This window comes from Bos grunniens, chromosome 11 (genome assembly GCF_055505025.1).
Source record: "Bos grunniens cultivar Pamir isolate PY7600 chromosome 11, Bosgru_T2T1.0, whole genome shotgun sequence".
NCBI lineage: Eukaryota > Metazoa > Chordata > Mammalia > Artiodactyla > Bovidae > Bos > Bos grunniens.
In genome coordinates this window covers 47569631-48101649 of record NC_141175.1, presented here as the reverse complement: position 1 = coordinate 48101649, position 532019 = coordinate 47569631, and the positions used below count along the sequence as shown (strand labels likewise).

At 37.7% G+C, this 532019-nt stretch overlaps 4 protein-coding genes, 1 long non-coding RNA gene and 2 pseudogenes across 39 annotated transcripts; 3 read left to right on the top strand and 4 right to left on the bottom strand.

Moving 5' to 3' along the window:
- The first annotated feature begins 78883 nt into the window (after nucleotides 1–78883).
- Nucleotides 78884–80877, top strand: DEMA1 (DPM1 ER membrane anchor 1). The gene is made up of 4 exons (XM_086326478.1): nucleotides 78884–79019; nucleotides 79250–79360; nucleotides 79461–79665; nucleotides 80423–80877. The coding sequence occupies exons 1-4, from the start codon at nucleotides 78904–78906 to the stop codon at nucleotides 80594–80596; spliced, it is 606 nt and encodes a 201-aa protein (XP_086182604.1). The 5' UTR covers nucleotides 78884–78903; the 3' UTR covers nucleotides 80597–80877.
- Nucleotides 80878–96068: 15191 nt separating this feature from the next.
- LOC147363069 (activator of 90 kDa heat shock protein ATPase homolog 2) lies at nucleotides 96069–118947 on the top strand. Of its 6 annotated transcripts, none has more exons than XM_086326472.1 (9): nucleotides 96069–96238; nucleotides 97518–97708; nucleotides 112931–113016; nucleotides 114756–114870; nucleotides 115931–116019; nucleotides 116714–116824; nucleotides 117201–117302; nucleotides 117859–117910; nucleotides 118044–118947. In XM_086326472.1, exons 1-9 carry the CDS (start codon nucleotides 96159–96161, stop codon nucleotides 118214–118216), a joined length of 999 nt encoding a protein of 332 aa, XP_086182598.1. In that variant the 5' UTR covers nucleotides 96069–96158; the 3' UTR covers nucleotides 118217–118947. The 6 variants fall into 6 exon arrangements, with proteins under 6 accessions (XP_086182598.1, XP_086182597.1, XP_086182601.1 ...); XM_086326471.1 differs by having other exon boundaries at nucleotides 116708–116824; XM_086326475.1 differs by lacking the exon at nucleotides 97518–97708.
- USP34 (ubiquitin specific peptidase 34) lies at nucleotides 118344–360781 on the bottom strand. 22 transcript variants are annotated; one of them, XM_086326461.1, is made up of 82 exons: nucleotides 359590–359706; nucleotides 347450–347560; nucleotides 314803–314890; nucleotides 303863–304283; nucleotides 296955–297005; nucleotides 296649–296798; nucleotides 285222–285289; nucleotides 281505–281697; nucleotides 279959–280020; nucleotides 269532–269613; nucleotides 269355–269447; nucleotides 255938–256063; nucleotides 255620–255749; nucleotides 254933–254968; nucleotides 254446–254576; nucleotides 253565–254178; nucleotides 251024–251238; nucleotides 246768–246883; nucleotides 246550–246677; nucleotides 239125–239214; nucleotides 236807–236902; nucleotides 228197–228279; nucleotides 223855–224009; nucleotides 222346–222459; nucleotides 220543–220642; nucleotides 220250–220409; nucleotides 217315–217441; nucleotides 217071–217218; nucleotides 209989–210089; nucleotides 209570–209779; nucleotides 205405–205530; nucleotides 203838–203960; nucleotides 203634–203717; nucleotides 203042–203128; nucleotides 197550–197750; nucleotides 194348–194430; nucleotides 191549–191589; nucleotides 191243–191367; nucleotides 190097–190249; nucleotides 189055–189159; nucleotides 187175–187230; nucleotides 186963–187083; nucleotides 179208–179391; nucleotides 178530–178690; nucleotides 176319–176384; nucleotides 174191–174337; nucleotides 174037–174093; nucleotides 173864–173941; nucleotides 173350–173444; nucleotides 170613–170785; nucleotides 167870–168023; nucleotides 165698–165776; nucleotides 164464–164517; nucleotides 164260–164355; nucleotides 162067–162162; nucleotides 158052–158116; nucleotides 157881–157956; nucleotides 157742–157789; nucleotides 157586–157651; nucleotides 155772–155852; nucleotides 153794–153879; nucleotides 153253–153421; nucleotides 153079–153153; nucleotides 151520–151671; nucleotides 147898–147946; nucleotides 147708–147812; nucleotides 147574–147618; nucleotides 146747–146851; nucleotides 145149–145296; nucleotides 140328–140962; nucleotides 138450–138607; nucleotides 137102–137180; nucleotides 135454–135580; nucleotides 134653–134760; nucleotides 133511–133615; nucleotides 133271–133395; nucleotides 132133–132256; nucleotides 124150–124229; nucleotides 121596–121736; nucleotides 121346–121489; nucleotides 120279–120438; nucleotides 118942–120111 (listed from the first exon to the last, which is right to left on the bottom strand). In XM_086326461.1, exons 5-82 carry the CDS (start codon nucleotides 296958–296960, stop codon nucleotides 119504–119506), a joined length of 10143 nt encoding a protein of 3380 aa, XP_086182587.1. In that variant the 5' UTR covers nucleotides 296961–297005; nucleotides 303863–304283; nucleotides 314803–314890; nucleotides 347450–347560; nucleotides 359590–359706; the 3' UTR covers nucleotides 118942–119503. The 22 variants fall into 22 exon arrangements, 20 of the variants coding, with proteins under 20 accessions (XP_086182595.1, XP_086182596.1, XP_086182587.1 ...); XM_086326450.1 differs by lacking the exons at nucleotides 347450–347560; nucleotides 359590–359706 and adding an exon at nucleotides 360645–360781; XM_086326459.1 differs by lacking the exons at nucleotides 347450–347560; nucleotides 359590–359706 and adding an exon at nucleotides 360507–360709.
- Nucleotides 224884–225539, top strand: LOC147363068 (sentrin-specific protease 8-like; annotated as a pseudogene).
- A 36020-nt stretch (nucleotides 360782–396801) lies between the features above and the next one.
- XPO1 (exportin 1) lies at nucleotides 396802–439090 on the bottom strand. Of its 9 annotated transcripts, XM_086326445.1 has the most exons (28): nucleotides 438927–439090; nucleotides 438438–438563; nucleotides 437519–437618; nucleotides 435592–435723; nucleotides 430793–430894; nucleotides 429598–429661; nucleotides 427193–427265; nucleotides 411282–411343; nucleotides 411011–411055; nucleotides 410168–410349; nucleotides 408795–408843; nucleotides 408595–408714; nucleotides 407389–407517; nucleotides 406832–406990; nucleotides 405721–405918; nucleotides 405247–405385; nucleotides 404866–405047; nucleotides 404630–404786; nucleotides 404381–404544; nucleotides 403971–404105; nucleotides 403458–403641; nucleotides 402842–402948; nucleotides 400629–400823; nucleotides 399823–399991; nucleotides 399280–399414; nucleotides 399035–399194; nucleotides 398842–398938; nucleotides 396802–397871 (listed from the first exon to the last, which is right to left on the bottom strand). In XM_086326445.1, the coding sequence occupies exons 9-28, from the start codon at nucleotides 411023–411025 to the stop codon at nucleotides 397725–397727; spliced, it is 2823 nt and encodes a 940-aa protein (XP_086182571.1). In that variant the 5' UTR covers nucleotides 411026–411055; nucleotides 411282–411343; nucleotides 427193–427265; nucleotides 429598–429661; nucleotides 430793–430894; nucleotides 435592–435723; nucleotides 437519–437618; nucleotides 438438–438563; nucleotides 438927–439090; the 3' UTR covers nucleotides 396802–397724. The 9 variants fall into 9 exon arrangements, with proteins under 9 accessions (XP_086182571.1, XP_086182566.1, XP_086182573.1 ...); XM_086326440.1 differs by lacking the exon at nucleotides 429598–429661; XM_086326447.1 differs by lacking the exon at nucleotides 437519–437618.
- A 7355-nt stretch (nucleotides 439091–446445) lies between these two features.
- Nucleotides 446446–447455, bottom strand: LOC147363065 (histone-lysine N-methyltransferase SETMAR pseudogene; annotated as a pseudogene).
- A 61809-nt stretch (nucleotides 447456–509264) lies between these two features.
- LOC147363064 (uncharacterized) lies at nucleotides 509265–513688 on the bottom strand. Its single transcript, XR_015136756.1, has 2 exons — nucleotides 512936–513688; nucleotides 509265–510297 (listed from the first exon to the last, which is right to left on the bottom strand). It is a non-coding gene; the product is annotated as an uncharacterized LOC147363064 (long non-coding RNA).
- Nucleotides 513689–532019: the final 18331 nt, after the last annotated feature.

Genomic DNA, 532019 nt, shown 5'->3' with positions numbered 1-532019 from the left:
AAAATGAATTCACTAATCATGACAGGTTATGATTAGTCTGCAGCTAATGACTGGTCTGCAGCTCTAAGAAATGTTCGTCTGTTTGCTATATCTTTATGCCCATTTCACAGGTTTATATTTGATAAAGTCCCCCCAAAAAATGGCATAGAAAATGATTTTTATAATGATTGCTGAAGGAAATTCCTGGAGTTACATGGGTTATGCTTGTGCTCTGTACTTCAGTGATTAAATAAATTTATTTGCTCCTCAGTGGTGACTTGAATGTGCCTTAAATTTAAGTTAGATATTTCAGGATCTTGCTAGGCTAATGAATTTATCTAATTTTGAATATGTTTAAGAGCCAACATTAACTCTGTATTGAGTCAGCTTCTAGGACTTATCTAACAGTGAATAAGAAAAAAAATAAACAAAGCCAGCTTTCCTGGAATTGGGCAATGATGTAAAATCAGACATTAGAGCAAACAGCTAGAATATAAGAAATAGAGGCCAAAGTGTTTTATAGAGTACTGTGGAAACACAAGGTAAAGACAGTGAAATCCCATGAGTCAAACCAAGATTTTCTACCTTTCAGAGTAGTCTGCTGTGGGTTAAAAATGAAGCAAAATTAGAAGTGTTTGGATAAGTAAAACAAAATAAGGATAGCTATCATCAACATACTTTCTCAACATGAAAGCAGTTAAAGGGCATTCACCATAAAGTCCATGTTGATGGACAAAGATAAAATATTAGTTTATATTTGTTGCAAGTAATATCAAGATTGCCATGAGAAATATCAATAACCTCAGATATGCATATGACACCACCCTTATGGCAGAAAGTGAAGAGGAACTAAAAACCCTCTTGATGAAAGTGAAAGAGGAGAGTGACAAAGTTGGCTTAAAGCTCAACATTCAGAAAACTAAGATCATGGCATCTGGTCCCATCACTTCATGGCAAATAGATGGGGAAACAGTGGAAACAGTGTCAGACTCTATTTTTCTGGGCTCCAAAATCACTGCAGATGGTGATTGCAGCCATGAAATTAAGAGACGCTTACTCCTTGGAAAGAAAGTTATGACCAACCTAGATAGCATATTCAAAAGCAGAGACATTACTTTGTCAACAAAGGTCCGTCTAGTCAAGCCTATGGTTTTTCCAGTAGTCATGTATGGATGTGAGAGTTGGACTGTGAAGAAAGCTGAGTGCTGAAGAATTGATGGTTTTGAACTGTGGTGTTGGAGAAGACTCTTGAGAGTCCGATGGACTGCCAGGAGATCCAACCAGTCCATTCTAAAGGAGATCAGTCCTAGGTGTTCTTTGGAAGGAATGATATTAAAGCTGAAACTCCAGTACTTTGGCCAGCTCATATGAAGAGCTGACTCATTGGAAAAGACTCTGATGCTGGGAGGGATTGGGGGCAAGAGGAGAAGGGGACGACAGAGGATGAGATGGCTGGATGGCATCACCGACTTGATGGACGTGGGTTTGGGTGAACTCCAGGAGTTGGTGATGGACAGGGAGGCCTGGCGTGCTGCAGTTCATGGAGTCTCAAAGAGTCGGACACGACTGAGCGACTGAACTGAATTGAATTGAATATCAAACTGCTTGTAATTGTAATGTAGGCTAAATGTGGTTTTGTCACTTATAAATACACTGATAATTAAAAGTACATTTGGATTCTGAGAGTATTTGTATTTCACAGGAAAGACTGCTGCTCAGTCAAAATAATATGTTAGTTGCTCAGTTGTGTCCGACTCTGTGTGACCCCATGGATGGTAGCCCACCAGGCTCCTCTGTCCATGGAATTTTCCAGGCAAGAATACTGGAATGGGTTACCATTTCCTTCTCCAGGAGATCTTCCCAACCCAGGCATTGAACCTGGATCTCCTACATTGCAGGGAGATTCTTTACTGTCTGAGCCAAGACGCCCAAAATGATATATGTTGATATTTATGATTGATAAATTCTGAATGTGATTGAGAGAGTCATTTCCTAGGCAGGTTGATAAGGAGTCTAGGGGTCCCCAAGGAGAGAGGGGTCTGGAATTCTCAAGGAGGAAGAAAGGACAAACTTTTTTTCTTTCTCCACATTCCTTAGGATTATATAACAATAATGTATCCTGCCTAAGGACAGTCTTTGGATTAAACCTTCTGTTATCTTAAGATGTAAATTATGGGAGTAGACCTGGTCTTTACAAGGATGTATCCTGCCTGAGGACAGTGTTATCTTAAAATGTAAATTATGGGAGTAGGTCTGATGAGGTCTTTACAACCTCCAGACATTCTTTGGATTATATAACTTCATTGTTAACACTAGCAAGCGGGTACTCTTTCTGCCCCCTTCTGATGCCTATGTCAGAAGCTTTCTCTATCTCCTTTATACTTTAATAAAACTTTATTACACAAAAGCTCTGAGCGATCAAGCCTCGTCTCTGGCCCCAGATTGAATTCTTCTCCTCCGGGGGCCAAGAATCCCGATGTCTTCGTGTGATTCAACAACAACCTTTCATGATCCTAACTACAAAATGATTTTTAGGTAAGCTTAATTTATAAACACTCACCCTGTGGTTAAATCTAGTTCTGTTTTAATGCTAAACATTTTAAAAGAAATGTAAGGGGTAAATGAAATAATAGAAATGGCTCTAATTACTACTTCTGTAATGCCCACACAAAGTTGTACAGTCTCACAAACTGGATTTTTTTCCCAGTCACAGATAGTCAAGGTCCACTTCTATGTTTCTTGTCTATGTTGCACTTCCATTGTTTGTTACTTGGCACATTTCTATGGGGAAATGCCAGGGATTTCCTGGTAGCTGTTTAACCATCTTTGGCAGAAGGAGATGTGTTCTATAGCCTCACAAGCCCTTGATTGATAGTAGCTTCTCTCAGAAATCACAACTCTACTGTCCACAGTAGTACTGTCTCTCCATGTGGTTTTAATTCACAGCCATGACATTAAAAGTGGACTGTTTTTTTTTTAATAACTTACTTTGGCTGAGTCCCGTCCCTGTGCACCTGAAACTACCACAACACTGTTAATTGACTATATCTCAATACAAAATAAAAAGTTTTTAAAAATAAAAAAACATTTTCTTTTAATAACCAGTTGAAGCAGAGTTTTGGCTCATGGCTTAAATTTAGGGAGGAAAATTTTGGCCATACAAGAAATTCAGAGGTTTTAAATTTGAAGTTAACCTAACTAGCACAAAATTATCTTAGATATGAGTACAGTTTATAATAGTTTCACATTGGAACTATAAACATGTCATATTATTTTATTCTGTCAGAAAAGTCTTATCTGCTCAGAAAATATCCAGAACAGGCATTTTTAAATTTTTCAACACAAGGAATGGTAGAAAAAATCAGAATTTCATAGACTTTTCTGATATGGATTGATATTTTGTTGTAAATTATTTCTAAATGTTTATGCTTTTCTCATTTTATGGATTCTCAGTAAAAGCTAAGTATTTAATAAAACAAATGGTGACTACCATTATATGACTAAAGAAAATAGCATGGATTTGCACATAAGAAAGTTTCAGAAAAGGGCATTCATTGAACTAACAGCAAAAATTCAGATTCCAAAAATTTTGAAGACATTGAAAACACTAAAATTTTCTAATAGTGAGCAGTTAGCAAAATTTACAAAAGAGTACATGAATACTGTTAAGTATATTTGTATATCAAAGACTCTTTTGTAGTTTAAATATGTAAAATGTATTGTGATTTAGTTGATTTATTGCTGATGTTATCAATTTGGACATGTTTAATTAAGAGATATTACAAAAATACATAAGTGATATTTTTTGATTTTATTTGAAAACCTAAAAATATACTTGGAGGTGTGCACCTTATACATGTGGGGGGGGGGGGGGGTGTTTTATTTTCTCTTTTCTATAGATTTTGTTTCTAGTTCGCCCATTCCTTAGTCTTCTCTATCTTTAACTAGAAATAAAAGTCTTAGATTGTGTCATAAATTATTCTGGGACATCTTATTTGGCCTTTAAAATCATTTTAAAGCTGTGATCATTATGATTTTCCTACCACTTGCTTATTATAATTCTCTTACCATTTTTTTGTGTATACTGCAAAGATGAACATCACATTTGCTAAAATCACATTTATTGAAAATCTGTGTGCCTACAGAAGATAAAAACATTAGAAATGTATGTTATCAGTCTTTCTTATATTGATGCTACAAAACTTGAATTGAGGGGAGCAATAATTATCAAAAGATATGTCACTTCTGTGTGGGTGCAATTTTTCTTGCAAAAGTATTGCTCCAAAATAAAATTCTAAACTATGCAAAAATGTCATATAAAACCTCCTGTATTTCATATTTTATTCCTTTTATTCATTTCTAAAATGAAGATCAGCTATGTGTTTTATTTTTATGATGCTTCAGTTTATCAAGCATAATATAAATCCCAAATGTTTACTAGTCATATTAATATGGACTTTGCAAAGACAAAATATTTAGATGATATATTCCTACAAGGTCATCAGTCATTTTTATGCTACAGTGAAATAATCTTCCCGGTATGTTGCCTGGGAAGTGAACGTTCTTTTAAATCATCATAATTTAGATTTTCTCCTCCCTCCCTTTGGAATGCATTTTATGTGAGTAACAAAAAATAGTAATGATTTGCGTTTTTGTTGAGCACGCAAATCTTATATGTGACACAGGGAAAAAAGAATTCTAATGATTCATCATAATATATTCAGAGAGATATAAATGTCCACCTATTGACTCAGAGAAATCACTGCAAGAGTAAAGATTAGCTTAAAAAAGAAAAACCAGTAAAGAAATCTGATCTGTAATGGAACAAATCACTCAGTATTATCAGTGGGAAGGAAAGGGAAAAGAAGTATTTATTGAGCACTTGTGTGACAGATCCATGATTATCAAAATTATGAAGCCTGTTATGGAGGAAAGACATCCCTGGTGGCTCAGACGGTAAACCGTCTGCCTATAATGCAGGAGACCTGGGTTCGATCCCTGGGTCGGGAAGATCCTCTGGAGAAGGAACCACTCCAGTACTCTTGCCTGGAAAATCCCATGGACGGAGGAGCCTGGCAAGTTGCAGTCCATGGGATCGCAATGAGTCAGACACGACTGAGCGACTTCACTTTCACTTTTTAACTTTCATGGAGGAAAGAAGAAATAAAAATGAATCACTAAAATGACAAAAGTCCTGTAACTGTAGAAATTATACTTTAAGAACCTTACTAATGTTAAAAAATGATAAACACATAAGATCATAGGGTTGGAGAAAGGGAAGTAGAAGTATCAATACACTGATTTTCTGTTCTTTCATAGCAGAAAGTTAATACTGGAAATATTAAAAATGTTGGAATTATTAGACATTTGGGAAACATGGATGAAAGACAAGCTACAATAACTCCAGTTTTTGATGTGCTTCAAAACTCCTCTGCTGATAGAGATGCAGACATAGAGAAGAGACTTGTGGACACAGTGTGGGAAGGAGAGGGTGGAACAAATTGAGAGGGTAGTATTGAAATAATAACATTACCATGTGTAAAGCTGATAGCTAGTGGGAAGTTGCTGTACAACACAGAGAGCTCAAGCCAGTGCTCTGTGACAGGCTAGATGGGCGGGATGGGGTGGGGAGAGGAGGGGAGATTCAAGGCGTCTACTAAGTCTGATTCACATTGTTGTATGGCAGAAACCATCATAATTTCATAAAGTAAATACCTTTCAAATATAAAAGAAAAAACCCTCTGCCTCCATTAGCTTCAGAGGGATTATTTGTAAGGAATTATTAAATTAGAGGTACCAAGGGAATATTTCATGCAAAGATGGGCTCGATAAAGGACAGAAATGGTATGGACCTAACAGAAGCAGAAGATATTAAAAGAGGTGGCAAGAATACACAGAAGAACTGTACAAAAAAGAGCTTCATGACCCAGATAATCACAATGGTGTGATCACTCATCTAGAGCCAGACATCCTGGAATGTGAAGTCAAGGGGGCCCTAGGAAGCATCACTATGAACAAAGCTAGTGGAGGTGATGGAATTCCAGTTGAGCTATTTCAAATCCTGAAAGATGATGCTGTGAAAATGCTGCACTCAATATGCCAGCAGATTTGGAAAACTCAGCAGTGGCCACAGGACTGGAAAAGGTCGGTATGCATTCCAATCCCAAAGAAAGGCAAGGCCAAAGAATGGTCAAACTACCACACAATTGCACTCATCTCACATGCTAGTAAAGTAATGCTCAAAATTCTCCAAGCCAGGCTTTAGCAATACTTGAACCATGATCTTCCTGATGTTCAAGCTGGTTTTAGAAAAGGCAGAGGAACCAGAGATCAAATTGCCAACATCTGCTGGATCATCAAAAAAGCAAGAGAGTTCCAAAAAACATTTATTTCTGCTTTATTGACTATGCCAAAGCCTTTGACTGTGTGGATCACAATAAACTGGAAAATTCTAAAAGAGATGGGAATACCAGACCACCTGACCTGCCTCTTGAGAAACCTATATGCAGGTGAGGAAGCAACAGTTAGAACTGGACATGGAACAACCGACTGGTTCCAAATAGGAAAAGGAGTACATCAAAGCTGTATATTGTCATCCTGCTAATTTAATTTCTATGCAGAGTACATCATGAGAAACGCTGGACTGGAAAAAGCACAGGCTGGAATCAAGATTGCCAGGAGAAATATCAATAATCTCAGATATGCAGATGACACCGCCCTTATGGCAGAAAGTGAAGAGAAACTACAAAGCCTCTTAATGAAAGTGAAAGTGGAGAGTGAAAAAGTTGACTTAAAGCTCAACATTCAGAAAACGAAGATCATGGCATCTGGTCCCATCACTTCATGGCAAATAGATGGGGAAACAGTGGAAACAGTGTCAGACTTTATTTTTTGGGGCTCCAAAATCATGGCAGATGGTGACTGCAGCCATGAAATTAAAACACGCTTACTCCATGGAAGGAAAGTTATGACCAACCTAGATAGCATATTCAAAAGCAGACACATTACTTTGCCAACAAAGGTCCGTCTAGTCAAGGCTATGGTTTTTCCTGTGGTCATGTATGGATGTGAGAGTTGGATTGTGAAGAAAGCTGAGCGCCAAAGAATTGATGCTTTTGAACTGTGGTGTTGGAGAAGACTCTTGAGAGTCCCTTGGACTGCAAGGAGATCCAACCAGTCCATTCTGAAGGAGATCAGCCCTGGGATTTCTTTGGAGGGAATGATGATAAAGCTGAAACTCCAATACTTTGGCCACCTCTTGCAAAGAGTTGACTCATTAGAAAAGACTCTGATGCTTGGAGGGATTGGGAGCAGGAAGAGAAGGGGACAACAGAGGATGAAATGGCTGGATGGCATCACCAACTCAATGGACATGAGTCTGAGGGAACTCCAGGAGTTGGTGCTGGACAGGGAGGCCTGGCGTGCCGTGATTCATGGGGTCACAAAGAGTCGGACACGACTGAGTGACTGAACTGAACTGAACTGATTGCCTCATGAAAAAATTTTGACCTTAAGTTCTGCAATATCTTCCTTTTTTAATTCAGATTTATTTTATCTTTTTATAATCATGCAAAATTTACATATTAAAATATATTATTAATATATATCATTAAATACTGGCAAATATTTTATGACTACTATCTGTCCATTGATAGAAATATTTGGACTGATGTTGAACAATTGTTAATAGTTCCTGTTTATGACCCTTATTTTACCTTCTTCATGTTTTTGACTATCAATTGTATTATCATTATTATATTATCTTATTGATAATCTTATTGCATATCATACTGAAAAACAGTAAAAGGTTAGATAAGTTTTAATTAAATTTAAGTTAGCTCTTACTGGGCTCAAACTCCTAAAATTTCAAGCAAAATTCAATCTCTCATTTATCATAAAAGTATCTGCAGGTTGAGGGAGAAACAAAACAGTTTGCAATTGTAATCATTCTAATAAAGACAAAATACAAATTAATAAACCAGGGAAATTCCCAAATATACAGGAAACAACTTTAAATAACAAATATAATTGTAAGATCTAGAAAATTACTTTGATGCAAGTAATTTTCTCCTTTTTCTTCAAAAAGTGTATGTACCAGGAACATATTTTAATTCCATTTTTCTTCCTTTTTGTTTTTTTTTTTGGTATCAGAAAAAAAAATCTAATGTTTGCTAAAGTACTTTCATGCTTCATTGTGGCAATAAAAAGGTAATATTCAGGAAACATATATATATTTTTTTATTCTCACCTATTTAACCACAAGAATTTCATTGACCTCAGAGTTTGATATATGTTTTATTCCATGGTTACTATTGGGAGCAAAATATAACATGTAATATTAGAATGACATTTTTTGTATGTTTTCAATATGCCTAGCTAGATATAATGATGCAATCTCTGCAAATTCTTCAGAAGCTGCTTCCAATGCCTTAGTAGAAGAAAGGATTGCTATGAATAGTCAGCTGAATGTATAAAAGGACTTTGAACTTTGGGAGAGGAGTTTTTTGTTGAGCTCCTCTCTGCCGCTTCAACTTGATGTTATTCTGTGCATTTTTCAGACCATTAGAAATTTTCAGTATATTGTGCTGAAAGTAAATTTCAAAAGCCTCTAATGGAGATCACAGGAGACGATTCTTGGAAGTGTAGTCTAAGAATCATAAGAGTCTGGGAAAATCATTGAAAACTACTGATAGCTAGATGAGAAAACATTCCAGCCCCTACAACAGACTAAAGGGAAGTGTAGGAAGAAGTATAAAACTAAACAGACACTAAAGCTCTTTTTCCTAAAAACGTGAAAAAAAATTTTTTTAACTACATTAGGATATAATCAGAAAATCTAAGCAAAGAAAGAGAATTTTTAGAGCTATGGTAAGTTCAGTTCAGTTCAGTCACTCAGTCGTGACCAACTCTTTGCGACCCCATGAATCGCAGCACGCCAGGCCTCCCTATCCATCACCAACTCCCGGAGTTCACTCAGAATCACGTCCATCGAGTCAGTGATGCCATCCAGCCATCTCATCCTCTGTCATCGCCTTCTCCTCCTGCCCCCAATCCCTCCCAGCATCAGAGTCTTTTCCAATGAGTCAACTCTTCGCATGAGGTGGCCAAAGTACTGGAGTTTCAGCTTTAGCATCAATCCTTCCAAAGAACACCCAGGACTGATATCCTTCAGAATGGACTGGTTGGATCTCCTTGCAGTCCAAGGGACTCCCAAGAGTCTTCTCCAACACCACAGTTCAAAAGCATCAATTCTTTGGTGCTCAGCCTTCTTCACAATCCAACTCTCACATCCATACATGACCACAGGAAAAACCATAGCCTTGACTAATTGGACCTTTGTTGGCACAGTAATGTCTCTGCTTTTCAATATGCTATCTAGGTTGGTCATAACTTTCCTTCCAAAGAGTAAGCGTGTTTTAATTTCATGGCTGCAGTCACCATCTGCCATGATTTTGGAGCCCAAAAAAATAAAGTCTGACACTGTTTCCACTGTTTCCCCATCTATTTGCCATGAAGTGATGGGACCAGATGCCATGATCTTCGTTTTCTGAATGATGAGCTTTAAGACAACTTTTTCACTCTCCTCTTTCACCTTCATCAAGAGGCTTTTGAGTTCTTCTTCACTTTCTGCCATAAGGGTGGTGTCATCTGCATATCTGAGGTTATTGATATTTCTCCCGGCATAGTAAAGTGTACTATATTTATATTCAACAAATGTGTGAAACACTTTCTACCTACATTCCTTAATTTAATTTAATACATTTTTTTGTGCTGCCAAATTGGAAAAACTTCAACTGAAGAGTACTGACTGAAAGGATGACATCTTCAGAGTAGATTAACAAAGGATTATCCAGAGGCAACTTGGAAATTAGATTCTGGGTGCATATTTCTGCAAGGGAGCTAGAGGGACAGCAGAATATTTATGTACCTCTCTGTTCATCCTCATAACCATGTCCTCACACCCCTACTGTCTGCTCTTTCTGAGACATAATTGTTCTCCTCTCTTCTGCTTTCTGTTTTTAAGTATTTAATTAGAATATATTATTATCTTGTTTTTGTTTGTTTGTTTGTTTTTTGTCCCAATAGTGCTTGATCTTTAAACCTTTGGCATCCAGAAGGACTGGTTAAGAGACGTCTATAAGTGATACCCAGAAAGTTGTGGCATGGAAAAGATAGAGTGTATTGTTGAACAAGTGGCCAAAGATATGGTCAACTAGTGGACAATAGGACCAGAAAATGAATAGAAAGGTGATAAATATCTGTGCTCCACCCTAAGCCTCATGCTCTAGGTACATTTTTTGAATGAGTAAGATTTAAAATGATCACAAGAATTCAACACCTGTCTACCCCTCTGTATTCTACCCCTCTGTAGAATAGCGAGTATCCTTTTCCTAATTTGTAAAATGAGTGTAGGGCGTCAAAGGAACTAAGTTTTCTATCAAGGTTTTCAGCTCTATGCACTTTGATGACTGAATATTAACCTATCCTTGGTTTATTTTGACTAAAAACATTGTAAGCTCTTTGAAGATGAATATGATGTATTGTGCATTTTGTTTTCATCACAACGCTTTTAGTATAAGGAACAATGTGGTGGATTCTCAAAAATAATTCTGAAATGGTCATTTAGCTAAATTATCAAACTTGAAAGATCCACACATAGAAAGCAAAACTTTGAATGTTAATTTTGTGTTCAGTTTTATTTTAAAAATCCCTCTATAGTAATCTGAAAAAAAAACAAGGAAAAAAAAAAAAGCTGCACTTGATCAAAAATGGAAGGAAATCAATTTAAATTAGATTAAAAATAAGGACTGAATTTTATATGTGTTGGTAGTGACCAACAGCTTCTGATAATGAAAATATTAATTGAATCATATGTACATTTTACTATACACATTAAACTGAGAAAATCATCAAATTAAATTTTAAGAATTCTTAATAAAACTATCAGTACACTTAAATATACTTTTATACTTTCCCCAACTTAAAATAGGGATCACAAAGTAATGACATATTTTAACTAAATTCGAATGCAAAAAAAAGGGCAGGAAATAGAATTTATCATCAAAAATCAACTGGCAAGAGTTAAATGAACACCAGCAGCTATCTCATACTGGGGAGTAGTAAACAAGGCTGGATAAAGAATGAATCATGTCAGGTTAATCTAATTTCCTTATATCTCAAAATGACTTAGGAGATCAAGGAGGAGCGATAGATTAAATATATCCTGATGTTAACAAGGTTTTCAGTGCTGTTCCGTTTAACACCATCAATCATTACCAAACAAGGAAAAATGTGGCGGAGTCTCGCATTTATTAGGAGGGTTGGCAGAAATTTGGAAAATCTTTGACATAATGTCAATAACAAGGTTAGGAGATGTCTACCCTATTCTGCGGTTGTCTAACATGAAGCAGCTGTTACTTATATAAATCAGTTGTTTTCAATAGATCATATTTTTTAATATTGATAACAGACTCCAAGACATTTTTTTTTTTCAGTATAGGCTTACAAATATAAGAAAAATGGAGAATTTTGCTATAACTTCCTCAGCTATTAAAATAAAAATACTGATAGGGATTAGTCAAAGTGCTGCTGTAACAAATAAACCATGTAGAATGCTTATCACAGTGCTTGGCATATAACATTACTTCATTCAAAAATGGTTCCTTTGACAATTAATTTTATTTCCATGAGTGTATAATATGAAGATTTTGACATGTAATTTTGTTTCTAGATATAGCATAGCATGTGCAGACTAAGTCACACAATCATGTCCAATGATTTGCGACCCCATGGACTCTAGCCACCTGGCTCCTCTGTCCATGGAATTTTCCAAACAAGAATAATCCCTTCCCAAGCCAGGGATTGAACCCATGCCTCTTATGTCTCTTGCAGCATGGCATACTTATCACACATTATTCATTGACCATCTGATGTGAGATGGTTTGATTTTATATGGTCTGGCAAACTCAGAGAGTAGGAAAAACTCAGTACAAATACATTACAAATAAGAGCTCTGATTAAATGTATAAATTTACAATAAATTATTTTTGGCAACTCTTTCTGTGCCTGCCTGTTTGTCTATCCACATCTACTCTTTTTCCTGCTAATAAACATTTTTCTCATTTCACTACTTTCTGCCTCTATGTGGAAATGTATTTCTACAAAGCTGATGGACCAGGACCTTGTCACTGGCCACTGGTACCTGGTGGTCAAGTGGTTAGGATTCAGTGCTCTCACTGCCACAACCTGACTTAAATCACTAGCTGGGAACTGAAATCCTGCTTTCAGCCTCGGAGGCCACCCAAGATCAAATACAGTGCCAAAATGCATAAATTCAAGATTGGTTCAAGATGCAAGAGCAGAAGGACATGCACTCATCTCTTCTGACAGCACCAAAATCACAAGTAACTGCTGAACAACCACTGACAGGAAGACACTAGAACTACCTAAAAAGATACTCTGCATCCAAAAACAAAGAAGAAGCCACAATGAGATGGTAGAAGGGGTACAATAATGATAAAATTCAATCCCGTAACCACCAAGTGGGGAACATGAAAACTGGTGAACCACATAAGTTTTCCCACTAAAGTGAAAGTTCTTAGCCTCATATCAGGCTTCCCATCCTGAGGATATGAAAAGGGGAGTAAGAATCCCCAGAGAATCTGACTTCAAAAGCCAGCAGAATGTGATTATGGGACTTCCAGAAAATTGGTGAAAAGAGAGACTCCACACTTGGACACACAAAACGTCTGCGTGCACCAGGACCAAAGGGAAAAGAGCAGTGACCCCAAGGAAGACAGAGTCAAACATACTTCCTAGTATTGGAGGGTCTTCTACAGAAGAAAGGGGTGACTGTGGCTCATGCAGGGACAAGGGCACTGGTAGCAGCAGTTCTGGGTAGTACTCACTGGTATGAGCCCTCATGAAGCCGACCCTTATTCCCACCATAAGGCCTGTAGACTCCAGTGACAGGTCAGTTCAGTTCAGTCACTCAGGTGTGTCTGACACTTTTCGACCCCATGAATCACAGCAGGCCAGGCCTCCCTGTCTATCACCAACTACCGAACTTTACTCAAACTGATATCCATCAGGTCGGTGATGCCATCCAGCCATCTCATCCTCTGTCGTCCCCTTCTCCTCCTGCACCCAATCCCTCTGAGCATCAGGGTCTTTACCAATGAGTCAACTCTTCGCATAAGGTGGCCAAAGTATTGGAGTTTCAGCTTCAGCCTGAATCCTTCCAATGAACACCCAGGACTTTAGAAAGAATTGGTTGGATCTCTGTGCAGTCCAAGGGACTCTCAAGAGTCTTCTCCAACACCACAGTTCAAAACCATCAATTCTTCGGCACAAAGCTTTCTTCACAGGCCAACTCTCACATCCATACATGACCACTGGACAAGCCATAGCCTTGACTAGACGGACCTTTGTTGGCAAAGTAATGTCTCTGCTTTTGAATATGCTATCTAGGTTGGTCATAACTTTCCTTCCAAGGAGTAAGCGTCTTTTAACTTCATGGCTGCAGTCACCATCTACAGTGATTTTGGAGCCCAGAAAAATAAAGTCTGACACTTTCCACTGTTTCCCCATCTATTTCCCATGAAGTGGTGGGACTGGATGCCATGATCTTTGTTTTCTGAATGTTGAGCTTTAAGCCAAATTTTCACTCTCCACTTTCACTTTCATCAAGAGGCTTTTGAGTTCCTCTTCACTTTCTGCCATAAGGGTGGTGTCATCTGCATATCTGAGGTTATTGATATTTCTCCTGGCAATCTTGATTCCAGCTTGTGTTTCTTCCAGTCCAGCGTTTCTCATGATGTACTCTGCATAGAAGTTAAATAAACAGGGTGACAATATACAGCCTTGATGGACTCCTTTTCCTCTTTGGAACCAGTCTGTTGTTCCATGTCCAGTCCTAACTGTTGCTTCCTGACCTGCATATAGGTTTCTCAAGAGGCAGATCAGGTGGTCTGGTATTCCCATCTCTTGAAGAATTTTCCACAGTTTATTGTGATCCACACAGTCAAAGGCTTTGGCATAGTCATAAAGCAGAAATAGATCTTTTTCTGGAACTCTCTTGCTTTTTCTATGATCCAGCGGATGTTGGCAATTTGATCTCTGGTTCCTCTGCCTTTTCTAAAACCAGCTTGAACATCTGGAAGTTCACGATTCACGTATTGCTGAAGCCTGGCTTGGAGAATTTTGAGCATTACTTTACTAGAGTGTGAGATGAGTGCAGTTGTGCGGTAGTTTGAGCATTCTTTGGCATTGCCTTTCTTTGGGATTGAAATGAAAACTGACTTTTTCCAGTCCTGTGGCCACTGCTGAGTTTTCCAAATTTGCTGGCATATTGAGTGCAGCACTTTCACAGCATCATCTTTCAGGATTCGGAATAGTTCAACTGGAATTCCATCACCTCCACTAGCTTTGTTTGTAGTGATGCTTTCTAAGGCCCACTTAACTTCACATTCCGGGGTGTCTGGCTCTAGGTGAGTGATCACACCATCGTGATTATCTGGGTCATGAAGATCTTTTTTGTACAGTTCTTCTGTGTATTCGTTCCATCTCTTCTTAATATCTTCTGCTTCTGTTAAGTCCATACATCTCTGTCCTTTATCGAGCCCATCTTTGCATGAAATGTTCCCTTGGTATCTCTAATTTTCTTGAAGAGATCTCTAGTCTTTCCCATTCTGTTGTTTTCTTCTATTTGTTTGCATTCATCGCTGAGGAAGGCTTTTTTTATCTCTCCTTGCTATTCTTTGGATCTCTGCATTCCCATGCTTATATCTTTTCTTTTCTCAATTGCTTTTGGCTTCTCTTCTCTTCACAGCTATTTGTAAGGCCTCCCCAGACAGCCATTTTGCTTTTTTGCATTTCTTTTCTATGGGAATGGTCTTGATCCCTGTCTCCTGTACAATGTCACAAACCTCATTCCATAGTTCATCAGGCACTCTATCTATCAGATCTAGGCCCTTAAATCTGTTTCTCACTTCCACTGTATAATCATAAGGGATTTGATTTAGGTCATACCTGAATGGTCTAGTGGTTTTCCCCACTTTTTTCAATTTCAGTCTGAATTTCACAATAAGGAGTTCATGGTCTGAGCCACAGTCAGCTCCTGGTCTTGTTTTTGCTGACTGTATAGAGCTTCTCCATCTTTGGCTGCAAAGAATATAATCAATCTGATTTTGGTGTTGACCATCTGGTGATGTCCATGTGTAGAGTCTTCTCTTGTGTTGTTGGAAGAGGGTGTTTGTTATGACCAGTGCATTTTCTTGGCAAAACTCTATTAGTCTTTGCCCCGCTTCATTCTGTACTCCAAGGCCAAATTTGCCTGTTACTCCAGTTGTTTCTTAACTTCCTACTTTTGCATTCCAGTTCCCTATAATGAAAAGGACATCTCTTTTGGGTGTTAGTTCTAAAAGGTCTTGTAGGTCTTCATAGAACCGTTCAACTTCAGCTTCTTCAGCGTTACTGATTGGGGCATAGACTTGGATTACTGTGATATTGAATGGTTTGCCTTGGAAATGAACAGAGATCATTCTGTCATTTTTGAGATTGCATCCAAGTACTGCATTTCGGACTCTTTTGTTGACCATGATGGCTACTCCATTTCTTCTAAGGGATTCCTGCCCACAGTAGTACATATAATGGTCATCTGAGTTAAATTCACCCATTCCAGTCTATTTTAGTTTGGTGATTCCTAGAATGTTGATGTTCAGTCTTGCCATCTCCTGTTTGACCACTTCCAATTTGCCTTGATTCATGGACCTGATATTCCAGGTTCCTATGCAATATTGCTCTTTACAGCATCAGACCTTGCTTCTATCACCAGTCACATCCACAACTGGGTGTTGTTTTGCTTTGGCTCCATCCCTTCATTCTTTCTGGAGTTATTTATCCGCTGATCTCCAGTAGCATATTGGGCACTTCCATCCAAGGAGCAGCGGCTGCATGGGCACAGGAGGGCCAAGAGGAGCTACTCCACATTCAGGGTCAGGAGGGGTGACCTCATCCAAGGTAAGGAGCAGAGGCTGTGCTTTGCTGGAACAGCTGTGAAGAGATACCCGACATCCAAGGTAAGAGAAACCCAAGTAAGACAGTAGGTGTTGCAAGAGGGTATCAGAGGGCAGACACACTGAAACCATAATCACAGAAAACTAGCCAATGTAATCACATGGACCACAGCCTTGTCTAACTCAATGAAACTAAGCCATGCCATGCGGGGCCATTCAAGACGGACGGGTCATGGTGGAGAGGTCTGACAGAATGTGGTCCACTGGAGAAGGGAATGGCAAATCACTTCAGGATTCTTGCCTTGAGAACCCCATGAACAGTATGAAAAGTGACAGGTCACTTGGGGCTAAACAACTAACAGGGAGGGAACACAGACCTGTTAGTTGTTTAGCCTGAGGTGACCCATTAGCAGAAAAGTAGATTAAAGTTTTACTGAACATGCTTCTGCCCACCAGAGCAAGACTCAGCTCTGCTCACCAAAAATCCCTTTAGGAAGCTTGCACAATCCTCTTAGATAACCTCATCCACTAGAGGGCAGACAGTATAAACAAGAAGAATTGCAACCCTTGCAGCCTGAAGAATGAAAGTCACAATCACAGTGTGTTAGGTAAAATGAAAAGGCAGAGGATTATGTCTGAGATGAAAGAACAGCATAAAATCCCAGAAAAACAATTAAATGAAGTGGATATAGACAACCATCCAGAAAAACATTTGAGAGTAGTAACAGTGAAGATGATCCAGGATCTAAGAAAAAGAATGGAGGATAGGATCTAGAGAACATAAGAAATGTTTAATAAAGACCTAGAAGAACTAAAGAACAAACAAATAGAGATGAAAAACTCAAATGAAAATATACACTGAAAGAATTAATAGCAGAATAACTGAAGAAAAAGAACAAATAAATAGCCTAAGATGCAGAATGGTGGAAACACTACTAAGGAATAGAACAAAGAAAAATGAATGAAAAGTAATGAAGACAGAATAAGAGAACTCTGGGCAACATTGCATATACTGACATTTACAATTTAGGAATCCTGGAAGAGGAAGAGAGAGAGAAAGGACCCAAGGAAATACTTGCAGAGATAATAGCTAAAAATTTCCCTAACATGGTAAGGAAATATTCAACAGAAAGAGCAGAGGGTCCAAGGCAGAATAAACTGAACCATAAACAATCTAAGAAATGTAACAGTCCAACTGATGAAAATTAAAAAGAAAAGAAACTATATTAAAAGCAGCAAGTGAAACATGACAAATAGCATACTCCCATAAGGTTATCTGCTGATTTCTCAACAGAAACTCTGCACACACAAAGGGAATGGCATAATATATTTAAAGTGATGAAAAGGAGGTCCCTACATACAAAAATAGTCTACCAAGAAAGGCTGTCATTTAGATTTGATGGAGAAATAAAAAGCTTTGCATACAAACAAAAGCCAAGAGAACCCAGCAACATCAGGCCAGCTCTGTGACAAATCCTAAAGGAGGTCCTCCAGGGAGGAAAGAGAATAGCAACATAAAAATAAAACCTTATACATATATAGAATGCTATATCAAAACCACATTAGAACAGCAAATCCAAATACTACAGTAAATACACACACACAAAGAAAAGCAACCAAAACCCAAAACTAAAGATGATCATAAAAACACATGCAAAACCAATACAATATTGTAAAGTTAAAAAATAAAATAAAATATCAAAAAAATAAGAAACACAATAGAAGAGAACAAAAGAGAAAAAGAAGAAAAAAGACTTACAAAAACAAACCCAAAACAATTATGAAAACAGCAAATAGATCCCTTAAATATAAATAGATTAAATGCACTAACCAAAAGACATAGACTGCCTAAATGGTTACAAAAATAAGACCCATATATATTCTGTCTATAAGAGAGAGACCTCAGATCTAGGGAAACATACAAAATGAAAGTAAGGGGATGGAAGAAACTATTCCATGTAAATGGAAATCAGAAGAGCAGCAATATTACTGCTGGAACAGTAATGTTCATATCAGAAAAAAAAAAAAAAAGACTTTAAAGGCTATTGTAAGAGACAAAAAGGAAAATATGTAATGATCAAGAGATTAAGAAGAAAATATAACAATTATAAATAGATGTGCACTGAACATAGGAACACCTAAATACATAAAGAAAATGCTAGAGCCATACAAGGAAACATCAACAATAGCAATAAAATAATGGAGGTACTTTAATATCTCACTTTCATCAATAGATCATCAAGACAGAAAATCAACAAGAAAATTCAGGACTTAAATGCACACATTAGACCAGATGGATTTTATTGATATTTATAGAGCATTCCACCTAGAAGCAGCAGAATGCACATTCTTCTCAAGTGCATATGAAACATTATCCAGGATTGATCACATATTAGGCCACAAGGCAAGCCTTGGTAAATTTAGGGAAATGGAAATAATATCAAGCAACTTATCCAATCACACCACTATGAGCTTAGAAACAGATTACAAAACAACTATTCTAAACAACACAAATACATGGAGGCAGAGCCATATTCTACTAAACAACAAAAGGACCACTAAAGAAATCAAAGAGGGTATCAAAAACAACCTAGACACAAGGCAAATGAAAATACAAGGTTCAAAACCTATGGGATGCAGCAAAAGAAGTTCCTTGAAGAAAGTTTATAGCAATACAATATTACTTCAGGAAACAATAAAATCTCAAATAAACAAACTAACATGTATCTAAAGCAATTAGCAAAAGAATAACAAGAAAACCTAAAGTTGCCATAAGGAAAGAAAGCATGATATAAAAGCAGATATAAATGAAATACAGGAAAGAAAGCAATAGCAAAGATCAATAAATTAAAAACTAGTTCTTCAAAAGATTAAAAAATTGATAAATGTCAGACAGACTCATGAAGAAAAAAGAGAAATAACTCAAATCAATGCAGTCAAATTATAGGGGTCCCAAAAGAAAAAGAGAAAAAGAAAGGGTATGAAAAAAGGAAAGATATACCCATATGAATGCAGAGTTCCAAAGAATAACAAGGAGAGATAAGAAAGCCTTCCTAAGAGATCAATGCAAAGAAATAGAGGAAAACAATAGAATGGGAAAGACTAGAGATCTCTTCAAGAAAATTAGAGATACCGAGAGAACATTGCATGCAAAGATGGGTACAATGAAGGACAGAAACAGCATGGACCTAACAGAAGCAGAAGATATTAAGAAGAGGGGACAGGAATACACAGAACTACACAAAAAAGATATTAATGACTCAGATAACCAAGATGGTGTGATCACTCACCTAGAGCCAGACATCCTAGAGTGTGAAGTCAAGAGGGCCTTAGGAAGCATCACTACAAGCAAAGCTAGTGGAGGTGATGGAATTCCAGTTGAGCTATTTCAAATCCTAAAAGATGATGCTGTGAAAGTCCTGCACTCAATATGCCAGCAAATTTGGAATATTCAACAGTGGCCACAGGACAGGAAAAGGTGAATTTTCATTCCAATCCCAAGGAAAGGCAATGCCAAAGAATATTCAAACGACTGCACAATTGCATTCATTTCACATGCTAGCAAGTTCATGCTCAAAATCCTTCAAGCTAGGCTTCAACGGGATATAAACCAAGAACTTCCAGATGTTCAAGCTGGTTTTAGAAAAGGCAGAGGAACCAGAGATCAAATTGCCAACATCCTTTGGATCATAGAAAAAGCAAAAGAATTTCAGAAAAAAAAATCTACTTCTGCTTCATTGATTATGTTAAAGCCTTTGACTGTGTGGATCACAACAAACTGTGGAAAATTCTTCCAGAGATGTTACTACCAGACCACCTTACCTGTCTCCTGAGAAACCTGTATGCAGGACAAGAAGCAACAGTTAGCTGGTTCCAAGTTGGGAACAGAGTACTTCAAGGCTGTATATTGTCACCCTGTTTGTTTAACTTCTATGCAGAGTACATCATTTGAAATGCCAGACTGGATGAAGCACAAGCTGGAATCAAGATTGCAAGGAGAAATATCAATAACTTCAGATATGTAGACGGTACCACTATAATGGCAAGAAGCGAAAAGAAACTAAAGCTATTCTTGATAAGGGTGAAAGAGGAGAGTGAAAAAGCTGGCTTAAAACTCAACACTCAGAAAACAAAGATCATGGCATCCGGTTCCATTACTTCATGGCAAATAGATGGGGGAAAAAATGGAAGCTTTTTATTTTCTTTTCTTGGGCTCCAAACTCATGGCAGACAGTGACTGCAGCCATGAAATTAAAAGACACTGGTTCTTTGGAAGAAAAGATATGACAAACATAGACAGTATATTAAAAAACAGAGACATCACTTTGTCAACAAAGGTCCATCTAGTCAAAGCTATGGTTTTTCCAGTAGTTATATACAGATGTGAGAGTTGGACCATAAAGAAGGCTGAGTGCCTAAGAAAGCCGCAGCTTTCAAACTGTGTTGCTGGAGAAGATTCTTGAGAATCCCTTGGACAGCAAGGAGATCAAACCAGTCAATCCTAAGGGAAATCAGCCCTGAATACTCATTGTAAAGACTTATACCAAAGATGAAGCTCCAGTAATTTGGCCACCTGATGTGAAGACCCTATTCATTGGATAAGATCTTAATGCTGGGAAAGACTGAGGACAGGAGAAGAAGGAGGGCAACAGAGGATGAGGAGGTTGGATGGCATCACTGACTCAATAGACATGACTTTTAATAAACCCTGGAAGATGGTGAAAGACAAGGAAGCCTGACATGCTGCAGTCCCTGTGGGTGCAAAGAGTCAGACACAACTGAATGACAGACCACAAATGCATATATATGGAATCTAGTGACTAAAGCGATTTGGCACACAAGTATGCATTGAATCTAGAATGATGGTACTGGTGAGCCCATTTTCCTGGGCAGCAATGGAGATGCAAACCTAGAGAACAGACTTGTGGACATAGTTGGGAGAGAAAGGGTGGGGCAAACTAGGAGAGTAGCATTGGAACTTATGCTTTTCTGTATGTAAGATTGATGGCCAGTGGGTAGTTGCTGTATGAGGCAGGGTGCTCAAACTCGGTGCTCTGTAACAACCTAGCGCGATGGTATTGTGTAGGAAATGGGAGGGAGTTTCAAAGCGGGCAGGGGGTGACTGATTCATGTTGATGTATGGAAGAACACAACACAATATTGTAAAGCAATTATCCTCCAATTAAAAAATTAAATAATTCTACAAACAATAAATGCTGGAGAGGGTATGGAGAGAAGAGAACTTTCCTACAGCGTTGGTGGGAATGTAAATTGGTATAGCCACTATAGAGAACAATACAAAGGTTCCTTAAAAAATAAAAAGAGTTACCATATGACCCTGCAATCCCACTCCTGGGCATATGTCAGAGAAAATCTTAATTCAAAAGATACTCGCAGTCCAATTTTTATTGTAGTTCTATTTACAATAGCCAGGATACGGATACAAGCTAAATGTCCATCAATAGAAGAATAGACAAAGAAGATATGATACATATATACAATGGAATATTAACTGTAACAGAGAAAAAAATAATGCCATTTGCAGCAACATGGATGGACCTAGAGATTGTCATACTGAGTAAAATCAGACAGAGAAAGAGAAATATCATATGATATCCCCTATATGTGAAAACTATAAAGAAATGATACAATTCAACTTATTTATAAAACAGAAACAGAGTCATAGACTTAAAGAATGAAATTTTGGTTATGGTGGGAGGAGGTAGGGGAAAAGGGATAGTTAGGGAATCTGAGATCCATACATATACATTGCTGTATTTAAAATGGATAATCAAAAAAGACCTACTCTATACTTCAGGGAACTCTACTCAATGCTATGTGGCAGACTGGATGGGAGATTGCCACACGAGTGAATGAATGTTTATGTATGGCTGAGACTCTCTGCCATGCACCTGAAGCTATCACAACATGGTTAACTGACTCTGCTGCTGCTGCTAAATCACTTCAGTCGTATCCAACTCTGTGTGACCCCATAGACAGCAGCCCACCAGGCTCCCCCGTCCCTGGGATTCTCCAGGCAAGAACACTGGAGTGGGCTGCCATTTCCTTCTCCAATGCATGAAAGTGAAAAGTGAAAGTGAAGTCGCTATAGTGCAATACAAAATTAAATTGTTTAAAATTTTTTTTAAATTAAGGATATTTGGACCCCTGAGTAAAATTAAAATGGAGTAACAATCAATTAAAATTACAGTTTTAAATACAATTACTAAGAAAATTATGTATAACTATCGGATCTCATTTTTGAGAATGTGTAACAAATCTCTCAACTATCAGGAATTTTCCAGAAGTTTGTATTTTTAGATATACACAGACTCTGTCAAAATATCGTTTTAAAAATTTAAAGTAACCTGATTATTTACTTTCGTTAAAAATTCTGTAACAAAGTTTTTCTTATTACCTATTTTAAATTAGTTCACATGCAAGGAATTTTTATTTCTGCTTAAGACTAGCTTCAACTCTAATATCTCTTGTAGATCTATAATATAAATGCCATTATTCATGAAAGTAGGATTATTTAATACAGACTTCTTTTATAGACACAATGTTTATTTTATTTTCTTTTGATATGTATTCAAGTAAAAACAGCTATAAGCTTAGATATGTACATATATTTGGTAAAACAGAATATACAAAATTACTGTCTAAATTTTTTGCAATGATAAGTATAGTTTTGATATTCAAGAAAAAAGCAAGAGAAGACTTTTCTGAAACCATAAGAAGGCATCACTAAAGTATAATTTACTATGGTTGTTGAATATACTGTGAAACAAAGATCCCAAAACTCAGTGTTTACAATAGTAAGAATTTTTTACCCTGGGTTTGTAGGCCAACTGCATCCCTGCTGGTAACAACCTGTGTCCAGTGTGCAGCTTTATGGCCCTGCTTCATACTATGGGTTAGCTGAACTTAACTGAAAGCTGAGGCTACTGTCTATATGCCCCTCATTCTCCTTTGGTCAGTTCCTATCTGGTGTATATTTTCCTTATGGCAAATTATTGAGTAGAAAGTACAAATGAAAATGAGCAATCATAATTCAAGCCTCTGTTAACATCACATCCACTAATATTCCATTGCCCAAAGCAAATCACATAGCCAAGCCCAAAGTAAAAGTATGTGGAATTTCACCATGATGACATGGTAAGGATATGGATGCCCACTTTCAACAAGGAAAGTTGAAAATCAGTACCAATAATTTAATTTTCCATATAAGGTTTGATAAAGCCAAAATCAACCAGAGGCAAAAATGAAAAAGACACAAGGATGCCCCAAAATTGCTCTATCTTCCTATGCTCCTTTCTTCTTTTGGAATCAATCTGAGGACTCTGGAATCATTTCCTCAGCAGCAGTACCTATTCTTGGTTGTTTGTCCTCCTCCAGGAGATCCTGCCAACCCAGGGATCGAACCCAGGTCTCCTGCATTGCAGGCAGATTCTTTACCATCTGAGCCACCAGGGAAGCCCTTATCTATTCCTGCTGTCCTTAAATTAGGCTCCAGTTGTAAACATTGTACTGTATTGTCTACTACACTGCCACTTGTTTATGTCCCATTCCTTTACAGTCTGATTAGTAAAACATAGAAATTAATTCTCTCTCAAGTGTTAATGACCAATTAAAACTTCTAACACCTTGCTCAAAGATTTCGGCATTTTACCGCTGTAGCTTGAAAGCTTAGCAACAGCTCACACCATCAAATTAGTTTGAATTACGTCAGGATCATTAGACATCCAAGGAAAAGTGATGTTTTAGCATGACCACATTACAATTGTTTATCTTAAAGTGAGCTGAAAACAATTTTGGACTATTTACATATGGTTTTGGAATGTAATTAATGTAGGAGTATTTCTTCAGTTATCTTCCACTGAGGATAAATATGATAGGTTTTGTTAACATGCACAATGAGTCCTGCATTTAATTACAGTCCCTTGTCATCTACCTGTACCTCCAATTCATCTCTCTTGTTGATATGAATTTGTTACATTAACCCAGTGTCAGTTAAGATCAAGTACTTTGTCAGCTCACACATAATCATCTTCCAAAAAAGACAGTCACTGAAATACAGGTTAAAGTATTAGATAGTATCAGATTTTCTTCCAGAAGATAATCATGAAAAAAGAATGCAGTTATAGATTTCACCATTATATGAACATAAAGGATATAAAATGACTGACTTTTAATGCCAGAAAGGACCTTAGAAATCAGTTGTTCAAAATCTTTAATGTTTCAAGTGAACAAAAGGAAGTGAAGTTATTTGATGGAATGTAATTAACGGCAGAGCTAGGCTTTATTCTAAATACTCTTTTCTTTCCATTACACCAAGCATATTAGTCATGATCATTGTGGATAATCAATAAAAGGTAATCTAGTTATATATAATCAATATCTTTAAATTCTTATGATTCTTACAAAAAGAGAGTTACCTAAAATAGTCTTGGGAATTCAGTATTTTTAAAGAACAAAATGAACATGAAGCAATAACTGTTTTCTCAGATGAGGAGCTTGGACAATGATGTAACTGTGGATATAGTAACAGTATGGAGAGCAGCCTCTGGGACCCCCAGGAAGCAAATTAAAGCACATGTAACCCAAAGCAATGGCACCCCACTCCAGTACTCTTGCCTGGAAAATCCCATTGACGGAGGAGCCTGGTGGGCTGCAGTCCATGGGGTCGCGAAGAGTCAGACACGACTGAGCGACTTCACTTTCACTTTTCACTTTCACACATTGGAGAAGGAAATGGCAACCCACTCCAGTGTTCTTGCCTGGAGAATCCCAGGGATGGGGGAGCCTGGTGGGCTGCCATCTTTGGGGTCGCATAGAGTCAGACATGACTGAAGTGACTTAGCAGTAGATATAATGGTCTTCTGAATTAAATTCATCCATTCTGGTCCATTTTAGTTCACTGATTCCTAAAATGTCAATGTTCACTCTTGCCATCTCCTATTTGACCAGTTCCAATTTACCTTGATTCATGGATCTAACATTCCAGTTCCTATGCAATACTGTTCTTTAGAGAAATGGACATTACTTCCATCACCAGTCACATCCACAACTGGGTGTTGCTTTTGCTTCGGCTCAGCCTCTTCATTCTTTCTGGAGCTATTTCTCCAGGAGCATATTGGGCACCTACCAACCCAGGTAGTTCATCTTTCAGTGTCATATTTTTTGCCTTTTCATACCGTTCATGGGGTTCTGAAGGCAAGAATACTGAAGTGGTTTGCCATTCCCTTCTCCAGTGGATCACGTTTTGTCAGAACTCCCCAATTTTGTCAGAACTCTCCAGAAGAGTTTGTCAGAACTCTTCACTGATTTTATGAATCAGTGAACTAAAATGGACTGGAATTGGTGAATTTAATTCAGATGAACATTATGTCTACTAATGTGGAAAAGAATCTCTTAGAGAAATGGAGTAGCCCTCTTAGTCAAAAAAAGAGTCCAAAATGCAGTACTTGGGTGCAATCTCAAAAATGACAGAATGATCTCTGTTCATTTCCAAAGCAAACCATTCAATATCACAGCAATCCAAGTCTATGCCCCAGCCACTAATGCCAAAGAAGCTGAAGTTGAACAGTTCTGTGAAGACCTACAAGACTTTCTAGAACTAACACAAAAGAAAGATGTCCTTTTCATTATAGGGGACTGGAATGCAAAAGAAGGAAGTCAAGAGATACTTGGAGTAATGGGTAAGTTTGGCCTTGGAGTACACAATGAAGCAGGTCAAAGGCTTGCTTTTGAGTTTTACTAACAGAGTTTTGCCAAAAGAACACACTGCTCATAGCAAACACCCTCTTCCAACAACACAAGAGAAGACTCTACACATGGACATCACAAGATGGTCAATACTGAAAACAGATTGACTATATTCTTTGCAGCCAAAGATGGAGAAGCTCTATACAGTCAGCAAAAACAAGACTTGGAGCTGACAGTGCCTCAGGTAATGGACTCCTTATTGCCAAATTCAGACTTATATTGAAGTGGGGAAAACCACTGGACCATTCAGGTATTACCTAAATCATACCCCTTATGATTATACAGTGGAAGTGACAAATATATTCAAGGGATTAGATCTGATAGATGGAGTGCCTGAAGAAGTATGGATGGAGGTTCATAACATCGTATAGGAGGCAGTGATGAAAACCATCCCCAAGAAGACATGAAAAAGGCAAAATGGCTGTCTGAAGAGGCCATACTGGAAAAGATCAGTTTGCATTTCAATCCCAAAGAAAGGCATGCCAAAGAATATTCAAACTACCACACAATTGCTCAAAATTCTCCAAGTTAGGCTTCAATAATACATGACCCGAGAACTTCCAGATGTTCAAACTGGATTTAGAAAAGGCAGAGGAACCAGAGATCAAATTACCAGAATCTGTTGGATCATAGAAAAAGCAACAGAACTCCAGAAAAACATCTACTTCTGCTTCATTGACTACATTAAAGCCTTTGACTGTGTGGAAAACTCTTAAAGAAATGAGAATATCAGACTACCTTACCTGCCTCTTGAGAAATCTGTATGCAGGTCAAGAAGCAATAGTTAGAACCAGACATGGAACAACAAACTGGTTCCAAATTGGGAAAGGAGTACGTCAAGGCTATAAATTGTCACCCTGCTTATTTAACATATAAGCAGAGTACATTATGCAAAATGCCAGACTGGATGAAGTGCAAGCTGGAATCAAGATTGCAGGGAGAAATATCAATAGCCTCAGATATGCAGATGATACCACCCTTTTGGCAGTAAGCAAAGAGAAACTAAAGAGCCTCTTGATGAAAGTGAAAAAGGAGAGTGAAAAAGCCGGCTTAGAACTCAACATTCATAAAACGAAGATCATGGCATCCAGTCCCATTACTTCGTGGCAAATAGATGGCATCTACTTTATTATAAAGGTTGTTTATACAATCAGCAGGGTGTTGATTAACTGTCTGGACTTAGTATTTCTTTCTAAGTTGTTACAGAGACATAACAGTTTCTTCATATTAGTAATTTGGTGGTAGCTAGTTCCCTAAGGTTTTCCTGAAGAATATGGGAAGTGGGTCCCTGAGAGCAGCAGTCTGTTAGCATCAGACTCATACCTGCCTACCTTCTATAGCACAGTGTTGAGTGAAGTCATTGGGGGTGTTGGACAGCAGGTGTCCCCAAGTATTCACTGGCATAGAGTTATAACTGTATTTTTAAAGTCTTTAGAGCATATAGCATAGACGAATATTTTTATATACATTTGAAAATCTGTACCATTCTTCATTATTACTTAAGTTTCTCAAGGGCCAGTAGAGCAAAGACAAACCTCTAAACCATCTGGGGGACACAATTTTCCCAGGAAAAACTTAGTCTTCATTGTGTGTGTGTTCTCATTAAAAATATGTAAATTCCTCCACTTGGAAGAAGTAAAGAAGACTTTGTTAACAAAAAAAAAAATCCCAGAAATTTTCTATAAATACAAACATCTTATTGAAGTGAAGGTCTGTCAATAGTGACTCAACACTGATTTACTGAATGAGGACAAGCTTGAACTTAACCTTCACTTGTTGCTTTCCCATCTCAGAAACTTAGGACATTGATTAAGCCCCACTGGTGACTAACTTAGTGACTAAATAAAAGGAGTCCAGCAGGGGTTAGCGCATAAGGCTATGACATAAGCACTTGGCATCCTAAGGCCTTTAACTGGGCCAACGTTAAGTTATCTACTTACCTCTACAAACTCAACCCCACAGCCTAGATCTGGAAAAATCAGGTGGGGAGACAAAAAAAAAAAAAGTGAGATGAGCACCCATAACACACCTCATGCCACTCCTTCTGCAGCTATTCCTAGCCAGCATGTGGGAAAGACTTAATTTGTCAGCTTGTTTCACTTTTTCTTGATCGTCAGCTTTCTTAATGGCTGCTTGGATAGCCTCTTGGTCGCCCAGGAACTGGTGAGGCCCAACAGAATGCAGGTTCTCATCCAGTTCCAGGAGAATGGGGACCCCAGTAGGAAGAGTAACGTTGATAATTTCTTCATCCGAGATACCTTCCAGATATTTCAGGAGTGCCCAGCAGCTATTTCCATGAGCAGATATCAGAATGGCTTTACCATGCAATACTTCAGGAGCAACCCTCTCATTCCAATAGGGAAAGAGTCTCTCCAGAACATCCTTTAAGCTCTCAGATCGTGGCAGCTGATCCAAAGGCACATCACATACTTTATACCTCCAGTCGTTGTTTTTTGTTTTTTGTTTTGAAAAAAAGCATCATTTATTTCAAAGTACAACATAAAGTTGTATTTTTAAGAAATACACCTTCAATCTTGTATCTCAAGACTTGGCAATGTGCATTTCAGTTTATCTTGAAAATAAATTCAGGTATACAAATGTTACATACCTCAAGTACAAACAGTACAGAAAATGCATATGGTCTCAATTGAATGTTTTAACATTCATTCACTGTTCTTAAAGTTGACTTAACATTTCTGTAATCTGCTTTTAAACCGAGACAGCCTTATTTAAAAAAATACTCTGTATTTTTCAGCACAAAGTCCTCATACATTTTTAAAATTAGATCTTGGCATATAATATTGTAAAATTATTAAAAAACCAACTTTGGTAATTTAATAAAATTTATTAAAATAAAGGAATCAGTAAAAGACTTTATTTTTGTAGCTCCAAAATCACTGCAAATGATAACTGCAGCCATGAAATTAAAAGACACTTGCTCCTTGAAAGAAAAGCTGTGACCAACCTAGACAGCATATAAAAGGCAGGGACATTACCCACAAAAGTTCATCTAGTCAAAGCTATGGTTTTTCCAGTAGTCATGTATGGATGTGAGAGTTGGACTATAAAGAAAGCTGAGCGCCAAAGAATTGATGCTTTTGAACTGTGGTGTTGGAGAAGACTCTTGAGAGTCCCTTGGACAGCAAGGAGATCAAACCAGTCCATCCTAAAGGAAATTGGTCCTGAATATTCATTGGAAAGACTGATGCTAAAGCTGAAACTCCAATACTTTGGCCACCTGATGCGAAGAGCTGACTGATTGGAAAAGACCCTGATGCTGGGAAAGATTGAGGGCAGGAGGAGAAGGGGACGACAGAGGATGAGATGGTTGGATGGCATCACCAATTCGATGGACATGAGTCTGAGCAAGTTCCGGCAGATGATGATGAAGGGGTGTGCTGCAGTCCATGGGGTCGCAGAGTCAGACATGACTGAGTGACTGAACTGAACCGAAAGTAACAGTAAATCTTTATGTCAACCCAGTTCCTTCCATTATTGATTGCTCTGGGTAATTTTCAGAGATACTATCTATACCTTACTTCCCAAAGTGGTGCTGAGCAGATAGTACCTCACATAGAGCTGTTTCGACGGAACTGTTGTCAGAAATAGTCAATGATTGCAGAGCATTTTAGTAAACTATGCCATATAAATAAAACAAATATTGTATTCCCAGTGGATCTACAATGTTTAGACCTAAAAGGCCAATTCTTTAACCAGTTGTTCTATGGCTACAACATGAGGCATTTGTGCTAGGAAGCAGCACTTTTTCTAGTGTATAACCAAAATATTTACTACATACTATTATTTATTTGTTCCTTGTCAAAATTCAAGAGAAGTTGTTCTTTAGGTTGAATAGCTGCTATATGGTTTGTACAATGAAAACTCACTACTCAAAAATCAACAGAATACATATCCACAAACAAAACAAATATTTATTTGACTGTCCAGGGAGATATTCATAGTAATGGGACATATGAGGCTACCCTTGATGTTCTAGGTGTAATTCAGCCAGCAGCCTATTAAAATAAATGTTTTGTAAAAGTCAGATTTGGGTAGAAAAAATAAACTATACATGATTGGTGTCATCCTCAAACCACTATCCATACTGGCCCTGCTTTGTTATTTTATAAGGCCAAAAGAAGCAGTTTAGAATCATATATTTTTTTTTCTCCACTTTTGTCCTGTTTTAGTAGAAGCTGTGCTGTGTCTGCTGGTTGAAACATTAGACAAACGAACCCTGTGGCAGTTTGTCTATTGCTTCTCATTACACTAATATGGAAAATTAACTAGGAATCATGCTTTCTCTCTCGTTAGCCTGGTGGCACATTTATAAGGACACCATCAAGACTGTTCTTTTCATTCAGTCCTCAGATTGTCTCTGGGTAGTTGCTGCTTTCTACACATTTGTAATCGTTCTTCATTAAACTGAAATACAACACTACTGAGAGTCTTTTGTTACAAGTAGCCACGGACATGACTGTCATTTTGTTCATTATTAGGTCAGTGGTGTGAGTTTTGAGAACAAAGGCAATAGGAATAATAATAGTTGGTATTAGATATTAAAGTCACTAAGTTATCCTGAAGGATTCACAAAGAAAAGGGATCATTGCCCTTGTTTTCACAGATACATGAACAAATACTGAATTACTCTACAAGGTCAAGAAAACTCGTGATATATAGAGAGAAGATTAAAACAATTTAAGTCCTTATGGCAGCATATTTTTGGAGGATAACAGTTGCAATGCTTGTTCTTTTTCCTTTTTCCTCTACAAATCCCCTAGGTGGACTCTGCTCTGGTTTTTCTTGTCTTTTAATATCATACTACATTTTAAAATACTGGCTTTTTTTTGCTTCTTTCTTTGCAGATACATTACATTTTTAAAAGCCAGAAAACATGTTTTTCTTTGAGTAACCCTCCTTGAAAAGAGGGGGTTTTAAAGAAAGCTTCCCAATATTGTTTTAGAAATACACTAGAGAAAACATGATCCAGGTCTAAGCAACATTTCTTTTTCTGTTTCCTTTACTCTGGATTTAATGTATTCAACTTTTGGAAAGAAGTGGGTTTTATAAGTGTACCATGATAAGAAAGATGAGAAAGGCTTTAAATCTCTGTAAATCATCCTTTTGCTTAAGTGTTTCCTGATACTTCTGTGAGTTGAACCCATACTGTGGTCCCAATTTATTCTAATTTTAGGACCATAAATGACGGATATAAAATATTAAATTACAAATTAGATATTTAAAAGGGAAAATTTTGTTTCTATGCACATGAGTCGTGTCTAATAATCCATGCCAATATGAGAAACAGTAACATTAAATGTGTGAATCACAATAAACTGGAAAATTCTGAAAGAGATGGGAATACCAGACCACCTGACCTGCCTCTTGAGAAACCTATATGCAGGTCTGGAAGCAACAGTTAGGACTGGACATGGAACAACAGACTGGTTCCAAATAGGAAAAGGAGTCCGTCAAGGCTGTATATTGTCACCCTGCTTATTTAACTTCTATGCAGAGTACATCATGAGAAATGCTAGGCTGGAAGAAGCACAAGCTGGAATCAAGATTCCCAGGAGAAATATCAATAACCTCAGATATGCAGATGACACCACCCTTATGGTAGAAAGTGAAGAGGAACCAAAAAGCCTCTTGATGAAAGTGAAAGTGGAGAGTGAAAAAGATGGCTTAAAGCTCAACATTCAGAAAACGAAGATCATGACATCCGGTCCCACCACTTCATGGGAAATAGATGGGGAAACAGTGGAAACAGTGTCAGACTTTATTTTTTTGGGCTCCAAAATCACTGTAGATGGTGACTGCAGCCATGAAATGAAAAGACGCTTACTCCTTGGAAGGAAAGTTATGACCAACCTAGATAGCATATTCAAAAGCAGAGACATTACTTTGCCAACAAAGGTTCATCTAGTCAAGGCTATGATTTTTCCAGTGGTCATGTATGGATGTGAGAGTTGGACTGCAAAGAAAGCTGAGCGCTGAAGAATTGATGTTTTTGAACTGTGGTGTTGGAGAAGACTCTTGAGAGTCCCTTGGACTGCAAGGAGATCCAACCAGTCCATTCTAAAGGAGATCAGCCCTGGGATTTCTTTGGAAGGAATGATGCTAAAGCTGAAACTCCAATACTTTGGCCACCTCATGTGAAGAGTTGACTCATTGGAAAAGACTCTGATGCTGGGAGGGATTGGGGTCAGGAGGAGAAGGGGACAACAGAGGATGAGATGGCTGGATGGCGTCACTGACTCAATGGACGTGAGTCTGAGTGAACTCCGGGAGTTGGTGATGGACAGGGAGGCCTGGCGTGCTGCGATTCACGGGGTCGCAAAGAGTCGGACATGACTGAGCAACTGAACTGAACTGAACTGAACATTCAAAGTGATCAGTGGAGCATAATAATGACAATGATAAAACTTTTTAAATCAGCAGATTTGACTTTGTCAGCTTGGAAGCTGCACCTGCTCCTTAGGGCCTGCTTTAGATGCCTGGTATATTCTTTGTCTAGAAATATGCCTCGTTCCCCTACTCACTTCTTTCAAGGCTTTTCTCAATTCTCACCCTCTTGATGTGGCCTCTCCTGAATGCTCCATTTGACTCTGAAAGCTAATACTGCCCTCCCCTTCCTAGACCTCACTATGTCAAATGCTGTTCTACTCTGTCATTATATCCTTGGCCTTTATCATTTTCTAACAAATAACTGTGAAAAGAAGAGAAGCATAAAAAAAGGAGAAAAGGATAGATATACCCATTTGAATGCAGAATTCAAAAGAATGCAAGGAGAGCTAAGAAAACCTTCCTCAGTGATCAATGAAAAGAAATAAAAGAAAACAATAGAATGGAAAAGACTGGAGATCTCTTCAAGAAAATTAAAGATAACAAGGGAACATTTCATGCAAAGATGGGCTTGATAAAGGAGAGAAATGGTATGGACCTAACAGAAGCGGAAGATATTAAGAAGAGGTGTCAAGAATACACAGAAGAACTAAACAAAAAATATCAAAAAAACAACCCATATAATCATGATAGTATGATCACTCACCTAGAGCCAGACATCCTGGAATGTGAAGTCAAGTGGGCCTTAGGAAGCATCACTATGAACAAAACTAATGGAGGTAATGGAATTCCAGTTGAGCTATTTCAAAACCTAAAAGATGATGCTGTGAAAGTGCTGCACTCAATATGCCAGCTAATTTAGAAAAGTCAGCCTGGTGCTGGGAAAGATTGAAGGCAGGAGGAGAAGGGGACGACAGAGGATGAGATGGCATCACCGACTCAATGTACATGAGTTTGAGTAAACTGCGGGAGTTGGTGATGGACAAGGAAGTCTGGCATACTGCAGTCTATGGTGTTGCAAAGAGTCAGACACAGTCTGGAACACACAAAGAGATTCACGGAGTTGGATAGAGAAGAGAAGGGGGAGGGAGGAGACAGAGGCGACATGGTGGAGAAAAAGGAGAATCCAAAGGGGGAGAGAGCAGTCAAGCCAGTAATCTCGCTCCCAAGTAAAAATGGGTACTGAAGATTGGGTTTTTAAAGGTACAAAATTGATAACAAATACCAAAAAGCAAAGATTAAAAATCTAGAGTAGAGGTTGGATTCTCAAAAATACAATATTCAAGAAAAAAACAAAGTCACAAAAATTATAAAATATATATATATGAAGTTTGCTTTAAAAAATAGGATCTTTTTTTTGCAAAGTAATAGGTTATAAAAATGAAAATTAAAGGAGTAATAGAGGACTTAAAATAATTTTTTTTTTAATTTAAAGAATGATAATAGTAAAAATATATCTAGGACTTTCTCTGGTTTTCTTGTGGACAGTGTGGGCTCAGTTCATTTTCAGATAGTTCTTTGATCCAGCTTATACTTCTCAAGATCTATAGGCCCCTTCCTATGTAGTCGGTGCTAACTACAGGGTTTTAATCTATTGCACATGTCACTTCCAAGGCGGTTCCCTCTGTTTCAGCTTCTTCTGTTTGCTGGTCTCTTCAGTGTCTAATTTCTGCCCTGACACTAGGGGGCGGTGGTGGACACTTTTTTAGGCTCACTTGTTCAGATGGGATGGGGAGGGATGGCAAAACCAATATAATATTGTAAAGTAATTAGCCTCCAATTAAAATAAATAAATTTATATTTTAAAAAAAGAGTCAGACACAACTGAGTGACTGAACTGAATGAACTGATTGTATAATTTCCATGTATCCGTCTTTTTTTTACAGTGTCTTTTCCTATAATTGATCTAGGCTCACAAAACTGTGGTCTGAAAAGATAGTTGATATTATTTCAATTTTCTTATTTACTGAAGCTTGATTTGTGACCCAAGATGTGGTCTATCCTGGAGAATATTCCATGTGCACTGGAGAAGAAAGTATATTCTTCTGCATTTGGATGGAATGTCCTGAAGATATCAACTAGGTCCATCAGGTTTAAAGTTAATTTAAGGCTTGTGATTCCTTATCAATTTTCTGTTTTGATGATCTGTTCATTGGTGTAAGTGGGGTTTTTATGTCCCCTACTATTATTGTGTAACTGTCAATTTTCTTTTCTGTATCTCTTAGTGTTTGCTTATATATTGGGGTGCTCCTTTGTTGGGTGCATAAATGTTTTTAATTGTTATATGTTCTTCTTGGATTAATCCCTTTATCATTATGTATTGTCCTTCTTTATCACTTATAATATTCTTTTAAGGTCTATTTTGTCTGATATGAGAATTACCACTCCAGTTTTATTTGCTTTCTATTTGCATGCAGTATCTTTTTCCACCCTTTTACTTTCAGTCTGTATGTGTCTCTAGGTCTGATGTGGGTCTCTTGTAAACAGAGACAGCATATATATGGGTTTTGCTTGTCTGTCTGTGTCTTTTGTTGGAAGCATTTAGTCCATTTACCTTTAAAGTAATTATTGATATATGAAGCGACTTAGCAGCAGCAGCATGTTGCTATTGGCATTTTCTTAATTGTTTTGGGTTTGTTTTTGTATGTCTTTTCCTGTTCTTGTGCCTCCTGCCTATAGAAGTCCCTTTGCCATTTGTTGTAAAGCTGTTTTGGTGGTGCTAAATTTTTTTAACTTTTGTCTGTAAAACTTTTGATTTCTCATCAATTTTGAATGAGATCCTTGCCAGGTAGAGTAATCTTGGTTGTTGATTTTTTGTTTTCCTTTGTGTACTTTAAATATATCTGGTGATTCCCTTTTGACCTGTAGAGTTTCTGCTGAAAGATCAGCTGTTAATTGTATGGGGTTTCCCTTGTATGTTACTTGTTGCTTTTCCCTTGCTGCTTTAATAGTTTTTCTTTGCGTTTAATCTTCATTAGTTTGATTAGCATGTGTCTTGGCAAGTTTCTCCTTGCTGCTGCTGCTGCTGCTAAGTCACTTTAGTTGTGTCCGACTCTGTGCGACCCCATAGACGGCAGCCCACCAGGCTCCCCCATCCCTGGGATTCTCCAGGCAAGAACACTGGAGTGGGTTGCCATTTCCTTCTCCAATGCATGAAAGTGAAAAGTGAAAGTGAAGTCGCTCAGTCATGTCAAACACTTAGCGACCCCATGGACTGCAGCCTACCAAGCTCCTCCATCCATGGGATTTTCCAGGCAAGAGTACTGGAGTGGGGTGCCATTGCCTTCTCCGAGTTTCTCCTTGGGTTTATCCTATTGGGACACTCTGTGCTTCATGGACTTGATTGTTAATTTCCTTTCCCACGTTGGGGAAGCTTTTGATTATAATCTCTTCAAAACTCTTCTAAGACCTTTTATTTTTCCTCTTTTTCTTCTGAGACCCTTATAATTTGAATGTTGGTCAGTTTCATATTGTCCCAGAGGTCTCTGAGACTATCCTCAATTTTTTTCCTTTTCCCTTTATTCAGTTCTTCAATAGTTATTTCCACCATTCTGTCTTCCAGTTCACTTATCTCTTCTTCTACTTCAGTTATTCTGTTATTGATTCCTTCTAGAGTAGTTTTAATTACAGTAAATGTGTAATTCATCCCTGTCTTTTTATTCTTTATTTCTTCTAGTTTCTTGATGAATGTATTATTTGATTCTTGCATTTTATTCTTTATATTTTTGAGGTTTTGAATCGTCTTTTTTTGTATCTTTACTCTGAAATCTTTTTTTAGGAAGTTTGCCTATTTCCTCTTCATTTACTTGGTCTTGTGAATTCTTACCTTGTTCTTTCATTTGCATTATATTTCTCTGTCTTTTCATTTTTTTCTAACTTACTCTGTTTGAGGTCTCCTTTTCCTAGGTTTTAGGGTTGTATTCCTCTTCCTTCTTGTTTCTGCCCTTGGTAGATAAGGCTGGCCTGGTTGTTTGTGTAGGCTTCGTGTTGAGAGTGACTTGTGCCCATGTTCTGTGGGAGAAGTTGATTTTTTTGTATTGTATTTTTCTCTCTAATGGGCAAGGATATGTAAAGTAGTATGTTTTGGGGTGAATCGTGTATGCTAACAATTGGATTTGTATTTTTGCCTTGCTTGTTTTTGAGTGAAGAATCCTTCACTGGGTGCGGCAAGAAGTTGAGTGATGCTGGCTCTTTTGTGCAGGTAGAGGCCTTTGTGGGAGTTCTCACTAATTAATACTCCCTGAATTTAGGAGTTTTCTGACAGCCTAGAGTCCTGGACTCAGTGCTCCCACTCCAAAGACTCAGGCCCAATCTCTGGTCAGAGAGCCAAAATTCCATAAGTCATTTGTTATGGCATTAAAGGGGGAATAAAACAAACACACAAATAAACAAAATATAAAAAGAAACAAAAGATGATCCCACACAAATGGTCAAGACAAAATAAGACAAATAATAACAAAAACAATGAAACATACCCCCACACACACATACACACATACAAATGAAATCACAGCAGTCCAAAAAAAGAAAGTAAAAGAGAATGACCCAGCAAGCAAAGGAAACCAGAAATTATATCAACCAATTAAAAGAAAACTAACTAAATGCAAACTGGAAAATAAAACCAAAGCAGAATGTCAACTGGGGAATAAAGCAAAGGAAAAAAAAAAACAAACTAACAAACATATTGAAAAAAGAAAGAAAAAGAAGAAAAGAAAAAATCATAGAAAAACAAAGTTAAACAGAATTATATAAAACAGATTTATATATATTAAAATAACAGCAGGAAAAGAAAAATAAAAACAATAATAATTGAACAAAAACAAACAAACAAAAAAACCCACAGAACTACAAAGGGCCAAAATAGAGGTAGAAGTTTATAAAGGAAATAAAAAGTATGATTAAATAAATTCTCAAAATCTTAAATAGAGTTAATAGTAATAATAAAATCAACAACCTCAGCAACAGAGGGGAAAGAAAAGAAAAAAACTCCAGAACCAACTCCAGAACCAATCAAAATATAAGGATAATAATTCTTTTCTCAAATATCAGTTGTAAATATCCTTTCCTTCTCTGTGAGTCACAGTTCACTTCTGTCTCCCTAATGATGCCCTCCAATACTGGGCTTTTCTCTGGACCTGCTGTAGGCCTGTAGACCTGATGAGCTCAGAGTCTCATCTGGCCTTGCTCCTGTGTGTTCTTGCCTCTATGGTCCACAGCTGCCAGAATCAGTAAATTTTCCTTTGTGGGAGCTCTAATTGTCAATTTATATATTGCATAGACACAGTCTGCCTACTTGATCATGTGGATTTAATCTGCAGCTTGTACAGCTTGTAGGAAGGCTTTTGATCCTCTTCCTTAGCCACATTCCCCCTGGGATTCAACTGTGGTTTTTATCTCCACTCTCTATGTGGGTCATCCACAGGAGTTTGTTCCCAAGGCTGCCCTGGAGGATTTGGGTCTGTCACAGTGAGGGCTGGGTATGGAGGAGGTGCAGCTCCTTGAACCACAATGACCCTGGCAAAACCAGGTACACAGGGGATCCTGCAGCCAGGGGAGCAGGAGATATGATGCCATTAGGGATTTTCTAGCCTCTAACAGATCTGTTCCACTGGGGATCAAGCAAGCAGGTGGCACAGCTGCTTGAATCACAGAGAGCCTGGCAATGCCACATAGGCAGGGGAGCCAGCAGCCATTGGCCTAGGAGATATGGTGTTCAGTTCAGTTCAGTCACTCAGTCTTGTCCAACTCTTTGTGACTCCATGGACTGCAGCACATGCCAGGCCTCCCTGTCCATCACCAACTCCTGGAGTTTACTAACTCATGTCCACTGAGTCTGTGATGCCATTCAACCATCTCATCCTCTGTTGTCCCCTTCTTCTCCCACCTTCAATCTTTCCCAGCACCACGATCTTTTCAAATGAATCAGTTCTTCACATCGATGGCCAAAGTATTGGAGTTTCAGCTTCAACATCAGTTTTTCCAATGAATATTCAGGGCAGATTTTCTTTAGGATGAACTGGTTGGACCTCCTTGCAGTCCAAGGGACTCTCAAGAGTCTTCTCCAACACCACAGTTCAAAAGCATCAATTCTTCAGCGCTCAGTTTTCTAGTCCAAATCTCACATCCATAATGACTACTGGAAAAACCATAGCTTTGACTAGATGGACCTTTGTTGGCAAAGTAATGTCTCTGTTTTTTAATATGCTGTCAAGGTTGGTCATAACTATTCTTCCAAGGAGCAAGCATCTTTTAATTTCATGAATGCAGTCACCATCTTCAGTGATTTTGGAGCCCCCCAAAATTAAGTCTGTCACTGTTTCCACTGTTTCTCCATCTATTTCCCATGAGGTGATGGAACCAGATGTCATGGTCTTAGTTTTCTGAATTTTGAGCTTTAGCCAACTTTTTCACTCTCCTCTTTCACTTTCATCAAGAGGCTTTTTAGTTCTTCTTCACTTTGTGCCATAAGGGTGGTGTCATCTGCATATCTGAGGTTATTGATATTTCTCCCAGAAATCTTGATTCCAGCTTGTGCTCCATCCAGCCCAGCGTTTCTCATGATGTACTCTGCATAGAAGTTAAATAAGTATGGTGACAATATACAGCCTTGATGTACTCCATTCCCTATTGGGAACCAGAATGTTGTTCCACGTCCAGTTCTACTGTTGCTTCCTTATCTGCATATAGGTTTCTCAAGAGGCAGGTCAGGTGGTCTGGTAGTCCTATCTCTTTCAGAATTTTCCACAGTTTCTTGTGATCCACACAGTCAAAGGCTTTGGCATCGTCAATAAAGCAGAAATAGATGTTTTTCTGGAACTCTCTTGCTTTTTCCATGATCCCGCTGATGTTGGCAATTTGATCTCTGGTTCCTCTGCCTTTTCTAAAACCAGCTTGAATATCTGCAAGTTCACAGTTCATGTACTATTGAAGCCTGGCTTGGAGAATTTTGAACATTACTTTACTAGTGTGTGTGTAGGGGCGGCGGCCAAGAGGAGCTACCACACGCCTGAGATCAGGGGAGGCAGCCAGGAGGAGCAATGCCACATCCAAGGAGCAGCGGCTGCGCGGGTGCAGGAGGGCCAAGAGGAGCTACTCCACGTACAAGGTCAGGAAGGGTGGCCCTGAGGAGATACCCCTTGTCCAAGGTAAGGAGCAGCAGCTGTGCTTTGCTGGAGCAGCTGTGAAGAGATACCTCACCTCCAAGGTAAGAGAAACCCAAGTAAGATGATAGGTGTTGCGAGAGGGCATCAGAGGGTAGACACATTGAAACCATAATCACAGAAAACTAGCCAATCTGATCACACCAACCACAGCCTTGTCTAACTCAATGAAACTAAGCCATGCCATGTGGGGCCACTCAGACAGGAGGGTCATGGTGGAGAGGTCTGACAGAATGTGGTCCAGTGGAGAATGGAATGGCAAACCACTTCAGTATTCTTGCCTTGAGAACCCCATGAACAGTATGAAAAGGCAAAATGATAGGATACTGAAAGAGAAACTCCCTGAGTCGGTAGGTGTCCAATATGCTACTGGAGATTAGTGGAAAAATTACTCCAGAAAGAATGAAGGGATGGAGTCAAAGCAAAAACAACACCCAGTTGTGGATGTAACTGGTGATAGAAGCAAGGTCCAATGCTGTAAAGAGCAATATGCATAGGAACCTGGAATGTCAGGCCCATGAATCAAGGCAAATTGGAAGTGGTCAAACAGGAGATGGCAAGAGTGAATGTCGACATTCTAGAAATCAGCAAACTAAGATGGACTGGAATGGGTGAATTTAACTCAGATGACCATTATATCTACTACTGTGGGCAGGAATCCCTTAGAAGAAATGGAGTAGCCATCATGGTCAACAAAAGAGTCCGAAATGCAGTACTTGGATGCAATCTCAAAAACGACAGAATGATCTCTGTTCATTTCCAAGGCAAACCACTCAATATCACAGTAATCCAAGCCTGTGCCCCAACCAGTAACGCTGAAGAAGCTGAAGTTGAACAGTTCTATGAAGACCTACAAGACCTTTTAGAACTAATACCTAAAAAAGATGTCCTTTTCATTATAGGGGACTGGAATGCAAAAGTAGGAAGTCAAGAAACACCTGGAGTAACAGGCAAATTTGGCCTTGGAGTATGGAATGACGCAGGGCAAAGGCTAATAGAGTTTTGCCAAGAGGATGCACTGGTCATAGCAAAGACCCTCTTCCAACGACACAAAAGAAGACTCTACACATGGACATCACCAGATGGTCAACACCAAAATCAGATTGATTATGTTCTTTGCAGCCAAAGGTGGAGAAGCTCTATACAGTCAGCAAAAACAAGACCAGGAGCTGACTGTGGCTCAGATCATGAACTCCTTATTACCAAATTCAGACTTAAATTGAAGAAAGTGGGGAAAACCACTAGACCATTCAGGTATGACCTAAATCAAATCCCTTGTGATTATACAGTGGAAGTGAGAAATAGATTTAAGGGACAAGAGCTGATAGAGTGCCTGATGAACTATGGACAGAGGTTCGTGACATTGTACAGGAGACAGGGATCAAGACCATCCCTATGGAAAAGAAAAAAAAAAAAGCAAATTAGCTGTCTGAGGAGCCCTAACAAATAGCTGTGAAGAGAAGAGAAGCCAAAAGCAAAGGAGAAAAGGAAAGATATCCATTTGAATGGAGAGTTCCAAAGAATAGCAAGGAGAGATAAGAAAGCCTTCCTCAGCAGTCCATGCAAAGAAATAGAGGAAAACAATAGAATGGGAAAGACTAGAGGTCACTTCAAGAAAATTAGAGATACCAAAGGAACATTTCATGCAAAGATGGGCTCGATAAAGGACAGAAATGGTATGGACCTAACAGAAGCAGAAGATATTAAGAAGAGGTGGCAAGAATACACAGAAGAACTGTACAAAAAAGATCTTCATGACCCAGGTAATCACGATGGTGTGATCACTCACCTAGAGCCAGACATCCTGGGATGTGAAGTCAAGTAGGCCTTAGGAAGCATGAGTATGAACAAAGCTAGTGGAGGTGATGGGATTCCAATTGAGTTATTTCAAATCCTGAAAGATGATGCTGTGAAAGTACTGCACTCAATATGCCAGCATATTTGGAAAATTCAGCAGTGGCCACAGAATTGGAAAAGGTTAGTTTTCATTCCAATCCCAAAGAAAGGCAATGCCAAAGAATTTTCAAACCACCGCACAATTGCACTCATCTCACACGCTAGTAAAGTAATGCTCAAAATTCTCCAAGCCAGGCTTCAGTAATACATGAACCATGAACTTCCAGATGTTCAAGCTGGTTTTAGAAAAGGCAGAGGAACCAGAGATCAAATTGCCAACATCTGCTGGATCATCGAAAAAGCAAGAGAGTTCCAGAAAAGCATCTATTTCTGCTTTATTGACTATGCCAAAGCTTTTGACTGTGTGGATCACAAGAAACTGTGGAAAATTCTGAAAAAGATAGGACTGCCAGACCACCTGACCTGCCTCTTGAGAAACCTATATGCAGGTCTGGAAGCAACAGTTAGAACTGGACATGGAACAACAGACTGGTTCCAAATAGGAAAAGGAGTATGTCAAGGCTGTATATTGTCACTCTGCTTATTTAACTTCTATGCAGAGTACATCATGAGAAATGCTGGGCTGGAAGAAGCACAAGCTGGAATCAAGATTGCCGGGAGAAATATCAATAACCTCAGATATGCAGATGACACCACCCTTATGGCAGAAAGTGAAGAGGAACTAAAAAGCCTCTTGAAGAAAGTGAAAGAGGATAATGAAAAAGTTGGCTTAAAGCTCAATGTTCAGAAAATGAAGATCATGGCATCTGGTCCCATCACTTCATGGGAAATAGATGGGGAAACCGGAAACAGTGTCAGACTTTATTTTGGGGGGCTCCCAAATCACTGCAGATGATGACTGCAGCCATGAAATTAAACAATGCTTACTCCTTGGAAGGAAAGTTATGACCAACCTAGATAGTATATTGAAAAGCAGAGATATTACTTTGCCAACAAAGGTCTGTCTAGTCAAGGTTATGGTTTTTCCAGTGGTCATGTATGGATGTGAGAATTGGACTGTGAAGAAAGCTGAGCACCGAAGAATTGATGCTTTTGAAGTGTGGTGTTGGAGAAGACTCTTGAGAGTCCCTTGTACTGCAAGGAGTACCAACCAGTCCATCTTAAAGGAGATCAGTCCTGGGTGTTCATTGGAAGGACTGATGCTGTGGCTAAAACTCCAATACTTTGGCCACCTCATGTGAAGAGTTGATTCACTGGAAAAGACTCTGATGCTGGGAGGGATTGGGGGCAGGAGGAGAAGGGGACGACAGAGGATGAGATGGCTGGATGGCATCACCGACTTGATGGACATGAGTTTGAGTGAACTCCGGGAGTTCGTGATAGACAGGGAGGCCTGGCATGCTGTCATTCATGAGGTCGCAAAGAGTCGGACACGAATGAGTGACTGAACTGAACTGAACTGAATTTACTAGTGTGTGAGATGAGTGCAATTGTGTGGTCGTTTGAGAATTCTTTGGCATTGCCTTTCTTTGGGATTGGAATGCAAACTGCCCTTTTCCAGTCCCGTGGCCACGTCTGAGTTTTCTAAATTTGCTGGCATATTGAGTGCAGCAGTTTCACAGCATCATCTTTCAGGATTTGAAATAGCTCAACTGGAATTCCATCACCTCCACTAGCTTTGTTCATACTCATGCTTCCTAAGGCCCACCTGACTACACATTCCAGGATATCTGGCTCTAGGTGAGTGATCACACCATGGTGATTATCTGGGTCGTGACGATATTTTTTGTACAGTTCTGTGTATTCTTGCCACCTCTTCTTAATATCTTCTGCTTCTGTCAGGTTCATACCATTTCTGTCCTTTATTAAGCCCATCTTTGCATGATATGTTCCCTTGGTATGTCTAATCTTCTTGAAGTGATCTCTAGTCTTTCCTATTCTATTGTTTCCCTCTATTTCTTTGCACTGATCACTGAGAAAGGCTTTCTTATCTCTCTTTGCTATTCTTTGGAACTCTGCATTCAAATGGGTATGTCTTTCCTTTTCTCCTTTGCTTTTTGGTTCCCTTATTTTCACAGCTATTTGTAAGGCCTCCTCAGACAGCCATTTTGCTTCTTTGCATTTCTTTTTCTTGGGGATGGTCTTGATCCCTGTCTCCTGTACAATGTCACGAACCTCCATCCATAGTTCATCAGGCACTCTATCAGATCTAGTCCCTTAAATCTATTTCTCACTTCTCCTGTATAATCATAAAGGATTTGATTTAGGTCATACCTGAATAGTCTAGTGGTTTTCCCCACTTTCTTCAATTTCAGTCTGAATTTGGCAATAAGGAGTTCATGATCTGAGCCACAGTCAGCTTCCACTCTTGTTTTTGCTGACTGTATAGAGCTTCTCCATCTTTGGCTGCAAAAAAGGTATTCTGATTTCATTATTGACCATCTGGTGATGTCCATGTGTAGATATGGTGTTACTAGTGTTGTTTTCCAGCCTCTGGTCACTCTGTCCCAAAGAGGACTGGGTGTGGAGGTAGCACAGCTGCTTGGTACCCAGGCAGTGCCAAGTGTGTGGGGATGCTGGCCATCTCAGCCACAGGAGCTATGGCACTATTAGTCCCTTTCTAGACTCTGAAGCTGGCATTCAAAGGACCTCTTTTGATTGCTCCTTATCTGCTCCCTGGTGCATCAGGCACTTAAAGTGCACTGTGGCTGGAGTCATTCTCTGTTTCTTAGTGCTTCAGGCACTTGAAGGGCCGCTCACTATGAGTCCTTCTCTACTGTTCAACTTCCCAATCTGGTGTGTAGGGAGAGAGGCTACGGTGATGGCTTCATCATGCGCACATGACTCAGCATTATTGCCTTGTCTCTATGGCCACTCTGCTTTCCTGCAAAGGCATTTCCTACCATGATCTCCTCCCGCATGTCCCCTCATACTGTCTCCCCACAGTCAACAGCAGACCTTGCCTTGGGATTGTTCTCCAATCTCTATGATCCAGCTCCCAGCCACCAAGCATGCCAGAGAACTTGTGTCCCTGTCCAGGGTATGTAGGGCTACAGCAAGGATCGTCTGTGTGGTTCTTATTCCATTCAGCCTGTCACAGGTCAGCTTCTGCACTCTCCAACAGCTTCAAATGCTCCTCCACTGTCCCAACAATTTCCCTGATGTGGGGGTTGACCCCTGCCTCAGATCTCTCACCCCTTGGGTGGAGGTCCGTTTGTTCACTCTCCTCTTTTCCCCTCCTTCCTTCATCCTACTGAGTTTTGTGTGGATCTATGCATCCCTTTCAAAATTATAATTTTGAATTTTACATTTAAATCCATAATCCAGTTAGAATTATTTTTTATGTAAGTTTTGAGACTTAGGTTGGGGTTCTTTCTTTTCTTCTTTATTTTTTTGCATATGATTCTTTAATTATTCCAGCATGATTTTTTGAAAAGACTATTATTTTTCCTTTGAATTTCTTTTGTACTTTCATCAAAAAGTTACTTACATCTGTTATACTAGCTTCTCTATTTTATTTCACTGATGTGTCTATCTCTTTACCTATTTTATACAGTCTTGATTACACTAGCTATATAATGTTCATTCTTCCTACTTTATTCTCCTTTTTCAAGATTGTTAGCTATTATAGTTGTTTTGCCTTTCATATAAATTTTTAGAATAATATAATCTATATCTGCAAAATGTTTTTGCTTGGCAGGTTATTTGTTGTTGTTCAGTCATTCGGTTGTGTCCAACTCTTTGCGACCCCATGGACTGCAGCACGCCTGGCTTCCCTGTCCTTTACCATCTCCCAGAGATGTGTAAGCTCAAGTTCATTGAGTCGGTGATGCCATATAAACATCTCATCCTCTGTCGTCCCCTTCTCCTCCTGCCTTCAATCTTTCGCAGCAGCAGGGTCATGGATGGCATGACCTCCAGCAAGGACATGGATGTCAGTTCTATGAGTGCAAGGCACTGGATTCCACCAACCAAAGTGAGCAAGGGAACAGATTCTCCACTAGAGTCTTCAAAAAGGAATACAACCTGCTAACACCTTGATTTTAACCCAGTGAGAACTGTATTGGAGACTTGAGACCTACAGAGATATAATCTAGTTATGTTGTTTTAAGCTCCTAAAGTTGGGGAATCTGTTATAGTAGCTGTAGAAATCTAATACGGACCTCCAAATACAACTGTTTTTCTAAAGCAAATAAAATGAGATGAATTTATCTTTCTTTATGCAACAAGATAATGATAGTGATGCATCAGTTCAGTTCAGTCACTCAGTCATGACCCATGGATTGCAGCACGCCAGGCTTCCCTGTCCATCACCAACTCCCAGAGCTTGCTCAAACTCATGTCCATCAAGTCGGTGATGCCATCCAACCATCTCATCCTCTGTTGTCCTCTTCTCCTCCTGCCTTCAACCTTTCCCAGCATCAGAGTCTTTTCTAATGAGTCAGCTCTATGCATCAGGTAGCCAAAGTATTGGAGTTTTAGCTTCAGCATCAATCTTTACAATGAATATTGATTTCCTTCAGGATTGACTAGTTTGATCTCCTTGCAGTCCAAGGGTTATAAGAATTGCATTAAACATGCAATTGGCAGGTTATAAGAATTGCATTAAACATGGATATTAATCTTGAGTGAATTGATATCTTTAATAGGTTAGATCTTTTAATCCATGAAGAAAGTATGTCTCTCCACTTATATAGAGCTTTAAATTCATTCAATATTTTGTAGTTTTCAGAATGCAAACCTAAAATGTTTAGATAGACTAACATTAAACATTTTTTTAAATGATTGCATTTTTCCCTTTTTTTCATTTTTATTGAAATATAATGGACATACAGCACTTACAAGTTTAAGGTGTACAACTTAATGACTGATATACATATGGCAGTGTGAAATTATTAATATAAATTTAGTTAACATCCATCACCTCATACATTCACAAAAAAATGTTTTTCCCCCTTTGTGTAACTAGTTTTAGGCCTTATCTATTAGCAACTTTTAAAAACACCATGCTGCTGCTGCTACTGCTAAGTCACTTCAGTCGTGCCCGACTCTGTGTGACCCCATAGACGGCAGCCAACCAGGCTCCCCTGTCCCTGGGATTCTCCAGGCAAGAACACTGGAATGGGTTGCCATTTCCTTCTCCAATGCATGCAAATGAAAAGTGAAAGGGAAGTCGCTCAGTCGTGTCCGACTCTTCGTGACCCAATGGACTCCAGCCTACCCAGCTCTTCCGTCCATGGGATTTTCCAGGCAAGAGTACTGGAGTGGGGTGCCATTGCCTTATTATCCATTATATCCCAGTCCTTGTTCATCTTATTTTAACCATATTTATTCAATTCCTCCATCCCTGACCTATCATCTCTTTAAACCACAAATCTCTTCTCCTTTTTCTACAAGATTTTTTGGTTTTGTTTTCACTTTTTGATTTATTTATAAGTGAGATCATGCATTTGTCTTTCTTTATGTGATTGAACCTGGGTCTCCCTCATTGCAGGCAGACGCTTTACCGTCTGAGCCACCAGGGAAGCCCTTGACTTAGTTCACTTAGCATAATACCTTCAAGGTTCATCCATGTTACCACAAATGATGGGATATCACTCATTTTTTAATGGATATTCCATATGCATATGGAAATATACATGTATATATATTATGTTATATATATAATATACATTTAATACATATACAATATGTCCCTGCCTCCATCTTATCCATTCATCTGTCAGTGAACCTGTAAGTTATTTCTGTGCCATGGCTATTGAAAATAACACTATAATGAGCATAGGGGTGCAGATACCTCTTTGACATAGTGATTTTGTTTCCTTTGTATATATTCCTAGAAATGGAATTGGTGGAGCACATTGTAGAAGTTCATGCACAACAAAAGTAATGATCAATGAAGTTTAAAACCAAACTATAGGATGGAAGAAAATATTTGCAAATTATGCATCTGATATGGAGTTAATATCCAAAATATATAAGAAACTCATAAAACTCAATAGCAGAAAAATAAACAATTCAATTTAAAATTTTTTCAAAGGACCTGGAAAAGACATTTTTCCAAAAATGACCTTTAAATTCCCAATAGGTACATGAAAAGATGTTCAACATCACTAAGCATCAAAGAAATACAGATTGAAGCCACATAGGGTATCATTTCACACCCGTTAGGATGTATATTATCAAAAAGATAAGAAGTTAAAACTGTTGGTAATGATGTGGAGAAAAGGGAACACTGTTGGTGGGAAACACCAATTGGTACACCCACTATGGAAAACATTAAGGAGTTTTCTCAAAAAATGAAAAACAAAACTATCATATGACCTAAAATTCTGCTTCTGGTTATTCAGTTCAGTTTGGTTGCTCAGTTTTGTCCAACTCTTTGTGACGCCATGGACTGCAGCACGGCAGGTCTCCCTATCCTTCACCAACTCCCAGAGTTTACTCAAACTCATGTCTGGTTATTAGACATATATAATGGAATAGGACACTATTCAGTAAAAATGGAATACAGTTAAGCCATAAGAAGAAAAAAATCTTGTCATTTGTGACAATACAGGTGGACCTTAAGGGCATTATGCTAAATGAAAAAAGCTAGAGAGAAAAATAAATCCATTGGGATCTCACTTATATCTGGAATTCAAAACAAATGAACAAACATGTTCATAGAAAAAGAGAACATAGAAAAACAGTGAGAGATCACTTACTCAAAGCGTTAACTGCAGGGTATAAGAATTAAATGAAGATAGTCAAAAAGGGAATGATTCTCCTTTTAAGTTCACTGAGTACATGCTAACTACTAGTATGTAGAAATATAATTTATTTTTGCATTTTTATATTAGCGATATTTCTGAGTTCTGTAGTAAAGGGAGGCTCTTTTGTTAGTTTTTTGTTTGGTTGGTTTTTGGGTTTTTTTGTAGATCTCTTGTTATTTTCTGTGTAGACAGTCATGTCATCTGCCATGGGGAAAGTTTTATCCCTTCCTTTACAATTTGTATGCCTGTATATATACAATCTATTCATTTTTATTGTATTGCATTGGTAGAAATTCCAGCATTATGTTGAATAGGAGTGGTGAAAGTGAACATCTTTTTCTTGCTCCTAGTCTTAGAGAGAATGCATTGTCTCACTTAGATGACACCACCCTTATGGCAGAAAGTGAAGAGGAACTAAAAAGCCTCTTGATGAAAGTGAAAGTAGAGAGTGAAAAAGTTGGCTTAAAGCTCAACATTCAGAAGACTAAGATCATGGCATCTGGTCCCATCACTTCATGGGAAATAGATAGGGAAACAGTGGAAATACTGTCAGACTTTATTTTGGGGGGCTCCAAAATCACTACAGATGGTGACTGAAGCCATGAAATTAAAAGACACTTACTCCTTGGAAGAAAAGTTATGACCAACCTGGATAGCATATTCAAAAGCAGAGACATTACTTTGCCGATAAAGATCTGTCTAGTCAAGGCTATGGTTTTTCCAGTGGCCATGTATGGATGTGAGAGTTGGACTGTGAAGAAAGCTGAGCACCGAAAAATTGATGCTTTTAAACTGTGGTGTTGGAGAAGACTCTTGAGAGTCCCTTGGACTGCAAGGAGATCCAACCAGTCCGTTCTGAAGATCAGCCCTGGGTGTTATTTGGAAGGAATGATGCTAAAGCTGAAACTCCAGTACTTTGGCCACCTCATGCGAAGAGTTGACTCATTGGAAAAGACCCTGATGATGGGAGGGATTGGGGGCAGGAGGAGACGGGGACGACAGAGGATGAGATGGCTGGATGGCATCACTGACTCGATGGACGTGAGTCTGAGTGAACTCCGGGCATTGATGGACAGGGAAGCCTGGCATGCTGCGATTCATGGGGTCGCAAAGAGTCGGACACGACTGAGCAATTGAACTGAACTGAACTGAAGAGGTTGTAGTGTTTTACACTGTCTTTGCAAAAGTCTTTGTATATCGTCTTATACAAATTGAGGTCCTCTTCTATTCCTAATTTTCTGAGAGTTTTTATCATGAATGGGTGTTGAATTTTCTTAAATGCTTTTTCTGCACTGATAAGATCGTGCTATTTTTCTTCTAGAGCTTTTCAATATGATTTGATTGTATTACCTTTCAAATATTAAAGTGACCATGCATCCCTGCTATAAATCCCATTTGGTCACAGGGTATGTACATTGCATAATTCTGCTTACTCATATTTTGTTAAGGATTTTTGCATCTATATTTATGAAAGATGTAGCTAATTGATTTTCTTGTTTTATGTTTTGGAGTCAAGGGAATAGGATCTTCATAAAATGAATTCAGTTTTTAGGAGGAGATTGTGGTGAATTGGTGTTTTGTTTGTTTATGTTTGGTAAAATTGTTCATTGAAACAAAGCTGGGTCTAGGAATTTCTTTCATGGGAATTTTTATATTACAAATTTAATTTCTTTAATAGGGTTACTCAATTTACTTCATAATGAATGAGTTGTTTATGGTTTTAAAGAAATGGTTCATTTCATCTTAGTTGTCAAATATATGCATACAGAGTTGTTTATACTATTTCCGTATCTTTTTTATGCCATCAAGCTTTGTAGTGATAGCCTTTATTTCATTCCTGATATTAAATATCTGTATTTTCCTTTTTTTCTTGTCAGTCTTACTAGATACTTATATGTTTCATTCAAATTTCCAAAGAACAAGCTCTCACTTTTCTTTCACAGTTTCAATCGTTTATGACCTTTATTTCCTTCCTTCTCTTTGCTTTGGATTTCTTTTTCTATATTCTTGATGTAGAACTTAGATTATTGTTGTCAGGCTTTTCTTTTTTGTATCATTTGTAACTTAGTGCTATAAATTTCCCTTTTATCAAACCAGTCAATCCTAAAGGAAATTAACCCTGAATACTCATTGGAAGGACTGACGCTGAAGCTGAAGCTCCAATACTTTGACCACCTGATGCAAACAGGCAACTTGTTGTAAAAGACTCTGATGCTGGGAAGGACTGAAGGCAGAAGGAGAAGAGAGTAACAGAGGGTGAAATGGTAGGATGGCATCACCAATTCACTGGACATGAACTTGGGCAAACTCCTAGAGATAGCGAGGTACAGGGAGGCCTGGTGTGCTACAGTCCATGGGATCGCAAAGAGTCAGACATGTCTTAGCAACTGGACAAAAATAAACATTACTCTAGCTGTATCTCACAATTTTTTATGTTGTATTTTCATATATATATACACATACAAAACTTTTAAATTTAAATTTATAAATATATTTACCATGACATTTCATCCTTGACCTAGGAATTATTTAGAAATGTTGCTTGGTTCACAAGTGTTGGATGATTTTCCTTTTATGTTTATTATTAAATCAAATTCTTTTAAATTTGATGATGTCTATTCTTAAGCACCAGTTATAATCCTGGGACTATATATGTTATTATATGGTCTATTGACACTTGGAAAAGAATGTATACTCTCTTGTTGTTAGGGTGTTCCAAAATATCGATCAGATTCTGTTGGTTAAATGTATTGATATTATTGAGTTCTGTATTCTTGCTGATTTTCTATTTCTTCTATCAATTATTAAGAGAGGGATGTTGCAGTCTCCAACTTTAGTTGTGGGTTTGTTTGCTTCTTTTAATTCAGTTAGTTTTTTCTTCACGTATTCTCTAGCTTCATTGTTTGGTGCATGCACATTTAGGGTAACTATGTCTTCTTACGGAGAAGGCAATGTCATTCCCAACTCCAGTACTCTTGCCTGGTAAATCCCATGGACGGAGGAGCCTGGTAGGCTGCAGTCCATGGGGTCGCAAAGAGTCAGACACAACTGAGCAACTTGACTTCCACTTTTCACTTTCATGCATTGGAGAAGGAAATGGCAACCCACTCCAGTGCTCTTGCCTGGAGAATCCCAGGGATGTGGGAGCCTGGTGGGCTGCCGTCTATGGGGTCGCACGGAGTCGGACATGACTGAAGTGACTTAGTAGTAGCAGCAGCAGCATGTCTTCTTAACTGACTGACCATTTTATCAATACATAATGCTCATTTCTGTCTCTCATAATTTTATTTTGCTTCAAACTTATTTTATTATTATTATAGCCACTCCTGTTTTCTTAGATTATTTATTGTTGATTATTGATTACTATTGATACATTTTGTTTCATCTTTCTTACTTTCAATCTACCTGTATAATTATACTTGAAATAAATTTCTTGTGGATATAGTTAGGCCATGTTTAATTCTCTCCACCAGTATTTTTATTTAATTGGTATATTTAGAACATTTGCATTGTGTTGTTATATCTTTGTTAAGGGCTTAAGCCAGTCATTTCATTTTTGTTTTCTGTTATCTCTATCTTTTATTTCTATTTTTCATATGTAACTTTCTGTGAATCACTAGAACATTTTTAAAAATTCTATTTTGGTTTATCTATGAGTCTATCTATTTGAATATATTTTATATTGGTTTCTATAGTTAATATATATGATAACTTATATTAGTCTACTTGTGCTATTTACTAGTTTTCCTTTCTTTACATCTTTTTATGCTCTATAGAAGGCAATATAATTGCCTTAAATATTTTCTCTGATTTAGAATCACATCAGAGTTCATTTTTTTGTTCAATCACCAAACAGGAAAATTAAAGAAGAAAAAAAAGTCAATTGTAGTCATCCATATTTTTGCTTACTATATTTTTTCTTTCTTCTTTACATTCTAAGATTCCTTCTTTTATCATTTCCCTTTGTTTAAAGAACTTCCTTTTAGACTGTGTGTGTGTAAGTGTACTGCTACTGATAACATATTTTCTTAAGTTTCCTTCATTTGAGAATGCTTTATTTCTCCTTAATTCTTAAAGAATACTTTTTGCTATGTATGTAATTCTGGGTTAGCAATTATTTTCTTTCATCACTTAATATATATTGTGTTATTTCCTCCTGGCTTCTGTGGTTTCTAATGAGAAATTCATTATAATTTGAACTTTTCACCATATAGGTAAAATGTCCTGTTTTTCTGAATGTGTTAGAGTTTTGTGTGTGTGTCTTTAGCTTTTAGAAGTTTAATTATGTATATTGACACGGATTTCTTCAGCTTGATCCTGTTTAAAGTTAATTCGGTTTCCTGAATTCGTATATTTGGATCTCAAACTACCCCAAGAGATGCAATTTGTTGTAGAGCTGGATGAAATAGTCTCATCTGTGTAGTTGATTCCACTCATGTGATAAACCAGTAGATGCAGAGATAAACAGATTAGCTCAAGTTCTCAGTAATTTGGTACCAGGTTTGTGTTAAGGGAGCCATGATGGCGATTTCTTCGGGATTAGGAATGACAGATTTTTTTTTAATCCCGTGTCTCTCACTGACTTAAAAAAAAGTATTTGTTGGAAAATCACTTAGCATTTTGAATTGTGTAGTGGAAGCAGACTTTTCACACCAATGTACCTGAATTAAATCATTCTTGAATTATACAAGTTTCTGAGATTTAGTGTTTAACTCTTTGATTTTTGTTTTACTTAGCTATATATGGGGATAAGTAAACTATCATTTCTTATCCCTTTTCCAGAGTGTTTCAAAGTCAGATCCTATAATGCATATAGAATTGTTTTGGAATCTGCATGGAAATGATGAAGTTGAGGGGCATTTTGTCCTTTATCTCATGTATTGTCATGGGTTGCAATTCATATTTGTCAAGTATAAGTTTTAGGTACATATTGCATGCCTGTGCCTCAATTTAAATAGTATTTAATAGTATTTATTATTCAATATTTAATAAAATATTTATTTAATTTTTAGAGATTTAATAAAGTATTTAATTAATTTATATTTACTTAATAAATAAAATATATAAATTAGTAATTATTTAACATTTAATAAAACATAAGATATAATTTAAGTACTAGAGCATAATGAAAGGAATAGTCAGAAAGACAGTTGCCCAGGCAGCCTTTCTATAAGATATATTGAAATGTATCCAAAGAAACAAACTATGAGTGGAAATGTGACTGGAAAGAAAAACAAAATCTTAAGCAGGAAACTTTGCAATTGAACACTGTACATATTTGGAAAGAATATGGAGAGTCTAAGTGGAGAATGCCCCAGTGATATAAATAACCATTTTGTATACTTCATTTAAAATCTTATTGCGAGAATCATCAGGGCCTTTCAGAGATTTAAATTGCTCATATTTTCAATAATCATATGTTGCTAAAATGGTCAAAACATGTCTTTAAGCCTGCCCACAAGCTGGTCCTATACATTTCAACATTGCTTGCTGTAATCCTATAATTATACTTGCTTCTGGCATCATGAGGATAGTCTCAAGTCCACTGTGTTATTCTCCTGCAGAAGGACATAGAGTCAGCTACTCTCTATGGAAAGAAGTATGTCAGAGACCACTTGCCAGGGCCTGGAGAAATCACCAGACTTCCTGGTAAGCAAATGGCATTGTTGCTACTGCTACTGCTATTGGGCTGCTTTGGTGACAGGTCTGGAAAAGGTATTTCTTTTTAGGAGTATAATTTTACTTTCTATATTCTATAATTTTTACATTTCAAACATAAATAAGTTATTGTAGCCTCTTTTCTTATAATAAATAAAGTTACTGTAGCCTCTTTCTTATAACCTCTTATTAGCTAACCATTAAGATGTTCTACTACTCTGACAAATAAGATCATAAGAAAATATCAATTTCTACTGATAGAATACATAAATCAGTCTTTGGCAATAGTTTATTCAGCAAACTTCACAATTAAACTTTGAGTTCTCCTTCTGTGGCAGGATTAAAATTTCTTTTCAATTATAATGAAAATTATTCCACTATACTAACATAATTATGTGAGATGATATTATAAGGGAATAGGAAACAATGCACTTTTTTTACTTAGAAAGGATATTAATTTGAAGACACACAGAACTTAAACCCAGTGAAGGTAAGAAATGAGATATAAATTAGTAAACTAATTGCCAATATACTAATTAAAAATCAACATTTTTTGCAATTTTAATAGTCTTTCTTTGTGTCAAGAGCCAAAAAGAGAGAGTAACTGAAAGAGCAATCACACATATTTCAGAAAATTGAAGATCAACTGTAAAAGATTTCAGAGTTGAAGAGAATTATTTCATATCAATTCAGTTCAGTTCAGTTGCTCAGTTGTGTCTGACTGTTTGCAACCGCATGGACTGCTGCACACCAGGCTTCCCTGTCCATCACCAACTCCCAGAGTTTACTCAAACTCATGTCCATTGACTCGATGATGGTATCCAAATATCTCATCGTCTGTCATCCGCTTTTCCTCCTGACTTCAATCTTTTCCATCATCAGAGTCTTTTCAAATGAGACAGCTCTTCGCATCAGGTGGCCAGAGTATTGGAGTTACAGCTTCAGCATCAGTTCTTCCAATGAATATTCAGGACTGATTTCCTTTGGATGGACTGGTTGGGTCTCCTTGCAGTCCAAGGGACTCTCAAGAGTCTTCTCCAACACCACACTTCAAGCATCAATTCTTCAGTGCTCAGCTTACTTTATAGTCCAAATCTCACATCCATACGTGACTACTGGAAAAACCATAGCTTTGACTAGATGGACCTTTGTTGGCAAAGTAACATCTCTGCTTTTTAATATGCTGTCTAGGTTGGTCATAACTTTTCTTCCAAGGAGCAAGCGTCTTTTAATTTCATGGTTGCAATCACAATCGGCAGTGACCTTGGAGCCCCCAAAAATTAAGTCTGTCACTGTTTCAACTGTTTCCTCATCTATTTGCCATGAAGTGATGGGACCAGATGCCATGATCTTAGTTTTCTGAATGTTGAGTTTTAAGCCAATGTTTTCACTCTTCTCTTTCACTTTCATCAAGAGGCTCTTTAGTTCTTCTTTGCTTTCTGCCATAAGGGTGGTGTCATCTGCATATCTGAGATTACTGATATTTCCCCCAGCAATCTTGATTCCAGCTTGTGTTTCATCCAGCGTTTCTTATGATGTACTCTGCATATAAGTTAAATAAGCAGGCTGACATTATACAGCCTTGAAGTATTCCTTTCCCAATTTGGAACCAGTCTGTTGTTCCACGTGCAGTTCTAACTGTGCTTCCTGACCTGCATACAGGTTTCTCAAGAGGCAGATCAGGTGGTCTGGTAGTCCCATCTCTTTTAAATTTTCCACAGTTTGTTGTGATCCACACAGTCAAAGGCTTTGGCACAGTCAATAAAGCAGAAGTAGATGTTTTTCTAGAACTCTCTTGCTATTTTGATCCAACAGATGTTGGCAATTTGATCTCTGGTTCCTCTGCCTTTTCTAAAACCAGCTTGAACACCTGGAAGTTCATGGTTCATGTGTTGTTGAAGCTTGGCTAGGAGAATTTTGAGCATTACTTTACTTGCATCTGAGATGAGTGCAATTGTGTAGTAGTATGAGCATTCTTTGACACTGCCTTTCTTTGGGATTGGAATGCAAACTGACCTTTTCCAGTCCTGTGGCCACTGCTGGGTTTTCTAAATTTGCTGACATATCAAGTGCACCACTTCCACAGCATCATCTTTCAGCATTTGAAATAGTTCAACTGGAATTCCATCACCTCCACTAGCATGTTTTTAGTGACACTTCCTAAGGCCCACTTGACTTTGCATTCCAGGATGTCTGGCTTTAGATTGGTGATCACACCATCGTGATTATCTGGGTCATGAAGATCTTTTTTTTTTTTTTGGTATAGTTCTTTTGTGTATACTTGCCACCTCTTCTTGGTATTTTCTGCTTCTGTTAGGTTCATACCATTTCTGTCTTTTATTGTGCCCATCTTTGCATGAAATGTTCCCTTGGTATCTCTAATTTTCTTGAAAAGATCTCTAGACTTTCCCATTCTGTTGCTTTCCTCTATTTCTTTGCATTGATCACTAAGGAAGGCTTTCTTTTCTCTCCTTCCTATTCTTTACAACTCTGCATTCAAATGTGTATACCTTTCCTTTTCTCCTTTGCCTTTAGCTTCTCTTTTATTTACAGCTATTTGTAAGGCCTCCTCAGACAACCATTTTGCCTTTTTGTATTTCTTTTCCTTGGGGATGGTCTTGATCCCTGCCTCCTGTACAATGTCACGAACCTCCATCCATACTTCTTCAGGCACTCTGTTCATCAGATCTAATCCCTTGAATCTATTTGTCACTTCCACTGTATAATCATAAGGGATTTGATTTAGGTCATACCTGAATGGTCTAGTGGTTTTCCCCATTTTCTTCAATTTAAGTCTGAATTTGGCAATAAAGACTTCATGGTCTGTGCCACAGTCAGCCCCCGGTCTTGTTTTTGCTGACTATATAGAGCTTCTCTATCTTTGGCTGCAAAGAATATAATCAATGTGATTTCAGTATTGACCATCTGGTGATGCCATGTGTAGAGTCGTCTCTTGTGTTGTTGGAAGAGGGTGTTTGCTATGACCAGGGTGTTCTCTTGGCACAACTCTGTTAGCCTTTGACCTGCTTCATTGTGTACTCCAAGGCCAAATTTGCCTGTTACTCCAGGTGTTTCTTGACTTCCTACTTTTGCATTCCAGTCCCCTATGATGAAAAAGAGATCTTTTGAGTGTTAGTTCTAAAAGGTCTTGTAGGTCTTCATAGAACCGTTCAACTTCAGCTTCCACAGCGTTAATGGTTGGGGCATAGACTTGGATTACTGTGATATTGAATGGTTTGCCTTGGAAAATAACAGAGATCATTCTGTCATTTTTGAGATATCACCCAAGTACTGCATTTCAGACTCTTTTGTTAACCATGATGAGAATTGTTTAAATGGTATTAAATTTGGAGGTGACTCCTTACAGTTATTTTCTTTAGTTTCTTCTTGCTCACCTTTTATTAGAAGAAAATTTGCATGAAAATAGAATCTTTGCTGCTTGAGGCTTTGTTTTACCTAATGACCTGATAAAAATAAAAGTTTTAATAGGTACAACATTCTCTGACTCACCACATAAAACAAGACTTTTAAAAGTAAGACACAAGGAGACAAAATCATCTTTTTTACTTGAAGCAAAGCACCTTATTTTACCTCACCTGGATATAGGCCTTTCAAACAATCGCAGTGAATTCTTTCCTGCATAGGAACTGAAGGCCCCACAGTTTAACATACGTTGACACTTGAACAACATTGGATTAGACTGTGTAGGTTCACATATATGTGGATTTTTTTCAATAACTACATTGCAAAAAATGTTTGGAGATATATGACAGTTTGAAAAACTTGCAGATAAACTCTGTAGACTAGAAACATAAAAAAATTAATAAAAAGGGAAGCTAGGGATGCATAAAATTTATAAGGATACTATGCCTATCCTTAGATAGGCATAAAGTGAGCTATATTTAATATAAAATGAATAATGTGTTAGTTTTCTGTTTTACAACTTTGATTTCAAAGAATTCAGTTCAGTTCAGTTCAGTCGCTCAGTTATGTCCGACTCTTCGCAACCCTGTGAATCGCAGCACACCAGGCCTCCCTGTCCATCACCAACTCCCAGAGTTCACCCAGAGTCACGTCCATCGAGTCAGTGATGCCATCCAGCCATCTCATCCTCTGTCGTCCCCTTCTCCTCCTGCCCCCAATCCTTCCCAGCATCAGAGTCTTTTCCAATGAGTCAACTCTTCGAATGAGGTGGCCAAATTACTGGAGTTTCAGCTTCAGCATCATTCCCTCCAAAGAAATCCCAGGGCTGATCTCCTTCAGAATGGACTGGTTGGATCTCCTTACAGTCCAAGGGACTCTCAAGAGTCTTCTCCAACACCACAGTTCAAAAGCATCAATTCTTCAGTGCTCAGCCTTCTTCACAGTACAACTCTCACATCCATACATGACCATAGCCTTGACTAGACGGACCTTTGTTAGCAAAGTAATGTCTCTGCTTTTGAATATGCCATCTAGATTGGTCATAACTTTCCTTCCAAGGAGTAAGCGTCTTTTAATTTCATGGCTGCATTACCCATTACTGTATAGTATGTCTTTCTTCCTCTCATCTAATTGAAGGCAAAGGAAAAAAGGAACAATATACACATCTGAATGCAAAGTTCCCGAGAATACCAAGGAGAGATAAGAAAACCTTCCTAAGTGAACAATGCAAACAAATAGAGGAAAACAATGGAATGGGAAAGACTAGAGCTCTCTTCAAGAAAATTAGAAGGAAACCAGAAGAGAAAGAGACACGTGTACCCCAATGTTCATTGCAGCACTCTTTATAATAGCCAGGACATGGAAGCAACCTAGATGTCCATCAACAGATGAATGGATAAGAAAGCAGTGGTACATATACACAATGGAGTATTACTCAGCCATTAAAAAGAATACATTTGAATCAGTTCTAATGAGGTGGATGAAACTGGAGCCTATTATACAGAGTGAAGTAAGCCAGAAAGAAAAACACCAATACAGTATACTAACACATATATATGGAATTTAGAAAGATGGTAACAATAACCCTGTATATGAGACAGCAAAAGAGACACTGATGTATAGAACAGTCTTTTGGACTCTGTGGGAGAGGGAGAGGGAGAGGGTGGGATGATTTGGGAGAATGGAATTGAAACATGTATAATATCAAAAATGAAATGAGTCACCAGTCCAGGTTCGATGCACGATACTGGATGCTTGGGGCTGGTGCACTGGGACGACCCAGAGGGATGGTACCGGGAGGGAGGAGGGAGGAGGGTTCAGGATGGGGAACACGTGTATACCTGTGGCAAATTCATGTTAATATATGGCAAAACCAATACAATATTGTAAAGTTAAAAAATAAAATTAAAAAAATTTAAAAAAAAGAAAATTAGAGATACCAAGGGAACATTTCATGCAAAGATGGACAGAGTAAAGGACAGAAATGGTATGGACCTAAGAGAAGCAGAAGATATTAAGAAGAGGTGGCAGGAATAAACAGAAAAACTACACAAAAGAGATCTTAATGACCCAGATAACTACGATGGTGTGATGATTCACCTAGAGACAGACATCTTGAAGTGCGAAGTAAAGTGGGCCTTAGGAGGCATCACTATGAACAAAGCTAGTGGAGGTGATAGAATCCCAGCTGAATTATTTCAAATCCTAAAAGATGATGCTGTTAAAGTGCTGCATTCCAAAGCAAATTTGGAAAACTCAGTAGTGGCCGCAGGACTGGAAAAGGTCAGTTTTCATTCCAATCACGAAGAAGAGCCATGCTGAAGAATGTTCAAACTACCGCAGTATTACACTCATTTCACATGCTAGCAAGGTCCTACTCAAAATCTTTCAAGCTAGGCTTCAACAGTATGTGACCAAGAACTTCCAGATATTCAAGTAGGATTTTAAAAAAGCAGAGGGGGGAGGAGCCAAGATGGCGGAGAAGTAGGACGGGGAGAACACTTTCTCCCCCACAAATTCATCAAAAGAGCATTTAAACGTTGAGTAAATTCCACAAAACAACTTCTGAATGCTGGTAGAGGACATCAGGCACCCAGAAAAGCAACCCAACTCTTCGAAAGGAGGTAGGAAAAAATATAAAAGACAAAAAAAGAGACAAAAGAGGGAGGGACGGAGTTCCGTCCCAGGAAGGGAGTCTTAAAAAGAGAGAAGTTTCCAAACACCAGGAAACCTTCTCACTGCCGAATCTGTGCCGAGCTTTGGAAGCACAGAGGGCAACTTAACAGGGAGGAAAAATAAATAAACAATTAAAACTCGCAGATTGCGAGCCCTACAGTAACTCCCCCAGCAGAGAAGCAGCGCAGACGCCTGCATACGCCATTGGCAAGCGGGGGCTGGGCAGGGAGGTGCGGCGCGGGCTGCATCGCTTAAAGTAAGAATCTGGCCTGAATACCCTGAGCGCTATCTGAGCGAAATAATTTGGGCTAGCAAACCAGACTGTGGGATATCTACCACACGAAAAGCCATCCCCAACCTAAGACACCGCCAGGCCCGCGCACGGAACAAAGGACTGAACAGAGATAGCCGGCTGCAGACCATCCCCCTCCGGTGACAAGCAGCCAGAGCCGGAAGGGGGCGATCACAGCCCCAGAGAGACATTATCTATAAAACTGTAAGCAGGCTTCTTTGCTAACTAAAACTTCTTAGGGGTCTGGACGGTCAACATCTGCCTAAGAAGGTGCGCCGGTTTTACACCCAGATAACCGAGTGGTGGGGAGGTGATAAGTCGCAGCATTGGCGCTCGCCAAACACCTCATCACCTGAGCTGCTCGGACCTGGGAAGAGCACAGAATGCATGCCCAACTGAGTCTGCGCCTCTGAGGACTACCCGAGTGCCTGAACCTGAGCGGCTTGGACCTGGGAAGTACAGGCAGCCCAGGGCCGGCCACGGATGGTTCCTGGTGGAGCAACCTAGAGCCTGAGCAGCGTGGGCAGAGAGGCTACACGCGCCGTGAGCGGGGGCAGACCCAGTGTGGCTGAGGCACTGCGAGCACACGCCAGTGTTACTTGTTTGCAGCATCCCTCCCTCCCTCCCCTCAGCGCAACTGAACAAGCAAGCCTAAAAAAAAAAAAAAAAAAGTGTCCTCCACCGTCCCCTTTGTGTCAGGGCGGAAACCAGACACTGAAGAGACCAGCAAACAGAAGAAGCTATAACAGAGGGAAACGCCTCGGAGATTAAAACCCTGTGGTTACTACGGACTACATAGGAAGGGGCCTATAGATCTTGAGAAATATAAGTCGGACCAAGGAGCTAGTCAAAAATGAACTGAACCCACAATACTCACAACAAAACCAGAGAAAGTCCTAGATATATTTTTACTATTTTTATGATCATTCTTTCTTTCTTTTTTTTTTAATTTAAAAAAAAATTTTAAGTCCTCTATTGTTCCTTTAATTTTCACTTTTATAACCTATTACTTTGCAAAAAAAAAAAAAAGACCCTATTTTTTTCTTCTTCAGCGAACTTCATATATATATATTTTATAATTTTTTGACCTTTTTTTTTTTTCTCTCTTCTTTTCTTTAACATTGTATTTTTGAAATTCCAAACTCTACTCTAGATTTTTAATTTTAGCTTTTTGGTATATGTTATCAATTTTGTACCTATAGTTTTTTTTATAATTTCTGTGACTTTTTTTTTTCTTTCTCTGTTTCTTTCTCTTCTTCTTTTATATAACATTGTATATCTGAAATTCCAAACTCTACTCTAGATTTTTAATTTATGCTTTTTGGTATTTGATATCAACTTTGTACCTGTATTTTCTTTATAATTTTTGCGACATTGTTTTTGTTTGTTTGTTTTCTCTCTTTATTTTTCTTCTTCCTTTTTTTTTAACATTGTATTTTTGAAATTCCAAACTCTACTCTAGATTTTTAATTTTTGCTTTTTGGTATTAGTTATCAATTTTGTACCTGTAATTTCTTTATAATTTTCACGACCTTGTTTGTTTTTCTTTGTTCATTTTTTCTCTCTTTCTTTTCCTTCTTCTTTTCTTTAACATCGTAGTTTTGAAATTCCAAACTCTACTCTAGATTTTTAATTTTTGCTTTTATGTATTTGTTACCAATTTTGTACCTTTAAGAACCCAATCTTCAGGACCCATTTTTCACTAGGGACTGAGATTACTGGCTTGACTGCTCTCTCTCCCTTTGGACTCTCCTTTTTCTCCACCAGGTCGCCTGTGTCTCCTCCCTAACCCCTCTCTACTCTACCCAACTCTGTGAATTTCTGTGTGTTCCAGACAGTGGAGAACACTTAGGGAACTGATTACTGGCTGGATCTGTCTCCCTCCTTTTCATTCCCCCCTTTTATCCTTCTGGCCACCTCTGTCTCCTTCCTCCTTCTTCTCTTCTCTGTATAACTCCGTGAACATCTCTGAGTGGTCCAGTTGTGGAGTGCACATAAGGAAGTGACTACTGGCTAGCCCACTCTCTCCACTATTGATTCCACCTCATCTAATTTGGGTCACTTCTAACTCCCTCCTCCCTCTTCTCTTCTCCATGTAACACTGTGAACCTCTCTGAGTGACCCTCACAGTAGAGAAACTTTTTGTCTTTAACGTAGATGTTTTATCAGTGGTGCTGTATAGAAGGAGAAGTTTTGAAACTACTGTGAAAATAAGACTGATAACTGGAAGCAGGAGGCTTAAGTCCAAACCCTGACTCCAGGGAACTCCTGACTCCAAGGAACATTAATTGACAGGAGCTCATCAAACGCCTCCATACCGACACTGAAACCAAGCACCACACAAGGGCCAACAAGTTCCAGGGCAAGACATACCAAGCAAATTCTCCAGCAACAAAGGAACACAGCCCTGAGCTTCAAGATACAGGCTGCCCAAAATCACCCCAAACCCATAGACATCTCATAACTCATTACTGGACATTTCATTGCACTCCAGAGAGAAGAAATACAGCTCCACCCACCAGAACACCGACACAAGCTTCCCTAACCAGGAAACCTTGACAAGCCACCTGTACAAACCCACACACAGCGAGGAAACGCCACAATAAAGAGAACTCCACAAACTGCCAGGATACAGAAAGGACACCCCAAACTCAGCAATTTAAACAAGATGAAGAGACAGAGGAATACCCAGCAGATAAAGGAACAGGATAAATGCCCACCAAACCAAACAAAAGAGGAAGAGATAGGGAATCTACCTGATAAAGAATTCCGAATAATGATAGTGAAATTGATCCAAAATCTTGAAATTAAAATGGAATCACAGATAAATAGTCTGGAGACAAGTACTGAGAAGACGCAAGAAAGGTTTAACAAGGACCTAGAAGAAATAAAAAAGAGTCAATATATAATGAATAATGCAATAAATGAAATTAAAAACACTCTGGAGGCAACAAATAGTAGAATAACAGAGGCAGAAGATAGGATTAGTGAATTAGAAGATAGAATGGTAGAAATAAATGAATCAGAGAGGATAAAAGAAAAACGAATTAAAAGAAATGAGGACAATCTCAGACCTCCAGGACAATATTAAACACTACAACATTCGAATCATAGGGGTTCCAGAAGAAGGAGACAAAAAGAAAGACCATGAGAAAATACTTGAGGAGATAATAGTTGAAAACTTCCCTAAAATGGGGAAGGAAATAATCACCCAAGTCCAAGAAACCCAGAGAGTCCCAAACAGGATAAACCCAAGGCGAAATACCCCAAAACACATATTAATCAAATTAACAAAGATCAAACACAAAGAACAAATATTAAAAGCAGCAAGGGAAAAACAACAAATAACACACAAGGGAATTCCCATAAGGATAACAGCTGATCTTTCAATAGAAACTCTTCAAGCCAGGAGGGAATGGCAAGACATACTTAAAATGATGAAAGAAAATAACCTACAGCCCAGATTATTGTACCCAGCAAGGATCTCATTCAAGTATGAAGGAGAAATCAAAAGCTTTTCAGACAAGCAAAAGCTGAGAGAATTCAGCACCACCAAACCAGCTCTCCAACAAATACTAAAGGATATTCTCTAGACAGGAAACACAAAAACGGTGTATAAATTTGAACCCAAAACAATAAAGTAAATGGCAACGGGATCATACTTATCAGTAATTACCTTAAACGTAAATGAGTTGAATGCCCCAACCAAAAGACAAAGACTGGCTGAATGGATACAAAAACAAGACCCTTACATATGTTGTCTACAAGAGACCCACCTCAAAACAGGGGACACATACAGACTGAAAGTGAAGGGCTGGAAAAAGATTTTCCATGCAAATAAGGACCAAAAGAAAGCAGGAGTAGCAATACTCATATCAGATAAAATAGACTTTAAAACAAAGGCTGTGAAAAGAGACAAAGATAGTCACTACATAATGATCAAAGGATCAATCCAAGAAGAAGATATAACAATTATAAATATATATGCACCCAACACGGGAGCACCGCAGTATGTAAGACAAATGCTAACAAGTATGAAAGGAGAAATTAACAACAACACAATAATAGTGGGAGACTTTAATACCCCACTCATACCTATGGATAGATCAACTAAACAGAAAATTAACAAGGAAACACAAACTTTAAATGATACAATAGACCAGTTAGACCTAATTGATATCTATAGGACATTTCATCCCAAAACAATGAATTTCACCTTTTTCTGAAGCACACATGGAACCTTCTCCAGGATAGATCACATCCTGGGCCATAAAGCTAGCCTTGGTAAATTCAAAAAAATAGAAATCATTCCAAGCATCTTTTCTGACCACAATGCAGTAAGACTAGATCTCAATTACAGGAGAAAAACTATTAAAAATTCCAACATATGGAGGCTGAACAACACGCTGCTGAATAACCAACAAATCACAGAATAAATCAAGAAAGAAATCAAAATTTGCATAGAAACGAATGAAAATGAAAACACAACCCAAAACCTGTGGGACACGGTAAAAGCAGTCCTAAGTGGAAAGTTCATAGCAATACAGGCACACCTCAAGAAACAAGAAAAAAGTCAAATAAATAACCTAACTCTACACCTAAAGCAACTAGAAAAGGAAGAAATGAAGAACCCCAGGGTTAGTAGAAGGAAAGAAATCTTAAAAATTAGAGCAGAAATAAATGCAAAAGAAACAAAAGAGACCATAGCAAAAATCAACAAAATCAAAAGCTGGTTCTTTGAAAGGATAAATAAAATTGACAAACCATTAGCCAGACTCATCAAGAAACAAAGGGAGAAAAATCAAATCAATAAAATTAGAAACAAAAATGGAGAGATCACAACAGACAACACAGAAATACAAAGGATCATAAGAGACTACTATCAACAATTATATGCCAATAAAATGGACAACGTGGAAGAAATGGACAAATCTTAGAAAAGTACAACTTTCCAAAACTCGACCAGGAAGAAATAGAAAATCTTAACAGACCCATCACAAGCAAGGAAATTGAAACTATAATCAAAAATCTTCCAGCAAACAAAAGCCCCGGTCCAGACGGCTTCACAGCTGAATTCTACCAAAAATTTAGAGAAGAGCTAACACCTATCCTGCTCAAACTCTTCCAGAAAATTGCAGAGGAAGGTAAACTTCCAAATTCATTCTATGAGGCCACCATCACCCTAATACCAAAACCTAACAAAGATCCCACAAAAAAAGAAAATTACAGGCCAATATCACTGATGAACATAGATGCAAAAATCCTTAACAAAATTCTAGCAATCAGAATCCAACAACACATTAAAAAGATCATACACCATGACCAAGTGGGCTTTATCCCAGGGATGCAAGGATTCTTCAATATCCACAAATCAATCAATGTAATACACCACATTAACAAATTGAAAAATAAAAACCATATGATTATCTCAATAGATGCAGAGAAAGCCTTTGACAAAATTCAACACCCATTTATGATAAAAACTCTCCAGAAAGCAGGAATAGAAGGAACATACCTCAACATAATAAAAGCTATATATGACAAACCCACAGCAAACATTATCCTCAATGGTGAAAAATTGAAAGCATTTCCTCTAAAGTCAGGAACAAGACAAGGGTGCCTACTTTCACCATTACTATTCAACATAGTTTTGGAAGTTTTGGCCACAGCAATCAGAGCAGAAAAAGAAATAAAAGGAATCCAAATTGGAAAAGAAGAAGTAAAACTCTCACTGTTTGCAGATAACATGATCCTCTACATAGAAAACCCTAAAGACTCCACTAGAAAATTACTAGAACTAATCAATGATTATAGTAAAGTTGCAGGATATAAAATCAACACACAGAAATCCCTTGCATTCCTATACACTAATAATGAGAAAACAGAAAGAGAAATTAAGGAAACAATTCCATTCACCATTGCAACAGAAAGAATAAAATACTTAGGGATATATCTACCTAAAGAAACTAAAGACCTATATATAGAAAACTATAAAACACTTTTGAAAGAAATCAAAGAGGACACTAATAGATGGAGAAATATACCATGTTCATGGATTGGAAGAATCAATATAGTGAAATGAGTATACTACCCAAAGCAATTTATAGATTCAATGCAATCCCTATCAAGCTACCAACAGTATTCTTCACAGAGCTAGAACAAATAATCTCACAATTTGTATGGAAATACAAAAAACCTCGAATAGCCAAAGCGATCTTGAGAAAGAAGAATGGAACTGGAGGAATCAACCTGCCTGACTTCAGGCTCTACTACAAAGCCACAGTTATCAAGACAGTATGGTACTGGCACAAAGACAGAAATATAGATCAATGGAACAAAATAGAAAGCCCAGAGATAAATCCATGCACATATGGACACCTTATCTTTGACAAAGGAGGCAAGAATATACAATGGATTAAAGACAATCTCTTTAACAAGTGGTGCTGGGAAATCTGGTCAACCACTTGTAAAAGAATGAAACTAGAACACTTTCTAACACCATACACAAAAATAAACTCAAAATGGATTAAAGATCTAAATGTAAGACCAGAAACTATAAAACTCCTAGAGGAGAACATAGGCAAAACACTCTCTGACATACATCACAGCAGGATCCTCTATGACCCACCTCCCAGAATATTGGAAATAAAAGCAAAAATAAACAAATGGGACCTAATTAACCTTAAAAGCTTCTGCACATCAAAGGAAACTATTAGCAAGGTGAAAAGACAGCCTTCAGAATGGGAGAAAATAATAGCAAATGAAGCAACTGACAAACAACTAATCTCAAAAATATACAAGCAACTCCTACAGCTCAACTCCAGAAAAATAAATGACCCAATCAAAAAATGGGCCAAAGAACTAAATAGACATTTCTCCAAAGAAGACATACAGATGGCTAACAAACACATGAAAAGATGCTCAACATCACTCATTATCAAAGAAATGCAGATCAAAACCACTATGAGGTACCATTTCACACCAGTCAGAATGGCTGCGATCCAAAAGTCTACAAATAATAAATGCTGGAGAGGGTGTGGAGTAAAGGGAACCCTCTTACACTGTTGGTGGGAATGCAAACTAGTACAGCCACTATGGATAACAGTGTGGAGATTCCTTAAAAAACTGGAAATAGAACTGCCTTATGATCCAGCAATCCCACTGCTGGGCATACACACTGAGGAAACCAGAAGGGAAAGAGACACGTGTACCCCAATGTTCATCGCAGCACTGTTTATAATAGCTAGGACATGGAAGCAACCTAGATGTCCATCAGCAGATGAATGGATAAGAAAGCGGTGGTACATATACACAATGGAGTATTACTCAGCCATTAAAAAGAAAACATTTGAATCAGTTCTAATGAGGTGGATGAAACTGGAGCCTATTATACAGAGTGAAGTAAGCCAGAAGGAAAAACACCAATACAGTATAATAACGCATATATATGGAATTTAGAAAGATGGTAACAATAACCCTGTGTACGAGACAGCAAAAGAGACACTGATGTATAGAACAGTCTTATGGACTCTATGGGAGAGGGAGAGGGTGGGAAGATTTGGGAGAATGGCATTGAAACATGTAAAATATCATGTATGAAATGAGATGCCAATCCAGGCTTGATGCACGATACTGGATGCTTGGGGCTAGTGCACTGGGATGACCCAGAGGGACGGTATGGGGAGGGAGGAGGGAGGAGGGTTCAGGATGGGGAACACATGTATACCTGTGGCGGATTCATTTTGATATTTTGCAAAACTAAAACAATTATGTACAGTTTAAAAATAAAATAAAATTTAAAAAAAAAGAAAAGAAAAGAACATGAGCAAAATAAATAAATAAATAAAAATAAAATAAAAAAGCAGAGGAAACAGATATCAAATTGCCAACATCCACTGGATCATAGAAAAAGCAAGAGAATTCCAGAAAAAAAAATCTACTTCTGCTTCATTGAATACACTAAAGCCTTTGTGCAGATCACAACAAACTGCAGAAAATCTTCAAGAGATGGTAATACCAGACCACCTTACCTACCTCCTGAGAAATATGTATGCTGGTCAAGAAGCAACAGTTAGAACTGGACATGGAACAATGGACTGGTTCATAGTTAGGGAAAGAGTACATCAAGGCTGTATATTGTCACCCTGCTTATTTAACTTATATGCAGAGTACATTATATGAAATGCTGGGCTGGATGAAGCACAAGCTGGAATCAAGATTGCCAGGAGAAATTTCAATAATAGCTAATATCAATAAAGATATGCAGATGACACCACCCTTATAGCAGAAAGTGAAGAGGAACTAAAGATCCTCTTAATGAAGGTGAAAGAGGCAAGTGAAAAGCTGGCTTAAAACTCAACTATCAAAAAAAAAAAAGATCATGGCATCCAGTCCCATCATTTCATATGAATAATGGGGAAACAATGGAAATAGTCACAGACTTTATTTTCTTGGGCTTCAAAATCACTGCAGATGGTGACAGCAGCCATGATATTCAAAGACACTTGCCCCTTGGAAGAAAAGCTATGAAAAGCCAAATAGCGTATCGTAAAGCCAACAAAGTCTGTACAGTCAAAGCTATAGTTTCTCCAGTAGTCCTGTATGGATGTGAGAGTTGGACCATAATGAAAGCCGAGCACTGAAGAATTGGTGCTTTTTAACTGTGGTGTTGGAGAAGACTCTTCAGAATCCCCTGGACTGCAAGGAGATCAAACCAGTCAATACTAAAATAAGTCAGTCGTGAATTTCATTGGAAGGACTTATGCTGAAGCTGAAGCTCCCATACTTTGGCCACCTGATGGGAAGAGCTGACTCATAAGAAAAGACCCTGACACTGGGGAAGATTGAAGTCAGGAGGAGAAGGTGATGACAGAGGACAAAATGGTTGGATGGCATCACTGCCTCGATGGACATGAGTCTGAGCAAGCTCTGGGAGATGGTGAAGGACAAGGAAGCCTGGTGTGCTACAGTCCATGGGGTCACAAAGAGTCAGACATGACCTAGCGATTAAACAACAACAAATGGAGGACTAATCTGGTGTGCTTGGTATTATTTTTTGTTTTATTTGCTATTTTGGAAAATTATAGGTTGAATTAATTATAAACACATAGGAACCAAGACACTATTTCTTAAATTAAAGGTCCAGGATTTTTAGCTCCAAGTTGCAGAAAAAGAACTGTACAAGAAAGGCAACATCCTCTAGTACATTTTAAAGCTTATATAATCATAATAATATTAAATATCATATAATGATTTAACAAAATTGTGTTGTAAATATACTGTGGTAATTGGAAAAAAAATTTTTGGTGGTGAGTATGGAAGGAGATACACATATACATGTATACATATTTACTTATAATATTAAATATTATATACAAGCCTATAATATTTATATAATATACTTTCTATATAAATATATGTAATTTTTTTTTTTTTAGGAAAAAACCTATTTAAATCACAGCATGGAGGGAGTTCAATATCTTCACCCTAATACTACTGACTTTAATCTGCTGCATAGGAGTGAACTGTCCAATGTCAACAGATCCATAGAAGTATTCAGATAAGCAGAAAAAAAAGCTTCCTGAAGTATTTCATTCTTACCCCGGGTGCAGCAATAGCTTAACAATCTGCAGAGTAAGTTAGCCTCAAGAAAAGAAAGGGATACTGGTTATAGTTAAAGGGATATATTACATAAAGTGAAAGGAGTATATATGGGCTTACAACATATGCAATATATGCAGTGTGTCATATATAATCTAAAACATTGAAAATAAACAAATAGGTTAAAAGTATCAGATAGATGAAATTTGTACAAAAATATGGAAGAATATAATAGAAAGAGCACTTTACAATTATTAAAGGAGATTGCCTCTAGTATGAAGAATTTGTGGTGGTGATTCAGGTAGCTTTTTTCCTTATGTGATAGCATTATTTGGCTTTTTATACTACATGCTTTTATAATTTTAATAAAACTCATAAAATAAAAAAGAAAACATAGGGGACAAAATATAAGTAAAGGCAAATTAAAAGCATATACAGTGTTTATTGCTGCTGTTGTTCAGCCACTCAGTTGTCTCTGAGTCTTTGTGAACCCGTGAACTGCAGCACGCCAAGCTTCCCTGTCCTTCATTATCTCCCTGAGTTTGCTCAAACCCATGTCCATTGAGTCAGTGTTGCCTCAACTTGGTTTATATACACTCCACTGTTCATTTCAACACTTTTTCACAATACCCAAGACATGGAAGCAGCCTAAATATCCATGAGCAGATGAATGGATGAAGAAGGTATCACATACATATGTGTGTGTATATATATATAATGGAATATTAATCATCTATTAAAAAGAATGAAATAATGCCATTTGCAAATTTCTTTTTTAATTATAAAAAGAAAATAATTGTAGCCACCTTAAAAAAAGAATGTACAACGTTTACCCTTGGAAACCTAAGAATTAAAAGAACTATTCTTCAATCTCTAAGAGATATCATAGAACATGAATTCTTATTACAAACAAAAATTTTTTAAAAAGAGTACAAGTCAAAGCAAAGGATTTCTTTAAATAGAAAAAAAAAGAAACCAAATTGACAAAGTTAAAGAATTGAAAGAAAAATCAACACTACAGAGAATGCCACTTTAAAAGTAATACTAACAACAAAATAAAATTAATGCAACAGGAAATATCTTGGACACAATGGCAAGATTGAATAAATAATATTTAAAAAGGAAAACTGCAAAGAGTGAATATAATGTGTTACAATTCACGACAAATATATATCAGTTATAAAATATATATTTGCAAACAAACCTAACATATACATACATTTTAAAATAACACAATAATGTAGAAACTTAGCAGACAGTTCATATAGGTGTCATAACAAGTAATATCAAGTTCCACAGATGCTGGCGGCAATGTCTCCACTTTCATACAAGTAGCCACACGCCCTAAGTATGTCACTGAGATGGTTACATAAGAGGTTTCTAACTTTCTCGCCTTTGACTGTGTGGATCACAATAAACTGTGGAAAATTCTGAAAGAGATGGGAATACCAGACCATCTGATCTGCCTCTTGAGAAATTTGTATGCAGGTTAGGAAGCAACAGTTAGAACTGGACATGGAACAACAGACTGGTTCCAAACAGGAAAAGGAGTACGTCAAGGCTGTATATTGTCACCCTGCTTATTTAACTTATATGCAGAGTACATCATGAGAAACGCTGGACTGGAAGAAACACAAGCTGGAATCAGGATTGCCGGGAGAAATATCAATAACCTGAGATATGCAGATGACACCATCCTTTTGGCAGAAAGTGAAGAGTAACTAAAAACCCTCTTAATGAAAGTGAAAGAGGAGAGTGAAAAAGTTGGCTTAAAGCTCAACATTCAGAAAACGAAGATCATGGCATCTGGTGCCGTCACTTCATGGGAAATAGATGGGGAAACAGTGGAAACAGTGTCAGACTTTATTTTTTTGGGCTCCAAAATCACTGCAGATGGTGATTGCAGCCATGAAATTAAAAGATGCTTACTCCTTGGAAGGAAAGTTATGACCAACCTAGATAGCATATTCAAAAGCAGAGACATTACTTTGCCAACAAGGGTCCGTCTATTCAAGGTTGTGGTTTTTCCAGTGGTCATGTACGGATGTGAGAGTTGGACTGTGAAGAAAGCTGAGCGCTGAAGAATTGATGTTTTTGAACTGTGGTGTTGGAGAAGACTCTTGAGAGTCCCTTGGACTGCAAGGAGATCCAACCAGTCCATTCTGAAGGAGATCAGCCCTGGGATTTCTTTGGAAAGAATGATGCTAAAGCTGAAACTCCAGTACTTTGGCCACCTCATGCGAAGAGTTGACTCATTGGAAAAGACTCTGATGCTGGGAGGGATTGGGGGCAGGAGGAGAAGGGGACGACAGAGGATGAGATGGCTGGATGGCGTCACTGACTTGATGGACGTGAGTGTGAGTGAACTCCGGGAGTTGGTGATGGACAGGGAGGCCTGGCGTGCTGCGATTCATGGGGTCGCAAAGAGTCAGACACGACTGAGCGACTGAACTGAACTGAACTGAACTTTCCCACAGATATACATTAACATACAGATCAATTCCCTCGGAGAGAAATCCAAAAAGTAGTTGAGTGATTCCTCCATATTTGGGTGACTGAGAAAATATCCACATCAAATATCCACATACCAGCCTGTGCCTAGGTATGGACTAGAATCCTCAACAGACCCTGAAAGGATCAGTGGGTACTTCCCCAGCCTTCTCTCTCCAGCTCACTCCAACAATAAAGGCAAGTCAGCAGCATCTCCCTGGAAGGAGCTTATTCATACATCTAGCACACCAACTTTTGTGGTTGCTACACAAGGGACATTCCCTGAATCATCTTGTTCTGATAGTTAACAGGGTTTGCATTCATTAGTCTCACAGTAGTATAGCAAACAAACTCTGTTTTAAAACTGGTACTTGAGCACTCCCTATGGTTCTATGTTAGGCTCAGTGCAGAGGGAACAGGAAAAATAAACACTCATTTCCCAGTTTCTCCCTGGAAGGAGTTGACTAAATACATTCCCAGCTTCTGCCCCAGGGTGTAGTTTCTAATAAGCCTGCATCTAGGTGCTGACTGGGATCCTCCTGGAAGACCCAAAGAGCCAGCGGGCATTACCCTCAAATTTTCCCTCTGCGTGGCTTCAACAATAAAACCAAGTCTCCAGCTTCTCCTTGAAAGGAGCTTGTCTGCACTTTTAGCACTTCAAGGTCCACACAACTGATGGACCTTCAAATCACCTAGATCTGTTAACAAAGTCTATAGGTTTAGAATTCACAAGTCCATGTGAAAGTCACTCAGTATGTGTGACTCTTTGCCATCCCATGGACTACACAGCCCATGGAATTCTCCAGGCCAGAATACTGGAGTGGGTAGCCTTTCCCTTCTCCAGGTGATCTTCCCAACCCAGAGATAGAACCCAGGACTCCCACATTGCAGGAAGATTATTTACCAGCTGAGCCACAAGGGAAGCCCCCACAAATCCATAGAGCCATATTACATAACAAGTAGTTTTGAAACAGGCACACAGCATTTTCTGCAGCTATGACCTCTGGGTTCAGTTCAGAGGGAATGGACAAAAATGCCCATCTTCTGATTTCTCTCTGGAAAGAAATGCTTCCAAACTCATTTCATGAGACCAGTGTTACCTTGATACCAAAGACAGACAAGAACACAACAAAAGAAAAGTACAGGCCAATACCCCTAGTGAACATCAGTTCAGTTCAGTTCAGTTGCTCAGTCGTGTCTGACTCTTTGCGACCCCATGAATCACAGCACGCCAGGCCTCCCTGTCCATCACCAACTCCCGGAGTTCACTCACACTCACGTCCATCAAGTCAGTGACGCCATCCAGCCATCTCATCCTCTGTCGTCCCCTTCTCCTCCTGCCCCCAATCCCTCCCAGCATCAGAGTCTTTTCCAATGAGTCAACTCTTCGCATGAGGTGGCCAAAGTACTGGAGTTTCAGCTTTAGCATCATTCCTTCCAAAGAAATCCCAGGGCTGATCTCCTTCAGAATGGACTGGTTGGATCTCCTTGCAGTCCAAGGGACTCTCAAGAGTCTTCTCCAACACCACAGTTCAAAAGCATCAATTCTTCCACGCTCAGTCTTCTCCACAGTCCAACTCTCACATCCATACATGACCACAGGGAAAACCATAGCCTTGACTAGACGGACCTTAGTTGGCAAAGTAATGTCTCTGCTTTTGAATATGCTATCTAGGTTGGTCATAACTTTCCTTCCAAGGAGTAAGCATCTTTTAACATAGATATACAAAAAATCTTCAAAAATATTTGCGAACTGAATTCAACAGTAGAGTAAGAGGATTGTACATCATGATAAAGTGAGATATATTCTTTGGATGCAAGAATGGGGTCGACATATGCAAATGAGTCAATGAGATATATCACATTAAAAAATTGAAGATAAAAATCATATGACCATCCCAATAAACACAGAAAAAGTACTTGATAAAATTCAACATCCTGTCATGAAAAAGACTCTCAATGATTTAAGCATAAAGGGAATATACCTCAACATAATAAAAGTCATATAGGACAAGCCCACATTTAATGTCCCCAACAGTGAAATTCTGAAAGATTTTCCTTTAAGATCAAGAACAAGACAAGTGTGCCCGCTTTATCACTTTTATTAAACACAGTTCTGAAAGTCCTAGCTAGAACAATTAGAAAAGAAAACAAAGCAAAAGGCATCCAAATTGGAAAGGAAGAAGTGAAATTATCTCTATTTACAGATGACATGATCTTATAAATAAAATCCTAAAGACTCCACCAAAAATTTATTAGAATAAAGAAATTTAGTAAAATTGCAAGACAAAAAATCAATAGGCAAAAATTATATACATTTCTCTGCATTAATAATGAACTATGAGAAAAAGGAAATATAAAAAATCATTTACACGTGTATAACCAAAGAGAACTATGGTGTTGGAGAAGACTCTTGAGAGTCCCTTGGACAGCATGATCAAACCAGTCAATCCTAAAAGAAATCAGCCTTGAATATTCATTGGAAGAACTGATGCTGAAGCTGAAGCTCCAATACTTTGGCCACCTGATGTGAAGAATTGATTCATTGTTATTGGAAAAGACACTGATGCTGGGAAAGATTGAAGTCAGGAGGAGACGGGGATAACAGAGGATGAACTGGTTGGATGGCATCACTGCCTCGGTGGACATGAATTTGAGCAAGCTCCAGGAGTTGGTGATGGACAGGGATGCCTGGCATGCTGTAGTCCACGGACACACAAAGAGTTGGATGACTGAGTGACTAAACTGAACTGAAACATAAACTTAATTTTAAAACATCAAGATGGTAGTGTCAGCAACAGTATGTTAGATTCTTAGAAAATTAAATTATTTTCCCAAAGAGTCCTTTTTCGAAACTCTAGCTAATTTTTCTCTTCCTTCCCATGTTTGCTGCTCTCTATCTGAGTGAAAGTGAAGTCACTCAATCGTGTCCAACTCTTTGCGACCCCATGAACTGCAGCCCACCAGGCTCCTCCATCCATGGAATTTTCCAGGCAAGAATACTGGAGTGGGTTGCCATTTCCTTCTCCAGGAGATCTTCTCGACCCAGGGATTGAACCCAGGTCTCCTGCATTGTAGGCAGATGCTTTACCATCTGAGCCACCAGGGAAGTCTCTAAGTAACCTTATTTGATTCCCTTAAGCATTTACGACTAAATTAAATTATTTATTTACATTTTCCTTCACTAGAATGTAATACTCCTGAAGACAGAATCTTTATAACACCGTTTCTAGATGCTAAGCATTTATTGACTGTGTAACCATAAAAGATGAGATAATTGGGCCCTTATGCTTCCTTCTACCTCCCCTCTGCCAGATATTATTTTTTTTATTACTCTTTTATTTATATTATTTATTTTTATCTTTATTACCCTCAAGGTATATTACAACTATGTTTTGTTGTATTTTCAGTTCCAACAAGTCCTTAGCCTTAATTTTATATGAAAATTAATTAAATGCTCATCATCATGTGGTAAAGGGTGTGCTCATCATCATGTGGTAAAGGGTTACCACAGTTTACTCTTTTCAAGTTTCTGCATTCTGATTCCATACTCAATTAGCTGCATTTGACCACTGGGAAAATTTTCCAAGAAGAGTCACTAAATGTTATTTCCTTGTGTCTTCTGATGTTTGAGGATGTCTGTTAATTGCCTTCATAATTGAAACTCATATCAGCTGGATAATTTATAATTGAGTCACATTTATTTTTCATTTAATTTTATAAACATAATTTCTTTGTCTTCTGGCCCATATGTTACAGTGGAAAAGGCTGAAGTCAGCCAGAGCTTTTCACCCTTGCAGATAATTTGTCATTTTCCCTGAATATGTATGCATTTCTCTCTTTTCCTAGAACTTAAATGTCAGTTTTCTGGACTGATTTTTTTTTTTAATAGCATAGTTCTCTTTTCATATTGAGAATAATTTCCCTCTATTTCAGAAGAACGTTTCTTCATGACCACTTTTAATTCATTATTTTCTTTCCCATTGATTGACTTCTTGACTTCATCAAAGCAAATTACACTTGTCTGTTCAACTTTTTCTCTCCCTACATTAAACTTTCTTCATATTATTCTTTCTTCCATCTATATTATCTATTATTTCTCATTGCATATATTATTTCCCATATATTAAGGGAGATTGTCATTAAACAACATATGGAAAAACATTATAAAATTACAAATCTTGAGAAATGGTGCAAGGAAAAAAAAAACTTTAATAGTGATATAGAAAATGAAAGTTGCTCAGTCGTGTCCAACTCTTTGGAGCCCCATGGACTGTATAGTCCCTGGAATTCTCCAGGCCAGAATACTGGAATGGGTAGCTTTTCCCTTCTCCAGGGGATCTTCCCAACCCAGGAATTGAACCAGGGTCTCCTGCATTGCAGGTGGATTCTTTACCAAATGAGCTTAGTGATATAGGGGGTCCTAATTTATACTAGGTAATGTATACTAGGTCCCCCATAGTGATATAGGGGGTCCTAATTTATACTAGATAATCAGGACAGAGTTCTCAGTAGAAGCGATATTTAAGCTGTGAAGTAAATGTTGAGTTAATCAGGTGAAGAGTTAGTGGGAAATCATTGGGACAAATTGCATATAGAGGAAATAGCTTGTCTCTCTCTGCACCAGGAAAATAATTGGTGTTTGAAGAACCAAAAGACAGTCTGTATAGCTGAAGTACAATGAATGCCAGAAAAAAATAAAATGATTTGGAATGGTTTTTGAAAGGAAAGGAAAATCATATAGAGCAACAGTAGATAAAAGAGTCATTGTTTAGTTGCTAAGTCTTGTTCAACTCTTTCACAACCCCATCAACGATAGCCTGCCAGGCTCCTCTGTCCATGGGGTTCTCCAGGCAAGAATACTGGAGTCAGTTGCCCTTTCCTTCCCCAGGAGGTCTTTCCCACCCAAGGATTGAACCCACATCTTCTGCTTGGTAGGCAGATTCTTTACCACCTGGGAATCCCAAAAGGATTCTATTTTATTCTAAATTAGATTATAATTCAATCAAGTTATTTTTAAAGGAGAGATACGAGGTATTTGTAGTAATAAATAAAATATCACCTCATTAGCAGTATGAAATTTAAGGGGTAGAACAAATGTGTGATGAATAGAGTAACAAGTAGATATAGTGTGAAGAAGTATTGGTAATGGTTTGTATAATGGTGATAGCAGTGGACTTGAAAAGAGATGCATAAATTTAAGATATTTGGGGGAAGTAGAACTGACAGAATTTTGCAATGTGTTGAGGGTTGCATATGTGAATACAAAAGAATGTCAAGGAAACCTTCATATTTCTGAAATATACAAGGAGAGGTATAGACACTATTTACCAAATCAGAAAAATTAGAAAGGAGAGTCACGTTGCCTTGGTTGTGAGAGGTTGAAACATAAGGATCACTCTGTATATATATTAAATTTGTGATGCCCATTAAATAGCAATGTGAGATGTGGAGGAGGCAGCTGTAATATGAATTTGATACTTAGAGTTCTTAATAACTGTTAGACAAAAGAGTCTAGGCATCATAATCAGTGGTTGCAGCACACAAGCTCAGCAGTTGCGGCTCACGGGCTCTAGAGCGCAGGCTCAGTGGCTGTGGCGCATGCGCTTAGTTGCTCAGAAGTGTGTGGAATCTTCCCAGACCAGAGATCAAACCCACGTCCCCTGCACTGGCAAGCAGATTCTTACCCACTGTGCCACCAGGGAAGTACCTGAATGTAATACTTAATTACGTAACGCTAACATAGCGTTCAGAGACTATTCATAGAAAATTTTAAATATAGTGAAATACTTATAGAATACTTAGAAGTTACCATTTAAAGCTTTACTCAGATTAACTCACTAAATCCATATAATAAAGCCAGTAAGTAACTAGTAAGTTACTCTTATTCTAGTTTTAACAATGAGCATTCTGAGGCAAAGAGAGGTACATGCTCTAGGACACACAGCTAATTAATTACATGTCTAGAATAAAGAAAATTAAAGGAAAGAGTAGAGGAAAAAAGAAGTAAGGATGATTCTAAAAGACCCATGTACCCCAATGTTGATAGAAGCACTGTTTACAATAGCCAAACATGGAAGCAACCTAGATGTCCATTGACAGATGAATGGATAAAGAAGCTGTGGTACATATATACAATGGAATATTAGCCATAAAAAGGAATGAATTTGAATCCATTCTAGTGAAGTAGATGAAACTAGAGCCTGTTATACAGAATGAAGTAAGTCAAAAAGAGAAAAACAAATATCATATATTAATGCAAATACATGAAATCTAGAAAAATGTTACTGGTGAACCTATTTGCAGGGCAGCAATAGAGACACAGAGAACAGGCTGTGGACACAGCGGGGGAAGCAGAAAGTGGGATGAATCCAGAGAGTAGCATTGAAACATCTACATTACCTATGTAAAATAGATAGCCAGAGAGGACAGACAGACTGCAGCCCAGGGGAGAGTTTTTGTGGTTCTTCTGATTTCAGGTGATGGGCAGGGTTGGGCTGGTGCTATGATCTCTCTAACTCAATAGTTCCATGATTCTATGATGTCACTGAAGAGAGAAGAATTGGGAGCTGGGCTCGGCTCCAGCTACGCCAATTCCTCCGTCCTCTGGATTCTGATAGTTTTTGGGATGAGGGGAGATGAGCTGAGTTCCAGCTCAGTCTCCCCTCTAGCCACCTCAGCCCCCACCACATTTATGGAGAGAAATTAACCAGGGTGAGTCCACACCACCAGAACAAGCCGAGCATCTTTTATGAAGCTGATCAAAAGAACAACAATAAAAAGATCCTTTTATTCTTCTGTTTCTAGAAAACTTAAAGAACAAGAGAACTACATTCACACTGAGCTGGAAAACATATTTGGACAATCTGTGATTGTGAGAGTAGATGAGTCGTCTAGTTAACCATATGAACTTTGAAACCACAGCATTCACTTTCTTCATCATCCTTCTAATTTGCCTCAGTTGCATCTTCCTTTTATTGGTGGTTTTTTTATATAAATGGTATAAATCCATGCTGATAAATTGGGATCAGACTTTAAGTCAGTAGCAAATGTATCTAGTAATAATATAAAGCAATTTAAAATAGAGCAAATAATAATGCTGTAGGTATCTGTTTTTTCTATTTCAGGGTTTTAGAAATGCTAATTTCCTGCTTAAAAGTGAAGTTCCTTTCCAAGTCTTAACATCAAGACCTTTCTTTCTTTTCCACACTTTCTCCTTTATGATTATAGTTCCCAAAGCAGGACAGATGAAGAGACAGAAAAAGGTCCTTGTACAGAAAATGAAGGTGAAGATTGTCCAGCTGCTAATACAGAGATGAACAATTTAGACAACCAAGAAAAGTAAGTCTGCACCTTAGGATGTGGTGGAACACCATTTTTGTGTGTGACCATGAGGGCTAAGATGCATGAATTTTAAAAACCTTGCTGATTGATTTTCTAGGACTCTTGCACCTGCAAGGCATGGCATTCTTGTCCAGAGACGGAGTAAAGATGCGATGACCACACCCTTAGGAAATAGAGAGGATGTAGAGGGTGAAGAAGAGAACAAAATAAAAGAGAAGCAAAAGCCTGAGAATGCTAGAGAAAATGGTCAAGAGGTGATATGCTTTTCTACTCTTAAGAGGCATTTAGTATTTAAAGAAGAGGTAAATTCCTTGGCTAGGTATATTGAAGGATGGTCTTGTTTGTAACTTAGGTTTGTATCTGGAAGGAGTGCAGTGTTGATAATCATTTAAACCACCCTTCTTAGCTTATTGGTTCATTTTGTTAAACCAATTACACATGCCATGCCTGGACACTTGCTCCATCTTCATCCTTACATTTGTGGTTTTCTTAATAATTCCCTTTCATTTTGCTTTATTCAGAATCCTAAGGTGTTAGAGCTGGAGGAGATCATTTAGGGAGCCAACCCTCTTATGTTACGAATGAGAAAATAAGATGAATTGTTGAGGTCACTCCTCCTCCCTAGCCAGGCTCAGGACCAGATGCCAAAGACCTGCTCTACTTCTGGGTTCCTTCTACAACAGCTTGTAAACATTGTCGGGGTCTTCTTGAACTCCGTGTTTGAGGCTGCCTAATAACAACAGCTCACATGTCCTCCTAACATGAGACCCATGACCACTTGGAGACAGAATGGTGATCCAGGTGGCTCTTGGGTTTGCCTCCTTTGTAGAGAAAATAACACATGTTGCCAGATGCTATTTGAATATAGCAGTGTGTGCTTTTATAACCATAGAAATATGAAAATTATGTCTTTATGGATTATTACTGCTTTTCTGTATCATTTAGAAATCCTTTTTCTGTTTCTTACTAACAATGTACATATAACCCATATTTTTTAAAAGCAGGGCTTGTTGTATTCATAAATTTATCATTGATATTATTTGTTATATTCTCTTACAGGATGACTATTTGCAAAAATCACTCATACCTCTCACTGGAAGTTCTTCAGTTGTTGATAACCATAAAAGACCCTTAAAAGGAGTAACATTTTCTAGGGAGGTAATCGTTGTGGACCTTGGAAAGGACAATCCTATGGCTCGAAGCTATACTCGATTACATAAAGAGAGAAAGTGAAGCTCAAAAAAGGCTGAGAGCAAAAGAAATGTAACCTTAGACTAACAAGGAAATGACTGGGGGTGCAAAATCATGTTGAAACAGCAAAATAATGGGGAATTACACAAATATGGATAATATTTTATCTTTGTGCAGAAAAGGTGGACTATGTACAAAATTCTATAAGTAAAATACCCAGGGCAACTCAAATGTGAGTTCAAGAAATTGATTGTATTAAGTGTCCTTAAAACTCTGTCTACTCAAATACTGTTGTACCATGTGAATAAAGTTATTTGTGTTTGTGCAGATGTCTTTTAGGTCATATTCAAGGGGGATTTTGGAAACAGCCCAGGTTCTTGGTGCTTTGATCATAGGCATTTAGAATCAAATAACATTACTGCTAACATCATGGAAACTTTCAGTAAGTAGGACTTGGGTCTCCTCGACATAGTTCCCTTTGAATTCAGTCCTGAAATCTTTCTTGTCCTGACAACTGCTTTTTTTTTCTAATTTAAATATATATATATATATATATATTTATATATATAATATAATAATATATAATAAAAAGGCAGAGAGGTGAAAATGTGTGTTGAGCCTGATAGCTGGAGGCGTGTTGAGAGTTAAGAGTGAAGTGTGGTGAGGGGTCCGAGTACGGTAACTCTGAGGATTCCAGGCTAGAGAGAGGTACTGGGTAGAGAATGCAGTAAAGTAGTGTGTGCTGGGGGTGGGGGTCTACAGTAATATCCATCCAGAGCCCTAGAGTCCAGGAACTGTCTACAAGCACTGAAAAATATTGGTCTTTCACCTGATGGTAACATTAATTTTTTTTTGCCTGCATCCCACAGCATGTGGGATCCAACTTACCCTGTCAGGGATGGAGCCTGTGCCCCCTGCAGTGGAAGCACAGTCTTAAGCACTGGACTGCCAAGGAAGTCCCAACATTAAAAATTTTTTAATTTAATTATTGTAAAATACACATAAAATCTACCACCTTAATGATCTTAAGTGCACAGTTAAGTAATACTAAGTACACTCACATTGTACAGACATCACTTACATCCACAGTACTCCTCATTTTGCTGAACTCTAAGTCTACCCATTAAACACTAACTCCTCATTTCCTACCACCCCAGCCCCTGGTAACTACCAACCTACTTTCTATCTCTATGAATTTGACTACTCTAAGTACCTCATACAAGTGGAATTGCAGTCTTTGTCCTTCTGTGACCAACTTCTTTCACCCAGCATAATGTCCTCAAGGTTTATCCATGTGTCAGAATTTCCTTTCTTTTAAAGCCTGAATAATATTCCATTTTTTTTGCATATTCCAAATGTTTATACATTTATCCATTAATGAATACTTTGGGTTGCTTCACTTTTTGTCTACTAAAAATAATGCTGCTCTGAATGTTTCAAATTCTAATATGAAATTTCAGACCTAGATGACCATTTATTTCCATATGAGTATTTCCATATGAGGGCTTCCCTGGTGGCTCAGATGGTAAAGAATATGTCTGTGGTGCTGGAGATCCCAGGTTCAACACCTGGGTTGGGAAGATACCTTGGAGAAGGAAATGGCAACCCACTCCAATATTCTTGCCTGGAGAACTCCAAGGACAGAGGAGCCTGGTGGGCTACAGTCCATGGGGTCGCACATGGGGTTGCAAAGAGTCAGACACTATTGCATAACTACTAACACTTTCACTCTCTTTTTGTTTCCATATGATGTCATGATTTCATTGCCTATATCTGTGTCTGAATTTATAAAACCAAGTTACTTTTTCACAAACTGACAAGAGTATTGAAGAATGAATCCATAAATGGTGCATCTATGTCAAAGTAAAGGCCAGTTTCCTGGTGAGTGGACTGTACTAGCTGAAGTTTTGTAAAACTTTCAGTAGAAGAAAATGGTAGGAAAATGGGCCATCAGTGCCTACGATAGTACAGACACCCGAAATTCCAAAAAGACCAATCAATGTGCCACCACTATGGGGTGAGTCAAATTCAATGTTAACTTGAATTTTATTAGTTTTTATGCTTCTGTTTGTATTTTGTTTGTAAATTTGTTTTGATTTGATTTTTTTAAAGATACCTGGCTAAAAATGTTCAAGACAGCTCTGATTTTTCTGAAAAATGTTAATTAGTTTGGCTGCGCCGGGTCTTAGCTGGGGGACTCGGGACCTTTGATCTTTGTATTGGCACACAGGGGTCATTTATCGCGGCATATGGGATCCAGTTCTCTGACTAGGGGCACAATGCTCCCCTTGCATTGGGAGCACGCAGTCCTAGCCACTGGGCCACCAGGGAAGTCCCTGTTTTGATTTTAGAATTGAATGAGAGCACTAAAGATATTCAGTTTTATGTTTCAACACAGTTTAAAAGTTACCCTATATATACTGAACAATTCAAGGTCATTGTGTGTGTGTTGCGGGGTAAGTCCCTGAGAATTCTACTACAGGATTAGGTTATTGATTACCTGGGAGATAAATGGAGATGACTGTAGTGACAATTCAGGGTTTAAGGATGAGGGTCTGGAACAGAGAGGTGGCAGAACACAAAGTAAAGAACATCAGTTTCTGGTTAGATGTGGGAAAATGAGAGGACTCGACAGTGACTCCTGAGTTTGGAAACCTGATGGTCAGAAAGAGGCAAGTCCAAAGAAGTGACTGGTGGGAAGGAAATGATTAGCTAGATTTTAGCTCTGCTGAACTTGAGATGTTTGCCTGCGGGGCAGGAATAGAGATGCAGATATAGAGAATGAACCTTTGGAACAGTGAAGGAAGAAGGTGGGACGAATTGAGAAAGTAGGATTGACATATATACACGTGTTTGTAAAACAGATAGCTAGTGACAAGCTGCTGTAGAGCACAGGGAGCTCGACTGGTGCTCTGTGAGGACCTGGAGGGGTGGGATGGGGTGGTGGGAGGCTCAACAGGGAGGAGATATTTGTATACTTGAGTGGATTCACATTGTTGTACAGCAGAAACTAACACAACATTGTAAACCAATTATCCTTCAATTAAAAAAAAATTACAGAAAAAGTTGTACAAGTAGTACAGAGAACTATATATGCTTTCACTCAGATTCCCCAATTAACTGTTTGCCATATTTGTATTACCATCCTCTCTCTCCATAAAATTCATATGTTTTAAGCAGTTGAGAGTCAGATGCAAACATACTGTATCACTGAAGCCTTAGCACTTCAGCACAAATTTCCAACAAACTGGGACATCTTCCCACGTAATCAACCATCAATTAACATTGATACACTTGCTGACTAATCCACAGGCCTCACTCAACATTTGCTGGTTGTCCCAGTTATATTCTTTGTAGGTCCAGGATCCAGTTCAGGATAACACTTTCTGTTTAGCCATCATTCTTTGGTCTCTTCAATTTGGACAGGTTCCTCAGACTTTCTTTGACTTTTTTGACCTTGACACGTTTGAAGATTGCAGATCAATTACTTTGTAGCATGTCCCTCACTGTTGGACTTGGCTGATGTAACTTCATGATTAGGTTCAGGTCATGTACCTTTAGCAAGAATATTCAAGAGGTGATCCTGTGATCTCAGTGCATTGTATCAGGAGGCATGTGCTGTCATATGTATTGATGTAATTTAATTTTTACCACTTGGTTTTGTCAGATTTCTCCCCTGTAAATTAATAAGTGGTTTTTACTTATTAATAAACAATATTAGTTGACAGCCTACAGAAAGGAAAGCCTTCTCTTCCCTCCTACTCAATCACTTATTCAATATATCAGTATGAACTTTTAGATCCTGTTTTGTTCAGTGGGTTATAGTCCTTTACGATCATTATTTATTTGGATATTCACATGTTCCCAGATAGGGCCAAGGGAGCCCCTTCCAAATGGCTCTTGGATCTTTAGACATATTTGAGCACTCTGTTGTATAAGATGTTCCAAGCTCATCTTATACTTTCTCTGCCCCAGCCCTGGAATCAGCTATTTCTTTAGGGGAGAATGCTATTCCAAAAATAAGATCTGCATGCTAGGCATGCTCATAGCTCCTGGGTTATCATTGCTTCTAGAATTTTTCAGTGGACAGAGGTAGGAAATGTATGTATGCACAAACACATAATATACACATATGCAGACATATAATACATATTAATTATCTACAAATGATCCTCAAACTTAGTGGCTTAAATAATAATTCTGTATTATCTCTCATGGTTTATGAGGGCCAGGAATTCAAAGTGCATACAATGGGGAATGACTTGTTTCTGTGCCATGATGTTTGGGTCTTTGGGGCTGAAATCATCCAAAGGTTGTTCATTCACATGTGTGGCACTTGCTGCTGGCTGTCAGGGTCAGGAGCTATCCCTGGAACACCTACATATGGCCTGCCATGGGACCCTGGCTTACTCACAAGTTGGTGACTGGATTCCAAAATCAAGTAATGAGAGAGAGAAAGAAGGTGAATTTTTATATCCTTTTTATAACCTAGCATTGGAGGTCATCTAAACATTAAGTTCTAGACTAGAAATCTTTTCAAGAAAGTTAGAGATACCAAGGAAACATTTCATGCAAAGATGGACACAATAAAGGACAGAAATGGTATGGACCTAACAGAAGCAGAAGATATTAAGAAGAGATGGCAAGAATACCAAAAAACTACACAAAAAAGATCTTCATGACCCAAATAAACATGATCGTGTGATCACTCAACCTAGACCCAGACATCCTGGAATGCAAAGTCAAGTGGGCCTTAGGAAGCATCACTATTAACAAAGCTAGTGGAGGTTATGGAATTCCACTTGAGCTATTTCAAATCCTAAAAGATAATGCTGCTAAAGTGCTGCACTCAATATACCAGCAAATTTGGAAAACTCAGCAGTGGCCACAGGACTGGAAAAGGTCAGTTTTCATTCCAATCCCAAAGAAGGGCAATGCCAAAGAATGTTCAAACTATTGCACAATTATCTCACACACTAGCAAAGTAATGCTCAAAATTCTCCAAACCAGGCTTCAACAGTATGTGAATCAAACTTCCAGATGTTCAAGCTGGATTTAGAAAAGGCAGAGGAATCAGAGATCAACTTGTCAACATCTATTGGCTCATAGAAAAAGCAAGAGAATTCCAAAAAAACATCTACTTCTGCTTTACTGATTACGTAAAGCCTTTGACTGTGTAGATCACAAAAACTATGGAAAATTCTTCAAGACATGAGAATACCATACCACCTTACCAGCCTCATGAGAAATCTGTATGCAGGTCAAGAGGCAACAGTTAGAACCAGACATGGAACAATAGGCTGGTTCCAAATTGGGGAAGGAGTTTGTCAAGGCTGTATATTGTCACCCTGCTTATTTAACTTATATGCAGAGTACATTATGTGAAATGCCAGGCTGGATGAAGCACAAGCTGGAATCAAGATTGCCAGGAGAAATATCAATAACCTCATCTATATAGATGATACTACCCTTGTGGCAGAAAGTGAAGAGGAACTAAAAAGCTTCCTGATGAAAGTGAAAGAGAAGAATGAAAAAGCTGGCTTAGAACTCAACTTTCAAAAAACTAAGATCATGGCATCTGGTCCCATCACTTCAGGGCAAATAGATGGGGAAACAATGGAAACAGTGACAGACTTTATTTTCTTGGGCTCCAAAATCACTGCAGATGGTGACAGCAGCCATGAAATTAAAAAACGCTTACTCCTTGGAAGAAAAGCTATGACCAACCTAGACCGCATATTAAAAAGCAGACACGTTACTTTGCTGACAAAGGTCTGACTAGTCAAAACTAGTGTTTTTCCAGTAATCATGTATGGACACGAGAGTTGGACTATAAAAAAGCTAAGCACTGAAGAATTGATGACTTTGAACTGCGGTGTTGGAGAAGACTCTTGAGAGTCCCTTGGATTGCAAGGACATCCAACCAGTCCATCCTAAAGGAAATCAGTCCTGAGTATTCATTGAAAGGACTGATGCTAAAGCTGAAACTCCAATACTTTGGCCACCTGATGGAAGAACTCACTCACTGGAAAAGACCCTGATGTTGGGAAAGATTGAAGGCAGGAGGAGAAGGGGACAACAGAAGATAAGATGGTTGGACGCCATCACCGACTCGATGGACATGAGTTTGAGCAAGCTCCGGGAGTTGGTGAAGGGCAGAGAAGCCTGGCATGCTGCAGTCCATGGGATCTCAAAGAGTCAGACTGACAGACTGGACTGAGTGAGACATTAAGTTCAGCCCACATTCAAGGGCAAGGAGATTATACTCTACCTTTTGAAGGAAAAGAATTTTTTAGAAACCCACCAAAATGTGGATCTACTTTAAAACCACCACAGTATCAATATCTATAGCTATCCTTATGAAAGATCATGAGCTCATACCATACTTTCAATTCCAATCCAGCAAGGTCTAGTCTAGCTTCCCCTGCTCCATAATTTCCTTCCCTGATAGTGAGAAACCTGGTTCCCATTACACTCAATTTATTTCTGTATTTTCTCAATCCCACTGTATGTCACTATGCAGCAAACACAGGGCCATATATCCCTGGCTCCACTGATTTGGTTATTATTATACTGGAAAAGTTTATTTTTTTGAAAGTCTATTTTTTAAATAAATTTTTAAATTTAATATTTATTTTATATTGGCGATACAGCTGATTTACAATGTTAGTTTCAGGTACCAAGCAAACCGATTCAGTTATATATATATCCATTCTTTTACATATTCTTTTCCTATACAGGTTATTATACAATGAGTCGAGTACCCTGTGTTATACAGTAGGTCCTTATTAATTATCTGTTTTATATATATTAGTGTGTATATGTTTAAAAATGGTAAAAATTAATTTCTCAGTCATGTCTGACTCTTTGCAACCCCATGGACTGTAGCTTGCCAGGCTCCCTGTCCGTGGAATTCTCCAGGCAAGGATACTGGAGTGGGTAGCTGTATGTTATCCCCAAACTAATTTATCCCTCCCCTCCACCTTTTCCCTTTGGTAACCATAGATTCAGTTTTGGAGTCTACGGATCTGTTTCTATTTTGTAAATAAGTCCATTTGTATCATCTTTATAGAATCCACATATGAGTGATTTCATGATATTTATCTGTCTGACTTACTTCACTTAATATGATAATCTCTAGATCCATCCATGTTGCTGCAAATGGCATTATTTTATTTTTTATAGCTAAGCAGCTATTCCACTGTGTATATATACCACATCTTCTTTCTCCATTCATCTGCTGATGGACATTTAGGCTGCTTCCATATCTTGGCTATTGTAAAAAGTGCAATAATGAACATTGGGTTCGTGTATTTTTTGAATTATGTTCTTTGTGAGATAAATGCTCAGGAGTGGGATTGCTGGATCACATGGTAGTTCTGCTTTGATTAGTTTAGGAAACCCCCATATAGTTCTCCATAGTGGTGGTACCAATTTACATCCCCACCAATGGCGTTAGAGGATTCCCTTTTCTGCACAACCTCTCCAGCATTTATTGTTTGTAGACTTTTTGATGATGGCTGTTCTGACTGATGTAAGATGGTATCTCATTGTAGCTTTTTAAAATTATTGTATTTACTTATTTTTGATGTGGACCATTTTTAAACCTTGTTTTTGTCTGTGCTGGGTCTTTGTTTGTCCAGACTTTTCTCTAGTTGTGGCAAATGGGGGTTCCTCTCTAGTTGCAGTGCACTGGCTTCCCATTGCAGTGGTTTCTCTTGTTGCAGAATAAGGGCTCGAAGGCACACGGGCTGCAGTAGTTGTGGCTCCCAGGCTCTAGAGAACGGGCTCAATAGTTGTGGCTCACAGGCTTAGTTGCTCCACAGCATGTAGGATCTTCCCAGATTCGGGATCAAACGTGTGTCTCCTGCATTAGCAGGAAGATTCTCTACCACTGAACTACCAGGGGGGGCCCTCTCATTATAGTTTGGATTTGTATTTCTCTAATAATTAGTGATTTAGCATCTTTTCTTGGGCTTTTTGATATGTCTTCTCAGGAGAAATGTCTATTTAGATCTTCTGCCCAGTTTTTGATTGGGCTGTTGGTTTTTGTTTTGTTTTGTTTTGTCTTGTTTTTATATTGAGCTGCATGAGATGCTTGTATGGTTGCTTAATTTGCTAATATTTTTTTCCTTTCTGTGGGTTGTCCTTGTTTTGCTTATGGTTTCCTTTACTGTACAAGAGCTTTTAAGTTTAATTAGGTCCCATTTGTCTATTTCTGTTTTTATTTTCATTACTCCAGCAGATGAATGAAAAAAGATGTTGCTTATGTTTTCCTCTAAGAGTTTTATAATAACTGGTCTCACATATAGGTCTTTAACTCATTTAGAGCTTATTTTTGTGTATGGCGTTAAAGAATGTTCTAGTTTCTTTTTTTAACATGAAGCTGTCCAGTTTTCCCAACACCACTTATTGAAGAGCCTGACTTTTCTCCATTATATAGTTTTGCCCCCTTTGCCATAGATTAATTGATCATAGGTCCATGGGTTTATTTCTGGGTTTTCTATCCTGTTGCATTGATCTATATTTTTGTTTTTGTGACAGAGTCATACTGTTTTGTTTACTGTAGCTTTGCAGTATAGTCTGAAGCCAGGGAACCTGGTTCCTCGAGCTCTGTTTTTCTTTCTCAGAATTGCTTTGGCTCAGTTCAGTTCAGTTCAGTCACTCAGTCGTGTCCGACTCTTTGCGACCACATGAATCACAGCACACCAGGCCTCCCTGTCCATCACCAACTCCCGGAGTTCACTCAAACTCATGTCCATCGAGTTGGTGATGCCACCCAGCCATTTCATCCTCTGTCGTCCCCTTCTCCTCCTGCCCCCAATCCCTCCCAGCATCAGGGTCTTTTCCAATGAGTCAACACTTCGCATGAGGTGGTCCAAGTACTAGAGTTTCACCTTTAGTGTCATTCCCTTCAATGAACACCCAGGACTGATCTCCTTCAGAATGGACTGGTTGGATCTCCTTGCAGTCCAAGGGACTCTCAAGAGTCTTCTCCAACACCACTTTGGCTATTTGCAGTGAAAATTAGCATTTCCATGCAAATTTAAAATTTTTTCTTCTAGTTCTGTGGAAAAGCCTATTTTTAAGAACATTTGTGACAAAAGGATGATTTCCATATTTATAAAAAAAAACTGTTAAGAGCACTCAGAATCATAAGAATTATTTCACCCATAGAAATAAGAAAAATGTAAATAACTTAAAATGGTAATTTTTGTAAAAGTATGAAGTCATGATGAGCATTTAAAAATTTGGCCATTAACTTTTATGTCTACACATATTATCTTTGCCTATTTTAATTAATTTATTTTTGGCCACACCATGAGGCTTGCAAGATTTAGTTCCCTGACCAGGGATTGAACCCAGGCCCTGGCAGTGAAAGCACTGACTATTAAGCACTGGACCACGAGGGAATTTCCCTCTTTGCCCTTTTTATGCATTTGTGCCAAGGCCACCCCTCGGGGTGCTCCTAACCAATATCTGAACTGGCAAGGGTTACTGGCAAGATTCAGGACTCCTTCAATATGAACACTGGCCCTAGGTGTTGCCAGTGGGTTGTCTGGGAAATCTAGACTGGTGGTGGCTTAGCAGCTAAGTCGTCTCCGACTCTTGTGACCCCATGAACTGTAATAGAAGTGTCAATTTAGGATTGTTTGGAGTTTGGTGGTGTACAGGTGTTATGCAGAGGGGAGGGTGAGGATAAGACAACAAAAACATTTTTAAGTGATTCGTTCATGCTTGGAATTGTTCTAAGAACTTCAGTTGTATTCATTTCCTTTAACTTCACATTGCCTATGAGGTTGGGGGCAGATACTGCTAGTTATCCCCCAATATCTATTCTTTCTTGGGAGCAGGACTCCCAGGTGTCGGCCAGCCAGGCCATGTAGCTGACTAGAATAAAGACGGCACTTCCCAGCTTTCCTTGCTGGCTGTTGCCATATGAACTGTTCTGACCAATAGGATCAAAGCAGAAGTGCTGGGCTGTGTCTTACAGGTTGAGGATGTGCTAGTGCTCTTTCTTCTTCCTTCTGGTTGTATTGATTGGAGTCGGACCCTGATATGGAAGCCATATTTTGGGGATTGGTGATGTAAACTCGGGGCCCTGATGATTGTGTATCTTTCATACTCGCCATGGACTGCCTATTTTTATGTGAAAGGAAAGGGCTATCTTGTTTAGTATTATTTTGTTATTGCTACTTTGCTACTAGCAGTTGAATCTAATAATAATACAGACAGGTGGTGATACTATCCCCATGTTACAAAGTACAAAGAGGTGATGAAGTACAGGGAGGTTAGGGAAATTGCCTAAGGTCACCCAACTGCTAAATGAGATCTGAGACTTGCATCCAAGCACTGAGCTGCAGCAGAGCCTGCCAGCATGGTCTAATTCTGCTATGGCAGATACAGCTCAGTACAGTTTTTCACGTTAGTATAGAGACTCTTCACACTGGCTTTCACACTCTCCTCCAAATGTCTTCATTGAAGTCTTTGTGCCCATTCTGCATGCATCCAGCCTACTTACCCCCGGTTACTTTCCCATCTTTGCTAATGCTTTTTCTCTTGGTCTGGACCGACCTCTCCCATTTCCAACTTCAAGGTGCTTTCATATTTCTTCATTCCCATCTTCTTTTACTCCTATGAAATGATTCATTCAACCAATATTTTCCCCCTATGTATTAAGAATGACACTACTTATATATCATCCCGGGAAGAATCAAGAAAATAGTCACTGAAATTATTTTCTGTGTTCTGTAGTTCATATGAGGAGCTCCAGTTAAGAAAGGCTAATAATAGACATGCAAACTGAAGTCAGTAAAAATGACTTGCTCAATCTACAGCATATGGAAAAGCTAAAGACAGGAAATTCCTGTGCTAAACAGCCTCTCATGTTATTATATAAACTAATCTATGGGAACCATGTTAACATAAATCCCCTTAACTTCTTCTGTTACCTTTGCCCCACTCAGTCAACCAAAATTTATTGAGATCTGCCGTGTACAAAGCACTGGGGATTATACTATGTGCAAAACAGATCAAGTTAGTTATAAGCTAGTGTACTTATCTTTGTTTGCCACAGCAGTGGCTTTCAAACATAAAATAAAAACAAGAACAATCTCACTTAATGTAACCATAGCATACTTCATATATGGGATGATTTAAGAAGCAATGTTTCTTCTTAAACATATCAGGCCTTCCCTGATAGCTCAGTTGGTAAAGAATCCACTTGCAATGCAGGAGACCCCAGTTCGATTCCTGGATTGGGGAGATCCGCTGGAGAGGAGATAGGCTATCCACTCCAGTATCCTGAGCTGGAGAATTCCACGGTCTGTATAGTTCATGGGGTCACAAAGAGTCGGACACAACTGAGTGACTTTCACTTAAGAAGCAATGTTTACCTTTACCACAGGTAATCACTCTGATACTTAAACTGTATTCTATTTCATTAAGGTAAAAATGATGATGAATGCCTGTTAAATTGATTTTACAGCCTACTCACAGGTTGGAAATACAGGTTTGAGAACTGTTCATTCCCTTTTCCATTCAGTTATCCAAACAAACATTTACTGGTGCCTACTGTGTGCTGGGCACAGCTCAGAGAGCAGTTGCTGAGCCCCACCTGCCTTTGTGCTCATCTCCTTCCATTGTTTCTGGGACTCTCTGCTCCACAACCTGACCCTCTTTTCACAAGCTAATCCCCATCAACACGTGAAAACATTTAAATGGAAAAGGCAAAATCTCCCTTCTCCACGTATCTCTACACAGCTACTGCCCACTAGTCTTAGCCATCCTGTCAAACATTTTAAAAGCATGGTCTCAACATTCTCACCTCCCATTCATTCTTCTATACACTGTGACTTGACTTCTGCCGTCATTCACCAAAACTGCTTCCTGGAAAGAGCCCAATGGCCGTCCTATCAAATCCAAAGAAGAATTTGTCTATTATCCTACTTGCCATCTTCCATAGCTAACACTGTGACTACTCCCTCCATCTCAGCCCTTGGCTTCCATGATCAAATATCTTCTCTGTTTTCTTCCTGCTTCTTTTGGTTTCCCTTTTCAGCTCCATCTTCTCTGCCAATCCCCTGCAGGCTGGTCTCCAGAGGTAATCACCTAAGTCCTCCTCCAGGCTCTTTTCATTCTAGCCTCTCAGAAAGGTGGTGACTAACCAAGCTGAAAGTCCCAGTCTCTTAAAAACACTTCCTCAAATACACCCAATATCTGATACACTCCTAGTTTCCATTTCCAAATGCTTCTCATATCTCGTCTCCTCTCTACTTGGACAAGTATTCCCCGCTTCCAGTTTTTACCCACTCCTGTCAAATTGTCATGATTCTAAAACACAAGTCTGACCTCGTGACATTTCTCCATTTATATCACCTCGGTGGTCTCTTGCTGCCTACAAAGTCTGTGATCCTCAGCAGAGCAAATGGGGCTCGTTATGAGGTGGCAAGTTTGCCCCACTGCAGACTCATCTCCTGCAGCCCCTACTCCATGTCTCGGTTAGAGCCCCCTTGTGCAGTGTGCTTCTCCAGGCTTCTGTGCCTGGGTGGACACTTGCTGCCCTTCATGCCTAGTGTCCCCTTTCCTCTATTGAGCACAAAGCCCTCACATGGACTCCACTGGTGGACCAACGGTTAAGAATCTGCCTTGCAAAATACAAAGAAAACAAAAACAAACAAATGAAAAGAATCTTCCTTGCAATGCAGGGAACGAGGGTTCAATCTGTGGTTGAGGAACTAAAATCCCACCTGCTTTGGAGCAACTAAGTCTGTGCACCACAACTAGGGAGTCCCTGCGGCACAGTAAAAGTCCTGATGCAGCGAAGATCCCGAGTCCTGCAATTAAGACCTGAGGCAGCTAAAAAAAAAAAGAGTCCTAACTTTCAGACCTCCTCTGAGAAAAGAACTATGTGAGCACCACACTCCCTGAGGGAGAGGCACTTTCTTTTCTGTGCTCCCAAGGCACCCTGGGTTACCCTGAAGGTGAATTCACAATGGTCTCTTCACTAGTGACTGAGCCCCCATGTCTTACTCATTTTTCTGATGACATGAGCATACAGCAGAACTGGACACACAGTAGATGCTCGATAAATGTAGCATAATGTTTAGCCACCTAGCACTATATGGTTACAAAAGGCTAGAACCCACGCACTGACCCGAAAGATGCCTTGCCTCATTCCTGCCAAAATTTTTTTTTAATAATCTCTAACTTACAGAATCATTGCAAAAATAGTTTAAGGAATCTCAGATACGCTTCACCTGAATTCACCAGGTGTCACCCTTTTGCCCCCACACTTGCTTCATTTGTCTTCTTTTCTCTCTGCACTGAGTTAATTGCAGACATCGTGACAATTTACCCGCAAATATTTCAGCATGTCTCCCAAGGTCGAGAATGCTCTTCTCTAATAAATAAAGAATGCTCTTCTTTGTAACCAAAGATTAACACTCAGAAAATTTAACCGTTGACACAAGGTTACCCAGTATGTAGTCTGAAATGAAATTTAAATTTCCCCAATTATGTAATTTTAAATTGTTTGGACCCAGAAGCTCTGTTAGGTGATTGTTTCCTCATGATCAGATTCAGAATAAGCATTTTTGGCAGGAATAGTAGGTAGGTGACGGTGTGCACCAGTTATGTCTTTGCTCCATTATTGGTGATGCTGAGTTTGATCATTTGGTTAAGATGAGTTACAGATTTCTCTCCTGTAAAGTTTACTTTTCCCTTTTGAATGTAGTAAGCTAAGTGTGGGTGTATATATCTTCATGTTGCATGATTATCTTCTTCCCCAACAACTTTTTACTCATCAATTTAGGTGCTTTTTATCCAAAATTTTTTCATTGTGGTAAAACACACATAAAAGTTAACACTGTAACCATTATGTTTACAGTTCAGTGTTGTTAAGTATATTCATAATGTGCTACCATTACCACCGTCCATCTTCAGAATTCATTTCATCTTGTAAAATGGAAATCCTATACCCACTAAGTAATAATGCCCCACCCTCCCTTCAACTCCTGGCAACCACTGTTCTTTCTGTCCCTATAATTTTTGCTCTCAATACTTCATATAAGTCTAATCATGCAGTATTTGTCTTTTTGTTACTGGCCTAATTCACTTAATATAATATTAAGATGCTAAGTTCACACTAAGAGCATAATATGAATCTCAAGTTTCACCCATGTTGTGGTTTATGTAAGAATTTCCTCCCTTTTTAAGGATGGAATAGTATTTCATTGTATTGCTAATCCAATTCTTTTCTACTTGATACCTTGTGTTCGCTCTCCATGCTTTTGACAAAGTGTAAAAGGTGAAATCAAAATGCCATTTCGTTTGGGGGGGTCAAAACACTCTGAAGCAGTCTGTTTACAAAATTGTGATAGGTTTTGGAAAATGAGGTTGGAATGTAGTATCTCCAGTAAGCAAATGGAGAAAAATACCCTCCCCCAGTTCTGAGAAGACTAGATCACAGGGAGAGGACAGGTCATCACAGTGGAGCAGAACGGAGAAGTAACCTGCAGACTTCCAAAGTTCATACGTGTTCTGCCTTCTAACTAAACATCCTCAGACCTGTGGGCAACATTTTCCAAACAGTTGACGCAAAGTTTTTGCTGGAAGGTGGAAATTCGTTACAGGAATCATTAATTTCTGTACAATTGCATCAAGCTGCAATAATACACTCTTGCAATCTCCTTCTTTTGTCATCTCCAAAGGATCATCACATGAATAAAATGTAAACATTCCCGAAGTAACTAAGACCTTGGTGGCCCGTGCTACTTGGACAGGTGTTGGAAAGGCGTGAGAGGTGGCGTCCAGGGGAGAGTCAGAGGGCACCAACTCCTGAGAACTTTCCACAAAACAGAGTTGTGCTGTAAAGTGGGCGCGCTCCGACCTCGGCAAGCCGGTCGCACAGCAAACCAAGTGTTCGGGCAGTGACCCCGGGAGGACCGAAGGCCGTCAGCGCGGGCGTTTCCCGCCTGCACCGGGGTGCTGCTCTCAGGCGCCCCTTACTCAGCGCCCCCCTCTGCCAACACTGGAGGCAATCGCCGCGGTAATAATAATGAGTCGTGGAGAGGCGTCCGGCCTTCCGGAGGCGGCGGACGTTCCCCCTTCCCGGCCACTGCACTTGCAAGTCCCGTGGCAGGGCCCAGAGCCTCCGCAGACCCCACCCGGCCTCCAGGGCCGAGCCCCGGCCTCTAGGGTCGCCTCTCCGCAGCGCCGCGGCTCGGACCTCTCTCCCAACCGCAGCCGCCGCCGCCCCCCACCCGGGTCTCCCAGGCCGTGACCTCTCCCCTCCCCGGCCGCATCCATCTCCGGCCCGGCGCCCTCCCGCGCGCCGACCTCCAGGGCCCAGACGCCGGCCTCCCGCCGCCCCTCGGGCCTCTCCCCGCGCCCCCGCCCCTCGGCTCGGGCCCGGTCGCTCTCCCCGGGCGCTCCGCAGCGGGGCGGGCGGGGCAGGCTGGCGCAGGGGCGGGGATTTCTGGCACTTTCTGGGCTCCGCGAACGCTCTGCTCCTGGGTTCGCCGGCCGGAAACGTCGGCGACGGAGCCGCACCGCCGCCGCGGCCGTTCCTTGTTCTCCGCCGAGGCCGCGCCGCCACGCTGACATGGCCAAGTGGGGACAGGGGGACCCGCGCTGGATCGTGGAGGAGCGGGAGGACGGGACCAACGTGAACAACTGGCACTGGTGCGGTCGGGCGGGGGCCGGGGCCGCGGCTTCCGGGCGGGCCTCCTCGCTCGCAAGCCGCCGGGAGGGACGGGAGGGACCCTCAGCGAGCGCCCGGTTCCCGGGTGGAGGGCGGCCGCGGGTCTCGGGGCGCTCCCCTGGCCGCGGCGAGCCCCGGGCGGGAGGAGCGGGGAGGGTTGTGAGGCTGCACAGGTGCAGATGCTTGTCTTTAGCGTCGGGGCTTGGGGAGCCCTTGGAGCCTGGAGACCTGGGGTCTTACCCTCACTGGCTCTGGGACTTGACTTTGCTGTTTGAAAGTTGGGTTGGGCCCCAGGAGAAGCAGTCATTCCTGACTTATCTCTTCAGCTTTGGCAGTCTGTGTGACCTCAGGAGCTACCCTCCCGTGGCCCTCCGCCCCAGCCCCTTGAAGTCTTGGGGGGAATTAAAATGAAGCTGGAAAGTTTGTGTGTGTGTGTGTGTTTTACGTCTATAGTGGAAAGAACAGGAAAACAGAAATTTGGATCGGAACTCCACATCTAACTTGATGGGTCTCTAGTGAGCCTGCTTTCTAGAAGTTGGAACTAGTTACTCATCCTTTTTCAATCTTATCTAGAGTATGGGCCAATTTCTGCCTCCCTCCTCCTTCCGCCTGAGCTTTCAGGAAGTGATGTTCTATGCTCCTTTCCTCTGAAGGCTAGGGCTATGCTACCTCGGGTCCATGAAGGTGATGCTGAGGCAGGTCCAGGGCAGAGCAAGGCTTTGGCCTGTGAGGGCAGCCTTTCCTGGGGATGTGGGGGGGTGTAGGGGGGAGGGGACGTCCTGGCCTGGGGGTGGGACGGGCTGACCTCTTCTTTCCCAGCCTTGCCACCATGAACACTTAATAGACTTCTCTCAGCTTATTTTCACTCCCCTAAATTGGAAACATTATTTGGGAAGATTGTGTGAGATAATATACTTGTGAAAACACTTAATAATTTGTCTTATTATGATAAAAATTATCTCAGTTATAACTACTTTTTCATGTGGCCCAGGCTTTGCCCCTCCATTTCCAACAGGTGAAATTTCTAGACCTCCTTTCTCCCAAATAAGCCATGCCTCCCAGCATATCTTAAATCACTGATGAGAATTAGAAGATGTTTGGTAGAAAACTGGTCTGAGAAGTGTGCTTGTAAGTTTGTGGGTGGCAGGTCTTTCACATGGTTGAGAGGAATTGGGCAGATCTGGACTGGGCCAGGGATGGGCGTGTGGATATCAGCAAGAGGGTCCATTCATGGCTCTGCTCTTCTTCTGGTCCTGGCAGGACAGAGCGGGATGCCACCAGCTGGTCCAAGGGGAGGCTTCGGGAACTCCTGGTGGGTATCACCGTGGAGAATGAGGCTGGCCGCTGCGAGATCAGTGAGCTGAAGCAGGTGGAAGGCGAGGCTTCCTGCAGCAGCCGCAAAGGAAAGCTGATTTTCTTCTATGAGTGGAACATCAAGCTGGGCTGGAAAGGTAACAGGGGCTCCAGGTACTGGCAGGGTAGAGTGCAGTGTTGGTGGAGCAGAGTTGGTTGACTCATTACTCATTCATTCAGCAGATACAGTTGATTCATTAGTCATTCATTCAACAGATCTTTTTATTTTTGGTTGCACTGAGTCTTTGTTCCTGTGCGTGGGCTTTTTCTGGTTGCTGCGAGCCAGGGCTACTCTTCGTTGTGTTGCACGGGCTTCTCATTACGATGGCTTCTCTTTTTGCCTAGCACAGGCCTTAGGCACATGGGCTGAGTAGTCGTGGTTCACAGGCTTAGTGGTGCAGCTGGCATGTGGACTCTTACTGTACCAGGGGTTGAACCTGTGTCCCCTTCATTGGCAGGAGGATTCTTATCCTCTGGACCACCAGAGAAGTCCAACAGATAGTTTTAGAACTCCTGCTTGGGCCCCTAAATTGGTGTTTGTGGTTGCAGACACCCTTACTACATGTGGAGTTCTTGCCCCGCGTGCCATGGGCTTCCCTCTCTCCCAGCATTCGGAGCTGCTTTTTGTTCAGTCACTCAGTCATGTCCAACTCTTTGCGACCCCATGAACTGCAGCAAGCCAGGCTTCCCTGTCCTTCACCATCTCATTTGCTCAAACTCATGTCCATTGAATTGGTTGGTTGGTTCTCAGCAGGACTCAGTCGGCCAGGCACTTGTGAGCATTATTATTTCCTGGAGCTGCTGCCTGGACCACTCTTCCCCTGGATTGTTGCATGCTGGCTCCTTTGGCTCCTTCAGGTTTGCATCCTGAGTACATTCTATAAAAATGTCACCTGTCTCCATTCTATAAAAAAATACCAGATCTTTTCTTGTACTGTTTCCCTTCTCTGCTTAGTTTCTCCTGAAAGCACTTATACTTGGCACACTACATGCAGTTATATTATTATTGTTCTGGATCCCCCTTTTCTCCCCATTCATTGGGGCAGAGATTTTTAAAAATACCATCTTTATTGAGATATAATCACATACCACACAATTCACCTGTTTATTGTGTACGATTCCCTGGTTTTCAGTATATTCACAGAATATGCAGCCATTACTACAGTCAGTTATAGAACATTTTCATCTCTCCCACAAAAATATTTACCTGTCACTCGCCCAGTCCTTGGCAACCACTGATCTATGTTCTGTCTCCACAGATTTGCCTATTCTGGACTTTTCTTATGAATGTTACCACAGTTTTTGGTCTTTTGTGACATGTTTCTTTTATTTGGCATAATCTTTTCAAGGTTCATCTGTCTTATAGCACATTTCATTCTTTTTCATGGTTGATTGATGTTCTGTTGTATAGATGTAGCACATTTTGGTTATATATTCATCAGTTGATAGACATTTTGGTTGTTTTCGCTCTTTGGGTCTTTAGGTCAGGGATTGATTAGTTTTGTTTACAGATTACTGCCTGAAAGATTGTGTATTTGTTGAATGAATGCATTTCTCCCATGGTGCCCAGCTCCTTGCTGGGTAGACAGCCTATATTCAGTAAATCCTTGTTGAAAAAACGAGGAGCAAGGGTAAGATTTGGTTCTGGAGGATTGTGCTGTGTTAAAGTTTGGGCCTCAGCTCGAGTCATCTCCATTCTTGAGAGCTGCCCAGTTAGTGGCCTTGGGCCTCTGACCTAGTGACTGTCTTGCTGACTTAAGCCATGCCAGAGCCCAGGGAGGTGTTGAGTGAGCATCAAAAACAGCCCCACTCCTGCCTTGGAATATTCTGGCTGGAGGTTGCCTATCAGTTGCTCCCTCAGTGGCTCCTGCTGGCTGGATCATAGCAGGGTCTGGTTCCTTATACATTCCAGCTCCCCAAGACAGGGCTCTGAGAGCCCCAAGGAAGCTTTTGATCTTGTATCTCTTCCATCTCCCTTAGCTCAAAGCAGCAACCAGCTCCTTTGCAGGGTAAGTCCCGGGCAGGAGCCAGAGGGCAGGCACACCAGTGCTTCCCTGACGCCATGTGCTTTCTTTTCTAGTAGTGACTCCTAGAGGTGGCTAGTGGGACCTGCTGGGGAGGAGGCAGTACTCTGGTCTTGCTTTTTTTTTTTTTTAATTAAATTTTAGTTACATTAAATTTAGCTTTTTTCAGCTTTATTGAGATATAGTTGATTTATAACATTGTATGAGTCAAAAGTGTACAGTGTGATGATTTACTATATGCATATATTACAAAAGTCACTTCAGTCGTGTCCAACTCTGTGCAACCCCATAGACGGCAGCCCACCAGGCTCCCCCGTCCCTGGGATTCTCCAGGCAAGAACACTGGTGTGGGTGGCCATTGCCTTCTCCAGATTCTACAGTAAGGTTAGTTAAAACATCCGTCACCTCATAGAGCTGTAGTTTTCTTTGTGCGTTTGTTGAGAACCTTTAAGATCTGCTCTCTTAGCAGTTTTCAACTGCACTGCTCACCATGCTGTACATTAGGGTCCTCAGAACTTACTCATCAAATGAGCTGAAGTTTGTACACTTTGTACCTTTCGACCACCTTCACCGCCCTTCCCTCCCCCACCTTGCAAACACCAGTCTACTCTGTTTCTGTGAGTTTGGTTTGTCTGGATTACAAATATAAATGAGATCATACAGTATTTGGTTTTCTCTGACTTATTTCACTTAGCATAATGCCCTCAGGGTCCATCCATGTTGTCACAAATGGCAAGATTTCCCTTCATCTTTGTGGCTGAGTAATATTCCATTATGTAAATATGTCATGTTCTCTTTATTCATTCATCCATGGATGGACACTTAGGTTTCCACGTTTTGACTACCATAAATAATGCCGTTTTGTACATTGGGGTGAAGATACCTCTTTGAGATAGTGATTCCATTTTCTTTGGCTATATATCCAGAAGTGGAATTGCTACATCATATGGTAATTCTATTTTTAATCTTTTGAGGACCCTCTACTGTTTCCCATAGTTGGCTGCACCAGTTGACTTTCCCACCAGTAGTGCATGAGGGGTCTCTCTTCTCCACATTCTCATCAGCACTTGTCGCTTTTTGATAGTAGCCATTCTAACAGGGGTGCAGCAGTATCTCTTTGTGATTTGGATTTAAATTTCCCTGTTGATTAGCAATATTGAACACCTTTTCATATACCGATTGGGCATTGGAATATTTTATTTGTATAGATATTCAGGTCTTTTGCCCATCTTAATGTTTTTTGTTTTTGTTTTTTTTTTTTACTATTGAGTTGTATGAGTTCCTTAGATATTAACTTCTTATCAGATACAGTTTACAAGTATTTTCTCCCATTCTGTTGGCTGTCTTTTAATTTTGTTGTTTGTTTTGCCATGCAGAAGCTTTTTAGCCTGACTGGTCCCACTTGTTTGTTTTTGCTTTTGTTATTTGTGCTTTTGGTATCATATCCAAAAATCATTGCAAGACTGACATCAAGGAGCTTTTTCCCTGTTTTTCCCTAGGAGTTTTATGGATTCAGGTCTTTCATTTAAGTTTTTAATCCATTTCAAGTTAATTTTTATGTATGGTGTAAGATAGGGATCCATTTTCATCCTTTTCATCCTTTTCATGTGAATATTCAGTTTTCCCAGCACCATTTACTGACGATAGTAGCTTATAGCCATGGAGTAGTTTTGTGGCCCATGTCATGTACTAGTTGACCATGTATGCAAAGGTTTATTTCTGGCCACTTGATTCTTTTCCACTGATATGTGTCTTTTTTTATGCCAGTACCGTAATTTACCACTATTGCTTTGTAGTAAACTTTGAAATCAGGAATTGTGATGTCTCCAGCTTTGTTCTTTCTCAGGATTGCTTTGACTATCAGGAGTATTTTGTGATTCTGTGTGAATTTTAGGATTTTTTTTCTAGTTCTGTAAATGCCACTGGAATCTTGATAGAAGTTGCATTGAATGTACAGATGCCTTTGTGTAGTAGGAACATTTTAATAGTATTCTTTCAAGACACGAACGTGGGTTATCTTTTTTTTTTTAAGAGTTTTAAAATTCTTTACTAGTAAACACAAGAAACTTTTAAAATTACTAAACTGTTTGATAAAAATCCAGGTCCTCACCACCTGCCCAATGCATTAATCAATGCACAGAATATTATCTAAATGTTTGTTTAGCTTAAAGACTAAACATATATATAAGCATACACTTCAGCCCAACAGGAAAATTATCCATTCATATGTATATAGTTCCAGCTAGATGGTACCTTTGTGCAACAAAACTGCATTCCTGAGGAGCCACTTGGGGTTTCTTTTTAAGGTGTGGGACTAAAAGAAACAAATACAATTCTGTTAGGAAACTGAAGTTGTCATTTTAATTCTGCTCAACTCAGACAAGACCCAAGTCTTTATAATGAGTCTGAAAACCTAATTAAACATCCACTCCTAGGTAAATTTTGTCTCCAGACTGTAATTACTGATTATACACTTACTTTAACTTGTAAATAGATGTTTCATCAAGCAGGGAAGGAAGAGGTGTATATTACTGAGGGAGAATAGCAAGTAAAAATATTTAAGACCTATAAGAGTTCTAAACTGTTTCCTTATACAAGTGAATTAAAATTCAACACCATAAATCTTACCCTTTTGTAAAAACCAACACGCAATTTTTACCAAATATAACCACGTACAATAAGCAGTTTCAGTTGAATCTATCAAAAGGGAAGTTTCTTCAGTTCATTCCAACAAGTATCTTCTGGCTGAACTCAAGTTGGAGGAAGGAATATAAACAAAGCTTTACATGCTAATCACCAGTGGCAGGTACCTGTATTTAAAATCGACAATTCTGGTTTTCTTACACACATCCCCACCCTCCCCAGCCCAGCAACCCCAGGTGCTACAGTTCCATGGCTTGCCAGTTAGGAGTAGTGTCTGTGTTGTCAAGCTCTCTTTGTTCCAGTAGCTCTGCTTCTATTGCACTTTTCTGACATGCATTCCAGGGATTAATCCCATTTGATCATAATATATGATCCTTTTAGTGTGCTGTTGAATTCAATTTGCCAGTATTTTGTTGAGAATTTTTGCATCTCTACTTATGAGGGATATTTGTCTGTAATTTTTTCCTGTAGCATCCTTAACTGGCTTTGTTATCCTGATAATACCAGCCTCTTAAAATGAGTCTGAGAATGTTTCCACTCTTCAGTTTTTGGGAAGAGTTTGAAAAGGATTGATGTTAGCTGTTTAAGAATTCTCCATTGAAATTATCTGGTTCTGGACTTTTCTTCATTGAAAGTTTTTTTTGATTACTGATTTAGTTTTCTTAATTGTAATTGGTCTGTTCAGACTTTCTAGTCCTGAATGGTTCAGGCTTGGTAGGAAATATATTTCTAGGAATTTATCCATTTCTTTTAGATTGTCCAGTTTTACAGCATTTAATTGTTAACAATGGTCTCTTATTATCCTTTGTATTTGTGTGGTATTAGTTGTAATGTCTCATCTTTCATTTTTAATTTTATTTGAGTCCTCTTTTTCTCCCCTTGGTTAGTGTAGCTAAAGTTTTGTCAATATTTTTGTCTTTTCAAAGAACCAGCTCTTTATTAATCTCTTCCATTGTTTTCTTATTCTGTTTCATTTATTTTTGTTCTAATCTTTATTCCTTTTTATTGAGATATAATTGATAAGTAATATTATATTCACTTGGGGTTATAATGAATATATATGTGTGTGTTTATATTTGTACACATCAAGAAATGGTGACCACAAGAAGTCTAGTTAATATTTATCACCATACAGTTCCAAGTTTCTCTTTTTCCTTATGAGAATTTTTAGGATTTGCCTTTCAAATATGTAAAGTAGTCTTCTTATAGCTCCCATACTGTGTACTCCATCTCTGTGACTTACTTTCTGTAACTGGGAATTTGTACTTTTGACCACGTTCACCCATTTTACCCATTCCACCACTCCCTGTTTCTTGCAATCACTGATCTGTTCTCGGTATCTACGACTTTTTTGTTTTCTTTTAATTCCACATATAAGTGAGATCAAATGGTATTTATTTTTCTTTCGCTTATTTACTTAATGCCTTCAAGTTCCATCCAGACTGCTGCAAATAGCAACATTTTTTCTTTTTTATAGCTAAATAATATTCCGTTGTGTGTATACTACATTTTCTTTATCCACGCATCTGTTGGCGGACAGCTTGCTTCCATGTCTTTGCTGTTGTAAATAATACTACAGTGAACACTGGGATGCAGGAATCTTTTTGGATTAGTGTTTTTGTTTCCTTTGGGTATATACCAGGAAGTCAAATTGCTAGATCATATGGAAGTTCTATTTTTAATTTTTGGAGGAACCTTCATTCTGTTTTCCATAGCAGTTGCACCAGTTTACATTTCTACCAACAGTGCACAAGGCTTCCTTTTTCTCCACATCCTTGCCAACACTTTTTGTTTCTCCCCTTTTTAATAACAGACAGTATAACGGGTTTGAAGTCATAATTCCCTGATGATCATTGTTGAGCACAATTTCATATACCTGTTGGCCATTTGTACCTCCTTTTTTTCTTAATATGTGTATTTTGTTGATGTATAGTTGACTTACAGTGTTTCAGATGCATAGCAAGGTGATTCACTTATACATAAATACACATACATTATTTTTGAAATTATTTTCCATTATAGGTTATTATATGTTACTGACTATAGTTCCATGTGCTATACAGTAAACCTTCATTGCTTGTTGCATAGCTATTATTAATTAGAAATCTAGCATTCTATTCCTACTAAGTCAAACAAGTGGAATCAAAGTGTCATAAATTTTTTAGTTAGGCAAAAATTCTTAAAAGTTTTCTACAATATATACATATTGTGATCCCGTGGACTGTAGCCTACCAGGCTTCTCTGTTCATGGGATTTTCCAGGTAAGAGTACTGGAGTGGATTGCCATTTCCTCCTCCAGGGGATCTTCCTGACCCAGGGATCGAACCCAGGTCTCCCACATTGTAGGCAGACGCTTTACCCTCTGAGCCACCAGGGAAGCCCCATATATAGGTATACAAAAGTTTTTTTACTGTGCTTGATAAAGGCTTGATCAAGATAGAAAAAGAGATGGAGAAATTGGAAAACAAACTGAATGGAATGGGAACACTGAATATGAAATAGAAAAACTGAAAATAAATAAATCACAGTAGTAAAAGTGTTTATCAGTTTTCACAATCAATGGCCAAAATCAGACAAAATATAAAAGATTGTTATAATTGCAAGCCATAATGGGAACATGATTAACCTAACAGTATAAAATAATTACATAGTCAAGCAGGATGATGTGTCAAAGCAAGCGAGATGCATGCACATGTTTTCATCCACCCAGACAGTCTGCGTCTTTAGGTTGGTGCATTTAATTTATTTATATTTAAGGTAATTATAGATATGTATGATCCTGTTACCATTTTCTTAATTGGTTTGGGTTGGGGCTTGCTTGGTGACTCAGATGGTAAAGTGTCTGCGTGCAGTTCGAGAGACCCGGGTTTGATCCCTGGGTCGGAAAGCTCCCCTGGAGAAGGCAATGGCAACCCACTCTAGTACTCTTGCCTGGAAAATTCCATGGATGGAGGAGCCTGGTAGGCTGTACTCCATGGGGTTGCAAAGAGTCGTACACGACTGAGAGACTTCACTTTCTTTCTTTCACTTTCTCTTTTCTGTAGGTCTTTTCCTTTCTTGGGTTTCCTGCATAGAGAAGTTCCTTTAACATTTGTTGTAAAACTGGTTTGGTAATGCAGAATTCTCTCAACTTTTACTTGTCTATAAAGCTTTTGATTTCTCCATCAAAGTGGAATGAGAGTCTTGCTGGGTAGAGTATTTTTGGTTGTAAGTTCTTCCCTTTTATCAATTTAAATATGCTGTTCCCTTCTGGCTTGCAGAGTTTCTGTTGAGAAATCAGGAGTTCCCTTGTATATTATTTGTCATTTTTCCCTTGTTGCTTTTAATATTTTATCTTTGTCTTTAATTTTTGTCAGTTTGATTATTATGTGTCTCAGTGTCTTCCTCAGGTTCTTTCCTGCCTGGGACTCTCTGTGCTTCCTGGACTTGGCTGACTGTTTCCTTTCCCATGTCTGGGAAGTTTTCAGCTATTACCTCTTCAAATATTTTCTCAGGTCCTTTCTCTCTCTCTTCTCCTTCTGGGACCCCAGCATAATGTGAGTATTGGTGCATTTAATGTTGTCCCAGAGGAATTTGTGTGTATGTCTTCTTCTTTGGAAAAACATCTCTTCAGATTTTCTAACGAGATTGTTTCTTGTTATTGAGTCTTACAAGTTCTTTGGATATTAATCCCTTATCAGTTACACCATTTGCAAATATTTTCTCCCATTCAGTCAGATTCAGATTCAGATCAGTCGCTCAGTCGTGTCCGACTCTTTGCGACCCCATGAATCACAACACCCCAGGCCTCCCTGTCCATCACCAACTCCCGGAGTTCACCCAGACTCACGTCCATCGAGTCAGTGATGCCATTCAGCCATCTCATCCTCTGTCGTCCCCTTCTCCTCTTGCCCCCAATCCTTTCCAGCATCAGAGTCTTTTCCAATGAGTCAATTCTTCGCATGAGGTGGCCAAAGTACTGGAGTTTCAGCTTCAGCATCATTCCTTCCAAAGAAATCCCAGGGCTGATCTCCTTCAGAATGGACTGGTTGGATCTCCTTGCAGTCCAAGGGACTCTCAAGAGTCTTCTCCAACACCACAGTTCAAAAGCATCAGTTCTTCAGTGCTTAGCCTTCTTCACAGTCCAACTCTCACATCCATACATGGCCACTGGAAAAACCATAGCCTTGACTAGACGAACCTTTGTTGGCAAAGTAATGTCTCTGCTTTTGAATATGCTGTCTAGGTTGGTCATAACTTTCCTTCCAAGGAGTAAGTGTCTTTTAATTTCATGGTTGCAGTCACCATCTATAGTGATTTTGGAGCCCAGAAAAATAAACTCTGACACTGTTTCCACTGTTTCCCCATCTATTTCCCATGAAGTGGTGGGACCGGATGCCATGATCTTTGTTTTCTGAATGTTGAGCTTTAAGCCAACTTTTTCACTCTCCACTTTCACTTTCATCAAGAGGCTTTTGAGTTCCTCTTCACTTTCTGCCATAAGGGTGGTGTCATCTGCATATCTGAGGTTATTGGTATTTCTCCCGGCAATCTTGATTCCAGCTTGTGTTTCTTCCAGTTCAGCATTTCTCATGATGTACTCTGCATAGAAGTTAAATAAACAGGGTGACAATATACAGCCTTGACGAATTCCTTTTCCTATTTGGAACCAGTCTGTTGTTCCATGTCCAGTTCTAACTGTTGCTTCCTGAACTGCATACAGGTTTCTCAAGAGGCAGATCAGGTGGTCTGGTATTCCCATCTCTTTCGGAACTTTCCACAGTTTATTGTGATCCACACAGTCAAAGGCTTTGGCATAGTCAATAAAGCAGAAATAGATGCTTTTCTGGAACTCTCTTGCTTTTTCGATGATCCAGCGGATGTTGGCAATTTGATCTCTGGTTCCTCTGCCTTTTCTAAAACCAGCTTGAACATCAGGAAGTTCATGGTTCACATATTGCTGAAGCCTGGCTTGGAGAATTTTGAGCATTACTTACTAGCTTGTGAGATGAGTGCAATTGTGTGGTAGTTTGAGCATTCTTTGGCATTGCCTTTCTTTGGGATTGGAATGCAAACTGACCTTTTCCAGTCCTGTGGCCACTGCTGAGTTTTCCAAATTTGCTGGCATATTGAGTGCAGCACTTTCACAGCATCATCTTTCAGGATTTGGAATAGTTCAACTGGAATTCCATCACCTCCACTAGCTTTGTTCATAGTGATGCTTTCTAAGGCCCACTTGGCTTCACATTGCAGGATGTCTGGCCCTAGGTCAGTGATCACACCATCGTGATTATCTGGGTCATGAGATCTTTTTTGTACAGTTCTTCTGTGTATTCTTGCCACCTCTTCTTAATGTCTTCTGCTTCTGTTAGGTCCATACCATTTCTGTCCTTTATCGAGCCCATCTTTGCATGAAATGTGCCTTTGGTATCTCTGATTCCCATTCAGTGGGTTTATTTTATTTACTTTGCTGTGCAGAAGCTTTTTAGTTTGACTCATCCTCCTTGTTTATTTTTGCTTTTGGTGTTAAGTCTAAAAATCATCACCAAGACCAGTGTCCAGGAGCTTATCATCTGTGTTTCTTCTAGGACTTGTTTTTGGTTTCAGGTCTTCGGTTCAAGTCTAGTTCACTTTGATTAATGTGTGTGTGGTGTAAGATAGTGGTCCAGTATCATTGTTTTGCTTATGGATGCCGCTTTTCTCAACATTTGTTGAGCAGACAGTCCTTTCCTTACTGTATTTTCTTGATTCCTTTGTCTTAGCTTAATTGACCACATAAGCATGGACTTATTTTGGGCTCTTTTTTCTGTCTATTCTCTGTTATAGTTCTGCTGATCTGTGTGCCTGTTTTTATGATAGTACTAAACTGTTTTGATTACTATATCTTTATAATACAGTTTGAAATCAAGAAGTGTGATGCCATTAGCTTTGTTGTTTCTCAAGATTGCTTAGGCTATTTGGGCTCTTTGTAGTTCCATACAAATTTTAGGATTTTTTGTTCTATTTCTGTGAAAAATGTAGTTGGAATTTTACCAGGCATTGCATTGAATCTGTAGATGGCTTGTTACTTATTTTCTTCTGCTGACTTTGAGCTTACTTTTTTCTTTTTCTAGTTCCTTGATGTGTAAAGTTAGGCTCTTTATATGAGATTATTTCTTGTATGAGTTTACAGTACCAGCTTCCCTCTTAGGACTGCTTTTGCTGCATCTCATAAGTGTTTGTGTTGCCATTTTTATTTGCACCAAGATATATTAAAATTTTGCCTTTGATTTCTTTAAGCCATTAGTTGTTCAGGAGTATTTTAATTTGCATGTACTTGTGAATTTTCTAGTTTCATACCATTTTGACTGGCAATGATATTTGTTATAATTTATCTTTAAAAAAATTGTTCAGACTGGTTTTGAGGCCTAACCTATGATTTATTGTAGAAAATGTTCTGTGAGTGCTTGAGAAAAATGCATATCCTATTGCTGTTCAATGGACTGTTCAGTATACATTTGTTAGGTGTATTTGGTCTGTGGTGTTCAGATCGGGTATTTCCTTACTGGTTTTCTGCTTGGATGATATATATCCGTGGTTGAGAGTAGGGTATTAATGTCCCCAACTATTATTGTATTGCTGTTTATTTCTCCTTATAAGTTGTTAGTAATTGCTTTATTTAGGTACTATTAGATGCTTAAATGGAGAAGGTGATGGCACCCCACTCCAGTACTCTTGCCTGGAAAATCCCATGGACGGAGGAGCCTGGTAGGCTGCAGTCCATGGGGTCGCTAGGAGTCAGACATGACTGAGCGACTTCACTTTCCCTTTTCACTTTCATGCATTGGAGAAAGAAATGGCAACCCACTCCAGTGTTCTTGCCTGGAGAATCCCAGGGGCAGGGGAGCCTGGTGGGCTGCCGTCTATGGGGTTGCACAGAGTCGGACACGACTGAAGCAACTTAGCAGTAGCAGCAGCAGCAAATGCTTAAATATAATTGTTATATCGTTGATAAATTGACACCTTTAGCTTTATATGATGACCTTCTTTCTTTTGATCATTTTAGCTGAAAGTCTATTTGTCTAATGTAAGTATAGCTATTCCTACTTTCTTTGGTTAACATTTGCTTGACATTTCTTTTTCCATCCCTCTGCTCCTGGTTTTCGTGTATCCTTAAAGGTAAAGCGAGTCTTGTAGAGACTGTCTGTTATGGAGACACTGTCATGTTGTTGGACCTTGGTTTTTTAATCCATTCAGGCATTCTGTGCCTTTTGATTGAGGAATTTAATCTGTTTATGTTTAAAGTAACTATTGATAGGCAAGGACTTACACCTCTCTTGTCAGCTCCATAGTCCTTTGATACTTTTTTGAGGTGATATGCTTTGAGTCTTACTGTAATCTTTTGTGGTTTTTCCTTTGCGGTTAACCTGAGGTGTATATATTTAAACTGATAACAACTTAATTTTGATAGCATATAGAAATTTATACTTCTTCACCTCTCACATTTTAGGTTGTTGATGTTACAGTTGACATATTTTTACATTGTAGAAATTTTCATAGGTATAGTTACTTTAAATTGTCATAGTTATGGTTATTTAAGTACATTTGTTTTTTAACTTTTAATGCAGACTTGTTACCATTGCAATTTTAGATAATCTGATTTTGACTGTATATTTACCATTACCAGTGAGCTTTACACATTCATATGTTTTTATCATGCTAACTAACATCCTTTTATTTCAGCCTGATGAATGTTCTTTAGCATCTCTTGTAAGGCAGGTTTAATGACATTGAATCCCCATCAGCTTTTATTTGTTTGGGGATGTCTTTGTCTCTCTTTTACTTCTGAAAGGCAGCTTTTCTGGGTGTAGTATTCTTGGTTGACATACTGTTTCTTTCAGTATTTTGAGTACATCATCCCACTGCTGGCCTGTCAAGTTCCTGCTGTGAAATCCACCTGTAGCCTTATGGAAGCTCCCTTGTTTGTGAAGAGTCACTTTTCTCCTGCTTTCAAAATTTTTTGTTTTTGACTTCTGACAGTTCAGCTCTTGTGTGTCTTGATGTAGCCTTTTTCTTTTTTTAAGTTCAGCCTACTTGGGGGACCGTTGGGCATTGTGCATTGTGCATTTCTCTTCCCAGGTTTGGGAAGTTTTCAACCATTATTATTTTAAATAGATTTTCTGGCCCTTTCTTTCTCTCCTCCTTCTGGAACTTCCATAATGAACATATTGTTTCATTTGATGGTATCACATGAGTCTCCTGTTCTTTCTTCACTCTTTTTCTTTCTGTTTCCTTGACTGGACAGTTTTGAATAACCCATCTTCTAGTGTACACATTGTTTTCTTCTACTAGGTCAAGTTAGCTGTGGAAGCTCTCTGTTGAATTCTTCAGTAAAGTCATTGTATTCTTTTGCTCCAACAGTTTGTGGGCTTTGTTTAACACTTTGTTTCTTTTTGGAACTTGTTTTGTTCATGCACTGTTTTCCTAATTTCGTTTAGTTGTCTGTGTGTTCTTATAGTTGGCTGAATAAGAGATTTATTCTGAATTCCAGATTATATAGTTCATGCATCTCCATTTATTTAGGGTCAGCTATGGAGCGTTATTAGGTTCTTTTGGTCTCATGTTTGCCTGATTTTTTTCTTGAACCTTGTTTCCTTGCATTAATAGCTGCATGTGTAAGTAATTGGTCTCTTCCATGTTTTACAGGTTTGCTTTGGCAGGGAAAATCCATCACCTTTGAGCTTGGGTTATGGGATGTGTCAGCTCATAATGTCTGTGGGTGGGCAAGACTTGCTGCCAGGGTCTCCAGCTGAGTGTGCTCTGAGGTCGGGATGGGGGGTTACCAATGGCTGGCCTTTATGGTTGGGTGAGTCAACTGACTCCATCTTCAGGCAGGGCTGCTCAGTGGGCTCCTTGACCAGGCAGGGTTGCTGGCTGTGCTCCATGGTTACATGGGGCATTAGCTGTGCTCTGCAGTTACCTGTGGTCAGGCAGAGTCACTGGCTGTGTTCCTTGGCAGGGTGGTGCCCTGGTTGGATTCCATGATTGGGCAGGGTTCTGAGCTGGGCTCTGCCATCACTCCTAGTTGAGTGAGGGGTCTCAGGCTCTGCTCTCCGACAGGTATTGCTCCTGGTTGGACTCTGTTCAGACAGAACTGCAGGCAGAGTTCTTGGGTAGGACCTTAACCTCCATTGTGTTCTGTGATCAGATGGAGACACAGATTGTGCCTTGAAGTTGGGCAGGGCTGCAGGGTTGGTTTCACCATCCATAGGCTGCTGGGTATGCTCCGCTGTCGAACAAAGTTGCTGGCTGGGCTCTCTGGTCAAGAGAGGCTTCCACCTGTTTCCTGCAGTTGAGGGGCTGTTCTCTGTGGGGTAGGGTCGCTGCTGAGCTTCTTGTCTGAACAAGGCCCCAAGCTATGTTAAGCAATTTGGCAGGGCTGTAGGCTCCACTCCGAGGCCACTTGGGGTCACTGTTCAGGATCCCTGGCTACACAGGGCTGGAGGCTATTCTCTGTAGCCGGACAAGACTGCTGGAGTGGCTCCCTGCCCAAGGGAGCTGTGTGGATGGGCTCCAGGGCTGCCCAGGTTCTCTGGTCCAGCTTCCTGGATGATCAGGCTGGGAAGCCACACACAGCAGTTGAGTGGAGCTGTGAATTTGCTTCGCCTGTTGCTTGGGGACCCACATCAAGCAGAATTGCCAGCTGAGCTCTGCTCGTGTACTGCCTCAAGCAGGAACACGGTCCATCCAGGTTTGAGCATTGGTGGCTGAAAGCCCGAGTCCCCGTGGCTTCCACATGTTGAGACCCTGTTGGCCTCCGAGGAAGCATCCACCAGTGCCAGGGAGTCTGCCCTCTGCTGCGGGAAAACTGCAGTGGGGCCCCCGCCGTGGGGCTCTGTGCTGGCCTCGGGGTTTGGTCAGAGTGTCACCACTCCTCATACCCTCTACTGCAGTCCTCTTCTGTCTCTGGTCCAGAAGCGTGCATCAGCCTCACCTCTGGGTTTGGGATTTTCAGTGGTGTCCTGTCTCTGCGTAGTTGCTAGTTGCTCTTCTTGTGAGGGGTGCTGAAGTTGGGAATGACCTGTGTCACCATCTAGATGTCACTGAAGTCCACACCCGGTGTTGAAAGACATTAGCTGCATGGGGGGATCCACACAGACGTCCCCACCTCTCTGCCTTTCCCTCTGTGATCAGAACTCAGTGTCCCTTTTTGCCTTCCTGTGCCTTTTCTTCAGGATAGTCCTTTATCACGCTTTGACTTGTTAAATATTGGGGGATGAAAAAAGAAACCCTGGTTAACAGACCTGCTTACTTCACTCTCATGCTTCATGTGGACCCTGATTTCATGTGCAGTTAAAAAAAAAAGTCTAATAATAGCACTGTTCTTCTTTATTTTCTGGCCCTGCCATGCAGCCCATGGGATCTTAGTTCCCTGACCAGGGATCAAACCCTTGCCCCTGCAGTGGAAGCACCAGGAAATTCCCTTGTCCGCACTTTAATTGCCCCCCACCCCACCCCCCACCTGAACCTCCGACGTGGGCCAGGAGAGCAGAGTTGGTTTGGACATGCATGTGATGGGCGTTTGTGGGGGAAGGTTGCGCTCTGTGAGGAGGGTGGGCTGTTCAGTGAGGCAGGGCAGTTTTACATAAACTAGTTGTTACTTTGTAATTGAAGAAGACATTTTGCTCATTTCAGGTATCATTAGAGAATCTGGTGCGAAGCACAAGGGGTTGATTGAAATACCCAGCCTGTCTGAAGAGAATGAAGTAGATGACACTGAGGTGAGGTATCTGATGGAATTTCTTTCTTTTCTTTGTTTTTAAATCAAGTTTCTGCTATACATATTGGACAGTTGAAAACCTGTGCCCGTGCGGTAGTTTTGGTGAGTGGTGAAGGGCTCGTTTGCTGAGAAAGAAGCTGCGCTATGGAGAGGTAGGGTGGGGTGTGGGCAGAGTGATGTGGGAAGGGCATGCCTGGGAAGCCGCGGACTGCACCCTCCACGGCCTCATCACCTTTCAAAGGTGTCATCAGATGTGTGCAACTGTATGTATACTGGGAAGTGCTCAGGTATTGTGCACAGCTTGGTGAATGGGATTTTGTATCTCCTCTGCATCTTTACTCTTTCCCTTTAATAGTGAAAATTCTTGGCTTTTCGCCATGATCTCCCTTGGTTTTATCACATTTGTTTGGACATAAGTTAGTATGTGTGTTGGTTTTGACTGGCTCTTCTCATCGTTGGGGGAGAGCAAGCCTGTGTAACTCCCATGCTTGGTTTGCAGTCAGTGTCCACTTGTAAGCTAAAAGCTTGGTTGTGGGGCGAAACCTTTTGTATGATAGCTATATTTCCAGATGACAGTCTGACAGGGTCTTTTTTGATTTGTGAACACATTTAGTGTGAAGGCCTTCAGGAGAGCAGGTTACACCAAACTACCAGGAGTTGCCTTTCTTAAAGGCTATGAACTACCCTAAAAGTGGTAGCTTCAAATGTGGTCAGTGCACTCAGGGCCTGTGACTTCACTTTGCTCTGTCCACATCCACCATCTCAGAAGTATTTTAGCAGGATATTAAATTGGTCTTTTTGATTCAGTCCTTGGTAGTACTGCAGAACAAACTCTCTAATGTAGAACTGGGCCCTGGGAGCAGGCCCACCTCAACTGAATCACAGGGACATGAAGGGAGTTTCAAACCAATACCTCTTCTTTCTGAGAATACCAGAGGCACCCCCAGAGCAGCATTTTGACATTTCCCTCTCTCCTCCTGTCCTGGCCTTCCTTCCTTCCTTTCCTCCCCCTCTTCCTCTCTTTCCCAACTCTCCTCCTTGCCAAAAAAAGAAAAAAGAAAAAAAAGGTGTAGCCCAAGACCAGGTTATGTGGGAACCTGATTTTCCTAATTAACTGAATTTGGGACTCTAGACAAGCACTGTTCAACAGATACATAATGCAGGCCACATAAATAACTTAACATTTTCTAGCAGCAGTTTTAGAAATATTTAAAAGAAACAAAATTAAGTTTTAATACTTTTTATTTTACCCAAAATATAAAAATATCATTTTAACATGTAATTAGTATCAGGGTTATTCATGAGATTATTTTGTATTCCTTTGGTGCTAAGTCGTTAAAGTCTGGTGTTATGTGTGTGATTTTGCACTTTGAACCCATCTCAGTGGGTGCTCAGTAGCCACATGTGACCAAGCAGCTGCCGTATTGAACAGCACGTTTCTAGACTCTTAACACCATGGACTACATTATCAGTATGATACATATACACATAAAATATATGCAGATTAGGGGTTCACATTCTAAGAAGTCCCTTCAAGTTTTGGCCACCAGTTTCAGTAGACACTTGATTAAAAAACTCTTACATCTTCTCAAACTATATGAAAAAGCCTGTCACGTCTCTCTCTCTTACATCACTTCTTTCCCTTCCCTTGCCATCACAGTTCCCTCATCCATTTGTCCCAGTATTGTAAGAATACGTCAAACCAGATTTTTCTTCGGTTTGTATTTTTCTGATTTGTAGGTGAACGTGAGTAAAAAGAAAGGAGATGGGGATATTCTGAAGGATCTTATGAAAACTGCAGGCACCGCCAAGGTCAGGGAAGCCCTTGGAGATTACCTGAAGGCACTTAAGACGGGTAAAGAAGGCATCCTTGTGAACTAGAGGGTCCCTTTCCCATTTACCCAAATAATGCTCTGCACTGTAGTCTGGATTCCCCGGTCAGGCCAACGTCCCAGGTTCCAGAGATGAGCTCTTTATGCTGCACGATAAATTGTAGTCTGGAGGTTGAGATCTAGTCATGAATTAGACCATTAGTACTTATCAGTATTTTATACAGCATGAACCATTTTGCCTACAGAATTGTTGTTAGTTTCTGGAATGATAATTATTTAATCAGTTTTTATAATTATCTGTCTAATGTCTGTCTTCCTTGCTAGACTATAAGCTTCATGAGGGCATGGAAGGACTCTGTCCTGTTTACTACTGTTGTATCTCAGTGTAGCACAGTGCCTGATGTATACAGTAGATGCTTAATCAATCTTTGTTGAGTGAATGAAAGTGACTATAGATATTACAGGTGTAGCTGGAAACTTACTCAGATAATCCCTGCACTGAGTGGAACTGAGGTTATTGTCTTCTTTGCTAAATTAGAGAAGCTCCCTGCCAGGTAAAACAGCCAGCAGGGCTCGTACGTCCGCACCTCATCCTTGGACTCTGCCGAGTATCTCAGTGTTGGCATAGATGGGTTTGGGGTTTACTTTTCTCACGAGATCACACATGCTGCTGCCACAGGCTTGAATGGAGACCAGGCTTTGTGAGGTGGTGGTGATGAAGCTGTGAGCCAAGTGTCTGGTTTTGACAGTAAGTGACAGTCATAAAGCTATTAGTTAAGTGTATAAAATGGAGCTTTTTGGAAAACAGCATTTGAAAATGCTATTTTTTGTCAAGAACTAGATAAAAGTGAGGCATTCAGTAAAAAGAAAAGGATCAAAGGCATTTGTTGCTGTGGAACTCATGTTAATGATTAGCTTTATATGTAAAGATACAGAATGGTCTTGAAATTCTCAAAATGCTATAGGAATTCTTTCTATAAATGTGTTTCTCTATATTCTTATATATTTTCAGTTTTCTGCCTATTTGTGCTGGAAGGGGAAAGGTGCTTTATTAAAGTCATTTCTCTTATGTTTCCTTTATAGAATTTACAATGGGAATGATTTTACCAACCAAAGCTATGGCAGCCCAGGAATTGACGGTTGAAAGGAAACTGAGTGAGAATACCTTGCAGGTGTGGCCTCTGGCGGACGATACGCAGGGAGGGGGAGAACGAAGTGCCTAGTGTGTGCATGCTGTGCGTGCGTGCAAGCTCAGTCACGACCTGCTCTGTGCAACCCCATGGGCTGTAGCCCACCAGGCTCGAAGGCTTCAAAGCTTCAAGAGCCTGTGATGATGGAGGACTATACAAAATACGGAGGACCAGTTAATCCACCCTGGCATCTTCTGCCATTTTGGGGAGAAATGATGAGACTTTCATCCTTGATGGAAGGGATTGTATAACTAGCCTTTTTGTTAAATATTGAATTTAGTTCAGGACAGTGCTGTTTTGTAGTCATTACACTAGAGAGTCACAAAAGGTGACTTTGAAGTTCACATACACAATGGAAGGAGCATCTCTCCACTTTCGGAGGATTGGGAGGTTTTAGATCTTGTTCTTGGACTGTAGTGATGGGGAGTTTGACACCTTTTGGCCTTAAGTGCTGTGTCTTTCACCTGTTTATCTTTATGCCCCCTGGGCCATAGTTACATATCTAAGTAGGATTTGGGCTGTGAAGTTCTAGTCTGGGCTCTGTTTCCAAAATAAAGACTAGAGTGGAAGGATATTGTTTGGGACATTGTGATATTTTACTGAGACTGTAAAACTGAATTTCTAAAATCTCTTGTCATGCTAATTATGCTTTGGAACCTTTTCTTTTGAGATTCAGGCCTCCTCTCGGGTGGCACTGGGTGTGAGGATTCCCACTGTGGCTCTGCACATGACAGAACTCTTTGACACAGCTATTGAGCAGCTGTACAGAATCTTCACTGTGAAAGATGTAAGTAACATCTCAGTATCTGGAATCAGAAATGCTGACATTGGGAGAGAATATGCCACTAAGAACTGAAGCTGGTTTTTGGTTTCCTACATGCCTTATGTTTTTCTGATTGAAGGGATCTAGTAACCTTTAGGATAGCTCAAGGAGGGGTAAGCTATCCTAAGGATTTGAGGGCAGAAAAGATGGGTGTTTGGGAGCTGGGGTGGGGGAGTTTATCAGCATTGAGATTTGGAACAATCTATTGAGGCTGTATAATTAAAAGCTATGTATTCACAATTAAAAACAACCACAGGAACTGTTATGTTATACATTTAGGTTGAAAACATGATAAGCACATGCCAGAATAACATGTCTCTTGTATGTTTCGCTTTGTTAGTTGGTGCAAAAATTTTCTAAATCTCCTGCTGTATTAGAAGCTGAAAAGGGAGGGAAATTCCAAATGTTTGATGGAAACATCACCGGTGAATATACAGAACTGGTAGGTAACCTAACGTTAAAGGAAAGTAAGCTAGACCCTTCAGTTAAAATGTTTTATTCATGCTGTTTTTAAAAGTGCTTCGGTTTTTATCTGAGCTCACAGAAACTTGAGTGCTTTATAAAGTTATATGGCAAATAAAAAATTGATATTTACTAAGTAGTAATAAAGATGAAGCCTTAGTTTCACAGCAGTTGTGCCACTGTTGATGACTTTTAGAAGACGCAAGTACAGTTCCTCCCAACTCTTGGGTCTAGAGTTTCTGGCCTCTGCCACTAGTGTGTGTGCTGCCGCACGTCAGCCGCCTTCCTGCTCACCGCAGCTCTGCGCCGGCTACCGCACTTCCGTCTGGTGTTCCTGCTGTTACATTCTGGCACGAGGGACAGTCAGTCAGTCCTCAGTGGTGCTGGCATACAAACCAAGTATGAGTGTGTGTTCATTGACTAGTTCTCGTATTTCTCCCATAGGGGCTCATGAAAGGATTTGGTGTTTTTCTTTATTGTAGTGTTGTACAAAGTTTTAAAAGATGTTTTCAGTGGAATTTCCCCTTTGTTTTCAGTTAACAAACAAAAAGATCGTCATGAAATGGAGATGTAGGAACTGGCCAGAAGGTATGTTATTAGCACCTTTTAAGTCAAAAAACACTTCAAGTATTCTACCCCCTAATATGAAAAGCAAATAGTGATACTGTATGGATAAATTCTTTTCATAATACAGTAATAAACTTTCCTTCTTTTCTTCCAGAACACTATGCAATAGTTGCACTGAATTTTGTGCCTACGCTACAGCAAACGGAATTACAATTGGACTGTAAAGGAGTTCCTGTCTGTGAAGAAGAGAACATGAAATTTTGTTGGCAGAAGCAGCATTTTGAAGAAATAAAAGGTTTACTGCAGCTGACCACCCTAAATGGTTGAGTTAGTTTGAAGATTTTATAAGGGCATTACTTTTTGTAAGCAGAAAGTATCATGTTTACCTCCTCTTCTAGTGTTCCTTTAAAAAAAAATAATTTATACTAGATGAAATCCACAAACTAATACAGAATTGAAAGCACTGTTGAACCTTTATTTACTATGACTAGACTCTGCACTGAGCTAAAAGCAAGCAATGTGAAATCAGACTGTTAACGTTACCGTCCATAGATGCTCCTCCGGGAACACATTGCGTCTCCGAGTATGGATAGTTGAAGTGTCCCAAGCTAAAGCTTGTCTTTGCGAGCCTACTTTTAGCTGTAAATTTTTAATTCAGGAAGAGACAAATGGCATGTTGGTACTTCCTTTATTTTACTTCAGGGTTTTTAAGGTGTGTAGCTCTAGGTCGTGAAACAGTGGCATGTTGCATTCAGAAGCATGTTGATGTGAGGGCGAGCGGGCTGCATTGTTATGCTTCTCCCTGCAGCAGTTATGCACTCTGGAGTGGCGAGGACTGAAAAGTCTATGGAAAAAGGTACTTTCTGGCCTGCCACTGTACTTCTCATGAAGTAGCAACAGTGGACAAGTACATCTCCCGGTTCACAGTTTTCTCATTACTTTCATCTGAGAAGACTGAAGCAAGGTATGTAAACAATTAAAAAGTCATCACAATCAGTTTAATTAAGTGCATAGAATAGCAATCAGTCATGTCAATAAAAATAAAACAATTATTTTTACATCAAGTGTGCTTTATTTCCTCCACAGGTATTCTGTTAAATAAAGCACCATTTATATACTGCCAGGCCACAGCTAAAGAGGATTCTTTACAGAATCAAATTTCTTGTGGTTGTTCCGTATACAAGTAAACTTAATTTTGATAATAAGAACCACAGCGATCGGAGGCAATCTGCCTCTATTATAAGGTACAAAACTGGCACAGAGGACACCATATTATACACAGTAAAAATGCTGTAAGTTTAAATTACATTGTACAGGGCCAGAGAACCCTGTGCCTCCCAGACAGCCATATTAAATGAAAGCCACTACAGTGAACTCTTAATTACGTAAAACATATTCATTATCTGATTGCCCTTTAGAAAGTATACTGAAGATGCAAATTTTTTCATCTGAAGTTTCTGCCTGGCCAAGAATTAAGCCTATAAATCTATCTTGCCATTCAAGCAGAGAGCACTGGACGAACTGAAGCACGAAAACAGAAATAGGCGAAACTTATACAAACAGCATCGGGTGGGGGCAGGGGTGACCTTAAAAGTAGACATGCTACATCTAATGTCAAGAAGCAGCTTGGTTTCCTTTGCCAGATATCCTCATGACCACATGGATTGTAGATTCAATGGTCCTACACAGGGTATCTAGAATGTCGTGCTGCTGCATGTGACTAAAGAGTCCTCTGGAATGGCCACAGCTGAGTGATAAAGCCACCTCAGGGTCCTGGGAGGACAAAGCTTGACCGTCACAGCTTCTCAAGTCAGCTAAGTCAGACAGAACTGCAGAGAGAGAAGTAGAAGGGAACTCGGATTCCTCCTCAGCAAGGTTAGAATCCTTGGAACAGTGGAGGTCTTTCAATTCCTTACAGTCTTCAAACCTACCATTGTCGGACTGTTCTTCTGCATGCTGTGACCTGATATTTGATGTGTCTTCTGAAAACGAAGATGGAACTTCCATTCGGTATTCTTTAACAGAACTATTTTCAGGGGAAGGAAGATCTTGCTCGGTGCCTGGGTCGATAATTGAGGAGTCTCTCGTCTCATTGTCTGAAGTGCTAGTTGGGGTCAGGACCTCCCTGGTTTCTGTCTTCATGTCACTGATGCAGCTGTCGACGGTGTGCTCCTCATCGCTGCTAACGCGCCGCCTTTTAACAGGAGTTGCCCCTTCATCATCTGTGAAAACGAACATGAAAATTTCTCTGAAGAGTCATTAAGATCATATTGGGGGTGTTTGCATTTTTTAGCATTTATATTCAGGAGGCTCACACAACTACTGTAAAATCAGCAGTGGAAAGTGTACTTGTCCTAAACTCAATATTTTATTAGTCTGCAAAGCTAACCTTTAGTTTTTCTTTCTTTGGCTTCTTGCTCTTGGAGTGAGTTTCTCTGCTGCAGACAAGTCCTGCATTTGCTTAAAAGCTCTTGCAGAGTTGGAATTAGAGCCGGGTTTAATTGTTTGGGAGTATGTACCGACAGGAGCAAAGCAAGTGCCCGTAAGTCCTACAAAAATCCAAACAAACATTTTACATTCCAAAGCCAACATTTTGACACAGTTAGTAGTTTAAATGCACATGTTTATTACTCTTCCAGGAATCCATCCTGGTTCCTCTGGTACTTTTAGAAGGATGCTAAAACTAGAAAGCCAGTGTTATGATACTACTGTCTTTGTATTTCATTGGTTCCAAGTCACTAATACCATTGTTCTTTGCACCACACCACTTGACTGAAGACCTAAACAGTATTTTCTGAAAATGGAAAAAAAAAAAATCAGTAATAAAATTTATACAGGAATTTTAAAAGCAAACCCTGAATGATCCATGAACAATTTAGGCCTCATTAATCTAGGACTCAGTTTTCAGAGATACTTGATTTCTGGTAGGTACCACAGGTCGTCTTCATGTAGCGCTATAATCCACCCTGGCCTCTAAGCATTTTGTTACTTAGGAGGCAGGCAGCTGCTGGACGTGTGCCTCACATGCTGGCGGGTGTTTCATTTTTCTGCAACACGGCTTTCATGGAAGTCTATACAAGCAACCAATTCCCCAGCTTTAACTGGCTTTATAGGCAGACTATTAACTTGATTTTCAGTTCCTTATGAGTCACAGGCACTAATAGAAACATCACAAGTAACAGTTGAAAAAATTTGAGCAAGTAAAGGCAATGTCTCCTCTTAGTGGGTTTATTGCCCTTAGCATTTTATGACATTGGCTCATGTTTTAAGGTGACAGAAAGTATGCTACATACATAAAAGGCAGAGGGAACACATTTTCATTTGGTTAGTTTTTCATCATATGTGACTTCTAGAGTTTGAGTAAGTTAAAATTATGTGTATACTAAGGCCAGATTTAGAATTGATGTAATAAGGAGAGTTTGAAAGTACATGACTACTGCTTTGTATAGTTCTTACCCCATTTAAAGCAGCACTTGCTTTGGAAATTTCAACTCTGTTGGTGAAATCAGACTGCAGGTTCTGATATTGATTTATCAAGTTTGTAATAAGGGTGCTGATCAAATTGGCACAGTTAGCTTCAGAAAACACTTGACCTTGAACCTGAAAAAGATGATTGTAAAAAAAATTCTCCAAAAAACCAACATAATGAAAACACAGCCATTAACTAACTGGAAGTAACAAGTTGAGTTTCCAACTTGTGACATACCTTTAGAAGAAAATGTGTCATGAATGTGTAGACAATGTTGTTGTTTAGAAAAGTTCTTTCATCCATTAAGATGCATTTTATATATTCTGCAAAAACAGGATCTTCACACAAAAGCTTGATGCAGTTTTTTGACATAGCAGACTAAAGTGGGGGGAAAAAAGCACTGATTGGTTGAGCACTGAAATAAGTGCAAGTCTTAAATACACTGCTTATGATAGATATACATCCAAAGTCACTTAACATCTTATTGGAAAAACCACTTCCCTTTGGCCATGCCATGCGGCTTGTGGAATCCTAGTTCTCAAATCAGGGATTGAAGCTGGGCCCTCAGCAGTGAAAGCACAGTGTCCTAACCACTAGGCCACCAGGGGAATTCCCAGAAAAGCCACTTTTACTGGGTTGGTCGAAGCGTTCATTCAGGTTTTCGTGTAAGATGTTATAGAAAAACCTGAACAAAATTTTTGGCCAGCCCAATACTTTAATCTACTCAACTCTTGGTTACAATTATACTCCCAATAACTTAAATGAGTAAGTGTTAAGAAGAGACTTGTAAAAAGTCTGAAAGGCGAAACTGAACAAATACATTTTAAAAGAAATGCAGCCTTATTATCTACCATTGAGTTAATAAGGACTGGAAAAATAAGACAAATGGGATGATGTTTTCAGGGGAAAAGAGATAACCAAACCACCCACAGAGAAAAGATTTTAAGAAATTTTATTCCCTAAAATGAGTTAAAACTTGCACTATATAATGTCATAACAATAGTAATTTGTTTGGTAAATCCCTTTCCCCTACACCTTCATAAATATTGCAATGATAAACAGCAAACCTCTTTTCCTAATTGTCTCACATAGAAATCAGTGGGTCCCAAATATAGAAATTGTACTAAAATTTGGTTTTCCTGTTTTCAAATGGTCATGGCTCTTAAACACAAGTAGTATGTCTTTAAGTATATTCCCTAGATTATTTATACATGTTTTAATAATAACATCATTTACGTGGAAGAAAAAATGGATTATTTTTTTAAAATAGGACAAAGTTTAGATAATACTGTACATGCATATACTTGTTGTAAGTAAACTGTTTAAGGTCAACCCAAGAAATTAGGAGTCAAGTACAACTGGCACCCAGGTTTTCAGATCCTTGGTGTCAGGAAAATCTGTCTTACTCTACCAGTAGTAACAGTCTCTGCCTATGATTCCTGCACAGTACAGATGGCTTTTTCTATAGGGCTGCTAGGGGCTTTGGAAGCTTGAGGTGGTCTGACTTTGTTTTAAGGGAAGTTGGGGGCGGGGGGGCATGCTGATGAATTTTGTGGGAAAAAAGCCAAGAGAGTAGTGCAGTGCAGCAGCAGATAAAGCAACAGAGAAGCGACAGGCAGTGGCAGAACACAGAAACCAAAGAAAGCAACCACCGAAATAAAGAAGAATGAAAACAGCAGCAGCAAGTGGCAGAGTTGGCGGGGGGAGGCTAGATATCTGTTCCAATTTACTGAATCAACCACTCAGCTCAGAAGTCAACCAGCAAGTTGTTTTCTGTGTGTTTACTATGTAATACTATGCCATATGACTAGCCTATCAAAGATTCCTAGTATAGAAAACAAAATGACATTTCTTTAGGAATACAGATGACTCAGGTAGTCTTTAGACTTGTGAAATTCACAGTTTGGGACAGGGAGGCAGAGAATCAACTATTACAGTACCATGTGACATGTATCCATTAGGAGAGCACACAGCATGCAACAGCCTGGACAAGAGGCTGGACCAGACTCAAAGTATTCTGGGTGCTAAATGTGGGTAAAAGTCCATGCCAAAGGAATCAATCAACTCACATCATCTTCTGGAAATAGGCAACACACTCAGGCAAGAAACTGGAAGTTTTTTTCAGAGTCTAAAGAGTAGGGTCCTTTATGCCTGATCCAAGGATGAGCCAACCCTTAGAATCAATCTGATTTCCTCCTCTTTCCCCACCATTCTTCCTCCACAATTTAACAAGCATTGTTTCGGTGCCTACATTAAGGGGTTGGCTCTTAGACTTAAGATAGGAAGGGTACAGTGTTTGCTGTTCTCAATGAGACTGCTAATAAGAAAACAAGTGCACCAGACTCCAAAAACTGCTCTGAGGTCATAGGTAAGCGAGAGGTAGTGAACAGTCTGCTGAAATGTTTTCTGTTAGAGGTTTTGAAATGGTGGCAAGGAGAAGAAACAGGAGAGGTGAGGAAGACCAAGAAGTGGCACATGGCTTCTTATCCTAATAGCTCCCTGTCTCAGACTTTCACAACTATTTATACTGACCTTTAAATGAGGAATTCAACTAAAAACAGCTTGTGTGAAATATCCTTTGTGATAACAAATGTATGGAAAAAGAAAATTTCACAGGGCGACTAGATGTCCATTGCTTAATAGTTATTTTTTCTATTAACAGTGTCTTACCTACCAAGATTTGAAAACATCCCCAATTTCTAGCCAATTTTCAACCCAGTGTTCCTAAAATTACTGACCACCTGTTTGGATAAGATGAAACACCAAGTCATCTAAAACTCATTTTCTTTACCTGAGTCTGGCATAGCTCAGTCCAAAGTTTGGGGAACAGTGCAAGATGAAGTGGCAAACCTTCATAGGCAACTAGGACACCTAGTATTTGAAAAGAAACCAGAATAGGTTATAATTATAAATTACACTACTGAGATATTAAACTCTGCAGGTACAATAAATAGTATGGCTATTTCTAGTCATAACTGCATATTTTCTATGTTTTAGAAATACGTAAAGTATTTAAAGGGGAAGAATTCATTCCAATGTTTTAACCAGTGAAATAATTTTTAGAGTTCAGTATACTTTGACTTCATTTATCTCCCATACCTCATTCCTAGAAGGACCTTCGACAACTTAAACCAATTCAGGTTTTTGAGAATCAGAATTTTATCTGGGACAATAAAATTTACTGCAAGTGGTTCCAAAGCTTTCTTGGGTTAAGTTACCACTCCGCATATTAGATCATATTACATGGAATTGCTAGAGTGCAGTGGGGACAAGGGGTACAAGTTCAAACAGGATGTGAAGAAGTAGGAAACACATCATTCTCTCCTCTCTTATCTTGTTTCTCCAAGGATAAGATGAATGCCTTTGTAGTAGATTTAGGTAAATTCTGCTCTAACAGCCCCTAGCCTCGTCCCCAGGACCCTTCGGGTGGATCCCACTTAGCTGCTGTATGTCAGCATCTTACTTGAAACGTCCAAGGTTTTAACTTTTCTTTCTCTTGACTATTCCAGATATCAAATGTTTCATTAAGAAATTAGTTCACCTAGCCCCTGCTATCCTCTCTCTCTCTCAAAACACTGAAGTTGTAATGCCACAGTCAGTCATAAGTAAATTTTCCATCCTCCAACACTCCCATCCCCCAAGGAAATCATGGAGGAGAAATATAATACAAGTTATCTTCCTACAGTTAAAAAAATTATGAGAAACAGCTCAAGTTGGCAAACATTTTCAGTACAGGGCCAAATAGTAATTACAGGTTCCCCCAATTATGAAACTTTTCATAAGCTGAAACATCAAGTGAAAAAGCAATTTACCTTTTTCCATAAAAGCAAAAATCCCCTTTGCATTTCTTTCAGTTAGCAACAAGAGGTACTAAAGGTATTTCATAAAAGTGAAGTGACATAAAGCAAACTTTCAAAAATTTGGGAATACCAGTATTTTAGTCTTTGTAGGCTATTTAACTGTTGCAACTGCTCCACTGACAGCACTAAATGAATGGGTGTGGCTGGTCTTTCAATAAAATGTTATTTAAGACATTGAAATTTGAGTATTGTGTAATTTTCATGTATATCACAACATACTCAAAATCTCAGAAAAAAATTAAAAATTGTAAAAACTCTTCTTAGCTTGCAGGCAGCTCACTGGTTGTTCAAAACAGGCAGCACACAGGTTACTGTTTGCCAACCTCTGTATTAGACTACGGGTCTGAGAAAACCTCAGAGAAACCAGATCAGTCATTCAGTTTAATCGTCGAAGGATGCCTAGACTCCCTTTTGTGGGAAAGCCTACCTTTTATTTTCCTGTCAAGATTAATTCCATTTTAAAGAACCAAAGAAACTCTCACCTTTCTCCATTATCCTAACCTAATCTGGCTGGGATTGGAGGCATTTGCCAATCACAACATCACAATACACAGAAGCAAACAAAGGCATGTCATCAACACTGATGGCTACAGAGAATAAAATTCCTATGTTCCCATGTTTCAGCATTATAATTATTCATAAAAGTACAGCAGGGATTGGCAATAGGCCCATGGCCCATTTTTTCTGGCCCCTTCACAGAGTCTGCCAACCCCTGAACTAGAGGTTGCCCTGACATAAACCCTCTGTGAAAGCAGGCTTTAACTACAATTTAAGATCCTCTAGACTTTATTCCTATTTTCCACAACTACTAAAAAGCTAGCACTACCACAAAAACAACAGCAAAAAAACAGAGGCCTTCTATGATGTAAGATTGTTTTCAAATAATATTGATTCAAATATGTTTATTTTACAAGTGCAGAATGGAATAAACATACTAACATCTATTGTGCTAGGTAAGTCAGACAATCATATTTAATTTTCTCATCAACTTTGGGAGGTGTTATGTTACCCTCATGTTCCCCACTGTTTTGAATGAGGAAATGAGGCTCAGAGAAATCACTAATCTGCTCAATTTCATCCCCAAAGCCAGTGAGTGATACAGCTGTATCTATCCCAGACTTAGATATCTGAGTCTAAAGCCCACCATCTTTTCAATAATCAGTTTCCCAAGCTTTAGCCATCCATGTATAATTTTCATCACTGTTTTCATATCTGTCCATCTTCTCTGTTTACTTGATAACTGTGCTTTAGATTCATTCAGAGAAGCTAATCCTATGTTGTCCTTGTCCTAGGCAATATAACATCCAGGACAATCATGCATTTGGTATGAATTATTTACTTTTGTAATACAGTAAGATCTATTTCTTAACATGAAAATTATTTTCTCTGGGCCATCTTGTACATTACATTCTGGAAAACACTGCCACCCACAGTGAGCTAAAGACACCTCTTTCACATCCTAATTCCCTACTGAGCTTGCACCTTTGGAAGGAAGGCCATCCCTTCAAAGCAGGAGCTCAGTTTCTTTCTAGCATTTTCACAAAGCACCAAGGATAAGGTGTATCTAGGCTCTACTAATTTAAGGTAGAGGCCAATGCCATCCTAGTCCACACACTCCTCCTCCAATAGGGGTATCTCACTTACTGGGTGCAAAGCACAGGGAGATGCAATCACCAGCATTCATAGGCACGTTTCCAAGCCTTACCTCAGCAAACAGGATGGGCAGGCCTAAAACATACTGGTTCCGGTATTATCACTCATCTTTCTCAATCCTGTGACTTTGGGCATCCTTAACAAGGGTCCTTACTCCACCCCGTTCCCACCCACGAAGGAACCATGTTCAACAATGAAGAGCTATTCCAAATATATTTTTTCCTCAATAGTGGCACCTTATACTGTAGAAGCTGTTGGGTGTGTTATGTAAAAGAAAAATCTTTTAAAGACAGCTTTTGTAGGTAAAATGGTAATACATATGGTTGCTGTGAGGATGAAATATTTTATATGTATATTTACTAGTTAGGGTCTCTATCCAGCTTTCTATAGGAGTATTTATCCCATTCAAGCATTACTCATGGGAAGTGGGAGCTCTGGCCAATGGATGGAAGCCCACAGCTAATGCTCCACTGCAAGACTGAATCAAGACATCTTAGCCTGAGAATATCACATTTAATTCTTCTAATTCCCCTATTTCTGACTTCATATCCACTAAGCAAACTATTGTTTACTCGGCTTCCCATGCAGGTTACAGGGGAAAATCTGCTAGCCCTACCATGTAACTTTCAGATTGCTATGCTCATTCTTCTTTGTAAATTAACAGACTGGTAACCAAACCCTAAATTATACATATGTCTATTAAACATAATGATTCTATATGACCTCATATAGGTGGATGTGCCCTTGGATGGATAAAAGCTGGCTTCATTCATCCTAAGAAGCCTTTGGGGAAACAGCTAAATGAGCTGTTTCTCCAATAAGTATCACCTTGATATCAAAAAAGCTGAAAGATGATCAACAGTTGTGCTTTCATATTGAATTTTAATCTGTTTACTTACATACTTACATCAACTATATTAATTTAATTCTAGAAACTTTGAAGATTATGGATGTTCTAGGTATATCATGTTACTTGCAAAAAATATTTTAAACCACCTTTCACTTATTAAAGTATTAAGAAAGCTTTCAAAAACTAATGTCAAGGTGATTTTTGCTTTGTGTCTAAAAATGAAAATTATGAAATCTAGGGATTTGTTTGGAGAAGGCAATAGCACCCCACTCCAGTACTCTTGCCTGGAAAATCCCATGGACGGAGGACCCTGGAAGGCTGCAGTCCATGAGGTCGCTAAGAGTCAGACGACTGAGCGAATTCACTTTGACTTTTCACTTTCATGCATTGGAGAAGGCAATTGCAACTCACTCCAGTATTCTTGCCTGGAGAATCCCAGAGACGGGGGAACCTGGTGGGCTGCTGTTTATGGGGTCACACAGAGTCGGACACGACTGAAGCGACTTAGCAGCAGCAGGGATTTGTTAGTTTAATTTTACTTGAATATCTTATTAATCTGCATGTGCACTACTAAGGTACCTAAAAAACTCAGTATGATTAGGGTTTGCATTACCAATTTTCTGTTTTGGAAAAAACTTTCCTCAAATGTAAGATCAATGCATGATCATTACAAATAAGTTGTATTTAACCTAGAAAATAAAAGCATCCCATAATTTTATCCTTAGTTAAGAATATAATCCTCTTTTTTAACATGTACTGATCTTCCCCCTTGTTCATAAGAATGTGGTCATATTCTGTATTTTCCAATTTGCTTTTTCATGTGATCCAAAGTTATTTCCTATCATTTTATTTTAAAGACTATATTATACAAATGAACTTAACTAAGCTGCTATTGACAGACATTTGGGTTTTTCCCAGTTTTACCCAATACAAACCAAGTTAAAATAAACATCCTATGTATGTTACTATATATTTAATGAGTAGATTTAGGGTGGATCCCCAGATCTGGTATTGCTTGGGCAAAGGGCATGAACAATCTAAACTTCCTCTCCAAACCAACCCCATTAATAGACCTCCTCTTTGCCAAACTGTAGTATCATCCAAACTTTACCTCATAGTTGGGAGGGTGGGAGTAGAAATAACTGTTTACTTTAATGTTCTTTACCATCTTACTGAATCCTAAAAACTCTTTGTATACTGGTATTCCTAGCCATTTATCTGATAAGAAGGCAAATATTTCACTCATTAGCTGTATGTATTTTAATTCAATTCATGGCATTTTCAACATGTAGTATTTTCAATTTTCATGTAATAAAAAATTTCAATTTCTTATTTATTGTTTCTGGGTTTTGTGTCCTGCTTACATGGTCCTTCAAATCTCAAGACAGTATTCATATGATCCTATGTTTTTTATTTAATATTTCTAGGATTTTATTTTTCACAATTAAATAATCCTCCTAGGATGTATTTTGGTCTAAGGAGCAAAGATGGTATTAAAATCTTGCCTCTCCTCTCCCAGAAAGCTACCCAATATCTCAATACTACCCATTTTCGACTAATCTGGTGTGTCATCTTTATTATCTACCAAATCCTTGTGTATCCTTATGTTTGTTTTGGGGCTGTTTTTCTGCTGTTCCATCCATGTGTTTCCATAGCTGCAATGTATGGTTTTAATCATTAGTTTTAGTCATTCCTTGGGTATTAATGGGGTACTGGTTCCAGGAGCCCCCAATGCTTAAGACCCTTATATAAAATGGTAATACAATGATTACAGTGGAAATTTCAATCCACAGTTGGCCTTCTGAGGATACGGAGGATATTTACATAGGTGCTGCTGTGCTTCATGGCTCAGTTGTGTCTGACCCTTTGCGACCCCACAGACTGTAGCCTGCCAGGCTCCTCTGTCCATGGGGATTCTCCAGGCAAGAATACTGGAGGGGGTTGCCATGCCCTTCTCCAGAGGATCTTCCCGACTCAGGGATAGAACCCAGGTCTCCCACATTGCAGGCATATTCTTTACCCTCCCTCTGAGCCACCAGGGAAGCCTATTTACATGAGAAAGAGGAGAAAATAAACCCATACTTGCTGTTTTTATGTTAAAAAAAAAAAAAAGAATAAAATTTTTACATATCAAAATACTGCAGTTTCAGACACACTAGTATTATTTCACTTGGCAATTGGCAGCTTTGTTCATATTCCCTGGATTCTCTCCCAACTTTGTCCTTTGTCTCTTCTATCCCCATGCCTGACTGTCCTCACTTCAACAGCACTTCAACCCTCCCCTCTTGTTGCCAAATATAGTTTCTTGAAGAGACTATACAATTAAAACTCCTTATCAACTCTCTGCTTCCCATCCCAGTTGTTAATGTGGGCTTTGCTTTCTCAAGCTCTCTCATTGCCTCTACCCTGGAAATAGTTATTTCAGCTAGAAGACTGGGACATAATCTCTCCATTTTTAAGAAGCATAAGGAAAGCAATGCTTTTAGTTCTTTGTTTTACTTCATATCCAAAATAATGTCCAATTTTCTTCATTAAGATATAACCATGAAAAATTTCTTTTCCTGCTCAATTTGTTAAAGGTTTCGGTTTATATATATGTAGAGCTGTCCTATGCAATACAGTAGCCACAAGTCACATCTGCTATTTAAAATTCATTTGGTTAAAATAAAAAATTCAGTTCCTTAATTACATTTCAAGTTCTGAACACACACATGGTCAGTGGCTATCATACTGTGGATGGTGATGCAGTTGGAGAATATTTCCATCCTGCTAGAAAATTCTAAAGAACAGTCCTATGTAGGGAACTAAACACCATGAGCCAGCATAAATGTGCTTCCTGAGTGTTAAGTGATGAGGAGCATAAAGTAAGATGAAAGTTGAGTCAGCTAATGGGATGGCCAGGTATGTGTCCTTTCTTTCCCTCCCTCTCCTATGTTTCCCAGAACTGTCTATTTGTGTTAGTGAAGAAGACAGTCTCACAGGGTGAAACATTCATTATTTCAAGTAGATAAGACAGCTCCTCACTTAACTTTTGGTATAAATCACATGGACACAATTACTAAGAACTTTTCTTGAGGTTAACATCTTTCTAAGTCTTCCTCCTTATCTGGGAGCAAGACTGTCTTATTAGAACTCCTGGGTATTTCCCTACACTTGATCGTTGTCACTGCTAGATTTCAGCTTTTTATAGCCAAGTGCCACAACTCAATTATATAATCATGAAATGGCCGATATGAACATATCCTCATCTGCCCACTCCCCGATCTTCAGCCACATATATAAAAAACTAGCTAATGGTAGCAGGTGGAAGGAACACCCTTTCAAATCTGAAGACATTCTAATCACTTACCAATAAGCTGGTTTTTCTGAAGAGAAATTATCCCTGACAGTTGTTACCACTTCCTTCTTGGATAACAAAATCTAATGTATGTTCACATCTTTGGCCCTATCTATAATGGATCAAAACCTTTGCCAAAGGAAGGAGGGGGTTGTGACTGAGAAGGAGCACAATACATAACTTTCAAGGTGTTATATTACTTCCAGGAAGTAATATTCTACTTCTTGACCTGGATGGTGGTTCCATGAGAATTTCACCTCCCATGCTCTTGACACAAAAACTATGGTACAATGGAGAGGATCCTGGGCCATCCCTAAAGGTAATAGACTCATACGACACACAGAGCCTGAGAACTCTGGAGATCTTAAGACACGGGACATGTGGAGGGCTACATTTCTTCTAAAGACTTATCAGCTAGAAAAAGTCACCCAAAGGGAGCAGTCTTCTAAGAGCTCTCAGCTGCATCCGCAGAGAGACAATATTACATAAAAATAATTCAAGGTTTTCCCCTTTTATAATTCACTGATTTTTTTTTTTTCTATTTCTCATATCTTCCTTTTCAAATTCCCCTTCTCACTCATCCCTCTATTTTATGAGACTTACCTCCTAATTTACTCATATATGCACCTCTGCTTCACCCTGGCAAGTCCACTTAGCTTGCTCTTGGTGTTTCCAGCTCCAAAGCACAGCTGGCACTATTGATCTTATCTTATCCTCTAGATCAGGGCTGGGGAAGTCCATCTCTCTAAGTCTGCCTCCCTAAACAGAGCAGTTTTTGGTTTTTAAATTCTGCTGGGCAGATGGAGGAGGACTTGGGCTTCTATGTACAAAAGTGATGAGCCTATTCCACACTCCTTTATAAGCCAGCTGAAACTCTGGGCAGAACTATTCAATGGAAACCAGTAAGTTGGTGTTTTCTTAAAAAAATAAAAATGTTCCCAAGAATAATTAATATTTTTCAACATTCACTTTAAAAAAGAAAAAAAGGATTGGCTCATTTTTTTCCTCCCCTTCCTAAATGGCTAGGGGCTTAAAATAATTCAGTGGAATTTACTGCTCATCTTTTATACTTACTCAGCTTAACTAATGTTTCAGTAAATTTTTCACAGTTGATTGCAACTCGGCATAATAGATGGATGAATTGATGATAAGAAAAGAAGTAGTCTAGCAGCATACGATCATAAACGTCATCTTTGCCCTGAAGGTTAAAGATGATAAAATGGTTGCACTTAAATTGTATAATAAATTAAAGAGCATATTTTGTGCAAATGTAATAAATTTAACTAAAAAGCTGATTAAATATTTAAATTCTATAAGAACCTAGTTTTAAATTCCAAGTTTCTATTAATGTTATTAAGATCTTAATTGTCACAAGTTTATTTTCAGTGTGCAAATGTTATCAATTAAAATTACCCCTTATTTCTATATACTTTAATAAAGTAAAACTACTGTAGGATTTTAAAATGTGACACTTGAGTTCTACAGACATATCATCAAGAAGAGTGAATTAAATTTGATTTTTGAAATAAATTTCAGATTATTTCTGAAATGGTTTCTACTGTATTAACTATTTTAAATATTTTATTTAATACAAACTTCTTAAATGCATTTAAGATCCAAAGATAGTGGGCAAGAGAGAATGTGAATAAAGTGGGTGAGGAAAGATAAATTAGTGAAAAAATTGTTTATAAAGTCTTAGAACTAAGATAAATTATCCTGTGTCGATGTTCCCTCTCTCTATAATTTAGAATTAGCTCTATTTTAGAATAAGTATTAGAGAACCAGAATCAGGCTACAAACGATGATAAATTCATCAATCAGTGATAATTAGGCTTAGGTCAAAGAATTATAATTAAAGGGCAGTAAAAGGAGTCATTGATTATATGGTGAAATATAAACAGTAGTCAGTACCTAACTTGACCTTTCAGATTTAGATACATGACCCATTTACAATTTAGCCTAGTGACAAATACTAATGAGACTTTCTGTTAGGATATTTTTTGAAGGGCAAAAAAAACTTACTACTTGTGCTTATTATTGATTTTGCAAATATTCAACCAACATTTCAGAGCAGGAAAAAGTCCAAATGAGTCTAATCTCCTTAGGATCCAGAAAATGATCATTTAAATCTAATATATTCATAATGGCCAGAGGGGAAGTTCTAAATTACTGTGTACTAGAGAAACATGGTTTTCCTGGCATCCCAACATACCTTACTGGTTTCCACCATTGTGGGCAAGAGGCACATATTGAGTTCAGGGCGCGGAGGCCGAATATTGCTTTTCCCTCCTATTAGCTTGATATTTTCTCGACAAGGGAAATAAGGTCCAAGAGACACTAAGACATTAAAAGTGTACAATAAGAATAAATGGAAAAAATAAATCTCCATGTTTCAGTGTGCAGAAAGATTAAATGCCAACCATGTCAAGCACTGTGCTAGATGAATACATACTTGGTATATTACTGTGATGATAAGTACAATGGTTGTGCTGTAGAAATGGAACCAGAGTATGAAGAAAGTCATGGGGACTCAAAAGCACAAGTTCCTTGAGGACATCTGAAAATAAAAACACAATGTTGGCATTAAAAACTGGAGTGTGGACCTGCTATCTTCAAATTCACCAGTCCTACTGGAGTAATTGATGGTAGTGTGGCAGCTAACAAGTTTTAATGAGTCTCACACTGTCTGAGCTCTCAGCCCCAGGACAAACTGTCTGATGCTTAACCAAAAATGGATCCACAGAGTTATTAACCACAACAGGGCATCATTAAGAAACCGAAGTTTAAAACTTAAAAGAAGCATCAGGGACAAGTACAATGGAGGAAATATTTAATGCACACTGATTATGTTTCTTCATAAAATCAACCAAAGCAAGGTTTGAAATTCTTTGGATCTGCGAATCCTTCATCAACTTTGAAGTAACCCTCTCTTCTTGATGGAGCAGTACAGGCCAATAACTCTACAGAACATCAGGCGACCTGCCAAGATTAACTGCTCATATATATCTACCATTTTGAGAAACTATAAACAAATAGCTACAGTCTCTAAAGATGACTTAAATGGCCTATGACATAAAAAAAAAGAAATGCAGTATGAATTTAAACCAAGGGTTTCCTTTAATAGATATAAATTATCATTTCATTATAAATATGCAATTAATAAAAAGCTAAAATACTCAGGAGTCCAAGAACAGCTACTAGGAAGTATCTCTAGACAAAAAGACTCACTGAAATAATCACCCCAACTCTTTACAACGTCAGTTCTAATCTGTAAACATCTGCATGATTCTACACTGTTTATATAGATTGGAAGATTTCAGAGCTGGAAGAGATCTAACCTTAGGTCAGCATGCCCAGATATATGAAGTGACCTGGCGTATGATGACATAGTTAATTACTGATATGTTAAGAAACAGAATTCTATTTTCTTAAGAGTCTGCTGGCCAGTGTAAGTCACTCGTAGAAAGTACAAATGTCTTCCAAACTCTACAGAACTAACATTACATCTTATATACACACACACACACACACAGGATCCCATAAAAATGTTCTTCCATTAGGCTCTTACACAGGTTTATTTTCCAGGTAACTTACCTATACAGGCATTTCTAAGTTCTGGAGGGCTATAGGAATTAAGAAGAGTTAACAGTTTATGGGCAAATTCAATTCGCTCCTGCCACTGGATTAACGCTTGCTTCACGTCTGGAAACACAAAAGCATACGTAAATATGCCATCTGAAGTCAAACTTCTTCACAATTATTTTCTGTTGTAAACTACAGAATGCTAAGACTAAAACATTCAAATTTATTACATAAACATCTTTAGTGAAAGCTAAGTGATTATTTTTATAAGATAGCTACTATTGTTAAACTTGCTAGATTTCTTAAAACACATATTTTAGTGATTGTATGTCCCATTTTCTAGAAATTCACCTACATTTCAAAGTTTATATGATTTTTACAGGGACACAAGAGGTAACTGTTTTATAGTTATTTCTCTTGAAAATAAATGATCTAATCTAAGCCATGGAAGTTTCCAGCTGGAGAACCTTCACAAATACTCATGTTGTTACTGTGCTTGGAAATATTTTCCAGTCTCCTAAATCTTTTTTTTTTTTTAATATTTTATTGGAGGATAATTGCTTTACAATATTGGGCTGGTTCCTGCCATACATCAACATGAATCAGCCACTAGCATGCTTGCCTATTTTTAAGGCACGAATAAAGAAAATAAACAAGAACATTCCAGCTTTACATCAGGAGGTCACAAACATTTTCCTAATGGTTAGCTAACATCAGCCTTGTAAAGACAAATTCTCTGAAGCATGTGGTTTAAAAAGTCTTATTTCACTCTTTAATTGTTAAACTAATAAAAATAAGTAGGATTAAGCAAACCTTTTCTCTGAAGATATGGGCGTGTAGACTTCAAAACTGAAAGGAATATTGACAGAAGTTCTACTAAGTCTCCAGTCACATGGCAAGCTGTGGCTTCATGATACATCATGTGCAGTGTGTTGAAAGACTACAAGTGATTAAAAAAAATAAAAACTTCATTCCACTTTTACTTTATGGAGCCACAAAATTATACCACTCATCCTCTATGACATGTTTTCAGACTCAGACTATGAGTGTGCCTATGTGCACAAAGCAAATGTATCTGCTTTCTACCTACAAGTCAAAGACCCCCATTCAGCTCTTTTAAAGCACAGAACAGACCTCACTCTCAGAGTCTGATATTTTGTGTTTACATTTTACTTTGAACAAATAATTTATTTAATTAGACTTTTACGGGGGAGGGGGTGGTGGTTTACTGTTTGCTCTAAGTACACATTTCTAAGACTGCAAGTTTCAAAGATTACAAAGCAGCAGTAACAACAGGAAGACTGGGGAGAACAGGCTACTGTTTTAACTAACTTTCCAGAGTTTCTATCAAAGACAAAGGTGAAACTGCTGTCAGTCATAGTAGGTCTAAAATAGTAGCAGTAAAATGGTAGGTCTAAAAGAGGTAAAAGAACTCCAAAGGTAAAATTCCTTTAATCATATTGGCTTGTTAAATCTTTTGATTCCTTTAACTGTACTAGCTAATGAAACCCTTGGTTTCTATTTCATTGTACACCAATGCATCATCTTCCTAATCTTGTCAAATCAGTTCACCATGGCCTATAAACTACTCACAATTCACAGGTGAAAATTCATAACCTAGAATCTGTGACAGTACATAATCTGAACAATGTACTCATGTGACATTTAATGTGTTAATTGTGAGGACAGAAATCATGACTATCTTGTTCACTGCTATATCCCCCGTGCCTAGCACAATGCCTGACAGAGTAGACGTTCAAACAGCTGTTGAAGAATTAAGTTCTCATTACTCTTCTTCACAAACTTTTGTTTTAGCCAGACAGACTTTGCTTTTGTTGAATACAACCAATACTTTCTTACCTTTGTGTTGATTAAATCATTTACGTTAATCCTTTTCTATTTTGTCTCTGCAGGTTCACATTCTTCAAAGCAGAGTTTCATATACTGTATCCTTATTCTATAATACCATCAACTGAAAAAACTATCCTACCTTTTAATTTTCATAGTGCCCTTGGTATGTACTCTTTAACCTTATCTCCATTATTAGACTAAAGGGTACGATGCACCTCCGTAGACTTAAAATCATCGTAAGAGTTGTGGATGTTCAGTAATTATGGGAAGAATGAACAGTTGATTTTTAACCACCTATAGCAGCCTCACTAGGTTCCTCTAATGAGGAACGCACATAAGCGCACTCTTGAGAAACTGTGTCAATTAAATCCTACAAATTTCATTCATTTCTAGTCCTACAAATGAAATGAATGTATGTAATTGTTATGGAAAAAGAAAACAGCATGCTTAGTACCATGATGTAGTTATTCTTAGAATATAAAGTAGCATTTACTGATTTGCATATTTAAAATCCAGACACCTATAATAAACTCTAAATATACACAAAAAAAGTTTTGGTGAGAACATTAAATTGGAATAAATCTATAGTAAAACACAATAAAGCATTTACCTCAGTCATCAGGATTAACCCTCGATTAAATACAACAAGAAGTCTGTCTTCATCAGATTCTAATAGTATTCTGAAGGCACTAGAAAAATACATAAAGTCCAGTTTGAGAACTCTGAATCAGAACAGAACACTTACGTGGTTGGCGGGTGGGGTGGGGGGTGGGGGGTCGGAGAATAAGTAAACTGTCATTTTGGTTCTCTACTTTCTTACCTAGAAAAAAGACAGCTACATCTAGGTCTTAGTAATTTAATAAAAAGATAATATTTAAAAAGAAATCTTCAATGCAACCTGGGCGGGGGACCCCAAAACTTCTGTTGGCGCTGAAAATAATCTACATAATAATCATCCATAAGTAGGTTCATTACTCTTATTAACAGACTTTCACTATTAGTACTGGAAACTGCTATTATACAGTACAGTCGGAAATTCTATTTTAGTGAGATGTTTTTCTTTCCTTTTTAAAAACAGTTATCAGGAAAACTCCAAATTTTCTTTTGAAAATAAGCTTTTAAGTAGCAAATCTTGGGAAAACAATGTTTCCAAATTAATGCTAAAATTTTGAAAGTTTCTTCAAAGAGTCTTGGCAAGTGCAGTTAATTTGATCTTACGTACTAACAAAGATTCAAATTTTAAGGTTTTCTGAAGAAGATAACCTTATCTATTGTGGGTTGATTACCTTAAGATTCCACAGTGTTCAAAAGAGTACTGCCAAAAAAATGTGTGTCTAATAAAAGACATCAGTCCCAAGTCTCAGATGCAATACACAGAAAAGAAGTTAATCTAGACTTTATTTCTACAGTTAAAGGGAATTAAGTGTAATTTGTAGCAGTTCCTTTATAGCTATTCAGTAATTTCTGAGCTCTGAACAATTAACTGTAAAGATGATATTTTGTTATTTTGGCTAATTCCTATAGTTGAAAAAGATAGATCTGGGCTAAATAAAAGGAAAGTATCTTAACAGTGAAACTTATTCAGAGATGGAGTAAGCTATCTAGAGGCCTCTAGAATTGAACTGTCCAAGCGTAAGTTAGGATGAACTGCCAAGAGAGAAGGATTCAAGCTTTAGGTGGAAGATCATACATTAAGGTTCCTTCCAACCCTAATGATTCTGATAAAACACACAGAGACAATCCAAATCAAAATAAAAACTATTCAAAAGCAGCTAGCTAGCTCTCAAAATACAAAGTCTGCCTAAGTGTCAAAAGGTTTAAATGCTTTCCCAATAACCTTAAAGAACTGGTAAACTTTCTCTTATATAAACAATTTAAATTATTCCTCTTTAAGTGTCAAAATGATGTTCCCTTACTTGGAAAAACAAAACAAAAACATCAAAAAAAATTTTTTTTACCTTATTAAAGTAGTCCAGCAGGACCGGCCATCTAAGCAACGTAAGTAACAACTTATGGTTGTTTTCTTAAACTGTTTAATATCTTCTAATTCTTCTTCTCTCATATCTGGCCTCTGAGCTATGAACAGTTGCATCAGGTTAAATAGTTCTTCTACTGCCTGAAAAGGGTAAAAAGCATAGTGATGACCTTTTAGCCCTATACCATTTTATAGTATCTGTTTCTCATTTGTAAGTGTTGTGCTCATTTAGCTAGCTCTTAAAATTATACAAATTAACTTAAATTGCAGTGGCATTCATAAACAATTAAAAAATCAGCAATGGATTCTATTTTAAAATTTTAATATATTACTTACTAGAAGAAAATTACCTTAAAATAGAATTTCAAGATTAAAACCTATAAGTAAATACAGTTCAACTATAGTCCTATTTAAATTACTAGTTTTGTAATGTCAAATATATGTTCCAGAGACGCAATGCCAATCTTTTGTCTCTTTTAAATGAGAAATTATTACTTTGTCACAAAGATTTCACACACCTCAATTACACCTGAATACCGTTTTTTAGAAACTCTTTGTGGCAATATTTAGAGTGATCTTTCCAGACTGACAGATGATCCAGTTCAAGCCACCTGATGATGAACCACTTTTGGTACTTATTATACTCACTTTCTTTATTATAGGCATTCTAACTTTCTTGACAAAAAATTAGATTATTCTTTCTGGGTAAGAAAAACAATTCACTATATTATGTCTAAAGGACAGTTAAGTTCCTTTATTCCTTCAACAGGAAAAAAGTACAGCACCCAATTCAAGGATACTAATATTTAAAATACCATTTACTACAGTCATGTGATTGAGCTTTTAAGTAAATCTTGAATGTCTTGAAAAAGTTCCTTCCTTCTACACTCCCATCACCTCCCATTTAGCAAAGTATTTCTCCTATTAGCAGTTTATGGTCTTTGGGTTGACAACCGCTTGAAAAAGGGTTCTGCACTCTGCTTCCAACCTCCTTCCCAGATTTATACCCTCTTGGTGTAAATTTGAGTTTACAACAAAGAGTAAGAAGCAATGATGGAAAGAAATATCCAAGAATGACAGCCTAACATGAAGAGAGGAAACTTTAATATAAAACCTATAGTCTGCAAAGAAAAACGAATCAGACTTAGATGGTATATATTTGTATTCTGACAGGCCCACCTCTTAACCATTTCATTCACTTGAATGTAGTGTGAACAAGTGAAAAGGATTCCCTGGTGGCTCAGATGATAACGAATCTGCCTGCAATGCAGGAGACCTGGGTTTGATCCCTGGATCGGGAAGATCCCCTGGAGAAGGGAATGGCAATCCACTCTAGTATTCTTGCCTGGACAATTATCCATGAGGTTGCAAAGAGCCAGACACAACTGAGCAACCCAGCAAGCAAACATGAACAAAGAAACCAAAAAAACAAAAAACCCTAGGGAACATTCTCAGCTAAGAAAATATTGTCTAGCTCACAGTTTAGCAAAGCATGTACATCTTGATAATAAATATCTAAATAGTGAATACTCACTTCCTTAAAACTATACCACAAAGCTGAATTTTCTGATTAGGTATATATGAAAAACTCATTAACAAAACCACAAATTAACATAGATAAGTTCCATTAGAGATAAAATTTCAATAATCAAACTAAAAAAATTATCTACACACTTATCAGTTTTTCCCCCACTTATCAATTTTATAACATTTTACAAATATAGTCAAGAAAACAAATACACCTATAAGAACAGTTAATTAGACTATACTCCCATATTTTGTCACTACACCCCACAAGGGGAAAAACAGGCATTTCCAATTAATTTGAGAATACAGATACAAGAGTTATCATTTTACTCACTCCAGGGTATTGGCTGGCATGTGGTGTAAGATTCTTAAAGGCCCACTGAATGTTCTGGTGAGAAGCCAGTTGTCGTGTAAATGCAGGAGACTGCTCACAGCAGAGCCTCAGAATGCCATAGTAGGCAGGCAGCATCCCACGGTTAAAAAGCACCACATCCTGATCATCATGGTCAGCAAGGATGTAATTGAAGGCAATGTTCTTGGTTACCACTGGGTTCTGAACAATAAGGCGGATATTCTCTGGACAGTCAGCACACACATTGTACCAAAACGAAAGCAAAGCCTGTTTATTGTGATTTGTAGCTATTGCTGGCTCAGAAAGTTTAGGCTGGAAAAGGTTCCACAAATCCATGAAATATGTGGAAAACATCAGCTTCTCAGTTTTGGAAATTAAACAGTAAGTCATAAAGCTAAAATAGGGCACTAGCTTTGTAGTGCCATGAACAGCAGCATCAACATAAAGTTTGGCTCTTGAGAGCAAACCAAGGAGCACGTTGTAGACCTGATGTAGGACTACTGTTGTGTCTGGACTGAGTGGAAGGTCACGGGTTGGGATGTGCAAAGACCTTGTTGACCGGAACATCTGGCGGAATGAATTGCTTGGTATAAGGGACACCAGAAGATAAGCTGCAGCTATAAAATGTAAAACAAAACTGTCAGATGTTTATAAGATATGAAATAGACTGAAGAGCAGTCATTAAACACAAAGCCACTCTTCCCTGTAAAAATCAAAATGAATAAAAATTAAAGAGACATGAACATCTCTTTTAATATCTTTCTGCTCTACCACTCGTACCAGAGAAAGATCCCAAGGAATGACAAAAACAGACGCCTTCCATTCTGTCACTATTATTTTTAAGTGGTGACAACAATTGCAGTAACTACTAGAAAGTTTTAAACCTCTTCTGTTCAGCTTTCCCAAGATACAGAATTTTCCCATTTGTTTTTATCATTTTATTTCTTCTCAGGGAGTAACATGGTTTAACAGGAAGAACACAGCATTTGGGGCCAGAAGACCTACGCTGTCTGACAGGGTCAAATATTTAATTTAAGGCCTTAGTTTTCTTCCTCCTTATCAATTATTACAAAATAATATTATTTTGTAGATAATGGTAAACTTACATTATAAAAATAGAATGAGATTTATCTAAAAGAATTTTGTAGTATAAATTATATATACATATGCCAATTAGAGAACACCAACTTTGGAAAATCTTTAGAAGTCTTCTAGGCTAACCCTGCGTGCAAAGAAAGAATCCCTACCTTCAACATATATCTGAAAAATGTTGTTAAGCCTATGGTATAATTCTGAGAGGATGACTCATTAGTTGAGTCCATCTGTAAAAGGAGTTAGTATGAGCTAGGTACTTTACAAATATTATCTCATTTAATCTGCACAATCATTCTCGACGTAAGTGATGATACATTGGAAAATTTGAATCTTGGAGAAGCAAAGATCAAGATCACACAGATAAAAAGAGGGGGACCCAGATTTTGACCTTGAGAAACGATGATGATGATGACAATGATAATGGTAACAAAAACAAGAACTGCTAAAATTTATCAAATTCTTAAATTTAACAACACAGCTTTATGTACTTGGTATTACTTTTATTATCTCCACTTTTACTCAGACTTAAAATATTAAGACAACCCCATTTTACACAGTTATGGCAGAAATGGAATTCAAACACTGATTGTCAGACTCATGAGTTAATCTTGTTACCAATATTCAATACAGAGCCTTCTCAAGGCATCTAATGGCTTAGCACAGCCCTTTGCAATACACCTACTAATTCTGTCTCCCACTATTCTACCTATAATTTGATAACTTCATTTGTACTGCCAAAGCAAATGATGTTAGGGTTTCTAAATTAACTGTAAACTCTTTTACAGATTTACTTCAAATTAGACTTTACTTTTGCGCAACACTCCATTTTCTATATATTTATCAACTAACTATACACTGCTCTGGTTAGTCTGTTTCAGTTAGGCTCAATTTGGTATGTGTTTCAAATATAAAAACTTGGCATGTAGGTGTCATCTTGAATAATTTTGTATAAAACTGCAATTGAGAAAAAAATTTTTGATTAAAGGAATTATTCAGTTTAAGTTAAATACTTTTAACCCAATATTTTATTATGAAAAAAATCCCAAATACCCTGAAAGGTTGAAAACACTCTACCAAATAATGGCCCATGGACCCACCACATAAAGTCTATAATTAACATTTTGTTTTGCTTTATCAGATACTTAACCATCTACTTAGTTCTATAAAAGTTCCGTGCTTTTAAATAAAAAGGTAAGTTCTGCTAGGGAGAAGAACACAACTTTTAAATTATATCTATCTTTGAGAACAAACATGAAGGTCAATGTGAAAGAAAAGACCATCTTTCTAAAAACTGCCTTGCTAGAATATAATTTAAGAATTCCCAGTTCTAGAGAACTTAGAATAAAACTTCCATTTCTACAAGGTAACTCAACTATTCTAGGCCATCTATCATGTCACCATTTTTCTTTTCTCTAAACATTTTAAACAGTTATTCTTTACAATTTTGTAGGATTTAAAAGTATTTCTCTGTAGCTTTTCTTCTACACGTTACCCTAATTCTTACTGAGTTATATTACTCTATTTAAATATTTGGCTCCTATGTTCAAACATTCAAAAGCATGCTTTCATATTTCTACAGTCTTCATTATTTTAATTTTTAAATGATGCATAACTATTTCCTATCTAAACATCTAGTTTTAATTTTTCACAATTATAACTAATGCTATTGGACATTCATATATTGGATGACTTACTTATACTAGAATCCCTGAAATGGTATTACGGAGTTGAAAAAGGGAAAAAAAAAAAAATTTAAGGATCTTGGTACATACTGCTAAACTGCATTTTATAAGGATAATATTAACTTACAAAGTCACTGCAATGTATGAGATGCTTTCTTCAGCACCATTATGTATGTTAGGTGTACCAGCTAGCTAAAAAGCTTTCCTTCCCTTTTTTTTGGGGGGGCGGGGGGCGGAAGGAGGAAAGGTGGTTCAACATAGGTTTTTAACTGTCTTATGGTCCGGAGTCAGGACATAAATACCAACCAGCATATGTGTCCGCTCTTACAAATATCCCATTACTGTGGTGTTGCCTAAACTGATAAGAAGAAAAGCCTACGAGCAGAGCACCACTGCCAATCCATGTGTACCCATGACTGACACATGTTCTCCCACTTCTACTGTGACATTATTACTACAGTACACTTGTAGTGTACCAACACTGACACATTACTTTTAACTCAGTTCCACACTTTAGATTTTAATAGTTTTGTCGTAATGTTCTTCTGCTTCCAGGATCTCATTTAGGATACACCAGATTCAGATGTCATGTCTCTTTAACCTCCTCTTGACTGTGACACTTTGTCGGACTTTCTTTTGAAGACCATAGTAGTTTTGAGTAGTGGTCCAGTATTTTTGTAGAATGTCCCTCAAATGAGTTTATGTGATGTAGAGTAGACTAAGGTTATAGGATTTGGGGAGGAAGACCACATAATGAAGTGCCCCTTGTATCACATTATACCAAGGGCACATGCTATCAGTATGACTTATTAGTGACACTTTTAACATTAATTACCTGCCAGAGTTAATGTTTGTCAAGTTTTTTGACTTTAAAAGTTATTTTCTCTATCTGTAATACTCTGTTCTTTGAAAGCAAGACACTAAAGCTGATACTCAAAGGGTATGAAATTACACTCCACCTTTGGAGGGGAAAGATATACAAAAATGATTTGGAATTCTTGTGTATGGGGGATGCGCCTCCTCATTTATTTGTTTATTCAATCATTCATTTGTATTAGCATGGACTCATGGACATTTATACTTTGGATTATGATTCAGTGCTATGTTAACTGTTTTTCGACCCAATGTGTTCCAGGTTTGGAGACTGGGAGATCATCAGGTTGATTCTATGTCCCTTCAACATATCCTTATCATTGTTTCTGGAGCATTTCATTACTTTCTGGTTCTACAAGATGCTCCAGGCTCATCTTGTTTATTCCCTGCCCCAGTCCTATAATCAGCCATTTCTCCCAGGAACTGTGATTCATTTTACTAGAAATGTTATTCAAAAACATGGATCTGGGTATTCGATGTGCTTGCTGCTTTCAGAGTGTCACTCATTGTTTGCGCTCTCAATAGAAAACTAGGAAATACAATTTTAATGACTAAATTGAATGATTAAAGAATTTTTAAGAATGAACCACTTTGATTTTTATTTAATACTATCAAAAGAAAACACTGTGTGTATTTATGAGCAGTTTCCTATTCTGTGAAATATCTATTTTTGCTATTTGTCCATCTGTCTTCCAAGATCTTTGCTTATTCCCTTCTGGCCTGGATACAATAAAGATAGTCATCATTTAACTCCCATAACTTTAGAGAATATTTTCTCTCAGCCTGTACTGTTTTTATTGCTACTTTTACCCTTAGCCTTCTCAAGTTATTTTTAAGACAAGATCTCTTCACTAATGCTGATCATGCTTTTGTGACTCTACCAAAAAAGGAAACAAAAATGATGGTGGTGGTGATGTCACCCAAGAAAGAGTTTCCTATACTTAAAAAAAAAAAAAATTACAGATATTTGTAAAATACTGTCATAGGTTTTCAAATACTAATAAAACTTTGGCCTTTAAAACAGTATTTCAAAAATAAACAAGAGTATCTCTAAGAGTCTTTTTGCATTATATACAATGAGCATACTATAATCACCTTAAAAACAAAACTTGGAACAACAAACGGTTTGTTAAATTCTGAATATTTGACTTACAAGTCCTGACTCTAGGATAATTGTGAGCCAAAAGAAACCGCTCAACCCAGTTTTCCATATTCTGTAGAACCCAGCTGTGCGCCAGTTTGTTTCGGGGTGTCTGCACTGCCAACCAATCCAGACACTGAGAAGGATTGTATTCAATCACCTACAAGTAAAATGACAAGAACAGAATGTAAGTCTAAGTGCGTGAGCAGTTACTCTTTCAAACTGACTTTTGGTATATACATTAGACACTTGAAAGCTAAAACAGTTTCCTGAAAACTAGAACCTGAAAGAAGTTTCACACCCATGTTTTTTTCTCCCATTTTTAAAGCAATTTATTTTTATTAACAGGAATATGTTCAAAAAGTTTTTCTCAATAGTTTACAAAATCAAATTATATTAACCAAGGATTCTAGCAAAGGACCAATAAGAGAAACCCAATGACTTTTAGGTCTTAAGTTTACAAACTTATTTAAAACTGTTTTCAGGGCTTTCTTGGTGGTACAGTGGACGGGAATCCGCCTGATAGTGCAGATGACACAGGTTCAATCCCTGGTCCAGGAAGATCACACATGCCACAGAGCAATTAAGCCTTTGCAGCACAACTACTGACACTTTGTGCTCTAGAGCCTGGGAGCTGCAACTGCTGAGCTCACATGCTGCAACTACCGAAGTCCAGATGTTCTAGAGTCTATGCTCAGCAACAAGAGAAGCCACCGCAGTGAGAAGCCCTCACATCACAACTAGAGAGTAGCCCCTGCTTGCCACAACTAGAGAAAAGCCTGTGCAGCAACAAGAACCCAGCATAGATAAAAACAAATGAACAAAATTAAAATTTTTTAAAGTATACATTAAAGTGCTTTAATTCCTTGAAGTTTCCATCTTTACTTTTCTTATTGTTTGACCAATCTGCTACTATAATTGAGAATGAAAACTAGCTCAGTATACTGCTGGAAAGATTTTCTTCATGGAAATCTAGAGGTTGGAAAATTAGGGATTGCAGGACAAATTCTGTGGTTTGCTTGTTTTTGAGTTTGTATTGGAACATAGCCATGCCCACTCATTTATATTTTGTCTATGGCTGATTTTATGGTAAAACAGCAGTTGAGTGGTTGACAGAGACCATATGGCCCACAAAACCTAAAATATTTACTATCTGGCCTATCAAGAGAAAAAGTCCACCAAGCCCCTAGACCAGCGAGAGGGCATTTCCAACACTCAGTAAGAAATTCTGTAACCTCAGCAGTAATTCTAGAAGAAAGGTAGTGTTTGGTGCTTTCTCTGTATTTTCTATCAACTACTGAAAGCAGCTAGTTTTTATTTCTAGGGCTTCTACCACTTCATGGAATCTTTGAGAGCAGGGGAATGGGAATGAGAACCTCATATGGACTAAAGGTTGTTTATGATTCTACAAGAAAGTCTTTAAACATCTGAGACACTAACTAGCCAGAAACTCTTCTTCCTTTAGATCTTCTGACTAAAAGCCATCTTTTCTTCTCTTGACCTGTGACTTACTAAAACCATTTTGAGTTACCCAAGCAAGAAGAAACTAGTACTTAAAATGGCAGCGATTGTATTAGAAAAATAAATACTAGAACATCTACAAGACTTACCTCCCATATCCTCTGCAGAATGTAAGATGCAAAGGGAGGCATTCCTGGAGGTCCACCGGCAAACTCCATTAGCATAGTCAACAATTTAAAGAAAGGATTGGCTGCCTATAAGACACATACATGACTGCGTATTTAGATCTGGTGAATCACTTACTTTTGCTAGAAAACAAATATAACTCTTCTACAGATCACATTTAAATCTGCTGTATTAGGTTAGAGAGATTAGTACTCATACATATGAACCTGAACTATCATAAATCAGCAGGATGAGCTCAGGATACAGTGTCAATTGTGCAGCAGCCACATGTAACAGAAAATATAGTTTTCTGGATGTCAATTTAGGGGGAAAAAAAACTCTAGTTAATGAGACAGCCATGTTTATAGAAAAGTTTAGATTAAAAGTTTCCTGTAGCAACTTTTGCTTGCTGAGGTAGAATTCATATTAATATTTGAAATGTATTCTCAAAATAGCTATAACATTTTCATTTTTAAAAAGATACATATTTATCCACCTAAGCAGAATTTTAGTTAGTTCACTTTCTTCCAAGGTACAATATGACATATGCTTCAAACCAAACAACTTTAAAGCTTAGTACCTAGGTGACACACTGATATGTTCAAATTATATGTTAATTTAACTGGGAAAATGACATTTGTGATAAGACATGAAGAGGTAATTCAATTTATTCAAGTTTTAAAATAGGTTACTATATAATGGGGGAAGCCTTGACAAACTTTTCCTCAAGAACAGTTAGAAAGGTTCATCTGAAAGCATGGTCAGTGCTCACAGTAATTTGAAAAACATGAATTAACAAATGTCTACATACCTCAGGAGTCAATTTTGCTATTGATGTGAAAAGCATAGATACAATCTAAAACAAAAAAAAAGTGGGGGGAGGAGAATTTCAGAATATTCTTCCAAAAATTACCAAAAAACTTTTGACTGTTTCTCAGTACTTACATGTTCTGCAAGTCGATTATTGTATCGACAAAGGCTGAAAATCAGATTACAAGTTTGTCTTATATTGATGCCATCACGAATATGTTGAAACAAGAAGGGAAATCCCTGTCAAAAGCAAAAGTTGTTCATTTAAGAATTGTTTTGTTATTTTTGGGATTATCAAGTGGTCTAAATATTAAGAAGGTATTACCTTTCCTCCTGTTAATGCCGCCATGTCAGTCTGTGACAGTGTCAAATGCCTGAAAGAAAACATTAGTGGAAATAAGTTTTTCTTTCCTCTATACTAATTTAGAGCCATTTGAGTCATGATACATAACAACATTGTTGATTCAGTTACAAGTATACCAAGACACCATCATAAAATGATTTTTGAACTTTCTGTTAGACTTGTTCATTAGACACCTTTTGGACAATTTTTTAAAATTCCAAGATTTATATATAGAAGTCCAAAGCTACTTTATTTCCGTTTAATTAACTCAATATGTTCATGCACTAAGATGGATTTAATTTAGAGAGCTTTTCTGACACGAGGACCTTTAAAACAAAGCAAACTTTGAAGAAATAAAGAATTTCACTTTCAAGTTTAAAATTACTGCATATTTCTTCAACTTAGTAAATAAAATTTCAAACACATGCAAAAATAGTGTAAGCATCCCAACAGTCAAATTACCAACTCATGGTCAGTGTTGTTTCATTTGTACCTAGTACTTAATCAATTTGAACTATTCTGAAACAACTCAGATATTGTATCACTGAGCCCATAAATCAATATATATCTCAAACATAAACTTCAGAAATGTAACACTACCATTATTCACACCTAAATTAAAATTCCTTATTATCATACAAGATCCAGTCAATGTACAATTTCCTCAAGTTTCTTAAAAAAAAAAAAAGTTATAATCTGTTTGAATCAGGATCCAAATAAAGTCCTCTGTTGCCATTGGTTGAAATGTCTTTTAAATCTCTTTTAGACAACTGGTTTCCCCTCCGATTTTGTTTTTATCTTGCAATTTAATCTGCTGAAGAGTAGGTGGTTTGTCGTGTAGAATTTCCCACATTTCCATCTTGCTGATTATATCCTCACTGTGTTGTTTTAACATATTCCTCTGTCCCCATATTTCCTGTAAACTGGTAGTTAAACCCAGAAACTTGATCAGATCTAGTTTTGACTTTTTAATTAAGAATACCTTGTAAGCGGTGGTATGAACTTTCATCACAAGGCACAATGAAAAGTTGTCCCTCTTTTTCTAATGTTTTCAGCCCACAATGATCAATTTCTAGATCCATTATTTCATTTGGGATACAAAATACTAGTATCCCAATTCCAGCACTACTTGCTCATTTATTAGCTCAAATACCTCTATGACGACGAGCGTGTCTCATTTACAATCTGGTTGCCATGAAGTATAATTCTTGCAGGTAAGATAAACACTTGATACTGTTCCTTTATTAATATGCTTTCAAAATTATCATTTGGTTTCTTAATATACTCCGAAGGTTGCCAATGATTTTTAAAATTTTGTTTTTAGGTATCATTATGAACTCATGGATGTAAACATCCATGACATGTTTTAGTCCACTTGCAGTTACTTCTTGTTATTATTGATGTTCAAGTTGTCCAGTCTGTGACCAAAGATACCTCAAGTTGACTCTTGAGACGTTTTAACATGACCCCAGCAGTCTTTGATAGCCTCCCTGCTTTTCAAAATGACAAAATGTTCAAGGCTTCCCATTCATTTCTTGCCCAAAACCTGGAACTGGCCATTTTCCTAAGGGACCTTCATTTTTTTCAGTGGTAAATAATATCTAGATGCCAGTGGCACTCATTGATTTTGGGTTGGACAGAGTTTCTAGACATTTTCAGAAAATGGGAGATACATAATACATTTTTTGTTTGCTTAAGACAAAATATACCATGAACTTTACTGATACTGCCAAATTCAAATTTAGTGTTGAAGAAGTCAAATAAACATTCTACAATTTTATATTGATATTTCTCCTCTTTTCTTTTTCTGAAAATCTTGGTTTCTAATGATGTTAACAATTATCTATTTACTTTATTCGATAACATAGTTTCAGAACAATAATTCTAGTTATATTAATACTAACAATATAATTAGCAAAACACTTTTAAGATAATTTTACAATTTTTCTTTGTCTTTCAGGTACATACCACTAAAAATTACAGTTAAATCAATGTGTTCTAAAGTCACTTTAATTAATTCTTCTCCAGTGTTTATGTCACCAACTCAATATACAGTTAGTTTCATTTATTTCAGTCTGCTTTTGATTTTTAGGGACTGCATTTTATTAAGTTTGTAATCATATAAAACATTCACATGATTCCAAAAATAAATCTAAAAAACAAAACAATGTACTACATTCAAAGAAGTCAAACTTCCATTCCTGTCCCCTCCAGTCTGTTTTCTCCTCCCCACAACCACTGGAAACTTGTTTTTAAAGTGTATTTTTAAAAACTTAGTCTTCAATTAAAAAAAAAAAAAAAAAACCCTCAATTCTTGTCATTTGCAGTACTTATGTTCTATACGGAGATGCAAACACTGAATTAGTGAACACCAAATCACTGCTTATAGGGAAAACACACAGTTTGTTCCTGTGAACATCAGGGTCATAACATTTTCATTGATAAATCAATATGTTACCTTGTGTCATATGTGTGCTTCTGTTTCAAGACACCTGATTTAATGTTGACCATTAGCACATTCTTGAACTTTGGAACAAACTAGATAGCACTTGGCACTATGTTTGGGACCATTTTTAAACAGCCAAATGACCAAATAAAGAGCATAAATGTGAAAAATGTGGCACATACTGCAAAAAAGTTTGTTTACAATATGAGAACTGAAACAAGAAGGCATAGTGTCACGACATCTGACCTCAGCTGGGGAAGTGTGTTGTCACATCAACTCCAAATTTTTGGTACATTCTGTAATCCACAAATGAATATAAAAGCTTCACAAGTATTGATTTGAGGATTACAAATAAATTTTAGTTAAGTAGGCAAATTTGCAAATTGGAGATCCATGTATAATGAGGCTTGGTTGTGCATGCACACACGCACAAACAAATGCACACGCGCACACAGAAACGAACGTGCACGCACGCGCGTGCGCACGCACACACACACACTTTCACTCATTTTGTCTCTCTCAGCCTCCCCTGTCTTAAAAAGTATCATACTGTAGGGGATTTTTTGGCAGTCCAATGGTTAGGACTCGGGGATCCTGCAAGCCAAACCATGCGGCCCCCAAAAAAAAAAAAAAGAAAATAGTATTCTATAGATACTTTTGTCCACCTTCATTTTTTTCACCTTAGTAATATCTATCCTGAAGATCTCTTCATGGTAATATACAGATTCCATATTCTTCTTTTTTCTGCAATGGAGTACTCTTATAGAGGGAATGCTGTTTCTTCAACTAGTCCCATCTTTGTGGACATTTTCAGTCTTTTGCTGTTTATAAACATTGCTTCAATAAATATACATCTTTCTGTATTTTGGGAACAGAATCCCAGAAGTGGGGTTGCTAGGTTAAAAGATGAATGCACATATAATTTTGCTAGATATTTTACTGTATATTTCTTCAATGTATATTTCTAACATGACTCAGAGGCAAAGTAAAAGTTTGGTACAAAGGACTGAAATACTTATGCTACAAGAGTTGATGAATCATGTTATTATTTAAAAAGAATTAAGTAACAAAGCCACTGAATTAAGAATGATAAAACAATTATGTAAAAAGAATAAAACCAAACATGCTTTAAGCATTTTGAATGTTGAAACATTTCACCTTTCTGAGCGAGACTGTTCAACCAAAAGAGCAACTAAAGCTATCATTTTTTCAAGGGCAGCTGGCCTGTATTTCTCTTCTGCCAGAGAGAGTATATCTTCCTCCTCCTCCTCCTCTTCTCCTTCTTCCTCTGACAACACTTCAACTTGAGGCTAGAACATAAACACAATTCATTTTTAATATATTCATTTTTTAACATTAGGTTGACAGCAAATAGCTTGATTATTTTATACAACAATGCAGGGTAGACAGTGGCAGGAACATGCATCATGAAAAATAACATTCAAAGGCCTAACTCTAACTTTAAAAATCTAAATGACACTCAGGACAATTTTAGATTTAACAGGCAGAGCTGTAAAGAACAATAATTCCCAATACTGTGAGTATTTACCTTACCTAAAGAGATAAATTCTTTAATAATAACTTTTTCTTATAGGTAAGTTCTTTGAAAGATAAATCAGGATCAAAGTTCATATGAATTGGAAAAAAAAAGTATTTAATAAAAACGTCAGTCACACAAATAAAGGAATCTATATTTGCAATTTTCAGAAAATCCAAACAGTAGGTATGTCAAAGAGATATTCATCAGAAGTTTGAAATGCAATACTGAACAAGTAACCACCTAGGCTGGAATTAGATAATAACAGTATATATCTGGAGAACCATGACCGCATAGTGGCTAATAGTTTTGTTCAAGAGTCTAATCAAGGATCAAATGCTAACTCACTGTTATCTAAAATAAGTTAACTTCTTTATGCCTCAAGTTGCCCATCTATAAAATGGAGATAACAATAGTACTTACCTCTTAGGGTTGCAACAAGAATTTAATAAGATAGAACATACAGAGCATTCAGTCCAATATGGTCATTACAAACAATATACAATTGATAAAATACTTTCAATATTATAAACAGACTAGCTACCTGAATTTTTGGAAGACATACAAATTTAATACAGCAAAGGGCTTTAAAAATACGGTCAGAAAAAACGTTCACCAAAACACAATATGCTGACGGGAAACTAAAGCAGGTGGTGGTCATTTTGCTACATTTATTGGTTTTGATCCTGGGCCATACCAGTGAAATGTATTACTTGATTGTTTCTTCTCTCACTAGATCCATTAAAAATATCAACCAAACAGACTCCTAAAATCATTTAATATCAGGGCTGCTGCTGCTGCTCCTGCTAAGTCGCTTCAGTCGTGTCCGACTCTGTGTGACCCCATAAATGGCAGCCCACTAGGCTCCTCTCTCCCAGGGATTTTCCAGGCAAGAATGAATACTGGAGTGGGTTGCCATTTCCTTCTCCAATGCATGAAAGTGAAAAGTGAAAGTGAAGTCGCTCAGTCGTGTCCGACTCTTAGTGACCCCACAGACTGCAGCCTACCAGGCTTCTCCATCCATGGGATTTTCCAGGCAAGAATACTGGAGTGGGCTGCCATTGCCTTCTCCTAATATCAGGGCTAGACAGGACTTAAAAGGAAATCTATTATCTTTCCATGGTGCAACTTGAAACCATGGCCTCTAAATATCCCTGATATGAGGCAGAACTGTACTTACATTTTCAGGCCCTTTGGTTCCCATGTAAAAATGTACCATTGTAGATATGGCTTGCAATGAAAGCAAAAACTGGCTCTAAAAACAAAAATATTGATTTAAAAATATAAACACAATTATGTTTTAAATACCAAAAATAAGTATATAATACCAAAAATAAACAAGATACAGTCTCACCTCTTCTTCACCCATTTTGGCAAATTCATAAAGGAAAGCAAAATATTCTGTAAGATGTTTACTGTGAGGCTTTACACCGTGTTCCATAATTAATAACAGAGTTCTCACAAATCGAGTGACACACGAACGACCACCTATATCTTCTACTGAAGCATCCATATCATCAGACCTGAAAACATAATTTTATGTATCTTAGAGAAACTATGAAGTCTGGGGATAGATATTCTGGGAGGAGAAATATTAAAATCTGAATTTATCATCTTTATAATTATGAATACCACCAATGATAGCAATACAAACAGTTGGATTCTAGTTCTCTCTCACTGAAATCAAAACAAAAAGACAAGTCAAAGTTCCTTGTAGAGGATTTCGAAAATGCAATTAAACAAAAATAAAACAAAAATTTTCCTCCTTGATTTATATTATTATAGACTTTTTAAAACAGGAGAACCTAAATATTTCAGTGTGGATATTTAAAAATACTTTGTAAGCAGGTAATCAAAAAACTTAAAATGTTCAGTTCAAAAGGTATACTTCTTACCCATCTTCCATCCCTGGTTGTAGATAGAGATGAGCGTGCACAGGTCTAAGTCTCTGAATTACATGGATACACAAACGCTGAAACATCTAAAAGTGAAAAGATATGACAACGTAAGAGACAAGTCATGTCAGGTAACAAAGATACTGAAAAATGAACATGATCAAAAATTCTGTTGCTCATTTATATTTTTCTCACAGATTATCTTTTGACATTCTAAAGCTTTCCTGGAGTCTCCACTACAGACTGAGGACAAAAGGTAGAGTTAGCTTGAAAAGCAATATTCAGTTTTATAATGGAAAAAGCAACAATAAACTATAGGTATTGGTAGTAGAGATTGCTAACTACAAAGTTTCATGAAACCTTCTTCACTAGTGGAGATACAGAAGAAACCTGGCATCCATTTCTTTCATAAAAGTGGAATGGGGAAGGGTATCTGCTTATCAGAAACTCAATGACCAAGAGAAAACAATTTAAGTTTATCAAAAAAAATATGAATTACAAATGTCTGAGGTGAGACTTCCTTGGTGGTCCAGTAGTAAGAATAAACCTTCCAATGCAGGGGACACAGGTTCGATCCCTTGTTGGGGAACTAAGACTCCATATGCTGCCGGGATACTGAGCCGGCACGCCACAACTAGAGAAGCCCTGTGTGCTGCAACAAACAGCCAGTGCAGCTAAAAAAAAGTCTAAGAATTCGCTAAATAAGATATACAAATAGCCAATAAGCATATGAAAAGATGTTCAATATCATTATTTCCAAAGGAAATACAAACCAAACCATGATATACTACTTCACACCCATTAGGATGGCTAAAATCAAGATGATAACAAATGCTGAAGAAGATGTAGCAAAACTGGAACCTTCATAGATTGCTGCTGGGAATGTAAACAGGTGCAGACATCATGATAAAAAATCTGACAATTTCTAAAAATGTCAAATATAGTGACCATACAACCCAGCAATTCACTTCTATGTATATATCCAAAAAAACTGAAAACATATGTCCACACAAATATCTATACACGAATGTTCACAGCAGTGTTATTCAAACTAGCAAAGAAGTGGAAACATCACAAATGTTCATCAACTGCTGAACAGAGAAACAAAATCTCATATATGGAATATTATTATGCAGTAAGAAGAAATAAATTACGGATATAAGCCACAACACGCCAGTCACAAAAAAACACATACTGTGTGATTTTCTTCAAGTGAAATGGTGAAAATAGGCAAATCCATAGAGATAGAAAGTAGATGAATGGTGGCCAGGGGCTGAAGAGAAGGAACAGGATAAAATGGAAGTGACTGCTCATATGTATGGGATTTCTTTTCAGGGTATTATAAAATTACAGACAGATAATAGTTGCATGTTTGGGAACAGGACTAAAAACCACTAAATTTTACACATCAAAAAGTTTTATAAGAATTATATATCAAGAATAACTTAAAGTAGCATCTTTCAGATTAAATTTTTGGTTTTGTATCGTAAGTGGATATATGTGTTTTTTCTTTCTTGTTAATTTTTCCATTGGTTTAAGAAAAATAAATTGATTCATGTGATAGTTCAGAATCTGTCACAGAAATAAGTTATATACTATTCATTTAACTTCAAGGCTATTACCGTACCCTACCATGGTTAGAGCATCTAAGGAACTGAAAAAGTATCAATACAATTCACATATCACACATCGATCCTGTGATCTCCAGAGTACAATACGCATAACTGAGAAAACAGGCAGTTATAGCTATCTTCCCATAACCAGGAAATGTGAATTATTTTAATCACTTAAATGGAATGATAGCTGATTTGCCAAGAGGCTGGTGAAAATAAAAGCAAAGTGACTTTTGTGGTAAGAGGTCAATCTTTTCAATGCTTTCATTGAATTAAATGAATTAAATGGGTTAAAGTATATTCATGGGCAAATTCAGAGTAATCAACTTGAAAACTACTACTTTTTCAAAGAAAATTTTTCTTACCTGTCTCACAATTTGATTAGGGCACTTAATTAGTATCTGCATTGGCCACCAATCATCATCAGCCATGCGGTCCAAAAACCACTGTAAGAAAATCATGTGATTTTTAATATTTAACCAATAATTGGGGATAAACATTACACAAGGATTTTAATTTTAACTGAAATTTGAATTATTTTAAGTTCTCACCAAAACAGATTCTTCGATAGAAAGTCTAAAATCTAAAATGCCTAAAGTCATAATCAAAGTCTTCTCAATACAGAATTCCATGGATGCCATTTATATTAGTGTACAACCCACATGATAACAACTGGCAGTGCTTAACAAAGTGGAATGTTATTTTTCTCTTAGACTTCTTAAATGTCACACTGTAGAATCTTTTGCTCCTATTAAATAAGATAGGATCTGAGTATGATTCACTTTTCCTGTTTAAAACCAATTTATGTCTCTTGATAACAAAAAACATTTTACACTTACTTAGCTTAGACAATTTCCCATTAATTTCAAGATATCTCTTAATCACATATTTAACTCCTTTACTGAACTGTACTGCTCATTAATGCATACATATAATTGCTGACAACTGTAGAGAATTTTAACTCCTTGAGTTCCAGAAGAAAATCCTTAGTGAAAAAACTAAAGTGACAACTTTATTTAAAAACAACAAAAACAAAACAAATTTATGACCTAATATAGCTTCTCCATCTACCAGTTTCTTAAAAATCATGAAGAAGAAGGGGAATAGAGGAGTATGTCAAAGAACACACAAAAGATGCTGTCGGTCAAAACCAGCATGTGGAAAATCCTGCAGAACAAATGACAAAGTGGTACGGAGGGGGGAAAAAAGGTAACTACAGCTGCTCTTTGGTATGGAGTCCCAGCATATACAAAAATCTGCAAATACTCAAGTCCCATAGCTGACCCTCTGTATCTGAGATTCCTCTGCATTCTCAGACTTAACCAACCACAGATTGTACAGTACTGTACATATCTACTGAAAAAAATCTACGTATGAGAGGACAAACAGTTCAAACCCCTGTTGTCCACAGGTCAACTATATTAATAGGTGAAAAAAGATTTATAAGACAAAAGCAAAATGTGGAAAGGATCTTGTTTGAATCCTAAGTCAAACAAACCAACTGAAAAAAACTCAAACTCTCTCTAAAAACCTATATGAAAAAAATCTTCAACTAATCTCATTGTACACTATGCTGCTGTCTCCCATTTCTGGACATTTATAAGACTTGCATTCCTAGTAAGATACATACCACTTTGCAAGACCATAAAAATGATAAACAATAGTAAGATGACAATATGGCTAAGTGATTATTACCAGTGTGCATATTATCCTAAGGGATATGTTACTCTTATAAGGCAATTCTGGAAAAGATAAAATAGGACATAAATTGATCTACTGGGATAGATTTTCCTATTTTCCTCAGGGGGTAAGGGATCTACTATTTTCCTCAGGGGGTAAGGGAGATATGTATTTTTTAGTATTTTCTAGTAACATGCAAAAGTAGTTAAGAAATATCTGGTACAGTCTTAAATCTTCTATACTTTTTCCTTCTGATACATGACAGGGAGAACACAAGAACTTTTAAATAACTTAAAAATCAATTATTTATTCAGTGTAATGAAGCTGATACACAATTATAAATTTCTCTTGGCTATCAAGTAATTTTAGAAATAACTGACACTGGGCTCTCTATGATTTATAATAGATAAAATAATTTTGCTGTAGCATCTTAAGAATAAAAGAAAACAAGAAACTGAATCTTAAGCTATGCATTGTTTTGTTGAATTATTCACCTCACCTCACAAGCTGCTTGACTATTATTAAATTGCTTGGTCAACAGTTCAATCCACTGAAGCATTGTGGGCTAAAAAAGAAAAAGAAGTCACTGGAGGTTTTAAGAGCTATCTGATAAATGACATAAATAGCACAAAAGTTTAAAAAATAAAATATGCACCTTTTCTTTTGAATGAATAAAGGTCTCTAGGACAAACGAAGTGCTTAACTGCAAGAAAAGACAAAGTTAAGCAAAAAAGATTTAATTATTTTAAAGTCATCAATTTTGAAGAAATTTTCTAAGGTTATACATATATTACCTTTGCTGTCATTAAAGACACAGCTTTAGGATCTGGTAATGTACTGGGAATACAACTACACAACTGCCACATAAACCTAGAATTTGAAAATAATAGGTTAAAATTCTCACGAAGTAAGATTTTTTAAAAATGTGTAACAAAAGATCTCTTATTAAAATCTACCAAACTTACCCAAAATATGTATGTTCAAAAATGTTTTTGTCTTGAAGAAACTGCATGTTATCATGCCAAATCCACTGAAGAAAAAAATGTTAACATGAGGTATCAGAAAGCATGTTTCATGACACTTTACCAATATTTTTATTAGACAGACTAAGACTTGCTCTAGAACCAAAACAAAACAAATACATGCATTTAAAATTTATGTTGACTTTTTCTAGGTAAATGGAATATGGAAGTAGTCACTAAACCTGATCCAATTTTTCATTACTTATCTGGCTAACTCAAGCCCCACACTGTTTTTATTCTAAATTTATGAAAAATTTTAAAGTATGAACTCTGAAATTCCACCTGTCTGAAGAGAAAACATATAATAAACAAAACACAGGAAAATGATGGTAGGCTGGTATTTTTATAAAGGTTTATGTTTAAAAATTGGAAAACAGTTATTCAGGTTCACCAATCTAATGAGAGGTAATTTCTTTGTTTATAATAATCATGAAAAATTATTTCTGACATCTGTCCTATAGAATTGCTTTGCTGACTTTATTTTTTGTGTCCTTTCCCTCTCTGAATACCCTAAATATGTTCTAAGTCATTGACAGTTGGTTCCATAAAATTATTTTTATCTGGAATAAATTTATGTTTTGATTATTATTAAGTTTTACTTATTTTTGGCTGTGCTGGGGTCTTCATTGCTGCATATGGGCTTTCTCTAATTGCAGACAGTGGGACTATTCTTCCTTGGGATACACAGGCTTCTCATTGTGGTAGATTCTCTTGTTGTAGAGCACAGGCTCTAGGGCAAGGGCTCAGTAGTTATGGTGCCCGATTTAACTGCTCTGTGGCATGTGGGATCTTCCTGGACCAGATCAAATCCGTGTCCCTTGCACTGGCAGGCGGGTTCTTAACCACTCTACCACCACAGGGAGGTCCCCTATGTTCTGATTATAGGTATTACTCTCTTCATCCCTCTGAAGATTTGAAACCACCTCTACCTGCCTTCCCTATCCATGACTCTAGTCCAGAATCAGGTCTTAAAATCACTAATTAGGGCTCCTGCTCCATATTATCAATATTTGGAAAAAATCACAGACCTGATTTGGCCTGCTTCAGAGTTCTTGTTCCTCTAGGATTTCCAACCACAGCAGCTTTCTTATAGCCCCGGGGAGAGACTGAAAGCATTTACCTATCCCAATTCAGTGCCTTTTCACAGCAATAGAGCCCCATTCCAAGCTTCCTGCTTTTAGCCACAAGCTCAGCTCCTGTGTCATAATTTTTGTCACCCTTTACTCCACCAGAACTTAACTCTCAACCACTACTGCTTTGGTCTTAGAGCCTGGTAGACCCTGGAGAAGGCAATGGCACCCCACTCCAGTACTCTTGCCTGGAAAATCCCATGGATGGAGGAGCCTAGTAGGCTGCAGTCCGTGGGGTCACTAAGAGTTGGACACGACTGAGCGACTTCACTTTCACTTTTCACTTTCATGTATCGGAGAAGGAAATGGCAACCCACTCCAGTGTTCTTGCCTGGAGAATCCCAGGGATGGGGGAGCCTGGTGGGCTGCCGTCTATGGGGTTGCATAGAGTCGGACACGACTGAAGTGACTTAGCAGCAGCAGACCCTGGTTTCTACCAGGCTCAATGTTTTTCATTCTATTCCATTTTTGCCTGGAAAATTCCATGGCCAGAGGAGCCTGGCAGGCTATAGTCCATTGCGTCGCAGAGTCGGACACAACTGAGCAACTGGGCACAATAATTTCTGTCCTACAGAAATATTCATTTTGTTTTCTGATGGCCCTTTTTACATCGTATCCATACAATATACGTGGAGCCAACTGAGTATGTCTAAGAATTAGATTACTGCACTACACTGATGAAAACATTCCTAGGTATTTTATATGTATCTGTCCAACTTCACCTTGGGCCACTCCTTCACCACAGCCACAGCCACAAAGATTATCATTCAGCTTCTAAAACATGCCAATAGGCTCTATCCTTCTTCAAGAGATTTATACATAATGTTCTGTTTGCCTGGAGAACTTACCACATGATTAATTTCTTACTGACTTTCAAGTCTCAGTTTCAGGTTAACTTAAAACATATCCAGATTACCTGCCCCCTCCAGCAATCCTGATCAACTCCCTACCATTTCTGAGTACTCTGCTTGTTCTATCCATAACAGTCACTACAATTTATCATGTTTGTTTACTTAATATATTTTATGGTTTTAAAATTTTCTATTTTCCCTTTGAGAAAGTCTGCTCCCATCTATATTTCAACTGAAGAAATCTAAAGGACCAGATTCTAGTTTATGTCTAAAATCTATGTTTATGTTAAATAATACAATAAAAATATATTTTATTTAATTTTTAGTAAAATATATATGCAGCCAAACATTTTAAATTAATAAGCTACAACAATGATAGGAGAAAATGTTTGGTTTAGGTCTGCAATCAGAAATAACGCTGAGGCATCCCTGGTGGTTCAGTGGTAAAGAATTCACCTGCCAATGCAGGAGACAGGGGTTCAATCCTGGATGTAGGAAGATCCAACATGTTGCAGAGCAACTAAGCTCATATGCCACAACCACTGAGCCTGTGCTCTAGACCCTGGGAGCCACAATTACTGAGCCCATATGCCACAACTACTGAAAGCCTGACTGCCCTAGAGCCTGTGCTCCAAAACAGAAGCCATCACAATGAGAAGCCTAGAGAGTAGCCTCCACTCTCTGAAACTAGAGAAAAGCCCATGTAGCAACAAACACCAAACACAGCTGAAAATATATAAATAAATTATTTTTTTTTTAAGAGTAATGTGGTTCAGCTTGTTTTTATATTATAGTAAAAGTCTGGGATTCTCTTTTGTCACAATGTAGATCAGTGGTCCTCAAAGAATGGTTTAGGGAGGGGAGAAGTAGGGGTGGGGGTGGCACGTAGGTACAGTGACCTTCATTGGGTGTCTGTAAAATTCAAACATTTTATACAAGCAGCTCATGCAGCTCAATACCAGAAAAATAAACGACCCAATCAAAAAATGAGCCAAAGAACTAAACAGACATTTCTCCAAAGAAGACATACAGATGGCTAACAAACACATGAAAAGATGCTCAACATCACTCATTATCAGAGAAATGCAAATCAAAACCACAATGAGGTACCATCTCATGCAGGTCAGAATGGCTGCTATCCAAAAGTCTACAAACAATAAGTGCTGGAGAGTGTGTGGAGAAAAGGGAACTCTCTTACACTGTAGGTGGGAATGCAAACTAATATAGCCACTATGGAGAGCAGTGTGGAGATTCCTTAAAAAATTGGAAATAGAACCACCATACAACCCAGCAATCCTACTGCTGGGCATACACACTGAGGAAACCAGAATTGAAAGAGACACGTGTACCCCAATATTCACTGCAGCACTGTTTACAATAGCCAGGACATGGAAGAACCTACATGTCCACTGCCAGATGAATGGATATTACTCAGCTATAAAAAAGAACGCATTTGAATCAGTTCTAAAGAGGTGGATGAAACTGGAGCCTATTATACACAGTGAAGTCAGAAAGAGAAACACCAATACAGTATGTTAACGCATATAAATGGAATTTAGAAAGACGGTACGATGACACTATATGCAAGACAGCAAAAGGGACACAGATGTAAAGAACAGACTTTTGGACTCTGGGAGAAGGCAGGGTGGGATGATTTGAGAGAATACCACTGAAACATGTATATTACCATATGTGAAACATATGATCAGTCCAAGTTTGATGCATGAAACAGGGCACTCAAAGCCAGTGCACTGGGACAACCCAGAGGGATGGGGAGGAAGCAGGGAGGGGGTTCAGGACAGGGGGACACATGTACAACCATGGCTGATTCATATCAACGTATGGCAAAAACCACCACCACAATATTGTAAAGTAATTAGCCTCCAATTAAAATAAATTTTTAAAAAAGGGATTCAAACAATTTTATTAGTAACACTAAAATGTTATCAGTCTTTAAAAAAAAAAAAAAAAAACCACCTCATTCTCTTCTGAGTGTACAATGAAGTTTTCCAGAGGCTCAATGATGAATGAAATCACAAGAGACCAAGTGCAGAAGCTGTTATGAGACTCCAGCTGTCTTCCATTAAATCAGGTATTAAGAGAGATTTGTAAAAAAAAAAAGAAGTAAAACAGGGCCACTTTCCTCACTGAACTGTTCTGTTCTGAAGAACATTTTTTTTTTATTTGTATCAGAATGTCATGGGTTATTTTTTAAAATAAATTTTTAAAATTTGCTTTAATTTTAATATGGTAAATATTGATACATATAACCACATAAAAATGAATAGTTAAAACTCTAAGGTTCTCAATATTAAGAATATAAAGAAGTCCGGAGACCAGGAAGTTTGAGATGTACATGAGCAATATACAGTTAACCACTGTCGTGCTGTGTGGCATGCGAGACCTTGGTTCCTGGACCACAGATCAAATTCCCTGCAGTGGAAGGGCAGGGTCTTAACCTCTAGACCACCAGGGAAGTCCCTACAGCTGACCCAAACCTTGAACAATGAGGGAGTTAGGATTGCCAAAGTCCTGCAGTAAAGATCTGTATATAACTTTTCTCTCCAAAATTTAATTACTGATAGCCTACTTGTGTTGACTGGAAGCCGTTGAACTGATAGCATCAACAGTTGATTAATACATATTTTGTATGTGTTATATACTTTATTCTTACAACAAAATAAGCTAGAGAAAATATATTTACAGTACTGTATTGTATTCATCTATACTGGTGTGTTTATGTTGTCTGTTTACAAGATGAACTTCAATACCTGCATCAATAGCTTTGGGTTTTTTTTTAATATTTATCTATTTGACTGCACTTGGTCTCAGCTGTGGCAGGCAAGGTCTCTGATCTCGGCTGCAGCATGTGGGATGTTTAGTTCTGGCATGCAGGATCTTTTTTAGCTGCAGCATGCAAGATCCAGGTTCCTGATCAAGGATCGAATTTGGCCCTCTACATTGGGAGCTTGGAGTCTTAATCACTGAACCATCAAGGAAGTCCCTCAATAGTCCTATACAGAACACTGTAGATGTTATATGTATTATGAAAACTACACATCAAACATGAAAAGATAACATGAAAAAGAAATTCATATTTACTTATACATCCTGCATTTACTGGGAAAAAAAAAAACACATATAAGTAGAACCTTGCAGTTCAAGCCTATGCTGTTCATATGTCAACTGTAAATCAGTAAGATTTTATTTACAATTTTATTTTACTTCAATAAGTGGGTTGACTATCATAAAATATTGTTAGGGCCTCATCTAGAACACAGTCTACATTTATCTGAATACCTTGGGAACACGAAGTCTTGCACATAATGATGATACTCTATAATAATTTTGCTATTATGACAGAATTTGAAATAAATTTTTGTATAAACAGGTGAGTTTCATAGTTTGACTTCTCATTCTGATGGTAAACCCAATTAAGGAGTTTGGGAGAAGGTAATATACTTGGCACTGCATCAGAAAATTATAGGTAGGCAAGATACCATTAAGAGTAGGGAACAAAGTCTCCTCAGCTTTAAGACTTGACCAAAACAGTGCAAATGCCAGTCAATCAATGAAAGTTTAATTGTCTTGTAGGAAGATTACATGTTTACCAGGTAAACCTTCCTGCAGATTTACTTTCTGTACTTTTGGCTGAGTCAGTTTATAACACTGATATAACACACTCAGCATGAATATCTTTTATAAATCCCTAACAATATCACTTAATATATTATTAAATGAAGAGAGCTTCATTACTACAAATGAGACACATTTTAAAATATATATACATACATTTTAAATGCATTTAAAATACACTTCTGTATAATATGAAGCATAAGAAAAGGAATACTCTCAGTCCTATCACCCAATCCATATATATCACTGATCATACAAGTTATTTGTGAGCTTGCACTAATTCCACAAACCTTTTACCTCTCTTATTTTTCTTCAGTGTTACTAATAATTGTTTCCACTCCCTTTAATCTCATTCACTTTATGTTCACCTGTCATATGTCGGCATTACCAAGACTATTTGTAAAATAAATAGTGTTAAGGTCTACTTTGGATTACAGATACTAATGATGTTTGAGCCTGCTTTTATACTATAGAATACTTGCATAAATACTTAACATGCTTTTAAATTGTTGCTAAACTTAAATTAACTCATACCTCTAGCAATTCGGATGAAACATCAAATTTGTACTCTTTGCCACTTTCTTCCTCTGGTTCCATGCGTTTGTAAAACAGCATATATGCACTGTGGGTCTTCAAGAGGGAAAAAATAGTATATTTTCATTTTGACATAGTTTAACTATACAAGTAGATAATATGGAAGTCAGAAAACAATGTAAAATATATGAAGGAAATGGCTACCTTTTCAAAGGAGAAATCCATAAACTTATCTGTAACAGAATCATAGGTCTTGGTCTGTATAAAAAAATGAAAGTTTTCCTTAAGAAACAGGTACACTCAGCTGTATTTATATACAAAATATTTTACTAACAGATATTTAAAACTTTACAGTAATTTTGTAAACAGTTCTCAAATAGCATTATCACATAAAAATCTTTGACAGAAATTTTTGGCAAAGAAAATATCAAAATATTTTTAAGGTACTTTACCACCAATATATAAAGTTTAATAAAAAGGACTGCAATCTGAAAAACTACTTTTAAAAGAAGAGTTTTGCAAAGTTTGTTTTCTTTTTAATCTTTTTTTAAGGAACTATTCTAGGAATAACACCTAGAGATGCAATAGGTTTAGCTATGCCTTCAATGGTAACACATTATTTACTTCCTTCTTCTACTCATTTTCAAAGTGTTAAAAATTTTTCTACTTCTCCTTTTCGATTCAGAATAGTACCTAAGAGCATCAAAGAGCAATAAGAAAGCCTCTTCATTAAAATCCAGAACGGCAACCAGTTATTCACAATAAACACAGTTACTAAAGAAAAATATAACTTTATCTGGGCTTATCTGTGAAATATAAAATACTTTTTAATACCTGATTTAGATAATCAACAGGGAAAATTTAAAGTTTTCAGAAAATTGCTACCAGGGTAAAATGCATATGAAGAAGTGAAATTATTTTAAGACTACTCCAATCTGTCTTTTTTACATCTTAACTGCTAATTACATAAGAGATAACCCTTTTCTATCCTGTCACCAGTAATAATTAGTAATAACAGCTGCTATTGTTACACAAAGTACCAAGGAATGATCTTTAAAGTTCAGCTTAAGCCAACTTCCTGGTCAAAGATTTCTCACAGTAAGTCAATAAAGAGCAATTTCTTCCTGTTCTAACCCCAAAGTATTTAAGTAAACAACTTATTCAATAATGTCTTGTATCAGTGTAATTTAACTCTTATACTTTTATTTTTCAATTGTAAGTCAACCTTCTTAATCAGTTGAAGAAATCATTTAAAAAATATTTTTAAAAAAATTGCCATGTCTGGTATCTGCTCCAAACTTAGTAACTATACTAAACAAATAACAAATCTTACATATAATTAGGAGCTAAAGGAAAGTTAAATGACTGTTTTGGGGTTTTATGATACTGTAAAGCACTTGGAAATTCACAAACCACTTAATTTTTGAATAAAACTTACCGTCATCTCTCCACCAAAACATTCAGAGGCAAGTTGAGCAGAATCAAAAGGTTTTACCTCAGCATCATTAAAAAGATACCTAAAGCAGAGCATATATGTATTGATCAAGTATATATGTACTATATATAAATATATGTATATATGACTGGTTCAAAATTGGGAAAGGAGTATGACAAGGCTGTATACTGTCAACCTGTTTATTTAACTTATAAGCATAGTACATCATGTAAAATGTTGGGCTGGATGAATCACAAGCTGGAATCAAGATTGCTGGAAGAAATATCAACAACCTCAGATATGCTGATGACACCACACTTATGGCAGAAAGTGAAGAGGAACTAAAGAACCTCTTGATGACAGTAGAAGAGGAGAGTGAAAAGGCTGGCTTAAAATTCAACATTCAAAAACCTAAGATTATGGCATCTGGTCCCATCATTTCATGGCAAACAGAAGGGTAAAAAGTGGAAAAAGACAGATTTTATTTTCTTAGGCTCCAAAATCACTGCAGATGGTGGCTGCAGCCATGAACTTAGAAGACATCTGCTTCTTAGCAGGAAAGCTATGACAAACCTAGACAGTGTATTAAAAAGAAAAGACATCACTTTGTCAACAAAGGTTCATATAGTCAAAGCTATGGTTTTTCCAGTAGTCTCCAGATGTGACAGCTGGACCATAAAGAAGGCTGAGCACCAAAGAATTCATGCTTTCTAATTGTAGTGTTAGAGAAGACTCTGTGAGTCCCTTGGACTGCAAAGAGATAAAACCAGTCAATTCTGAAGGAAATCAACCCTGAATATTCATTGGAAGGACTGACGGTGAAGCATCAATACTTCCCTCACCTAATGATAAGAGTCGACTCATTGGAAAAGACCCTGATGCTTGGAAAAATTGAAGGCAAAAGGAGAAGAGGGCAGCAGAGAATGAGATGGTTAGATAGCATCACCAACTCAAAGGACATGCATGAATTTGAGCAAACTCTGGAAGCAGTGATGGACAGGGAAGCCTGGCATGCTACAGTTCATGGGACATGACTTAGCGACTAAACAACAATATGTACTTTACCTGTGTTGTGCCTATTTTTAAAATATTTAGATTACATTCTAATATATTACAAATATTGATCAAACATTAATGTGCAATCAATTCTAACTAAGCTCTTGTTTTGACAATTTTAATCCACTAGAAATTGGGAATATAGTTTCACAACATAGTTATAACCACCTTAAAATGTGACAGATCTATTTATAATCTAGGAGTAACAAAAGAGTTCATATAAGCGAGGAATAAAAAGTTTGCATAAATATAACATGTAAAGCTATTGGACAGAAAATATTAAGAGCCTGGAAAACTTACAAAGATAAAGGTACCATTTCAAAATTTATTTTCAAATGGACCAGAAAAAGTAAAAGATACCATAGACATGATGGCTTAAAGAGAAATAATTGAACAAAAGTATTCTGCAAAAAAAGTGAAGCTGCTCAGTCGTCTGCAACTGTTTGCAATCCCATGGACTGTAGCTTACCAGGCTCCTCCATCCATGCAATTTTCCAGGCACGAGTTCTGCTAAGCACAAACCAATTTACCAATGTACACTTTGTTCAAAGCAATATCCCCAACACTTAGAACAATGCCCAGGACAGCAATAGTCTCTACATATAAGAATTTAACCAACAACATTCGAAGGCCAAAAACCAGCTATTAAAGACTGATCGAATGACTTCCAGCCATTAACTTGATAAAAGATGATAAAAAAGAATGTGTGTTAGAGGGGAAAAGTAAAGTGAAGAAAATGGAGTATGCAGGTAATTTCTAAGTGGAATATATAAGGACTTTGTGGCCATCCACAGGTAAGATTCAGAAGGTGCAATATTGTCTATGAATCTTAAGCTGTGTGCAAAACTCTTGAGGGTCTTCATTTTTCTTGGGTAAGCATTTATCAAGTTCTCAAAAAAGTGCAGAAATCTATAAAGCTTAAGAACAATGGATTCATATTATCTTTTGAAAGCCTCTTTCATTTAAACATTTTATGTGCCCCCTTTCCAGACATAGGTACAGTTTAGAAAACAAAAATCTGAAAACATATCTCAGGAAAAAAACTATTATAAGCTTATACTTTAAAAATTGAAACAGATTTTCATTTTAAATCCCAAGGAAAAAGTATTTAAAACTCACCATTTATTGTTTTTATAAGCATGTGGGTTGACTATATCTCTAATGAAGCTGTAATAGTGTCCACCATCTGCGGTTCCTGTATGAACAGTCACTCCTATCAAGTCATACTCATAGCTCTCCGTGTCTTTTGAATGATCACTGACTTCCTTAAAACCTGAAATGATTTACATGAAGTGGCAGTGATTGTGAAAACAGCACACAATGACATCTTAGAATCACTTGATAGAGTATACTTCATGCACAGAAATAGGCACAGATACTTCATATATTCAAACAGGCACAAAACAACTCTATTTGCTGTCACTCACTATTTATAGCCTACAATTTTAAGGAACTTTTATACACATTACTGGAAAAACAACTACCTTGTTAGTGCATAACCAGGGACAATCTCAACATAACAAGTAAATGTAAATTTTTGTTTGTTTAATCTGGCTATTCCTTTTGAAATAGATAAACTTGAATGAAACAGTGTATATTATCTTTATTAGGAATAAGCAAACACAAGACCTGAAAGGTATTAACATATTTATGCCTGCTGGTCTATGTTAAGGAAAATGAAGCACTGTACTGGTAGCATGGTTCCAACTGTTTTATCAATTAATAAAAAACACTATGTATTAGAAGCTTTATGTACAAAGAAACAAAATAAAACATACTTCCAACCATAGAGATTCAATCTGAAAGGTTATTATAATAGATACTAAGGAAAAAAACTCCAGAAGATGTATGATTTACAATCTATATTTCCACCATCACACAAAAAGAAAAGGTGTAATTAAAAGCATGTATGAAACAGCAGACTTGGTTCACCTGAGTGCACAGTGTAACATGAAAAGTGAAGCAACAATTAGCTGAAGAGGAGGAAATGGCTGACAGTGGCAGAGCAGTGGCTGAGGAGTTTGGGTATACTAGGATCTGATTCTGTGGCCTAATAAACTCCTTTATCTTGGCATTCTTGTTATTTTCACGCATGGTGGCATCATGGAAAATACAGTGAAGCACAGTTACTATGTAGTCTTGCTATAATTTTACAAACGGTTTGAAAGCATTCTGAAAAGTAGGACATATATATACAATGTCAACTTCTTAAATCTGTCTATATTTTCAAACTTACCTCTTTTTGGTCACTTCCTGAAATTCCTAAACATACTCAACTTTACTATAAAGTTCCCTCCCTTAACCCTGTATCCCTTCATAGTTATAATCACCATCCTCTCTTTTCAAAGAAAGATTATGTTATTCTCTTGAAAGAGTAGCGCTCACTCATTGCTTGTATCTCTCATTTCCCATTTAGTGAAGAGTAAAACACTCACTGGATGCTCATTTAAGTACCCGGCAATACAGTATAAAGAATAAAATATGGTTCTTTTTACTAAATCTTATAATATGGTGGCTCTTCAAATTTCAAAAATTTCAATCTGCATAACTTTCTATATAAACAAAACACCACCAGGCCTCTTATGTAAAATAGAACTTCTCTCTGCCAAAGAAGAATGGAAAAGGTAAGGGCTAAACCAGTTCTGCTTTCTTCTCTCCTCTCATCTATTCCCATTCCTCACCATGGTTCTTAGGGCATGTACACAGATGTTTGAAAATCACTGGTCTTATGAAAAGAACAGCAATTTGTAGGTAACTCAAGTGCCATTTTAAATTCACTGCAAACTGCCTTCCTACCACAATACCCATATTAAATTGCTGTGATAACCAAAGATCTTCAACATGTTAGATAATTTTCCCTTGTGGTCTTACTAGAACCGTTGCTTTTCTTTAGCATTCAATACTTCTGACCACATTCCCTCGTTCTTGAGCTCTTGAAGTACTGATCCCACTAGTCACCTAACTGATCAAACAGAAACCTTTCTTGACTTTTCCTTCCTCTAGGAGTAGACTGACTAAACTATAAGCTTCAGAGGGGTAGACACCTTCTTCTTCTTATCATTATATTCTCATTATTATGATAGCAAGTTAAATAGTGGACAGATGTTCAGGAACTTTGTTGATTTCACTGTTTCACTCAGTCATTGAGTTTTATTAACTCCACTGCCATACACTTCTCTCTAACCCTACTAGTATGCTTCCATTCCTGTGGTTTGCCTTAATAGCCTCCCCACACTCCTTTTATTCAGCCTCTAATCCATTTCTATTACTATAGTTAGAATAACTTTCTCCAGATCTCACCTGGTTATCTTGGTTTCCTGCTTAAAATTTTTCAATAGCTTCACATTGAAATAAAGATCAAAATTATTAACTTGGCCTACAAAAGACTAATCTGGCTGCCACTCTTTTGCCTGTTTTACCAACCCCCTAACCCCCCACCCTCCAACAAGACTATTTGCTCCTCTCAATCTAGCTCTTGATACTCAGGTTCTGCTTAAATGTCACCTTCTCTTGAAAGCAACCCTGTGATTCCCCTCAACCAATCTGACAACACTTTATGTTAATAATCCCGTTTAAAATATGCCATGCCCAATAGACTTAAGTTCTTCAAGACCAGGAACCATGTTTATCTCATTCACTATTGTGTCCCCGATGCCTAGAACGGTGCCTGCAACACAGTCCTAGTAGATACAGAACGTTTATAGGCCAACTGTCTGAATATACCATATTGTCTTTAGAAACATTTTTCTAAGATTTAATTTAATTTTCTTAAATGTATATTTAATTACAATGTTGTAATTAGGACTATCTTGTCATGGCGACCTACAGTAAACACAGGCAAGAGAAAGAAATTTTGCATTACCTTCTTTCCTGTCACTCTTTCCCATAAGGAAATCTTCTGTATAGGGTGTCATATCCAAACGTAATGGGAAGGAAAAGTGTGTATTCACTTTTTCTTTCATCATTGTGACCATATTAAATGTATACCTCATAGTATTGAAACTCAGAATCTGAGGCAATTTCTTAAAACATGCTCTGAAAGACAAAAACAAAAGTTGTTAAAAATTATCTTTCAAAAGTATTCTAGCTATTATCAATTACATTTATACTACACTTATTTCCATATTCAATTCAGAGTAATAATAAACAGTACTCTGAATCATGCTCTTATTAAATCTATCAATCTATCTCCTTACATGACTTTCTATTCTGAAAGAACTTCCCCACGTTTAGATGGGAAAAACAAATGAAAAACTACAGTAGACTGTAGAATATGCCATGGTGAGGATGGGAGAGCAAAACACAGTTTTCTGAATTAGGTAAGATTATTTGGGAACCATTAGCATATCAGTCCGGAGAAGGCAATGGCACCCCACTCCAGTACTCTTGCCTGGAAAATCCCATGGATGGAGGAGTCTGGTGGGCTGCAGTCCATGGGGTCGCTAAGGGTAGGCCACGACTAAGCGACTTCCCTTTCACTTTTCACTTTCATGCATTGGAGAAGGAAATGGCAACCCACTCCAGTGTTCTTGCCTGGAGAATCCCAGGGACCGGGGAGCCTGATGGGCTGCCGTCTATGGGGTCGCACAGAGTCGGACACGACTGAAGCGACTTAGCAGCAGCAGCAGCATATCAGTCGGAGAAGGCGATGGCACCCCACTCCAGTACTCTTGCCTGGAAAATCCCATGGACAGAGGAGCCTGGTAGGCTGCAGTCCATGGGATCGCTAGGAGTCGAACATGAATGAGTGATTTCACTTTCACTTTCATGCATTGGAGAAGGAAATGGCAACCCACTCCAGTGTTCTTGCCTGGAGAATCCCAGGGACGGGGGAGCCTGGTGGGCTGCCGTCTATGGGGTCGCACAGAGTCGGACACGACTGAAGCCACTTAGCAGCAGCAGTATATCAGTAGAGAGTGGTATTATGGTAGTAGATAAAATTTTTTAGCAAAGAATGAGTAACTGAGAAAACCAGAGCTTGAAGACAGAACTGAGTATGATCGGTTGAACACTTACTATGTTATTAGAGACATCTAGAAGTATGATAAGAGTACAAGAGGACTGAATAATACTTTTCTTGGAAGATATTTGACAATATTAAAAAAACAAAACAAAACAGTAGAATCATATTAGCCAAATTAAAGGAATGCTTCAATAAAGAAATAGTTATCAAGAACAACAGATTTATTCAATAAGCTTATTCCAAATTTATTGAATAAATAAGAGATTCTATAAGAATGGAGCCTCTCAATTATCTTTCACTAACTTCTAATTATATTACTCCACAGTAATAAACTTTTGCCTGAGTCCAGTCTGTTTTAACTCCTTAACTTCTGACCTAACCTCTCGTCAGATGAGTTTGTCTTTTACATGTAACTGCCTGCACAGTTATGCTTTGAGTGTATTCATTATAACTTTTCTCTTTTGCAACCAACTTGACTTCTGGAGACTGAGAAGAAGAATACCATTCTTTTCAAGGGCATATTTATCTGGGAAAATCTTCTCTTAAGCAATTTGAAAAGAAAGCTTTTCATTCACTGTCTTCAAACATGCTCAGATCTACTTCATGTAGAAAACTCCTCCTCTGCTTGATTTCAAAGTTCTTTCTAAAAAAGTCCATCTTTCTTTCTGTTTCTTACTGCCAAACTTCTAAAATGAATGATCTATACTTTGTGTCATGTTCTCTGATGACTCTGCTTCTACTGCTACAACCTGACAGAAACATCATTGAACTATCTTTTTGAAAAATTCGATGATTTTATTTGGCTATTATTTTTTCCCTCATCTCTGCATACTATGTCAATTGAATGAATACCTTCTTGAAATTCTCTTCCCCAGATTCTGGGTTACCACAATATCCTGATTCTTTTCCCTTCCTGACTTTCATTCTGTCACTTTTTCCTCTGTAGTTTTAGGTTGGCAAAGGTCTGAGTTCTTTGCAACAGTTATGTTCTTTCTCAGGCAAATGTTCTGATGGCTTCAATCAACTATGCAGATAATCCTCAAATCCAGGTGTTAATCATTTGGTGTCACTGTATATTAACAATCTTATTTTCTATTACCATGAATGTAAATCCTCTGCTTGAGGCAAGGTGGTCAAATCCCAAACTTTCTAGTACTTATAAGGTCATTACCATTTCTCTGCCTTTGTTTCCAGTAATGAACAACATAATCTTTCAATCTAATTTCTATTCAGTGTTCAAGAGTAGGATTGAAACATCTTTACCGAACTACTCTCTGTCCTAAACCAGCCATCTCGTGGCTGGCTCTAAAGAAAAAAATCTCACTTTAGAAGTTCAGAGGAAGTCTTCAGCTCATGAGTTGATTCTTTATCATGTTCCACTGAGTGCATGGGAAAGGACTAAGCAATCATACACACCTTGTTAAATACTTGATTAAAAAAAAAAAATTAAGAGTGCTTGAATGTTTACTTGAATAACTGAATGAAAATTTGCTGTGTAAGAATCAGCTTCAAGCAGCTGATTGTATCATGTAATCATGTAATTTTCATAAGCGTAACATTAATTTATCCTGTTTGTATTTTACTTCTATTTGATGATTTATCAAAATGACAAAAATTAGGTTTCAAAAAAGCATACCTTTTTTCAGCTCGTACTTTCTTCCCACAATGAGAACAAGTATACATGTTGTCACCTTCTAAAGTATCTTTAATGGTAACTTCATCAAGAGATTCCTGTTTACACATTTAAGAGTTTCATATTATTATTTGCAACACGCAAAAAACACAAAAAGCATTCATTACAATTTGAACAGAATGCAGAGAGGAAATCAAAGTTTTTATTTTAAAAAATGAACTCTTAAATTTAGTAAAAAAAAAAAAAAAAAATGGACAAGGTGCTCTGAATCTTACTAAATATTTCTAAAACTCAACTATTTAAATTCTGATTAGGAAAAATCAGTTCTGTGGTCTACCTTTAATTCTTATTTGAGTAACATCGCAAGAAGAAAACAGATGAAAACATGAAAATTTTCTCTCAAAGTAACAAACAGAAGCCTGCTGTCTCTCTCTCTATATATAAATATGTGTGTGTGTGTATACACACAAACAGTTGAAAAACAGGAAAAAAATTTAAAAATATATACATTACTCACATAAATATTCTTCATATCAGCCACCTGGCACCTCACAGTATAAAACTCTTCAGCAGTCTGACTAACATGTTCACAATCCTAGTCAATCAATAGTCAAAAATTGGTAAATTCTCATAATAAGCTAAAACATACATAAAAATTTTCAAAAAGCAAAAATCAGGAAGAATACTTACCAAGGACACAACATTGTTTGTAATTACACCTCCAAACAAACTTTTGACAGTATTTTTCTTAAAAAAAAAACAAACAAAAACACAAAAGTCAGTAATTTAGAACCGTGCAAAATCTCTAAAAATTTCAAAGGAACTTGAACATTACAGTACTAACCAGTTCTGGAGACATTTCTTCAATTTTAGTAATCAGATCAGTAAAAAACTCTGTCATATCTTTCTGCTCCCCAGTGTTCAAAGGCTGCTTATCCATCGTGTATGTTTTACAGAAAGGTCTAGGATTATATGCCTTGCATTCACTCTCCTGTGAAAGAAAAGGGTGTAAGGAGGAGGATTATCAAACAATCAAATAAATGTACCTCTCAAATAACAATAAAAAAAGTATCACAAGGTTCTTGAATAAACAATAAAATAGGTAAATAAAATCTTTGTAAATCTACTAAGAAAGAACTAAAATACTCTATTTCATTTTTGTTTGATTCTCACTTTAGTATTCACGGACTTCCCTGATGACTCAGTGGTAAAGAATCCACCTGCAAAGCAGGAGACCTGGGTTGGGAAGATCCCCTGCAGGAGGGCATGGCAACCCACTCCAGTATTCTTGCCTGGGAAATCCCATGGACAGAGGAGCCTGGCAGGCTACTGTCCAAGGGGTCGTGAAGAGTCAGACACAACTGAGTGACTAAGCACAGCACATGGCATTTTGAGTTAAATAGTTCTGGTGCCAGAAGATGCTTAAAGTACCATAAGCTAAGAAATTTTCATTTTTTTTAAGTCTAGGAATTTCTAGGAAGGAATGTGGGATGCAGACTTGTATTATAAAGCATAAAATCAAAGCCTTTACAGGGTGAATAAACTTTCCTATCAACTGAACTTTGGTTTAGTAGTGGTTTAAAACAGCAGTAATACTCAAAGCCTGCATCTGTGACTCTTTGTAATTCAATAGAATTCTCCCACAGCAGAATAGAAATCAATAAACGTGACTTTAGCAAGCCTATCAACAATTGATGTTTGTCAAGAGAAAAAAAAAAAAAAAAGGAAGTATTTTCCTCTTGTACATCCCTATCACAGCACATATATCTTTGACCAAAAAGATAATGAATCAACAGAAGTTATCTTTTATTGTCTTATTTTCCTACAGCCCCCAAATTTGCTACCTAAAAGCTGTTTCTGATTTTTCAAGTTTCCACATCAATAATACAGCTCACTAATATTCAAAGAAATCAATTATGTAACTAATATCTGATGATTATTACTGTGTTACAAAGAATCAACCAGATGTCATGTGGCAGCTTTTTACCCCAGGTAATAAATTGTGAAATAATGATTTAAAAAAAAACAATAAAAAGCAGTAAAACTGCTTTGTCAGTTCAAATAGCATGTTCCAACTATCTTAAAAGATTGTAAGTGGAATCAAGGGATAACTAACAAATCTTTTAATTTTGTTTCAAAAATCTCATTTACTGAATTTTCATTAAATCTCAGAAGATGAAATACACAGGTATAAATAAAATAAGATCTTTCCTCAAAATTCTACTAAGTTAGACAAGTAACTTTCAATACAAGTACTTGTGTAACAAAATTATGGTGATAAGGAATACTCTGGAATTTGGTCACTCAGGGGACACTTTCTCAAGAAAACCAAGTTGATTCCTGAAAGATGAGAAAGGGAAGAAAATGGAGAAGAGTGTTAGTGGAGGAGGGCTATAGGCAGGAGGAGCAGGATAAATAACTGCACAAGCGAGGAAGCAAAAGGTGATGCACTTCTCTGGCTTGCAGTTACTACAGGGTGAGGCTGGATGTGGGCAGTGGTTGGGGGGATATAAAAAAGGAAGTTGAAGGGAAGGGGATACATGCCATCCTGGCTGGACCTGAACACCAAAACTAGTTTCATAATAAAGAACCACTGAGGAATTTTAACTAGGGGAGTAGTATTTTAAGATTTGCTATTTTTTAACGATTAATTTTATAGTTTTCTGGGTGGAAACTAAGAAAGACAAAGAAAAATCAGTCAGAAAATCCTAAGACTAAAGGGTGGGGGTGACCTTGCGATGAAAAATGGACTGGATATAAGAAATTCTTCAAAGGATAAATTAACAAAATACAGATGACTGAAATATGAAAGTTAAAATTCACTATGATAAAGAACATCAGCAACTGACAAAGTCAATTTGAAAAATCAGAGTATATAGTCAGGATAGGCCAATACACTCAAACTCCAATTAAAGTTTTTTTTGGTCAAAGGGTATATCTAACTAGTTTCCATATCTGATTCTCAAACATACCATTAAATAGGTAAACATTTTTTGAAGCTCCAGAAGAGTGGTCTTATGCTTCATATCTTCGGAATACTGTAAATTAAGAAAAAACCTTCCATTACAACATACTGGCGTTGATGGTAAATTAGATATTTTAGAAAAGAAAGCATTAAAATGTGCTCAACACTGTTTTCATTCTTTTAGGAAAAACACACAGTCTGTTTTCTTAACAATTTTAGCATTTTAAAAATTGAAGTATTTTGTTAATTATACAAACACAGCCATCATTATTATGTAAGGAAACTAAATAAAGAAATCTTAAAACTACTTTATTTATCAGTACTTATTTGGTTCAATGTTGATTTACAAGTTGGCAGTTTCGCAAGAACAGAAAACATCTTCTCCAGAAACAAATTCACACATTAAAAAATATACTCATCTAGTCATACCTTCATTTTTTTCTAGAACAGTAGATCCTTAACACTGCAGGGCAATTCTGGCCAATTTCTTTGAAAATCCTCTAAATATTCAAGTACATTAACTGAGATTTAGGATTCTGGCTATACTAATTTACTGGAGACTTGGTTCAGAACATCAGCCTTATAGGAGAGTCCCACATTCATCCCAGGCACTTGTTAGATATACTCTTATCTCATTAAAATTTTAAAATAACCAATAAAGTAGTTAATATTCTCTTTACAAATTATTACCTGTCATAATTTTGAAGAAGCAGATGAATCTTGAAGACATTATGCTAAGTGAAATAAGTCAGTCACATGCTAATATTGCATGATTCCACTTATGAGGTACTGAGAGTAGTCAAATTCATAGAGACAGAAGTAGAACAGTGGTTGCAAGGGATATGGGTGAAAAAAGAATGGGGAGCAAAGTATTTAATGGGTATTGAGTTTCACTTGGGATAGGTGAAAAAATTCTGGAGATTGATGTGTTAATGATTACAGTGTGAATATACCTAATACCACACAACTGTACACTTATAAATGGTTAATAGGATAAACTTTATACTGTGTATATTCAGCCACAATTAAAATACATGCAGTTTTCTTTAATCTTTCCGTGAAAATCTGAAAAGGAAATAAAAATGACATTTTCATGTAAATAATCAAGTGCTCATTTGACGAGAGCACGTTCCAAAATCATGTCAAATTTCTATTCTGTAAGAATTCCTTATGTAGAGACAAGTCTAAATTTAGTTTTTATCCAAAATTACCATTTCTGACATTCATTCAGTTAACACATGTGATTGTTCTTTCTGTTTCTACATACTAATTCCTGACAGTGCTAATGGCTAAAAGGTGATCGTTAATATGAAGAAGATAGACTATAAAGTGTCGTTAAGTCATCTCCTAAAAAGAAAATCACTGAAAACACGCTTCTTTAATAAGTGGTTCTATAAAGTTATACAAATGGGGACAACATAATTTAGTCACAAAACTTTACACATGCCTAATAAAATCAACTTCTAATTATAATCAGTTAGATGATAAAGACATCAATTTAACTAAAGCCAAAAAAAAAAAAGAAACCCATTTGAGTATATTGTAAATTTGGAGATTCTAAAGCACACCTTAAACATAGTAAGGATTCACTAAAGATATACAAAGAATTTCAATACTTTGTGGTGGGGGGTGGGGGTGGGAAAGCAAGGACATCAAGATGACATGTGGAAGAAAACAAAATATTCAAGTATATACAAAGTCTGCCAAAAACTTATAAAAGCAGTCCAGAAGGCAAACTAAAAAACAGCCCATGGCAAACAAAGAATGAAAACTACAAAGAACAAATTAACAAAAATAACATAAAGTAGAGCTTACTTAAATAAACTAGGCCACAATCAAATTTACCCTAAAATATTAAAAAATAACAAGTTCAGTGATTCTAATAATAATTTCCTACTTTGTTTTAGGCTTTATTATCTATGTAATTAAAATTTATATTTATTTTTACAGAAAATACCGTGTTCATTCAATACACTGAGTGTGTATATTCCACAACTGTATTTTCCTTTGCTAAACAAATTATACTGTGGTGTTTAGAATAATCAATTAAAATGTTAAAATAATTCAAATATATATGTTAGCTAGTAATATCCAATTTTGTCAATTTTATTTAAAATTATTTTCTCAAACAATATTTACTAAACTGAATCAGGATCTATCAACAAAGTTTTAAAATTCTGTTTTAAAGTTTTAACTTTCAAAGTACAGAAAACTGTACCTTAGCAGTGAAAACAGCCTGTCTTGCCTCAGGTATCATATAAAGTTGCTGAATAGTAGAAGCCAAGTAACAAGTAGCTCCGAGGTTAGTCAGGCCAACAAATCTACACTCAGCACGGACATCTTCATGAGGCCAGTAGTCCCATTTATAAGGTGCGTGAGCTGCTGAAAAAAGGAGGGAGAAAAAGACACCCCCCAAACAAACTATTAAACATAATGTATTCTGCTTTCACTATCAGCCACTATACCTGTTACTTATTTAATTCATATATATATTGCTTAGGTTTATATTACTCATTTAGTTCATATACATATTTACTTCACATACATAAAATATTTGGTACATTTTAAACACACAGTAAAATTAACTCATTCCTAAATATTCAAGACTATCAGAACTTGACTTTATTTGGCACTAAATTATTTAACCCAAAAATGCCAAAGTATTTCACATATCTCTGAAAAAGTTTATCACAACTGTTGCTTTAAATTCAAAAACCAATATTCCCTTTTTAACTTCATACATCCTAGCATCAATAGTTTACAATGTTAAAACGTATGAATGGTGAATTCTGTCTTTATTGTATGAATGGCAAATTCTGTCTTTAAATCATGCCCTCCAAAATCTTATTTCCATGAACAAAATTGACAAAGATTAAAGGAAAAGAAGAATGCTTACACTGCATGTGTTGTGCCATGACCCAGTTATGTATTAATCTGTAGTTTTCAACAGATCCCTTTACCATCTCCACTAACAAGTCATAAGCAGCAGCTCTTGAAGAATGTGATTTGCACTTTGGCTGTTGTCTATCTTTTAGACTAGGCAACAAAAACAGGAGATTGAAGATATCTCTTAAAAATTCCTGGGGGGGGGGGGGAGGAAAAGAAAGACCAAGTATATTATCCAAACTTGGAAATTAATGATATCCCAAATATAGTAAGTTCTATAGAGTAAACTGGACTATATGACAATCAAAAGTTTACGAAGACTGTTTTAAAACTTAAAAACATCACATACCATCATCTAAAAGTATTCCCAAACATCATTTCTCTTAGAGAAAAGTAAAATGGGAGAAGGCGCTCAACTTTACTTTTCTCTCCTTCCTAATATCTGATCGTTTAGAGTTCCAACGACAGTATATTGTATTCGACACCATTCAGTGATCAAACATTTTAACCTAGGACTCACTACTTTCTATCTTGACTTTCTCTGTATTTACTTAAGTTTCTCCTTATTTCACTCTAATAATTATAGTAGTAGTAGCAACAGCAGCAACTCACTTATAATGTGCACTTACAAGTGCCAGATACTATTCACAGGCCTCAAAACAAACAAAACACAAAAAAGGTTAACAATCTTGCCCAGCATCAGACCTAGAAGGTGCTGCAGTCAGGAACTACAACATCAGGCTCTTAACTTCAGTAACAGTGAAGTTCAAACTGAGGTGCAAGGCTTAACCATGTAAAATACACCCTATAGGTGTTTTTCCCTAATCTGCCTGAGAAAGGGTCACTTTTCCCCACCAGTTCTTTAATTGGTCCTTTCCTACTATTACAAAGAAAGTCATCTCCCTCACCCATCTTAAGTAGTACAATGGTATACTGTTCTGGGGTATAAAACCTCCTGGAGTACTGTGTAGAAAAGAGGTAATATTGTTAAGACTGAGACTGCTATCCTTAGAAAAGGCTGCATTTTAAGTTTGGCTCTTGGTTGTTGTCTGAACACTTGAACGCTCAACAGTTCCCTCCTCTGTTATAAAACTTTGCTGAAGTGATATAAGTGGCCCACTATGGCTATCTGTATTTGGTTTGTGAAGAATACTTGCTTTTCATCTGAATTTCAGTAACTGCGGTCCGTTATACAGGTATTATGTGCCTACATGACCCAACCCCGGATAAAACCCCTGAACTGCTTGGCTAAAGAGAGCATCCCAGGCAGACAGCACCTCAATGTCACAATCATTGCTGGGGGAATTAAGCACATTCCCATGCAACTCCTCTGGGAGGTGACTCTTGGAAGGGCATACCTGGTTTCCACCACATCTGGCCCCAGACTTTTTCTTGGCTGAATAAAAGTTTTTGTCATGAATACAATTACATGATGAGTCCTTTGAGTCCTTCTAGTGAATCACCAAATCTGGGAGTGGTCTTGGGACCCTCTGATACAGGTACCAAATGAAGGACAATTTAGAATATTTTCCCATTAATGATCTCACCTCCTCCATCTCACTGCTGTCAAACAGAATACAGTGCATAGTTCCTGACTTGGCAAAGAAAAGTAAGTTTGGCTAAGAAATATGGAAGGTGAACAGAGGCTTATTTTATATAGCTGATAAACTGACAGTAAGGTTATGTCTCATCTATTCTATAATTGAAAAGGAGAAGACCATCTTGGAGACACAGAGCAGCATGTTCACATGAACTGGAAAATATACGTCATTCACTCAAACAGAAATAGAATTGGCTAGTAACTAGTTTAACAATGAACTATCTTTGATAGTTTAAATATAGAAACTAAAAAAAATAAATATTCATAGCTTCAAAGTTTTGACAAAATATACTTAAGGCCTCTGATAAAAGTATTTTAATTAAAATATTAGGTTTGGTAAAACCATGCTGAAATGAACAATACTTTTATTTTCCTCACTCTGAGTTTGCCAGGAAAGCAGGTGACCTTAAGTTAAAGAGTAACATATATATTAACATGTGTTAGTAGCTCAGTCATGTCTGACTCTTTGTGACTCCATGGACTGTAGCCCATCAGGCTTCTCAGTCCATGGAATACTCCAGGCAAGAATACTGGAGTAGGTTGTCATTCCCTTCTCCAGTGATCTTCCCAACCCAGGTATCATACCTGCATCTCCTGCATTGCAAGCACAATCTTTACCATCTAAAGCCAAGAAGGAAGCCCATATTAACAGTAGGAATGGAAGGAGTTTTAACAATGCTTTTGAATTCTTTGAATTTCTTCTGAATTATGTGTCAAAGATTATACTCCTTTTGACCTATTTAGATCAAAAATTATAATGTACCATTATAACAGTACACCCATACCAGTATACTTCACAGAAAGAAGAATCTCAAAAATTATAATATACCATTGTAACGGTACAGCGATTTTGGTATACTTCACAGAAAGAAGAATCTCAAACAGATACCTGAGAGAACAGGTCTGAGTGTGATGTTTGACATGTAATTTAGAAGAAATTCAAAGAATTAAATAACATTGTTAAAACTCCTTCCATTCCTACTGTAAACAATATGTAAACAAGGTTTCTTACAATTTATATCTCTAGAAAAATAAAGTAGGAAGAGAAAATTTGCAAACAATAAATTAACTTAGGTGGCCTGCAACAAATTCATATACACAAATCCTTCCTCTTCATAAACAGCTAATTAGAAAACAAAATTGAACAAAGAGTCCATTGCCCAAGGTAAGAGAAACCCAAGAAAGACGGTAGGTGTTGCAAGAGGGCATCAAGGGCAGACACACTGAAACCATACTCACAGAAAACTAGTCAATCTAATCACACTAGGGCCATAGTCTTGTCTAACTCAATGAAACTAAGCCATTCCCGTGGCGCAACCCAAGATGGGCGGGTCATGGTGGAGAGATCTGACAGAATGTGGTCCACTGGAGAAGGGAATGGCAAACCACTTCAGTATTCTTGCCTTGAGAACCCCATGAACAGTATGTTCATGGGACAAAATGATAGGATACTGAAAGAGGAACTCCCCAGGTCAGTAGGGGCCCAATATGCTACTGGAGATCAGTGGAGAAATAACTCCAGAAAGAATGAAGGGATGGAGCCAAAGCAAAAACAATATCCAGCTGTGGATGTGACTGGTGATAGAAGCAAGGTCCGATGCTGTAAAGAGCACTATTGCATAGGAACCTGGAATGTTAGGTCCATGAATCAAGGCAAATTGGAAGTGGTCAAACAAGAGATGGCAAGAGTAAATGTCGACAGTCTAGGGATCAGCGACCTCAAATGGACTGGAATGGGTGAATTTAACTCAGATGACCATTATATCTACTACTGCGGGCAGGAATCCCTTAGAAGAAATGGAGTAGCCATCATGGTCAACAAAAGAGTCCAAAATGCAGTACTTGCATGCAATCTCAAAAACAACAGAATGATCTCTGTTCGTTTCCAAGGCAAACCACTCCATATCACGGTAATCCAAGTCTATGCCCCAACCAGTAACGCTGAAGAAGCTGAAGTTCAATGGTTCTATGAAGACCTACAAGACCTTTTAGAACTAACACCCAAAAAAGATATCCTTTTCATTGTAGGGGACTGAAATGCGAAAGTAGGAAGTCAAGAAACACCTGGAGTAAAGGGAAATTGGCCTTGGAATACGGAATGAAGCAGGGCAAAGACTAATAAGAGTTTTGCCAAGAGAATGCACTGGTCATAGCAAACACCCTCTTCCAACAACACAACAGAAGACTCTACACATGGACATCACCAGATGGTCAACACCGAAATCAGACTGATTATGTTCTTTGCAGCCAAAGATGGAGAAGCTCTATACACTCAGCAAAAACAAGACCAGGAGCTGACTGTGGCTCAGATCATGAACTCCTTATTACCAGATTCAGACTTAAATTGAGGGGAAAACCACTAGACCATTCAGGTATGACCTAAATCAAATCCCTTATGATTATACAGTGGAAGTGAGAAATAGATTTAAGGGCCTAGACTTGATTGATAGAGTGCCTGATGAATTATGGAATGAGGTTCATGACACTGTACAGGAGACAGGGATCAAGACCATCCCCATGGAAAAGAAATGCAAAAAAGCAAAATGGCTGTCTGAGGAGGCCTTCCAAATAGCTGTGAAAAGAAGAGAAGCGAAAAGCAAAGGAGAAAAGGAAAGATATAAGCATCTGAATGCAGAGTTCCAAAGAATAGCAAGAAGAGATAAGAAAGCCTTCCTCAGCGATCAGTGCAAAGCTATAGAGGAAAACAAGAGAATGGGAAAGACTAGAGATCTCTTCAAGAAAATTAGAGATACCAAGGGAACATTTCATGCAAAGATGGGCTCAATAAAGGACAGAAATGGTATGGACCTAACAGAAGCAGAAGATATTAAGAAGAGGTGGCAAGAATACACAGAGAACTATACAAAAAAGATCTTCACGACCCAGATAATCACGATGATGTGATCACTGACCTACAGCCAAACATCCTGGAATGTGAAGTCAAGTGGGCCTTAGAAAGCATCACTAGGAACAAAGCTAGTGGAGGTGATGGAATTCCAGTTGAGCTATTTCAAATCCTGAAAGATGATGCTGTGAAAGTGCTGCACTCAACACGCCAGCAAATTTGGAAAACTCAGCAGTGGCCACAGGATTGGAAAAGGTCAGTTTGCATTCCAATCCCAAAGAAAGGCAATGCCAAAGAATGCTCAAACGACCGCACAATTGCACTCATCTCACACGCTAGTAAAGTAATGCTCAAAATTCTCCAAGCCAGGTTTCAGCAATATGTGAACCATGAACTTCCTGATGTTCAAGCTGGTTTTAGAAAAGGCAGAGGAACCAGAGATCAAATTGCCAACATCCGCTGGATCATGGAAAAAGCAAGAGAGTTCCAGAAAAACATCTATTTCTGCTTTACTGACAATGCCAAAGCCTTTGACTGTGTGGGATCACAGTAAACTGTGGAAAATTCTTCAAGAGATGGGAATACCAGACCACCTGACCTGCCTCTTGAGAAATCTGTATGCAGGTCAGGAGCAACAGAACTGGACATGGAACAACAGACTGGTTCCAACTGGAAAAGGAGTACGTCAAGGCTATATATTGTCACCCTGCTTATTTAACTTCTATGCAGAGTACATCATGAGAAACGCTGGACTGAAAGAAGCACAAGCTGGAATCAAGATGCCGGGAGAAATACCAATAACCTCAGATAGGCAGATGACACCACCCTTATGGCAGAAAGTGAAGAGGAACTAAAAAGCCTCTTGATGAAAGTGAAAGTGGAGAGTGACAAAGTTGGCTTAAAGCTCAACATTCAGAAAACGAAGATCATGGCATCCGGTCCCATCACTTCATGGGAAATGGATGGGAAAACAGTGGAAGCAGTGTCAGACTTTATTTTGGGGGGCTCCAAAATCATTGCAGATTATGACTGCAGCCATGAAATTAAAAGACGCTTACTCCGTGGAAGGAAAGTTATGACCAACCTAGATAGCATATTCAAAAGCAGAGACATTACTTTGCCAACAAAGGTCCGTCTAGTCAAGGCTATGGTTTTTCCTGTGGTCATGTATGGATGTGAGAGTTGGACTGTGAAGAAGGCTGAACACTGAAGAATTGATGCTTTTGAACTGTGGTGTTGGAGAAGACTCTTGAGAGTCCCTTGGACTGCAAGGAGATCTAACCAGTCCATTCTGAAGGAGATCAGCCCGGGGATTTCTTTGGAAGGAATGATGCTAAAGCTGAAACTCCAGTACTTTGGCCACCTCATGCAAAGAGCTGACTCACTGGCAAAGACTCTGATGCTGGGAGGGATTGGGGACAGGAGGAGAAGGGGACAACAAAGGATGAGGTGACTGGATGGCATCACTGACTCGATGGACGTGAGTCTGAGTGAACTCCGGGAGTTGGTGATGGACAGGGAGGCCTGGCGTGCTGCGATTCATGGGGTCACAAAGAGTCGGACACGACTCAGCAACTGAACTGAACTGAAGAAAGAAAACTCCTAAGAAGAATCTTAATTAAAAATTCCTGAAATTCAAATTCTAAATGACATTAACTTGGGTAACACAAGAAGACTGGTCTTCATAAATAAGAAGACAAATATTGCTCTTGTACAGGCAATTTAATATAATTTTAATATTTTTCTATATCAAGCCATAAATTTAACACAACCCCAATTTGAAAAGTATCAGTATTTTAATTTTTGAAAGAATGAGACACACTGATTCTAAAGTTCGTTGTGGAAAAATAAACAACCAAGACAATTCTGAAAAGGACTAATAATGAAGATGGACAATCTCCAGAAGACATTTAACTGAAAAGTGTAACTCTGCTTAATTAGAATACAATACTGGAGAATGAACAGATCCATAGATCGAAACAGAAAGACCAGAAACATCCCCAAATATACAGGGCACCTTCCTACATACAAAAATTCTACAAATTATCAAGAAATGGACCACATACATACATACATAAAAGGAAAATGAGGATAGGATTTGAGCAACTCGGAGAAAAAATAATACAAGTAAATGGCTTTAAAACACATGAAAACAAGTATGAATATACAATGGAACAAATATACAAAGATGTTCACTGCAGTTGTTTTTTTTTTTTAAACAAATATAGACAACATCAATGTCAATAAAAATTAAAGAATTTCTCTTTTGATGTATTCAAGTTTTTAATGTATTTTCTCCCTCTTTTTGGATTCATTTTAAATGATGAACACAAATCACAGAACCGTATTTACATAATATATACCTTTGTGTTTAATACAGCCACAGAAAGTCCTGGAAGGCCATTACCAAAACATCACTTGAAATTAAAATATATAAGAATCTTACCTTTATCAGCACTACCTAAAAATTCCTTTTTCTTTAAAATGATGTTTTGCTTTATAATGATACATTATCAGATCAATTAATATATTTACACTTTGGAATAAAAACTACATATTGCTTTAAATATAACATAAGACTTCCACCAAGCAAGACTATAAATAAGTCAAGTTATTCCCAGTGAGACTAACAGAAAAATTTTAAAAGATCCAGGAGAAAACCCACAAAACAGGGCTTTGTGCAATAGGGGTAACAGCACAGATTTAAGTCAAGTCAGACTATCACTTTAAGTTTATCTTAAGAATCCCTTAGCCCATGTTCATGGCGGACAATCTTCCATTCTGTTGGTTATTCCTGTTTCCTAAGATGATCAGTAACCTCAGGAAAGCAATACTCCAAACCATAACTTAATTTCCTTAATGAAACATGGACAAAGTGCCAGTGACAGTAAATAACACAATCTAAAGAGAAATTAGACATTTGTTGGTATAGAGCTATTAGGTGTTATCAAACAGTCAATTATAGAATTTGTGTCAAATGGGCCTTTAAGGTGTGAATCAATAAGTACTCCACAATGACTACATTAATTCCATGTGCTATTAATTCAAAATATTCAATTCTATAAAAATCTATTAAGTATAGATGGCCTCTTTATATTCAGTCACAGTAATTAAAACTTGTTCTGCATTCTAAAAACAAGGCTAAGATTTATATTTCTAGGATTCATCTTATTCAAAGTTCACTGTTCCTACCAGTAATAAAGTTCTGATAAACTTTATATTTGTATGTTTAAGGAGATTTAACATATCCACATATAAGGAAACAATATTAAAAAGCTTAGTTTTATTTCATATAAATACTTGGATGTGTTATTACCAACCTGTCCTTCCCTTGAAAATTTAAAGGGTGGTTTGTGTTTAATAACACTTGTTGCAAGCCTTAGGAGTCCTGTAAGCCCATCATCTTCTATATTACCATCTTGATGATCGAGGATCTCCCTGCTACAAAAACCACAAGCAAAACAAGATAGGTCATGCAGTTACTTCCTTTATCTTTATGCAACAAAACTGTCAATTTCACATCAAGTTTTACCTTCGAATACAGTCAGCCAAATGCCGTGCCAAAGCATCCAGGTCGAGCAGTGTTGTCTTAATACAAAAAGAAAATACAAAATTCAAATACAGATTTTTACATTTAGTATTTCAGTATTTACTAAAACAAAACAAAAAAATCCTTACTTTTAAGTAACAAGAATTCTTCATTAACATGCCAATTAAATTATAAATATTTAACTACTCTTTACTTATACATAATATCAATAAAATTATAGTTGTAAACACACCATTAATAGTCCTTCAAAAAAAAAATCAATGAATTGTTGGCAATAAATTATGACAGCCATAGCAATTTATTAATGAGAAAACACTAGGTCTGATTTATTTTTTAACAATTTTACTGAGATATAATTCACATACTATACAATTCACCAAGGTTTGCTTCTAATAGCACCTTTTGAAATAAACTTAAATGGACAGTTCACTTCAGAAATCTTTATTCTCATTATAACCGAGCAACAAAATTAAAACAGATTTCATAAAACAGAATCTAATTTAAGAGGATTCACAGTACAGTGGTTAGGACTCCACGCTTTCAGTGCAGAGGGTGTGGGTTCAGTCCCTGACTGGGGCCATAAAATCTTGAAAGCCATGTGGCACGGCTATAAACAAAAAAGAAGATTCTCAAAGAAACTTAGATAACCAAGAAGGAAAATTACTTTTGACTACCAAGCAAGAAATAACAGATTCCTACTTTAAATAGGCGACCATAGGTTTTAAAAAAAAATTCTATGTCTATCTGGCGTTAGTATTTTATGGACAATGTCAAATACATTAAAATATGCTCTAGGGGGAGGAAGACCTGGAAGCGGTCATCAAAAGCAGTAAGATAAGTAAATACTAGTAATATACAACATGATAAATATCATTAACATTGCTATATGTTATATAAAGTTGTTGAAAGAGTAAAGTGCTCATTACAAGGAAATAAAATCTCTTTCCATTTCTTTAATTTTATATCAGTATGAGATGATAATCTTCAACTATGCTTATTGTGGTAATCATTTCATGATGTATATAAGTCATTATGCTGTATACTTTAAACTTACACAGTGCTGTATGCCAATTATAACTCAGTAAAACTGAAAGAAAAAATTAAAACAGGTTCAATATTGATTTTTAAATTTCTCAAATGTAAAATAGAATAAGAATTCAGATGTAAACTGTTCCTTAAAAGTAGAAAGCTCAAACGTTAAAGGACTTTTAAAATACATAGTGTATATATTGGACTTTGATTGAAATACATGAAAAAAATTGACAGAAAAGGTTTCCTAAATATTTAAATTTAAATTTTTCAAGTGTTTCTCACTTTTCTGTGAGATCAAGTAGATTTATTTTAGCTTACTAAATTTATAAAAAGGAAAAAAAAAGTTTTTATGTGGCCAAGCTTTTCTTCGAAATGGACTTGTTTTAAATGACTTTGTTAGACAGGAGTATCATTGTAGTCTCATATAACAAAATTAAAAGATCAGAAAACTGACAGTACTCTTTAGCTTAAAAGTGATTTCTATTAACTTCAACTTTACTTTATATACTCAAAATCTACTTACTATTACAGAAATCTGTATATTTAAGGTCTAAATTTCACACTCCAAATAAGATTTTATACCCACAGATCTTACTCCGAAGACACAGGAAACTAAGTACCAAGTAAAGACATTTCAACTAAGGTCAAAATAAAAGGAAGGAATGAGAGCAAAACACAAAGGTACAAATGAAGTAGAAAAACTATGACATTTTCAACTCATTACAGACTGATAAAAATGCCCTTAAGGATAAGGACTTACAAAATTCACAAAGATACATGTACATAATTCATCTCTATTAACAAGTTAATGTAAAATTTTCTGAACATACCTGACTAGCATCCTTTATATGTATGTTGTCAACTAATTTGCACAACAACCAAAAATATTCTTTACATCCAGGTTTTAACATTGGTTCTTCTTCATAATCATCTATCTATCAAAAAAAATTTAAACTTTGTAAAAATAGTTTAAAAGGGGAAAATGAACTTAAAATTATATTTTAAAATCTTTTAGGGTTTATTAAAAAAATTAAATCCTTACAAACTAAACAGTATTCAAAATTTAACCAAAAAATTCTGAAGAAGACACTCCTGGTTTCTTTAAAATTAAAACTACTATGTACATAAGTGAATGATGAGAAGTTTGAGGAAAACATTACTCTCAAATTACTTATAAACTACTTGGAAAAGATATGAATAATGTATAATACTAAATAGTGTAGTGTCAACTAAAAATTCAATGACAATGTGAAAACACAAGAAACCTACAGAAAATGAGTATATATAAATCTACCCACATGTAATGGTCTATTATAGTTTTCAAATCTGAAAAATAAAGAACATTACATTTCTTACACAGTCAATGACAGTAAATATGGAGAAGAAAAATCCTACAATGCATCATATTTCTAGAGATTAGTACAATTTACTTATTAATGGGCCCTGAATTTATTATGTGGGAGAAGGGGTTTACAAGGCTAGCAATGAATAAAGTTGAAAATTCTAAGTATCACAAAGATAAAACAACTGTGATTGAGTAAGGAGAGAGCTACATTTATGATGTTTCTATCATTCAACTTATCAACACAAGGCTCAAAACTTATAAAGACAAATGTTATTTCCAAAACAGAATACCCATGAGATCCCACAGAGCTGAAACCAAAGCACATAGAATCTATCCTTAAAGTGTAACATGGACACAATACGTCACAATGCTATTACTTTAAGAACTATATAACTATCATCCTCCTGGTGAAAACTATAAATAGTAAACAGGTATTCAAAATGACTTGCAAGAATAATATAATGATAAACGTGGGGCAAATGAAAATGCAGAAATAGAAACTGCTGTTGAACACAGTAAAATCTTACTCTGATAGGTTTGAGTGCTTGAGCATCTGGAAGGAACTTCAACAATGTTGAGGCAGCCAGTAGCAGAAAAGAGCGATTGATTGAGTCTCCTCCATCCAGCCCTGATAGAGATAACTTATAAAGACCATTGCAAGACTCATGACGGACTGCAGTCTAAATGAAAAAGCAAGTTCCAAAGATAATCTGAGTCAGTGATAAGAAATTAATCTTAACGTTGCTAGAAATAATATGTTAGATGGCTTCTTTAATAACATATTTTAAAACACAATGTCCTGATCACATACTCAGGCATGTAAATAATACATGATCAAATGAAGTACCCCAAAGTATATACAGCAATATGTAAAAACATTTTGGAAATTCCCAAATACGGCCATAAAAAAAAAAACTAAATAAATACAAGAACAGACAAATACAAAAAGGATTGAGAAGAGATTATTCATAATAATTTACATGATTAAGTAACAAGAAAAATATTTTCAGAACTAGAAGCAACTTAGGAAGTATTTAAACCAAAATATATTACAGATTTTAGAATCTTGTTCAAATGTTAGAATAGTTACCTGGGACAGAGCCAGAACAAGAACACATATGCATTCAATACAAAGCTAATAATTCTAGAAAATGTTCTCTAAAAAAGATGTGAATATCGTGGCTAAGTGTACTAATAAGTGTTTCTACTACTTCATTTAGGATATGGTGTGAGTAACATCAAGATATGATTGGTGAAAATTATACTGACTTCAGTGTCAACAATGAAACAAAAGGAGTATATATAACTTATTGTCGGTCTCTCTTGCATCTAAGGATACTCTCAACTAGATAAAGCAAAATAAATTTCTCTAAAATATAAATTACAATAATAAAGGCTCAAATCTTTCTAAACCCTCAGAAAACAAAAAACCCCAAAGAAACCACTCTGTAAACAAATACTACAAAAAGAAGAAAAACATGAATGCTACACAGTAACATTCACGCTGAAGTGTACATAGTTCAAAATACTCTAGATCTTAAAGGATTAGTAAGTACTTTCCAGGATATATTTATGGAATCACATTCATTTGTTTCCATTAGCTCTTTTTATTATCAGTGCTAATAATATGAAAAAATATGAAGAGTACTGCTAATCTTCAAACTTTAGCTTACCTCAGGAATAAGGAGAGTCAATTTCTTTAGCCAATCTTGTAAATGATCACTATCAGCAAGGCTAGATTTCACTAAAGAACAGCAATGAGCCCAACTCACCAAGAGCCACATAGAATAATGTGAAACTAAAGAAAAATTGGAAAAAAGTTACTATAAAAATTATTATAAGGGCTTGTACTATAAAGAAAACAAAATGTTCATTATTAAAGAAAGGTATTATACGTAAATGTTTCCAGCCATCCAAATCTTTAGTTTCCAGCCATCCAAATCTTTATCTATTAAAAATCAACTTTGTGGAACCCTTACCTTCATGTCTAGACCTGTGATCAGATTGAGCTTTCAAAACTCTGTAAAGTAAAAACATACCACCAGGAATAGTTAAATTCAGCAATGAATTAAAAAATAACTCTATTTCTTACTATATTTATCATTTAACTTTCCCAAAAGATAATAGGTTTTTATGAAAGATACTAATTTATTTTTCCATGGTCTTCATTTTTTGTTTAAAGAATCACTGGCAAAATCTTACTATAACAAACACTAAATGACTTCATATTTAATAAATAAAATCTGAGTGAATCCCATATTGACTTAAGTGCACTCTCACAGTGCCTAAAAATTTGGTTACTGAAGTGACATGCATTACAAACAGAAAGGTTATAATGGTTTAGAATCTAAATATAAGACTTCTAAAAGGAAAAAAATCATACACTGGCATAAAATGACCTTTTTTTTTGTATGGGTAAGTTCAATTTTCACTGGGAATAGTTAAAAGTAAATTACTGAAAAGTAGAGAAAAATAACTAATTTAATTCTATATTGCTTCAGTTCTATTTTTTCCCCATGATACTTTTAGTAACTTCAGTGGAAAATGTATTACACCTCAATCTAAAGAAAACTAAACAGTAAAAATTTTCAGTTTAATAACACCATTACACAGGAATTTAGGTTCACCTTACAAATAAATTGCTGTTTTTTTTTTCTTAAGAAAAGCACAGATCTCTAGATACCTACTTTGTTATAATTAAATTTTTATAATTAAAAAACACCTTTGAAAATTTCAAAATCTATATAACTGATTTAAGTAAAAGGTACTGAAAAGTTAAAACTTGTAAGTCAAGATCTGGTCATATTTCATGTTTAACTTTTATCATATTGGCTTAATATATTTAACTTTACCAAGAGCAACCTACTCATGCACCTTTTAAATCTGCGGCATTTGAAGATTTTTGGTAACAGACAGTAAGTTTTTTCTAACTACCTTAATTGATATAAACCTCCCAGCACCATATAAACTGAAGGTGGGAAGTATATAGAATGTATGTTAGAGGACAGGGAGAAAAAGTTAATAATTATTTATCTGGAGGAGAGTAACTGGTAGTTGGTACAGAAAATCTATTTTCCTCATACAAACCAAGGTCAAGTTACTGCACTTTCTTTGTTTCCCCACATTATCCATTCCTAAGTTTTATAACTAATAGGTGAAGTGCCTGACACTAATAATGGTGAGCAAAATCAGATAAAGTACATACAAAACTATACTGTCAGTGAGGTAAAGCAAGTATTAATCAAGTAATACAAATTCAATAGAGACAAACACTAAAGAAAGACAAACTAAAAAAGAAATAATCTTAAAATAATCATGCTACTTATATTCAACCACTGCTTATGAAGGTGACTTTTAAAAGCATCTAAAAAGAAACAACTAGCTATTAGCCATAAATAAGCACTTTGAAACATGTTTACATGAACTCTGTAAATCATCTGAGTAACAACGGCAAGCTTAAGCCCAACATAATACCTAGAGAAAACAGTACTTGAAAATATTTCTACATACTTTAATGTATCATTTAAGGTATTTAAGGTATTATTTAAGGTTATTTAAGGTTATTTATTTAAGGTATACAGAGTCAGGTCTTTATGTATTAGCAAATATCATTTATACACTATTAAAATTTTGTACATTATTTTTTAAAAATCGCCAATGTAGCCCAAATAAATTGGATCATATGACAGGTTTAAACTATATTCTTAAATAAATATTTCCAGCTTTATCTACTGAGAGCCCAGAAGAAAGTTAACATTAGGAGCCATGAGTATCCATATTTCACTGGTTCCACGCCAACAACTAGGGCTTCCTAAACACTGATTCCAGAACTAAGGCATATAAGCAAAGTGAACAGTAATAGTAATGAATTATCTTGCATTAAAAAATCCAACTTGATACTAAATAAAAGGAAGAGAAAGCTCTTCCTCACAATAAAATGTCAACTAATAAACATAAAATGAATGGCTGAGTTAGAAAATCACTAGTTTGCAAACACTGTACTGATACTTAATTCAGGCAAGATTCATCATCACTGTAATCCATAGGGTAGTTTTAATTAGAAAAATCAGAAACTTCACTGTAGAGAAATCTGGATGAAACCAGACTGACTGATCAAAATCACTAATAATAAGACAAACTGCTATCACTGGGATGTATTGGGAAAGATATGCTACTTAAGGAGTATTCCTGCTAAAAGGTATAGTCTGAATTTAATTGTAAGGAACAATCAGGAAAACCTAAACCAAAAGGTGTTATAAAAGAACTGTCCTGGGATGCTCAAAAATGTCTGTTCCATGAAAGAAAGGATAAGAAATATCCCCTATTACAGGAAATGGAAGAAATATGACTATTAAACATAGTATGTTATCCTGGATGAGGAAAAAATTGCTATAAAGAATATTAATGGGGAAATTTGAATATGGATAAGATGTTAGATAATATTATATCAATGTTGAATTGTATTTCACTATAGTGGTCAGGAAACTGTCCTGGGTCTTAGGAAACACATCAAACTATTTATGGGTAAGTGACCATATGTCTAAACTCTTACAGAATTTAGGATAACCTGTAAATAAACGTGTGCACAGGGACACCCACAGAAAATGCTATAAAAACTTGCAAAACGTTGGTAACAATATGCAAGTCTTAATGAATGATATGAAAGTGCACTAAAATACCCTAACCATTTATCTATTAGATTTCAAGTTTTTCCAGATTAAAATTTTTAAACACTGTATTCTTACTATACATACATACATAATATAAAAACATCATACCTAGGAGCCAGATTATCATATGTATAAGCAACAGACATAAGTCGCTGAATCAAACTGGTTCCTTGGACAAGAACAAGAAATACCTTTAAAATAAAAACATTTTAAAAAAAATCTGTAAGTACACTAAAGCACAAAACTGCATTTTAAACAGACTCCATATTACTTTGATTTTTATTTATAAAAATATAAGGAATACTCTAAAAATGGTTATTGGAAAATACTACAAAAGTATTAAATACTAGAAAAACAGATTTTCATAAACAAACCTAAGAATAACAACTTTAAAAAGAAAATAATAAAAATTTAGAAAATACACAGGCAAATCCTCTCTATTTGGTCCACAGATTATCTATTTGGCCCACAAATTATCTGCATGTCACCCAACAGTGCAAGAAAAATTATACATTATACATGCCAGTGATTTTGGGGGGCAGTAGATGAAGTAACATTTTTCACTTGAAATAAAACTATAGTTAACCAAGCTTGGAATCCAGATTTAAAATCCTGAGGTTCAACATTAGTTGACTTATTTTCAAGCTGTATGACTCTAATACTAAATTTCTCAGTTCTTAATCTATATAATAGAAAAAATATTTGCTAACTTAATAAAGAATTATTAAATTCCTTCTGCAGGCCCAAACTCATTCTGGCCACTAAACTCTAAAAAGCACTGTTCCTATCCTGGGGAAGTTAGTCCATGTAGCAGATAACATACAAAGCATTGCAGGAGCTTCCCTGGTGGCTCAGTGGAGAAGAGTTTGACCACCAATACAGGAGACACAGGCTTGATCCCTGATCTGGGAGGGTCCCACATGCCATGGAACTAAGCCCATAAGCCACAACTATTGAGCCCACATTCTAGAGCCTAGGAGCTGCAACTACTGAGCCCATATGCCACAACTACTGAAGCCTGCGTGCCCTACAGCCTGTGCTGCACAACAAGGGAGGCATCGGCAATGACAAGCCTGCACACTGCAACTAAAGAGTAGCTCCTGCTTGCTACAGCTAGAGAAAAGCCCTTGCAGCAACAAAGACACAGAGCAGACAAAAATACAGTACTTAAAAAAAAAAAAAAAAAAAAGGCACTGCAACACAAGTATATGCAATGTGCCAAATGATCAACAGAAGAGAGCAGCAACTAAAGCTGTCCCGGACAAAATAAGGAGAGCTTTAAGAAAAACTATATTTAAGTTTGGAGGCTAATGGATACATGTATATGTATCGCTGAGTCCCTTTCCGGTTTCCCTGACTCATCACAATATTGTTGATTGGCTTTATCCCAGTACAAAATAAAAAGTTTAAAAAAAAAAAGACAAGCTATACTTAGGCTGGAATTTGAAAGTTAAATTTGGAATCTGAAACTTCCAAAAGGCTACTGAAGGATAATAAATGAAATATTGCATGACAATAAATTAGTAAAGGAATTAGTGTTTCTTTCTATTAGATGACTTTGTCTCGAGAAAAAGAGTAACAAAAATTTCCCCTCAAATAGCTTAGATTTACATACTATGCTCTAATTATTAATGATAAACAAAGGAAAAAATATATCATATGCTCTTTTTCTAAACTAGAACTATAATATTGGCATATGCATAGAAAAAAATATGCACATAAAAAGAGAATCCATGGTAATGACCTGTGACTCTGGGGAAGGTTCATTTGTATATTCTTTTTTGCCACATCACAGTTTGCAGGATCTTAGCTCCCTGACCAGGGACGGAACCTGAGTCCTCAGCAGTGAAAGTGCAGAGTCCTAACCACTGAGCAGTTAGGGAATTTCCTCAATTGTACATTCTAAGTATTTTTAGTAATTATGTACTTAAACAAATTTTTTTTAGCCAATTATTTAAAAATCCCATATATGAGTATATGTATTTTATTTTTCTATCAGTAACAACTCATTGCTCTGAAGTTTCTTGAACAGGTATGAGGTAAGCTGCTGTCCTCAAATGATTACAATTTAAGGAACAGACCGAGTAAAAACTTATCTTCAACCTTCCCCGGTTCAGTTCACTGACAGAAACAGTGGAAGGGCAAATATTTGATTGTATGAACAACAGAATCCACAGTCAGAAAGATTTAATTTTATTGCTGGATGTGCTGGTTATCGTGCCACTTTTGTTCAGCTCCAAACCCACCATACTGTGAACTTGCTCTGCCATTATAATGGCTGGTAAATTTCTCCTCAGCCAGCTGGCTTTCTTTTAAGTTTGTCAACCTGGGATACTTGAGAGATACCTTACGTGCTTTTTCTTGTTTGTTTTGTATTGGGGTTTTTTTCTTGGTTGTGCCATGCAGCTTGTGGGATCTTAGTTCCTGACCAAGGATCAAACCTGGGCCCCTGGGTGGTAAAAGCATGAAGCTCTAACCACTGAACCACCAGGGAATTCTTGTTTTTTTTGTTAACACTGTTCCAAAAGTATTTTAACCAGATGAGGAAACTGATTTCAGAATCAGTAACAGAATGACTTCCTCAGAGGCCTAAACTCCAGTTCAGCAAGATCCCATCTATAGGCTTCTCACTTCTGGTAGTTATAATCTTTTACATATATTCCTCAAAAATATGTGAAATTGCCTGCATTACCTTAACATTCCCTTTTTAAATTATAGCCCTTCAAAACATGGGATTCTCTGATGGCTCAATGAAAAAGAATCCACCCGCCAATGCAGAAGTCACGGGTTCAATTCCTATGTCGCGAAGATCCCCTGGAGAGGGAAATGGAACCCACTCTAGTATTCTTGTCTGGGAAAAATCCCAGATGGGGGCTACAGTCCAGGGAGTCACAAAAGAATCGGACACAACTTAGTAACTAAACAACTCTGAAATATACGAATAAAATTAGTTCTCAATTTTAAATCTACTCTGTTGGAATACCTAGTGTAGTTTGTTTTTCTGAATGGATCCTCCATTCAGCATAAAAATTATTGAGACCAACTAATCAACTCAACTCTACAGTTAGATAACATATAGAATGGCATAAAATTCAATCTGCAATTTGGATGATGAACTGAAAAGTTTTACTCCTTCATAATTGCTACTGCTTTAAAATAAATGAAGGCATAACTTCTGCTGTGAGGTCATACTGTGGTGATTTAGGATAGCATTTCATAGATATCAGTGTTGTTCATTTTGTAAAATCAAACAAATTCTCTTAAAAGACAAGTGTTTTACTACAGTTTAATGGTAACGTTTCTACTTTACCTCTGTTAATCTTGGTATATGAAGACCCTTAGCATGATCACCAGCAGCCTTTCTTGATTTGCCAGGCCATGTTCTTTTCCTATGGCTTTCTGCTATACCAGACCAGGCAAAGACATCATGATAAGCTAAATCCAAATCAGATGGATCTACTGCAAACTGGCATATTAACTTCAGCAAGCAAGCAAGACAGTCTAGCTGCCACTGTGGATAAGAAGAAAATGTTATTTACCTAATTTCCATTAATTTCACATGGCCACCATAAAAACTGAAATTAAAGACTAGAAAATGAAAATAATTATAGCTAGTACTTAATCCATGAGGTAATGAAATTTTTCCTGTTCATGTATTACGGTTAATAACAACCCAATCTTACAAAAATAGACACTAGATAACTAAAATGTGTATTCGATGAAATGAAAACGATACTTGTATTTCTATCATGAAATAATCATACAAATGCATATAATAACAAGATATAAAAAATACTGCTTGGAATGAACTGAAATAATAAAACTATTAAAATACTTTACCTACAAAATTAGCATTAAGGGCAAAAATATTAGAAGCTGCCTCTCCACATTAAGTGGCATATACTCTAATATTTGGGAGTGAAAACTATTCTCAATAATTTGATAACTTTTCAATTGAAAATTTGTACTTTACAAATGTACATGTAAAATAAAATAAGTATCTCATCAATAAGATACTGCTTAGTATGGAAAGTAAAATTTCTAACTGATTTAAAGCTCTACATTAAAATTTTTTTAATAAAACAATTCCTTCAAATAAATAAGAACATCATCTATGTATGAGAGCTTTCTCTTCAATGGTCCTTGTTCTCTTCTTTTCCTAATACTTCTACTAAATGTTACAACTATACCAATATACCAGGAAACACAGCAATACTATGTAACTGATTTTTCAAGAAAAGTATCACAAAATTTCAGGGAGAAAAAAATTTCTTCACACAAACAGTGCTAGAAAAATTGGATAGCCATATGGAAAAATAAAACCTCACCCTCATTCTACATATTCAAAAGTTAACTCAAAATATATCACAGATCTAAATGTAAAAGGTCACTATAAAATTTACACAACACATAGAATATCTTTGTGACCTCAGAAAAAAGGTTTCTTAGCTAGGATTAAAACTGAAAACTTCTCTGCTTAAAAGACACTGTAAATATAAAGAAAAGACAAACCACAGATTGAATGCAAATATTCTTAATACATATACTTGACCAAAAAAACTTGTCCAAATTCATTAAGGAAAAAAGTCTTACAGCTCTTTACTAAGAGAAAAAAACAAAACAAAAATCCCTAAGATATTTACAGACACTTTACAAAAGAAGATAAAAAAAACATGGTCCAAATGAAATGTTAATGGGGAAATTTATAACTATGTTTACATTAAAAAACAAGAAGGTTCTCATTAATCTAACTTTAGAGGTTAACAAACTAGAAAAAGAAGAACAAACTACACCCAAGGCTAGTAGTTGCAAAAAGGAGATAATAAAAATCAAAACAGAGATAAATAAAATAGGGAATAGAAAAACCTAAAGAAAAAAAATCACTGAAAATCAAAGCTGGTTCTTAAAAAAGAACAAAATTGACAAACCTTTAGCTAGGAGGACTAAGAAACAAGAAGAACCAAATTACTGAAATCAGAAATAGAAGTGGGACCATTTCAACTAATTTTACAGAAATAAAAAAGATTTTAAGAGAGTACTACAAACAACTGTTACGTCCCCAAACTCAATACACTATACAAAATTAACAAATTTCTAGAAACACAAAACTTATAAAAATTCAATAAAAAAGAAACAGAAAATCTGAACAGACTTATAACTAGTGAGGAGATTGATTCCATTATCAAAAATCTCCCAAAAAAGAAAAGTCCTGGACCTGACAGCTTCACTAATAAATTCTAACAAACATAAAGAAGAACTAATGCCAATAATCCTCAAACTTTCCCAAAAACTGAAGAGGGAACTCTGTAACTCATTTGATGAAGCAAGCATTAACTCTGATACCAAAGCCAGACAAAAGACACTACAAGAAAATTACAGGCTAATATTCTTTATGAATATTCATGTAAAAGTCCTCAACAAAATATTAGTAAACAGAATTCAGCAATATAGTAAAAGGATGACCAAGTGGGATTTACTCTTAGAATGCAAGGATAGTTTGACATATGAGCACTGATCAATGTAAATACTCCATATTAACAAAATGAAGGAAAAGACTACATTATCTTGATTACTGATGAAAAAAGCATTTGACAAAATTCAACACCCTTTTATGATAAAAAATACTCAATGAAATAGGAACAGAAGGAAACTAGTGCAACATAATAAACAAAAGTCATATTGAAAAACTCAGTGAAAATCATACTCAATGGTGAAAGACTGAAAGCTTTTCTTCTAAGATCAGGAGCAATGCAAGGACAATTGCTTTCATCACTTCTATTCAATACCATAGAGTTAAGTTTCGGCCTGAGCAATACACACAAAAAATAAAAGGCATCAAAATTAGAAAGGAAGAAGTAAATTTATCTGTTTGTTACTGATGCAGAAAACCCTAAAGACTCCATGTAAAACCTGTTAAAACTAATAAATGATCTCAGCAAAGTAGAAGGATACAAAGTCAACACACAGAATTCAGTTGTACACGAACAACGAACAATATGAAAAGGCAATGACAGAAACAATTTCATTTAAAATAGCATCCAAAAGAATAAAATACCTAGGAAGGAACTTAACCAAGGAGCTGAAAGACTTCTACAATGAAAGCTAAAAAAGTTGCTCAAAGAAATTAAAGACAAATAAATGGAAACATATCCTGCATTTATGGACTGGAAGACTTATTATTAAAATATCAATACCATCCAAAATCACTGCAGATGGTGACTGCAGCCATGAAATTAAAAGACGCTTACTCCTTGGAAGGAAAGTTATGACTAACCTAGATAGCATATTCAAAAGCAGAGACATTACTTTGCCAACAAAGGTCCATCTAGTCAAGGCTATGGTTACTCCAGTGGTCATGTATGGATGTGAGAGTTGGACTGTGAAGAAAGCTGAGTGCTGAAGAATTGATGCTTTTGAACTGTGGTGTTGGAGAAGACTCTTGAGAGTCCCTTGGACTGCAAGGAGATCCTACCAGTCCATTCTAAAGGAGATCAGTCCCGGGTGTTCTTTGGAAGGACTGATGCTAAAGCTGAAACTCCAATACTTTGGCCAACTCATGCGAAGAGTTGACTCATTGGAAAAGACTCTGATGCTGGGAGGGTTTGGGGGCAGGAGGAGAAGGGGATGACAGAGGATGAGATGGCTGGATGGCATCACCCATTCCATGGACATGGGTTTGGGTGAACTCTGGGAGTTGGTGATGGACAGGGAAGCCTGGCGTGCTGCAATTCATGGGGTCACAAAGAGTCGGATATGACCGAGCGACTGAACTGAACTGAACCACCCAAAGTGACCTACAGATTCAGTGCAATCCCTAACAAAATCCTAATGATGATTTTTGAAGAAACAGAAAAATTCATTCTAAAATTCACAAGGAATCTCAAGGAACTCCAAACAGACAATCTTGAAAGAAAAGGACAAACCTGGAGGACACACACTTTCTCATTTAAAAACTTACTACAAAGTTACAGTAACTGATACCAGTGAAGTACTGGCATAAAGATAGCTTTAAAAAAAGAATGGAACTGAGAGCCCCAAAACAAACCCTCATCTATATGGTTAAATGATTTTTGATAAGGATGCCATGAACATTCACTGTGGCAAAAGGAGTCTTTTCACAGAAAGATGGTGGAAACCTGCATCTCCACATGCAAAAGAATGAAGTTGAACCTTTACCTAACAACAATTAACTCAAAGTGAATCAAGGATCCAAATATAAGACCTAAAAAACAATAAAAATCTTGAAAGAAAACACAGAACCAAAGGGTCATGACACTGTATTTAGCAATGATGTCTTGGAGAGTATACCAAAAACTCAAGTAACAAAAGGAAAAACAGAAAAATTGGACTTCATGAAAATTTAGTTTGTGAATCGTAAGACTATTCACAGTGTTCTTTAATATATTGAGAGATACATTATGAATAGTGGATCTCAGTCAATCTGAAAGCAATTTATGTCTCAGGCAAACTAGCCATCTCAAGCGTTGCGAAGCTACAATGTGTGCCATATGGTAGTAAATTTTTCTTAATACTTCATAAAAGTATCCATAATTTTAAAGCAAAACAGAGAAAATCTTTAGCACATGATTACCTGTAAACTTTATTCAAAGAAAACACATAAGTTTTTAAGCAAAAGTCCTATGAACTACATATAACTATTCTAAAATTTTTAAATTCTCTCACTTTGTCTGAGAACTAAAAGGCACCTTATAATTCTGAAAGAGTAGTGAGAAAACTAAAACACAACAATAAAACACAACAAAAGACATCCGAGTTTTAAAAGTCAAAAAACAACAATTACTATTGCAGAGGTATTTATTCTAAGAAGGAAAATATCTGTAGCAAAATATGTAAAATAAAAATGGCAAAGAAGTATTGAAACCAATGGTAAGATTAACAAAATCTTAACAGATAGCAATACCTGTCTTAAAAAGTATATATTTTTTAATATACTGGATGCAGCAGCACTCAATAATAAATCAAGAACATCTGACTCCTGGACTCTAAAGTAATTCTAAAAAACAAGTACTAAGAAATTAATTTTTGAATGCAATGTTTTATAATGCTATTCTGCTTTGCTGGAGGTCAGGAAACGAGCATACCTTCCATTTCAGACAAAACTAGATTACAGAATTTGGTCCATAATTATGAATTTTAAAATATTCCACAAGTAAGCAATTTTATTTTCCTAATATTATAGGACAGTGCTTCTTCAAGTTAACAGAAGTACTATTTCCTAAAACTTCCATTTTGTTAAAGATCAATAATTTTGTAAAATACTATTAAAAAATACTGTATCAATGTCCAATTGCTATAAAAATTTCTAAAGGCTTACTCTCAAATTCTGTACCTATTTCATTGCAGACCAGTCACAAATGGTCTGGAAATATATTTTTGAGTAGTGCTGCTTAAAGGAAAAAATGGTCAAAACAAAACAAAGAATATTTTCAAAAAACTAAAGACATAAACCAAGTTTTTCTTAAAAACCATCCCAAATTTTAAGACTATATAAACATTAATATATAACTTACCAAGCTAAAGAAAAAATGTTCATGAATTATAGTTCAGCACCATTAATATTAGCACTTAAAATTTGTACAGAGTTGACACTGAGAACTCTTACTGAATAATTAGCTCACCAGATTCCTTATTTTTCCTTAAATTTATTTCTACTGTACTCCACCCTCCTTTACTACAATAAAGTTTGCAGGAAAAGTTACACTTGCAAGTGGTTCATGGATTTGGCTTATAGAAGTGGCAATCAGCTACTGTAACTGGTTGAAAGGGTGAATTTTCACTTACCACAGTCCAGGATTCCTGCTCTTTTGGCTCTAGAATTCCAGAATTAAAAATTTCTAACAACTGTTGAAGTCCTCCAGCAGCAACAAACTGTAAGCAATTGCAAGAGTATGGTAAGAGGAAAGCAGCTACATAATGCAGTAAAATCTGCTTTTTAATTCAGTGACTGGATGTGTGTTTATGTCTGTGTGTGTAAGTAAAATACTATATATCTTTCATTTAGGAAATTATTCTTTGGCTTAAATAACCAATATAACTTGTATACAATAAAGTAACAACAGCTAATTTTCAACAATTTTTTGAAAAGATTCTTACAAAAATCTATATACATACTTTGTATTCCATTAACCATTTAATTTCAGGCACTGGGATGTCCTAACACAGTACTCTAATGAAGGAAAAAAAAGTGCTAAAAACAGAAGCACCAAGGCCTTAAATAATCTCAGTTTATTAATGTGATTAAAGTAATATATAATTTAAAAATCATGCTTTATTTAAATGATACGTTACTTTAAAACAATAATTATGGTACCTACTTTTGGTACACGAGATCAATTATTTTTACCAAGACACTGTAAAACATGTATAATCAAACCTTGCAACTCCAGGAATTTTTACTGTTTTCCACTTGATCCTCACTTGAATCATCTGAATCTGGATAGAGATCACTATAACTTCCCTGTGGGAATGGCAAAAATAAATAAGGAAGGGTGGCAGGAGGATTAAAAGATAATGTACTCTGGAATTTTGCTCCAGAGAGAAAACAAGCATTTGATGATAATAATGGAAATGCAGTCACCGTTGACTCTCTCCTTATTCTTCTGTTAGGTTTTCCCAGTGCTTCAATAATTTCCAGGGCATATAACAGCTTGTGAGCACTTTTAATTTTGAGCAGTTCTTTCCAATTAAGTCCATCATTGCTCTTAAATTAAAAAAAGAAAAAAGGTTTCTCAAACCAACTTACTAAGAGAACCACACCTCCTCCCCAAACCCAGGGGCGGGGCGGGATGGTGAAGACTAAAGAAACTGACACTATATATAAAAACTCAAATATTACATATACGAAGGGCAATATATAATTGGAACTAACCATATGCTTAAAATACCAATTATTCCTTAAATTTTGCTAAAATTAATATATAATAGCAGCATAGGAAAAAAATATATCTGTTATCCTCCAAAACAGTTGAGGTAATTTACCATCTTCTGAATAAAAAACACACAGCCTAACTGAATGTGTCAACTTTTAAGGATACAGTAGTACAGTGTGTATATAATATTTATGTGACACCTACCCATTTAAAAAGTCATATACAAACACACAAACTTTAAAATATTATTCTACTCTCAATTTATAAGTGCTATTCACACTTAGTGTGCACGCTGGACAATGTTATTTACAGAGCTACAATGAGTCAACTCCCATTTTCTAGGCCCAATTTCTTCAAAGTGAATGCCTTAAAATCACGTAAAGAATCACCTAAAGTGAAGTTGCTCAGTCGTGTCCGACTCTTTGCAACCCCATGGACTGTAGCCCATCAGGCTCCTCAGTCCATGAAATTTTCCAGGCAAGAGTACTGGAGTGGGTTGCCATTTCCTTCTCCAGGGGATCTTCCCAACCAGGGGATCAAACCCGGGTCTCCCGCATTGCACGCAGACGCTTTACCGTCTGAGCCACCAGGGAAGCCCTGAAAAATTTAACATGTATTAATATTTCCAGAGGCATGACCTCACATGTATTAATATATCTTTGTAAAGATGTCTGTTAAAATTAAAGATTATTTTTAAAAGTTACATAATAAGGGGTTACTTAGTGCAAGTACCAACAGAACACCTATTGAACTAATTCAGAACTAATTCAATAGGTGTTCTGTTCTGAATTAGACATCTTTACAAAGATACATTAATACTTAATACATGTGAGGTCATGCCTCTGGAAATATTAATATAAATTTCTTTGCCTCCCTTTTTCTCTATTTCTACCAGTTGTCATGTATAAGCAGCCAAAATAAGCACTGATGCAAATATCATTAAACCTTGGTGTATTTTCTCTAAACGTTACTTTTTGTTGTCAAAAACAAAGCAATATTCAGAACATACAGTAATATGAAAAAACACTAATATAAAGGCAAATTTACTGTTTACAGAGATAACTTTAGAGACCATTCTTGCCTTATATATAGCCCATATTACGCAAGCTCACTAGTAATTAAATATATGAACTTTAAAATGAAGTGGCACTTTTTAACCTATTAAATGGGCAAAATTTTACTGAGGTTACAGGTTAACAACCAATCTCATATACTACCAGTAGAAATGTAAACTGTATCATCCTCCAGGGAAGTAAAAATATTTTGTGAACTTACCTGTTCATCTGAGATATTCTGGAATGCCATCAACATGTTAGGACATGTAGGAAGAAGCATCAGTAGCTCCCATACACGCCTGGAAAGGTTTTCTGCGTGAAGATGAAGTTCTTCACATCTTAAGCTCTACAAAAATAAGAATAACTGCTTATCAAAACAGATCAGTTTTTTAATTAATCTAAACAATTTCAATCTGCATCAAATCACTCTCAAGTTTGATAATATATTAAAATCTTACTTTAAAGTGAGAATAAACCATTTTTTACACAGTAAAGTTAGTTATGTCAAAGCAGTGGTTTTTCAACTTGTTACTGAACGCTTTTCTAGGAAAAAGTGACCTGCAACTCTGGCCACTTTCCTCAGAAAAACTTTTCAAACAGAAGTGAAAATATTTTATGAAATCATCCAAATAAATTTCAATCAGACTATCACCTATCTCCTCTTTGCAGACCACTATTCCAAGAATGACAAAAAGCTGGTTAATTAAATCCCTGACCTTCTATTTGGGGAAAGAGTACACCTATTTCTCTTATGTTCCTAATTCATATCTTATATTTCAAGCAGAGATAAAAGAAAAGCAAACACTTTTAAAGAACCTACTTTTTTCCATTATCACTTGTTAAATTTGAATTATCTAAGGTACGAGATAACAGTACGCTAAACAATATTGCAAAAAGTATTAAAAAAAGAGTCGGACACGACTTAGTAACTGAACAAAAACCACAATGTAAGAAATAGGCAAGTTTTGGGGTTTTTGTGTTTTGGTTTTGTTTCTTAATTAAAGAACAACCCTAAGAGGTAAACAAGCAATGAAAGCTAAAATATACGGTTTTGGAATTTTCCAGAGTATGAGTTTGTACTCATTATTCTACTACTAGCTGCTGTCACATAATGATTTTGAGGTATTCACCAAGCCTAAGAGATGCCAAAGGAATATCCTTACACATCTACAAAAAATAAAAATCCAGTTCTTTCTGTATAATGGCATAAAGCTAATGTACTTTGAAGGTAAGAGAATTTTAGAGATGAAATTTCAAGATAAACTTTGCTTTACACAGACCTAATGAAAAAAGAGAAGCAACCCACGTTAATACTGTTAGTTTAGTTGAAGACAAGGCACTGACAGGTCTTCGGTAAAATAGAATTCATTCCTTTGTAAATACCCAGTTTGAAAAAGAGAAGGAAGGGGAGAGGGAGGGAAACGAGGAAGGGACTGAACTCTGCAGCAGATGATCTAGAGAGGAAAATAAAAATCTTCCAAGTGTACATGACTATGATCTACATTGTGACTAGAAGGCCACACAATGTCATACATAGTCAAGATCCATTATGTTTTTGGTAATCGTCTTCAAGACTGAACCAGTCTAGTACAACAAAGAAACTCCACACCATCAACTGCATACTGGTCATGATGTTCAATAATTTATCTGTCCAAAACGAATGTTTTCTCTCTGGTTTAGGCCTCACATGGTGAATTACAATGGGCTACTAACTGGTATGCCGACCTCTGGTCTGTTTTCTCTTAACATAATCCTCCAAACTAACATCTGAACTGTGACTTTTTGTTGCTTTAAAATCTTCCATGATAATAACAATCCATTTTAATACAAATAAAACCTCTTAAGGTCTTTTGTAGTATGGGTTACAATCTGTCTTTCTGTCCTTATATTTGAATTACATCATAATCACACTCCCAGTTTTTCAAATTTTTGTTTCCTCCTTTATGCTCCCATAACACACTTCATAGATTACTAGCACCCTCCTCAAAAAATCAGGAAGTTCTTATACTTATCTTTTACTCTTAAACTAGCCATACAACACTGACATGAAGTAAAAGGTTATTAAGTATGGCATAAAATTTAAAGGTGAGGAAATGGAGGTTTAAGACATCTATTATTATCAAGATTATTCTGGTTGAATAAAAAGGGGATTTCTTGGGAATTTAAGAGTGTGCCACCACAAAAGAAACCAGGTTATGGGGAACAGATGACTCAATTTGCTAATTCATGAGCAAATACATTGTGGAAATGTAGAAAGAAGCCACTTAACATTCTTAGCGAAGAACTCTGTTAGCCTAACATAGAAAAGTCATAAAGGCACCAGTCTGCCAATCTCAAAATGATGATTCTTCCAAGAAAGATGGTCCCCTGAAATAGAATGGTGGCAGTGAAAATAAATTAAGAGGACAACAGGTCAAAACATCAGGTGTGGCAGACGGGATCAGGAGGAGGGACAGACTCGGCTTCAGGAAGAAGATAAGAAGAGATGGAGTCCAGGTTTCTGACTTGAGGAACTGGGTAGATTCCATTTCAATGAAGGAGAATGGATGCCTGCGGGACATCAAGTGCAAGTGTTAAGTAAGCAACTGAATGTTTAAGTTTGGAACTCAAGAGGTTTGGTCCGGAGAAGTGAGTTTGAGAGTTAGCACTAAAAAGATGGTATTCAAAGTCAACTTTTTTTAATTATTTATTTTTTATTGAAGGATAATTGCTTTACAGTATTGTGTTGGTTTCTAACCAAATAAAGTCAATTCTTCCTCCGTGTACTACTTCCATGCTAGTACATGAGGTTCCTTATTGTTTTTTCTATCCCTGTCAAACAAACCTATTACCTTTAAAAGGAAAATTAAGATATATGTCTCTCCCTCTGATTAAAATACTTCAGTGGTAGACTTCCCTGGTAGGCCAGTGATTAACAATCCTCCTGCCAATGCAAGGGATATGGGTTCCATCCCTGGTCCGGGAAGATTCCACATGCCTCAGGGCGAATAAGCTTGTGTATCAAAACTACTGAAGCCCAAGGCCCTAAGAGCCCAAGCTGCACAAAAAAAGAAGTCACTGAAATGAGAAGCCCATGCGCTATAACAAGGGATCAGCCCAGTTGCTTGCTGCAACTAGAGAAAGCCCATGCTCACCAACAAAGACTCTAAATAAATAAATATAGATAAATAAATTAATAAAATTTGAAAACAAAACATCATTCCAATGCTTCCATTTTGAGTGAACTGGAAACAGCTTGCAAAGGCCAGCTTAGCTGTTTACCTTTTCATTTCATTTCCCTCATTTCACTCTCCCACTACCCTCCTCACTCTACTTACTGGCTCCCAAACAATTCCCAGACCTGCCTAACTCCTTATTATCAAGGGCTTCAGGAATCAGTCTACTCTATATCCAAATTATTCTTCATTCTCTTTATTTAGTAGCCTCCTTTTCATCTTGAAAGCTGAAGTTTATATGGTCTCCCTCAGAGAAACCTTCCTTGACCAAACATTAATAATATATAAATGTTGTTGTTCAGTTGCTCAGTCGTGTCAGACTTTTGTGACCCCCATGGGATGCAACACACCAGGCTTCCCCATCCTCCACAATCTTCCAGAGTCTGCCAAAACTCATGTCCACTAGACAGTGATGTCAATCAACCACCTCATCCTCGGCTGCCCACTTCTCCTCCTGCCCTCAATCTTTCCCAACATCAGGGTCTTTTCCAATCAGTTGGCTCTTCACATCAGGTGGCCAAAGTACCAGAGCTTCAATATCAGTCCTTCCAATGAATATCCAGGGTTCATTTCCTTTAGGATTGACTCCTTGACTTTAGGTTTGATCTCCTTGCTGTCCGAGAGACTCTCAAGACTCTTCTCCAGTGCCACAGTTCCAAAGCATCAAGTCTTCAGTGCTCAGCCTTCTTTATGGTCCAACTCTCACACCCACACATGACTACTGGAAAAACCGTACTTTGACTATATGGACATTTGTTGGCAAAGTGATGCCTCTGCTTTTTAATGTGCTAACTAGGTTTGTCATAGCTCTTCTTCCAAGGAGCAAACATCTTTTAATTTCATGGGTTTTGTCTATCACCAGTCTCTAATGTCAAGTCATGACAACTATGTCTACCTAAAACTGTTTATCTGTTAGTTTACTTGAAACTGTTAGGCATGGCAATTATCCATCTTCCCCACTGGACTCAATGAAGGCTGAAACTGTGTCTGTTTTAATCCTTGTATAATAGTACTTAAAACAACATGCCTGGGATATTAGGCACTTAAATACTTAATGAATTAATAAATGGATTCTTTGGTTTTATTGACATTTAAGAGATTACTGAGAGCATTGTTTTCCACTCAACAAAGACAAAACAAGATTTTGTGAAAATAAAATGATATAGTCACCTCACTATCTTCGACTGCCATTTTTCCTGAGGGTGGTTTAAATGATGCGAGCATCTCTAATAAATCAAAAAGAGTAGTTAAATGAGGTTCTTGTAAGAGCAAAAGCATTGGAATGTTGTCCTTTTGAGGGGGTGGTAGGCAAGATGCTGGCAGCTGAACACCTTCCCCTTTCCGTTCTCTCCTTGGTGCACCCAGAGATACGAATACCATCTATAAAAACAGGAGCAACAGGGGAGGAAAAAAAAATCAACATATAGTCAGACATATTAAGTTTTTGGTTTAATAAATCTGTGATGTAGAAAATAACTTCCCTTACAATTTTAACAAAAGTTAAGACTGATTTTGAACTATACCTCAACTAAACAACTACTGACTGTAAGTCAAAAGATAATTAAAACTCAAACCACATTTATGTTTACCTGCATATCCTTAAAACCAAGCTCATGAAGTGCTTTTTCATCATAATCTGTTGTTAATTCATGTCCAGAAGAAATCATCCTGACAGGTCCCATAAGGCCTCCTTAAAAAACAGCAGAAAATGAAAGTCAACTTTTTGTAAAAGTTAATTTATCTGCCAACATGAATACATGGTTATAGCAATTAATTCCACTGAACATTAAGCTTAAATATAATTCTTGAGCAAAGTGGAAATGGTGCTAAGCATGCTTCCTGCATAATTTGCTATTGTCCGAGGTTAGCCTTAGGCAGTTAGAAATTCTAAGAAAGTCCTCCTTTAGCACCAGTCTAATTAGATCAATTTCTGCTTGCTTAATAATATGAAAAATTTACAATTAAAAAAACACTACAGAGCTTTCTGAGAACCTACAGCATTTCCCCTCAGTAATATGTGAGACCCAGATTCATTAATGCTTTAGTTCACAAGTAATCAGCATGTATTTAAAATGATCCAGTTCTCTCTTCCCAATTATTACCCAACAAAACAAAATAAAATAGAATATAGGACACACATAAAGTTCTGGCATGAAATGAAAAAAGATGAGCTACAACATTCTACATTACAGTAAATTCAATGACCTCAATAGACTGAGACAATTCATTTCTAGAATGCATAAGTCCTCTTTGCTGCCTACATCTCCATTTCCCACCATCATCCATACCAAAATATGCTTTAGTTGCCCAAGCATGTTTTTTCTTTAAAGCACCAGTATGTTCCCATCTCAAGGTCTGCTCCACCCCAGAAATTCATACGGATCATTTCCACAATTCAAGTTTTTCACAAAATGTGAGCTCTAAAAGGCCTTCATCCTAAATCTAAAGAGCTGCATCTCACTCTTAACCCCTTACTTTGCTTTATCATTTTTTATAGCACTTATTAGTATCTGATATTTGTCTCTCATTAAAAAAAAATAATAATAAGTTCCACAAAGCATGTATGTATTCCCAACATTAGAACAGCAGGTATTCAAATTACTGTTTAATCCATGAAAAAAATTTTAAAGAAAATGCTTGATAGAGGAAGAAAATTAAGTAAAATGATGAAACAGCTGATGAATAAACTTAAGTATTATTAAATTTTATTAACTTAATGTAGGAAAAGTCCACTGGATAGGCATAAAAACAACTACTTTCAGTAATGAATGAAGCAGGACTACTGCTTTCCATAATGACATACAACATTTTAAAAATACATTTTCCTTCCACTCCAGAAAATTCTATCAGAAAATATTTCTGGTAAGGAAAGTGGGTTCCTCTAGTAAGATTCATTTCAATTATTTTCCTTAAGTATAACTGCTGTGCAGCACAATTGCTAATTGTTGTGTAGCTAAATCTAAGATTCTTAGCCTTCTTGCCATTTCTTAACCTAGAAACCCTGGTCCTCCCAGTGGTTTGATGAATATTCAATCCTGTATCTTCTGAATATTCCTATAGTGTATTGGGTGTGTGCACACACATGTGTGTGTAAAAAAAGACTTTAAATTCATCCTGATTATTAGAAAGAAACAGAGTTTTTCTTTCTGCCCAAAGAATATTTCTTTGTTACCTATTGTGATTTATTTCACAACTCTTCAAGAGATCATAATGTTGTAGTTTTTAAATGTATATTAGCTAATATTAAAATTCATCTATTATCCTTTTAACCTCTCAGAACTTATAATACTGTTTTGTTTCTTCACACAGTTTATTATTCAGAGTAGTTTCATCCAATTTAAAGTAAAACTTCATTCAGATTTAAGTAAAATATATTAGGAAAGAAATTAACTTAGCATCTCTACAATATTTTATACATAGAAATGCTAGGTATAATCACTTATTCAGGTGTTCATTCACATATCTCAGAAAGTTTTATTCTCATATATTACACAAACACAGTAATGAAGAGTACCCTAACTAAGGACTTTCCTAGCAGTCTAGTGGCTAGGATCCAGTGTTTTCACTGCTGTGGCCCTGGGTTCAATTCCTGTTTGGGGAGATTCCACAAGCCACATGACAAAAAAAAAAAAAAAGTACCCTAAATAATGTTTAAAAAATTGTTTCAAAGTACTTGATATCTTTAGCTTCCTATTTATCATCATATGACTTGCAAATCATCACTGAGTTCCTTCTTCTGATACTGTTTTATCTAAATCAGTTATTTAGCAGAAAGTAAATGCTTAAGAAAAACATGAGCTACTACATGGAACAGAAATTCTATACTAAACCTTTAATACTTTGGTAGATTTTTATTAAATTTCTCTGTTATTGTGATAATCTAATACAATCCATAACTTGATCTTTTTACAACAGTTGATAAAATATCCTTGGTTGTGTTGGATTGCTAAGATAATATGGAGTTGATTTGCTTCCTCTTTCCTTCTAAATACCCTAAGCATGCATGACTTCATTCCAAAATACAACTAAGATGGCTAGTACTTTACTTAGGATTCAGGTTTCTATTTGATATGTGAGTTAGGCTTATACATTGTGTACACCCTTTAATTATAATTGATAAATTGGTTTTTAGAGTTAACTGAGCAGCTTTCTATCTTCCACTACTTTTAAGAGGATTTTTAACCTAAGAACTGCTTATTCCTTAACAGTTCTGAAAAAATTTGCTATCTTTTAAAAATTCAGTATCTTAATGCAACAAATTGGAAACAACAAACAAGGAAGGAACAAGAAAAGGAAACAAGAAATCTTAAAAATTCTTAGGTTATGATGCTATGTTAAACAACATTCATCTAATTTTAAGCCTCTGGAACTGCAATGAAGTAAATTTTTATAATTCTACAACTATCTGACAGAGAAAAAAGGGAATAGATAATACAGGTTTGCAAGCTGGCAATCAAATGAACTTACAGTAACCATCAAGACCTGAAAAAGATAAATCCTAAAGCAGACACAAAATTATAATCTATAATCTTATTTACACTGATTTGGCAGAGGAACAAGATCAACACCTGACAAAGAAGGAAAAGAGAAGAGTGAAGTAAGGGGTAGAAAGAGAACAAAAAGAAAGAGAAAAGGGAAAGGAAAAACAGCGCCTCAGTGATCTATGAGGCACTAACACTGCTAAACTTCATCAGAGGTCCAGAAATTATGGTGAGACTAAGGGGGTAAATTTTTCTTAAAAACATATAACGGCTAATCTTTTTCAAATTTGATAAATATTACAAATACACAGGCCTAAGAAGCTGAACTAAATCCAAACTGCATGAACGTAACAAGGCACATTAATAATCTCACTGCTGAAAATCAACATTAAAGAAACATATTTAAAACCAAGCACAGTTAGAAAGACATACTGTATATAAGATAAGAAAAATGACAGACTTTTAGTCAGAAATTCTGCAAGCCAAATGATAACTGGCAATCTTTTACAAAGTTCTGAAAAGAATTTCTTTACCTAGAAATCTATATCCAGTGAAAATTTCTTTCAAAAATGAAGGCAAAACAAACTTTTTATTCAAACAATAAAAGCTTGAGAAAATTACTAGATCTGCAATATAAACATTTTTAAGCGAAATTTATTATAAAGAAGAAGAAAGATAAGTGGAAATTTCTCAATCTACACAAAAGGAATGAAGAATGCCAGAGGTGTGTGTGTGTGTGTATAAGGTAAAAGATGAGATAAAGTTAACAGAAAATAATTGGTAATTAGCTAAGCATTCTAATTAAAATGCACACACCGTCACTCTGGATTTTTAAAGATCCAATGATTAAGGGAAAACACATCAATATTCTCAAAAAAATACGTTAAGATATCAGGAGTATGCTGAGGACAAAAAAAAAAAGAGAGAGAGATGTCAGATATTAAAAGCACCACTGCAAAAATGAAAAACTCAAAAAAACTTCAAAATAAAGTTGAAAACATATCTAAGAAAGCTAAGACTCAAAGAAATGAAACATAGGGAAGAAAAGATAAATAAATTAGAAATAGTCCAAGAAATGAAACATGTAAAGAATTTCTAGAAAGAAATGATAAAATAGGACACAGAAAGTAACTCAAGAAAATTTCCCCAAACTAAAAGATACAAGTTGCCAAACTAAAAGGGACCTCTGAATATAAAGTACCCATTACAGTTGCTGAAAATAGATCCATACTCAGGCATAGTATTGTAAAACAGGCACAAGAAGGTTCAATAAGCTCTGGAAAAGGGGAAAAAATATTAACAGGATGTATAAAAACTACCAGAAATCAATATGGCTTCAAAATTTGAAACAGCAACAGAACCATGAAGTGCATTAATATCTCTAAAATTCTGAAACAAAATTATTTCTGACCTAGAATTCTATACTTAGCCAAATTACCATTTAAAGTATCAGAAATATATTTTCGATCAGTCAAAGAATCTCTCAAGAAGTTACTGGATAATTTGCACTATATTCCAGTCAAATAAAAAAAAGTGAACCAATAAGGAAGGTATGGGATATTGAAAACAGAATAGTCAACACATGAGAAAGACAAAAATTACAAGGAGGATGATAACGGAGAGCCAACTACTGTAAGTCAGATGTGGAAAACAATCAATAGGATCAGTGTCACTAGAAAAACGTATTCCTGAGGGCCAAAAGACCAAATCTCTGCTACTTTCACAATACTTTCTCTATCTAAGGAAGGAATGCAAAAGTGAACTGGGCCCAGAATCTTTATCTCTACTCGGACTGTCAAGTCTCTACTCTAACCTTCAAGTCCTATCATCAAAGAGAAGAAATTTCATTTTGAATAAAAAGATCAGAAAAAGAAAAGACTATTCTGTTGAGTATTTCAGCATCTTCTCAACATCATAGCACTAAGATATGTCTTCACTGTGCCAAGACCTAAACTTGAGAACTTTCCCACTGATAACCTTCGATGAGGCTTTATAATACATCTTTTCGGATTCCCTGGTCGCTCCAGACAGTAAAGAATCTGCCTGTAATGCAAGAGATCTGGATTCAATTCCTGGGTTGGAAAGCTCCCCTAGAGAAGGGAATGGCTACCCACTCCAGTATTCTTGCCTGGAGAATTCCATGGACAGAGGAGCCTGGCAGGCTACAGTCCATGGGGTTGCAAAGAGTTAGACAGGACTGAGCGACTAACACTTTCACTTCTTACTAAAGAGATGAAAGTATACCTTCTTTAGCTTGCATTTTCTGTGACCCTTTGCCTAACAAGAACATACTCCCTTTTCCTTAATCCATCAAGTTTCTCTGTGCTTATGTTTCACAGAACTAAATACATCCTTTAGGAAAAGATACACTGGAGGTAAAGCTATAAAGAATATTAAAAAAAAAATCAAGATAGTGTTAAGGGGAAGAGGAAATGATGATATCAGGGAGGGACACACAACTAGCTTCTAATAATGTTCTAGCCCTTATTCTTGGTGGTAGGTGCACTGGTGGTTCATTTTATTATTACTCATTTCATACTCTCTTTATATACATTGCAATGTAACAAAAATATACTTTTTGATCTGAAAATTCCATAACTAGATATTTAGCCAACTCCTGTGAGATAATGTATGTATTAAGAATACTCTGTATAACACTATAAAATCAAAAGAAAAGAAACTACTTAAATATCCCTTAATAGAGAATAGGTAAAATAAATCATGGTACCACCATACTACAGACAATATAGATCTTGAAAAGAATGAGGTAACTTTCTATATTTAACTATATGGAATGTTCTCTAAGATAATAAGCACAATGAACAAGGGATAGAAGAGTATAAACTGAATGCTACTATACTTGTGTTTTAAGTACACAGCTGACACCTGAACAACAAAGGTTTGAACTGTGCAGATCCATTTATATGCAGGCTTTTTTCAACAGTAAATTCTAGAGTACTACCTGATTCTCAGCTGATGGAATCCACAGATGCAGAACTATGGATATGAAAGAACAGTGGGTATGAAGAGCCAATCATAAGTTATACATGGATTTTTGATTGTGCAGAGGGTTGGTGTCCCTAACCCCCATATAACTCAAGGGTCAATAAATATCTTGTTATCTCTTGAAAAATATCTAAGAAAATCTGCCTCAGGAGAAGGGAAATGGGGAGATTCAGAGATAGGATTAGAAGGGAGATTTTCAACATCTACTCCTCTATCAAGAATACTCACTAATTATTTAAAAACAGTTTAAGATTTCTAATATATTTAAAATGTACATATGATTTCATCTTAAGCACAGTGTAGTAAAACTGTTGGCTCCTTACTAAAAGAGACAAAAGAATTATCTGCTCACAGGCAGGTTATAAGTCTTAAAAAGCAGCTTTTAAAACTTCAAGATTTTCTTCCACTAATGTTATCAATCAAAGTGACATTACCAGGTAGGCATTTTAAAATATGTATTTAGCCTATTATCATTCAGACCTTTAACCTGTAAGTAAAACGTAACAGCTTTTCTGGTTGCTCCTCTGAATAGCCCCTATTTTATGTGCTATGTAAAGACACTAAAAGGGAGTAATCAAATACGCCTTTCAGGCTCACATGAAAATTTCTTAATATGATACTTTTTTTGAGGAAAGGAGAGATGCATAGGTGGGAACTCAATGATGTATTGTTTTCATACGCTTCAAAAAATATATCAAAATAGCAAAAAAAAAAAAAAAACCAAAAAACTACTGAGTAAAACTGGGTACTTAGAGAAGCAACCCACTCCAGTATTCTTGCCTGGAAAATCCCAAGGACAGAGGAGCCTGGCAGGCTACAGTCCATGGAGTTGCAAAGAGTCAGACACTACTTAAAGTGACTAACACTTTCACTTTTAAAGTTGGATTCTAGGTGGTGTATGGACACAAACTTATTAATTCCCACGCTGCTTATCAAATAACCTACAAAAGCAGATTTTTTTTTTTTTTTGAGAATAATGAGTACAAGTGTTTGCAAATAACATCTTTTAAAAAAAATGAAAAAGATAACTATTAACTCTTGCCTAAGAATTGATGGCACCATACCTAGGGTGGGAGGGGAGGAGTCATGAACACGGCTCATAGTCTTTACTTAAAGAAGTAAAGGTTTGAAGTCAATATATGATAGAACCTAGAAAATAGAAAAATTTGAACTGATGGACTTACCAGGAAACTCTCCTTTTCGGCTGCTTTGACCAAACTCCTGAAGCTGAGCTTGTTGATTTATTTGTTCTTTCTGTAAATTTTCATACCAATGAGTTACTTCAGCCCTAAGATCTGCTACCTGGTCACTAGGATACATTTCAATAGTCATCTGAAACATGAGATGCAACCAATTTAAAAATACAAAAAGAACATATATTTGAACTGGGAAATGTTATTAATTTGGAAACTAAAACTATGTAACTACCTTATCAGGAAGTCCAGCTGGCTGGCAAACAACCCTTAGCGGCAGGGACTGTTTGTCACTCAGTGCTTTCAAATGACTACTAATGCCCGTGCCTTCAATTTGCCACTGTCTGAGATGATATGCAAACCTAGAACACAAAAACCACATCGAGGAAGGGTATCATTTTAAACTATTTTAATGTTACAGAAGTTTTCGCTATTTTACAAAATGAAAGAGCCCACAAAAGGGTCCAAAACACTACAGTTTATTCTACAACATTAAATTTAAGTTTGGATTCATGATAATGAATCAAACTCAAATGTGTAAATATAGTTGAGTGCCTTAAAAATTAGTTTCCAAGAAAAATTACCAAAAAAAAAAAAAAGGCCCATTAAGAATATTATAGGGTTTTTTTTTTGTTTTTTGTTTTTTTTTTAACAAGAGGGAGGGAGGACTGGGGAGTAGCAGACAGGAGGAATTTAAAGAAACAAATTAATCCGGTAAGTGAAACAGCAAGCTGTCAATCCTATTTTCAAAGGAAGACAAAAGGTATTAGGAAAGATTTTTCAAAGAGAGAACTGTATTGCAGTAAATATATGTTAACCAGCCTAACAACTTTGAGAGCGGATTCCATGACTGCTAAAAACATAAAATGAATAATAAAGATTAATATATCAAAGGAGACAGGCAATTAAGCATGACACTAAATATTAATTTTCTAACTGATTTTCAGTTGAACACAGGATCCAGGGTACCTCAATGTATTTAAGGAAAAAAAAAAAATCAATGTCTAAACTAATCAGCAATTCTGGAATAAAAGGGCAAGTAAGCAAATAAATGTACTTGATTTCCAAGATGTGATCCAATGTTCACCTTCTATGAGCAAAAGAGTAATCAATCTTTTGGAGCCTGATAATTCTTAAGTAATGAGGGGGTTATCTGGTGTACTAGCAATGTCTGGCAATCTTCTACCTACTATATGCCAATAACATTGCCTTCTCCCTTAAGCTGTGATAATCAAAAATGTCTCCAGGAATTACCTAATGTTCCCAGAGAAACAAAATCATTTCTGGTTGAGAACCACTGTTAAGATTATAACCTTATCTCTTTTTAAAAAGAAAATCCTTTGAAAAAGACATTTTTATTTACTCTTTTAATTATAAGGAATATATAAGTGCAATAATTACTTTATATTTTCATTTTATAAATGTTTAGGCAATTTTAAATTAGAAACAGCAATCTTTTAAAACAACATTTTTAATTATTCTTTTAATATAAAGAATAAACATAATAATTACTTTATGTTTTCATTTTATAAATGTTAGGCAATTTTTAATTAGGAGTAGCACTAAGCACATTAAGCACCTGAAACTGTATGATACTATACAAGGATTTGCTTGAAAATTCCTATATAATTTTTTAAAACCAGCTCTCAGTTTTTGAATGTTCAATTGTTTCCTAGATTCTTTACTTGCCACCCAAAAAGTATATTATTTAGCACCAACATTAACTTTTAGAGGAAAACATAAACAAATACAAAGGTTTCTATTAAGGATATTATAATAATCAATTTTCTTCAGTTTGAAAAAGTTTGTACACCTGAGAAGGAACTTTTGAACTAAAATTCATTAAACTGATAAAATGCACCACTGGAATCCTAGGAAAAATTTGTTTTAAAAGACTTTTAAATAAGCACCTATTTTAAAAACATGGGTTAACGCTATATGAGGACTGAGGGCTTGAACCAACAGGACTGTTTTGGTTTGCTGTTTGTAGACCCTGCAGCACAGAGAAAATTTTAGAAGACCATGTACTGTTATCATTAACAATAAATATCTGATAGGAAAGGGTAGATTATACAGACTCTGATTTTCTTTAGTATTATCTTAGTGTAATATCTGAATTTTATAATGAGTATGTATTAATTTTTTATTAATTTGAATAAGACATACCACATTTGCTTTTTTATTGTTAGCTTTTAAAGTGATAAAAATTATGAGGCAGTGTGAAGTTTCTGTTGAAAAAGACTCAAGACTTCCCTTACACATTCTTTAAAAACACAAGGAATTATTTAAGTAGAATTTCTACAATTTACAATCGTAATCAAAATAAGGAATTTTGCAAAGCCTAAATGTTTTAAATCACAGAGCCATGTTATTTATAAGGAATGTGTAGAAAATCTTTATTCAGTATCTTCTGACATTTTAAACAAAGGTCAATATATATAAATGGTATAGGTTTCATTATCAAACTGAGCTTGGAAGTTGAAATAAGTTTTAACAATTTTGTTCAACAGTTCTTTGTACTTTTACATTTACTCATGATTTTTAACAAACAATTTCTTAATTAAAACTATCTACTCACCTTTTAATTCAGTCGATATATTCATAAATGTTAATTTGCTTTATTTCTGTATTACACAGGGTATGTCTAAATTAATTATATAGATATTCATTAACACAGAATTTTTTGATCATGTTTCCATGGTAAATGGAAATTCAAAATTAAAATACTGTCTCCTAGTCCAGGAAGAAAAAAAAACAGCAAATGAAACAAATGACTCAACTTGATTCAACTATGAGAGATTATCTGATGTTCTTGGTGAGAGTTTTAGTGAAAACTTTTTTGGTAGTGGTGTTCTGCCGTTTCAATCATAGTAATACTTTCTTAGAGATGGAATTCTGTCTAGAGATTTTTATTCATGCACGTCTTCTCAGAGTCTTATGATATTTAAAGCTCTGCAGTATTTACCAGGAACCTATATTGCTGATTCCACGATGAAATGGTACATATCATGAATAAAAATTACTTCCATTATTAACTCTTCACTTTTGGTAAGTTATGTTTTCTAGCTGCCCCCAAGAAAACCTTTAGTTTTAAGAATACTTTAGGACATATCAGCTATTTTTTTAAAAAGCCTAAAATTCATTCTAATAATGTGGTTTTAAAAAATTACCTTCTCCTAAATGCTTCCAGATGTGTCTTCAGCATAAGAAGTCCTCTTTCTATAACAGTGAGACTTGAGTGTGATTCCTGTTCAAGACTGCTAGAAGCTATCATAAGACTCTCCATACACTTACTAATAAATTCTTGCTCCTTCTCCAAACCCGTTTTACCTAAAAAGTCAGATGTTTAGATATGTATTATCAACCTTATATTCTTATTTAGCTGTATTAAAGAAAATGAATTATAGATAAGAAAAATACTTACATAAAAATTACCTACCAGACAGTAATTCAAATCACTCACCATTAATATAATAGGAGTTAATATACTGGATAGCTGCTCGACTGACATCACCAGATTGTGCTCTTAAAGCAATGCCCCAAAATTGGTCCATACCACAAAGCTAAGAAGCAAAAATATGCCATCTATAAATGTTAATTGTAAAACAATGTTTAATTAAAGACCAAAGTTACAAATTTAAAAGGCATTCAATTATCAGAGCTTTAATATTTTATAAAGTATTTAAAAGGCAATTCCTAATGATAAAAACCTTGAAAATTTCTTCACTTTCTGAAATATACCTGTACTAGTTATAAAAATACCTACTTACGAATCATCTATGTATGTGTACAACATTTAACTCATAAGTTATGACTACACAGTGAGAAAAAGTCCTCAAAACATGCTACAAAGGAATAATAACTGACATAATTATTAGCGTAACATGTTAACGTAACATGCTTTCATCCAACTTATTCTGAAAGTCACTGATTTCAGGCATTCACAGAAAATTAAAAAGATTCACTAACTGAAACTGATAATTAAACTTATGACTTAAACTCTGAGATGAAAAAAAAATGTTTTCACTGAAAATTATAGAAAAAGTGAACAGTGGAAGTTCTCAAAAACTGTAACTAGGGTGAAGAAAAGATAACCTTCTGATAAGTGACAGAATAGCTTTAGTGTTCATGGCATCTACTTAAAAAGCAGTATTATCTCAAAATTAGAGTGTGACCTTTTAGGTAAATCAGATCTGTCCAACTGTATGAAATCACCAAATTGAAACTTATCATAGTGCTATCAAAGTAAGAGCTTGAACCAAAACATTAAAAATAAAAATAAGTAAACCAACACTATTCAAACAAGGAAAGAAGGTAGGAAGATACTATGAAAGCAATATACAACTGCTTGCTCTAAATACAATTACAGTTATCTTTACCACATAGATTTTACAACAGTTTATTTTTCTCTCTATAACACAACTCAATCTCTAAAGAAAATTAATGAAAAATATAAGTGGAGTGCAGATGGCATGAATCAGAGCTATCATTAATAAACTGAAATGTCCAATAAGCAAGACTTTCAAACAACAGTCTATGTTAGGTGAGCCTAGGAATATATAATGCATTCAACAAAAACTCGCAGTCATCCAACCTAGCCAAATAAAAGCCAGAAATAAGACTAGCAATCTGTGACAGTCTTCAGCTAATGAACTGATCATGCCTCATGGTCACTAATGATTTAGGTATATTCCATTCCAGAAGCGAAGTTATTGATAGAACTCTGAAGTTGCCCAAGAGCAACTGAAAGTTTGGCCACAAAAATGGCCTGAAAAACAGATTTTAGATTAATCAAACTTCTACTCAGCAAAATCCTTTATTAACCAAGGAACATACAGTAAATTATATTACTTCAGTTATACTAACATACAATATTCTATTAGTTTCAGGTATACAGAACAGTGATGCAATATTTTTATACATTATGAAAAGATTACTGTAAATAAAATCAATTACCATCAGCACCATATGAAGTTGTTACAATATTATTGATTATATTCCCTATGTGGACATTACATCTTTGTGACTTGTTTCACAGCTTGAAGTGTGTATCACAAGTTTCCATTATTCACAACAAAGATTATTTTCAGTAATAAAAATTACCATGTTTGCTTTATAGAACTTTTAAAACCCAGAAGATAAAGCTTAAGACTTCAAAATAAAAGTCTGCAGAGTCAGTAAATTCAATGCTTGGTAGTAATCTAATTTGATGAACAAAAGAAATTCCACAAGCTGACCCAATAAAAGGACAAATCTCAATTCATACCTCAGAGTTTGAACCACCATCATAGGCACTGGTAGCCAGTCGAGCCAAGTTACAGAGATGCTGAAACAGGTTTAAGCCAGTCATGCTAATTGTTTCAGGTTTTAGCTGGGGCATCTTAAAAAAAAAAAAAAAAAAGCTGTCAAGGTAGTTTAGGTGTGATAATTAATTTAGCAGATTTCATTTTATTAGATTTAAAGTAACACATTTAAGTTAACAAACCTAGTTTTACTGAAAACACTGAAGAGGAAAATGTAGTATCTGAGATTTTTAGTGATAACAAAATAATTTCATAAAAAATTTTAATCATGATGTAACTGAAACCTGCTGATACGTGCTTCCATTTTTGAGATGTATTATAGACCCAAACCAGAGGAAATTTATAAATTTTATTAGTTATTATATAGTTACACCAGACACATTTACAACATACAGATACACAGTTTTTGTATAAGTCAGAGCTTGAAATTAAGATAACTGAAGACCTGTTTGTAGCTTTGTCTTGAATCTATTAAGTGATTTAAGTGATTTAGTTTCTATTACCAAAACTCATTCATATGAACTCAAGTCTACCACAGACTTTCTAGAGCCTTTATAATCTCAAAAATCAGCATATAACAAATAAAGTGTATTGCTTTATTATCAAAGTTTTAAAATCTAAATGGAAAATTATCTACTGAACCAAATGCAGCATCTTATAAATAAAAATAAAAATTGGATAATGTGTATCTTTAATATCATAACAGCCCTTCCTACAATGCCCTCCCCCCAAGAAACCAACAAATCTGAACATTAGTTTATATCTGCCAGAAGACTAGCTAAAAACCATACCATTTAATTAAAAATTGCAGAATAGGGCTCCCACACTAGTAGGTGTGGCACCACCCCTCAAAAATTGAAACATGTTACTAATGATTTTAAAAAATATATAACAAAACCCCACACACATCTCTTATTACTGTTCACCAAGAGTTACACTTACTGTTAGTTTAAGTACTTTAGCTAAGGAACATAACATTTTTGTAAATCAAAACTAAGTATTCATTTAGATATACAAACACTGTAGAGCACAAAACTAAAGCAACATCTAAGTGGCAAATATTATACAAGGACTGCAGATAAGCAGTATATTTATCTTTTTTAAAAAGAATTCCAGGGCTTCTTTGGTGGTCCAGGGGTTAAGAATCTGCCTTGCAATGCAACAGATTCGATTCCTGACTTAGGAAGATTCCACATGCCAGGAGGCAACTGAGCCCACATGGCTACACATGCTTTGCAACAAAAGAAACCCCTGCAATGAGAAGCCCTGGCACTGGACCTGGAGAGTAAGCCCCGCTCATCATGAGAGAAAGCCCCAGGCAGCAATGAAGACCCAACCAAAATAAATATTAAAAAACTTTTTTTTTAAATTAAAATATTTCAAGAGGAAAAAATGAACATTTACAGTTTACATTTCAAGAGCGAAAAAGGAAATACAGAAAAACAATACAAATAGTCAAGAAATAAAATTACCTTCTCCAGGAAAAGATGTTTGTAGGTTTCCATTCCCATAGCATGTTGATCTTTACTTCGAACTTGATTTAAAAACCAATGGAGTGCATCATCGTAACACTCAGAATCTTCTACTAAACAATGCCATAAAATATCAACTTGCTCCAAACTTAACCCTAGATAAAATTACAAATTTTAAATCCTGGTACATGCAACATTTTCATCCTAATTAAATATACCAGAAGCACCAATACATACAGAAAAACAAAGGAGATATTTCATAGCAATTTATAAAAATTGTTTCGTAGGAGACTTCATATAATTTATGCTTTCAAATGTAGTTAAATATACTCCAAAGATAAATCATCTTAAAAAACAAGACTTATATGGGATAGTATCCTAGAAGAGACATTTGTTCTGGAAACTCATTTTCTTTAAGACATGAACAATCATTGTATTATAGCAAACATGATTAAAAGAAAGTAATCCCCAAAAAGCTAAGTCAGTTCTAAGGTTTAAGGGTAAAGAATACAGTGGATACCATATTCACAGCTAATTCTATGCACATAGGAGATAAACAATAAATGCCAATAAGCATCATGTTTGTAAACTATGAAAAAAGGGATCCTTACAATTAATAAAACAAAAAGGAACTTACTACCTAAAACAGAACAGCAACACATCACAGGTAACAATTAGCTAAGAAGCCACTGAAATCAGACAGAATCTGTATGGTATTAAAACTTCGACCCAAGTATTAGATAATTCTAAAGTGTGTCAGAAGGAATCAGAACTATTCAGAATCAAAGAAAAGGCATTAGGGCAATCACAAGTCTGATAAGTGAGACAATACAAAAGGGTAGAATAAAATTATCACAGGGATTTCTAAAGTATACCATAAGAGATTCAAGAGCATGGGCTTATTCCCCAGAATCAGAAGGCACTGAGAAGATGACAGAATCTTAAGTAACCACCACCCCCATCCTTTTTCCGGCCAGTATGGAGCTGCTTGGAGGCTGGTTGGGGTGGTGAGGTCCAAAGCAGCTTCTGGAATTTCTGAGCAGCCCTGGTCGGTACAAGATGGACCCAGTCGTCTTGAGTTACATGGACAGTCTACTGTGGCAGTAATTTGTCTCATACTGGATCCTCCAAGTTGGCTCAACGTTCATATGTTTGCCTTTGAGTACTTTGCCAATAGTCAGTTTCATGACTGCTCTGACCGTGTCTTCTTCACTAGCCCTGAAGTCACTCAGTTTATCAAGTACGCTGGCAACCCAGCAGAGATCACCATGTTGCCTGAACCCTTGGACCTCTCCAATAAAGAGTTATTATTTTTAGCCATCAATGATAATTCCAACCACACAGCTAGGGGAATCCATTGGAGCCTGTTGGTTTATCTCTAAGATAAAAATGGCTTTTTTCATTATGATTCTTATGGTAGTAGCAATTAATTCCACCCAAAGCAGGCAACAAAGAAATTAGAGGCTCTCTCAGGCAGAAAAGGAAACAAACTAGCCTCTGTGGAAGAGAAAGCGCTCAACAAAACAGCTATAACTTGGGATATACATGATATGTAACACTGAGGCCTGTGTCAGAACTACTTTAGACGACAGCCAGAATCACTATTGCAGCTACTCACTCTTACATACATCATAAAGAATAGAGAAAAATGGAAGGATCTCATTGCCAGACCTGCCAAAATTTAGCTGTTGAAATATAGTTGACTTTTGAAGTCTCCTCTTTCTGCCTGTCCCCATGTATTGGATGGCTGTAGTCTCAGTGTCTGAGGGAAGATGCCTGGGAGAGGAAATCTTCGGATGCTTGCTTTCTCCTGAGAGAATGTTATCCTCTGCATTCTCCTAATGGGAAGTTTTGCTTTAACCCTAACTTTAGAGCAATATATGTTCTGTGAAAATGTCTTCAAAATATGCACCAAAACCTTAAAACCAATCTTAACCAATCATAACACTTATTAATTCCCTTTTGGTCTCCCTTATCCACACTGGTTTATTCCAAAGAAAAAAGACTGATTGTAAAACAAATTAAGAATATGTGAAATCTAGAAGCAAGAAGAAAATCATAGAAGAACCAAAAACTTATTGCACAGTCCACATATTCCAAAAGATCAACTGGCTACAAGCAGATCAAGTCACAACTAAATGTAAGATCAAATATTATCAGTTACTCAGTTCTATGATACCTCTTCCATTCAACAAGCAAAGGCTTTCCCTGCTACAAGCTCTGCCAATACTTGATATTATCAAGATGGTGTTAGCCTATAGTCGCCCACTGATTCCTAGAACACTTTGAGAGGGAATAGTAAATAATGTTGTTAAAATAAATGTGGTATACCTCTTGTTTTGTATCTGAAACTTACTAAAAGTTGGTTTGAGATATAAAGGAAAAAAGTGACCTTTCTCAACTCTTTCACTTAATTCAAAATGCAGATAATGAAATTTTTGAAATGTGGAACCAAGAATAAAAAGAAGTATTATTCCTTCCAAAAAAAAAAAAAAAAGAAACCACTCGCAACCCTCCCCCTACTCCAAAAAGTAGATGAGATCCAAAACCACATGAGAAAATATTTACCTAGTAGCAGTATCAGTCTAAGAGATTGAGGCGAAAAATGTATACAAATGTATCCAATCAGTTTCTCATAGAAATAGTTAATGTATGTCTTATTCATTCTAAGAATCTGTGCCCAAGAGCCAACATAAAAACACTAGGAACAACATTTAGTGTATAACTTAAATACAGTAAGTAGTTAAGAAGAGATAAATGAAGATAGGTAAGAATCTTTTTTAAAACTGTAACTTTCGAGTAACTATATTATACTTCAAAGAAACTGTAACAGTTAGAGAAGTACAATTATGATGTGGGATAAGTTCAAACATGATTCTAAATGTGCAGTAGCTATTGAAAGCCCACACAAAAAGAACATATTCTATGTTTAATGGAAAAGGAGCAGCAAAATAAATAACTCGTTATTCAAATACTGAAAAAAATGATTAACTTTTTCCAATGAAAATCTATATTCAACAAACAGGAAACAATGGTCATGTGAAATTATTTATACTGAAAATATTTGTTTGCGTTTGATTTCTCCATGTATAAAGATTTTTAAATATTTTATATTATTTCTTGTATATCCTGAATGATAATGGGTGTAATAAATGACCTACTAACATGAAACAGGGGTTTCCTATCAAAAACAGGTGCCTTCATTTTGTAATCTACTGGTAACATAATGTTTGTGGCATTCGTTACAAACACCTTGACTTAAAAGAAATTACAGACTCAAACAGTAAAATAAACACATGGCATACCTCAAGCACAGATATGGACTTAAGAGTCATGAAGACATCTCTCAAGCTAGCAACATACTCACCCAGCAGTTTGACATTAACCATAGCTAAAAAAAAAGAATGTCCTTCTAATAAATGAGGTTGTTGACACAGACATACAGAAAACAAGGCATGTGGAGCGTGAAAGAAAATAAGTCAGTCTAGCAAGAGGAGAAGGCAATGGCACCCCAATCCAGTACTCTTGCCTGGAAAATCCCATGGATGGAGGAGCCTGGTAGGCTGTAGTCCATGGGGTCGCAAAGAGTCAGACACGACTGAGCGACTTCACTTTCAGTTTTCATTTTCATGCATTGGAGAAGGAAATGGCAACCCACTCCAGTGTTCTTGCCTGGAGAATCCCAGGGACAGCGGAGCCTGGTGGGCTGTCGTCTATGGGGTCGCACAGAGTCGGACACGACTGAAGCAACACAGCAGCAGCAGCAGCAAGAGGAAAGGTGCTCTGGCTGAAAGAAATCAACCTTCCTCCCTTCTTGAGAGGATATCTTGCATGTGGATTTAGAAATGGTCCACACTCTTAATATACCAGACCAATTTCTCTGTTTTTTAAGATTAATTATTAATGAAATTGAGTTTGAGATTCATCTAAATTAAATGTGTCTCCAAATTTCTGTCACCTATGAAGTCAACAAATATGGGATAAGATTAGCCCTGATATAATATACAGACAGTGGCTGTTTCCAACTGGAGTGAAAGGAATATTCTATTAACCAAAGGTTAAAAAAAAGAAAACTACAGTCACTCTAACATGATATGTTCACCTATGCCAAATATTTTGTTCATGCAATGAGTCATTCATTCATTAAGAAACCGACACATTCAGAGATTGAAACAAGAACATGTCAGGGACAAGCTGCTATTGCCATACACAGATAGGACGTTTAGTACTGAGAATAATTTGATCACCACAGAAATCTAAAGGCATGAGTACATTTAATTGGACTCTTTCAAGAATCAATGAAGATCTAAAAACTTATTAAAATGTTGATTAAAAAACTTACTGAAATGATCAGGTGATCCCAGAGTGGAAAAGACACAAGTTAAGAACTGAAGTCGCACCTGAACTTCGGCACTATGGCTGTACCTGCAGTTAAAAAACCGTTAAAATAATTAGCTGAGAGACCTTATATCTTAATTATTTTTAAAGATCTAATGGTCCTAATCTTAAATTGTACCAAATAAATAAAATTCCATTTAAGAACTCAATTATTAAATATTTCAAATTATATCTTTAGCTACACACACAAAAAATGGCCAAAGCCAAATGTTACAGGAAAGAATTATTTAATATTATAAAACTCTACAAATTATTAGAACACAAACTTTCAAATTAGATAAGTAGGTAAGAACAACAGTAGAAGAAATGTTAAAGTTATGCAGTATGTACATTAATTTTAATATTTAATACATTTCCATCTAGAAAGTCCATGTTTCACTGTCACTCCAGGGATAATACTATATTCCTTAAACAAGAAATGTTAATGATATATCATTTCCATAAATACAATTCATGAAGAAAACAAAATAAGCATTTATTTTGATAATAAATTATAAATAAATAAAATTGTATCATTTTATTTTGATACAAAATAAGCATTTCTGAATGTTATTTCAAATCTAAGTAACTGTAATTCATATGTACAAAATTCAATGTATAATGTAAAAATTGCTTTGAAAGCTTGTTAAGTAGGTAATTTCACATGGTTCTCTGGGAATCTGTCAGCATTTGCAAAGGAAAGCATTTGAAGAATCAAGTGTTGGTCTGTGGTACAGGAAAGGTAGGAGATGGGTCTGAAGAGGGAAGCAGGGGCCAAACTGCTGTGAGCCTGAATGTCAGAAGAGTTTGATACTGTTATGGACAGATAAGAAAGTCACTTATCTGGTGAAGGATGCTGGCAAAAGAAAAGGGGTAGTGATCAGATTTGCATTTTAGGATTCCTGTAGCAGCTCTGTACACTGCACACTGAACTGTGACTGTGATATCACAACATTCTAGTTCCCACAAGCACCTGAATCAACGAGACTGAATCAATGAAGAGTTTTTATGTTACAACTCAAAAGGCTGGCTGGGGATGAATTGCCCAAATTACCATGCCAACAAAAGAGAGCAGCCACTCTGAACTATGATCTATATCCCAGTTTGCAGATAGAGTCTCTTAATTCAATTTCTAAATATCCGTAAGCAGGTGCAAAATTCTAAAAGCTTCCTAAAGTTAGCTGGTTTCAAAAATTACACTAGATTTGCTACTGAAGTTTAAAGTTAAGCTTTCCTACAGATTGAGTTTGCTTGATATATCTTAATTTTTCTTTACTGTCTCATATTAACACTGGCAAAGTAAAGATAATATTTGCTTCATTATTGTTGCAGTGTCCTTTCTGAAGTTCAAAGTACTTGTGTCAAGCTGGCTGGGAATTGGGGGTGTGGTGGGGTGGAATACCGTAAGCAACTCACAGACTAGAACACTATTCAGATTAAATTCAAGACCTTCTCTTAACAGTTTTCATCCTTTTACCAATAGGGCAGATTTTGTAGCAGAGACTTTGGAGTATAAGTTCAAATACGAGTTCTATCATACATCAGTTCTGCGATTTTAAGTAAATTACTACACTTATCTGAGCCTGAGGATGGGGAATAAAAGAGGAATAATGCCTTGTCCTTTACAAAGTGCCTTTACTTTCTGAATACTTCCTTCCCTGAGAGTAAAGGGACCTATAACCTTAGAAGGTAGGGACAAGTCCCTTTGTCCTTCTTTCTTCCACTTTCACCGTAGTGCCACTGGCTCCACATTTCAAAGGACTCTTGCCTGCTCTGTTAGAATCCCACTGGCTGATGAAATCACCAGCCAGGAAATTTCCTGGGATGCAAACCAAAAGTGTTATCAATACTGATAAACTCTCCTGGGCTTGTCCATGGCTCCCAATATTACAGAAAATACAGGACAAAAACAGTCTCACCACAGGCATAAAACTCTAGTGAAAAACTGCCACCTTAAAAAAATTAATCTCTTTATAGCCTAAATGTTGGCACAGGGTTTTCTCTAGAGGCAACTGTATTCAAGGAATATATACTATGTCCATTTATTAAATGAAATGTTATCTTTAATGCAACAAGAATCTTTTTGTCCTATGTAAAAATCTTAGAACTTGCCTACTATAATCTCCACTGAACAAATGGAAAGTAATGTGCCACAAACTTATGAAACCAGTATGCTTTATCAAAGAGCAACAAACGTACAACTCAGTTTTCACCCTGAAGAAACAAGCGGATTACGCCAAATTAGTCCAGACAGCTCTCTCTTCTAAGATTTTATTCTCTTAAAATGTCAGGTAACAAAGCAGACTAGAGGACTGGAAGGATACTCTGGCATACCCTAGGAAAGTGTAAAACTTATACTCATCTCCAAACAGTACCACATAAGCAATGCTTCTTTAAAAAACAAAAAACAAAAAATACAGGCATCAATGCTATGAGGCTCTACTTCTGGCTCCACTAACAAAGTAAGCAACTTCACTGTTGCCAATGCTGTCAATAACCAAGTGTCAGACATGTGTTCATTTTCTGGCACTTAATGTTGGACTTTTTCTTTCTGAGTATGATTCATCTGAGTCTGCGATGCCCCTCTGTTAAGTTCGTGTCCCTGCTCTTCAAGCCCACAGGCTTTGTTTCCAATGGGAGCTCTCTTGCAATTTAAATGTTTCTTTGTTGACAGGTTAATTTGAATTCTGCCTTCTAAAAATGCTGGTCAGTGTGGTTTTACTCCTGCTCCTTGTTGATTTTAAGGCTACTATAGAAAATGTATGGAGATACAGATTCAGAAGGCAATAATCTTTACCTCTGCTTCAAGAAGAAAAAATGAAAGAGGACAGACTATGAAGAATACTTAGAATTTTTAAAGGATTTAAAGAGAATGCACCTTTACAGAGGTAAGTTTGTAAGCCAAGTTACAGAAAAGAATAAATTTAAGGAAATATCTCAGAAATAATTTAACAAGCATAAAGAACAATTTCTAAAAGAAAAAAAATCATTGAACAACAAAACAAGAAAGGTTAGTTGAGTTTAGATTTTAGAGGGCCCAAATACTAGACAGAATAAACTACAATTTATTTTTTATTCAGCGAAGAGTCTAAATGAGGGTAGGAGTCAAGTTTCTTGCCTGTTATATACCATAGTTTATTTTAGTGACATAACTACAATTTATAGATGACCTACTATGTGCCAGAAACAGCTTACTAATTTATTTATTCTTAAAAAAAAAAACTCATACACTAAATAATTAGAAATTAGAGCATTAAGTAACTGAAATAAGGTCAAACAATAGATTCATAACCTAAACCCAGATCTGTGTGATTCTCGGGCCCATGTGCTTTCTAAAAGTATCATTAATGCCTTCTGCAATTCATAAGCATGAGTAATTAACAATTATGGGGGAGGCTGAGGGAAGAAAATTGATCCAAAGGTTGGTTAAAGAACTGGAACAGTGTTTGTGGGCATGTCCACTTGTGAACCGCAGAGTCTTAATCACTGAACTGCCAGGAAAGTTCCTGTTCTAACTTTTAAAATGACGGTTCCTACTTCAAATTAGTTGTTGTGTACCTTGAAATTAATACTTAAAACGTATCCAGCACATAGCAACTATCAATGAATACTGGCTATTTTTATCACCACCACCACCATTATTCATGATTCGAAATACACATATACAAAAAGGGCCCCAAGTTTTAGATGACCTGGAGGATGGCAGTACACTGAAAAGCAAAGTAAATTTTGGAGAAATAACTGATGGGGGGTGGTAGGAGGAAGAAGGTGGACATGATTTCATTTTTGGAGGTGAACAAGCATGCCTTAAAAACCCATAGCTTTTCTGAAAACTGCTACTATCTGATCCGTTATCTACATGAAACTTTTCTATGAAGATGTTTTCTCAATAAATACTGTGTATATTTTTCTTATTTACGGACATGGTGGTTTCCATAACAGTTTCCACTGACTCACAAGTAGAAGCTTTCTGAATTCTACATGATTTCATCTATGCAGGAATCTCCCTTTATAAGAAACTTTAAACACAGCTATACAACTAATCAACTTCTACTAATACTTACACAAAGGCACTTCAATATATCCAGACAATATTTTTAATTATAAAATATTAACCATCTGTACCATAACAATTTCCATTTTCACGTAATAAATACTAGTATATAACTATAATAATGAAGGAAAATGGTTTAAATTAATTCTATGATAAAACATTTTTTCAGAAGTCAACATTTATATTATTAAATATTAAATATTATTCAGTTCAGTTCACTCAGTCGTGTCCGACTCTTTGCAACCCCATGAATCGCAACACACCAGGCCTCCACATTGATCACCAACTCCTGGAGTTTACTCACACTCATTTCCATTGAGTCAGTGATGCCAATCAACCATCTCATCCTCTATCATCCCCTTCTCCTCCTACCTTCAATATTTCCCAGCATCAGGGTCTTTTCCACTGAGTCAGTTCTTTGCATCAGGTGGCCAAAGTATTGGAGTTTCACCTTCAGAATCAGTCCTTCCAATGAACATTCAGGACTGATTTCCTTTAGGATGGACTGATTGGATCTCCTTGCAGTCCAAGGGTCCCTCAAGAGTCTTCTCCAACACCACAGTTCAAAAACATCAGTTCTTTGGGGCTCAGCTGTCCCTGTAGTCCAACTCTCACATCCATAAATGACTACTGGAAAAACCATATCTTTGACTAGACGAACCTTTGTTGGCAAAGTAACGTCTCTGCTTTTTAATATGATCCCTAGGTTAGCCATGACTTTTCTTCCAAGGAGGTAAGCGTCTTTTAATTTCATGGCTGCAGTCACCATCTGCAGTGATTTTGGATCCCAAGAAAATAAAGTCTGCCACTGTTTCCCCATCTATTTGCCATGAAGTGATGGGACCAAATGTCATGATCTTAGTTTTCTCAATGTTAAGCTTTAAGCCAACTTTTTCACACTCTTCTTTCGTTTCATCAAGAGGTTCTTTAGTTCTTCATTTTCTGCCATAAGGGTGCTATCATCTGAGGATCTGAGGTTATTGATATTTCTCCCAGCAATCTTGATTTCAGCCTGTGCTTCCCTCTAGCCCAGTGTTTCTCATGATGTACTCTGCATATAATTTAGTTAAATAAGCAAGGTGACAATATACAGCCTTGACGTACTCCTTTCCTGATTTGGAATCAGTCCATTGTTCCATATCCAGTTCTAACTGTTGCTTCTTGACCTGCATACAGATTTCTCAAGAGGCAGGTCAGGTGGTCTGGTATTCCCATCTCTTTAAGAATTTTCCAGGGTTTGTTATGATCCACAAGGTCAAAGGCTTTGGTATATTCAATAAAACAGAAATAAATGTTTTTCTGGAACTCTCTTGCCAATGGATGTTGGCAATTTGATCTCTGGTTACTCTGCCTTTTCTAAATACAGCTTGAACATCTGGAAATTCACAATTCACATATTGTTGAAGCATGGCTTGGAGAATTTTGAGCATTACTTTGCTAGCGTGTGAGATGAGTGCAATTGTACGGTAGTTTGAGCATTCTTTGGCACTGCCTTTCTCTGGGATTGGAATGAAAACTGACCTCTTCCTGTCCTGTGGTCATGGTTGTGTTTTCCAAATTTGCTGGCATACTAAGTGCAACACTTTCACAGCATCATCTTTTAGGATTTGAAATAGCTCAACTGGAATTCCATCACCTCCACTAGCTTTGTTCATAGTGATGCTTCCTATGGCCCACTTCACTTTGCATTCCATGATGTTGGCTCTAGGTCAGTGATTATACCATCATAATTATCTGGGTCATGAATCTTTTCTGTGTAGTTCTTCTGTGTATTCTTGCCACCTCTTCTTAGTATCTTCTGGTTCCGTTAGGGCCATATCATTTCTGTCCTTTATTGAGCCCATCCTTGCATGAAACGTTCCCTTAGTATCTCTAATTTTCTTGAAGAGATGTCTAGTCTTTCCCATTCTATTGTTTGCCTCTATTTCTTTGCCCTGATCACTGAGGAAGGCTTTCTTATCACTCCTTGCTAGTCTTTGGAACTCTGCATTCAAATGGGTGCAGAGTGCATTCAAAAGGATGCATTCAATTCAAGTATCTTTCCTTTTGGCTTCTCTTCTTTTCACAGCTATTTGTAAGGCCTCCTCAGATAGCCATTTTGCTTTTTTTGCATTTCTTTTTCTTGGGGGTGGTCTTGATCACTGCCTCCTGTACAGTGTCACGAATTCCGTCCAAATACAGTCCAAAGGCACTGTATCAGATCTAAGCCCTTGAATCTATTTTTCACTTCCACTGTATAATCTTATGGGATTGATTCAGTCATATCTGAATGGTCTAGTGGTTTTCCCTACTTTCTTCAAATTCAGTCTGAATTTGACAATAAAGAGTTCATGACCTGAGCCACAGTCAGCTCCTGGTCTTGTTTTTGCTAACTGTATAGAGCTTCTCCATCTTTGGCTGCAAAGAATATAATCAGTCTGATCTCAGTACTGACCATCTGGTGATGTCTATGTGTAGAGTCTTCTCTTGTGTTGTTGGAAGAGGGTGTCTGCTATGACAAGTGCGTTGTCTTGGCAAAACTCTGTTAGCCTTTGCCCTGCTTCATTCTGTACTCCAAGGCCAAATATGCCTGTTACTCCAGGTATTTCTTGACTTCCTACTTTTGCATTCCAGTCCCCTATAATGAAAAGGACATCTTTTGGGGGTGTTAGTTCTAGAAGGTCTTATACGTCTTCGTAGAACCATTCAACTTCAGCTTCTTCAGCATTAGTGGTTGGAGCATAGACTTGGATTACCATGATATTGAGTGGTTTGCCTTGGAAATGAACAGAGATCATTCTGTCATTTTTGAGATTGCATCCAAGTACTGCATTTCAGACTTTTTTGTTGACTATGATGGCTACTCCATTTCTTCTAAGGGATTCTTATACACAATAGTAGATATAATGGTCATCAGAGTTAAAGTCATCCATTCCAGTCCATTTTAGTTCACTGAGTCCTAAAATGTCAATGTTCACTCTTGCCATCTCCTATTTGACCACTTCCAATTTGCCTTGATTCATGGACTTAATATTCCAGGTTCCTATGCAATATTGCTCTTTACAAAATCAGACTTTGCTTCTATCACCAGTCACATGCACAACTGGATTATTTAAAATAATATTAAATCATATTATATTTACAATGCCCTAATACGCCAAAGCCTTTGACTGTGTGGATCACAATAAACTGAGGAAAATTCTGAAAGAGATGGGAATACCAGACCACCTGACATGCCTCTGGAGAAATCTGTATGCAGGTCAGGAAGCAACAGTTAGAACTGGACATGGAACAACAGACTGGTTCCAAATAGGAAAAGGAGTACGTCAAGGCTGTGTATTGTCACCCTACTTATTTAACTTCTATGTAGAGTACATCATGAGAAACGCTGGGCTGGAAGAAGCACAAGCTGGAATCAAGATTGCCAGGAGAAATATCAATAACCTCAGATATGCAGATGACAACACCCTTATGGCAGAAAGTGAAGAGGAACTAAAAAGCCTCTTGATGAAGGTGAAAGAGCAGAGTAAAAAAGTTGGCTTAAAACTCAACATTCAGAAAACGAAGATCATGGCATCTGGTCCCATCACTTTATGGGAAATAGATGGGGAAACAGTGGAAACAGTGTCAGACTTTATTTTTTTGGATTCAAAAATCACTGCAGATGGTGATTGCAGCCATGAAATTAAAAGACGCTTACTCCTGTGAAGAAAAGTTATGACCAACCTAGATAGCATATTCAAAAGTAGAGACATTACTTTGCCAACAAAGGTCCGTCTAGTCAAGGCTATGGTTTTTCCAGTGGTCATGTATGGATGTGAGAGTTCGACTGTGAAGCAACCTGAGCGCTGAAGAATTGATGCTTTTGAAGTGTGGTGTTGGAGAAGACTCTTGAGAGTCCCTTGAATTGCAAGGAGATCCAACCAGTCCATTCTGAAAGAGATCAGCCTGGGATTTCTTTGGAAGGAATGATGCTAAAGCTGAAACTCCAGTACTTTGGCCACCTCATGCAAAGAGTTGACTCATTGGAAAAGACTCTGATGCTGGGAGGGATTGGGGGCAGGAGAAGAAGGGGACGACAGAGGATGAGATGGCTGGATGGCATCACTGACTCGATGGACGTGAGTCTGAGTGAACTCCGGGAGTTGGTGATGGGCAGGGAGGCCTGGCGTGCTGCAATTCATGGGGTCGCAAAGAGTCGGACACGACTGAGCGACTGAACTGAACTGAATACAAAACTGGTGACTTCTGAAAAAAGTATTTACTTTTGATTCCTAAAAACACTGCCTTATGAAAAGAATCTATAGTGAAGGTAATCAACTCCTAAAGTTATATAGTTTGTATTTCCCTAAGGTTAAGCATTATTAAAATAACCTTACAAAAGTCATATTAAAAAAGAAACTTCCTCTTATAATTTTATAACTATTTTTCATTATATTTATTATACAAAAAAAAAGGAATGGAAAACTGAAAAATTATCTTATCTTTCAAAGCAAAGACAATCAACACTACACATACCTTACCTAGTTAAAGTATACTTACAATGCATGCTTTTGTCTGCCTTCTCTTACAGCTTGAATATAGTATACCAAATTATCAAAGAAAAGCTTCATCATGTTCAGTTCTTTTTCTGCCCACCTGAACCAATTAAAAGAGAAAATAATTTCAGAGGCACAGGGTGAGATAAATCTATTCTAGAACAGAGAAAACCACTATAGTGCACCTTAATTTTTATGAAGTTATAGTATGATTGTGTTTAAATCTCAAAATATTCAATCTCTGTGTAGGGAATAAAATGTCTGGTCAAATGCTAAATAAATGACTAACATGAGTTAATGTTTTAAAAAAAACAGCACAATACAGTCCATGCCAGCCTGTCAATTTGCTGGTTACCTGAAGATTTACGAAGATGATCAGAGATAATTTCCAATTTTAAAATATGGACCCTAAGAGTTCAAGAGAAAATACATATCAAATCAAACGTTGAGTGCTACTGCATATAACAGACTCACACCAAGTGCAAGTTTTTGCTATTATTGATGCCAATTAACTGCAGGAGCTCAGAGTTCTTTTAAGTGATCCACCTAGTAAGATAAAGGACACCAGTCTCACATGAGAATTAACAGAGCTTATTTATGTTTAAATAAGAAACAAGCTAGGGGTTTCATAGGTGGCTCAGTGGTTAAAAATCCACCAGTCAATGCAGAAGACACAGGATACTCTGGTTCAATCCCTGGGTTGGGAAGATCCCCTGGAGGAGGAATTAATTGGTGACTGAGCACACAGTACACAAAAAACAAGCTAAAAGGGTTTCAACTCAATACACTTGATAAATAAGTAAGTATGTTAGTCACTCAGCTGTGTCCAACTCTTTGCAACCCCATGAACTATAGCCCACTAGGCTCCTTTGTCCATGGAATTCTCCAGGCAAGAATACTGGAGTGGGTTGCCATTCCCTTCTCCAGGGGATCTTCCCAACCCAGGCAATTCTTTACCATCTGAGCTACCAGGAAGCCCCAATATACTTGATAAGTAACTGAATATTCAGAGCTTCCCACTTCCATTAGAATGTTAGCCTCTGTAACTCCTTAATATAAACCTCCTCAAATGACTGCAATACCAACTTGCCCAGGTGAGCTACAACTGAATCACTTTAATGCTTTTGAATTTTGTAATTTGGCCATTTAAAAACTAAGAGAAGAGTAAATGAAATAAAACTCATGCTACTCTTGTACTTAAAGGATGCTAAATGCTTTCCCCTACTCCTCTGTCCAAAGACCCTCCTTGCAGTCACAAATAGAACTGTCACTAGGATCACACCGTAAAAATCAAAGAAAGAGCTTTTTTAATATGCTTTTTAAAAAACAGTAATAGAGGTTCAGGTTAAACCAATCCCCTATTAAAAGAAAAATAAACAGTAAGGGCTGTAACTCAGAAGAGCTAACTTCATCTTATTTGTGTGTGTATTAGTTACTCACTTGTGTCCAACTCTTTGTGACCCCACAGACCATAGCCCGCCAGGTTTCTCTGTCCATGGAATTCTCCAGACAAGAATACTGGAGTGGATTGCCATTCCCTTCTCCAGAGGAGCTTCCCATCTTTAGATGTCTACAAATTTTTTAAATCATACTCATTTTGAAAGAAAGTATTCTTACCAACTAATCTTAGTTTTGAGAAGGAATTATATAAAATTCCATCCTACGTGATTTCATAAATAAATCCTTCAACAGGTCTAATTTTTCCTAAATTTTAAGTTTCTGAAATCTCTCCAAAAAGGCTATTTTGAATAAAGCAAGTTACACATTCTCAGAGGTTAATGAAATACTCATGATAGTGAACTTTCACCAGAATTTTCTCAAATATTAGATCAATATCACATCAACAGCACACTATCGTTGAAAGAATTCTTTAACATTAATCATAAGTTCTCTATGTATGTAAAAGAGTAACACAGTGGTTTCAAAATTATTCCTAACATGATGCAATGCCTACAACCAATTTCAATCATGGATAAAAATTAAAAGCATCCTAAAATGTTCAACATGTGGATCCTCTTCAGGAGTCTTTTGCCATGATCAAACACACTAAAAAATCTTTACCTGAAAATTAAAGCATTAATTGCTACACTATTTTTCTCAAGCTACAATGAATACAAAGGTCAGATTTCCTACTGGCAGGGGTATATATAATCTCCATGGTGCTAAGTGGCAGAAACAGCACCTCAGAAATCTAAGAAAACATTTGAATTACGCAAAATTCATATTTTCCTTGTACAAATTAGCAGCTGATAAGTTACTCAAAAACTGAGAATTATGATTGGAAAAAGTCTTGAAAATGAATACTTTCTTTTATTTACTTACATTGTAATCCAATGTGTATCATAACTGCTCCCAAACTGCTGAAAGGTACCAAAGAGTTTTGGAAGAAGACGAAGTGAAATTACTACTGATCTGAAATAACAAAAACAGATATTTATAGAAAAAAATAATTTTAACTACTATCAGTAATTCTAGCTCTTAACAGAAATTCAGTTATTTAAAATCAAACACAAAAAGAATTAATGAATTTTACAGATGCTTCTATGCAAACATTAGAGTTTTTTCTCTAAAGTATCAGCTTATTATCCACTGTGGCAAGAAATCTAAGTTTTAAAAAATTCAATCCAAAACTTTTAAAGTAAAATATACTATATAAATATCTGAGTATAAAAGAAAAGTGAAGCGCTTTTAAATATAAAAATTTTTAATGGAAGTTTTCTTTTAACAGTCATAGGTGTTTCTCAGGATTTAATCAAGGAAAACAAGCAGCAGCAGGTTGAGTCAATTATCTAGAGCAGGGCTTCTCAAAGTTTAGTCTTAAAGTGCCAACTCTGATCCAGTAGGTCTGGGGTAGGTTCAGGATTGCATTTCTAATAAGCTCACAAGTGATACTCAAACTGCTGGTTTGTGGACCACAAACAATAAATATAGAGAACACTTTTCAAACTACATAAATTATCACTTTCCCCCTATCTCTCACTTAATATAAACTGTATCTAAACTGACAATCACTGCATTATGAGCAATGTTAATAACAGAAGCACACCATAAACCTCAAGAAGCCTTGAGGTTTGGCTCCTTAAGGAGCCAAAAGGCAACATGAAATCACTCAAAGACCTCAAGAAGATCTGAGTATGTCTATCTTCTGGAAGAAAAGGGGGACAGGGAACACACTGATATACAAATCCCAGAATTCCTAGTAGGCAAGAAGGCTGCTTCCATGAGCCCTGAAAGAAGCACAACAAACTCTAATATTTTATTTTTAAGCTTAGGAGCAGTATTGCTTCATGAAAGAATTATTTTTTTTTTAATTTGGCACCCTACTAACAAATATGGAGTACAAGTAAGTCCTCAAAAATGCCTACTCTTTTCGAGAGGAGTACCAGGAATATTAGTATACAAGGCTACACTTCTGAATAGGAGGAAAATCATGGCAAACGCCAAGCAGGAGAAACTGCAAAATTTCATCTTTCTAAATAAAATCCAAAGTACTTAAATTTGATTACAAAGCCATATGTGATCTGTCCCCATTTCTTCTATCAGTGTAACCTCTTTTCCTTCCCATCCTCCTTGAGCTATTCCATCAGCACACACAAGCACATTCCTGCTTCAGGGGCTTTGCTATTGCCTATGCTTGGAATGCTCTTTACCTAAATATCTACTTGAAGGACTCCTTCCCCCACTGTATTAAGGTTCCCTCAATATCAACAGAAACAATGACCCTGACAACTCAATAATTAAATAACACCTTCCCACTGCTCCACGAACCTCTTTATTGACTCCTTTACAATTTTTATTCATCATCATCACCTAATGAATATTCCTTTATTTAATGCTACCACTAGAATATGCTCTATGTGAGCAGACTGTCTTATTCATTAAAAATTCCCGCATATGTGCGTGCTGAGTATATATTTCCTCAAGCAACAAACAACAAACCAGCAAAGAACTTAAAAGCAAGATTTTCAAGTAAGGAAGAAGAACAACAATGTACAATGTTATATTACAGTTCTGAAGTACAAAGAAGAAAATATTACCAGAAGACAGCATGCTAAGAGAACGTCAGAAGATCAAAACGACATTAGTATGTAAGAATATACAGTGGACTTCCCCAGTGGTCCAATAGTTAAGACTGGGCTTCCACTGCAGGGACACAGATTCAATCTCTGGATGGAGAAGGTCCCCATGTCTCAAGGTATGGCCAATAATAATAAGCATACAGTGAAGAAATAAAGACAGTAAATGCCTGGTATCTAGTAAGTGCAAAGTAAAGATTCTTTAAATATTTAAAAACACTTAAACGTTTAGTATATTTTTAAATATTAAAATTTTTAATATTCTTCAGCAAGTTGCACAGTAGTGGTGCTTAGGAAGATAGACCATAGAGGATCAGGAGAAATCAGTTTCAATTTTAGATTACTTATCTAAAATCTTCTGTCACAATTTCAGAAACATTAGAAGAGTTTTTCCCAAAAATTAAGACATAGAAAACTAGAATGTATACATATACATTATTTGACTTTATAAGCACAAAATCAGTAAGATAACACAATGAAAAAAGGACACAGGAAAATTTCACCTAAAATCACAGAAGCAAATTCCAAAATTATTTGCCTAGTGTAATTTCAAATTTTAAAATATACAGACAGACAGACTAGATATACCATAGCTCATTAAAGCAAGTCTTATACTGTGCAACAGTTGTATATTTTCTGAAAATCTTATTTCCTCTTTTGCATTCAATGCTGTTAAGAGTCTAAATTGTTTAAATTTACTTTCCAAGTTTTCTACAATGAACATGATTTCATTTTATAAAACGTAGAAGCAAGCACATGATGCTTGACATTAGAGAACAGGATGCCAGGCTCTGAGTGGGTAACAGTGGAACATAATTAACTTACTTGGTGATAACAATAATTTATATTTCAATGTTAATGGAAACTTCGCAAGAACAGATGTATCAACTTGTTCCAATTAAAATCATATCATGCTGTACAGCAGAAACTACACAACACTGTGCATCAACCACACTCCAATAAAACTTTTCTAAATTTTTTAAAAATGTTATAGCATTTCTCCTGGAAGAACTATGTTACCTTATCAACTTTTTTGCCCAAATAGTTTTCATTGCTGATATGCTTACAAAAAACAGAAATTATATTCATACTTATATTTCACAAACTCTTCCAAGAGTGAAAATTTTAAATATGAAAACATACAACCCTGGGCAACAACAGATTTAAGATAAAAAGGAACAACAGTCCTGAATAACAAGATACAGTTAGCTCTCCATAGCCACAGGTTCCTTATCTGGGGATACAGAGAGCTGACTGTCCTACACTACTGTCTATGAAGGACCTGAGCCCTTGTAGATTTGGGTATCTGCAGAGGAATCCAGGAACCAGTGCCCCACAGATACCCAGGGACTATTGCGCTAAGTTTAGAATCAGGAAAAATGCTATCATCTTAAAACTGCTCTGGTTTTTTGCTTAATTCCAAGTTTTTGTTGTAACCAGAAGCTTATTACTAAACAACAGTGTGGTATGACTCTAAGAATTACCCACGCTTAGGAGAATGAACCGGAGAAGACAATGGCACCCCATTCCAGTACTCTTGCCCGCAGTCCATGGGGTCGCGAAGAGTCGGACACAACTAAGCAACTTCACTTTCACTTTTCACTTTCCTGCATTGGAGAAGGAAATGGCAACCCACTCCAGTGTTCTTGCCTGGACAATCCCAGGGACGGCGGAGCCTGGTGGGCTGCCATTTATGGGGTCGCACAGTCGGACACAACTGAAGCGACTTAGCAGTAGCAGGAGAATGAACACATTTGCTGGTGGGCTTCACAATTAAAAAAGTCACATTTGGATGGTTTCCCTAGACTCCATATTTGAAGAAGACTGGTGTGTTCTACAAAATGCTATTCAGTCATTCTGAATTATAGTATATACCAACAGTTGACATGAAATGCTATTATGTAATACTGTCTTTACAGAGAGGAAACAAAACCAAAAAAAAGTACATAGTACCATCCATTTCTTAATTATATGAACCTCTAAACAAATCCCTAATATGTATAAGAATTTTCACTTATGTATTCTAAGGCAAAAAATTTCACACATGGATTAAACTACCTAGTACAAAATAGGAAAAAAAAAAAAAAAAGCACAAAATGGACAGGTTCCCAGAGTCTCAAATCAATTCTTGCTAAGTAGCACAGATTCTGATTCTGTGCTAGGTAGCACAGAATGTGAACACCTGTCTTCTAATACACATAAAACATCAAAGGGGCTGATTACAACTCAACCCTTACTTCCACCCTACTCACTGGACAGCAGTCTTATCTCACTGACCCAAAGTAACAAATTCTAAGCTGGAAAGTCATGGACTTTTCATTGTGGGAGTTACTGTCCACCTCATGCTCTCATTTTATGACAACATTCTGCAAACCAGTCTACTCTGTGTTTCTGTGTATAACTTTAAACTTCCTGCGCCACGGAAATGTCATTATACAGCTCATAAAACAACCTGCCTAAGACTAAAAGTGCATATGTCACATGCTGCACGTTTTAAAGCGTTTATGGTGGGTTCCATATAAATGGCAGAATTATGGACAATTTATGGAAGACTTTTTCTTTTTCAGATCTCTAAGCCCCCTTAGAAGTAATAAGGAAAAACTGCTGTTCAAAAGAAAGCTAAGTTCATTCTGTAAAATAAACTGTAATATGATCATAGAAAAGCAAAAAAAAAAAAAAAAAATTGCTGAAAGGTCTATAAACCACAGCAAGTGAGGAACTAGAAAGAAAATCAAAATGAGCACAAAGAAAATTTTTAAAAAATAAAACCTCTGTAAAGTATGTAAAAAATTGACATTATCAAGAAGTAGACATCTGTGGGGATTTGGGGGTAACATGTCAGAAAATCGTGTATGAGTAGGTTGCCGTGGTCCATCTGTTTCAACATAAGGAAGAGCTTTCCTATTAACACCCTTTCTCAACACTCCTTTCCTACAGAGATGACAAACACAGGGGGCTAGGCTTGGAGAAAGTATTCTTGTGTTTAGGACTTCTTAGACTCTGATGTCACTACTGACATTTCACACAATTCTCCTTTGTGAAACGCTGTCCTCTGTATTGAAGGATGTTTAGTAGTACCCCTGGCTCAAAGTAACATCTCCAATTCAACTCATCAATGTATCAACCAAAGATATCTCCAAGTATTGATACTGCCAAGGAAGAATCACTCCAGTTAAAAACCACTGATTCATCAGGAAACTGAAACTAATAATGGTTTTCTAAAAAGATGTTCAAAACTAATTTTTAATTTGCATAACTTTAGTAAGTTCAGTTGGTGTACACTGAATATGTTGTATATATCCAGGCTAAAAAATGCTACTATGCTCTAAGCATTGGTATATATGATACATTAATACTAAGACTAGAATAATAAATACAACAACCCTCTAAGGAGTAAATTCTGAGGGCAAATTTAACATCAATATAATAGTTATATTTACTATATTTTCCATACACCATTAAGTAACTATAACTGGGGTATAGGATTGCCTCCAACAAATGAAAATGCATATCTTTTCAAGTTATTTGGGACTGAACAAATTAAAGCTTACTAAAAATTCAAGTTGGAAATTTTCCATACAGTTTTATACAGTTTTCCTACTGTCTCTGTTAAGATACCCTTGGAGAAATAAGTGCTCATTATGGAAAAACTGGAAAATAGAAAAGCATAAAGAAGAAAAAAAAATAACTGAATCCTCCTAGAAGTAACTACTCTACAGCCTCACATATTGCTTATTATCTTATTAAAAACAAATGGGCCTATGAGTATATGCCCATATTAATATACAACTTTTGAAAATGTATGACTCAAAGGCTACATAATATTTCCTCTTTCACATAGCTTTTTATATTTAAGTGTAACATTCATGTAAAAACATGTATAAAATTAAGTGACAATTCAAAATGAGGAGGTGAACATACGTATGTAATATGTACCCACATTAAGAAAGAAATCCTCACCAGCATCCCAGAAGACTTGGGAAGAGCCCCCTTTCTAGTCACTGACAACCCAAGAGTAACCATTATCCCAACTATTAAATAGGTTTCTTGTTTTTAAACTCTACATAACGAGAGTAATAGAAATAAGCCTTTTTATTACGGCTTCTTTCACTCAACATTATGATTGTGAGATTCAACCACACTATTCCTTGCAGTTGTAGTTCTTTCATTGCTACTGTTATAAACATTTTATTTAACAAACAGTCCACAATTTAATTTTTCCTTCTTATTCTGTTTTTGGCATGTGGACAGCAGTACAAAGAACAGTTATTTTGAATAATGTTTTTATGAACATCCTTGAATATGTCTTTTGGTGACCATCTGGATGTATTATTGTAAGCCACATACTTTGCAGTGGAACTGCTGGGCCATACAATATGCAGATGCACATATGGGGAATAAAAATTGATACAACTTAAAAAAATGTTCAGTAGCTTCAGGAAGACTATTAAAAGACAATTAACATTTTAAAATTAACTTCTGTAATACGTATATAAATTATGAAATATCATCCAGCCATTAAAAGCGTTCCTTTTAAATACATGTTGAATGAGGCAACTGATCCACTGCTGCTGCTGCTGCTGCTAAGCCGTTTCAGTCGTGTCCGACTCTGTGCGACCCCGTGGACTGCAGCCTACCAGGCTTCTCCGTCCATGGGATTCTCCAGGCAACAGTACTGGAGTGGGGTGCCATTTCCTTCTCCAATGCATGAAAGTGGAAAGTCAAAGTGAAGTCTCTCAGTCATCTCCGACTCTTCGCGACCCCATGGACTGCAGCCTACCAGGCTCCTCCATCCATGGGATTTTCCAGGCAACAGTACTGGAGTGGGATGCCATTGCCTTCTCCAACTGATCCACTAACAGGGACCTATTAGTAGTTTCTTACACCTGCATGAATAAGCAATTTTTCTACTGTGATTGTTCAAATTATAGACCTTTAAAGACCAAAAGTAGAAAATAAAATATTGAACATATTTTTTCTAATTCAATTAGGTCAAAAAATATTTTTTTACATAGTTAAATATTCAATAAAATTAGACATTTATATTGAGCCTGAGCGGAGGTAAAATGAAAATGTTAATATGTTCAATTAATAACTGAATTCACTATGAAAGAGAATGAAACAATATTACCAAAGCAGTATAAGACAAGGGAAACTGGAAACTGTATCAATAAGCAGAACTGAAAATCAAGAAATTTGTAATAATTTGAGCCCCAATAAAAAGTATACATATATACAGCAGAAGTCAAACCAGATAAAAAATACTAATCTAATTCTCTATGCACTACAGAAGTCAAAAAATCCACTCAGAAGGAAGAAAAATGCCATTATCAAAATGTATGTATTTCAGCTTAGTTGTTTACTTATCATATTTAGCTTCCTTTATATATAATAGCACAAGAATATTTAACTTCAATCTGAAAATAATCACCATCATTCCCAGAATCAAGGAGACAGTATTATTATTCCCTTATTTCTGTTAGAGGGGATCTAATCAAGAGTGCCAAAAAGTGTTGAAATAACCAAGACCAAGTGATAACATATGAACACTGTGGGGGGAAAGAGTTTAATACAAAAACCACGATTACTTAAAAAAAAATTTTTAAGGCTAATAATGGTATATTAATTATGAATATGATTACCATGTAAAAAACTGTCAATTCCTATTTACCTGTTGTTTCCTAAATTTTCGAGGCAACCTTCGATGAATCTCATTCGAATCTGTCTATCTGTAAACCAACATACTAAGGAACAGAGAAGTTTCTCTGCTTCATTTATTAATCCTTCAGAAAGATTAACCTACAAAAAGAATGTACATACATTAAGTTACTAACACTGATTGCATTCTGCTGTAATTTTGTAGTCTTTTGGCTTTATTAAATAACTTACTGCATCATCATCCTGGACTATATCCCACAACAAAGTGTTTCCTTTCTTGCAAACGTTATCCAAATTAATGTCTGTCACAGCATTACTGCTGAATTGATGTTTATGAACTGCAGGTCCTGAGGGGCAAAACATACCACACTATAGAGGAATGCAGCTGACTGAAATTGTAAAGTGAATTACAGCATTCATAAAAATAACAAATTCAAAGTGAAGTATAATGATAAATCTTTTATTACATCACAAGACAAAAACAAGATTATTACAATAGTTGCTTTATAAGTGAGAGAATAGTATTGTTTAGTTTGATACTACTAAAGTGAAGAGTTTTCATAATCTCTTCACTATTTCATAGCCTCTGCTCTATTAAGTATTATTATTTAATGTTTTCCTCATGTCAAAAGAACTGTATACAAATACCTGAAACCCAAATTAAACATAAAAATTACTGTTGATGGCTCAGATGGTAAAGAGTCTGCCTGCAATACAGGAGAGGGTTTGATCCCTAGGTCAGAAAGATCCCCTGGAGAAGGGTATGGCTACCCATACCATACCATAGGCTGACTGGCTATAGTCCACAGGTTGCAGAGTTAGACACGACTAAGCAACTAACACTAACTGAATTAACTATATAGCCATGGGACATAACTCTGTTAAGTGTCTTATATCTAAACACTGTTTTGAATTGAGAAAGTGAAAGTGAAAGTGAAGTCGCACAGTCATGTCCAACTCTTTGCGACCCCATGGACTGCAGCATACCCGGTTCCTCCGTCCATGGGATTTTCCAGGAAGAATACTGAGGTGGGCTGCCATTTCTTTCTCCAATAGATCTTCCAACCCAGGTATTGAACCTGGCTCTTCCGCATTGTAGGCAGACAATTTATTCAAAACATTCAATTAAATTCAAAAATTCTAGTAAATAATTCTCCCTAGCTCTGTTATATTAAGCAGAATTGCTTCTTTTTTAGCAGCTTTACATGAAATTTTCCTCTTAAACTGTACACGTACATTGATTTCATAAAATGAGAATTATGCAACCACCACTAGAATAGGGTTTTAGAACACTTTTACCACCTTAAAACATTCCCTCATACCTAATTAATTATATTTAATCCCTGAGCCCATTCCCAAGCCCTAGTCTATTTTTCTACTCCCACAAATTAGCATTTTCTAGAAATTTCATATAAGTGAAATTATACAATATGCATGTACAGTCTTATGTCTGACTTTGCTCACTTAGCAGAATGTTTTTAGAGGTTTGTCCACGTTGAAGTACCTATCAGTAGTGTGGTCTTTTTAATTACAGAACAATAGTCCATCATATGAAAATATTATTTTGTTTATATATCTACCAATTAATGAAAATTTGAAGTTTCCAATTTTTGTCTAATATGAACAGTGCTACCATAACACTGATGCAACCGGTCTTTGTACAGACGAAGCCCCAGTACTTTGGCCACCTCATGCGAAGAGTTGACTCATTGGAAAAGACTCTGATGCTGGGAGGGATTGGGGGGCAGGAGGAGAAGGGGACGACAGAGGATGAGATGGCTGGATGGCATCACTGACTCGATGGACGTGAGTCTGGGTGAACTCCGGGAGTTGGTGATGGACAGGGAGGCCTGGCGTGCTGCGATTCATGGGGTCACAAAGAGTTGGACACGACTGAGCGACTGAACTGAACTGATGCTTTTTTTCTTTTGGGTAAATATTTAGAATTGTGGGATCATAAGGTAAACACACAAATACGTGAACGTTCAAAATTTGAAGAAACTGTCAAATTGTTTTCCAAAGCAGTTGTAGCACCAGTTACTGTTCCTCCAAATTCTCCCCAATACATAGCTATGGTCCTTCTTTTTAATTTTAGCCATTCTCATAGGTATGCAGTAGGATCTGTTTTTTATTTGAATTTCTCTAATGACTAATGATGCTAAGCATCTTTTCATGTGCTTATTAAGCTATTTGTGTACCTACTATGGTGAAATAAATCAACTCCCAATTTTTAATTAGGTTGTCTTACTACTGAGTTGTAAGGTAAAAGTTCTTATATGGTCTGGATACAAGCCATAGATACATGATTTGCAAGTATTCTCCCAGTCTGCAGTTTGACTTTTTAAGTTTGGGTTGTTTTTTTTTTTGGTTTGTCTGTTCTGGTATCTGCTTTTTAAAATTAATTTTATTAAAATACAATGTAAATATAAAATCAGATACAGAACACTTCTATCTCCCCCAAAAGTTCTCTTCTGTCCCTTTACAATCAGTCCCCACCACCAACCACTGAGTAGACATCAACCACCGCAAATCACTTTAAGAAATTTTAGAAGTGCATATAAATAATATATAGTATGTACTCTTCTGTCTAGCTTTATTCACTTAGAATGTTTTTTACATTCATCTATGGTGTTGAATGTATCAGTAGCTGTTTCCTTTTTGTTCCACTGTGTGAATATACGACAATTTGTTTATCTACCAGTTAATTCCAGTTGAGGTTCATAAATGAACCAGTTAACATTCATGTACAACTCTTTTTGTGGACATGTTTTCATTTATCTTGGGTAAAATATGTAGAATAGGAATTCCAGCGTCACATGGTAAGTACAAATTTAGCTTTGTAAGAAACTGATAAAACAGTACTCTAAACTGGCTGTACTATTTTATGCTCCTTGACAGCATTGTATGAGACTGTAGTTGCTCTCCATCTTTAGCGTCATTTGATAGCATTAAGTCCTTAATTTTTTACCCATCCCAAGTGAATAGAAGTATCTCACTGTGGTTTTAATTTGCATTTCCCAGATGACTATCGATATTGAGTATCTTTTCATGTATTTACTGACCATTTCTATATCTTCATTTATGTATTAACAAAATTAACTACTCACATCTTTCACCCATTTTTAAATTGTTTGTCTTTCTGTGTTGGAATAATTCTTTATAATAGAAGAAGAATGGCAAAAAATTTAATAAATATGGTATCTAATTCAATTGAGCTCAATCTTAACCCATTCATTTCTCAACAACCACAATAACAAAACAACAAAAATGTCAGAACAGGGAATTCCCTAGCTGTCCAGTGGTTAGGACTCTGTACTCTCACTGCTGAGAGCCCAGGTTTGGTCCCTGGATGGGTAACGGAGATCCTGCAGGCTATGAGGCATGCCTCCACATCCCCTATCCTCCAAAATCCTGAAGTAACCTTATCTAGATCCTATGCTAGTAACATCTGAAATCAGAAGTTGTTTCCAAGATTCACAAATTGCATCTCTAAGTCTAATCACAGCAGTAACAGCATATACCTAATCTATCAGGTTGTACTTAATCATTTATTGGCATCCCAAAACCTATTTCCTAGGCTAGCAAATGGTGGTGGTGTGTAACCAAGCAAGAGGTTGAATACTGACCTTGACATTGCCAATTCTATAACTGTTTTCCCTCCTAACTTCTCCCTTTCTTCCTTCACTTTCTTCTATTCTTAAACATCCTCTAATCTCCATTCATTCAAGTTTGGTCGTGTCCTATCACTTTTTTTAAGATTAATTTTAAAGTGATTAGAACATCATTTTTTGAACATTTTTATCACCCCAGACGAAAGAAACACCTTACCCTTTATCAGTCACCCCTCCTCTTGTTTCCCCCAATTACCCCTAGCCACAGGGAACCACTATCCATATATCTTAGTTATTTGATATAAATGGAACCATACAATATGAAATTCTGTGTAATCACCTACTTTTAAGTCTTAAGCTTCCAGAATATAAAATCTAATATAGCCATAGTGAAAGTGAAGTTGCTCAGTCATGTCCGACTCTTTGCGACCCCATGGACTGTATCCTACCAGGTTCCTCTATCCATGGGCTTTTCCAGGCAAGAATACTGGAGTGGATTGCTATTTCCTTCTCCAGGAGATATTCCCGACCCAGGGACTGAACCCGGGTCTCCTGCATTATAGGCACACAGTTTTACCATCTGAGCCACCAGGGAAGCTCAATATAGCCATACATTTTCTCAAATACAAAGCTATAATTTTGCATATTATTTTTTAATTTCCTTTCCTTATTAAATATCTCTTGGTGGAACTCTAGCCTTCATATTCATGATGGACCATTCATAATAATTTCATTTCTTTGTTAAAAAAAACTGTAATATGAAAGTTATTTGGTAAAAACAATGAAGTATAAAAACATTAACTGTTGATCTCTTTTAACAATATGTTACATTCATTTTAAATAAAGGAATACATTTTACTTAATACAGAACCTTACCTTGACTAAGATGTTCATGGTAAATAGATGCTAAATTGGGAAGATGTTGTTGGAGATGAGATGTTAGCTCTGCATGTGAATTAATCTGAACTAGCTCCTCTTCACACCCAGATTCTTCACCATCAAAATCAGCCATATTTTTTTCTGATTTTGCACTGACCTGGGAGCTACTACAACTGACATCATCTGCACTGAGCATATCATCAACCATATGACTGTAACACAGAGAAGAGCAGCACAAAGTTAGCAATTACAATTCAAACACACATTGTGATTCACAAAAAATCTCTCTCAAAACATCTGGCACAAGTTACAACATACTCAAGAATGAAGCTACATTTTGTTTGTTAACACTATGGGATACTGACAAGCCTTACAAAATATAAAAGCCCACAAGTCAGCACTATGTATTAACTTTACATTATATCCACATATATGGTCGATCAACACTTCACTAAAACAACTTCAAAGGGAATAATTTTAGAGAAAAATCAGTAAAACTTACTGTTAGAATTATTTTATAAACTCAGATCTTAAAGTGAAACCTCAAATTTTATTTTGTTCAGCCACTGCAGAATCAAATGACTACCAGGAAAAAAAAATTTCAATTTAAAGATGCAATCCAGATTTGGTTGGTATTAACTGGGGGACTTTCACAAGTGGTTACCATACACAGAGAATATGGAAATGAGTAACATAAAAAATTAAATCATTAGGTCTTTTCAGGTGAGGGTTGGTGTGAACACTAAAAGAAATTTATAAAGTGCCAAACTGAATATGCTGCTACCCACATTGGTTTTATGAACTAACTGCTTTGTCTTCAGTATGTCCTGGGAAGAATTATGAACGTGCATTTCTGTAATGTCAGACCATAACCAGTGGTTTTCAATCAGAAGGCCAAGGGGGCATCCAGGAAATGTCTAGAAACAATTTCTGGTAATTACAATATAGGAGATACCTCTAGTATACAGGGACACAGGCTAAGGATGCTGCTAAACATCCATGCTACAATGCACAGGACAGCATTCACACTGCCGTAAATCCAAAACACAGAACTACGTGGCCCAAACCATCAACCCTGTCAAGACTAAGAAACGTTATCAGGGCTCCCCTGGTGGCTAAGTGGTAAGGATCTACCTACCCATGCAGGGGACATGGGTTCAATCTCTGCTTCAGGAAGATCCCACATTCCATGGAGCAACTAAACCCATGTACCACAACAATTGAGCCTGTGCTCCAGGCCAGGAGCTGCAACTCCTGAGCCCACATGCCACAACTACTGAAGCCAGCAGGCCCTAGAGCCTGTCCTCCACAATACAGAGAAACCACTGCAATGAGAAGCCTGCACACCACAACTAAGCCTCACTTCTCCCCATTAGGGTTAGGGAGAAAGTCTGCATAAATATATAAATAAAATAAAAAACAAACATTACCATATACTCATATGGAATAAAGATAAGAACCAAAAAGCAAAGGAAATAAAGTAGGAACATGTATGGATATGTAATTCTCCCAAACAACCATCTTAAATTCTGAAAGGCCTGGCAAACAGTCAGGTCTAAGAAAAAGTCTGATCAAGCACTCATCCCTATTTCATCATTAACTCAAATATTACTACTTATAATGACAATAATAACAAATAGTAGCTAATATTTATTAAGCTCTGATTATGTGCCAATCATATCAGCCCATGAAATGCTCACAATAAAGCCCAAGAGATAGGTATTATTGTTTCTATTGTATACACAAGAAAATGATGTTGAAAGAACAATTGAGTACTCTGCCTAATACTGTAACACTACTGACAGAATCACTATTAAACACAATGGGTGTATTTCACAGATGATCAAAAAGCTTTATGCTGAGGCTTTAACTTTACTGATATCCTAAAAATGGAATGTGCATAAAATTCCCCTTTCCATGATCAATTTTAATGGAAGTATCCCACAAGCAATTTTCTATCTACTTTTAGGCAAGTTTAACAAGGAGTTGAAGATCTAAATCTGTACTTCCTATACAACAGTCACTAGCCATCTGTGGCCCTTGCACATGGAAAAAGTGGCTGGTCTCAACAGAATATGTGAGCAGTAGTAAATATGCACAGATTATTGAAAATTTAGCATTACAAAAAAAGAATGTTAATAATTTTACACTGATGACGTGGATATTACTGCTTTAAATAAAATTTATAATTAAAAATCAATCTTCTCTGTTTTATCTTGCTTTTTTATATGTGCCCATTAGAAAGTTAAAAATTGGGACTTTCCTGGCAGTCCAGTGGTTAAGACTCCATGCTTCCACCACAGGGGATCGCAGGTCCGATCCCTGATTGGGAAACTAAGATCCCTCAAGCTGCACAATGCAGCCATAAATCAATAAGGAAAGAAAATTAAAAATTACATATCTGAAACATGCATTTGTAGCTTACATTATATTCCTATTGGACAACACGGATCTAGAATTTATCACAACTGAATAAATGGAGGCTACAATTAACTCCCTGAAGAAAACGTAAGCTGTTTTATTTTTAGGTAGACTTACCCATCATGGTGGTGGTGGTGGTGGTGGTGGTGGTGGTGGTGATGCTGTGGACCTATAAACTGCCGACAATTAAATAATTCATTCCCAATAGCCTCCCCAAGAAAGTCCCCAGTGCGTGTAATACAAGATTCCTGAGATGCTTGTGCTATATGAGCAGCATTCATTTCCCCCGAAATATCATGTTCTGGGTCTTCAGAGTGTGAACAGGCATCTAGCATTCGTATTCTATTATCTACCGATGGCATTGACTCAGTATTAAAAACCAGGTCCTTTCCTGTTCCATTGTTTGTCCCACTTCTTTCTGATGGGCCTTGGGAATCCCCTAAGCAAATGCCTGCTTGACTTTCTAACTTCCTGTTCCGAAGATCCGTACCACAACTGCTTTTAGGAGGATTATGACCATGATCATCATCTTCATCTTCTTCTTTCAGGGCTTCAATATCTGCAATGTCTTCTGACTGTAACTCACTGCCAGGGCTCCCTGCTGACTGGCTTGCATGGCTAGAATTCACCTCATTGCTAGATCCATCACTATGTCCACTGCTGCTACCAGGACCACTACTTCCATCTTCACCACTGTTGGCAGTTTCATCAGAACTTCCCTGCATGGATTCCTACATTTAGAAATGAAGACTTAAATAAATATTTAACCCAGTAAGAAATGACATTAACACACTATACTTTCTAAAAAGACTGCCACATATTTCCTTGAACAATATAAAATGGAATTAAAAACTCAAAGAGAAGTAAAGAATTTAAATGATACTAACAAGATAGGAGAGGTCTTAACAGGGCTCAAGTTTATATTCCCAGTTCAAAGGATAAACATGGCACAAACCCAAATAACTCTTTAAAGGGGGAGGAAAAAAGGGTTTTCATACCTCTGTATCTGAAAGTCGCTGTTGCACATGTTTGGTTCTATTAATAAGTTGCTCATCCATTTCAATGTCACTGCCTCCACTTTGATGGGTATCACTGTTATCACTGCTTTGAGGACTGGCTGCAGGTGACCCTATATTAAAATGATGGGGTTTTTTTTTTTACTCTTACTTGTATTAATATGGATCTATCAGAATGTCATAATCCTTTGATTCTCTGACATACCAAAGCTTCATGCCAAGTAGCCAAAAATATAATCTGGAAATATGTTAACACTTGCCAATTACTTCTAAAGAGAATATACATGATTTCAATTAGAAGTCAAGACACTAATGATTTAAACAAAAAGGGTAAGACTGATAACTAGTAAGGATTTACATCTCCTGCACAAAATGAACTGATACACACATATAAAATCAATTAACTCTAGATGATCATCAAAATAAAACTATAAGTCATCTTGCCATACATTTCTAAGACTCAACTTACAAGGTGATGGTGCAGCTCTTCTGAGCTCTTCTTCCTCTGAAGGAAAAGGAAAAACAGGACGGAGATACTCTAAGTGACTGAATTTCTTTGGGACATGTATCAGTTGTTCTTATTACATAAACAACAAGATATAGGTAGGGAAACCTGTAATAATGTAAGACCCCACCACTTGCCACAGTAGCTGTGGGAGCCTGCATAGAAAAGCCTAAGGAAAGAGTAGTATATGATGTCAGGAGACCAAAAAGAGGGGTAATGTTGGTAAAGTTTTAGAAAACCCTAGAAAGCTATACGTGTAAAAGCACACACAAAACACCTAAAATGACAGAAAAGTGTGAAGTAGAAAACATGAAAAGATAAATGTATCATTATGTTCTATTCTCAAAACTATATCTAAAACAAAACATGTTGACTGTTTTCTAACTTAAATTTCTAGAGATTTTATGAAACTTTTTTTTTTAAGGGAAAAATATCAATGAAACAAGATCCAATAACTACTTAAACTTCATTGCCATTACTTGAACAGTATACCAAAAGCATGAGCTCACTCCAATTTATTAACCTTTTCACAACACCAACAGCTCTCATTTCAAAATTGAGATTAAACTTAAACTAATTTGCAGAAACTACTTCACATCTGAGTTAAAAACTAGGGACAACTCACTTCAAATTACATAATACTTTACGAACCTTTCTTATTTCCAATGGGAAGATTAGTGTTTAATAAAGATGCAAAAGAACTCTGTTTAGATAGCTGGGCCTTAGCTGCTAGCGCATTATTCCATAGTGCTTTGATTAACATCGATGCCAAGTACAATGTCTAAAAAAAAAAAAAAGGAGAAGTTGAAATTAGAGGTTTTAGGAAATATTGTAACAAATTTAATACGCTTTTGCTTAAATGAAATACCAACAGTAATAAACTACAAGTTAAATCATGTGAATAACAAATAAATTTTCACTTAAAAAACTTAACAAAAAAAAAATTTCATTATGTTTTGAATCAATTACCTGTTCAGTATGAACACTTGGCTCAAGAGCCGAAACCAGATTAAGAAGATGTCTAAGTGGTACTGGATCCAAATTCTTGATGAGTGAAGGAAATAAGTCATGTATGTATCGACTACAGTGTTTCAACTAGAAAATAAAAGTAGTGACAATAGTCAAATATAATTATACTGCATAAATAAATAAGCTGATAGCAAAAAAGTTATGTAAGTTTAAAAGTGAAGAAAGTGGCTGGTATGCTAATATGTTCAATACTAGCAAAGTATTAATTAACAAATTAACAAATATAAGTTACAGTACATAAAACTGTGAAAATAAAATTACACTTTACCACAACTTCACCTTATCCAAGAAATCACAAGCACAACTTTTTAACCTCAAGAGGGAAGCCCACAATAAGTGATTTGTAAGTTCCAAGTATAAAAAGAATTCCAATTTAGGAATGTATCACTAATATACAAACAAACAGCAAATTAAAATGCAGGAAATAAAAAACAAAATAAATTACAATTAGGAGAGAAAACCAAATAAATATTATTTTTTAAGTGTACAGTGGGCCCTTGAACAACACAGGTTTGAACTGTGTGGTTATACAAGGTTGGTTTGTTCCCCACTAATAATGATATGTTCCACAGATACAGAACTGTGGATACTGTGGAAGGTTGACTGTAAAATTATACATGGACTTTTGACTGTGCAGAGGGCTGACACCTCTAATCCCCATGATGATCAAAGATCAACTGGATTATATTTCTTATATTAAGTGGTTATAAAGTATTTATATAACATGTTCATTTTTAAAACAGAGTCAAAACAGAAGCCCCTTTACAATCAAAGACTACATAATATAAACTAGGAAAGTCTACTTTGTTACACTAAACAGAATTAGGTAAATATGAGGGAAAATATAATTTTCAAAAAGATATGACTACTAAATATTACAATGTCAGTAAAACAAGCATGTTTTATAGCTACAAGGCTGTTAACTGCTAAATCAAGATATGCAACAAATATGACTAGGCCAGAAATACTCAATTTCAGGACTCCAAAAGTAAAACATATTCTATTATCTTCAATACATTAAAAATTTATTAGAAAATATAGATCCTTCTATTCTAAACACTGACTTTCATATTTTTTCAGGTGTAAATCATGTACCTTTTCTATACTGCATCATCTTATCAGGGTAAATATACACAACCTAATGTTTGAAACAGAGGTAAAATAAAATAACACTGGAAAAATTCCTCTATGGTGAGGTAACTTTTAATAAACTACTCTATTTACTTCAATCTACTATTTGATTCAACAGTGTTTACTTACACAATTGCTATACTTTAAGACCAAAACATCATTAGATTTTGAGAAGTGAATCATCAGTTATAAGTCTGCCCATTTTACAGATTTTACCTAAGAATATTAGTTTTAATATATTAACATTCTAATTAAGACTGTACTAACAGTTTATACTTGCTTTATGTCAACAAGTAGCTGTTAGATTTATACCATTCCTAATTAAAATGTGATTTAAAACATTCTATGCAATAAACATGATTTGTGACAACTTAAATGATTAATAAAATGGGATTTTCATAATAAATATAATTTTGATTATTTTTAAATAATAAAGACCCTTAAAAGATAATTACATAATCCTGTAGCGGAGGCAAAAGACACATAAGGCTCTTTACAAGATACACATTATGAAAACACATCCAAAAAGTGAGGAGAAAATTTTAAGATTGACAGCTTTAGTTACTGGTAAAAACAGCAGTGTGGAGTTGGTTCACAGACTCTTCACTAGTTATTGAAAAGAAAAGAGAGGAAAAGATGTCAGGGAAGATGGTAGGGCAGAAAGTGCCAGGAATCCATCTCCGTACCTAAAAAGCAACCGTACTACAGAAACTGTATGAGGTAACAATTCCGAAACTCTAGAGTTGCCAATCTGAACTCTTACGTTCCCAAAGGAAAACTTGGCTGGTAAACTGTTATTAATGCTGGCCATTTTCAGCCTTCAGAGTGATAGAAGCTACCCATTTCCCAGTCCTTGACGCTACGCCAAGAAGCTGTGGGGACAGCAATGTGACGCTGGTACAGTTTGTTGGAGCCATGGGTGGGCAATAATGATCTTGTGCTCCAAATAATAAACTTCTGTGTTCTGAACTTGGATCACTACATCGGATGGCTTGAGGTGTAGGCAGGCAGGTTAACTGCCACTGTTTCAACCCAAATAAGGTGAAGTGTCTACTGGAAGAATTAAAGAAGTCACACCAGGATGTTTTTTTTTTTCTTTTTGATGCTCAACAAAGAATGAATGTATAGAAAAATTTAGAAAGATACTACACATTGTAAGGGAAAGACACAGGCTCAGGAAAAAACATGAAAAGTCCATAAAGTTTCACATTAGATTGATCTTTAGCCCAAAAACAATCAGAAAAGAACAAACTCTGAAAAAGGAAGAGAATCTTTTTTCCAATTTACCATATTGTAGACTTCACACTGTTTACAACCAAAAAAAAAAAGAAAACCAACACAAAATATAAAAAGAAACAGGAAAAGATGGCACATTCAAATAAATAAATCAACACAAAAGTACCATCATTCATAGAATGCAAACCCAAAGAAATTACTAGACAAAAGATCTTGAAACATCTTAATGTTAAAAGAGTTAAAGGAAAAGGGTGAAGACAGGAAAATATTGCCTGAACAAAATGAGAATATCATTAAAGACATAAATCATAAAAAGGAGCCAAAAGAGAAATGCTAAAAAGTAAAGTAATGGAAATAAAAAATATACTACAGAACCTCAAAAGAAGATCTGACAAGCAGAACAATAAACAAACTTGAAAATAGGACAACTGAAATTACTGAGTCTAAGGAATAGAAAGAAAAAGAATGAAGAAGATTGAACAGAGTCTAAGGGTCCTGTGGAACACCATCCAATCTACCAATATAATCGTTGTAGAAATCTCACAGAAAAAAAAAAAAAGTACACAATGTATATTTAAGACTAATAGCAAAAAGCTCCTCAACTTGAGGAAAGACACAAGTTCACAAATTCAAAATTTCAAACAAATTCCTAATAAGAGCTGAGTTACCCCAAGACATATTATAATCAAACTGCTAAAAGCCAAAGACAATAGAATAATCATGAAAGCAAGAAAAGGAAATGCTGACATTCCACTGCACAGAAGGAAATTTATTAAATGTAAACTTTAAAAGATGAAACGAGTTGCCAGTCCAGGTTCAATGCACAATACTGGATGCTTGGGGCTGGTGCACTGGGACCACCCAGAGGGATGGTACAGGGAGGGAGGAGGGAGGAGGGTTCAGGATGGGGAACAAGTGTATACCTGTAGCGGATTCATGTTGATATATGGCAAAACCAATACAATATTGTAAAGTTAAAAAATTAAAAAAAAAAAGATCTCCTTATCAACAACCTAACTTTACCACTTAGAAACTAGAAAAATAATGAACTAAACCCAAAACTAAAAGAAGGAAAATAACAAAGGTGAGGACACAGATAATAAAATACAGATTAGGAAAACAATTTTTAAAAATTAATAAAACCAGAACTTCCCTGTGGTCCAGTGGTTAAGAATCTGTCTTCCAATGCAGGGGACACAGGTTCAATCCCTGGTCAGGGAACTAGATCCTGCAGGCTCACGTGCAGCCAAACAAATAATTTTTTTTTTTAATTAACAAAACCAAGAGCTAGTTCTTCTAAACAAGTAATAAGCTTTTTGCTAAACTAAAAATAATTTTTAAAAATAGAAAGAGGAGAAATGTAAATAGCTAAAATCAGAATGTGGTATATTGCTACCAAACTTGAAGGTTAAAAAAAATTTTTTTAAGAAAATACCATGGACACTGTATGCCAAAAATTGCTTACAAGTTACCTCAACTGACTCAAGAAGAAATGAAAAATGTCTCTTTAACAACAGAATGAGTCAGTAATCAATCTCCCAAAGTACAGTTTAAAATACATGGTTTAACTTGAATTCTACCAAACATTTAAAGAAAAATTATCACCAATCCTTCTCAAACCCTTCCCCCAAACTGAAGACAATCAACTTCTTTACTCATTCTATGAGACTAGCACTAACCCAATACCAAAACTTTCCTAAGAACAGAAAGTAACAGAGCAGTATCTCTTTTAATGATACAAAAAGTCCTTCACAAAATACCAGCAAGTCAAATACAACCTCATAGTAAAAAAATTTTTACCAGGACCAAATGAGATTTACTTCAGGAATACAAGAATAGCTCAAAAAGAAAATTAATTACTGTAATACAACGTATTAACAGAAAGAAGGAAAAAAGCCATACAATCTCAACTGACACAGAAAAAGCATCTGACAAAAATCCAACACCCTCTCAAGACAAAAACTCTCAGCACTTTTAAGAAGCTGCTGCTAAGTCACTTCAGTCGTGTCCGACTCTGTGCAACCCCATATACGGCAGCCCACCAGGCTCCCCCGTCCCTGGGATTCTCCAGGCAAGAACACTGGAGTGGGCTGCCATTGCCTTCTCCCACATTTAAGAAGAAAAACTCCTGAACATGATAAAGGTGATTTATAAATCCCACAACTAACATCACAGCCAGTACCCAACGACTGAAAAAAATTTCCCTTAGGATCAGGAACAAGACAGTGATGCTCACATTCACCATAGCCACTCAATGGTACATAGAAATTCTAGCCACAGATATCAGACCACAAAAATAAATAAATCAATTAAAAAATGAAAATACATTGGAAATGTATTTTGGAAAGGACTTGTAAAACTATTCATAATGACATGATTTTATAGAGAGAGAAAGCAAGTAGCACTAAAAGCAGATTCACAAAATCACACACTACAATGTACTGAGTATAAGCTCAACAAGCAGAATTCAGCTATTTCTATGTAACAGTAATCTATTTTACATATGCAAACTGTGGAAAATTTCTTAAAGAGATGGAATACCAGACCACCTGACCTGCCTCTTGAGAAATCTGTATGCAGGTCAGGAAGCAACAGTTAGAACTGGACATGGAACAACAGACTGGTTCCAAACAGGAAAAGGAGTACATCAAGGCTGTATATTGTCACCCTGCCTATTTAACTTATATGCAGAGTACATCATGAGAAACGCTGAGCTTGAGGAAGCACAAGCTGGAATCAAATTGCCGGAAGAAATATCAATAACCTCAGATATGCAGATGACACCACCCTTATGGCACAAAGTGAAGAAGAACTAAAAAGCCTCTTGATGAACATGAAAGAGGAGAGTGAAAAAGTTGGCTTAAAGCTCAACATTCAGAAAACGAAGATCATGGCATCTGGTCCCACCACTTCATGGTAAACAGATAGGGAAGCAATGGAAACCATGACAAGATTTTATTTTCTTGGGCTCCAAAATCACTGAAGATGTTGACTGCAGCCATGACATTAAAAGACGCTTACTCCTTGGAAGAAAAGTTATGACCAACCTAGACAGCATATTAAAAAGCAGAGACATTAGTTTGCCAACAAAGGTCTGTCTAGTCTTTTCTAGACTTTTTCCAGTAGTCATGTATGGATGGAAGAGTTGGACCATTAAGAAAGCTGAGCCCCGAAGAATTGATATTTTTGAACTGTGGTGTTGGAGAAGACTCTTGAGAGTCCCTTGGACTGCAAGGACATCCAACCAACCCATCCTAAAGGAAATCAGTTCTGAATATTCCTTGGAAGGACTATTGCTGAAGCTGAAACTCCAATACTTTGGCCACCTGAAGCAAAGAACTGACTCATTTGAAAAGACCCTGATGCTGGGAAAGATTGAAGGCGGAAGGAGAAGGGGACAACAAAGGATGAGATGATTGGATGGCATCACCGATTCGATGGACATGAGTTTAAGTAAACTCTGGGAGTTTGTGATGGACAAGGAGGCCTGGGAGCTACAGTCCATGGGGTCGCAAAGAGTCGGACACAACTGAGTGACTGAACTGAACTGAAGTGATAACATGATGAACCCTAAAAAGCTGTATTTAGTAAAATAAGCCACCACAGACAAATACTGTATGATTCTACCAAAATGAGGTACCTAGAATAGTCAAATTCATAAAGATATAATGTAGAAGAAAAGAAATCAAAAGTTCCCTGAGAGATGGGAAGAAGGAACTGAGAGTTATTGTTTAGTATGTACAGAGTCTTCATTGGATGTGATGTCAAAGTTTTGTATACAGGTAGCTGCTGCTGCTAAGTCACTTCAGTCGTGTCTGACTCTGTGTGACCCCACAGACGGCAGCCCACCAGGCTCCCCCGTCCCTGGGATTCTCCAGGCAAGAACACTGGAGTGGGTTGCCATTTCCTTCTCCAATGCATGAAAGTGAAAAGGGAAAGTGAAGTCGCTCAGTCGTGTCCGACTCTAGCGACCCCATGGACTGCAGCCTACCAGACTCCTCCATCCATGGGATTTTCTAGGCAAAAGTACTGGAGTGGGGTGCCACTGCCTTCTCCATGTATACAGGTTAAGTGATGGTTAAAAAACATTTTGAGTGTATTCAATGCCACTGAATCATACATTTACAAATGGCTAAAGTGGTAAATTAATGGTTTGTTATGCTGAACATATTTGTACCACAATAAAAAAAAGTTTAAATAAAATACTGTTGAAGGCCATCAACCAAAAATTCAAAACAAGTTAAAAAGGGGGAAAAAAAAAAAAAAAACCCTCTGGGACTTCCCTGATGGTCCAGTGGCTAAAACTTTGCACTCCCAATGCAGGGATCCCAGGTTCGATCCCTGGTCAGGGAACTAGATCCCACATGCCACAACTAAGAGTTTGCATGCTGTAACTAAAAAAGATCCCACATACTGCAGCAAGATCAAAATGCCTCAACTAAGACACAGTGCAGTCAAATGAATAAAAAAATTTTGAAAAAAAAAAAAAGAAAAACCCTCATGGGGTTAATGAACACCTACAAAACAACATGAGAGAAATTCTGCCAACAAAGAATGATGGGATATATAGTAGATACTCTTTTCTGTTTAATATTAAAAATAAAAGTTGTTCAGAAAACAAAGGACTACTCTTCAAATATACTACACTGTTCTTACTGAAAGCTAGAGTGGCTCTTTATATGATATTCGATCAAATGCTTCAAGTACAGAGATCAGACATCTCAAATATGTGGAAACCGAGAATAAAATACCCACAATTTTCTCTTCAGAGATGTTAGAGAAAATAATCGAGAGGACATTACTGCCAGTTGACTTTTGAGCTGAAACTGAGCAAAGAGAGGTACCTCACTTCCTCCCTTGTCACTTCCTCCCCTGTCATTGGAATATACACTCTGCCTGCCTGCCACTCCTTAAGTAGGAACTACTCCAAGGTTATAGTAATTGTGTCTAAACCCAGTTAAGGCCTCACTTACAACTTCTAAGATTTGGCACGTGAGTGCCGAGATCTACTCATCTTGCAGCCACTGAAGACAAGCCTCTTAAACTTCCCTTGCTTTTAAACCTGCCACCTACCAATCTAGAGTGATCTCTGCCTCTTTCATTCTCCCAGACCACTGTGTATAAAGGCCAGTTTATAAACCAACAAAGTAAAATAAAAGTCTACTCTGTGAAAGCCACAAAAATAAGCACAAATTAACTCGAATAAAGAAAAAGAAACAAGAAAAACAGGAATAAGGAAAAAGGATTTGTGGTAAATCATATACCTACATACAAAATTAATACTAAATAACTGTGGAAATTATGGTTCACTTAAAAGTTGCATAACTTGATAAAATATAAATAACATAATAAAAACTGCAAAGTGGAAAATGAGAAGAGAAAAATGATGAGAATTTCCTCATCTTCCATAAAGGAAACTCATTCATTACTGTATTTTAGAATGAAAAGAAACAAACCCACAAAGAAATGAGAACCAGAAACAGATAAAACGGGCTTCCCTGATAGCTCAGTGGTAAAGAATCTGCCTGCCAATGCAAGAGATGAGGGTTCGATCCCTGGGTTGAGAAGATCCGCTGGAGAAGGAAATGGCAACCTGCTCTAGTATTCTTGTCTGTGAAATCTCATGGACAGAGGAGCCTGGTGGGCCACAGTCCATAGGTTTGCAAAGAGTCAGACAAAACTGAGTTGCTGAGCACGAGAATCAAGGGAGAGAGAAAGCTATAGCTCAGAAAATTTGCGAGTGAGCTGCAGAGGAGATAGGTCTATCTCTGCAGTGTAACTGGAAAAATCTGAGTTATTTGAGTACCAGATTTGATAGACAGCAGGAATGAAACAAGGACATTAAATCCTGTTTTCCCATTTCCAGAAGTCTATTTAAGAGCTCTAATGGAAAAATATTTCACAACACCTGAAAGTACTAAGATCTCTTACCAGTCGTCTACCTTAAATATGAACAACACAGGAAATACCCAACAACATAAAAAAAGAATATAGTATAGACAAGAGGTTTGAATATATAGTACAAGAAGGAATCACTATTCATATAAACAGCTCCTAAAATAGGCATAAATGAACAGAATTCAAATCATAAGATGTAACACAATGACAGATACTGCAATGGCCAGATTATAACTGAAGTACAATCATAACTTCACATGCTAACAGTATGCAGAGTCTCAAAAAGCAGCAGTTTAAATGTACATACAAATATACAAGCAGAAGCTAATCAGTGTTTCTAAAATTAGTCATCATATATTCCCTTTGAGAATCAGATGAGAAGTATGAACTATTGCCCTTCAAAATGTACATAATGCACACTGAATCAGATGATATTTAAATTCTAAGACCTAAGTAATTTTACTTCTGTCACTGAGACAGGAAAATCCCCAAAAAGCTTTTAGCTGTATTTTAAGACAAAATTATTATCTAAGTTACATAAATCTATATATCAGTTCAGTCGCTCAGTCGTGTCCGACTCTTTGCGACCCCATGAATTGCAGCACGCCAGGCCTCCCTGCCCATCACCAACTCCCGGAGTTCACCCAAACTCATGTCCATCGAGTCGGGGATGCCATCCAGCCATCTAATCCTCTGTCGTCTCCTTTTCCTCCTGCCCCCAATCCCTCCCAGCATCAGAGTCTTTTCCAATGAGTCAACTCTTTGAATGAGGTGGCCAAAGTACTGGAGTTTCAGCTTCAGCATCATTCCTTCCAAAGAACACCCAGGACTCATCTCCTTTAGAATGGACTGGTTGGATCTCCTTGCAGTCCAAGGGACTCTCAAGAGTCTTCTCCAACACCACAATTCAAAAGCATCAATTCTTCGGCACTCAGCTTTCTTCACAGTCCAACTCTCACATCCATACATGACCACTGGAAAAACCATAGCCTTGACTAGATGGACCTTTGTTGGCAAAATAATGTCTCTGCTTTTCAATATGCTATCTAGGTTGGTCTTAACTTGTCTTCCAAGGAGTAAGCGTCTTTTAATTTCATGGCTATATGTAATCTATATATAAATCTATATATATTCTTTAAATATGGAAAGCATTTAATGATAAATTCCAATACAGTAAAAAAGATTCTGAAGTTTACCTTTTTATGTCCTATGACTAAAAGATTTTATATGAAAGGGTATGAAGAGAGATGTAAAGAGGTAACTCAAATCAGAATAGTAAGTCATTTTAAATGGTACAGAAAGTCACTTAAATGTCAAAATCTTTACTGTAACTTTATGTACAACTTTTTATATTTAATGAAAAATTAGTAAACACATGTAAAACTTTTCAAGTTTACATAAACGTGGGCAAAATCTCCCACCTACCTCAGGCCACTTCCCCAAAAGCAAACCTATTAAAATTTCTTGTGTGTTTTTCTAAAATTGTTCCAGACACTCACAAGTACAAAGAGTACATATACATGTATGTACATTCTCTTTTTACCACTGTTTTAATACACAGTGGGAGAATACACTGGGTACTTACTGTTTCTCTTAATAAAAAATCTACTACCGTTATTATTTAATAAAAACATATCTTGGAGGTTGTTACACATGAACAAAATATATCAGGTTCAGTCCTTCTCATGGCCACCGAACATTCTACTAGACGGTTTTCCCAAAACTCATTTAGTCCCACGTGACAGACATTCAGGGTCTAGTAGCATAGTGAGTGGTATATCAAACATTTTCATGTACATGTATTTAGAAGACAAATAACTAGAAAGAGAACTGCAATGTTGTTCTCCTAAAGTTACACCATACTCTGGTTAACAGAGTGTATTGTCAAACATAATGAGAATTACCTAATACGTGAAAACGATATAATGTTAGCTGAACTTACATTTAATTATAATCAAAGATAAGCATTTTTCAAATATTTATAAACCACTTTACACATTTTTTTCAATTTCCCTATGTCACCCTTATCTCTTTTCTGCTTGGATTCCAATAGAAGAGTTTTGATACAAACAATGAAAAAAATAGCAGTCAATCCAATTGTTACAGGGTGAAGTGTGTGTATGTATGCATACCAACTGTGCAAAGTGATTTCAAAAACTTACTCCAGAGGGAAGGAAAAAAGACCCAGGCAAGACCCTATGAAACCAACCAACCAACCCTAGACAACCTGTAACCTGATGTCTGTTATAGTTGGTACTCAAAATGTAAAAATTCCTGATAATTTGAAGTCTGTAGTACAGTCAAAAGTTAAACAGTAACAAATCACAGGAATACGCAAATAAAATAATCTTTCAAATATATTTATTTCATCTCATTAAACTATCCTTTATAAATATTTTAAGTTATTTCAGACTATATTACAGATTATGCCAGAATTTTTTAATAATTTCCTTTTTGGTGAATTCAAATTTTTGCCAGGATAAAATGCTAGATAAAATTAATACATAGTATCAATTTAAATGTGATGAATTTCAGTTTCAATAAACAATGCTTCATTACTCCTAGTTACTTATTCTATATTACTTAATATATCATTGTTCTCAATTTTGTCTTGCTATGAATAAAAATTAAAAATCAAAAATTTGAAAAAGTGTAAGTATATTAAAAGTTTATGTATATATGTTGTGATCATTAAGAATATGGATGAAACAAAAATATAATGGATGAAAGCAAGTATAAGGGGAGAAATGGCTATTTTAATAGCAATAATATATAAAATTAAAACCCTTAAGAATGAGCTTAACATATGATAAAATCTATATGCAAGTAACTCTGAAATGCTGAAAGATACAAAATAAAACAAATGGCATATCACAACTTGGATAAGAAGATAGCACTTTTCAAAATAATTATAACAATGAAAATAATATTTTTAAAGGTAAGTCAATGCTAAAACTCACATGGAAAAATAAATGAGACACAGATTCTTTAAAATATATATCAAGGATCAGCTTTGCCAGATATTAAGAAATGTTACACAGACACAAGGTGAAAAAAGAAAAGATATGAGTATAAAAGCAGGGACTAACAAATGTTTTCTCAATGCACCAGACAGTAAATATTTTAGGATTACAGGTGATACATTCTCTGTAACAGATATTGTATTCTGCCACTGCAGTGTGGAAGCAGCCACAGACAATATGAAAATGAACAGGCAAAGCTATGGGGCAAACAAACTACAAAATCCAGTGTCCAGCCCACAGGCTATAACTTTACCAATCCCTGGAATACAGATCATGACTATATACACAAAAAGGTCAGTCTACAAAGTTCAGAAATTGGCCCAGTCAAGATAAAACTAGTGTCTGAAATCAGTGAAGAGAATTACTAAACAAATGGAATGGGGACAACACAACCAAAAATTGGGAGGGGAAATACTGCGTATGTATATGATAAATTCCTATTGGATCGAAGATTAAAAAACAAAATTGAAACAAAATGTACAGAAAGGAACTAAAGGTGAATTCTGTTATAATCTTGAAATGCATTTCAAACCATAACACAAAAGCCACAGGCCATTAAGAACTTAAACCACAAGTCTGAAACCACGTACTTGAAACTCAACTGCAAAAACCACCTGAATTAAGCAAGGAGACATCAAAGCAGAATGTAGTCATAACTCCTAACAGAAAAAAAGTCCAATTTCACTGATATATAAAGATCTCCTACAAAAAAAAAGTAAAGCAATTGATAAATGGCAAAGAATATAAACATTCCCGGAAACAAAAAGGGTTCTTAAACACAAGATTTCCAACCTGATTCACATTAAAGAAATCCAAATTTAAAACATCAATGATAACACTTTTCACTCACTAGTTTAGCAAATAAAAAGGAGTTTAATACAACTAATTGAAGAGGATAAGGATAAGGACTTCCTTTCACTTAAAGGTGAAAAGATAAGGAATGATGCTGAAGTTGAAGCGCCAGTACTTGGACCACTTGTCGTGAAGAGCCAACTCACTGGAAAAAACGTTGATGCTGCGAAAGATTGAAGACAAAAGGAGAAATGGGTGGCAGAGGATGAGATGATTAGATAGCATCACCAACTCAATGGACATGCATGTATTTGAGCAAACTCTGGGAGACAGAGGAGAGGGAAGTCTGGCATGCCTCAGTCCATGGGATTGCAGAGAGTCAGACATGACTTACCAACTAAACAACGGCGAGCGGTCAAAGTGGCACTATCACACCATGAGCTACCATAAGTAAACCACACATAAACTTTAATGTAACAATTCTACCTACAAGTAGGAATTTATCCTACATAATGGTTTTGCACTTGGATGAAATGACTGTAAATAGGTTACCTGTTGTGGCACTGTTTGTAATGGAAAAGAATAGAAAAAGACAGTGCCTATGAACAAGAATTGGTTAAATAAACTACGGTACATGCATATAATAAAACACTATCTAGTCCTTAAAAAATTAAGTGCTTTATGTTACTTATATGGAATAATAATCTCCAGGACAAAATGTTAAGTGAAAAAAAACCAAGTCCATTTAGTATGATACATCTGTGGAAAAGAAAAGTGGAAAGAAAAATGTTTACTGTTTACAATTAGAAATTTATACAGAAAATGTATGATGTACCTGAGAGATAAGGAACTGCATGCATGAGAGACTGGTAGAAAGGGGAAAATGTATAGCATATCTTTTTTGAAAAGATATCAATTTTTTGAAATTTAAACCATATGGAAATGAGCCTATTCAAAAATTAAATTTAAAAAGAAGATAGTATAATAGAAAAAAAAACATTACAATGTTCAGGACAGAAGCACTGATTGTATAAATGATAATAATAGGAAAATGTCTCTTAATAAACCAAGAACCTCTAACTGACTAGCTCTCACTTCCTTTAATTATACCACTTGTACAGTAAGACAAGACATGGATTCACAGATTTGGTCCCCAATTTTTCCCATGTCTTGGTTTCTTTAGCTACAAAATGGTAACAGAATTCACCTTATCAGGGAGTGAGCACTTAGAACATATAATAAGGAAGTATTTAATAAATGTAAGCTGTTGATATTACCTGTGCAGCAGCCCAAATGCAGTCAATATGCTGAGTACTCAATCGCCCTTCAGCTGCCAAAAAATTCAAAATCACTTGGCATTGTTTGATAATCTGGGAAAGAAAACCTTATTATAGTTAATTTTTAAAAACTTTCTCTCTTAATAGAGCAGATAAGTCATATAAAAGTCCACAAACCTCAATATGTAAATTTGGTCCAAATATATGCTCTACCACATTGTTGCTTATAAGCCAGTCTGCAAGTTCTTTTGCAATGGACCTAAAGTCAAATAAAAAAAAAAGTTTATACATTTCAAAAACTATTAGTATCATTCTGTCCCATGTCTAAAAGCAGACTCAGGTGAAAACCCAAAACTGCTCACATACAAATTATAAGTGTTAGTGTGTTAGTCGCTCAGTCGTGCCCAACTCTGCGACCCCATGGACTGCAGCCCACCAGGCTCCTGTGTCCAGAAGATTTTCCAGGCAAGGATACTGGAGTATAAAGAAGTGACTATATACAATTAACTGTTAATAATACTACAAAGAGTAACTGAAACCGAAATCAAGAAATGACATTACTACCTAAATTTATGAACAAACAAAAAAATTCTGAAAAGTCAGGCTAACTAATACCAGGTGCATAGGGGAGAATACCAGGTACATAGGGGAGAATACCAAGGGTAACACCCAGAAAGCGATGCATTTTCTGACTCAAAGATCATGCCTTCCCATTATTTCCACAGTAGACACTGAAGCATTCAAGGAAGGTTTTCCCGTAGGTCTGCTATGGCTGGGCTTCCCTGGTGGCTCAGTGATAAAGAATCCGCCTGCCAATGCAGGAGATGCTGATTTAATCCCCGGGTTGGGAAGATTTCCCTGGAGATGGAAATGGCAATCCACTCCATTATTCATGCCTGGGAAATCCCATGAACAGAGAAGCCTTGTGGGCTATACAGTCCACAGAGTCACAAAAAGTCAGACACTGAGTGATCAAGCACGAGCCACTATGAGTAGATATCATAAAAGTAGGTTACCAAAGTGTGGGGGGCGGGAAAGAAAACTCTCCAAGCCAAACGGTAACTCCCCTGCCTGATACTCAAAAAGGTTCTGCTAAAGAGTCGGGTATCAACTGACTGTTCAGAACACTTGGCTACATTTATCATGAACAATTCACCCTTCATTTCAAAATGTGAACTTTTTATTCCTAAACAGTTTTAGATTTTCCTTCATTTTTGGAAAAGAGCTAACAACTTTCTTTTAGAGTAATAAACCACTGGCACAGAAATTAAACTATTAGGTAGCTGGCCAAGTTCCTCTATCCATGGAATTCTCCAGGCAAGAATATTGGAGTGGGTAGCCACTTCTTCTCCAGGGGATCTCCTCAACCCAGGGATCGAACCCGGGTCTCCTGCATTGTAGGCAGATTCTTTACTGACTGAGCCACAAGGGAAGCCCAACAATACACAGTGTCAGTTTATCAGTTAATTTGTCTTTTATAGCTTTAAGATACGTGTGAAACATAATAAACTGAACATATTTAAAGTATATAGTTCAGTGAACTCAAGCTTACATATACATCTATGAATTCATCAGCACTGTCAAGACTACAAACACATCAACCCAAAAAGTTTCTTTATGCCACTTTATCTTTTCTCAGCTCTCACCCCCACTGCCCAGACAATCAGTGATCTGCTTTGTTATTAGTTTTCATTTTCCAGAATTTCATGTAAAAAGATACAGCATGTGGTTTTTTTATAATTTAGATTTTTTTTTCACTCAGCATAATCCATTTTCCTTCATTGTCATTAACCCATTGGTTTCTTTCAAGTTTGGGCAATTATGATTAAAGCTGCTGTAAGCACCCATGTGCAAGTTTTTGTGTGGATATAAGTTTTCAAATTCTTTGGGTAAATGCCAGGGAACAAGACTGCTGGATCATAAGGTTATGCTGAGTTTTGTAAGAAACCATGAAACTGTCTTCCAAAGTAGCACCAGTGATGAACAAGTGTTTCTACTGCTTTACTCTTTGTCAGTATCTGGTGTTACCAGTGCTGTGCATTTTGACTGTTCCAATAGGTGTGTAGTAGAATTTCATCGTTGTTTTGATTTGCATTTCCCTGATGTATGCATGTGTTCATGTGCTATCCGTATATCTGCCTTGGTGTAGCTGTCTGCTAAAGTCAGCGTATTTTCAATCTGATTTTCTTTCTGTTCATTTTCTTACTGTTAAATATTTAAGAGTTCTTTGTATATTCTGGATAACAATTCTTTATCAAATGTCTTCTGCAAATGTTTTCCCCTGTCTATGGCTTGTCTTCTCATTCTCTTGACACTGTCTTTCCCAGAGCAGAAGTTTTTTGAAGAAGTCCAGCTTATCAATTCATGGATCATGGTATGGTATTCAAAAGGTCACCACCATAGCCTAGGTCATTCAGGTTTTTTCCTATATTCTTTTAGGAGTTTTCTAGTTTTGCATCCTATGTTCAGGCATGTGATTCATTTTGAATTAACTTTTGTAAAGAGTGTGAGATCTACATCTAGATTTTTTTTTCCACTTGGTTGTCCAATTGTTTCAATACTTGTTTGTTGGAATACAAATACAATATTTGTTGGAAATTCTATCTCTGCTACATTGTACTGTCTTGGCACCTTTGTCAAATATCAGCTGACTGTATTTATATGGGCCTATTTCTGAGCACCGTATTCTGTTCCACTGATCTCTCTGTTCTATCACCAAAACTGCACTGTCTTGATCACTGTAAATTTAGAGTAACTGTTGAAGGTGGGTAATGTCAGTCCTCCAACCTTCCAATACACTGAAGAGCAGTGGTGAGAAGGGATACCCTTTCTTTGTTTCTGATCTTAGTGGAAAAACTTTGACCTTCACATCATTAAGTATGGTGTTAGCAGTAGGAGGTTTTGCAGATGGCCTTTATCAGGTTGATTTAGTTCCCTTCTGTGCCTAATTTACTGAGAGTTTTTACCATGAATGGTAAAGTCTGACTTTGTCAAATTTTGACTTTACATTAATTGACTTTGAAATGCTGTACCAGCCTTGAATACCTGAGATAAATCTCACTTGGTTGTGATGTATCATTCTTTTTATACCTTGTTGGATTCAATTTGCTAATATTTTCTAAGGGTTTTCATATGTTTGTTCATGAGAAATACTGGTCTGTAGTTTTCTTTTCTTGTAATGTCTTTGTCTGGTTTTGCTATTAGGGTAATGCTGGCCTCAATGAGTAAGGAAGGCTTCCTTCTGCTATTTTCTGAAAGAAACTGTAGAGAACTGGTATAATTTCTTCCTTAAATATTTGGTTAAATTTACTAGTGAACCCAACTGGGCCTGGTACTTGTTTTGGAAAGTTATTAATTGTTGATTCACTTTAATTGATCCAAGCCCTTTCAAATTAATTCTTTTAAAAATTTTTAAATGGTTACCACAGAAGAACACCTAATGAAAAAAGTAGTGTTACATATACTGTGGGTAAAAGAAAATAGGTTTCAAAACAGGATGTGTAGTGCAAAGATTCCAAGTTTTTTCAGCAACATAAATTATACACAGAAAAACCGGGAAGAAATTAAAATTCCTTTTCTTGTTTATCCACAAAAGAATTATTTTTAATTTTAAAATTATTATAAATATTTTTTAAAAGAAGCTATGAATTAGACATATGGCCTCAAAGGATCAAACATGAAAATAAAACTACTAGTGGTATATTTTACCTACTTCTGAGTAGGCTGACAGAAGCTATGATCCACAAATGAACTCCATAGAAAAAGACAATTTAACAACTAAAAATAATTCTTTCAGTTCCTTGAAAAACATTCAGAGTAAGTGTAAAATTGGACAACATTATCAATAACAACCATTCAGGACCCTGGAAACATACACACAACTGGGACTCCCATAAGGACTAAGGGGAGCAAGCAGAAAGAAAATTTGAAGAAATTATGGTCAAACATCCGAAATTTGAAGAAAAATGTTCATCTACACATTCAAGAACCATAATAAACTCCAACTAAGATAAACACAAGGATATTAACGCCCAGAGAAACCACAATCAAATTCTTAAAAGCCAACGACCAACAGAAAAATCTTAAAAACAGCAAAAAAAAATAAATAAATAAACATGTACAGAAGAACTACAATAAGATTAACAGCAGACTTTTTATCAGAAAATAGAGCTATACTGAAGCAATGTTCCTATATTTTATTAGAATTGTTATTAATCTGAAGTAGACAGTAATAAAGATGCATATTGTAACCCATAAAGCAACCACTAATTTTTAAAGTATAAAAAAATAGAATTAAAATGGTATACAGTTGGTTCTCTGTATCCATGGATTCTGCATCCATATATGCAAACAAAAAAGGATCAAAAATATTTCTTAAAAAAATTCCCAGAAGTTCCAAAAGGCAAAAGTTGAATTTGCCACATGCTGACAACTATTTACATAACACTTAAATTTTGGTATCCTCAGGTGGTCTAGAACCAATTCCCAACACATACCAAGAGACAACTATACTACTATATACACTGCAAAATAAGGCAGTAAAGGAGAAACAGAAAAAAAATTTTAATTAAGACATAAAAAAACCAAAAGCAAAATGGCAGGCATAACTCCAACTATACAGTGACTGAATTAAATAATACAATCATAAGGGAGTACTGTGTAAGAGTAGATTTTTTTTCCCAATCCAACCAAATGCTGTCATCAAGAGATGTATGTTAGATCCAAAAATACAAACAGGTTGAAAGTAAGAGGAAGGAAAAAGAGTTAACATAATAAAGTTACACTGACTATACTAACATCAAATGAAATGAACTAAGCCAAATATTGTTTTAAAGAGACGAAGACGGACATTTTAGGATGATGAAAGGATGAAATTATCAACATAACATAGTAACTATAAACAGAGTGTACCCAACAAAATGTCCTAAAGTACATGCAGCCAAAACCAACAAAAATTGAGAGAGAAAAAGAAATACAGCCAATTCTCATCACCCCTGGTAGTTGTATCATACAATGTCACTGCACTGAGTTAGCTAATACTGAACCCCTGAATATTTTTCTTAGATTACTATTACCCACCGCTTTAATGAATAAAAGGAACATGTTATTAGCATCAAGTGCTTCCTAGAGTGGGTTCTCTTTAAAAGAATGACTCAGTGCAATAATATGACTCATTGGTTAGACTGACTGAAAGAAGACACAGACTTTGATTAAATGCAAATCTCACATAGTAACATTAAGTACACAATTTGGTCTACAATTCATTTGCAGAACTTCTTCAAAGAAATATTGTTTCACAAAACGAATATTTGTTTTGAAGTTTCCACTTCAGTCAGAACAATGCAAAGGAGACTTTTCCCTTTATGTAAAACTGTCATCATAAAAAGTTCATCAACACCCTTCCCCTTCCCCATTCCCTCTGGAAAAAGAGACATGGCTCTCATTTAAGTGTTACCATGTTGTTTTCTTCGATACTCTTTTTCTAAACACTTTTTATAATTGAGGTACAACGGACAAACAACATGATTAGTCCCAAATGCACAACATGATGATTCAACATTTGTATATATAGCTAAATGACTGTGTAAGTATATACCTAAATTATAGTAAGTCTAGTTAACATCCACTATGATGGTGTTACAAAATTTTTTTTTCATTTGTGATGAGGACTTTTAAGATCTACTCTAACAATTTTCAAATATGCAATACAATATTATTAACTATAGCCACCATGCTATACATTACCACTCCTACAACTTACTTATTTTGTAACTAGACATTTGTATCTTTTGACCTCCCTCACCTCTTCTGCCCTCCTCTGACCTCCACACCTCTGACAACTACCAATATATTCTATCTTTGAGCTTAGGGTTTTTAGTTTTTCAAGTCTGTATATAAATGAGACCATATGATATCTTTCTGACTTATTTCACTTAGTATAACGCCCTCAAGGTCCATCCATGTTACCATAAATGGCAAAATTTCATTCTTTTTATGGGTGAATAGTATTCCATTGTATATTCTATTTCACCATAGAACTGAAAGAACAAATAAATACAGTCAATTCTCATTTTTTACTCATGGCAACTGAATCCTATAAAATCTCTGCACTGAATAAACTCATATTGAATTCTTGAATATCAAATTTAAAAAAAAAAGAACTTCTTTTCAGATTCTATTTTCGTGTTACAAAAGAGAAAATGAGCATCAGAAGTGTTCAGTGACATGGCTCAGTTCAGTTCAGCTGCTCAGTCACGTCCGACTCTTTGCGCCCCCATGGACTGCAGCACACCAGGCCTCCCTGTCCATCACCAATTCCCGGAGTTTACTTAAACTCATGTCCATCGAATCAGTGATGCCATCCAATCATCTCATCCTCTGTCGTCCCCTTCTCCTCCTGACTTCAATCTTTCCCAGCATCAGGGTCTTTTCCAATGAGTCAGTTCTTTGCATCAGGTGGCCAAAGTATTGGAGTTTCAGTATCAGTCCTTCCAATGAATATTCAGGACTGATTTCCTTTAGGATGGACTGGTTGGATCTCCTTGCACTCCACGGGACTCTCAAGAGTCTTCTCCAACACCACAGTTCAAAAGCATCAATTCTTCAGTGCTCGGCTTTCTTTATAGTCCAACTCCCACATCCACACATGACTACTGCCCCAATATCAAGTACTAGACGTGAGACTCATATCCCTCCAACTGGCCCAGAGTCACAGCTTCTTGCACTATACTGCACGGCCTCCTACCACTTCCATCCCCTGGTCCTTTCTAAACCAGTGCTAAAACAAGAAAACAGAGCATCACTTTATATGACTTCAGCTGGGAATGTGCACGTTGGGAGACTTTCTTATTGCTCTGTGCATTTCAGCAAGACTATGAAGAACCAAAAGTATTGATTTGGGGGTTACAAATAAACTGTAGCACACAGGCAAATTAATAAAAACAGAATCCACAAAATGAGGATAAACTGAAGTCAGAGACTTCAATCCCCTACTTTTAATAACAGATTGGAACAAGTAGATAAAAAAATCAACAAGGATACTGAAGACAAACATTACGAGTTCACTAGACCTAAGAGACACCTAAGGACTTCCCTGGTGGCTCAGAGGTTAAAACATGTGCCTGCAATGCGGGAGACCTGGGTTCGATCCCTGGGTCGGGAAGATCCCCTGGAGAAGGAAATGGCGACCCACTCCAGTATTCTTGCCTGGAGAATCCCATGGACGGAAGAGCCTGGTGGGCTACAGTCCATGGGGTTGCAAAGAGTCGGACACGACTGAGCGACTTCACTTTGACTTTCAAGAGACACCTATAGAACACTCCATACAACAGCTGAATAAATTCTTCTTAAGCACACATTAACATTCTGTGGTACAGATTATATGTTAATCTGTAAAACAAGACAAATAACCCAACTAAAAACTAGGCCAAAAAGTGAACAAACAATTCACCAAAGAAGAAACAGAATGGCAAATAACCATATAAAAAGATGCTCAGCATTACTGGTAATTAGGCAAATACAAATAAAAGTCATAATGAAATGACACTAACACCCACTATAATGGCTATAATCAAAAATACAGGTAAAAACAAGTGTTGATACGATTGGGGAAAACTGAAACCTTCATATATTACTAGTGGAAATATAATACAGGAATGCTGGAAAACATTTTGACAGTTTCTTTAAAAGTTAAACATAAAATGACCTTACAAACCAGCTGATCATACCTATGTATCTACCAAGAGAAATGAAAACATATGTCCAAAAAGACTTATACACAAATATTTAAAGTAGCATTATTCATACTAATCAGAAAGTAGAAACAATCAAAATATCCATCAATTTGGTAAAAGAATAAACAAAATGTAATAAAGCTATATAATGTAACACTATTCACCAATAAAAAGGAATGAAGTACTAATTCATACCACAACATGAATGAGCCGCAAAATAAACAGTGTAAGTGAAAGGTGGCAATTGAAAACAAACACTATCATATGATTCCATTTATAGCAAACCCCCAAAATGGGCAAATCTACAGACAAAGATTATTAATGGGGATGGGGATAAGAATGGGGATTGACCCACTGCTGGGCATACACACCAAGGAAACCAGAATTGAAAGAGACACGGGTACCCCAATGTTCATCGTAGCACTGTTTACAACAGACAGAACATGGAAGCAACCTAGATGTCCATCCACAGATGAATGGATAAGAAAGCTGTGGTGCATATACACAATGGAATATTATTCAGCCATTAAAAAGAATACATGTGAATCGCTTCTAATGAGGTGGATCAAACTGGAGCCTATTAAACAGAGTGAAGTCAGAAAGAAAAACACCAATACAGTGTATTAACGCACATATATGGAATTCAGAAAGATGGTAACGATCACCCTACATGAGAGATAGCAAAAGAGACACAGATGTAACGAAGAGTCTTTGGGACTCTATGGGAGAAGGCAAGGGTGGGATGATTTGAGAGAATAGCATTGAAACATGTATATTATCATATGTGAAACAGATTGCCAGCCCAGGTTTGATGCATGAGACAGGGTGCTCAGGGCTGGTGCATTGGGATGACCCTGAGGGATGGGATGGGGAGGGAGGTGGGAGGGGGGTTCAGGATGGGGAACACATGTACACCCATGGCTGATTCATGTCAATGTATTGCAAAACCCACTACAATATTATAAAGTAATTAGCCTCCAATTAAAATAAAAAATTAATTTTAAAAAACAAACAACAACAAAAAAAGAATGGGTATTGATGTAATTCCCTGGCAGTCCAGTGGCTAAGGCTCTGAGCTTCCACTGCAGGGGGCATAGGTGCAATCCCTGGCCAGGGAACTAAGATCCCACATGCCATGGTACAGGAGGGGTGGGGGGGATACAACTGACTACAAATGGGCAAAAGGGATCCTTCTGAAGTAATATAAATGTTCTACAACTGGACTGTGATGAAAGTTGTACAACTCTGTAAATTTACTAGAATTCATTATAAAAACAGGTGAGTTTTATGATATGTGCATTATCTATACCTTAATAAAACTGCTTAAAAAGACAGACACAAGTCACAGGCTCCAACAATGAATTTGCTCCAATCTTTCCACACTGTACAAACTCTTCTCTTTCCAACTTAAAATATCTCTACTAACTATTCCTCAAAACTTTTAATCCCCTCCCTCTTAAGCATGTCTTTAGTATGTATAAACTTCACACATTTTTTAAATGGAATTCCTTCTTACTCTCTATCCACAGGAACATAAAAACCTAGCCTGTACATGTAGGGTTACTACACTGGTGAGTTCAAGACTTTTAATTTCTGTCTTTTTGCAGGGATGGGGAGTGATTACTTCATTGGCAATTTTAAAATTCTCTTAAAGGCAGTCTGAAGGGGTGCAAGGGGATGCACTCAGGTGTCAAAAAGGGAAATACAGACATGTAGTTTAATATACATTGGATATAATCTACTTACTATCTTGACTGTGTGAAACAGTACTCCTAGTATGAACCAGAATTTATAAAGCTACTACCCATTCTGGGCCACACATTTTAAGGGGACTTAAACTGACTAAGAATGTTGCCAAAAGTGAATGACCCGCCTGGCCATATAGCTAATAACCATAATATGTGAGAAAAACAAAGTACAGGCATAGTCTCTGGTTTCCAAACTCATGAAGGGATGGGTTCAATGGAAATTAGCTCCACAGAGCAGAACTAACATCAATGCATAAAAGTTATAGTAAACCAAAAATATGACTCATTCATATCATTACTAATTTTCTAACACCTTAAAACTGTGTAACTCTGAGGAATTCTCTGGCGATCCAGTGGTTAGGATTCCACACTTTCACAACCAAGAGTGTGGGTCTGATCCCTAGTCAGTGGCTCAGAAGTAAAGAATCTGCCTGCCAAGCAGGAGACTTCAATCCCTAGGTTCTGGAGAATCCACTAGAGAAGGAAATGGCAACCCACTCCAGTATTCTTGCCTGGGAAATGCCATGAACAGAGGAGTACGGTGGGCTACAGTCCATGGGGTCACAAAAGAGTCCAACACAACTGAGCCACTAAACAACCACAGGGAACTAAGACTCGGCAAGCCGTGCAATGACACAGCAAAAATAAAACTAACGAACTCTGTTACAGCAGAAAATATTACTACCCAACTGAGATTTTAAAAAATGATTTCTATACTGGATGGACAACTAAATAGAATATTAGAAAAATAAGCATTTCTAAGTACTTTAAAAAGCTGTAGGTTATAAAAACTACTTTTTCATATGTGAGCATCATGAACTTGGTTTTTCCAAAAAAAAAAAAAAGTTAAATGAGAGCTTTTCCTGCATCAAGTGCGGTTTCCGAAAACTATCAGTACCATATTCTTTACTATTAAGTTCTCCTGTATAGTCTCTCTTTGTATTTTGTGAAAAATAACACTGTATGTTTTAAGTGTTGCAATATATTCCTCTGAAAGCTTATTAAAGGCTATACCACAAGGCAAAATATTTCCAGTGAACACTTCAAATCAAATAGTCACAGTTATATTTATCATATAAATAGCTACACACTGATATAGTGTACTTATGCATAAATTACTTACGTTTCTGTGTCTGATACCAATGATTCATTATTGCACACATCATTGAAGGTGTGAAGCTGATTCTATACAGAAAAGAAACATATTTTTCCAAAATTATTCTTGCATGTTAGCAACTGGCAAGAAACATAGTTTGACGTATTTGATATGCAGATCAGAAAGCAATAATCAGATCAAAATTATAAAATATAAGATCATCAGATATATACTTCCCAATTAGCCTATTTCATTTATCATTTTTAAACATGAATTCATTCCACAAGCAATACTTGGGCTTTATTTCACTGAGAATGTTAGAAAAAAGCTGAATAAGGGGGAAAAAATCACAAAAATTTAATGCAAAGCAGCAAGTAATGTGTCATTGCGTGCATGCCAAGTCACTTCAGTAGTGTCAGATTCTTTGCCACCCCATGGATTGTAGCCTGCCAGGCTCCTCTGCCATGGGGATTCTCCAGGCAAGAATACTGGAGTGGATTGCCACGCCCTCCTCTAGGGGATCTTCCCAACCCAGGCACCAAACCCGTTTCTTATGTCTCCTGCATTGGCAGACAGGTTCTTTACCACTAGCGCCACCTGGGAAGCCCAATGAAATTCGAGAAAGGCTTCCTAGACCTATACTTTTAAGATTTGATTTGGGAAACTGCCATTGTTTTCTACATTTACAGTCTAATACATGGGTAAAATCTAGCCACTTCAGAATAACTATACTATAAAAATAGGTAGTAAATATAAAGGAGTAAATCTAATACAGACCTTTGTAAACCAGAGTAAGCATATCCATTCTGAAAAATGCAGCTAACTACTTAGCTCTAAGCAAACTGTCATGCAAGAAGACAGATTCAAGAACACCAGATTCTTGCCACCCGCCCCTCTCAGAGAGGCTAATAATATGTATTTCTCACCATTTAAAACAGTATTTGCTACTGTGCAAACCAAAAGTTTCTGTTAGTCAAATCTTGCCTATGGCCCAATAATCTGTGGCTTCTACCCGAAATGAATTAGTTACTTATAATCTTCTATTCTTTTTCTCCCTGAAAACATTGCTTTCTAAATGTAAAAAAACTGAACAGCTAGGACTTCCCTGGTAGTCCAGTGGCTAAGACTCCACGCTCCAAATGCAGGGGGCCTGGGTTCAATTCCTGGTCAGGGAACTAGATCTCACATGCTGCAACTAAGATCTGGCACAATGAAATAAATAATAATAAATTTTTTTTTTAAAAAAGAAGGGGGAAAATTTACCCCAAAAATTATTTAAAAAAAAATATATATATATATATAAAAAACAAGTGAAGGAGTTGGACCTGAAAATCAAAAAGACCTAAGGTATAAATCCTTCTAAGTCCCTGCCTCTTCACATTTAAAATAGGAGGAAAGAGAACACATAAGAAATGATTTGTAAGGACCACAAAAAATAATGCACTTAAAGTCCTTAGCACAATGGTGCTCCATTGTGCTCCATAGATGGCTCCATAAGCAGTAGGTATTATGATGATGATAATGATAGCCTGAGAAGGCAAACAAAAAATTACCAAAAATAAAAATAGCTTACAGTTATCTGACTTAGTCCAGCCAACCTCATAGTCAAAGTAGGTGACATAAAGTACTTAAATGCAAGATCTAGGCTTTCTTTATCAAAGCACAACGTCGTGTCCAATGGTTCTTTCACTGTGCTCCACATTAAGTCAGCCATGTTGCGAGCCGCACTCTGCCTTAACTCCTGATCAGAGAGCTTGCATAAATACCTGAAATGATTCAGAAATACAACATACACGAAAACTTGCAAGCTATTTCTTAATCCAACTTAAAAATTCAATAATATTCCTTTGCTCCCTAACTTTGAAATGTTTGGTACAGTAGAACCTGACATCCTGGGATTAATATCCCCAATTTAAACTATTTCTAAGTGATACTTCAAGCATTGTGACCTGTGGCAACGTGTCCTTTGCTGAGAGTTCAACATGAATCAGAAACTGCAAAGTCCAACACAACATAGAAGGTGGGTAGAGGGAGGGAGGGAGGGAGGGAGGGAGGGAGGGAGGAACTACACAGAGACAAGTGGTTTAACATCAGATTCCGCACCTCCAGTAAAGCTTTCTATTCTCTAATACCTGTCATGTATACAGCTCTTGCTTTTAATAAGTTTCACTTAACTTCATACAAACAACATATCTACTTCCTGACACAGCCAAAATCTTTCAAAATGTGTACATTTTAAACAGCACTATTTGGATTTCAAAAATCACAATCCACTGGTTTTCCTCTCAGGCCCTACCTATATTATTTGGTTGGTTCCTCCTCCTCTACCCAACCTTTCAACATTACTGCTCCTCAGGGCTCATAATGGATTGCAAAAAGACTCCATATCCTTCCCATCACTTCATACAGCAGTCTTTGCAATGTGACTTCGCCACTCTTCCTATCAAAAGTGTCATTTCTCTACTTCCTTGCACCTGAACTTTGCCATGAAAGTTCCTTTGGCCAATGGCACAAAGAAATGTGACACAGCAGAAGCTTAAAAGCATTTGGGCTTGCTCTCTATTGCTGGGAACTCTTCAACTACCAAGAAAATGGACTCAGGAAAGCCTACTGGATGAAAGACACATAGCTAATGCCCCAAATAACATCCAGCCAACTGCCAAAATATATATGAGCACCTGTCTCCACCTGAGACCAATCCACCTGCCAACCACAAGACAAATGAATGAAGTTATCTATCCTAGAGCATCCAGGTCCAGCCAAGTCAACACAGATCGGAAGAGCTAACCAACCGGAGACCTGTGAGAAATGATAAATGGCTGTTATTTTAAGCTACTAGTGCTGGGTGTTTTCTTACACAGCAAAAGCTACGTGATGCAGGCCTGCATCCTAGCTTCACTTGTATTCTCTTTCTATGTTCTCTCCCTAGATGAGTTCATTTATTTACTCCAGAAGATTCTAAGAGTGATTCTTTATGCTGACAACTTCTAAATTAATGCTGTTGTTCTAAATTACATGCTTTTACTCCCAATTTCCTACTGTCACTTAAATGTCCCAAAGGCATGTAAAAATGAAGTCTTTAAACTCTCCCAGTCTTTCCCATCTCAGTTAATGATACCAACTGCAAACAGAGGAATCAAGGAGAAGAGGGTTAAGTGTCATCCACTACGCTATCCCTTTTCTTAAACTCCACAATCACCAATCTTGTTGCTTTCATTCTCAACTATATCCAATGAATCTGCAAAACATAACAATAACCTTGTACAAGTTTATTGCTTATCAACAATCCTTGAACAAGTATCCCTAACTTCTTTCCAGGACTACTGCATTAACTTTTCAGTTGGTCTCCCAGCTTCTCCTTCAACCCTCCTATAATTTATGAGGCAACTTCCAAGCTACTGAAAGGCCAACCTGATCTTTTAAAAACCACTATGAGGGCTTCCCTGGTGATCCAGTGGTTAAGAATTCATCTGCCAATGCAGTGGACACACTTTCAATCCCTGGTCCAGGACGATCCCATGCTGCAGTGTGCGTGGGCACACTGAGTCCCGTGTGCCACAACTATTGAAGCCTGTGCACCTGGAACCTGTGCTCTGCAACAAGAGAAGCCCCTACCCTCCACAACTGGACACAGCCCATGGGCTTGAAGCAGTGAAGACCCAGCAAAGCCACAAACAAAATAACCAAATCTTTTTAGAAAATTAAGCTATTAAAAAAAAAAAAAAAACCATCAGGATTCATCTACTTAAAACCCTTCAACAGACCCCACGGCTAAAAGTAAATTCAAATTCCTTGCAACAGCCTGAAGGTCCTAAATAATTTTATCAATCATATCATAATTGAACTTCCCTGTGCATTATTCTCTGCCAATCTACTTCTAGTTTTTTAATGTCATATTCTTTCCAACTTCAAAGCCTATGCCTTTATGTTCCTTCTACCTGAAATATGTCCTTCTAATTAATATCTGATGAGCAGATTCATGTTCTTCAGATGCCACCTTTCTGAAAGGCCTCATATTCTCTATCACCTTATATCTTTACTTGCACAGGATTCAGCATTATCTGATTCTTTTCCTGATACTTTCTCCAATAACTTAGACAGTAACTGGAAAATAGTAGGCACTAAAATTTTTGCAAATGCAAGAATAAGAAAAATTATAAAGAACTCTTAAATATTATCAAGTAACACAATCTAAGAACACCAAAAGCTTACATCCTACATTTAAACAATACAATTCTTTCTCTATCTTCATCATAGGTTTCATTCATAGGTTGGGACTTACAAAACACAAGTATCACTTGCTCCTCAATGAGACCTTCTCCATACCCACAGTTACTAATTGTGACCTACCCTCTAGAACTCTCAATCCACCCTTGTCATTATTTTTCTCTGTAGTACTCATGAATTTCTTTTTTATGTTTTAATTATTTATTTCAATTGGAGGCTAATTATAATATTGTAGTGGTTTTTGCCATACATTGCCATTACATCAGCCATGGGTGTACACATGTTCCCCATCTTGAACCCACCCACCCTCAACTCCCTCCCCATCCCATCCCTCAGGGTCATCCCAGTGCACCAGCCCTGAGCACCCTGTCTCATGCATCGAACCTGGGCTGGAGATCTATTTCACATATGATAATATACATGTGTCAATGCTATTCTCTCAAATCATCCCACCCTCGCCTTCTCCCACGGGTCCAAAAGTCTGTTCTTTACATCTGTGTTTCTTTTGCTGTCTCGCATATAGGTCATCGTTACCATCTTTCTAAATTCCATATATATGCGTTAATATACTGTATTGGTGTTTTTCTTTCTGACTTACATCACTCTGTATAATAGGCTCCAGTTTCATCCACCTCATTAGAACTGATTCAAATGCATTCTTTTTAATAGCTGGTACTCATGATTTTCTAAGGACTCTATTATTTTTTATTGTGTACACAGATTACACAAAAGGAGGTAACTTTTCTTCTCTGCTATATTCCCTATGCCTATAAAACTTAGTATATATTTGCTTACTGAATAAATATAGCTGAATATCGTGCAACCACTGTTAATCTCTCATTCTTTATACTCAAGGAAAAAAAATTCCAACATGAATTGCTTAAAAGTAAACATTAAATATAAAAATACATGTTCATTAGAAACTATAAATTGTCAAATTAAAATTTTCTCTGGGGAATGTGAATGCAAAGGGCTTTCAAACAATATAATTCTGTACTATTATATGAACAGTTTTAAACACTACTATATTGACAACAAGGGGAGAAAAGTTTTATAAACTTACCTGATAACGTATGTCCTAAAAGGAATAATGTGCTGCATGACAGCAGGGATATGCAGCCATATTCTAATCTATAAAGAAACATAAAAGCAATATTAATGTATAATGAATATGAAATACATGTCTTTAAGAACAAAAACATTTAGTATTTTGCTACATCTAAAACATAAATATTTTGTAAAGGATAAACTAAGAAATATTACTGAACACATACAAGTAGTTTAACCTATACATTTTTAATACATATACCTAAAATCAACCTAAAGAATTACTATCAGCATCTTGATAAAAAGGGAGAACCATCAATCCAAGAGTATCTTACTACCTGCTATTCTATACCTCTTTGCATGGTAGCAACCCAAATACAATAGAACTATATAATTTTTTCATAAATCATCTTAGTTTTTTAAACTATATATTTATTTATTTATTAGGCTATGTTGGGTCTTAGTTATGGCACTCCAGCTTCGCTCTAGTTGTGGCACACAGGCTCAGTGGTTGTAGTATGCGGATGAGTTTCCCCATGGCATGTGGCATCTTAGTTCCTCAACCAGGGATCGAACCCATGTCTCCTGTGTTGACAGATGGATTATTAACCACTGAGCCACCTGGAAAGCCCTATATGTCAATTACACCTTAATTTTTTTAAAAAAATGACAAGGAGGTAGAACTTGTTTTACTGCATAACAAGACTTCTTAAAAAGCAGCAGAAATTAGATAGGATGAAAAATAGCACAAGACTAATCAAATAGACAAATGGAACATACTATAAATCTGAGACTATGCCCAAGAAGACACATAAAGATACTTGATTTATGACAAAAATGAGTCTGCAAAACAAAGAGGAAAGAACTGTCTTTGCTACAAATAGTGATAGGACCAGGAGTTGGCTATATGAAAAAGAAAATGAATCCTAATCCCTCACATACACCACACACGGTCAGTTACCACGGAATTACAGGTCAAAATAACAAAGTAATATAACAAAACTTGAAGAAAATGGAAAAATATCTTCATAACCTGAGAATAAGATTTTTTTAACCATTAATGAAAATATTAACCATAAGGAAAAAATTTCTTATAAATTATACACCATTAAGATTTAAAGCAATCCTTAATGAAAATGCAAATTACAATGAGCTGTCATCTCACATAATTCAGAATGGCCATCATCAAAAAGATTACAGATAACAAATGCTGGAGAGGGTAGAAAGAAAAGGGAACCTTCCTGCAGCATAGGTGGCAACGTAAATTGGTGAAGCCACAATGAAAAAGTCCAGAGATTCTGATAAAAACTAAAAATAGAGTTACCACATGATCCAACAATCCCACTTCTAGGCATATATTCTAAAAAGAAAGGGAAAAAAAAACTCTAATTCAAAAAGATACATCCATCCCCAATGTCCACAGAACACTATTCACAATAGTGAAGACACAGAAGTAATCTAAATGTCCACCAACAGATGAACGAATAAACAAAATGGGGTATACATATCTGTTCCTGCTGTTCAGTTGCTAAGTACAACTCTTTGTGACCTCATGAACTGCAGCACGCCAGGCTCCCCTATCCTCCACTATCTCCCAGTTTGCTCAAATTCATGTCCACTGAGTTGATGAGGCTATCTAACCATCTCATCCTTTGCCATGCCCTTCTCATTTTGCCTTAAATCTGTCAGGGACTTTTCCAATGAGTTGGCTCTTTGCATCAGGTGGCCAAAGTACTGGAGCTTCAGCTTCAGCATCAGTCCTTCCAATGAAAATTCAGAGTTGATCTCCTTTAGGATTGACTGGTTTGATCTCCTTGCTGTCCAAGGTCTTCTCCATCACCACAATTTGAAAGCATCAATTCTTCAGCGCTCAGCCTTCTTTCCTGTCCAACTGTCACACCTGGAGACTACTGGAAAAACCGTATCTTTGACTATGCAAACCTTTGTCGGCAAAGTGATATATGTGCTCTTTAATACACTCTCTCTGTTTGTCATAGCTTTCCTTCCAAGGAGCAAGCATCTTTCAATTTCATGGGACTAGTCACCAGCCAGTGATTCTGGAGCCCAAGAAGATAAAATTGGTTTCCACTTCCACTTTTTCCCCTTCAATTTGCCATGAAGTGAAGGGACCAGGTACCATGATCTTAGATTTTTTACAATCAAATTTCAAGCTAACTTTTTCATTCTTCTCTTGCACCTTCATCAAGAGGCTCTTCAGTTACTCTTCACTTTCTGACATTAGAATGATATCTGCATATTGAGATTGTTGATATTTCTCCTGGCAATGTTGATTTGAGCTTGTCATTCATCCAGCCCAGCATTTTGCATAATGTACTCTGCACAGAAATTAAATGAGCACAGTGACAATATACAGCCTTTTCATATTCCTTTCCCAATTCTGAACCAGTCCTTTGTTCCATGTCTGGTTCTGTTGCTTCTTGACCCTCATACAGGTTTCTCAGGAGACAGGTAATGTGGTCTGTTATTCCCATCTCTAAGACTTTTCCACGGTTTGTTGTGATCCACAAGTCAAAGGCTTTAGCGTAATCAATGAAGCAAAAGTAGGTATTTTTCTGGAATTCTTAATCACAGCACTTTAACAGAATCATTTAGGATTTGAAACAGCTCAGCTGGAATCTATCACCCCCACTAACTTTGTTCATAGTAATGCTTCCTCAGGCCCACTTGATTTCACTCTCCAGGATGTCTGGCTCTAAGTGAGTGGCCAAACCATGTTCATTATCAGGTGATTAAGACTTCTTGCATAGTTCTGTGTATTCTTCCCTCCTCTTCTTTATCTCTTCTGCTTCTGATAGATCTTTACCATTTCTGTCCTTTATCAGGCCCATCCTTGCATGAAATGTACCCCTGGTATCTCCAATTTTCTTGAAGTGATCTCTAGTTTTTCCCATCTAAATTGTTTTCCTCTCTTTCCCTGCATTGTTCACTTAAGAAGGCCTTCTCATCTCTTCTTGCCATTCTCTGGAACCCTGCATTCAGTTGGGTGTATCTTTCCCTTTCTCCCTTGCTTTTGGCTTCTCTTTCCTAAGCTATTTGTAAACCCTCCTCAAAAAGACAAACAGCCTTCCTGCATTTCTTTTTCTTTGGGATGGTTTTGGTTGCTGCCTGCTGTACAATGTGACAAATCTCCGTCCATAGTTCTTCAGGCACTATATCACATCTACTCCCTTGAATCTATTTGTCACTTCAACTGTATAATCATAAAGAATTTGATTTAGGTCATACCTCAACAATCTAGGGATTTCCCCTACTCTCTTCAATTTAAGCCTGAATTTTATAAGGAATCCATGATCTGAGCCACAGTCAGCTCCAGGTCTTGTGTTTGCTGACTGTACTGAGCTTCTCTACCTTTGGCTGCAAATAACACAGTCAATCTAATTTTAGTACTGACCATCTGGTGATGTCCACGTGTAGAGTCTGAAGAGACTGTTGGAAGAGTTGTTGGAAAAGGGTTTTTGCTATGACCAGCATGTTCTCTTGACAAAAACTCAGCCTCTGCCCTGTTCATTTTGTATTCCAAGGCCAAACTTGCCTGTTAAACTCCTGACTTTCTACTTCTAATCCTACTTCCTAATCCCTATGATAAAAAGGACACCTTTTTTTGGTGTGTGTACCAAAAGGTCTTGTAGGTCTTCACAGAACCAGTCAACTTCAATTTCTTCAGCATCAGTAGCTGTGGCACAGACTTGGATTCCTGTGATGTTGAATGGTTTGCCTTTGAAACAAATTGAGACCATTTTGTCATTTTTGAGACTGCAACCAAGCACTGCATTTTGGACTCTTATTGACTATGAGGGTTATTCGATTTCTTTCAATAGATTCTTACCTATAGCAGTAGATATAATGGTCATTTGAATAAATTTGACCATTCCCATCCATTTCAGTTCACTAATTCCTAAGACGTCAATGTTCGATCTTGCCAATTCCTCCTTGACCACATCCAGTTTACCTTAATTCATGGACTTAAAATTCCAGGTTCCTAAGCAATACACTTCTTTATGGCATCAGACTTTACTTTTACCACCAGCTGTATCCACAACTGAGCATCATTTCTGCTTTGACCTAACCCCTTCATTCCTTCTGAGCTCTTAGTTAATTGTCCTTCGCTCTTCCCCAGGAGCATACTGGACATTCTAACCTAGGGGGCCCAGCTTCCGGTGTCATATCTTTTTGCCTCTTCATACTGTTCATGAGGTTCTCCAGGCAAGAATACTGGAGTGGATTCCCATTTCCTCCTCCAATGGACCACATTTTCTTGGAACTCTTCACTATGATCCGTCCATCTTGGGTAGCCCTACACAGTGTGGCTCATAACTTCATTGATTTACACAAGCCCCTTTGCCACAGACTATAATCCATTAACTGGGGGGTGTGTGTGTGTGTGTGTGTGTGTGTGTGTGTGTGTGTGTGTGTGTGTGTGTGTGTGTGTGTGTGTGTGTGTGTGTGTGTGTGAGTGAGTGATAGAATATTACTAAACCATTAAAAAAAAACAACTTGCAATTTGCAGCAACATGGGAATGGACCCAGACATTATCATACATAGTGAAGAAAGTCAGGCAGAGAAAGACAAATTCTATATGATATCACTCATACACGGAATCCAAAAAAATAATATAAATCAACTTCTGTACAAAACAGAACACCTATGGTTACCAAAGGGAAAGGTGAGAGGGAGGGATAAATTGGGAGTATGAGATTAACATCTGCTTCAGCTTCATTGACTACATGAAAGCCTCTGACTATGTGGATCACAACAAACTGTGGAAAGTTCTTTAAGAGACAGGAATATCAGACAACATTATCTGTTTCCTAAGAAATCTGTATGTGGGTCAAGAAGCAATAGACTCTTACATGGAACAAATGACTGGTTGAAAGTTAAGGAGTACAGAAAGGCTATATATTGTCTATTTATGCAACTTCTATGCAGAATACATCATGCAAAATGCCGGACTGGATGAATCACAAGCTGGAATCAAGATTGCCAGAAGAAGTACCAACATCCTCAGATATGCAGATGATACCACCCTAATGGCAGACTGTGAGGAGGAACTAAAGAGCCGCTTGATCAAGGTGAGAGAGGAGACTGAAAAAGCTGGCTTAAAACTCAACATTTAAAAAAACTAAGATCATGGCATCTGGTCCCATCACTAAATGCAAATAAAAAGGGAAACTGAAACCAATGACAGACTTATTTTGGGGGGCTCCAAATCACTGCAGACTATGACTGCAGCCATGAAATTAAAAGATGCTTCCTCCTTGGAAGGAAAGCTATCACAAACCTAGACAGTGTATTACAAAGCAAAGATATCACTTTGCTGACAAAAGTTTGCATAGTCAAAGCTATGGTTTTTCCAGCAGTCATGTACAGATGTGAGAGCTGGACCATAAGAAAGTCTGAGCACCAAAGAATGGACGTGAATTTGAGCAAACTCTGGGACACAGTGAAGGACAGGGAAGGCTGGTGTGCTGCTGTCCATGGGGTCACAAAGAGTCAGACACAACTGAACAACTGAACTACAATAATGAGATTAATAAATACATACCACACCTTAGATATAAATAAGGGCTTACAAACAATAAGGGCTTCCCTGGTGGCTCAGTGGTAAAGAATGTGCCTGCCAATGCAGAAGACATGGGTTAGATCTCTGGTCTAGGAAGATCCCACATGCTGGAGAGCAACTAAGCAAGCCCTTGTGTCACAACTACTGAGCCCATGTTCCACTGCAGCCCACTCACCCTAGAGTCTGTGTATCAGAACAAGAGAACACATCACAGTGAGAAGCCAGCCCCAACTCACTGCAACTGCAGAAAGCTGCATGCAACAATGAAGACCCAGCACAGCCAAAAATATCAATAAACAAAAATTTTAAAAAACAAACAACAAGGATTTACTGTATAGTACATGGGACTATGTTCGGGATCTTGTACTAACCTATAGTGAAAATGAAGCTGTATACCCAAAACTAACATAATATTGTAAATCAACTATTTGTTGTTTTAGTTGCTAAGCTGTATCTGACTCTTTGCGACCCCGTGGACTGTAGCCCCCCAGGCTCCTGTCCGTGGGATTTTTCAGGCAAGAATACGGGAATGGAATGGCGGGTTGCCATTTCCTTCTCTGGGAGGTCTTCTCAGCCTAGGGATCAAATCCACTACTACTACTACGTCTCCTGCATTACAGATGAACTCTTTACCACTGAGCCAGTTATATTAAAAATAATCATCTTTAAAAGATACAAGAGAATGGAAAGCAAAACCAGAGTTGAAGAAGGTATTAGTAATCCATGGATGTCAGGCAAAAGACTTGTATAAAAAACATATAAGGAATCTCCATATATCAGTAAGGAAAGGGCAAACAATTTGATTTTTTTAATGAATTTAATAAACCTGAACTGACACTTCTCAAAAAATATTCAAATGGCTAATAGCCCATGAAATTGTGTTCAATTTCTTTAGTCATTTAAAAATACAAAAGGAGACCATAATGAGATACCACTACTCATCCATCAGGAGTAAGAACACTTGATGTTTGCTTGGATACGGAGCAATGGGAAACCTCATTCCTGGTAGGAGTATAAACTAATACAATTACTTACGGAAACCTTAACATTAATGTTTAAGAGTGATTTTATGCATAACTTGTCATCAACAAATTCTACTACTAGATATATATCAAAATAAAACACATGCACATATGCACCAAAAGACATGTAAGAGGTTGCTGACACCACATAACTCTTAATAATCTAAATATTCAACACCAGTAAAACAGACCAATGGAAGTGTATTTTAAAGGAGTATTATACAACAATGAAATTGAGCTACTTCAGCTACACGCAATCTCAATTTTAAATTAAACTAGCCATACATGCTATAGTCCATGGGGTCACTAAGAGTCAGACACAACTGAACGACTTCACTTTCACTTTTCACTTTCATGGAGAAGGAAATGGCAACCCACTCCAGTCTGGGTTCTTGCCTGGAGAATCCCAGGGACGGAGGAGCCTGGCGGGCTGCTGTCCATGGGGTCGCACAGAGTCAGACACGACTGAAGTGACTTAGCAGCAGCAGCAGCAATACATGAAAGATGCATTATGTGTAATTTCACATACATGGTTCGGTTCAGTTCAGCCACTCAGTTACGTCCAACTCTTTGTGACCCCATGGACTGCAGCACGTCAGGCTTCCCTGTCCATCACCGACTCCCAGAGCTTGATCAAAGTCATGTCCATCGAGTTGGTGATGCCATCCAATCATCTCATCCTCTGCCTACAATTTTTCCCAGCACCAGGGTCATTTCAAATGAGTCAGTTCTTCATATCAGCTGGCCAAAGTATTGGAGTTTCAGCTTCAGCATCGGTCCTTCCAATGAATATTCAGTACTGATTTCCTTTAGGATTGACTGGTCTGATTTCCTTGCAGTCCAAGAGACACTCAAGAGTCTTCTCCAACACCACAGTTCAAAAGCATCAATTCTTTGGCGCTCAGCTTTTTTTATAGTCCAACTCTCTCATCCATACATAAAGTGAAGTGCAGTGAAAGTCCCTCAGTCATGTCCAACTCTTTGCAACCCCACAGACAATAAAGTCCATGGAATTCTCCAGGCCAGAATCCTGGAGTGAGTAGCCTTTCCCTTCTCCAGGGGATCATCCCAACCCAGGGATCGAACCCAGGGATCGAACCCAGCTCTCCCGCATTGCAGGAGAATTCTTTACCAGCTGAGCCACAAGGGAAGCCCTTCCATGACTACAAGTCATCCATACATGACTCCTGGAAAAACCAAAGCCTTGACTAGTCGAACTTTTGTCAGCAAAGTAATGTCTCTGCTTTTTAATATGCTATCTAGGTTGGTCATAGCTTTTCTTCCAAGAAGCAAGCAGCTTTTAATTTTATGGCTGCAGTCACCATCTGCAGTGATTTTGGAGCCCAAAAATATAAAGTCTGTCACTGTTTCCATTATTTCCCCATCTATTTGCCATGAAGTGATAGGACCAGATACCATGATCTTAGTTTTTTGAGTGCTGAGTTTTAAGTCAACTTTTTCACTCTCCTCTTTCACTTTCCTCAACAGGCTCTTTAGTTCTTCTTCACTTTCTGCCATAAGGGTGGTGTCATCTGTGTCTCTGAGGTTACTGGTATTTCTCCCGGCAATCATGGTTAACCATACATGGTTAACAAGGGACAAAACTAAATTATAGTATTTCAGGCTATAAGCTTAAGTAATAAAACAATAAAGAAAAGCAAGAAATAAAAATATGAATTGTATTTACCTTTAAGGGCAAAGAGATGGGAAAGTGACTTAGAGGAATCATAAAGGAGGCTTCTGGGGAGTTAACTGTTTTGTCTCTTGGCATAGTAGTGGTTAGAAGGGTAGTGATTAGAAGGGGTATTCACTTTGATAAATCATAAACCTTATTCTGTGCACTCTTCTGTTTGAATGTGTATTTCAAATTTTTTTAAAAGGTTAACACATTCAATTATATACAAGATACATTAGAGATGGTGAAAATGAAAATAGGTACAGTGATACCTTTTATTTGCGGATAAAGACCTCAATGAATAAAAGTGTAAATAAAAATAACAAGGGAAAATGTCAACACTGGAAAGAAATTTTTAACAGAAAGAGCTACCATTTGTTGATCCCTTAATATTCTCATTCTGATAGATGGAAAAAGTGAAGTTTATAATGTAATCAAAATTAGATAAAAAGTGGGCTTCCCTTGTGGCTCCGTGGTAAAGAATCTGCCTGCCAATGCATGAGACACAGGTTCGATCCTGGGTGCAGGAAAATCCCACATGCTGTGGAGCAACTGAGCCTGTGTGCCAAGAGAAACCACTGCAATGAGAAGCATGGGAACTGCAACTAAAGAGTAGCGTCCACTCGCCACATCTAAAGAAATGCTAAAGAAAAGCTACAAAGACGCAACACAGCCAAAAAAATAAAAAGTAAATAAAATTTTAAAATAAATAAAAAGTATTAAATAATATTAAGCAAACAATACCAAAAAGATAGTACAACAGAACTACAATTCAAGCCCAGAATTATTCCTCTGTAAAATCTACATTCTTTATACTATTATAATGGAAAACAATATAAAAATCAAATTCCATACACTATTAATCATATAATATAGGTGGTTCTTCTTTCCTTACTGTTAGTGCAGCCAAAAATAAATAAATAAATGAGACTTAAAGAAACCACCAGGATTTATAATTTACAATGCTCCACTAATGGAAAACTACTCTGCTCTAAGTCAATTTGTATGTGACAAGAAAATTCTGAAATTTAAAGGCCTAAAAAGGGATGTCTATTTCAAGTGCTTAAACAGATCACTAAGTGCTTTCATTAAACTTCAGAGTGGTCAAAACCCCAAGAAAGGTCAGAAATCATGCTAAAACTCATACTACTTTAAATGTCCAAACTCTGAAAAAAATTAACTACAGGGTCTGCAGAAAACATAATTACCAAAAACCCCCGGCAATTTAAGCTCCTAATTGCACCAAAGTATTAACTGTATTTAGAAAAACAGAATGAAAAGGGCAAAATCAAAAAATATTTTTTTATGACGAACGGTGCCAAATGATAGTTATCCATTCAAGTTATAAAATATTTGGTTGGAAAGTACATTATGTTATACTCTCAGGAAAAAAACACATCAATTTAGTATCCAAATAATTACATTATTAATTAAAACAGTATGACTAATTTTAACTTTGGTTTATTGGTCTCAGTTGAGCTACAAAATAACGTTATGCAAACTGACAACAGTCCACAGTTAGCAGTCACAAAAAGGCTGGGAACAGAAAACTGAAACTGAATTCAAACTTTTTCTCTAGTAAAGGACTCCTTTTCAAGAGAGAGTAATAAATTAGTCTTTAATGAGGCTTTCATAATAGACTTTAACCAAGCATTAGTAAAATTAATTCAAGAAATAAATTTAATTCAGGTAATATTCCTAAGGAAAACTGTTGATAAATTATTTTGTGAATTTTCGATTTCAAACTCAATCAAATACTTTGTCTAAATTTATTACAGCTTAAAATTAAAATGTCAACACAGGATTCACTCAAAATTTTATTTTTTCCTTTTTCTACCAAAGGAAACCAAAATGAATAGAACTTCCTTTCAAACAAAGTCAATCAGATTAACAGAATTAAGTGTTAATAACAGCTACAATAAATAACAGCTATCGGTAACGAAGTATTTACTATTTATCAAGTACTATTAATAAGAATTTAAAATCTATCTTAAAACCTCATCACCATCTTTAAAGGCAGATCACCATACTTATCATTCCCATTCTACAAATTAAAAAATTGAAGCTCAGATTCAGAATTCAAACACAATTGTTAATCCAAATGCCAACTATGAATTCAAAGTGTATATTCCTAACCTACAAAAGCTACATTGCCGTTACAGGTAGTATTTTCAACCTATCCAAGGAACCAGGGAATTTGGGGGCTAAAAATGGTTCAAATATGGAAATGGAGGTATTCAAAACACTTTAGAAAGGCAGTGTCCTTTCCAGTGTATTTCTACACTGGAAACAATGAGACAAAGTTATTTTGTTGGGTCTTTTTTACCCCTTGTATTTTTATTTTACATACACACTTGAAATATTTCACAGTAGTTATTATTTACGGTGAGTCAGTTAACACAAGAATTCTGGCTTTGGCAAAGTTAGATTTAAGTTTTCCTGTACGATTTTTTAAAATGATGACCAAAATAAAAGGTTATTTCAGGTTAAATTTTAATATAGAGACAATAAGAAATATTTCTGTGTTTCGGCACATACTGTGTTTCACATAACTGACATTAACATACAAAAGAATTATCTTCTTTACAAAGGCAAAAAGAAATGTTAGCTTTTTACCTGTAATACAGAGGGAAGTCAGACACACTATAATAAAGCCCTGGGCTAGGCTAACCATTATTTAAGAAACCAAAAACCCTAAGAAGTCAAAAATTTGCCAGTACAAAATTCCAGACAAGGAAAGCTAAAAATCAGCATAAGACTGTGTAAAGCAATCCATCTTACGTTTCAAATAAAAGAGGTAGATAAATTTACATTTTTTACTTAAATTCATTAATTTTTTCTTGCGATGCCACACAGCTTGTGAGATCTTACTTCTTTGACCAGGAATTGAACCCAGGCCACGCAGTGAAAGCACTGACTCATAACCATTGATACAAATTTTAATTTTACTTTAGTGAAGACTGAAAAAAAAAAAAGACTTCTATACTCAACTTTTTCAAAGTATAATCCAGAAAAAAAAAAGACTATTGAACATAACAAATCTTCATAACCTTTTTCTGGACATATAAATGCATGTTATTAATGTAAGTCTTTATTCCCAAGATTAAAGTCAATAATCAATAATCAATTAAAATAATCAATAATCAATTTCAAACAATACTTACATTAGACACAACTGTAATAAATGCATGTGCTATCAGAAATGGTAAAGTTTCAGGAGTTCCATATTCAAAGCAGTCCTTCATAAGAGAAAGGCCATTTTTCCCACAAAACAAACATACATAACGAAGCAAATGCAATGGTACTTCTACATCCTGAAGAAAAAAAGAAAATTATTTTAAAACTTATCTGAGGTAATTTTCATTTTATTACCAGTACTGGAAAGATACTGGTCAGACATAAACTCAGACTGTATGAACAAAATAATAAAATTTCCATAACTCTAAAAATGAAAAAAGATAAGCACTTACATTCATATCACAGAATGCCCCTAAAATGTTGCTTTCTTGGGTTGATATATCCTGATTAAGAAGAAGAAAAAAAAAAGGTAAATGCAATTGCATCACACTATCACATAACCATCTTTTAAAACCACAATTTTTTAAAGACCGATTTTACAAAACCTCATATTTTACAACTATTACTCTTCATGAACAGTAGTATTCCAACTGAAGTTAATATGATTCAATTCTAAAGTATATTTTAACTCTTCTCTGAAGAAATAGAACTAAGATGGAATGGAATGGGTGAATTTAACTCAGATGACCATTATATCTACTACCATGGGCAAGAATCTGTTAGAAGAAATGGAGTAGCCACCATGGTCAACAAAAGAGTCCGAAATGCAGTATTTGGAACAATCTCAAAAATGACAGAATTATCTCTGTTCATTTCCAAGGCAAACCATTCAACATCACAGTAATCCAAGTCTATGCCCCAACCAGTAATGCTGAAGAAGATGAACAGTTCTATGAGGACCTACAAGACGATTTAGAACTAACACCCAAAAAACATGTCCTTTTCATTATAGGGGACTGGTATACAAAAGCAGGAAGTCAAGAAACACCAGGAGTAATAGGCAAATCTGGCCTTGGGAGTACAGAATGAAGCAGGGCAAAGGCTAACAGAGTTTTGCCAACAGAACGCACTTGTCATAGCAAACACCCTTTGGCACTGTTTCCACTGTTTTCCCATCTATTTCCCATGAAATGATGGGACCGGATGCCATGATCTTCGTTTTCTGAATGTTGAGCTTTAAGCCAACTTTTTCACTCTCCACTTTCACTTTCATCAAGAGGCTTTTGAGTTCCTCTTCACTTTCTGCCATAAGGGTGTTGTCACCTGCATATCTGAGGTTATTGATATTTCTCCCAGCAATCCTGATTTCAGCTTGTGCTTCTTCCAGTCCAGCGTTTCTCATGATGTACTCTGCATAGAAGTTAAATAAGGAGGGTAACAATATACAGCCTTGACTTACTCCTTTTCCTATTTGGAACCAGTCTGTTGTTCCATGTCCAGTTCTCACTGTTGCTTCCTGACCTGCATATAGATTTCTCAAAAGGCAGATCAAGTGGTCTGGTATAATGTTACCCTGCTTATCTAACTTATATGCACAGTACATCATGAAAAACACTGGGTTGGAAGAAGCACAAGCTGGAATCAAGATGCCGGGAGAAATATCAATAACCTCAGATATGCAGGTGACACCACCCTTAAGGCAGAAAGTGAAGAGGAACTAAAAAGCCTCTTGATGAAAGCGGAGAGTGAAAAAGTTGGCTTAAAGCTCAACATTCAGAAAATGAAGATCATGGCATCTGGTCCCATGATTTCCTGGGAAATAGATGGGGAAACAGTGGAAACAGTGTCAGACTTTATTTTTGGGGGCTCCAAAATCACTTCAGATGGTGACTGCAGCCATGAAATTAAAAGACGCTTACTCCTTGGAAGGAAAGTTATGACAAACCTAGATAGCATATTCAAAAGCAGAGACATTACTTTGCCAACAAAGGTCCGTCTAGTCAAGGCTATGGTTTTTCCTGTGGTCATGTATGGATGTGAGAGTTGGACTGTGAAGAAGGCTGAGTGCTGAAGAATTGATGCTTTTGATCTGTGGTGTTGGAGAAGACTCTTGAGAGTCCCTTGGACTGCAAGGAGATCCAACCAGTCCATTCTGAAGGAGATCAGCCCTGGGATTTCTTTGGAGGGAATGATGCTGAAGCTCAGTCTCCAGTACTTTGGCCACCTCAGGCGAAGAGCTGACTCACTGGAAAAGACTCTGATGCTGGGAGGGATTGGGGGCAGGAGGAGAAGGGGACAAAAGAGGATGAGATGGCTGGATGGCATCACTGACTCGATCGACGTGAGTCTGAGTGAACTCCGGGAGTTGGTGATGGACAGGGAGGCCTGGCGTGCTGCGATTCATGGGATCGCAGAGAGTCGGACACGACTGAGCGACTGAAGTGAACTGAACCAAATGATTCTTACCATCTTTCGATTATCAATGTAAAGCATTAAAAACACGACTCATGTCGTGTTCTTAAGACTACATTTTGGAGTTTTGCATGAACTGATCCCCTTTTTGTTGACCAAGGTGACATTTTTTAGAATGATTAATAAACATCTGATATCATATAGGAGATTTATTAAAAGGTTTCTTTATGGGAAGATAACAATAATTAAGAATACTAGAAGACAAAGCACAATCTGATTTGAAGTAGTTTTATGGAAAATTCTAATAGGGAAAATACCCACCTCCTGGACTATATTTTTAAATAGTCTCAATTCACTGTTGCAAACATTTTCAGTAAAGAACAATTTTTTTCCAGATGAAGAAAGACGTTTAGAGAAGTCAGTATGGAGGTTATAGAAAAATAAGCTGGAAAAAACAGCCTTTAAAAAAAAAAAAGGCATGTGGTAGATCCGTTAATGCCCACAAATCTACCTATTCGTGGATGTATAGAAAAACATAATGTACTTTAAAGTTAAAAATGAAACTTTACCTCTCCTCCCAACCACATATAGAATCTACATCACACCCCTTTGATCTCAGCTGTCCTTGTGAACTGTTTCTACAAACAGAATATGGCAAAGTTGATACTGTGTGATTTCCAAGATTGGACTTTTATTATAAGACTTTTACCCTTATCCAAGGTAAGGAGCAGCGGCTACGCTTTGCTGAAGCAGCCGTGAAGAGATACCCCACGTCCAAGGTAAGAGAAACCCAAGTAAGACGGTAGGTGTTGCAAGAGGGCATCAGAGGGCAGACACATTGAAACCATACTCACAGAAAACTAGTCAATCTGATCACACGGACCACAGCCTTGTCTAACTCAATGAAACTAAGCCATGCCGTGTGGGGCCACCCAAGACAGGAGGGTCACGGTGGAAAGGTCTGAAAGAATGTGGTCCACTGGAGAAGGGAATAGCAAACCACTTCAGTATTCTTGCCTTGAAAACCCCATGAACAGTAATGAAAAGGCAAAATGATAGGATACTGAAAGAGAAACTCCCCAGGTCGGTAAGTGCCCAATATGCTACTGGAGATCAGTAGAGAAATAACTCCAGAAAGAATGAAGGGATAGAGCCAAAGCAAAAAGAATACCCAGTTGTGGATGTGACTGGTGGTACAAGCAAGGTTCGATGTTGTAAAGAGCAATATTGCATAGGAAGTTGGAATGTCAGGTCCATGAATCAAGACAAATTGGAAGTGGTCAAACAGGAGATGGCAAGAGTGAACGTCGACATTCCAGGAATCAGCGAACTAAAACGGACTGGAATGGGTGAATTTAACTCAAAAGACCATTATATCTACTACTGCGGACAGGAATCCCTCAGAAGAAATGGAGTAGCCATCATGGTCAACAAAAGAGTCCAAAATGCAGTACTTTGATGCAATCTCAAAAACGACAGAATGATCTCTGTTCGTTTCCAAGGCAAACCACTCAGTATCACTGTAATCCAAGTTTATACCCCAACCAGTAATGCTGAAGAAGCTGAAGTTGAACGGTTCTATGAAGACCTACAAGACCTTTTAGAACTAACACCCAAAAAAGATGTCCTTTTCATTCTAGGGGACTGGAATGCAAAAGTAGGAAGTCAAGAAAACACCTGGAGTAACAGGCAAATTTGGCCTTGCAATACGGAATGAAGCAGGGCAAAGACTAATAGAGTTTTGCCAAGAAAATGCACTGGTCATAGCAAACACCCTCTTCCAACAACACAACAGAAGACTCTACACATGGATATCACCAGATGGTCAACACCGAAATCAGATTGATTATATTCTTTACAGCCAAAGATGGAGAAGCCCTATACAGTCAGTAAAAACAACACCAGGAGCTGACTGTGGCTCAGATCATGAACTTCTTATTGCCAAATTCAGACTGAAATTAAAGAAGTAGGGAAAACCACAAGACCATTCAGGTATGACGTAAATCAAATCCCTTATGATTATACACTGAAGTGAGAAATAGATTTAAGGGACTAGATCTGATAGACAGAGTACCCGATGAACTATGGACGGAGGTTCGTGACATTGTACAGGAGACAGGGATCAAGACCATCCCCATGGAAAAGAAATGCAAAAAAGCAAAATGGCTGTCTGATGAGGTCTTACAAATAGCTGTGAAAAGAAGAGAAGCAAAAAACAAACAGGAAAAGGAAAGATATAAGCATCTGAATGCAGAGTTCCAAAGAATAGCAAGGAGAGGTAAGAAAGCCTTCCTCAGTGATCAATGCAAACAAATAGAGGAAAACAACAGAATGGGAAAGACTAGAGATCTCTTCAAGAAACTTAGAGATACCAAGGGAACATTTCATGCAAAGATGGGCTCAATAAAGGACAGAAATGGTATGGACCTAACAGAAGCAGAAGATATTAAGAAGAGGTGGCAAGAATACACAGAAGAACTGTACAAAAAAGAGCTTCACAACCCAGATAATCATGATGGTGTGATCACTCACCTAGAGCCAGACTTCATGGAATGTGAAGTCAAGCGGGCCTTACTTAGAAAGCATCACTATGAACAAAGCTAGTGGAGGTGATGGAATTCCAGTTGAGCTATTTCAAATCCTGAAAGATGATGCTGTGAAAGTGCTGCACTCAATATGCCAGCAAATTTGGAAAACTCAGCAGTAGCCCCAGGACTGGAAAAGGTCAGTTTTCATTCCAATCCCAAAGAAAGGCAATGCCAAAGAATGCTCAAACTACCACACAATGCACTCATCTCACACGCTAGTAAAGAAATGCTCAAAATTCTCCAAGCCAGGCTTCAGCAATACGTGAACTGTGAATTTCACCTTCAGAGGAACCAGAGATCAAACTGCCAACATCGACTGGATCATCGAAAAAGCAAGAGAGTTCCAGAAAAACATCTATTTCTGCTTTATTGACTATGCCAAAGTGTGGATGATACTAAACTGTGGAAAATTCTAAAAGAGACTGGAATACCAGACCACCTGACCTGCCTCCTGAGAAACCTATATGCATGTCATGAAGCAACAGTTAGAACTGGACATGGAACAAGACTGGTTCCAAATAGGAAAAGGAGTCCGTCAAGGCTGTATATTGTCACCCTACTTATTTAACTTCTATGTAGAGTACATCATGAGAAACGCTGGGCTGGAAGAAACACAAGCTGGAATCAAGATTGCCAGAAGAAATATCAATAACCTTAGATATGCAGATGATACCACCCATATGGCAGAAAGTGAAGAGGAACTGAAAAGCCTCTTGATGAAAGTGAAAGAGGACAGTGAAAAAGCTGGCTTAAAGCTCAACATTCAGAAAACTAAAATCATGGCATCTGGTCCTATCACTTCATGGCAAATAGATGCAGAAACAGTGGAAACAGTGTAGACTTTATTTTTTGGGAATCCAAATCACTGCAGATGGTGACTGCAGCCATAAAATTAAAAGACATTTACTCCTTGGAAGGAAAGTTATGACCAACCTAGATAGCATATTCAAAAGCAGACACATTACTTTGCCAACAAAGGTCCGTCTAGTCAAGGCTATGGTGTTTCCTGTGGTCATGTATGGATGTGAGAGTTGGACTGTGAAGAAAGCTGAGTGCCGAAGAATTGATGCTTTTGAACTGTGGTGTTGGAGAAGACTCTTGAGAGTCCCTTGGACTGCAAGGAGATCCAACCAGTCCATTCTGAAGGAGATCAGCCCTGGGATTTCTTTGGAAGGACTGATGCTAAAGCTGAAACTCCAGTACTTTGGCCTCCTCATGCAAAGAGTTGACTCGGCCACCTCATGCAAAGAGCTGACTCACTGGAAGAGACCCTGATGCTGGGAGGGATTGGGGGCAGGAGAAGAAGAGGATGACAGAGGATGAGATGGCTGGATGGCATCACCGACTCGATGGACATGAGTTTGAGTGAACTCCGGGAGTTCATGATGGACAGGGAGGCCTGGTGTGCTGTGATTATGGGGTCGCAAAGAGTTGGACACGACTGCGACTGAATTGAACTGACAGCTTCCACTTTTGCCTTCCTGGATCAATGCTAAGACTGTCGTGTAAGGAAGTCAGGCTACCCTAATAAAGAATGAGAGGTCATGCATAGAAAAATCCAAGGAGCCCTCAGGAGCAGCCAGCACGATCAGACATGTGAATGAGACGATCTTGGGACTCTCAAACCCATTCAACTCCCAAAATAAAGGCAACTGCGTTAAGTGAGGCCATACAAAAACCAACAAAGGAAATAACCAGGCTAGCCATGGAATCATGAGAAATAATCACTATTGTTTTAAGCCATTATTATAATACATTATCACATAACTGTTTCAATTCTTACTATATGGAGAAATAAATGCCATTATCTAAATAAACCTAAGACGGAAAGGCTTGTATAAATATCACTAGTGGAGGAGGGAAGAAGGGAGGGAGGCAGAGAAAAAAAATCACTAGTGGAATAAGTAAAGCATCTTGAATACAAAAGAAAATACTATTATTTAAAACTAGTAATTACAGATAATTTGTTAAGCATTTTTTCTTTATAAAAGGAATTCCAAATTCTGTTAACCTACATTTCTAAGAATAAAATTCCATGTCCTTTTTCCTCAATTACTAGTTTTTGAAAGTCACAGTAAGTAGAGCATAGATATACATTAGCAAAATATCTATCACTGATAGTTTACTTTTTATGAGTTCAATTTATAAATCTTTCCTTATTAGAATTACACTGAGCAAATGTTCAACACAAGTCGCTACAGAAATGCTCTTAAGAAATCCAAAATAATTTTTATAACGATAGTGATTTTTATAATTTTCCATCAATAATGACTATCTTCATATTTATTCGTAAGTGAGAAATTACCAACATAACCATGACTTGGTATTACTTAAAATTCACAATACCTATTTTTACATACCTCTATAGTAGGATGAGTATTATGCTTGTAAGCAGTATATAAGGGAAACTGAATCTGAAAAATTTTTGCCACACACAGTAAGAGTTTTTCCTTCTCATCTGTACTCCACAAACTAAAAGGATCAGAGTTCTTTGAAGATTCTTCCTCAGTCAGATTACAAATTCTTGTAGAGTTTGATTTTTTTTCTATTGATTTTTGTCTTTCTGTACTTCCTTCATTACATTCTCTTTCTATATTCTGTGGTTCTTCCGCTTGATTACTCTCATCTTGCCATGTGGAATCTATGTTGATAGTAGTACAATGTTTACAAAGCTGATCTCGGAGCACTTGAACTTGGGCAATCACTAAGTTAATAAGTGCACACACTACTTGGTTAAAAATCTCCAAATGCTTATACTCTTTGAAGCAGCACAGACATTGCCTACAAGAGAAAAAAAAAATTTAATTAATAAATGCTTCCTAAAGAGGCAACAATTATATCCTTCTAAAAAACAGTATTACAAAAGTAAATACTAAAATATTATTTTCAAGTAATTATTTCCTCCCTTCTGATAGAGTAGCACTATAGAAACTTTAAAAGATAGCATCACACCAAAAACTGATACTGGTAAAAAGTCACTAGATTAGATTGACAGCTATCATCTTCAGTTTTATATTTTATCTATCCCTCTAGACTTCCCTTCCGTTGTAGCTCAGTTGGTAAGAATCTGCCTGCAGTGCAGGAGACGCGGGTTCATTCCCTGAGTTGGGAAGATCCCCTGGAGAAGGAAATGACAACCCATTCCAGTATCCTTGCCTGGAAAATCTCATGGACAGAGGAGCCAGGTGGGCTGCAGTCCATGGGGCTGCAAAGAGTTGGGCACGACTGAGCGACTAACACTTACCCTCCAGACAAAGAACTACTTAAGAACAAGAATTACGGCTGTATCTTTGCTTCTCTAAGTACTAAGTACTCAATGCATGTTTAATAAGTTATTAGGAAACTGACTATAATAAAATACCTTGTTAGTAAACTTGACTCATTATCTTACATAAGGGATTTTGCTGTCAACTAATAAAAAAGTTTACATTTTGGGGGGGCAGAAGGGATAAATGTATATGTATGGCTGAATCCCTCTGGTGTTCACCTGCAACTATCACAACACTGTTTGTTAATCAGCGATACCCCAACAAAAGCTTCTTTTTTTAAGTTACATTTAAAAATAATTTGCAGCGGACTACACTGGTAGTACGGTAGTTAAGAATCTGCCTTCCAAAGGGAGGATGCAGGTTCAATCCCTGGTGGGGGAACTAAGATCCCACATGCCACAAGAAGCCCCTGCACCACAATGAAGACACAGCACAGCCAAAAAAAACTTCTAAATAAAAATAAAAAAATAATTTTCTTGGGATTTTCCTGGCAGTCCAATGGTTAAGACTCTGTGCTCCCACTCTGGTCAGGGAATGAAGATTCCACATGCCAGCTGTGCAGTGGCCAAAAATAATAATTTACCTGAAGGCTATTTAGAAGGACGTTCCTACCCTATCTGGCAGATCAAAAGTGTTTAGGAATAACACTTACACACACACTTACTTCAGTTCCAGTAAAAAACAAGAATAAAAATAATAAGAGTCTAATTATTACACATAATTATAGTTCTCTTAGACATGTTCAGTTAGAACAGTGCCTAGCATTTTACAGATAATCAAAGGGGTCTGGTGAGTCAATAAGTAAATGATACACAAGTACCACATTATAATGTATACAAAGACAAATGACAGTTAAGCGACTATCACAATTTGCATCTATTTATCAAAACAAATCAAAACTCTTACTGTACCAAAAAGATCACCAACTTCCTGTATGGCCATATAAGAATAATTTCTTTTTCTCTAGATGTGGAAGATCTGAAGTATGGCCACAATTCTTTAACACTCTTCCCTTTAAAAAGGGAAGCCCAATTTTCCTCCTCTTGAATGTGGACCAGACTTAATGACCAATGAACGGAATGTGGCAGAAATGACAATGTGTGACATCTAAGACTAGGTCATAAAAGACCTTGCTTCTGCCTTGCTCTTTTGGATCACTCACTCTGAAGGAAACCAGCTAACATGTAAGACACTCAAGGAGGCCAAAGCAAGGTCCACATGAGAAAAAACTAGCCTTCCACTAACCACCCATTTGCCAACCATGAAAGGGAGTCAACTTGGAAATAGATCCTCCGGTCTCATGTAAGGTCATGACTACAACCGGAACCAACCAACTAAACCACTTCCAAACTCCTATTCATACAGTAATTGATGATAAATGTTTATAATTGAGATAATAAATGTATCAGGATAAGAAATGCTTGTGTGTTTTTTTTTCAATTATTTATTTGGATGTGCCAGGACTATCCCATGGACGGAGGAGCCTGGTAGGTTGCAGTCCATGGGGTCTCGAGGAGTCGGACACGACTGAGTGACTTCACTTTCACTTTTCACTTTCATGCATTGGAGAAGGAAATGGCAACCCACTCCAGTGTTCTTGCCTGGAGAATCCCAGGGACGGGGGAGCCTGGTGGACTGCCGTCTCTGGGCTCACACAGAGTCGGACACGACTGAAGCGACATAGCAGCAGTGCCAGGACTTAGTTGCAGCATGGGGGATGTAGTTCCATGATCAGGGATCAAACCCAGGCCCCTGCATTGGGAGCAAAAGTCTTAGCCACTGGACCACCAGAGAATTTCCTATTGTTGTTTTTAAAACACTAATTTAGGAGTACTTTGTTACACAGAAATACACAAATGATATACCAGGACTATTTTCTAGATGGCAAAATGAAAGGAATTTTATCTCTAAGGCCTCCTCCAGCTTTAAGTTCTATAATATTACAATATCTACAAGAAGAAAAACACATTAATCAACATTTTTCTGATGAACAGCTTCTTTCTTTAGGTTTAGGAAAGACCAAGGTCAAAGGGAAGAATCATACATTTGACTATCTTTAGTGAAAATGGCATCTTGAGTTTCTCCTCAAAAAAACAAACTTAAGGTCAGAGTTCAGATCAGTAAAGCCAAAGAGTTAGTCAAATTTACTTTAAAAATTCACTGTCAGGGATGGACCTAGAGATTATCATACTAAGTGAAGTAAATCTGACAGAGAAAGACAAATATCATATGATAATCTCCTATATGTGAAACCTAAAAAAAAAAAAAAAGATACAAATGAACTTATTTACAAAACAAACTCAGACTTCAAAAACGAATTTATGGTTGCCAAAGAGGAAAGGTAGGGGGGAGGGATAATTTAGGAACTTGGTATTAACATATATATACTACTATATATAAAATAGATAACCAACAAAGACCTACTATTCAGCACAGCGAACTCTATTCAATATTCTGTAATAACCTATGTAAGAAAAGAATCTGAAAAAGAATAGATACATGTGTAACTGAGTCACTTTGCTATACACCTAAAACTAATACAATATTGTAGATCAACTATACTCTAGTATAAAATAAAATTAAGAAATAATAAAATTAAAACACACTATCATGATACGAGCATTAAATTGTTTGATAACTGACTAGGAAACTAATCTTAAAATACTAAATTGATATATGAACAAAGTAACAAACTGGATCTAGGTCCTTACAGATGTAAAATATACACATTCAAGGAGAGTTGAGGATTTAAGATAATACACACACACAAACACATATCTTTAAAATAATTATATACTATATAAATTATACATTGTACTGCCTCCTCAATTTTGAGAAGTCTAGGTATCTGAATTCTCAATTCCGCATGTCTCTCTGTATCCACACCCACAACACAAGGAGGGAAAAAATTTTAGTTTTTTAAAACAAAAACATCACCTTTTCAGTTAAGCCCAATCTGATTTTACAAATAAACTTATTTCTTCTATGTTGTAAATCACACTACAAATATACATAAGGAAAAAAATCATTAAAGAGATAATGGAAGAAAAGATGACAGCAAGAAATTCTGGATGTTAGAAAAGGGAGGAAAAACAAGTGTGTTCCAAATAAACAAACTTAGAAGGGGCCACAGGAGAAAACTATCAGCAAAAAGATTCACCCCACAGAACACTGGAAAAGCTCAGGACTGAAGAGGTTCAGACACCTCAGAAGGTAGAAATAAAGGAAATAGGACTAAATGAAAGGTACTGTTAAAACCTGCAGGCTCCCATTCCAGACAGCAAGAATACTACCCCTACCTGACCCAGGAAAAGAAGAAATTCTTACTGTACATAAAATGAACAAGATAAACTCAGGAACATAAGATACTGAAGAAGGCAAAGATAAGAAAATGAAAGTGAGAATTATGTAAAATTATGACTGAATGGTGAACCTCACTCAAGTATCCTTCTCTGCCCAACCATCAGATTAATGTATCTCCAAGGGGAAAGATTCTATTTCTATTCTAACAGAAATGTTCACATTTCTATTAGAAAATGTGAACAACCAAGAGAGAACGCCTATAATAAAGTCTGCTCAACATTTTACCACATCATACAGTACATGCCAAAATCTGAGATGCCCCATTCACACAGAACTTGCAATCTATTTTTCAGTGGCCCTCTCTTAACCATGAAAAGATAGCCAAGGATACTAAGACTTTCCAGGAAAAACTGTGTCACTAAAAACAGATGAAAGCAAACAAAAGAAGTTTAGAGGCAGTAGATAAAACACAGCAAGAAAAAAGGTTTTAATTTATATCCTCAGAGAAATGAAAGATACTCGATTACCGAAACAACAGAATACTGTTAAAAAACGCATTCCAGTTACAAAACAGAGCCATTTAATGTGTACAGATGTGCATTATATAGCTTTTGCTTATATATCATTCACAATTTAAAAAAAAAATTAAAATTACATCAATTTGTAAAATTCAATAGTAGATCCAGAGGTAAAACTGAAGAAATCTCCCAGAAAGTAGACTAGGCAAAGAAAAATAATGGGGAGAAAAAGAAAACTATCAATCAAGGAGGTATAATTTCTGACTGATATTTGCAAGAAGACAGCAAAAAATACAGAGCTAAGGAAACTATGAAATAAAAATAAAATTCAGAACTGAAAACCCACGAGAACACGTATCATCATGAAATTTCTGAAGCCAAGGAGGGATAAAGATCCTAAAAGCTTGCAGGAAGAGTCAAAAGAGTGACATGGAAAAGCTCAGGAATAAAAACAGTGCATACTTCCTCAAAGTAATACTAGGAGATAAAATACAATGGAATAACACTTTCAATATTCTGAGAGATAATAATTTTCTATCTAGTATTCTGTATCCAACAAAAGTTATCAATAAACGTAAGGGCAGAAGAGACATTTCTTTTTTAGGCCACAAAGGTCTAAAAACCATTTATCTCCCTGGTAATTTTTCTCAGAAAACTCATCATCCAAACAAAATAAAGAAGTAAACTAATAAAGATGGCATGCAATCCATGAAACTAGAGATCCAAGACAACAGAAAAGCAAAAGAAATTTCAAGGATGATCTAAAGAGAAGATAGCTGTTTCAGTAACCCTAATGAGAAATCAATACAGACTGGAGTAGGAAGATGAAGTCCAAAGGAGATGGAGGGAAGGAAAGAAATAACAGATCACTTAATGATGTATAAAATGTAAAAACTAATACTAAGAAAGGCTGTAGATTTGGGGGAAGAATAAGCAATTCCCACCCAGAAAATTAATCAAATGAAAAACAAGCCACTAAACTCTATGAAACAAAGAATAACAAAAGGAAAACAACAATTGATATATTTTAAGGCATAAAGTGAATCACAGAATCTTTTTTGGCAATCACTGAGCAATTATTTTCATTTTTAGAACTACCTCAAGAACTGACATAACTATATTGAGAGGATGGGGAAGGTTAAGTGGGTGAAACCATTATGCATCAGAAAAGGAAGTTCACAAATTATATCCAAAATTAATAAAGCAATAGAAATATGATTTTTGATATAGCTGAAATATAATTACTATTTCAGAAAATAAGTTAATGTCAAAACCAACATTTTAAAGAATTTAAAACAGAAATGGGTCTGAGAAGACAGGAGACAATGGACTTTTTTACAGGCCTTTTCTTCCCATTTATTTTTTAAACTCTACACATACTGCTTTGTATTTGTACACCAAAATCATATATTACCTTTGACTACCTGAGCTTATCCTATTTTATTCTCTGTCTTACCCCTATTACTACCAGCCTGATAAGACTTTTATTACTTAAGTAGAGTTTTGTGCTGCCTATGTGAGTGGAGTACGCTTACACTTAAGAACACACAATGATAAAAATTTCTAAATGATAATATAAAATGCATGTGTGCTCAGTCACTTCAATCATATCTGACTCTTTGCGACCCTACGGGCTGTAGCCCACCAGGCTTCCTCTGTACATGGGATTCTCCAGGCAAGAATCCTGGAGTGGGTTGCCATTTCTTACTCCAGGGAATCTTCCCAACCCAGGGATCGAACCCATGTCTCCTGCATTACAGGTGGATTCTTTATCCATTGAGCCACTTGGGAAGCCCCCAATATAAAATATGTAGCATTAATTAATATAATAAAAATACTAACTACACATTCATGAGGAAGCTATATGTCAAAATTAAATTATTTCAACCTGGATTCCATAATTTGATCTAGCAAATATTCCAACAGATCTAACATTTTCCTGGCCTAGTACTGCTAAACATGAGAAAAAACTATTCATCTACAGCATCCAACCTTAGCAAAAGCTTATTTATGAGCTAATTTCTGAAAAGCACTACTTTGAATAGTGGTCAATATCAATATCCCACTAGCCACAATCTTAATGCCAAAATAAAGACTAAACTCTTAAACAGTGGAGAATATACATTAACCTATTCAAAAGCAGTAGTATCTAAAACCATTCTAAAACAGTTTTAAAATAAAGTTGATTAAAACAATGAAAATAAGCAATAGCCTCAAATATTTATTAAGTAACAAATGACAAATAAGAAAGGTACAATTTTTAGCCTGAAAATACAAAGAATCACCCCCTACCTAGCACTCAGAATTCTTTCAGGGGAGAAATAAGATTAGAAAGTAGACAAGCAGGAGACAATGAGGAAACCTGAATGGCTACTAAAGGCATCTTCAAGATATAAACATAATAAGCCTATTTTATAATAGGCTTTAAACAAGTCAAAAAAAAAAAAAATCTGGCAGCAATTCCAACAAGAAGGATTTTGCCTTGTAGGATCAATGCCTTCATCATTAATGACATTTCCTTTCATATCCATATATGCTCTTTTCCAAATTTATATTCTTAAATTTATTCTAATATTCTCTCCCCATTCTCTGAGAATTCATTTTATTTCCCATTTCATTCCAATTTCCCATTCCAATAGTGATAAAATAATGATAATCTGTTAAAGTAACATACATAACTACTTAAATCTTACAAAGAAGTGACAGCTATATTACTGAGATGAAGCAATTAAAAATGATGACGAAATAAGGATGACACAGTCATTCTGTTATGCACCTAAAACTACCACAACATTGTTAACTGATTATATTCCAGTATAGAACAGTTTAAAAAAATATTTGATGATATAGAGACTGATCACAGTTCACATAAAAAAAATCAGATTATAAAAGATATAGTTTTATAATCACATTTTTGTAAAACTTTAAACTTTACTGTTTCCAACCTTACACCAAGGTTATGCCAAAAAAATTTACCAGTTGTCAATCTGGGTGATGGCATATTTTCCTTTTAAACTTTTATCTTCTGTATTTTCTAAAAAGATTTTCACAGTAAGTATATCCTTTAAACAGGAGGAAAATTATAAAATATTAAAGCCTTCGAACTTTCTATAAATATTAAACTTTTAACATACTGCATTTTCAAGTGAACATTCTCTTTCACCTATATCCTGGCCAATCAATATATCAGAAAAGTGATTCATCACTCATAATCTTATGGAAGTTAACACTTTTCTCCCAGAAAACCTATAAAGAACATTTTGTATGAGATGTCACGGGTCCATTTGTGCATAAAGGTACACTGATGGATTTTCCATGGTCATGAGCCACCAAGTTAAGACTTTCTTTTGTAAATTAACTTTGTCTTGCTGCTGCTGCTGCTGCTAAGTCACCTCAGTCGTGTCTGACTCTGTGTGACCCCATAGATGGCAGCCCACCAGGCTCCCCCATCCCTGGGATTCTCTAGGCAAGAATACTAGAGTGGGTTGCCATTTCCTTCTCCAATGCATGAAAGTGAAAAGTGAAAGTGAAGTCACTCAGTCGTGTCCGACTCTTAGCGACCGCATGGAGTCCAGCCTACGAGGCTCCTCCGTCCATGGGATTTTCCAGGCAAGAGTACGGGCTGGAGTGGGGTGCCATTACCTTCTCCAACTTTGTCTTATTAGTAGCCAATTACCCCCTACAAGAACCACAATCTTAACCTAAGCAACAATATTTTTTGATACCCTAGAGAGAAACAGGAGCAGGGAGAGCAGAGCAGGCGAACAGGCAACAACTTTTACTATACAGCACTGCGATCCAACTGGATATTTTACGGTCACTTCTCTCTTCTATCAGTATGAATGATTACAAGTGTAATATTCTACTTTTTGGTATTTTTTACTATCAGCTAAATAACTATCGCTACTTATCAACATGTGAACAGCATTATAAATATGACAAACTGTTTTCCAATTTGACATTTCATTCTTTGGCTTATGTACCCCTTCAACATAGATTTCATTTTCTAAAATAAGTTTTAACAATTTTAATTAAAATAAGTGTTTAATTAAGTTATTTTGTTTAGATACTGTACTAAGTATCTTGTTTCTTCAACTTCATGAAGACAGTAGTAGCTTTATTATTACTCATTTCACAAGTAAGGAAGTAAGAGTTTACAGAAGTTAGCTAATTTGTCATAATCACCTAGTATACAGGTGATGGAGGACTGGAAGCCACATCTACTGGGCTCCAAGGCCACAGTCTAAAGCACTATATTCCGGAACAGCATCAGATAAAAGGCAGAGTCTCTACAGTGAGAGCTACAAATTACTGCCTGCTGCTGCTACTGCTAAGTCACTTCAGTCGTATCCGACTCTATGTGACCCCATAGACGGCAGCCCACCAGGCTCTCCTGTCCCTGGGATTCTCCAGGCAAGAACACTGGAGTGGGTTGCCATTTCCTTCTCCAATGCATGAAAGTGAAAAGTGAAAGTGAAGTCGCTCAGTCGTGTCCGACTCTTAGGGACCCCATGGACTGCAGCCTACCAGGCTCCTCCATCCATGGGATTTTCCAGGCAAGAGTACTGGAGTGGGGTGCCATTGCCTTCTCCGAAATTACTGCCTAAAACTGTACATATCAAAATTTCATTTACATTTTCATTCCCAGTCCACAAACTCCAAGTTAAAGTTTCCTGATACAAGGACTGAGTATACATCTAGGATAAATGTGAACTAGAAAAGGACCCATTCAGCTCCACTGATAACTAATGGTGAGATGCCAGGAAAATGATAATTCTCTGAATTTCATTTTATTTAGTGGCACACTTATAAATCCTGAAATCAGGAATAAGATTTTATCCCAGTAAATAACATGTTGCTACCGAGCTGTAGCTGCAATAAATTCAAAATTATGACTCAAATGTATCATTTCTCAGCAAATACTTTAGATTTTTAATGTTAATTTTAAATCATTAGTATAACGAAATATCCAATCATCTATCCTACCCATAATGAAAGGGACAAACAGCAAGCACAGATAAACTTAAGTCAAAAGAAACTCAGGTCAATGGGACTCAGCAAAGAGATGCCCAATAATAATGGCACTTATGTTTTAAAATCTATAATCTTTTTGGAACAAATACAAGCACCGCTTTATTGACAAGAGAGAAAGAGAAAACACAGGATAAAGGGATGTTACTGTAAAGCAAATGCTATTTGAAATTAAACTATTCTGATAAACTCCATGATCAGTCTGTCACCTCACAACATTCACCTCTGTTATTACTGTATTTAATGTGTTCATTAATCACTGCACACAATGCTTCAAACATTTTTTTTTCCCAGAAAATTTCAGAAGAGCTAAGAATCTTTAAACAAATAGATACCTACGTAAAAGAATTTTTTAGCCATGACCAGCTAAACTCATGTCGAGGAACAGTAATTTGCAAATCCCTGCTATACACTGTGGTTATAGTAATGACTGTTCTGTACAATTTTATTCTATATATTTGTATGAAATTTAAAAATCAACCTAATATACATAATTATTATGGAAGGAACAAATAGAAAGTAGCTCCCAGAATGGTCAAAGTGTCCTCTACTATAATACTGTTTTAAAAGTTTAAGTTTGTTATAGATCTCTAGCTATGACATAATGATTGTTCAATCTCTCAAAATAATTATTTTTTACCATTTCAGTCATTTCCATGTTTCTAAGTAATGACAGAATCCTTCCCATATTTCTAAACAATTCATGTTTTAAAAGCAAAACATGAATGATCCCAAGAATAACCGGAGAAGATTTAATATTGATAAACTGTGATTTAATGACAAAAGGTATATAAACCAAAACCCTAAAGAAAAAATTTGATGACAGTGTAAATTTAAAATACAACAAGGGGGAATTCCCTGGTGGTCTAGTACTTGAGCTTCCACTGCAGGGGTACAGGTTCAATCCCTGGTCAGGGAACTAAGATTCCATAAGCCCTGCAGCATGGCCTAAATGAATTAATGAAGCTTTTCAAAAAAAAAAAGAATATAACTAAAAATTCCCTGGCGATCCAGTGGTTAGAACTCCATGCTTTCACTGCCAAGAGTTAAAGTCAATCCCTGGTTGGGGAACTAAGATAATATAAGTCACGTGGGTGTGACCAAAAAAAACAAAAAATTAAAATATAAAATAAAATACAACTAACAAAGTTAGTCTTCAAAGTACTTAAAGACGCATACCTCTGTGTCCAGGAATTGATATAAGCAAATATTTTGAGAGTATGTTCCTTTCTGAGCTGCAGTCCATCACCACCTTCTATATCAGATACTGAAAGAAAGTAGAAAAAGTAACTTTTAAATTATGAATAAACAATGCTAAACCAGTATTAAAGTCAACAGGGACTTCCCTGGCAGTCCAATGGCTCAGACTCCATGCTCCCACTGTAGGGTACGCAAGTTCGATCCCTGGTCGGGGAACTAAGATCCTGCATGCTACACACAGTGGCAAAAAAAAAAAAAATAAAAAGCCAATACTTAAAAAAAAAAAAAAAATAGATTTACAAATATTTCACATAATTTGTTTTTGCTTTCACTAAAGAAAATAAATCTGTTTAATTAATGACTAATATGATGCTTTGTCCCACAAAGTCTCAGAAAAACTCAGAAATTAGAAACATTGAGTACTTCTAAAAGGAGGAATATAAGTGAGGTTAAAAAATAGTAGAGCCTTATTAAGAAGCAGTTAGACAAACCCCCATACCCTTTACTGCCCTCCCACCCCACCCACCCACTTTGTGTGTGTGCACAGGGGCGCGCACGCGCGCACACACACACACACACACACACACACACAAGACCTCCAAAAGTTTCTCTGGAGGTGCTGAACCAGAGCGAGCTGTGTTTAGAACACTTAGATAGCTGAAAGCGAAGAGTATCATACTGAAAACATTTAATTTCTCTGTACAAGCATTCCCTGCTCTGTAACGTAAACATTGCTATGAATCCTTATATAATATAAAATCTTACAATAAAGAAAATGAGACTAACAATAAAATGTTACAAGCAGACTATTCAAAACCTATGAAACTATAACCAGAGCACTGATAAAACCAGTAACTAGTCTGATTTAAGCTTTTTTAAAAAATACAAGCACAGTTAAATCCATTGGCATTTGTGCTAACTATTGTCAGTCAACATTCTTCAGCTTTAAACCATGAGGTTCATGCTTCATCTTTTGATACGAAGGTGCTTGAGGGCATTCAATTCTAACAAAGATCATTTCCAAAAATTAAAGATTGAATATAATCATTCTCATGAATCTATCCTTTTTTTATGACTTTGCATCTCCACATAGCTCTACAAAGTAGAAAATACAGGGGTTCTTGAAGGCAATAAAGCAATCACATGCACAAGAAGGCATTTTTGAGGAATGTCAGCTTTGTTATTCTTTTTTCATATACTACTAGAGTCTTGTCTTTAATCACAAGAAACCTTTCATGAATTACTATAAAACAATGTGATGGCGGAAAATCTCATATGAACTAGTAAGATGTTCCATTACACTAATATCTTTCCACTATTTACCAACTGTGTATGGCTTAACTTTCATTTGTAAAAATAAAAACCTCTCCCTGTTCTAGATCAGACTATATACCTTTGACAGTGTGGATCACAATAAACTGTGGAAAATTCTGAAACAGATGGGAATATCAGACCACTTGACCTGCCTCATGAGAAATCTGTATGCAGGCCAAGAAGCAACAGTTAGAAATGGACATGGAACAGACTGGTTCCAAATCAGGAAAGGAGTGCATCAAGGCTGTATATTGTCACCCTGCTTATTTAACTTCTATGCAGAGTACATCATGAGAAACGCTGGGCTGGATGAAGCACAAGCTGGAATCAAGACTGCCGGGTGAAATATCAATAATCTCAGATATGCAGATGACACCACCATTATGGCAGAAAGTGAAGAACTAAAGAACCTCTTGATGAAAGTGAAAAGAGGAGAGTAAAAAAGTTGGCTTAAAGCTCAATATTCAGAAAACTAAGATCATGGCATCCGGTCCCATTACTTCAAAGCAAATAGATGGGAAAACAATGGAAACAGTGGCTGACTTTATTTTGGGGGGCTCCAAAATCACTGCAGATGGTGATCGCACCCATGAAATTAAGACGCCTGCTCCTTGGAAGAAAAGTTATGACCAACCTAGGCAGCATATTAAAAAGCAGAGACGTTACTTTGCCAACAAAGGTCCATCTAGTCAAAGCTATGGTTTTTCCAGTAGTCACGTAAGGATCTGAGAGTTGGACTATAAAGAAAGCTGAGTGCAGGGGAATTGATGCTTTTGAACTGTGGTGTTGGAGAAGACTCTTGAGAGTCCCCTGGACAGCAAGGAGATCCAACAAGTCCATCCCAAAGGAAATCAGTCTTGAATACTCATTGGAAGGACTGATGTTGAACCTGAAACTCCAATACTTTGGCCACCTGATGCAAAGAACGGACTCATTTGAAAACACTGTGATGCTGGGAAAGACTGAAGGCAGGAGAACAGGACAACAGAGGATGATCAAATGGTTGGATGGCATCACCGATCGATGGACAAGAGTTTGAGTAAACTTTGGGACTTGGTAATGGACAGGGAAGCTTGGCATGCTGCAGTCCATCATGTTCCAAAAATTAGATAGAAATAAATAGAAGTCTCATATCCATGGAACTTTTAACATCATTAAGTGTCAATACTGCCCAAAGTGATCTATACAGTCAATACAATCCCAACCAAAATCCCAACAATGTTTTTGCAGAAATAGAAAACTCTACCCTTAAATTTATAGAGAATTTCAAAGGATCCCAAATAACCAAAACAATTTTGTAAAACAAGAACAAAGATGGAAGCTCAAATCTCATGATTTCAAAACAAAGTACACAAGTGAAAAACCACAATGAGCTATCCCTTCACACCCATTAAGATGGCTACTACTGGGCTTCCCTGGTGCTGCTGCTGCTAAGTCACTTCAGTCATGTCCGACTCTGTGCATAGATGGCAGCCCACCAGGCTCCTCCATCCATGGGATCTTCCAGACAAGAGTACTGGAGTGGGTTGCCATTGCCTTCCCCACTTCCCTGGTGGCTTAGTGGTAAAGAACTGCCTGACAATGCAGGAGACACAGGTTCAATCCCTGGTCCAGGAAGATCCCATATGCCACACAGCAACTAAGCCCGTGCACCACAACTACTGAGCCTGTGCTCTAGAGCCTGGGAGCCACAACTACTGAGCCCAAGTGCCGCAACTACTGAAGCCCACGCACCCTAGAGTTCATGCTCTTCAACAAGAGAAGCCACTGCAATGAGAAGCCCATGCACGGCCACTAGAGAGTAGCCTCTGCTCACCACTAGAGAAAAGCCAAGAGCAACAAAGACCCAGCACAACCATTATTTTTTTTTAAAGATAGCTACTATTAAAATATCATAAAATAACAGATATAGATGAGGATGTGGAGAAACTGAAACCCTTGAGCAATGCTGGTGGGAATACTAAATGGTGCAACCACTATGGAAAAGAATACAGTACTTCCTCAAAAGATTTCAAAAAGAATTACCATGTGATTCAGCAATTCCACTTCTGGGTATATATATGAAAAAGAATTGAAAACTGAACCTCAAAGAGATATTTGTACACCTATGTTCATAGCAGCATTATTCACAATAGGCAAGAGATAGAAGTAACCCAAATATATACAAACAGATGAATAAGCAAAAAGTGCTGCATACATACAGAGGAATGCTATTTAGCCTTAAAAAGGATGAAAATCCCATCACATGCTACAACATGAATGAGCCTTGAAGACATCATGCTAAGTAAATAAGCCAGGCACAGAAAGACAAAATACTGTATGATTACACTTATAAAAGATCTTGAGTAAACAAATCCACCAAAAACAAAGTAGAATGGTGGTTGTCAGTGGGAGATGGAAGTAAGGAATTGTTTAATGGGTACAGAGTTTCAGTTTTCAAGATGAAAGAGTTCTGAAGATCTGTTGCATAACAATGTGAATATTCTTAACACTAAATCATACACTTAGAAATGGTTAAGATGAAATAAACAAGTTCCTCTGTACAGCACAGGGAACTGTATTCAATATCTTGGAATAACCTATCATGAAAATATATATATATAAAAACAAGTCACTCTGCTGTACACCAGGAACTAACACATTATAAATGAAATACACTCCAATAATTTTTTTAAAAAAATAGCTAAGATGAGAAAATTTATGTTATGTGTTTTCTACAATTAAAAAAAAAATCAATAAAAAAAGAAAACAGAGAAGCCCAAACTTCAGTTTAAAAGAAGCCACTGATCTTTACAGATCAAAGATCCATTAAAGTCCACAATATAATAAATAAAGGAAAGAAAAAGGGAAACTTTAAGAAATCCTTCCACCATTTCCTATAGAAGAAACTGTATTTCAACTCTAAAGGGCCAACCACCCAGACAGATAAGAGAGAATGGTGGACTGTCACAGAGATCTAAAGAACACCAAAAATAATAGCCCAAGAGAAAAGATCAAAGTGGAATTGGAAACATTAAGGCTGGGTAATCAGATATCCCTCAAAAGGAGGAAAGTTCAGTAACTGATAGAAATGTACCCAACTGACATAATGCGTGAGGTAGCAGGATGGAAATAAGGTGAGGGGTTCTCATTACTTAAAATTTAAAAAGAAAATACTCATGAAAACTTCAAAGACCACAAATGGACATTATGATAACATGATGGCAAGCAGAATCCCAAAAGGAAACATGAGGATCAGATCACATCAGATCAGTTGCTCAGTCGTGTCCGACTCTTTGCGACCCCATGAATCGCAGCATGCCAGGCCTCCCTGTCCATCACCAACTCCCGGAGTTCACTCAGACTCACGTCCATCGAGTCAGTGATGCCATCCAGCCATCCCATCCTCTGTCATCCCCTTCTCCTCTTGCCCCCAATCCCTCCCAGCATCAGAGTCTTTTCCAATGAGTCAACTCTTCGCATGAGGTGGCCAAAGTACTGGAGTTTCAGCTTTAGCATCAGTCCTTCCAAAGAAATCCCAGGGCTGATCTCCTTCAGAATGGACTGGTTGGATCTCCTTGCAGTCCAAGGGACTCTCAAGAGTCTTCTCCAACACCACAGTTCAAAAGCATCAATTCTTCGGCGCTCAGCCTTCTTCACGGTCCAACTCTCACATCCATACATGACCACAGGAAAAACCAAAGCCTTGACTAGACGAACCTTTGTTGGCAAAGTAATGTCTCTGCTTTTGAATATGCTATCTAGGTTGGTCATAACTTTCCTTCCAAGGAGTAAGCGTCTTTTAATTTCATGGCTGCAGTCACCATCTGCAGTGATTTTGGAGCCCAGATAAATAAAGTCCGACACTGTTTCCACTGTTTCCCCATCTATTTCCCATGAAGTGATGGAACCGGATGCCATGATCTTCGTTTTCTGAATGCTGAGCTTTAAGCCAACTTTTTCACTCTCCACTTTCACTTTCATCATGAGGCTTTTTAGTTATGAGGATAGGCGGCATAAACCCACACATCTAGTAAGAAACCATTAGTAGATATGACCAAGATCCTACCCCAAGCAAAGGGTAAGTATTGCCATACACAATCTCACAATTATCATATGAAAAACTTCATGACCACTACCAGGCCAAAAGTGCTGAACACAACCTCATATACTTCTTACAAGCCAGTAAGAAGGGTACAAAAGTCCCCTACATATGAACCTTGAAGTTGCGAACATTCAAAGATGTGAACATGTGTTTGCATGCCCAATCACTTAAGTTAATTCACGTGCCTCACATATAATGACATGCAAGCATCCTCTACAAGTAGTTGTGCTTGTGTACTTTACTGTACACACAGTACTGTACAGAATACAGTAGGACTCTACCATCTCTCATCTCCTCTCCCTCCTACAGTCAGTAACTCTTTCTATTCACTCGATGCCAGCCCCTGTATACCAGCTGTTGTACTATACTACTGTACTCTTCAAGGTATTGTACTTGAAATTAAAATTTAAAAGATTAAAAATGTTTTAGTTTTTGTCTTGTATGTATTATTTCTGTGAAAAGTGTCAAATCTATTATAGTACAGTACTACATAGGTGTTGGAGAAGACTCTTGAGAGTCCCATGGACTGCAAGGAGATCCAACCAGTCCATTCTAAAGGAGATCAGTCCTGGGTGTTCTTTGGAAGGAACAAAGCTAAAGCTGAAACTCCAGTACTTTAGCCACCTCATGCGAAGAGTTGACTCATTGGAAAAGACTGTGATGCTGGGAGGGGTTGGGGGCAGGAAGAGAAGGGGACGACAGAGGATGAGATGGCTGGATGGCATCACTGACTCGATGGACATGAGTTTGAGTGAACTCCAGGAGTTGGTGATGGACAGGGAGGCCTGGCGTGCTGCAATTCATGGGGTCGCAAAGAGTCGGACACAACTGAGCAACTGAACTGATATAGCTGACTGTATTAGTTGGGTACTTAGGCTAACTTCATTGGACTTAAAAACACACTCTTGGAATGAAACTCATTTGTATGTAGGAGACAGCATACTGTCCGCAAAGTCCCAAAAGAATGGTACATGCAAGAAGCTGGGCCCTATCCAGAACCCTAGCCAGCACCAAGGTTAGCCACAGAGACCTACGCAGGTGGGTAAAATGGTTAAAATAAGTATAAACAACCCAGAAGACCAGAACCAGCTAGCACACCTAGCCTGAGTTGTTCCCTGGGTATACAGAAATTACAACTAATGCATCATTTTAAAACTGGAATAATACATATTCACCGATCTTTAGACATAGGACCTTTTCTTAGGATTTTGGTTCACTGACTGGAGTTCTGCATCTTTTATTTCAAAAGAATAAAAGCAGTACACTGGCTGTCATTTCCATTTCAGCTATTACAGTAGTTTAAACACTCAATTTGCAAAGCAATCTAAATATAGAATACTTTCTACACTTTTAAAACATTTACCAACCTATTTGAACAATACCTAGTTCAAGAGAACTTTTTAGTACAACTCATCATCATTAACTCTTTCCAACTTTTTTTTCTTAACCTAACAAGCAGGAAATGGAAACAAAGTCTTGGAAAGGATTAAGGAAAGTTCCCTAAAAGAAATAACTGAAAGATAGGAATTAGTAAAAAGGGAAGCAAGAAGGACAGTAGAAAAGATTAAGAAGGAGTGATGACAAAAAAGCTCACAGGGGATGGAATCCTAGTCAGAAGGATCATCATGTGCAAAGGAAGAGACAATTAAGAGAAACATTATGTACTAGATAACAGTTCAATAAAGGAATATGAAGATAAAGCTGTTGAGGCAGCTAATACATTATCTAAGGCTTGATTCAGTAAATAATGTAACAAGATGCTATTAGAAAATTCTATCAACAATCATAAGTCTTAAATTCTTTAAAACCGGTTGCCTGGAAGGTAAAGTGTTAACTATTTGACATAGAGTTACAAACACATTTAAAAGACCATTCAAGGGGCCAATTAAGGGAATACAAGCCAATTAAAGAAAGGTACTACATAGTTATGAACTTGAATGAACTACTGACAAAATTTACCTTTTAATACCATAAGTGTATTACTCTTTTGCACATATTATAAATTTTCCAAAGAAAATTTTAGCAAAATCTTCAGAGAAAAAGACTACATAGAGTAACACGACCAAAGACTGAGAGGCAGACTTCTGACCAAAAGAAAAAGCTGTTCTTTAAAACATTAAAACAATGTTAAAATAATGGTTAATCTACAATTTTACACCCAAGTAAGCCTCAATCTAGAATTTGATACCAAGGGTAGACCTCAAGAAGAAGGGTGAAACAAAACCTGGACAAATGTATTATATGTTTAACATTGACAGATCATGAATAGAAAATCAAATTTTAAAAAAGATTAAGAGGTACTTTCAAAGGGGGGTGGGGGGCGGGGAGGGGAAAAAGGAAAAGAATCTAAGAGCAAAAAGCAAAAAAAAAAAAAAAAAAAATCCCAAAGAAGGAAATAAGCACATGGGTAAACCTAAATGAGCAAACTCATGAAAAATTAACAAATACTTATTACAGACTTTTCTCTATTTACTATGTGATTATATAACTATAAACCCATTGTAAGTTGAAAATACCATAAATTGTGAAAATTAACTCATTACATCTAATCTACCAAGCATCATAGCTTAGCCTCACCTACCTTAAATATGCTCAGAACACTTACATTAGCCTACAGCTGGGCAAAATCATCTAACACAAAGCCTGTTTTACAGTAAACTGCTGAACTTCTCATGCAATTTATTTAATAATGTATTTAAAGGTAAAATCAGAGTGGCTCTATGGGTAAAGAATGGTAAGTATATCAGCGTTTACCCTCAAGACTGCAAAGTTGACTGGGAGCAAGGCTGACTGCAAGCTATGGGGCTTACTGTTGCTGTCCATCCTCATACAAGAGTATCATACCCATATTGCTAGCCCAGGAAAAGACCAAAATTCAAAGTACAGTTTCCACTGAATGTATATCACTTTCTCACCATCACAAAGTTGCAAGTCAGGTACTATCTGTAGTTTGGGAGTCTTTAAAGTCAACTGAAATACTAGATAACATAGAAGATGGCAGTGGCATTTTTAAACTGTTCTGAATTGATACATCTGAGCACATGAAAAGTTTAATTATAGATAAAAACAACACAGAGCAAAATCTCAAAGGAACCACAAACCAGGAAAAGTCTTTACAAAACAGTAACCTCTCTGAGCTCAAATAAACATTAAGAAATATTAGAAAAACTGAGTAAATAGGATTAAAAAAGAAAAAATGATACATATCAGATTCAAACATACCACTGAAGTACGATGTTTTCCTACAAATAGATTGCAAAAAGTTTAAATAACACTTAGTATTGATAAACTCAAAAGAAAACATTTGTTGTTCAGTTGCTCAGTCATGTCCAACTCTTTGCGACCCCACAGGCTGCAGCATGCCAAGCTTCCCTGTCCTTCACCATCTCCCTGAGCTTACTCAAACTCATGTTCACTGAGCTGGTGATGCCATCCCACCATTTCATCCCCTGTCATCCCCTTCTCCTCCTACATATGTACTTATGCTTTCATACATCAGTAAAAATTAGACAGTATTTATCAAAATGAAAAATACACTGATCCCCTGAGTACTATTTTAATCCTCTTTTTCTAACACACTTTTTCTCATCTAAAATAGTACCCAATGATACTCAACACTGTTCTGAACACTAAAAGACTGGAAATAACCTAAAAGTCTACCAACACAAGTTAAATTCATCCTGACCGTGGAAAACTATCCATCAGGAAAAAAGAGGGTTCTCTTTATAAACTGATATAAAATAATACCCCAAAAGTTAGGTGAATAAAAGTAAAAACATTACTTTTAATGACATAATTTTATAATAATCCTGAAAAAAAAAAAGGACCAATTTCAATCAGATGTTAAACATTTTACAGAATTCACTGTTTGAAACTGGTAAATAAAAGGAGAAAACTGAGAAATGTATCCTCCTTCCTGTACAAATAGTAATTCAAAGTAATAGGTACTAAAAGAAAGTTTCTCCTTATACAGATAGATCAGCTAATTAGAAGAAAAAAAAAGACAGGATTAGAATATCACTATTTGGGGGCTTCCCTAGTGGCTCAGTAGTAAAGAATCCACCTGCCACTGCAGGGGACACAGGTTTGATCCCTGATCCTGGAAGATCCCACATGTGTGGAGCAATTGAGCCTATAGCCACAACTATTGAGCCTGTGCACCCCAACCATGGAGCCTGTACTCAGGAGCTACAACTCCCGAGTGCACATGCCACAACCACTGAAGCCCCTGCACTCGAGACCCTGCGCTCCTCAAGAGAAACCACTGCAACGAGAAGCCCACACACCACAACTAGAGAGTAGCCCCCACTCTCTGCAACTAGAGAAAAACCTATGCAGCAAGAAAGACTCAGCACAGCCAAAAATAATAAATACAATTATTTTTAAAAAAGAATATCACTATTTCGCAACTACTAATGAAGTAAAAGATCTAGGGGATGGCTGCTGGCATTACAAAAAAAAGCAACATGACATTATCTGCCTTCTGATAAAATACAACACATTCTATAAAGTCTTGCCAAGAAATCTAATCTAAATCTGATCCAGCCTCTAAATCCAATAATCAAATTATAAAAATAGAGGAACATGAAAAATGTTCAATAATTCCATAAGGATACAATAGCAAGATCCAAAATGAAAAACCTTTATGGGTGGAATGATCCATGTCATCAGTAGTTTCTTCAACAGATAAATAACAAGAACAAACAAACCAAAAAAAGGTTAACAAGGGTACCAGGAAACTAAAATAGTTTCAAGAAACAAATAAGCAAAACCACTAAGCTATCCTGAGTGAGGAAGGACTCACAGAAAGCTGACTTGGTCTGTCTGTATGTACACACACAACACACACATCAGTGACTACAAACCACAGGGCAACCAGAATCTACAGAATGAGTCCAGGCAGGTAGCCAATGAAGCAGCAACAACAACAAAAACACAAAGAAGCAAAATAAATAAAAACTATGTCCCATCACTTCATGGCAGATAGATGGGGAAACAGTGGCTGACTTTATTTTTGGGCTCCGAAATCACTGCAGATGGTGACTGCAGCCATGAAATTAAAAGATGCTTACTCCTTGGAAGGAAAGTTATGACCAACCTAGACAGCATATTCAAAAGCAGAGACATTACTTTGCCAACAAAGGTCCATCTCGTCAAGGCTATGGTTTTTCCAGTGATCATGTATGGATGTGAGAGTTGGACTATAAACAAAGCTGAGCGCAGGGGAATTGATGCTTTTGAACTGTGGTGTTGGAGAAGACTCCTGAGAGTCCCTTGGACTGCAAGGAGATCCAACCAGTCCATCCTAAAGGAGATCAGTCCTGAGTGTTCTTTGGAAGGACTGATGCTGAAGCTGAAACTCCAATACTTTGGCCACCTGATGCAAAGAGCTGACTCATTGGAAAAGACCCTGATGCTGGGAAAGACTGAGGGCAGGAGAAGAAGGGGATGACAGGATGAGATGGTTGGATGGCATCACCGACTCAATGGACATGGGTTTGGGTGGACTCCGGGAGTTGGTGATGGACAGGGAGGCCTGGTGTGCTGCAGTTCATGGGGTCACAAAGAGTCGGACACGACTGAGCGACTGAACAGAACTGAACTGAAGCAGTCTCAAACTAGAAACAAACCACCCGTCCAAAGCAGAAAAAAATTATAGTTTTCTATTCAACAATGAAAAGAAACAGACTACCAATACACTAATAAGCAACATGGGTAACTTACAATGATATACTAAATGAAAAATGTCAGATACATAGAAAACTTAGTTTATTTCCATTTTAATTAGTTATATTAATATTATACAAAAGACAAATCTAAGCCTGGGTTGTATAAGTACATCAGTAGACAGTGACGTCATCAAAATAGCAAAATGGGAACTTTCTACCATCTTCCAAAGAACATTGATTTCAACAATCACCACAGACAACAGTGCCTCTGTGGATGTCTAGGAGTACAGCAAAGAAGTTCTGACACACACACAAAAAAAATCCAAGACTGGGACACACTTAAGAGATTAAGAGGAACAATTTCACTTTACCTGTGAAACCCTTCCCCCAAGGTAGCACAGCACAGTGCCAAGAGAGATATTGTCTGAAAATGCCCCAACCCCACATAAGCACCCAGGATTCTCCATGTACCTCACTCACACACTCTCACCCTGTGGCTGGTCCCTTGACTGTACCCCTAAGGGCAGCAAAAGCAAGCCTTCACAGACAATTAGTGAGCATGAGCAAAAAGCTGTCCAGACTCTGCAGAACTGGGAGGAAGTACTCAAACTTGAGAATTCAGCATAGCTGCAGGAAAAGCAAATGAGAAGCTATCAGCACTCAGCCTGGATTTGCATGATCAGGAGAGGATATACAATCTTAGAATTATGCTCCAAAAGAGAGTAAGAAATCAGGAGCAGACACATCCACTTTAAAAGGTCTGAAAAAGCTTCACAATTCTTAACAGGGCTGACAAAAGACATGCTCTCCAAAAGCCTGTCAGTAAAAAACTGAAGAATACTGCTTCCCTACAGGCAAAAACAGCAACTCAAGGCACCACAGAACATGAAAAATCAACATTAAACCACCAAGGGAACACAATAATTTTCCAGTAACCAACTCTAAGGAAATGAGATCTGAAATTTTGTCAAATAAATAATTTAAAGAAGTTGTTTTAAGGAAGGTCGGTGAGCTACAAGAAAACACAGAAAGACAATTTCAATGAAATCAGAAAATAATGCAAATAAGAAGTTAAAAGAAATTATAATACAACAGAAACAAGCAAAAACTCCAGGACTAAAAAATACAATGAATGAAATAAAAATGTGACCAGCATCAATGGCAGACTTGATTAAGAAGAAATTATGAAGTGGAAGACAGTTCAATTGAAATTATCCAATCAGAGGAGAACAAAGAAAGAAGAGAGAGTAAAGGAAGCCCACAGAAACTGGGATACAAATGAGAGAAACAATCTATGCATTACTGAAGTCCGAGAAGGAAAAAAGAGGGTAAAGGAGCAGTAGTTTACAAAGAAATAATGGCTGACAACTGTCCAAATCTATAAACATATTTGGACCTCCATGGTTCATGAAGCTCATAGTTCCCCAAAACTTTCAAGTCAAAAAGATCTTTTCCCATACATATTATAATGAAATTATCTGAAAGAGAAAAAAAGAGTTTCCTCACAAAGGAACCCCCATAAGGCTATCGGTGGCTTTCTCAGAAGAAACCTTACAAGTCCAGTAAGAATGGGATGATATATTCAAAGTGCTGAAAGAAAAAAACTGCCAACCAAGAAACCCAGAATAGCTGTCCTTCAGAAATGAAGGCTTTTACTATAATATGGTGGTGTATCAGTCAGTTAACTCTTAGCATAAAGGTTAAATGGCAAAACTGCTAAAAATAAATATAGCTAAGATAATGTTAATGGACACCCGATATAAAAAAGATGTAAACCTGATGTTTTCCTGAGTTTAAGCAAGCTCCAGGGGATGAGAGATAGGGAAGCCTGGTGTGCTAGAGAACACAGGGTCACAAAGGGTCGGACACACTAAGTGACTGAACAACAAGAATATAAACAATATAAGCCAACAAATTAGACAACCTACAAAAATGGACAAATATCTTAAAACATACAACAAAGATTGAATCATAAAGAAACAGAAAATCTGAAGAGATCAATAATTAGCAGGGGAATGGAATTAGCAATCAAAACCTCCCAACAATGAAAAGCCAAAGACCAGATAGTTTCACTGGCAAAGTCTACCAAATATTTAAACAATAAGCAACACCAATCCTTTTCAAATCCTTCAAAAACTGAAAATAAAGGAACATTCCCAAACTCATTTTACAGTAAGGTCAGCATTACCCTGATACCAAAGCCCAATAAGGATACAAGAAAACTACAGGTCAATACTCCTGATGAGCACACATGCAAAAATTCTTCAACAAAATACTAGCAAACCAAATTCAACAGCACATTAAAAGGATTATACACAATTATCATCAATTCAATGGACAAGAACTTGGGCAAACTCCAGGAGATGGTGAGGGACAGGGAAGCCTGGAATGCTGCAGTCAATGGGGTCAAGAAAAGTTGGACACAACTTGGTGGCTGAACAACAACACATCATCATCAAGTGGGATTCATCCCTGGTATGAGTATCATGTTTGCAGATAATGATCACATCTCACATATAAAAAAATCCTAGAACTTTCCTGGTGGTCCACTGGTTAAGAATTTGCCTTCCAATGCAGTGGACACGGGTTTGATCCCCAGCCAGAGAATTAAGAGCCCCCATTCCCTGGGGGAAACTAAGCCCATACACTGCAACAAGAGAAGCCCCCACACCACAATGAGAAACCACATGACACAATGAAGATTCAGAGTCAAAATAAAAAACAGTAAAATAATTCTAGAGACTTCACCAAAAACAAACAAAAAACTTTTAAGAGTGAACAAATCCAGTAAAGTAGCAGGATACAACATCAACATAGAGAAATGTTATTTTCCAATATACTAACAATGAATTATCTGAAAAAGAAAACAATCTCATTTACAGTAGCATTATATAAAATATTCAGAAGTAAAAATATTCATATTTTAAAAAAAGGTGGAAAATCTGAAAACTGTAAGACAAGGAGGAAGGAAACTAAAGAAGACACAAATAAATGGAAAGATGTCTTGTGTTCAAAGACTAGAAGAATTAACATTGTTAAAAAGTCCACAATACCTAAAACCATTTAAAAATTCAATGTAATCCCTCAAACTTTCAAAAGCATTTTCAAAAAAGTAGAAAAAACATTCCTAAAATTCACATGAAACCACAGAAATCTCCAAATAGCCAGAGCAATTCTGAGAAAGAACAAAGCTAGAGGTATCACCACTCCTTGTTTCAAATTATATTACAAAATTATGATAATCAAAACAGTACATCACTGGCATAAAAACAGACACAGAGATGAATGGAACAGAATGAAGAGGCCAGAAATAAACCTATGCATAAATGGTTAACTAATACTTGGCAAGGAAGCCAAGAATATTCAATGGGGAAAGAACAGTCTCTTCAATACAGGGTGCTGGGAAAACTGAATAGCTACATGTAACAGAATGAAACTGGACCCTTATCTTGCATCATACACAAAAATTAACTCAAAATGGATTAAAGACTCAAGCATCAGATCTGAAACCAAAATCATAAAGGAAAAGTTATTTGACAGTGGTCTTGGCAACAATTTTTTTGGCTATCACAACCAAAAGCATAAGCAGCGACAACAAAATAAACAACTAGGACTAAATCAAACTAAGAAGCTTCTGTACAGCAAAAGAAACTATCAGCCTACAAACCATTATTTTATAAACGGTTAATATCTAAAATATACAAGAAATTCATAAGCAAAAAAATCAAATAAACAATTAAAAATGACAAATTAACTAAACAGACATTCTTCCAAAGACAACATATTAATACAAATAGCTAACGGGTACTTAAAAGATGTTCAGCATTACTAATCATCAGGGGAATGCAAATGAACTACAATGAGCTATTACCTCACATCTGTTAGAATGACCATTATAAAAAAAGACAAACGGTAACAAGTATTTGTGATGATTTGGAGAAAGGGGAACCTTGGCGCACTGTAGTGAGAATGTAAATTGGTAGAGCCACAGTGTAGAACAGTATGGTGGTTTTTCAAAAAACACAAAAATAGAACATAATCTAGTAATCCCACTTATGGGTACATATCATAATGAAATGGATTACTACCTCAACAGGACATCTATACTATACTCCCATGTTCAATGCAGCATTTTTCACACAACCTACCTCAACCTCATTTTTTCACAACAACCTCAAAGCAACCTACATGATCAATGATAGATGAATGGGTAAGAAAGATGTGGTTCATACATATAATGGAATACATTCAGCCATTTGTGATAATATGGATGGACTTTGAGGACATTATGCTAAAGTGAAATAGGTCAGAGAAAGACAACACTACTTGGTCTCGCTTATGCATAAAATCTTAAAAAGCTCAACTCAAGAGAAAAAGATAGCAGAATGGTGGTTGCCAGCAGAGGTGGGATAAATGAGATGATGTCAGTCAAAGAGTACAAACATCTAGTTATAAAATGAATAAATTCAGGAACTCCCTGGCAGTCCAGTGGTTAGGACTCCACAATTTCACTGTCAAGGGCATGCGTTCAAACCCTGGTCAGGGAACTAAGACTCTGAAGCCATGCAGCACAGCCACACACACACACAAATATTAGCAACTACAATAGACTTCAACTGAATCTAGATTCAAAATGAAGGAAAAATTAAATAAAACTTTAAAAACTTTAGACTATGAGAGAAATTTGCTCACTAGATACTCTGTATTGTATTATTAACTTTTTAACTGTACCAATGATACTATGAATACATATCTTTTTAAGTATTTGTCTTTTAGAGAGCTACACTGAAATGTACAAAGGTAACAAAAACAAATTGCCTATGAGTTAATAATTACTGATTGGGTGAGAGATTCATAAACATCATTACTATGAGTCTTCCTACTTCTACACATGACTGTTTAACTCTTTCTATAACAAAGTTTAAAAAAAAAACACTAAAGTAACCCCAAAAAAAGACCATAAACCACATAATCAAAAAAAGAGGGGAAAAAAAAAAACAGTAAGACAAAAAATGAGATAGATTTATCAGACCTGAATTTTATAATACCAGCATATTCAAAATATCAAGATACAGAATTACAACAAAGTTCTAAAATCTATTAAGAATCAAAAGCTTTAGAATTAAATATACAGTAACTGGACAACGAAGGTTCATCTTGTCAAGGCTATGGTTTTTCCAGTGGTCATGTACGGATGTGAGAGTTGGACTGTGAAGAAAGCTAAGTGCCGAAGAACTGATGCTTTTGAACTGTGGTGTTGGAGAAGACTCTTGAGAGTCCCATGGACTGCAAGGAGATCCAACCAGTCCATCCTAAAGGAGATCAGTCCTGGGTGTTTATCGGAAGGACTGATGCTAAAGCTGAAACTCCAATACTTTGGCCACCTCATGTGAAGAGTTGACTCATTGGAAAAGACTCTGGTGCTGGGAGGGATTGGGGGCAGGAGGAGAAGGGGACAAAAGAGGATGAGATGGCTGGATGGCATCACGGATTCAACGGACATGAGTTTGAGTGAACTCCAGGAGTTGGTGATGGACAGGGAGGCCTGGCGTGCTGCAGTTCATGGGGTCGCAAAGAGTCGGACACAACTGAGCGACTGAACTGAACTAAACTGGAATTAAGCTCTCAATAGAAGGCTCTAATACTAGATTACATACAATTTAAGGAGGGATTAGGAAAAGTAAAATAGGTCAAATATAAATAAGTATCTAGGGACTTCCTTGGTGGCACAGTGGTTAAGAATTCACCTTCCAATGCCTGGAACGCAGATTTGATCCTTGGTTGGGGAATTCAGGCCCACATGCCAGAGGGCAACTAAGCCCAAGCACAACTAGAGAAGTCTGCAAACTGCAGCGAAGATGCCACCTGCCACAACTACGACCCAATGCAGTCAAAAATAAAATCAAGTAAATAAATATTTTTTAAATAAAATATCTAGACTGAAGTACACACACAAAAAACAAATGGATGCAAAATACAGAACAGAGCAAAAGAGACAAGGAAGATGATTGAAAAGCATAGAGTTTATAAGACAAGCTCCAAAAGGCCAAAATCATGTGGCAGGACATATACCTCAAGAAATAATGGCTACAAAACTAATTTTTTAAAACTCAAACCGGATTCAAGAATGAATCCCAAGCAAATAAATACAAAAAGAGATACAGACAAGCCACAAAAAAAAAAATTCTTAATAGAATGACTTACTGAAAGAAGCAATAGCATTCACAAATCTGTAATTCAATACTCCATTTCAGTGTTTGCTTGTTTGAAAATATATATTGCTTTCATTTTAAAATATATATTGTTTTCATTTTCATTTCCCTGGTGGCTCAATGGTTAAAAAAAAAAAAAAAAAAAGTTCTGTCAATGCAAGAGACAAGGGTTTAATCCCAAATCTGGGAGGATCCCACGGGCATCTGACCAGTTAAGCCTGTGCACCACAACTATTGAGTCTGTGCTCTAAAGCCTGGGAGCTGCAACTTCTGAACCCATGCTCCAAAACAAAAGAAGCCACCACAATGGGAAGTTTGAGCACCACAACTAGAGTAGCAGTCCCTACTCTGCAGCTGGAGAAAAGCCTGCACAGCAACGAAGACCCAGCTCAGTGAAAAACAATAAACTTTTTCAAATTTAAGAAAAAAGACAAGCAAATACAGGAAAGATCCACAGCAGAACTACATTAAAGAAAATGCTGCAAGAAAAATGACCCCAGATCAAAGCCCAGAGATGCAAAAAAGAATGAAGAGCAACAAAAAGAATAAATGAGGGTAAACCTAATTGAATACTGACTTGATTAATGTCTTATGGAACTTTAAAAATACATGTAATCAAAATACAACAGCATAAAAAAACAAGAGCAGAATAATGACACTAATGTACTCTAAGGCTTTTCTGCTCAATGAATGTTCTAAGGACCAACGAGATCAGCATCATCTGGAAACTTTGTTAGAATGAAGAATCTCAGGCAAAGTTCCAGACTGCTTGAGTTAATTTGTCTTTTAAAAAAAATCTCCAGGTCATTCATATGTACATTAAAGTTCCAGAAGCACTATTCTGAAGTCTGAAAGGAAGGACAGGTACTAAAATAAACTCCGGCGTGAGAAATTCATAGTTAAGCAAGAAAAGCATAGTTAAGCAAGTGGAGAAGGCAATGGCACCCCAATCCAGTACTCTTGCCTGGAAAATCCCATGGACGGAGGAGCCTGGTAGGCCGCAGTTCATGGGGTCCATACGAGTCGGACACGACTGAGCGACTTTACTTTCACTTTTCACTTTCATGCATTGGAGAAGGAAGTGGCAACCCACTCAGTGTTCTTGCCTGGAGAATCCGAGGGACAGAGGAGCCTAGTAGGCTGCCCTCTATGGGGTCGCACAGAGTCGGACACAACTGAAGCGACTTAGCAGCAGCAGCAGCAAGATACAGGTAAAGCAGCAAGCAAGAAAATGAATATGAGTACAACATGAAGTACTCAATTTCACTTTTGCTGAATTTGAAGACAAAGTGAAAGTCGCTCAGTAGTGTCCGACTCTTTGTGACCCCATAGACGATACAGTTTCTCCAGGCCAGAATACTGGAGTGGGTAGCCTTTCCCTTCTCCAGAGGATGGAACCCAGGTCTCCCACATTGCAGGCAGATTCTTTACCAGCTGAGCCACAAGGGAGTTGGTGGTGGACAGGGAAGCCTAGCATGCTGCAGTCCATGGGGTCACAAAGAGTCGGACACGACTGAGCAACTGAACTGAACTGAAAATCAGTTGACCTATCTTGGTCTCTAAATAGATCTTTCATCCATAAATGACTATATAACATCATACACTGGAGATATGCAAAATATCAGTTCACTAAGTTATGCCAATCTTTCCAATGTTCACATATTTCATTATACAATATAAAAAAATCACATCATTAACAATTCCATCAATCTCACAATAAATCTAAGTTTTGGGCAGCTGTCAAACTCAGTGACAGGTACAAGTTCTCCAAGTTTTTTTTTCTTGAAAGCTTAATTTTATCACTGACAGCTAATACTTTCAGCCTTCTCTGAAGTGACATGCTTGCTTCATTCATTCCAGAAAATGCACACCATACTGTTGCTGTTCAGTCCTCTGACTCTGCGACCCCATAGACTGTAGCCTGCCAGGTTTCTCTGTCCATGGGATTTTCCAGGCAAGAATACTGAAGTGGGCTCCCACTAGCCTCTCCAGGAATCTTCCCAACCCAGGGATCAAACCCGCGTCTCCTGCTTGGTAGGTAAATTCTTTACCTCTGAACCACCCAGGGAACTACACACACACACACACACACACACACACACACATATCTGGATAACCTGAGTTAATCATTCTTTCAAACAAATATGGTATTTCATGAAAAAGCAACTAGTTCAGCTTACAACCCAATCACATGAGTGCACTTCCCTACAACAACCAACTGTATATTGCAGTACACGTAAGAAATGCTTTATATGCATTTCTCATTTCATCACAGCATATTAAAGACATGCACACAAGCTGTTGAGATTTAACGGTATTAATTTCCATTGCTTCAAAGGCATCAAGTGAATTTTTTTTTTAACAGCAAGTGCTTGGCAGCAAAGATTACATTAACTATTTAACACCACTGTATTTCTTGCAACGTAACCAGGAGTTTTACCCATCATGCCTTTGCACTACCAGTGAAAACATCAACCAAAAAACAAGTATGTCTTGCCTCTCAGACCCCCTGAAAGGCTCTCTGGGACCCCCAGGGTCCACATATCAAATTTTGAGAACCACTGATGGAGCCAGCCAAAGATATAAGATTTAATAATAAAGGGTTATATTATGAAACAAAAGACATCCCAATTTAAAAGAAGGAAGTAAAACTGTTTCTAATCATGGACAACATGATCTTATGTAAATCCTAAGAAAGTCCTAAAGAATCACTGAAAAGAATAAACAAATTTAACAAGATTGCAAGTAACAAGATTGATATACAAATATCAACTGTATTTCTATATGCTAGCAACAAGCAACGAAAAGATGAAACTTAGCAATTCCATTCACAATAGCATAAAAAAAATTCTTGGGAATATATTTAATAAAAATGGGTGCAAAATTTATACTCCGAAAGTTGAAAAAAGTTTTTTAAAAATTTAATACAAAGATATCCCATGATACATAAGTTCATGTATCAAGACTTACTGTTGTTAAAATAGTAATACTCTTCAGCTTTATCTACAAATTCATCACACTCTATCAGAATCCCAGCTGGCTTCTTTGTAGAAACTGAGAAACTAATTGTAAAATTCATATGGAAACTCAACAGACCCAGAAGAGCCAAAAGTAATTTTGAAAAAGAAGATCCACACTTTCCCATTTCAAATACTACTAAAAAACTACAGTAATCAAGACATACAAATCAACAAGACAGAAATGAGAATACAAAGACAAACCCATGCATCCATGGTCAACAGGTTTCCAACAAAGCTGCCAAAACCACTCAAAGCAAAATGCCGCCTTCCACAAATGGTGCTGAAAGAACTGGACAAGCTCAGGCAAACAGATGAAGTTGGACCCTTATCCCAAACCATGCACAAAACCTGACTCAAAATGGATAAAAGATCTAAATATAGGAGCCAAAACTATAAAACTCAGAAGAAAACATAGGGGTAAATCTTCATGCCTTTGGACCTGGCAATAGATGAGATACCAAAAGCATAAGCAACAAAATAAATAAATTAAACTTCAACATTAGAACCTTTTGTGCTTCCAACAACAGTACTGATAAAGTGAAACAACTACCTACAGCATGGGGGTGGGGAACTGCAAACTCTTACAACCCAATAATAAAAATATAAATAACCCAATTAAAAAGTGAGCAAAGGATCTCAAAGGACACTTCTCCAAAAAAAATACGCAAGCAACAAATAAGCATATGAAAAGATATTCATCATTATTCATCAGAAAAATCCAAATCAAAACCACAGTGAGATACCACTGTAAGATCACTAGGATGGCTACAACAGTCAAAATAACAAGTACTGGTTGAGGATGTTGAGACACTGGAATCCTCATACACTGCAAAAGGGAATATAAAATGTTGCACCATTTTGGAATATAGTTTGGCAGTTTTTGGTGGGTTTTTTTTTTTTTTTTTTTGCAAATACTGTGCTAACATAAACCCACTTATTTAAATTTATTTAATTGGAGGATAATTGCTTTACATTATTGTGCTGGTTTCTGCCATACATCAGCATGAATCATCCATAGATTAGACATGTCCCCTCCCTCTCGAACCTCCATCTCAGTGTGGCAGTTTTTGAAAAAGTAAAACTGAGTTACCACTTAACCAAATAATTCCACTCCCAGGTATAACCTGTGGGAAATAAAAACTAAGTCCATGGAAAACTTTTTACACACGTGTTCACAGAAGCATTATTCATAAAAGCCAAAAGGTAGAAACAACTCAAATGTCTATCAACTGATGAATGAATTATTAATAACAAAATGTGGTATGTTCATACAATGGCATAATACTCAGTCACAGAAAGGAATGAAGATCTGATACATTCTCCAATATGGATGAATCTTGAAAATGCTAAGTAAAAGCAGTCAGTCACAAGATATACTGCAATTCCATTTGTATGAAAGATTCAAAATAGGCAAATACATAGAGGAAGTAGACTGTTGCTTAGGGCCAGGAGAACAGGGGATTTATAGTGATAGTTAAAAGGTGTGGGGTTTCTTTCTGAGGTGATGAAAGTGCTCTAAAATTGTGGCAAAGATTGCACAATTCTGTGAATACACTGAAAGCCATCAAGTTGTACAGTTTTAATGAGTAACTTGTATGTATCTCAAAACTGCTACCAAAAATAAAGTAAAATAATGATAAAAGTGTGTAAAAATTCCATTAATAATAAGAAACAAAAATACCTAGGAATAACTATAAAGGAAATGCACAGAATCTACATAAAGGGAAAACCCCACAATGTTTCACAAAGAAACAGAGAAGAATATATAAATGGGAAAGCACATTATGCTTCCAGAAGTGGCAGAATCAATACTGTAAGATGTCAATTCCTGCTATTTATAAACATTATGCAATTTCAATAAAACTTCCAAGAGAAAAAATTTTTTAAGTATCAACAGAATGTGGGTGGAGGAGGGTAACACAACAACAAAAGAATTCTGAAGTTTTATCTCAGGAATAAATAACTTTTCACCAGTAATGTGGTTTAATATTGTCAGGTGCCACACTATATCATGAAGTGACTAAAGTAAAACCAAACAAACAATAAAAAGCTTAAAATGAGACCTCCAGGAATACACTCAAAAATTCTGTATAAGACAGAGATGGCATATCAACACAGTGAAAAAAACAGATGGATGCTAGAATCAATGAATAGTAGTTTGAAAGAACTAATAATAGATCTACTTTATAATACACCAAAATAAATTCCAGATGGATTAAAAACTAAAAAATTCATAAAAACTGGAAAAGATAGAAAAGAATATGTGATCTCAGAATGGGAAAAGTCTTTCTAAATAATAGACTACTCGCTATTAAAACTTAAAAACCAAATACATCAATACAAACAATACAATAACACCTTAATATCTGAACTGTTGCAGGAATCAAGTAGTTTAGGATAGTAACTATATCTGTTTTCCCCCTACTACATGAAATGTTTAAAATATCTAATGCAAACAAACAGGCACTCTCAAACACTGCTGTTGGGGTGTAAACTAGAACCCTTCTAGAAGGCAATTTAGAAATAAAAGTCTTAGAAATTTCTACCTATTGACCCTGGACATGACCTAGGTTTCTATGCTCAAGGATATTTTAATGTTTTTTTTTTCTTCACAGGAAAAACACTAGTTAAATATGTGTTACATTCAAAAGACTAAAGTAGGATGGCATTAAATTCTGTTCTCAAATAAGCATAAGGATACGAGAAAATGTTCATAAGAAAGAGAAGCGTACAAATGAACTCAATATTTTATAAGTATTCACAGAAAATTAGCTGGAGTAATATATACCAAAATTACTCCCTTCACTGCACTTCAGCTATACATACTTCAATGGAGCAGCCGTGAAGAGATACCCCATGCCTAAGGTAACAGAAACCCAAGTAAGATGGTAGGTGTTGCAAGACGGCATCAGAGGGCGGACACACTGAAACCATACTCACAGAAAACTAGTCAATCTAATCACACTAGGACCACAGCCTTGTCTAACTCAATGAAACTAAGCCATGCCCATGGGGCAACCCAAGACGGGCAGGTCATGGTGGAGAGATCTGACAGAATGTGGTCCACTGGAGAAGGGAATGGCAAACCACTTCAGTATCCTTGCCTTCAGAATCCCATGAACAGTACGAAAAAGCAAAATGATAGGATACTGAAAGAGGAACTCCCCAGGTCAGTAGGCGCCCAATATGCTACTGGAGATCAGTGGAGAAATAACTCCAGAAAGAATGAAGGGATGGAGCCAAAGCATAAACAATACCCAGCTATGGATGTGACTGGTGATACAAGCAAGGTCCGATGCTGTAAAGAGCAATACTGCACAGGAACCTGGAATGTCAGGTCCATGAATCAAAGCAAATTGGAAGTGGTCAAACAAGAGATGGCAAGAGTGAATGTCGACATTTTAGGAATCAGCGAACTCAAATGGACTGGAATGGGTGAATTTAACTCAGATGACCATTATATCTACTACTGCGGGCAGGAATCCCTCAGAAGAAATGGAGTAGCCATCATGGTCAACAAAAGAGTCCGTAATGCAGTACTTGGATGCAATCTCAAAAACGAAAGAATGATCTCCGTTCCTTTCCAAGGCAAACCATTCAATATCACAGTAATCCAAGTCTATGCCCCAACCAGTAATGTTGAAGAAGCTAAAGTTCAATGGTTCTATGAAGACCTACAAGACCTTTTAGAACTAACACCCAAAAAAGATGTCCTTTTCATTGTAGGGGACTGGAATGCAAAAGTAGGAAGTCAAGAAAACACCTGGAGTAACAGGCAAATTTGGCCTTGGAATACAGAATGAAGCAGGGCAAAGACTAATGGAGTTTTGCCAAGAAAATGCACTGGTCATAGCAAATACCCTCTTCCAACAACACAAGAGAAGACTCTATACATGGACATCACCAGATGGTCAACACCGAAATCAGACTGATTATATTCTTTGCAGCCAAAGATGGAGAAGTTCTATATAGTCAACAGAAACAAGACCAGAAGCTGACAGTGGCTCAGATCATGAACTCCTTATTACCAAATTCAGACTTAAATTGAAAAAAGTAGAGAAAACCACTAGACCATTCAGGTATGACCTAAATCAAATCCCTTATGATTATACAGTGGAAGTGAGAAATAGATTTAAGGGCCTAGATCTGATAGACTGCCTGATGAACTATGGAATGAGGTTCGTGACATTGTACAGGAGACAGGGATCAAGACCATCCCCATGGAAAAGAAATGCAAAAAAGCAAAATGGCTGTCTGGGGAGGCCTTACAAATAGCTGTGAAAAGAAGCAAAAAGCAAAGGAGAAAAGGAAAGATATAAACATCTGAATTCAGAGTTCCAAAGAATAGCAAGAAGAGATAAGAAAGCCTTCTTCAGCGATCAATGCAAAGAAATAGAGGAAAACAACAGAATGGGAAAGACTAGAGATCTCTTCAAGAAAAACAAGATACCAAAGGAACATTTCATGCAAAGTTGGGCTCGATAAAGGACAGAAATGGTATGGACCTAAAGGAAGCAGAAGACATTAACAAGAGGTGGCAAGAATACACAGAAGAACTATACAAAAAAGATCTTCACAACCCAGATAATCATGATGGTGTGATCACTCACCTAGAGCCAGACATCCTGGAATGTGAAGTCAAGTGGGCCTTAGAAAGCATCACTAGGAACAAAGCTAGTGGAGGTGATGGAATTCCAGTTGAGCTATTCCAAAACCTGAAAGATGATGCTGTGAAAGTGCTGCACTCAATATGCCAGCAAATTTGGAAAACTCAGCAGTGGCCACAGGACTGGAAAAGGTCAGTTTTCATTCCAATCCCAAAGAAAGGCAATGCCAAAGAATGCTCAAACTACCACACAATTGCACTCATCTCACATGCTAGTAAAGTAATGCTCAAAATTCTCCAAGCCAGGCTTCAGCAATACGTGAATCGTGAACTTCCTAATGTTCAAGCTGGTTTTAGAAAAGGCAGAGGAACCAGAGATCAAATTGCCAACATCTGCTGGATCATGGAAAAAGCAAGAGAGTTCCAGAAAAACATCTATTTCTGCTTTATTGACTATGCCAAAGCCTTTGACTGCGTAGATCACAATAAACTGTGGAAAATTCTGAAAGAGATGGGAATACCAGACCACCTGACCTGCCTCTTGAGAAATCTGTATGCAGGTCAGGAAGCAACAGTTAGAACTGGACATGGAACAACAGACTGGTTCCAATAGGAAAAGGAGTACGTCAAGGCTGTATATTACCACCCTGCTTACTTAACTTATATGCAGAGTACATCATGAGAAATGCTGGACTGGAAGAAACACAAGCTGGAATCAAGATTGCCGGGAGAAATATCAATAACCTCAGATATGCAGATGACACCACCCTTATGGCAGAAAGTGAAGAGGAACTAAAAAGCCTTTTGATGAAAGTGAAAGTGGAGAGTGAAAAAGTTGGCTTAAAGCTCAACATTCAGAAAACGAAGATTATGGCATCCAGTCCCATCACTTCATGGGAAATAGATGGGGAAACAGTGGAAACAGTGTCAGAATTTATTTTTGGGGGCTCCAAAATCACTGCAGATGGTGATTGCAGCCATGAAATTGAAAGACGCTTACTCTTTGGAAGGAAAGTTATGACCAACCTAGGTAGCATATTCAAAAGCAGAGACATTACTTTGCCAACAAAGGTTCGTCTAGTCAAGGCTTTGGTTTTTCCTGTGGTCATGTATGGATGTGAGAGTTGGACTGTGAAGAAGGCTGAGCGCTGAAGAATTGATGCTTTTGAACTGTGGTGTTGGAAAAGACTCTTGAGAGTCCCTTGGACTGCAAGGAGATCCAACCAGTCCATTCTGAAGGAGATCAGCCCTGGGATTTCTTTGGAGGGAATGATGCTAAAGCTGAAACTCCAGTACTTTGGCCACCTCATGCGAAGAGTTGATTCACTGGAAAAGACTCTGATGCTAGGAGGGATTGGGGGCAGGAGGAGAAGAGGACGACAGAGGATGAGATGGCTGGATGGCATCACTGACTCGATGGACGTGAGTCTGAGTGAACTCCGGGAGTTGGTGATGGACAGGGAGGCCTGGCGTGCTACGATTCATGGGGTCGTGAAGAGTCGGACACAACTAAGCGACTGAACTGAACTGAACTGAACACTTTTCCTCTCACACCATTGTTTTTTGTATATTTCTTACAAACTGACACTATGTAACCATTGATATGCATTATCTTATTTAATCTTCACAAAGCCCTGCATTTTAGGTGTTATCACCCTCATTTCAAGTAAATAATAAGACACTAAGAAATTAAGGAACTTAACCAAAGCCAGAGACCTAATACATGACAGAAACAGTACTTGAACTCAGATCTGTCATAGAGCTCACTCAACTATCATACTGCCTCAACTGTATTGTTCTCTAATCTTCCTTAAGGGTAGATACACACTGCTGCTAAGTGCTGCTAAGTCGCTTCAGTCATGTCCAATTATGTGCGACCCCACAGACAGCAGCCCACCAGGCTACCCCATCCCTGGGATTCTCCAGGAAAGAACACTGGAGTGGGTTGCCATTTCCTTCTGCAATGCATGAAAGTGAAAAGTGAAAGGGAAGATATATATCTAAATGTATTTCTGTATCTACCACAGTATCCTTCAAGCTAGGCTTAGACAGTACGTGAACTGAGAACTTTCAGATGTACAAGCTGGATTTAGAAAAGGCAGAGGAACCAGAAATCAAATTATCAACATCTGCTGGATCACAGAAAATGCAAGGAAATTCCCCCATAAACAATCTATTTCTGCTTCATTGACAATGCTAAAGCCTTTGACTGTGTGGATCACAATGAACTGTGGAAAATTCTTAAGGAGATAGGAATACCAGGCTACTTAACCTATCTCCTGAGAAACCTATGTGCAGGACAAGAAGAAATTGTTAAAACCAGACACAGAATAATTGACTGGTTCAAAATTGGGAAAGGAGTATATGCCAAGGTTGTATATTGTCACCCTGCTAATAACTTATATGCAGAGTACATTATGCGAAATGCCAGGCTGGATGAATCACAAGCTGGAATCAAGATTGCCAGAGAAATATCAGCAACCTCAGATATGCAGATGGTATCACTCTAATGGCAGAAGGTGAAGCGAAACTGAAAAGTGCCTCTTGACAAGGGTGAAAGAGAGACTAAAAAAGCTGGCTTAAAACTCAACATTCATGCCTGGAGAATTCCATGGATAGCGGAGTCTGGCAGGCTACAGTCCATGTGGGTTGCCAAGAGCTGGACATAACTGAGCAACTAACAGTTTCACTTTTTCATATATATATATATATGCGTCTCCTGCATTGGCAGGCAGATTCTTTATCACTGAGCCACCTGGGAAGCATATATATATATATAAATACATCATATGTACAGAGAGAGAATACTACTCAACCATGGAAAAGAATGAAATAATGCCGTTTTGCAGCAACATGGATGAACCTAGAGACTGTCACACTAACTGCAGTAAGTCAGAAAGAGAAAGACAAATACCATATGGTATCACTTATATGTGGAATCCAAAATATGACACAAATGAAACAGAAGCAGAATTAGGGGCACAGAGATAGACTGGTGGTTGCCAAGGGGGAGAGTATAGGAGAGGGTTACATTGGGAGTCTGAGATTAGCAGATGCAACCTGGTATACATAGAATGGACAAACAACAAGGTCCTACTGTATAGCACAGAGAATTATCCTGTGATGAACTATAAAGGAAAAGGATATGAAAAAGAATGTGTGTACATGTATATACACACATACATATATATAAATAACCATAACTTTGCTATAAGTAGAAATGAACATAATATTGTAACTCAACTATAATAAAACTTTTTTTGAAAGAGACCACATATTATATGAAATGTCCCAAACAGACAAATCTGTAGAGACAAAGCAAAAGAAAAAAAAAAAAAAAAAAAACTCAACATTCAAAAAAGCTAAGATCATGGCATCTGGACCCATCACTTCATGGCAAACAGATGGTGGAAAAGTGGCAACAGTGACAGATTTTATTTTCTTAGGCTCCAAAATCACTGCGGACAGTGACCAGAGCCACGAAATTTAAAAAGCTATGACAAACCTAGACAGTGTATTAAAAAGCAGAGACATTACTTTGCCAAAAAAGGTCCATCTGGTCAAAGCTATGATTTTTCCAGTAGTCATGTTTGGATGTGAGAGCTGAACCATAAAGAAGGCTAAGTGCCAAAGAATTGATGCTTTTAAACTGTGGTGCTGGAGAAGACTCTTGAGGGTCTCTTGGACAGCAAGGAGAGCAAACCAGTCAATATTAAAGGAAATTAACTGTGAATTTTCATTGGAAGGATTGATGCTGAAGCTGAAGCTCTAATACACTGGCCGCCTGATTCAAAGAGCCAACTCACAAGACAAAACCCTGATGCTGGGAAATATTGAGAGCAAGAGGAGAAGGGGGCGGCAGAGGATGAGATGGTTGGTTAGATAGCCATCAGTGACTCACAGTAGACAAGGGTGTGAGCAAACTCCAGATGACAGAAGGACAGGGAAGCTTGGCGTTCTGAAGTTCACTGGGTCACAAATAGTCAGACATGACTTAGTGACAGAACAACAGAGCCCAGCAAATGCTTTACAAATGTTAAATATTCAATATATGTTATATATTGAAAAAGGTAGTTAAATATAGAGATAAAATCAAGTCAGTAAACAGAATATTAAGAAATGATTTTAAGTCTTCCAACCTGAACCCAGAATGACTCCCACAAAGATGGGTGACGAGAATAAGACCATTCAACCATTCTGGTTAGTGATGAGAAAATATACCATCAACATTCATGAGTGCATCCATAGAGTGAGCATCAAGAAGTGTGCCCCTCAGGCACTCAAAGAGATCCAGAAATTTGCCATTTAAGGAGACAGAATGTCCAGATGTGCCCATTGACACTGGGCTCAACAAACATTAAGGGCTAAAGGAGTAAGAACTGTCCCATACTGTATCTGTGTGTGGTTATCCAGAAAACACAATGAGGATGAAGATTCCATAAACAAACTAAATACATTGGTTACTCAGGTACTTGTCATCATTTCCAAAACTTTATAGTCAATGTAGATGAGACCTAACCATTGATTGTCAAATAAAATTATAAAACTTTCAAAAGTTAAAAAAACAGAGTTTTCAGTATAGTACAGTGTACTAGGCATCTATGTCCTTGCTGTCCCAAAACCATTTCACCTTCTGTATAATCACAACATGCCAAATTTCTTTGGGGAAAACACCTTTTTTAAATTTATGAGGTTTGCTGGGATCAGCTTCAGGAATGGGTCATCAGTTTAAGTCAACCAAAATCTATCCTCTCTGAACTCTAGAAATAAGGCCGATGATCTATGAAGCACCATCTGCTAGCAAGGTTTTGGAAAAAGTAGCTTCTTTGTTCTTGTACAGTAGGTTTCAGAAAACATTTTGTTTTGCTTTGCATAGTATAAATATGTGGCTTCCAGTGTGGTATAAAGATGGTGTGCAGTAGTCATTTCTGCTACTATGAGAAATGCCAAACCAAGGAAGCAGAGCAAAGCAAGCCACAGAGAAATAAGAAATCATTTGTAATATTATATGGATCTTATATTAAAAGTAGACCACACCAGGAAAAAAGGAAACTCTCCTTCATTGTTGAAATGTAAATTGGTGCAGCCACTTTGGGTAACAGTATAGAGGTTCCTCAAAAAACTAAAAATAAAACTGCCAAATGATCCAGCAATCCCACTTTAGGGCACATATCTGGACAAAACTATAAAAAGATACATGTACCCCTATGTTCACAGCAGCACTATTCACAATATCAAGACATGCTGCTGCTGCTGCTAAGTTGCTTTAGTCGTGTCCGACTCTGTGTGACCCCATAGACGGCAGTCCACCAGGCTCCCCCGTCCCTGGGATTCTCCAGGCAAGAACACTGGAGTGGGTTGCCATTTCCTTCTCCAATTCATGAAAGTGAAAAGAGAAAGTGAAGTCGCTCAGTCGTGTCCGACTCTTAGTGACCCCATGGACTGCAGCCTACCAGGCTCCCCCGTCCATGGGATTTTCCAGGCAAGAGTACTGGAGTGGGGTGCCATTGCCTTCTCCATCATGGAACATTGTAAATAATCACTGACAGATGAATGGATAAAGATGATGTGGCATATATAGACAATGGTCTACTACTCAGCCATAAAAAAGAATGAAATAATGCCATTTGCAGCAAAATGGGTGGACACAGAGATCATCCTAAGTCAAGTAAGTCAGAATATATCATTTATATGTGGAATCTAAAATATTACACAAATGAACCTACCTCAGAACAGCAACAGACTCACAGAGAGAACAGACCTGTGGCTGCCAAGGGGAAGGTGAGGTGAAGGAAGGATGCAGTGGGATTTTGGGGTTAGCAGACACAAACTATTACAGGGAGAATGGATGAACAGCAAGGTCCTACTGTATAGCACAGGGAAATATATTCAATATCCTGTGACAAACCGTAATGGAGAGAAAATATAAAAAAGAATGTATATACATACGTAACTAAATCACTTTACTGCACAGCAGAAATTAACACAACACTGTTTAAGTTAAAAAACAAAATCAAACAAAGAGTAGACCACACCAGAACACAGCACACACCTTGTCTGGCTTTTAAAAATTCCTTTTTCTTTCTGCTAAATAGGGTTTTCTTCCTGGTCCATGCAGAGACCTAACTTGGCTTCAAAAACTAATTCCCAATCTTAGACTTTTATTCCATAGGTGCTAAAATCAAGGAATACGGGGAGTGGCAGGGAACGGACAAAATGAAAATTTCTTTTTTTTAATCAATGAAGTACCTTTTAATGAAGCTGGGGTACAAAACAGGACATCATAAAAGGATTGACAGTACTTTGAAATATCCCCCAAAACTGAGAAAATAGGAAAAACCACCACATCCAGCCTACTCTCATCTTCCAGTAACCACCTACAGTGATCGTAAGATTTTTCAAATATTTTAACAGATACGGATCGATCCCAGTATGTGTAGGCACTGCGAAACTTGGTTAATTTAAGACAGTCACAACCATAGAACGTGCAACCCTACGTAACAAAGACACTGAAGAGAATTCCCTGGCAATCCCAACGGTTAGGATTCTGCACTTTCACTGCAGAGGGCGCAGGCCTGATCCCCATAGGGAACTAAGATTCTGGAAGCCAGGCAGAGCAGCCAAAAATAAAAAATAAAAAGACATTACACAAGTAAATAAAAGTAATGGGAAATAGATGGGGAAACAGTGGCAGACTTTACTTTGGGGTTCCAAAATCACTTCAGATGGTGACTGCAGCCATGAAATTAAAAGACGCTTACTCCTTGGAAGGAAAGTTACGACCAACCTAGACAGCATATTCAAAAGCAGAGACATTACTTTGCCAACAAAGGTTCGTCTAGTCAAGCCTATGGTTTTTCCAGTGGTCATGTATGGATGTGAGAGTTGGACTGTGAAGAAAGCTGAGTGCCGAAGAATTGATGCTTTTGAACTGTGGTGTTGGAGAAGACTCTTGAGAGTCCCTTGGACTGCAAGGAGATCCAACCAGTCCATTCTGAAGGAGATCAGCCCTGGGTGTTCTTTGGAAGGACTGATGCTGAAGCTGAAACTCCAGTACTTTGGCCACCTCATGCGAAGAGTTGACTCATTGGAAAAGACTCTGATGCTGGGAGGGATTGGGGGCAGGAGGAGAAGGGGACGACAGAGGATGAGATGGCTGGATGGCATCACTGACTCGATGGACGTGAGTCTGAGTGAACTCCGGGAGTTGGTGATGGACAGGGAGGCCTGGCGTGCTGCAATTCATGGGGTCGCAAAGGGTCGGACACAATTGATCGACTGAACTGAACTGAAAGGATGAGTTCATCCTTCACTTTCCTTGAAACCTTGCCTAATCCACTTTAGTCACAATTAATCTGCCTATGAGTTTCCCAGGTGGACCAGTAGTAAAGAATCCCCTTGCCAATGCAGAAGACACAGGTTCGATCCCTGGGTTGGAAAGATCCCCTGGAGAAAGAAATGGTGACCCATGCCAGTATTCCTGCTGGAAAATTCCAAGAACAGAGAAGCCTAGCAGACTACAGTCCATGGAGTCGAAAAAAGTCAGACATGACTGAACACACACATGCACAATCTCTATAGTTCCTCTAGGAAGTTTTCAGGGGCTTCCCTGGTGGCTCAGAGAGTAAAGCGTCTGCCTGCAATGCCGGAGACCCGGTTCAGTCCCTGGGTCAGGGAGATCCCCTGGAGAAGGAAATGGCAACCCACTCCAGCATCCTTGCCTGGAGAAGCCCACGGACGGAGGAGCCTGGTGGACCACAGTCCATGGGGTTGCAAAGAGTTGGACACGACTGAGCAACTTCACTTCACTTCCAACTCCCACAGTCAAGTTCCTTTAAAAAAAAAAACATGATTAGAGAAAGGTATACCGAGTAAGAATAAAAACTAAATTCCAGTCCTAGCTCTGCTACTTATTAGCTGTGTAAACTTGGCCAAATCATTCTATTTCTCCTGATTTTTATGAGATGCCATGAAGATGGCATCACCAACTTGATGGACGTGAGTTTGAGTGAACTCCAGGAGTTGGTGATGGACAGGGAGGCCTGGCGTGCTGTGATTCATGAGGTCGCAAAGAGTCAGACACGACTGAGCGACTGAACTGAACTGATGAAGATATGTGAAATTACACAATATTCAAATAGCTTCACAAGTAGATTGTCATTGTGTTGTATACAATTCAACACAACCTATTCCAACTCATAAGCACTGTACTACCCATTATACTTGGAGTTTGAGCACCAATATTGTTAATGGTTTTCAGGCTTATTTATAAAGCAGCTACTATCCCCCTTTCTCCTCCCAAAATCTTAATTTAACTCCAATTTACAAAATAGAACAAAATGAGTTTTTTATTTTGAAACAAAGGAGATTCCAAAGTCACCTTCACTCCACTGAAAAAGGAGCAATGCTACTCCAAGAACAGTTCATAAATTAAGGATCATTACTGAAAATCTTGAAGAAGAAACAAATTAAGGATAAGACCCTATGGCTTGCCACCAGTGATGTCTCTCCAAATCAACTAAAAAAAAAACAAAAACAAAAAAACCTCACCTTTTTTACAAGGATAGCTTCAGATTCTATGTGACTTGATATAATCAAAATATGACAGGTTTAACATAAATTACTAGTATCACATAATTTTTTTTTTTTACTATCTGTTCACTCTTTAGTGAGTGATTATTTAATAGTGGCAAGTTTCTCTCACAGTTCCCAAAATGAGGAGGTGGTGGGAGGAATAACCAAAGATAATACTTGCCAATTTCTGCTCTTCTTGAAACTTAATAAGCTAAAGGTGAATAATCACACAGAACCACAGCTTTATCTCTTTCACTGAAAGGAATGTACCATTCTTAAAAATTTTTTCTCTTAACACTCTAAGAGAGTTCTCATCATTCCTTACCAATCTAGAGGTTAGATTCCCTCTTAATATATGATTTATCCTTACTGTTAGGGGATTCCTCTTAGAAGGGAAAATGGAAACAAAGTATTAGAGTAAAAGAACATTCTGCTGACCACCACCCTCTATTATACCACTCTACCAAGCAGTGGGTCCACTGTCCCCTTATTTATCTTACTTTGAACACAATACAAAACCTCTACTGTCTTAAGTATTTTCTTAAGTTTCAATTTATTCTAAGTTAGTGCTCTTACTCAGAGAAGGCAATGGGAACCCACTCCAGTACTCTTGCCTGGAGAATCCCATGGACGGAGGAGCCTGGTAGGCTGCAGTCCATGGGGTCGCTAAGAGTCGGACACGACTAAGCGACTTCACTTTCACTTTTCACTTTCATCCACTGGAGAAGGAAATGGCAACCCACTCCAGTGTTCTTGCCTGGAGAATCCCAGGTACGGCGGAGCCTGGTGGGCTGTGCCGTCTATGGGGTCGCACAGAGTCGGACACGACTGAAGCGACTTAGCAGCAGCAGTGCTCTTACTACTGCTCTTAAACTCCTACTTTCATCACTGGTTACTGAGCCTTTCTCAATAATCAGAATAAAGTTCACAAGTCTAGCAGCAAAGTTACCCAGAGTAAAAAGTCCCTTCCAATTTTGTCTTGTGGTGATTTAGAACCAATACACTGCTAAAACAGCCCACAAACCGCAGAGTCAGAATAAACACTTCAAAGACTATGAAGCCTTTACACTCATGAGCTCTAATAGTGTAAGGATAATTTTTAAAGTTTTATCTAAATAAATATTTTTAAAAAATAAAGTTTCATCATATTGCCAGATTTCCTTCCAGATATACTCTATGAGCTACTCAGCAATCTGATTTGAGAGACTACATTTAAGGTGATAATTAGACAATTCCAAAGTCATGTAACAACCCAAATGCACATCAAGAGAGGACTGGTTAAGTTAGTGTATGATCAAACAATGGAATACTACGCTAAAGCCATAAAAAAGGACAATGTAAGTACAGATGAACACCAAAGGAACTCCTTAGTATCAATAAAACAGAGTAACATATAATTAGTTTGTCTACATAAAACAGTGTATCTGAGGAAAGAGAAAAAGAATGACTTAAGAGATGTTTACTAAAATATGATTTCTTACATGAAAGCAGAGTTTCAGGTTATCCCAATTTTCTTCTTTATATTCTGCACTATTTGGGTTTTTTCTAAAAAGCAGGTATCCTTTTTAGAAAGAAAAGCAACAAAGCTACTTTCATTTTCTTCAAAGACTAAGCAGGCTGGTAGAGAGATAAGTAAGTAACAACACAGGTTCCTAAATGTTTTCCTGCCACCAAACACTACAGATGACACTTTGCTCAACATGTTCCAAGAAAATAAACCAGACTATAATGAAGCACTCACAGGTAAAGATTATACCTAATCTCCAATATTGGAGAGCTCCTCATGCGGCAATACTGGCATCAAAACTCTTTTGGTTGCACATTAACTCAAAAGGCATGTACAGAGGAGACAGCTAAAAAGGAGCTCTGGCTTCAGTATTAGAAAGGCACATCTGGGGAAGAGGGTGGCAGGAACGGGGGCTTCACTGGTGGTACAGTGGCTAAGACACCATGCTCCCAATACAGGGGCTCCAGATTCAATCCCTGGTTGGGGAACTAGAGCCTACATGCCGCAACTAAAGATCCCACATGCCAAAGCTAAGACTCAGCACAGCCAAAAAAAAGAAAAAAAAAAAAAAAATATATATATATATATAGTTAAGCTATTCCAAATCCTGAAAGATGATGCTGTGAAAGTGCTGCACTCAATATGCCAGCAAATTTGGAAAACTCAGCAGTGGCCACAGGACTGGAAAAGGTCAGTTTTCATTCCAATCCCAAAGAAAGGCAATGCCAAAGAATGCTCAAACTACTGCACAATTGCACTCATCTCACACGCTAGTAAAGTAATGCTCAAAATTCTCCAAGTCAGGCTTCAGCAATACGTGAATCGTGAACTTCCTGATGTTCATGCTGGTTTTAGAAAAGGCAGAGGAACCAGAGATCAAATTGCCAACATCCGCTGGATCATGGAAAAAGCAAGAGAGTTCCAGAAAAACATCTATTTCTGCTTTATTGACTATGCCAAAGCCTTTGACTGTGTGGATCAAAATAAACTGTGGAAAATTCTGAAAGAGATGGGAATACCAGACCACTGGATCTGCCTCTTGAGAAATCTGTATGCAGGTCAGGAAGCAACAGTTAGAACTGGACATGGAACAACAGACTGGTTCCAAATAGGAAAAGGAGTACATCAAGGCTGTATATTGTCACCCTGCTTATTTAACTTATATGCAGAGTACATCATGAGAAATGCTGGACTGGAAGAAACACAAGCTGGAATCAAGATTGCCGGGAGAAATACCAATAACCTCAGATATGCAGATGACACCACCCTTATGGCAGAAAGTGAAGAGGAACTAAAAAGCCTCTTGATGAAAGTGAAAGTGGAGAGTGAGAAAGTTGGCTTAAAGCTCAACATTCAGAAAACGAAGATCATGGCATCTGGTCCCATCACTTCATGGGAAATAGATGGGGAAACAGTGGAAACAGTGTCAGAATTTATTTTTGGGGGCTCCAAAATCACTGCAGATGGTGATTGCAGCCATGAAATTAAGACGCTTACTCCTTGGAAGGAAAGTTATGACCAACCTAGATAGCATATTCAAAAGCAGAGACATTACTTTGCCAACAAAGGTTCGTCTAGTCAAGCCTATGGTTTTTCCTGTGGTCATGTATGGATGTGAGAGTTGGACTGCGAAGAAGGCTGAGCGCCGAAGAATTGATGCTTTTAAACTGTGGTGTTGGAGAAGACTCTTGAGAGTCCCTTGGACTGCAAGGAGATCCAACCAGTCCATTCTGAAGGAGATCAGCCCTGGGTGTTCTTTGGAAGGACTGATGCTAAAGCTGAAACTCCAGTACTTTGGCCACCTCATGGGAAGAGTTGACTCATTGGAAAAGACTCTGATGCTGGGAGGGATTGGGGGCAGGAGGAGAAGGGGACGACAGAGGATGAGATGGCTGGATGGCATCACTGACTCGATGGATGTGAGTCTGAGTGAACTCCAGGAGTTGGTGATGGAAGGGAGGCCTGGCGTACTGCAATTCATGGGGTCGCAAAGAGTCGGACACGACTGAGCGACTGATCTGATCTGATGTAATGTATGTGTAAATATATATATGTGTATATGTGTGTGTGTATATGTATAATAAAGGAAGAAAGCCATCAGGATATTAACTTCTGTCTCTTTATAGAGCTTCCATGTCAACTGTTTTCACAATTTGCCCCAATTCTCTTCTGTAAATAACTGCCTCCACTTGCTCAATGTTGCTGCTCCTTCACGTGAGCTAGCCAAAGCACTAATTCTAGTTTGGCTACTCACAGCTACCTGGTTCTTTAGTTGAAACATTCTGACAGGAAATATCTGATTCATGGACACTGGTCCCACCAATCCACCAGGTCGGGAGTCTATCTGGAGTCCAATCAGCGATGGCTAAAGAGAAGGGCCTTTCAGGGGATGTAAGCTAGATAAGGTCTCTCTATAGAAGAGGTTATAGCCAGGACAGGAGAAAGCTGTCTCTACCAGTTTAAAAAAAAAAAGCGCAAGAGGAGGCCAGGTGTAAACTACATCAAATCCCAATTAACTGAGTAACCTACATTTGGAGACTTTTTAATTTCTATAGAATTTTAAAGAAAAATAACATTAACAAGTGTTAATCACATTTAAGTTAAAAGTCCAATTATTTTCCTAGTATATAAAGTTTTAAATAAATGTAATTTAGTACATGTTCAACCCAGATTCAAATCTCACCATCTACATAGAAAAAAATATATAGTCTTTTTGCATTACCTATTTAGAATGTAGCAGCTTGGTGTGGATATTTTGTATAAGTACCTAACATATGTGATACAATCTGTATATTTCATCCACAAACTCTCATAATTACATCACTACTCACAAGAGGCCCAAGAACACTCTGGTTTACCTAGGCAATCATATTCTTCAAGAACTTTCCATTAACTAAAATGTTCACTAAGCACCTACTCTCTACAGGGCACTATACTATTACTAATATGTACGGTGGTCACTCAGTTATGTTTGACTCTTTGCGACCCCATGGACTGTAGCCCACCAGGCTCCTCTGTCCATGGGATATTCCAGGCAAGAATACTAGAGTGGATTACCATTCCCTACTCCAGAGGATCTTCCCAACCCAGGGACTGAACCGGGGTCTCCTGCATTGCAGGCAGATTCTCAACTGTCTGAGACACCAGGGAAGCCCTATTAGTACTAAGAAAAGAAACAAAACATGGTCCCTGACTTTAAGGAATTCAGCATCCAGCAAGGAAAGCTCTTGTTTTTTAAAAAAAGGTGGGGAGTGGGCTGTAACTTAAGTACATATTCTAAACGAAAGGTGTATGTTGTCATTTTGAGAGAGACTGGAATAAGTTTTAAGAAAGCCTCACAGAAAAAAGTGAGAATTGAGGCTAGAAACATGAGTTTGGGCCAAACTGTGCTGTGATGGAGCTCTCAATGTAGCTCAGTGGGTAAAGAATCTGCTTGCAATGAAGGAGACACAGGAGATGCGGTTTCAATCCCTGGGTCAGGAATATCCCCTGGAGGAGGAAACAGCAATCCATTCCAGTATTCTTGCCTGGGAAATCCCATGGACAGAGGAGCCTGGTGGGCTACAAAGGGTGGCAAAGAGTTGGACATGACTGAGGAGCAACTGAGCACATCATTAAAAATAAAGTGAAAAAGCACACAAAAAAGGGGGGGAAGTACATGATAAATTAAACCTAGCATTGATAGACTTAGTAAATGAACAGCTCTTATAATACAAAACATTAAAACCTAAAGAGTAGGAAAAGAACACCACCAACACATTAAATAAGAAATGCAAACAGCCAATAAAAATGAGTGTTTAAAACTGCTTATCACATTTTTTGCTGAAATATTCAGCAAAAGTGAGAGTGCTCAAGTTGCAAAAACACTACTAAAAGAATAGAAATCAGTATATCCTCTCTGGAAAGCAGTTAGACAATATAAAACAAAGAAGTTTACATTTTTATAAACCACTTCTAAAAGTCTGTATTTTTAACCACTTCTAAGAATCTATTTTTTAAAACCCAGTGATTAAAAGATTCATATGCAAGGATGTTCATTTGCAGCTTTATTTATAATACTGAAGAACTGAAAACAAGAATACCATGAGGAAAAATTAAATTGCATACAAAATAGAACATCATACAGACAAAAAAATGTTTTAAAAAAGTTAAGGGAAATGATCAAACAATCTTAGGTGAAAAAAGCTACTAAATATATACATATATATATATATCTCATTCTCAATTTTAAAACTGCTGGGAACCCCCTGGTGGTCCAGTGGCTGAGGTCCAGTCACTGCTGAGGGCTCTGGTTCAATTCTTGGCAGGGGAATTAAGAGTCCACAAACCAAGTGGTGCAGTCAGAAAAAAAAAAAGTGTAAATATGTACCTAAAAAATATGATGTAAAAATACTTCAAAGCATTACCAGAAATCATCATTGGATAGTAAGATTATGGGTGACTCAAACCTGAATAGTTTGGGGGGGCTTTGGGGAGGAAGGGGACACGCCATGGCATCTTAGCTCCCCCACCAGGAAAGTAACCCACAACCCTGCAGTAGCAAGCATGGACCTTAACCACTGGACTGCCAGGGGAAGTCCCTGCAAGCTGCAGTCAGGAAAAATAAGAGTAAGTGAAAAAGAGAAAGATAGCAGAGCCCATTTGGCAACAGTCTATCACACCTTGGTCATTACTGAAAAGTTCCACACTTTCTGAAAAAAATAAAAATTCTCATTAATACACATTCAACCTACACATAAACACTTGTAGATATATAGATACTATCATTATTTAACATTAAAAATATTAACATTTCATAAATACAGTGCTAAATATCAAGTTATCACTGACAATAAAGATAGTTGGCTAGTAATAATCTACTAGTGCTTTGTGATTTATAAGTTACTTTATAAAGATATATGAGTTGAAACTCTACTATTTTTGAAAAATAATATTTCAAACAGTAACTATTTTAAGAGAATATAATCTTAGCAAGATTTATTGAAATAAAAAATTTAGTAATTTGGTACTATATTGCAATAAAATCAAATTTCCAATCAATTCAAGTTTTAGAATTAAATGTCTACCAAAAAATGTTACATTACTAATGATTATTTCACGCCTATATACTTATATTTTTAAAACCCTAGAAACATGAGCTTTATTAAAGAGGTCATTGCTGATAAATATTAAGATATATTAAGACAGACTACCATTCGGCTACATTTACCACCACTTATAAATTCTTTTTACAGTGAGTACAGAATCAAGCCCAAACTTGTGAAAACACTTAAAAATTTAGTAATTTTTTATTTTGCCATCAGTGTACTCATAATGTCTTCCATTTGAATAGATCATCATAAAGTTTATACAGCATAGCCTAACTGTAAGAGCATGAGCTTTTAGCCCAACCTGAGATTAAGTCCTCTACAAATCCTGACTCCACCAAATAAAGTCTAGTGACTCTAATCCTTGGTTCTCTTATCTAAAAAGGGATGATAAGGTACCTACCTCAAAGAACTGATTAAGTTCCCAACACAAATGGCTCAATATTCTTTAAAAATAAAAATGCAAACAATTATTCTGCAAATACTGACATCAGAGTATCCTGAGTTCTAGCTTAGATAAGGCTACTAAGCAGGTGACAGGTGATCTTCAGCCAATCACTTAGCCTTATACTCTTTGTGACCCCATGGACTATACAGTCTATGGCATTCTCCAGGCCAGAATTCTGGAGTGGGTAGCCTTTCCCTTCCCCAGGGGATCTTCCCAACCCAGAGATCAAACCCAGGTCTTCCGCATTGAGGGCGGATTCTTTACCAGCTGAGCCACCAGGGAAGCCCAAGAATACTGGAATGAATAGCCTATCCCTTCTCCAGCGGATCTTTCCATCCCAGGGATCGAACCAGGGTCTCCTGCGTTGCAGGTGGATTTTTTACCAACTGAGCTATCAGAGAAGCCCATTAAGAAAATAAAAATGCAAACAATTATTCTGCCAATACTGGTATCAGTGTGGCCCGAGTTCTAACTTAGATAAGACTACTAAGCAGGTGACAGGTGATCTCCAGCCAATCAGTTAGTCTTTCTGAGGTTCAACTTTTTCACCTTTAAAACTGAGATACTAGAGTTTCCTGGTGGTCCAGTAGTTAGGACTCCATGCTTTCACTGTAGTGAGCCTTGGTTCCATTCCTGGTCAGGAAACTAAGATCCTGAAAGCCACATGGCAAAGCCAAAAAAAAAACCTGCGATACCAATACCTGCTCCTGCCTATCACAAAGGGCAGGCAGGAAAGACAAATGAATTGCCCGTTTAAAACATCTGGCAAAGTGTAATTCACTAAACACATACAGAGTAAAATCCACAACAAACAAATGATTCAAAAGATGGCTGTACACTTAAAATCATTTTCACTCTGCTATAGAGAAATTTACTTCACCAACGCAGTGACTTCAATTAACTAGTTAAGCTAGCTACATGCTAATGGCCCAAAGCATAACTTCTCATCAACATCCACAAATGTTTTAGATTTAGTAACCTAGTTCAAAAAAGTAGCTATAAAAGCAGCAAATACACAAACTCAACAAGTAAAGGAATATAAACTTAAAATTATTTCCTAAACTGAATGAAACTCCCCAAACTGACAGGAGCAAAATTCACTCAACACATTCCAAACTTTTAAAACATCTTCCTTATTAAAAACAAAGCAATGGAAAGCATATGAAAACTCAAATATGTTAGTATTGCTCAAAGTGGTTATTCTAACACTAAAGCCAAATGTTATTTTGAAAACTAATTTTAAGTTTCAGGATATCTGTCAAGACTATACTAAAAAAAGAGAATGACGTGGTCCTTATTACCAAGTCCTAAGCCTGCTTCCACAGACATTACTTTAGTGGACCCTTAACCTACAAAATTCTGTCTGTATACTGTCTGTATCCTGTACATATTTCTATGGTGAGAGGTTTAGATTCTCAGCATAACTAACATCAGTATTCTCATCAAAAACTGATGACAAAAGGAAACTATTATATTTTGTCATCTATTTTTAACTACACTACATTTTGTTATTTTTAAAATAAACACTTCACTGCAAGTCCTTAACCTTATCAAAACTCTAAGTATATCAGATATAAAGCTCTACTGTCCACATCATGTCTACCTGTTCACCTAAAACACGAAATTTTTACATTATGCATTTACTAGTGTGTCCAGACAGACTGAAGTTTGATCAGTGTTTGCAAATTTAACAAGAAGCAGAAAGAGAGTGAGAGTGAAGTCGCTCAGTCGTGTCCAACTCTTTGCAACCCCATCAACTGTAGCCCACCAGGCTTCTCCATCAATTTTCTAGGCATGAGTACTGAAGTGGGTTGCCATTTCCTTCTACAGAGGATCTTCCTGACCCAGGGATTGAACCCAGGTCTCAAGTTTTTAGTTTATTTAAATTCTATCTTCCCAACACACCACCTAAAAAATACACTAATTTTATTTCTCCTTTTGGTTAAACTGTTCAGGGAGTTATAGAGAAAGTTAGACACAGTATTTGGGGGCTTTAACTGCATTTCTAATCTAGGATGAATTGATGTTCATCTTTGCACAACTGTATGGTGGATAAAAAAAGATTTCATGTACAATTATTGTGAATGAGATTACAAGAAAGACTTATAACTTAAATTACAAGTTTTATCAAGTTCCAACCATCATGCTCCAACCCAGTCATGGATAAATGTTACTATAATGAGATATAGTTAATACCCTCTGCTCTCAGGAAACTTAAGCATCTTATGTTTGAGGTACAGTAACTAAACAAAGGAAAAATGAAAACAATTGTACAACCACCAAGAGGAGGAACGGGGGAAGCAACGTGTCAAAGCCTGGTATACCAACAGATGAAATTGCTGAAGTAATTTTTTTTTTTTAAAGGAAGCTTCTTTGTCAGATTAGTGTTTAAAAGTCAAATTCTTAAACTGAAGTTTTAGAGGGCCTGCACTGCCAGGTTTTGTGAAACTGGCTCAACTAACCATATTTAATTAAAGGTAACAAAAGACAAGTTTCTAACTCTCCATAAATCAACTGCATTTTTGAGTGCTAAATTCTAAGGGTTTCCCCAAGTGCTAAATTCTAGGGGTTCTTTCATTATGTCTTTTCAAAAGATAAGGATTAACAAACTTTAGTTTCTCTAGATAGCATGTCTGAAGTTTTTAATTTTTAAACATAACTATTAAAAGCAGGCTCTTACAACAAAATTCTGTAAAGCAATTATCCTTCAATAAAATATTTAAAAAGTACATTCTTCTAATATATTAAATAACAAAGCTATCCTTTCCAATTTCAAAATAATCAAGCCATAATCCCACAACTTGCATCTGAGATATATAAAATACAGTTCACTAAAATAAGTACTAAGGACTTAAGTTTATCGTACCATAAACCACCTACACCAAAAATAACAGTATCTTAAAATATATACAAATAACCTCAAAGGTGTACCTGTGGCTGATTCTTGTTGATGTATGAGAGAAAACCACAAAATTCTATAAACCAGTTATCCTTCAATTATAAAATTTATATATATACAAATAATCTTAAAATTCCAAGAAAATTTAGAATGAAACATACTGGAAAGTATAGTTTGAATTTGTGCAAAAGCCTGCTTCCACCTGTCAGGAAGAAAACAGAAGTGAAAGTAAACTAGAACCCTTCCACTTTTATTATGGCCTTTGCTCATTAAACTCAAACACAAACTAGACGATATATTTTATAATCAAGTTGTTTTAAAGAATATTAGAAAGTAAACAGTTTGGCAGGCTTTCGAAATACCACACACAAAATACAAATCCAAAATCCATAAAAGCCGTTCGTAAATGAACATTTTCTCAACCTTCAACTTTTTGTAAATTAATCTTTTATCTAATTCACCTCGCCCAACTAGGCCTTGGGGCCCAGAAATAGTTAACTTGCAACATGCCTTGCTTCTTTAAGCTAAGATACCATCTTACAAGAGTCAGGAGTAAAATAAATTAAAGGAATCTAACTAGAAAACAGCAATACACGCTTTGTAATAATCAAAAGTATACGAAATAAAGGCCTTTCATTCCAGGAGACAGGCCATGACTATCCCGGGATGGTATCTGTACTACAGTGCTCTCCCTGATATAAGAGAACTGATCATTAAAACGACGATTGGTACACTAAGAGACATCATTAACTAATTTTTAAAAAAAATAGATATAAGGGTTCCTATTATCACTATCACAGCTCATTTTCAGCTATTTCAGGACAGGCAGAAAGGTTTAATACACCTACACACCCCCAAGGGAGGGGAAAACCACCAACCACCTCCCAGGGAGTTTAATGAAAATTAGCAGGTAAGAGGCCTCGGCCGCACGCTGAAAACCAAAGAGGGCGGCCGGAGGGTCGAAGCGTTCGGACTGCAGAGGAGAGATTGGTACTCGGACCCCACCTCGCCTCACCTTCCCGTCAGGGCGAAGGGTGCGAAGGATCATTAGTGCCTTCGTTAATTGACACCTGTAATGAGGAAACTTTCCGAGAGCGGACAGCGCTCAGGCCCGGCCTGGCCAGAGCTCCGCGGCGGGCCCCTCTAGGGCGCCCAGGTAACCGGGCCGGGCTGGGCCCGAGGCGCCGCGGCGGCCGCGCCACCGCTCACCTTCCCGGGACGCTAGGCCCGCACGCCGGCCGGTTCGGCCGCCGCCTCCCGCAGGCCGCAGCAGCTCGGGGAGGCCGGAGAACGGCGGGGGGACCCCAAACCCTACACCCCGACAGGCCGCCGCCGCGGCTACTTACTTTCATTTAACACCTCCACCAGGTCTGCGCAGTTCTCGCACATCGTTCGGCCGCCGCCCCCCCCCTCCCCCGCTTCGGATCGCACTGACTGATCCCGATCGGCGGGGGGGAGGGGAGAGAGGCGGAGGAGGGGGCCGGCCGGCCGGCGGGGCGGGGAGGCGACGAGGGCGGGCGGCGGCGGGGACGGGGCGGGGAGCTGGAGAATGGGGGAGGGGGCCGGCGGTCCCCGGAGCGGGCGGGGGAGAGGAGGGGGGCGAGGGGAGGTGCGCAGGCCGGAGGGGCGCGGAGGCGCCGGCGGCGGGGAAGGGGGGGGGGAGGACGGGGGGAGGGGAGAGGGAGGGAGGGGGCGGGTGGGGAGCGAAGCAGCAGAGTCACTTCACCGACCAGACGCCGCGGCCACCGCCGACGCCGCCGCCATTTTAATAGAGCGTTCGGGCTGCGCTCGGCTTTTTCCGTCCGGGCGAGGGAGCCGACGAGAAGGGCCTCGCGCTCTCATTCCTGCGCCTCCCTCCCTCTCTTCGCCTCCCACCTCTCCCTCCGCACTCACGCCGCACGCCCCACACCCCGCCGCGGCCGGCTCGCCGCCCTCCCTTTCCTCTTCCGTCGGGCCTCCCCGCCCTCGGTCCACCCCCTCCGCGCGCTCGCCCACCCCGCCCAGCCCGGATCTCTGTCAGCGGCCGGAAGGGAAGCGCGAAGCCAGCGCGGCCGCGGGGGGAGTCCGGGTGAGTTGGAGAAGATGGCGGAGCTCCGAGCGCGTCGCGGTTGCGCGGCGTCGCCCAGCGAGGCCGCTCCGCGGGCCCGGAGGCCCAGCAAGCGTCGGGTCACTCTCGCCGCCCTGTCCTCCGCCCCTGCGCTTCGCCATTTTAACTCTGGGTCCCCCAGGGGGACTTGGTACTCATTTGTCCCGTCCCCCTCACCCGAACTCAGGCCTTTGGGGTTGCGGGAGGCTGGGGTTCGGGGAAGCCGGCTGGAGCGACGCCGCAGCCCAGGAGGGGACACGCAGCCTTCTCCCCGCGGGGTTTTGGAAGAATGGAACAGCCCCGGGCTGCCTTAACCTGCGGGCGTGTCCTCGAGCAGTGATAACATTGATGTGACTAGAAATGGCGGAATGAAGTGTCCCAAGGCATCTTCTTCTCTTTCCGCCAGAGGGCCCCCTATGAATTACCCTTAGAGATGTCACCTGAAATAGCGTAGTATGCTTCCCAGCGAAGAGCAAATAATATGGGAATTAAGTCGGAGAGCGGAGAATGAAGAACAGGTGGAGGGAAGGGGCCACTCAGCTGAAGTTTGTTATTGTAACAACCAGCTAGTGTGGGGGAAATCTTCCTCGCCTGCACTGATACTGTCCTCACTGATTTCTGTATCTAGTACGTTCCTTTAGAGATATGACTGAGAAGTCCAGTTTACATAGTAGCATCTTCGAAATCCATAGCCAGAGAGCTTTGGAGGCCTTGTGGGAGTTCTTTTTACAGATTTTGTCGAGGTTAGATCACACCATCCCTTCACTCGAGGACCACCTTGCCGGTTTTCTTTGCCTTTCTGCCGCTTTAAGCTGATGCTGTAAAGTTTCTGTTAAACCTGTTTTGAGTTGTTCCATCCGAGCAGGTGATCCTTAGGAGCTGTAACTATTTTGCCATTGTCTTCTCTTCTTCCCAGCTTTCCCACAAAATTTGGGCTTCTGCAGACTTTGGATCCTGTAGCAGCCATTGTCGATCCAATATCCATTCCCACCCACCCCCTCTTTTCTTCCTACAGGGAAACTTACCAAACCCTAGTTTGTTTTACTGGTGGCAGCTGAGACTCAGGAATCTTGATACGTGAAAGGAAGGCCTCAGGGATTCTTTGTGTTTGCTTTAAAATGTCATGAACACTGCTCAGTATGCTGTAATAACATATGTGGGAGAAGAATCTGAAAAAGAATAAATACATGTATATGTATAATTGAATCACACCTGAAACTAATACAACACTGTTAATCAGCAATATAAAATAAAAAATTTTAAACATTATGTAATTGTTTCTCTAGGGGTTACCCAGCGGAGAAGGCAATGGCACCCTACTCCAGTACTATTATTGTTTTCAGTTCTTGCCAATGAAATATAAGCAGAAATCTGCCGAGCAGGTCTGTTGCAGGGAAAAGCCAATTCTGACTCCACGTTGGAACTGTTTCGATGACTTGCTTTTCTCTGCTTTTGTTATCTTAATCATACATAATGGCCTGCTTGAGAGAATCCTGCCCCTCTGCCTTACTGTTAAGGTGCCTTTGTTCAGAACCCTGTCCACCTGTAGATGGCAGGAAGGAAGAAATTAACACACATACTGCCTCAGAGCTTGCCATTCTAGGAGATATTTGCAAGATTAATGGCCTTTTTACTTTGTTTCTTCACCTACCCCTATCTCTGATCTGTGAAAGATCCTCGCATCCAGATGGTCATTTGACACTTTAGTTTTCCATCTTCTCCATCAGCCCGTGGCTTTCCAAATAAAGTCCTTGCCTAAACACCTCATCTTTTCATGGGCCTATCTTGTGGCGAGCAGAGCAAGCTTGGACTCGTTACAGGTCTTTGAGAAAGAATTTCCCATTCCTAATTTTAAAAAAAAGGACAAATTCAGCAGACCTGCATCTTAACCCTTTCTTTCTGCCTGAAACATGATCTTGATGCTCTAATAAAGCATCTAGTTTGTGATTTTTTTAAACAACGAAAGCACAACAGGGCAAAAGCCAACCATAAAGTTGATAATAAGGTGTAGGACCCTGATGCATCTTTGAGCAGCTCTCCACCCCTAGACTGATTATGCAAGAAAATATAAATCCCCTTTTCCTTAAGCCACTCTTATATCTCCATTACTTGTAGCCAAACACATTGCTAACTGATAGTTATTTTCGAATCTGTCCACTATGGTTTCTCTCTGACCACAGAGAGCCCATAACAGTTCTTGAAAAGGAGGACAACTAGTACCATAAAGGCAGAGTACTAGGGTGTAATACATCCCAGGTGCCTCTAGTGCTAAAGAACTTCCCCAGCAATGCAGGAGACATAAGAGATAGGGGTTCAATCCCTGAGTTGGGAAGATCCCCTGGAGAAGGGAATGGCAACCCACTCCAGTATTCTTGCCTCGAGAATCCCATGGACAGAGGAGCCTGGCAGGCTACAGTCCATGGGGTCGCAAAGAGTTGGACATGACTGAAGCATCTTAGCACACGCAGGATATATACAAGACACACTCTGATCTTTAAAGAAATAGCTTAACAATTGCCACCCAATTGTTTAAGAAATTATGTGAAATGATGCTTAGTTTAAAATGCTTTTGAGAATCTATAGAGATTTGTTGTCATGAATGATCATGGCGCTTCAGTCATCACTTTAGCTCTCAACAGATTTTTCTGTGATGAGCCAAATGATATTTTAGGCATCACAGGCAGTCCAAGTCTCTCATCATAACTATTCAACTCTGTTAGCACAAAAGCAGCCATAGATGATACACCATAGAATAAGTGTGGCTGTGTTCCAATAAAAATTTTAACTTAATGGACACTGAAAATTGATATTCATATTTTCATGTGTTACAAAATACTATTTTTGTTTTGATTTTCTCCAACCACTTAAAAATGTAAAAACCATTCTTAGCCTACAGTCCATACAAAAATGTGAAAATGGCCAGATTTGGCCTATGGGCTGTAGTTCACCATCCCTTTATCCACTTCAGTTGCTTAAGAGAGAAAAGCATAGAAGCCAATAAAACAAGGTTGCCTGCCTCCTAACTAGAATCTTCACTCTTCTGTGCTCACTTGTTAAATGTATCAACAGAGACCTTTGAATGTATCTGAAGGATGTGCATTCCAAAAGAATAAAGCTGAATCTCTGGTAAAATACCCCCTAAATTCCTCATGCAAATCTGAATTTTCAAACCAATAATAAGCAATCACCATACACCCTCTACAGCTAGATTGATAAAAGATGACTGACTGTCTTCAATATTTTGTATACATGTCACCATCTAGTGGTAGAATTATGCTTTCAGTAAAATTATACAATCTACTTTGAAATTTCTAATTCTTGAGTTTGTAGTGTATGTGTGGTATATTCCTAGGTACTTGCCTGAAAGCCAGCCCACATAAACACCTTGGAAAATTAATATTGCCATGGAACTTATTTGCTCTTCTTAGCATTCTGCCTGGAAAATCCCATGGACGGAGGAGCCTGGTAGGCTGCAGTCCATGGGATCGCTAAGAGTCAGACACGACTGAGCAACTTCACTCTCACTTTTCACTTTCCTGCATTGGAGAAGGAAATGGCAACCAACTCCAGTGTTCTTGCCTGGAGAATCCCAGGGACGGGGGAGCCTCGTGGGCTCCTGTCTATGAGGTCACACAGAGTCGGACACGACTGAAGTGACTTAGCAGCAGCAGCAGCATTCTGATTGCACTTATTGAACACAGGATTTCTGTCTCTGGAGTTTGGGGTTAAAGCCTGGTATTACTATCCGAAAACAGTTATTACAAAATGTATTCTTCTCCCTCACACCCACACTCACTGTCATTTTGTGAAACTTAAGACCATTCTTAGAAGGCTGGTATGCTGTTGTTTTCTCTCCACAGCACCTAGATCAGTGCTTTGCACATTAATTCAGCAAACTACTGTTTGGTTCTTAAACTGCTATCATAAATTGGATTATATCACCTCCCTACTTAGATCTCTTCAGTATTTCCTATTACATTTAGAATAAACTCTACTTGGGCCTTCCCCACCTATCCTGTTTTTAACATCACTGTTGCTACATTCCAGCCACACTAGTGTGCTTTCTAACAAAAACGTCCTGCTCTGGTTCTTGGTGAATGTTTCTTTCTAGGACATGCTTTCTAATTCTGAAATGGCTAACTTCTTATCCTCGAGGTTTCAACCTACACACCATCTAAAAAACTCCCCTGTAATATTTTATCACAGTCCTATTTCCACTGTAGCTCTTCCTATAATTATTTTATTTGTTTATTTGTATCAGTATGCATTAGACTGCAAGTAAAATTTTTTTCAGAGTAAATGGCTTAAGCAAATAGGCCTTGTTTTCCTCTTGTAACAGACAACAGTAGCTAGGTCAGGGCCGATACAGTGGCTCAAGGGTATGGACCCAAGCTCTTTGATTCTTTCTAACTTCTGTATATTGGCTTGTAATCTAGTTGTAAGATGGCCACCATAGCACCAACTTTACACCACAGCACCAACTGTCTGGTTTAAAGACAAGAAGAAGGAAAGATGGTGATGTCCTGTCTTGGATTGGATTCCCCCAAAAGCAGGCCCTTAAAAAAGGACACAAATGGAGAGAATTTATTTTGGCGTCATCCCAAGAAACACCCAAGAAACACAGGATACTGAAAAGTGAGAAGGAAATTTGGGGGAGGGGCTACTAATCAGTAAAGAAATATTAACATTAAGCTCTTTACTCCCAAGGGTAACTGGAGCCTGATTGCACTGGGAAACTACAAACCAGTATAAAACATGTCTTAAAATCATTCTTCCTGAGGGACAAGGAAGCTAGGTATTTATATCTTCTTCCTCTAGTCACTGATTGATTGTTGTTAGGAGGAAGGGGTGTGAGCAGCAAAGACAGCCTCAAACATAGAAATGCAGGTGCTAGCAGTTGGGAGTTTGGCCTCTGTGCATGAAGTGATAAGATCTAGGGAATATGGGCAGAGCACTCTCAGTATCTTATATGCCCCACTTCGCTCTTCAGTCTGCCTTGAGTACAGGGACAGTATCTGGAGAAGCAGCCCCGATTTCAAAATAATAAATCTATAGGCAAAAAGCAAAAGCCAAGGCATTGAAAATGACAGAGTAAAAAAAAAGGTCTGGGTCCCTGGTGGCATTGTTGAGCAGCTGAATCAGTGCTAGCAACTACTTGTTACTATATAAGACATTTGATGATCCAACAAAAAATTAAACCCTAAGGCCACTACTGGAGTTTTGTGGCACAGTGCTCATTAAAAATTGTGTGAAACTAAAAGTTGCTCAGTCATGTCCAACTCTTTGTGACCCCATGGACTGTATAGAATTCTCTAGGCCAGAATACTGGCGATTCCCTTTTCCAGCGGATTTCCCCAAAAGCAATGGAAAGCTTCTAAGTGTGGAAGCAAGACAATCGGGTTGTATTTTAAAATACTCTAATCTGTAGAGAATAGATTGGAGATAGGGACAACTGAGGGTTATTAATATTAATCCAGAAAGATGATGATAGTTTGGAGAAAGGTAAAAGGAAAGAAATGGAGAGCCCATTCTAAGGTTATTTTACAGGTAGAAAGAAAAAAAACACAAGACTGGTTGAGGGACTTCCTGAGTGATCCAGTGGTTAAGAATCTGATTTCCAATGCAGGGCACAAGGGTTCAATCCTTAGTCAGGGAACTAGGATTCCACATGCCTTGGGGCAGCTAAGCTTGCACACCACAACTACAAAGCCTACATACCTCAACAAGATCCCGAGTGCCACAACTAAGACCCAGCGTAGCCAAAAATAAATAATACTTGGTTGATGGGTATGGGAGAGAAGATAGTATTAGAGCCGTCTCCAAATTTGTGATTTGCACAAGTGGGTAAACTGGTGCTGTGCCATTCACCAAGATAGGGATCATTTAAAGGAGGGCCAGAGGGAAGTAGAGTCAATAGTGACAGGTACTATGTTGTTTTTTTTTAAAGATTTATGTTTTGCTGCACTGGCTCTTTGTTGATGCTAACAGGCCTTCTCTAGTTGGCATGAGCAGAGGCTCCTCTTTGTTGCAGGGCACAAGCTTCTCATTGTGGTGGCTTCTCTCGTTGCGAAGAAGTGCGGACTCTAGAGCACAGGGCTCAGTAGCTATGGCATATGAGCTTAGTTGCCCCGAGGCATGTGGGATCTTCCCAGACCAGGGGTTGAACTCGTGTCCCCTGCATTGGCAGGCAGATTTTTAACCACTGAGCCACCAGGGAAGCCCACAGGTACTATTTTAGAAGTGCCCAGCCTGAGGTACCTGAGAGGTAACCAAAAGGAGTTGTTAAGTAAGCAGTGGTTTGAATCTAAAGCACAGAAGAACATTGTCGGCTGGAAGGGTTAATATGAAAGCAATTCTTAGTATGCTAGCTCTTTGCCTTATGGGGAAAAGAAAACTGCTGGATATTTAGCATTACAAGTTTCAGGCATGAAGAAGTAGGAAAAAACCAGTTCCCTCAACTGTTCTCTTATCAGGAAAGCAAAAACTTTCCAGAAATCCTAATTTTACATTTGGTCTCATTACCCAAAACTCTGTCACATGGCCTCCTTTAAGCCTCAAAGAAAGCTTGAAAATCCAGTATTTCATTTTACAGCCTGCATGATGAAAGAAGGAAAAGCTAGCTAGCTGGCAGCGACTACCAAGTTTACAGTATCTGCTGCAAGTGGTAAATGAAGCCATGGGATCGTACAGGGAGAGGAAATACCTAGAAGAAAGAGCCTCAAAGAACTCTTAACATCTGAAATTTGGGTAGAAGAGAGGATGCCCCAAAGACTTGAAAGAATATGGTGGAGGAGGAGGAGGGATTTTGGTACCATTTAACCAAGGGAATAGAACTCAAAAAGGATGAAAATTACACTTGTTGAGTGCTGCAAAGTCAACTAAAATGAGATCTATCCAGTATTCATTAGATTTATTAGATTTAGTGCATGGAGGTCATGGAAGAAGGAATTCTAGATGCTGAAGCCTCATTACAGTAGACAGAAGACCATTTATAATAGAAACTTTTATAATAGAAAACTATTTGAAGACTTGGGACTCTAAAGAGAAGGTGGGGTAACTAGATGAGGAAGAAGACTAATATGTATAAATGCTAATGGAAACATGAAAACAATAGGTAGATTTCATTGTACATGCTCTGTGACAGACACTGTTTTCAGCACTCCTTTAATTCTCACAGCCACATTGTGTGGAATGTTCTATTCTCTCTGTTTCCCAAAAGAGAATAATAAGGCACAGGGAGGTTAAGTAACTTGTCCCACAAACAGAAGGTGTTGACACTAGAACAGAAAAGGCAGAGTGGTTGCTATAAGTTTTCTAAGAAGGTAAGAGGAGATGGAATCAGTATTATTGCACAGAGGGAAAGATTGACCTTTGATAACAGGAAGGAAGAAAAGGATACGGGTACCCACATGTGTACATTTGATGATCAGGAGTCAAGGGAGTTCCCATCAGATGACTTCTGGGTTTTTTCCTGAAATAAAAGGCAAAATTATTTATTTCTATTAATTTTATATTTAAATGTTTTTGAATCAGAGTTGATTCCAGGTAACTGAAACGCAGAAAGCAAAATGGTGGATTGGGGAAACTACTGTATATGTTGACATGTATCAAATTTTGGCATTGGACTTTGCAGACTATTAAGAATACATGCAAAAATCAAAAATAAATACATTTATTTTGGCAGATCATGGTCAAACTCCTCCTGTGTATTTAATGAAACAAAAATATATATTGCTAAATTCTAATTGACCTAGTAACCAGCAGATAATTTTATTTTTTTAATAAGAGTAGGAAATAAAACATTTAATACGATGAAATAAGAATTGAATTATATTCAAATTATAATTTGAATTAAAATATTATATAACTTGACAAGTTGTAATTACCTTCTTGATTTATTTATACCTTACCTGAAAGAAATTCTATAAAAATATTTAACTTTGATTTTATTTATTTTTAATATTTATTTATTTATTTGACTGTGCTGGGTCTTAGCTGTGGAATTCAGGATCTTTAGTTGTGGTATGTGGGATCTAGTTCCTTGAACAGTGATCAAAACTGGGCCCCCTGCATTGGAGTACAGAGTCTTAGTCACTGGGCCACCAGGGAAGTCCTGATTTTATTTATTGTATCCAATAATCCCCTCCCCAAATTAAAAAGAAACACCATCACCAGTAAATACACTGCTTTTTCTATTCAAATATGATCTTCCTTCCAGCCAATGATACATCTAAGAAATAAGTAATTGAAGAGTTGAAAAAAAATTTGTTTACCTTTAAATATGGGATGGAGATGAGCCATTTTGGAGTGTTTGAGGCTTCCTTGGCCTACAAGGTCACTCTCTCAAGAGCTATTCATTTCTTGACTGTTGTTGGGAATGAAAGAGACAAGTCACTCTGACCAGACCAATCTATATACAAGCATATCTCAGTTTTATTGAGCTTCCGAAATAACTGCCTTTTTTTATGAATTGAAGGTTTGTGGCAACCCTGCATCTAGCAAATCTATCAGCAACATTGTTCCAATGCCACCTGCTCACTTCATGTGTCTGTCACATTGTAGAAATTCTCAAAACATTCCATACTTTTTCATTAGTAGTATATTTCTTACAGTGATCTGTGATCACTGATCTTTGATGTTGCTATTGTAATTGTTTTGGGGTGTCACAAATAGCACACATGTAAAGTGGCAGACAACCAATTGTTAAAATGACAAAGGATTTAGAATATTAGGATATTATGTAAATTGAGTTTATTAAACAGCAGCCAGGTTTGAGAGGCTTGACTCCAGTTTTGAAAGAAGTTCTCCTGTGGGTAAAATGCTGTCAAACAGCATTATGTGTTACAGAGAAATTATTCATGAAATGAAGAATTGATCCATATGGCAAATTTCACTGCTGTCTTATTTTAAGAAATTGCCACAGCTGCCCCAACCTTGAGCAAGCACCAACCTGATAGAGCAGTCAACAGCTATCAAGACAAGACTCTCCACCAGAAAAAAAGAGTACCACTCACTGAATGCTCAGCATTTTTTTCCAACAATAACCTATTATTTTTAGCAATGAAATATTTTTAAATTAAGGTATGTACATTTTTAAAGACAATGCTTTTGCACACTACAGTATGCTGTACACATACCTTTTTTTTTTTTTTTGGCTGCATCACCCACCTTGCTGGATTTTATTTCGCCAACCAGGGATTGAAACCAGACCTTTGACAGTGAACATGCAGAGTCCTAACCACTGGACCACCAGAGAATTCCCTAAACATACCTTTTAGATGCACTATAAAACTGAAAACTCCATGTAACTTATTTAATTTATAATATCTGGATTAGGGCTTTCCTGGTGGCTCAGTGGGAAAGACTCTCCCTGCCAATGCAAGAGACACAGTTTTGTTCAATCCCTGATTCTGGAGGGTCCCACATGCCACGGAGCAACTAAGCCCATGCACCACAACCATTGAGCCTGTGCTCTAGAGCCCAGGTACAGCAACTACTGAAGCCCAAGCGCCCTAGAGCCCAGGCTCCGCAACAAGAGAAGCCACCGCAATGAGAACCCCATGCACCACGACTGGATAGTAGCCCCCACTTGCTGCAACTACAGAAAAGCCTGCACAGCAACGAAGGCCCAGCACAGCCAGAAATACATAAATAAAATTATATTGGGTTCACTGCAGTAGTCTAAGACCCAACTTAGAGTATCCTCTGAAGGATATGGTATTACCTGACCATAGGCCAGAGACTGACATTTTAATAAAATATGTATAGCAGGGAAGAATGATCCTATAAAATCATGGAGTGATTTAACTAATCAAGCTGGTTTTAGAAAAGGCAGAGGAACCAGAGATCAAATTGCCAACATCCGCTGCTGCATCATCAAAAAAGCAAGAGAATTCCAGAAAAACATCTATTTCTGCTTTATTGACTATGCCAAAGCCTTTGACTGTGTGGATCACAATAAACTGGAAAATTCTGAAAGAGATGGGAATACCAGACCACCTGACCTGCCTCTTGAGAAACCGATATGCAGGTCAGGAAGCAACAGTTAGAACTGGACATGGAACAACAGACTGGTTCCAAATAGGAAAAGGAGTATGTCAAGGTTGTATATTGTCACACTGCTTATTTAACGTCTATGCAGAGTACATCATGAGAAATGCTGGACTGGAAGAAACACAAGCTGGAATCAAGATGGCCAGGAGAAATATCAGTAACCTCAGATATGCAGATGACACCACCCTTATGGCAGAAAGTGAAGAGGAACTAAAAAGCCTCTTGATGAAAGTGAAAGTGGAGAGTGAAAAAGTTGGCTTAAAGCTCAACATTCAGAAAACTAAGGTCATGGCATCTGGTCCCATCAGTTCATGGGAAATAGATGGGGAAACAGTGGAAACAGTGTCAGACTTTATTTTTTTGGGCTCCAAAATCACTGCAGATGGTGACTGCAGCCATGAAATTAAAAGACCCTTACTCCTTGGAAGGAAAGTTATGACCAACCTAGATAGCATATTCAAAAGCAGAGACATAACTTTACCAACAAAGGTCCATCTAGTCAAGGCTGTGGTTTTTCCTGTGGTCATGTATGGATGTGAGAGTTGGACTGTGAAGAAAGCTGAGTGCCAAAGAATTGATGCTTTTGAACTGTGGCGTTGGAGAAGACTCTTGAGAGTCCCTTGGACTGCAAGGAGATCCAACCAGTCCATTCTAAAGGAGATCAGCCCTGGGTGTTCTTTGGAAGGGGTGATGCTAAAGCTGAAACTCCAATACTTTGGCCACCTCATGCGAAGAGTTGACTCATTGGAAAAGACCCTGATGCTGGGAGGGATTGGGGGCAGAAGGAGAAGGGGATGACTGAGGATGAGATGGCTGGATGGCATCACCGACTCGATGGACATGAGTTTGAGTGAGCTCCCAGAGTTGGTGATGGACAGGGAGGCCTGGCGTGCTGCAATTCATGGGGTTGCAAAGAGTCGGACACGACTGAGCAACTGAACTGAACTGAAAGGAGACTTCCCCAAAACCAGTAATTAAAATTGTCATTTTGTTACCCATACACCCCTAGGTGAACCCGAGAAGTTGAAGATCGAGAAATCGATTCCGTGCTGTGGTCTTCTGGAAAGTGTCCATATAACTCAGTATGTGCTCCGTAGTCTGAAACCACTGCTCTGAAATCTCTGCACTTTTGTCTAGCTGAGGCATAAAGACTCCAAACATTCACAGGATTTGATCCTTAATTTATGGTCCTGATGTTACGGAGCAGAAGACTTTCATTCCATCTAAGAATTTTTTGTATAACCACCACTTTGTGTCCTTGATCATGTTACTTAATCTTTCCATGCTTCTGTTTAGCTATACAATGAGGATTAATGATAGTACCTACCTCAGGGTTGGAAGGATTAAATGAATTAATGCAGATGAAATGTGTAGAGTAGTGCTTGACTCACACTAAGCACAGAATTAAATGATCTATTATTTGAGAGAGAAAAAAAATGCATCAGAATTTTTGTTGTCTGGTGAGTTACTCTCAAATTATTTACAGTAATTCTTGAACTTGGGTTCTTATGAGAAGAGATCTTAGAGTGCCTTGCTTTTGGCAGGGGATGGGGGATGTGGAAGGGTGGGGAGAAGAAACATATTCTTTGCCTGTTTCCCAGAGATTCTGATTCTGTTGGCCTGAGTTGGGGCCAGAAATCAACTATTTTAATAAAAACTTGTAATTCTGATGCAGATGGTTCTTGTCTGACCCTGTGTATTTGAAACACTACAATAAGGTTTAATGTCACTTATTCATCATACTCCTGCCTATCTTTGAAAGTGGAAGTCTGGTTTCCATTGTGACTGACTTTTCTTTGGCCCAGAACATCCAGGGCTCTTGTACCTCTTCCTCATGTAATATGATTTCAGGTCTGTACAGAATTCTGATTGAGAAATTAAGCCTGTCTAGTGAAGTGAAAGTCACTCAGTCGTGTCCAACTCTTTGCAACTCCATGGATTACACAGTCCATGGAATTCTCCAGGCCAAAATACTGTAGTGGGCAGCCATTCCTGTCTCCAGGAGATCTGGGAGTATAAAATTATGTTCCCTTTTGTTCTAAACAATGTACTCCAATTAGCAATAATATTTGGCAACTCTAAACCACACTTAATGAAAATATATCTAGGTCTTTTTCACCTTTCCTGCTGCCAGATCTCTCCCTGTATTTGTGCAATTGTTTTTTTTTAACCTATTTGCAATATTTTGAATTTCTTATTATTGTAATAATAACTTTTTTGTTTACACAGAGAAATAAGAAACAAAATATTGACCATTATCCAATACCCAATCAGAGGCACTATCAATATATAAGCACGTGTCCTTTCATTCTTTAAATAGGATGGATATCTTTTTTTTTTTATCAAAATGCGACTAAAATGTTTAAATAAGTAATTTTTTTATTAACATGTATAGATACATAACAGGCTTCCTGGTGGCTCAGTGGTAAAGAATCATTTGCCAGTGCTAGGGACTTGGGTTTGATCCCTGGCTTGGTAAGATCTCCAGGAGTAGGAAATGGCACCCCACTGCAGTATTCTTGCCTGGGAAATTCCATGGACAGAGGAACCTGGCAGGCTACACAGTACATGGGGTCACAAAAAAGTCAGATATGACAGCGATTAAACAATACATACATAATGCTTTTATTGTCCTTAACATTATATAGATTTCACAGTAATTTGATTAAACTGAATCCAGCTGATGAACATTCATTAATAAATTGTCTCCAAGTGTCCCCTCGTAAGCAACACTGTAACAAAGACCCTGATACATATATCTCTGTGTACTGTTTCACTTATTCTCTTAGGATAGATTCTTACAAATGGAGTTACTGCCTATGACCATCTTGAGATAAAACCTTTGTGTCCTGGATGTTTGTTTTCTGTCTCCTTTATTCGCTTCCTTTCATCTCTGACGACTGGAGTGCCCAAGCCTCAACCAGTCTTCTCATTTACTTTCTAGGAGATCCCACCCAGTTCCACAGGATAAAACCTGTATCTCCTACATTGGCAAGCAATTCTCTACCACTGTGCCACCTGGGAAGCAGGATAGAGGCCAAGGATGTGGCTACCTACCTTACAAGGTGCACGATGGCACCCATAACAAAGAACTACTATGTCCAAAATGTCAATAGTGCTGCGGCTGAGAAATCTTGCTCTCACTGCTCTCTACCTTGAATGTTCTTCCTCCAGGTAACCACATGCCAGGCTTCCTTACTTGCTGGTCAAAAAGTCTCCTTATCAGAGAAGCCTTCCCTGACTACCCTCCCTATGTAAGATAGCAGCCCAACAGTCACCCACTATACCTATGTCATGAATACATTTGATTATCTGTCTTCTCCTCCCTCTATGAGTAATGTAATAAGCTCTATGAGAGTGGACCTTTGTTTTGTTCCTTGTATCTTGAGCACACTGTAAGCACTCACTAAATCTCTGTTGAATTAATGAATACATTAAGGTTATATCATTTTATACTCTTATCAACAATGATGAGAGTTCCCATAACTTTATACCTTGACTGTACTGTCTATATAGTCAATTCCATTTTTTTGTTCCTCATTCTATCTAGCAAGGTTGTTTTTTTATTTTCTTGAAACTTGAGGTGTGTCATTCAACTCTTACTTCAAGTACTTATAATCATCTAATGGTAGAATAATAATTAAGATTACTATGAAACACACAGTTTTAGGGCAAATTTATAATTGGGAAAAATAAACCTGAAATTCTAAATCAAACAAGGAACTTTCAGCATACCAGGGCTATTGCTAAACTTCACTATATCAAATTGCCATTAGAATAATATGAGATAGTTTTCTAGTAGTGATGAACAATGTTTCCTCATTTTAAATTGCAAGCTAATAACATAGTTATATATCACTTCCTTTGGGAAGCGTATCTCCAATAGAATTCATGTAGCTCCCAGAATATTTTCTTCATATTCCTTATTGAACATTATCTTCTTCCATATCTGCCTTCCTCTTTAAAAGTGAGAGTTTATCAATGACAAGAAGTATATCTTATTTAATCTGTATCTCAGGTGTCTGACACATAGTAGGTAGACATATAATACTATTTTGAAAAATCTCTGTATGCCATTCAATAGGATATTGAAGAAAGTTCATTTAGTAAAGTGGTGTCAACACACTGCTATTTATAAATCACATTACTGTTCTCAATATTCACTACCCTGTCTTCCCCTAGGTAAAATAATTAGTTTTCCCTGCCCTTTCCAAGTGACTCACAGTGCATGCCTATGGGAAATGTTTGCCTCAGGAATCTCACCAATTTGAAACAGTGATCAAGATCATCACTTGTCCCTTGCTATACAGTGCCTATAGGTCAGTGCATTCGCTAACCATGCAACATGACTCTGTAAATGACCTGGAGCTGAAATGTCTTGGAAAGGAGAGAGAGATACATGCTTTCTTAGGTATTTTCTTTACAATCTGATTCTAAATTATGAAGTATAAATGTTCTGAAGTCATTGACGTATCTTACCTAATTTCTATAAAGTCATGGTCTTTGTACATTAGAAAGCAGAGATATCTTTGATAAATTCAGAATAAGGCAGAACATAAAATTAAAGCGTACTGCCCTTTTATATCAAGATGTCGTGTCTAACTGTACTTCTGCCTCTCGATCCATTCTACAAGACTAGGTTATTATGTGAGGTACTTCTAGATATTACTGTTTGGTTGATGTCCAAGACAGACTCGTAAGTGTCAAAATTCATCTGTGACTCAGGAAACAAAATGAGTTTTATTTCATCTGACTTTGCTAGGAGACACTACCCTGGCACCAGCCACTAAAAGATAAAAATAATGACTCTTTCAATTTGACTATGAAACAACTGAAAGTTTAATAAGTATATCTCACTGCTGAACAACATTTTGAGGACCATTTATGACAGGTTTTAACGTATTTACCACAACCCAAGTTAACAGCAGAGCACGTTCCATGAATTGAACTTTACCAACCAACCTTCGCCCTAGAATTTGCCACATGGTTCCCTCTCCTTTCATCTCTCTCCTCATTCCTGCACCTGTTGTCTTAATTATCCTTTTAGCTCTCATGCTCTCACTCTATGCCTTCCCCCGACATACACATTTTCCAGTATATTATTTTCCTTGACTGAAGCCTTAAATATTTTCATATGAACATAACCAAAGTTTTCTTGAGCTTCCACAGACATGAAACTGTTTCTCTTGTTTTTCTTCCTTTAATTTTACTGGAAGCTTAATTTAAATTCCTTTAAGCTACAGCTTTAAAAAAAAATCATTATCAAAAAATGTTTCTCAAATGCCATCACATGTCTGTACTTGTGTGGGACTGGGTGGATGAATGGAAGTAAAGGAGGCAGGCACTTTCAGTCAATGAACTCAGCAAGACCATACTTTTGGAGATTTATTTTTCTTTAGTATAAGAAGTCAAGGCAAGTTAAATGGGAAGCAGAACACCAGGAAAGTTATAACAAAATATTGATGTAAGGATCCACTAAAGGTAGAGTTTCTGTCAAGGGTACTTACTGAGTCATCTGATATTTAAATTTTCACAAGCAGGGACTTCCCTGGTGATCCAGTGGCTAAGACTCCACACTCCCAATGCAGGAGATCCAGGTTCAATCCCTGGTCAGGGAACTAGATCCCACATGCCATGACTAAGAATTCATACGCTGCAACTAAAGATGCTTCATGTTGCAACTAAAACCAGATGCAACCAAATAAATAAATAATTTTCAAAACTGTCACAAGCAAATTTTCCCACTACAGACGTGCCTGTATTGACCAGGGTATAATAGATAGCAAGATAAAAAATAAAGCATAAAACAGCAGTATTTACACAGGAATAGTGAAACAAAGTTGTAAAGTAGAAAATCCAGAAACAGACCATGTATGTAAGATTTTATTATAAGATGGCTGAAGTGATATTCGGACAAATGTTTAGTCATTTGGGGGGAAAAATATGCCCTACCTCACCTCATTTATCAAAAATGAAGAGTTAGACTATTAATATAAAGGTACTAAAATAAAATTTAGGGGAGTATTATATAATCATAGGTTGTTAGAGGCCTTTTACTCTAGGCATGACATGAAAAGTATAATCTATAATCTGATTTGACTACATCTTAAAATTTTTATATAACTATCATAAATAAAATAGAAAATGACAAGCATAAAAAACCAAGTGGAACAAAAACAGGTTGGCATAAGTTGGAAGCATATTTTAAAAAGTTAAAAAATTCAACCTCATTCAGTATTATGAAAGGAAAAATTATAATAATAATTTCTAGCTTGTGCCTAGGTATAGAGAAATCACAAACTGTATTATTGGTTGGAACACAAAATTGGTCAGCTTTTCTGGAGAGAAACTATACTAAAATATTTAATGTTTATATATGCTTTGACCTAAAAAAATCATATCTAATAATTTATCTAAGGACAATTAGCAAGCTAAGACTTGGCTACAAGCATGCTCATCAAAGTTTTGTTCAAGTGGAAAAAAAAACCAGCAACCATATAAAAGTCCAGTAGTAATGGGGAAATTATAATGTGTCCATGCAGGGAAATATGATGTAATCACTAAAATAGTTTTAGGGAATTCCCTGGTGGTCCAATAGTTAGATCTCTGCACTTACACTGCAGGGGACATGGGTTTGATCTCTGGTCAGGGAACTAAGTTCCTGCAAGCCATGTGCACGGCCAAAAATAAATAAAAATAGTTTTTAAATGGGCATATAATTCTGAAGGAGATCGGCCCTGGGATTTCTTTGGAAGGAATGATGCTAAAGCTGAAACTCCAGTACTTTGGCCACCTCATGCGAAGAGTTGACTCATTGGAAAGGACTCTGATGCTGGGAGAGATTGGGGGCAGGAGGAGAAGGGGACAACAGAGGATGAGATGGTTGGATGGCATCACTGACTCGATGGACGTGAGTCTCAGTGGCCTCCGGGAGTTGGTGATGGACAGGGAGGCCTGGCTTGCTGCGATTCATGGGGTCGCAAAGAGTCGGACACGACTGAGCGACTGATCTGATCTGATCTGAAGTTCTTTTAAAGTTATCAAACAGTGTGAACTATATTGTTCTACTTTATTTAAAAAGAAGTGACAGTCACTCAGTCGTGTTCGACTCTTTGCGACCATATGGACTGTATAGTCCATGGAATTCTCCAGGATAGAATACTGGAGTGGGTAGCCGTTTCCTTCTCCAGGGGATCTTCCCAACCCAGGGATCAAATCCAGGTCTCCCGCACTGCAGGTGGATTCTTTACCAGCTGAGCCACCAGGAAAGCCTAAGAATACTGGAGAGGGTAGCCTATCCCTTCTCCAGGGGAACTTCCCAACCCAGGGATAGAACTGGGGTCTTCTGCATTGCAGGCAGATTCTTTACCAGATGAGCTACCAAGGAAGCCCGGTAAAGCCTTTTTATTTGAAAGACTAGGGGAAAAATGGGTTAACAGTTAACTTTTATTGAAGGGATTACAGATAACATTTTGCTTATCTGTATTTGGCACATTTTCTACAATGAAAATATCATTATTACAGTTTTTAAATAATAGAAGTTCTTATTAATCATAAAGTACACTAATAAAGAACATAGCTTTATTGATGGTCAAGCTGGAATCCTTGTTTCTCATCACCTCTAATCAATATGGCCTTCAGAGATGATTAACTACTGCCTCATTTCCACTACCAAAATCTTACCAGATCTTTTTTCAACAATTCCAATCAATAAACAAACATGTAAGGGTAATGGGCACTTTGGGGGTAAATTTTTACAGTCTTGTGCTTGTAATATGTCAAAGGAAGATCATTTCTAAGTATTTATTAGGAATTCCCCTCTACTATATTCCAAAACAATAGTTTACAACAAATATATTTTATTAAGCTTCTCTGTGTTAATATTATGAAAATCAGGAGAAGACTGTAGGAATTCCATACAACTGAGGCAAGTTATTTAATTTGTGTCAGGAGGGAGGGGATATATGTATACATATGGCCAATGCATGATGTCGTACAGCAGAAATGAACAAAACATTGTAAAGCAATTATATTCCAATAAAATTTGTTTTTCAAATTTGTGTCAGTTTCTTCATCATAAAATGGAAATAACAGAATCCATCTTTTACAGGAGTTGTTAGAAATTAAATGAGATAATACATGTAAAAAACTTAGCATGATAATTAGCATATACAAGAAGTGCTCAATGGCACATATTATGTTAGAAAACATATATATATTTAATGTATATAAATATAAATCATGATTATATAGGAGATTTCACTGGATAGCATTTTTTTTCCCCTTCTGGGTAGCATTTCAATATGTGGACTTCCTCTGATTTTGGTCAGTAGGATACTGATATGATCCCATAGGTGTGTGGAAAGACTGGTGCCTCAGATACCACGTAGGCCAGGATTTTTCATAGTTTTTAAAGAATTGCAAGTTATAGTAAATTTGTAACAAGACCTAGAACCAGGATGATCATATAATTTATATTCCTAAATTAGGACGTTTTTAGATTTAAAGGGGTACAGTTGAAAATTACCCTGGGTTAACAAGCATAAACTAGGAATTTCCCTAGGAAATGTGGTTACCCTCCCACATATCTTACACACATACACAACACACACACAAACATACATACAGACTTTCCTCTTATGTATGATGGGGTTAAATCCCAGTAAACCCACTGTAAGTCGAAAATATCGTAAGTCAAATAGGCATTTATTGTACCTAATCTAGTGAACATCAAAGCCCAGTCTACCTTACATATGCTCAGAATACTAACATTAGCCTACAGCAAAGAGGAACTAAAAAGCCTCTTGATGAAAGTGAAAAGAGGAGAGTGAAAAAGTTGGCTTAAAGCTCAACATTCAGAAAACGAAGATCATGGCATCCGGTCCCATCACTTCATGGGAAATAGATGGGGAAACAGTGTCAGACTTTATTTTTGGAGGCTCCAAAATCACTGCAGATGGTGATTGCAGCCATGAAATTAACAGACCCTTACTCCTTGGAAGGAAAAGTTATCACCAACCTAGATAGCATATTACTTTGCCAACAAAGGTCCGTCTAGTCAAGGCTATGGTTTTTCCAGTGGTCATGTATGGATGTGAGAGTTGGACTGTGAAGAAAGCTGAATGCCGAAGAATTGATGCTTTTGAACTGTGGTGTGGAGAAGACTCTAGAGAGTCCCTTGGACTGCAAGGAGATCCAACCAGTCCATCTTAAAGGAGATCAGTCCTGAGTGTTCATTGGAAGGACTGATGCTGAAGCTGAAACTCCAATACTTTGGCCACCTCATGCGAAGAGTCGACTCATTGAAAAAGACCCTGATGCTGGAAGGGATTGGGGGCAGGAGGAGAAGGGGACGACAGAGGATGAGATGGCTGGATAGCGTCACCAACTCGATGGACATGAGTTTGAGTGAACTCCGGGAGCTGGTGATGGACAGAGAGGCCTGGCATGCTGTGATTCATGGGATCGCACAGAGTTGGACACGACTGAGCGACTGAACTGAACTGGGCAAAATCATCTAACACAAGTCTATTTTATAATAAAATGTTGAATAGCTCATGTAGTTTACTGAATGCTGTGCTCAATGTGTAAAACAGAATGATTGTGTGGGTACAGGATGACTGTAAATTGATTGTTGACCTCATGGTCATTTGACTGACCAGGAGCTGTGGCCACCTGCTGCCGCCCAGAACCATGAAGGAAAACTATAGCATAAATCACTAGCCCAAGAAAAGATGAAGATTAAAAATTCCAAGTCTGGTTGCTACTGAATGCATATCATTTTTGCACCATCATAAATGTAGCCATTGTAAGTTGGGGACCATCTATATGTATAATCTATATATAACTGCAACATGTTTCATGAGAAAATATTTACCGTTACTATATACAATGTAGCTGATATTTCTATTTTATTTTAAAAATTAGTCATTTAAATGACATCAAAAGTACAAGAACAACAAATCAGCAAGTGAGGCTGGCTTCATCAAATTTAAAACTATGCACCACAAGAGAAACAATCAACAAAACAAAAAGGCAACCTACAGAATGGGAGAAAATATTTACAAACCGTATATTGGATAAGGGATTAGTACCCAAAACATATAAAGAACTCATCAACTAGATAGCAAAAACTAAACATTTGATTAAAAAATGGGAAGAAGAACTAAACATATTTTTTTCCAAAGAAGGCACCCAAACAGTCAACAGATAAATGAAGAGATGCTCAACATCCCAAATCACTGGGAAAATGCAAATCAAAACTGCAATGAGATCACATTTCAGATTTCTTAGAATGGCTATTGTCAAGGAGACAAGAGGGCTTCCCTGGTGGCTTACTGGTAAAGAACCCGCCTGCCAATATAGAAGACTTGGGTGCAAACCCTGGTCCTCAGATCCCACGTGCCATACAGCAACTAAGCTCATTTGCCACAACTACTGAGCCTGTGCCCTGGAGCACGTGGTCGGCAGCAAGAGAACCCACTGAAGTGAGAAACCCACGCACTGCAACAGACAGTAATTCCTGGTCTCCACAACTAGAGAAAAAAAAAGCCCGTGTAGCAAGGAAGAACCAACACAGTCATAAATAAATAAAAGTATTTATTAAAAAGTAAACTTCCAGAAATGAACGGGGTGTTTAAAAAAAGAGAGAGAGAGAGAGAAGCGGTAACAAGTGTTGGTGAGGATGTGGAGAAAAGGGAAACTTTGTATACTGCTGGTGGGAATGGGTTCAGCCATTATGGAAAACAGTATGGACTTCCGTAAAAAATTAAAAATAGATCTACCGGGTGGGTGGCGCTCCGCGCGGGGGCGTAGCGGGAGGCGGGCCTGAGGCGGGTCCAGGGGGCGGGTCCTGGACCTATTTTATTAAAAAAAAAAAAAAATAGATCTACCGATGATCCAGCAATTCCACTTCTGGGTATAAAGCCAAAGGAAATGAAAATAAGATGTCAAGGAGATATAAGCACTCTCACGTTTTCAAAGCCTTGTTCATATACGTGTACACACACGTATTAAAGTTATTAAAAAATTAGTCATTTAAAAAATACAGCAATCCCACTGCCAGGCATACACACCGAGGAAACCAGAATTGAAAGAGACACATGTACCCGAATGTTCATCACAGCACTGTTTATAATAGCCAGGACATGGAAGCAACCTAGATGTCCATCAGCAGATGAATGGATAAGAAAGCTGTGGTACATATACACAATGGAGTATTACTCAGCCATTAAAAAGAATACATTTGAATCAGTTCTAATGAGTTGGATGAAACTGGAGCCTATTATACAGAGTGAAGTAAGCCAGAAAGAAGAACACCAATACAGTATACTAACGCATATATATGAAATTTAGAAAGATGATAACGACAACCCTGTATGCGAGACAGCAAAAGAGACACAGATGTATAGAACAGTCTTTTGGACTCTGTGGGTGAGGGGCTGGGGGATGATTTGGGAGAATGGCATTAAAACATGTATAATATCACATAAGAAACGAATTGCCGGTCCAGGTTCGATGCAGGATACAGGAAGCTTGGGGCTGGTGCACTGGGATGACCCAGAGGGATGATATGGGGAGGAAGTTGGGAAGGGGGTTCAGGATGGGGAACACATGTACACCCGTGGCAGATGCATGTTGATGTATGGCAAAACCAATACAATATTGTAAAGTAAAAACATAATAATAATAATAATTAAAAAAAAATACTAAATTGATTTATCAACCTTCTAATGCATTACAGTATTTTTTTTACAAACTAATTTTGAAAACACCAACAAAACAACACTCTTGGGACTTCCCTGGCAGTCCAGTGAGTCTGCACTCCCAATGTAGCAGGCTCAGGTTTGATCCCTGGTCAGGGAACTAGGACCTGTACACCACAACTAAAGGTCTGGAATGCCACAACCAAGATCCTGCATGCTCCAACTAAGACCTGGCATAGCCAAGTAAAAAAAATAAATAAATAAAAGTTTTAAAATTCAGTTTGTTAAAAAAAAAAAATTCTCACTTTGCAGATAATTAAACTGTAAGTTTCCTTGTTTTTCAAAAATTTCTGTAAAATATTGCAACAGACAGTAACACAATACCCATTTATCAACTATTCTGCTCTTTTAAATCCTTTATCCATATTTGTACCCTTATTCTCCCAAGTAATCATAATCTCTTATCTAAATTCGGTATTTTCCCAGAACTACACGTGTCTTTCTATTACTAATACATAGCATTATATGAATTAAAAAATATAATACAACAACTTGGCGTGTTTTTCAAACTTTAAGTAGATGGTATGCATGCGTGCTAAGTCACTTCAGTCGTGTTTGACTCTGTGTGCCCCTATGGACTGTAGCCTGCCAGGCTCCTCTGTCCATGGGATTTTCCAGGAAAGAACACTGGAGTGGGTTGCCATGCCCTCCTCCAGGGGATCTTCCTGACCCAGAGATCTTTTATTTCTTCTGCTTTGGCAGGTGGGTTCTTACCGCAAGTGCCACCTAGGAAGCCCACATAGATGGTATACTATTTTGCAAATAGAGATTTTTCACTCAAGTTTCTTGAAATTTATCTTAGTCCATTCATTGTTAACTATGCATGATGGTATCACAGTATATGACTATATTACAATTTGTCCATTCTCCTACTGGACACCTAGTTTATTTCCAGTTTTTGGTGTTAGAAATAACAGTGCAATAAACATTCTCGTACAACTCCTTGGATATGTGTGCAAAACAATCTCAGAAATATATACCCTCTTCAACTTTTCTAAATATTCCTAAATTGCTCTCCACTGCAAATGTGCTCACAGCAGCAAGCATGAGATTTCCTGTTTTTTCACATCCTCACCAAACTTGGTCTTATAAGACCTTTAATCTTTGTGTGAAATGCTGTCTCATTGTTTTAAATTGTACTTTGAAGATTACTACTGAGATTGAGCAACAGATCATTCTTAAAAGACCTAATGCTATTACTTTCAGACAGAATTCTCTAACATTAAAGCATCATTTTCACACCTTATTTGTAATCCTGCTTGATGCTTACACATCCCTGTCTTCCTCCACTGGACTGCAGTCCATGGACTGCCTCCACTGGACTCCACTGTGCCTTCCTCCCAGTGGTGGAAAGAACACATGCAGCCAGAAGGCCAGGATTTGCATCCTAACTGCTCTATCATTTCTTCATTCTGTCACCATGGGCAAGTGCAAACCTGACCTGTTTAGATTCATCTGTAAAACAGGGATGATGGCATCTGACAAGGTTCTTGAGAGGATTAAATGTTATAGCAGCTTATTATTAGTGATCATCAGATCCCCAACAACTCCCACCCTTGTTATACAGGAGGATGGCCAATGAGTGAGAGAAGAGCCACTCTCTGCCTCTATGTGTTCCCTTCTGTGTACTGTAGACACATCACACCACTCTGTGCTTTGGGGCATTCACCCTTGCCGTTACCTCTGCCTCTTTTGCCCTGTCTGCCTTCTCCACGAAGCTGACTCCTTGGTTCTAGAAGGCTACTCAAAACAGTGTCCCTTGCCTTCCCCATCACGCCCAGTCAATTCTGGATTAGGTCCCCGCTTTCATACTTTATCACAACTTGTACACACTCCTTTCATAGCACCGAGCGCTTTTTTTGTATCTTTGGTGGCAGATAGGGCCCTAGGTATTTTACTCATCATTGCAACTTTAGCAACTAACAGGACCCAGCACACAAAAATCAGACTCAGCATTTGTAGAATTGAAAAACATTTACTCACTAAACATTTTCCTGAACTTCACCTTCTCAGAAGTACCAGGGGCTCATAATGCTGCCATGGTGGCCTGGCTACAGCCATAAGACCACCAACCCACTTTTGGGTTATAGAGAATGACAGCAACTTGCAGTCTGTTAGGCAGGTTTAGAAGATAATGGGACACTGTGAAATTGCTTTCTAATGTGTGCCCACTATTAGTCAACAGATGAGAAAGATCCTTGAGTGAAGTCGCTCGGTCATGTCCGACTCTTTACAACCCCATGGACTGTAGCCCACCAGGCTCCTCTGTCCATGGGGATTCTCCATGCAAGAATACTGGAGTGGGTTGCCATTCCCTTCTCCAGGGGATCTTCCTGACCCAGGGATCAAACCTGGGTCTCCTGCATTGCAGGCAGACTCTTTACCCTCTGAGCCACCAGGGAAGCCCTGGCAGGCTAAAAGATCAGTCTGAAAGATCCCTATCAGACTGAAATAATAGCAAAAAATCTTATGAAAGGTGAAATTGCACTATTTAAAAAAAAATTTATCTTTGTAGCTGAGTCAGATGGAAAACACTAAATGAAAGGAAGGTAATCTGCACTTACCTTCTGTCCTTGAAAATTCTCAAACATTCCAGGCAACAAAATACCTTTTCAAATAAAAGAGAAACAGTAATTCTCATAAATGCTTTTGAAGGAAAAAAAAAATACAATATTCCTGCAAGCCAGGAATGATATTCAAAAATTAATAATATATCCCTTTTTATTCCCTAAATAAACTAAAAATACATAATTATAGATAGTATCAAGTTAGGATACAATCATGAAATTGTTCTTATGATTACCAAGTCTTTGATTGATTTTAAGAAATTTTTCGTGTTAGTTTTTATTTGATACAACTGTCACTTAGCTAGCTAAGTAAATGCAGCCCTAGAGAGATTTAACAGACTGTTCCAATGTCTTCCCTATTAAACTGAGGGTCAGTAGCTATATTAAAAAGGTTGAGAATTTATCTCTCAGTTTCTGCTGAACTACCCTAAAAATTACTTTGAAAATTTTCTAATACTGAGGTTTTGTATGTTTAATTTCTCTATCATGTAAGTCATAAATTTATTTATTGGAATTCCATAGTTAATTACTTAGCTAAGTAATATTATTTTTCACTCAGCTTCAATCCACAGAACATGCTAATTATAATTTGGCCAAGATTTTGAACTCACTCTTGAAAGAACTGCTCATTATATTTTTCACTTCACTTTAATGCTGCTAAATCACAACAAACATGTTTATATATATGTAATTTTGATAATTTTTTTGTTTTATATTTCATATTTCTTCATTTATATAATCTTTTACTTTGTCTTTCATAGTTTCCTTATTTTTTATATTTGTATATATTTAATCATTTAAATCAATTATTGAATTAATCTATCAGCTTTAATAACTCAAACTGGCTTCTTATAAAGCCAAAAAAAAGCTGACATGTTAGAATATTTTATTAAAAGTTGAATCTTTTAAAAACTTTTATTTCCCAAAGTCTCCAATCTCATAATTTCATTGCTTTCTTTCTTGGTGGCACTGTGCAGTTTGTGGGGTTTCAGTTCCCCTATAAGGGACTGAAAGCACAGAGTCCTAACCACTGGACGACCAGGGAATTCCCCACAATTTCTAAATTTTCTAAATTCCTAAACTAAATATATGAAGCTTGATTCCATTTCTAAACTGCTTTTTCACCTCTTGTACCACAGGTTACCTGTGGAAGTCCAAATATTCTTCCAATTTTTAAATTATTTTGATTATTCAATTATTATTTTTGATTATTTCAATTCCCTACCTTTCAGCCATATAATTCTTTGATCTTTTGATTTGATATAGAAAATTAACTATCTATAGTGATTTACATTTTTAAATCACATCATCCAGAGATAGTTGCATACAGTTAATTAGTGTTAGTTTAAAATATCCAGAAAATTTTCTCAGCTTTTGGTTAGAAGTCCAGACTTTCTTTCTAACCAGTCTGTACTAAATCCAATTTGAATTTTATGTAAGATTTCTTATTGAACTTATTTTTAATATACTACCAATAAAGTTTGATCTGTTATTTCAGATGTTTCTATCATGTCCATAAAATCAGTAAAAACCACTAACATCTTTGAAACTTAATAAATATTAGTGATTTTTTTCTATTTGTTTTAATTATTACAATTTACCTATAAAACACCTGAAATGTCATCAATGACAAAATTTTACCACTTTGATATATATTTTCCTAAGTTTTCACATTTCAGTAGATGAATGTTTTGCAAAAAGCAGAACTATTATCTAAATCATATGTATATATTCTCTGTTTTTTGCAAGTCTTTAAAAATTTTATACCTGAAAATGTTGTTGCAATTATAGAATTAAAATCAGTTGATGGTTCTAAATATATATGTCTAAATATATTTTACATATTAACATAAATGTAAATACATGCAATTTTTTTTGCTTTTATCACCATCTTGATTTTTAAAACTCTTGAAAGTTATGATTTCTAATCGTTTATTGTACATACAGAATGCATGCACAGAAACATGCTATTATATCTTAACTGTTATTGTATTTTTCAATTAATGTTTACTATAAAAATACACATATTAAATCTTCATTTTGATGAGTTTTGAAAGTTGTATCAGTTCAATTCAGTCGCTCAGTCATGTCCAACTCTTTGTGACCCCATGAATCACAGCACGCCAGGCCTCCCTGTCCATCACCAACTCCTGGAGTTCACTCAGACTCACGTCCATCAAGTCATCCAGCCATCTCATCCTCTGTTGTCCCCTTCTCCTCCTGCCCCCAATCCCTCCCAGCATCAGAGTCTTTTCCAATGAGTCGACTCTTCGCATGAGGTGGCCAAAGTACTGGAGTTTCAGCTTTAGCATCATTCCTTCCAAAGAAATCCCAGGGCTGATTTCCTTCAGAATGGACTGGTTGGATCTCCTTGCAGTCCAAGGGACTCTCAAGAGTCTTCTCCAACACCACGGTTCAAAAGCATCGATTCTTCGGCGCTCAGCCTTCTTCACGGTCCAACTCTCACATCCATACATGACCACAGGAAAAACCATAGCCTTGACTAGATGGACCTTTGTTGGCAAAGTAACGTCTCTGCTTTTGAATATGCTATCTAGGTTGGTCATAACTTTCCTTCCAAAGAGTAAGCATCTTTTAATTTCATATCTGCAGTGATTTTGGAGCCCCAAAAAATAAAGTCTGACACTGTTTCCACTGTTTCCCCATCTATTTCCCATGAACTGATGGGACCGGATCCCATGATCTTCGTTTTCTGAATGTTGAGCTTTAAGCCAACTTTTTCACTCTCCACTTTCACTTTCATCAAGAGGCTTTTTAGTTCCTCTTCACTTTCTGCCATAAGGGTGGTGTCATCTGCATATCTGAGGTGATTGATATTTCTCCCAGCAATATTGATTCCAGCTTGTGTTTCTTCCAGCCCAGTGTTTCTCATGATGTACTCTGCATAGAAGTTAAATAAGCAGGGTGACAATATACAGCCTTGACGTACTCCTTTTCCTATTGGAACCAGTCTGTTGTTCCATGTCCAGTTCTACCTGTTGCTTCCTGACCTGCATATCGGTTTCTCAAGAGGCAGGTCAGGTGGTCTGGTATTCCCATCTCTTTCAGAATTTTCCACAGTTCATTGTGATCCAACAGTCAAAGGCTTTGGCATAGTCAATAAAGCAGAAATAGATGTTTCTGGAACTCTCTTGCTTTTTCCATGATCCAGCGGATGTTGGCAATTTGATCTCTGGTTCCTCTGCCTTTTCTAAAACCAGCTTGAACATCAGGAAGTTCACGGTTCACATATTGCTGAAGCCTGGCTTGGAGAATTTTGAGCATTACTTTACTAGCATGTGAGATGAGTGCAATTGTGCGGTATTTTGAGCATTCTTTGGCATTGCCTTTCTTTGGGATTGGAATGAAAACTGACCTTTTACCCATGTAATCACTTTCTATTATTTTACATTAATTTTTGTTTTCTCATGAATTTTATAAAAATGCAGTTGGAGGTATTTACTCCTTTGAGTCTGGCTTCTTTCATCTACATAATGCTTTTGAGATGTACCCTTTTGTTGCATACATAACTAGTATATTTTATTTTATTGCTGAATAACATGATATTGTTTTAAGTTTAAAGAAGTACCCTACTGATAACTGCAAGTTTTAAAACTCATAACCTGTAACAATTGCCATTTAGATGGAATATGCTGTTATTAGCACTTTTAAACTATTTTAAATTGTATCTACATTTAGGTAAAGTGCAATAAGCCATATATAGTAACAATATAGATTGTTAAAATAATAGTCATTTTTCATTCTGGAAATACAGCTAATTGCCTTATTATTGTACCAATTCTTCCACAGTATCAAAAGACATTCTGGACTGTTCTTATTTTGTATGGTGTCACAAATTCAGGCTTCAGTTCATCATTAGTAGTATCTCCCTTTTGTCCTCCAGCAGATTCAACTTTATATTTTAAAGGACAGTTATGAAACTTTTCCAACTTTGCTGTCTTAATATCTTGGGTGTTTTGTTTTTAATACTTTGTTATAAGGTATCCAGTGTATACATATGAAAAATTACAAGAAAAATAAAACCAGAGTAAAAACTTCATTTAGGAGTGGCATCAACTATTATACATAATAAATGATAAGGATAAATAGATCCTTCTAAAGGGCAGGCTTCCTGTTGTGAAATGAACTGAACTGCCAGAAATGCTGCAAATGTTTCTCAGATGTCACTAACACAGGAGACCCATTTATCGGTGATCATCATGGTATCTTAGAAATAATTAGCTTAACTAATGCACTTATAGAATTTATGTAATTTTTCACACTGCAGCAACTAAAGCCATACTTCAGCCCATATCTATATCCATTAAAGTTACAAACACACAAACCCATTGATACAACTATTTCACTTCTGGAAATTTATCATTTGTATATAGTCACACAAGTATAAGCTTCTTTAGAGTAGTAGCAAGAAATTAGCACTTATTTCTGGACTGAACATTGTTCTAAATGCTTTATATGCCTAAACTCATTTAATCCTCATAACCTTATGAGGTCAGAGAAGGCAATGGCACCCCACTCTGGTACTCTTGCCTGTAAAATCCCTTGGATGGAGGAGCCTGGTGGGCTGCAGCCCATGGGGTCGCTAAGAGTCGGACACGACTGAGCGACTTCATTTTCCCTTTTCACTTTCATGCATTGCAGAAGGAAATGGCAACCCACTCCGGTGTTCTTGCCTGGAGAATCCCAGGGACGGGGGAGCCTGGTGGGCTGCCGTCTATGGGGCCACACAGAGTCGGACACAACTGAAGCGACTTAGCAGCAACCTTATGAGGTAGGTATTATTCCCATCTTACAGATGGGTAGGTATAACCTTATGGGTTAAGTATTATATGTAGGTACTTTATAGGTGGGTGTTATTCCCACTTTATAGACTATATGGTTAAGTTATTGATGGTATATTCTTCTAATGGAATGTAACACAGCCCTAAAAAATGAAGAGGAAGCTCTTTAATACTGATATGGGACAATAGGCAAGATATGTCACCTCACTAGGTGAAAAAGCCCAGTGTATGTAAGGTATTATTTGTGTAAAAACTACATCAAATTAGAGACCTGAAATTATATACAAAACTTAGGGGACATATGCATTTGCCTAGGAGGGTTACAAACTTTCATTACATTTTCCTCCAAAATGATTACGATTCTCCAGGCTAAGGAATATATATAAATTGTATATATACTAGGATTACATCTATTTATAAAAATATGAATAGGAAAATATGAAATATATGCAGTAGAACAATAGCATCTTACACTAAAATTCCAGATGGGCCACTTATTAAAATGATTACAAAGGTGGAATCTAAAAAGCAAAACAGGGACTTCCCTGGTCATGTAGTCATTAAGAATTCACTTTGCAACACAAGGGACATCTGTTCAATCCCGGGTCCAGAAAGACTCTACATGCTGTGGGGCAACTGAGCCCATATGCCACAACTCTAGAGCCCGTGCTCTGCCACAGGTGAAGCCACCACGATGAGAAAGCTGTGCGCTGCAATGAAAAGCAACCCTCACTCGCTGCAACTAGAGAAAGCCCACAAGCAGCCATGAAGACCCAGCACAGACAAAAAATAATAGAATAAAAACGAAAAGCAAAACAAACATAAAACAGGAACAGACTTGAAGTGAAAGAGGTGAAGGGATTAAGAGGTACAATCCTCCAGTTACAAAATAAATAAGCCACAAGGATGTAATATACAGCATAAGGAATATGGTAATACTGTAATAACTTCGCATGGGGACAGATGATTACTAGACTTAAAGCAGTAATCATTTCATAATGTATGCAAACGTCATTATCTCTATTTTGTGTGATTTGTCTTTTTACTCTATTTTGGGGAGAATTCTTCAACTTCAACCTTTACAGAATAGCAGAAATTTAATTAGCAGGACTTCCCTGGTAGTACAGGAGATAGGGAGCCATGTGCCAATGCAGGGAACCTGTGTTCAACCCCTGGTCTGGGAAGATTCCACATGCCTCAGAGCAACGAAGCCCGTGTGCCACAACTACTGAAGCCTGCACACCTACAGCCTGTGTTCCACAAGAGAAGCTACAAAGAGAAGCCCACACACTATAACGAAGAGTAGCCCCTACTTGCCAAAACTAGAGAAAGCCCTCACAAAGCAACAAAGACCAGTTACAGTCAAAATAAATAATCTCCAAATCTTAAAAAAATTAATGTTAAGCTTTTTGTTCTCTAAATTTACCTCTAATGTATTATTTCTTGGTTGCTATGGCTTAACTACTGAAGTTATTGATAAATAGCTAAGATCCCCGAAGAGCTTTGGAAGGGACTCCTGTGAGACAAGGGCTCTGAAGTCTAAACTTCATGAACCTCATGTTTAATTATTCTCTAAGCGCAAAACTTGACAGGGTAACAGGTATAACCTGAACCATACTGCATACTGAAGATCAGAGGTCTTCACAGTGGCTTACTTACTTCACCTAAAGGGTGCACAAATGCTTCTCAATGGGTACTCTAAGTACTTTTAAGGGAAATCAACTTCAATATGCGGAGAAGGCAATGGCATCCCACTCACTCCAGTACTTTTGCCTGTAAAGTCCCATGGCCGGAGGAGCCTGGTAGGCTGCAGTCCATGGGGTCGCTAAGAGTCAGAGGCAACTGAGTGACTTTACTTTCAGTTTTCATTTTCATGCATTGGAGAAGGAAATGGCAACCCACTCCAGTGTTATTGCCTGGAGAATCCCAGGGATGGGGGTAACCCCAGTGGGCTGCCGTCTATGGGGTCACACAGTCAGACATGACTGAAGCGACTTAGCAACAGCAGCAGCAGCACCCTCAATATGAACTTTATGAAGTGATCTGCCCCAAAAGGTTTCAGCCATTTGCCAGTTTAACTCTTCTCTTTCAAATATTCTACCTCCCACTTTACAAAAGTCATACCTCTCATTCATTCTACTGGCTTACAGTGTGAAGTTTTCCAAGGGACAATTCCAGAAGGCATAGCTCGTAAGTTCCTTGTGAGCAAAGTAAAGGTTTTGGAAGAGGGGGACTGTAACTTTATCATGCTGGAAAAACTGGTAAAGTGTTTCACAGTCACCTTTGTCTTTCTTCCCCTTCTTTGAATTCAAAAATCAGAAGAAAGTTGTGAATACATGGTTTCTGGACATTTGAATGCAGTTACTGGAATTTTCTTATAAAGCCTTTTTCTAATTATCAGTGAGAAACAGTATTTTTCAAACTGAAGAGCTTTCAGCTTCTATTTTAGAAGTTTCATGAAAAACAATACACCTTCACAGAACCTCAGCTGGACTATGCAGTGTCTGAATGCATATTTTCCCAAGATTATTCCAAGTTTTAGAATAATGGATGTTCTGAAATAAATCATCTTGATGGAGTAGATGACCAACAATGCAGCCATTCTAAAATTTATTTGCAAACGCAGCCTGAGAAACTTATAGCTCAGATTTGTCAAAAACTGTTCATCTTTCCTGAGGTTGTGACTTTGTATCTACTAAGGAACCCTGTAGCTACTCAATATTATGGTTTCTTTGAATCTAGGAAACTCATTAATATTAATCATCTATTTATTTTGTGATGTGATGACTGAATTCAGAAAAACTCTGGATATTCTTTTAAATGATACAAGATTCACACAGCTGCTTCATGGAGGCAAAATGACAAAATAACATGGCTTCGGGGTCACCCTGAAGAACTAAGGAGAGAGACTGACAACTTGATAACTTAGGTGAGTATTAACAGGTACAATTTATGAATTAAAACCATTTCCTACCTTAGCTATGTAACTACATGCAGTTGTATAAACAAAATTTAAAAATACAAGTTTTGGAGAGTTTAAATTAATGAAAGGTGAAAGATTAACTATGTTTCTTAAAAGGATTGTTTCTAAGGGAGTCTTTTCTTTATCTTGATTATCAGAAAACACAAGAGATTTTAAATTAAGAAACAAGCAGAGCCTACCCAGCCCAGAGAAAGCAATGCGGAGTCAGCTAAGGCTCTATGGAGCACAATGTGTACTTACGCAAGTGGAATTTATTGCACATCACCTCACAGAATAAAGAGGAACATCCTGGGGTATCAATCTAGCTTACTAAAATCAGGATGATTTTTCTATGTGGCTAGGCACTGATAAATCTAAGTAGTTGTTATATGGTCTATTTTTAACATTGTAGCCTCTTAACAGCTCACTTGTGATCTAGTTGTAAACACCTTCAGAAGCAGAAATTTTTCTTCCTATAGACAAACCATTTCTGCTTAGTCTTTAAAATAAGCAAGCAAACACACCAGTTGCAATGCTTTAATGTAACCTAAAGGGCAGGCTTGTCAACACCAAAGCTCAGGACTTGGTCCCACCTTTTCAAATATCTTTGACTATAAAGATTCAGACTTGAGGTGGACTCAAGAATACGATTTCTTGTGGGCCAATAGTCTGAAGAAGATGGAAAACACACCACTACTTTCTGTCTAAGAGCTGGATGAATCACAAAAAGGCCAAAAATACTTAGGAATGGTTGGTTCTTACTTGATGCAGCCATGCAGATTAAGTCTGGTAATGTCTGACCTCAGAACTTTTGAGATCAAAGGGAGAAGGCCTAGTTTCTTTTCCTGTCACAGTTGTAGAAAAAGGATGTTCTGGGTCAGGAACTTCAGTTTAGGGTAGCAAGTACAGAAAATTAACCTCAGTCCACCCATAATGGATCTCTTATGGATAATCCTACTGGAGTACAAGAAAAAACAGTGTATCCCAGCTTGCAAGGAACTACAGCTTTAACCCTTTTTCACAAAGTAAATAATAGGTTTCCCAACTCCTAGGCATGGCCTAACTCCCTCAGCTTCTGTAATGCCTCCATTCCTTTTCAGGTTTTCAAGACTTCATCTTGGAACGTCAGGACACTAGCTTCAGCAGTTACCTTGAAAATCGACACAAGGCCATTAATAACAAAGACAAGGAGTGAATGGTTTTGTTTGCCACCCTGTACAGATTTTTTTTTTCCAATTGTGTACAGTGAATGACAAAAACAACTGCCACTGTTAGAGGGGCAATTTCTTTGGTATTTTCAATACCTCAAAGCTTAAGAGACTTATTTTCTCAGAGTCAACTGCCTTTTGTCCTTTTCACTCAACTTTTATAGTCAGACTTTCAATTCACTCTCCCCCTTTCTCATTAATAGAACACCAGTTTTATTCAGAGCAGCAATGCATACAGCTTTAGCATGGAATTTCTCAGCTTATTGGGCGGGGTTATGGAAATTGGAATATTCCAAAGTGTTCTGCAACTTGTTCTGGGTCTTAAAAGGGGAAGTTTTTTATTTTCCATGCTGCCCAGGATCCAAGTATAAAACCTGAAATTCCCACAACCATATTTGACCTTGGGGTATAATCCAGGTGCTGGGGATAGAAAAAAATTTCTAAATTGCCTAGACCTTCTATCATAAAGCTGCACTTCCCAACGATCTGTATTGGTTCTCTAGACACCACTGATATGAGCACCACAAAATAAACTACAAGTAACTATTTCTTGTAACACGAGCAAAAACACCTTAAAATGCTAATTTATAAAAATATTATTAAATATGTAATTGTTTTGCAAGCTAGTAGGGGCTTATTCCCTGTGGACTCTAGAATAAAATAGTAAATAAAAGTAAGTGTACTCTGAAAGCAAAGTTATCGGGGTAGAGGTACACAGGAGGGGATTTGTTAGTTGGGACAGTAGATAATACAGAATATAAACTATGCTTAGATAAACATGAAAAAAGAGAAGATACTTTAAAAAACAGATCTGCATAGTAACCAAATATTTTTCAAGAGAACAATCATCACTGAAATTAAAAACTACAAACTCAAAAAGCATGAACCTAAATTGGGTACTCATTTGGGAAAAACACACTGGGAAAAACACAAACTATGAAAAACATTCTTAGGAACTGTTGGGGAAGCCTAAACATGGACTAGATATATTATGGAATTATGGTTAACTTTACCAAGAATGCGTCAGAGATGAAAAGCACAAAAAGTGGTAAGAGACTGTACAACTCTACTCAATTACTGTTCATTTTACTGCAGTACTTTAAATACCGAAAGTACTATTTATATTTTTATGTAACTGTTTATAATCCAGACATTTTGTCCTTGAGTTTCCTCTAATCAGAACATCAAAAAAGGCTGACTATGTGACATTTTTTTAACTTTTCTATAGGCTTGAGTCTTCACACATTACAGAATGGAATTCTGTTGGAAACCTTCCGGGAGGAACATCCAATACATACACCACCAGGTCAGACCTGTTAATCTCACAGTGTTCTAATACTGCATTTTTACCAAGTCTATCCTTACATGTCTGTTGGCATCAAATCTGCATCCTAGATCCTATCACAGACCTAACTCAATGTGGGATTGACTTTCATTACTTTCTGCTTTTTTTCCAACTCTAAGGTATTAATTGCAAGATGTATTTTTATGCACCATCAAGAAAACACTTTCAACTATGACAACAGTCCTTACTAAAAATAAAAATTGGTTACAGAAGCCTTTTTGAAACTTGAGTATCAACTTCTTACAAATAAAATTGCACTGCTTGGCATTTGGTGAACAATTCTTTGCATTATAGCTTATTGACAGCTTCCCTGCTTAGGTCCCAAGAAAAACTTGGTTGCCACTAATGTAAGAAAATATGCAAGTGTGATTATTCTTCCAATGATTATTTACTCTCCCCCTTATCAAGTTTATATCCTGCTGCCTTTGTATGCCTTTTTGCATAGAATATTTTGTTGCTGACCAATCTAAGACACTTTTAATACTTTTATGTAAGACAATTTTTTTTGGTAAGACAATAAATAGCAATAAATGCATAAACAATTATTGAGTTCACACATGGACAAGCAGGGAAATATATCAACAGTATTGCCTAGCCACCAGTTTTTAAGGTGCCACAGATCTTCAGAGATGCTAAAATATTAGAATGGCATTCTACTGTTGATATCCTAACTGACTCAGGAATTAGCTTTTGTGAGACCATTTTCAGTTCGAAAGACTTGTCTATGATTCTAATGGGTGTCTAAACCAAGATTTAGACATACTTATGAGACAATTCCAGTTCTCTCTCACAATTTGTAACAACTGAGATGCTGCCTTTTTGCAAAGGTTAAACAACACTGAGCCAAACATTTCAAATGGCCAGTTTATCAGTATGCTTTCTTGTAAAACACGTTGAGGCTGGCCTGATATGATTAACTTTTATTCAAGCAAGAAATGCCCACAATAAGTTTAATTTTCTATTAGCATGTTCTCATTTTGGCCAAAGCTTGGTTTCTTCAACATTCAAAACATATCAAGGTAGGCAATGGGGCTGTAGGGTAAGAAAATTATACATGACCACTGATGGAAAGCAGATTTCAAATACAGCATATGATTTGAAACTGAACTCTTTTAACTGTTCCAAGACAACTTATTTATAGGCAAACACCAGTAAGAAAATCAAAGCTTTTAAGAAAGCTAAAGTATTAAACAAAATACTTCAATATTCCTCTCTGTATATTTAAAACATCTTACTATTTGTTGTTTAAGACTTTTATGCATGATTACATTCTACTGAAATAATGCCAATCTTTGCCAAAGACCTATATAAAAAGTTAGGAGAATAGCAATTATACAAAATTGCTGATTCTCCACAAACATGAGGCACTTCAAATGCTTAGGTTTTAGTTTAGGTATATAGAAGGCTAATTTAATCATCTGGAAACAGACTCACCCAAGCTGGTTTCCTTTTCTATCCCCTTTTCATATTTTGTAGGGAATCTACAGCTTTGTTACCCCCCAATTCCTAACCAAAGGAAAGATGCTTTTTAACTGCAAGTAAAGGTAAAATGTGTGCCAAGCTGTCACAGGAGGGATTTGTTTCTTGGGAACAGAAGATATCTCAGGAACATGTTCATTTTATACAAATGCTGCCTTTACTCAATAACCTTAGAAATAATACTTGGAAGTCAACAGTTATCAAAATTCGTTTAAAAATGTTACCTAACACCTAAACATAAATAACCACTTTCATTAATACAGGAATAAGTTTGAGCCAATAAAGGGAAAATAAATGTAAACCAAGTTTATTTTGCTTTTTAAGTAGTGTTCTTAAAGCACTACAGCTTGGTAAACAATGTAAATTAGTATAAGTCATCTCAAAAGCCAGAGTTTTGTTTTGTTTGTTTTTAATGAGTTGTTAAAAAGATGCAGCCTATTCTAACAGGATAAATATTTTTAACCATTTCACTTTGAGTTAATGAAGGCTCACAAATGAGCAACACTCCTCATTGAGGAAAACAAAAAGCTGTTGTCGACAAGCGACAGCACACACACACAAAAACAAAAAGAACTGTGTAAAAATAACTAACTGTGTTCCCATATTTTTTGAAGTCGTTTACAATGGGATGATATGCACATGATCTTGCTGCAAACTTGCCATACAGACTTGTAATACATGTAGTCTAGACAAACAATTCAGTCCAAGAGGTGCTAACTTCAGACAATGCAGCACTATAATCCTTTTAACAACGCAATCTGTTTTACTCATTATCTTTTCTTCTAGACTGAAATACAGGCTAGAAAGAAAATGCTCCCTAATTAAAAACTGGTATTCTTTACAGGAAAAATTGTATACTTTTGCATCAGAATTTACAAGTATATGTTCAAATTGGATTTTCCTCCTCCCCCCATCCCAGCCACAAAATGGGGATGAAGTTAAAATTTTTAAAAATGCCGTAATTTTCAACTTCATGCAAACTAAATAAAGATGACCAAAACAAAAGCTTAAACAATGGAAGGATATTTCACAGAAAATTTCTTATACAAAAAACACATAAGAAAAAGGGCCACTAGGTGACATTTTAATTTACAAATTGGCATCATTTTGGTCGACAAATATTCAGATGCTGCTTTCATCTGCTAACAAGAGTTGCAGAGGAAAAGAAAAAAAAAAGAAAAAAAAAAAAAAAAAACCCAGCATGACTTCTGATTTTAATCACACATTTCTTCTGGAATTTCATGTGGATTAAGGATGCCTGGGACAGACATCTGAAGTTTGTGTTTTTCTTCCTGAGCCTGTCGAAGGGCTGTTTCTCGTTCTTCCAAAAAGAGATCCGATGTATCTTCACCTGCAAACTCCTGTGAAAAGATGGTCAACTGTCAACATACTTAGCAGTGTAATTTATCCATCAATTGTTGGGCTTAAATATATATATAATTCCACACAGTTGAATTAAAGACTAAATGTGTTAGTTGGGAGGGAAAGATTACAAAAGAGGGATAGTATAATGCCACATATAAAACATACTTCAAGAGCAATGATAACAAAGACTAATGATCAAGTTTAAGTATATTATCATTGTCCTCATAGCTATGTTATCAACTTTCATCCTTTATAGCTTTGTACGAATCAGTTTTTTACACTTAAAAAAAAAAAAAAACTTTGTATTTTGGAGGAGGAAAAAACCTGCATGTTATGTGATCAATTCTTATTTAATAGATATGGACAAGAATTCATCAGCTCTTTTTGACTTCTTTAAAACACGATGACACAACAAAAATTCCTCTTCTCCTAAGTCAACAAAGCACTGTAACAGCAGTAAATAACAGGCTAGTATCTGCTAATCACCATTGCTGCTGCTGCTGCTAAGTCACTTCAGTCGTGTCCGACCCTGTGCGACCCCATAGACGGCAGCCCACCAGGCTCCCCCGTCCCTGGGATTTCCAGGCAAGAACATTAGAGTGGGGTGCCATTGCCTACTCCGCTGATCACCATGGTTCCCCCTAAAATGAATTCTTTACTAACAATGTGGAAAATCCCAAAAGGAACTATCAATATATTTCATTCCCCCAACTCCTTTAAAAATATCTACGGTATTCAATCACAATGTTGCAATAGACATAAGTTACCCCAAACATTTTAAACCTATCTCCTCTTCTGGCCTTGATTTAAAGTTTTTCTTTCTGTAATGTATCTCAAAAGAGTAAGACTATACATATTTTAAAAGCACACTCATTTTGCTCATTACAAAAAGTGGTCAATTCTGGATGCAAGAATGCAATCAGTATTTACTCTCAATATTTCTGCAACTGCAAATAAAATATGTACCTTTATCTGTACCAGGAAATCCCGAAGATGTTCCTTGAATGCAGGAATATCCTGATTTAAGCTGAAAAGTCCTGTCACAAAGAGCTTTACTTGAGCACTGCAAGTTAAAACACAATGATTAATCACTTAAAAAACAAAACAAACAAACAAAAAAACCCTTAAAAAACTTAAGTTTATAAAAAGGGATATTTACTCTTGTAGATGAGGGAATGCGGACTTAAGAAGATTAGCCACATATTCCTGAATAAACATTTGGTTGTTAACTGGATTTCCAGGATTTAATGGTGTACTTATTTTTCCTTCTTCAACCAAATTAAACATATATGCAAGGATAGATGCATGCATTGTTAAACCTGTTGATAAGAAGGACATCATTAAACTCTAAGATATAATAACAATCAGAAGGAACATAGAATTTTTACAGCTTTAAAGTCTTACCAGCAGTATGCGAGGTGTCTGTCACAACAGAAAAGATATGCTGAAGAATATCACAAAAGTAAGTCTGATAAAAACTCTGAGCTGCAGCTTCTTCTTGTGCAACATTTTGTAAGAGTGTAAAAAGTATCTGTAGGCCTAAAAGACATATAAAGCCAACCAAGTTATTCCATACTGACAACATTCACAATGGTACTTCAGCTATCAAACAATTCAAAGTCTCTCTCGTTTTTTTTTTTTTAAGCTAAAGACAATTATTTGCCTAAATTATCTTGACTCAGTTAATGGAGTTAAATTAGAATCAATGACTGCTTACTTACAGACTAATCTAACCATCATCACCTTTCCCTTATTTCTTAAGGTTTAGTTGATTCTCTCCCACATCCATTACTGACGCACTAAAAAAAAAACCCATGACAAGTGAAGTGATACCTCTTGTCTGCAGCTACAAATACACAGATAGATGGGTGTCTATTTGTAAGTGTCCATATGTGGACTGTGGGTTGGTAGGCAAATGAATAAAGAACATCATTTTTATGTATTTACCTGTATCTGCTACATTCCTCATGGTATGTTTAAAAGCCCAAATAATAGAATCCAAAACAAGTTTAAACTGTGCCGGTGGAATAGCCAGGAATGCTGGGAAACAATGAGAATTGACAGCCTGAAGTAGTAAGAAAAAGTTCGTTCTGTGTTCAGGATATTCTTCAAAGTCCTAAAAATAAATGGTGAGAACAAAATAGAAGATTCAATGCCTTAAATTGTATTTAATGGAAGAGGGAAAGCAAGCTCTAATTCATTATAAATATTTGGAGTTAGTGGACCCCGTAAGAGAGAACAAAAATACTATTACACAAATGAATTGTCAATATGAAGGAATACAAGGTCATCTTATTATAAAGAGAACTCAACAAAACCCACAAAGACCATCACATTTTCTATTAGCATTGAGACTTGCTAGAGATTTGCTACCACTTTAAAGTGACTTTGAGATCAGTAACACAGATTAGAGAAGTCTACTGTGTAAATGTGTACACATATATTTACATGTTTTTCTTTTTGGTTAATAAATTTTCCCATTTTTCATAAACATATACTATATTTTACTAAACTGAACTAAAAATCCAGTGACTAAAACGTTTCAAGTTTTGAATAAATGTTAGCTGCTATTTGAATAAAAAACTGGCAAATTTAAAAAAAAAAAATACTTTTCTTATCTAGAAGTTCAAATGTTTTAACATCAGAGCCTAAAATTTATGCTATGCTCATAGACAGCCATCATTTACGCTTTTAAAAGTTATATGGATAACTGTAGAACTTGCCATTATGTAACTGAAATGCAAATTGCATACCTTATTTATCATATTCAATGTGCACTCAAAAACAGCATCAAATATTTGAGGTATTTCAGCTGTTATATGTCCTCCTAACTTGTTGACAATAATAGCCATAGTACTAAGCACTTCTGGCTCTCTAGCAGCTGGGACATTTCTCTGGTAATCAATGAGAACTGCATCCAACAGAGGAGGAACAAAATTTTCAGCTACCTGTTTAAAAAAAAACAACAACAAAACTTTTCATTTTAATTCAGGCACTTGCCAACTCATACTAAGCAGCCAGGTCAATGTTACCTTGTAAAACTTAATTTAGGTTGATCATCTACTGAAAAACGGAAACTCTTACGGCTTTAATTCTGGTGTATTAGAACTTTACAAAGAAAAATCAAGAAACCAAAATAGGCAGAAGAGGGCCACGGACATTGTACAGTTTAAATCTATACTTATTAAAGAAAACTGGGGCCTGACATCAAGTGAGTAGCTCGAAGTATTTTGGCAAGACCAGGATTCTAGGGATACTGTGTGTCTGTGTGTGAGGCACAGGGAAGGGTAATGCCTCACTGTACACCAAAGTATTCAAATCTAACCAAAATCAGACCTCCATCATCAATGCTTTTTTAAATTTAATGAATGCTAACCAATAGTTTAATAATCAGAAATAATAACCATTACTTACTCTCAAAAAAGGAACTACACTATGCCAGAAAGACTGTGGTAGGCTTTCCAAGATTCCCAATAAACACAGTCTAAGGTGTAAACTCTATGCTTTATAATGCATCCTCCATTAAGATGTGCTCAATAAATATGATCATGTTTCATTTAACTAAACAGTAGTAGTGTCCCAATACATAAAACAGGCCTAGCAAGATTTGAAGGATAAGCACAAAATTATTTTTCTTTTACTTACTAGGTTTTCTCTTAACTAGAACCGATTCTCCCTTCTTTTTCTTCCTTTAAGTTCTACAAGTTTACTTACATCATGAAATGATTATAGAAGAGTTAAGTTTAGTGATCATAGATATTTTATATATAACACCTCATATAGATATAAACAGAAAAAAAGTTGATAAAAATGCTTAAGATTTACTCAACTTTCTTATAAAACATACAGCAGTGTAAATTTTATATACCATGTTTGTACATTACATCCTTCTTTTGACCTACAACACGACATTAGTTCCTATTAACAGTCTAGTGATTTAATATTTTTATACATTCTAAAATGATCCCATTAAATTTATAGTCTGTCACTATAAAAAGATATTAGTTCTTGACTATTATACACTATTTCCCATACTGTACACTTCATACCCATGCCTCATTTATCCTTTCCTTGACCACTCTCATATTTCCACTCTTAACACTGAATTTATTTCCCTACACACTAAATCTGAATTATTCAACTATCTTTGAATTCACAGGCCCAAAGTTCAACATAAATCTTAGCTGTAAACTAGTTTGATACCCTGGTAATTTCCTGAAAAATTTTTCCAGTATTAACAGGAACAATACTGAAGTATCAAATTTATGAAAGTAAGTAGCACAGTTCTCAAGGCTACTTCCACACAATAGTGATGAACAGGAAAGGATTTATCGTAATGTTCCAAGGATCCAGAAGAAGGAAAGGTTTAACAATAACTAAACATAAATAGTTCCCCCAAGTTCAAGCATATAGAGCTAATTACTTTCTGAAAACCATTTAAGACTGACAGGAATAAGACAGCACAATAGACTTTTAAACCTTCAACTAGGAAACTGCTTAATCCCACTAAGGAGGGAAACAGCTCTTGTGACAGCTTTACAAATTGCTCCCAAAACCATCAGAAAAGAAATTTCATTTGAACTCTATCCATGGAAAATAAAAATTACCCAATCATCTCAACTGTCTTATTACATCACCACCCTCCCCCCACCAACAGCAATTTCTTTGGAAGAAGGTATGTATCTTGGCCGTCCCTGGTGGCTGGCTCAATTGGTAAAAGAATCTGCCTGCAATGCAGGAGACCTATGCTCAATTCCTGGATTGGGAAGATCCCCTGGAGAAGGGATCTTACTATTTTAAGGGACTCCAGAACTCCAATAAATAGAATGCTATAAAGTAACACCAAATGTAAACATCTAAATTACATTATATAATTAAGCTTTAAATAGCTAAATTCATACAGAATATATACACATTCTAGAGAGTACAGTATCAACTTTAAAAAACAAAATGACATCTCACTTACCATCTGTGGATCATTAGACCGGCTCACCCAACCAGATATTAACTTTAAAGTTTCTCTTTTTACTGTTCGCATACTTCTAATCAATGGTTGCTTTGTAACCATCTCACCTAAAAAACAAAATCAGGTGGAATCCAATTTGACAACTAAAATTCTACATTGGCAGTTACCTGTACTTCAGATACTACTGGTTTCCATTCTCCATTAGAAAACCTAAAGACAAAGAGTGCTCCTGCTCATTCATGTCCAACTCTCTGCAACCCTATGAACTATAGCCCGCCAGCATCTTTTGTTCCCAGGATTTTTCCAGGCAAGAGTACTAGAGTGGACTGCCATTTCCTCCTCCAGGGGATCTTCCAGACCCACGGATCATTGGCGGGCAGATTCTTTACTACTGAGCTACCCGGAATGCCACAAAAAACAAGAGGACACAGATTAATTTCCTGGGAAAATAGACTAATTTTATAAGGGAAAGGGGCATGTGAGACTCATTAAAAATTGTTGAGGATTGCCTAAAACACGGGAGGTATTTTGTCAAAAGTGCTAAATGCTTATGGCTAAGGCAATGAATGTAGAACTAACTTAATATAGTATTCCATAAGAATTCAGAATTGCTTACCATTAGCTTGAATAGCTGCAGAAATATTTTCACTGAGGCACTTGTATACATTAAGCATATCTAAATAAATTCTCCCAAGCTGAATCACAAATGGGTGTCCAACTGCTTTGCAAGCTCTCACATTTGTTTTCAGTATGCTACCAAGTTGCTTGACTGTTTCAGGATCTTTAAGTATATCCACATTCTGTAAGAACAAAACACAACTCCACTTATTGTAAGAGAATTCTTTTTGCTAAAGCAAAAAAAATTACCCACATTACTACGAACCACCATCACACATATAATCCTAAAGTGTAAAAGTACTGTAAAAGTCTTTATTACTAAAGAATAGAGGAAAGTATTTCCCAAAATATCATCCAAACAGAATAAAAATGTTACCATTCTTTCAATGTGCAAAAGCACACAAAGCACTATGGATCAGATATACGTGTCAAAGTACTAAATTTACTACTTTTGTAAATATAACTTTCTTAGATTCCATTTGAACTTTCACAAAAAGTAACTAAAACTTACTTTGGTTGCTTGCTGGATTATGCTATCCCAAACCTGATTAGGAAGTAGCATATATTTTTCTATCAAATGTTCTTGTACTGTTTGGTCTGTTTGTGCACCAATCATGTACCCCACAGCTTCATAAAATGTATGGACCTATGTTAAAAGGCAGACATGTTACTTGTATGCATCATAATAAGGAAAATCACATACAAATAATTCATTACACAACTTAAGCTAATTTTGTTAACATGTTAGTAATAATTAAATAGTAATTCAGTTTAAAACACTTCTGACTGAATTTCTGCCTCACTATAAAAATTTAAACACAGAAACACTTGAATCCATCAGTGGCATTCTACCCCCATTAATGAATTCTCATTAAAACAGTAGTTATTTTCTAAAAAAAATATGCTTACTGATCCACGTACCTGTTGAGGTTGAAGATCGCAAATTATAGTGTTAATGTTGTTCAAAATCTCATCAATAAATGGCATTACTTCTCCAACCTGAACCTGAACGAAATGCCTGCGGCACTTTTGAGCTATTTTAATGAAAGTATCACAAGCCATGTCCTGGACTCCATCGTGGGTCTCTTAACAAAACAAAAACAAATATCAAAAAAAAATTTGCCTTTTCCATTAAGCAAAAATAAAATATATTAAGCAAACAGGATTTACCATGCATGAATTCGAAGAGCTTGTTAACTACTGTCTTCAAAAATTTCCAGTGAGCTCTTAAAAATCGTGGATATTGACCTACTATGTACATGATATTTGATGCAATAATAGCTTTATTATCTTTGCCTCTTTTCTGTTCACATAATCCTAATAGATCCTGTAAAGTAAGAAAAATTTCAGTCATTTATAGTAAAATACACTAACAAGGTTCTAGCTCACCCCTATCTCTTGCATACCTTTATAACAGTAACAAGAAATCGCTTTTCATCCTCTTCATGCATTGCTCCACTAATGGAGCCTATTGCCCAACACAATGTATTCAAATTCTTCCATGACCACTCCGTACCATTCACTTGATTGTGAAGCTTCTCGGTCATTATTCGTTCTGTATCTACATAATCCAGATGAGTAAGATAAACTACAGGAAAGAAAAAAATTTCACGTTTTAAAATGCAAAACTTAATGAGCAAAAAGATTTTTACTAAGACCAATAGCACTCTAATAAGGATAGCTATTTACAGACTCAGAAACTAAGCATGCCTTGTTTCCTAAACAGTATTTCCACAAAAGAATACGATTTTTAATAAGGATTAAATTAATAGTATTTATTAACTTACCTAATGTTTCTCTCATATTCTTATACAAATTTATGGAATCTGTATCCTTCATGAATTCTCTTACAACTTCTCCCTGATCATTTTCTACAACTAATACTTCCTCTGGTTTAGCCATTCTACTAACCATTAATAAACGGACCTATTCAGCAATTAAAAAAAAAAAAAAAAATGTTAGATCTCTGAAATTAGTTACATTAACTATAACTCCCACTCTCAAAAAATGGCACTTAACACGAACATACCAAACACAATCATGCCCACAATATAAAATAAACATACTTAAAATATAATTCTACAATAAATTTTAATCTAAACATGGACAAAAATCAACTGTTAACTTTCCTGCATCTCATCTGCATTTCTAACAAACTCACAGGATGTGCTTGGATAGATTCAGCCAAAAAATAAAAGCCAGCATTTTCATCTGGTCCTCCAAAATCAGAGAAAGCACACTCAACCACACACTGTTGTTACCTTGGACAATACAGGCAAATATAGCTGTCTCCTAGGAGGAACATCAAAATGCTGACTTCCAGATAGCAATGGAGAGGCGGATGTTGAGAACGGGCTCTCTCTATAGAGTTCAGCTGCCAGGTGATTCCAGTACTCAAGACAAATCTTAAAGATTTCAGTTTCCTCTACTTCGGATACCAACAACATATAATGAAGGGCCTACACAGAAGACCAAAACTATTAAAACAATCCTTAGACATTACTAACAACCTCAAACGGTTTTCCATTTGCTATGTTAATGGGAAATAAAAATTCATATTGCTTTTTGTACACTATGAAGATTCATCATTTATCAAATACACAATAGAAACTGTGTATGAGCAAAGTGTGCTTTCTTCTGACATGTCCTAGAATATGCTAAGACACATGATTGTTAAATCAAACAATATTTGGTTATAGCAAAAAGGAAGAAATAATTCAAATGTTCAACAGATGTACGGACACAAAAAATGATGTATATCCATATAAAGGGATATTATTCGGCATGAAAGGGATGAAGTACTGACATACGCTATAACATGGTAACATGTTAAGTGAAAGAAAGCATCAACAACGAAAGTCCATACATTATAATTCCAGTTATGTGAAAGGTTTAGAATAGGTAAATCCATTGAGTTGTACAGCAAATTACTTGTTGCTGGGGACTGGACAGAAGAGCAGAATGGAATGACTTGTTTCAATGGGTACCTTTATCCTTTGTGGGTAATGAAAAAATGTTTTAAAATGGATAAATGGTTGACAACACTGTGAATGTACTAAATACCACTCATGCAATTTAAAAGTTGTATATTATTACACCTCTATTTTAAAATAAGGTTTTTAGACTTTGCATCTTAGGAATGACACATATGCACACTTATTGGAATTTAATATTCATTATAAATTACTGATCTGACATTGAATAGAACAGAGAAATCAGGACACTTGGCTTCTGACTAGAATTCAGAATTGAGAGCATGTACTGTATTGTGCAGAGAATAAGATATGTCAAAGAGAATGTCAAGAGAATTTTAGAACAAAAGCAGTTTACATTATAATTAATTTTAGAAGCCAAAAGCTCCACAAAGCCTACCTCCATGAGTGTTTCCCTGAGATTTAATCTTTTTTCTATAAGTTGACCATGTTCTTTAAGAAAGGTGCAGAGAAACAAACTGAGATTTTGAATAAAGTTCTGTTCATCATCCTTTCCATTTGAGTATGCAAGTCGAATATTGGTATTTAGAGGAAGCATCTGCAAATTTAAATATGGATCATAAGCCTTCAAAATAACAACAAAGATCCTACATTTAAGTTCTAAATTTCCACCAGGTTTTATTAATTTTAAAACATATGGAGTTAAATAGCTATCTTTCAATAAAATGCCTCGGTCTATTATATCCATTTTTGTACCTTTCTGTCCTAGCTTTTGTTTTTTAAATCAAAAGCACAGTAAGATTTCCTCAAAGACAATCCTTTGAAATTTTTCCTAAATCAGTTTTCCCACGTTAGTGTATATAATATATATATATAATAAACACAGAATTGCACTGATCTATTTATGTTAAGCTGTGGTGAAATGGTTCAACTGAAATCCAACTTTTTCTAAGGCACTAAGATTGTTTAGTCAGTTTAATAAGAGTGTTACATTACCTGTTTTAGCTGCATCATTGTCAGTGTAAATAGCGTTACAAATTGCTCCTCATACTGGCTTACACTCACACCAGCAATCTCAGTGAGGCACTTCAGAGAGACATTTCGAAACATTGGAACATTCAAGAACTATTTTAATTAAAAGAAAGGGGAGAGAGGGAGCATAAAATTAAATAGCCTGAAACACTTTACTTAAAATTAACAATTAAAAAAATAATGAAAGATTTAGAAATCAGGAACACTGGGGAAAGAAAATACCAGGCAAATAGGTGGTGATACAGGTTTTTGGTATCTATATTTTAAGGAAATTTCATTATCCACCCCAATAGACAGTAAATGCTTTAAAAGCAAACTGTGCTTTCTTTTGATGTGTCTTTAGACATCTGAAAAACACCAAGTTGCTTAGAAACTTTCCCCATGATCTACTACATGACTTTTAAAGATATGTTTTCTGTATAATCTGAAAATATTATAATTGTTTAAGATCCTAAGATCAGTAATATAAGATTAACAAAGGTGTAGGGAAACTAGCTCTTTTTTTATTGATGAGAAGGAATAAATGTAGCCTCCTATTTTGTGGGTGGCAATTGATGAGCATCAAAAGCCTTAAAAATGGACATACTTATTGACCAATATGTGTATTAAAATTTGCACAAAGTATCTGGACAAGTACATAAATACCCAACATTTCCTGTGGTATTGTTGACAATAGCAAATTTAAACTTTCTATCGATAAAATGGTGGCTCCAACATAGTAAATTCACATTAGAATATGACCCTATCAAGTCCTGATCCTACGAAGCCCCAAATATAAGTTATAACAGTCTGCTTTTAGAGGGTCTTGATTAAATACATAATTTATTCATTACATTTGATTAGAAAAATCTGAAAATACAACCAGTTGGTAATTGATTATCTCTGGATAAACAATTACAAGACTTTATATAGGCATTACATGCTACTGCAAACAAACTACTAGTTGTTCACATAGAATATGAGAGACTGCCTAGTAAAGTGAGAGTATCAGAAGATTCTGACACTGTTTTTAAAAATTAGCTGAAACTGCAGAAAAGTTCTTCTCAGCAGTTTTCTCATCTCAGAAATAAGGCTGATTATGGTTATGAATGTAGATTGGTTTTTCTATTCAAAAGAGCATAGTTGTGCAAACTTTATTTATAAGAAAATAAATGAAATGCATTCACATACCTTATAAATTAATGTGCTGATTAACTTGGTCTCAAAAATATATCCAAGCGGAATCCAGTTAAGAAATCTGAGCAACGTTTCTAAAGTTGCATGTACAAGTGGAGCATTTTGGGAATTTTCCTACAACAAAAACATTTTTTCAATTAACACCTTCCTATAATAATGGTTATTTTTTAAAAACTGAAATTAAAAACACTTACCATCACAAACTGACAAAGCTGAAAAATTTGTGAGAATTCGTTGCACATGCTAAAGAAAAACAAAAAAGTGATCAGTTTAGAAGAAATGCTGTAACTATTTACAGAGTAACAACATTTCAGCAGCCATTAAAACCCGTTACTTCTATTTATAAACACACGTACCAATAATTTCATCCAAAGTTATAAAGTTGGGACTTCCCTGGTGATCCAGTGGCTAAGACTGTTTTCCCAATGCAGGGGCCTGGCTTTGATCCCTGGTTAGGGAACTAGAACGCATATGCCACAGCCAAATAAATAAATGTGCCATGCTTAGTTGCTTGTGTCCGACTCTTTGCAACCCTATGAACTGTAGCCTGCCAGGCTCCTCTGTTCGTAGGGATTCTCCAGGCAAGAATATTGGAACGGGTTGCTGTGTCCTCTTCCAAGGATCTTCCCAGCCCAGGGATCAAACCCAGGTGTCCAACACTGCAGGCGGATTCTTTACCGCCTGAGCCACCAGGTAAATAAATAAACAAATATTTAAATAAATTAGTTATTAAAACTATGGGTAAACATCATTCTTTTAAAACTCACCTATAAAGAGCACATTAATTTCCTTTAAAGGTTTGGTTTTTATGTCATCCTTACTCTATTTGAAAAATTTCAATTAATATAGTCTTTTACTAATTTTTTTAGTTTGGTCATGCAGCATGGCATGCAGGATCTTAATTACCCAAACCAGGGATCAAACCGGTGCTCCCTGAAGTGGAAATTCTGAGTCTTAACCACTGGACCACCAGAGATGTCCCTCAATCTAGTCTTTTAAATCCAGACAGTTGAAATAAAACTCTCCAAATGGAGAGAGGCAGTGTTAGACATCCCTAATCCATTGTGCTTACACACCAAACCAGAGAAAAAAATTCTAAATTCTGAAGCTCGTTTAAACACATAAAGGTAAAATATTTGTTCCATAATGACTAAACACATTTTTATTACTACGTTGAAAATAATAAAATCTGCCATCTTTCTGGTGTTAACTATAGGAAAATGGATAAAATGTAGGAACAGTAGAATTCTGTAGACATTTGGACACAAGTCATATCCTTGGACCTATAATTAACTAGGCTCCATATAAAACAGACTCCCAAGAGCATTCTGGGAATTCTTAATCTACATTCTTTCCGCGTAACATGTATGAAGTTACTTTGTTGTAATACCGTACATATTTTTCAAGCTTCCCCAATTTAGAGTATTAGACCATTTAAGCATTATTTAAATTTGGAGTCAGAAAGAATTAAAAATGTACTAACTTGTTCCTTAAATATTTATAATCGACCTCCAATTCCTTGAAATTGTTTGAAAAATTGCTTAAAAATTCTAAAACAATTACTTGCCTGTCTTTTAAATGCTTAGCTTTCACTTGGGTTATCTGTCCACTAGAAAAATCAAATACTTCTTCACTCAAGAGTTTCAGAATCACCATATTATTCTGACATAGACTTTCACTGGTCCGACTTGCTCCAACAATGTCACTGATAAAAGTTGGCCAGTGTTTTGGCCACTCCTGTTTAAGTATCTAAAATAAAACAGAAAGTGTTAATTTCACTTGTCAAGTGCAAATAAACAAACTTCACAGAAATTATATGATACCAAAAGCAGAAGCAAATCATCAACCACCCTTCATTTTGTTCCCCTTTATCAAGACAGGAAATGTGTCAGTCTCTATACAGAATATACTGAGTTAGAAACTACAAAAGTCCTATGTATTAAATGCCCCATTCTCAGGAAGATTTTTGTACATATTGTAAAAGTTAGGTAAATTAAAATTTTCTAGTTAGATATATAGAAAGTTTAAAAAACAGGTAAAGTATAAAGATCAATTAAACGGATGCTTGAATTCAAAGCAATTTTTTAACGTATCAGTAAGACTGAGATAGCTGACATGGAAAAGAAACATACAATGAGGCAAAAATTTTTTAATGAGTCCAACCCATACTGGAGCCAAAGAAGTGAAGTTTTTATAGTATTTGTAAATACTGTAGTACTCCTTGTAAATACTACCACAGCATATCAATAACTTTAAATGTTAGACAATGGGCTAACTATTGTAAACACTCTGAGGACTACTATCACCACTCTGCAAGATGTTTAGTTAATCAATAAAAATAGAATAGAATACTTTGTTCAACTTATCAGCCTAATTCTCAGGGAAAACAATGTATCACGTAAAAACTTACCTGAACAAGAATCATATTTAATTTCCCGATATATACCTTTTCTTTCTAAGAAAAGAAAAAAGTTCAAACAAGGGACTTAAAAAAGTTGATATAATTAATAAGAAATGCAGGCAGCCCCCCACCCATGCCCAGCAGAAAGAACAAAGTGATTACAGATCTATCATAAATGATTTGCATATGTGTCTATATGTCTGTGACAGAAGTGGGTTTAAGATCAACCCAATATGTAAATGATTTACACTCTCACAGTAGCTTCCAAAAAAGCTCTTACCTCTACACAAGTTGGGTCAGATGATGTCTTGATAATGAGGCCCACAACGTATTTTTTAATCCCTATTAAAAAAAATTATTCAGACTGTTATAGCATGCTATAAAATTGGGTAGGGAAGGGCAAAGTAAAGATCAGATCATACACCTGAATCCCATCACCAGTTATGACATTATGGGTAAAAATGTGTACTGCAACTTTAATTTTTCAGTTTCATGAAGAATGACAAAATATTGGTTTGACAACTATGAATTATTATCTTCTGAGATATTCTTTAATGCTAGATAGCCAACTATACCAAGCTGTGATTTAAAAAAAAAAAAAAAAAAGGTGAGGGGGGTGGGGAGACACTTATGATTCCTTTAAAGAAACACAAGGTCAGATGTTAGTCCCTGTCAGATTTATTTACAGCACTAAGCTAATCCTGTATGTCATTTTACTTTGTTTGTTCTACAATGTAGAAAAAAACAGAGTTAAGAAGAAAGTTTTTATTTATATTCTTAAGGATACCTTTATAGCATTACCTATTCCTTCAACAGTTAACATTTCACGTCTTTGATTTTAATTTGCATCATTCAGAATTTACTGGGCATCTATCTACTATACATCCCCTCAAAATTTTAAAGTAATGTCGTTCACCTTAATATACCCAAAGGACCTGAAACAGGATTTCTTAATCCAACAAATTATCTCTCCCTATGAAAAATAAAGACTAACCTCACATCTGTTTAATAATTTAGCTTTTGCCACCGAATGCTTTATGAAGATTTTCAAATTTTCAAAGCTATCTGAACTTCAGAAATAACAGATGAAAAGTTTGTAAAACTGTGTCCCAACTCTCATCTAGCAAATCTACATTGGACTCAATATCCATTGACCAATGCTAATTTATAACAGCTACCCAGAAATATAATCAACCCTAGGCAACAAAACGCCTATTTGATTGTAAAACTACCCAAATAGAGCAATTTTTATGAGTTAAGTGTTAAATTCACTCTTTGACCCACACACTCCTTCATTGGTAACTGAAAATTAATTTTTATTAGTTATGGTGGAACTGGACATTTCAACATTCCAAATAAAATCAAAACTTTTAAAAAGCATTAATTATAAAAATATTTTCCTAATTGATGAAAAATTTCACAAATAAAGACACATAATAAGGGTTATTAATCAACTGAAAATGTAACATTAAGTATTATCAATATTCACAATATAAGAATCATTTGAAAAACTGCCTGCCAGTTACCAAAGATTTAACTATATATACACAAACACATAAAAATCAGTGAAAACTATGTTACTGACATTTTAAAAACTTCTACACTAGGCAAAGGCCCCAGTAATAACTGTTGTAGACAGGTCCACCAATGAACATGCTGTGTTGTGCTTAGTCACTCAGTCAGGTCTGACTCTTTGTGACCCCATGGACTGTAGCCCACCAGGCTCCTCTGTTCATGGGGATTTCTCCAGGCAAGAATATTGGACTGGGTTGCCATGCCCTCCTCCAGGGGATGTTCCCAACCCAGGGATCGAACCCAGGTCTCCCACATTGCAGGCGGATTCTTTACCATCTGAGCCACCAGGGAAGCCCCAATGAATGAATGAATTTATAAAAGAAATGGACAAAACTTCCAGGACAAATTGTCTAAGTTGTTAGTAGGAAAACTAAAAGGTGTAAATACATTCTGTACTTACGGGGGCAACATTTTAGACAATATTTCTATTGTCTAAAATTATTTTTTCAAAAAAAAAAAAAAAAAGAGGCTTTGTGGACACCCAAAATAAAACCAGGTTTAGATTCAACAAAGTGATTTAAAAAAAGAAAGAAAGAAACACCAGAACTAGGGGAACTAGTTTTATTTTAAAATGAGTGCTAAATCATACCACTTAGTTAGGATAAAAAAAAAGTCGCTCAGTCATGTCCGACTCTTTGAGACCCCATGGACTGTAGCCTACCACACTTCTCTGTCCATGAGATTTTCCAGGCAGGAGTACTGGAGTGGGTTGCCATTTCCTTCCCCAGAGGATCTTCCCAACCCAGGGATCAAACCTGGGTCTCCCGCATTGTAGGCAGATACTTTGCCATCTGAGCCACCAGGGAAGTCACTTAAGTTAGGATAACCCACACAATAATCTCATGTCCTTAATATCCATTAGATCGTTATCAAAACAATTCTGGTATTGTTGACCTTTCTGCTCTTTAGATAAATATTGTCATTAAGGCCCCTAAAAAAAAATTTAAGAAAAAGAACCATTCTGAATAAACAGAAAACATCACTCTGAAACCTCTAAATACAGGCTAAAAAATGGAACAGTAGTGGAACTACAATTTCTACCTCCATATGAGTTTGGAGGCTTCTCTCAGCCTCAGAAGAAAACAGAATCAGACTGAGCCTACAACTCTATTAGCAACTAAATAACTTCTTTTCAGAAACTTCTGAAATTCATCTGTAAGATAGAGCAAAGAGTAAAAGATGAAACCAGAAAAAACATGAAATAAGTAGTAAACACCCACACGCAACCTGTAAGGATCTCAGAGACAAAACTAAGTCTCAACTAAAGACTATGGTATCACTAAATATCACTCTAAAATGATGAGTGTCCATTCAAAGCATTTGAACTACATGTAAAGGCCTTTTCCATCAAGTACTGCTGTACATAGTATCTGTTTAGAATCTCCTGCTATGTAGCTTATATGATTAAGTACCATAATGCCCTCCCCAAATTTCTTCCCATTATTTACCAAAATTTAAAAAGTAAAAGGAGCCAGTTAAGAGTAGTTCTAAAATTGTAAATTAGACCTTTAAAAAAAGAAACGGTGGGAATCCCCTGGTTGCCTAGTGGTTAGAATTTTGGGCTTTCACTGCCATGGCTTCAGTTCAATCCCTGTTTGAGAGCTAAGATTCTGCAAGCCATGTGGCTTGGCCAAAAGAATAAATAAATAAATGGTGTCACACATATCAAGGTAGAAAAGTCAGATGTTTACAAGTAGCAGAGAAAGCTCAGCTTCTCAGATTTAACAGAAAACGATCCTAGACCTGACAAAAACAAAACCCCTTTATTCCCAGCATCTCTTTGTGCCAAATGAGTTAACTCATCTGCCAGTTGGAAGAAAAAAAATTTTTTTCGGTTTCTTCAATTGTTTTATAAATAAAACAAATTTCTTAAAACAAGAACTATCTTTACAAGACTTCATATCCAATAAAAACCATACTAATCAGAAATTATCTCTTTCCAATTATTCAGAAAGCATATGTGGATAGACTAGGATACTCCTTCCAGCAGTCTTCTAAGCTCTTTCCTGGGAATCAGGAAAACTTATAAATAAATGTATTAAACATATCAAAGAACACTTCACTGAAGAATTCTCATACGTAGGTTGTATGCCTCTGACAAACACAATTATGCTCTTACTGCTTACTATGCCAAGGCTTTCAAAGGACTCCTACAATGATCCAGCACACTTCTATCAATAGCCCCCACAGCCCATTCTTCTAAATAGGAAAAAAAAATTCACCTCCAAAGTTTTAAAAGTAAACTTTCAAATCATTTATTGAAAAGTACTACTTTTTTTAAAAAAGGACCATCCATACAAAATATGGTACACTATTAAAATATGGTACAAAATATGGTACACTATTAAAGCTCAACATCCAGAAAACGAAGATCATGGCATCCGGTCCCATCACTTCATGGGAAATAGATGGGGAAACAGTGGAAAGAGTGTCAGACTTTATTTTGGGGGGCTCCAAAATCACTGCAGATAGTGACTGCACCCATGAAATTAAAAGACGCTTACTCCTTGGAAGAAAAGTTATGACCAACCTAGATAGCACATTACTTTGCCAACAAAGGTCCATCTAGTCAAGGCTATGGTTTTTCCTGTGGTCATGTATGGATGTGAGAGTTGGACTGTGAGGAAAGCTGAGCGCCAAAGAATTGATGCTTTTGAACCGTGGTGTTGGAGAAGACTCTTGAGAGTCCCTTGGACTGCAAGGAGATCCAACCAGTCCATTCTGAAGGAGATCAGCTCTGGGATTTCTTTGGAAGGAATGATGCTAAAGCTGAAACTCCAGTACTTTGGCCACCTCATGCGAAGAGTTGACTCATTGGAAAAGACTCTGATGCTGGGAGGAATTGGGGGCAGGAGGAGAAGGGGACGACAGAGGATGAGATGGCTGGATGGCATCACCGATTCAATGCACGTGAGTCTGAGTGAACCCAGGGAGTTGGTGATGGACAGGGAGGCCTGGCGTGCTGTGATTCATGGGGTCGCAAAGAGTCAGACATGACTAAGCGACTGAGTATAAAACTGAACTGAGTATAAAAATGCCCAAATACCCACTGAAAGGTGACTTATGGCATATGAATGCTCCTTATCCAAGAATTTATGTATTAATCTTTTATAACTCTTATTTTCCCCAATATCAAGAAAAATGTCTTTCACAGTCTCATTTCAAATAGAAACCAACACCAAATTATCCACATTATCTCATAAACTGATAATAACAACATTAGCTAGCTAAAAAGGTCAGATTTAAGCACATGTAATTTCCAAAAATGCTTAAACTACCACACCATTGCACTCATCTCACACACTAGTAAAGTATGCTCAAAATTCTCCAACCCAAGCTTCAACAGTACATGAACCCTGAACTTTCAGACGTTCAAGCTGGTTTTAGAAAAGGCAGAGGAACCAGAGATCAAATTGCCAACATCTGCTGCTACTGCTGCTGCTAAGTCGCTTTAGTCGTGTCCGACTCTGTGCGACCCCATAGACGGCAGCTCAACAGGCTCTGCCATCCCTGGGATTCTCCAGGCAACAACACTGGAGTGGGTTGCCATTTCCTTCTCCAATGCATGTAAGTGGAAAGTGAAGTCGCTCAGTGGTGTCCGATTCATCGCGACCCCATGGACTGCAGCCTGCCAGGCTCCTCTGTCCATGGGATTTTCCAGGAAGAGTACTGGAGTGGGGTGCCATCACCTTCTCTGGCCAACATCCGCTAGATCAAAAAAGCTAGAGTTCCAGAAAAACATCTACTTCTGCTTTATCGACTATGCCAAAGCCTTTGTGTGGACCACAACAAACTCTGGAAAATTCTTAAAGAGATGGGCACACCAGACCACCTGACCTGCCTCTTGACAAATCTGTATGCAGGCCAGGGAGCAAATAGTTAGAACTAGACATGGAACAACAGACTGGTTCCAAGTCAGGAAAGGAGTATGTCAAAGCTGTGTACTGTCACCCTGCTTATTTAACTTATATGCAGAGTACATCATAAGAAATGCTGGGCTGGAGGAAGCACAAGCTGGAATCAAGATTGCCGGGAGAAATATCAATAACCTCAGATATGCAGATGACACCACCCTTATGGCAGAAAGTGCAGAAGAACTAAAGAGCCTCTTGATGAAAGTGAAGAGGAGAGTGAAAAAGTTGTCTTAAAACTCAACATTCAGAAAACTAAGATCATGGCATCTGGTCCCATCACTTCATGGCAAATACATGGGGAAACAATGGAAACTATGACAGACTTTCTTTTCTTGGGCTCCAAAATCACTGCAGATGGTGACTGTAGCCATGAAATTAAAAGACACATGCTCCTTGGAAGAAAAGTTATCACCATCCTAGACAGCATGTTAAAAAGCAGAGACATCACTTTGGCAACAAAGGTCCATCTAGTCAAGGCTATGCTTTTCCCAGTAGTCATGTATGGATGTGAGAGTTGGACTCTAAAGAAAGCTGAGTGCCGAAGAATTGATGCTTTTCAACTGTAGTGTTGGAGAAGACTCTTGGGAGCCCCTTGGACTGCAAGGAGATCCAACCCAGTCCATCCAAAAGGAAATCAGTCTTGAATATTCTTTGAAAGGACTGATGCTGAAGCTGAAGCTCCAATACTTTGGCCACCCGATGCGAAGAACTGACTCATTGGAAAAGACCCTGATACTGGGAAAGATTCAAGGCAGAAGGGGACGAGAAGATGAGATGGTTGGATGGCATCACCAACTCAATGGACATGAGTCTGAGTCAACTCCGGGAGTTGGCGATGGACAGGGAGGCCTGGGGTGCTGCAGTCCATGGGATCGCAAAGAGCTGGACACAACTGAGCAACTGAACTCAACTCCCATCAGACTTAATAGTTATATATATCATCTTGAAAGTTATTTACACCCAATATTAACAGTCTTACCCCCCAGGAACATCTTGCAAATATTAGATACTTAATGACAAGGTAAAAGAAATGCATTAACAGAATGTGATTCACTAAAACCCTTTAAAATGAAAACTTACTCACTACAACATACCAATGGTGCCATATTCCCGTAGAGGCAAAACGCCCTTTCTAAATTTAAATTGTAAATTTGTTCATGAGCATCTTAGCTAGTCAGTGATACAGACTACCATTATATCAATACCATTATATTTTCAACCAAGTATAGAATTCTACCCATTGAGAGAAAAATACGAGTGAAAAAGTTGCAGAATCTTATCCCTTGCTTTCATAGTGGCTCATTTTCATACACCACAGAAAATGGAGAGCCTTGACACACTATTACAAAAGTAAAGCTACAATCATCAAAACTGAGTTCAGTCCAGTCCAAAACATTGTGCAATACTTAAATTCACTTTAAATGTGTACTCTATAATCACATCCCTTCATCAAAGCCATGTGTAACTGAAACTTTTTCCAAAAAAAAAAAAGAAGAAACGTTACTTCCAGATGTATAGCAAAGTGATTCAGTTATATATACATGTTAACATACATGCATGTATACACTTTTGCCTTCCCTGGTGGCTCAGTGCCAAAGAACCCGCCTGCCAGTGCAGGAGACACGGGTTTAATTTCTGGATTGGGAATATCCCCTGGTAAAGGAAATGGCAACCCACTACTGTATGCTTGCCTGGAAAATCCCACGGATAGAGGTGCCTGGTGGGTTACATCATCCCTGGGGTTGCAGAAGAGTTGGGACACGACTTAGTGACTACACAGCAACAACATACACGTTTTCAGATTCTCTTCCATTATAGTTTATTACAAGATTATTGATACTCAATATACCACAATATATGTGCTATATAGTAGGTCTCTGTTATTTTATATATAATAGTAGTTCTGATCACATATCCCCAATTTATCCCTCCTCCCCTTTCAAAGCCTTAGGTAACCGTAAATTTGTTTCCTATGTCTTTAAGTAAGCTCATTTGTATCGCTTTTAAAGATTCCACATATGATATATCTGTCCTCTGACTTATTTCACTAGTATGATAATCTCCAGGTCTATCCAAGTGGCTGCAAATGACATTTCATTCTTTTTTATGTCTGAGTAATATTCCACTGAGTGTGCACACAACCCACTTCTTTTCCCACTCATCTGTCCATGGGTATTTAGGCCTCTTCCATGTTTTGGCTCTTGGCCTCTTGACGAAGGTGAAAGAGGACCAAAAAGCTGGCTCAACATTCAAAAAACTAAGTCATGGCACCCAGTTCCATCATTTCATGGCAAATAAATGGGTAAACAATGACAGACTTTCTTTGGCTCTGAAAAAGATTTGATGCTTTTGAATTGCAGTGCTAGAGAAGACTTTTGAGAGTCCCTTGAGATACCAAGGAAATCAACCCCAAACATTCATTGGAAGGACTGATGCTGAAGCAGAAGCTCCAATACCTCAGCCACCTGATGCAAAGAGCCAACTCATTAAAAAGACCGTGAAGCTGGGAAAGATTGAAGGCAGGAAAGGGGACAACAGAGGATGAGACGGTTGGATGGTGTTACCAACTCAATGGACAGGTGTTTGAGCAAGCTCCTGGAGACGGTGAAGGAGGGGGAAGCCTGGTGTGCTGTAGTCCATGGGGTTGCAAAGAGTCGGACATGACTTAGTGACTGAACAAAAAAACGTCTTAGCTATTGTAAACAGTACTACTATAAACACTGGGTTTCATGTATTTTTTTGAATCAGTTTTCATCTTTTCTGCATGTATGACCAGGACTGGGATTATTGGCTCATATGGTAACTCTATTTTTAGTTTTGTAAGGACCCTCCATACTGTTCTCCATAGTGACTGTACCAATTTACATTCCTACTAACAGTATAGCAGAGTTCCTTTTTCTCCACATCCTCTCCTGTATTTATTATTTGTTGGCTTTTTTGATGATGGCGTGAGGTGAGATACCTTACTGTAGTTGCGATTTTCATTTCTCTAATAACTAGGGGTACTGAGCATCTTTATATGTGCCTGTTGGCCAGAAAGGAAGGTGCTTTTCCCATGTCACACTGTTATTACAAACTTGTCCACTTAAACCACCAAGAATAATCACAGAGAGTCGCTAAAATATAGCTATTTGTCCTATTTACCTTATCATCCAAAGGAATCCAGAACAATTTTCCTATTCCTCATTCACTGAAATACTCATGGAAACAAACCGCAAAATGAGAAATAGAAAAAAATAATTCAAAAGCAGGGGTTCTTAACCTACAGTCCCCAGAGATTATAAATTGGAATTAGACTGTAATTTATTGCCTATATGTTCAGTAGTTTTAAGAAGAATGGATCTTTATTTATTATTCTTAGAAGGGTTTATAGCTGCAAATAGTACTGAACAAGAACTCCTAATGAGATAGAGCAATTAAAATTCTATTAAATTCACAATATACAATATTTGCAAACAACCCACAGGTAGATAAAGTAGAATAAAATGTTCAGTGTTTAAAAAAAGGAATGAAATTGATACATGCTGCAACATGAATTAACCTTGGCAACATATGCGACTGAAATAAAGCAGATTCAAAATATTGTATGATTGTACATATGAGTTACCAAATAGGCAAATTCATAAAGACAAGTATAATAATGGTTAACAGGGACTGGGAAGAGTATAAGAAAGATAATGTTTAATGGGTAGTTTCAACTGGAATGACAAAAAAATTCCAGAGATCAACAGTAAGGATGGTTGCACAATACTATGAATTTACTTACTGACAATGAACCATACATACACACATACACTTAAAATGGTAAATATGTATATTTAATCACAGAAAAGTTTTTATTTTACTAAAAATTCAACATTTTTTTCTAGAAAATCCGCAACTCTTTAAAAAAATTTTTGGATTTAAATAATTTTTTGGCCATGCCTGGTAGCCTAAGGGATCTTAGTTTCCTAACCAAGGATCAAGCCCATGCCCCCTGTATTGGAAGTGTGGAGTCAACCACTGGACTACCAGTTCCTCCAAACCTCTTTAATAAAATCTACAGGTGGTTTGCATCTCCTGTGTGGATGTGATGTAAGGATTAGGCATTGTGAGGTCTCAAGTAAAGACCGCTTATGAAGTTCCACATAACTAGGATATACTGGGGGGGAGGGACCACATTGTTATTATACCTTAAATAGAAATGGTAGGAAAACAGTTTTTGTCAATTACATATGATGCTGGTGTACAAAATAATATTTTAAAAAATATCATGTGTTATTGGATAAAATGTAATCAATATTGTGCTTTATTATCTCATTGTGTTATAAAACTGGCAAAAATACACCAATAAGAGTGCTTGTTAAATCTGAGATTAGACTGATGCTTCACACATTACATTCCACAGAGTGGGGGGAGAATTTCTCATGGATTTGCTTAAAAGCCATGGCCTTACAAGAGTCCAAACACTTAAAAGTTCTTTTCAAAATGACCAACAAAGGAAACAACTATCTCTGTTAAATAGGCCTAACAATATTAACTTAAATATGCATACAGAGATGATGTGTAGGTGCTCAACAGCCTAAGTCACAGTGAGAAGCCATTATATATGTGCTACACCGGCTAGAATTTTAAAAAACTGACCACAAGCTTTGGTGAGGATGGGAAGCATACTGCTACTGAGAATGTAGAGTGATACAATCATTTTGGAGAACAGCTGGGCAGTTAAAAACATACACCTACCATATGATCTAGCCATTCTACTCCTAGCTAATCAATTGAGTGACAGCAGATTGGGGGCTGGGGAGGTAAAGGAAAAGGCATTCACCAAAAAAGGGTCATGATTAGTCAAAATGTATCAAATTGTATACTTGAACTTGTTCTTTGTAAATGTTAAATATACCTTAATAAAACCATTAAAAAAAGCAAACAATTTTTAAAAAGTCATTACTGCTTAAAGGCAACAAGTTAAATATGTGATATTCAGTACAATGGGCGATTTATGCATAGGAATGACCTGATTAGTTCTGTTTCTAAAATACACTAAACCCTTTGCTGAAAATATATCACAAGGGACAAACAGAAGTGGGTGTTAAGGAGCCCAGTTAGGATGTTACTGCAGAAATTTCAAGGCAACTTGAGAGTAGTATACAAGCACTTGGTGAAATGGAGAGAAGTGGGAGTATTTTTTTATGGAAAGGGGCTGACAATACACGTGTTTATCCACAGTCAGCACCCAGATATGCAGAGCGTTTTAAACACATTACTTATTATATCATTTTCCAATAACCATACAAGACAATCAAAATAGTATTGCTTTATCACTATGAACTCTTTTCTTCACCACTGCTCTTTTCAATGTCAGCAGGTCTGTATATATTTCATAAAAATGTAGTGATCTGTAAACTACATGTCTTAACAGATTAAAATATAATCCTTTGGTTTAAATGAACCATTCCCTATTTGGAAATTATTTTCCTTCATATATTAAAATTCAATTTTTTTCTTTAGTTGAAACCATTACCTTAAATAAAAACAAAAATTAACAACTGAGACTTAAAACTTCAAAGTTTTTGCACAGCAAAGGAAAACATAAACAAAACAAAGATACGCTATAAAATGGGAGAAAATATTTGCAAATAACACAAATGACAAGAGACTCATCTCCATAATATACAAACAGCTCACACAGCTTAAAAACCCTTCTCAAGACAAAAAAAAAACAATCAAAACATGGGCAAAAGATCCAAAGTTATTTCCTCCAAAGACACACAGACAGCCAAAAGGCACATGAAAAGATGCTCAACATTACTAATTATTACAGAAATGAAAATCAAAATTACAATCAGGCATTGCCTCACAGTGGCCAGAATGGCCAATCATTAAAAAGTCTACAAATAATAAGTGCTAGAGAGGGTGTGGAGGAAAAAGAAACCTCCTACACTGTTAGCGGGAATGTAAATTGGTACAGCCACCATAGAGATCACTTATGAAGGTTGCTTAAGAAACTATGGAAGTGAACTTCTCCGGTGGTCCAATAGTTAAGAATTCGCCTACCAATACAGGTGTCAGAGGTTTGATTCCTGGTGCAGGAAGATTCCACATGTGGCGGGGTGGGGGAATTAGCCCATGCTCTTCAACAAAAGAAGCCAACACAACTAGAGTAGCATCCACTTGCCACAACCAGAAAAAGCCCATGTGCAGTAACAAAGACCCAATGCCCCCCAAACTAAATAAATGAAACAAAAGTATGGAAGCAATCTAAATGCCCATGACAGATGAATGGATAAAAATGTGAAACACAATGACAGCCAGAAAAAAGAAAAAAATAATGCCATTTGCAGCAACACGGATATACCGAGATTATCATACCAAGTAAAGCAAACCAGACAAAGTATCATATAATATCTCTTATATCTGTAATCTTTTAAATGATACAAATGAAATTTATACAACAGATACAGACTCACAGACAACAAACTTATGGCTACCAAAAGAAAAGGAGGGTGATAGAAGGGATAAAAGGAATTTGGGATTAAAATATACATACTATATATAAAATAGATAACTAAGACCTATTGTACAGCACAAGGAACTATACTCCATAGCTTTAAAAGACTGTCTTGACTTATAGTAACTGATCTATGTTATTCACTTCAAAACTTAAACCTCAAAGATATCAATGATATATAATATGTACACATGTAATATAAAAATGTAAAAGCAAAAATATTGGGAAAGTCATTAGGTTCTTAAATAAAGGACTGAATTCCAAATAAGGAGTGGTGTTAGTCACTGAAATAATACTAAGCAATTAATTGAGTAATTATATACCAGCTACTGGAGCTGATGGAATTCCAGTTGAGCTATTTCAAATCCTGAAAGATGACGCTGTGAAGTGCTGCACTCAATATTCCAGCAAATTTGGAAAACTCAGCAGTAACCACAGGACTGGAAAAGGTCAGTTTGCATTCCAATCCCAAAAAAGGCAATGCCTAAGAATGATCAAACTACTGCACAAATGCACTCATCTCACACGCTAGTGAAGTAATGCTCAAAATTCTCCAAGTTAAGGCTTCAGCAATACGTGAACAGTGAACTTCCAGATGTTCAAGCTGGTTTTAGAAAAGGCAGAGGAACCAGAGATCAAATTGCCAACATCCACTGGATCATCAAAAACGCAAGAGAGCTCCAGAAAAATATCTATTTCTGCTTTATTGACTATGCCAAAGCCTTTGACTGTGTGGATCACAATAAACTATGGAAAATTCTGAAAGAGATGGGAATACCAGACCACCTGACCTGCCTCTTGAGAAACCGATATGCAGGTCAGGAAGTGACAGTTAGGACTGGACATGGAAAAATAGACTGGTTCCAAATAGGAAAAGGAGTCCGTCAAGGCTGTATATTGTCACCCTGCTTATTAACTTATATGCAGACTACATCATGAGAAACACTGGGCTGGAGGAAGCACAAGCTGGAATCAAGATTGCCAGGAAAAATATCAATAACCTCAGATATGCAGATGACACCACCCTTATGGCAGAAAGTGAAGAGGAATTAAAAAGCCTCTTGAAAATGAAAGAGGAGAGTCAAAAAGTTGGCTTAGAGCTCAACATTCAGAAAATGAAAATCATGGCATCTGTCCCCATCACTTCATGGGAAATAGATGGGGAAACAGTGGAAACAGTGTCAGACTTTATTTTTGGGGGCTCCAAAATCACTGCGGATGGTGATTGCAGCCATGAAATTAAAAGATGCTTACTCCTTGGAAGGAAAGTTATGAAACCAACCTAGATAGCATATTCAAAAGCAGACATTACTTTGCCAACAAAAGTTCGTCTAGTCAAGGCTATGGTTTTTCCTGTGGTCATATATGGATGTGAGAGTTGGACTATGAAGAAGGCTGAGCGCCAAAGAATTGATGCTTTTGAACTGTGGTGTTGGAGAAGACTCTTGAGAGTCCCTTGGACTGCAAGGAGATCCAACCAGTCCACTGAAAGGAAATCAGTCCTCGGTGTTCTTTGGAAGGAATGATGCTAAAGCTGAAACTCCAGTACTTCTGCCACCTCATGTGAAGAGCTGAGTCACTGGAAAAGACCCTGATGCTGGGAGGGTTTGGGGGCAGGACAAGGGGACGACAGAGGATAAGATGGCTGGATGGCATCACCGACTCGATGGACATGAGTTTGGGTGAACTCTGGGAGTTGGTGATGGACAGGGAGGCCTAGAGTGCTGCGATTCATGTGGTCGCAAAGAGTCGGACACAAATGAGCAACGGAACTGAAGGACACACTAAGGGAAACCAAGGCAAGAGACATCTAACTCAGTCTAGGATTGTCAGGTATATTTCTGGCAAAGTGCTTCAGACAATGCTGTAAATTGAAAACGCCATTCCCCTAAAAACATGTGAAATTAACATCCGCTTATGGATGGATAAGAAACTGAAAGGTCATAAAATATGAACTAGACTGAAATAAATGATTACAAAAATTTTTTTGGCTGACTCTACAGCCAAACCTATCCTTCTCTGAAAATACATCAAGCACTGCCACTTTTGTGAATAAGCTTGTCTAAAGGGGCCAACCAGATTTTCCTTTTCTTTCACCACATGCTAGGACTCATATATACTAAGACTAGCTAACAAATGGAAGATAACAGCTTAAAAGATTGACAATTATAAACAAAAGGAATGTATAGTATTTCAGGGGTTATACTGATTTATTTCCAATGTCAAAGTTAAAGATGAAGAAAAATTAACATTTGGAAATATTAGTATACTTTGTGAGATATAAAATCTTAGGATGGTACAAGCCTCTTAGGAATGACAAAGTTGAAAAGAATCATAAATATAGTAGTGAATAAATTTATGTCTCAATTTTTGTAAACGAGATCAATTACTTTAAAAACACAAACTAAATTCATCATGCAAAGTTGCTGCAGATCTAAAGTTCACTAACATTCTCTGGGAGCCATTTTACATCCTCTTCTGATATTGAACCTCTGAAACACCCTAGAAATTACACTACACTTTCCCCTCCATGTAATGACTTCATTGACAGTGACAACCACGTATGTGGTGATAGTAACTTCAGGTATTTTTAGAAAAGATTTACATCCCACTCAATCTTACCACTAGTGTTAAGGGGAAATGTAAAGAGAAAGGTGATTCTGTAACTTTCAGAGAAATGAAGTGTCTCATTAATACAGAATAGGAACACATGAAGAATCCTCCTCCACCAGTTTTTTCGCAAACAAGACTTTTAAAACTGAAAAATCTTATGTCCTGGAATATGCACAGAAATATATGGAAGTTTTTGACTGTGTGATAAAAGCCAAAACATGCCACTCCCATTATTCATGTGGAAAGCAAAAAATGTCAAGTTCTCAAGGGTAACTGTAACCTCTGATATTATAAGCACATATTACTTCAAATCATTTAATTTTACAGCTGGAAAATAACTTGGAAGGATCATCGAGCATAATCCTTATCTAATAAGCAGCAAAGGTTTATGTGTTTAGAAATTAAAGAGGGACTTACCACAGTACAATGGCAATGAAATAAAAAAATAAACACTTTTCTGTTGGTATGGTAAGCCATGGCTCAAGCCACAAGTATAAAACAACAATAGTAAAGGAACTAGGACTTCACTGAAGTCCCTAAAAGTAAGTAGTGATGAAGTACAAAGGATCTATTTGGGACAGGAGTCAAACCGTACTTATTAATTTCTAAAGTCACAGAACATGATCTAAAATGGTTTCAAACCAAAATACAACATTAAAGAACCTCTTTGGGTGGCAGTATTCAAATACTTCCATACTATCATTCTTAATTCACAGTTTATGATGTTTTAGGGATATTGCTGATAAAAAACTGTCCCATTCTCCTCTAAATGTGTTATAAAGATGTCAAGATTTAAGTCAGGATTTCATAAATCCAGGTCACTATCCCATTATAAAGATGATATGAAAAAGCAGGTCAAAGACGACATCTTAAAAAGCAATAGTCCAAGAAAGGGAACATGATTTAATAGAACGCCATCAAAAGTAGAGTAACCCCATTATAAAGTCCAGACAAACAAGTAACAAAGTAGTTAATAAGGGAGTATGTGAAAACCACATTAAAGAATTTCAAGACTAACTTTGCCCCTTGTTTCTTAAACCATGACTACTTTTATCAAGGTAGTACAAAGGGAGACGTTAAAATATTAATACCAGGCATCATCAAATATTCATTTAAAAAAAATCTTTCCTATTTTAGAAACAAATCTTTTATAAGGTATGCTTAGAATTTCAAAAGGTAAAGTCCTATGATTTTTAAAACTTGGTTTTTCCTGTGCTGTTACGTTTATGTGTTATTCCTATTTTAATTCCCATTATTTGTTCCATGTGATGAATTTAAAACAATGCGTAAGAGCACATATTCAAATTTCATTCACTTCAAACATGGTCCAGATTAACTATGAGTTTGTAAGAATGTTTCACAATATTTACAGGAGAAAGTTGGGCCAGTCTAGTTTCTGCTTTCTCCCAAATAAAACCTTATTCTTCCTCTGCCCCCAAATATAATCAGTATCTGCCTTGCAACATAATGAAAGCAGTAAACAAACCATTAGTGCATAATAAACTATTAAAGATTTGACATATTCCCCTAATAGTCAACTAACAAAAATGCCAGGGATAATAAAATTCTAAATTTGCAATTCTTAAAACACTTTCCTACCTTCACATTGGTTCCTTGGAAGAATCTTCCACCTTGTTTTTATCACATTTTCCAAAATCTGTAGTCCATAATACTGAAAATTGGAGAATAAAAGTATGTGAATATATTGCTATAAGACTGGCAATTTCCAGGATTCACAAATGGACAGACATTCACACATTTACATCTAAAGTTTCAAAAACAGTATGCTACCAAGTTTAATTACATATATTAAACAAGGATCTATTCATTCGCCCATATACTGAATTTTCATGCATTTTCCTCATTTTATTGTTTACTACTCTATTTAACGTCCTGCTGTTTATACATGCTCACACCAGGAGGAAGAACCAAATAAAAAGCCCTTAGCAGCCAAATGGGCTGGGTGTGCAGAAGGAAAATGTAGCAGCCAGATATGAATTCACAGCATAAATGACTGCTTACAGGCTCACATACTTTAACAAAACCAGGCTCCTAAGAATTTAGCAGCTTGGATGTTCTCAAGCTTCCTACCATCTTCTAGGAGTTGTAAACTCTTGGCCAAGTATTAAAGTATTGTCACAGATACTTTCTATACAAAGTGTTTACAAACATCACTGGTGTGTTACTTAAGGAGCAGCAAGACAGCCCACGGGTTTAATTTAAAAATTTAACCCCACCCTTATAGTTGCTATTTCTACTAATTTAAAGATAAACTTTTGTGCACAGTCAAAATAATACACAAATGCATGTTGCAATCTGTTATCTACCTTTCAGGTATTTCTTCCAAGTATAGAAATAACTAAAAATGTAAATTAATAAACACAAATACCACTTTGAAGCCATTTTGTCCCCCCTGTTGATTACTCACTCTAAATAGTCAACAATATTTATAACAATTTATAAGGCTACAGGAGTTACTACCCAAAATTATTACCATGACCAATTAGTGTGGATAGACAGGAGGAAGAAAAGGGTCAAAATCCTTGTGGTATGTTTCAACTGGTTGAACTAGGGAAGAATCAGCTAGAATACCTGAAAGGCAAACTCATTCATATATAGACATATAACCTCAGATTGCAAGTTTTGGCTGAGAATAAGAGTTCATCTTTAAAATGGTTAGTCACCACACAATAAAATAGGAGCATTAGTATTTCAACCAAAGGGATCATGTGAATGCACACTTTATCCAAAGCACAATATAGACTGTCCCAAACTACATTGTGCTCAAACAATGTTTTTGCTGTTTTCTTTCATTTTTAACATTTTGTACTTTTTAAGGGAAATTTTGCCATTTCAACCCAAATCCTACATTTGCAGAACATTCCTTAAGAAGACTTCATAAATAAAAACAAGGCCAAAGCAAAATTCTGAAATTATAAATTTGACGCTATTAAAGTTTCATAATCAGCAGCAAATGGTGAAGCTTTCTATCCTATTTAAAGATCTAGCTCTCAGACACATGTAAATATACAAAGGTAAGTTTCTCACTGACTAACATTCTAAATTAACTTTAAAAACATACTACTCTAAACTTGCTTTAAATTAATTTTATAGTCATGAAGTCAAGAGGGGCCAAAGTTTTACCAAGTCAAAACAAATGCACTTCCTACTACATGGAATATACATCCTCTTGCTAATTTTCAACCAATTACAAAGATCTTTAAGAAACTAAGAAACAAAATCCACCATAAATACACCAGTTAAGAAGTAATAATCCTAATGATAACTTCACCATATTCAGCTGATATATTTTTAGCTTACCCCTTTTTAAATCTAAGAATATTCCCCCTTTATTTTGCTGCATTCATTTATTTACTTCTGCCTTTATATCTGATACTTTGTTACCTACATTACCAATTTACTGACCTCTAGTCCTTTCTTCAACTGTAAAAAAGTAGCACAGTTTGTTGAAGATACAATTCATATTTTCATCTTTCTGCTAGGAGGGCTGAAGTAGGAAGCCCGATAAAAGCTGTTTACAAGTTAGTTCAAAGGAAGACACAGATAACTTTCAGAATACCCTAAAACCCAATCTTTCCTAGACATTGAGACTTTACAAATGATGAGAATTCAGTTCTTTGAAAAGGAGTATTTTAATGAAAAAATCTGGAAGTGACAGCCAAATCTGAGGGCCAATGATAAACAACTACTTTGGAAATATACATAAATAATTCAAATATCATTTTGAAGTATTACATTTCTGCTTTACATCTCAGGACTTGAGAAATCCACTGCTGAGTTATGAAGATGAGGGACAGATAACAGCAAAGACTACATGAAGAAAAAAAAAAAAAATGCATGAAATGATCCCTATGGTAGAAATTTCTACTGAGCCCTTAGAAATACTTATTTTACGCATTGAATTCCCCTTTCCCCTCCCACCACCCATGAAACAAAAACAATTGATGAACAGAATTCAGTTAAAGGGAATCAAAAGGGTAGACCTTGTGGAGGCCTGCCGTCAAAGCCTAGCTGTGTCAGTTGCACAGGAAGACACCCCTTTTCTTCCTATTACAAGCAATCAACATAATGGAACATTATGATTAATATCAGGTAGTGTTAACATCTTTAAAGAAAAAAAAAATGATTGCATAAAAGCCAAATGTCATAGTGCATAAATTTAGCACCAAATCATTTGTAATTTATGTAAATTGAAGAATTCTTTACCTGTTGCTTTCTTTCTGTTCCTCTAATCATCTCATTTTTCACAAGACAAATTTGAGTTTTTAAAAATACTGTTGATAAATCAACTTAAACATTAGTAATGTCTGTCAGTATAAAAAGCAAAATTTACCAGGCAAGCAAACAGGCAAACACTGTTATGTTACTTAAGGTTAGCACTTTGAGGAAGTTCTGGACTGTATTTTTGCCCTAAAATTTATAAGATGTCAAAACTAGTTAATATTTTAAAACTGTTAATTAACACAGTCTGATTTCAGAAACAGAGGTGAACATGGCTAATTTCTGTTTTAACACAATGTATACCAAGTGGAAACCTTGTGTGTTTTTAAACAGAATGCCATGCATGGTATTTTATTACTTTAAGGCAGTTTAAAGAGAAGTGTGAATCATCAAGCCTAAACAGTCAAAACACATTTTGATCAACCTTTCTGTTCAAACTTAAGAAAAAAGGACCCAAATGATAACATTTTCAATTGCAAATAAAAACTGAGTGCTGTCCCATTAAAAGCATTGGTACCATGGAGTCGGGTTTTACGCTGCTAACAAAACTTGGTTTTGGAGGTGCCTAGCCTGTGTTATATTGATCACTTGCCCAAAATGACTCTTCTGATGTTTCATCTCTGAATAACATTCAGAATAACATTCAGAATTTATGCTGAGATCTGTACACATATTCTAAAAAGAAAAAAACAAAAAAAAAAAACCCAAAAAAACCCCCAAAACAACAAAAAGAAAAAGCCACCTTGCATACTAGTCCCAATTACAAAACTCAATTCATAATTCTTAGGACTATTTGCAAGAATTAATTCTATGTTTAAGACTAAATTTTGAAATAAGTCAACATTATTAAATGATTTGAGATAACAAAGACTAATACTAAAAATGAGATACCTTCCTCAAAGTTTATGACTGGAAGAAAAGAAGAAATAATGGATTTTAAAACCACCACTTGCTTACTTTTGTGTTCATATTCTGTGAAAACTCCAAAATTGTGTCGACTCTTGTCCACGCATCAGGATGTTCCTTTAAATGTGTCAGTACTTCTTGAGCCATTCTTTGCTAAAATAGTACACAAAAACAATTTTAAGCTAACTTGTTCTTTTCAAAGGTATCAAGCAAGACAAAAGTCCAAATAGGAGAATGATTTTATCAACTTTTGGAAATACTGGGGGGAAAAAAACTCCTTACAGAAATAAAAATGTGTCCATTATCAGTCTTAAAACTTCAGTTAAGAATGGAAATATACCTCTGAAACACAGAAGTGTTTTTTCCCCTTAATCTACCTCATTTGGTATTCTCAAAACGGAACTTAAAATTCTATCAATTCTAACAAAGAGCTACTCTGACATAAAGGGGTGTCTCAGCACACAATCAACCAAAAAAAAAAAAAAAAAAGGCAACACAGAAAAATTCACATCTACTAGATAAACTGTGTAACAGTATACTCTGGTTTGTAAGAGTCACCAAGATATCTTCAACAGTATCTCTAAAACTATATTTCATGGGAGACAGACAAAAACCTAAGTCTAAGTAAGTCTACAAATCTCAAATACCTGTTGATACATTCAAAACATTAAGACAGTCTCTTTGGTTTATTGTAAACACACATTTATCTCTGAAAAATCTTCTAATTTTATATATTAACTCCTAGTTTGAGATTTCTTTTTTGCTTTTGTATTTCTAAAATGCAAACCCAGAAATAATTTGACCTACAAAAACATCATCTAGAACATTAATAAAATTAGTGTTTTTAAAATCTGTCCATTTTAGATGTTGTTGTACACTTGTATGTTTTTCTTTTAAATATCAGATCTAAAACTTACGGAACTTAGTACCTTTCTTCAATGCCATTTCCTTTCTTTGTTCCTTCTTTCTAGACAATCACTTTCATGATCTGGTGTCTTTTCCTTGATTTTCACAGCATGTGTATGACTTTCATAAATATAGTTGTATAATTACTGAATTTTATATTAATAGTACACTATGGAAATCCTTCTGCAACTTGCTCTTTCCATTTGACAGTTTTTTTCCCTCCGCTTTACTGAGCTATGATTGACACCTGACAGTTTTAAAGATGTAGCCATGCTGACATTATCTAGTTTCTTCATTTTAAATGCTAGTTTTTCGTATGATACAAACACTGTATTACCAAAGGCTAAAAAGTCTATTGATTTTCTACCCACGCCCCCCCCCAGGAAGCCAACAGGTTAATGAGTTTCACCTTTAAGGCTCAACTGGATCCTAATTATCTTTTGCCTGTTTCTACCACATGTCGTAACCAAAAAAAAAAATAAGGCTGTCAGTTATCCTTCTGGTTAGATCATTTAGTTGATCAAGGGTTTGACTCTATGGGTAATTAATAAGAAATCATCAAAAAGGGAGGAGAAAAGCATTCTTATTTAAATCATCTCTGACAGAGACACCTCATAATATTAAGTTGGCTTTTATTCCAATTTACAAAAAACTCATTCTCCTCTTGTAGCTTTGATGTTAAGAAAGAAGTCTTTTCCTCAGGGAACAGACATCACATTCATGACTTTTTTCTCATTTATTAATGAGCAATACACACTGCTTATTGTTTAAAAGAAAACTTTGACAAATACTCACTAAATTAGGTAATGGTTCTGTACTCTAACAGTAACACGAGAAACACTGTGAAACTTGAAAGAAAAATCAGGTGCCTGGGTTTCACTCTAAGGGTCCAGGATTAGAGCCAGAGTGTAAAGTCTTGAAATACAGCTATACATTTTTAAATTTTGATTAAAGCACTGATAGCGTTAAAGGGTTCTAACCGTATTATATAATAACCAACCAACAAAAGTAGAAAAAATAGTTACGTGAGTTATTTAGGGTCAAAGCCCATTTTAGCAGTGTTTTGATTCTTCCCCTGAGAATATCTAACTAGAGACAATATCCAACTAGATAAAGACTTGAATGTAATATAGTAACCCATATTAAGAGGATAAGGTGTATTAAACATCCATGCCTAGAAAGTTATTTGGTCATGACACAACTTCATCAGTTTTGAAGTGATGAACATTCTACATATTATAAATGAATACTTTCCACAGTATTACTTTCATTTCAACCTCTGCATAAATCATGTTCCTTGCTTTTATATCATTCATTCTGTCATAATTTTACTCTCAAAAGTTACTTCTAGTATTTGCATCCTTTTAAACAACTGTCTTAATCCCACTGTCCCCTCATATTCTTTTCTTAACTTAAAAGCCCAGGAGGGGTTAAAAGACACAAAAGGAAACCAAAGAGAAAATCTGGCATCTCCCTGTGTTACTAACTGAATGGTGAAAGTATTTTAGTTGCTAAGCAATAGACAAAAAAGTTCAAGACACTTAACACAGTATTGAAGAAAACACCCAACTCTATCATTTTTTTCTCCTGGCGGCCTACTTGGCTAAAAATGTTTATAAGAGAAGGTAGTCCTAATATTACAGTGCTAAAATTTTACTATACTACCCATCTAAGCAAAAGTTCTACCTACACCCTTCTAATAATTTCTTTCTCTCCTAAGTTATGTAATCGTTTTAAAAAAGTTAGGCTACATAAAGGTGAGTTTGACAGCTTAATTAGCATAATTTCTAGTTGCTATTTTAAGTACATATTTGATGACAAACCAAAACCAAACAAACACTCCCCACCAAACCATATATTAAAACAATGACTTTACATCACATATCTTCTTTACTATACTTTCAAAAGTATCCTTAAAGTAGCAGTCACTGGTAACAAGTGCTTTACAAAACCTCATCACTAACCCCCTAGTCTCTTCCAAGGTAGGTAACACTTTGTGGATGAGACTCCAGAGGAATGACCAGAAACCTTACTGGAATAAAATTAAGACATCTAACATTAAAACAATGCTTTCCAAACTTTTTATCCAAAATAAAAACCCTCAGAGGTGGTATATAAAAAACCAACTGAACAAGGAAGTTTAAAGATACCCCAACAAAAAAGGGGTTCTTAGCTGCCTTTAGGCTCTAAGCCTGTTTCCTAATCTGTAACAAGTATCAACTTACTGATTATCTTTATACAATTGATTTGTCCTATAAGAGATCTAACTAAACATAAAATGTTTACTTTCGAGAAAGTTAATTTTGCTTTTATAAATGGGAAAATATTTGTAAAAACTTTCATAAATCTACTTTTTATTCAGAAATCAAATTTAAAACAAATCACTGTATCTCAACACTATGAAACATTACTAATAGTAGTATTACACCCTATTCTTCATAACCACTATTCCAATTATAAGCATAGGGCCCTGGTCTATTTAGTCATCATACTTTTAGACACTGTGAACCAGGTTAAAAAAGAACAAAGACTAGACAGCAGTGGTAGCTTAATGATGTGATAAAATTAAACGTCAATCTTCCTAGTGGCTTACAGACTTGTGCTTCTAATACAAAGGCGAGCCCAATCTTGTTGTTGTTCAGTCACTAAACATGTGATCCCATAGATTGTAAGCCCCGCCAGGCTCCCGTGTCCATGGCATTTCCCGAGCAAGAATACTGGAGTGGGTTGCCATTTCCTTCTCCAGGGGATCTTTCTGACCCAGGGATGGAACCTATGTTTCCTGCATTGGCAGGCGGATTCTCTACCACTAAGCCACATACCCCTCACTTCATGCATTTCAATCTTACTTTCATACTTTCTTCCCAAAGCAGCTGTTTTCCATACATCATGTTGGGATGAAATGGAACTTAAAACTTCATGTTGAACATATAATCATCAGGAAACTACTACATGGTAAGTGTAGCAAATATAGATACTTTTCAGAATGCTTGATCAAAAGCCCCTAGGAGTGTAAAACTGCACTAACAAGCTTACAAAATCACTGAAGTTATTTTTTCCACTCATACAACTTACATGGTCCTCAATGTTAGATTTCAGAAGGGAACAGAAATACTTATATACTTGCTAATATTTATGTACCATGTTTTTTAAGACTATCTTCTACGATGTCCACCTTTAAGAGGTTTCTAAAAATTATGAAAGTAGCTGGGGTTTAATTGGCAAATATTCAATATAATTCAGTATCTTAAAGATATACTGTCTCCCAGAAATGTACTTTCTGGCAACAAAATTGTACTAATAAGATACCTATCACATCACTTTAAAAGATCTTTTTAACCCAAAAGCAAAAACTTTTACTCATTTAAAACTTTACATTATTAAGTCCACAGGGTGAAGACTCAAGATTGTTGTTTCTTATAACATATACAAGTTTAAATTTACAAACACTTCTGTTTAGGAAAAAAAAAAACCCAACACCTTAAACTTATCAAAACATTATATGTTCAGACAATCTCCTACTTTAACAGTAGCACTTCTACATGTGCTAAAATTCAGACACTTGGTATTGTTGGATTTTTCAAATAAGTTTTATCTCTGAAGTACTTCTGCAATTTAAATGTTTCAAAAGAGAAGACTCTCTTAATTCCAATATATAGGGGACATACAACTTTTAATATCTACAAAACATTTAATACATTGGGATCTTTCAGTAAATGGGATAAAGGTTGCTGAAGGACAGAACAAGAATATTCCAAAACGTTCCACTCTAAACCGTTTGAAAATATAATGCAATTTATTTTTACAGACCACCTCTCATAGTTAATATATAATTCAAACTTAATACAAACTATGGAACACTTCTTTAAAAGGTGGTAATTTCAAATTTTATTCTAAACCCAGCAACTATTACATTGCAATAATATTTTGGTCAGCTACTTTACCTGGGCTCCTTCTCCATGGTATAAGCAATTCACCACATTGTCTAAAAGGTTGATATCCAGTTTTTGGCTGAAATCAAGCAGCTGACGAGCTGCATGGTCTGCTAACATTGTCATAATTGCTGGCATAGATTACTGAAAATAAAAAAAAAAAAAATTTAAGGTGCCTCTGACATTATCAGTCAAAAAGTTTTTACTCAAGTTATTTCACTTCCACTACGTTCTTACAAATACTTTACTTTGTATTTTGGAGATTTTTACCTGAACAACTAAGATAGTAAAAGGAAATCCTGAAACTACTTAGGTACTCCGTAACTGCATTGATTATTAGGATCTACTTTTAGACCTGAGAAAAATCGTACTGTTCTTTCTACTAACATGCATATAATCTTAACCCGTTTTAAAAAATTACTAAAGAATTTACAGCCCTAAAACCTGATACAATTGAAAGTCTTGATCTCAAATTTTTAAATGGAGATGAAGTTCATATAGATGTCCCCCTCTTCCTAAGCAGGGCCTTTTAGCTCAGTAAAAGTTCACTTTCCCTTATTTCATGCTACTTTAATTTTAAAACATATGGAAGACATTAAAAACTAAATGTGATATCGAAGTTTTCCTATATATAGCAATGATTTGCAGGAACCACAAGTCTAACCAATCTCATACCCTTAACTTATATAGAATTTAATCTTCTACATACAATGAAACCATCTATATTGTTTCTTCTTTGAATAAATATGGGGGTTTAAATTACAAGTGCACAAGCTCCTTGAACATATATGGTCTAGGAAAATAAACTTCATAGTAGTATCTAAAGATTTTTTAGAAAAATTTCCACGTATTCGCTAGCAAAGCAAAAAGCTTGCTAACCATCCCCTGACAACCCACCCTGCAAAAAAAACTAAATTCTATCATAACAGAAAAAGGAGCTTCTTCAGGTCAAATAATGTTCTGGCTGAAATCTACTGGTTCATATGCAACGGTATCCTTTTAAGAGGATTCTACTCCAAGGGGCTGGCACATGTGCACATTTTTATTGTCCAACATTATAAAAAATCTTTCCCTTTACTTTTCTTCAAAGTCAAGTGATGCTTAAGTCTGGCTAAATCAGTACTCAACCTTTTTTGGGTCAAGATGCCTCACAATCAAACAGGATGGCTCCTGCCAATTAAAAAAAAAATTCACAACTTCGTATACAATTACAGACAGACGATTCAGGATATTCCGAAAGCCACCCAAGAAACCTTGGGTTAAGCACTCCTGGTTTACAATACTTGGACCCAACAAGGTCATATGGTCATCTCTACTTCTCCCCCTCTTTTTAACCTTCCAAGACCAGGAAATGGGGTGGCTAACCGGATTACACTGGATCTGAACAAACTAGCTTGTTAGGAAAAAGGCTTATTTCTTAGGTATTTTACAACAGTTTAAAAACGTTAATAACGGCAACAATTTCAATTAACTCAAATGTTTTAATGATGTCAACTACAACAAAGTCTGAAGGATCAGTTAGGTTAGATATAACGTAAAAGTTGAGGAATTATGAATTTAAGAATTATTAAGTCTTTCCATCCACTATTGACAGTGGTGAGACTTCAAAAATTTCTACAGTAGTTATTAAATGTATTTCAAATACAAAATATTGGACACAATATTTGATCTAAATACTAAAAAACATATACTGCACAAATGTCAAATGTAAATTCCCCCTATTCGAGTGCCATACAATTTTAAAAATAAGAACAATCTTAAAAATTAATAACCAAAACCAAAAACAAAGTGACTCTTAAAAAGTTCTCAAGTACACTGTCCTTACAAATTCTTTCGAAACAAATTTCTGTGAAAAGATCAGGTTCAGAATAGAAGCTTGTGTTAAATACAGCAGGGCATGCCACCCTTAAAACTAGCTACTATCTTCGAAATGACCTACCTATTCTTGAACTGTAAGTAGTACAGAAATGGCGGCTTTCTGGTCAATGCCAAGCACATTTAGTCTCCCAAATCAAATAGCTTCCAAAACATTCTTTCCACTAACAGCAGTGTCCCACACGATTAAGATGTACAATCAGGCAGATAGCAAAAAGCCAAAGAGGGAGAGGGTAAGAGAGACCACAAAAGCCTTTTCTTCTTGAGACATCCAATCCTAAATTCCACTCACAGTATAGTAAATATAAAGTATTAACCAGCCATGTGGTGACTCCACAAGTGACTACCAAAATACCTCCACTGCCACTTCAAACTGAAGAGGCAGGCAGCTACACACTGCGGGTTCCCATCCCAAAACCAGAAACTCATAACCGCTGCTTTATGATAACTACATAGTAGGTCAAAAAAGCAAGTCTCTACAAGGAGAAACTGCTGCTTTAGGTGTGTGAGCAACTGCCTGCTTCATTCAGTAGAAACACACCTCACTAAGGCCCGCCCTCCCCCTCTCTTCCCACCCAAAGCGAAGTGCAGCACTTCTAACTATAGCAGACTGGAGCACGCTCTCACCCCGCCCATACTCGGAGGAGGCATTTAGACCAGGCGCCTGAAGTTCACCGCCCCATTCTCTATGCAGCATGGCCTCTGCGTGATCAGAGGAGGTCCGCGTCGGGCAAATCTTTTAATACTTCCTCCAGCACACCATTTCCTCCCACTCACCCCAAACTCAGGCATCAGAATAAAGGAGAATCAGGGTATCATCTACTGTACAATGCCAGCAGTAAATGAGTTGATCACTTTTAACTCACCCAAGTCCCCCGAAACAAACTACAGCACGGAACCTCATCTGCAGATCCCTGAAAAAATCAACTAACCTTTCCTGCTTCTAATTCTACTCTTAAAAAACCCAGAGATTCTGAGTTTACCTGCAGGAGGAGCAAGGACTCCACAGCCCCTCCCTCCCGCGATCCCAAGCTCTCCACCGAAGGGCCACGTGATGCAGGCGGACGTTTCAATGCTGCTGCACTAAATATTTCTGGAAACTTCCACTCCTAATAATTTACAGAAATGTTCCTGAAATCTCCCCAACTTCTCCCCAGCCCACCGAGCTGGGAGAAGCCCTTCCACCCCCGCGCCGGGCCCCACTTCACTATCTCGCTCCTTGCCTTCCGCCACTGTTCCCCGCACACACGAAATGACCCAGCCAGCGCTCCCCTCCCGCGGCCGCCTCCCCGCCTCCATCCCCCAGCAGCAGAAGCGGCTCCATTCAATCGCAAGCTCTGCTGTGGGCCCGCCGCCGCCTTCCCGGTTCGCCTCCCGCGGCCGCCGCCGCCGCCGCCGCGCCCCACGCCAGCCTCCTCCCGCCCAGCCGCGCCGCCGCCCGACCCTCGGCCCCGAAGACACAGTCGACTTACCCAGAGATTGAACCAACTGCTTCTTCCTTCCTTGTCGGGGTATTAGGGCAAGGGAGGACGGGGAGGGGGGAGAGGGGAGGAAAATCAAGGTGGGTTTCACAGTTTTCCCACCTTAAAAAAGAAATTTACAAACGAAGAGGATAAGGGCAAAAAAAAAAAAAAAAGCTCAACAATATTTACTATTTCGGGGACACCTCCCGCCGACACGCACACTCACCCGCCCCCCCCTAAAAAGGGGAATTAATCTGTGGATAAATGCTCCCGCCTGGCTGGGGAGTGAGGGAAGGGGGAGGGGAACGGGGTCAAGTCCCAAAGATTCAGCCCCAGGGGGACCCTCCAGCCACAGGCGGCAGCAGGAGCGGCAGGAGTAGGGGCTGTAGAGTCCACACGGCCGGGGAACGCTCTGCTGCCAGTTGCAGTCCGATTTCCCCCTACCAAAATACGGCTCCCTCTCTCACGCGGCTCCGGCGCTGGCCCCCCCCCCCCCACCCAGGCTCGCCTAAACTTTCCCCCCTTCTCCTGCTCCTCAGCGACTGGTGGTTCCCCCCTCCCCCTCTGGGTGGTTGCACGGACTGCAGCAGCAAAGACTGGAACAGGCACCGCCGCCCGGGCTGTAGCTACTGTTGCTCTTGCTGATGCTGTAGCTCCCGCTGCTCCTGCCGCGGCCGCTGCAGCCGCTTCTCCCCCTCCTCCTAGTGCCTCAAACTCGGAACCGGTTGAAACCGGTTCAGACTGGGAGATTCCATCTCGGTTGAGTTTTCAGCCCATGGCGCCGCGGAGCGTTTGGAACCTGGGCCTCCGCCCCCAGCCCGCTCGCCCATTGGCCGGTTCCAGCCACAGCCGCGCCATCAGCGTACCTTCTATTGGCCAGACCGCCTGTCAATCCCACTTCAAGGCGCCACACAAGCCCGCTGCTTAGGCCCCCGCCTCTTTCCAGCAGCGATTTGCCCGCAGAGTGGGGGAGGGGAAGTGGGGCGGGTCGCAAAGGAACGAGGAGGGGGGTGGAGGAAAAGGAGGTGGGACGAAGAGTTGAGCCGAGCAGAGAGGAGAGCGAAGAGAAGCCGTGCGGAGGATTGGTTCCAGAGGGCTGTCAATCAAACGTGGCCCGCCCTCGACTTCCCGCCCCCTCCCGTCGCTCCCCCTCCCACTGCTTAGCCCGCAGGCCCGGCCTTTCAGGCCCGCTCATTGGCTGGGCGCCTTTGGTGACGGAGGGAGTGGGGCGCAGCTCGTGAGCTAGTGGTGGCGCGAGTTTGAGCGCGGCGCGCGCCAGCCAGCATTCTCTCGGCTTGTCTCAGACCCGCGCTGGCCCGCCTCCGCCGGGTCCCGCCAACCTGCGGGGCCTGAGCCCGCCGGGATCCGGACCCGCCCCCGCAGATGGGGGCTGCGCTCCTAAAAGAGAGGGCACACCCAGCTGTGTTTTTCTTCGGGGAAGGGTGGGGTGGAAAAAAGGAGCGAAAAGACCTCAGTGGAGACCAACTGTAGGCCCCAGATCTCTCTAATCCATTTTAAATGCCTGGCTTGGGGACCAGAATGTTGAGAAGGTGAGGTGTAGGGCGCGCACTCTTTTCGCCTCGTAATTTTCTCGGAGATGTACCTAAATAGTTCGTGGTCAAGTATTTTTCAAATTTACCTCGGTGTCTCCCCCGGCTGAATGTGGCCTCTTCAACAAGGAATCATTCCTAAAAATCAAGACACTATATAATCCCTGTAATTGGCTTAACATCGCGTGTTTTTGCTGGGTAAGCTTCCATGCCAACCACCCTTGATCTTCCCCTACCCTAGGTTTTTTCTTTCAGCATAACTGCCCTTTGCATACTTCATCATCACCAAATAATATTTTCTATGAAAGTCACATGCACGTGGCCCTTCACATGGTTGTCTCTCTTGTCCCCAAGTGCCCATCAAGTGCTTTACTGATTGTTCTTCGCTGAAGAAATAGCAAGCAGCCCACCAAATTTTAGTAGGCCCATTGTGCCACCAAGAGGTTGATAAAGGGTTTATTAAATCAGTTTTCTTCAGCAAATTCTCACTCACAATGGACTGAAACATAATTCCCTCGCCTTCCACTAGATGTACCAAAATGATACTGGATTCCTTTCAGACCTAAAATTTTTATTCATTTCCTAACAATTATATCAAACCAAATTGTGTAATATACATGATATACACACTGAATACTTGGAATACTTACATTCTTACCATAAAAACTTTTAAAGGTTTTCCCTCCACATTTTCAGCTCTTAGAATAAACAGGTCACTGATTTTTTTTTTTTTTTTTTTAGATGACAGAATAATAGGAATAAAAACTGACTGGTCCTAAGACCTGGCTTTTCTCAGAATGTGATCTTAGGCAAGTCACTTCACCTCTTTGGGCCTCAGTTTCTTTCTCACCCATTCATGCCTCTCATCCATTTAAGAATCAAACGGATATGAAGGAGCAGTGTGACCCATAAAGCACTTAGTGGATTGTAAAGGTCGAATTAGCTCAGCTTGCTGACCCCTTCTTTGGCTGTTTTCATCCCATGTTTAAATCATAGCCCTTAAGTCATATTTCTCTGACCATAGTGAATCAGATGTAAATATTTAGCCCATTATTTTTGCCTAAAGTTAGCCAAAAAGCGCAAGAAGTGACAGGAGCAGACGATTATGTTTGATCACTGTATTTTAAGAATCAAATTCAGAACAAAGGTTTGACATATTTCTAATACTTTTTTCATTGTGTTCATTTGTTGGAATCAAACAGGCTTCAAGCCTTGGAGTGGGATAGGAATAAGGAAGTGTAAGTAAATTAGTTTTGAGTGTCTGCCTGCTATCTAGCAGGCTGTTAGAGACTTTTCCGTACAATATTTCATTGAATTGTTACAGCAACCCTGGGAAGTAGTCTTTTTCAGATCCCACTCTTTCTCCCTACCACCCTCTATCAAGCACACTTATACACAGATACATATGACACCACAATAGTTGAGAATTTAGAACCTATGTTTGTGTTCTTTTTGCTAATTCACATTGTCTCACAAAACAGTAATATCAAAAATAAGAGGAACAGAAACCCATAAATTCCTTTTCACTACTTGTCACTTATTTCTATTAAAATTTTTTTTAATTTGAACAGTAACACATGATTATGGTTAACAACTCAAACAGTGAAGGGGAAGGTAAAGTTGGTACCTGTGGGTTGGAAAGATGCCATTTCTTTCACATAAAAGCATACCATTAACTATTAGGCAATTAGAATCAGAAAAGGAAGTAAAATAAAGAAAAAGTTGATACTGATCCATTCATTCAACAATATTATATTGAGGTCCCAGTAATTGCTGGTCACAGACCTAAGTGCTAATGATTTGAGAGGGAGCAAATTCTACCAAAGTCTCTACTTTTATTGAACTTTGAGTTTAATGCAGAACACTGGGAGTAAATAACAAGTCAGAGAAATGGTATATTGTACAGTGATAAGTGATATGGTTAAAAATGAATCTAGGTACTTTCCAGATGGTCCAGTGGCTAAGACTCCATGCTCCAAATGCAGGGGGCCAGGGTGTGATCCCTGGTCAGGGAACTAGATCCTACGTGCTTCAGCTAAGAGTTCACCAGCTGCAACTAAAAGGTCCCACATGCCACAACTAACACCTGGCACAGACAAATAAATAAAAATAAATGAATCAGGATATTGGAGAAGGGAATCAAGGGATGGTACAATTTTAGATGAGTGATTGAGGAAGGTGATACCTAGAATGTAACATTCAATTAAAAAACTTGAAGGAAATGAAGGGCGAAGTACTTGCAAGTCTTTGGGAGATGACCTTTCTAGGAAAATGGAAAATAATGAGCTGTAGGCAAGTGCAGGTTTGGTGCTGTATTTACATTATGAGTTAGAGCCAGTTCAACTGATTCCTTGTAGCCAATTGTTAACTTTTCAAGAATTTTGCAAGCTGGTTGTCAAACATAGTCATTATTAAAAAATTAAATTATGTAAACTTCAGTTCAGTTCAGTTAAGTTCAGTTGCTCAGTCATGTCCGACTCTTTGCGACCCCATGAATCACAGCACGCCAAGCCTCCCTGTCCATCGCCAACTCCCGGAGTTTACCCAAACTCATGTCCATCGAGTCAGTGATGCCATCCAGCCATCTCATCCTCTGTCGTCCCCTTCTCCTCCTGCCCACAACCCCTCCCAGGATCAGTCTTTTCCAAGGAGTCAACTCTTCGCATGAGAGCACCAAAGTACTGGAGTTTCAGCTTCAGCATCCGTCCTTCCAATGAACACCCAGGACTGATCTCCTTTAGGATGGACTGGTTGGATCTCCTTGCAGTCCAAGGGACTCTCAGGAGTCTTCTCCAACACCACATTTCAAAAGCATCAATTCTTCGGCACTCAGCCTTCTTCACAGTCCAACTCTCACATCCGTATATGACCACTGGAAAAACCATAGCCTTGACTAGAGGGACCTTTGTTGGCAAAGTAACGTCTCTGCTTTTGAATATGCTATCTAGGTTGGTCATAACTTTCCTTCCAAGGAGTGAGTGTCTTTTAATTTCATGGCTGTAATCACCATCTGCAGTGATTTTGGAGCCCAAAAAATAAAATCTGACACTGTTTCCACTGTTTCCCCATCTATTTCCCATGAAGTGATGGGACTGGATGCCATGATCTTCTTTTTTTGAATGTTGAGCTTTAAGCCAACTTTTTCACTCTCCTATTTCACTTTCATCAAGAGGCTTTTTAGTTCCTCTTCACTTTCTGCCATGAGGATAGTGTCATCTGCCTATCTGAGGTTACTGATATTTCTCCCGGCAATCTTGATTCCGGCCTGTGCTTCTTCCAGCCCAGAGTTTCTCATGATGTACTCTGTATACAAGTTAAATAAGCAGGGTGACAATATACAGCCTTGACATACTCTTTTTCCTATTTGGAACCAGTCTGTTTTTCCATGTCCAGTTCTAACTGTTGCTTCCTGACCTGCATATATGTTTCTCAAGAGGCAGGTCAGGTGGTCTGGTATTCCCATCTCTTTCAGAGTTTTCCATAGTTTATTGTGATCTACACAGTCAAAGGCTTTGGCATAGTCAATAAAGCAGAAATAGATGTTTTTCTGGAACTCTTGCTTTTTCCATGATCCAGCAGATGTTGGCAATTTGATCTCTGGTTCCTCTGCCTTTTCTAAAACCAGCTTGAACATCTGGAAGTTCACGGTTCACATATTGCTGAAGCCTGGCTTGGAGAATTTTAAGCATTACTTTACTAGCTTGTGAGTTGAGTGCAATTGTGCGGTAGTTTGAGCATTCTTTGGCATTGCCTTTCTTTGGGATTGGAATGAAAACTGACCTTTTCCAGTCCTGTGGCCATTGCTGAGTTTTCCAAATTTGCTGGCATATTGAGTGCAGCACTTTCACAGCATCATCTTTCAGGATTTGGAATAGCTCAACTGGAATTCCATCACCTCCACTAGCTTTGTTCATAGTGGTTCTTCCTAAGGCCCACTTGACTTCACATTCTAGGATGTCTGGCTCTAGGTCAGTGATCACACCATCATGATTATCTGGGTCATGAAGATCTTTTTTGTACAGTTCTTCTGTTTGTTCTTGCCACCTCTTCTTAATATCTTCTGCTTCTGTTAGGTCCATACCATTTCTGTCCTTTATCGAGCCCATCTTTGCATGAAATGTTCCCTTGGTATCTCTAATTTTCTTGAAGAGGTCTCTAGTCTTTCCCATTCTGTTGTTTTCCTCTATTTCTTTGCATTGATCGCTGAGGAGGGCTTTCTTATCTCTCCTTGCTATTCTTTGGAACTCTGCATTCAGATGTTTATATCTTTCCTTTTCTCCTTTGCTTTTTGCTTCTCTTTTTTTCAGAGCTATTTGTAAGGCCTCCTCAGAGGCCTTACTTACTCCTCCTTAAGTAAATAAGTTATATTAAAAACAAAGGTAATAAATACTCAAAATTTATCACTTCTTAATTTCTTCATGTTAGTATTATCTATGCTCTTGGTGGCTCAGACAGTAAAGCGTCTGCCTACAATGTGGGAGACCCAGGTTGGATCCCTGGGTCAGGAAGATCCTCTGAAGAAGGAAATGGCAACCCACTCCAGTATTGTTGCCTGGAAAATCCCATGGACAGAGGAGCCTGGTAGGCTACAGTCCATGGGGTCACAAAAAGTCGGACAAGACTGAGTGACTAAACTTTCAGCTTTCACTTTCATGCTCTTGAGATTATTTACATCAATGGTATTTGCATAATGAAAATACTGTACAATGATGTGCTGTGGCAAATCTTCACAACTTTATAACCTGTGGCAATCACTGGGAGCTTGAAATTGACCATAATGGGAACACATACCATGGAAGTCAGTTATAGCAACAAAGGGGCTGGATGATATAGGGCCTTACTCTAGGCTGTTGAAAATGCTTTGACTTGTTTTCTCAGTGAGATTGGGAACCAAGTGTTTGAAATCAGGCAAGATGACTTGACCTGACTTCAAATTATAATAGGATCACTCCAGATGTTATGAAGAGACTAGACTAGGAAGCATGATTAGAAAAGGAGAGATGTATTAGGAGACTCTACATTAATCCAGGGATAGAAGTGGTAGTCTTAGAAGCATTCAAAGTCTGAATATATTCATATTTTGAAAGGAGAGTCAAAAGAACTGTATTGAATTGGGATGTGTGAAGGAGAGGATTTGAGGATAACTCCATGGATTTTTGGCTCCAGTAACTAGAAAGGTGTAGTTTCCATTTTCTGGATGGGCTTCAGGAGACACAAATTGAAGCAAATGGGGCCAAATTAGGATCTCAATTTCTCACCATCAGTCCTTAAAGATGGGGGCTTTGTGCCAACTTCTTAGTTGAGCTTGAGAACTATTTGTTGAATTCATGAATTAATCTTTTTTGGCTTTTGTAATAGGACAAAGTCCTGGAAATTAATGTTGATTAGAAGATGTTACAAGATGTGAAATTCTGTGACTCTGTGACTCTGGAGAGTCATAAAAGGAGAAAAGCTCCTAGATGTCACTCCAAACTAGGCCTGTTTTCCTTCCTTTAGTTCTCACCACTTAGTAGTGACACTGTTCTGCAGTGTCACTTTCTGGTTGTCTAGTTGTTTCTAGTTGTCTGATCAGAAGCAGAAAACTTAAAAAGAAGATAAGAAGAGTAATATATTACCAAATTCTAATGACATCTTGTCAAAATTATGTTTCAAAACTTTACTCTCTTAAAATAAACTGAAAATAGGTTCTAATAAGAGTAAAAAATGACTTGTAACATACTCTGACTTTGGAAGAAAAGAACATAGCAAAGTTAGAGGGTCCATTTCAGTGGTTCTCAATGGCGGCAGTTTAATCCCCAAGGAGATATTTAGCAAAAAAAAAAAAAAAAAATTATTAGCCAATGCCAGAACCAAACAGAGGACATTACATGCCCAGGTAGATCAGAAAGTGTAAGTAATAATACTAGGTTGATGAAAAAGTAATTGTGGTTTCAGACTGTGAATTTTAAATTATTATAACTAGGCTAAAAATATCTTTATTAATCAAAAGAGGAACCATTACAATCAACGCATTTTTTGCCAATGAGAAATAAGTTTGTTTATTCCTGTAGCATAAAAATCTGTGTTTTGGATTCAGTGAAGTTTTGGAAAGCATTTCCTGCATCTTGCTGGTTGTGGAAGCATTTTTCCACCATTTTTCCTGCAAAAAGTTGTCAAGATGCTCAAAGAAGTGGTGGTCGGCTGGCTAGAGGTCAAGTGAATTTGGCAAATGAGACAAAACTTCCTAGCCCAATTCGTTCAACTTTCAAAGTGTTGGTTGTGCAACGTGCAGTCAGGCATTGTCCTGGAGAAGAATTGGGCCCTTTCTGTTGACCAAAAGCAGTTTTCAGTGCCTCTTATCAATTTGCTGAACATATTCTCAGATGTAATGGTTTCGCCGGGATTCAGAAAACTGTAGTGGGTCAGATGGGCAGCAGGCCACCGAGCAGTGACCATGATCATTTTTTGGTGCAAGTTTGGCTCTGAGAAGCATTTTGGAGCTTCTTTGAGGTCTAACCACTGAGTGGTTGTCACTGGTTGTTATATAAAATTCATTTTTCACTGCATGTCACAGTCCGATTGAGGAATGGTTTGTTGTTGCTGCATAGACTAAGAGAAGACAACACTTTAAATACAAATTTTTTTGATTTTCAGTCAGCTCATGACACACCAGCTTATCGAGCTTTTTCACCTTTCAGATTTGCTTCAAATGCCAAACAACCATAGAATGGCTGATGCTGATTTCTTTGGTAACTTCTCGTGTGGTTGTAAGATTGGCTTTGGTGATTGGTCTCGATTGGTCATTGTCAACTTCTGATGGCCGGTTGCTACACGCCTCGTATTCACGGCTGTCCTCTCCTTTGCAAAGTGTCTTGGGCCACCACTGCACTTTATGTTCATTAGCAATTCCTGGGCCAAATGCCTTGATGTTCTGAGTTGTCTCCACTGCTGTACAACCCATTTTTAACTCAAATAAAAAAACTGCTCAAATTTGCTTCCCCCCCCCCATTTCTATAGTCTAAAATAAATATAAAATAAATAGCAAGTAATAAAGTAAAAGTGAAAGTCACTCAGTCATGTCCGACTCTTTGTGACCCCATGGACTATACAATCCATGGCATTCTCCAGGGCAGAATACTGGAGTGGGTATCCTTTCCCTTCTCCGGGGTATCTTCCTAAGCCAGGGATCAAACTCAGGTCTCCCGCATTGCAGGAAGATTCTTTACCAGCCTAGCCACAAGGGAAGCCCAGCAAGTAATGTCATTAACAAAAAAATATAAAATGAGAAATGTGCATTAAAATGATGTGTAATATAACACATTTATTAAAGAATGTATTCCAATATAAAATGGCAGAGTTCAACATTACAAAATCACAATTACTTTTGCACCAACCTAACTACACAAAGACATTGTTGGGGTGCTACTAATATCTAGGGGGTGACAGCCAGGGATGCGCTAAACATTCTGCAATGCACAGGACAGGTCCTCACAACAAAGAATTATTCAGTCCCAAATATCAATAGTCCAGAGGTTGAGAAACTATAATTTAATTATAAATTATTTTAAGTTATCCTGGCCTCATAGCCTTCTCATACTGTTCATGGGGTTCTCAAGGCAAGAATACTGAAGTGGTTTGCCATTCCCTTCTCCAAGGACTGATGCTAAAGCTGAAACTCCAATACTTTGGCCACCTGATGTGAAGAACTGACTCAATGGAAAAGACCCTGATGCTGGGAAAGATTGAAGGTAGGAGGAGAAGGGGATGACAGAGGATGAGATGATTGGATGGCATCACTGACTCAATGGATATGAGTTTGAGCAAGCTCCGGGAGTTGGTGATGGACAGGGAAGCCTGGAGTGCTGCAGTCCATGGGGTCTCAGATTCGGACACAACTGAGTGACTGAACTGAACTGAACTGCCCTCATAGAAAAAAAAAAAGCTGAACCTCAACTAGGCCAGTCTTTCTTAAACTTTATTGTATATATAAATGCTCTGGGAAGTCTTTTGAAATATAGATTATGATTCAGTAGGTCTGGAGCAGGGCCTGAAATTCCTTTTCTAATAAACATACTGTAGATGCTGATGCTGAAAATCCATGGTTTGAGTAACAAGCACTAGATTATGCCACTGTCGTATCTTTTGGAGTGGGATGGGTACAGGGTTTCCTCAAGAATTTGTGCTGAGAAATCCCCCCAAAATAATGCTTGGGACATCGTATTGGAAAGTTTTTACTTAGTTCATAAAAGTATGTTATTTTGGGGTACTCTGTATTTTGCAATTCTTTCCTCCTGGGAAAAGATTTAAAGTGCATTTCTAGAGCAGAAGAAAATCTTCTCTGAGGAGACCAAATTAGCATCATAAATGTTAGTAAAAAACATCTCAATACCTTATCCTGCCTTCAGGGGGTACTAGTTTTAAATCATTTCAAGATGACTTCTATATACTTGAGAGTGTCAGAATTAAACAGCCATAGAGTATAAACCTGGATAAATCAGAAGGGGGGAATATTACTCAACCATAAAAAAGAATGAGATATTGCCATTTGCCGCAATATGGAGAGATCTAGAGATTATCATACTGAGTGAATGTCAGACAGAGAAAGATAAATATTATATGATATCATTTATATGTAGAATCTTTAAAAAAGTATACATGAACATTGCAAAACAGAAATAGACTCACAGACATAGAAAACAAACTCAAGGTTACCAAAAGGGAAAAGGGGTGAAAAGAGAGAAATCAGGAGTCTGGGATTAATAGACACATACTATCACATATAAAATAGATAAAGAGCAAGGATTTATTGTATAGCACTGGGAACTATATTCAATATCTTGTAATAACCTATAATGGAAAAGAGTCTGAATACCTTTCTATACACCTGAAGCTAACACAATTATTATAAATCAGGGCCTTCTCTGGCAGTTTAGTGGTTAAGGCTCTGTGCGTCCACTGCAGGAGGCACAGGTTCGATTCCTGGTTGGGGAACTAAGATACTGCATGCCATATTATGCAGCCAGAAAAGCCTGTAAGTCAATTATACATTAAAAAAAAAAGAACAAGTATAATAATGGCTAACATCTCCTGAGCACTTAATATGTGCCAGGAAGTTTACGAAGCATTTCATGATTTTATTCATTTAATTTTCACAATAACCCAGTGAGGTAGGAATTATTATTATTGGCATTTTAAGATGGGAGAACATAGAAAGTTAAGGTATCCAAAAATAAAGTGAAAAGTATACACAGATACCCTGATTTTTAAAAGTGAGTGAATGAAATATAAAGTTTCCTAGAAAGAATAAATTCTTTTGGTTCTTATTCCTTTCCATTTGGATGTACATTTCAAAACCCTGTAAGACAGAAAAAGAAAGAGAAATACTATTTTCTAGAAGGACTGGAACATGTGCACATAATGAGAGCTTTAAAAGGAAAATAAAGAAAAAGCTTGATTCTAATTTGACCAAATTAGAAACTTTCAATTGCTCTTACAATATATTTTAGAACTATGACCAAATTCTCGTAGAAAAAACTTAGTATAAATCCTATACAACATTGTAAATCAACTATATTTCAATAAAACTTTTAAAAATCCTGTAAGTTATTTATTTACTTATTTAACCATTCTAAATTTATTTCAATAGCAAGTACATTTGCTGAAGCATTTTGAAAATTGCCACAATTCATGGAATCTTTTCTTAAGAACAATCTAACATGATTTGCCAGTACAACTCTTTATTTGTAACATAGCTAGAATCTGAAGATTTCCAAGTGAATAAGAATATTTGAACCACTTTTCACATGGAAGGTGAGTGAAAAATATTACAGAACTATATAGACCATTATAGATATAATTTCAGGATCTAATCCTCTGAAGATGAAGCTTATGCCATTTATCTAAGAAATGTAGAAAACTATATAAATAATTACAATTAAAGACACTTGGTGTTTTTTCTTTTTCCTTTTTTTTTATCATCAATCTGTTTATTAAGAGTCTACTATATATTAGGCAAACTTACTATATAAAAGGCAAACTTGTTTATCCTGGAATGTAAAGTGAAGTGGGCCTTAGGAAGTATCACTATGAACAAAGCTAGTGGAGGTGATGGAATTCCAGTTGAGCTATTCCAAATCCTGAAAGATGAAGCTGGGAAAGTGCTGCACTCAATATCTCAGCAAATTTGGAAAACTCAGCACTGGCCACAGGACTGGAAAAGGTAATTTTGTATTCCAATCCCAAAGAAAGGCAATGCCAAATAATGCTCAAACTACCTCACAATTGCACTCATCTCACATGCTAGTAAAGTAATGCTTAAAATTCTCCAAGCCAGGCTTCAGCAACACGTGAACCATGAACTTCCAGATGTTCAAGCTGGTTTTAGAAAAGGCAGAGGAACCAGAGATCAAATTGCCAACATCCACTGGATCATCAAAAAAGCAAGAGAGCTCCAGAAAAACATCTATTTCTGCTTTATTGACTATGCCAAAGCCTTTGACTGTGTGGATCACAATAAACTATGGAAAATTCTGAAAGAGATGGGAATACCAGACCACCTGATCTGCCTCTTGAGAAACCTGTATGCAGGTCAGGAAGCGACAGTTAGAACTGGACATGGGAAAAAAAAAAAAAAAAAGAACTGGACATGGAACAACAGACTGGTTCCAAATCAGGAAAGGAGTCTGTCAAGGCTATATATTGTCACCCTGCTTATTTAACTTATATGCAGAGTACATCATGAGAAACGCTGGGCTGGAGGAAGCACAAGCTGAAATTGAGATTGCCGGGAGAAATATCAATAACCTGAGATATGCAGATGACACCATCCTTATGGCAGAAAGTGAAGAGGAACTAAAAAGCCTCTTGATGAAAGTGAAAGAGGAGAGTGAAAAAGTTGGCTTAAAGCTCAACATTCAAAAACCAAAGATCATGGCATCTGGTCCCATCACTTCATAGCAAATAGATGGGGAAACAGTGGAAACAGTGGCTGACTTTATTTTTCTGGGCTCCAAAATCACTGCAGATGGTGATTGCAGCCATGAAATTAAAAGATGCTCACTCCTTGGAAGGAAAGTTATGACCAACCTAGATAGCATATTCAAAAGCAGAAACATCACTTTGTCAACAAAGGTCTGTCTAGTGAAGGCTATGGTTTTTCCAGTGGTCATGTATGGATGTGAGAGTTGGACTGTGAAGAAGGCTGAACGCCAAAGAATTGATGCTTTTGAACTGTGGTGTTGGAGAAGACTCCTGAGAGTCCCTTGGACTACAAGGAGATCCAACCAGTCCATCCTAAAGGAGATCAGTCCTGGGTGTTCATTGGAAGGACTGATGTTGAAGCTGAAACTCCAATACTTTGGCCACCTGATGCGAAGAGCTAACTCATTTGAAAAGACCCTGATGCTGGGAAAGATTGAGGGCAGGAGAACAGGACGACAGGGGACGAAATGGATGGATGGCATCACCGACTCAATGGACATGGGTTTGGGTGAGTCTGAGAGTTAGTGATGGACAGGGAGGCCTGGCACGCTGAAGTTCATGGGGTCGCAAAGAGTCGAACACGACTGAGTGAACTGAACTGAACTGTTTTTTCTAGTTGGATAAACTAATTTACTGGAAATTAAATAGTAGTAGTCGTTTATAAGAATATCCCTGGTAGTACCCTCCTACACTGTTGTAGGAAGGTAAATGGGTGCAGCCACTATGGATAACAGTATAGAGTTTCCTTAAAAAGCTAAAAATAGTTACCATATGATCCAGCAATCCCAACACCTGGGCATATATCTGGAGAAAACTCTAATTTGAAAAGATACCTCAATATTGATAGCAGCACTATTTACAATAACCAAGACTTGAAGTAAACCAAATGTCCATCAACAGATGAATGGATATAGAATATGTGATCAGATCAGATCAGTCACTCAGTCGTGTCCGACTCTTTGCGACCCCATGAATCACAGCACTCCAGGCCTCCCAGTCCATCACCAACTCCCGGAGTTCACTCAGACTCACGTCCATCAAGTCAGTGATGCCATCCAGCCATCTCATCCTCTGTCGTCCCCTTCTCCTCCTGCCCCCAATTCCTCCCAGCATCAGAGTCTTTTCCAATGAGTCAACTCTTCGCATGAGGTGGCCAAAGTACTGGAGTTTCAGCTTTAGCATCATTCCTTCCAAAGAAATCCCAGAGCTGATCTCCTTCAGAATGGACTGGTTGGATCTCCTCGCAGTCCAAGGGACTCTCAAGAGTCTTCTCCAACACCACAGTTCAAAAGCATCAATTCTTTGGCACTCAGCCTTCTTCACAGTCCAACTCTCACATCCATACAGGACCACAGGAAAAACCATAGCCTCGACTAGACAAACCTTTGTTGGCAAAGTAATCTCTCTGCTTTTGAATATGCTATCTAGGTTGGTCATAACTTTCCTTCCAAGGAGTAAGCATCTTTTAATTTCATGGCTGCAGTCACCATCTGTAGTGATTTTGGAGCCCAGAAGCTCAACATTCAGAAAACGAAGATCATGGCATATATAATGAAATAATATTCTGTCATAAAGAAGAATGAAATAACCCTGTGTAGCAACATGGTTGAACTTCGAGATCATCATACTGAGTGAAGTAAGTCAGAGAGAGAAAGACAAATATCATATGATATCACTTCTATGTGGAATCTACAAAAATAATATAAAGGAATTTATTTACAAAATAGAAACAGACATACAGACATAGAGGGCTTCCCTGGTGGCTCAGTGGTAAAGAATCCACTTGCAATGCAGGAGCCACAGGAGACACTGGTTTGATCCCTGGGCCGGGATGATCCCTTGAAGGAGGGCATGGCAACCCACTCTAGTGTTCTTGCCTGGAGAATTTCATGGACAGAGTAGCCTGGCAGGCTCAGTCCATGGGGTCACAAAGAGTTGGACACAACCGAAGCGACTTGGCATGCACACCCACACAGACATAGAAAACAAACTTACAGTTACAAAAGGGGATGCTAAGTCACTTCAGTAGTGTCCAACTCTGTGCGACCCCTTAGACGGCAGCCCACCAGGCTCCCCCATCCCTGGGATTCTCCAGGCAAGAACACTGGAGTGGGTTGCCATTTCCTTCTCCAAGGCATAAAAGTGAAAAGTGAAAGTGAAGTCTCTCAGTCATGTCTGACCCTCAGCGACCCCATGGACTGCAGCCTTCCAGGCTCCTCCATCATGGGATTTTCCAGGCAGGAGTACTGGAGTGGGATGCCATTGCCTTCTCCGACAAAAGGTGATGGGGAGGGATAAATTAGGAGTTTGGGAGTAGAAGATACAAACTACTATATATAAAATAAAACAAGAATTTACTGTATAGCACAGGGAACTATATGCAATATCTGGTAATAAACTATAATGAAAAAGAACATGAAAAATAATATATATATTCAGTTTCATGTATATATATATATAACTATATGTATATATAACTAGATATATATATATAACTAGTTATATATATCAGAGAAGGCAATGGCAACCTACTCCAGTACTCTTGCCTGGAAAATCCCATGGGCAGAGGAGCCTGGTGGGCTGCCATCTATGGGGTTGCACAGAACAACTGAAATGACTTAGCAGCAGAAGCAGCAGTTATACATATAACTAACACAACATTTTAAATCAACTATTAATATATTTCAGAAAAAAAAGAAAGGAAATTCCTTGGTAATTCGATCATTTATCAGTATCTGCTATTTGCCAGATGCTTTGTATATGTAGAAAGTCACAAATAAATTAGAAATAAGGCCAGCTGCTGCTGCTGCTGCTAAGTCGCTTCAGTCGTGTCCGACTCTGTGCAGCCCACCAGGCTCCCCCGTCCCTGGGATTCTCCAGGCAAGAACACTGGAGTGGGTTGCCATTTCCTTCTCCAATGCATGAAAATGAAAAGTGAAAGTGAAGTCTCTCAGTCCTGTCTGACTCTTCGTGACCCATGGACTGCAGCCTACCAGGCTCCTCCATCCATGGGATTTTCCAGGCAAGAGTACTAGAGTGGGGTGCCATTGCCTTCTTCGAGAAATAAGGTCTAAGTAAATTCAAATTTCTAAATATTTGAAAGTTTAATAAAATAAAAAGCCAAATTTAAAAATCCTTATATACAGTGAAATTTGGGTTGTGACATAACACCATAAACACAGGAAATGTATGACTATAAATTCAAAGTAAAATTATTTTTCCCTGACTTATCTAGATAATTATTTCACACATCTTTTGCCTGTAGCCTATTGAACACACTTTGTAAAAAGTATTTTAATGTTTTTTAATATTTAAAAGTTTTGAACCTATTCTAAGATCTATGAAAACCGAAGTATTTGAAAATGTTTGTCTTTCCTACATAAGTCAAATTCTACCAAAGGACACACTGAAAGTAGTTTTCCTAATAATTCATCTATAGGTTTTGTGTAGAAACTAAGCATAATTGCTGAGCTCATCACTAATGCACTACGCAGCACTCCTTTCTTTACTGGGTAACAATAGGATTCCCCAACGAGGATTTTGCATGAGTTTAGAAAGACAAGGCGAGCACAGGGTAAGCAAGTAAAATGAACAAATGTGCATGAAGCTGAGGCTGAAGCAGGGTGGTGGAACTGGAACAAGGGGACCACTGCAGCGGTTGGCAGGGTGGTTGGGGATATGCAGTCACAGGCTGGGAGGTGCAGGCTTAGCAGGAACCATATGCTATCCAAGAGGCTGAGTCAAAACAAGCCTACAACCTCACCAGATTGAGGAAATAACAAATCAGTGCTGGGTTGGCCTTCTGAGATAATGAGGATGGGAGACAGTGAAGATCACAGACTTAATTACCCAGGTGGCAGAAGCATCATCTTAATAATAAACCAACAGACTCAACACAAGAAAGCTATGGAGAAGGAAGAGGGGGACATATGAAGGACATGGGTATTAACAGTTTCAGCTGCATTTTGTGGGGGGCTGCACCACACAGCTTGGGGGATCTAGTCTCCTGACGATTGTGTGCGTGCGTGGTAACTCGCTTCACTAGTGCTGGACTCTTAGAGACTCCACGGACTGTAGCCCGCCAGACTCCTCTGTCTATGGGATTCTTCAGGCAAGAATCTTTTTTTTTTTTTTTTTTGGCCATTCTGCGTATCATATGGGATCTTAGTTCCCCAACCAGAGATCGAACTCACGCCCCCTGCAGTGGAAGTCTGGAATTTTAACCACTGGATCGCCAGGGAAGTCCCACAGCTTCATCTTTTATCACTAGAATACAAATCTTCCTATTTTATGCAAAGGTTTCAGTTTTCTGGTTGGAAAGAGAGTGGGTCAAGAGACCAAGAAATTCATGCTATACCCAGATTAGTCAGGGTTTTGGAGATCCCCCAAGGCCCTGTACTTACTGTGTATTCTAAGTCACTTCAGTTGTGTCCAACTCTGGGACCCATGGACTGTAGCTCACCAGGCTCCTCTGTCTGTGGGATTCTCCAGGCAAGAATACTGGAGTGGGTTGCCATGCCCTCCTCCAGGGTGTACCTACTATAATATTTTCAAAGTCCAGGGTGGCCCAAAAGGGCCTCAATTTTCTAAGGAATCCTTGCTTCCACTGGTACAGCTAGAGAAAACTGGAGGCAAGTCAGTAGAGCTTGTCACTCATTGTGTCAGGAGATTTTGTCCAGTCTTGTCTATGGTAGTGTCACCCCTGATGCTAGAAGAAAATACAAAAACACAAAACCTAGTCCTTGAAGTAAGCATCTGATAAACAAGGGGCTATTGGAAGTTCACACAGCTCTAGATCATCTTTTCAACAGGAGCTGACCTATCACCCACACCTTATCAACAATGTGGACTGTAGCCTGTTTAGCTCCCGGCCTCCTATTATCCTTGTTAAGGAGCAGGATCCTCTGGGCCCTCTGGCTGAACCCTCAAGGCAGGAGATGTGAATGCCCTTCCACAGACAGGAACTAAGATAAGAAGATAGGCCAACAGGGCTTTTCTTCCCTTTCCAACCAGGCCTCTCCAGAGAGGACCCAAAAGACTGTGGGCAGCCCTAAGGCCATCAGGGGAGCTCCTAAAAGAATTGTCTTCTTGTCCCTGCCTTTAGAGACATAGAACTGGCAGGTGTTATTTCTCCCTTCTAGTTTTTTCTCACAAACGAATGGCATGGGGTGGAGAGAGTAGGAGAATGGTTTCAGACATTTAAGCTTTAGTGGGAGATGGGACTTCCCTGGTGACTAGGACTCTGTGCTCCCAATGCAGAGGGCCCATGTTCGATCCCTAGTTAGAGAACTAGATCCCACATACTGCCATTATCCCAAGCCATATTATGTCCTTATTTACATAATATTAGTTTTTCTTTAAAAAAATCCACCCTGTAGGCATATTCAGGATCCTGATTTTAAAAACCAACGATTAAAAAAAAAAGACTTGGCACAGTCAATAAATAAATAAAAATAAATATTAAAAAAAAAAAGGTTTAGTGGGAGTGAGAAATCTGAAAACATATTTCTTGTGTGATCAGGGTGGCTAAGGGAAGAAAAGAAGACCACCAAGGGAACCTAATGGGACAAAAAGGGGACCCAGTGAGGAAGGATAGAGTAAGTGGGACCTCATCCTGGGATCTAGAGAGAGAACCAGAATCACTACCAAATCTGAGAAGGCAACTGGCAGAATGTCATCGAGAACTCTTGGTAGGAGGGCATGAGAGAATTTGCTTTTACTGGCTTCAGCAAACATGAAATCCCTGAGGTCTTGTGTACAACATAAACTTCCTTGGTTGTTGAAGACTGAAGCCAACAACTTTTACTGTGGAAATAACTGGCATAGAGAAAAACACACGAGGTTTACTTGAAGGACAAAGACACCTTCATTTTTAAATTCCACATCTGTATTTAAAATTTTGCTCCTGCAGGAAATACGTGGCTTTCTAGTAGCTCCAATGAGATAGGTCAGAGCTGTACCAAACAAGTGAGTTTCACAAGATCAATCAGATTTTAATAAATGTTGTCACATCTTTCAAAATTGAAATTACAAAATGAGGCAGTGAAAAATGTCTTGGATCAGGAGAGCTGAATTCTCCTCCCTGTTCTCAGGCAGAGCTCTTCACCATCCGTGAAGTATTCCTACTGCTAAAAGGTTCCTAAAGTCCTTTCTGGCCTAAAGACTATCCCTAACTTCTGTGCATTCCTTTCTTCTGGAAGATTAAAGCTGATAAAGAAAAGTGCAAAAAAAAAAAAAGTGCAGAAAAAAATCTTTACTAGCAATTTTGTGAATATAAGTGCCTTAAAGACGCATTCCCTATACCTGTTCAGACATTCATTCATTTAGCTGATATTCTGAGTCCCCATCATGAAACAGGTACTGTACTGGGGCTAGGGATACAATGATGAGAAAAACTGTTCACTTCCCTGGACAGAAAAAGACCTAACGATAAAAACATTTTCTTCAGATGTGATTTCCCTATAATTGGGCCTACAATAGATTCTAGATAATCACACATTGCTTCATAAATTTGAACATGTTATCCTTAACAACTGGGGGAACACTGTTGCCTTTCTTTTAATACCAGGGAGCTACTTTCACTGAATGATCTTAGAAAAAGACATTTCAGAATCACTTAGTCAAAAATATTTGTTGATAATCTAGTGCATGCTGGATTTGCTGTAAGTGGTGAGAATATGGTAAAAACAAGACAGGCAGAGGCCTTGCCCTCAAAGACTCATAATCTTGGGTCTACGAAAGCACGAAAACTTAAAACTAGTTTGCACTCACGCAGTTTAAACTTTCTCATCACACTAGTCAATTGCCCCAGCTTCATAAGGTACCCCTGAAATTTTTCAGATGATTTTCTTTTTTCAACTCAGGACTGTGTTTTCTTATTTAGACAATTTGTGACAAACTGTCACTTTTTCTAGCAATGCTGCCAGCTAGTTGATTTTAAAAAATAAATGTGACCATTTAACTCTTCTTTCTCCCTAGCTCCCCATACATTTCTTCCACTTAAAAACAAAACAAAAAACCTTCCGTGTCTACCCTTTACTTTACAAAAAAAGAAACCCCAGCTCTCCAGCACATCCCCTTTGTGACTGGACCTTGCCTCCCCCAGTCCCATTCATGCTCTGAGGCTTGCACACTGTCCTCTCTGGCCTTACTGATTGTCATTTTCCAGTCTCTCAGCTCTAGGCCTTCATCCATGCTGCTCCTTCAGTGTAGATTACTCTTCACCCTCTTCCTCCTTCTGCCTTCACTTATCCCTGGACTTGGTTTCATCCATAACCCCACAATTCCTGTGTCTACATCCCATCCTGAGACTCACCTAGTATAGTACAGTGGCCCACTGACACTTTTCAGGACAACATACAGGGCTGGACATACAGACACCCTTAATGAAAGTTTTGAGTGATGAATTAATGAGCACACATTTACAGATGACATTCCTAGCAGGGAGAACAACATGACAAGAGATGAGCATGGCGCATTAGGGACTCTGGAAAGAATTCAGAATATATGGAAAACATAGTAGAAGAGGAATGGCTAGAGATGGGACAAAAGAGAGAAACAAGGACAGATGCAGCCAGTTTGATGATTTGACAATAGTGAGTCACTAAGGGGTCTTAGGAAGAGGAGTAATTAGATTAGGGTTTTAGAAAGAACCTTGTGAAGAATAGATTTGAAGGAAGCAAGACAGGGGATGAGGAGATGTGTTAGAGTGACTATTGCAGAAAACCAAGGGGAGCTGGTAATGGCCTGAACTAATTTAGCAGCACTGAGGATACAAGAAGTGGAAAGATTCAAGCAATGTGCAGCCATGAAATTAAAAGACTCTTGCTCCTTGGAAGAAAAGCTATGACCAACATAGATAGCATATTAAAAAGCAGAGACATTACTTTGCCAACAAAGGTCCAGCTGGTCAAGGCTATGGTTTTTCCAATAGTTATGTATGGATGTGAGGGTTGGACTATAAAGAAGGCTGAGCACCGAAGAATTGGTGCTTTTCAACTCTGGTGTTGGAGAAGACTCTTGAGAATTCCTTGGACTGCAAGGAGATCCAACCTGTCAATCCTAAAGGAAATCAGTCCTGAATATTTGTTGGAAGGACTGATGCTGAAGCTGAAGCTCCAATACTTTGGCCATCTGATGTGAAGAACTGACTCATTGAAAAAGACCCTGATGCTGGGAAAGATTGAAGGTGGGAGGAGAAGGGGACGACAGGATGAGATGGTTGAATGGCATCACTGACTCGATGGACCTAAGTTTGAGCAAACTCCAGGAGTTGGTGATGGATAGGGAAGCCTGGCGTGCTGCAGTCCATGGGGTTGCAAAGAGTCGCACATGACTGAGCGACTGAACTGAACTGAACTGAGACCTCCAGGGAAGCTCCATTTGAAAATACTGAAAAGTATAAAAATGACCAAACATGAGGCTAGTTTGAACTATGATGTTCATATTTTAATTGTAATTGAAAGATAGATGTTTTACCACATAAGATCTCAAACTATTAATTTTATTGCCTTAAATGTTCATTTACTTCTAGGTTTTTAAAAACTTTTAGTTGGTCAAGTTTTTAAATGATAGATAAAATGTAAATGATCTTTCTCCAATTTTTTTACAATTTAATTAGTAAAGAGAACTTAAAAGACTAGTTATTCAATGCTTTTGATTTGATAATTAAAAAACAAAACACTGTCAACTATATTTCAGGCTGGTGGGCTTGCAAAAAAATTTTTTTAACCTCAACCCACAGTAAGAAACACATTTCACATTATGACCTAATCCACAAGCCTATACATAAAGGACTGAGATAGGACAGTACTTCTACCAAACATTACCGCGATGCACTCTGGTACTTACTGTTCTATTCTAATTATGTTTTAAAGACTTGCTAAAACAGCAGGCTATGACCTGCTGTTTGAAAACCTCAGCTTTAGTCACCCCACATTTTATAGAGCATTCAATTCAGTTTAGTTGCTCAGTTGTGTCCAACTCTTTGCGACCCCATCCATGAACCACCTCACGCCAGGCCTCCCTGTCCATCACCAACTCCCGGAGTTTACTCAAACACATGTTCATTGAATTGGTGATGCCATCTAACCATCTCATCCTCTGTCATCCCCTTCTCCTTCTGCCTTCAATCTTTCCCAACATCAGGGTCTTTTCAAATGAGTCAGCTTTTCACATCAGGTGGCCAAAATATTGGAGTTTCAGCTTCAACATCAGTCCTTCCAATGAACACCCAGGACTGATCTCCTTTTGGATGGACTGGTTGGATCTCCTTGCAGTCCAAGGGACTCTCAAGAGTCTTCTCCAACACCACAGTTCAAAAGCATCAATTCTTCTGTGCTCAGCTTTCTTTATAGTCCAACTCTCACATCCATACATGACTACTGGAAAAACTATTGCCTTGACTAGACGGACCTTTGTTGGCAAAGTGATGTCTCTGCTTTTTAATATGCTGTCTAGGTTGGTCATAACTTTCCTTCCAAGGGGTCAGCGTCTTTTAATTTCATGGCTGCAATCACCATCTGCAGTGATTTTGGAGCCCAGAAAAATAAAGTCAGCCACTGTTTCCACTGTTTCCCCATCTATTTCCCATGAAGCGATGGGACTGGATGCCATGATCTTCGTTTTCTGAATGTTGAGCTTTAAGCCAACTTTTTCACTCTCTTCTTTCACTTTCATCAAGAGGCTCTTTAGTTCTTCTTCACTTTCTGCCATAAGGGTGGTGTCATCTGCATATTTCTGAGGTTATTTACATTTCTCCTGGCAATCTTGATTCCAGCTTGTGCTTCATCTAGCCCAGCATTTCTCATGATGTACTCTGCATACAAGTTAGATAAACAGGGTGACAATATACAGCCTTGATGTATTCCTTTTCCTATTTGGAACCATAATGGTTAATTAAAGACTCTAGGTGCAGCTCCACTGCCTTCTAGTTTTGGGATTTTGTGTAAGTTTCCCATCCTCTTTTGATCCAGCCTCTCCACCAGTAAAATGAGGATAAGAACAGAATCTACATCATTGTGAGAATTAGTTTTTAATATGCATGGTACTTGTAAGAGTGAATAAAAGTGTCTACCACTTGGTAAGCATTCAGTTCTACCCCATTATTATTATTTTTTAGTCACCAGCTGTTTTCTTGACATCTATGTATAATCTATGGTACCAGGCATTCTCAAGTATTCCAAAGACACACTGCTCTCATGACACATCTTTTATTTGATTGATAAATTGTAACCATGACAAATTGATATCAGTGAGACACAGAACTGTCACTTCTTCAAGATACAGTGTTTGCCTCGATTTAAAACAGACAAACAAAAAATCAAGTTCTATATAATTACCAAGTAACTACCCCCTCAGAGTCAAAGAATAATTTTCTCACGGAGAGTGCTTATCAACCTCATCAAGTCTCTCTGAAAAGAGAGTCCAGTGTTTGAGATGCATTTTCACATGGTGTTTATATTCTCTCCCTTTGGTGAAGAAATGTGTTGTTACAAGACATTTAAAATCTTGCTTGTTGTCCTTGGACTTTTCATTCATTCAGATTTAAAAAGCTTAAAGCACCACAATTTATATCTACATTATTAATTATATTACAAAACAGTGGCTTTTCCCCCTTTTTTAAAAAATGTCAAAGGAGGAAAAGAAAATATATTTCCCCTAAGGTCATAACCTTCCAAACAGACATTCAGAACTTTATTACTTAGCACCTATATAAGCAATAATGTCAAATTCTTTACAAGATGAAGAACAGAATAAAAGTAATTCCAGACTTTAAAGTTGTATTACAATTATTACAACTGTAATACAATAATACAATTTATATGTATTATTATTATTTTGATAAGACAATAAGTATTCTGTTATATCATTTTAGTCTATTAACTTTAGCCAAGTATATTAGCTAGCTATTGTTAGACCACAAGCTCCATAAGACTACAGTTCCAAGTACCACTTCCTAAACTGTTACCCAAATTCATTTCTAGATGCTTAAGGCAATCAAAGAGTTACTGTAAAAACCATACTAATTAAGAGGCAAACTGGCTTTACTCTGCTATTCCTTAGTTTCCATATTTGCTTTTGCTTCTTTGCTAGAACTGTTTCTCTTGTCAAGTTCTTTGAGGTTTCTCCTGAAGTAGAGCAGGGGGAAGGCTTGGCCTGCCTACACGGGGGTAGAAGAGATCGCCTCAGAGTTTCAAGGTTGAATTATCCTCTACAGTAAACTTACATAAACAGGTAGCAGAATCTATCTATAGTGGTAACCACTCGTGTGCTTGCTAAGTCACTTCATTTGCGTTGGACTCTTTGCTACCCTACGGACCATAGCCTGCCAGGCTCCTTGGTCTGTGTCCAGGCATAAATACTGGAGTAGGTTGCCAGGCCCTCCTCCAGGGCATGGCAGATCCAACCTGTATCTCTCATGTCTCTTGCATTGGCAGGCAAGTTCTTTACCACTAGGACCACCTGGGAAACCACTCTAGAAATGGTTAATAATCTACAGCTCAAAGAGATCTGTGAATTCCTAGATCTAAAGAGGATATGGTCTCAATGAAATATAAAAGAATGTGCAAACCAAATAAATCTGTATTATAGTCTATTGAATATAATTAGCAAAGAATTATTGTTTCAGTTCAGTGCAGTCGCTCAGTCGTATCCGACTCTGCGACCCCATGGATTGCAGCACACCAGGCTTCCCTGTCCATCACCAACTCCCAGAGCTTGCTCAAACTCATGTCTATCCAGTTGGTGATGCCATCCAACCATCTCGTCCTCTGTCGTCACCTTCTCCTCCCTCCTTCAATGTTTCCATCAGGGTCTTTTCCTGTTGAGTGAAGAACGGATGAGTCAGTTCTTCACATCAGGTGGCCAAAGTATTGGAGCTTCAGCTTCAGCATCAATCCTTCCAACAAATATTCAGGACTGATTTCCTTCAGGATTGACAGGTTGGATCTCCTTGCAGTCCAAGGAATTCTCAAGAGTCTTATCCAACACTACAGTTCAAAAGCATTAATTTTTTGGCACTCGGCTTTCTTTATGGTCCAACTCTCACATCCATACATAACTACTGGAAAAACCGTAGCTTTGACTAGACGGACCTTTGTAGGCAAAGTAATGTCTCTGCTTTTTAATATGCTGTCTATGTTGGTCATAGCTTTTCTTCCAAGGAGCAAGCATTTTTTATTTCATGGCTGCAGTTACCATCTACAGTGATTTTGGAACCCAAGAAAATAAAGTCTGTCACTGTTTCCATTGTTTCCCCATCTATTTGCCATGAAGTGTTGGGACCGAATGCCATGATCTTGGTTTTTTGATTGTTGAGTTTTAAGCCAGCTTTTTCACTCATTCATTCACATATTTCTGCCTGACTTTTCTAGAGCAATCAGAAAGATCTGAAGAAATGCTAACCTAATCAATTCTTTCTCCTCCTTAAAACCCTCTTTGGAAGCCCATTGTTCTCAGTATGAAGCACACCAGTGTTAACAAGTCTTATCAAGTCTACCTCCAGGGTTGCTGCAGAAGTTTCTCTCTTCCTCCCTCCCTAGGGGTCAGCTGATCTTTTGGCTCCCCATTGGCATAAAACGCTTCTTTGAGGAGGCAGTTCCCTCCCCTGCAACATTCTTTATAATCTTGGCTAAAGTAATACCCTTTATTGTCAATTCTCACTTTAAAAGCCAGTTTCTAAGGAAGACACTCCCTGATCAACCCCTCCGTGGAGGGTCTCCTTGTACTTCAGGTACAATTTCTCCTTCATCCTCACTTCACTTCAATCCAGTATCTATTTCATGTCTGTCTCCTCTGCTAGACTGTCAGCAGGACCACAGGTCTCTTCAGTGCTCAACAGCAAGCAGAGTACCTGGCCAAATAGTAGGTGGTCAACAGATCTTTGTTAAAAGAAGGAACACGAGCTCACTACAGCCTACTACCTGGCAGGCCGTATGTTGGACACTGCAGGGACAGAGCTGAGTAAAATAGGGTGTTTGTCTTCAAGGGATCAGATTTGCAAACAACTGTAACCACAGAGCACAAGCGCTTTGAAGGGAAGTGAGTACTGGGTGCCCTGGGTGGAGGGAGAACAAGCATCAACTCTCAGAAAAATGAAAACAAACATTTCCACTTAGTACATGCTGGGCTCTGAACTAAAACCTGTACAACGTTACATTCCTCATTCAATTTCTAATGACAACCCCATGTGGTGGTTAAATAGCTTGCCTAAGGCTACAGCAGTATTTGAATCCAGCTTATCCAGGTCTTCTAATTTCAAAGCAGAAAGCTACACATAGAAACACAACAGCTGACACAATGAGTCCCTGGGAATATGTCCAGCCACTTCACCATGCTCTGTTAACAATTTAAAAGGGGGCCATATAGCCAATTTAAATATTGATTTAAAATTTTTAAATGTTGAATATGTAATACATTCACATGTTTTTCCCACATGTTTTTCTGAATAGACAGTGCATTCTTATAATTCGTACATATCAAAAAATAAGCAGGTTTAGTTAAGTTTCCCACTCCATGTAAGTTGGTGCAGCTGCTAAGGAAACAGTATGGAGGTTACTCAAAAAACTAAAATGAGTTGCCATATGATCCAGCAATCCCACTCCTGGGCATATATCCAGACAATACTATAATTCAAAAAGATACATGCACTCCTATGTTCATAGCAGCACTATTCACAATAGCCCAGACATGGAAACAACCTAAACGTCCATTGGCAGATGAGTGGATAAAGATGAGGTACATATATATACAGTGGAATATTACTCAGCCATAAAAATGAAATAACGCCATTTGCAGCAACATGGATGGACCTAGAGAATATCATACTAAGTGAAGTCTGAGAGAGAAAGACGATGCCATATGGTATCACTTACATGCGTAATGTAAACTGTAACACAAATGAACCTATCTATGGAACAGACATAGAGTACAGACATAGAGAACAGTGTTGATACCAGGGGGAGGAAGGTTGGGAGGGATGGATTGGGAATTTGGGATTAGCAGATGCAAATTATTATATATAGAATGAATAAACAATAAGTTCTTACTGTATAGCACAAGCAACTATATTTAATATCCTGTGATAAACTATAATGGAAAAGAATATAAAAAAGAATGCATATATATGTAGAACTGTATCACTTTGTTATATATGTATAACTATCACTTTGCTGTACAGCAGAAATTAAAATAACATTGTAAATCAATTATACTCAAATAAAATAAATTATACTCAAATAAAAAGTATAGGATTGCCCATCCTATCTCCCATTAATTAGCTCAAACCTAGATTACCAAAACTAATCCCTATTATACTTTATGCATTTTTCCAGATTCTCTTTATAAGTATACAGATACAAATATATATTCTTATTTTGCCTTTAAATTAAAAAATTTTTTTTTATTTATTTGTTTTGGCCTTGCCACAAAGCATGTGGGATCTTAGTTCCTGGACTAGGGATTGAACCCATGCCCTCTGCAGAGAAAGCGTGATGTCTTAACCATTGGACTGCCATAGAATTCCCTAAATTTTATTTTCAATTAAAAAAAATTGAAGTATAGTTGATGTATAATATTATATAAGTTATAGATACACAATATATATATAGTGACTCACAATTTTTAAGGGTTATACTCTGTTTATAGTTATTATAAAATATTTGCCCCTTTTTTCCATCACAAAAGGTAGCATACATACTTGCTGTTGCACACTTTGATTTTCTCAGTTGCTGCTGCTGCTGCTGTGTCGCGTCAGTCATGTCCGACTCTGTACGACCCCATAGACGGCAGCGCACTAGGCTTCCCCCTCCCTGGGATTCTCCAGGCAAGAACACTGGAGTGGGTTGCCATTTCCTTCTCCAATGCATGAAAGTGAAAAGGGAACGTGAAGTCGCTCAGTCGTGTCCGACTCTTAGAGACCCCATGGACTGCAGCCTACCAGGCTCCTCCACCCATGGGATTTTCCAGGCAAGAGCACTGGAGTGGGGTGCCATTGCCTTCTCCAGATTTTCTGTTAGTGATTTATATTTTGGAGATCCTTCTGTATTGTCAGGACACCATTCTTTCTTGGCATCATAGTATTCCATTTCATGTATATACTACTATTTATTTGAATGATTCCTTATTGATAGATGTTTGGATTGTTTCCAATGTTTTGCTATTACAAACAATGCTGCAATGAATAACTTTGCACATAGTTCAGTTAGCACGTGTGCAACTATATCTGCAGGATAAATTCCTGGGAGTGGTACCAATGGGTCAAAGGGCATATGCATGTGTAATTTTGATAGATATTGCCAAATTGCCCTCTGTAGGGATTAAATCAGTTTAAATTCCCACCAGCCGTGAATGAGAGCAGCTGTTTTCCCATGGTCTCTCAACAAACAGTGTTAGCAAAGTTCTGATTATTTGCCAGGCTAATGGATAAAAAATGGGACTACAGCATTTTTTGCATTATAAGTGAAGTTTAGTGTTTTTTTTTTAACATTTATGAGTTTATATTTCATTCTTTCTGAACTATTTACATCCTTTTTCTGTTTTTCTTTTGTTGGTCTTTTTCTCTGGGTTTGGCAGAAGCATTTTCTGTATAAGGGAGATTAGTTTTTACCTGTGATATAGTTTTAGCCACTTTCCTATAATAATGTTTTAGAAGTTCTGACCAATCCAAAAAAACATGTATTAGATGTGATGTAAAAATATGCAAAAGGAGAAGGCAATATGTCATTATTTGAACATGATTATATAGCTAGATAACTTTAAAAATTAATAAAATTAATTGGATATCTCTTGATACAGGAAGCTGAAAATGCTGGAGGATCTAAAAAGAAGATATAAGAGAATATACACACCTTAACACCATTTCTACATGCTAAGAATAATAAAAATATGACAAAAAAGAAAATTCACAATAACTATAAGAAATAGAAAGTACCTAGAACTAATTTTGGCAAAGAAAGAGTATGACCTATATGAATAAAAATAAAATATAAAATTTAATTTGTTTTCTTTATAAAAGAAGACTGGAGTAAATGAAAACACAGATTAATGTATTGAATGAGCAGCTTACATATTTGAAAGAGGCACCTGAATTATTTTATAGGTTTAATACCATTAAAACAAAACTGCTGCTAAGTCGCTTCAGTCGTGAACGACTCTGTGCGACCCCATAGACGGCAACCCACCAGGCTCCGCCGTCTCTGGGATTCTCCAGGCAAGAACACTGGAGTGGGTTGCCATTTCCTTCTCCAATGCATGAAAGTGAAAAGTGAAAGTCAAGTCACTCAGTCGTGTCCGACTCTTCGTGACCCCATGGACTGCAGCCTACCAGGCTTCTCAGTCCATGGGAGTTTCCAGGCAAGAGTACTGGAGTGGGTTGCCATTGCCTTCTCTGGAAAACAGAACTAAATAATTTTAAATTTGAGAAAGTGTTTTCATGTATAAAAATGAAAGATAATAAATATATACATATGCATATGCTTTAATTCTAAGAAGAGGAGTCATTGTGTTAACATATATTATAACAGATGTTAACATATATTATACAACAATATTAATTAAAGCAGTGTGGTATAAGGACAAGATTAAACAGATGAATCAGTCATCCAGAAACGTATCCAGCTGGAAATATGTAGATGATACACAGTGGTCCTTCAGTATCTTCAGGGAGACTAATGGTTTCAGGACCCATACCAAAATCCACATATGCTTAAGTCTCTTACATAAAATGACACATCCACAGATGCAGAGTGCATGGATACAGAGGGCTGACTGTATAATAACAAGAGGCACATAACATAATTAGGGAAGAAAAGTTATAATTTTAGTAAGAATTAATGCTTAGGTAGTAGTATTCTCTGCTTGGCATTTTCTAAATTCCTCATGTATATCAATTAATTATTTTTTTAATCCTATTAGATCCATGCTACTTAACTGGTGAGTAATCTGAGACACCAGGAGGGTCAGTCAGTTTTTCAAGGCCATACATACAGCTAGAGAGTGGCAGGGCAGGGCTTAAATCCAGACAATTTGCCTTCAGAGTCTGTGGGCCTAACCATTTGTAATTAGGATAACTACCAATTTATTAAAAGTAAAAAGATAAGAATATAAGCAAAAATACTTTAATAATGCATATTTGAAAATCTGCTATAGAATATCATACAGCTTATCTCAAGTAATTCCTTTGCTTTGCTTTTACATTTCTGTTTTGTTTGAAATCTTTTTCAATTATAACTGCATAAGACTTTCATAATTAAAAGAACAAAATAAATGGGATATTTTGAATTAAAAAAAATCTTTGACTATGCATGAATTATTTCCCACCTGTTTATCCAGTTGAAATAATATATTATCTATTCTTTCCTCTTTCAGGCATTGATGATCTATCTTTCTTAAAAACATATTTATTAAGTTCCTACTGTTTGCCCTGAGTGAAAATGGACAAGATAAGTGCTGTAAATTAGGGACAATGTGGATGTAGATTCTCAGGCATGTGGAAGTTATTAAAAATAGCAGTCTGTTTGGCCAATAGCATTAAATAAAGGTTGTCCAAAGGAAAAGTGGAATGAGCCGTAAACTTTGTTTTGTAAACTATGTATATATAAATTATTTTAGTAAACTTAACATCAATATATCAGCAATTTTCATCTATTTTTAATTTCTACAGGTATTCCTCATATATCTCTACCACAACACCTTTCCCACAAGTATATACAGCTTTACGAAGCTGAAAAAGTAACTCCAACCCATCACTAACATACTTAAAGTTTTTTTAAGGATCTTAGGTGTGGGTTTGTACATTAGTTAAAATCAGAAATAAAAAAAGATAATCAGTGGGACTTCTCTGGTGGTCCAGTGGTAAAGAATACACCTTCCAATGCAGGGAAATCTGTGTTCGATCCTTGGTCGGGGAGCTAAGATCCTCCCACATGCCCCAGAGCAACTAAGTCAAAACTAGAGAACCCTGCGTGCTGCAACTACTGAGCCCCCGCACCACGACAAAGACCCAGCATAGCCTGAAAAAAAATGATACTCAGGACTTTTATCGGAGAAGGCAATGGCACCCTACTCCAGTACTCTTGCCTGGAAAATCACATGGGCGGAAGAGCCTGGTAGGCTGTAGTCCATGGGGTCACGAAGAGTCGGACACGATTGCGCGACTTCCCTTTCAGTTTTCACTTTCATGCATTGGAGAAGGAAATGGCAACCCACTCCAGTGTTCTTGCCTGGAGAATCCCAGAGACGGCGGAGCCTGGTGCGCTGCCGTCTATGGGGTCGCACAGAGTCAGGGATACGATTGAAGCAACTTAGCAGCAGCAGCAGGACTTTTATTCTGGTATGAAATAGTGGTTCAGTTGTTCAGTCGTGTGTGACTCTTTGCAACCCCATAGACTGCAACACGCCAGACTTCCCTGTCCTTCACCATCTCCTGGAGTTTGCTCAAACTCATGTCCATTGAGTCGGTAGTGCCATCCAACCATCTCATCCTTTGTCCTCCCCTTCTCCTCCGGCTTTCAATCTTTCACAGCATTTGGTTCTTTTCCAATGAGTCGGCTCTTTGCATCAGGTAATGAAAGTATTGTAACTTCAGCCTCAGCATCAATCCTTCCAATGAATATTCAGGTTGATTTCCTTTAGGATTGACTGGTTTGATCTCCTTGCTGTCCAATGGAGTCTCAAGGGTCTTCTCCAGGATCATAGTTTTAAGGCATCAATTCTTTGGCTCTCAGCCTTTCTAATTTTCCAGCTCTCACATCCAAATACGATTGCTGGAAAAACCACAGCTTTGACTAGACAGACCTTTGTTGGCAAGGTAATGCCTCTGCTTTTTAATAACGCTGTCTAGGTTGGTCATAGCTTTTCTTCCAAGGAGCAAGCGTCTTTTTAATTTCATGGCTGCAGTCGCCATCTGCAGTGATTTTGGAGCACAAGAAAATAAAGTCTGACACTATTTCCATTGTTTCCCCATCTATTTGCCATGAAGTGATGGGACCAGATGCCATGATCTTCATTTTTTGAATGTTAAGTTTTAACCCAGCTTTTTAACTCTCCTCTTTCACCTTCATCAAGAGGCCTGTTTAGTTCCCCTTCACTTTCTGCCATAAGGGTGATGTCATCTGTGTAGCTGAGGTTATTGATATTTCTCCCAGTAATCTTGATTCCAGCTTGTGCGTCATCCAATTTTCAATAAATAAGGAAATATTTAGGAACATCACATTCATCCTTTCTTTTTTTTTAAATTTTTCTTTATTTGTTTGTTTTGGCCTCACCAGGTGGCCTGTCAGATCTTTGTTTCCTGACCAAGGATTGAACCCCTAACCCTTGGCAGTGAAAACATGGAGTCCTACCCCCTGGACCTCCAGGGAATTCCCAAATTTGCTTTTTTTCCCAAGTCTCTAAGTACTGTCTCTGGTTGCTAAAACATTCAATAACTCAGTAAAATATATGATAAAAACCCACTGAAAAAGTAGAGTGTTTTGACTTCCATTACATCTGAGAGAGAAAGCTCCATCTGCTGACTCTATTAGATTCTGATCCCAGCTAGCCTCTATGAATAAAACCTCATGGTGACAGATTCATCTCTTTCAGTGTTACCTGTATCAGAAATCTTATGGGTTGATTTCATCCTTAATTTGTTAATAGACTTAAAAATAGATAGAATTTTTAAAGGAAATTTTTATGAGAAAAATAAATCTAGAAAAAGAAGTTTTCAGATTTATGCCTACTTTGAATGTTATAACATTAAGAGGAGGCAGGCAGAGGTAATAGAAAGGGCACTGGAGATGGAATCAGAGAAGGGGTGACCTAACTGTGTCATTGGTCTCTGTATCTTTTAAATGGTCACGTTCCTCCTGACTTTGAGCCCCAAATTCCTCATCTATTAATTTAGATTTTCTTGCATAGTGTCGCTTAGAGAGCCAACTCAGCCTATGTATGTAAAAGTACGTTTTTAAGATTACTCTACATTTGTTTTGGATTATGTTTAAGGCCTTCTTGTTAATATTATTGTCAAAGTAGTGACTGAGAAAGTTGCTTTGTGACCATCCTCTCATGCCATTGCCCTGCCCAGATTTTGTCCCTCTATCCTAAGCTGCTCCCTGTACCTTGAACTTTCTAGTCTTTCTCACTCCTTACATTTTGGTACAGTAAATAACTTTATCTTAAAACACCCACTAAACTTCTGGAACATCATTCATTTCTGGTTTTTCTCTTATTTTAGTTTCCTTTTCTGGGTCTTTCTCTTTTTCCAGATCCCTAAATATTAGGATTTCCCAACTCACTTCTGAGACTTCTAACTCTATTCATTTCCTTGGTGATCCCATCAAAATCCCATGCTGATGAATGCTAGTCTCTACCTGATCTCCACTTGCATATTTCTCTAATTTAATCCTCTGCTGTATTTCTCTCTCCCTCACTGTCCCCACTGCCCACCACAGGGCCTTTGCACTTGCTGTTGTCCTCCTTCCACACTTTCTCCCTTACTTCACTCAAGTCTCTGCTCAAATATTATCTCCTTAGAGAGTGCTTCTCTTCACCATCTTATCTAAAATGGCACACACCACCCTAGACCCTCTCTCATCCTTTATCCTGTTTGTCATTTATACATTTATGTGCCTACTTGTTAATTATCTTTCCCCCCAGGAGGGCACAGACTCTCTGTTTACTGCTCTATTTCCAGAGCCCACTGACCAGCACATAGTAAGCCCTGTAATTTGGAATGAATGAATAAATGAATGAATGTTGCTTCCTCTGATTAGAATACTATCCATCTACCTAACTTTTACTCATCTGTAAGGAGCACCCTAAATATTACCTCCTTTGAGTAGCCTTTCCTGATTGATCAAACTGGTTTACCTTCTCCACCTCTGTGTGTTCATAATAACTTCCTACTTAGGTTAAATCCATTAGAGCATCTTATTTGTTTACTTGTCTGTTTCCCCACCTTACTGCTGTGTTTCTTGTTGTTCTAATTCAAGGGCAAAACATCTTGCTGGGAATGAAATTGTGAAACTTTTCTATAGATTTGATCACTTTTAAATAAAAAATTAAAAGATAAAGAATATATTTTTGCATTTAATATTATTTAAGAATGTTTATAGATATTGATAGAATATTGTTCAAAAATGCTGCCATGTGTGTTGCAAATATTTTTAGCAGGATTTTGATTATGGCTTTGGGGCCTTGTTGATTATTGTTATTATTCATCCTTTTCTGTAGTCATATATGTCTGTTCTTTTCTTTTTTGGGCTTCTGACTTTTCCAAGTTTTTAGGTCTTTCAAACCATAAGTTTATATAAATTTTTTCTCACATTTTTTTCTGATTATATATTACAACTTTCTTTGTTTAATTCTTTAAACTGCATGCAAAATATTTTACATTTGGAACACAGGAAGTAAAGGACTAGTCTTATTTTCTAATATTTTAAATAAGAAGGAGACAGTTCAAACAGAAAACTTACTTTCTGTCTGATAGTACTAATAATATAGAAGTTATCTATTTCTTTCCCATAGCTGGGAAGGAATTTTTCCATACCTGGGGAGGATTTCCCAAATACTAATTCTTTTTGTGGGTTTTGATGCCTTATTGAATCCAGAATTCATTTTTTTTTTTTTTTGGCCAAGCAGTGCCACATGCAGGATCTTAGTTCCCTGCCCAGGGGTTGAACCCACACCCCCTGCAGTAGAAGTTTGGAGTCCTAACCACCGAACTGCCAGGGAAGTCTCAGAATCCATTTGAGCCTAGTTAAAATGATCTCTTGGAGAAGGCAATGGCACCTCACTCCAGTATTCTTGCCTGGAAAATCCCATGGGCAGAGGAGCCTGGTAGGCTGCAGTCCATGGGCTCATTAAGAGTCGGACATGACTGAGTGACTTCACTTTCACTCTTCACTTTCATGCATTGGAGAAGGAAATGGCAACCCACTCCAGTGTTCTTGCCTGGAGAATCCTGGGGACGGGGGAGCCTGGTGGGCTGCCGTCTGTGGGGTCGCACAGAGTCGGACACGACTGAAGTGACTTAGCAGCAAAATGAACTCTAAGTGTAACACATGTCCACTGTGGAAAATATAGAAATGTGCTCTTGAGAAGATATCATGACTTTGACAGTAAATATGTGACCCAGCATCTTATCAGAACAAGGTCAGAATTGTGTTCATTCTATGTGAACATTTTTTTCAGCCTTAAAACTTGAATAACAATGACATTTAAACCGTGGTCTCAGGAGTCCAGGGAGACAGTGGAAGCATCCCAGGGGCTGCTGTGTGGGGGCGTAAGGCTGGCAGAGGGTAGGTGGGCTCTAGATCGTCTACTCTGTATCCAACCAAGTGGGTCTGTATAAAATTTCATTTAAAAAAATGTTTGAAAGCCACAATCTACAAATAAAACAAATGCTCAAATGCAGGATTATAAAATTACAGTATATTTAATTTTGTTTCAATCCGATAGTGTTTCTTACACTTAAAATGATAATGATGATTTAGATCCCACTTTCCGACCAAAGCCTTTCCCCTACCCTGCCCTTTCCTCAGTTGCTCCTCAGACGTGGGTCCTTTGACCTCCTCTTCTCTCTCTCCCTCTGTTTGGGCCAAGTTCTTTCTGCCTTCATTCCTCCCTATTTCAGCCTGGAGCTCTTACTTCCCTTGCCTTCTTGTGGTTCCATCTGCAAAGGGGCCCTCTGGGCAGCCAGGCTAAGCAGTGTTTCCCATTATCTACAACTGCCTTTTCAAACCTCCACAAATCTCTGACCCTCCTGCCTCACCCTTAAAGAATGACCTCACCTCCTACTTTAGTGAAAACAGAAAGCTTTAAAAGGAACTCCCCCAACTTCCTGCCTCCAAAATAGCACCCCTCCTTTCCACCTATTAAGGCTATTTTTTCCACCTATGCTGTGGAAAACACACCCCACTCCTGTTGTCTTGGGCTTTGCACTCACTATTAATCATCCTCTCTCTCTGAATCTTGAATCACTCCGGCTTACTAGTCTTTCACTCAGTCAGTTATAACTCAACAATTTGATTGAATTACCATCAAGGCTTCTGTCTGTTTGTGGCCACTTTGGTGACGCTCCTGGGCCCATGGACCCAAATGTTCTTTTCTTTATGCTGGCTCCTTTGTCAAGCAACTTAAATTTACCAAAGATGCAGGGACAAAAAGCTAGAAGAAATCTCTATGCGTATAGTTCTTTTGGAGCTTTAAAAAAAAAACTTTAAAATCACTATGCTTTGGGTCACATTTGTGAAATGGAATGGAGAAAAGGTTCCTTTCAGAGTTTTTTTAACTGATGCTTTTAGTTACACAGAGAAAGGTGGGGAGGGAGAAGGTGAAAAGACTTAACGTAGTTACTGAAAATAATTTTGGAATAATTGTCAAGTATTATATCAGGACAACAATGAAAAGGATGGCCCAACATCTGGATCTGCTGATGAGTCAGATGCATCTCTCTTGAAGATAGTAGTTAGTAAGACAGGTTAGCAGAAATTAACAATTTTCAGAGACCCAGGGATCCAAATAACCTACTAAATGACTGGTCTCAGAAACTGAACTCGCTGTTATCTACATCTCATAGACAAAGAAGAGATGACACATAATCCACAGTAAGGGACTAGAAGTCCTTAATGTTTTTGAGAAGGCATTTGAACTGGAAATCATAAAAATAAACTTAGCACGGGGTGCCCAGTAATATGGTTTCTTTATTCCCAAATCCTTTATCTAAAGTTAAAACAAAATAAGTGGAAATATTTGAGGCTCTTTTGGTTTTAAGTTCCCTAGGCTTCATTCCCTGGATTGTAAGTGTCAGCAAATCATTCCTATTTATTTGTTTAGCCCCCTCCATTACAGTATGTTTATGATTTGTCTTTGTAACTGTTCCTTGGCACTCTTGTATTAAGTAATGTCAAAAAGCAAGATACGTTGTAGATATTGATATAGTTTCCTGCCAAGGGCCCTTGATAAATTAAGATTTAATCTTATACTCTTACCTTTTATAAAAAGGTGACTATAAGAAATGTCTTTTCAAAGAAATATTTCCTGTATCTTTTGTAAAGTCAAACCAAAGACATCCATTAATTCATTAACAAATATTTATTGAATCCTGATTACATGGCAGGCTGGCGATACAAACATGAATGAAACACAGTGCCAGCCCTGAAGGAGAACCCAACCCGGCAAGGTACGGACACATAAATAAATCATAATACAGTGTCAGAGTGTCTGTAATTAAAAGCACAAATACAGTGCTATGGGAACAGAAAGAGAGGGAGTAAGTCAGCCTCCAGGTAAAGGAAGGCTTCTCATAGGACAACAGAAGAAAGTTGGATGTTGAAGGTTGAGAAGGGCTACCCTGACCAAGAGGCAGAAGAGAAGAGCCAGAGCCAAGAGCTGAATGAATAAAGCTGGACAAGCATTGATTCATAAATTCAGAGAACAGTCATTAGGATAGAAAAAGGACACTAGGAAGTATCCTGAGATGAGGCCAGAAAAGTAGGTTACGGCTCAACTTTATTTATTTATTTATTATTAATTTTTTTCTTTGCAAAGTGAAGGTTGTGTATTGCATATTATGATTTTGACAGGCAAGACTCTATATAGGAACTGTAATACTTACAGGTGATCTTTACCAAATGCCTGCACAGACACGAATGTTGGAATGAACTTCATGTGTGTGTGTTTTCCTGGAGTTCTCACTTACCCTTTCCTGGTGAAGCAGAGCTCCCATCTTCCCAGCGAAGGAATCCAGAGACAGACAGTGGGGCCTGTGCTGGGGCTATGTGCTTGCCCGTCACCTCCCCTCACTCCGTCCACACCCAAACAGCCCGATTTCAAAGGTACTTGCGGCATAATGGATGACATTTAGGCCCTGGAGTCAGACTGCCCTGTGTAACTAATTTACTATTTTCTAGCTATAAAATCTGGAGAAGGAAATGGCAATCCAGTCCAGTATTCTTGCCTAGAGAATCCCATGGACAGAGGAGCCTGATGGGCTGCTGTCCGTAGGGTCGCACAGAGTTGGACATGACTGAAGTGACTTAGCATGCAGGCATGCATTGGAGAAGGAAATGGCAACCCGCTCCAGTGTTCTTGCCTGGAGAATTCCAGGGACGGAGGAGCCTGGTGGGTTGCCATCTGTGGGGTCACACAGAGTCGGACACAACTGAAGCGACTTAGCAGCAGCAGCAGCTATAAAATCTTGGATGACTCAACATCCTAAGCCTCAGCTTTGTCTCCCCATCTGTAAAAGAAGAATGCATTCATTCAACAGTATTTATTGATCAGCCACTATGGGCCAAGCACTTAATAATAATACCTGTCTAATAGGGTTGTTGGGAGGACAAGTTAATAAATGTAAAGCATTTTGACTGGTGCTTGACCCACAGTAAGTACTGACTAAATGTTAGTTACTAGTATTAATGATTGTAAGGTTAAAATATCTTCTTTAATGACAAAGGGTATGTTTTTCATCCTGAAAATGAGAAGCTATTTTAGATTTCTAGACAAGGAACAAGATTGGATTTCATTTTAGAAAAATTATTGGCTAAAGAGGATAGAGGGGAAAATTGGAGAGAAAGAGATTAGAGATGGGAAGAAAAAGTAGGAAGTGATGCCAATAGTCTGAGATTGAGCACATAACACATATTAGTGGTGTTAAGGTTGGAAATGAAGGCAGACATCTGAGAGATGTCTAGATGAGAGAACTTGAGTTGAGGTAGGGTTGAGGAATTAAAGACGACCTTCACAATTCTGGTGTGGGTGATAGGATTAATGGCCTCCTTAACTGAGACAGATAACACAAGAAATTGTTATGATGTAGGCAGAAGTTGGATGACTAAGTGTCCAGCCTCAGACAACAGGAAAGGAACATAGACTGGTAAGTGAGGAAAATAACTTATATTTAAAAAAATTTTTGGCCATGACGTGCAGCATACAGGATCTTATTCCTGAAACAGGAATCAAATCTGTGACCCCTCCATTGGGAGTACAGAGTCTCAACCACTGGACCACCAGTGAAATCCCTTAGTAACTTTAATATTGTACACTTTGCCTTTCATAGTGAAGATAGGAAGAAGCAAGAAACAAAGAAAAACCAAACAAACAAATCTAGATTTCAACAGAGAGGTGCTATAGAATCAGAGATTTGAGAGTCATAAAAGCAGCAGCAGCAGCAGTGCTGTAGCTAGGAGCTGAATCGTGGAAAGAGATCTTGCCAAGATAGCCTTAACGATAACTGACATTTCACCAGTGAGCTGAGAAACAGAAATCAATCCTTCTCAATATTTGAAGCTCTCATAGTGCCCAACCTGTTTTGTTCCTCTCTTCATTTCAATATAATCATTACCCTGATTTTTGTAGTCATCACTCTCTTATTTTCCTTCAGTTTTATGACACACATATATATGTTATTAAATGTCTCGTGCTTTCATTGCATTTTTCACATTTCATGTACCCCAACATTGTTTGTGAGATTCATCCATGATAACATAGGAAACTATAGTACTTAATTTTCACTGTTCTATAATATTCCATCACATCAGGATAAAACTATCTGTCCATTCTACTATGAAGGAGCATTCAGGTTGTTTCCATTTTTTGCTCTTAAGAGCATAGCTACTGGTATATAGTGCAAGAGTTTTTCTTGGATTTCCAGTTATGATTTGAATCACTAGGTTGTTGGATATTATTTGTCAACTTTCTCAAATAATACCTAATTATTTTCAAAGTAATTATACCAACTTAAATTCTATTTGTTGTTGTTCAGTCACTAAGTCGTGTCCACCTCATTGCAACCCCGTGGACTGCAGCATGCCAGACTTCTCTGTCCTCCACTATCTTCCGGAGTTTACTCAAATTCATGTCCATTGCGTCAATGATGTTATCTAACCATCTTGTCCTCTGTCGCCACCTTCTGCTTTTGCCTTCAATCTTTCCCAGCATCAGGGTCTTTTCCAATTAGTTGGCTCTTTGAATCAAGTAGCCAAAGTATTGGAGCTTCAGCTTCAGTATCAATCCTTCCAATGAATATATAGTGTTGATTTCCTTTAGGATTGACTGGTTTGATCTCCTTGTAGTCCAAAGAACTCTTCAAGAATCTTCCCCAGCATGACAATTCGAAAGCATCAATTCTTCCGTACTCAGCCTTTGTAATGGTCCAGCTCTCACATCTGTACATGACTACTGGAAAAAAACATAGCTTTGATTATACGGATCTTTGTCAGCAAAATTATGACTCTGCTTTTTAATATGCTGTCTAGGTTTGTAATAGCTTTCCTTCCAAGGAGCAAGCGTCTTTTAATTTCATGTCTGCTGTCACTGTCCAAAGTGATTCTGGAGCCCAAGAAAATAAAATTTGTCACTGCTTCCACTTTTTCCCCATCTATTTGCCATGAAGTGATGGGACAAGTTGCCACGATGTTAGTTTTCTGAATGTTGATTTCAAACCAGCTTTTTCACTCTGCTCTTTTGCCCTCATCAGGAGGTTCATTATTTTCTCTTCACTTGCTGCCATTAGAGTGTTATCACATGTATATCTGAGATAGTTGATATTTCTCCTGGCAATCTTTATCTATGATCCAGAGAATGTTGGCAATTTGATCTCTGGTTCCTCTGCCTTTTCTAAATCAAGCTTGTGCATCTGGACGTTCTCGGTTAACATGCTATTAAAGAATGGGCCCTAGATGGTGGAGTAGAAGGATGTGTGCTCATCTTCTCCTGCGAGAACTACAAAATTGCACCTTGCTGCTGAACAACCATCGACAGGAGAGTATTGAATCCCACCAAAAAAAGATACCCCACATCCAAAGGCAAAGAAGCCCAGCAAGATGGTATGGGGTGAAATCAAGTTTGCAATCAAACCCCATGCCCCGCAGAGACGCTTGGAGGGTTCAAACAAAACCAGGACCCAGAGAGCTTATTCATCAGAGAGCAGACAGAATGAAAACCACAATCACAGAAAACTAACCAATCTGATCACATGGACCACAGCCTTGTCTAACTCAGTGAAACTATGAGCCATGCCATGTAGGGCCACCCAAGACAGACAGATCACAGTGAAGAGCTCTGACAGAACATGGTCCACTGGAGAAGGAATGGCAAATCATTTCAGTATTTTTGCCATGAGAACCCCATGAACAGTATGAAAAGGCAAAAAGATATTACACTGAAAGATGAACTTCCCCGGTCAGTAGGTGCCCAATATGCTACTGGAGAATAGTGGAGAAATAACTCCAGAAAGAATGAAGAGACAGAGCCAAAGCAAAAATAGTGCCCAGCTGTGGATGTGACTGTTGATGGAAGTAAAGTCTGATGCTGTAAAGAACAATAGTGCATAGGAACCTGGAATGTTAGATCCATGAATCAAGGTAAATTGGAAGTGGTCAAACAGAAGATGGCAAGTGAACAGCAACATTTTAAGAATCAGTGAACTGAAATGGACTGGAATGGGTGAATGTAATTCAGATGATCATTGTATCTACTACTGTGGGGAGGAATCCCTTAAAGAAATGGAGTAGCCTTCATAGTCAAGAAAAGAGGCTGAAATGCAGTACTTGGGTGCAATCTCAAAAATGACAGAATGATCTCTATTCATTTCCAGGGCAAACCGTTAAATACCACAGTAATCTAAGTCTATGCCCCAACCACTAATGCTGAAGAAGCTGAAGTTGAACGGTTCTATGAAGACCTACAAGGCCTTCTAGAACTAACACCCAAAAAAGATGTCTTTTTCATCATAGGGGACTGGAATGTAAAAGTAGGAAGTCAAGAAACACCTGGAGTAACAGGCAAATTTGGCCTTGGAATACGGAATGAAGCAGGGCAAAGACTAATAGAGTTTTGCCAAGAAAATGCACTGGTCATAACAAACACCCTCTTCCAACAACACAAGAGAAGACTCTATACATGGACATCACCAGATGGTCAACACCGAAATCAGATTGATTATATTCTTTGCAGCCAAAGATGGAGAAGCTCTATACAGTCAGCAAAAACAAGACCAGGAGCTGACTGTGGCTCAGACCATGAACTCCTTATTACCAAATTCAGACTTAAATTGAAGAAAGTAGGGAAAACCACTAGACCATTCAGGTATGACCTAAATCAAATCCCTTATGATTATACAGTGGAAGTGACAAATAGATTCAAGAGATTAGATCTGAAAAAGTGCATGAAGAACTATGGGTGGAGGCTCATGATTATGTACAGGAGACAGGGATCAAGACCATCCCCAAGGAAAAGAAATGCAAAAAGGCAAAATGGTTGTCTGAAGAGGCCTCACAAATAGCTAAGAAAAGAAGAGAAGCGAAAGGCAAAGGAGAAAAGGGAAGATATACCCATCTGAATGAGGAGTTCCAAAGAATAGCAAGGAGAGATAAGAAAGCCTTCTTCAGAGATCAATGCAAAGAGAGAGAGGAAAACAATAGAATAGGAAAGACTAGAGATCACTGCAAGAAAATTTGAGATACCAAGGGAACATTTCAAGCAAAGATGGGCACAAAAAGGACAGAAATGGTATGGACCTAACAGAAGCAGAAGATATTAAGAAGAGGTGGCAAGAATACACAGAACTATACAAAAAAGATTTTCATGACCCAGATAATCATGATGGTGTGATCACTCATCTAGAGCCAGATATCCTGGAATGTGTAGTCAAGTGGGCCTTAGGAAGCATGACCACAAACAAAGCTAGTGGAGGTGATGGAATTCCAGTTGAGCTATTTCAAATCCTAAAAGATGATGCTGTGAAAGTGCTGCACTCAATATGTCAGCAAATTTGGAAAACTCAGGAGTGGCCACAGGACTGCAAAAGGTTAGCTTGCATTCCAATCCCTAAGAAAGGCAATGCCAAAGAATGTTCAAACTACTACACAATTGCACTCATCTTATATGCTAACAAAGTAATGCTCAAAATTCTCTAAGCCAGGCTTCAATAGTATGTGAACTGTGAACTTCCATATGTTCACAGATTTAGAAAAGGCAGGGGAACCAAAGATCAAATTGCCAGCATCCACTGGATCATAGAAAAAGCAAGAGAATTCCAGAAAAACATCTACTTCTGCTTTATTGACTATGCCAAAGCCTTTCTGTAGATCACAATAAACTGGAAATTTTTCAAGTAAGGAATACCAGACCACCTGACCTGCCTCCTGAAAAATCTGTATGCAGGTCAAGAAGCAACACTTAGAACTGAATATGGAACATCAGACTGGTTCCAAATCGGGAAAGGAGTTTGTCAGGGCTGTATATTGTCACCCTGCTTATTTAACTTGTGGAGTACATAATGAGAAATGCTGGGCTGGATGAAGCATAAGCTGGAATCAAGATTGCTGGGAGAAATGTCAATAACCTGAGATATGCAGATGACACCACCCTTATGGCAGAAAGCGAAGAATTAAAGAGCCTCTTGATGAAAGTGAAAGAGGAGAGTGAAAAAGCCAGCTTAAAACTCAACATTCAAAAATTAAGATCATGGCTTCTGGTCCCATCACTTCATGGCAAATGAATGGGGAAACAATGGAAACAGTGACAGACTTTATTTTCTTAGGTTCCAAAATCATTGCAGATGGTGACTGTAGCCACGAAATGAAAAGATGCTTGCTCCTTGGAAGAAAAGCTATGACCAATCTAGACAGCATATTAAAAACCAGAGATATTACTTTGCGACAAAGGTTCATCTAGTCAAAGTTATAGTTTTTCCAGTAGTCATGTATGGATGTGAGATTTGGCCTATAAAGAAAGCTGAGCACTGAAGAATTGATGCTTTTGAACTGTGGTGTTGGTGAAGACTCTTGAGAGTCCCTTGGACTGCAAGATCAAACCAGTCAATCCTAAAGAAAATCAGTCCTGAATATTCATTGCAAGGACTGATTTTGAAGCTGAAACTCCAATATTTTAACCACCTGATGAAAAGAACTGACTCACTGGAAAGACCCTGATGCTGGGAAAAATTGAAGGCAGGAGGAAAAGGGGATGACAGAGGATGAGATGGTTAGATGGCATCACCATCTCAATGGACATCAGTTTGAGCAAGCTCCAGGAGCTGGTGATGGACAGGGAAGCCTGGTGTGCTGCAGTCCATGAGGTCACAAAGAGTCAGACATGACTGAGTGATTGTTATGAGTTGAACTGAAGCCTAACTTGGAGAATTTTGAGCATAATCTTCCTTGCATGTGAAATGAGCACAATTGTATGTTAGTTTGAAAATTCTTTGGCATAACCTTTCTTTGGGGTTGGAGTGAAAACTGGCCTTTTCCAGTCCTGTGGCCACTGCTGAGTTTTCCAAATCTGCTGACGTATGAGTATAGCACTTTAACACCATCATCTTTATGATTTGAAGTAGCTGAGCTGGAATTCCATCACTTCCACCAGCTCTGTTTGTAGTAATACTTCCTAAGGCCCACTTGAGTTCATACTCCAGAATGTCTGGCTCTAGGTGAGTGACCACACCATCAGGTTATCTGGGTCATTAAGAAAATATTTTTTGGTATAATTCTTCTGGGAATTCTTGCCATCTCTTCTTAACCTCTTCTGTTTCTGTTAAGTCCTTACTGTTTCTGTCCTTTATCATGCCTGCCCTTGCATGAAATGTTCCCTTGATACCTCCAGCTTTCTTGAGGAGATCTAGTCTTTCTTATTCTACTGTTTTCCTCTAATTCTTTGCATTGTTCACTTAAGAAGGCCTTCTTATTTCTCCTCACTATTCTCTGGAACTCTGCATTCAGTTGAGTGTATCCTTCCCTTTCTCCCTTGCCTTTCTCTTCTTTTCTTTCCTCAGCTATTTGTAAAGCCTCCTCAGACAACCACTTTGCCTTTTTGCATTTCTTTGGGAAGATTTTAGTCACTGTCTCCTGTGCAATGTTACAAACCTCCATCCATAGTTCTTTAGGCACTCTAACAGATCTAATCCTTGAATCTATTTGTCACCTCCACTGTATTTATGTATCATAAGGGATTTGATTTAGGTCATACCTCAATGACCTAGTGGTTTTCCCTGCTGCTGCTGCTGCTGCTAAGTCACTTCAGTCGTGTCCAACTCTGTGTGATCCCATAGACGGCAGCCCACCAGGCTCCGCCGTCCCTGGGGTTCTCCAGGCAAGAACACTGGAGTGGGTTGCCATTTCCTTCTCCAATGCATGAAAGTGAAAAGTGAAAGGGAAGTCACTCAGTCATGTCCAACCCTCAGCGACCCCATGGATTGCATCCTACCAGGCTCCTCCATCCATGGGATTTTCCAGGCAGGAGTACTGGAGTGGGGTGCCATTGCCTTCTCTGAGTGGTTTTCCCTACTTTCTTCAATTTAAGCCTGAATTTTGCAATAAGGAGCTCATGATTTGATCTACAGTCAGCATCTTCAATAGCAAAGAACATAATCAATCTGATCTCAGTATTGATCATCTGGTGATGTCCATGTGTAGAGCTGTCTCTTGTGTTTGTTGCAAAATGGTGTTTGCTATGAAGAGCGTGTTCTTTTGACAAAACTCTGTTAGCCTTTGCCTGGCTTCCTTTTGTACTCTAAGACCAAACTGTTATTTGGGTATCTCTTGACTTCCTACTTTTGCATTCCATTCCCGTACAATGAAAAGGATATCTTTTTTTGGTGTTAGTTCTAGAAGGTCTTGTAGGTCTTCATAGGACCTGTCAACTTCAGCTTCTTCAGCATCAGTGATTGGGCCATAGACTTGGATAACCATGATGTTGAATGTTTTGCCTTGGAAATGAACTGAGATCATTCTGTTATTTTTGAGATTGTACCCAAATACTGCATTTCTGGAGCTTCCCAGGTGGCACGAGTGGTAAAGAAACCCTCCTGCCAATGCAGGAAACATAAGAGACTCCAATTGATCCCTGGGCTGGGAAGATCCCCTGGAGGAGGGCATGGCAACCCACTCAAGTATTCTTGCCTGGAGAATCCCATGGACACAGGAGCCTGGTGGTCTATGGTTCATAGGGTTGCAAAGAGTCAGAGACGACTGAAGCGATTTAGCATGCACTGCATTTCAGACTCTTTTTTTGCCCATCAGGGCTGCTCCATTTCTTCTGAGGGATTTTTACCCACAGTAGTAGATGTAATGGTCATCTGAATTAAATTTGCCAATTCTTGTCCATTTTAGCTCACTGATTCCTAAGGTGTTGATATTCAATCTTACTATCTCCTGCTTGACCATGTCCAATTTACCTTGACTTATGGACCTAACACTCCTAGTTCCTATGCATTATTCTTCTTTATAGCATCAGACTTTACTTTCACCACCAGACACATCCATAACAGCATCATTTCTATTTTGGCCCAACCCCTTCATTCTTTCTGGAGCTCTTAGTAATCGCCATTGACTCTTCTCCAGAAGCATATAGGACCTCTTCTGACCTGGGGGGTTCATCTTCTGGTGTCATATCTGTTTGCCTTTTCATACTGTTCATGGGGTTCTCCAAGCAGGAGTATTGGAATGGGTTCCCATTTCCCCCTCCAGCGGACCACATTTTGTCAGAACGCTTCACTATGACCTGTCCATCTTGGGTGGCCTTGCATGGCATGGCTCGTAGCTTCATTGAGTTACCCAAGCCCCTTTACCACAACAAGGCTGTGATCCATGAAGGGGTCAAATTCTATAAGCAGTGTATAACAATTGTATCCTCACAGCATGTGCTATTATATAATTTTTTCTTTTTACCAATCTGAAATTTATAAAGTAGTGTTTCATTGTAGTTTGAATTTTCAGTTCTCTGATTACCAATGAAGTTGTGTATCTTTTCTAATATTTATTATCTTTCAGTATTTCCCATCCATGAAATGCACCTTTGTATCTTTTACCTTGCTTGGTTATGTGTCTTTTGGTTAGGTATCTTGTAAATCCTAGACATGAGGCTAAGGACTTTAATGCAGGTTATCGCACAACGTACTTCCTTAAATCTTTTTTGGGGTCAGAAAGTGAAATTGAAAGTTGCTCAGTTATGTCCAACCCTATAAGACCCCATGGACTCCAGTCCATGGAATTCTCCAGGCCAGAATATTGGAATGGGTAGCTGATCCCTTCTCCGGGGGATCTTCCCAACCCAGGGATCAAACCCACATCTCCCGTATTGCAGGCGGATTCTTTATCAGCTGAGCCACCAGGGAAGTCAAAGGATTTTGGGGTCAAGGGATTTATATATGTTAATAAACGTTGCCTTTATATAAAGTATCTGTCTACAGATTGAAAGAAAAAGGAACACAGTTGCAAGTTTCCTAACCTATTAGCAAAGTGTTAGGCATCCAGACCCAGCACATTTATTTTAGGAATGACTTTAATTCTGGCTTTATTTCACAAATACTATCTGAAAGTAGCATTAGTTTTGTCAGTTAAAGCTTTTGTTATTGTTCATCAAAAATAGCTTGCATTTGAAACAGAGGATCATGAAAGACAGCAAGAGACTAGTGGTTTAGCTCCTTGCTTCTTCAAGTCTGAAACACAGACCAGCAGCGTCAGCATCACCTTGGAGCTTGTTAGAAATGCATTAGCCTCATCCCAGACCTAATAAAAAGCTGCATTTTAACTGGTCTCCACGTGACTCTTTAGGCACTTTATAAAGTAAGAGAGGGGCTGGTTAGCTAAATGGTGGTAGACACTATGTGTGATATCTTAAGAACATCTTTGTTTTTCAAGCACCTGGAGAGCAAAACTATGCCTGGCGTTTTTAGGTATGAGTGTTTGAATCTCTGAGGGGCCCACCTAGATGAGCTGAGAATGGAGCTGAGAAGAAGCCAGTTGCCTCGATCCATCTGGTAGGATTCTGTCTTATAGGCCCAGAAAAGTAAAAAAGAATAAACAATTTGGCTTGAAATATATCTAACTGAGGTCCAATTTACTTTTGATTTCTTTCCAGAATGATCCATACAATTGATCCAACTCTCCATGTCACTTTGAGTGTATGATTCAGGCTGACAGTCTAAACATTAACTAGATGGGTTCAACTAATAGATTTTCAAGCCATAGGATGATAGAAACCCCTTGTACCTACAGTCTCATTTTACAGGTGAGACAAATGAAGCATTGAGCAAATAAGTGAGAGATCATGTAGCAGCTGGTAAAGACTTGAGTCCCAATATCAGGCTTTCCCTATTAAATCAGAGGCCCACATTAGGAGTTTCTCAACTCTAGATACATCTCCTAGCCTGAACAGGGTAAAATTCAGTCTTTTTTTTTCCTTTCAGGAGAATAAATTAATATTTTGGAAAAATAGCCTGATAATACAAAATGATGCAGAAAGCAACTTTCTTAATGAAAGGGTTCTATGATGCCCATCTGTTTTTAATCCCTATTATAATTATAAGAAGCAAAACAACTTAAGTGGCACCATCTTCTGTGTCCTTTTCTAACTCCAGTGCAGTGTTTGGATCTAGAGAAACATCTAACACACAGAGTTTTCCACTCTTCTCACCATATTCTCTTAGAATTCAAAGTAATGACTTAATATTTTAACCCTGGTGACTTTCTAATCCCTAAATTACATTAATTAGGCTGACTCTAGTGACTGACTGTAGTGGCCCCACCTCCAGAAGGGCAGCGGTGGAGTGACCCTATTGTTCTGGACTTCCTTTCTTTGTCCACTCCCAGCCTCTGGCCAGTCACCTTAAGTCATCCCTGTCCTGCTCTCAGAGATCTAAAAATGGCCTGGGGTTTTCCCTGCTGCTGGACTAGTTTATGACAAATACCATTGCTCCCCTATTTTAAAACTTCCCTTTCCCCATAATGAGTATTTATGTGATCAGTGGGGACTTTTACAACTAACAATAGACACTGAAATTCAAGTAACTCAAAAGGATTTACATATATTTTCAAAAATCATAAAAGAAGGATACGAATAAATTGCCAGCAGAGGTGATCTCCTGGGAAGGAGGTGGGGTGGGTGGAGGGTGGTCTGAACTGCCTCATTTGAAATGACCCTGATGCTGGGAAAGATTGCAGGCTGGAGGAGAAGGGGACAACAGAGGATGAGATAGTTGGATGGCATCACCAACTCAATGGACATGAGTTTGAGCCAGCTCAGGGAGATGTTGAAGGACAGGGAAGCCTGGTGTGCTGCAGTCTACTGGGTCACAAAGAGTCGGATATGAGTGAGCGATTGAACAACAACAAGGAATGCCAGGTTTATGGTGGAGAAGTGCTGAGTCAGGCAGAGGCCTTGTTTGAAATATCCAGAGGATAACCAAGGGCAACCTACGACCAGAGGTCTCCTGAGATATTGACACTGCCACAAATGGAAGGCAGTGGCAACTTGGTTAGAACAGTGGACAGGCTGTGAGTTCAGAAGTGGAGGTTGAAATGATCCCCTGGGCCAGCCTCCATCAGCTACAAGGCCAGATCCTGACAGCTTCAAACACAGAGGTCAAAGGCACAAGTGGTTTGTTGTCACACAGCTTTCCTTGGGAGGAGACGCGGGTGTGGTCCATGTGATAGGCATCTCCTGGCTTGGTGATTGGTTGCTGGAGAGGGATGAGGAATTAAGATTTGTTGTGTTTTCTTTGGACGAAAGATAGTTGAGAATCTTCTCTAAGTAGGGTTGCCCAAAACACAGGCTACTCAGTTACATTTGGATTTCAGATGAATAATGAATGCTTTTTTTTTAGTATGTTCCAAATATTGCAATCATATAGTTGCTCCTTTTTAAAGAGAATAGATAAGTTTAGGGGAGAATGCAGGAAGCTCCTTATTTATTTTTATTTTTGACTGCACTAGGTCTTCATTGCTTTGTGTGGGCTTTTCTCTAGTTGCAACAAAGCGGGGCTACTCTGTTGCAGTGCTCAGGTTTCTCATTATGATGGCTTCTCTTGTTGCAGAGCACAGGCCCTAGGCAAGTGGGCTTCAGTTGTGGCAGCACACGGGCTTAGTAGCTGTGGCACACAGGCTTAGTTGCTCTGCAGCATGTGGGATCTTCCCCAGGATTGAACCTGGGTCCCCTGCGCTGGCAGATGGATTTTTATCCAGTGCACTATCAGGGAAGTCCAGGAAGTTCCTCTTCTCTAAAATGAGGGCAGCTGCTGAAAGGGAGAAGGAAGGTGGGGAGCAGGGGTTTTGAGGAGAGGGCTAGACTTGCTGCAACTGTTGAGGCCACTGGATAAACAGGTGACGAGGGCCGCCTGGATGCAGAGACAGGTAGTGAGCTGCTCGCAGTGGTGAGGACTCAGGTTTGGAACCACACTTCCAGGGGCTGTACCTCTTCCTAACTTTGGTTTTAGGCAATTTACCTATCCTCCCTGCTCTTGTCTCCTCATCTCTAAAATGGGCTCCCTAATGGGACCTTCTTCATGGGGTTGTTGTGAGGTTAGGTGAAGTGATGCAAGCAATACACTCACACCTGTACCTATCACAGAGTCAGTGCTTGTCATTGTCAAATGGCAGTGGCACGAATCTTCATGACTGTGTGCCTTTTTCAAGCCATTTTCTCCAGGAGAGAAAGTAGATCTCTCAATTGCTTCATTTGTGTTCCTAATTAGAAAATTCAATTTGACTTTTAGAACTGTTAGGCAGCTGAATTTTAATGAACCCAAAATTAAAACAATTTTTTTATTACAAAAATAATATACACTCATTGTAGAAGTTTTTGAAAATAAAGATCAGCACAAAGAAAATTAAAACCATCTGTAACTTTATCTTCTGAGAGTAAATACTTAATATGTTCAGTTCAGTTCAGTCGCTCAGTCCTGTCCGACTCTTTGCGACCCCATGAATCGCAGCACGCCAGGCCTCCCTGTCCATCACATACTCCCGGAGTTCACTCAGACTCACGTCCATCGACTCAGTGATGCCATCCAGCCATCTCATCCTCTGGCGTCCCCTTCTCCTCCTGCCCTCAATCCCTCCCAGCATCAGACTCTCTTCCAATGAGTCAACTCTTCGCATGAGGTGGCCAAAGTGCTGGAGTTTCAGCTTTAGCATCATTCCCTCCAAAGAAATCCCAGGGCTGATCTCCTTCAGAATGGACTGATTGGATCTCCTTGCAGTCCAAGGGACTCTCAAGAATCTTCTCCAATACCACAGATAAAAAGCATCAATTCTTCGGCGTTCAGCCTTCTTCACAGTCCAACTCTCACATCCATACATGACCACAGGAAAAACCATGCTAGTAAAGTAATGCTCAAAATTCTCCAAGCCAGGCTTCAGCAATACGTGAACCGTGAACTTCCTGATGTTCAAGCTGGTTTTAGAAAAGGCAGAGGAACCAGAGATCAAATTGCCAACATCCGCTGGATCATGGAAAAAGCAAGAGAGTTCCAGAAAAACATCTATTTCTGCTTTATTGACTATGCCAAAGCCTTTGACTGTGTGGATCACAATAAACTGTGGAAAATTCTGAAAGAGATGGGAATACCTGACCACCTGACCTGCCTCTTGAGAAACCCATATGCAGGTCAGGAAGCAACAGTTAGAACTGGACATGGAACAACAGACTGGTTCCAAATAGGAAAAGGAGTCCGTCAAGGCTGTAATTGTCACCCTGCTTATTTAACTTCTATGCAGAGTACATCATGAGAAACGCTGGACTGGAAGAAACACAAGCTGGAATCAAGATTGCTGGGAGAAATATCAATCACCTCAGATATGCAGATGACACCACCCTTATGGCAGAAAGTGAAGAGGAACTAAAAAGCCTCTTGATGAAAGTGAAAGAGGAGGGTGAAAAAGTTGGCCTAAAGCTCAACATTCAGAAAACGAAGATCATGGCATCCGGTCCCATCACTTCATGGGAAATAGATGGGGAAACAGTGGAAACAGTGTCAGACTTTATTTTTTTGGGCTCCTCACTGCAGATGGTGACTGCAGCCATGAAATTAAAAGACGCTTACTCCTTGGAAGGAAAGTTATGACCAAACTAAATAGCATATTCAAAAGCAGACACATTACTTTGCCAACAAAGGTCCGTCTAATCAAGGCTATGGTTTTTCCTGTGGTCATGTATGGTTGTGAGAGTTGGACTGTGAAGAAAGCTGAGCACCGAAGAATTGATGCTTTTGAACTGCGGTGTTGGAGAAGACTCTTGAGAGTCCCTTGGCCTGCAAGGAGATCAGCCCTGGGATTTCTTTGGAGGGAATGATGCTGAAGCTGAAACTCCAGTACTTAGGCCACCTCATGCAAAGAGTTGACTCATTGGAAAAGACTCTGATGCTGGGAGGGATTGAGGGCAGGAGGAGAAGGGGACACCAGAGGATGAGATGGCTGGATGGCATCACTGACTCGATGGACTTGAGTCTGAGTGAACTCCGGGAGTTTGTGATGGACAGGGAGGCCTGGTGTGCTGCGATTCATGGGGTCGCAAAGAGTCGGACACGACTGAGTGACTGAACTGAACTGAACTTACTAGATGGACCTTTGTTGGTAAAGTAATGTCTCTACTTTTAAATACGCTATCTAGGTTAGTCCTAACTTTCCTTCCAAGGAGTAAGCGTCTTTTAATTTCATGGCTGCAGTCACCATCTGCAGTGATTTTGGAGCCCCAAAAAATAAAGTCTGACACTGTTTCCACTGTTTCCCCATCTATTTCCCATGAACTGATGGGACCGGATGCCATGATCTTCGTTTTCTGAATGTTGAGCTTTAGGCCAACTTTTTCACTCTCCTCTTTCACTTTCATCAAGAGGCTTTTTAGTTCCTCTTCACTTTCTGCCATAAGGGTGGTGTCATCTGCATATCTGAGGTGATTGATATTTCTCCCGGCAATCTTGATTCCAGCTTGTGTTTCTTCCAGTCCAGCGTTTCTCATGATGTACTCTGCATAGAAGTTAAATAAGCAGGGTGACAATATACAGCCTTGACGGACTCCTTTTCCTATTTGGAACCAGTCTGTTGTTCCGTGTCCAGTTCTAACTGTTGCTTCCTGACCTGCATACAGATTTCTCCAGAGGCAGGTCAGGTGGTCTGGTATTCCCATCTCTTTCAGAATTTTCCACAGTTCATTGTGATCCACACAGTCAAAGGCTTTGGCATAGTCAATAAAGCAGAAATAGATGTTTTTCTGGAACTCTCTTGCTTTTTCCATGATCCAGCGGATGTTGGCAATTTGATCTCTGGTTCCTCTGCCTTTTCTAAAACCAGCTTGAACATCAGGAAGTTCACAGTTCACGTATTGCTGAAGCCTGGCTTGAAGAATTTTGAGCATTACTTTACTAGCGTGTGAGATGAGCCAATTGTGTGGTAGTTTGAGCATTCTTTGGCATTGCTTTTCTTTTCTTTTCTTTTAATTGGCATTGCTTTTCTTTGGGATAGGAATGAATACTGGCCTTTTCCAGTCCTGTGGCCACTGCTGAGTTTTCCAAATTTGCTGGCATATTGAGTGCAGCACTTTCACAGCATCATCTTTCAGGATTTGGAATAGCTCAACTGGAATTCCATCACCTCCACTAGTTTTGTTCGTAGTGATGCTTTCTAAGGCCCACTTGATTTCACATTCCAGGATGTCTGGCTCTAGGTGAGTGATCACACTATCGTGATTATCTGGGTCGTGATGATCTTTTTTGTACAGTTCTTCTGTGTATTCTTGGAACCTCTTCTTAATATCTTCTGCTTCTGTTAGGTCCATACCATTTCTGTCCTTTATCGAGCCCATCTTTGCGTGAAATGTTCCCTTGGTATCTCTAATTTTCTTGAAGAGATCTCTAGTCTTTCCCATTCTGTTGTTTTCCTCTATTTCTTTGCGTTGATCACTGAGGAGGGCTTTCTTATCTCTTCTTGCTATTCTTTGAACTCTGCATTCAGATGCTTATATCTTTCCTTTTCTCCTTTGCTTTTCGCTTCTCTTCTTTTCACAGCTATTTGTAAGGCCTCCCCAGACAGCCATTTTGCTTTTTTGCATTTCTTTTCCATGGGGATGGTCTTGATCCCTGTCTCCTGTACAATGTCACGAACCTCATTCCGTAGTTCATCAGGCACTCTATCTATCAGATCTAGGCCCTTAAATCTATTTCTCACTTCCACTGTATAATCATAAGGGATTTGATTTAGGTCATACCTGAATGGTCTAGTGGTTTTCCCTACTTTCTTCAATTTAAGTCTGAATTTGGCAATAAGGAGTTCATGATTTGAGCCACAGTCAGCTCCCGGTCTTGTTTTTGCTGACTGTATAGAGCTTCTCCATCTTTGGCTGCAAAGAATATAATCAATCTGATTTCGGTGTTGACCATCTGGTGATGTCCATGTGTAGAGTCTTCTCTTGTGTTTTTGGAAGAGGGTGTTTGCTATGACCAGTGCATTTTCTTGGCAAAACTCTATTAGTCTTTGCCCTGCTTCATTCCGTATTCCAAGGCCAAATTTGCCTGTTACTCCAGGTGTTTCTTGACTTCCTACTTTTGCATTCCAGTCCTCTATAATGAAAAGGACATCTTTTTTGGGTGTTAGTTCTAAAAGGTCTTGTAGGTCTTCATAGAACCATTCAACTTCAGCTTCTTCAGCATTACTGGTTAGGGCATAGACTTGGATTACTGTGATGTTGAATGGTTTGCCTTGGAATCGAACAGAGATCATTCTGTCGTTTTTGAGATTGCATCGAAGTACTGCATTTTGGACTCTGTTGTTGACCATGATGGCTACTCCATTTCTTCTGAGGAATTCCTGCCTGTAGTAGTAGATATAATGGTCATCTGAGTTAAGTTCACCCATTCCAGTCCATTTTAGTTCGCTGATTCCTAGAATGTCTACATTCACTCTTGCCATCTCTTATTTGACTTAATATGTTAGTCATTTTCATATTCATTCTGTCCTTATATATTAAAATATTTAATGTTGCTGTATAGTACTTATTTGCACTTCACAATGTATCCTGAACATTCTCTCAGTCACTCATTGGTCCTCTACAACATATCTTAATGGCTACATATTAAATTGATGAACTGAATTGTAAAAAGCAATCTCCTCTGTAGGATATATTGTTTGGAGTTTTATGAGACAGATTAATCAAATAATACTTCTTGGTGATCTACATTTACAAAATCCCAATATGTAATTTCTTTAATTTCAGAAGTATTATACTGAAAAATAGGATAAAATAATTTTATTTCCCTAATACAACTAAGTTTAGTTCATCCTCTGTCAATACAGATCTGTGCGTCTGTGTGTTTATGTCAGTTGTAGTTGCTGATGTAGTTGAACTGTGTTACCTGGATACCTCTTGGAGAACATGAGGTCACCTTGGCCTGAGGTATTAATATTTAACAGACCTGAGAATGATATGGATTGATGATAGCAAAATTAACTCAATCCACCTAGGTTTCATTCTGTCAACAAAATTAGCAATGCTATTCTACTGACCAGAAAGCAAGCACCTCTGCAAGAAGCAATCAATAGCAATTGATGTTTTTGAACTGTGGTGTTGGAGAAGACTCTTGAGAGTCCCTTGGACTGCAAAGAGATCCAACCAGTCCATCCTAAAGGAAATCAGTCCTGGGTGTTCATTGGAAGGACTGATGCTGAAGCTGAAACTCCAATACTTTGGCCACCTGATATGAAGAGCTGAGAGCTGACTCATTTGAAAAAACCCTGATGTTAGGAAAGATAGAAGGCAGGAGGAGAAGAGGATGATGGAGGATGAGATGGTTAGGTGGCATCACGTACTCAATGGACATGAGTTTGGGTAAACCCTGGGAGTTGGTGATAGACAGGGAGGCCTGGCGTGCTGTGGTTCATGGGGTCACAAAGAGTCGGACACAACTGAGCAACTGAACTGAACTGAACTGTGGCCTCTAGAATCTGGAAATGTGGACAGGCAGCTCCATTGGTTTTCTTTCACCTTTGTTCTCAGACAAATGTCTCTAGATTAGCTGCTGAAGGGTCATATTGTCTCTATCCCCCTTCTTTAAAATCTTGGTATCTCAGTAAAGAAACAGAAAGGCCCACAGAGAAAAGCACATTTTAGTTAGTCTATAATGTTGTCTGGAAAGTCCAGTCTCAGGTAAGGTGTTCAGCCTCATTGCAGAGAGAATTAATCCATCATATACATGCATTGAATAAATGTTCTGCTGAATCAATTAAGTTGGTTTGTATTCTCCAGTGATGCCTCTCACCTTTGGCTTCTGTTAAAGGAAGGTATCCTGGCAGCCTTTTCTCTGCCACAAACGTGTGGGTTTGTAATCTGCTGATATGTTTTAGATACAAAAATCATCAACTCTGGGATGTGAGCCAACACCTTACTTGATATTAACCACATGGTTTTTTGTTTTTGAGATGTTCAGAATAATACAGACATATCTGTAATCACAGGGAGTATAGATCATTATGTCAGGGGAGTGTGTAATTTCCTCAGTTCTATCTCATTGCAACAAAAATTTGAAGCCATGGACGGACCAGCGTTACAGCCCTCAGTCGGATCAGTGTTACAGCTCCATGTTACAGCTCAGTTTTATTTAGAAAGTAAAGGAAAATACATCCTTGAGGTGTGAGGGCATGCCAACCCAAAAGACATGAAAAGAGGCCCCCTGGCCCAGTTTTGGCTCCTCTTTTTATATGTTTTTTCTCCTCCCCCGAGCCTGCCCTATGTAAATTGCTAGCCAGGAGTGCTGTTTGTTTTACCTGAAGTCCTCACTCTGGTCCTTGGACCTTCCTTTGTTCTATTTTCACAGGCTTTTCCCTTCCTTGTCTGTTAGCCACCACTACTCTGGACTCCTTTTTCCTATTCAAACTACATAACAATTAGAAAAAACAATTCCTTAACCTGAGAAACATCCACAGACTTGCAATTGACCTTACTTCCATCTACTCATGTTGTATTTTGGCAGGCACTTTTCATGTACATTATTTTATTTAAAGCTCAGAGAGGAACTGCTCTAGTGCTTCAGTGGTTAAGACTCCATGTTTCAACTGCTGGGAGTGTGGATTTGATCCTTGGTTGGGGAACTAAGATCCCACATGCCACATGGCTCTGCCAAAAAATATAAAAATAATACAAAAGATAAAGCTCAGAGAATAGGCATTGTTATAATTGTCATAAATTAATTCCTCAGTCACAAGTCACTGCCCAGCCCCTCTCTGGCAAACCCCACCTCCGCTCTGCTCTCTATTCACTTCCCTTCCTGGCTGTTCCTCACCAAGCCCACTTAACCACTTAAGAGCCCATGAAATTTGCTTTTCATTTGCCTCCAGAAACCCACACTACTCATACCCTCACAATCCTAGGGTCTTGACTCAATTCTCAGTGTGGCCTTGCCAAGAAAGATATTACTGACTCTATTTAAAATTGTACCCCCTGGCCCTCACACTCCCCATCTTCTTTTCCTTTATTTTTTTCCGTAGTACTTATTACCATTTAAAATAACATACATTTTCCTTGTTCATTTTGTTTGTTGGTGGTCTTTCCCCACTGGAATGTAAAGTCCATAAAAGTAGGAATGTTTTTGTTTGTTTTGCTAATTACTCAGTCCCCAGTGCCCAGAACTGTGTCCTGCAATGAGCAGGCTTAATAAATATTTGTTAAATGAATGAATGAAAGGCCACTCAACCTGTATATGGTGGAGGTAGACATTCAAAATTTGGGTCTCCTGGCTTGAAATCTGGTTCTCTTTTCTCAACTCCATGCTGCTTCTGGAGAGAAAAAAGATTTTCTTTCAAAAGCTAACACAGGCAAATGTTAATGGAAGGTAATGGCAAAACCTAGAGAAGGAAATGGTAACCAACTGCAGTATCGTTGCCTGGAGAATCCCATGGACAGAAGAGCCTGGCAGGCTACCGTCCATGAGGTCACAAAGAGTTGGACATGGCTTAGCAACTGAACAAAACAAATAGCAAAACCTGGTCAATACTCCATCCACAATATTTGATAGGTCTGATCCTTACTAGAGTATCCTGAACCAACTGAAAAACTGCATTTAAAGAAAGATTTAGAGAATTCAGAGAAGATAGAATGACTGAACAGGGGCCAAATTGGTGTTTTCTAGAAGAATTGGAGGAAAAGGCAATGGCAACCCACTCCAGTACTCTTGCCTGGAAAATCCCATAGACAGAGGAGCCTGGGAGGCTACAGTCCATGGGGTCATGAAGAGTTGGACACGACTGAGGGACTTCACTTTCACTTTTCACTTTCATGCATTGGAGAAGGAAATGGCAACCCACTCCAGTACTCTTGCCTGGAAAATCCCAGGAACAGAGGAGCCTGGTGGGCTGCCATCTACAGGGTCGCACAGGGTCGGACACGACTGACGTGACTTAGCAGCAGCAACAGCAGAAGAATTGGAGCCACTGAATTGGTAAAAGGGAAGTCCAAAAGTCACACAGGACCTCAAGCGTTTACAAGGTTAAAATGAGATCCCTAACCAATTGTTAGTCATTTCTAAAAGGATGCAACAAGATGAAATAGGTCTTTGTTAAGCCTAAGAAAAATGTTATTGACTCTAAAAATGTTTGAACTTCTGAGTGTAAAGCTCATATCACAGAGAAGTAAAAGAATAAGTAAACACCAGTTATCTGTTCACTCATTCATTCAGTCACCTAATAAGCATTCTTAGAGTGCTTTTCTGTTTACCACTAGGGCTCCAGAACTGCTGTCTTTAGGTATATAACAGTAAATAAGTGAGGCACAGAGTCTCATCATGAGCCTAGCAAATGCTTCAGATGCTGTCTTGGACATATCTAGTGCTAGATTTCTTGAGATCTCTACCAGTTCTCAATTCTCTGAGTATATTTAAAAAAACAGAATTTTAGTGCTCACTTTAGCAGCACATATACTTAAACAATGGAATTCTAAATTTAATTTATTATTATTATTTTTTTACTGTGCTGTGCAGCTTAATGAATCTCGGTTCCCAGACCAGGGATTGAACCCAGGGCCATGGTAGTGAAAGTGCCAAATCCTAGCCACCAGGGAACTCCCTTATTTAATTTCTTGAGGTCACAAAACTTCAAAATTCAAAAAGTATAAAAGTCTCCGTCCTCTGTCCCTAGCCGCCAGTTCTCCATCTCAGAAGCTACTAGTGTTGGAAGTTTCTTGTGTTCCTTTTCAGAGATGGTCTCTCAGTATATAAGCAAATAGGCACAAGTTACCTTCCCTCTCCCTCCTATCCCCTAACCTCCCACCACCTGTTTTTTTTACACAATTGCTCACCTTTTTCACTTTACAATATATCATGGCAATCTTTCCCCATCAGAATAAATATCTCCCTATTCCTTTCTAAAGGTGGCATGGTACTCTATTGTATGAAGTCGCTCAGTTATGTCTGACTCTTTGCAACCGCATGGACTGTAGCCTACCAGGCTCCTCTGTCCATGGGATTTTCCAGGCAATAGTACTGGAGTGGATTGCCATTTCCTTCTCCAGGGGATCTTCCCAAACCAGGAATTGAACCCGGGTCTCCCACATTGTAGACAGATGCTTTACTGTCTGAGCCACCAGGGAAGTCCTACTCCATTGTATAGTGGACCATAATTTATTTTACTAGTCTCCCTCTGATGGTCACTTGCATCTAATCTTTTGTTAATACAAACAATGTTGTAATAAATATCCTTCAGCACACCTCATTTCCCACAAAATATGCATATTTCTAATTATATTGTTGGATGAAAGGTTTAACTGTAGTAAAAAAAAAAACATATAAAATTTACCATTTCAACTGTCTTCAAGTGTACACCTCAGTAGTGTTCCATACATTTACATTGTCATAAATGTATATGCTGGTTTGACAAATATTGTCAAATTGCCCTCCATGGCGATTGCACCTATTTACACTTCACCAGCACGTGTGAGAGAGGGCCCTTCACACAGTACTGAAAAGCAAGTAAGTACCTGTGATTAACTGGAGATGGTGTGGCAGAGGAGAAAGGGTACCAGTTCTGAAATTTAATCCTTGATCTGATGCTTGCCAGCTGAGTGCTCTTAGGCATTACTTAATTCCTTTGGGTTCTGTTTCCTCATATCTAATACTGAATCTCGTAGAGGGGCAAGGATCCAAAGGGCCTAGAATAAAGGCCAGGCATATATAGAAAGCACTTAATAAATTACAGCCATTAGCTATTATTGTGAGTTGAGTCCTTCCCCAATCAGTCTACAGGTACAAGCTAGTTAACACCTATGAGAGCTAATTTTCTCATGTGTAAAATGAGGGGATTTAAATAATAGAGAGCTGGTTACCCAAATTGTAGCCTATTAACTCACTGGAATACTACTTAGCTATTAAAATATAATCAAGATATATTGAGAGGTAGTGCAGAGTAGGGTTAAGCATATAGATTGCAAAGCCTGGTTGCAAGGGTTGATTCCTGGTATTACTCCTTACCAGCATGTGTAACCCTGAGCTGACCCTTAGTCAGTTTGGGTTGCTGTAACAAAATGCTAGGGACCGGATGGCTTATAAACAACAGAAATTTATTTCTCACAGTTCTGGAGGCTGGAAGTTGAGATCAGGGTACCAACAGGCTCCAGTTCCTGTGAAAGCCCACTTCCAAATTGCAGACTGCTGACCTGAATCCTCACATGGTGGAAAGAAACCTAATTAGCTCTCTGGCTTCTTCTTAAAAGGCACTAATTCTATTATTGAAAGCTCCATCCTTATGCCCTATACCGCCCAAAGGCCCTGCCTCCAAATACTATCACACTGGGATTAGGGTTTCAACATTTTAAGTTTTGGGGAAGACACAGTTAACCCATAGCAATATCTCTGTGCTCCAGTTTGTGTGTGTGTGTGTGTGTTCAGTCTCTCAGTCGTGTCCAACTTTGCAACTTTATAGACTGTAGCCCTCCAGGCTCCTCTGTTCATGAGATTCTTCAGGCAGGAATACTGGAGTGGGTTGCCATTTCCTGCTCCAGAAGAGCTTACTGACCCCAGGGATCAAACCCATGTCTCTTGTGTCTCCTACATTGGCAGGTGGATGAGCCATCTGGGAAGCCCTAGTTGTGTTTCAGTTTAATCATCTGTAAAATGGGGATAATAATAATACCTATTTCAGAGAGTAACTGTGAGAATGAAATGACATGATGAACATAAAGCTTCTAGAATAATACCTGACACTTAGAAAGCTCCCAAAGAAATGCTGGGCTCTATTGTTATATACGGAGAAGGCAATGGCAACCCACTCCAGTACTCTTGCCTGGAAAATTCCATGGACGGAGGAGCCTGGTAGGCTGCAGTCCATGGGGTCGCTAAGAGTCGGACACAACTGAGCGACTTCACTTTCACTTTTCATTTTCATGCATTGGAGAAGGAAATGGCAACCCACTCCAGTGTTCTTGCCTGGAGAATCCCAGGGACGGGGGAGCCTGGTGGGCTGACGTCTCTGGGGTCGCACAGAGTCAGACACGACTGAAGCGACTTAGCAGCAGCAGCAGCATTGTTACATACAAAGAAGCCTAAGCTAAGGGGTTCGGAGGTCCTGCAGAACCCGGACTGGCTAATAATCTTTTCTGAAACACAGATCTTGTTGAAAAGCTGAGATGATCCAATTTTTTTTTTTTTTTTTTTACTGTGCTGCCCAGCTTGCGAAATCTTAGTTCCCCAACCAGAGATTGAACCTGGGCTATGGCAGTGAAAATGCCTAGTCCTAACCACTGGCATCACTGATTCAAAGGACATGAACTTGGACAAACTCTGGGAAATAATGAGGGACAGGAAGGCCTGCTGTGCTACAGTTCATGGGGTCACAAAGAGTCAAACACGACTTAGTGACTGAACAACAGCAACCAGTGGACGGCCAGGGAACTTCAATGATCCTAATTTTTAAGGGCAACTGCCAGGGAAAAAAACGCAGTGGAGTGCCTGATTAGACATACAATTTCAGAGGTTCTTGGACCCCAGGCTAAGAATTCCCAGTCTGGTTTAAATTCTTCAGTCCATGAACTAGAAGGGTCCTTGGATGAACATGATGACTTAGCTGATAGCAAATTCAATTGTGGAGGCTGAAGTTGGATTGTTTTTGGTGGAGAAGAGATTAACTGGAGAAGAAGAAGAGATAGTGGATGGAGATCACTCTTTCAGGTAGATTGGCTGCAAAGGGAGTAGAGAGGGAATCTGCTAGATGGATGCCATGCTTTTAAAACATGTGTTAATAATAAATTCTTTGGCAATTCTCCTGTCAAGCAGTAGGATCATATCCCCTTCCCCGACTCATAACCATTAAGGACATGGTAGAAGTGATGCAATACTAGTTTTTTGACCCAGACCTTACAAAGCTGGTACCTTCTTCTTTCTGTCTCAGACATTCACTGTTGAAGAAGTCCAAGCAGCCTGTGGACAGGTCCATGTGGAGCAGAACTGAGCCCGTCCACAGCCCCAGCTGACAGCCAGAATTAACTTGCTAATTTGAAGGGTACCTTCCAGTCCCCTCAGTGAAGTCAGACTAACTGGAGCAGAAATGATCCTCCTTGCTGATTTTGGCCCAGATTGTCTATTTAGGTGTTGATTTTATTTACAGTGCAATCAGAAGCCACTGACGGTTTTAAGCATGGGAGTCAGATGATCCAGTTTACATTTTAAAAAGATCCCTGCTTCCAGAAATGCCTAGAGGGGGTAGTGAAATAATATTTTAAAAAAGTAAGTTTTCATTGAGTTTACTAATTTTTTAAAACTACAGTGGGTTTTGTTGCTGTTTTTCAACCTAGGTTTTAAAGCCAGATCCTCAACAGGTCCTTGTGCGGGGATTTAAAAAAGATAAATTCAATTACACCTTATTCTTGGAGTGCTTTGGCATTGATGTCCCATTATCTCAGAAATGCATGATATTTGACATTAGAGAATATTGACCCAGATGTGCAGATGTCCTAAATATTTAGTACTTGTGGAGAAAAGTCATTATTTTATAATTCCCCCAAGCCAAAAAAAAAAGATAAAATTGAACAATAAATGTACAAGACTTATTTGAATAAAACTTTAAAACACTCCTGAGAGAATCAAAAGACTTTATGAACAGATAGTCATAAAGTTCTGCCATGTTCTTGGAACAAAGGGCTCAGCATCATAAAGATATCAGTTCTCACTAAGTTAACCTAAAAATATTTACCACAATCCCAATAAAAATACCAAGAGAATTATTTTCCTGGGAACTTGACAAGCTGATTCTAAAGTTCATGTGGGAAAATAAACAAGCAAGAATAGACAGGAAAATTCTGAACAGGAAGAATATTGAGGGGAGACTGGCCTTACTAGATGTTGAACCATAATCTAAGACTTCAATAATCAACACTATAGCACTGATGCCCATGCAGACCTACAGATAAATGGGTAAACATAGAAAGTACAGAAATGGGTTCAAATACACATAGAAATTTAGTATATTATAAAGTAACACTTCAACTAGGAGAAAAAAATGGATTTTTATGACCAGTGGGATGGCTATCTCAAGAAAAAGTTTAATCTCAATTTAACTTTTTTTTATAACAGAATAAGTTCCAATTGGATCAAAGATTTAAATAAAAATAATAAAACCATGAAAGTACCAGAGGAAAGCATATGAGATATTCTGTTATATGCTCCTGGGAAGAAGGCCTTTCTAATGAAAGCATAAAACCCAGAATCTCTAAAAAATTTAATACATTTGATGATGTGAAAATAAAAATATGATGCATGAAAAAATCATGAATACAGTCAATGACCAACAACCAAGAATAAAAGGTGTGCAATGCATGGCATGAAGACTCGTTTCTCTAATATGTAAAAACTCTCACAAAATCATCATCAAAAGACCAACAACATAGTATGAAAATCAGCAAAAATATTAAAACACAGCCCCCAGAAAAGAAACACTAATCATGTCTGCAGAAATGAAAAGATGCTCATCCTCACTCTTCAGAGAGATGGAAACTAGAACTTCAATAAATCACCATATTCGATTTACAAGATAGGGAAGGATCAAAAACTTGGTTTAGAAAACCTGTATTAGTCAGAGAATGAGGAAACAGGGTCTCATACATTACTGGTAGGAGCTTGAATTGGTATAGTCCATACAGAGGACAATCTGACAATGTCAGTCAAAATCACAAGCACATATAACCATTGATCTATCAATTTCTCTTGTGAGAATTTAACCTACAAATAATTAGCACATGTAGAGAATTGCTCAAGTACAAGGTTACTTACTTACAACTCGTAAGAGCAAGTAAATCGTGATTCAGTATGCCATCAAATTTTAGTGAACTGTTAGAAAAGGAGAAACTGTCCATAACTGGAAAAGTAAAGTTCTGCAAAGGCATACTGTTGAAAGGAAAAAAAGGAAGGTTTAGAAGAGTACCTGCCTTTGTGTAAAAATAAGGGAAATAAAAGAATATACACTGGCTTATAAGCATAAACAAAGAAATTTTGGAAAGTTATATAAGAACAAATAATAAAGGTTAGTTCTTAGGAATAGGTGAGGAATTGGTGATTGGATACATGGGTAAGAGAGAAACTTTTAATTTATTTTTAAATTAATTTTCAAATATGTGACTAATTTCTTATCAGAAAATTAAATTTTAAAAATGAAGAAGGCCCATAAAAACTGATATGGAATCTCCAAGATTATTTTCTCCAAATTAAGTGAGGAAATAAAGGAGCAAAATTGTAAAATTCCTATTGAGATGTAATTGACAGCAACAGCCAAACTCTTCATCCCTAGTTCAACTATAATCTCTTACAACATTGGAATTACGTATTTCAGTCCCTTGAGTCTCCTGAATGTGTGTGGTACAGGGCTTTCTGCAAAGTTTGGTGCCCTGTAAATGTAGGCTATCTCCTTGGAACACAAAATCAGAGTTCTCTTAACTCCACACCCCAAGTAGCTTAATGACAACTCAACTAGCTCAGTCATCCACAGTGCTTGGTCAGGGAGACACTCAGAGTAGGAATCTGATGGCTTAATACAATCAGCCTGGGACAGCTGGCATGAAGCCTACGGCAGTTATCTTAGAATTTCCCGTCATGACCCATCCTTGGACTCTTGATTCTGTGCTTCATGCTGCACCAGGCAATTGAAGGGATCAAAGAATCTCCTTTCGTGTCTCCTTTCCTGACATTTTAGTAAGATCTTAATACAAGTGTTTGTTGAATAACAAAGATCTAGAAAGCTGGAGGCTTGTGAAAGTAATTTAAGGAAAAACCTCCTGAGGCAGGCTTAAACGGTAATCACATCAACGGTCAAATCAGTTTTGACTGATCCTATTTCACAGGTTGGGATCCTTTGTATTTTGAATGAATTAGTGAAATTAATGGGGTTGACTAACATTCTGGCTCCACTGTTCCTAAAGCCGGATATCTAATACTTTACAGTTTCCTTAAGGCAAAAACAGGCAGTTCAGCCTTTAAAAGAAATTAACCTTTATTATTTATTCTTATGTAGGGTCTTAGCTGAAGAAGCTGAAGTTGAACGGTTCTGTGAAGACCTACAAGACCTTTTAGAACTAACACCCAAAAAAGATGTCCTTTTCATTATAGGGGACTGGAATGCAAAAGTAGGAAGTCAAGAAACACCTGGAGTAACAGGCAAATTTGGCCTTGGAATACGGAATGAAGCAGGGCAAAGACTAATAGAGTTTTGCCAAGAAAATGCACTGGTCATAGCAGCAAACACCCTCTTCCAACAACACAAGAGAAGACTCTACACATGGACATCACCAGATGGTCAACACTGAAATCAGATTGATTATATTCTTTGCAGCCAAAGATGGAGAAGCTCTATACAGTCAGCAAAAACAAGACCGGGAGCTGACTGTGGCTCAGATCATGAACTCCTTATTACCAAATTCAGACTTAAATTGAAGAAAGTAGGGAAAACCACTAGACCATTCAGGTATGACCTAAATCAAATCCCTTATGATTATACAGTGGAAATGAGAAATAGATTTAAGGGCCTAGATCTGATAGATAGAGTGCCTGATGAACTATGGAATGAGGTTTGTGACATTGTACAGGAGACAGGGATAAAGACCATCCCCATGGAAAAGAAATGCAAAAAAGCAAAATGGCTGTCTGGCGAGGCCTTACAAATAGCTGTGAAAAGAAGCAAAAAGCAAAGGAGAAAAGGAAAGATATAAACATCTGAATGCAGAGTTCCAAAGAATAGCAAGAAGAGATAAGAGAGCCTTCTTCAGCGATCAATGCAAAGAAATAGAGGAAAACAACAGAATGGGAAAGACTAGGGATCTCTTCAAGAAAATCAAGATACCAAAGGAACATTTCATGCAAAGTTGGGCTCGATAAAGGACAGAAATGGTATGGACCTAACAGAAGCAGAAGATATTAAGAAGAGATGGCAAGAATACACAAAAGAACTGTACAAAAAAGATCTTCACGACCCAGATAATCACGATAGTGTGATCACTGACCTAGAGCCAGACATCCTGGAATGTGAAGTCAAGTGGGCCTTAGAAAGCATCACTATGAACAAAGCTAGTGGAGGTGATAGAATTCCAGTTGAGCTATTCCAAATCCTGAAAGATGATGCTGTGAAAGTGCTGCACTCAATATGCCAGCAAATTTGGAAAACTCAGCAGTGGCCACAGGACTGGAAAACGTCAGTTTTCATTCCAATCCCAAAGAAAGGCAATGCCAAAGAATGCTCAAACTACCGCACAATTGCACTCATCTCACACACTAGTAAAGTAATGCTCAAAATTCTCCAAGTCAGGCTTCAGCAATACGTGAACTGTGAACTTCCTGATGTTCAAGCTGGTTTTAGAAAAGGCAGAGGAACCAGAGATCAAATTGCCAACATCCGCTGGATCATGGAAAAAGCAAGAGAGTTCCAGAAAAACATCTATTTCTGCTTTATTGATTATGCCAAAGCCTTTGACTGTGTGGATCACAATAAACTGTGGAAAATTCTGAAAGAGATGGGAATACCAGACCACCTGACCTGCCTCTTGAGAAATCTATATGCAGGTCAGGAAGCAACAGTTAGAACTGGACATGGAATAACAAACTGGTTCCAAATAGGAAAAGGAGTCCGTCAAGGCTGTATATTGTCACCCTGCTTATTTAACTTCTATGCAGAGTACATCATGAGAAACGCTGGACTGGAAGAAACACAAGCTGGAATCAAGATTGCTGGGAGAAATATCAATCACCTCAGATATGCAGATGACACCACCCTTATGGCAGAAAGTGAAGAGGAACTAAAAAGCCTCTTAATGAAAGTGAAAGTGGAGAGTGAAAAAGTTGGCTTAAAGCTCAACATTCAGAAAACGAAGATCATGGCATCCGGTCCCATCACTTCATGGGAAATAGATGGGGAAACAGTGGAAACAGTGTCAGACTTTATTTTTTTGGGCTCCAAAATCACTGCAGATGGTGACTGCAGCCATGAAATTAAAAGATGCTTACTCCTTGGAAGGAAAGTTATGACCAACCTAGATAGCATATTCAAAAGCAGAGACATTACTTTGCCAACAAAGGTCCGTCTAATCAAGGCTATGGTTTTTCCTGTAGTTGTGTATGGATGTGAGAGTTGGACTGTGAAGAAGGCTGAGTGCTGAAGAATTGATGCTTTTGAACCGTGGTGTTGGAGAAGACTCTTGAGAGTCCTTTGGACTGCAAGGAGATCCAACCAGTCCATTCTGAAGGAGATCAGCCCTGGGATTTCTTTGGAAGGAATGATGCTAAAGCTGAAACTCCAGTACTTTGGCTACCTCATGTGTAGAGTTGACTCACTGGAAAAGACTCTGATGCTGGGAGGGATTGGGGGCAGGAGGAGAAGGGGACGACAGAGGATGAGATGGCTGGATGACATCACTGACTTGATGGACATGAGTCTCAGTGAACTCCAGGAGTTGGTGATGGACAGGGAGGCCTGGCGTGCTGCGATTCATGGGGTCGCAAAGAGTCGGACAAGACTGAGCAACTGATCTGATCTGATCTGAGGGCCTTAGTGTTTCTTTCTTTCTTTCTTTTTGTTTTGAAGTTTTTTTGTTTGGGAAAATTTAGGCTTGACATTTTTATGACTAAACATTTCCCTCTCCCAAGGCATATACACCTAGCACTACGCTGCCCAAAGAGTTAACAGATTCATTACTATATTGTTTACCATTTTAATATTTTATTGTGTGGCTGTGGCTTAGACAACAGAAAGGAACTGATAATTACTCTCCAGTTGTACGATGGTTGCCGTGTGGTTTCTTGGTGCACAGTTTCCATATAATTAGAGCTATGTACATCCTGAAAAACAAAGCCATGCCCATAATCTCCAATTGCAAGCATGAAATTAAATTTCCCAGGTTGAGGGTTAACAATTTCAGTTTTGAGCATTTCTTTGGGAAATTCAAAATATTCTTCCAGGATGTAGAAATAACTTTAAGTTTCTGATTACAGTTCAGTATGAATGGAGATCTTTCTATCAAAATTGGAATGTGAATTTCTCACTCTGAGCAGAGGTTTGTGCTGGGGCTAAGTTCTGAGGGTAAGTCAGGCACTGCCTTCAGCATCCTGCCTTTGAATATTTGGGGAAAGAATGGCTTCTAGAGAGTCTGAAATTTGAGGAATTAGGGTCTCTCAAAGGCCCAGACAGAGAATGAACAGTCAACAGAACTGTTCTGAACAGATGAATTATGTTGTTTCTCTCTGCCCTATAGAAGCCCCCCATTAATAGGCACTACCTGAAATCTGATTTTACTCAAATGAATCTTAAAGAAAACCAACTGTATTTTCTTATGTATGATCTCTTGATTAAACACATGAATAGTCTCCTAGGTTGAGAGTACTTCATTTTCAGATTTTATCAACATAATTTCTGAAAAATACATTTAAAACTAAATTTTACTGGAAAAGATCTGAACTCGGATTACTCAAGAGCACTTTCTCCTCTGATTTCAGTTTTAAAAGCCATGACCTGAATTTCCTTCTCTTAAACCATGGAGCATCCCAGGATTTCTATGATCACTGCATTTCCTGCTTCTACCAATCACTAAGTCCTCAGAATGTCCCCAGTTGTCCAAACCCTGAATCCCCTACATTCTTTTATTCATTTGGAACCTGAGCTTCCCAAGTGGCCCCCTCCTGTGCTTCCTGAACCTACCTAGGAGCATCCTAGTTCTTTCTCTTTGGGAATAGGGATGAGAGTGAGTAGATACTTTTCAGTTCTGACAGCATCCAAAGACTTTGTGCAAGCTTCATGTGTGACTAACTAAAAACAAATACTCCACCTACATTAAGAAATACTTTTTATTGATGAAAATTTATAAGATATAGATAATCAAGAGAAAGAAAATTAAAATTGCCCATAATCTTAACACCTGTTGATCACGAAAAGCAATACTTCGGTGTCAATTCATTTTGTCTTACAACTAGGCATTAGAAAGCTTTTTAAAAATGTGACATTACTGTTTTACAACCCACTTTTTCCTACTTAATATAATGAGAATATTTTTCCTTTTCTTAAACCTAGTCTTCATTTTCATCATTTCTCATGGCTGCATAGTTCTATGTGTTATGCATTCACCTTGGTTTAGCCCGTTGTAGAAATATGGTTGTTCCTAATTTTCCCATTTCATAAATATTCCTGTGGCAAAATCTTTTGGGATACCTATGGTTATTACCAGGAGGTAAACTCCTAGAAGTAGAATTTCTGTGTCAGAGAGTATGTGTATTTTTAAGTCTGTTTAAATGGATTGCTAAAGTATACTCTAGAAAGCACCATTTATGATCCTCTGTGATATGTGTAAGAAATATATACATTCCTTTGTCCTACCTTTACTAACACTGGTATTAAAATTTTAAAAAAATTGTCAATTTGATAGATAAAGATAATATTTCATTGCTGCATAAATTTGTATTTATTTTTATTAGGCAGGTTTTAAAAATATAGATCTTTCTGGCATTTTGCATTTATTCTTAGTAAATTGCCATTTTCTTTTTACATCTTCCCCTGGGTGCCAGTCATTTTCTGATAAATTGTGTTTGATACAATTTTTGAGCCTTGCTCTCAAATACTAAATCTTGATTTTTAGAGAAAAATTTCTGGATTACTGTTCTCATAAATCTACAACTCTTTGCCCCTACGTGAAGTTCACATATAGGGTACTCATTTAAACCCAGATGATCTATTAGGAAATTTAATTTATAATATGCTGATGTTCTCTTTGAAATTCAATGAAGACCAGTGCTGAAGTTTTGAGCATCATTCCACACTTTTTACACATTTACTAAGCCATTTAAAGTTTATATTTACCCCCTCACTTACCAGCTGAATCATATTTCCTTCACCTTCTTACATTTACAAATATTCTTTATTTCTCAAAATTCTTCTCCCGGTCTGGAATCTTTCATTTTGAGTCTTGCCATTAGGGAGGGGAGCTAAGAGTATTGGAATGTTCTATAAATCCTGCAAGGTTGATTTCTGTCTTCACCTTCCAGAGGTTTCTGGGTGGAGAACTGAAGAAGTCAGCACCTGCAGGAAGGTTCCTGGTCATCAGCTGCAAGTTACAGACACCACGTGACTTGTCAGAGCTCGAAAGAGACCATGAGGGCCCACTTTCAGATTTGACCAGAAATTTGTCTTTCTTTTACTTTCTTAGCTTATTAATCATTCCCTCCCAAAGCATCCCCAACTCCATCACCTGTAATTTAAAGCAAAGATATTTTCATTTATTTTTAACTTTTTATTTTGAAATAGTTCCAGACTTTCATAATCACTGAAATAATAGTACAAATAATTCCCTTTTCCCAGATTTCCTATATGTTAATATTTACTACATTTGCTTTATCATTTTCCCTCACTCTTTCCTGTTTGGCTTCTAAGCTCTTTCACTGCCTATGTAACCGATTACCATTACATATTAGATTCATGTTAGTATTATGAATTAGTATTAGTTACATATTAGTATTAGATTCCCTCTCTTTGAAATACCTAAGGTCATTTTGGGGAATTTTTTTTTTTTTTGGCTCAATCCTTACTGAAAATATGGGTAAGATTTTGTTTGAAAGTGTTCTTGCTCAAATAACATCAGAAACCACTGCCATGAATGATTGCCACAATCCTTTATTTTACTTTGTGCCCGTTTATTTATTCATTCACTCACATGCTATATCAGTTCAATTCAGTTCAGGTCAGTCGCTCAGTCGTGTCTGACTCTTTGACCCCATGAATCACAGCACACCAGGCCTCCCTGTCCATCACCAACTCCCAGAGTTTACTCAAACTCATGTCCATCGAGTTGGTGATGACATCCAGCCATCTCATCCTCTGTCGTCCCCTTCTCCTCCTGCCCCCAATCACTCCCAGCATCAGGGTCTTTTCCAATGAGTCAACGCTTCACATGAGGTGGCCAAAGTACTGGAGTTTCAGCTTTAGCATCAGTCCTTCTAATGAACACCCAGGACTGATCTCCTTTAGAATGGACTGGTTGGACATCCTTGCAGTCCGATGGATTCTCAAGAGTCTTCTCCAACACCACAGTTCAAAAGCATCAATTCTTTGGCGCTCAGCCTTCTTCACAGTCCAACTCTTACATCCATACATGACCACAGGAAAAACCAAAGCCTTGACTAGACGGACCTTTGTTGGTAAAGTAATGTCTCAGCTTTGAATATGCTATCTAGGTTGGTCATAACTTTCCTTCCAAGGAGTCAGCGTCTTTTAATTTCATGGCTGCAGTCACCATCTGCAGTGATTTTGGAGCCCCCAAAAATAAAGTCTGACACTGTTTCCACTGTTTCCCCATATATTTCCCATGAAGTGATGGGTCTGGATGCCATGATCTTCATTTTCTGAATGTTGAGCTTTAAGCCAACTTGTTCACTCTCCGCTTTCACTTTCATCAAGAGGCTTTTTAGTTCCTCTTCACTTTCTGGCATAAGGATGGTGTCATCTGCATATCTGAGGTTACTGATATTTCTCCTGGCAATCTTGATTCCAGCTTGTGCTTCTTCCAGCCCAGCGTTTCTCATGATGTACTCTGCATAGAAGTTAAATAAGCAAGGTGACAATATACAGCCTTGACGGACTCCTTTTCCTATTGGGCCCTTAGTAGGTAGCAGGACTTAGGTGCTAAGGACATAAAGGAGAACAAAACAGTTACAATAGTGACTAACATTTACTGAGATTTACTATGTATCTTTTAAGTCCTTTAACATCATCCTCTTGTCTTAGGTCTCCATTGCTGGGTAACAAACTGCCCTAAAACGTAATGGCTTAAACAAGAATTTATTACCTTAGTTCCTGCAGGTAAGAAATTACAGAGTGGTTTAGGAGGTTGGTTCTTGTTCAGGGTCTCTCAGGAGATTTCTGTCAAGATATTGGTAGGGACTGCCGTTATCTGAAAGCTTGAGTGGGGCTTAGAGGATCCACTTCCAGGATGGCTCCCTCACAGGGCTGTTGGTAGGAAGCCTCAGCTCTTCACCACATGGGTCTCTCCATCAGCTGATTGTTTTCACAATAAGGTAGCTGACTTCCCCCAGACGAATGATCCAAAGCCACAATGCCTTTTCTGTGCTAATCTCAAAGGCACTACCACTTCTGTTATATTCTATTTGATAGTCATTAAATTGTCCATATTCAAGGGAAGAGAACTTTAGCTGCATATCTTGGAGGGAAAAGTGTTGAAGAATTTTCAGACATATTATAACACCACCACACATCTCATATAATCTAACAACCCTAAATTTGTGACAGTCCCACTTTGTAGCTAAGGAAACGGAAACCACAGATGGTCAAGGACCCAAGGTCCCATAGCTGGCAAGTGATAGAATTGGGATTCCAATGCAGATTGACTCTAGAATTTGTGTTTTTAACCACAGTGCTATATTACCTTGATACAAAGATGCCTTGCACTCATGAAGCTTATTTTTCAACAAAATGACTGACATTAGTCAAGCAATTTCTCTCTCTTGCTAATACACATACACAATTACAAACTATTTAAATCCCATGAAGAAAAAACACAGGGAACTATAGGAGTGCATGGTTGTGAAACTAGATCTAGTCTGTGGTAACAAGCTGCCGTATTTTGAGTCTACAAAGTCCCTGACCCCAAGTGCAACTCTTTAATGGGCTAGCAAACAAGTAGTTCCCATGCCTGACTACACATTAGAATCATCTAGAAGGCAGTTTAAAAAAATACTCATGCCCAGGACATAGCACAGGCCAATTAAACAAGAATCTCTGCAAATGGATCCAGACATCAATATATTTTAAAGCTCCTTGAGTGAATCCAGTGTGTGGTTGGGGTTGAGAAGTATTGCAGGGTTCAATTTCACCATGCAAACTTGGACATGGAAATGCTTTAACTAAAATCGGATGGCAGAGCTTAGCTTCTACCTTGCTGCTGTGACTGGGGGTGCGGTGGGGGGGGTGGGGAGTGGCTCTCTTCTAAAGGAACTTTTCAACACATTTTAAAATTTAAAGTAATTTTTTTTTTTTTTGGCTGCACTGTGCAGCTTCTGAGATGTCAGTTCCCCAATGAGGGATTGAATCTGGGCCACAGGCAGCAAAAACACCAAGTCCTAATCACTGGACCACAAAGTGCAGCTCAGTTCAGTTCAGTCGCTCAGTCATGTCTGAATCTTTGCGATCCCATGAATCACAGCACGCCAGGTCTCCTTGTCCATCACCGACTCCCAGAGTTTACTCAAACTCATGTCCATAGAGTTGGTGATGACATCCAGCCATCTCATCCTCTGTCATCCCCTTCTCCTGCCCCCAATCCCTCCCAGCATCAGGGTCTTTTCCAATGAGTCAACTCTTCACATGAGGTGGCCAAAGTATTGGAGTTTCAGCTTTAGCATCAGTCCTTCTAATGAACACCCAGGACTGAGCTCCTTTAAGATGGACTGGTTGGACCTCCTTGCAGTCCAAGGGACTCTCAAGAGTCTTCTCCAACACCACAGTTCAAAAGCATCAATTCTTCAGCACTCAGCTTTCTTCACAGTCCAACTCTCACATCCATACATGACCACTGGAAAAACCATAGCCTTGACTAGACGGACCTTTGTTGGCAAAGTAATGTCTGCTTTTGAATATGCTATCTAGGTTGGTCATAACTTTCCTTCCAAGGAGTCAGCGTCTTTTAATTTCATGGCTACAATCACCATCTGCAGTGATTTTGGAGCCCCCAAAAATAAAGTCTGACACTGTTTCCACTGTTTCCCCAACTATGTCCCATGAAGTGATGGGACCAGATCCTATGATCTTAGTTTTCTGAATGTTGAGTTTTAAGCCAACTTTTTCACTCTCCTCTTTCACTTTCATCAAGAGGCTTTTTAGTTTAGGAATTCCCTAAAATTGAAAGTAATTTTTAAATGTCATGATTTGTGGAAGTTTTCATTTTTTAAAAAAACTTTTTCTTTTATATTGGAGTATAGCTGATTAACTATGTTGTGATAGTTTCAGGAGGAAGGTGGACAGCAAAGGGACTGAGCCATTCATATACGTGTAACCATTCTCCCCTAAACTCCCTTACCATCCAGACTGCCACATAATATTGAACAGAGTTCTCTAAGCTATATGGTAGATGCTTGTTGGTTGTCTTTTGGCAAAGAAAGGACACATATTGTCTTAAATATTTTGCTTGATTGAGAAATCACTTTTTATGAATGAGATAATTCTAATCTTCCTTGAAGCCAGAGGGCCACTTTTTCTCATGGGCCTCCATCATTCCAAATATCAGGAAGTAAAAAGAAAATCATACCAGCAAATCAATTGCAGAAGCTCCACTCCAGGGAGGGTTGCATAGATGAAATGAAGTTGAGGATACAAATTCTCTTTTCATTTCTGATGTGAGCTAAGTCTTTCTGATTCTTCTCTTCCAATCCTATTCAGAGGACTGTAGAATCATTCTGCTCCCAAGATTCTGAGAGGTTTATTCTACTCGTACAAGATAAGCTCAGCACTATCTTGTCTCTGGTAGGCTTCCTGCTTGTTCTCAGACTGTAGTTTCCTAGAGAGTTGAGACCAAGTGTCATTTATTTTTGAATATTCAGATCTTAATACAGTGCTTTACACATATCAGGTGCTCAAAACATTTGTATCATTGAACTAATATGTTATTGCATTTTCAGAGATTGAAGATGGTGATTAATTCAGCTAGTGAGACACAGAACCAAAGATGTCAAGAGAAGGGATGTAACACCTTCTCAGTACCTACTAACCGACTATATCACAATGCATGTGTATAAACCAGTGCAAATCTGTGAACATTTCCAAAAAATACATTTAAAACATACATTTTGCTGATGGCGCAAGAGCAGCAGCCTTGTTGCAATCTTTTAACTGGATTCTGGCTTCCTGTCTTGACCCCCAACCCATCTCCCATCCAATCCTCACATCACCCAAAGTAAGCTGTGATACTTAGAGAATATAAATGTGATCATATGACTCCCTTGGTAAAAATAACCTCAGTGGGGAGACCCATAGGGTTCTGTACCATCTGGCCTTTGCCTCCCTCTCCAGTTCCATTCCAACTTCCTCCAAATTCTTTCCACCCATGGACTTCTGCATTGCTGTTCCCTCTGCCCACAGCTCTTTTCCCAGGCCCTCGACATGGCTGGCTCCTTTATAGGCTCCACTGAGAGAAGCCTTTCCTGACCATTCTACCTAGAATGACTTCTCTTAAATTATTCCTTACCCCTGCTTGTTTTCTCCAAATCATTTTTCTCAATGTGAAATTACCTTACTTATTTACCTGTTTACTGTCTCTCTGAGCCTGAATATAGGTGCCATGAAGGTGAGAACCTCATTTTATCTATCTTGATTGCTCTTGTATCCCCAATATCTGACTCACAGTGGGCATTCAGTCAGTACTTATTAGATGATTAAATAAACACATAGGAAAAGGAGTACTGTTATTCATTAAGGAGGTGTAAGGTATTACAGACAGAATAGTGGTCACAGATTATAAATATTTTAAAAAGTCTTTGCTATGTAAAAAAACCTCATATATTAATAATATTTCCCCGGAATCTTAGAATATTATTCTTCTATACTCGTGTCTTTTCCTTTTAAAATAGTTCTGTGGGGTGGAGGTGGGTGGCAAAAGGCGATATTTACTTTGGAAACAAACATGAAAATTACTTTTACTTTACATGCTGAGAGTAGAAATATGACCCTTATGCAATGCAAGATTTGCAATAAAGCTGAAAAGGACAAATGATATTAGCATTCCCATCTATTATAACTGGACCAGAACTTCAATCACCAGCTGAAAAAATAAACATGGGGTCAGCAGGCATTTGCCCTGTACCCTGAGTGCATTCCAAAGCAGAAACCATGCACAAATGACCTAAAGATCAAATGCTTTCTGATTTAGAATTCATGTAAAGCTATGCAATCCTATAGGATGAAGCGAGCCATGGCAGAGTGAGTGAAGTCGCTCAGTCGTGTCCGACTCTTTGCAACCCCATGGACTGTAGCCTACGAGCCACGGCAGAGTGTCCTTGAAACTGATGCCCATTGTAGGAGATAGTCCAGGGGACAGGGGAATCATATCTGAGCCAAAAGAAACTATATAGAATTTCTTGCTTTTTTTCCCGCCTAGTGATCAAACAACTAGGGCCATGAACAGAAAGGTGATTTTGCTGGAGGTGGGATGGCTTCAATCCCAAGGTTTTGCAGCAGTTGCCTGGCTTCAGCAAGGAGCAAAGCAGGACATGTGGAGGGCCAGCTTAGACGTCTATAGCGTTGTTGCTTGGGGTGAGGTGAGAGCCACTCTGGTTTGGCCCTGCTCTGCAAGGAAGCCTGATGTGAAGCAAACCTGGGTAAGGCTAGAGGACTCTGTGTTTATCTCTGTAATTAACAGAAAAAACTGAAAATGAGTAATATGCTCTGCTTGGTTTAGGGGTTATACAGAGGTATAAGCCACATCGCCATAATCTTCCCAACCACACGTATCTCAGATAATCTTGCCTTTTCTCCTTTTACCTGACTTTCAATTTCTTATGGTAGAGACAACAAAGATGATTGCTACTTCAAGTGCTTAGGAGTAGCCTACATTTATCTGCTGAAACACCTTCCTTTGGTTCTTTGAATGTGTCATGCTTCCTATTCTGGTTTCTATTGCTATATATCAAACATCCCCCAAATTTAGTGCTCTAAAACCATAGCCATTATTTATTATGCTCTCAAACTCTGTGGGCTAAGTGTGGGTAGAGCCTAGTAGAGATGTCTTGTCTCTGCTCCATGGTAACTGGGCCCTCAGCTGGGAAGACTGCCATGCTGGGGGGCAGGGCGGGTGTGACTTGAATAATCAAGGCACACCTTTGAGATCTTTACACGTCCTTTGTCCAGTTGAAAGGCTCTATGAAAGGTTCATTTCCCAGCCCTAGACAACCATTAATCTACTTTCTGTGTCCATATATTTGTCCACTCAGGATGTTTAATATAAATGGAAACCTCCAATATTTAGTCCTTTTAGAGTGGCTTCTTTCACTTAGCATAATGCTTTCAAGGTTCACTGCATCACGGTCATTCCTCTTACCTCCATTTCTCTCACTAACTCAGTATGTTCCCACCTGGCAGGATGTGCCAGGCTCTCTTTCTCGCATTGCCGTATCTTCGTGGTAGTTACTGTGGATTGGCTCAGTCAGTATCCACTGCAACTTCCTTCTAGTGTGTCATCATCTATTGCAAAAGTTAGAATGTGATGCCCTGCACTTCCCAGAGTTCCTTTCAGCTAGACGCCAATTTATGTTCTGCCAATCAGCTGCTTGAATGTGAGACTTTGAATTCGGAATTCAGTAAAATCAGGAGAGAGTCATGTGTATTTCTGGCAGGGATGTAGCCAAGGAGACAGTGTGCTCAGTGGTCCTCAGCTTCCTGTGAGGGCAGCAGCACTTTCCCCCTACAGAAGAAGCAGTGTGATTCTGGGGGTCGAGGGTTGTTCCTAGAAGCTCCACCTAGAACCTGCTCCTCCAGCCCTTCCAACGATTTTGTACGCCTACTAACATCTGATAATAAGTGGATTCTGTTGTCCTTGGAAGGCACCTAAAGAGTCTCTATGATTTCTTCTCTTCCCTGCCTCCAATAAAAACAAAAGTCCTAAGTCATTCAACATAGGCAATTGGCTAGCTGCCCTGTTTTTAAAGATAGCCTAGAATTGAAATCTTTAATCTCACTTCCTAAATTACCCAATCACCGTCATAGTCAAGTAGTGTTTCTTCATATCTAAGTAAACATTTTAGAGCACTGCTGTCCAACAGAAATGTAATGCAGGCCATATATGTAATTTTAAACTTTCTAGTAGCCATATTAAAAAGTGAAATATTTAACTCTATATCAAAAATACCGTTTCAATATGTAATCAATATGAAAATTATTGACAGCAAGTCTTTGAAATCCAGTGTGTATTTTAAACTTATGCTGTTGTTGTTCAGTTGCTAAGTCATGTCCGACTTTTTGTGACCCCATGGACTGTAGCATGCTAGCCTCCTCTGTCCTCCACTATCTCCTGGAGACTGCTCAAATTCGTGTCTGTTAAGTCAGTGATGCAATCTAACCATTTTGTCCTCTGCCACCCCCTTATTCTTTTGTCTTCATTCTTTCCCAGCATCAGGGTCTTTTCCAATGAGTCAGCTCTTCACATTTGATGACCAAAGAACTGGGGCTTCAGCTTCAGCAACAGTCCTTCCAATGAATATTCAGGGTTGATATCTTTTAGGATTGATTGGTTTGATCTCCTTGCAGTCCTAGGGACTCTCAAGAGTCTTCTCCAACACCACAGTTTGAAAGCATTAATTCTTCCATGCTCAATGTTATATGTATAGCTCATCTTAATTTGGATCAGCCAGATATTCTATAGCAATGAGTAGCTGCCTATGTGGATAGTATAGTGTTAGAACTATTTAATACACTTCTACTTTTTCCTCATGGAGAGCAACAGACTGGATTCCTTACAATATACTTTCAGAAAAAAGACTAGAATTAGTAACTGCCTCATCCTGAATCCCGAGCTGTGTGCTGTTGCCCAGCACACAGTTTTCATTCAATTCCCTAACTACGTCCAGCCCTTTGCTGTCCCAGGGCTTTGGTACCTCTTAGTCCCTGGGACTGCAAGGAGATCCAACCAGTCCATTCTGAAGGACATCAGCCCTGGGATTTCTTTGGAAGGAATGATGCTAAAGCTGAAACTCCAGTACTTTGGCCACCTCATGTGAAGAGTTGACTCGTTGGAAAAGACCCTGATGCTGGGAGGGATTGGGGGCAGGAGGAGAAGGGGACGACAGAGGATGAGATGGCTGGATGGCATCACCGACTCGATGGATGTGAGTTTGAGTGAACTCCAGGAGATGGTGATGGACAGGGAGGCCTGGCGTGCTGCAATTCATGGGGTCGCAAAGAGTCGGACACGACTGAGCGACTAAACTGAACTGAACTGATCCCCCTTTACCCCACTTGTTCTCCTCTAGCTAACTCCAGCTTCTCCTTCAGTTTCAGCTGAGAAATTGCTTCCTCAGAGTCCTTCCTGACCACAGTCCCCTCCCCATATGAATTTTTATTCTTCCATAATTTTTGCCCACTGCATGCGTTCATGCTAGGTCACTTCAGTCATGCCTGACTCTTTGTGACACTATGGACTGTAGTCCACCAGTCTCCTCGGTCCATGGGATTCTCCAGGCAGGAACACTGGAGTGGATTGCCATGCCCTCCTTCAGGAAATCTTCCTATCCCCTGCACTGGCAGGCAGGTTCTTTACCACTAGCCCTGGGAAGCCCTTTTGACCACTACAGTATGTATTTCACCTAGGAAGTTTCTTCTCATTTAGATATTAATCAGAGGAAATCCTGAGTCCATAGTAGCCTGAAATGAACCCAGGTTTCTTAAACTGGATACCCAAATCTACTAAATCTAGTCCCTGTTGCTAGACAGCTATGGCCTGTTCCCATTGACCCTGTATCCTGTCTTTCTGGGCCACAGCTGATTCACCAGGGTGGTTTGTCAGTCTTCAGGCTATAACCTTCCTCCTACTGCCCAATGCAGTAAGTCTGCCGGTTTGCGGGGAGGCAGCTAGAACAGTGTGGATGTGTCACAGCATATGAATAAGCTCTGCAGCTGAGCAGCTTTGAGCTAGAACCAGCCTCTATTCCAACCAAAGGAAGCCTGGTGATGACTCCTCTGGAACTAATGCTAGAGACCCTTTATCATGCCTTATATAATAAATCCCCTTTATTTTAACTTTTCAGTTCAGTCACTCAGTCATGTCCAACTCCTTGCGACCCCATGAATCGCAGCATGCCAGGCCTCCTTGTCCATCACCAACTCCCAGAGTTTACTCAAACTCATGTCCATCCAGTCAGTGATGCCATCCAGCCATCTCATCCTCTGTCATCCCCTTCTTCTCCTGCCCCCAATCCCTCCCAGCATCGGGGTCTTTTCCAATGAATCAACTCTTTGCATGAGGTGGCCAAAGTATTGGAGTTTCAGCTTTAGCATCATTCCTTCCAAAGAACACCCAGGGCTGATCTCCTTTAGAATGGACTGGTTGGATCTCCTTGCAGTCCAAGGGACTCTCAAGAGTCTTCTCCAACACCACAGTTCAAAAGCATCAATTCTTTGACGCTCAGCTTTCTTCACAGTCCAACTCTCATATCCATACATGACCACTGGGAAAACCATAGCCTTGACTAGACGGATCTTTGTTGGCAAAGTAATGTCTCTGCTTTTTAATATGCTATCTAGGTTGGTCATAACTTTTCTTCCAAGGAGTAAGCATCTTTTAATTTCATGGCTATAATCACCATCTGCAGTGATTTTGGAGCCCCCAAAAATAAAGTCTGACACCGTTTCCACTGTTTCCACGTCTATTTCCCATGAAGTAGCAAATCTCAATTCTCTGTGATCAAATGAATCTAAGCTAAAACACCAAATACAGTAGATATTTCTTTTGCTTCCAGCCGACAGCTTTCGTTCTCTGAGAACTGCCCCACCAGAAGGTGTGAGCCCAACCGGCTGGTACCCTTATAATAAGTAAGGCCCCTCAAGTGAATTTCAACCAGAAGATCTTTGCCTAAGACCCCTGTGCAGCATCTCCCAAGTTACCAACACACAACTTGTAAGCTGCCAGGTGACTGAAGCAAAGAAGCTACCTCCCTGGGCAATGTAGAGTAAGATTGAGTCTCAGTCTATAAATTCCTCTTGCTAAGAAACACTATTAATATTCATTCATTCATTCTACAAATACATATTAAGTGTCTGCTGCTGCTGCTGCTAAGTCGCTTCAGTTGTGTCCGACTCTGTGTGACCCCAAAGACAGCAGCCCACCAGGCTCCCCCATCCCTGGGATTCTCCAGGCAAGAATACTGGAGTGGGTTGCCATTGCCTTCTCCAATGCATGAAAGTGAAAAGTGAAAGTGAAGTCGCTCAGTCGTGTCTGACTCTCAGCGACCCCATGGACTGCAGCCTACCAGGCTCCTCCGTCCATGGGATTTTCCAGGCAAGAGTACTGGAGTGGGGTGCCATTGCCTTCTCCAATTAAGTGTCTACTATATCTATACACCAAAAATTTGAATGGTTTCAATTATCTTATGTGTGAATCTAAATTTGTGGAGTAGACTTCGACTCCAACCATTATTTGTCACATGGTTTTATTTTTATTTTTTATTTTTTTTTGTCACATGGTTTTAAAGTAAGCTTTGTTCTACATCCCTCCACCCCAATTGCCTTCCAATTACTGTCTGACCTAGGATGCAAGCTGAGGATTGTCTGCAAGGCAGAGAGCAGCACAGTGGTTGTCTCACTTGAGAAAAAGCTGCTGACTTTCCGTATTGTTTTTTGGGAAAGCGACCAGGACTACGAGAGGTTATGCTTCAAAATGCAGCTGTGTTTAAGGCATTCACAGGAAAGCAAACAGTGCAGTGAGAGTGGAATGTGTGTTTATTGAAACACTTAGTGGAATGCCTGGAAAGTCTCTGAGATGAGTCATTAGTGATCTATATAATTGTTAGGTGTTCTAGATACTTTAAGGGCTTCCCTGGTGGCTCGGACAGTAAAGCGTCTGCCTGCAGTGTGGGTCATACCCAGGTTCAATCCCTGGGTTGGGAAGATCCTCTGGAGAAGGAAATGGCAGCCCACTCCAGTACTCTTGCCTGGAAAATTCCATGGAAGGAGGAGCCTGGTAGGCTGGGGTCGCAGAGTTGGATACTGAGCGACTTCACTTCAGATACTCTAAGTTTGGTGGGCTTTGTCAAGCTTGTATGTATTTGCATTCAAGAATTAAATTCATTCAGATAAAGACTGAAAGAAAAAACAATTAGGCTTTCACCTAGGAGAAAATCCTCTAGAAGAATGATTCTCTTTTGAGTATGAGAATGCCAGAAAAAAAAAAAAAAAAACTTTTATTTTCTTTATGACTGCAAAAGTAACAGGCTCATTTAAAAAAATTTAAACATTACAAAGTATTTATTTACCACCTACTATGTATAAGACCCTTGTTGTTTTTGTTCAGTCACTAAGTCCTATCTGACTCTTTGCAACCCCATGAACTGCAGCATGCCAGGCTTCCCTGACCTCCACCATCTCCCAGAGTTTGCTCAAATTCATGTCCATTGAGCTGGTGACACTATTTAACCATCTCATCCTCTGCCCCCTCTTCTCCTTTTATCTTCAATCTTTCCCAGAATCAGAGTATTTTCCAATGAGTCTGCTCTTCGCATCAGGGGCCAAAGTTTTGTAGCTTCAGCTTCAGCATCACTCCTTCCAGTGAATATTCCGAGTTGATTTCCTTTAGAATTGACTAGTTTGATTTCCTTGCAGTCTAAGGGACTTTCAAGAGTCTTCTCCAGCACCACAATTCAAAAGCATCAATAACACCCTAGACTAGTCACTGAAGATACAACAGTGAGCATAAAATAGACAATCTCTTATAAACACACCATCCAGAGAAAGCATTACAAACAGCTTGTTGCAGTTTGTTCTAGTCGGTACACATGTCCAGATTCTAACACATGGTGAGAAGTCTATGGTCCCTGGCTCTCCTGCTAAGACGTGCAGGTCAGAAAGCTGCTCTAGACGTCTTAGGTGACACATTTGGCCTCACAGACTTCTATCTCTGCACCATACATTACTGAGAGTCAAGACCTGCAGAACTACATCACTTGATGGGAGCTATTTCCATGAGAACAGGTACAAAAGCAAGTGAAAACACATTTCCTGGTGGATGTTGGTAAACAGGGAAACTATCTTATTTCAGATCCAAGGCAACGACCAGGTATCTGCTAGGTTAGTGTCTTACTTAGAGCCTTACTAGGGCCCAGTAAAGACTGAATGTTGAGACCAGTCTTCCAGTTGCATTTGAAGGAAGAAGAGGCTTCCTGTTGCTCTTGTAGAGTTCAATAGGACAGGTGTACATGCACATCGCTTTTGAAAACATGATTTTCCTAAGTCTCTGACGTCAGCACCCTCCTCCCACCTCCGAGATGCTGAAGATGCTGGGTGGAGCTTTGACATTAGATGCTCTCATTACAAGCTGTCTTTTGTGTTTCAGTTTAATGATAGCCCTGGGCATACAGCTCATAATCTTACTTCAGGTTGAGAGGCATCTTTTCTGCAGTTTGAAGTTTTTTATTTATAACTAAGTTGTCTTCTTCAGTGATGCTTTAATTGGGAATTTTGGTCTAAATATTCAAGAATTTTTTTCATGGGCAAAGGTCTTTTACAATACATATTTTGCCAGTTTTGATTAAATAATTTATGCCACCACCTGGTCTTTTTAGGACTTTTTCATTATTAAATTTTTTATAATTAATTTGTGTTTGTGCTGTGCACAAATGTGTCTAAAATAACCTTTCAAGCAAACCCATAAATCTTTTACAAGGACTATACTGATGTTGACCCACATCTTCTATTTTTAAAATTTCCCCTCACCAAGGCCAATTTTAAAAAGTACTTATGTATTATTAAGGGGAGAGCTATTATTCTCTAGTCTAGACTAACATTCCTAAACAGCATATATTTTAGACTTCAAAGCCTTTATGAATATCAAAAAGCATATGGTCCTGGTGAATAGTAAGTTTGTCATTTCTACAAATGTAAAATAGCTCATTTAGCTAGAAAACCTTTAAATGACTCTTTTTGGAAGGAAAAGTTGTAACAAAGGTAACAAAGCTATTTAATTGTCTTACTTTCCCCTGACAATCTGCCACCCTTCTACTCTTACCTCCTCTTGTAGAAATTGGAGGAATTCTCTACATAACACAGGATTGATGTTTCTCATTTAAAATTCATATGCATGCCTCAGAGTTCTACCAGAGACGAATGAGGAGCAAATTGAAGTGCTCATAGAACCTCTCAAATTGACTCTGGCTAGGGTTGTGATTTTTTTCATCTTAAGAGAAAACATGTTAATTGTAGTAACTTTGGAAAATACAGGCAACCACAAAAAAGGAAATAAAAATAATGTATAATAAGCCCAACTCTCAAAGAAAAGCAGTATTAACATAACAGTGACTCTCTTTTCCAGATACAGTTATACAATTTTCTTCAAAAACCAAACTGGGAAAGCCTAAGGATAATGCCTTACCTACTGTTTTGTAACTTGCTTTTTTCATTTATCAACATGATGTCACTTCTCCATTTTTTTATTCTTCCAACATTTGGAATTCCATCACCTACATGAACTGTACTAGGTTGAACTAGTTCCATATTTATGACTCTTTAGTTTGTGACCATGTTTTTTGGCAATAGAAATAAGTTGCAGTGAGCATTCTGATATGTATACCTTGGTGTGTAGCTACGATGCTTTCCTTAGGATAATGTGGGAAACTCAAGCAGCAGAATTTGCAGGATCAAATGTTAAGGACCTTTTTCAGGTTCTCAGTCCATATTAAATGATAATTGACAGACCCCAGGAGAAGGGCATATTTCACTGTTGAGGCTCCCTCAATCTCACTGTGGAATTCTTAGGAGGACAAAGCTGACTGGTCATTTCAGCACCGAATGGTTTGAAGAGTGAATAATCTTTTTAAATGACAAGAGAAGTTCTGATTGCTGGTAACAGAGATGCAAATAACAGACTACATAGATATCTATGAAATCTTAGGGTATTTTAGCTGAGATGTTTCAGAAAATAACTGTTCTGTCCGAGCTACAGAAATAAATATATTTTCTTAAACTTTTTTTTTTTTTTAGTATATAAAACATGTACAGCAGGATGGATATGTATAGCTGCCCAGGCCACACACAGCACAGCTCCAAGGGTGCAATTTATCCAGATTAGAATATGAATAGTGTACTGTTAACTTCCCTGGTGGCTCAGAGGTAAAGCCTCTGCCTACAATGTGGGAGACCTGGGTTCAATCCCTGGGTTGGGAAGATCCCCTGGAGAAGGGAATGGCAACCCACTCCAGTATTCTGGCCGCCACCCGCCCCCCCCCCCAACAAAAAAATGGCCATTCCCTTCTCCAGTGGACAGAATGTGGTCTACTGGAGAAGAGAATGGCAAACCACTTCAGTATTCTTGCCTTGAGAACCCCATGAACAGTATGAAAAGGCAAAATGATAGGATACTGAAAGAGGAACTCCCCAGGTTGGTAGGTGCCCAATATGCTACTAAAGATCAGTGGAGAAATAACCCCAGAAAGAAAGAAGGGATGGAGCCAAAGCAAAAACAATACCCAGTTGTGGATGTGACTGGTGATAGAAGCAAGGTCTGATGTTATAAAGAGCAATATTGCATGGGAACCTGGAATGTCAGGTCCATGAATCAAGGCAAATTGGAAGTGGTCAAACAGGAGATGGAGAGAGTGAACATCGACATTCTAGGAATCAGCAAACTAAAATGGACTGGAATTGGTGAATTTAACTCAGATGACCATTATATCAACTACTGCAGGCAGGAATTCCTCAGAAGAAATGGAGTAGCCATCATGGTCAACAACAGAGTCCAAAATGCAGTACTTCGAAGCAATCTCAAAAATGACAGAATGATCTCTGTTCGTTTCCAAGGCAAACCACTCAATATCACAGTAATCCAAGCCTATGCCCCAACCAGTAATGCTGAAGAAGCTGAAGTTGAATGGTTCTATGAAGACCTACAAGACCTTTTAGAACTAACACCCAAAAGAGATGTCCTTTTCATTATAGGGGACTGGAATGCAAAAGTAGGAAGTCAAGAGATGCGTGGAGTAGCAGGAAAGTTTGGCCTTGGAGTACAGAATGAAGCAGGGCAAAGGCTTATAGAGTTTTGCCAAGAGAACACACTGGTCATAGCAAACACCCTCTTCCAACAACACAAGACTCTACACATGGACATCACCAGATGGTCAACACTGAAATCAGACTGATTATATTCTTTGCAGCCAAGGATGGAGAAGCTCTATACAGTCAGCAAAAACAAGACCAGGAGCTGACTGTGGCTCAGATCATGAACTTCTTATTGCCAAATTCAGACTGAAATTGATGAAAGTAGGGAAAACCACTAGACCATTCAGGTATGACCTAAATCAAATCCCTTATGATTATACAGTGGAAGTGAGAAATAGGTTTAAGGGCCTAGATCTGATAGTAGAGTGCCTGATGAACTATGGACTGAGGTTTGTGACATTGTACAGGAGACAGGGATCAAGACCATCCCCATGGAAAGGAAATGCAAAAGAGCAAAATAGCTGTCTGGGGAGGCCTTACAAATAGCTGTGAAAAGAAGAGAAGCGAAAAGCAAAGGAGAAAAGGAAAGATATAAGCATCTGAATGCAGAGTTCCAAAGAATACCAAGGAGATAAGAAAGCCCTCCTCAGTGATCAACGCAAAGAAATAGAGGAAAACAACAGAATGGGAAAGACTAGAGATCTCTTCAAGAAAATTAAAGATACCAAGGGAATATTTCATGAAAAGATCGGATCGATAAAGGACAGAAATGGTATGGACCTAACAGAAGCAGAAGATATTAAGAAGAGGTGGCAAGAATACACAGAAGAACTGTACAAAAAAGATCTTCATGACCCAGATAATCATGATGGTGTGATCACTCACCTAGAGCCAGGTATCCTGGAATGTGAAGTCAAGTGGGCCTTAGGAAGAATCACTATGAACAAAGCTAGTGGAGGTGATGGAATTCCAGTTGAGCTATTTCAAATCCTGAAAGATGATGCTGTGAAAGTGCTGCACTCAATATGCCAGCAAATTTGGAAAACTCAGCACTGGCCACAGGACTGGAAAGGTCAGTTTTCATTCCAATCCCAAAGAAAGGTAATGCCAAAGAATGCTCAAACTACCGCACAATTGCACTCATCTCACACACTAGTAAAGTAATGCTCAAAATTCTCCAAGCCAGGTTTCAGCAATACGTGAACCATGAACTTCCAGATGTTCAAGCTGGTTTTTGAAAAGGCAGAGGAACCAGAGATCAAATTGCCAACATCCACTACATCATCGAAAAAGCAAGAAAGTTCCAGAAAAACATCTATTTCTGCTTTATTGATTATGCCAAAGCCTTTGACTGTGTGGATCACAATAAACTGTGGAAAATTCTGAAAGAGATTGGAATACCAGACCACCTGACCTGCCTCTTGAGAAACCGATATGCAGGTCAGGAAGCAACAGTTAGAACTGGACACGGAACAACAGACTGGTTCCAAATAGGAAAAGGAGTCCGTCAAGGCTGTATATTGTCACCCTGCTTATTTAACTTCTATGCAGAGTACATCATGAGAAACACTGGGCTGGAAGAAGCACAAGCTGGAATCAAGATTGCTGGGAGAAATATCAGTAACTTCAGATATGTGGATGACACCACCCTTATGACAGAAAGTGAAGAGGAACTAAAAAGCCTCTTGATGGAAGTGAAAGTGGAGAGAGACAAAGTTGGCTTAAAGCTCAACATTCAGAAAACAAAGATCATGGCATCTGGTCCCATCACTTCATGGGAAATAGATGGGGAAACAGTGGAGACAGTGTCAGACTTTATTTTTTTGGGCTCCAAAATCACTGCAGATGGTGACTGCAGCCATGAAATTAAAAGACGCTTACTCCTTGGAAGGAAAGTTATGACCAACCTAGATAGCATATTCAAAAGCTGAGACATTACTTTGCCAACAAAGGTCCGTCTAGTCAAGGCTATGGTTTTTCCAGTGGTCATGTATGGATGCGAGAGTTTGACTGTGAAGAAAGCTGAGTGCCGAAGAATTGATGCTTTTGAACTGTGGTGTTGGAGAAGACTCTTGAGAGTCCCTTGGACTGCAAGGAGATCCAACCAGTCCATTCTGAAGGAGATCAGCCCTGGGATTTCTTTGGAAGGAATGATGCTGAAGCTGAAACTCCAGTATTTTGGCCACCTCATGTGAAGAGTTGACTCACTGGAAAAGACTCTGATACTGGGAGGGATTGGGGGCAGGAGGAGAAGGGGACGACAGAGGATGAGATGGCTGAATGGCATCACTGACTCGATGGACGTGAGTTTGAGTGAACTCCAGGAGTTGGTGATGGACAGGGAGGCCTGGCGTGCTGCAATTCATGGGGTCGCAAAGAGTCGGATATGACTGAGCTACTGAACTGAACTGAACTGACTGAGTGAACCGCTGGCCCTCTGCATACAGTACACAAAGGTTCAAACAGGTATATGGTAAGAAATTAGTTTCTCTGCTACCTATACCCTGATGGCTGTCCTATCTGAGGGCAGCGGCTCAGTCTTTATCCTTTTCAAGATATTCTATGCACATACAAAAACTTACATACCTACCCCATTACATCACAGACACTGTACTGCTCTTGGCTTTATTATACTTAACCACAGATCTTGCTAATTGTTCTATATCAGTATATCTTGAGTTTCTTCCTCTTTTCTTTTAATGGCTGAATGATACCTCACCGTGCGATTGTTTAAGGCTTTTTTTTCATAGGTAGGAGAATTGTGGTATTATTGGAAATAAGACACTTAAGCTTTAGAAAGCATTAAGTGTTTAGTCGCTCAGTTTCCGACTCTTTGCGATCCCACGGACTGTAGCTTGCTGGGCTCCTTTGTCCATGGAATTCTCCAGGCAAGAATACTGCAGTGGGTTCCCATTTCCTTTTCCAGGAGATGTTCCTGACCCAAGAGGCAAACTGAGGTCTCCTGCATTGCAGGTGGATTCTTCACTGGCTCAGATGCAACTAACTAGAAAGCATTAGGATGTTAATATATTGTGTTGTGGGCATGCCAAATCTTAAAACTGGTAATGTGAAACATGAATTGTTTGTGAAAGTTGTTAGGATTAGAAATGGATCCTGGAGTCATTCGATGTGTGAGAATACAGGCTGAACTGCTATGACAAAGATACCATAAATTTAGTGGCTTAAATAATATAAGAATTTATTTCTATCTCACATACCAGCCAGAGATAATTAGTCAAGGGTTGGTAAGGTGACTCTGTCATCCTCTACTTCTGGCTCCAGCTCCTGCCATCACATCTGCATCTCAGATAGGAGAAAGGAATCAAAGACGAGTGAAGGGCATGCCTACTACCTTAAGAGAATGACCGGGAAATGAGGCATATAAATTCTCACATCCGACTGGCCAAACTTAGTCACATGTCTTGCATTCCATGGCCAGCTGCAAGACTGCTGGCTGTCTCAGGCTGAGTTCCAATAATAAAGGAAAAAAAGAATGAATATTGGTGGAAGCTAGCAATCTTTGCCATACTCACAGATACTGTTAGGTTAAATTCCCTAGGAAAAAAAAAGACTGGGAGATTCATTTGCAGAGTTATTTTTCCTCTTGTGGTAAAATGATATAAATGTTACCATTTTAACTACTTTTAATTGTATATTCAGTTCAATGTAATTAAATGCATTCACATTATTGTGCGACCATCTCCACTACTTCAGAACTGTTTCATCTTCTTGAACTGAAACTCTGTACCCATTAAACATGAACATCCCATTTTCGCTGTGCTCAGGATTTTATTCGTCATACCCTTGGGAATCAACATCTGTGTGGGAGTGAATGCAGGAGGAGTGGGCAGCCAGGGAGCTGAACTGAGTGAGCCTCAGTTGAGCCTCAGCTGACTCAGTGGGAGGTCTGGAGCAGGATGGGACCCTGGAGATGTCCCATCTTGAGCAAGGGGTCTGGACTCTATACCAGGCAGGGAAAAGGATTTGGGGCAGGCTTCCCAGGAGGCGCAGTGGTAAAGAATCCGCCTGCCAATGCAGGAGACATAAGAGATGCAGGTTCCGTTCCTGGTTCAGGAAGATCCCCTAGAGGAGCAAATGGCAACCCACTCCAGTACTCTTGCCTGGGAAACTCCATGGAGAGTGGAGCCTGGCAGTCTATAGTCCATGGAGTCACAAAGAATCAGACACGAGTGAGCGACTAAACACACACACAGCACTTACCAGCTGAGGGCAATTCCTAGAGAAGGATTCAGCTAAGAGCTTTTGGTAACCAACATGCTCAGCCTCTGGGGGAATGAGTGCCTGGGTCCAGACCAGAGGATAGGGCAACACACAACAGCATCCATGACACTCTGCCTCTTATCCACTCAGAGCCACTTGCTTCATATGATAAATCCACTTTCCCCAGAATTTGGGTTGCTCTCTTTTCCTGGGGAAAACTTAAAAGAGGAAGAACTCAGCCCTCACCATGGCAGGTGGTCTCCAGGTGCAAATAAAATTCACAGCTGTGCTCTTCTACTACATGTCCCAGAGTCCCCTTACCCTCAGGCAGCACCACTGCTGGTCTAAGCAGCTTCCTTTGTGGTCTGGATGAACCAGTCCCTCAACCCAGGGGAATTCTAGAACAGGTATGACTGGTGCTTCAGAGATATCCCACCTTGAGGCAAGAGGGCTGGCCCTTCTCTTTCCCACATGGAACAAACAGTGGATGAGGGCTTTCCCCAGGGAGGGGATGTAAACTTGGGTGAGGTTGATTTCTTTGCATGAAGGCAAGGTGTAGAGAAGAACTCAGCTGAGAGCTGTTATCTTCCAAACTTCCCAGCAGCTAGGGAAAATAAAGCTTCAGTACAGTAGGGGGATTTGGGGTGATATACCAGTAGACACTGCAGGGATTATAACTAAAATTTCAAGAGAGAATTAGATAAAAAAGAGAGTCAAGGACACTTCACTGAAGAGACTCTCACATTTATGTGACAACAGAATTAAGAACTGGTGCAGAAAGAGACACCAGAGACAGACGAGAACATGGAGAGGGGAAAGCCATGGAAAATATGGAAGCAGATGGGAGGAGGCCACAGGAAGCTGGAGTTTATCAATCCGATCTCCCAACTTTAAAGCTGAGCAGCTCTAGACCAAAAAGAACAAGGAGTTTAATTCCTGCTCAGTCAACAAGTTTGTGTCAAAGCCAGAACCAGCATTCAGATTTTCTGATTCCCTCTCCAATGTTCTTATCTCTGTGTTTCCTCCTTTTAGCCTGTCAGTGATCTTTCTTACTTAGCCTTGGTGAGGGTGGGGAAAATTTAGTGACACTCTGGAGTGGTCCATTTGGGGGGGCTTGGTTCCTAAATTCGTTACCTTTCACAAAAAAGTTTCTTGAATTATGTATATATGATTCTTCTTGAATTATATAGAGAGTTCTTCTTTTCACATTGAATCATGTCCACAAAGTGACATTATTGAATGTGAAGGGAGTCACTAACAAGTCTATATGTTATTATGAAGGAACTTCAGGAAAAATTCTTCTGTAGAGCGCTGCCTACCTTGTCATAAGTTTGTTACAGAAATGAAGGGTGTTTCTTTCATTTCTCTGCCTTAAATATAAGACTGAAGTTGCTAATACTTTCTTTGTCTCTTTTTTCTAAAGCTTATCATGATGTGCCAAGAATATTTAATTAAAAAAACACCAGATGCAAGGGGTTGAATTATCATTGAGATATTATAAATTAGAAGTTTATTTAGTCTTGTGCATCCAGGACTGTGGTTATTTTAGAACAAAAGTTCCCGGGGAGGTGAGGGAAACAAAACCTGATGATTGGTTCCTGAAATCCGGTGCTATGCCCCTTAGTTTTCTATATAGATTTACGGTTTGCAAGGGAAAGGCCTTGTGCCTGAATGAGGCGTGTGGGCCCTACAAGCACACATTGAGAAGATATTGAAAACTAGGGCTTGAAATTCCCGGGTAGCCCAGTGGGAGGAAACAGTCTTCACAGGGGCCTGATGACAGAAGCAGATCCTGCTGTCACGGTACCCTCTTCACCACATAATGTGGCCAGTCACTGAAGGACAGAAGGCAACTAAATCAGAGATTACATGTTGGCTGTGGGGACAGAAAGGGAGGCTAGAACTCTGCTTCCTCCAGCTACTTCCCTCTGCTTTGTCAGAGGAGCAGGTCACTTTTCTAATTTGTCTTGTTTTATTTTCCTTTGCTTTTTGATACTGTTGACAACTTTTAATAGGCCAATAATTTTATTCAGATGTTCAATAATGATCTCTAGTAGCATATTAAAAATATTCCAAGTTGACAGTGTATGTATCCCATCTAATAGCTCTAAAAATATTTAATTTCAATATGTTCTTGAACAGAACTTTGGGACTGATTCTAAGGAGGCTCAAATTCTACCCACTTACTAACCACTTAAGCTTATTATATTCAATGATATTGAGCAACATGGGCCACATTTCCTCTCAGAATACATTTGTGTATCAATATAGTAAATTAAATTTATTTGAGCTAATTTTTAATTCTCAGATGAGAAACAAATCCAAAAAAAGTCATTTTATTCAGAGACTCAAGATCTTCATTCATGTACTAAAGCTAAAACATATATCTGAATACAAAATATAGATACTTGAAAATACCTGGAAGACCGAAATGTTCAGTTTTCAGTTAAGATCTTTGAAATTGTGTGTAGAGAACATGCTTTCCCCCCTACGATTAAGAACAAGGCAGGGGGCTTGGCTGGTGGCTCAGAGATAAAGAATCTGCCTGCCTGCAGAACACATGGGTTTGATCCCTGGTCTGGAAGGATCCCACATGCCATGAAGCAACCAAACCATTGCATCACAACTATTAAAACTGTGCTCTAGAACCCGGGAAATGCAACTACTGAGCCCATGCGCCTCAACTACTAAAGCATGCATGCCCTAAAGCCTGTGCTCTGCAACAACAGAAGCCACCACAGTGAGAAACCCACACACTGCAACGAAGAGTAGCCCCTGATCCCCATAACTAGAGAAAGTCTGCACAGCAGTGAAGACCCAGAACAGCCAAAATAAATAAATAAATAAAATTATGTAAAACGATTTTAAATAAAGAACAAGGCAAGAATGCCCACTTTAGCCAATTCTATTGAACATTGTGCTAGTGCGGTAAGGTAAAAATTTTAAATGAAAAAATAAAAATAATTAAAAAATTTTTAATTAGACAAATTAAAAAATTTGTCTTCCACTAAGTAAAACTCATTTTATTCACATATGACATTGTTATCTGTGTAAAATCTTAAAGTAATCCAAAAGCTAAATGCATTTAGCAAGTTCACAAGATACAAGTCAATGTATAAAAAGCTATCTGTTTCTAGCAACAATCAAAGAATTAAAATAAAAAAAAATCACAATAACATCAAAAAATGAACTATTTGGTGATAAATTTAATATAAAATGTTCAAGACTTTCAAGACTGAAAAGTATAAAATTTTGCTGAGAGAAATTTAAGAAGACATATATTATTAGAAAGACTTCCTGTGTTCCCAGATTTTAATTAGCTGAATTAGTTGAATTGAAAGTTGCTCAGTCATGTCTGACTCTTTGCCACCCCATGGACTATACAGTGACCCAGGGCAGGATACTGGAGTGGGTAGCCTTTCCCTTCTCCAGGGGATCTTCCCAACGCAGGGATCGAACCCAGGTCTTCTGCACTGCAGGTG

What these genes read in the sequence shown, in the direction of transcription:
- DEMA1 (XM_086326478.1), top strand. Translation starts at nt 78,904, where the DNA reads ATGAGTCGTCTAGTTAACCATATGAACTTTGAAACCACAGCATTCACT. An exon ending in AATTTAGACAACCAAGAAAA is followed by an intron (nt 79,361 to 79,460) that starts GTAAGTCTGCAC and finishes TTGATTTTCTAG; the next exon opens with GACTCTTGCACCTGCAAGGC. An exon ending in ATTTAGTATTTAAAGAAGAG is followed by an intron (nt 79,666 to 80,422) that starts GTAAATTCCTTG and finishes ATTCTCTTACAG; the next exon opens with GATGACTATTTGCAAAAATC.
- LOC147363069 (XM_086326471.1), top strand. Translation starts at nt 96,159, where the DNA reads ATGGCCAAGTGGGGACAGGGGGACCCGCGCTGGATCGTGGAGGAGCGG. An exon ending in CATCAAGCTGGGCTGGAAAG is followed by an intron (nt 97,709 to 112,930) that starts GTAACAGGGGCT and finishes TGCTCATTTCAG; the next exon opens with GTATCATTAGAGAATCTGGT. An exon ending in TGAGTGAGAATACCTTGCAG is followed by an intron (nt 116,020 to 116,707) that starts GTGTGGCCTCTG and finishes TTTTCTTTTGAG; the next exon opens with ATTCAGGCCTCCTCTCGGGT.
- USP34 (XM_086326448.1), bottom strand. Translation starts at nt 360,085, where the DNA reads ATGAGAGCGCGAGGCCCTTCTCGTCGGCTCCCTCGCCCGGACGGAAAA. An exon ending in GCATTTGGGCTGCTGCACAG is followed by an intron (nt 256,064 to 269,354) that starts GTAATATCAACA and finishes TTTATTTTCTAG; the next exon opens with TTGAAACACTGTAGTCGATA. An exon ending in CAAGTGCTGCTTTAAATGGG is followed by an intron (nt 120,439 to 121,345) that starts GTAAGAACTATA and finishes GGATTTTTGTAG; the next exon opens with GACTTACGGGCACTTGCTTT.
- XPO1 (XM_086326440.1), bottom strand. Translation starts at nt 435,717, where the DNA reads ATGCCAGCAATTATGACAATGTTAGCAGACCATGCAGCTCGTCAGCTG. An exon ending in ACCATGGAGAAGGAGCCCAG is followed by an intron (nt 430,895 to 435,591) that starts GTAAAGTAGCTG and finishes GTACTATTTTAG; the next exon opens with CAAAGAATGGCTCAAGAAGT. An exon ending in TAATCCAGCAAGCAACCAAA is followed by an intron (nt 403,642 to 403,970) that starts GTAAGTTTTAGT and finishes TTGTTCTTACAG; the next exon opens with AATGTGGATATACTTAAAGA.